The sequence below is a fragment of the Mus musculus genome, chromosome X, assembly GCF_000001635.26.
Source record: "Mus musculus strain C57BL/6J chromosome X, GRCm38.p6 C57BL/6J".
NCBI lineage: Eukaryota > Metazoa > Chordata > Mammalia > Rodentia > Muridae > Mus > Mus musculus.
Window position 1 is genome coordinate 95,540,518 of NC_000086.7, and position 537,527 is coordinate 96,078,044.

General features: G+C 40.3%; 4 protein-coding genes, 2 long non-coding RNA genes and 4 pseudogenes across 21 annotated transcripts in view; 2 read left to right on the plus strand and 8 right to left on the minus strand.

The window, feature by feature from the left end:
- Positions 1–17,487, minus strand: part of Asb12 (ankyrin repeat and SOCS box-containing 12) — an 88,478-nt gene extending 70,991 nt beyond the window's left edge. The window contains exons 1-3 of one of the 2 annotated variants that reach the window (XM_011247674.3): positions 17,402–17,487; positions 13,881–13,948; positions 6,420–6,519 (exon numbers count right to left, since the gene is read on the minus strand). The gene's annotated coding sequence lies outside the window, so the exon portion shown is untranslated. The remainder of the gene's footprint in view (positions 1–6,419; positions 6,520–13,880; positions 13,949–17,401) is intronic. The other variant, NM_001313743.1, reaches the window with a different exon arrangement.
- Positions 17,488–98,669: 81,182 nt separating this feature from the next.
- On the minus strand, positions 98,670–117,992 carry Zc4h2 (zinc finger, C4H2 domain containing). Of its 4 annotated transcripts, none has more exons than XM_011247587.3 (5): positions 117,735–117,956; positions 104,790–104,970; positions 102,791–102,963; positions 101,647–101,809; positions 98,670–100,134 (listed from the first exon to the last, which is right to left on the minus strand). In XM_011247587.3, the coding sequence occupies exons 1-5, from the start codon at positions 117,785–117,787 to the stop codon at positions 100,021–100,023; spliced, it is 684 nt and encodes a 227-aa protein (XP_011245889.1). In that variant the 5' UTR covers positions 117,788–117,956; the 3' UTR covers positions 98,670–100,020. The 4 variants fall into 4 exon arrangements, with proteins under 4 accessions (XP_011245889.1, NP_001276626.1, NP_001003916.1 ...); NM_001289697.1 differs by having other exon boundaries at positions 98,676–100,134; positions 102,791–102,942; positions 104,790–104,961; positions 117,735–117,992; NM_001003916.2 differs by having other exon boundaries at positions 98,676–100,134; positions 104,790–104,961; positions 117,735–117,992.
- On the minus strand, positions 140,962–142,347 carry Gm18108 (predicted gene, 18108; annotated as a pseudogene).
- Positions 143,234–152,289, minus strand: Gm29889 (annotated as a pseudogene).
- Positions 152,290–171,065: 18,776 nt separating this feature from the next.
- Zc3h12b (zinc finger CCCH-type containing 12B) lies at positions 171,066–392,139 on the plus strand. 5 transcript variants are annotated; one of them, XM_011247643.3, is made up of 10 exons: positions 171,066–171,629; positions 201,388–201,454; positions 238,378–238,452; positions 357,748–357,837; positions 358,423–359,183; positions 381,836–381,975; positions 383,928–384,162; positions 384,747–384,853; positions 386,033–387,222; positions 390,546–392,139. In XM_011247643.3, the coding sequence occupies exons 5-10, from the start codon at positions 358,579–358,581 to the stop codon at positions 390,585–390,587; spliced, it is 2,319 nt and encodes a 772-aa protein (XP_011245945.1). In that variant the 5' UTR covers positions 171,066–171,629; positions 201,388–201,454; positions 238,378–238,452; positions 357,748–357,837; positions 358,423–358,578; the 3' UTR covers positions 390,588–392,139. The 5 variants fall into 5 exon arrangements, with proteins under 5 accessions (XP_011245945.1, XP_011245943.1, XP_011245944.1 ...); XM_011247642.3 differs by having other exon boundaries at positions 171,068–171,629; positions 390,836–392,139; NM_001034907.3 differs by having other exon boundaries at positions 171,161–171,629; positions 386,033–390,571.
- Positions 192,069–192,748, minus strand: 1700010D01Rik (RIKEN cDNA 1700010D01 gene). Its single transcript, NR_165046.1, has 2 exons — positions 192,465–192,748; positions 192,069–192,291 (listed from the first exon to the last, which is right to left on the minus strand). It is a non-coding gene; the product is annotated as an RIKEN cDNA 1700010D01 gene (long non-coding RNA).
- On the minus strand, positions 254,282–254,916 carry Gm18239 (predicted gene, 18239; annotated as a pseudogene).
- Positions 379,528–416,457, minus strand: Las1l (LAS1-like (S. cerevisiae)). Of its 8 annotated transcripts, none has more exons than XR_878109.1 (16): positions 416,141–416,452; positions 415,358–415,483; positions 414,625–414,694; positions 412,705–412,786; positions 411,391–411,672; positions 410,793–410,839; positions 409,820–409,929; positions 407,253–407,338; positions 406,881–406,931; positions 406,350–406,556; positions 405,894–406,041; positions 399,782–400,431; positions 396,855–397,005; positions 390,620–390,682; positions 380,629–380,675; positions 379,528–380,272 (listed from the first exon to the last, which is right to left on the minus strand). XR_878109.1 is itself a non-coding variant. In XM_017318636.2 (15 exons), exons 1-14 carry the CDS (start codon positions 416,329–416,331, stop codon positions 390,640–390,642), a joined length of 2,244 nt encoding a protein of 747 aa, XP_017174125.1. In that variant the 5' UTR covers positions 416,332–416,452; the 3' UTR covers positions 380,621–380,675; positions 390,620–390,639. The 8 variants fall into 8 exon arrangements, 6 of the variants coding, with proteins under 6 accessions (XP_017174125.1, XP_006528399.1, XP_006528398.1 ...); XR_878108.1 differs by having other exon boundaries at positions 379,528–380,275; XM_017318636.2 differs by lacking the exon at positions 379,528–380,272 and having other exon boundaries at positions 380,621–380,675.
- A 24,938-nt stretch (positions 416,458–441,395) lies between these two features.
- Positions 441,396–446,188, minus strand: Gm41897. Its single transcript, XR_878162.1, has 3 exons — positions 446,070–446,188; positions 442,969–443,062; positions 441,396–441,948 (listed from the first exon to the last, which is right to left on the minus strand). It is a non-coding gene; the product is annotated as a predicted gene, 41897 (long non-coding RNA).
- On the plus strand, positions 452,444–453,550 carry Gm19635 (predicted gene, 19635; annotated as a pseudogene).

Consider the following 537,527-nt stretch of genomic DNA (forward strand, 5'->3'; position numbering starts at 1 on the left):
TTTATAATAGCCAGAAGCTGGAAAGAACCCAGATGTCCCTCAACAGAGGAATGGATACAAAAAATGTGGTACATTTACACAATGGAGTACTACTCAGCTATTAAAAAAAATTGAATTCATGAAATTCTTAGATAAATGAATGGATGTGGAGGATATCGTCCTGAGTGAGGTAACCCAATCACAAAAGAACACACATGATATGCACTCATTTATAAGTGGATATTGGCCTAGAAGCTCGAAATTCCCAAGATACAATTTGCAAAACACATGAAACTCAAGAAGAAAGAAGACCAAAGTGTGGATATATCGTTCCTTCTTAGAATGGGGACCAAAATACTCATGGACAGAGTTACAGAGACAAAGTTCAGAGCTGAGACAGAAGGAGGGACCATCCAGAAACTGCCCCACCTGGGGATCCATCCCATAAACAACCACCAAACCCAGACACTATGGCAGATTGCAACAAGTGCTTGCTGACAAGAGCCTGATATACCTCTCTCCTGAGAGGCTCTGCCAGTGCCTTGCAAATACAGAAGTGTATGCTCACAGACATCCATTGCAAGGAGCACAGGGTCCCCTATGAAAGAGCTAGAGAAAGTACCCAAGGAGTTGAAGGGGTTTGTAGCCCCCTAGGAGGAACAACAATATGGACTACCCAGTAACCCCAGAGCTCCCTGGGACTAGACCACCAATCAAAAAAAAAAAGTGGAGGGACTTGTGTCTCTAGCTGCATATGTAGCAGAAGATGGCCTAGTTGTTCATCAATGGGAGGAGAGGCCCTTGGTCCTGTGAAGGTTCTATGACCCAGTGTAGGGGAATGCTACAGCAGGAAGCAGGAGTGGGTGGGTTGGGGAGCAGGGGGAAGGGGAGGGAATAGGGGATTTTCAGAGAGGAAACTAGGAAAGGGGATATCATTTGAAATGTAAATAAAGAAAATATCTAGTAAAAAAAAAAACACAAAAAGAAAAACAAAATAAAATGTTATTTTCAGGTTAAGTACATAAAAACACAATTTATGATAAATATAAATCCAATGTGAAGATTGACAGCTTCAAGATGGCTATCCTAATCTTACAAAAGTCCACTGAAATGAATAGACTTGGGTCTAGCTAATATCATTGCATGATGTTATTTATTTGTAATTTCTTTACAACAAAGTTTTAATAAATTTTTATAATTTTTTAAAGTTTTAATTAAAATACATTCTTGTATATAAGAACTTTCTCTTCATTACTTAGTCCTTTCTTTTTATCTTTCTATGAGTCCTTTTTTAAATTTCCAATTTGAAATACTATTTTATGAAGTCTCCAAATTAGCCAGTCATTTTCCCCATGAGTGGTGATAAGAACAAGAGACAGAGAAACTGGTCAGGGAGTTTGACTTCAAAAAGAACCAGGCTGAATCTCGTCCTTGACTAGAAGCAGGAAATGTTCTGTCTTTCCTGGGGCCAGAAATGCCAGAAGGACAGACCGCTTTGTTATCTCTTATACCCTAAATGAACTTTTTTCTGTTACCAAAGTTGAAGGGATCAGATAACCTCTTTCAAGGATAGGACAAGTGGTAGAACCACCTCATTTCCTCCTCCTCATGCCTTGCCCCTGTTTCTGTGGTTGTATCACAAAAAGGTTAGGATGAATAGCTGTGGAATCTGAGGACTGGCTTTTAAAGTGCAAAGGAAGAAACAATAAAAATAAAATTCTTAGACAAAGGGAAATATCATGGCTAAGACAGAATGTCTAAACATGATATCTGAATATACATAGTAATAATCCCAAATTCTGATTCTGAAAAGTCCCAAAAAGATCTCCCGATTGTCACTGTTTTCTTCCATCTCTGTCAGGGGCCCATGAGATCAAAGAGAAGGCTCGAATGAACCGCTAGTTGTTATACCATTTTATTTGTTTATTTATATTTTTCCAGATAAAACCTTCATTTTGGTGATTTATACCATTGAAACTATATAAACTACATATTTAAGGGTTCTGAAATATAAAACAAAATAAAAAAAATCAAAATGATGGTGCATTTTCCACTGGACCTTCTTAACCTCTATGCAGGCTTGCAGGCTGGAAAACAATCACTGTTTTACCAAACTTTAAACTGCTCACAACTAGAGCTTTTGCTGGCTCCAAAGACTCTGATCCTTCCCCTTCCAGACTCAAGACTCCTTTTCACCTCTCAAACCTTTGTGTCAGCATGAATGGTAATTAACCTCTCAGTTTTCCAGACCCATGGAAGTTTATAGCTGACACTTTGTATACTTCCTTAATCTACCCAGTTGCCATTCTGTTGTAAAATGTCTATTTTGTGGCAAAAGAGTCCTATACTATTCATCAGTCTGTGGCAACTGCTGAACAAAGATTTAAAATGGTCCCAGTTGTCTTAGGACAATGGTGGATCCAAGAAGATATTCCTTATAATAACTTGGGACTTGTCTCCAATAATATATGAAGGCTGAAGACAGGTTCCTTTTGGATGTTTAGTTTTTGTTTGTTTGTTTGTTTATGTTTTGTTCTTGCTTTTTGCTAAACTACTTGACAAAGGGCAAGTATCACTTTAGCGAAAGTTTTTACCTTCATGTAACTTAATATTTTCTAAGCAAGTTTATTGGCAAATTCTTTATAGAACATTACTTTATTGCATTTATTACATTTAGTGAAGAGCAGACTTTAGTGAAGAGCAGTCTATACATGCTCACGTAGGAGTTACTTTGAGCATGTTCAGGTAAGGTTGTAGGGCAAACATTTTGAAGATTCCACTGGGGCTACTAAGATGGCTCAGAGAGTAAAGGTACTTGTCTAAAAGCCCGAGGATCTGAGTATGAACTCGGGACCCCACATAGTAAAGTACAGAGCTGCTGACAACTCCAAGTAGCCCTCTCCCTATCTGTGCACATTGTAGCACATGAGTGCCCCACCACATACAAAGTAAGTGAACACATTTAAAAAGGTAAAAACATATAGAAGGGAAACAGACAACAATGCCTCTGAGCACACTCAGCTTGCACCATAAATAAAGGAAAGACTCTTTGAAAGTGCGATGCCCCTGAAAGCGCTGTATCTATTCAGTGGCTAGCACAACTGACAGGATCAAACCAGGATCAAACCACAGTGGAGTCCTTCATGCCATATATCAGTTAAACAAAAACATTAAGGATGCATAGAGACCCATGTAACAGAAACTTTTTTTTCCCTGAAAATACAAAATTCAAGTCAACCCAAGGCACAGTAGCTTTCCTTTCCTTCTCCTTTCTCCCCCCCCCCCCACCCTTGGTGCCATTTCTTTTGTTCTCATCATACTAAACCCTCTGTCCTCTTGTTGCCTGGGAGCTCTCATTCTGTTTTGTTTAATGGGGACTCTATCTATTCATTACCTGCTAATAAAAGTCAATTAGATCTATGTTTGGTGCAATTTTTGCTCCCCCTCCTCTCTGGAGTAAACTAAAACAGGAACTTACAATTCCCCTTTTCTAAAAATCATTGATTCTCACTTAGGAGTACATGAAACTAACAGTAGACCAAAAAGCATTAGATCCCTTCCTTTATGCTGCATCTGGCTCCTTTACTTTGTCTGGAGGCACAAAGACTGCCCTTAACCTCTTTTCCAGACACTCTAGATTCCCAGAATAGCAGAATCTCCCCACAGACTCTTAGACTTTGTCCCTCCATATGAAGGCAGTTATCATGATGGGAAGACCATAAAGTGAAACAGAGGTAATCATCTATACCCTGAACCAATATAGGGCACCTTGAAGGACCAGACCTTGATCAGGACTGCTTAATTATGCATACTTCTTACTCTCTATTTAAATACGAAGCTTCTCTGCTACACCCTGATGAAGGACTCAGGAACACTAGACTCCTTTTTAAATTCCTCTTCTCAATATCTACATATTTAATAAAAGACTTGTTGGGATCAGGCTATCCTCTACTTTACTCCATATTGTAGGAAACTTTTTTTTTCAGGATTTGCATTGCTGTAAGATTCTATTTTACAAGCAGCTTGTGATTCCAATTTAAGGGAAGAGGAAGATGACTGTAGCCCCTGAGCAGACCCAGAAATGACACCTCTGTCAGGCATCACTCATCCAATTCAGACTAATAAATGATCCATCTGTGGATATACAAATGGAACCAAGCTTTTACCTTTATTGAGGTGAACTGAGACTGTAAGAGCACATGAGTATATTAAAATCATAAAAGAAACCAGGTGAAAGAACTTAGCAAGCTTGATTAGATCAAGGAAGTAGAATAACTCCCAGACCTGGACCACATTAAGTAATGGGCATAACACTGTTATAGCATGGTCCAATATTAGCCTACCATCTGATACCTTCAGTGCATGTTAAGGACTCCCCAACTGTTTCTGAAGCTTTGGATCCAAAGGGTACTCTGATGTTGATGCAGCCTACTCCATTGCCTACTCACTAACCTATTTGTCTTGCTCTAGACTGGCTCAGCCTTTCACCTATCAGCTAAACTCCATAGTTTCACTTTCAAACTGGATTAATGTCTCCAGTACCTCATTAATATATATACATATATATGTATATATGTTAAGTAATGATATACATCTCATCATACATATCAAAAATAATGATATATAATAGTGATATATGGGTGTATAATATGCATATAAAGAATATTTTATATGTATATAAATAAATAATACTTTTATTAGTGTTATTTAACTCACTCACATACACATATGTGGGTGGGTGAATTGCAGGTTCTTTTATCCTAGACTTAATTACTGTTATTAACTCATATCACAAAGCACACAAACATACATATATATATATATATATATATAGATAGATAGATAGATAGATAGATAGATAGATAGAGTGCACAATAGGTATAAACGAAATATATAACCTGGGTGTAGCAGCATGTGCCCTTAAACCCAGCACTTGTGAGGTAGAGGCAGGCAGGTTTCTGTGCATTCAAGACCAGGATAGTGTACAAAATAAGTTTCAGGACAGTCAGGACAATGTAGAGAGACCATGTCTCAAAAAAACTAAAATCAAAATTAATAAATAATTAAAATGATTTGCATTAACCAAAATATCTCAAGTAATATACAAGAAAATTTTTATTAGACTAATTGTTATGCATTTCTCTTTCAGGAATATTCTTATATACAAATAATGAGTTTAAGATTTTTATTAAGGCTGTGATACATACAAACTAACACATATGTTTGTTGAAGATATTTATGTTAATTTTCTTTTCATGATAAAAATCATAGCATATATAATCTCAATAAACAGTAATACTCAAAATCTAGGTAAGCCTATACTGCATGTAATAGAAATGATGATATTGCCAATAGCCACTTAAAATGACTTAAAATAATAATAACTAATATTTATACAGCTTTAAGAGTAATTTTATACATTTTTATTAGATATTTTCTTCATTTACATTTCAAATGCTATCCCCAAAGTCTCCTATACCCTCCCCCCGCCCTGCTCCCCAACCCACCCACTCCTTCTTCCTGGCCCTGGCATTCCCCTGTACTGGGGCATATGATCTTCACAAGACCAAGGGCCTCTCCTCCCATTGATAGCTGACTAGGCCATTCTCTGCTACATATGCAACTGTGGGGTACTGGTTAGTTCATATTGTTGATCCTCCTCTAGGGTTGTCGACCCCTTTAGCTTACTTAGCCCTTTGGTTACTTTCTTTAGCTCCTTCTTTAGGGGCCCTGTGTTCCATCCAATAGATGACTGTGAGCATCCACTTCTGCAGGCACTGGCATAGCCTCACAAGAGAGAGCTATGTCAGGGTTCTTTCAGCAAAATCTTGCTGGCATATGCAATAGTGTCTGGGTTTGGTGGCTGATTATGGGATGAATCCCCAGGTGTGGCAGTCTCTGAATGGTCCTTTCTACTGTCTCAGCTCCAAACTTTGACTCTGTAACTCCTTCCACGGGTATTTTGTTCCCCATTCTAAGAAGGAACGAAGTATCCACATTTTGGTCCTCCTTCTTGAGTTTCATGTGTTTTGTAAATTATATCTTGGGTATTCTAAGTTTCTGGGCTAATATCCACTTATCAGTGAGTGCATATCATGTGTGTTCTTTTGTGATTGAGTTACCTCACTCAGGATGATATCCTCCAGATGCATCCATTTGCCTAAGAATTTCATAAATTCATTTTTTTAAATTGCTGAGAAGTTTAAGAGTAATTTTAATTCATAATTGTGACACTGCACTACAAAACCTGCTCCCTCCTCTTTCAGAAAAAAAAATAGTGGTGAAGAATTCTCAATATTTTTATCCTGTTCTATTTAAATTTTTAAAAAGAGATCATTTAAAAACAAGCTGTTGGGACCAAACAGGTGGATCAGTTAGGCATGTTTGCTGCCCTTGCAGAAGACCTGAGTCCCATTCCCAGAACCCACATGACAACTCACAACTATCCATAATGCCAGTTCAGGGGATCCATCACCTTCTTCTAGTCCCAGTGGCCACCAGGCACACACATGGTGTGCATACATGCACACAGACAAAACACTGGGATACATAAAATAAAAATAAATAAATGTAAACAAACAGACAAGTTTTGCGTGCCTTTTCAACTTACTTAAAGCCTTATCAATGATATGGTTGGTTTAGCATATGTGTCCCTAAAATCAAGAGTTCAACTTAATTTATATTGAGAAATGTCTTTCAAATTATAAATTTGGATTAAAGATTGAAAAATATTAACCAACCAACAGTCTAACTTAAAAGTGATAAATGACACAAAATTTGTGTTTTAATTTTCAAATACGATCTCCATGTATATATGTTGTCTGCATGTGCTTATGTTTATATACTGTTTACATAGTAATAAGTTAGATTATAAGTGTCCACGGAAATTAAAGTTCAAGTAGCAAATGTTCCTTTTAATTAATAGTGTAACTGGAATTTAAGGAATAGATCTCAACCTACAAAAGTCCAACAGGCTTAACTTGTTGAAATAATAATTTTATGTTTTATATTAAAGTAATTGCTAATAGTTTTGGCTTAGGAGACTAAGTCTTAATAGAGCTTAGGTTTATTTCAAAACCTCTCCTTAACAAGCTTTTATCTAAGTATTATACACACCTAAAGTTTTAACTACACTTTTTTCTTCAATACTAATGAAACTGAATTCTGTATGTCCAGTAACTATACTTGGACGCCAAAGCCAGAAAGAACATAGGGCATAAAAGGGCAACTGATATTTTGGTCCTTGTCTCCAGATCAACTTGGCCCCATGGAACAACAGTTCTTTAAAACAATCCTATAGCTCCAATAAATCACCTGTCTGATCTTAGAAACTGTGAAGACACCAGAGTCTAGATTATAACCAGTGTACAGTCTACAAAGAGCAGACTAAACACAGAGGAATTGTTTTCAGTGGTTCCAGTGGGAATGTATAGCCAAAAGTAAAATGATTGTTTATAATACTGAACAACAACAACAAAAAACAAGCTGCAATTCAGTTAGCTACCATGGTCTCCTAAAGATGAAGTGCGTCCTGTTGTTAGTATATTGTTTGAAAAATTAATAAGAATCTATAGATTGATAGATAGATAGATAGATAGATAGATAGACAGACTGATTGATTGATTGATTGATTGGTTGATTGATTGATTGATTGGTTAAACAGGCCTTTGATAAAGTTCAATATCTGAGGATAGTGATCAGGATGTAAAGTGAATAAATAAAAAAAGAAAGAGAAAAGCATAAAGAAACTAAGGAGTCTGATGGGGAAGGTACTGGTAAGCTAGCCCCAAGGGTATAAGAGCAAGAGAGATGGCCCAGATCAAGGGTTTTAAGTTGGCTCACCCCAAAATCTATCTCATCTATGAACTCCTGGAGTGTGAGAAAGGGCCAGTCCTGCAGATCCAAAGCTTCAGGATATCCGTGACACAAGGCAACAACTGCTTAACTGATAGCAGTCTCTGTGGCCATCCAGAAGCCAGAAACCTCAATCTAGACCAATGTCCCATTGCAATGAACATTTGCAAATAAAGAACAAAAGGGTATACTGTGTGACATATTATGACACACTAAAACTTCCATGATGAGATGTTTTTTATGGTTTGTTTTGTTTTGCTTTTATTTTCATTTTCTTTTAAAATTTTCTTTTGAGGGGGAGAATGCAAGAGTAGAGGGCAGATAGGAAGAGATGGGGGAGATAAGTGGAATTGGGGTGCATGATATGAAACTCACAGTCAATAAAAAGTTTTTCTTTTTAATTTAAAAGAAAAAAAAGTGTAGAGCCAGGCATGGTAGCTTACACTTTCAATGGTAGCACCTGGGAGGCAGAGTTAGGCAGACCTCTGAATTCCAGGCTAGCCTGGTTTACATAGCAAGTTAAAAACTAGCTAGGGCTACATAATGGAACTCTGTATATATCTCAACAAATCTAAAGCTATATACGACAGAGTATAACCATTGTTGTGTTAAATTGAAGAACTAAATGTGAAAGCACTCCTTCAAAAACCTGGAATAAGAATGCTCATTCCACTCTTAATTGACATAGTGCTCAATGTTTAGCTAAAACACAAGAAAGGAAGTAAATGGAATAGAGATGAGAAATAAATAAGTTGGTTTAGCCCTACTCACATGTGATATGCATATATATATATTATAATTTCATGCATGTGTACAATGTATTGTGACTACATTCACCCCATTCACCATTTTTAATTCCCCTAATACTCCTGCTGGCCCACTTCTCCCAAACTTGCCTCCCTCCTTTCTCATGTCTGCCTTTAGAACCAATTTTCTGCAGGTAATCACAGATGCTGTGTATTCATGACTACAAAAACCATGACATATCCAATAGGCAACTATTCATAGTGCTTCTCCCATTCTTTGCCTACTACTATCTTTCCTCTCCCTCTTCCACAATATTCCCTAGGCCTTGCGAGAGATGATATATAAGTTCTTTTTAAGGCTGAGTACTCAATACTCATTTACTCTCATCATTTTGATCAGTCATGTGTCTCTGCATTATTCACTGCCCACTGCAAAATAAGCATCTCTGACCTAGGCTGAGAGGAGCACTCATTTGGATTACAAAGCCAAATACTTAGAAGGTATTCTGGATACATGTCTCTTTGTTTAAAAAGCAGTAATAGATTCTACCCTAAAGCCTCTGAACTCCCAGTCATGGACTTTTTAAACCAGGTTTACTATACCAGGTTTTCTAATATGAAAGACATTAACTCCAAAGCATTTATGTCACTATTACATTAGTAAGAATATCAGTATGGTCCATAGCTGGATAGGATTGTTGATTGCTTTTCTGGCAATAAGAATACTAACAAACAGGGATGAGGCATCTATCTCAGTTAGAGCTTGATTTCCTTGTATCTTCCTTGGCCAATAGTAACTCATACAGATGTAGCCCATGCCTGACACTGATATTTTCATTTAAAAATCTATAGCTTGAAACTAATTTTTTAAACTTTTATAATAAGCTTAGCCTTGAATTCCTGGTCTTTCTGTCTCCATCTCCCATGTGTTTAGATTATAGCCATGTGCCACCACATCTGCTTTTATGTTAGTGCCGGGTCAAACTCAAAGCTTTGTGAAGGATAAATAAGTAGTCTTCCAAGTGAACTACACCTCTTTAATCTCTCTTGCTGGAATATAGACAAACCTTTCTTATACTCCTTTAATTCTAAACAATGTAGGTAAGGTTAGTTTGTAGAAGGAAGCAGCCACAATTAAAAGTGATGTCTAATTGAGGGATAGACAAAGTGGTCAGTCAGAGAAAGATTTGACAGAATGAGTCAAGGATAAGATAGGTCCAACTCTCAGAACAGTACAGGAAAGAGAAACTATGTAAGGGCATTGCAGAGAGAGAGAGAGAGAGAGAGAGAGAGAGAGAGAGAGAGAGAGAGAGAGAGAGAGAACAGTTGAGTTCAGTCAGTTGAGTGTAGTTGAGTTCCTGAGCAGAGGAAGTTGAAGGCAGAGACTGTTAGAGGGGGTGAGAAGAGGCAGTTTTACTGGAACTGTTTTACAAAGATAGGTTGTAGGTGAACAGAAAGAGCCAGAGAATGAGGGGCCAAAAGATAAGAATAGATTGTCAGAGTTAGTTCAAGACCAAGTAGAGCAATTCAGTGAGAATCAGTCATCAGTCAGTTTGAATCAGTCATCTTGGAGAGTAGATTTGAGCCAAAACAACTGAGTTGAACCAGCCAACCGGAGTTCAGGGGAAAAGAAAACTAAAAAGGGTGAGCTTATTCAGCAATAAGCCTCCAAGACAGAAATTACACCTGAAGAATAAGTTACTTTTACACTAGAGAGATGTCTCAACACTTAAGAAAACCTGTTGCTCTTGAAAAGGACCTGAGTTCAATTGCCAGCATTCATTTACATGGTGGTTTACAACCATCTGTTATTCCAGTTCCAGGGTATCCAACACCCTCTTTGGGCCCTGTGGGCCTCAATCACAAATGTGATGCCATACATACATGCAGGCAAAACATTCACAGATAAAATAGAATAGAAGAATCTTAAAAAGTTTTAAAAAATTCTTTCTGAAAAGGACTCTAATAGAATAGGAAATAATCACAAGAATTGTTAAAAAGGTATTATATTACATTGAAATGGTTCTTCCCAACAATGGAAACAGTAAAGTTTGAAAAGACAGCCTACAAAATGGAAGCAAATGTTTGCCAGCTATACTTCTTACAGTATGTTAATGTTTAGAATAATATATATATTAAAAAATTAAGCAACAAAACATATTTTTCTAGTCAATAAATGGACTAATGAAATGAACAGACACTTCTCAAAAAGGAAACACAAATGATAATTATGCAAAAGAGTACAAAGAAATGTTCCTAGTTATCAATAAAATGCATATTCAAACTGCTTTGAGATCACATATCACTTGAGTTAAACGTCCTACTATCAAGAAAATAAACAACAAATGCTTATTAATATGTGAAAGAGGAGGAACCCCCATTCACTGCTGGTATATGTATAAACAAAGTTCAGACGTTAAGAACATCAGGATGAAGGGTCCTCAAAACTTATAAAAAATATATTAACATGTTTTCCCTCATGTGTGGATCCACATTCATTTTGTTTGTTTGTTTGTATTTTTTATCCTTTCATATATTATATCCCAACCACAGTTTCACCTCCCTTTTCTCCTAGCAGTCCTTTCCTAACAACCGCCCCTCTTTCCCTACATACTTTCTCTGTTTCCTTTCAGAAAAGGCAAGCCTCCCATGGATATCAACCAAACATGGCATATTGAGTTGCAATCAGATTAGACATGGAACAATTCTTCTTCTTTTCTTTTCTTTTCTTTTCTTTTCTTTTCTTTTCTTTTCTTTTCTCTTCTCTTTTCTTCTTCTTCTTCTTTTCTTCTTTTCTTCTTCTTGTTCTTGTTCTTCTTCTTCTTCTTGTTCTTCTTGTTCTTCTTCTTCATTTCCTCCTTCTCCTTCTCCTCTTCCTCTTCCTTTTCCTCCTCTTCCTCCTCCTCTTCCTCTTCATTTTCCTCTTCTCACTCTTCCTCTTCTCTCTCTCTCTCTCTCTCTCTCTCTCTCTCTCTCTCTCTCTCTCTCTCTCTCTTCCTCTCCTTCTTCTTGAGGTTCTTGAGGGAGGTCTGCTGTCTTGTATGTCCTGACACTAACACCTAAAGGGAGACTGGAAATGCTCAAGGAGTTTCTTAGCACCAGCCCCCCATCTCAGGAATAGTCAGGGACAGAATGATCCTAATCATCAGGCCAAGCATGGCAAGCTGGAGTAGGGGTAGGACAGATTGAAATTCTATAATGAAAAGGAGAAAACCACACTGTGGAGGGAAAATAAATAGAGGAGATCAAGGTTCTTTCCATAAAGCTTTCATTTTACACTCCTCATACTCATCTAGAACTAAGTGTTCTTTGCTTTTAAGCTCTAATCATGTCTCATTTGCCAGTCTCATTTCTGTTTTGACTTTCTTCTTTGACTTACTGGTTTGTATCTCTTATTATTTAATTAAGGCAACTAAGAGGTTAGCTGTTACGACTAAGCTAGCTTTGCACTCCTCAATAGGGATGTTTCCATAAACAATGACAACTCATAACTAATTCATTTAATGCTTAAAACAACTTTACAAGATAAGAACTATGACAATAATCATTAAAAAAAATACTACAGCATAGAGAGGTTAAATATGCCCCAAGATCACAAAGCTACTTAATAATCAGAGATAAGGTATAAATTCAGCCAGGTGTCAAAGTATGCACAGTTGATCTCAGTAAATTTTCTTTGAAGTCAATAACTGATAACAGAATAAATCTTACTTAATAAGGTTCCATTCCAATAATGGTAATTAAGAACTTGGTACTAAATGACACTGAAGTAATGGCAATAGAGAAAACATAAAGAGTAAGCTGATTCCAACAAGAGAGTTAATACAATTTATGGCAGACAGGAAATACTACAGAAATAGTCATTGAACACTAAATTTTAAATTCAAGGGCAGGTCTTTTCTTACACATAGGCAATAGGAATGTATGTAAATTAATCCTATCTAGCAGAACAATGACTATTATCCAAAAACTCTATTTGAATACATATTACTCCAAAATGCAAACATATTCATCACAAGAAAATTATATTGGTAATCCTAAAATCTAAAACTTCCTCATCAACAGTGGCATGCTAACAAAACCAAATAGCATAGAGCAATGAGTATTATCTATAACTACAAGGAAGAAAAGGACAAATCTTTCAAACAATAGAGTATACGCTGTGCAAATCCATTCTGATGTTCTTAAAAGGCCAGACATGGTGGCACATGTCTTTAGTCCTATCACTCAGGAGACAGGGGCAAGAGAATCTCTGATGTCAAGGCCAGCCTGGTCTACAGAGCTAGTTCCTGGACAGCCAGGGCTATAACAGAGAAACCTGTCTTTAAAAAACACAAGGAGTGGGTGAGTAAAACTGATATATTCCTAGATATCAGGAAAGGGTTTTATCCATGGGTTGGAGGTTGAGTAGAAGAAGAAATATCTTTCTTCATACTAAATATGTGGGTATGTCCAGGTTAAAAGGCTATATAAACTAATAATCTATGAACATATGTCATTATATATATGTCAATAAGTTTTCTTGAGCAGAAATCTTATCTTTATATCACTCTAAAATTGAATACTCCTATATTAAGTAAGCCATTTTAGCACTATGGGCCTCTGCTTGCTTATCTTCTTAGAGTAATGATAATAATAATAATAATAATAATAATAATATATTTCATGGACTTTTTAAAAGCGTGATGACCAAATTCATGAAAACTACTGAGCACTGAGCCTGCTACATACTTAAACACTCAGTATGTCTCAAGAGCTATTATTATTTTTCTGGGTCAGTTCTTCTTTCGTGTACTTACCAGCCAGTTTATAGCTTTAATCCACCTCTACCTATGCACCCAGAGAATATTAATATTTTAACATTCAAAAAACAGGGCAGTTCCACTGCCTTCTCTTTGCCTGGACAAAATAAGGAAAAGTAAAATGTGTATTCAAACAAGCTGAGTTTGAGCTGGGTACATACAGTGGCTCAAGTATACATAGATTGGGAGAAGCGTGGCTACAGCAGAACTGAAGGATCTTTGCTACTTAATGATGCTAATATCCCTGATGCCATGCCAGGAAACCTAGTATAAATAACATTAATTGGAAATAAGGGCATCAGTCAGCCTCAATTAAATGCTGTCCTTTATAAGTATTACCTTGGTCATGGTGTTTCTTCACAGCAATGAAAATCCCTAAGACAGGCATGTTTATTAAAGGCAGTCCAACTTAAGAAGCTAAGGTAAAAATGATAAGAGGTAGCAGCTTAGAGTGTGTAAGGCGTCAGACTGAACCAGTAGGAAAGCACGAGACACTCACCGAGTATGTAACAGACAAGGACTCAAACTGCCTTTTCCTGCTCCACTGCTGCTGTTTCCAAGTGAGCCCTGAAGAGCAGAGAAGTTTGGCTGAAAGGGGCTGTAGTTTCAGAAAGCAAACACAGATGCTGGTGCTGTACATGGGTGTCAATGAGCACTCTGAGAAGTATAGGGGAGTGAGGCAGAGATCAAAGCTGGAGACTGGCAGAAAGCCCTTGACTCCAGGTCCAAGTTAACTCTTTAATTACCTCAGGCATCATGGAATGGTTCATGACTACAGATGCTGCCAGCAATAGCCCGCTGTAGCTTCTCTGATCCAGTGCTTCTTAGTGTTGCCCCTGATCAAAGTCTCATCTTCTGATACTAACAAAGGCTCTTATCCTGACACCTCTATACTTATGCTGGAATCTTAATTTCTGGCAGGTGCCTTTTTTATTCTGCTCCTAATTGTTCTGGTTCTGGATCAAGATTTGGCACAGCTCTTAGGACTCCAGATTCTAAGTCTGGAGATATACCTCATTTATTATAGAGACTGCAAAGTATGATGCACACACAAGGCCCTGGTTTTCCTGGTTTCCTTCTCCATACTGCATAAAACCAATCGTGGTGGTAAATGCCTGTCATCCCAATTCTTGGAAGGTGAAAGCAGAAAACCAACAGTTCATATCATTCTTGACTACATAGCAGGTTTCTGACCATGTTTCAAACAACAACAACAAAATGGACCACAGATTTGAATAGTGCAGCCCCTTTTGCATTCCTGCTGATATTAATTATAAGGTCATGATAGAAGATGATAGGCTATCTGATGCTAGGATCTGACCTTCTAAAGAGCTCTTCTGTGATGAAACCTTGGGCTAGTCAATACTGAATAATTTTTGAAGCTGTGTTCTCTCTATTCCCTACCTTCATATGTCTACTGCCATCTCTCTAGTTAAAACCTGAACTACAAAGAATCTTATGAAAGAAGAAGCCCACAGGCTGCACTGTTCAAATGCCAAAAGAAAAAAAAAACCTGCTTACCATCTTTACACCAGGACTTTACCATCCTGATCATTTTAATCACTTGATCTTTTATATCCATTCAACACTAGTTGCTTAATACACTTTTGCCTCAGTACTTAGTTTGTTTTGCAATATTTGACATGGTTGTGTGATATTCTTATTCAACATTCTTTCTTCCCTTGACTTTTGTTATAAAGCAGACTCACAATGCCCCAACTGGTCCCTTTGGCTGCCCAGCTCTTTTACAAATTCAACTTTTATTCTTTGATAGGGGTTCCACAATTATATCTCAAACCATATGAACTCAAACTAAGACTTCCATTCTATATGCTTGGTAGCACATTAAAGGCCGGGGAGCTCTCACCAAACACGGGTTCCCCTTCACACTTCCAGTTTGATTTCTTCATTCTCCTACCTGAGCCATCTGCTGTTTCTCAAGTTTTCCAACCGTCCCATTTCTAGTTCCTCAATGAAAGCATTATCTTGCAGTTGTTTGAGATAGTGAAAATGGTTTGTGAAGGCTGTTTTCTGTTTTTAAGACAGCCTTGTGCTTGTGTTCATATGTGAATGGGCATACATATGTAAAGGTCAAAAATTAATCTCAGATGTCACCCATGTTATGTTTTTAGTCAGAGAGAGGAACACATCAGGCTCCTGTTTGTTTGTTTCCTCAGAACTGGGATTATAATTGAACAGAACCATCTCTGGCTTCTTTGCACATGGGTCCTCAGGTTTGTTTTATAAACACTTTATCAACTGAGCTATCTCCCCAGGTTCCCTTTTTGATGTTTTTGTTTGTTTTTTGATTTTTGTATTTGAGACAGGGTCTCATATGAGCAAGGTCATATTCAATGTTTAGGACTCATGTAGAATTAGAGGATAGAAAGAAAAAGGGCCTAACTAGATCCTATTAGCTGAGTCCCTTTACTTCTTAAAGGCTTTGTCTCTGAATAGTTTTGGTATTGATATTGCTTGTTTTACTCAGGGTCAAACTATATAACCTGTTTGGGTTGGAAATACACTATTTTCTTGTCTCCCAAGTACTGATATTATAAGCATGCACTATCACAGTTAACCTTCAATATTTTCAAATTGGAGATTAAGGTTCAGCATACTTTCAGAAGTTACACACTTATTAAACCATATCACAATTGTTCAGACCCAAATCCTTGGAGGTATTATTTTTCTCTTGTTTCATTTGTAGCACAGATAATTTAATGAACACTTCCTTTGCAATGGACTCCAAATCTAATCATTTTTCAACTTGCATCCTGGCCTAGACTTTTTAGCTGTGTTGTTGTCACAGCATGTTAGTTGGTCTTTATGTTTTGGTCCTAGTCCCCGTAGAGTCTTTTTTCTACACAGGATCATTTAGACTCTGTAGTCTCAAATGATGTTAGTATTCTGAATAAAATCTTATAATGGCTCCCTGTTTCTAAACACAAGCTAAATGTTTAATCATAACCCATGAAGATATAGATAGTAGTTTAACTAAGAACCTTCAGAAACATCTTCCATTACTCTTTTCTTTTTTTCTTTGCTCAAGTCATATTGGGTTCCTTGCCATTTCTCCTAAGGCTTTTACATTTGCTATTTCTTCCTGAGTAGGTTGCTTTTTTTCCTCTGAAATGCATGTATTTATTCACTTATATATCTAAGATTATTGACTAAAAGGCTTTGTATCAGAGAATCCTTATCTAAGTACCTTATAATAAATAAAGCTCTAACATTCTCTACTTCCCTCATTTTTGTCAAGATTGTCAATGTCATTTGATAAAATATAAATGTATCTATCATCTGTTATTTTTTCTTTCTGTCAAGTCATATTAATGAAGACAGAATCTAAATTCTGAAACAAGCCTAGTTTACAGTAGTTAATATGCAGTAATTAATAAGTACATACTAAATGAATGAATATTCAGAACTACCACAGATTTTTAACACTATTAGTATTAGTGGTTCCTTATAGTGGTTCTCTTTAACACATATTAGAGAAGAATGCCTTAACAACAAATATAGGGGTATCAGAACTCAGAAAGGGACTTTCACAAGAGTAAGAAATCCAGATAATGTATGAGAAAACAGAAAAAATGTTAGGTTCCTAAAATATTTTCAGTAAATAATAATATCTTTTCTGCAATTGGAAAGTCAGTTACATTATTCCTGAAGTCTGTTTATTTGATTCACTACCCCAGTATTTAAGAAAGTACTTGGCAAATTCTAAACGCTCAATACCCTGTTGAACAAGTGATGATAGAAAACCACTCTAAATTTAAAGTTGATGTAGACTAAAGGGTAAAATAAAGGCTAGAAAAACCGAAAAGCTAAAAGGATGATGTCATCCCATAAGAAGATGTGAACTGGTAAGCAAGTAAACTCTTTTGCTTTCTACCTAGTACTCAGGTCTCTAAAAGATGATATTACATGTTAAACACCATTTACTATAGTAAGTTTCACCTGTCTTGCTTTACACTCAAGCTTACAACTCAGTTTTTTACATGTTTCTACTCTACTCACCTGTTGGAAGCTATGTTCTTCCCATAGTAATCGGGGAAGTAGATTTACTTCCCTTGTCTTACTGACCATAAGGACAGCCCCAGAATGTCACCACCAGAGGGTTCTGATGATGTAATGAATTATGACTACTATGCCAGTCATAAAGGCACAGTGAAGTAACTCCTGCTTCGAAATCACTAACAGTCAGCTTGGGGTACAGCTTCACCCAAGACTCCACCAACCTGCTACTCAGAGAAGCCTTAAGAACCAGACTGAGCTGCTTTTTTTTTTTTTTTTGAACTTTCTACCAGTCTTAGCTGATCAGACTCCCTGAGCCAGCTATTATCAAACTTGCTGTGAAGACCAACCTTCTAGGAAGCTTTTATTCACCAAATAGAGACAGCATACTTCACCTATGCAGAGTATAGAGGATGTCAGCCATGAAGTCTGGCAAGACTGTGTCAAAATGTGCCTACAATCTGAGTTGTGCAGTGATGCAGCAATTATCACCAACTGTCCACCCTGGTTATTAGCTTCTTTTACTGAAGGAAACTTTACTCAGATCACCCAGGAAGAAATTCAGACCTTACTGGCAAGAGAGGGTAGAGAAAAGCTGTTTCTCCAGGGAATCACCCTTGCTGGAATCAAATGCCTGTTGATCCGAGACAACTTGCTCACCCAAGGCAACAGCATGGACCTCCGTACCAAAGGCCAAAGTCGAAGTAGCCAGGCAGTGACTATAGTTCAGATAGAGTCTGTGTTTCTTGTGGTGATGGGAAAGAAGGGGACAGAAGGAGGACCTCTCAACCTCAAAGCTTTTGAGGTAGCAGGCTACATGAGAGAGGCCATTCTTAAAAAAATGGCCCATTCCTAAGTAAATAAAAGGACCTGATGGTGGACCTACAATTTGAGTTCAGTTTTATATGTTTCACCTGCTAAATTGGCTTATTCTTGAAGGATAAGACCTCAGACCATATTTGAAGGCCTTTGTGGATGGAGGGAGGGGTATAGCTCAGAAAACCATTGTTTCTTTAGACAAGTAGTTTTCACCTTCCTAATGCTACAACTTTTTAATACAATTCCTCATGTGGTGATGATTCCTCCCCCAACCAAAAGATTATTTTTGTTGCTACTTCATGACTGCAATTTTGCTACTATACCAAGTCCTGCTTGACCATTTGGAAGGGGTGGTGTGACATGCTTTCCTGTCCCTGAAACAGAGCCAACAGGGCATGGGCCTCCGAGAATGTTGACAGTGCTGGGAGTAAAGATTGTTTGAATAGATAGATAGATAGATATTAGATATAGATTATAGATAATAGAGGTAGATGTAGATAGATGATATAGATATATAGATTAGATATAGATACAGATTATATAGATATATAGATGATATATAGATATATATAGATATATAGATGATATATATAGATATATAGATATACAGATATATAGATATATATAGATAGACAGCCTGGGACAGAGTGAATTTAGGTCCAGGCATAGTTACAATGGTAATCTCAGGACAGGATCTCACCTAGCTAAGTTTGTTTGTGCTTATAAAGTCAGGCAGACCTGTAAATATTAAAAAAAAAAAAAAACTGTGCTTTCTGTCTCTTTCTAAGTACCAGGGGGCTGGGGTTATGGGATGCTAATTTGTGAGATAATGAAAAGGGAACCTGGAACAAATGACTGAATTGATATGTAAATAAATGACTGGGCCTTGGTTGGTGAGAGCTGAGCTGTTGGTGAATGAGCTATCTGGAGATGTTCAGAGAAAGCTGTCTTGAGCCATCGCTTGTAACCCATAATTTGACCTTGAGTCATTTTTTTGCAGCTCCTGAAAGAACCTAGTGGGGAAACCCCCACTCAATTTCCATTTGGCACGCACCCAGGAATCTCGAACAGACGACCATCTTGATGTAAAAGCATGAGGTAGTTTAATGACGGAGCTCCGGGCCGACACATATCTCCCGCAGGAGACAGAGGTGTCGACCACATGGTGGAGCCATAATGGCGGAGCTCCGGTTCGAAACGTATCTCACACAGGAGACAGTGGTTTCGACCCCGAGGCTTGAGAGCTAGGGACTTTTATAGAAAAGGGGTGGGGGTGGGGGAGGAATTGGCACGGTTTCACATGATTGGTCCATTTAAACATTAACAGACTGTCAGAAGGGCGGGAGATAGGGAGGCACTAGGCCAGTCAGGACATGTAATGATGGGCCTGCCCGGGCATGTCCTGGCCTGTTCTGCTATGTTCTCAGCCCCAGGTTTCAAAGCTCACAAACAACTCTTTGGCTATTTGACATAAATTACATGAATCACATGTCTCAAGTTTTATTTCCTTTCATTCCCCTCTTCTAAGTAATTCTAATCTTAGAATTTCAGAAGTATGTGGAGAATAGAAATCATACTTTTTTTTAATAAGAACAAAAACAGAATAAGAAGGGATAGTGAACAGAACTAGGCAGGGACCCTTTTAGTGAGGCTTGAGGGTCTGGGCATGATGTAGGTGTACGTGGATTAGATCTCTGGCTGCAACTGGTGAGATGTCTTTTGTGGTACCTGGCTCGTTCACTGTAGCCAATTGTGACCAGCCTTTTTTCTGCACCACCTGTAAGTCTTTTAACTTAGCATACAGATTATTATTACAACAACATGTAGGTTTAAACACATCATTTAAGACAGTGATGAACATGGGAGCCCCATAAAGGATCTTAAAAAGAGTAAGGCTGAATCAAAAGGGAGTATTTTTAGTTCTAAATTGGGCATGGGGAAGGAGCACCAAGTCTGTACCAGTCTCTTTTAGAATTTTATTTATCTTTTCTACCTGTCCTGAGCTTTGGAGCTTGTATGTACAATGTAACTTCTAATTAATCTCTAATATCTTGGCCAGTCCCTGATTTACCTGGGCAACAAAGGCAGGTCCATTACCTCGGGAAGATTTCTTTTAGGATCTTCTTGGCTATCACATTGGTCGTCTCAGTCCTTTAACCTCGAGGCTACTGCCATCAGTGTACCAGCTTGAACTCTCAGGTCAAGGCTGATCTGATCCTTCAGATCATTTTGAGTACCAGTTTCTTCTGCCAGAATGTCAGCGCAGTGATGAGTAGGTGCAGTCTCACACAGTGGGACAGCAGGTGGAATGAAGAGAAGGTCACTCGTTTAGTCAACAAAAAGCTCTGATGTGTCACAGGAGCGATGGTCGTCATCCATCAGTCAGGGGGCTTTCAGATAATGCTTTCAAGAGTGTGGGATGCCACTACAGTTATTTGCTGTCCCAGAGTGAGCTTATTAGCATCTTTGACAAGCAGAGCTATGGCAGCAATAGCTTACAGGCAAGAAAACCACCCGCTGGCAACAGGATCTACCTTTTTGGATAGGTAAGCCACTGGCCTTTTTTTAAAGTCCCAAAGTTTGAGTAAGGAATCCTCTGACGACCCGTGATCTCTCTTCCACATAAAGAGTGAAAGGCTTGGTTAGGTCAGGCAAAGGCTGGCCATCAGTAGGGCCTTTTTCATTTCTCTAAAGGCTTTCTGGTGATCTGGGGTCCACACAAACACTTTCCCCTTCCTTGGTTAGGGGGTACAACGGGCAGCTAAAGTCGTCAACCCAGGTATCTAGAGTCTGCAGAAGCCAGTGTTGCCCAAGAATTTTTTTACTTGCCTTGGTGTATTGGGGTGGGGATCTGAGTTACAGTCCTTTTTCTGGCTTTCTTTAGCCACTTCTTCCCATCTCGAAGGGTGTATCCCAAATAAGTAATTTCAATTTGACACAGCTGAGCCGTTTTAGCTGAGGCTCGGTCTTCTGTTGCCCAGATTTCCTGTCTAGATCTTGTCTTTTTCTTTTTCTCCTATCACTGCGGCCAAGATTTTAGTCAAATTTCTCTCTTGTCTATGATCTCTCTTGTCTTCTCTTTCTTTTGCCTCTTGCCTCTCTCTCTCTCTCTTTCTCTCTTTTTTTCCTTTTTCTCCCTCTCCTCTCATCATATACCTTCTCTGCCTCTTACTTACTGGTTCTACTCTAAATACTTTTTATTTGGGGTATCTCTCTCATCTCAGACCTCTCTAATCTCTTTTATCTCTATTTTTACTGTCTTTCCTGAGTCTGCTGAAGCTTTGCTCTTCCTTACAGTCTAAGCTCACCTTTTTCTAGACCTTTATATACCCATTTGTCAGAGCCTGGTGATTAGACTTGCTGGTGCTCCTTACCTGGGAAAGAAGTTTTAAGTGGACAGATGTCTCCCTCACTGGTTAGCAGCTTAGGGCGGGGCCGCCCTAGAAGAGAAAACACGTGGGGCAGGGAAGGGAAGGCAGCTTCCACAGCTGGCTGCGCCGGGCCAACTCAGGGAGGAGGGGAAGGCAGCAAACTCTAGTCGGCCCTAGGAAGCCAGGAGGGGCTGACGAGGGCCCTGTGGGCCTCGCCCCTCTTTCTTTTCTTTTTTTACCCGTCCTGCAGGTGGTGAAATGTATGGTGGTGGTAGAGTGGGCATCCCAGGGAAACCTCCGCATCAGTGTCCCCCCCCCCAGCCACAGTTTTTCACGTGACACCTCGCCTCGGCCAGTGCGCGGTGTTGCTGCTGCTGCTGCTGCTGCTGCCGCCAAAGCCAGAAGTTCTCAGTCCATTCCTGTGGCTGTGTGCAGCCAGGGATGTGCATCAAGTTGTTTTTCTTAACTATTACTGACAAATTCTGTCCTAATGTCAGTCTAAGTCCACAGTTGGCACCACACACACAGTCTGTCCCATGACGAAAACCACAAACAAAAACAAGACAGCAACACAAAAACAAGACAGCAACAGAGAATAAAAGACACCAGTATCTAAGCACAATTGTTCCTCACTCTGCCAGATGTAAAACCAAGGCACGAGGTGGGACTCGAACCCACGATCTCGCAACCGGAAAACCAAGGCAGGAGGTGGGACTTGAACCCACGATCTCGCAACCCTAAAACCAAGGCAGGAGGTGGGACTCGAATCCACAATCTCGGAACCCTAAAACCAAGGCAGGAGGTGGGACTCGAACCCACGATCTCGCAACCCTAAAACCAAGGCAGGAGGTGGGACTCGAACCCACGATCTCGTAACCCTAAAAGCAAGGCACGAGGTGGGACTCGAACCCACGATCTCGCAACCCTAAAACCAAGGCAGGAGGTGGGACAAGAACCCACGATCTTGTAACCCTAAAACCAAGGCACAAGGTGGGACTCTGAAAGACCCCCGAAGGGAGACCCTCACTCAAGCACTCAAGCCCCGGGACAGCCGCGGACCCAAGAAGACACTGAGACCATACATAAAATGTAGAAGGTAAGATTTAATAAAGCAGCAACATGAAAGCACATAGACCAGAGCTCTGGGGTCGAAACTCATATACCTAGTGGTGTAGAGGAGAATCGACGACCAGCCAAATTTTTCACAGGCTTATATAGTAAAACTCAAGTGGGGAGAGCTGGGCAGGGAAAGTACAAGTTTACATCACTAGGGGGTTCTGCCAAGGGACAAGGGGTTCTGCCAAGGGAATCTACGTAACTAAGGGGTCATATCCTATCATTTGGCATTGTACCCGGTTTATTTTGAGGTTGTTCCAGGAGGCCCTTATCTCAAGAATGTTCTTGGAACAGTCTTTAGTTGGGAGGGTTCAAACTCTAGGGTGAGGAGTTCAGGAATGCATTCTGGGGTGAAGAGTTCAGGAGTGTTCCGGGAACAATCTCTAGATGGGAGGGGTCGGGCCCTGGGGTGAAGAAGAGTTCAGTAAAAATTTTTATTCTTCAACTCGAAACCACGATCTCATAATCCAAAGACTAAGGCACGAGGTGGGACTCAAACCCACGATCTCATAACCCAAAAACCAAGGCACGAGGTGGGACTCGAACCCACGATCTCAAAACCCTAAAACCAAGGCATGAGGTGGGACTCAAACCCACTATCTTGTAACCCCGAAACCAAGACACAAATTTATAAACCAAGACGCAAATTTACAAACCAAGACACTAAACCAAGACACAAATTCACAAACCAAGACACAAATTTTAAGACACAAATTCAGCGGTGCCACACTTAGACAACATGTAAGACGCACACAAACAAACGAACCTCCAAGGGGTCTTTCAGGGTTCCTGGGTGTCACGCAGATCTCGGTGGGACCTCCAAATGAAAGAACCTAGTGGGGAAACCCCCACTCAATTTCCATTTGGCGCGCACCCAAGAATCACGAGCAGATGACCACCTTGATGTAAAAGCATGAGGTAGTTTAATGACGGAGCTCCGGGCCGACACATATCTCCCGCAGGAGACAAAGGTGTCGACCACATGGTGGAGCCATAATGGCGGAGCTCCGGTTCAAAACGTATCTCACACAGGAGACAGTGGTTTCGACCCCGAGGCTTGGGAGCTAGGGACTTTTATAGAAAAGGGGTGGGGGTGGGGGAGGAATTGGCGCGGTTTCACATGATTGGTCCATTTAAACATTAACAGACTGTCAGAAGGGCGGGAGATAGGGAGGCACTAGGCCAGTCAGGACATGTAATGATGGGCCTGCCCCGGCATGTCCTGGCCTGTTCTGCTATGTTCTCAGCCCCAGGTTTCAAAGCTCACAAACAACTCTTTGGGCTATTTGACATAAATTACATGAATCACATGTCTCAAGTTTTATTTCCTTTCACTCCCAGATACCCTTTTCTCAGAACCCCTCTCCAAACTGAGGCTGGTCCTTAGCACTACTATTACGAATTGTAAGGTAAATATATGATATGCAGGATATCTGATATTTGATCCCAGTGAAAGAGTTGTTTGACCCTCCCCCAACAAAAGGTCATGACCCATAGGTTGAGAATCTCTGCTTTAGGCCATCTAATTTCTAGGCCTTTACTTTTTGGGTTTGTTTGTTTTTCTTTTTTTTATACCTAAAATACCATTCTTTTTTTCTCAATGGAAAGTGGTGGACTGGAAATAAGAACATTTTGAAGCTAGTCCTAACTTTTCTTACTAAGCTTTCTCTTGGGATTTCAGTCTCCTTAATCTATACAATAGCAAATGCACTAAGCTTCTCAGGGTCTTTCAAGCTGGAAATCCAGAACAAAGGCAAACAACAACAACACACATATACACACAGTTTCAAGCCTCACCTTTTCAAAGGTTCTTTCTCTGACCACCTTAGCTTTTTAGACTGATCCTGATTAAACTAGACCACAACAGTCTGGGTCATTTCTTTGCCCTTGACCACAACCTCCCCAAGAAGAGAGGTGCATACTCACAGGTCTAACGTCTTGGGTTCAATCTCCAAATCCCATAAGGTGACAGGAAAGAACTGACTCCTGGGAGTTGTTCTCTGACCTACCCATATACACCATGGAACCTACATATCTACATACACACACACACACACACTAAATAAACAAATAAATATTTGGAAAAGAGGCTACTTTTAAATTTTCTTTGAATACCATCCACTTTTCCTCTTATACCCAGGTCAGCAACACTAAACTCAGTGTTTTCAGGACATACTCCACAATTTATCATATGGTGTTCTCAGGAATAATTAGTTATATGTCCTCTACTGACCAATAGCATTTAGCGCATATCTTACTCATTTTTTCTATTCCTAGCCACCAAGCCTTATACCTTGAAGGATATTCCTTCTTCCCTATATTTATAAAAGTTTCCTTAGGCCCTAGACTCAACCTAGATTCTTTCCATAACAATTATTTCAACTTTTAGTCTTTACTATACTTCGTGCTTTTGATTAGTTTGCAGGTTTCCAAAAACATTCTTCTTTTCCAGTAAGTCCTAATTTAGCAGGGTTTTTTGTGAAAGAAAATTGTTAACAGGATGCCCCTCAACAAAGGAATGGATAAAAAAAAAATGTGGTACATTTACACAATGGAGTACTACTCAGCTATTAAAAGGAATGAATTTGTGAAATTCCTAGGCAAATGGTTGGACCTGGAGGGCATCATCCTGAGTAAGGTAACACAATCACAAAAGAACTCAAATGATATGCACTCACTGATAAGTGGATATTAGCCCAGAAACTTAGTATACCCGAGATATAAGATACAATTTGCAAAACACATGAAACTGAAGAAGAACGAAGACCAAAGTGTGGACACTTTGCCCCTTCTTAGAATTGAAAACAATCACCCATGGAAGGAGATACAGAGACAAAGTTTGGAGCTGAGACAAAAGGATGGACCATCTAGAGACTGCCATACCCAGGGATCCATCCCATAATTAGCCTCCAAACGATGACACCATTGCATACACTAGCAAGTGTTTGCTGAAAGGACCCTGATATAGCTGTCTCTTTTGAGACTACGCCGGGGCCTAGCAAACACAGACGTGGATGCTCACATTCAGCTATTGGATGGATCACAGGGCCCCCAATGGAGGAGCTAGAGAAAGTATCCAAGGAGCTAAAGAGATCTGCAACCCTGTAGGTGCAACAACATTATGAACTAACCAGTACCCCGGAGCTCTTGACTCTAGCTGCATATGTATCAAAAGATGGCCTAGTCGGCCATCACTGGAAAGAGAGGCCCATTGGACACGCAAACTTTATATGCCCTAGTACAGGGGAAAGCCAGGGCCAAAAAGTGGGAATGTGTGGGTAGGGGAGTGGGGGGGGGGGTATGGGGGACTTTTGGGATAGCATTGGAAATGTAATTGAGGAAAATACGTAATAAAAAAAGAAAAGAAATGGAAAAATATTAAAAAAAGAAAAAAAAAGAAAATTGATAAATAACATGCAATATGCTGAATGATTAAAATGAATGACAGGCATAACAAACGATTGATTCAAGAACATTTTGGCCAAGCTTCTTTCTTGGTTTTCTATAGTTTAACTGATGATGAATGTAGGGAGCTTGTTTATGACCCTTCAGTCCTCCTCCTTCTTCATCAGCTCCCTAGCACTAGCCACTAAGTCCATTTTATCTAGGCAGCAGGAAGAGGGGAAGTTGTCTTACACTAGGAAAGCTTAGATTGGTCTTGGGGCTTTGTGCAATGAGCTATCATGTGCCTCTGTTTAGGATAAACCCTGTGCCATGTGAATAGTATAAAAAATTAACAGTGTAGGTGCTTGTAGTGGCTATTCCTGGTTGTCAACTTGACAATATTTGGAATGAACTACAATCCGGAATTGGAAGGCTCACCAGTGACCCTTATCTGGAGGCTTGGAGATCCTTATCTGGATCTTGGTTTGAAGATCTTGATCCATAGTGGCTATGGATTCCAGAAGATTGAATCTCGGAGTTTAAGGAACACACCTTTAATCTGGGCTACACCTTTCATCTGGGATTAAAGGTGTGGTGGAACACACCTTTAATCTGGGCTATACCTTCTGCTGGAGACAATATAAGGACATTGGAAGAAGGGAGTCTAGCTCGAGCTCTTGCTCCTTCGCCTGCTTGCTGCGTGAGACTGAGTAACTAACTGCTAGATCCTTGGACTTCCATTCACAGCTGCGACTGAACAATTGTAAGGAATTGGGCTGCTGACTGTAAGTCATCAATAAATTCCTTTACTATCTAGAGACTGTCCATAAGTTCTGTGACTCTAGAGAACCCTGACTAATACAGAAGTTGGTACCAGAAGTGGTTCTAGAGTAACAGGAGTACAAGGATGAATCTTTTAAAATACTGGAATTGGCTTGTTGATCCACCAGCACTTTCAACTATTGAAACCTCTCTAGATTCTCTTCCTCCTGGGAGCTCAGAGAATTTTGAAGACCCATGGTTGAAACTATATTCCGAACTTAAAGAAGCTAATGCCCTTGATTTTCTTAATGAATTAGGTGATTCAGTGCACAAAGCTTTCTACAAGATGGGGAAAAAATCGGAAAATGATTTTACTGGCTGGCTGCTCTTAGTATCTGTGGAAAAAATGATGAATGAAAGGAAGGAGTTGTGTGATAAAATCGAAAGGCTCCAGACACAAGTAAACGATCTAAAAGTTGCTAAGTGTGTCCTTGAGGAGAATCTTCTCTCTTGTAGCAATAGAGCTCAAGTTGCAGAAAATCAAACAGAAACTCTCATTGTAAGGTTGGCTGAACTACAGCGAAAATTCAAGTCTCAGCCTCAGAGTGTGTCGACAGTTAAAGTAAGGGCTCTAATTGGCAAAGAATGGGATCCTACAACATGGGACGGGGATGTGTGGGAAGACCATGTTGAAGCTGAGAATTTTGAATCTTCAGATTCTCAAGGGTTTGCCCCACCTGAGGAAGTAGTACCCTCAGCCCCACCCCTTGAAATAATGCCTTCCCCACATGAGGAAATTAATTTTGCAGAGTCTGATAAACCAGCAATGACTTTCACTACTGATGTTTCTCAAGGCCCACCAATAGTTTCTTCTAGACCTGTAACCAGACTCAAAGCAAAACAGGCTCCTAGAGGGGAGGTAGAAAGTGTAGTCCATGAGGAAATTCGCTACACTACTAAGGAGCTTAATGAGTTTGCTAATTCATTCAAGCAGAAACCTGGTGAATATGTGTGGGAATGGATTTTAAGGGTGTGGGATAAGGGTGGAAGGAACATAAGACTAGAGCAGGCTGAGTTTATTGACATGGGTCCTCTGAGTAGAGATTCTAGGTTTAATACGGAAGCTCGCATAGTTAAAAAAGGTGTCAAAAGTTTGTTTGAATGGTTGGCTGAGGTGTTTATCAAAAGATGGCCTACTGGAAATGACTTGGAGATGCCTGATATTCCGTGGCTTAGTGTTGATGAAGGGATTTTAAGACTTAGGGAAATTGCAATGCTAGAGTGGATATATTGTGTAAAGCATAATTGTCCACAATGGGAAGGTCCAGAAGATATGCCTTTCATCAGCTCTATAAGACGCAAATTGGTGAGAGGGGCACCAGCACATTTGAAAGGTTTTGTTCTTTCCCTTTTCCTTGTACCAGATCTTAGCATTGGAGATGCTTCTGCTCAATTAGATGAGTTAAATTCACTGGGTTTAGTTGGATTCCGAGGTAACAAGGGCCAGGTGGCAGCATTGAATCGCCGGAGACAAGGTGATTCTAGTTATTATAATGGACAGCGTAGACAAAAGAATGTTTATAATAGCATACCCAGTAATGGTCAGCACAGGAGAGGTGAAATTTATAATGGCATGACTCGGTTGGACCTTTGGTACTGGCTAACCAATCATGGTGTTTCCAGGAATGAAATACATAGGAAGCCTACTGCATATTTGTTTGATCTGTATAAGCAGAAAAATTCTCAAACAAATGAAAGAAAGGCTACATTAGATCGTGGTAAACAGCCAAATGAAAGAAAGGCTACATTAGATCGTGGTAAACAGCAATCTCGGCCAGTGAATCAATTTCCAGACTTGAGACAGTTTGCAGATCCAGAACCCCTTGAATGAAGGGGTGGCCAGGTTCCGCTGAGGAAGGATCTTGATAAGACACTCAAAGGTTTTGCTGTTACCCTTTCTCCAGTTCTTCCCCAGAGGGACCTACGGCCTTTTACAAGGGTAACTGTACACTGGGGAAAAGGAAATAATCAGACTTTTAGGGGTCTGCTGGATACTGGTTCTGAGTTGACACTGATCCCAGGGGATCCCAAGAAACATTGTGGTCCTCCAGTTAAAGTAGGGGCTTATGGAGGGCAGGTGATTAATGGAGTTTTGACTGATGTCCGACTCACAGTAGGTCAAGTAGGTCCCCGGACACATCCTGTGGTGATTTCCCCAGTTCCAGAATGTATAATTGGGATAGATATACTCAGAAATTGGCAGAATTCTCATATTGGTTCCCTGAACTGTAAAGTGAGGGCTATTATGGTTGGAAAGGCCAAATGGAAGCCTTTAGAGTTGCCTCTGCCAAAGAAAAGAGTGAATCAAAAACAGTATCGTATTCCTGGAGGAATTGCAGAAATTACTGCCACTATCAAGGACTTGAAAGATGCAGGGGTGGTGGTTCCCACCACATCTCCATTTAACTCTCCTATCTGGCCAGTGCAGAAAACAGATGGATCATGGAGAATGACAGTTGATTATCGAAAACTAAATCAGGTAGTAACTCCAATGGCAGCTGCTGTACCAGATGTAGTTTCGTTACTTGAGCAAATTAACACATCTCCTGGCACCTGGTATGCGGCTATTGATCTGGCAAATGCCTTCTTCTCAGTACCTGTCCATAATGAGCACCAGAAGCAATTTGCTTTCAGTTGGCAAGGCCAACAGTATACCTTCACAGTTTTGCCTCAAGGATATATTAACTCTCCTGCCCTGTGTCATAATTTAGTTAGAAGGGATCTTGATCGTTTGGATCTTCCACAAAATATCACATTGGTGAATTATATTGATGACATTATGTTGATTGGACCAAGTGAGCAGGAAGTAGCAACCACTTTGGACTCATTGGTAACACATATGAGTATCAGAGGATGGGAAATAAACCCAACCAAAATTCAAGGACCATCTACCTCAGTGAAATTCTTAGGAGTCCAGTGGTGTGGGGCATGCAGAGATATTCCTTCTAAGGTGAAAGATAAGTTATTGCACCTGGCCCCTCCTACAACCAAGAAAGAAGCACAACGTTTAGTGGGTCTATTTGGATTTTGGAGACAACACATCCCTCACTTGGGTGTGTTACTTAGGCCTATTTACCAAGTGACTCGGAAAGCTGCTAGCTTTGTGTAGGGCCTGGAACAGGAGAAGGCCCTTCAACAGGTCCAGGCTGCTGTGCAGGCTGCTCTACCACTTGGACCATATGACCCAGCAGACCCAATGGTACTTGAGGTGTCTGTGGCTGATAGAGATGCTGTTTGGAGCCTCTGGCAGGCCCCTGTAGGTGAATCACAGAAAAGACCTTTGGGATTTTGGAGCAAAGCTCTACCATCATCTGCAAACAACTATTCTCCCTTTGAAAAACAGCTCTTGGCCTGCTATTGGGCCTTAGTGGAAACTGAACGTTTGACAATAGGACACCAAGTTACTATGCGACCTGAACTACCCATCATGAGCTGGGTACTATCAGACCCTGCAAGTCATAAAGTGAGACGCGCACAGCAGCAGTCTATTATCAAATGGAAGTGGTATATACGTGATCGGGCCAGAGCAGGTCCTGAAGGCACAAGCAAGTTACATGAAGAAGTTGCTCAAATGCCTATGGTTTCTACTCCTGTTACAATGCCATCTGCTGCCAAGCATGCGCCTATAGCCTCATGGGGTGTTCCCTATGATCAACTGACCGAAGAGGAGAAGACTAGAGCCTGGTTTACTGATGGCTCTGCACGTTATGCAGGCACCACCCAGAAGTGGACAGCTGCAGCATTACAACCCCTTTCTGGGACAACCTTGAAAGACACAGGTGAAGGGAAATCTTCACAGTGGGCAGAACTTCGGGCAGTACACATGGTATTACAGTTTGTTTGTAAGAAGAAATGGCCAGATGTACGATTATTCACTGACTCATGGGCTGTAGCCAATGGATTGGCTGGATGGTGAGGGACTTGGAAAGATCACAATTGGAAAATTGGTGAGAAAGACATCTGGGGAAGAAGTATGTGGATAGATCTCTCCAAATGGGCAAAGGATGTGAAGATATTTGTGTCCCATGTAAATGCTCACCAAAAGGTGACTTCAGCCGAGGAGGAGTTCAATAATCAAGTGGATAAGATGACCCGTTCTGTGGACAGTCAGCCTCTCTCCCCAGCCATCCCTGTCATTGCTCAATGGGCACATGAACAAAGTGGTCATGGTGGTCGAGATGGAGGTTATGCTTGGGCTCAGCAACACGGGCTTCCACTCACCAAAGCTGACCTGGCTACAGCTGCTGCTGATTGCCAGATCTGCCAACAGCAGAAACCAACACTGAGTCCCAGATATGGCACCATTCCTCGAGGTGACCAGCCAGCAACCTGGTGGCAGGTTGACTACATTGGACCACTTCCTTCATGGAAAGGACAGCGTTTTGTTCTTACTGGAGTAGATACTTATTCTGGTTATGGATTTGCCTTTCCTGCACGTAATGCCTCTGCTAAAACCACCATTCATGGACTGACAGAATGCCTCATCTATCGTCATGGTATTCCACACAGTATTGCTTCTGACCAAGGAACTCATTTCACAGCCAGAGAAGTACGACAGTGGGCCCACGATCATGGAATTCACTGGTCTTACCACATTCCCCATCATCCTGAAGCAGCTGGTCTGATAGAAAGATGGAATGGCCTTTTGAAGACGCAGTTACAGCGCCAATTAGGTGGTAACAGCTTGGAAGGCTGGGGCAGAGTTCTTCAGAAGGCAGTATATGCTTTGAATCAGCGCTCGATATATGGTACAGTTTCACCCATAGCCAGGATTCATGGGTCCAGGAATCAAGGGGTGGAAAAAGAAATAGTTCCACTTACTATCACTCCTAGTGACCCTCTAGGAAAATTTTTGCTTCCTGTCCCCATAACTCTAGGTTCTGCTGGCTTAGAAGTTTTGGCTCCAGAGAGGGGAGCGCTCCTACCAGGAGCTACAACAAACATTCCATTGAACTGGAAGCTCAGACTTCCCCCTGGTCATTTTGGGCTTCTAATGCCCTTAAACCAACAGGCTAAAAAAGGAATAACAGTGTTAGGAGGGGTGATAGATCCAGATTACCATGGGAAAATTGGATTACCTCTTCACAATGGTGGTAAGCAAGATTATGTCTGGAGTGTAGGAGATCCCTTAGGGCGTCTCTTAGTACTACCATGTCCTGTGATTAAAGTCAATGGGAAACTACAACAGCCTAATCCAAGCAGGATGACAAAGGACACAGACCCATCAGGAATGAAGGTATGGGTCAATCCTCCAGGAAAAGAGCCAAGACCTGCTGAGGTGCTGGCTGAAGGAGAAGGAAATACAGAATGGGTAGTAGAGGAAGGTAGTTATAAATACCAATTAAGGCCACATAACCAGTTGCAGAAATGAGGATTATAAAGGAATATGAATGCCCATTGTAAATTTACTAATGCGTTTGCGATTGTACGAGGGATAGTTATATCATGTTAGGCGTATTTACAACCTTGTTATTGTTTCATGTGAACATGAGATATTATTTGTGTCAAGTTGACAAGGGGTGGATTGTAGTGGCTATTCCTGGTTGTCAACTTGACAATATTTGGAATGAACTACAATCCGGAATTGGAAGGCTCACCAGTGACCCTTATCTGGAGGCTTGGAGATCCTTATCTGGATCTTGGTTTGAAGATCTTGATCCATAGTGGCTATGGATTCCAGAAGATTGAATCTCGGAGTTTAAGGAACACACCTTTAATCTGGGCTACACCTTTCATCTGGGATTAAAGGTGTGGTGGAACACACCTTTAATCTGGGCTACACCTTTCATCTGGGATTAAAGGTGTGGTGGAACACACCTTTAATCTGGGCTACACCTTCTGCTGGAGACAATATAAGGACATTGGAAGAAGGGAGTCTAGCTCGAGCTCTTGCTCCTTCGCCTGCTTGCTGCGTGAGACTGAGTAACTGCTAGATCCTTGGACTTCCATTCACAGCTGCGACTGAACAATTGTAAGGAATTGGGCTGCTGACTGTAAGTCATCAATAAATTCCTTTACTATCTAGAGACTGTCCATAAGTTCTGTGACTCTAGAGAACCCTGACTAATACAGTGCTGAATACAAAAACTGCCTTTGAGTGTTACCAGAGCATTCTTAGTCTTTGCTAATTAACACCCCTTCTTTTGGCCATGATAGTGGACAAGTTATTCCTTCACCTGGAAATTTGAGGCAGGATTGCCACAACTTTGAGGTTAGACTGGGCTACATGGTGAGACTTTGTCTCTGAAAAGCAGGACAAATTAAGGGTTTTTGTACAGTCTAGAAAGCTAGAAAGTGATCATGAGATAGAAGAGAGATAATTAAGGAGTGTATAGGAGTGTATATTCAATATAAAAATACAGGGTAGAATTCCGGGGTGGGCGTGTGCAGAAACATTTAAGCAGGAATAGGGATGGGAGGATTGAGTGGACAAAGGAGTTGGGAAGAGTTAACCAAACCCTAAAATGTAAGCAGAATTACCCTGAATCATGGGATAATGCTGCTTTCAAAAGCCATAGGTTGTTAATTAAAAAAAAAATCCCAGGGCTCAGTGTTGGAAACCACTCTATTTGTTGTTGGTCAGGTAGGTCCCAAGGGCTCCCCAAACAACATAGGCTATTGCTATTGTTCTTGGTCTAAAAGAACTGGATGGTGAGATTATATTACTGAAGACACTATATCCTTTATTTGTAAGACATTGAGAAATTAGGCAGGAATTGAGTTGGGCTTCTTCCCTGCTAGCTAGCTTCCATAGTTCCTGAAGGAGATGCAGAGGCCACTGTGAGAGAAAAGCCATCAACACTTCTAACCAACAGTAGATCCTGTTTGATACAGTACTGACCTGAAAGACAAAATGAACCTACTGGTGCAATAGTAGCAGAACCCTTTTCATTGACATGGAGTAAAACAAATTAATATGTAGAGAGGGGGAAATAAATCTTTACTTAGAAACGGGGTGATGAATAGTGTTTTGCTTTTTAAAATTAGTGGTATAGAAGGACCTGCATGGCATGTACTCATTTAAAAGTGGATATCAGCCATAAAATACAGGATACCTATGCTCTACTCCACAGACCCAAAGAAACAAAACAAGAAGGAAGACCCAGGTGAGGATGCTTGAATCTCACATAGAAGGAGGAATAAAATATTCATAAGAGGCAGATGGATAGGGGGACTGGGTAAGAGAGGGAATGGAGAGTGTTTAGGAGCTGGTGTGGGGAGGGACAGGAGAGATTGCCAGATGGCCATGAGAATGAATAGAAATCTGCAACTTGTGGGTAGGGGGAAGTAGGGAGCATCTCCAGGAAGAGACAGGGAACTGAGATAAGGGAGGTGACCAAGAATCAATGGGAGTGTCCTTAGCTGTGACTCACAGCAATGGGGATATGGAATCTGAAGAGGCCACCTCATATAGCCAGGCAGGAACCCTAGTAGAGCCATAGGGATCCTAACCCACCCACAAAACTTTTGACCCCAAATTTATCCTGTCTATAAGAATGCAGGGGGAGATGGATCAGAGTCTGAGGGAATGGCCACCCAATAATTGGCTCAACTTGAGACCCATCCCATGGACAAGCACCAATCTGTAACACTCTTAATGATACTCTGTTATGCTTGCAGAAAGTAGTCTATTATGGTTGTCCCCTGAGATGCTCCACCCAGCAGCTGACACAGACAGATACAGATACCCACAGCCAGTGGATGGAGCTTGGGGACTTTTATAGAAGAGCAGAGGGGAAAATTGCAGGCCCCAAAGAGGATAGGAACTTCATAAGAAGACCTTATTCATAAGAAGGCTTATTGCATTAAGCCTTTAGATCCTTAAATTCCACAGGAATTGCTTTTGTCATCTTCCTTATATAGAAACATCGGCTGGGAGGAATACCAGCAAGTGGCAGATCTAGGGTGTGCAAGCAGATAGGCTTATATCAGCATTGATTTCTTGGGCAGCAGGACAAACTGAGTCCTCTAGATTCTGAGTCCTTACCCTATGTCATCATTTTAAGACTTTTAAATATCATGTTGTCTAAACAACACATTAATTCAGGTCATAATGGTATCTGGGACTAATTTTCAACCTTTGCTTTATTATGTTTGAAATGTAAAATACATTGGTAAGTTTAAGCTTGTTGAAAATGGGAATCAAAAAGGCATTCCTTGTCACGGATTCTACAATGTTTATTCCAATTTTCCAATAAAGTTTCTTGTTCTGGATAGGCTGCCTCCTAACTTTATAACAGAGAGAGGAAAACAGCAAATGATTAAGCACATTAAAAAACTTTAAAAGCATTATCCTGGAGAACAGCTAAAATGTAACGCATTTTAACCAAGGTTACTATTGTTGGTCCCATAGTATAGAAATGCCTGCAGTAGAAATGAGAATGTCCTTCATTATCTAATATAGACACTGATCTTACCATTCTAATATTCTTACCTTGCTTTACATATTTAATAATTGATTTATTACCTTATATTTCATGTATCTACTTACTTGTTTATTGTCTGTGCCCTATAAAAGATGCATGTGGCATGAGAATGTAACAGTAACTGCTTTAGCTCCAGTGACCAGCAAGATGCCTAGCACATAATAGGAAATAAAAAGTATTGGTTGAAAGCACAAGAAGGACTTACTATGATACAGGTCTCATGTTATGTTAAAGGAAATACAAGGGTAGATGAACACAGAGTTTCTGTTGTAGCATAAGGGAGGTTATGAATTCACCCACAACCACAACAGAGACACAATATTGTAGGTGTAATGGTAAGGATCAAATGATATTGTGGGAGGACAAAGGTGAAAGAAATTAATACAAAATGTCATCTCTTCAAATGTTCTATGACTCGTTGCCTTTGTTTACTGCTGTGACTTTCACCTTATCCCTTGTTGTGGGATTAGCAGATACTGATACCACTGACTGGATTTTAAATAAAGCATTTCTGTTATTATGATTTTACCTCTATGGATAGTATATATATATATATATATAGTCTTTGCCTATTGTTCCTAATCTGATCCATTTGTGTGGTTTCAGAGTCCTCTTCTTGTTACCACTGTATTTATATAACTTAAAGAAGTCAAGGTAATACTTAGACCCCATGTTATCATACCCATTTCTCATAATAGGGAAAGATCCAGGGAACCCTTGCACACAACAAGCCACCTACTTAATCTGCCAGCAGGAGGGCTAATACACTTGTCTCAGCATGTAGTATCCTTCAGATGAGAAATTACTAGAATTCCAATGCCACAGTCCAGGGAAAGGTCAAATGAAGAAAAATATAGGACTCACTAACTTAGAATGGCCAGTGTCAATATTTTGTACTTATGTGAATTCACAAGTGAGGCTTAAAAAACTTTCATTGAATTATACAGTGAGAAAGAATAGAGGCTAAATGATAAATATATGTGCGGAGAGTCCTCTCCTTAGAGCTTCAGGTGTGAGGTGTGCCTTTCTCTTGAAATCTGCTGTCCCAGAAAGATGTGGTGCATTATGTATGTATGACACTTGTCAGAAAGGAGATATAATGAAATTCCTTCAAAGATAAACTACCATGCTAGACTGTCAATTGGGGACCCACAACACTGTTAATTTTTCTATTCTCATTAAAGGACACCTAATGCAAAACAAGGGTGGCAGGTTGGAATATGTATCAGTGGCGGGGAGCCCAGATCAAGGGATTGTGCTATTCTTTGGAGGGGTTACTATTACTCATAAAGTCATGTCTTCTTACCCTGGTAGTCCCATCTATACACTAAACTATATGATCATGTTACAAGTTGGTACTGAAATCATAGCCAATAGACCTGCAAGGGCCCTTACTATCTTAGCTAAACAATAACAACAACAAAGTGTGCAATACCAATTGACAAAATTGTTTAGTCTTAGATTATTTACTTACTTGTGAAGGGATGTTTGTGCAAAGTTAAATCTGAGTCACTATTATTCAAAAATAGATGATGAGGAAAATGTCATAGAAAAAAAAATCACTGTTAAAAAGAAGTTGCTCGGGCTGGAGAGATGGCTCAGCAGTTAAGAGCACTGACTGCTCTTTTAGAGGTCCTGAGTTCAATTCCCAGCAACTACATGGTGGCTCACAACCATCTGTAATGGGATCTGACACCCTCTTCTGCTGTGTCTGAAGACAGCTACAGTGTACTAATATACATAAAATAAATTAAATCTTTTAAAAAGAAAGAAAGAAAAAAGTTCTTCATATTATGGTTCAGACTTGGAAAAACTGGAATACAAATAAATTATTTGAGGGATGTTAAACCTTTCCTGCATCTCTTGAATGAATCTAAGTTTAGTAACAATGGAATATTTAGTTGACATGATCTTGAATTCAGCTTGCAATATTTTAATAAAAAATTTTGCATGTCAGTTCTTAAGGAAGATTGGCCTGTGGCTTTGCTGTTTTTACTTATATCTTTATCTGCTTTGGGTATCAGGGTAATACTGGCTTTACAAAGTTTGGAATCCTTCTTTCTGTTTTACAGAATAATTTGAAAAGAATTGGTGTTAGTTCTTTTTTGTTTGTTTGTTTTGAAGTTCTCGTAGAACTTCAGTGAATTCATCTAGTATTGAGTTTCTTTTAGATGGGAGATTTTTAATTAGTACTTCAACAATGTTGCAGAATATAGCTTTTAAAAAAAAACTATTTTGTCTTTGTTTAATTTTTTGTTTGTTTTTTTGTTTTGTTTTGTTTTTGTTTTTTGTTTTTTGTTTGTTTTTTGAGACAGGGTTTCTCTGTATAACCCTGGCTGTCCTGGAACTCATTTTGTAGACTAGGCTGGCCTTGAACTTAGAAATCCGCCTGCCTCTGCCTCCCGAGTGCTGGGATTAAAGGCGTGCGCCACCACGCCCGACTTTAATTTTTGTACATCCAATGCATCTAGAAATCCTTCATTTCTTTTTAAATTTCCAGTTTATTGGAGTAGAAGTTTTTAAGGGATGTTCCTATAATTTTCTGAATTTCATTGGTATCAGTTGTCACTTAGCCTTTTCATTTCTTGTTTTATCCATGTTTTTTTATGTTTATTTAATGTTATTTTTTTACACTCCAGATTTTATCCCCCTCACCGTCCACCCTTTGACTGTTCCACATCTCATACCTCCCCTCCCCACTGTCTCCACAGGGATGTACCCACCAGCCCCAACCCCCCAGACCTTCCCACTGCCTGGGGCCTCCAGTCTCTTGAGGGTTAGATTCATCATCTCTGACTGAACCTGGACCCAGCAGTCCTCTGCTGCATATGTGTTGGGGGCCTCATATCAGCTAGTGTATGCTACCTGGTTAGTGGTCCAGTGTTTGAGAAATCTCAGTGGGGAGGGGACCAGGTTAATTGAGACTGCTGGTCCTCCTACAAGGTCACCTTCCTCCTCAGCTTCTTCCAGCTTTTACCTAATTCAAAGACAAGGGGTCACCAGCTTCTGTCCATTGGTTGGGTGTAAATATCTGCATCTGACTCTTTCAGCTGCTTGTTGGGTCTTTCAGAGGGCTGTCATGATAGATCCCTTTTTGTGAGCTCTCCATAGTCCCAATAATAGTGTCAGGCCTTGGGATCTCCCTTTCAGCTGGATCCCACTTCGGATCTGTTACTGGATCTTCTTTTCCTCAGGCTCTTTTGTCCCTGTGGTTCATTTCTAATTTTATTAATTTGGCTCTTCTCTCTTTTACCGCCTTGCCCCATTTGACCAAGAGTTTACCAATCTTTTCAAAGAAACAACTCTTTGCATCACTGAGTTTGGAAGGACTTTAAAATATATATATCATCAATTTCTACACTTAAGGAGCTATTTCTCTCATTTTCTTCTTTGGCATTAGTTTCTTGTTTTACCAGTGCATTGATCCTACTCTGAGTAAATATTTTCAACAGTTGTTCACCCATAATTGCTCATTATCTGTTAAGTTCCTGTCCTTGGGCATAACTATAGCTAATCACATAGATTTCTAGCCCTAGTATTCATCTTTTCCTTTTCTAAATGCTTGAATTGAGGTCTACTAATCAACAGTAAGCTTAAGTAATCAATCATGGTCTTCATCTTGCTCTTTGGCTGCTTGAACTTGTATCGAGAAACAGGCCAGTGATCTGTTTGCCTCAGTTACCTAAAGAGCTATGCTAGTAATTTTTCTGCCTATTTGTCTTCTTAAGTGGCTATATAAAAAATAAGGATTACACCTAGGCCATGAATGTCATAACTACTATCTGAATTCTTTTGAGATGTGAATGTACTTTGTCGAGTTAATCTTGACCTATTTGGAAGTACATGGCCCACAACTAATACTCATAGCTCAAATGACATTCAGTATCCTTCACTGATAATCCAGCATTAATCATCACAAAGAAAAACTTGAGCAATGCTACATTAAATGAAGTATAAATTTAGTGGTTATCCAGAACTCCTTCTAGCTGTGTATCTGCTAGTTCAATGCTGAGGAAATTCAACCTCAGAAATCACATAGGAGTTATAGCTCAGAAACAACAACAACAAAATATTTTAAACCACCCTCCCACAACCCAAACATAAGATAAAGCCCTTCTTTGTCCTATGCAACATGGTTCTAGGGTTCATGTGCTTTAAATGGTACTTTCCATTATTCTATGAATATGGAAGCTGACTTTTCTTTTGAAAACCTGGTACTTGCTCATGTTAATTGAACTTCATATGATTGTTTGATCTGAATACTTTCAAAGTAGCTTATGGTTGCTACTGTGGGGCAATATATATAGGGAAAATATATTCTTGAATTCCTGATGTTAAAGTTACTTGACAATATCCACTCCATGTTGAAAGTGCAATTTATGTGGCAGAGTCCAAGATGGCTATGGTACTAGGGTAGCAGAACCTTGGTACTATCAAGAATACATTCACGTTCCTCAGGCTTGAAGAACATCTAAATTAAATTTAGTTTCTTCAAGTTAATCAGGATTATATTAAAGCCTTTCAAAATAGACAAGGATTTTTAGTCAACTTCCTGTATCTGTAGGGATAAATTACAAGACCCATGTAGATGATTAAAACCTTGGAAAGTATGAAGTACTATTTTTATATACATATACGTCTATGACAAAGTTTACTTTAAAAGACACAGGAAGAGAGTTAACAATAATAATAAAATAGAAAATTAAAACAATATAGTAAAATAAAACTATTTAAAACTTGGGATTCGTATTTTTAATTCCTGGTATTTTCAATTTAATATATTTAGATCATCATTGACTACAAGTAAATAAAACTATGAAAAACAAAACAGTGGATAAGGAAAGTCTACTGCATTGATTTGTTTTTTTTCTATTTTCTATTATTTATTTACTTATTTTACATCCCAATCACAGCTTCCCCTCCCTCCTCTCCTTCCAGTCCCTCCCTCTGATTTCACCTCTTTTCCCATCCATTCCTCTTCTCCTTCTCAGAAAAGAGGAGGCCTCCCATTGATATCAACCAGGCATATCAGATTGGAGTAGGACTAAGTGCATCTTCTCCTACTGAAGCTAGATCAGGCAGCCCAGTTTAGGGAAAAGAATCCAAAGACAGACAACAGAGTCAGAAACTGCCCTGGCTTACGATGTTAGGAGTTCCATGTGAAGATCAAGATATATGATTGTTACATATGTGCAGAGGGTATAGTTCCATCACACATATACTTTCTGGTCAGTGTTTCAGTCTCTGTGAGCTCCTTTAGGCCCAAGTTAGTTGATTATGTAGGTTTTCTTGTGGTGTCTTTGACTCCTCTGATTCCTTCAATTCTTCCTCCCCCTCTTCTACAGGATTTCCCCAAGCTCTGCCTAATATTTGGCTGTGGGTCTCAGTATCTGTTTCCATCAGTTGCTGGGTGAAACTTCTCAGATGACAGGAATGCTAGACTCCTTTCTCCAAGTATAGCAGAATATCATCAATAGTATCAGTGATGGGTGTACTCTCTCTCATGGCTTGGGTCTCAATCTGGACCAGTCATTAGTTGGCCATTCCCTCAATTTCTGCTCCATTTTTACCTCTGTACATCTTCTAAGCAGGACAAATTGTGGACTGAAAGTTTGATGGCTGGGTCAGTGTTCCATTAGAAGTCTTGCCTAGTTACAGCAGATGGCTATTTCAGATTCCATATTCCCTATTCTAGAAGTCTCAATTAGCATCATCCTCATAGATTCCTGGAAGTTTCCATTGTCCTAGGTTTTAGATTGAAGTGGAAATTTCTGGTTTCTTTGGGAAATCCTTTGTGTAATGTGATGTTTTTCTGGAAATTGTCATATGAGAGGATGTTTTTGCTAAATCAAACACATGGGAAGATGTTTTGCTGAGAACATACATGTGATGTTTTTCTTAAAGCAGTTTAGAAAAAGGGCATATAATGTTTTGATACAGAGAATGCTTTAGAAAAGCAATGATTGGAAAGGATGTAAATATAACTCAACAAACAATCTATGACATTGTGTAGTATTAGTGCGCCTTATCCATTATTTCTGGGCCATTGTTTGTCATGAGTTCATAGAAAAAAATTCCACCAACAAATTTCTGATGATGTTCTATGGAATCTGGCTGATTGGAGGAGCCTGTCAGTTTCTTCTGAATTGAACCACGGTTGTTGGTTCATGAATGGTGTCTGCCAGTGGATTGAGTTACTGCTGCTGATGTAAATGAACTGAACTGTTGCTATCTTGACAACACAGATTGGATTTGCTCCAAAGGATTATTTCTAAATAGGTCCACATCCTTCTTTGCTGTATTAACTTTTGCTTCCACTACCTCTGATGTATGGTGGTCTAGAGCCCTCAGTAAAAATAAGTTTAAAAAAAAATCAAAGCCTACACTAGATCATCCCAGAGATGTCCCCCCATTCCAGTTGTCTTCCCCAGTACTCTCTCCCTTGGTCCTCCCTCCATCCCATCCTCACCCTCACCCCACCCCAGTCCCCTCTTTCCATCTCAGAGAGGACTGATATCCAAAATATATGAAAAACTCAAGAACCTAGACATCAACAAACTAAATAAAACAATTTAAAAATGGAGTACAGATATAAACAGAGAATTCTCAACATAGCAATCTCTAATTACTGAAGAAGTTTGTCGGTAGCGTTTAAGAAAAGTTATTATTCATTGTTCTAGAATAAAAGAACCAAAGTTTTCCCTTTTTCCTATGAATACCGTGGTATGTAAATAGCTATGAATACTATGATGTACAAAATTATATGACAGTATATAACTATCACAGTATATTTTCTGAAGATAAAACATATTGGTTTCTGAAATGTTCAGAGTTGGTACTAGATTAAAATATTTATGCATGTCTGGAACAGAAGTCTCTCCTACGTCATGGCATGAGAGACAAATTTCTATAGCCCATTTCAGTGTCCTGATGAATTTTCAGAGTTGGTCTTTTTCCTATATATGGGTATCTACAGCCTAGAAGTTTCAGGAGGAACATCTATAATATGTGACCACATGGCTAGATACAATCCTCCTATTATACTTAATTTAACAAAATGTGTATTTGGTGGGAAGTGGCTCATCTTTTTACCCTCTCTTTTCTGGGTTAGGGCTTTGAAATCAGGGAAGATTGTCTTCCCCTTATTCTATATAGATATTTTCCAGATCCACCCCAGTCCAAACAAGACTTTAGGGGAAGAAAAGGAGTTCTGATTTCTGAGGGTAACTTCACCTTACCTGAGTCTTTATTAAAGCAGTTAGATCCTGAAAGTGGGAGCATGGCCAAATCTTTTCCTTACTAAACCCTCCCTCTGCATCTTATCTAAAGAAGGAGAGTATGACAAAGTCTTCTTAGACTCATTTTGGGCCTGAAACCTCTGAATCTTAGCGCTTTCATCTTCAAACTATCTTTGTCTCTGTGGCATTCAGAAGATAATAGGTCAGCTCATGTCCAGCCTTTTCTGCCAAAAGGCCCTCCCAATAATGTAGGGCTCACAGGAGAGTGTTGAGATCCTTCTGTTCTCTCAACAGATACTGGTTGTACATCTACTAATTGCCGTGCATGTTATAAGTCAGACAGAGCTATAGAATGTTTACTTCTTTTACAATCAGATTCATCAATTATTTATAATATCTTAAGTATAGTAAAATCTAGAAATTTTCTCTGATGGTTTCACCTGGCCTTCCTCAATGTGTTACTCTACCTTTCCATATATCTTTGAAATCTCTTGTGCAAGATAGTCTCCATTAATTTTATACTTTTTCAGTGCCCTGCTCTTTCATTCTGAATTGATTTTTTATTTTTTTATTTTTGATAAACGAGCATCATTTTTTTAATCGTCAGTTGACTAAAGAAACTTTGTAGTTTGAAGCTGTAGTAGTTAGAATGAGATATTGTCCCATCATGGCATTTGAATGCTTGGTCTCCCTCTGGTGGCACAGTCAGAGTAGGTTTAGTAGGTGTGGTCTTGTTGGTGGAGGTATGTCACTGATGGCCAAGCTTAATGCATCAAAGTCTCACACTATTTCCAGTTAATTCTATGCTTTGTGTTTGTGCTTTAAGATGTGAGCTCTCTTATATTTTTGGTTGTGAGCCTAGCCTTTAATGGCTGAGCCATCGCATATGTAGCAGAAGGTGGTCCAGTCGGCCATCATTGGGAAGACAGGCACCTAGGTATTGCAAACTTTATATACCCCAGTACAGGGGAACACCAGGGACAAGAAGTAGGAGTGAGTGGGTAGGGGAGCAGGGCGGGGGAGGGTATAGGGGACTTTCGGGATAGCATTTGAAATGTAAATGAAGAAAATATCTGGTTCCAGGACTCCTCAGAAAGTAGTCTGCACAGGTGAGAGTGTGCACTACAGAAGCTAACGGCTTCTGGGACAGGCGGGAGCCACAGAGCTTCTGAGGCAGACCCCTTTTTTGGGCTCCAGACATCCGGCCACCTTCCCGGCCAGAGGACAGGTGTCTGCCCGGCCCAGGAGGGCTTTGCCTCAGCATCAGTGGAAGCCATCTTGGTTCCTGGACTCTGACGAAAGAAGTCTGCACAAGTGAGAGTGTGCACTACAGAAGCTAACAGCTTCTGTGACAGGCCAAAGCAACAAAGCTTCTGGGGGAGGTCCTGTTTTGGGCCTTCATCTTCGGCCAGGAGGGAGGTCCGAACGCCAGATATCTGTGCACCTTCCCTGTAAATGGAGAGCTTGCCTGCAGAGAGTGCTCTGACCACTGAAACTCAGAGAGAGCTACTCTCCCAGGTCTACTGATAGAGGCTAATGGAATCACCAGAGGAACAATCTCTAAACAGAGATAACTATAACAACTAACTCCAGAGATTACCACATGGCAAAAGGTAAACGTAAGAATCTTACTAACAGAAACCAAGACCACTCACCATCGTCAGAACCCAGCACTCCCACTTCGCCCAGTCCAGGGCACCCCAACACACCCGAAGAGCTAGACAGAGATTTAAAAGCATATCTCATGATGATGGTAGAGGACATCAAGAAGGACTTTAATAACTCACTTTAAGAAATACAGGAGAACACTGCTAAACAGGTAGAAGATATTAAAGAGGAAGCACAAAAATCCCTTAAAGAATTGCAGGAAAACACAACCAAACAAGTGATGGAATTGAATAAAATCATCCAAGACATAAAAAGGGAAGTAGACAAAAAAAAAAAAAAAAAAAAACCCAAAGTGAGGGAAAGCTGGATATAGAAACCCTAGGAAAGAAATCTGGAACGATAGATGCAAGCATCACCAACAGAATACAAGACATGGAAGAGAGAATCTCAGGTGCAGAAGATTCTATAGAGAACATCGACACAACAATCAAAGAAAATGGAAAATGCAAAAAGATCCTAACTCAAACATCCAGGAAATCCAGGACACAATGAGAAGACCAAACCTACGAATAATAGGAGTAGATGAGAATGAAGATTTTCAACTCAAAGGACCAGCAAATATCTTCAACAAAATTATAGAAGAAAACTTCCCAAAGCTAAAGAAAGAGATGCCCATGAACATACAAGAAGCCTACAGGACTCCAAATAGACTGGACCAGAAAAGAAATTCCTCCCGACACATAATAATCAGAACAACAAATGCACTAAATAAAGATAGAATATTAAAAGCAGTAAGGGAAAAAGGTCAAGTAACATATAAAGTCGAGCCTATCAGAATTGCACCAGATTTTTCACCAGAGACTATGAAAGCCAGAAGATCCTGGACAGATGTTATACAGACACTAAGAGAACACAAATGCCAGCCCAGGCTACTATACCCGGCCAAATTCTCAATTACGACAGATGGAGAAACCAAAGTACTCCACGACAAAAACAAATTCACACATTATCTTTCCACAAATCCAGCCCTTCAAAGGATAATAACAGAAAAAAACCAATACAAGGACGGAAACCACGTCCTAGAACAAGCAAGAAGGTAATCCCTCAACAAACCTAAAAGAAGACAGCCACAAGAACAGAATGCCAACTCTAACAACAAAAATAATAGGAAGCAACAATTACTTTTCCTTAATATCTCTTAATATCAATGGACTCAACTCCCCAATAGAAAGACATAGACTAACAGACTGGCTACACAAACAGGACCCAACATTTTGCTGCTTACATGAAACTCATCTCAGAGAAAAAGAAAGACACTACCTCAGAATGAAAGGCTGGAAAACAATTTTCCAAGCAAATGGTCTGAAGAAACAAGCTGGAGTAGCCATTCTATATATCTAATAAAATCGACTTCCAACCGAAAGTCATCAAAAAAGACAAGGAGGGACACTTCATACTCATCAAAGGTAAAATCCTCCAAGAGGAACTCTCAATTCTGAATATCTATGCTCCCAATCCAAGGGCAGCCACATTCATTAAAGAAACTTCAGTAAAGCTCAAAGCACACATTGCACCTCACAAAATAATATTGGGAGATTTCAACACAACACTTTTACCAAAGGACAGATCATGGAAACAGAAACTAAACAGGGACACAGTGAAACTAACAGAAGTTATGAAACAAATGGATCTGACAGATATCTACAGAACATTTTATCCTAAAACAAAAGGATATACCTTTTTCTCAGCACCTCATGGTACCTTCCCCAAAACTGACCACATAATTGGTCACAAAACAAGCCTCAACATATACAAAAATATTGAAATTGTCCCATGCATCCTATCAGATCACCATGGACTAAGGCTGATCTTTAATAACAACATAAATAATAGAAGCCCAACATTCACGTGGAAACTGAACAACACTCTTCTAAATGATACCTTGGTCAAGGAAGGAATAAAGAAAGAAATTAAGGACTTTTTGGAGTTTAATGAAAATGAAGCCACAACATACTCAAACTTATGGGACACAATGAAAGCATTTCTAAGAGGAAAACTCATAGTTCTGAGTGCCTCCAAAAAGAAACTAGAGAGAGCACACATTAGCAGCTTGAAAACACACCTAAAAGCTCTAAAAAATAAGGAAGCAAATTCACCCAAGAGGAGTAGACGGCAGAAAATAATCAAAATCAGGGGCGAAATCAACCAAGTAGAAACAAGAACTATTTAAAGGATCAACCAAACGAGGAGATGGTTCTTTGAGAAGATCAACAAGATAGATAAACCCTTAGCCAGACTCACTAGAGGGCACAGGGACAGCATCCTAATTTACAAAATCAGAAATGAAAATGGAGACATAGCAACAGATCCTGAAGAAATCCAAAACATCATCAGATCCTTCTACAAAAGGCTATACTCAACAAAACTGGAAAACCTGGATGAAATGGACAAGTTTCTAGACAGACACCAGGTACCAATGTTAAATCAAGAGCAGGTTAATGATCTAAACAGTCCTATATCCCCTAAAGAAATAGAATCAGTCATTAATAGTCTCCCAACCAAAAAAAAGCCCAGGACCAGATGGGTTTACTGCAGACTTCTATCAGACTTTCAAAGAAGATTTAATTCCATTTCTTCACAAAACTTTTCCACAAAATAGAAACAGAAGGTACTCTCCCAACTCATTCTATGAAGCCACAATTACTCTGACACCTAAACCACAAAAAGACCCAACAAAGATAGAGAACTTCAGACCAATTTCCCTTATGAATATCGATGCAAAATCTTCAATAAAGTTCTTGCTAACCGATTCCAAGAACACATCAAAACAATCATCCACCCTGACCAAGTAGGTTTCATCCCAGGGATGCAGGGATGGTTCAATATACGGAAATCCATCAACATAATCCAGCATATAAACAAACTCAAAGACAAAAACCACATGATCATTTCGTTAGATGCAGAGAAAGCATTTGACAAAGTCCAACACCCATTCCTGATAAAAGGCTTGGAAAGATCAGGAATTCAAGGCCCATACCTAAACATGATAAAAGCAATCTACAGCAAACCAGTAGCCAACATGAAAGTAAATGGTGAGAAGCTGGAAGCAATCCCACTAAAATCAGGAACAAGACAAAGCTGTCCACTCTCTCCCTACCTATTCAACATTGTACTTGAATTCCTAGCCAGAGCAATTCGACAACAAAAGGAGATCAAGGGGATACAAATTGGAAAGGAAGGAGTCAAAATATCACTTTTTGCAGATGATACGATAGTATATATAAGTGACCCTAAAAATTCCACCAGAGAACTCCTAAGCCTGATAAACAGCTGCAATGAAGTAGCTGGATATAAAATTAACTCAAACAAGTCAATACCCTTTCTGTACACAAAGAATAAACAGGCTGAGAAAGAAATTAAGGAAACAACACCCTTCTCAATAGCCACAAATAATATAAAATATCTTGGCGTGACTCTAACTAAGGAAGTGAAAGATCTGTATAAGAACTTCAAGTCTCTGAAAAAAGAAATTAAAGAAGATCTCAGAAGATTGAAAGATCTCCCATGCTCATGGATTGGCAGGATCAACATTGTAAAACTGGCTATCTTTCCAAATGCAATCTACAGATTCAATGCAATCCCCATCAAAATTCCAACTCAATTCTTCAACAAATTAGAAAGGGCAATCGGCAGATTCATCTAGAATAACAAAAAACCTAGGATAGCAAAAACTCTTCTCAAGGTTAGAAGAACCTCTGGTGGAATCACCATGCCTGACCTAAAGCTGTACTACACAGCAATTGTGATAAAAACTGCATGGTACTGGTATAGCGACAGACAAGTAGACCAATGGAATAGAATTGAAGACCCAGAGATGAACCCACACACCTATGGTCCCTTGGTTTTTGACAAGGGAGCTAAAACCATCCAGTGGATAAAAGACAGCACTTTCAACAAATGGTGCGGGCACAACTGGCGGTTATCATGTAGAAGAATGAGAATTGATCTATTCCTATCTCCTTGTACTAAGGTCAAATCTAAGTGGATTAGTGAACTCCACATAAAACCAGAGATACTGAAACTTATAGAGGAGAAAGTGGGGGAAAGACTCAAATATATGGGTACAGGGGGAAAATTCCTGAATAGAACAGCAATGGCTTGTGCTGTAAGATCGAGAATCAATTAATGGGACCTCATAAAGTTGCAAAGCTTCACAAGGCAAACGACACCGTCAATAAAACAAAAAGACCACCAACAGATTGGGAAAGGATCTTTACCCATCCTAAATCAGATAGGACTAATATCTAATATATATAAAGAACTCAAGAAGGTGGACTCCAGAAAATCAAATAACCCCATTAAAAAATGGGGCTCAGAGCTGAACAAAGAATTCTCACCTGAGGAATACCAAATGGTTGAGAAGCACCTGAAAAAATGTTCAACATTCTTAATCATCAGGGAAATGCAAATCAAAACTACCCTGAGATTCCCCCTCACACCAGTCAGAATTGCTAAGATCAAAAATTCAGGTGACAGCAGATGCTGGTGAGGATGTGGAGAAAGAGGAACACTCCTCCATTGTTAGTGGGATTGCAATCTTGTACAACCACTTTGGAAATCAATCTGGTGGTTCCTCAGAAAATTGGACATAACGGGAGGATCCCACAATATCTCTCCTGGGCATATATCCAGAAGATCTTCCAATGGGTAAGAAGGACACATGCTCCACTATGTTCATAGCAGCCTTATTTATAATAGCCAGAAGCTGGAAAGAACCCAGATGCCCCTCAACAGAGGAATGGATACAGAAAATGTGGTACATTTACACAATGGAGTACTACTCAGCTATTAAAAAGAATGCATTTATGAAATTCCTAGGCAAATGGATGGACCTGGAGGGCATCATCCTGAGTGAGGTAACCCAATCACAAAGGAACTCACACAATATGTACTCACTGACAAGTGTATATTAGCCCAGAAACTTAGGATACCCAAGATATAAGATACAATTTGCTAAACGCATGAAACTGAAGAAGAACGAAGACCAAAGTGTGGACACTTTGCTCCTTCTTAGAATTGGGAACAAAACACCCATGAAAGGAGTTACAGAGACAAAGTTTGGAGCTGTGACGAAAGGATGGACCATCTAGAGACTGCCATATCCAGGGATCCATCCCATAATCAGCTTCCAAACGCTGACACCATTGCATACACTAGCAAGATTTTGCTGAAAGGACACAGATATGGCTGTCTCTTGTGAGACTATGCTGGGCTTAGCAACCACAAAAGTGGATGCTCAAGTCAGCACAGAGCCCCCAATGGAGGAACTAGAGAAAGTACCCAAGGAACTAAAGGGATCTGCAATCCTATAGGTGGTACAACAATATGAGCTAATCAGTACCCCCCGGAGCTCATGTCTCTAGCTGCATATGAATCAGAAGATGGCCTAGTCGGCCATCAGTGGAAAGAGAGGCCCATTGGTCATGTAAACTTTATATGCCTCAGTACAGGGGAACGACAGGGCCAATAAGTGGGAGTGGGTGGGTGGGTGAGCTTGTGGGGGACTTTTGGGATAGCATTGGAAATGTAAATGAAATAAATACCCAATAAAATAAATTAAAAAAAGAAAATATCTAATAAACATGGAAAAAACTTAAAGACACATAGGAACAATATACAGAATGAAAAAGTATTGGCAATCTGTAGTTTTTGTAATTTGAAATAATGTAAAATGTTTATAATTTATAATAATGTAAATTGACAAACATATGACTTTGAATCATATAAGTAACAACCAATTTGTATTCAGAATATATAAAGAACTCTTACAATCAACAAAAGTTATGTTTTCCAATAAACAATAGGCACTGGTTTATAAAATAAAATAAATTTCAAAATAAAATCAATCAATCAAACAAACAAACAAAAAAGATGTGAGCTCTCAGATTCTGCTCCAGCTGCATTGCCTGTCTTGTATAAGGTAAATTTTTTACCAAATAGCACAGTAATTGTGAGGGTTTTGTTTGTTTGCTTGTTTGTTTAGTTTTTTGAGACAAGAACTCTATATTGTCTTAGCTGACTAGGAACTCATTCTGTAGCCCAGGCTGGCCTAGAATTCACTAAGTAGCCTTAACTTGTCTTGAACTCATGGAAATCTTCCTGCCTTTGCTTTTGGAGTGCTGTAATTATGAACATGTGCTACTACACCCAGCTTTGTTTGTTTTTATATTGCTTGTTTGTTTGTTTTTACATAGGTTAGGCTAGACTCAAACTGATAGTTCTCCTACCTCTGTTTTCCAAAAGTCCATACTAAATTATTAGGAAAGAAATTAAAATAGACATATAATAGTGGATTTTTCAATCAGGAGTAGAACTATTTGTCACAATTATTGCAACCAATAATCTGATCTTTACCTTGATGACATTTGGTTTGTTATTGTGGCACAATCAGTACCAGGTTGTACAAGACAAACAATTTCCAGTTGGACTTCTAAAATGGTGCACCAAGGAAACAACAAAATCCAAGCCATTAAAGGTTTTTCAAGTATGGAGTATAGACTATTTGGAAATATGTACTAAATCAGAACTTTTGAAGAAATGTTATTGGAAATCTGTATATTCAACAAGATTCCTAGTGTTCTTTATATAAATTAATTAGTTTGCAGAACAGAATATAAAATTGGAAGATATTAAGATAACAAAATATATTAGACTAATACATTACCAAGCTAGTTTAAGTAATAAATTTAGGATATTTTTTACTATCATTTTCAGAGAATCATTAAACTTGGGGCTATGCAGAAGAAGATTTTAAGTCAAAACAGCATGTTGGCAACTCTAACATAACCTGTATTAATTGGTGAGGGCAATTCATGATATCCTGAAGAATCCTGAAGAAAAAAAAAATACAGAATAGCAAAACCATATTTAGCTTTAAATTCAATTACCTCAAGTAGAAATTTTATGAGGGTTACTGGCAAATTATAACTAATAGTCAAGCCTCCCTTATAAGTTCTAAATAGCCAGGGCCTTCATAGTTCCATATTTTGAGAATTAGCTATGTCTTTGTCTCTCTGTGGGAAGAGGGTGAAGGACTTATTGCAATGAAAAAAGGAAGCTGATGTCCACTAGCAGTTATGTTTATGAACAAGTTGATTATGTATATAAAAAAGAAGAGGGTACAGACTTAAGATGATCACAACGCATTTGCATAAGCATATGAAACTGTCAAAATACAAAGAGGGGAAGAGTCTGTCTTTAGTAATTAAATAAAAAATTTTTAAAGAAACAAGAAGAGATTTAACAGCTTTCAGGAGCCAGTGGTGGGGGTGGGGAGGGGGACGGGGTGGGGAAGATTATGGTGATACTTCACTCTCTACTAATATGCTAAGGACCAAATTGAACACTTGAAGTAAATAAAGTTCATGGTGTGTGAATTATTTTTTAAAAAAAGAGAGAGAGAATTAGGTCAAAATCTGCATTTATTTAAGTTTGTCTCTCCCTTTCTGGATAAAATATTTCACATCACCTAATCTATTCTAACAGTTCAAATATTCCCACTATTTCCTTACAAATATGATTTCTAGACGCATTTAACAATAATGCTTTGGACACTAGATTTGTGAAAATTTCTATTCCTTTGTGACCCATGGAGATCACTCATTCCTTTTAAAATTCAAGCTCTACTCTCTCTCTCTCTCTCTCTCTCTCTCTCTCTCTCTCTCTCTCTCTCTCTCTCTCTCTCTCTGTGTGTGTGTGTGTGTGTGTAAGAAAGGGCGAACCCCACTCACTCCTCTTAAACACTTGACACATGATCAAGGCCAAATATCTCTTCTTCCTCCAGAGGGTCTGGATAAGGGAATTATTTCAGAGATGCATGCTGAAGCCTCCCATATTTATTATTAATTAAGAAATCGCCCCTTCAGACATTCCCACAGTCCCATCCAATAGAGAAGTTTCCTCATTTAGGCTCCATCTTCCCAGGTGACTCCAGTTTGTGTTAAGTTGAGAAAACCCAATGAGAGCACAACCTCTGTATGACAATGAAGTTCAAGAAGTACACAGAGACTAATTACTTTTACTGAGGCCTAACCAGTAATGCCAAAGCCTATATTCCAAATGAGGTATCTGATACTTTGAACTATGTGTCTTTTATTCTTTGGCACACTGGCTTTGTCTGTACAGTTATTTGTCCTTGTCTGTGTCAAATAATGCATTCAAGGCTCTCTTTTCCAGCCACTCTTTTTCTGACAGAACCACCAAAAACTAACCTCTTATGCACATTTGATGAAATATCTTGCCCATGGGAGTCAGCAACACCCTCTCTGATTGACTTCTGGTTTGATATCACCCAGAGACAGGAGAATAGCAATTAGGGAAGTGGAGGAGATACCAGTGATTAATAAAGGAAAGGCATCATTAGAATGAAACTGGCAACTTAGACCTACTTGAGCTTATTCAATCAAGGGAGCATATTACAAGCAAAGCTCCCAAACAATCTTGCATTATATAAACTTATGATAAGCAGGTAATATGTAAATGACTCTACTCATTAGCACATATCAATTCTCTTCTCCCAGTTCTTTTTTTTTTTTTTTTTTCATTTCACTTTCCTGGACTCCTCTTAGAATGACAGAAGCAGGAAACACACACAGTACTCTAACACGCACATTATAGCAGTTCATTCCTTCTTCTGCTAAACACATTAGTGAAAAACAGTCACCAGTATACATCAGTATCGCATTAAGTAAAGGAGTCATAGCACTTACCTTTGGGATAGTTTAACCAAGAGAAAGCTATAGTTTGAATTCTCAACTTTTCTCCATGTGTTTTCCATCTGTTTCCTGTCTGTTGCATGGGCCCCAATCTGTGTCCCTATGTCTACCAGAATGCTGTCTGTATCTGTGTCTGTCCCTGTGTCCATCCCTCACAAAGGGCTTCTTATTTGTTGAATAGAACAGAAAGCACCAGATAAGGAAGAAATAAGGGATACTTTGCAGAAAACTTTAACAGTTTTACAAGGGATTAAGTCAGGGACTCTAAGTGACCCCAACAGACCCAGATAACAAACAAACACTATCAAACAGTGTTGCTTTCAGCATTTGTAGTGGATATTTGTTTTTATCCCATTTAATGGTCTTAGTAAATAATTATCCTAACAGACAAACAGAAACACAATTATTGCTCTTTGGGTCAGGGTCACAGAATGTATATCTTAAGATAAAAAAGTCTGCATTAGCTCGGGTTGTAAAAGTTACTTACATGGGAAATCCAAGGCAAGCAAGTTTAGTTGTTACATTGTTCCCCACATTTTTTTAATACTTGCTTGGCCATGTTCACTGCTGCTCCGAACATTATGTTCTCTCTCTTTTTATTGAAAAATCCATATAATATATTCTAATCAATTTCCCCTCCACCATCTCTTCTTCACCTCCCATACCATACAACTCTCTCCATACCTTCTTTCTCTCTCTCTTTAGAAAACAAGCAGGCAAATAAAAAAGCAAAGAAAGCAGAATTAAAACAAACAACACCCCCCAAACATAGAGAAAAACACAGGAAACACATACACACAAACAAAATCCATAAAAAAACAAAATCGGAAACTAATATAAAAGCAAATGACAAGTAAGATTTAAAAAAAAAACTCAAATGAAGCAAATGATTATTCTCTTAAAGGCAGATTAAACAAAGAGGCTAAGTACATAGTAAGATACCAGTTTAAGTTTTAACTGACCTCAAGGTGTACGATTATTGTGAAGTCAGCAAAAGCTCCAGGGTCTTATAATGTAAGAGATAATTTCATAATGATGTATTTACCACATTTTCCTACACTCAGCCTGAGATAATTTCAACAGAAACCTGACACTGTTTGGATGTTTCAGAGATTGGGGGTGGAGGGTTAAAGAAAGTCTTGACTAGATTCCCTCCAAAATCTTTATTTTTCTCTTTTTTTAATTAGTTATTTTATTTATTTACATTTCAAATGTTATCCCCCTTTCCAGTTTCCCCTCCACAAATCCCCATCCCCTCCCCACTCCCCCTGCTTCTATGAAGGTTCTTCCCCAACCACCCACTCCTGCCTCAATGCCCTAGCATTCCCCTATACTGGGTCATCGAGCCTCCACAGGACCAAGGGGCTCCCCTCCCATTGATGTCAGATAAGGCAGTCCTCTGCTACATATACATCTGGAGCCATGGGTTTCCCCCACCCACCCCATGTATGTTCTTTGGTTGTTGGTTTAGTGTCTGGGAGCTTTGGGGCATCTGGTTGGTTGATACCTACAGGGTTGCAATCCCCTCCAGCTCCTTCATTTCTTTCCCTAACTATTTTACTGGGGTTCTAATGCTCAGTCCAATGAATGGCTGTGAGCATCCACATCTGTATTTGTCAGTCTCTGGCAGAGCCTCTCAGAGGACAGCTATACTAGGCTCCTGTCGGCAAGCGCTTCATGGCATAAGCAGAGTTATCAAATCCCCCCAGAATCTTACTGCCCATATCTTTGAATTCTGATGTCTTCCAGTGTCTCCCAGTTTACATTTCTTTTCTCTATGGGGACATTCCTTAATGGGGACAAGAATTTGAATTTTGTAGTCCAAGCACACAGGATCCTAAGGTGAAAGAGTAAGATACTACAGAGGCACAGTCTGAGAAGACTAAAGCCAGTGCTTTCTTGTTCCTCTGTCTGAAGGCTAAACTTCCCTCCCTGAGATTCAAGACAGGTAAAAACAATAGGTTTTCCTTTTCTTTTCAAATATACTAAGTTGTTTCCTGCCTACTCTACTTACTTCTGCTCTATTATATCCAAATTTCTCTCAATTTCTTGCTGTTCATTTACTGTAGACAATTCTATTCCCATGAGTAGGGAGATAACTACAAGTAATAAGACATTTTCCTTGTTCATTAAGTACAAAGGAATAAAACCCATCCACTTGTATTTTTCATATTAATAGTGATTTAAAACAAAAAGTCCAGGGGCTGCAGAGATGTATCAGCAGTTACAAGCATCGAAGGCTTGTCCAGAGGACCGGGGTTCAATTCCAAGCACCCACATGTCAGCTCACAACTACAACTCCAAAATCTGACATCCTCACAGAGACATACATGAGGGCAAAACATAAATTCACATAACATAAAAATAAATTAAAAAGAAAAGACAGGTGAAAATCATTCATATAAGCAAATAGTTTCTTGTCCAAAAGCCTAACTGATTTAGGCACTATTGCAGGGATTATGGGTTTTTTTTGGGGGGGTGGTTTTGTTTTGTTTTTGCTTTTCTATCTATCTATCTATCTATCTATCTATCTATCTATCTATCTATCTATCATCTTCCTTCCTTTCTCTACCTGATTTAGCTTCTTAGGATAGAGACAAGGAAACATTACAAAGACTTTTGTAGAAGTACTTGAACTTTTGTGCAATGTTTCAAGGTTTAACTAAGAGTAGTGGATAGCAGATCTTTACATTCTGGAAGAATAGTAAATTTGAGAGCCTCTAGAGCACAAGTCAGGGTTTCTAAACCTTTTGTAGTTGTGGAGCACTCCCAAGTATTTTGAGGGTAGAATATGAAGATGGGAAGGGCCTTTTGTAGGCATTAAGTATATGACCTCTTTTTTGCCAGGGACTCTAGTACTTTGTTTCTCTCATTTGAATCATCATGGGAAATCTGCCTTAATTTTCCTCAGGCTCCTACTATGATGTATCTTTAAGAGTTGAGATAAGTTTGTCCTGAGAGCCTAATGAAAAAGAAGCTATTATTTCATCAAAATACTGTTTGGCTTCAACTTAAGCTGAATGATGATAAATTTTGCTCAGGAGATGCAAACTTAAATTATAGTACCACTTTACAACTGGATCTTATTGTATAGGAGTCAAGGAAAATGTTCTAAAGTATCTTATGTTCAAGGTTCGTGGCAATCTACTAGGCAAAAGAGAAACCTGTGATATTTTAGATGATTCCTGCCTATGTACAAACTGCACATTTCAAACAACAAATGTCATACAGTGAGGCTCACTTTTCCACTACTGAAGGGACTTGAGGACTGGATATTTCCTACTGCAGGGTGCTTCCCTCTGGACCCTGGATTAGGCTAAGACTATGCCCAAATACCACCCACCAATTTCTAAGCAGAAACCAAACACAAAAAGATCCTTATTAAGCAAGGCAAGGAGACAATGTGGCTGAATCAGAGTCGGGCAGAAACAGCAGCAAATAGCTTTGTAAGTGTTAATTTTAAGAGAGAAAAGAGGGAAGTCTGTGTTAGAATGAGCTGGGATGAGTTTTTAAGTTCTGACTGGGTATTTTAATTAGGCTAATTAAAATAGTGAATTTTGTTCATTGGACCTTGATGTTTTGACATTTGAATCTTGGTGTTCAGCCTCAGGAATGAGACAGGCAGAACAAAGAGGCCAAATAAGGGAATAGACCTTGGTGGATAGCTTTAGGAATGTAATCTAATAGGTTAGCAAGGCAGAGGGAAAGGTACAGGGCAAAAACTGCCAATGCCATGTTTGCCATGCTCTGATCTGTTTGCCACACTTGGGCCTGATAGAGCCCTTAATCACATTCTCCTATTTACCTCAAGTTACCAGAATAAAGGGACCCAGAGCTACAGAAAATATTATAACTAGGGCTTCCTATTGACTGTTCTCTCCTATGCCTATGGCCTTTCTCTTAATGGAAGTGCCTGATCCAAATAGTAATAATAATAATAATAATAATAATAATAATAATAATAATGATAATAATTCAGGTCTATGTTTTTGTTCCCACAAACCCATCACAGATCTCTAAGAAGGAGAAGGAGAAAAAGAAGAAGAAGAAGAAGAAGAAGAAGAAGAAGAAGAAGAAGAAGAAGAAGGAGGAGGAGGAGGAGGAGGAGGAGGAGGAGGAGGAGGAGGAGGAGGAGGAGAAGTTTATGAATATACAAGAAAAAACTAGGACTTAGTCTTGACTATCTGCTGTACTCCTGAGGTGGTTAAAAAAAAAAAAAACAGATGATTTAGGAGGAAGCTAAAAGGTACAAAGGTTTAGTCAAAATACTAATGTGTATGATCCCAGTGCACAGCACATCTGAAACCAAGAACATTCTTATTGGAGCTATTATAACATTCAGCAGGATGCAGATGATGACAGAATGCTTAATTGAAGGAACTAAAATTTGCATCAAGAAATAAGTTAACTATGAGGAGACCAAGGAGGTCACTCATGGAAGAGGAAGAAAGTTCTGCTTTATTTCTCAAGAGGGTAACATTGGATTTCAAAAGCTTCACCTGGATTTTCTCCTAGAGCAGAGCACCCCACATCTTGAAAGACAAGCCCCTTTAGGTCAGCATTTTATTATTAGCCAGTTAGCCTCTGATTCCCATAGAAAGCTCCAGAACCTACAGACGGCACCTCATAGATTTCAGGCTCAGATGTATATTTTCTTCCCACTGTTCAGCAACTAAGATCAGAGAATGATTAACAGAAAAAGGTAGAAGAGAGGGTCCCAAATTATTGCTGTGGGTCTTGAAGAACTACTAGCCAGATCTCACAGACTCCAGAGTCAAAAGACAGTCATTCTCTGCAAAGGATTTCTGAAAAACAATAGAAATAGGTTGTCATCTTTCTAGCTTTCCCATGTTAAACCTGAATCTAAAAATTCGTAGCTTTAAAGCAAATATGAGAGAAATCATGACATTTGTATTACTAAGCCAGAGTTACCACACTCAATATAGTATCATCTAGTTCTATATTTTAGCAAATTTCATAAATTTATTTTCTGTCCAGTGGAATAAAATTCCATGTGCAAGTACTAGATCAACTCTTCAACCAGCTATGAACACCTAGAAAGATACCACTTATTAGTTAATGTAAATAATTCAGCAATAAACATTGAGCAAGTATCTCTGTAGTAGGATATAGACACCTTTGGTGTGGTGTAGTTGAACCAGTTGTAGTTATATGTTCTTTGTTCTGAAACATCTAGGCTTATTTGTATAGTGGATAAATGGTTTTATGCTCACACCAACATTATATAATGATTCTCCTGTCCCCACATCCATGCCATGATTTGTCTTGATGTCTTGATGATGGCCATTCTATGTGTGGATATGGAGAGCCTTGAAGCTTGAAGTTTATTATGCATTCCTTGATGGTTAAGTTGTCCACTAGTTATTAAAGTGTTTACTAGACATTATATTTCTTCTTTTTAGGTATTTTTTTATTTTAATTTTAATTTTTCTTATAGATCCTATCTAGTAATGTCTCAGGATTCTCTGCTGTGTCACAGACTTTTCCTGGGAAGATGCAACACATACATATCCATTTATCCCAAAATGGGAGCCCAGGACAGACCAAAGTAAATAAAGATTGTATCAATATTCAATTTGGTGAATGAGTGACTTTTTAATTGGAATTATTAATAGGAGTTTGGGTGAGCTGGGGCTACTTACAAGAAGCAGAGATAACCCAAAAGCAACTCTATCACCAGAAAGTCTACCCCAACCTGATTGAAGACTCCTATAAATCTGAAACCTATAGCTCTACAGATCTTGCAGGCAACTGGATAATCCAAATATCTTTCTTTCCACAGTTTGACTGGTGAGCATCTCAGCCCCTAGCAACTGTTTACTCTATTCTTTTCTTTTTTTTTCTTTTTTCTTATTGTTGGGTAGGGACACTCAAGGATCTTTCATGTTTTTATTCCTCTTAATCTTTGACCTTTTGTCACCTTGTTTACCTTCTGAGCCCAACCTTACCTCTTGAAGTAAATGACTTTTTAATTAATATTATTTTATTTATTTACATCCCAACTGTTGCCCCCCATTCCTGGTCCCCCCTCGTACAGTCCTTCCCCCATCTCCCCTTTGCCTCCGAGAGAGTGCCTTGCTGCACATCCTCCTACCTGGGGCATCATGTCTACAGGATTAGGTGCACCGTCTCCCACTGAAGCCTGACAAGGTAGCCCTCTGTTACATATGTGCCAGGTTTATTGATGCTATGTTGTGCTTGAAGTAAATGTTGTCAATTGAAGGGAATGCTTCAGTTTAGAGGGACATGCAGTACAACAGAGCTCCCTCTCCACACACAACATGCTAGAAGTTTTAACTCTCTTAATCTTGAGCGGGTCTTGTATACTGTAAAGGCTAATCTTGGTTGTTACTTGAGTACATCTGGAATCAACTAAAATCAATGCAGCAGGGCACGATTTGTGTGGAAATTTCTTAATTTGATCATTTGAAGTGGGAAGAGCCACCTTCTGAGCTATACCTTCCAGTGTCAACACTCATAAGAGGACATGGAAGAAGACAAACTTTTTACTTTTGCCTGCCTACCCTTACTCTAGCTAGCAATGTCATTCATCTTGCTACTGAGGCATTCTTTCACTGAGCACTGGGCTACTTCTTTGGGATTCCAATGTAAACTAAAGACAAAGAGCTAGCTCCGTATCATCCTGGACTCCTCACCAGATTGTGACTTCTGAGACATTCAGTCTCATAAGCAGCCTTGACTGGAAGGTAGCCAAAGCCTTAACCAGCTGGTGAGCATTATCTTCGAAGTCAGATTGGTACCACAGTGCCACTTTATATTTCAACTGGTTCTACAACTTCAAGTAGCCCCATTGAGTTCAGTAAAATGAGGAAATGGACGTGGACCCATGAGAGTAACCCAGGATGAAGTAGCCAGATAACTGATAGGAATAGTTGGAATAAAACTTGCTAATGATTTGCTTTAATATCTTCTTAATTTTGAGCTTCTGACAGCCCTGTGGGTGTTGGGGTCATGGATGTGCAAATAATGAGGACATGCCAATGAAACAAAAATTAAACCAAAAGCAACTTTACTCACTGCAGGAAGCACTTTTAGCCATCTAGGGTGGTGGACAGATTCTGGAGCTGACCATGGACTCAAGGGGAGAGAGTGGGTACCTTTTAAAGCATAAAACCATAGGCAGATGTTCAGAGGATGATAAATAAGCAATCCATTAATACGGGTTTATTCGATGAATTACTTGAGTAACGGCCTGTTCCAGGATGTGCCTGATAGCAGGATGTCTGTACAGGCTCAAGGATACTCTAACAAAGTAGCGGGCTTATCTTAACTTCATGGGCCTGATGCAGGCCAGATGGTCTTTTACTGTAACTAAAAAGAATGTAAGGCATGCAATAAAGGGGGTGGGGTGGGGGATGGACCAATGTTTGGAGGGTGGACCAAGGTTTGGAGTTACTGTGTACTCTGGGCTCCTTGAGATTGACTACTCACTCCCACTATTCACTATGGAATGATGGCACAGGACTTTGCACGTCTTTTCATCCTCCATATAAATAATTTGTTGTAGATAATACAATCCTAACCTTTGTGTGTTTTATGGATTTTGAGACTCATTTATGAAATATTTGAGTGCACCAAATAAGCAAACACAGGAAATTAGTTTACAGAGTACACAAAGACCAGGTGTTGCTGTGGAATTTCTGGGAGCTTTATGGTTGTGTAAAGCATAAATGATACCCACCAAAAGATTGGGGGAAGTCTGCAACAGGCTGTGCCAGTAAATGTTAAAGAACATACAGAAAGCAAAAGCAGATACTCTTAGAAGCTGGAGGGTGATTAATTGGGAATGTCAGTGCTAGGATAGGGTATCTCCTAGAAGCTATAAACCACAGAAGTCTTGATGTCTTCAAACACTAAATTTTAGGCCTATTGCCATGGTTTTTAGCTGCATTCCAGAACTGATTAGTAGGACCCTCTTGCTGAGAACTTTCATGGTTTGATTGCAGGACTTGGAGAGATAAAGGTAGGACTGAGCTAGCTAAGACGTATTCCCTCTCTGCAAATTAGCTCCTGATACACCAGAAGATGCTATTAAGGATTCTGAGAAGAATTATGGTCAAAGTGTACTACTTTTTTTCAGCTGTAAATTCTGCATATTTCAAAATGGAATTTCCATGAAAGATGTACTAGCTAGTGCAGTGGTAGTGAAGTGGGTATCAATAGAATCAACTTTCTAACTGGAATTAAGGCTTGCTTCCTAGGGGAAGATTAATATCTCATACTAAGAATTTAGAGGGGAAAGTTACCAGGAACGCACTCCATGTCTGCTTCTCCCACAAGGCTGGGCTGGAGGAAGGAAAGCTTAGCAGGGCATGTTGGTGCAATGGAGAGCATCTGTCAGCATCAGTGAGTGAGCTGGCAAAGAATACAAACACACACACACACACACACACACACACACACACACACACACCTGGTAGTTTCTGTGGAGCCCCTTTGGCCAACATGTCAATTTGATTTCTGCTACAGGAGATTTCATTTGATGGCCAGAAATGATTGGTATTCTGTCTCCACTGTAAATTTGGTGATTCCATTTAGACTATTTTCATATATGTATATATTTTCAGAAACATCTACTGTGGCAAATTTCCATACGACCCCTCAAGTAGTCCTTAGTTTTATCTGCCCCCTCCATTTCCCTTCCCCTTCCTCCATCTTTCTTCTTCTTCTCTGTTTAGCCCTCACATTTAAGTCTCACCCTGTCTGTCCATAACTATATTTCCCCATCTGAAGAAGATCCTTTCCTCCCATCTAGATCCTTAATCTTTATCTAATCTCTGTGGTTATAGGGATTGTAGCCTGCATATTAGAGACTAAACAGTTAACATCCACATGTAAGTAAATACATACCATATTAGTTTTTTGAGGACTGTGTTACTGCAATCAGGATGATTTTTCTAGGTCCACCCATTTATTTGCAAATTTCATAATCTCATTTTGTTGAGAGCTAAGTATTGTTCCATTGTGTAAATATTTCATATTTTCTCTATCATGTGTAAATATACCATATTTTCTTTATCAATTCATCCATTGACAGGCATCTAGGTTGTTTTCAATATCTGGTTATTATAAGTAGAGCAGCAGTGGACATGAATGAACAAATGTCTCACTAGCAGCATGTAGAGATCTTTGGATATATACCTGTACTGGCTGGATTTGTGTGTCAATTTGACAGAAGCTGGAGTTATCACAGAGAAAGGAGCTTCAGTTGGGGAAATGCCTCCATGAGATCCAGCTGTGGGGCATTTTCTCAATTAGTGATCAAGGTGGGAGGGCCCCTTTTGGGTGGTTCTGTAAGAAAGCAAGCTGAGCAAGCTAGAGGAAGCAAGTCAGTAACTAACATCCCTCCATAGCCTCTGCATCAGCTCCTGCTTCCTGCCCTGCTTGAGTTCCAGTCCTGGCTTCCTTGGTGATGAAAAGCAGTGTGGAAGTGTAAGCCGAATAAACCCTTTCCTCCCCAACTTGCTTCTTGGTCATGACGTTTGTGCAGGAATAGAAACCCTGACTAAGGGCTGGTGAGATGGCTCAGTGGGTAAGAGCACCCGACTGCTCTTCCGAAGGTCCGAAGTTCAAATCCCAGCAACCACATGGTGGCTCACAACCATCTGTAATGAGATCTGATACCCTCTTCTGGTGCATCTGAAGACAGCTACAATGTACTTACATGTAATAAATAAATAAATAAATCTTAAAAAAAAAAAAAAAAAGAAAGAAACCCTGACTAAGACAATACCCAAGAGTGGTATAGCTGGATCTTGAGGTACATCTACTCCTAGCATCCTGAGGAACTACTGCACTAATTTCCCCAGTAGTGGTGCCAGTTATCAGTCCCATAGCAATGGATAAATATAACTCTTATCTCATATCCTTACCAAAATGAGCTTTCATTTGTTTCATTGGGCTTAACCATTCTTACAGGTGTAAGATGAAATCTTCAAGTATTTTTGATTTTGCATTTCCCTGATGAGTGAAGATGCATAACATTTCTTTAAATGTTCTCAGCCATTTGCCTTTCATCACTAGAAAACTTTTTGTTTAAGTCTGTACTCCATTTTTAATTGGGATATTTGTTTTCTTGATGTCCAGTTTTTTTCTAGTTCTTTATGTGTTTTGGATATTAGCCTTTTATTGGATGTGGAGCTATTAATAACCTTTTTACATTCTTTATCCTTCCAATTTGTCTGAATGGTGGTGTCTATTGCCATATAGAAGCTTTCCAGTTTCCCAGTTACTCTTCTTAGTACCTGTGCTATTGGAATCCTGATCTTAATTTTTCCTGTGCCAGTGAGATCAAGAATATTTCCCTTTCAGCAAAATCTTGCTGGCATATGCAATAGTGTCTGTATTTTGTGGCTGATTATGGAATGGATCCCCAGGTGGGGTAATCTCTGGATGGTTTATCCTTTAGTATTAGCTCCAAACTTTGTCTTTGTAACTCCTTCCATGGGTATTTTGTTTCCTATTCTAAGAAGGACCCTGATATAGTTGTCTCCTGTGAGGCTAGGCCAGTGCCTGGCAAATACAGAAGTGGATGCTCACAGTCATCTATTGGATGGAACACAGGGCCCCCAACGGAGGAGCTAGAGAAAATACCCAAGGAGCTGAAGTGGTCTGCAACCCTATAGGTGGAACAACAATATGAACTAACCAGTACCCCCAGAACTAGGGTCTCTAGCTGCATATGTAGCAGAAGATTGCCTAGTTGGCCATCATTGGGAAGAGAGGCCCCTTGGTATTGCAAACTTTATATGCCCCTGTACAGGGGAACGCCAGGGGCAAGAAGTGGGAGTGGGTGGTTAGGGGAGCAGGGCGAGGGGAGGGTATAGGGGACTTTTGGGAAAGCATTTGAAATGTAAATGAAGAAAATATCTAATAAAAATTTGAAAAAAAAGGAATATGTCCCACTTTCTATCATATTCAAGGTACTGACTTGGCCTTGTGCTGAGGCATTTGGTCCATTTGGAATTGAATATTTTGTAGGATGATAAGTATGGATCTATTTGCATTTTTCTACATATCCACCCAGTTTGTTAAGCATCATTTGTTGAAATTACCTTTTACAGTCTATATTTCTGGCCTCTTTATAAAAATTCAGATGTCCAAAAGGTAGACTTTTGCCTGAGTCTCCAATTAGATTCCATTGATCAATGTGTCTGTCTTTATGCCAGTATGGACTTTTGCCTGGGTCTCCAATACTATTCCACTGATCAGCATATCTGTTTCAATGCTAGTACTGTGCTGTTTTATTACAATAACTCTGTAGTACAGTTTAAGACTGGAGATGGTCGTACCTCAAGCAGCTATTTTAATATTTAGGATTGTTTCATTTATCCTGTGTTTTTTGTATTTACATATGGAGCTAAAATTGTTCTTACAAGTTCTGTGAAGATTTATGTTGGAAGTTCAATGGGGATTTTGTTGGATATGTAGATTGCATTTGGTAGGATGGCCATTTTTACTGTAATCTTTTGATATCTTCTTCAATTCCTCTCTTAAGTGTCTTAAGGTTTTTATTGTATAAGTTATTCACTTGCTTGGTTATACTTATCCCAAACTATATTTTTGAGGCTATTGTGAAAGGTATGGTTTCCCTGATTTCTTTTTCAATCCATTTGTCAGTTGTATATAGGATGCTACTTTGAAAAAAAATGTTCATCAGCCACAGATAGGTGAGGATTAGGGTAGTTTCTATATACAATCATATCTGCAAATAAAGTAAGTACTTTTGTAGAAATGTACTTATAAATAGATAATGCTTAAATTTTATTTTATTATGGAATATTTTTCTTTTTCCATGTATTGTGATTAGAAGTTTTGCTGGCTCTGTGGTCTCTTTGTACTTGTAGGAAATCCATCCAGGCCCTTTTGGTTTGTAGGGTCTTCACTGAGAAATCAGGTTCTATACTAATGGGTCTTCCTTTACATATTACTTGTTCTTATTCCATTGTAGTGTTTAAATTTTTCTTTGTTCTAAACATTTTGTGTTTCGATTACTATGTGTCTGTGAAATTCATTTTCTCACCCAGTCTGTTTGGTGTTCTATAGGCTTATTGTTCCTTGGTAAGCACCTCCTTCTTTAGGTCAGAAATTTTTTCTTCTATGATTTTGTTGAAAATATATTCTGTGCCTTTGATGTAGGTTCCTTCTCCATCTTATGTTCCTATAATTCATTGATTTGGTCTTTTCATTCATAGTTTCGAAGATTTGGGGGTTTTTCTGGTTTTGGTTTGGTTTTTGGTTTTTGGTTTTTGGTTTTTGGTTTTTGTTTTGTTTTGTTTTGTTTTGTTTTGTTTTGTTTGGACAGGGTTTCTCTATATATCCCTGCCTGTCCTGGAACTCACTCTGTAGACCAGGCTGGCCTCTAACTCAGAAATCTTCCTGCCTCTGCCTCCCAATTGCTGGGACTAAAGGCATGCGCCACCACTTCCCGACTTTTTCCCAGATTTCTTGGATGGTTTGTGTCTGAATTTCTTTTAACAACTTTTTTGTCTGAGATATCTATTTTTTTCTATCTTGTCTTCAATGCCTGAGATTCTCTCTTCCATTTCCTGTGCTGTACTAGGTAAAGCTTACGTCTCAGATTTTTGTTTGAATTCCTAAATTTTTCATTTACAGTTTTACCTTGGTCTGGATTTTCTTTCATAGTTTTATTTCTTTTTAAATTTTTATTGGTTATTTTATTTATTTACATTTCAAATGTTATTTCTCTTCCCAGTTTCCCTCTGTAAACCCTCTATTCCACCCTCTCCCCCTGCTTCTATGAGGGTGCTCCTCCACCCACCCATTCACTCCTGCCTCACTGCCTTAGCATTTCCCTATGCTGGGGCATCAAGCCTTCTAGTGGTTTTATTTCTATTTTCATGCTTTGAACTGTTTTCATCATTTCATTCCACTGCTTGCTTGTATTTCACAGACTTCCTTAGTGGATCTGTTTATATATTCTTAAAGGTCATTGAACACATTCATAATAGCTATTGTAAAGTCCTTGTCTTGTGCTTCAGATATATTGCATTTTCAGGGCCTACTGTAGTAGGGTTACTGGGTCATGGTAGAGATATATTGTGGCTGTATTGTATTTGGTGTTAATAATTGTTTTTATGCTGATGTCTTGGCATCTTTATTTGGTATAATTGTGATTGTAGCTGGTCTTGATCGGGCAAAAAGTCTGTTCTTTGTTTTTCATTGCCCTCTCTGGATCTTAGAAATATGTGGTAGCTGTGGGTTGTTTGGTAAGGAGTACCTCTGAGTTCCTGTCAGGTATAGCCACTGGAGGTGCCAGGTAGAACATGATTCTAGGATTTGGAGTTGGATAAAAGGGAATAGGGATGGGCCAGGAGGGAGAGTGGCTGAGAAGGCCCAGAAGAAGGAGAAAAGCTGGGTCTAGGCAAGCTCCATAATAAATGGAATAAAAAAGAGAAGACAGGTCTATACTTGGTCTGCTACAGGGCTGAGGATGAGGCTGCGGAATTATAAATGGAGGTCTGGAAGGAGATTAAAGATTGTCTTCCTGATTCCCAGGCCAGTGTGACAAGTGTGTTCCCAGAAAGAAAGTACCTCCAGGTATTGATGGCTGACACAAAAGGTTGGGGTGAGAGAGAAAGGTTAGGTCCACTTCAAGGAGTTCTCAGGTTTTGGAGACAGAAAAGGTGGACAAACCCCTGCAGGTGGTCTGTTATGGGTTCGGGGTTGTAACTGGGGAATTTGAAATGAAGAACAGGAAGGGATGCCATTGCTGTTCTTCATGGTAAGTTTGGTGTTTTCTCCTATGTAGCAGAATGTTAGATTTGATTGTCCTATAGGGCCTATATTATACTGAGGTATGACTCCCTTCATTTTTAATCTTCTCACAACTTTTATCAAGACAGGATATTGCATGTTTTCCAAAGAACTTTTCTTCATATGTTGATGACATTGTGATTTGTGTACTTTAGCCCATTGGTGTGATAAACTACATTTGTTGAATTATGTATATTGAGCCATCCTTGCATCCTTAGAATGAAGCCAATTTGGTTATGATAAATGATCTCTTTAATATGATCCTGGATTCAATTTGCCAGTAACTTATTGAGAATTTTTGCATCTAAGTTAATCATGTAATTTAGTCTATATTTTTTGTTTTGTGCCTTTATCTTGTTTGGGAATAATGATTAATAGTGGCATTATAAAATGTATCTTGAAACCTGATTTCTTTTACTATTTCATGTAATCCTTTAAGTAGTCTTGCTGGTGTTAGTTCTTTAGAGTTTTGGCAGAATTCTCTAGTGAGTCCATCTGGCTCTAGGCTTTTTATAGTCGGGGTATTTTTTTCTGCTCCAATCTCATTGCTGTTTGTGGATGTGTTTAAATTATTTATTTTATTTTGGTTTAATTTGTTATGCTGTATGCATCTGGAAGTTCATCCACTTTTGAAAGCTTTCCAAGCTGTTGGATAGAGATTTCTAAAATATGTCCAGGTGATTTTTAAAATTTTTCATTAGTGTCTGTTGTAGTTTTTCCATTTTCACTTCTAATTTTATTACATTTTTTTCTATTTCTTTTGGTAAACTGGATAAAGGTTTCACAGACTTTCCACAGACTATTTCTTTGTTTCATGGATTTTTTTTATTGGTTATTTATTTCCTTCAATTTCATTAAGATCTGCCATGATTTTAATTATATCTTCCAGCAACTGGTAGTTTACTTTGATCATGTTTCTAAAGGCCTTAAGATGCACCATTAAGTTTTAAATCTGAGACCTCTCAAATTTTTGACGTCTGCTCTAAGCACTATAAAATGTTCTCCTAAGACTTCCATAATTACTGCTTACAAATTTTGGTATGTTTCATTTTCACAATCATTCAAATCCAGAATTAGTTCCTTGATTTCTTCCTTAATTATCAATAGCATATTATGTAGTCTACATGAGTTTGTGTTCTCCCTGTGGTTTCTAGTGTTGTAGGTAACTATCTTTCTTCATTATAGTCAGATAAAATGCAGGATACTATTGTGAATGGGATTGTTTCCCTGATTTCTTTCTTAGTATATTTCATATTAATATGTAGGAAGGCTACTGATTTCTGTATGTTAATTTGATGTCCTGCCACTTCGCTGAAAGTTTTGATCATCTTTTGAAGTTTTCAGATGCAGTCTTTAAAGTTTCATATTGCATAGAATCATGTAATCTGCATATAGAAATACTTTGATCTTCACAGTATTCTATCTGAATATAGTTTACTTCCATCTGTGTTCTTCTTCATCTTAATAAGGATGCACTGAAGTTTTTCTTCATTTGTCAAGATAGTAGCTAGGCATTCTACCTTTGTTCATAGCCTCTCTAAGGCATTTAGAGTGAATGGGTGATGGATTTTGTCAAAGTCCTTTTACTGCATTTATGTCATGAGTTATCTTCATTGATATATATATGTTAAACCACTTGTAGTTGGCCAGGCTTACAAAACCCAGGCATGATGTCTCTTCTTTCAGGCAAGTTTTGGGTACAATTAATAGAATTTGTACATTTATCATCAAGATATAAGTGCAACTAATGCATTTTAAGGATATCTTGTCATGTTTGTCATTGTTGTGGTTCACAGACCTAACAGCTGGGTAAGACTATAGAAGCTTTTCTCCCTTAACCACTTTCATATCAACTTTTGGAACTATGAAAGGTAGTCCTCAGGGAAGAGACTTTCAGATCAGGCCCAGCTAGAATTCTAAATTGTATTATGAAAATGCATCATGTCCTTCAGGAAACCAAGAACAATAGCAAAAGCCTGTTTGGGGTATCTCTTGGAAGCCTCAGACCAATAAGGTTTCTGATGCCTGGGACTGAGATATTTGCTAGTCTATGACTCTTAGAAGAGTATTATCACCCCAAGAGATGTACTTTCATCTATCTATCTATCTATCTATCTATCTATCTATCTATCTATCTATCTATCTATCTGTAACTTAAGTAAATATAAAATAATTCCCTTTGAGGTTTTCAAGCATCCTTAATGTGATTTATCCCTCTTCCCTCCATCTCCTTCTGAATTTTCCTCCCTCTTTGTTCACCAATGTGACCCCTTCCCAATTTTTATATGTCTCCCTTCATAGCACCTGTACCCTGCTATTATCTGTCCAGAAAATTCCCTTAGGCACCAGCCTCCTGTCATTAGCTTCTTTTACTAGTTTCTGTGGTTACTCCAGGTTACATGCCCATGTCTGAAGATTTGGAAATAAGAACCACAGACTGGAGAGAATATGTAGTGTTTGTCTTTCTGGATATAGATTACCTCACTCAGTATAATATCCAATCCTGTCTATTTACTCACAACTTTCATGATTTTATTTTCCTTACTGATGAGCAGTATGCCATTGTATGTGTATATATCATATTTTCATCTATGAAGGACATTTAGGCTGTTTCAATTTTATAGCTATTATAAATAAAGCAGTAATGAGCATGGCTGAACAAGTATTATGGAGTAGGTTATTAAGTCCTTTGGGAATATGTAAACAAGTGTAAACTTGGTTATATTGCTTTACCCTTAGCTTTCTGAGAATTTGCATTACTGATTCCCAGAGTGGTTACCCCAGTTTGTAAACCAACCAACACCTCACCAACATTTGTTTCACTTGCATTTTTTGGTTTTTTTGGTTTTGTTTTTTTTATGGTAGCTATGCAGACTCAGGTGAGATGAAATCTCAAATCACAATTTTATGTCTTTATGACTTAGGAGTCCTCATTCTTGTCCCTTAGTGCCTATACAGTTGCTGTTGAAAAATATGTCAGACATTGAAAAGAGATACTATTAAATGTATGTAACCTGTGGTTTCTTTTTTCCTTAAAGGCTTACAAAATTTTTGACTAAGATATGCTATGGAGAAAATACTCCCTAATCACAATTTTAATAGTTTTGCAAGAGTTCTTTTTATACCTGTTATTATCTTTCCAGAGATTAGAAGACTATTCTGTTACTATTTCATTGATTCTTTTCTGCCATTGTCTTTTGTTCCAAATGTTTGCATCAGCTTTGTTGTGCTTCCTGGTTTTGTTCTGGAGTCACAAGGAGACCACCTTTATTCCACTATGTGTTTCTACTGTGTTCTACTGTCTAATCTTAGACCACGATGTAGTGGAATCAACTATTCATGGACTGAACTTTCCAAAAGAATGGAATAAATGAAACCTCCTTCTCTTTATAAGTAGATTGTTTCAGCACTTTTATAATAACAAAGGGTAAATATAATCATTACCAACAGTAAGAACTTTTTCCCCACATGTATTGTGGAATTTATTTATATGGGAAGTTTATAAAAGTTTGAAGGAACATGGTACAAAAATTTTGAACTTATAAATGAAATTTAACAGACAATTTTAGCAGCAGCTCAAAAACCCAAAATGTTCACAGAAATAGTAGTAATAAACATTATTGCTTAGTGAGATTTTTAGGTAGAAATAAGGATGCTATTGAAAATATAAGAGGAGTTATTATCCATAGGCTGTAGTAAATAATTAAGAAGCATTTACCTTATGGCATCAGGCATTTTCAGTAATGACCTTGAAGGAGGTGAACTAACTTACATTTTTAAAAAAAATTTATTAGATAACTGCTTCATTTACATTTCAAATGCTATCCCAAAAGTCCCCTATACCCTCCCCCTACCCTGCTCCCCTACCCACTCACTCCCACATCTTGGCCCTATACTGGGGCATATAAAATTTGCAAGACTAAGGGGCCTCTCTTCCCAATGATGGCCAACTAGGCCATCTTCTGCTACATATGAAGCTAGAGACAAGAGCTCTGGGGGTACTGATTAGTTCATATTGTTGTTCCACGTATAGGGTTGCAAATCCCTTCAGCTCCTTGGGTACTTTCTCTAGCTCCTCCATTAGGGGGCCTGTGTTCCATCCAACAGATGACTGTGAGCATCCACTTCTGTATTTGCCAGGCACTGGCATAGCCTCACACAAGACAGCTATATCAGGGTCCTTTCAGCAAAATCTTGTTGGCATGTGCAATAGTGCCTGTGTTTGGTGGCTGATTATGGGATGGACCTCTGGGTGGGGCAGTCTCTGGATGATCCATCCTTTTGTCTTACCTCCAAACTTTGTCTCTGCAACTCCTTCCATGGATATTTTATTCCCTATTCTAGGGAGGAATGAAGTATCCACGCATTGGTCTTCCTTCTTCCTGTTTGTCTTGTGTTTTGGAAATTGTATCTTGGGTATTCTAGGTTTCTGGGCTAATATCCACTTATCAGTGAGTGCATATCAAGTGACTTCTTTTGTGATTGGGTTACTTCACTCAGGATGATATCCTCCAGATATATCCGTTTGCCCAAGAATTTCATAAATTCATTGTTTTTATTAGCTGAGTAGTACTCCATTGTCTAAATGTACCACATTTTCTGTATCCATTCCTCTGTTGAGGGACATCTGAGTTCTTTACAGCTTCTGGCTATTATAAATAGGGCTGCTATGAACACATATGCATGTGTCCTTATTACGAATTGGAACATCTTCTGGGTATATGCCGAGAAGAGGTATTGCTGGATCTGCCAGCATGTCCAGTTTTCTGAGGAACTGCCAGACTGATTTCCAGAGTGGTTGTACCAGCTTACAATTCCACCAACAATGGAGGAGTATTCCTCTTTCTCCACATCCTCGCCAGAATCTGCTGACACCTGAATTTTTGATCCTAGCTAGACTGACTGGTGTGAGGTGGAATCTCAAGGTTGTTTTGATTTGCATTTCCCTGATGATTAAGGATGTTGAACATTTTTTCAAATGCTTCTCAGCCCTTCGGTATTCCTCAGTTGAGAATTCTTTGATTAGCTCTGTACCCCATTTTTAATAGGGTTATTTTAATTTCTCGAGTTCATCTTCTTGAGCTCTTTGTATATATTGGATATTAGTCTCCTATCAGATTTAGGACTGGTAAAAATTCTTTCCCAATCTGTTGGTGGCCTTTTTGTCTAATATTGACAGTATCCTTTGCCCTACAGAAGTTTTGCAATTTTATCAGGTTCCATTTGTCAATTCTTGATCTTACAGTATAGGCATTGCTGTTCTGTTTAGGAATTTTTCCCCTGTGCCCATATCTTGGAGGCTCTTTCCCACTATCTCCTCTAGAAGTTTCAGTGTCTCTGGTTTTATATGAAGTTCTTTGATCCACTTAGACTTGGGCTTTGTAGAAGGAGATAAGAGTGGATCAATTTGCATTCTTCTACATGATAACCACCAGTTGAGCCAGCACCATTTGTTGAAAATGCTGTCTTTTTTCCACTGGATGGTTTTGGATCCTTTGTCAATGATCAAGTAACCATAGGTGTGGGTTCATTTCTGCATCTTCAATTCTATTCCACTGATCTACCTGTCTATAGCTGTACAAATACCATGCAGTTTTTATCACAATTACTCTGTACTACAGCTTGAGGTAAGGCATGGTGATTCGCCCTGAGGTTCTTTTATTGTTGAGAAAAGTTTTTGCTATCCTAGGTTTTTTGTTATTCCAGATGAATTTGCAAATTGCCCTTTCTAACTCAGTGAAGAATTGAGTTGGAATTTTGATGGGGATTGCATTGAATTTGTAGGTTGCTTTCAGCAAGATAGCCATTTTTACTCTATTAATCCTGCCAATCCATGAGCATGGGAGATCTTTTCATCTTCTGGGATCGTCTTCTGTTTCTCTCTTCAGAGACTTGAAGTTCTTATCATACAGATCTTTCACTTCCTTAGAGTCACACCAAGGTATTTTATATTATTTGTGACTATTGTGAAGGGTGTTGTTTCCCTTATTTCTAACTCATCCTGTTTATCCTTTGTGTAGAGAAAGGCCACTGACTTGTTTGAGATAATTTTATATCTAGCTACTGCGCTTAAGCTGTTTATCAGGTTTAGGATTTCTCTGGTGGAATTTTTAGGGTTACTTATATATACTATCATATCATCTGAAAATAGTGCTATTTTGACTTCTTCCTTTCCAATTTGTATCCCCTTGATCTCCTTTTGTTGTCTAATTGCTCTGGCTAGAACTTCAAAAACTATAATATAGGTAGGGAGAATGTGGACAGCCTGTCTAGTCCCTGATTTTAGTGGGATTGCTTCAAGTTTATGTCCATTTAGTTTGATGTTGGCTACTAGTTTGCTGCATATTGCTTTTATTATGTTTAGGTATGGGCCTTGAATTCCTGACCTTTCCAAGACTTTTATCATGAATGGGTGCTGGATTTCATCAAATGTTTTCTCAGCATCCAACGAGATGATCATGTGGTTTTTGTCTTTGAGTTTCTTTCTATAGTGGATTACAATGATGGATTTCCCTGGGAAATCCTTGATCATGATGGATGATTGTTTTGATGTGTTCTTGGATTCGATTTGCGAGGATCTTATTGAGTATTTTTGCATCGATATTCATAAGGGAAATTGGTTTGAAGTTCTCTTTCTTTGTTGGATTTTTGTGTGGTTTAGGTATCAGAGTAATTGTGGCTTCTTAGCATGAATTGCGTAGAGAACCTTCTGTTTCTATTTTGTGGAATAGTTTGAGGAAAGTTGGAATTAGGTCTTCTTTGAATGTCTGATAGAACTCTGCACTAAACCCATCTGTTCCTGGGCTTTTTTTGGTTGGAGACTATTTTTTTTTATTTTAACACTTGAGGTTAAGTATGTTCTTTAATTTTCAAATAGTTGGTTATACATTCTACATATGTCTGAAAAGAGTACATATCTTCCAATTATTGGGTGGGATATCTTATAACTATTACATAAAATCTGGTAAGTATTCGTATCCATTGATTTTGCAGTCTTATTTTTGAGATAGGGTCTTACTATGTAGCCCAGGCTTTCCTGAACTTAGTTAACCTTGAACTCATGGTAATCTTCCTGCTTCAGCTTCCTGAGTGGTATGGGAGACTATTAATGACTGCTTCTATTATCCTAGGGGAAATGGGACTGTTAAGATCGTTAACTTGATCCTGATTTAGCTTTGGTACCTGGTATCTGTCTAGAAACTTGTCCATTTCATCCAGGTTTTCCAGTTTTGTTGAGTATAGACTTTTGTAGAAGGATCTGATGGTGTTTTAGATTTCTTCAGGATCTGTTGTTATGTCTCCCTTTTCAGTTCTGATTTTGTTAATTAGAATACTGTCCCTGTGCCCTCTAGTTAGTCTGGCTAAAGGTTTATCTATCTTGTTGATTTTCTCAAAGAACCAGCTCCTCGTTTGGTTGATTCTTTGAATAGTTCTTTTTGTTTTCCACTTGGTTGATTTCAGCCCTGAGTTTATTTCCTTCAGTCTACTCCTCTTGGGTGAATTTGCTTCCTTTTGTTCTACAGCTTCTAGATGTGCTGTCAGACTGCTAGTGTATGCTCTCTCTAGTTTCTTTTTGGAGGCTCTCAGGGCTATGATTTTTCCTCTTAGGAATGCTTTCATTGTGTCCCGTAAGTTTGAATATGTTGTCGCTTCATTTTCAGTAAAATCTAAAAAGTCTTTAATTTCTTTCTTTACTTCTTCCTTGACCAAGGTATCATTGAGTAAAGGGTTGTTCAGTTTCCACGTGAATATTGGCTTTCTATTATTTATGCTGTTATTAAAGATCACCCTTAGTCCGTGGTGATCTGATAGGATGCATGGGATAATTTCAATATATTTTTATCTGTTGAGGCCTGTTTTGTGACCAATTATATGATCAATATTGGAGGAGGTACCATGAGGTGCTGAGAAGAAGGTGTATCCTTTTTTTGTTGTTGTTTGTTTTTTTTTGTTCTGTAGATATCTGTTAAATCCATTTGTTTCATAACTTCTGTTAGTGTCCAAGTGTCTCTGTTTTCAGGATCTGTCCATTGGTGAGAGTAGGGTGTTGAAGTCTCCCACTATTATTGTGCTTTGAGCTTTACTAAAGTTTCTTTAATAAATGTGGCTGCCCTTGCATATGGAGCATAGATATTCACAATTGAGAGTTCATCTTGGTAGATTTTACCTTTGTTGAGTGTGAAGTGTCCCTCCTTGTCTTTTTTGATAACTTTGGGTTGGAAGTCAATTTTATTTGATAGTAGAAAGGCTATTCCAGCTTGTTTCTTCAGACCATTTGCTTGGAAAATTGTTTTCCAGCCTTTTACTCTGAGGTAGTCTGTCTTTGTCTCTGAGGTGGGTTTCCTGTGAGCAGCAAAAAATATTGGGTCCTGTTTGTGTAACCAGTCTATTAGTCTATGTCTTTTTATTGGGGAATTCTGTCCATTGAGGTTAAGAGAAATCAAAGAAAAGTAATTGTTGCTTCCTGTCATTTTTGTTGTTAAAGTTGGGAATCTCTTCTTGTGGCTGTCTTCTGTTAGTCTTGTTGAAGGATTACTTTCCTCCTTTTTCTAGGGTGTAGTTTCCATTTTTGTGTTGGAGTTTTCCCTTTATTATCCTTTGAAGAGCGGGATTCGTGGAAAGATATTGTGTGAATTTTATTTTGTCATGGAATACTTTGGTTTCTCCATCTATGGTATTTGAGAGTTTTGCTGGGTATAGTAGCCTGGGCTGGCATTTGTGTTCTCTTAGTGTCTGTATAACATCTGTCCAGGATCTTTTGGCTTTCATAGTCTCTGGCGAGAAGTCTGGAGTAATTCTAATAGACCTGCCTTTATATGTTACTTGACCTTTTTCCCTTACTGCTTTTAATATTCTATCTTTATTTAGTGCATTTGTTGTTCTGATTATTATGTGTCGGGAGGAATTTCTTTTCTGGTCCAGTCTATTTGGGGTTCTGTAGGCTTCTTGTATGTTCATGGGCATCTCTTTCTTTAGGTATGGGAAATTTTCTTCTATAATTTTGTTGAAGACATTTGCTGGCCCTTTAAGTTGAAAAATCTTCATTCTCATCTACTCCTATTATCCTTATGTTTGGTCTTCTCATTGTGTCCTGGATTTCCTGGATGTTTGAGTTAGGGTCTTTTTGCATTTTCCATTTTCTTTGATTGTTGTGTCCACGTTACCTATGGAATCTTCTGCACCTGAGATTCTCTCTTCCATCTATTTTATTCTGTTGCTGATGCTCACATCTATTGTTCCTAATTTCTTTCCTAGGGTTTCTATCTCCAGAGTTGTCTCCCTTTGGGTTTTCTTCATTGTTTATACTTCCATTTTTAGATATTAGATGGTTTTGTTCAATTCCATCACCTGTTTTGTTGTGTTTTCCTGTAATTCTTTAAGGGATTGTTGTGTTTCTTCTACCTGTTTAGCAGTGTTCTCCTGTAATTCCTTGAGGGATTTTTGTGTTTCTTCTTTAAGGGCTTCTACCTGTTTAGCAGTGTTCTCCTGTATTTCTTAAAGTGAGTTATTAATGCCCTTCTTAAAAATCTTCTACCACCATAATGAGATATGATTTTAAATCTATGTCTTGCTTTTCGGGTATGTTGGGGTATCCAGGACTCGTTGTGGTGGGTGTACTGGGTTCTGATGATGCCCAGTGTTCTTGGTTTCTGTTAGTAAGATTCTTACGTTTGCCTTTGACCATCTGGAAATCTCTGGTGTTAATGTTCAAGCTGTCTCTGGTTGGAGCTTGATCCTCCTGTGATTCTGTTAGCCTCTGTCAGCACTCCTGGGAGTCCAACTCTCACCTGAGTTCCAGTGGTCAGAGCACTCTCTGCAGGCAAACTCTCCTCTTGCAGGACAGATGTCTAGCAGTCTGGAGCTCTGATCCATCTCCTGAGTTCTGGGGTCAGAACCCTCCTTGTAGGCTGACTCTCCTCTGGCAAGGAATGTGCCCAAGGGTCTGGGTCTCAGCCCTGCCTCCTGGCTGAGGATGAAGGCCCAATGGGACTCTGACCAAGAAGCTCTGTTGCTTCTATCGCCCACGTGCTCTCAGGTGATCAGGAGGTCCTGGCTGTGCTAGGGTTCCTGTGGCATGGAGAGTCCTCTGGTGCCCTAGATGCCCTAGGCTGGGTTCATGCAGAAGATGGCGGGGCTAGCCCCAACCTGAATGGATCCCAGCCTCTGGTTGGGTAGGTTTCCTCTGTTCCTGTTCCTGCTGGCACAATACCGTCCTGGATTCTTTGGAGCTGATGTCGTGTTCCACTCACCCGTGATCCTGATGTGATCCCGAGGTCCTGTGGCGTGGAGAGTACTCTAGGGCCCCTGGTGGCCTCCAGTGGGTTCAGAAGGAAGATAGTGGGCATGGTGACTAACTTAACTTTTGAGAAGAATTTCCAGTCTAATACAAGCACTCAGACTCTATCATAAGTATTACTCACTACTTTCTGTCAAATTTATGGAGAAAAACAGAAGTTTAATATGAAACAGAAAGATTTCAAGTTTTTGAAGTCTGAACAAGAACAACAACAAGAAGCATGTAAAAGTCTGGCCAAAAAGGATGCATTTTACTATACTTTGAAGTTTCAAAATACACCATTTTCATTGTGCCTCTCTGCTTCCTGTTTGTAGATAGAAAAATGACCTCTCAACTGCTGCTCCAGCACCATACCAGTCTCTCTGTGGTCATAATGGTGATGAATGGTGATATTCCTCTAGAACTATAAGCCCTCCAAAGGCTTAGAAGGCCTATAGTTCCAGAGGGATATCACCATCTATCATCACTATGACTGGAGGACATGGAGAGCAGCTCAGGCTTGGCACTGTGAAAGGCCAGGGAAGGCCACTGTTGAATGTGCAGCTTCAGTTGAAATAGAAGCTCCAGGATTGAAGAAATCCTGGAATGAAGTTGAGGCTTGGTCCATGTGACAAAGCAGTACCTGCATGAAGGCCCTGAGAGGGCAAAAACCTTAAGAGACCATTACATGAAAGTGAAAGTGAAGCATGAACTGTGTTGGAAATCCCAGGATGTTAAAGGTACCAGAACTGTGGGCTATACATCAAGGAGAGCTGCATACAGGAGTGTAACCAGAAAAGAGAAAGAAATGCATTGCAGGTAGCAAAGCTGGAAAGACAGAGGGATCTAAGCACTTTGGCATCAGACATAGAGTTACAGAATTTAGAGTTTGCCCTGGTGGGTATCAGTCTTGATTTGGTACAGTATAACCTCTCTATGACTGATTCCTCCCTTTTGGAATGGTAATGTATATTCTGTGCTGTTGGACATTAGAAGTATGTAATGTCAGTTCTCTGCACACCTTCCCTGCCAGAGGAGAGCTTGCCTCCGGGAAGTGCTCTAACCCTGGGACTCAGGTGAGATCACCATTTTCTCTCCAGTGTCTCGCTAAGGCAGGTTCATACAGGAGTGCACAGGCCACAGAAGCAACAGAGCAGCTGGGACAGGGTCCTATGGGCCTAAATCTGCAACCAGGAGGTGGGGCTGTTCCGCAGCCCTCTCTGCTCTGGTCTTGCCAGGAGAGAACTGGTCTCCCAGGAGTGCTGACATAGGCTTAGAGACTCAAAGGAGGAACAAGCTCAAGCCAGAGACAGCAAGAATCTAACACCAGAGATTACTAGATGGCAAAAGGCAAACACAAAAATCTTACCAACAGAAACCAAGACTACTTGGCATCATCAGAGCCCAGTACTTCCAAGACAGTGAGTCCTGTATACCCCAACACACAGAAAAAGCAAGATTCGGATTTAAAATCATATCTCATGATGCTGGTAGAGTATTTTAAGAAGGACATTAATAACTCCCTTAAAGAAATACAGGAGAACACAGCTAAACAGGTAGAAGCCCTTAAAGAAGAAACACAAAATTCCCTTAAAGTATTACAAGAAAACACAACTAAACAGGTGAAGGAATTAAATAAAACCATCCAGGATCTAAAAAATAGAAGTAAAAAACAATAAAGAAATCACAAAGGGAGACACCTCTGGAGATAGAAATCCTAGTAAAGAAGTCAGGAGTCATAGATGCAAGAATCACCAACAGAATATAAGAGATAGAAGAAAGAATCTTAGGTGCAGAAGATTCCAACAGATTTGGGAAAGATCTTTATCAATCCTAAATCCAATAGAAAGCTAATATCCAATTTATACAAAGAACTCAAGAAGTTGGACTCCACAAAACCAAATAAACATATTTAAAATGGGGTACAGAGCTAAACAAAGAATTTTCAACTGAGGAATACCGAAGGACTAAGAAGCACTTGAAAAAACATTCAACATCCTTAGTCATCACAGAAGTGCAAATAAAAACAACCGTGAGATTCCACCTCACACCAGTCAGAATGGCTAAGATAAAAAACTCAGGTGCCAGCAGATTCTGGAGAGGATGGAGAGAAAGAGGAACACTCCTCCATTGTTGGTGGGATTGAAAGCTGGTACAACCACTCTGGAAATCAGTCTGGCAGTTCCTCGGAAAATTCCACATAGTACTACCGGAAGATCCAGCAATACCTCTCATGGGCATATACACAGAAGAAATTCCAACTGGTAATAAGAACACATGCTCCACTATGTTCATAGCAGCCTTATTTATAATAGCCAGAAGCTGGAAAACAACTAGATGTTCCTCAACAGAGGAATGGATACAGAAAATGTGGTACATTTACATAATGGAGTACTACTCAGCTATTAAAACGAATGAATTTATGAAATTTCTAGGCAAATGGATGGACTTGGAGGGCATCATCCTGAGTGAGGTAACCCAATCACAAAAGAACTCACACAATATGTACTCACTGATAAGTAGATATTAGCCCAGAAACTTCGAATACCCAAGATATAAGATACAATTTGCAAAACACATGAAACTCAAGAAGAACGAAGACCAAAGTGTGGACACTTTGTCCCTTCTTAGAATTGGGAACAAAACACCCATGAAAGGAGTTACAGAGACAAAGTTTGGAGCTGAGAATCCACAGAAGTGGATGCTCATTGTCATCAATGGATGGAACACAGGACCCCCAATGGAGGAGCTAGAGAAAGTATCCAAGGAGCTGAAGGGGTCTGCAACCCTATAGGTGGAACCAGTATTCCTAGAGCTCTTGTCTCTAGCTGCATATGTAGCAGAAGATGGCCTAGTCAGCCATCATTGGGAAGAGAGGCCCCTTGGTCTTGCAAACTTTATATGCCCCAGTACAGGGGAACACCAGGGCTAAGAAGTGGGAGTGGGTGGGTAGGAGAGCAGGGTGAGGGGAGGGTATAGGGGACATTCAGGATAACATTTGAAATGTAAATGAAGAAATATCTAATAATTTTTTAAAAAAGATAAAGCATCTAATGGGAAAAAAAGAAATTAGGGAAACAACACCCTTCACAATAGTCACAAATAATATAAAATATCTTAGTGTGACTCTAACTAAGGAAGTGAAAGATCTGTATGATAAGAACTTCAAGTCTCTGAAGAAAGAAATCAAAGAAGATCTCAGAAGATGGAAAGATCTCAATGCTCATGGATTGGCAGGATTAATATAGTAAAAATGGCTATCCTGCCAAAAGCAATCTACAGATTCAATGCACTCCCCATCAAAATTCCAACTCAATTCTTCACTGAGTTAGAAAGGGCAATTGGCAAATTCATCTGGAATAACAAAAAACCTAGGATAGCATAAACTATTCTCAACAATAAAAGAACCTCTGGGGGAAGCACCACCCCTGACCTCAAGCTCTACTGCAGAGCAATTGTGATAAAAACTGTATGTATTGGTACAGTGACAGACAGGTAGACCAGTGGAACAGAATTGAAGACGCAGAAATGGACCCACACACCTATTATTACTTGATCTTTGACAAAGGATCTAAAACCATCCAGTGGAAAAAAGACAGCATTTTCAACAAATGGTGCTGCCTCAACGGGTGGCTATCATGTAGAAGAATGCGAATTGATCTATTCTTATCTCCTCGTACAAAGTTCAAGTCTAAGTGGATCAAGGAACGCCACATAAAACAAGAGACACTGAAACTTCTAGAGGAGAAAATGGGAAAGAGCCTCCAAGATATGGGCACAGGAGAAAAATTCCTGAACAAAACAGCAATGGCTTGTGCTGTAAGATCAAGAATCCACAAATGAGACCTCATAAAATTGCAAAGCTTCTGTAAGGCAAAAGACACCGTCAATAAGACAAAAAGGCCACCAACAGATTGGGAAAAGATCTTTACCAGTCCTAAATCCATCAGGGGACTAATATCCAATATCTATAAATAACTCAAGAAGTTGAACTCTAAAAAAAAAAAACAAATAACCCTATTAAAAAATGGGGTACAGTGCTAAACAAAGAATTCTCAACTGAAGAATACCAAATGGCTGAGAAGCACCTGAAAAAAAAAATGTTCAGCATCCTTAATCATCAGGGAAATGCAAATCAAAACAACCCTGAGATTTCACCTCACACCAGTCAGAATGGCTAAGATCAAAAACTCAGGTGACAGCAGATGCTGGTGAGGATGTGGAGAAAGAGGAACACTTCTCCATTGCTGGTGGGGTTGTAAGCTGGTACAACCACTCTGGAAATCAGTTTGGTAGTTTCTCAGAAAATTGGACATAGTACTACGAGAAGATTCAGCAATACCACTCGTGGGCATATACCCAGAAGATGTTCCAACTTGTAATAAGGACACATGCTCCACTATGTTCATAAATGCCATATTAATGATATCCAGAAGCTGGAAAAAAAACAGATGTCCCTCAACATAGGGATGGATACAGAAAATGTTGTACATTTTCACAATGGAGTACTACTCAGCTAATAAAAACAATGAATTTATGAAATTCTTAGGCAAATGGATGTATCTGGAGGATATCATCCTAAGTGAGGTAACACAATCAAAAAAGAACACACAGGATATGTACTCACTGATAAGTGGATAGTAGCCCAGTCATTTAGAACACCCAAGACACAATTTGCAAAACACATGAAACTCAAGAAGAAAAAAAATCAAATTGTGAATACTTCCTTCCTTCTTAGAATGAGGAACAAAATACCCATGGAAGGAGTTATAGAGACAAAGTTCCGAGCTGTGATGGAATGAAGGACCATCCAGAGACTGCCCCACCCGGAGATCCATCCCATATACAATCACCAAACCCAGAAACTATTGCAGATGCCAACAAGATTTTGCTGACAGGACCCTGATATAGCTGTCTCCTGTGAGGCTATGCCAGTGCCTGGCAAACAGAGAAGTAGATGCTCACAGTCATCTATTGGATGGAATACAAGGTCTCCAATGAAGGAGCTAGAGAAAATAACAAAGGAGCTGAACGGGTCTGCAACCCTAGAGGAGAAACAACAATATGAACTAACCAGTACCCTCAGATCTTGTGTCTCTAGCTGTATATGCAGCAGAGGATGGCCTAGTTGGCCATCAGTGGGAGGAGAGGCCCTTGGTCTTGTGAAGATTCTTGGCTCTAGTATAGGGGAATGCCAGGGCCAGGAAGTGGGAGTGGGTGGGCTGGGGAGTAGGGGGAGGGAGGAGAGTATAGGGGATTTTTGGAGAGGAAACTAGGAAAGGAAATAACATTTGAAATGTAAATGAAAAAAACATCTAATAAAAACTTTTAAAGCCATAGTTTTGGCACATATGACACTCTCCATTGGCAGTTATTTACATACAAGGCTTGAAATATACAATCGCATATTATTGTTCCTCCTATAGGATTGCAGACCCCTTTAGTTCCTTGGGTTCTTTCTCTAGCTTTCTCTAGTTGCATATGTAGCAGAGAATGGGCTATTGGGCCATCAGTAGGGGAGAGGCCCTTGGTCTTGGGAAGATCTTATGCCCCAGTACATGGGAATGCCAAGGCCAGGAAGCAGGAGTGAGTGTGTTGAGAAGCAGGGCCCAGGGGGAGGGTATAGGGGACTTTTGGTATAGCATTTGAAATGTAAATGAAGAAAATATCTAAGAAAAAAAGAAAAAAAAAAGAAATATACAATCTCAGGTTCCTGGATCTTATGAGATATAAAACATGATTCTGATATGTTCACCTTTAGTAGGTGAAGCTTTTCAATTTTTACATTTTAAATTACAATATAATTACATCATTTACTTTCTTCCCTTTTCCTCCTCAAATCCCTTCGATGTCCCCTCCATTCACCTTCTCTGGTGTTCCCCTCACTTTCAAATTGATAGCTTCTTTTACTTTGATCGTTACTATATATGTTTAAATCGTTTTTCTCTGGTCCAATTATACAGCACATCTACAAGCCTTATCTGATCTAGCTCAGGCCACACAACATTTATACACCGGTCTAATATAAGGAAGACCAGATTATCACATCAGCAATACAAGCAGAGAAAGCAGTCTACATGTCTATGTCAAATCACAAAAACAAAATAACATGAATGCCAAAACATCATGTCTCTCTTCAAACCTACTGGCCCTGTAGAAGTGTTCTATAATGAGAACTACATAGATGAGAGAAATACATGAATTCCAGAACAGAGACATTGAAAAACCATCTTAAATTTTATCAAAGAATTTAAGGAATTTAAAGAAGACATGAACAAACACTTCCTTTAATTAACTCCAAGAGGTTAACAAAAAAGGCTTGAGTGATATCCAAGAAAATATACATACACACCTGAGTAAAATAATGAAGATAATTCATGATTAGAAAACTAAATTTAATAAAGACATAGAAACATTTAATAGGACACAAGTTCAACTGAAGATTGAATTGAAAACCTCAGTATCCCAATCAGAAAACACGGGAGAACGCCTCAGAAGCAGAATGAATTAAGCAGAATGTAAAGTATCAGGATTCAAGGATAAACTAGAGGATCTAAATGAAATAAGAAAAGAAAAGGAAAAATTGGAAAAAAAATGAACAGGATAGGAACATGCAAGAAATGTGAAACAGTAACAAAAACTTAAATCTTTTAATTATAGGCATAGAAGGGGGGGGATCCTAATGGCATAGACCAGATCTTTATTACGTTAATTGAAGAAAACCTCCACAAACTAAGGAAAGACATACCCGTATAGATAAAAGAAGACATAGAACCCTAACTAGATAAAACAAAGAAAGAAATACCCAATAACATTTCATAGTCAAAACACTAAATATATGGAACAAAGAAAAGTATTGAAATCTTAAAGAGAAATAAACACAAGTCACATACATATAAAGGAAAACATATTAGAATAATACCTGATTTTTTTAAAGAAACTCTGAAAGCCAAGAAGAGCTTGGAACAATGAACTCTGAGTTCTAAAAGACCATGAGTGTGAACTTAGATTACTGTACTCAGGTGAACTATGTGCCAGAGTTGAAAGAGAAATAGCAGCCTTATTTATAGTAGCCAGAAGCTGGAAAGAACCCAGATGTCCCTCAACAGAGGAATGGATACAGAAAATGTGGTACATTTATACAATGGAGTACTACTCGGCAATTAAAAACAATGAATTTATGAAATTCTTAGGAAAATGGATTCATCTGGAGGATATTATCCTGAGTGAGGTAACCCAATCACAAAAGAACACACATGATATGCACTCACTGATAAGCGGAGAGTAGCCCAAAAATTTAGACTACCCAAGATACAATTTACAAAAGACATGAAACTCAAGAAGAAGGAAGACAAAAGTGTGGATACTTCGTTCCTTCTTAGAATGGGGAACAAAATACCCATGGAAATAGTTACAGAGACAAAGTGCGGAGCTGAGACAGTAGAAAGGACCATCCAGAGACTGCCCCACATGGGGCATATACAACCACCCAAACCCAGACACTATTTCATATGCCAGCAAGATTTTGCTGACAGGACCCTGATATAGCTGTCTCTTGTGAGGCTATGCCAGTGCCTGGCAAATACAGAAGTGGATGCTCACAGTCATCTTTTGGATGGAATACAGGGCCCCTAAAGAAGGAGCTAGGGAAAGGACCCAAGGAGATGAAGGGGTCTGTAACTCTATAGGAGGAACAACAATATGAACTATCCAGTACTCCACAGAACTGTGTCTCTAGTTGCAAATGTAGCAGAGGATGGCCTAGTCAGCCATCAATGGGAGGAGACACCCTTGGTCTTGCAAAGATCATATGCCCCAATACAGGGGAATGCCAGGGCCAGGAAGCAGGAGTGGGTGGGTTGGGAGCAGGGTGGGGGAGGGTGTAGGGGACTTTGGGCATAACATTTGAAATGTAAATGAAGAAAATATCTAATAAAAAATGTATAAAAAACTTTCTGTAATCCAACAGCCTTTTAAAAAGGCATATGAAAGAAAACAAAATAAAACAGAAAAACTGCTACATAGAATACTGGAAGAAATACTTTGAATTAAAGAGAAAAATGTACACATCAAAGAGACTCTAAAAAGAAAACAAATGAATCTATATTTTAATGAAAATATAAACCATAACTAAGAACATCAGTCAGCAGGAAAAGGAAAGAAAGAAAAAGAAACAGGGCCAAGAAGTGGGAGTGGGTGCATAGGGGAGCAGGGCAGGGGGAGGGTATTGGGAACTTTCAGGATAGCATTTGAAATGTAAATAAAGAAAATATCTTTAAAAAAAAAGAAACATCACAATGAGTGCAATCTACACACACTTTTAAATAATACCTCTAAATATTAATGTTTCAACTCTCCAATCAAAAGAAAGCAAGCTAGCCAAATGGATCAAGAAAAGAAAATTCATCTATGCTTTTTCTGTAAAAAACGTTTCAGATTTAAACATAGGCACAATCTTTTTTTTTAAATTAGGTATTTTCCTCAATTACATTTCCAATGCTATCCCAAAAGTTCCCCATACCCTCCCCCCCACTCCCCTATCCACCCACTCCCACTTTTTGGCCCTGGCGTTCCCCTGTACTGGGGCACATAAAGTTTGCAAGTCCAATGGGCCTCTCTTTCCAGTGATGGCTGACTAGGCCATCTTTTGATACATATGCAGCTAGAGTCAAGAGCTCCGGGGTACTAGTTAGTTCATAATATTGTTGCACCTATAGGGTTGCAGATCCCTTTAGCTCCTTGGATACTTTCTCTAGCTCCTCCATCAGGGGCCCTGTGCTCCATCCAATAGCTGACTGTGAGCATCCACTTATGTGTTTGCTAGGCCCCAGCATAGTCTCACAAGAGACAGCTATATCAGGGTGATAGGCACAATCTTAAAAATAAAAGTATCCCAAGAAAATGGGATCAAGAATTAAACAAGTGAGCTGGGCGTGGTGGTGCACGCCTTTAATCCCAGCAATCGGGAGGCAGAGGCAGGGCGGATTTCTGAGTTCGAGGCCAGCCTGGTCTACAGAGTGAGTTCCAGGACAGCCAGGGCTATACAGAGAAACCCTGTCTCGAAAACCAAAAAAAAAAAAAAAAAAAAAATTAAACATGTGTTCTCATCCTAGTATCTGACAAAATAGACTTTCAGCCCAACTAAACAAAGGGAAGGAAAAGACCCAGATTAACAGAATCAGAAAGGAACAGGGAAAACAAAAGAGAGACCCCCAGAACAATACAGAACATTATAAGAATATTTTTAAAACGTGTACTTTATTAAACCATAAAGGAAGTGGATAAATTTCTTGATTCATCCAAACTGTGAGAGTTAAACAAAGAAGGGACCAAGAATTTAAACAGATCCATAACAAAGAAGGGTATCGAAATTGTAATAAAAGTCCTTGCAACTAAAACAAACAAACAACAACAAAAACAAGTTCTAATGGAAACACAGCAAAATTCCACCAGACTGTGAAAGAACTACAATCAATCCTTAAACGTTTAAAAAATTAGAAGGATCATTTTCAAATTTATTCTCTGAAGTCAATATTATTCTAATACCCAAAGCAGGTAAAGACATAACAAAATCCCAAAACTATAGCCCAAAATTTCTGTTGATCATAGATGCAAAAGTTCTCAATAAAATACTGGTAAACAAGAAGTCACATTATTACTATTTACAGACGATACAATGTTATACATAAGAGAGCCCCAAAATTCCACCAGAAAACGTGTAGAAACTGTCAACAGTTCATCAAAAGGATACAAACACACTGAGACTGGTATCATAGACAGGCCTCCAACTACAATAGCACTAAAGACAACAAAATATCTTAGAATAAACTTAACTAAGAAGATAAAGAACTCTACAATGAAAACTTCAAATCTCTGAAGAGAGTAAGACACTAGAAAATAGGAAGATATCTTGTATTCATGAATTGGTAGATGTAACATTGTGGAAATGATTATCCTACAGAAAGCAATTTATGCATTCACTGCAATCTCAATCAAACTACCTACAACATTCTTCACGGAAATAGAAGTAAACCAGCTAAAATGTATATGGAAACAAAAAATTTATATGGAATCCCAAAATAGCCAAGACAATCTTGAGTAAAAAGAATACTGGAAGGGTAGCTATTCCAGACTTCAATATCTTGTAGACCCATAGAAATAAAAACAATATGATACTAGCACAGCTAGACCAGTGGAATAAAGTATAAGACCCAAACATGAGTACTCATAACTATAGCCATCATATTTGACAAAGAGATAAAAAAGATATACTTGAGAAAGGTAGTATCTTCAAGGTCTTGGAGAAACTGGATGTCCACATGTAGAAGAAAGAAATTAGAACCACATTTATGTCTTTATTAAAAAATTAGATCCAGGTAGATCACAGACCTCAATTTGATGCGTGAAACACTCAAACTGATAAAAGAAAGTACAGGGAGTACCCTGTGAGATATAATTGTAGGAAAATATTTTCTGAACAGGATTCCATTTGGCAAGAAATGTAAGTCAATGATTGACAAATGGGACCTCAAAAAACTAAAAAGCTTCAGTACAGCTGAGGTAACAATCAAATGAGTAAAAGGGAACCAACAGAATTAGAAAGCGTCTTTGCCCAAGTTATCTATTTGGTAGAGGGCAAATATTCAGAATATACTTTTTAAAACTCAAAAAATAAGTCTAAGAAACAAATGAACTAATTAAAAATAGGCTAGATAGAGGGATCCAGCTGAAGGGGGCGCTCCAAGGCCTGATAGTATTACTAACACTATGGTGTGCTTACAGACAAGAGCCTAGCATGGCTGTCCTCTGAGAGGTCCTACCAGCAGCTGACTGAGACAGATGCAGATACTTATAGCCAGCCAATGATTAGACAGAAGTCAAAGACCCCAATGGAAGAGTTTGGGGAAGGATCAAAGCAGTTGAAGGGGATGGCAACCCTATAACAAGACAACAGTCTCAACTACCCCAGACCCCTGGTAGCTCCCAGAGACTAAGCCACCAACCAAAGAGCACACACCAGCTGGTCTGAAGCCCCTGGCACATATGTAGCAGAGGACTGACTGCCTTGTCTGGTCTCAGTGGGAGAGGATGTACCTAATCCTGTAAAGACTTGATGCCCCAGAGAAGGGGGATGGCCAAGGGGGGCACCCTCTCAGAGGAGAAGGGGTCAGTAACTCTGGGACAGGGGGATCAAGAGGGGGGTACAACATTTGGGGTGTAAGTAAAATAATTTTTAAAAACTAGCCATTACACCATGTGTAGTGGCTATTCCTGGTTGTCAACTTGACTATATTTGGAATGAACTACAATCCAGAATTGGAAGGCTCACCAGTGACCCTTATCTGGAGGCTTGGAGATCCTTATCTGGATCTTGGTATGGAGATCTTGAGCCATAGTGGCTATGGATTCCAGAAGATTGAATCTCCGAGTTTAAGGAACACACCTTTAATCTGGGCTACATCTTTTCATCTGGGATTAAGGGTGTGGTGGAACACACCTTTAATCTGGGCTACACCTTCTGCTGGAGACAATATAAGGACATTGGAAGAAGGGAGTCTAGCTCTTGCTCCTTCGCCTGCTTGCTGCTTGAGACTGAGTAACTGCTAGATCCTTGGACTTCCATTCACAGCTGCGACTGAACAATTGTTGGGAATTGGGCTGCTGACTGTAAGTCATCAATAAATTCCTTTACTATCTAGAGACTGTCCATAAGTTCTGTGACTCTAGAGAACCCTGACTAATACACCATGTAACCAAAAATGTCAGTTTTGAATGCTAAATTCACCAGGTAGGAAGATATTCATTCATGAATATATTCTTTTTGTTTTCATTTATGGGATGATTCACATATACAATGATACTTCAATGATTTTGGAAGAATTTGGAATTAAATTTGGAAGGTATAATATGCCAAAATCTAGCTAATTATTAAAAACTAAGGAGGAAACATAACAGAATGAACCATTGAATGGGGGTAGGGGAGTTTCAGGAAGAGTTCACAGGTACAAATCCACTGCCACATGTTCCATCACAACTGAAGATGGGAATATAAAAGAGGGTGGCATGAGTCTCTTGGAGATGTTCGAAAAAAAAAAAACAAAAAAACCTCGAGTCTGTATCCAGCCACTATTGCCTTCATAGCATCTCCCTCAACCAGAGTGAACTCCACCCTAGTGCCTGCTCCCATCAGGCAGCAAGGTGCTTTGAGATGTCAGAGCAGCTCCTCAGCCTCTATTAGCGATAAGGACCTTGCTGACCAATCAAGACTCAGGGGTGTGGCCTCCCATTGTTCAGGGTAAGTTCATAAGACAGTGCCTCTGAGAGCTCTGGACCAGACCACCACAAGGCATCAGGATGGTGAAAGCAACTGAGAAGATGCACAATCTGTTACAGGATGTTGAGCCATCAACCACAACATCCAAACCCAAGAGAGTGATGAACTGCCTCATACCAGATGCTGTGACATCAACCTGGACTTCCGAACCTAAGAGAATGTTGCTGTCATCAGTCCTGGTCCAAATGTAGCAAGAAGATTAGAAGGTCCAAGGTAAGCATAGTCCTTTCTCCGGGGATTTCCCCTCCCACAGCACTCCCAACCCTTTCTTGGCCTGGCATTTACTCCCTTCTCAACCCGTAGCCCTTCTCCTATAGTCCCCTTCACATATTCCAGCTTTTCGAAGACTCATATGCCCTTGTCACCTTACTCTGTTGAACTTCCAGGTGCCTACCACGAAGAGCAAGAAAACCCTGCGAAGGATGCTGAAAAGAAAGACATCTGCAAACAATACACCTAAAAAGGGCATTTTGATGCGTGTTTGAGAATGCCGGTAGATTCAGCATGCCACCTAAAGGAGGTGTGGCATCTGAGCAATGGCCAAATGTGTAGATACTGTATAGTTACTACACAGTGCTTTGATGCTGGTGAAATTAAGTCAATCTGATATGAAACTATGTGTCCCTGAGAATCTCTGACGGAGCAAAGAAGGAAGGAATGGGAGGCAAAGTGGGCCGGGGAAGAAGCAAAGGATGGGAGGGAAGAAGGAAGAAACATGGGTATACAAGAAATGGGAAGTATTGGGTCTTACAGGGGTGGGAGCCAGACAAGAAAATCTAACGTCCAGCAGACAATGAGGAATTATGATTGAGCTAGCACGAAGTACTGAAGACAGGCTTTCTCCTGATGCTTTATCTCACAGGCCAAGGATGAAAAGGGACATTTCTTGGGTGGGAAGGTTGTATGTATGGGAATATGCAGGTGCATATGTCCGTGTCCATTCATGAATAGATCAGAGCCAATTCAGTCAGGCAATCTCTGGGATTTGCCTGCCCCCACAACACAATGCTAGATTACTGGGATCTGCTTGTGGGTGCTGGGGATTTAAATTCAGGTCCTTATGTGTGTAGAGCAAATGTAGAGCCATTTTACCAGCCCTCAGGGTTGAGTGTTTCTATGCGTGTTCTGGCAGGGTGCAGGAATACTGCTTCAGATAATGGACTGTACGACCTACAGAATGAAAGATATGGGGTCATCAGTATCATCCCAACAAATAACACATCACTTATAGGACACCTACCGACTAGGTGTTTCTTATACCCTACCTTATACTAAGCAATTAAAAGACCTTCAGAATGGCCAAACACCCTAATAACACATATTAGTAGAAGCTCAGGATGTAGCTTGCCTAGCATGCAAGAAACCCTAGGTTTGAACCCCAGCACTGTATAAACTGCTTGCACATCTAGAATCCCAGAAATACACTTGGAAAGTAGAGACAGTTGGGCCAAAGGAAGTTCCAAGGCATCCTGGATACATGAGAATCTGTCTAAATAAATGAAGTCCTTAATAGCACCCCAAGGAAAATAATAGTGTTTAGAAGAAAAAAAAAGTGGCGCTTATAGCCTAATTCCTTCAAAACTTTGGACTTTGGAGGTGGAGTTAGGTTATGGATTGGTCTGCCTGCAATCCTTTCAATAAAGCTTGATCTACACTCTACAGGGAACTTTAAAATATTATACCTGCCCTTTCAAATGCCTTTACCCTTCTTTAAATTTTTTTCATCCCTGTAGGTCTTAGAAAAAGAAAACAAGCACACTTAAAAAAATGTGTAGTGTTTGATGCATTTTGTGACATGTAGATACTGAGGAAAACATTACCAAAAGAATAAGAGTGAACACTTTCTTTCAAAAGATAAGAATTCAATTTTAGCAAATTAAATAAATCATGGAACTTCTTAAATATTTATGTGTTCTATCCACAGTTTAACTGATTTGGGACAAAGTATGAATTAGTTGCCTATAAAGTTACAAAATTAGAGCATGTAAAGAAACTCAATTGCTCACTTTTTAAAGAAAAAAATCCATCGGAGTCCCTCTTACTATCCATTGCAAGCTCAGTTACCCCCCTCCCCCCATACTCCTGGGATTTAGGGAACTCTCTTGTTACTGTAACTGTGGGGTTAAAAAAATTGTTACACAGGGGAACACTTGACTTTGTAACCCAACATCAGTCCTTTCACTCAGTCCAAGTCCTCTGAGACTCACTTAAGACACAGTTGTATATATTGGATATTAGACCCTATCTGATTTAGGATAGGTAAAGATCCTTTCCCAATCTGTTGGTGGCCTTTTTGTCTTATTGACAGTGCCTTTTGCCTTACAGAAGCTTTGCAGTTTCATGAGGTCCCATTTGTCAATTCTCGATCTTACAGCACAAGCCATTGCTGTTCTATTCAGGAATTTTTCCCCTGTGCCCATATCTTTGAGGCTTTTCCCCACTTTCTCCTCTATAAGTTTCAGTGTCTCTGGTTTTATGTGGAGTTCCTTGATCCACATAGATTTGACCTTAGTACAAGGAGATAGGAATGGATCAATTCCCATTCTTCTTCATAATAACCACCAGTTGTGCCAGCACCATTTGTTCAAGAAGGTGGACTCCAGAAAATCAAATAACCCCACTAAAAAATGGGGCTCGGAGCTAAACAAAGAATTCTCACCTGACGAATACCGAATGGCTGAGAAGCACCTGAAAAAATGTTCAACACCCTTAATCATCAGGAAAATGCAAATCAAAACAACCCTGAGATTTCATCTCACACCAGTCAGAATGGCTAAGATCAAAAATTCAGGTGACAGCAGATGCTGGCGAGGATGTGGAGAAAGAGGAACACTCCTCCATTGTTGGTGAGATTGCAAGCTTGTACAACCACTCTGGAAATCAGTCTGGTGGTTCCTCAGAAAATTGGACATAGTACTACCAGAGGATCCCACAATACCTCTCCTGGGCATATATCCAGAAGATGTTCCAACTAGTAAGAAAGACACATGCTCCACTATGTTCATAGCAGCCTTATTTATAATAGTCAGAAGCTGGAAAGAACCCAGATGCCCCTCAACAGAGGAATGGATACAAAAATTGTGGTACATTTACACAATGGAGTACTACTCAGCTATTAAAATGAATGAATTTGTGAAATTCCTAGGGAAATATGGTTGGACCTGGAGGGCATCATCCTGAGTAAGGTAACCCAATCACAAAAGAACTCAAATGATATGTACTCACTTATAAGTGGATATTAGCCCAGAAACTTAGAATACCCAAGATATAAGATACAATTTGCAAAACACTCGAAACTCAAGAAGAACGAAGACCAAAGTGTGGACACTTTGCCCCTTCTTAGAATTGGGAACAAAACACCCATGGAAGGAGTTACAGAGACAAAGTTTGGAGCTGAGACAAAAGAATGGACCACCTAGAGACTGCCATATCCAGGGATCCATCCCATAATCAGCCTCCAAATGCTGACACCATTGCATACACTAGCAAGATTTTGCTGAAAGGACCCTGATATAGCTGTCTCTTGTGAGACTATGCCGGGGCATAGCAAACACATAAGTGGATGTTCACATTCAGCTATTGGATGGATCACAGGGCCCCCAATGGAGGAGCTAGAGAAAGTACCCAAGGAGCTAAAGAGATCTGCAATCCTGTAGGTGGAAAAACATTATGAACTAACCAGTACCCCGGAGCTCTTGACTCTAGCTGCATATGTATCAAAAGATGGCCTAGTCGGCCATCACTGGAAAGAGAGGCCCATTGGACACGCAAACTTTATATGCCCCAGTACAGGGGAATGCCAGGGCTAAAAATTGGGAGTGGGTGGGTAGGGGAGTGGGGGGGAGGGTATGGGGAACTTTTGGTATAGCATTGGAAATGTAAATGAGGAAAATACCTAATAAAAATTTTTTTAAAAGACACAGTTGTTCAGAGAGGGTATGTGTTTTGTTTTTAGTAGTAGTACAAAGTATCGATGTATCAAAGCTTAATCACTTTTTTATTTGTTTGAGACAGAGTCATGTTATGTGGACCAGGGCAGCCATAACTCATAACCCTCCTGACTCAGCCTCCTAAGATTGGAAGTATAAGCATGTATCATCACACCCAAGCCCATTGTTCATCTGGGAGGAGATAAGACTTATAAGAGCAATTCACTTATTCTATTTGACTACCTGAGATAATTTGCAACATCGCTCATTTTGTTTCATTTAAATAAGAATACACAGTATTAGATTCATTTTAGATTATGAAATTTTCAACCAAAAGTTGATTTTGTTGCTTTTCCTCCCCCATCTTCTCTCCTATCTTAGCATTTCTCTTGCTGTGCTAGAGCACCCTGACCAGAAGTAACTTGAGGAGGAAAAGGTTGATTTCATCTTACAGCTTAAGTTACTCATAAAGGGGAATCAGGGCAGGAGCTCAAGCAGACCAAGTACCTGGCAGCCAGAAATGCAGCAGAGGCTGTTGAGGAATGCTGCTTAGTACACATCTTCTTGTTCCTCATGTCTTGCACAGACTGCATTCTTATACCATCCAGGACCACCAGTCCAAGGTGGTACTAACCATCATGACCTAGTCCTATCCCACCCACCCACACCCACCCCCACCACAAACACAGTAATCATCAATCAAAAAAATACACCCACCACAGGCTGGCCTACAGGTAAATTTGGTGTGTCCATTTTGTCAATTGAGATTTCCTCTGCATCATTTCCTGCCTTGAGCTCCTGTGCTGACTTCCTCTGATGGTGGACTATGATGTGGGAGTGCAAGGGATGTAAACCCTTCCCTCTCCAAGTTGCTTCTGATCATGGTGTTTTATCACAACATCCATTATAGCTGTTGATAATGTAACAAAATATCAACTTACGATATTCATTATTTAGTTATATATTTGTGTTTAATATCACACAAATTACAAGCTAAATATTAATTAGCAAATATTGCCTTTCTTCTCTTAATTTAGTATACACCAATTTTATTCTATTTATTCTTATGCTTGTGACCACCAGAATCATGTTTAGTTCTTCTCACAGTAAGATTTGGAATCTACATTCAAGACCATAAAATCCCAAGAAAAGTGGCATATATATGCAGAATAAGGTAAGGACCTTCCAAGCAGTACATGGAAGCAAATGGAAAGAAATTTCTAAATGTTTTTATATGGGGGTGGGGGCACTAAGGCCTGATACTATTACTGATGGTATGGTGTACTTACAGACAGGAGCCTAGCATGGTTGGCTGCCCTCTGAGAGGCCCAACAAGCAGCTGACTGAGGCAAAGGCAGATACTTATACCCAACCATTGGATTGAAATCGAGGAGCCCTGTGGTTGAATTAGGGGAAGGATGGAAGAAGGACAAGAGGAGAGTGACTCCATAGGAAGACCAGCAGTCTCAACTAACCTGGACCCCTGAGATCTCAGACACTGAGCCACCAACCAGGCATCATATATGAGCTGTCCGAAGGTCCCAGACATGTATACAGCAGAGAACTGCCTGGTCTGGGTTCAATGAGAGAAGATGCATTTAACCCTCAAGAGACTTGAGGTCCCAGGGAATGGGGAATCCTGGTGGGGTGGGGTAGTGGGTGGTGACATCCTCTTGGAGATGAGGAGGAATGGAATGAGGAACTGTCAGAGGGCAGATTGGGAGGCGATAATGACTGGACTGTAAAAAAAAAAGATTAAAGGTAATTTAAAAAAAAAAAAGAAAGAAAGTAATAAGCTAGATGAGGCTGTAGAGATGGCTCAGCAGTTAAGAGCATTGGCTGCTCTTCCAGGGGTCCTGAGTTCAATCCCAGAAGCCTCATGGCAGCTCACAACTATCTGTAACTTGCATTCCAGGGGATCCAATATCTTCACACACATACTTGTAATCAAATCATCAATGTAAATAAAAGTAAATGAATTATTTTAAAAAGGAAGATATAAGATCAAAACAGAGTCTCAATAGAAGAAATAAAAATGGCTAAGAAATATATCAAAAAGGGTTCATCAAATTTAGCAATCAGGAACCTACAAATTAAAACAACACAGATTCCTCTCACCCCACTCAGAAGGACTAATATTAACAAAGCAACTGAGAAGTTCTAGGAAGAGAAAATTCTCTGTCACTGAGAATGCAATTTGCTACAGCCACTCAGGAAATCTATGAAGAATCCTCAAAAAACTAAAAATTAATCTACCATATAACTTAGCTATACCAGTCCATGACATCTGTCCAAAGTACTACACATGATGCTCCATAAACACATGCTCAGCCATGTTCATTGGTACTCTATTCACAATACTCAGTAAACTGAAACAACCTAAATGTCCATCAACAGATGAATGGATAAGAAAAATGTTGTACATATAGAAAACATACTAGTCATCTATAGAGAAATATGAAATCATGGAATTTGCAGGTAAATGAAATTACCTAGAGACCAGAAAGCCTCGTTTTCTCTCACCTGTGCTTCTTAGCTCCAAATTCTCATATGTGAGTATACAGTATGTAGTAGCCACAGAAACAGGAAAGTATAAAGGAACAGTAGGTGGGTGTGGAGAAGACTAGCAGAATATATGTGATATGAAGTGATGGGAAACAGCATAATGGTGAGGACCTCCAACTGGAGAGATGATAGGGAGGTCAATACAGAAAAAGAAGAAAGAACAAGAAACAAATAACGCCAAGGTTGTTTGATATAAAGCTTCAAGGAATCATTATTTTATATTTTCCTAAAATTATACAACATGCATATAAGCATATGTATGCATACACATACACACACACACACACACACACACACACACACACACACACACACATTAAAGGAAGTTAAGTTATTTGAGCTGTCAATGCTCTTTACAAGAACCATAGACTACCAAAGACCAGACATGAGGACTCATTTCTTGACTCCCAAAATGATCTAGAGAATCAATATAGCCCTTGTTTGCCTCTCAGGAGTTTAGAGTGAGCCCCTATTACTGAAGGCATCACACACATAGGACACGGGACTCAGATAATTCAAACTGAATATGACCTGAAACCCTCTTCCCTGCTGTCTAGCTTCAAGGGTTCCAAAAAATATTATGCAAGTTGTCAAGAAGAAAGCAATTAAGAAGTCCTACCCAGCTGCAACACCTATGAACCATGGCAATTACCAGCATGGCAAGACATGCATAAATGTGCAAGAGGTGGCACTCACACGTTGGTGGCAACCAATAACTGTCTAATTGGACTTAAGGCCCAATCACCAATAGGAAAACCATGCCTGGTCCTGGAAACCCAGCCAGCTTCCTGGGTCTAATGAGTTTATGGACTTTAGAAAAGAATCAATTACCACCATTTTTGTAGACCAGCATAATTTCTTACAATATTTTAACCCTTATATCCACAGTTCAGTGTAGTTACTATCACCCCTCATCAACAAACTTTCTCTTTCTAGCAAATGGAGACATCACAGAAAACAAGTGAACACAATGCACTCAACATTGGATCATGGGGAGCCTGTCTCAACAGAAACATCTGCATCACAGTTTCTACACTTATAGTTCAGGGAAAATAGAGGAAGATGGGGTGGAACTATTATAAGAGCCAGAGTACAAGGAAATATGCAGTGTGACCATCTACCCTATAAATAGCTGCATAAACAAGACTGGAACACTAACAATATCAATGGACATGTTAACATGGATGAAGAAAAGTGTTGTGGGGGTCCTACCCCTAGACAAAGAACTACAGGCAGTCACTGCAGGGAGAAGGGATGAGTCATGTTACTGGTTGTTCCATGCCAAGTGGCCATCTAGAAATCACACACATACAAATGACAAAACAGACTCAACAGGTTTTACTTATACATTTGTGTGTGTGTGTGTGTGTGTGTGTGTGTGTGTGTGTATAACAACAGTAATCAAAGAAAGGGAGATTATCTACTTGAGAGTAAAGGAGACATGGGAAAGGTTTGAGAGACAGGAGCTGAGAGGAGCTGGAGGGAGGAAAGGAGGGGAAGTGATATTATTCTACTTCAATTAAAAACATCTTTTTAAAAAGAAAACTTAGGCCGGGCACTGGTGGTGCACTCCTTTAATCCCAGCACTTGGGAGGTAGAGGCAGGCAGATTTCTGAGTTCCAAGCCAGCCTGGTGTACAAAGTGAGTTCCAGGACAGCCAGGGCTACACAGTGAAACCCTGTCAAAAAAAAAAAAAAAAAAAAAAAAAAAAAAAAAAAACCAAAAACAAAGAACAAAAAGCCCTTAAAGTTCTTTAATTACATCCTCCAATAAAGTCTCCAATAAAGTTCAGAGATAAGAAGTGGCAGGATTCTGTTGAGGAAATGTAGCTTTTTTTTTTTTTTAACTTTTTTAAGAACCGAGAGTATTAATAACTGTGGTTTTTAAAAGATATGGATGGAAAAAGAAGAGGGATCAAATCATGAATGGTAGGGAAAGTATATTGATTATAGGTATAACATAACAGAGAAAATATTACAAAATTGTACAGAAAGAAAGTTACTCATAAAAAAAAAAATCTGTCAGTCACCAGGTGGTGGTGGAGCATGCCTTTAAATTCCAGCATTCAGGGGGCAGAAGCTGGTAGACTTCTGTGAGTTCTAGGCCAGCCTCTTTTATAGATTGAGTTCTAGGACAGCCAGAGCTGTACAGAGAAACCCTGTCTCAAAAAATTTAAAACACACACACACACACACACACACACACACACACACGGAACAGGTGAAGAGAAAGCTGTTATTTTTTTTAGTAATTCAAACAAGTTAGACCAGTATGTTCTCCCTACAAGATACAGCCTACTCTCTGGTGTGTTGGTGACCAAACTTTCTAAGCCTTGCTTTCAACTTATGAGGATCTTACAAGTGTATGGAATGGTCAGTCTTTCATGGTTTATGTACCTTTCTTGTTGAGTATTCTCATCCTGCTGAGATCTTGGCTGCTTTTATGCTAATGCTCTACAGTTCCTGCCTTTAAAACTTGCTTTGGTCTGCCTTTACCATATTCCTATGTTTTCCTTCACATAGGCAGTGGCAGGGATATACTTCTCCCTGTATTACTAGTTATGTTAAGAAAATCATATTGAGTATCAGCGTTAGGGTCCTGCTCTTGGCCTGCATTTCCACTAGAGCCACTGCAGGTTACACTGCTCCAGCCATCAATCTATCTCCCTTCACCACAAGGTCCCAGCTCCCGGTCACATCTCTGTAGCCCACTCAGTCTTCCTCATTCTCCCATTTCTATTATTGTTGTTATTGTTGCCATTTTCGTTGTCCAGCACACAGAATGCACTCAGTTAGCATTTATTCCAACAAATGAACATTTATTTAAAAGGATTTATGAAATCATATCATAACAGTTTTACTTTCAAAAGGCAGAGGAATCATTGATGTTTTGAAGATATAATATGTTAACATAAAACAAAAGTTAAAGAAAAATAGGATAAATAGCTCCCTCTTCTCCCCTGGCAGGGATAGAGTCCTGGAGCTAATTCTTTTTCATCAGTCAGCTCTAGATTTCAGCCTGTAGATCTAAGACATGACTAGGAGGCTTACCTTTGATAAAGGAATGAGATGTGGGGCATGGAGAGCTTAAGTGTCTTTTATTTGTGGAAGAAAGGTCACCTACATAACCCACAGAAAAGGAGTGACCAACTGTCCTTAACTGACGCTACCTCATAAAAGACAAAAGGAGGAAAGAATAGAAAAGCAAAAGTCCTACCTACTTACATGTATAAAATGATTGGCATTCATATAACACTATGTCCCTTTCTATCCTCAGAATGATAGACCACTGATCAGGTAATGGGTTTGAACAAAATTCAAAGTTAAAGTTCACTTAGGGTTCCTCAGTCTAAGACAATTCCTATACCACAGCAATAAGACCCAGTATTTTAGGCAGTGAACTAGGTGACTCTTGTGGCATGGGTCTTGGTCCCTAATTTCACAGTAGGAAATGTCTACTGATTTGCAAATAATACAAGTATGGAGAAAGATCCACAGATCTTGCGATTCTGAAGATGCCCTGTCTGGTATGTAAGAACTTCAGTATAACTGGAAGACTTGAGTGGAACTATAGAATAACACCAGGGCCTCACAATTTTATATAAAAGGAACACTTGTCTAAGTTACCCCTAGATTTTAATGATGACCTGAATATTGAGAAAGATATATGCATCAGCCCATTAGGAAGTACAGCAAAAATAAAGTAGTTGTCCCTGCAGAACCCAAGGCAAAAACAGAGGGAAGGAAATCACTGAAGCCTTTTTCCAAAGCAAGGCATGGAGCTCCTCCAGTCTTTACACCCTACAGCTCATTAGACTCCAGTCCTCAGGAACAAAAGAAAGTATCAACTAGGGCCTTTTACCCCCTCATTCAGTTCCAAACTGGGGCAGTAAGAGAAATGTGACTAGGAGAGAAGGGGTCATGAGTCCCAGTGATTAGCACCCAAAGCACAGCTGGTCTTAAACCACAACTTCCAAGAGCAGAAAGAAATAAGAGCAAGGAGAAAGGGGTTATTCTTCCAGCAAATTAAATAGAAGACTCAGTAGGGATAAGGAAGGGATATTAAAAAAAAATCAGAACATCTATCACTCTGACCAAAGAGAGGCTTTACGACCAACAGAGGTCTATCCCTCCACCTTCTCTTCATTCATCTTGCTTCCGTTTTGGCTTTTTGGGGTTCCGTGACCGACTCTTGGCTTTGCAAAGAGGGCATATAGGTGCATTTCGATGAATCTGTTGGTGACATGACAAACAGGCCTGGTGGAGGAAGATAGGATAAATAAAGTCAGTAATCAGATTCCTTTAAGCAATGGTTCAGATGGCTGAAACTCATGGGACCAAAAGGCAATAATATTCCATTGGTATGGAACAATTACCAGTAAGATTTAAGTAGAGATCAGTGTTCTTGGAGCCCATAGAACTTGGGAATGAAGGATATAACACAGAGAGGAATGCAGTAAAATTTATGTAAAACTTGGAAATAAAATAAGAACTATATATCTATGCAGTATTACATCAGAACATTATCTCTAACAGGCTCACCCATGCACTGATTTTCTTGGATGGAATGAATAAGCAAGAATTTTCTATAATAACCAAAAGAGTGAACATTTAGACTTCAATCTCTCTCTGTCTCTCTCTCTGTCTCTCTGTATCTATCTCTGTCTGTCTGTCTGTCTGTCTGTCTGTCTCTCTCTCTGTGTGTGTGTGTGTGTGTGTGTGTGTGTGTGTGTGTGTGGAAGGCAACTTTTCTATTCTCTACAGAACATGTGTGGATGACTGAGGGCAACTTTTTTATTCTCTACTAAAACAAATTTTGGGAGTCAGTTCTTTCCTTCCATGGTTTTTAGGGATCAAACTCAGACCATCAGGTTTACATGGTAAATTCTTGTACATCCTGAGCCATGCAAGGGCTCATAATTGCATTAGATTTTTCACATTAAGTGGTCCATTGCAATTACCCAACTTGATTTTATGTTAAGATACATTACACAAGTCACCGGCATGTGTGTATGTGCCAGTAAGTCTTCAATGAAAGCGTATAGCAAGTCAGACTCTTCTTATAGGTTATGGCCTACTGGGCAACCACTCTAGTAGAATGTCTGTTTGACTATTTACTATTGATGGGATTCTGTGATATTGCCTTGATTACCCACAAACAGGTTTTGCCTAGTAGAAAATTAATTATGAAGAAAAGGTAACTATAAAGGTCATCTATATATTTATGTCTCTATAAAATAATTTCTGTATACAAATTTCCAAATTTATCTCAGCATTTGTTTCCAACCATATAAACATCTGTACGTCAAATGTACTTAAATTTTGATTCTGCTGGATCCCTCGCAAATGAGATATGTTCACTATATATTTGTATTAAGGTTATCTTCCTAACCTTTAAAAGTTATATTTTGATAGAGCCTGCCAAACTCCCTGTATTCTAATCTCTCTGGGAATGTGCAGAAATGAAAGTAACATGGATTCAACATAGCACCCCATCCTCTGTGCCCCAGTCAATATTGTAAATTGTATAATATGATGTAATACTTTGTAAATACTCACATTATTTAAGTAATATCTAAAATAAATGAGGCCACAACTTCAAACAGCATATCATCCGCCTCCTATTCCAAAATACTTTACTGGGGAAGGGATAGGGGGTTTTTAGAGGGGAAACTAGGAAAGGGGATAACATTTGAAATGTAAATAAAGAAAATATCTAATAAAACAAATTAAATTAACAAACCATTTTTTAAATAAAAGCTCACTCACCTTCATAGGTGGAGGCTGCTGCCTGAAGGTGGCTGTCTGCCTTGTGTCCTGCTTCCTGGCCACCTGGAGTTGTTGAGCAGCAGCAGCTGCAGCAGCAAGGGATTCAGGTATGGGGGGTTCTTGAGGTTCAGTCTGCCATTCTGCTTTCTGCTTCTCAAAGTAACTTTGGGGATGACATACATTGGATGGGTCATTCTAAAAGCAAGAAGAACCTTTCTCCTCTTATGCTCTATGCTAAGGGATCAAAAATTGTATGAGGGCCCTATCTAGAAAGGTACTACCCTCCCCATAGCACATGGCTCTTTCCCCTTAACATAGGGCACATTTTCAGAACAAATGGTAGACATTTAGCTTCTTAATTCTGATAGATATAGATGATCAAAAAAAAAAAACCACTCAGGGCTAGCAAGATATTTAGACCTATTCTCCATTTGATGGCCATTTGCAAAGTTCTTATTATGCATTCACAGTCCTATATTTATACCCTTCTATGAACAAGAAAATCTCTCTCTCTCTCTCTCTCTCTGTCTCTCTCTCTCTCTCTCTCTCTCTCTCTCTCTCTCTCTCTCTCTCTCTCTCTCTCCCTCTCTGTCTCAAATTGGCCTAATGTTTAATTCCAGGTTTTGAGATTAAAGGACAGGTTAGGTCCAGGAGAACATGGAAGTATATCATTTCATGTTTTCAAAGGTTTCTGTATACTCCTCTAGACCCTAACTTTTAAAATTATTTGTGTGTGTGTGTGTGTGTGTGTGTGTGTGTGTGTGTGTGTGTGTGTATAGACAAGCACAGGATGCTACCATGTACATGTGGAAGCCATAGGACAGCTTGCAGGAGTTCATTCCCTCCTTCTACCACAGGGGTCCCAGTAACAGAACTCAGGTCGACCAGGCATGTTGGAAAGCCCTTTTACTCCCTAAGCCATCATGCCAGTGCATAGGTAAAACTCTTACATTAATCTTCATCTCATCATTCTTCTTACATAACATGTCATCATAGAGACTATTAGCCACTGACAGATCTAAGAATAGGTCGTGTATTCTGACTTTCAGGCCAGGCTTTATGTATCTCTCCATGTCCCTCCCCGCACCATACCCTCCCTTCTGCTACACTATGTTATTTGGGGGTCAGAGAACAGGCAGCTTACTCCAAGGAGAGTTTCTCTTCCTCTTCACACAGGTCAGGAAGCCTTTGCAGGCCCAATGTCATGCGCAGGGCATCCACGTGTTCTTTCAGTGGTTTATACTCATCATGAAGCCTCCGGGTTGACTCCAGCAGCTTGTTTAAGTCATTTTCAGACTGTTTAATGGTGTTTTCCATCTAGAAAATAGAGAAGGGCAGAAACAGAAAAGATCCTAAAGTTCTCAAGAGTTTTTATAACTGAATGGATAATAGGACAGACTCCAGAGGGAGACCCGTCTATGTTCAAGTTCTCAATGACTTTTCTATATGACTGATCATGCCTGTTTCTTCGTCACTATAGTAGTGAAAGTTTAATAGTGCATACCCCATGTACTCTTAGTAACGATCAAATGATCAAATTCATAGAAAGCACTAAATATAGCAACTAATAGAGCTCATAAAATGGTAGTTAAGCTACTCAAATTAGTAATCTCCCATAGCTAGAATTGCCTTTAAAGGTTATCTATATCATGTCATCATTGCTTTCAGAGGTTAGTGAGCTGAATGAAGGTCACAGAATAAAGGATTTACTCAGAAAAAATACTTAAGGAAAAAAAATCAACACAAGAATTAAAGACTTGTGTCTTTGAGGCTGTTACACTTTTTTCCTAGATCAACTGTCTTCAAAATGTGGTTGCCACACTTCTGCCCCTACCACTCCATCCCCCATCCTAACACACACACACACACACACACACACACACAGCTGCTACAGCAGTATTAGCATTTAGGAACTAAGAATTTTAAATTCTCAAGCCCTCTTTAAATTCAGAACACTTAACTAGAAACTCTGGAGTAAAGTTCAACAATTTGTGTTCTAATAGACTCTCCAGTTGACCCTGGTGCTCTAGTCTGAGATGTACTGGTCTAGATTCTCAGCTCCTCTGTTGAAAACACATTATTAATTCTATTGGTTCTATATTATCAGTTAGTTTGCAGCAAAGTCTATAGTCCCCACAGGAGACCCAAAATCTTGTGCTAACACATTAAACCTCAAGGGTCTATTATGCAAGTCTCATATATATATATATATATATATATATATATATATATATATATATATTTCTAGGCCTGACAATATTCTGCAAATGAGTAATTCCACAGAAATACGTTTCCCGGGAATAAAAACCAAGCTCCATCAAAGATGAATTTAAAAAAAAAGATTCTATCATAGGCTAGAAAGGACTAGAAAGTACTTGACTGACAGGTAAACACTTTCTACTTCTAGATAAAAAAATTAGCAGTACAGAAGCCCAGGCTCTTCATGAATAATTAAAAATGAGGGAAGTTTTTCAACTCAGAAATTGTTCTCAGATATTCCAATAGTTTCCAAATGTCAGTCTAATGAGAAAGCCCCACTTGGTTAAACATACAGGGATGATTTGTTTGGTCTGGTTGGACACTTTTAAGAATTTTAAGCTATCCTCAAGAGGCAGGAATCTAGTGGACCTTTCCTTGGCTACTCAAGTTGAAGACATCCAGAATGTGAGCATGTCAGAACTTAAGGAAGCCTTGAAGGTCAACTAGCCTATTTCATAATACAAGGAGAAAGTACGGTGCTCAGAAATGAAGGACTTGTTCATTGTGGTTAGTCAGTGACATAATAAGAGCTGACCTAAGAGTTCCTGGGATCTTTCTACAACACAGTAACTTTAGAACGTCTCCCCTGGGGTGGCTAAGTCACGTGTAAATGAAAAGCAACAAGATTCTTTTCTTCCTCATCCTTTTTTTTAAGATTTATTTATTTATTACTATATGTAAGTACACGGTAACTGTCATCAGACACTCCAGACGAGAGCATCAGATCTCATTACAGATGGTTTTGAGCCACCAAGGTTGCTGGGATTTGAACTCAGGGCCTTTGGAAGAGCAGTCAGTGCCCTTAGCCGATGAGCCATCTCTCCAGCCCTATTTCCTTATCCTTAATGGACCCAGAGATAAGCTCCAGGAAACTAGCCACATACCACATTGATATCAGCATGGATGAGTCGGAGTTCCTCCACATGGGCCATCTTCTCCTGTAGCAGGAGATCCATCTCCTGTTTGTATTCTTTCAGGTGCCTCTCTTCAGACTCCAGAGCCTCGAACTCAGCCTTCAAACGGGCCTTGATCTTTTCCATCTGCAGAGTCTTGTTCCTGAAATTTCTCAAGAGTAGGAAACAGGCCAAAAGGAGAATGGAAAATGGAGGAAGGAAGAAATGGAAAGCAGAATTAGGCTTTTCCTTCTGAGTCATTTTTATAACCCTTCCTCTCACATTCAGAGACAACCAATGCACATGAGATGCAGCAACCTTAACTAATGACCTGAGTTAGATTTGTATTTAATTTTAATGAATTTAACTTTAAACTTGTGGCTAATGGCTCTTACAATATACAGCACAGCTGGCTAATATAAAAATTCCCCCTTGTATTACTTATCGGGAACATTGACATAATGTTGCAAAAGTAACTACCTGCATATTATACACTACACTACATTACCTTTGAAACAAGTTACCAAGCATATGTAGAATCCTTGATGTAGCTGTTGACCTACCTGCCTTACAGGAGAGCAATATATGGTGGGTTTTTTTTTTTTTTTTGGAAAATTGTTTATTTAGACCCCTTCCTATTTGGACTTCTATTCTCAACATATTCAAGGTTACATGCAGAATACATGGAACTGTCTACTTTTACTCCAATTTTAGAAATGAGAAACTGATATTCAGAGTAGCATCTTATTTTGAATCATGTATCCAGTGGAGTGAGTGTTGAGTCAAGAACCTGTTTGTGCAGGCAGAGACATATCATGAAAGAACATATACTTTAAACTCATACCTGGGTATACATGCTGGTTCTGCCCTTTACAAGATTTTAGCCTTTGAATAATAACAATCAGGCTCACATTTAACAATATGTGATGAATATGCGGTAGGTAGTGTGTGTGTGTGTGTGTGTGTGTGTGTGTGTGTGTGTGCACATACACATACAAACATCTAACAAGTATTTATTGAATACTCATCCTTTGTCAGTGAGTACAGAGAGACAAAGGGAAGGCAGTCCAGGTAGTAAGAATGGATGAACAAAGGCACTAGAATAGAAGGACACAACACACTAAAGACAAATTCAGCATTACTGAACCACCTACTAAAGGAGAGAGAGGGGGTCCTAGATGAATCTAGGGATTTTTGGAAGAGATCAACACAGAGCAGCTGACATGTTGGGGTGAATTTAAGTACTTCATCCTAAACTGAAAGGGGGTATTGAGTTTTTAAATATCAAGTGAGATTATCTGACCACCTTCTCTCAGCTTTGACTTACTCAGTCCTAATATGGAAATAACACAATGAACTTCATATGTCATGTTGTAACGATTAAATGACTTAACACATGTAAGTTCCCAAGATATGTGGCACATGATGAGCAGTCAGCAAATGATAATATACTTCCCTCTGCCCAATAATTCATTCATGGTTATCTCCTTCACCACAATGGTGTCCAGACTTTGTTACCAAGAGCTTACAACATTTAGTATATGTTACTTAAATTAGAATAGCTTCATTAGCATATGTCATCTTATAAGCGTAATATAAATAATGGCCTATTATTGGGCCAGGAAAAGTCTTCCTAGTCTATTATCAATTAAATAAAGATAGCAACAATGGACTTTTTCCTAGATCCTCTTCCTTCCTTTGAGACTCATGAAATTGTGAAATGCGGGGGGAGGGTATGGGGGACTTTTGGGATAGCATTGGAAATGTAATTGAGGAAAATATGTAATAAAAATAAATAAATATATATATAAAAAGAAATTGTGAAATGCTCACTGCCAGGGACCCTCAAGCCTGCCCACTTGAGGCAGATACACAAGTAACCTATCTGTGCACCCAAACACAGTCCTTCCCAACCCTGGTTGAACTGTAGATGCTTTTTCTGGGATTTTGACCTTCTCTAGACCCTTCTTTCTATCTTTGGACCCATAAGACCCTGAAACCCTCACTCCCAGGAACTCTCTGGGCAGCCCATATAGAGGGATGACACAGGTAACCTGTGGCACTGCCAGGCACAGCCCCTCCCAACTCAGGTAGCCCTAAAGCTGCTTGCCAAGGACCACGACTTTCTCCTTGCCCTTTACCTCGTTTTAGAACTCATCAGATGACTTTCACCTGGCCCTCTATCATTTTAGGACTCAACAGACCCAAGACTACTACCTGCCAGGAGTTCTTTAGCCTGTCTATGTGCTGTAGAAACATAAGTAACATACCTAGGCATGCTGGCACAGTCCCTTCCAGTTCCAGTTGCCTCTATGGATATTTGTTCCAGATCCATATGTCAGAGTTAGACAGGCTCATATGTCCTATGCTCTGGCCTAGCCTTGTAAGTATGCCTGACCCTATCCTGCCTGACTTTCCTCAGTTAATAGACCTAACTCAGGGCCCACAACCAGGGGCTGGACCCAGTTTGGTGAGACCCACCTGCATTAATTGCCAGATTGTACTGGACGGCAAATCCAGTGTACCAGCCAGCCAAACATGCTGTGTCCACATCAAACACAAGAAGCCTATGTACCCAGTTCTCAATGTAAAACAATATGTAAGAACAATTACTTGGGTTAATCCCAAGACACAGAATTTAACAATCATAAACTTCAATAAAATATTCAAGGAGTTTAAAGAAAAGAGAAACAAATAGCTCAGTGAACTTAAAGAGAATTAACTCAAAAAAGAACATAACGGATGAATAAGATGACAAAGATAATGCAGGGCTTGAAAATGCAATTCAATAAAGAGAAAGACTGAAGAGCACTCAAGATGATATGAAGATGGAATTTTAAAATTCAACAACATAACTAGGAAACTCCAGGGAAGGCCTTATAAATAGGATGATAACCAAAACAATCAAGAGGAATGCTGAGGGGATTACCACTCTAGATCTCAATATAACAGTATCAGAGCCAAAATAACAATAATAATTTTTAAAAACTGCATGGTAGTATCACAAAATAGACATGTATACCACTGGGACAAAAATGAAGACCTGAACATAAGTACACATAAACTACAGCCATAACTACACATAACTATAGTTGAATATTTTTTTCATTCATCTTTTTTTAAACTAGGTACTTATTTCATTTACATTTCCAATGCTATCCCAAAAGTCCCCCACCCACCCACTCCCACTTCTTGGCCCTGGCGTTCCCCTGTACTGAGGCAGATAAAGTTTGCACGACCAGTGGGCCTCTCTTTCCACTGATGGCCGACTAGGCCATCTTCTGATATCTCAATGATATCTTGGTCAAGGAAGGAATAAAGAAAGAAATTAAGTACTTTTTAGAGTTTAATGAAAATGAAGCCACAACATACCCAAACTTATGGAACACAATGAAAGCATTTCTAAGAGGAAAACTCATAGCTCTGAGTGCCTGCAAAAAGAAACTAGAGAGAGCACACACTAGCAGCTTGACTACACACCCAAAAGCTCTAGAACAAAAGGAAGCAAATTAACCCAAGAGGAGTAGACTGCAGGAAATAATCAAACTCAGGGGCGAAATCAACCAAGGGGAAACAAGAAGAACTATTCAAAGAATCAACCAAATGAGGAGTTGGTTCTTTGAGAAAATCAACAAGATAGATAAACCCTTAGCCAGACTCACTAGAGGGCACAGGGAAAGCATCCTAATTAACAAAATCAGAAATGAAAAGGGAGACATAACAACAGATCCTGAAGAAATCCAAAACACCATCAGATCCTTCTACAAAAGGCTATACTCAACAAAACTGGAGAACCTGGATGAAATGGACAAGTTTCTAGACAGATACCAGGTACCAAAGTTAAATCAAGATCAGGTTAATGATCTAAACAGTCCTATATCCCCTAAAGAAATAGAAGCAGTCATTAATAATCTCCCAACCAAAAAAAGCCCAGGACCAGATGGGTTTAGTGCAGAGTTCTATCAAACCTTCAAAGAAGATCTAATCCCAGTTCTTCACAAACTATTCCACAAAATAGAAACAGAAGGTACTCTACCCAACTCATTCTATGAAGCCACAATTACTCTGATACCTAAACCACAAAAAGACCCAACAAAGATAGAGAACTTCAGACCAATTTCCCTTATGAATATCGATGCATAAATCCTCAATAAAGTTCTCGCTAACCGAATCCAAGAACACATCAAAACAATCATCCATCCTGACCAAGTAGGTTTCATCCCAGGAATGCAGGGATGGTTCAATATACGGAAATCCATCAACGTAATCCAGTATATAAACAAACTCAAAGACAAAAACCACATGATCATCTCGTTAGATGTGGAGAAAGCATTTGACAAAATCCAACAACCATTCATGATAAAAGGCTTGGAAAGATCAGGAATTCAAGGCCCATACCTAAACATGATAAAAGCAATCTACAGCAAACCAGTAGCCAACATCACAGTAAATGGTGAGAAGCTGGAAGCAATCCCACTAAAATCAGGGACTAGACAAGGCTGCCCACTTTCTCCCTACCTATTCAACATTGTACTTGAAGTCCTAGCACAAACATTGTACTTGAAGTTCGACAACAAAAGGAGATCAAGGGGATACAAATTAGAAGGAAGAAGTCAAAATATCACTTTTTGCAGATGATATGATAGTATATATAAGTGACCCTAAAAATTCCACCAGAGAACTCCTAAGCCTGATAAACAGCTTCAGTGAAGTAGCTGGATATAAAATTAACTCAAACAAGTCAATGGCCTTTCTGTACACAAAGGATAAACAGGCTGAGAAAGAAATTAGGGAAACAACACCCTTCTCAATAGTCACAAATAATATAAAATACCTTGGCACGACTCTAACTAAGGAAGTGAAAGATCTGCATGACTACAGTTGAATTTAATATTCAACAAAAATGCCAAAAAGATACACTGAAGAAAATATAGCATGTTGCCTCAGTTGCTGCCAGTTTATATGTGTATCAGTCCTTTGGAGTTTAGAAGGCTTTATTTCCTGGTGGCCTCCATCTCCTCTGGTTCTCATACTCTTTCTGTCCACAGGGTTCCATGACTGCTGAGAGGAGGGATTTCATGGAGACATCCCTTTAGAGCTGAATGCCCCACAGCCCCAAAGTCTCTCACTCTTTGCATACCGTTTGGCCATGGGTCCCTGTTTTTGTTCCCTTATACTGTAGGAGGAAGCTTCTCTGATGTTAGATGAGCAAAACACTAATGCATGAGTATAACAGGATGTCATTAGGAGTCATTTTATTGTTACATTCCTTGAGCAGGACAGTGATATTTTGTTGTAGCCTAGGTTACTGGGTGTCTTAGGATTTTTACCATCTGAGCAGCATTGAGTATGAGTTCTATCTCGTGGAATGGGCCTTAGTTCAAGTTGGATATTGGTTGGTTACTCCCAAAAGCTTTGTGCCACTATTACACTAGAATATCTTTCAGGCAGGACAACACTGTATATCAGTGGGTTTATACCTGGGTTGGTATTTATGTTTCTCTATTGGTAGCATGCAGCATAACTTTCTATACCACAAACACTAGTCCATAGAGGTGAAGGCTGTAGATAGTAACTAGTTCAACTTCTCCATATTCAACCAGTTGTCTAGGCATTATCTTCAGCAATATGGCCTTGTCAGTTTGTAGAGAACATTCTCTTGCCTTGGCAACTTCCTGGGTTGTTTGTTTGGAAGTTCCCAGGGGACCTCTTTGGCCAGCAACTCAATTAAGTGTAACTAATTCCTGGTACTAGAAGCTTCGTGTAGTGACAAGAGACATCTAGTTGGAGCTCTGAGCCCCCCTGTTATTTGGTAATTTCATTTAGATTGACGACAGCAACTCTCATAAAAGGATGTATTTAATTGGGAGCTTGCTTGCAGTTTCAGAGGGTTAGTCCATGATTATCATGGCAGAAGCAGACAGGCACTGGAGAGTTTCAAATCCAGATCCACTGGTAGCAGGGAGACAGACGGGGGGGGGGGGGGGGGGAGACACAGAGACAGAGAGACAAAGACAGAGAGACACAGAGACAGAGACAGAGACAGAGACTAGGCCTGAACTGAGTTTTTAAAACCTGAAACCCACAGCCAGTGACACACCTCCTTCAACAAGGGCATACCTCTTAATCCTTCACTATCAATTAGGGACTAGACACTCAAATATATGATGAGCCCATGGGAACCATTCTCATTCAAATCACCAGGAAAGTAAAGAACAAACACTGCAAGTTGGAAGCAGTTGAGAGTACAAAAGCAGGATACAAGGGATCCGAAGGGGAAAGCAGAAAAATGGGGAGGAGAGAGAGGAAAAAAAGAAGAGAGTGAAATAAGAGTAAGGATTCAAAAAATGTCATAAAAATCATATTACAATCTACATAAAATACCTATAATACAGATAAATCTGTATAAACATATACATACATACTGTAAATGAAAATTTCCCATCTGGGCTGACAATGCTACCTTCAAAACCATATACTAACAAAAACCACACACCAAGAATGATAAACCCTCTTTAGAGTTGTTGATCAAAGGTTTTCCGAGAGACTCTTAAACATGATAGGCTATTTCTGTTGCCCTTGGTTACCCCCCAGAAGTAGAAGATAGCTCCCTATTGCTGAAGACACAATACAAGTTGGGCACTTGACCCAGAGGATCGAAGAAGAATATGACCTGAAAGCGTCCTCCTTGAAAACTAGTTTTCATGGTATCAAAAGACATCATACAAAGTTCTAAAGGAGGGGACAACCAACAGTCCTACCCAGCTATAATGCTTATGAATCACAACAATCAGCACGATATAATAACTCTAAGGTTGCAATAGTGGTATGCACAACTTAGTAGTAACCAATGGTTACTCTCTAATTGGACTTGGGAGCTACTCATCAAGAGGGAAAACATGACTCTTTTTTTTTTTTTTCATGATACTGGAAATCTAGTTAACTAGTCCATGCTAGTGAAGCCATGGTTACTGAAGGAGCATAATTCCTAACTACATTCTAAATATTTATCCTTATACACATAGATAAGTGTAGTTCTCATCATTCATCAAGGAAATTTCTCTTTGCAACAAAGAGCATTTACAGAAAACCACAACTGGTCAAAATTCAAGATATGAGCTAGTCCTATCTCCAACACAATTCCTGCACTAAAGACTCAGGGACAATTGCAGATAATTTGTGGGAGGAGGTGATAACAGCCAAAGGAATAGGAAGTTTGCTGTCAAAATTTGTCTTCTAGAAATGTTAAAGAAGCTACAACCACAAAGTTGTTGCAGGATATTTGATCACACTGTGAACTCCAAGATTGTGTTGTTTACTGGAAAATCCTGTTTCTAGTTGTGGTGTGGCTCATCTTAGCACAAACCAAATACTGAGTAAGACATAACAAACTAGAGAATAAGAGGGAGCCAGATTAGAACAGATTGCCAGAAATAGTATGAGACCAAGCAGAGTAATTCAGTCAGAAGCTGAGAGAAGCCCAATTGAATAAGTCAGCTTTGAGAGGAGTTTGAACAAGAACAGCTGGATTAAACCAGCCCGCCAGAGCTCAGAAAGAACAAGAAAGGGGGAAGTTACTCAGCAGTAAGTCTCAGAGGTTGAAAACATTCTAGACCTTGATAAGATTGTACAGAGGCTAGGAGCTTCCAGGACTAGGCAGAGGGAGGCAGTAAGCCTTGGAGATCACAATTACATTAGGAGAATAGAAGTTACTCTCACATGAAGTCTCACAAACATGGCTACTGAAACATGAACTGAACAAGGAGGACACCAATAGACACGCAACATGAAAGGGAGAAAGCTCATGATTCCTTAACCCTAGACAAAGAACTATAGGCATGGAAGAGATGCTAAGAAGTGGGGAAATAATCGTCCCCAAGGAAGAACTCCCCAATGGATTATTCAATAACAAATAGGCACCCCTGAAATCATATACATGCAAGTAACATACAAACTGAGAAAGTTCTACTTATATGTTTAGAAATATATAAATGTAAGTGTGATATATACATATATATATATATCACATTTATATATAAAATGTAACAACAATTAAAGAAAATGGGCCCTGAATTTGAATGAGAGCAAGGGTAGGATACACGAGAGGGGTTAGGAGAAGGATAGGAAAGGGGAAGATAATGTAATTATGCTATAATCTCAAAAATATATGAAAAAAGTTACTTGGTTTTAATCAAGGAAACAATCAAGAAGATAGTACATATATGTACCAAACTACTATGTAGCCAGGTTTATAAAAAGACGATTACTGTACTTCAAAACAAAGATTTACTTCAACTGAGGAATAGTAGATAGCTTTAATGCCTCATTTCCTCCAATAGACAGAACATAAAACAAAATATAAACAGAAACATGCCAGAATTCAGTGGCATCATACATCAAATAGGCGTAGCAGTCTGCTCCAGCATGTTCCATACAAATACTAAAGAATATACACTTTACTCAATAGCCCATGGAAGCTTCCCCCAAATAGACCATATACTGGGAAACAAAAGAGATCATAACAAATGAAGAAAAACTGAATAATTCTGTAGAGCCTCTGACTACAGTGCAATAAAGCTCAAAACCAACAGCAAACAAATCAATAATATGTAACCATCCATAGGTAGCCTAATCTCTCCGAATCTATACCCTTAGGTACAAAATGTGGATAATTCTTTCCACTGGAAAGATGAACGACTAAATGAGCCAAGAACTTTTAAATTATTACGTTCTTAACAACTGCTAGTTCCTTTCTCCAGACCCTTTTCCATCTTTGCTGGCTCCTTCCATGTAGCTCGCATACATAGTTACCTATAGAAATGCAGACATCAATCATATATTGACAGGATTTTCTCAATTTAAAATGAATAAATTACAAGAATTAAGCTCTACATTCCAGAAATTCATTGTATAAATCTCTTTTTAGTTGCATTTTTAGTTAATGAAGCCAAACTAATACACACACACACACACACACACACACACACACACGGCACAGACATACATGTAGGCAAAACACCAATATATACAAAATAATAAAACAAAATACTTTTAAATCATGTATACGTGTGTACTGCATTAATTTAGTCTGTTGTAGGCATGCAGATGCCTATGAAGGCCAGACAAGAACGTTGGAACTAGAGTTAGAGGCAGTTGTGAGCTACAAACAAACCCAAGCCCTCTCTAAAAATAATTAGCACTCTTTACCACTAAGGTATCTCTCCAGCCTTACATTATCTATAACAGATTTATTTAAATGTAAAAACTAGCTCTGCCTTTTACATTTTGTAAAATCTTTTTATTTTCTGCTTGGAGGTTTGTTTGTTTGCTTCCTTACTGTTTTTGTTGGTGGTGATGGTTAGGTGGTTTTGTTTTTTGTTTTTTTAACCTGCCTTTCTTGAATGAACTAAACATGTTTTATAATTTCATTTTGTGTTTATTTCTTTATACTTTTAAGAACATCTCCTTGTATATTATTAGTGTTTGCATTGAGAAACACCATATATATATATATATATATATATATATATATATATATATATATATATATATAAAATCAGTATCTCCTAACATACTACTAACTTTAGTGAAATATATTATCTGTTTTATTTTTATTCATATATATATAAAACATATCATAAGTATTCATGTGCATACACTGAGATTATGTTATAATTATGTTAGAAAGTTTCCTATAAGAGGTCTGATGGGGAAGAAGAGGGCCAGAGAATAGGGAACAAGCGAGTGTAAGAGCAGTCCATATGACCAAAGTACATTATATACATATGTGCAATGTCACTAGAAGTTTTTTATACATTAATATGTGATAATAAAAAAGAAAATATAAAAACACAAATTTTCTTTGATCACCAAACATTGTTAAGAAAATTCAGAAGAAAAAGTAGTCATTTCTATCATGTTTTTGCTTGGTACTTCTGTGCTTCCTGGTGTTGCAAAGTTGTTTATTTCTCTACTTGAAATATTTTTGTCACCCTTCTGCACTACCCCTGCTGATAATTCCATCACTTGAGAATGTCTTCTATCTTGAAATACAATATATTACTGCACATAGGATTCTACTCTGGAAGCTCTTTTCCTTCAGCACTTGAACATGCTGTACTCTCTACTAAGTCCTTGGTATTTTTTCTGTTAAGGAAATTGCCTTTCTATTTTTCCCCCATATATATAATTAGGGGATTGCTACTTCTCAGCTGCTTTCCTTAAAAGAATTTTTTTCTTGTTCCTACTTTTCCTGAAGTCTGATTATAATGTGTGTTGGAGTAGATTTAGTTGACTCTTATTACTGTTTGATTAGCTTCTTGAATCTGGAAGTTGTTTTTCTTCAGTAAGGAACAATATTAGTCCTCATTTTCCCAACTATTTATTTCTCCGGTCCTGTTTCTCCTGTCCAAGGACAATTTTTAAACTTAGTAATAACCTCACCGTGATTTCTCTTGCTTTAGGATTAAGCTGCCTCATTTTTTTTTTCCGTCTTCTCTGTCTTACAGTTGAACCTATCTGTTGAGTTTTTAAGGTTGTTTTAAAGATGCCCTTTAGCATCTTCTTTTGTTTTTATTGCTGTTGGTACTTGTCTATTTCCTGTGGTTTGTAATTTTCTTTAACTTAAGGAAGAATGTATTTGGATTTATGGTTTCAGAAGGAAAGTCCATAATGGCAGGAGAGAGATGGCAGCAGGCAGCAAGGACAGGAAGGTAAGAAGCAACCTCAAACAGGAAGCAGAGAGAATTGGTAATGCCCAGTCCTCGAACCTGCTACTCCAGCAAAGCCCTTCCTCCAGCAGTGTTATACTATCACTCCAAATAGCACCATTAACTGGAAACCAAGAATCAAATACCCAAGCCTATTGGGAACTTCCTCATTGAAACCAACACACTGTAATACCTGGCTCTTTGATTGGTGACAAGAAAAATACAAATTGTCATTTACTCCAACTCCAAAAGTCTCTGTAGTCCTTAACGTTTCCAACACTGTTTAAAAGTCCGAAGTTTCTCTGCATTGTGGTTTTTGTATGTTTAAATGCTCCCAGGGTGTTGCAGTTGTTTACAGAGGCACTTACATGATGTATATTTTAAAACTCGTGTTATATTATTCTGAATCTGTGATTTATCAATATTGATATCTATGTAGTTTTTCATTCACGAAGAGTTATTGGTACAGCGTGAAATTTTTCAATAAAAGTTGGATATTCTGGATCTTACTTAAATCTTTTGTCTTAGTAGGCCTTGTGATACTCTCAGCAGAAATCTAGCTTTTACACTGGATCTTTCTTAACAACCAAGTGTTATTGGAGTGGAAATTCATGTTATTGGAGTGGAACTTCAGCCTTCTCTCTAAATCTCTCCTTCTACTATCTAACCTGGTTGAGAAAAGAAGTCATGGCTCCTGACTTGTTCTCCACTGAAAAGGGTCTATTTTCACTGGGGATTAATGACCTTGATCCCAAATAGTCCACTTCTGGGGATAAGATAAACTTATTTTAAAGTCCATGAAGAGAAGACTGAAGTTAGAGACCCTCTATTCAAAGGTCTAAGCTTTTCATTAGTTTCATCCTTAGCATTCTTCTGCACCAAAGAATCTCATTTCCTATCTCCTGATGTCTTTGTAGAAAAAGACAGCAGCAGACCTTCAGTGGGAAACAGAAGAACAGAGCCTTTGTAGGCAGACTCAATTCCTGTGAAAATGTAGCATTGTTAAGCTTCATGAATATAAGAACTCACTCAAATTCTCCAGACCCCCATTTTTCCACTTATGACAAAGGTCACAGGGAACTTGCAAAAATGGATTGAAATGGGGGAGGGGCTGGCATAACAGGGGCTCAATAAATGATCATTTCCTTACTTTGCAAAAGGAAAAACACACAATCCCTCCAAAAGGAAGAAGAAACCAAGATTCTTCACTACCATCACCATGTGTAGATCCCGCAGAGATACCACAAAGGTTAAATCTATTGTCAATTTTGTCAGGGTTAAATTATATGGCCTAATTTTTAACAAAAGATACACTCTATGTCCTTTTTCTTTCTTTTTCCATATGTCTGAAAAACACTACAGATTCAGGGAGTTAGGCACAGCAGGGGAGGCCAACATAGTCAGCATTTGAATTATTATTGTTTTCTTGGCGGGAATAACACTGCAGTATCAAAAACTTGCTCACTGAGTAACCTATTGGAGGTGTGACAATTCTCAGTTTGCCAAACCTCCAGCTCTTGTTCACATCCTCATAGTTCACAACCTTCTTCCAACCCCAGGATAGGAAAAAAAAAAGTGGTGAAAGAGTTACAGGCAAATAAGAACAGCCCACTCCCCAGCTTCATCAGCATCCTCAGACTACAGCCACAGCAAAGTTGCAAACTGAATGAATTGGCCAGTTAAACTTGGCTTTCAAAAGGCTTTCTCAAGCTCTGGGTCATGAGGCTGACAGAAAAATCATTCTCAACTGTTATAAAGCAAGAAGCAAAAAGCGACTTGTTCTAAACAAAAAGAACACTAAAAAAAAAAATACATTTAGTTGTCCTGGTTTATCCCTCTACCTCTATTCTATCTCAGCTACATCTGGGAAGACATCGCCATCTCCACTTCTTCCCTTCTTCCTGGTACACACAACACACACACACACACACACACACACACACACACACACACACTTCCACCAACTACCTCCTCTAGACTTGATTTCAATTTAGCCAAGCCCCTTCATTCTTCACCTCATCTATTAAGTCTGTGATGAATGGACCCCCTTCCAGCTCCTGATTCCCTTTGCAAGTAGCCCAACAATAGATAGTTTTCACCAAACAACAACAACAAAAACAAAAACAAACCAACAACAAGCAGTACTCCTTGCTCCCAGGGATGCCTGGGAAGGGAGGGGTGATCGAGGAGAGTGGAAGGATGCTGCATTAAGCAGTGACCCGCTTACCTGATCTCTTTAATGCTTTCCAATTTGCACATGATTTCTTGTTCATCTGCCATGCTTTTCACTCTCAATTTCACGTCCAGGGAATTGTTTAAAAAAAAAAATGCACCAGCCAAGGCATACAATAGATACAATACAGCCACCTCCTACTGGTTTGTGGCTTTGAGCCTGTGTGGTAAGGGCTTAGAGAAGGCCTGGGAGCTGTAGTCCACAGTTCCGGGGCCAGCCAGGCAACCCGGGTGCCTCTAGAACTACAACTCCCAGAAGGCCAAGCAAAGCATTCCTGTTCCAGTTCCTGTAGCGGCACTTTAAATCAATATGTCACTGATAATTATGTCAAAGATTATAAGCAAAGGAATGAAGATATTTGCCCTACCAATGTGCGGCAAAATGGAGAAAATTTTCTCGAAAGCAGCTAGGAAGATGAGAAACATACCTTTTATCACAAGACTCGGACTCGGGCCTCACGCCTACCCCCACCCCACCCTGTCAACAAATTAAGAAATCATTTATTACAGAATGCCTTGGGCTGGAGAGAAACTGTAGGTGATTTAGCTTCCTAGATGTCAAATTTTCTAGATGCTACCTAGGGATTTGTAGCTTTGACATTGAAATGTAAATAGACTGGAACTGAAAACCGGGGCGGGGGGAGCGGCGGAGACGGGGCTGAACAAGAAAAAGGGGACTCTTCAAAATCAGGAAACCGAGTTGGAGGAAGGACCTCTTTCCTTCTGGTTCCTCATCCACTGAACTATTAGTGTGCTTGTACTTTGCCAGTCAATGAAAGGTTTACTGAGGGAGGCCCTGAAGAGGCAAAGAAAATAAAAGCAAGTTCGTAGCCTTTGTGAAGGAGAGAGTGAAGTATATTGTAAATAGAGCTGTCACAACGCCGAGATAATCAGTGAAACCTGAACATAGAAGGTGTTAATATGTTTTTAAAACTAAGAGTTTTCCAGAGAAGAGTGAGATTTCATGGAAGCAATGGCCTACATGGAGAATGCAAAGGGCAAGTGGTTCAAAGTGCCTGGAATATAGGGTTCTTGAAGTGGTATATTAGAGAGAGAAGTAGAAGCTGTATCAAGAAAAGATAGATTGTAGACACATTTTAAAAATATTTTAGAATGTTTTCTTTGGCTATTTTATGTGTTATACCGTGTATTTCCATCAAATTCACTCCCAAGTTGCTACTCTCCTATCCCTTCCAGAACTATCTCCCTCCTAAATTCATGCATTCTTCCTTTAAGCCATTTTTTGGTGCTACCCGTGCATGCACCGGTGTAGGGCCATCTACTGGAGCATGGACAGTATTATGGAATCAGCATCCCTGAAAAAAAAAACCAAAACAAAACAAAACTGAAGCTCATTCCCTAGCAGCCAGATTTTGAAATACCATGGAGTGTCAGATTAGAGTTTGGAATTCATCCTATAGGCACATAGTTATTCAGTATGCATTTGTGCTTACTGTATGCCAAATAATGTGCAATTATATTTAGAGTATATATCAATTTTTGGTGCTGGAAATTCTACTCAGAACCTTATACATCCTTAGCATGTACTCCACTACTAAGCTACATCTCTAAATTCTAAAGTAAAATAATTTAAAAGCACAGGAGCAATTAAATTGGGGTGATATGAGAAGATGCCAGTGAAAGCAAAGTTTAGAGTTAAAGAAAATGAAAGCTAGTAAGAGGGTATTAGTTATTCAAAGAAGATAGATTCACGTGGAAGCCAGGCTTCAGAAAGGAGTGTGAGAGGTAAGTTAACAAGACTCACCTCCACATTGTCCCTCTCAGCTGCCTGTTGAGGGCCCCGAATCTTTGAGGTACTTTACTAAACTGCAATTCATAGATTTACTAGAGAGAGGAATTTCAGGAAGCAGAATTAGAGATTTCGTGAAAGATATTGTGGTGGTTTGAATAGGAATGGCCACCATAGGCTCTTGTATTTGAATGCTCAGTCCTTATGGAATGGCATTAAGCTCAAGCCAGGCTCTTTCTGCTTCCTGTGAATCCAGATGTAGAACTCTCAGCTGCTTCTGCAGCCACCATCTGCCTGCGTGCCACCATGCTTTCTGCCATGTGGGTAATGAAACATGAAACTGTAAGTAAGACCCAATTGAACGCTTTCCTTTATAAGAATTGGGATGGTCATGTTTCTTCACAGCAATAGAACATTGACTAAGACAGATATTAAGGAGGAAAGGTCCTCAAGAAGAGACCTAGAGCACACATGAGAATATGAATATGGGATTTTCTAAAGGAAAGTCAAAGAAAATGAGATTTCCCCAAATATACACATAGACTCCTTTAGAGAGTCACGATTATTTGTTTTAGCATTAGCCATAAAAACCATTTTGGTGACTCTCAGATAGCATACCAAAAGGTTAAGAAACCATTTGTTTTCTCAGTTTTCCATAAGTGAGATAAGTGAAGTGGCTACTTCACTTGGGTGGAACTATAGTCTGATAAAGTAATAAGATTCATTGTAGTTTGGCACACAAGGTGTTCAGTACGTATCAGTTAGCTATAAATGGGATTCCTGGGAAAGTTTCAAGTTTGTAGGTGTTAAGGGAGAATGCCTGTAAGCAGATGCTAATTGTGCTGTAATTATCAGTTCTATGTTGGTGATGGACTTCAAGTAGACGCCAGGGTGACTCTTCTAGTGAACAGTGTGAATATAGGTGGGAAGGATAGGCAGGAATCGAGGGAGTGGAAACTTCAGCATATGTTGTATAAAAATAGTTTGAATAAAAAAGGTGGAAAATAAAATCCAAATAGGTTCCTGGATGAACATAAAGTACTTTTCAATATGAGGTAGCATTATTTGGGGGAGAAGTGGTCGTTGTAGATGGACATATATGGAAGTAGTTCAAGAATGAACTTAGAAGAACTGTTTCTATTTTTGCCCAATTTGTTTGACAATTTTGCCATGCTAGGAATGGAACTCAGTATTTCTGTATAATAGACAAGTGCTCTTCCAAAGAAGTACATAGGGGGCCTAGTCTTTAAGGTTTTAATATAAATGTATCCATCCTTTTAAAAATGTTGACATAAACCTGGGAGAGTGGGGCCTAAAAATGAGGTAAAGTCTCATGCAATAGCCAACTTTATTCAGGGCATCGGCGATTTATATTCTGGGGGTTAAGCAAGTCATAAGTAAGGTTCACCGGAGTTTAGGCTGTATACAGTCACAAGACCAACCTGTCCTTGGAAACATTTTTGAATGACAAAAGTAAGATGATGGATAATCTGAAGCAAACCCCACTATTTACTACACCTGGGAGAGGCACGAAAGCATGTTAGAAAACCAAATCATGTTATGGAAAAACAAGAGGTTTTAAGACGTTTATCTTGTTTCCTTGCAGTTATCTCACAGTCTCTGAGAATTCTCCTGGCATGGCTTCATTTATAGACGGTGCTCTAACAATTGGCTTTAAATTTTTTCCTACAATATATTTTAATCACATTCTATCCCCTCTTTCAACTCCTCCAAGATGCTTACCGCCTCAATATCCACCCAAATTCAATGTTCTTTCTTTTTCTTTCAGAAAAAAAAAATCAAAGCAAGCAAAAGTCAAAAAGGAAAAAAGAATACCAAACTAAAGCAAACAAAGGAATCCAGAAAATATGGTAACTTGTTTTGTGTTGGCTGACAACTGTTAAACATGGGATGTGATTGATATACTCTATGTCACACCATTGGAGAAAACTGATTTTTTTCTTTCTCCCTGTAGTTATCAATTGAATATAGCTTCTGAGGAAAGGAATTTCGTGCCTTTGTCCCTTTCTCTGTGCTAGGAAATTTTTCTGACTTGAACTTCTTTAGGTCTTATGCATGTAGTCTCTGTGAGTTTAAATGTACATCAATTCATGTTCTATTTGGAAGATGGTATTTTCTTGCAGTCATCTATCACCTCTGGCTCTTACATTCTTGAAGAGAGGCTCTTGATGAAGACATCTGACTTAGGACTGAGTGCTCCAAAATGTCTCACTTTCTTTACATTATCCAGTTGTAGAGGTCTCTGTGTTAATTCAGTCTACTACAAGAGGAACCTTCTCTAAAAACGACTGAGTGGAGTATTGATGGCCATAGCAATTAAGAGTCAGTTTATTGCTATGTTTCTTTAGCAAAATAATAGCAGTATGTTTTCAAACTAGGGCCCATGAACTATCAAATCTCGGGTTCTTAAACATATTAGCAGTCTCATGTATGGGTTCTAATCCATGGAGTGGTCCTTAAATCCAGTAGAAAAGTGGTTGGTTAATACCATAATATTTATAAAATTATTATATAAGTATACCTTACAGCCATGTTGTTATTATGAGTCACAAGTTTTGCAGCTGGGTAATACTGATCATTATATTTCTTATCTGGTAGTGTGCATAGTATCTTTGAGCACCATGTACACTAGACAGTAGAGAGGAAGCTTCTAGTTGAGCACCACCTTGATTTCTCCAGCTTCAGTGGCATAAATAGTGTCTTCAGATACATGATCTTACTATCAGGTTGTAGAGGTTAACCAATGGCATTGACATTAGCCTGTAATATTAGTGGGTAGTTATATGAGACTACTTTGGCCAATGATTCAACAACATGTAACTCATTCCTAGCACCGCAGGTTATACATGGTAGCATTCTGTTTCCAGTTATGACATTGTCTCCCACATTATATTGTAATGCCATTTAATTTTATTTCATATATGTATACATTTCAGGAAGCTTACACAGTAAGCCATATGTTTTCATATGGCTTTTCAAAAGACTTAGTGATAGTTGTCCCTTCACATAGTCCCTCCTTTAACTTTTCCTCCCATTCCATCCCAACCCACCCCATTTAATCCTCCTAAGCCAATTTCCCCTTCTATATTCTATTCCCCATTATTGAAAGTTCCTCTCCTCCCCACCACAACCCCTTCCAAGCTCCTTACAAGCTACCTAAACAAAGTAGTTACTATAAGTGAAGCACACATGTCTAAAACTTATAAGATAATATCTAATCTAAAACAATCATATAATAACTTCTGGAGGTATCACCACTCCTAATTTTGAGTTTTACTACAGAGCTATAGTAATAAAAGCCACATGATATTAGCATAAAAATAGACTGGTTGATCAATGGAATAGAATCAAAGACCCAGAAGTAAATCTGTGGACACTTAATTTTTCACAAAGTATCCAAAATTATACAATGAAAAAAACAAAGCATTTTAAACAAATTGTGCTGGTCTAACTGAATGTCTGCATGTAGAAGAATGCAAATAGATCCCTGTCACATAAAACTAAATTCCCTTTGTCAGCAGGTATCAGTTAAAATAGTTTCTTACTACATGTGTCTTCTTTTTCTTCGCATTTCTGTGATTTTGTCTGGCTTGAACCTGTGCATGTCTTGTGCAGATTGTCATGGTCTCTGAATTCATATGTATATCAGTCTTGCTGTGTCTTGAATATGCTATTTCCTTATCATACCTGTACTGGCTAGTTTTGTGTCAACTTGACACAGCTGGAGTTATCACAGAGAAAGGAGCTTCAGTTGAGGAAATGCCTCCATGAGATCCAACTGTAAGGCATTTTCTCAATTAGTGATCAAGGGGGGAAGGCCCCTTGTGGGTGGGACCATCTCTGGGCTGGTAGTCTTGGGTTCTATAAGAGAGCAGGCTGGGCAAGCCAGAGGAAGCAAGCCAGTGAAGAACATCCCTCCATGGCCTCTGCATCAGCTCCTGCTTCCTGACCTGTTTGAGTTCCAGTCCTGACTTCTTTGGTGATGAGCAGCAATGTATAAGAGTAAGCTAAATAAACCCTTCCCTCCCCAAGTACTTCTTGGTCATGATGTTTGTGCAGGAATAGAAACCCTGATTAAGACAAATTGGTACCAGCATAGTGGGGTATTCCTGTGACAGCCCGATCATGTTTTGGGGAGGACTGTGGAAGGACTTTGGAACTTTGGGCCAGAAGATTCATTCGGTGTTAAGAGCTCTGTCGAATGTTGTGTAGGAGCTTGGCAGATAATGTTGAGAACAGTGCAGAAGATGGAGGCCTGGCTTGTGAAATTTCAGAGGGAAGATTAAAGACTTTTTTCAGAGCCATTGCTAGTTTGATTGTGAAGTTTCGGTGGTTCTGGTTAGCTGGGGCTGAAGAATCAGCTGTGATTAACAAGATACCAGAACTACTAAAGCAAAAAACTTTGCATTACTGGGACTATTGGTGCTGGTTAGCTGGAGCTAAGAAATTAGCGGTGATTAAGAAGAGACCAGCATCATTGAGGTGACATCTTCTAGGAAGTGTTTTTCTGAAAGCACAGAGGGTGTGTTCCAGAGATAGCCAAGATTGTACCTTGTGCTGTGGCTGGACTTGGTAATGTGTAAGAGTCACCCAGGTGGTACTGGTTTTGAAGGCATGAAGGGGTCACGCAGAGCAGCTGAGGCTCTGCAGTGTGAGAGGCCATGGAAGGCCATTGGTAAAGGTGTAGCCTCAGTTGCAATTGACAGTCCAGGACAGAAGGGGTCATGCATTGTTTTGGAGATGCCAGTACCATGAGATGACCACCAAGAACAGCAACAGCAGTGGAGTACAGGCACCTGGAGCCTAGAAGACAAGATGTGTGCTATAAAGGGCATAGCTGGAGAAGTGACCCAAGCCCTTGGTGGAGCCCAGAAGATCATGAGTTGGATCCCAGACATTGGACCGTTGGAGTTTAATTATTGCTTTTGATTGTGACTGTGCCCTGATATTTTTCCCTCTTGAAGGAAGAAAATATTTTAGTGGATCCCACAGTTAAGAATATGTAAAGACTGTGGGACTTTTAAAGTTATTTAGATCTTGGGGATGAATAAGAATGTAAAGGTTGAGGCTTACTAGTGATGTGGTTGTGTGTCAAGTTGACAAGGGATCAATTGTACTGGCTAGTTTTGTGTCAACTTGACACAGCTGGAGTTATCACAGAAAGAAGCTTCAGTTGAGGAAATGCCTCCATGAGATACAACTGTAAGGCATTTTCTCAATTAGTGATCAAGGGGGAAAGGCCCCTTGTGGGTGGGACCATCTCTGGGCTGGTAGTCTTGGGTTCTATAAGAGAGCAGGCTGAGCAAGCCAGGTTAGGCAAGCCAGTAAAGAACATCCCTCCATGGCCTCTGCATCAGCTCCTGCTTTCTGACCTGCTTGAGTTTCAGTCCTGACATCCTTTGGTGATTAACAGCAATGTGGAAAATGTAAGCTGAATAAACCCTTTCCTCCCCAACTGCCTCTTGGTCATGATATGATGTTTGTGCAGGAATAGAAACCCTGACTAAGACAATACCTTAGAAGTCATTTTGTTGTTATATTCTTTTAGCAGAATAATAGAAATGGGTTTTCCTATCTACTCTCAGGGTCTTCACCACTTTAACAGTATCAGATATGGAACCATTCTCATTACTAGTTGCTGTTATAAGTCACAGACTTTGTAGCAATGTGATATTATAATGATTACCTCTCCCCTCCTATAATGTGCAGAGTACCTTTTAGCACAACGAAAGCTAGTCAGTAAGTTAACGCTTCTAGTTGGATACCAACTTTACTTCTCTTTGCAATTGACACCCACTGAAAAAGGAAAAATCAGTTTTCTCCAATGATGTGTTACTAGGCATCTCAACCACACTCCATGACAGGCCTCATGCCCAAATAATATGAACTCTATGGTTTTTGTTGTCACTTGTTCCATTTCATTTTGTTTCGGCAATTTTTTGCCTGACTGGTTTGGAGTGTGTGTGTGTGTGTGTGTGTGTGTGTGTATTTTAATGGTTATTGTTATAGGCTATTTGATCACACTGTGACCCCCCAAATTGTGTTATTTACGGGAGAAAAATGTTTCTAGTTGTGTGCTTCACCCCTTAGCACATACCTTTAATTCCTCTGTCTGGAATACAGATGCCCTCTTAGTGCACATCTTTAATCCCAAACAATGAAGGTAAAGTTAGCTTGTAGTAGGAAGTACCCATCTTTAAAAGTGGTGTCTAATTGAGTGACAAACTGACCAATCAGAAATATTTGACAGAATAGGATATGCCTAACTTATATGAGAACAGAGAGGAAAGGGAGGCTACAAGGGGCAATGCAGAGAAAGAGAAGAGGCAGTGTTACAAGGACAGTTGTATAGAGACAGGTTGCAGGAGAGAGACACAGACACATACAGAGGCAGAGACAGAGACCAAGCTAGACAAAGGTAAAGACAGAGCAAGCTAGAGAATGAGAAGGAGCCAGAAGATTAGAACATATTGCTGGTTAATATGAAGCCAAGCAGAGCAATTCAGGAGAGTTCAATAGAGAAAAGCCAGATTGAATCAGTTTGGAGAAGAGTTTTGAGCCAGAACAGCTGAGTTGAACCAGCCAGCCTGAGATCAGAAAGAAGTAGAAAGGATGAGCTTATTCAGAAGTAAATCTCAGAGGCTGAAAACATTCTAGGCCTAGATAAAATTGAATGGAGGCTAGAAGTTTCCAGAACTAGACCTAGGTTAGGAGACAGCCTCGGAGATGACAATTATATCACATGAATAAAAGTTACTTTTAGAGTTTTTCTTTCCGGAGAGAAAACATAAGGTTAGATGGATAAGGAGGCGTGGAGAAACTAAGAGGAACTGCTGTCTTTTTTCCACTGGATGGTTTTAGCTCCTTTGTCAAAGATCAAGTGACCATAGGTGTGTGGGTTCATTTCTAGGTTTTCAGTTCTAGTCCACTGATCTTCCCGTCTGTCTCTATACAAATACCATACAGTTTTATCAGTATTTCTCTGTAATACAGCTTGATGTCAGGGATGGTGATTCCCCCAGAAGTTCTTTTATTGTTGAGAATATTTTTCGATATCCTAGGTTTTTTTGTTATTCCAGATTAATTTGCAAATTGCTCTTTCTAACTCTATGAAGAATTGATTTGGAATTTTGATGGGGATTGCATTGAATCTGTAGATTGCTTTCGGCAAGATGTCCATTTTTACTATATTAATCCTGCCAGTCCATGAGTATGGGAGATCTTTCCATCTTCTGAGATCTTTTTCAATTTCTTTCCTCAGAGACTTGAAGTTCTTGTCATACATACCTTTCACTTGCTTGGTTAGAGTCACACCAAGATATTTTATATTATTGGTGACTATTATGAAGGGTGTCGATTCTCTAACTTTTTTCTCAGCCTGTTTATCCTGTTAGTAGAGGAAGGCCACTGATTTGTTTGAGTTAATTTTATATCCAGCTACTGCACTGAAGCTGTTTATCAGGTTTAGGAGTTCTCTGGTGGAATTTTTGGGGTCACTTATATATACTATCATATCATCTGCAAATAATGATATTTTGACTTCTTCCTTTCCAATTTGTATCCCCTTGATCTCCTTTTGTTGTCTAATTGCTCTGGCTAGGACTTCAAGTACTATATTGAATAGGTAGGGAGAGAGTGGGCAGCTTTGTCTAGTCCCTGATTTTAGTGGGATTGCTTCAAGTTCCTCTCCATTTAGTTTGATGTTGGCTACTGGTTTGCTGTATATTGCTTTTATTATGTTTAGGTATGGGCCTAGAATTCCTGATCTTTCCAAGACTTTTAACAGGAAGGAATGGCGAATTTTGTCAAATGCTTTTTCAGCATCTAATGAAATGATCATTTGGGTTTTTTTTTCTTTGATTTTTTTCTATCTACTCTTTAAATGATTCCACAAAATAGAAACAGAAGGAGCACTACCCAATTAATTCTATGAAACCACAGTTATGTTGCATATTCTCCCTTGGAGATGGAACGGTTTCTGTCTAATCAAGAACCTGTCACAATTTCCTTTCATAGAGGACTTCATAATAGATTTTTTTCTACTTCTATCATGTTTAATGTTCCAAATAGATTTTAAAAACTGGTTGAGTGCATATTACTTTTAGCTTCAGAAGATATTATGTATATTTAAGAGGCATTTAACTATTATAAATTATTTTGATGACTTAAAATATCAATACTGTGTTGTATATTTTAAAATAAACTTTATTAGCTTAATAAAAAAAACTACAAGAAAAGAATGAAAACAATTAAAAGTGTTAGAGTATAGACTTTGAATAGTCATTGCAGTTTTCAGTTCCCAATATGGAATAGATAGCTGTCACTAGATGCTTCATGTTTTCTAGACTAAACATCACATGGATTGTCATGTACTTAAACCTGTGATATTCTGCCAGGCATGTATAAGCTATAGCCAATATATGTACCTTACAGTGAGTGTTGCTACAGCTCCATCAAAATTATGAACTTACTTAAAACTTTATGAGATTAGCTGGGTAGTGGTGGTGCAGGCCTTAAGTCCTAATACTCAAAAGGCAGAGGCAGGTAGATCTCCATGAGTTAGAAGACAATCTGATAACAAATACAAAACCAATCAAACAAAACAAAACCTAAAAAGCCATTGTGAGATTTTAAAAAAATTACTGGGGGAGGAGGCTGTGGTAGGGATTCAAGAGATGAGGCACTATAGTGATGTCTTCCAGAGTAAGTTATTTATTGTTGTATCTGACCCAAGATCAGTATATGGACAAATCTATCAAGTAGCCTACTTTTGGTGCCAATGACATTTATTAAGTGATTCATAGTTTTCTGGTCAGAGACCAAAAGTTTAGAGATATGAAAAAAGTATGAGCCAAAATTGTGAGACAAAGCATTTAATAAGCAGTCAAGAAAATTATTAAGAATGCTTCACAGGGTTTTTGAATGAGTCATCCAAAAGGTGTCAGAAGCAATATAGCCGAAGACTCAATTCAGTTGTGTTGTCACCAGGCTGAGAAATTCCCTATCCTTTAGGACTATCCACTCAAGATTTTTATTTTATTTTTTATTAGATATTTTCTTTATTTACATTTCAAATGCTATCCCCTTTCCTGGTTTCCCCTCTGAAATCCCCCTATCCTCTCCCCCCTGCCCCTGCTTACCAACCCACCCACTCTTGCTTCCTGGCCCTAGTATTCCCCTACACTGAGGCATAGGGCCTACACAGGACCAAGGGACTCTCCTCCCATTGATGACCATCCTCTACTACATATACAGCTGGAGCCATGAGTCCCACCATGTGTATTCTTTGGTTGGTGGTTTAGTCCCTGGGAGCTCTGGGGGTACTGGTTAGTTCATATTGTTGTTCCTCCTATGAGGCTGCAGACCACTTCAACTCCTATGGTCCTTTCTCTAGCTCCTCCATTGGGGACCCTGTGCTCAGTCCAATAGTAGGCTGCAAGCATCCACCTCTGTATTTGTCAGGCACTGGTAGAGCCTCTCAGGAGACAACTATAACAGGCTTCTGTCAGCAAGCACTTGCTGGCATCCACAAAAGTGTCTCAGTTTGGTGATTGTATATGGGATGGATCCCCAGATGGGGCAGTCTCTGGGTGGTCATTCCTTCAGTCTCTGTTTCACACTTTGTCTCTGTAACTCCTTCCATGGGTATGTTGTTTCCCCTTCTAAGAAGGATTGAAGTATCCACACTTTGGTCTTCCTTCTTCTTGAGTTTCATGTGTTTTGCAAATTGTATCTTGGGTATTCCAAGCTTCTTGGCTAATATCCACTTATTAGTGAGTACATACCATGTGTGCTCTTTTGTGATTGAGCTTTAAGTATTGCAATTTTAACATTCCCATTTGACATATTTAACTATAAAAGAAAATTTTCTGTTAGCAACTTTTACAACAAATATTAATTATGTATGAATTATTGGCATTTTTCTATGAGAGGATTATAATAGAGAGCTCTTATCCATGCCTTTGCCACCATAATTGTCCCTGTCTTTCTATCATGCCTAAAGAACAAGGCTAGCAATGAAAGGAAGAAAGAAGAAAGGAAAAAATGAATACCCACTTGCTCTTTCTGAAGCAATAAGTAAGCAAGACAGGATGTGCTAGAATAAATACAATCCAAATATAAGAAATTAGTAAAAGAGAAGCCAAACTATGGTCGATATATACATACTTTTATGGAATGGATCATAAATGCAAACCAGGATCTTTGAATGCATAGTTCTGCTCTATACTTGAACAGTGGACTGACCAAAAAAAAAAAAAAAAAAAAAAAAAGACAGTAGAGAAGCAATAATAGCCCTGACTCTGAATTAGCATTTGAAAAGCATTGTGACACTCATAGAATTCTAAGAGATTTCATATTTCTTAATAAGAATTTGTAACAGAAAAATGCGACAAAAGCCTTCAGTATACACAGTCAAAATATTTATTGTATGAATATTGTGCATTTGGCACCATCATTGGCAGCGAATGTCCCATAGTACATACAACAAACAAAACTCTGCTCTGCTCTTACCACGCTTTGACTTAATGTCAGCAACCAAGCACTATAAAGACAACACATTACCATGGTGCTGTATTGAGCTTGGAAACAGAAATCTAAGTTTCTAAGGGCATTCATTAGAGAAAACCAACTTAGTTCAGAGAACTAAGCAAACAGTAATAATAATAACCAGGAATAGTCTTTCTAAAGGAAGAGGATAATAGGAAATTATAATAATGGGAGGAAAGGAGCAGGGTACATCAAGGATTTACTAATATATTCAGCTAACAAACACTACTGGGAAATTACAGTGTGATAGACACTCTCCTAGGATTGATAATATAGTACATTGTTAGTTTAATCCTAACTGTATTACTCTATTACTGTCTTAGTCAGGGTTACTACTGCTGTGATGAAACACCATGACCAAAAAACAAGCTGGGGAGGAAAGGACTTACTTGGGTTATACTTCCATATCACTGTTTATCATTGAAGGAAGTCAAAGCAAGAACTCAAACAGGGTAAGAAGCTGGAGTTAGGAACTGATGCAGAGGCCATGAAGCGATGTTGTTTATTGGCTTCCTACCCATAGCTTGCTCAGCCTTCTTTCCTTCCTTCTCTCTTTCTTTCTCTCTTTCTCTCTTTCTTTCTTTCTTTCTTTCTTTCTTTCTTTCTTTCTTTCTTTCTTCCTTTCTTCCTTTCTTCCTTTCTTCCTTTCTTCCTTTCTTCCTTTCTTCCTTTCTTCCTTTCTTCCTTTCTTCCTTTCTTCCTTTCTTCCTTTCTTCCTTTCTTCCTTTCTTCCTTTCTTCCTTCCTTCCTTTCTTCCTTCCTTCCTTCCTTCCTTCCTTCCTTCCTTCCTTCCTTCCTTCCTTTCTGTCTTTCTTTGTTTCTTTCTATCTGTCTGTCTGTCTTCCTTTCTCTCTTTCTTTCTTTTTAAATTAAGTGAAATATTTTATTCTATCTTCTTATTTAATGTTTCTTTTTTAAATTGATATATTTTCTTCTTTATTATTTATTTTATTTTTTAATTTATTTGACACTCCATATTTTATCCCCCCCCTTATCCACCCTCCAATTGTTCCATATCTTATACCTCCTCCCCATTCCCTGTCTCCATGAGGATGTCCCCACCCCCACCCTCCACTCCATCTGACCTCTAAACTCCCTGGGGCCCCCAGTCTCTTGAGGGTTAGGTGCTTCATCTCTGAATGAACATAGACCCCACAGTCTTCTACTGTATGTGTGTTGGGGGTCGCATATCAGCTGATGTATGCTGCTTGGCTGGTGGTCCAGTGTTTGAGAGATCTCAGGGGTCCAGATTAATTAAGACTGCTAGTCCTCCTACAGTGTAGTCCTCCTCAGCTTCTTTCAGCCTTTCATCCTGCTTTCTTAAAGAACCTAGGACCACCAGCTCAAGGCTGGCATCATTCACAATGGAATGGGCCCTCCGCCATCACTTAACTAATTTTAAAATTCTCTATATCTGGATCTTATAGAGGCATTTTCTCAATTGAGGCTGATCCTTTCTAAAGAGCCTAGCTTCTGTCAAGTTAACATAAAACTAGCCATCACAATGACATATGAACATTGCTATTATTTTCTGGAAAATAAAGCTGAGCAACAGAAAAGCTAATCACCACCTAAGTTTCACATAGCTGTTCAATGATAGGAAATGAATTTGAATTTAGAATCTGGCTTCAAAAGCCAGTTTGTTTTTAGCCACTCGGTTTTCTCACTTCTGTGAAGTCACTGATCTCATGAAATTTACATTTTGGTAGAGGGAGTAGTCAGACAACAATCACAGAAATGATTTTTTAAAAACCCACAAAAATATAGTAGTACCTCTGTGGCAATAAGACATAGGAGCTGCCCTAAGTTGTGTACTAGGAATCTTGAACAACTGCACAGAGATGAGACCAACTGTGTTAGGATTTTATTGCTGTGAAGAGACACCATGAACTAAGCAACTCTATAAAGGAAAATATTTAATTGGGCGTGACTTAGAGTTCAGAGATTTAGTCCATTGTTGTCAGGGTAGGAAGCATGGGGGCATGTAAGCAGAGATGGTGCAGGAGAGGTAGTTGAGAGTTCTTCATCTGGATCAGCAGGCAGCAGAAAGAGACAGTGAGCCACTAGGCCTGGCTTGAGCTTCTGAAACCTCAGAGTCTACTGTGCCCCAACCCCCAGTGTCATATACCTATTTTAATAAGGCCACACCTCCAATAAGGCCACTCCCTATGAATCTATGTGGGCCATTTTCATTCAGAACACCACATTCTACTCCCTCACCCCCATAGGCTTGTAGCCATATCATATTGCAAAATACATCCAGTCCAATTTCAAAAGTCCCCCATAGTCTATAACAGTCTGAACACTTTAAAAGTCCAAAGTTCAATGTCTCTTCTGAGATTCGTGGACTCTCTTAGGTAATCCCCTGTAAAATCAAACTGAAAAGTTGATCACATAAATGTCCAACATACAATGGCACACAATATGCATTACCATTCCAAATTGGAGGAAAGGGAGCATAGTGAGGACATACTGGACCAATGCAAGACTGAAAAGCAGTGGGGCAAACTCCAAACTCTGCTTTTGCATGTCTGATGCCAAAGCACTTTTCAGATCTCCAACTCCTTTTTCGTCTTTGTTGACTGCAACACACTTTCTCTTGGGCTGGTTCCACTCTTTTGTTTTGTTTTGTTTTCTTTTGTTTTGTTTTTTGTTTTTTGAGACAGGGTTTCTCTGTGTAGTCCTGGCTGTCCTGGAACTTGCTTTGTAGAACAGGCTGACCTCAAACTCAGAAGTCCACCTGCCCTCTGCCTCCAGAGTGCTTGGTTCCACTCTTCGTTAGCAGGTTTTGTTGGCAGGTATCCCGCAGCTCTGGCATCTCCAACATTTTGGGGTCTTTAAGGCAACCCAGTCTTTACCTTTACAGCTTCACACAATGGCCTCTCTAGGCCTCCATGCAGGGACACCCCTGAGACACACCTGGCCTCAGTAGCTTTCCATAACCTTGTATAATTAGATATAACTATTATACTATCGCTACTGAATACCATACAAATTACTCTACACTCTCCTAGGTTTTTATGTATTTATTGTATTTATTAATTTTGGGAAATGATTGTATTTATTAAACATTTGGGATATGATCTTGGAAAAATTGCAGTGCAATCCCAGAGACCATGCCGAATGTTCCAATTTTTGTATTGTTTCATTGTATAGTAGCTTGACTCTATCAGAGTTCACAGCTTGGGGTTGGTTCGCTAGCATATCAATACTACCTTGGGGTTTGTTCATTAGCATATCAAGGCTTGTCCTAGACTAAGTTCCCTTTTGAGCTGCCAGGGATTTACTTCTGAGCTCTTAATCACAGCTAAATTTAGGAATTATATTATTTCAAGTCACATAAGATGGCTTTTGAGTTATACAAAATGAATTTTTACTTTTAAATCTGAACTGTATCCCAAATTAGATATACTTATTATACTAGTTCTACTGAATAGTATACAAATATTTATTAAAAGAACTTTGCCATCTTAATATTCAGATTTGCTTTCTAGGAAATGATTTGAATGATTTGACTTTCTTGTATGTAGAAGAAATACTAAAAAATTATGTCAATTTACCTAATATTTGACATAAGTATGTTCCTTGTTTTGAATGCTATTCTAGGGGATAGAGACCTGGAGAAATAAGAACAGTTGCTGTTCTCATGATATTCATGGGCTGGTTGGAGATGGGCCAGTAAATAAACAATGAAAGTATAATGTGAGCTATGTTACAATGGAGGCATGAATAACATGCTCTGAGATTATATGGTAGCGTTACTTTTCAAGGGTTTTGTTCTGTGCACCCAGAAGCCAAAGCAATGGCAACAGACATTTACAAATTACATTTGAATGTTGTTGACACACAAGGAATTAGTTGATTGTAGGTGAATGTAGGTTCATTGCATAGAAGGTCATCCCAGTCTCCTGTGGTCTCCATGGTGTGATTTGGGGGACAGAAGTACCCTGGCAGCATTAGTCTTTGGCCATCAGGCCCAGAAGATGAGAATCTTTTTTTTTTTTTTCCTATGGAGGAGAAACATTGGGAACTGACCTTACTTTTTTTTTTTTTAGGCAAAGTGAAACAATCAACTCTCCAGTGTCCTGTTGTCACAGTTTGAGCTAGGTCCTCATGGAAGTCAAAGCATTGGGACAGTGCTTCCCAGTGGTTAGCTTTACCACAATTCGGGTGGAATCATCATCTTACCCAAATCATCTTCTTGGAGGTCACTGTTAGGATCTGGGGTCTCCATCATTCTACTAAGTGTTTGGTTTCAGACCTAGGACAAGGGACTGAAGTGCATATTTTACATATCAAAGCAGACCTGGCCTCCAGGTTCTCCCATCATCCCTCAGTTCCTACTTGGCATACCCTGCCAAGAACCCTGAACTTTCCAGCCCAGGGGCTGGGCTGCCCTTCCCCCAGAGGCTCTTCCCTATATAATATAGACATTAGGTCTCTCTTCTTCTTCCTTCCTTCTCTCTCTTTGGGCGCACCCTTTCTCTCTTTCTCTCCCCACCCACTCCCCATGGTGACTTCCCTGTCGTAGGTCCTTGGGGCCAAAAGCAGCTTCCTAAAAAGCCTGCCTTTAATATATTCCAATTTGGCTTGAATTGTCACCAGTGGTGGCAGAGAAATAACCTATCAGTAAATTTTAAAAACTTAAATGCCATATCTAGCTGATATCTGACAAATGTGAGGACCATTATCAGTGTATTTGAGTTAAACAAATTTTGTTTGCCTTTAGTTACTTGCTTTAGGCTTAACCTCGAAAATATATACAAGAGGCTGAAGAGATTGCTCAGCAGTTAAAAGCACTGACTGCTCTTCCAGAGGTGCAATTCCCAGCACCCACACGGTGGCTCACAACCATCTGTAATGGGATTTGATGCCCTCTTCTGGTGTGTCTGAAGACAGCTACAGTGTACTCATATACATAAAATAAAATAAATCTTTAAAAAAAAAAGAAAATATATACAGGAGGATAAATCAAACTTTTTAATGTAATTAATTACACTAGTACTTAGAATGACTACAAGTATAGTATTGAACATATTAAAGCATAATCATCTTTAATAATAATTTTATAATAAAAATATTAATTTATGAACTGAACCTCCTTCTACTACCAAAATAAAAACTTTAAACCATGAATATAGGAGCTTGGAAACTTTACTTTCCTCATCCTTACATAGCATACCATTACAGAAAATCACAGTTACTTATATGACTCAGTTTATCAAAATAACTAAAGCTTAACAAAGTTAACAAAGACAAGGAGGTTAGACATTCATGCTCTTTTTAAATTGGATATTTTCTTTATTTAAATTTCAACTGTTTTCCCGTTTCCAGGTCTCCCCTGTGGAAACCTCCTATCCCATCCCCCTGCCTCTATGAGGGTGCTCACCTACCCACCCACTTCCAGCTTCCAGCCCTGGCATTTCCCTACATTGGGGCATGGAACACCCTAAGGCCCAAGGGCCTCTCCTCCCACTGATGTCCAACAAGGCCATCCCCTGCCACATATGAGGCCAGCACCATGGGTCCCTCCATGTATATTCTTTGGTTGGTAGTCCAGTCCCCGGGAACTCTGGGTGTGGGGGCGGGGAGTGGTGGTGGCGGCAGTGGTCTGGCCTGTTGACACTGTTGCTCCCTCCATGGGGCTGCAACCCCCTTCAGCGCCTTCAGTCACTTCTCCAACTCCTCCATCTCTCAGTCCAATGATTGGCTGCAAGCATCTGCCTCTGTATTTGTCAGGCTCTGCCAGAGCCTCTCGGGAGACAGCCATATCTGGCTTCCATCAGCAAGCACGCCCCAGCTTCCACAATAGTGTCCGGATTTGGTGGCTGTATATGGGATGGATCCCCAAGTTGGGCAATCTCTGGATGGCCTTTCCTTCAGTCTCTGCTCCACACTTTGTCTCCATATTTCCTCCTGTGAATATTTTGTTCTCCCTTCTAAGAAGCATGGAAGCATCTACATTTTGGTCTTCCTTCTTCTTAAGCTTCATATGGTCTGTGAATTGTATCTTGGGTATTCCAAACGTTTGGGCTAATATTCACTTATCAGTGAGTACATACCATAGACATTCATTCTTCAATCAGTCCATTAGATTGAATAAACCTTGGGTAAGGCAAGACCCTCTCCAGACTACTTAGATGATTGTCTTGCTGCATCAAAAGATAGGAATACTCCCCCCCCCACTCCATCTCTGATGTTTAGCATTTGGTGTTCATAGCTATGGCCCTAATGTTTTAGCCTTTTATCTATTAAAATTACATATTAATAAAATCATAATAAAATATACACATTTTAAATGACCCATAATCTTTAAATAATTTTAAAGCTTTTTTCTTAAAATTTTCCAGGATTTTTTTCATTTAAATATTCTGTAAAACTCCATTTTTCTCTCTAAAAGGGGATTAACATCTTTCAACTGCATGTTATTGCAATATAAACAAAAATAAAGTACCTTATTTAATTTAAAGAGTAAATATATAGAGCACAACCATAAATTGCACAAGGCAAAAACAAGCTCCAACATTGCAAACAATTCAATATTCAATATCTGCAACTCCTCTGGGACTTTAGCTCACCTCTCTGACCCTAATCTCGGCAGCATACGTAGTCTATTGTCTCGATCCCCCATGGGCTTTATAACCACTATCACCTGGGTGACTTTTATGTTACAAAGTTTGGCTACCAGCAAGGTACATTCTTGTATGCGAATGCCATGGAGGTGCTGTTTTAATACCTTAATTAAAAAGCATTGTTTTTAAATTCTGCTTTTATTTGTAAGATAGATTTATTTATTTGTTTGTTTGCTTATTTATGCATACGTGTGCTGTACTTGCACGTACACTTGTATGCCAAAAGAAAGCATCAGAACTCATTGGAGATGGTTGTGACCCACCATGGAGGTGCTGGGAATTGAACTCAGGACTTCTGGAAGAGTAACCAGTGCTTTTACCTGCTAAGCTATCTCTCTAACCCACAAATCCTATCTTTCATAAACCTTGTTTAGAGGACAGGGCAGGAATTGTCATACAAAACTCCATCTTAATCCAAAGTATCTCTGAGACGTTTTCTCTTTTGATGCCCTACACCCTACATGGTTCTTTTTAGTTAAGATGGCAGTGAAGTCACATGGCATTGTTCTTTTCCAACCCTAGCAAAGATAGATGACATCCACCTGGTTGCTATATCCCAAAATAGAATCATGCCACATGTTTCCTTTAAGACTACTTATGCATAGATTTGTAGTCATCGACTCGGTGTTATAAGTTTTAACTCTTCGGTTACAGATTTGTAACCATATCCAATAAACTTACAAATCTTTTTTTTAAAGATGTATTTATTATATGTAAGTACACTGTAGCTGACACACCAGAAGAGGGTGTCAGATCTCATTAAGGGTGGTTGTGAGCCACCATGTGGTTGCTGAGATTTGAACTCAGGACCTTTGGAAGAGCAGTCAGTGCTCTTAATCAATGAGCCATCTCTCTAGCCCAAATTTACAAATCTTGAGATACAGAAAGTTCTTATGCAATTAAATTAAACCAATAATCTCCTTAGCTGTTCTGTTTTGCTCTTTTTTCCCTGATATTGCCCCTCACCTGAACATATTAGGGAGAGCTTTAACTCTATTCTAGAGCCAGCTTTTCAACAAAGTAGAACAGCAGAGAATGACTTTAATATTGTCCATACCCAAAAGATATTTGAGTCCCTCTAACATGAGATCCAGAGACCAGAAAGCTCCAAGATAAATTCTGAGCTCAGGCAGCTCATGGCAAGAGAAAGAGTAAAATAATAAACAAGAAACAGAGAACATGGTAAGCTCACTCTTTCAAAGAAGACTCATTCAAGGAAGACCAGAACATGATGGCTGGCTACCATACATTCATATATTCAGTTGAGACTGACACAATTCTGTCTTGGCTCCTTGTTTGCAACAAAACTTACAGAAACACCAGAAAACACAGACCCATCCATACACACAAGATAGACAAAACTTTCCCTACCTCCTTCAGTGTTACAACTGGGGGGGGGGGGGTTTGCTTAGGTAGCTGCAGATGCTGAATCCAGTGCCCAGCAGTCTACATCCTAGGAAAAAGGGAAGTCAATGGAATCTTTTGATGTGGCAGGAAGTTGTCCTGAAACTGAAACTCCAGCCCCACAGTGGTGCTGCCAACAGCCCCTGCACCAAGACCTTGGGCTTCTGCACAGGGCACCTGCCCCTGCCACACACAAAATGACTATATACTGCTACTGAATCCCATGACCCAAAAGTTCGGCTGTTTCAGAGTAATCTTTGGAGCTGCACTCCAGCTTCTCTGTCTTATGTATCCAGTATCCCTGAGTCAGAAAGACAGGTATAGGAACAAGATAAGATAGGGATCGAAAATGACAACAGAAAACAAGACAATGAAATCAAACAATAAGAGTCCTTCAGAGGTCCACCATTCTGAACAAGAGAAATTCTCTTAACAGATAGAAAGCTGCTTTTTTTTCCCCAATAGCCTCCCTGCAAACCCATAGACACAGGGAACCAAACTCTTGGATTGGCCCCCAGTGTCTTGGGATGACCTTATAACTTCTCAGCCTAGGCATTGGAACCTGATGATGGATGCCAAGGTGGATGCCAACTTTCCAAGTTTCTTTTCTTCAGCTTCCAATGTCACCAGGGTGTCCTCAAGACCCTAAGGCAGGTAAGGAAATGTTGGTGGCTCTGGCTGAACCCCCAATTTACCAGAAATAATCAGTGGGCCATAGGATGTCTCCTTTTGCCCTTGATGAAGGATTGGTGGGCCTTGTCAGGCCTCCTATATTGCCAGATCAGAATCCCCCAGAGAACCAGAATACAGAAACCTCTGTGTAAAAAAAAAAAAGAGAGAGAGAGAGAAAATGCTTGCTGTTTTCTTTCCAAACACAGCTGTTTACTCTGGGAGTTTGCAGGGCACATCCTGTGTGAATATACTTGTTTAGGAGAACAAAAACATGTGAGTCATTATTTCCTAAGAACCAGAGTCCTCAATATTCCTAGAAGTTATCTGTCTTTGGGCAAGTGGGATTTACAGGTTAACTGGTTTTACAACATGGCCTGGAATGGTCTTTTAATCGTGGAGAACCAGGTCGGATTGAAAGGATCAACAAACTGGGGACTGGTACTGTCTAAGTTAGGGTTTCTATTGCTGTGGTAAAACACCATGACCAAAGCAAGTTGGAGCAGGGAGCTTTTATTTCGATTACATTTCCACAAAATAGCCTATTGAAGGTAGTGAATATAGGAACACAAACATGGCAGGAATCTGGGGCCAGGGGCTGATGCAGATGCAGATGCAGATGGAATGCTGCTTACTGGCTTGGTTTTCTATAGTGCTTAGCTATTATCTATGTATCCCCACCAGTGAAATGTCTTTTCATGTTATTTTTCCATTTTTTTACTTGAAGTTTTTTTTTACACATGAAGTTCAAGGGTTATTTGTGCATTCTAGATTTTAATCTTGTTGAATATATGATTTTCAAATGTTTTCTTCTATTGTACAGGTTATCGTTTCAACTCTCACAAAATCAACAAAATCAATTTCAGTAAGGTTCATTTTATCAATGTTTCCTTTTCTTGTTTATGCTTTGGTAATCAAATTGAAAGTTGTTTGGTTAGCTTTATAGCCTATATATTTTCTTCTTTAACATAAAAGTTCTAGAATTTTTTACTTAGGTCCAATGTCCATTTTGAGACAAATTTGCATAAGGATACAGAGTAACTGAATTCCTCAGGCATTGCTGTTTTTTCTTTCTTGAAAGCTTGTGTAGTTTCTTCCTACAGTAGGAAAGCTAATAGTCCTCAGGGGACACCTCATACTTCAGATATGGACGGCATACAATTCAGATACAGGACTTCGAGAACTTGATCTGGTTTGGGTCTGAAAGGACTAGCTCTCACAGCATCTAAAAGAGCCATCCAAGCTACAAAGGGAGAAAAGCAGTAAATAGTCCAAGCCAGCTGTAAGCTTTTGAACCACAACAAGAACCATCATGCTAAGAGATTCTGAATGGTACAGTAGTGTAGCACTTTACCTTACAGCTACCTAATTGAACTTAAGACCTGCTAAATAGTAGGGAATGCATGCCTGGCATTGTATACTTGTATTCACTGTATATTTGTAGTTGATAGGCCCCATGGAACCTATAGAACCTACTACTGCCTCTTCCCTAAAGGAGCATAGTTCTTGAACATTTTCTAAATTCTTGTCTTTATATCCATGGATAAGTAGCACTCTCATATTATCAAAGAAACTTCTTTTGTGCAGTAGATTGGACTTATCACAGAGCTCCACAATTGGTCAAATGCAGAAAACAATTGACTGTAATCTTTGGTCCCAATGGATACATCAACAACAGAACCTCTAAACATAAGGCCCAGGGAATATTAGAGAAGATGGAGGTGAAAGATTGTAAGGATCAGAGGAGGAGGACATCAGCTATAAGATAGCATCTTCTGAAATAACAAAAGGGGTGGAGTACAAAGTGGAAAGAGGGGAACTGGGGAAGAGTGGATATAGAAAGAAGCTGTGGGAAGCAATAAGGGTGAATATGATCAAGAAACATCATGTTCTCAAAGAATTAATAAAATATTACATTATTTAAAAAAGAAAACTACTGATGCAAACAAAAGGGGAGAGATTCTAATGATAGTCCCATGTTTGCCAATATTTAGAACTTATGTTATCTGACTGTAAACCATTTGATTTTTTAACTCACTCTTTCTTACATTACATGATATGTTATCTTCTCTTGAAATATTTGTTCCTTCTCTATTCTCTCTCTGTCTCTCTGTCTCTGTCTCTGTCTCTCTCTCATTTCTCAACAATATAATTAGCAAACTCTCAATGATTTTTTTCCTTAATTCTATTCTGCTCTACAGACATAGCTGTGCTTTGACACTTTCAGCTCCATTACATTTTCATAGAGTTTTAGCAGGAGATGCACCTTCCCTTCCAGGAATCTGATGTGGTGGTGCTCCACAAGTGAAAGAAGAGGGGTCCAAGAAATTTTCTGACTGAGTGAATGGGGTTGAAGAAGGCATCTCTCTAAATGTGCTCTGTGAGGCTCCCTCCTGCTTAACCATGGTGGCTCTCTGCTGGGAAAGCACTCTTCTTTTCTTATGACAGTCCTGTCAGTTGCCCCCAGCTTTGACCATAGCCGTGATGTTGTTCTTTGTGTGCAAGAAAGGCAGCTCTTGCTGAATGCACCTTTCACTTACTTACTTTGAGGTATATTATTAATCCTTCAAAAATATTCTGTATTATATTTAGTATAGCATCTTCTGTGAGAAGTGTTTCCGCCAAACAGATTTGTGGGTTGTGCTATTACCCAGTGTGTGTTCAAACCATCACACACAAGCTGTCTGTAGTGCATCCAAGATAGGGGCCATCAGGTGAGTGATCAAGGTGCAGAAAAGTTCAGAGTACATGGGGTTCTGCTTGTATGACATTGCACTCAAAACGGCTTCTCCATCTCCTTCAGGTTCACCAGGAGGCTCATGTCAATGTAAATTTTGTGTACTGATGCTGCTAAGATAACCAGCACAGATAGCACTTCAATGTTCACTTTCATGTATAGGTCTGTCCTCTTAAATCTTGACTTTTCTGTCAGCAACTTGTCCAGCTGCTCCACCTTCTGGTAATCTCCCTCAGATAACTACTAGAAGTGGGTCTGAGTGCCAGTGGTGCAGCTCATCACAGATACACTTCAAGTTGTGGCGATCCACACAGAGATCTTGAATCCAAAGGCAGCACTGTTTCCTAATGGTGGTCAAATGAGCAGGCTGAGAAATATGTGAAACCTACAGTGGGCAGATCAGTGCATTCCTTAGCAAAGTATGCAAGCCTCAAGATCACTCTTGCAAGCTTTGGCAAAAGCTGGTCAAATTCATTTCTCAGATTAATCAAGTTGTATTATCTCCAAAATAACAGGAGGTGGCACCAAGCTGAATAATACCCACAGATTTCAGACAGCAGTGGCTGAAGTGCATATGAGCCATCACATAGTGTAATAGAAGCGTCTGTTCTTCAGCTGCCATCTACAAGTCAATATTGTTTGGGTTTGATGTCATCTCCTGGATTTATTTATCTTTGATAGGCAAACCAGTGTCTGCTATGCCTCCACCAGCCACAGCTACAGCTGCCACCATGTGTCTGGAACTTGTACCTGTCACTGAACAAGAAGCACATCTTGAGGCGAGTGTAGCAGAGCCAGTTGGAAAATGGTAGCTTTCAGGACTGCCAGGATTGCTGGCTGCAGCCATTTTGAACATGTGACCCAGTCACAGCCTATGATTCTGGATTCTGTTGCTCTTTTTGTTAAGACAAGCTGGCCTCCTCAAAAACCACAATCCTCATTCTTCAGTCCCTAGCCCCAAATCTTGGATTACAGGACATAACATGACTTCTTAGTACTCCTTTGCTTATTTATCTGAGCGTGAATAGATAGTCATGGCTATTCCAGAATAGATTCTATATGATACAGTCACAGTGGAAATCACTATATGGATTCATCAGGAAAACTAGAAATAGAAATACATTATAGTCCAACCATAATACTCCTGGGTATATGATTGAAGGAATCTAAGTCAGGACACCACTGAGGTGATTGTTTATACATGTATATGAAATCAGTCTATATATGTACATCAATCCAGTAGATTGAAAAATTTGGTATATAGAGTCATTGGAGTTTTATTCAGCCATAAATAAGAATGAGATTATGTCATCTGACAGAAAATTGATCATCATGTTAAGTGAAATGGGCCAGAATCAGGAAGATAATATCGTGTGTGTGTGTGTGTGTGTGTGTGTGTGTGTGTGTGTAATATTAAAGCGAAGGAAAACTATGTGGGAGTATAAAGAAGGTTAAAGAGGAAAGAAACAAGAGAAATAATGACCATGAACAATAAAGACAAACTAATTGCAGGTTTTCTCTCACATATGAATCTATATATGAATGTATGTATATTTATATATGACATGAAAGTAGAAAGAGGACTATTTAGGGGATAGAAAGGTCATAATGAAACCCATTATTTTATATACCACATAAAGATATTAATAAAAAATAAAATAAAATAGAAGACCTATCTGCTTGTGTCAAAGACTACTTAGCAGCCATATTTTCAGTAGCAACAAACAAGAAATCTAACTATATGGAGTCTTCTCATTGTTCTGTTGCTAAAATAAGACATAGAATAAGTCATAGCAAGGTCAGATGTAGTGGCATTACTCGCATGTTTACAGTATGGTTGTTTCATCTCTAAATATAAAAGCCACAGTTATGGCAGAAAACTAAAGCATTCTCAGAAATGTCTATCATTTTTTTTTTACATTTAATGACAAGAACTGGTCATATGACCATCCTGAGCTTCAAAGGGAGCAAAGACACTCAGCTAGATGTATCGCTGCTTTAAATAAAATCAAATACCTGCTAGTAAGGAAAAATAAGACAGAGTCCATGTTAGAAGCTAAAAGTGTCTTCAATGTGTCATCTCAGGCTACCACATGTAACTTAGTATTTGTACAAGGCATTGAAAGCCTATCTCTTTGAGGATGTGCCAGGTATAGCTTCAAGAAGTATTAAAGGATCTAGGTTACTAGGTAGACTAACCTGCTTGCTAGTATTCACTTCTTTGTGTAATCACATCCAGTTGAATCTGGATTAAACTTAATGACTTGCTTCTATAAGTGTGGTGAAAGTAATAGGAAATCATAACCAAGATTATGTTACCAAAGATCACAACTTTCTTTTGCAACTAGACTCTCTCTGATCACTTTCTAGTTCTCAGGCTTAGATGAAATTTATTTCAATTTGGGTTTGTTTGGCAAAGGACAGAGAACAGAGGACATCCTTTGCTGAACAACATGCAGAAATCTAAGGCAGCCTAGCCAAACAGTCTGTGAGTGCTCAAATCATGCTAACAACAATATGGACTTGGAAGCAGAATTTTTGCAAAAATTGAGCCTCGAAATGTTTATAGCCCAACCAATACAAAAAGACAAGCAAGTGCCTCTGCTTGAGAGAGTTACAGTAACAGAGGACCTAAGCTGTATTTCCGACCTAGATAAATTGTGAGATAACAAATGTGAGCTGTTTGCAGTTGTTAGACTTCAAGGATAATTTGTTGCACACTAGAAATAACATTCCTGAAGTAAATGATGGACATGCTCAAAAAAATCATGTAAACTTTCTGCAATTTGAACTGACAGGCAGTAATTTAGGTATTTTTGCATCTATGCGCCGTTCCTCCAACTCTAGAGAAAGAGTTTTCTAGTATTCAGGTTAAAGCAGTCTAAAAATAAAACTCAATCCCTCCCAGGTAAATGAGCTCCCCATCTCTGGAGTCATTAAAGCAGAAACAATGTAAACATCTGTTAGTTTTTGTGGTAAAGCTTCAGACATCAAATGACCAGATTAACTAGATCAGTGCTCTTCACTCATATGAAATAATATTTGTATAATAGAATGGAAGTAAATAACAATGTTATTACACAGCAAAATGGCCAGTTTTTATGGTTCTACCCAACCACGCTTAGGTCACTGAGTATAATTCATCTTTGGCACAACAGTGAGCCTTGTTCTCCTATTTAGAATGCACAACATGAAGTGGCTTAAGATATTTTTCATACTTAGGTTTCAGAAAGCAATGGTTTTGGCAATATTCTTGACAGAGCAGAAATGTCAGCATAATCTAAGATTGGTAAAATACGAACACTCAACTCAATTCTATACATATTGCATTAGAAACTCTGAAAGAATGTGGAAATCTTTGTCCCACCAAATAAAATTGAGCCTAAACATTCACATTTGTATTTTATGGTTAGAATGTAGGGAAAATAATTCTGTCTCTCTATAGTTTGGCTCCATAATCTATAAAAGTAACTGCTAACAGTGTGAGGAGCGGGTGTGGCAGCAGTCCCAAGATGGCGCCCGGGACTGCAACTAAGTCTTATGACTTGCACCTGACTTCCTCATACACCTGAAAATAAGCCATGTCCATCCTGAGAGCTGCGCAGGTGCACCATGATGCTGGCGGTTTAAACAAGTCCATATTTGGAGACATGCCCCTGCCGCCCTAATTGGCTGAAGCTGTGTGCCTGGTGAGGTGACGTGGCCTGCCGTGAGTGGATGGGGGCTGAGAGTATATAAGAGTGAGAGGCCCGGGGTTCAAGGGAGGAAAGATGAAGTGAGAGAGATGAAGACTGAAGCTTGCTGAATAAACTGCTGTTAGAAGAACTGGTGGTCGTGTTATTCTTGCTAGTCGAGAGCAGATAGGACATAACAGCACTCCAGGGTGTAATGAGATATTGACAGTCTTTGTGGTATATAACACATAGTAGGCAATCAATTACTGTCATTTCTATTATCAATAAAAGTGAACTGAACTTATAATAAAGAAATCACAGCTTTCAAGTTGGATAAAATTATAGAGTAAATACTATAACTTCATAAAGATTCTCAATGTAAACTGTTTATGATCTTAGTCTGTTTTTATACTTGATAAAATAATAAATAAATGATGACTTAAACAGCTTCTAATTGTGAATAATGGTTGTATATTGCCAACTCGTGATTATGTGCTTGGATATCTACTTTGTGGATAATTGTCAGAAAATTAAATCCTCCATATAGTTTCTCTCTGTAACGTGTGTCTGTTCTGCCTCCCCTGCTATCAATTAATACTTTAGTGGGAATGAAACTTCATTTTCATATTGTCCAAAAAGAAAAAATGCCAAGAATCCATACATTCTAGAAAACACAAGAAATAAGACTCAGATAATCTAGAGGTTTATCTGTTGGAGACCATACCGTGAGAAAGTAAGATTTCACAGTTTCCCACCCTAATAAGCCAAATGGCCTTGTGTTAGGAGCTGGTCCCCTCCTCCTCCCTATCCCTTCCTGGCACCTAAGACCCTACAAATTTGAATTATAGTCCCCTCTTCCTTATCTCTTCCTGACTCCCAAGACTTCCAAGGACCTGAGTTATGTGCTGAGCCCAGCTTGATACCCTGGGCTGTTAAGGAGGAATCTACATTCCTGAGATAAGACTCAGGGTGCCTCTCCCCTGCAGTTAGAATTCAGCCTTCAGGTCCCCAGATGTCTACTACTTTGTTCTTTGTTAATTCTCCCTCAGCCCCTCCCTATTTCCCCTCACTGTGTGCTTATAACCTGGCTTTTCAGCCTAATAAACTCAGACCTTGACAGGAATCCTCCTTGGTCTCTCTTTTTTTCCCACCTGTTTCTCTTGCAGGTTTGCAGTTCCCCTCATACCCACGAACAACTGGGTCCTGCTGGTCAGGACATTTATCCCTTTTCATTAAGACAGGGCTTAGAAAAATGAACCTGTGTTTAAAGGCATTTAAGAAAAAGGTGAATTATATGCACCATTACAAAGAAGCACGATTTACAGTGGGATTTAATATATGTATACTGAAGATTACAAAACAGGTCAGGTCAGTTTGACTCATTTTAACAAGTTCTATATACTATATACTAAATTCAAGACATTTGGAAATGTTGGAATGCAATAATTAATAAAGTGGTGGTTTAATATACAGTTTGTTTTCACTTGGTAAGAATGAGCACACCAAAATAAAGGCATTTGCAGAACTAGAGACATCTAAAACAGAAGTACCATCTGTGGTCATGGAAGCTGGAGGAAGAACCTGTCTACTATACACATTGCAAATATAAACTGTGGCCAGTAGAGGCCCCTGGTACACAACGAAAAACAACTACAGTGAAAACAATTGACAGATAGGAGATACTTGTCTAAAGTAGACTGCAATGCAAGAGTCCATAAATTCAGTTGATCCCACCCTCACAAACACAATGGGCCATCTTCATTATTTTTATAATTTTTAAGTGTATGAGTGTTTTGCCTGCATGCATGTTTGTTCACCATGGGATACTAGAGTAACAATGGCTGTAAGATGCATATGGGGTCTGGGAATTGAACCTGAGTCCTTTGGGAAGCACGGCATGTGCTCTTAACTCTCAGATCATCTCTCCAGGCCCCATCTTCAATTCTGAAGAAACTGTTCCAATACATTATCTGTTTAAAGTTCTTGTAATTCCTCACTCCTTTACATGTTTAGCATGATTTTTATTTCATTGTATTCTTTTTCTCTTTTGACAGTCACTGACTTTAATAATCTAAAAGTCTTTATAAGAACAACGATTGCCCCACCCCCAAAATGGAGCCAAAAGGCATCCAACAGATCTTGAAATGAGGCAGAAAGGGGCCAAGAATCCATTCATGAAAGCTGATGACTATTGCCATGGAGCTGCTGGGGGCTACGGAAGGTCAGGGCAGGCAAGGACAAAGATTCAAAAAAAAAGTTGAAATGCTGAGGGGAGAAAACTCGCGAAATGCCCGGGAATACATGGGTTGTGAGTGTGAACTGTTTGTTTCATGGAGTACAGGCAGGAGCCCCATCAGCTGTGGACTCTGGAGACTCCATGCTGTGTCTGATGGGCTGAAAAGGGCTCCTCGGAGAACACTACAAGAAGGCATGACACCATTCTTTTTTTTGTAATATAATTTTTTTATTACATATTTTCCTGAATTACATTTCCAATGCTATCCCAAAAGTCCCCCATACCCTCCCCCCCCCACTTCCCTATCCATCCATTCCCTTTTTTTTTTTTTTTTGTTTTGGCCCTGGCGTTCCCCTGTACTGGGGCATATAAAGTTTGCATGTCCAATGGGCCTCTCTTTCCAGTGATGGCCTATTAGGCCATCTTTTGATACATATGCAGCTAGAGTCAAGAGCTCCGGGGTACTGGTTAGTTCATAATGTTGTTCCACCTATAGGGTTGCAGATCCCTTTAGCTCCTTGGGAACTTTCTCTAGCTCCTCCATTGGGAGCCCTATGATCCATCCACTAGCTGACTGTGAGCATCCACTTCTGTGTTTGCTAGGCCCCTGCATAGTCTCACAAGAGACAGCTACATCTGGGTCCTTTCAGCAAAATCTTGCTAGTGTATGCAATGGTGTCAGCGTTTGGAAGCTGATTATGGGGTGGATCCTTGGATATGGCAGTCTCTACATGGTCCATACTTTCGTCACAGCTCCAAACTTTCTCTCTGTAACTCCTTCCATGGGTGTTTTGTTCCCAATTCTAAGGAGGGGCATAGTGTTCACACTTCAGTCTTCATTCTTCTTGAGTTTCATGTGTTTAGCAAATTGTATCATATATCTTGGGTATCCTAAGTTTTGGGCTAATATCCACTTATCAGTGAGTACATATTGTGTGAGTTCCTTTGTAAATGTGTTACCTCACTCAGGATGATGCCCTCCAGGTCCATCCATTTGGCTAGGAATTTCATAAATTCATTCTTTTTAATAGCTGAGTAGTACTCCATTGTGTAAATGTACCACATTTTCTGTATCCATTCCTCTGTTGAGGGGCATCTGGGTTCTTTCCAGCTTCTGGCTATTATAAATAAGGCTGCTATGAACATAGTGGAGCATGTGTCCTTCTGACCAGTTGGGGCATCTTCTGGATATATGCCCAGGAGAGGTATTGCTGGATCCTCCGGTAGTACTATGTCCAATTTTTCTGAGGAACCGCCAGAATGATTTCCAGAGTGGTTGTACAAACCTGCAATCCCACCAACAATGGAGGAGTGTTCCTCTTTCTCCACATCCACGCCAGCATCTGCTGTCACCTGAATTTTTGATCTTAGCCATTCTGACTGGTGTGAGGTGGAATCTCAGGGTTGTTTTGATTTGCATTTCCCTGATGATTAAGGATGTTGAACATTTTTTCAGGTGCTTCTCTGCCATTCGGTATTCCTCAGGTGAGAATTCTTTGTTCAGTTCTGAGCCCCATTTTTTAATGGGGTTATTTGATTTTCTGAAGTCCACCTTCTTGAGTTCTTTATATATGATGAATATTAGTCCCCTATCTGATTTAGGATAGGTAAAGATCCTTTCCCAATCTGTTGGTGGTCTTTTTGTCTTATTGACAGTATCTTTTGCCTTGCAGAAGCTTTGGAGTTTCATGAGGTCCCATTTGTCAATCCTCGATCTTACAGCACAAGTCATTGCTGTTCTATTCAGGAATTTTTCCCCTGTGCCCATAACTTCAAGGCTTTTCCCCACTTTCTCCTCTATAAGTTTCAGTGTCTCTGGTTTTATGTGAAGTTCCTTGATCCACTTAGATTTGACCTTAGTACAAGGAGATAGGAATGAATCAATTCGCATTCTTCTACATGATAACAACCAGTTGTGCCAGCACCATTTGTTGAAAATGCGGTCTTTCTTCCACTGGATGGTTTTAGCTCCCTTGTCGAAGATCAAGTGACCATAGGTGTATGGGTTCATTTCTGGGTCTTCAATTCTATTCCATTGTTCTACTTGTCTGTCAGTATACCAGTACCATGCAGTTTTTATCACAATTGCTCTGTAGTAAAGCTTTAGGTTAGGCATGGTGATTCCACCAGAGGTTCTTTTATCCTTGAGAAGAGTTTTTGCTATCCTAGGTTTTTTGTTATTCTAGATGAATGTGCAAATTGCTCTTTCTAATTCGTTGAAGAATTGAGTTGGAATTTTGATGGGGATTGCATTGAATCTGTAGATTGCTTTTGGCAAGATAGCCATTTTTACAATGTTGATCCTGCCAATCCATGAGTATGGGAGATCTTTCCATCTTCTGAGATCTTCTTTAATTTCTTTCTTCAGAGACTTGAAGTTTTTATTATACAGATCTTTCACTTCCTTAGTTAGAGTCACGCCAAGGTATTTTATATTATTTGTGACTATTGAGAAGGGTGTTGTTTCCCTAATTTCTTTCTCAGCCTGTTTATTCTTTGTGTAGAGAAAGGTCATTGACTTGTTTGAGTTAATTTTATATCCAGCTATTTCACCAAAGCTGTTTATCAGGTTTAGGAGTTCTCTGGTGGAATTTTTAGGGTCACTTATATATACTATCATATCATCTGCAAAAAGTGATATTTTGACTTCATCTTTTCCAATTTGTATCCCCTTAATCTCCTTTTGTTGTCGAATTGCTCTGGCTAGGACTTCAAGTACAATGTTGAATAGGTATGGAGAGAGTGGACAGCCTTGTCTAGTCCCTGATTTTAGTGGGATTGCGTCCAGCTTCTCTCCATTTACTTTGATGTTGGCTACTGGTTTGCTGTAGATTGCTTTTGTCATGGTTAGGTATGGACCTTTAATTCCTGATCTTTCCAAGGCTTTTATCATGAATGGGTGTTGGATTTTGTCGAATGCTTTCTCTGCATCTAACGAGATGATCATGTGGTTTTTGTCTTTGAGTTTGTTTATATAATGGATTACGTTGACGGATTTCTGTATATTAAACCATCCCTGCATCCCTGGAATGAAACCTACTTGGTCAGGATGGATGATTGCTTTAATGTGTTCTTGGATTTGGTTAGTGAGAATTTTATTGAGTATTTTTGCATCAATATTCATAAAGGAAATTGTTCTGAAGTTCTCTATCTTTGTTGGATCTTTCTGTGGTTTAGGTATCAGAGTAATTGTGGCTTCATAGAATGAGTTGGGTAGAGTTCCTTCTACTTCTATTTTGTGGAATAGTTTGTGCAGAACTGGAATTAGATCTTCTTTGAAGGTCTGGTAGAACTCTGCACTAAACCCATCTGGTCCTGGGCTTTTTCTTTGGCTGGGAGACTATTAATGACTGCTTCTATTTCTTTAGGGGATTTGGGACTGTTTAGATCGTTAACTTGATCCTGATTTAACTTTGGTATCTGGTATCTGTCTAGAAATTTGTCCATTTCGTCCAGGTTTTCCAGTTTTGTTGAGTATAACCTTTTGTAGAAGGATCTGATGGTGTTTTGGATTTCTTCAGGATCTGTTGTTATGTCTCCCTTTTCAGTTCTGATTTTGTTAATTAGGATGCTTTCCCTGTGCCCTCTAGTGAGTCTGGCTAAGGGTTTATCTATCTTGTTGATTTTCTCAAAGAACCAGCTCCTCATTTGGTTGATTCTTTGAATAGTTCTTCTTGTTTCCCCTTGGTTGATTTCGCCCCTGATTTTGATTATTTCCTGCAGTCTACTCCTCTTGGGTGAATTTACTTCCTTTTTTTCTAGAGCTTTTAGATGTGTTGTCAAGCTGCTAGAATGTGCTCTCTCCCGTTTCTTCTTGGAGGCACTCAGAGCTATGAGTTTCCCTCTTAGAAATGCTTTCATTGTATCCAATAGGTTTGGGTATGTTGTGGCTTCATTTTCATTAAACTCTAAAAAGTCTTTAATTTCTTTCTTTATTCCATCCTTGACCAAGGTATCATTGGGAAGAGTGTTATTCAGTTTCCACGTGAATATTGGCTTTCCATTATTTATGTTGTTATTGAAGATCAGCCTTAGTCCATGATGGTCTGATAGGATGCATGGGACAATTTCAATATTTTTGTATCTGTTAAGGCCTGTTTTGTGAGCAATTATATGGTCAATTTTGGAGAAGGTCCCGTGAGGTGCTGAGAAGAAGGTATATCCTTTTGTTTTAGGATAAAATGTTCTGTAGATACCTGTTAAGTCCATTTGTTTCATAACTTCTGTTAGTTTCAGTGTGTCCCTGTTTAGTTTCTGTTTCCACGATCTGTCTATTGATGAAAGTGGTGTGTTGAAGTTTCCCACTATTATTGTGTGAGGTGCAATGTATGCTTTGAGACATTTCACTAAAGTTTCTTTAATCAATGTGGCTGCCCTTGCATTTGGGGCATAGATATTCAGAATTGAGAGTTCCTCTTGGAGGATTTTACCTTTGATGAGTATGAAGTGTCCCTCTTTGTCTTTTTTGATAACTTTGGGTTGGAAGTCGATTTTATTCGATATCAGAATGGCTACTCCAGCTTGTTTCTTCATACCATTTGCTTGGAAAATTGTTTTCCAGCCTTTCACTCTGAGGTAGTGTCTGTCTTTTTCCCTGAAATGGGTTTCCTGTAAGTAGCAGAATGTTGGGTCCTGTTTGGCATCACACCATTCTTAAAGGCATCTAAAGCAGTTCAGGGACTGCTTGGTACTGGCACCACATGGGTCTTTTAGCCAGTCTCAGTTGAGGTCTTTCATCTTTCTTTAACACCAGAAACTGACCAAGGACCACATAAGGGTTGTTGAAGTTCTTTCATCCAGCAATCCTAGCTAGGCTCCCCACTGACTTTTTTCCCATCAGCTCTCTCTTGAAGTCTTAGTGTTTTGGGGAGGTTGTCATCTTGATAAGGCTTAACCAGCAGTTGTGGCTCTGGTTGTACTCCCAGAGCTACTTGGCTTCTCCTACCCATACCTCAAGCTACTAGAACATTCTTTGACTTCCTAATTTGTTTTCTGAAACAGATGCAGAACATGCTAGCCAAACATTGAACAGAGCTTGGAGTCTCCTATGGAAGAGATGGAGGGAGGATTTTGGACCCTAAAGGGGATAAGAACTCTACAGGATGACCAACAGTGTCAACTAATCTGGACCCTTGGAAGCTCTCAGAGACTGAGCCACCAACCAAAGAGAATACATGGGCTAAGTCTCTGAGAGCTTCCAAGGGTCCAGGTTAGTTGCCATTTTCAGTTTTATCATCACTAGAGAGGGAAAAGTTAAAAAACAAAAACAAAAACAAACAAAAAAATGCCATACCAAAAACATAAAAATAAAAAGGACAAACTATGCACCAGCATTTAAGGAGAATATCAACACAAAAATTGAGGAGGTGAATTTTTTTTTTCCATTTTTTATTAGGTATTTAGCTCATTTACATTTCCAATGCTATACCAAAAGTCCCCCTTACCCACCCACCCCCACTCCCCTACCCACCCACTCCCCCCCTTTGGCCCTGGCGTTCCCCTGTACCGGGGCACACAAAGTCTGCGTGTCCAATGGGCCTCTCTTTCCAGTGATGGCCGACTAGGCCATCTTTTGATACATATGCAGCTAGAGTCAAGAGCTCAGGGGTACTGGTTAGTTCATAATGTTGTTCCACCTATAGGGTTGAAGATCCCTTTAGCTCCTTGGGTACTTTCTCTAGCTCCTCCATTGGGAGCCCTGTGATCCATCCATTAGCTGACTGTGAGCATCCACTTCTGTGTTTGCTAGGCCCCGGCATAGTCTCACAAGAGACAGCTACATCTGGGTCCTTTCAGTAAAATCTTGCTAGTGTATGCAATGGTGTCAGCATTTGGAAGCTGATTATGGGGTGGATCCCTGGATATGGCAGTCTCTACATGGTCCATCCTTTCATCTCAGCTCCATACTTTGTTTCTGTAACTCCTTCCATGGGTGTTTTGTTCCCACTTCTAAGGAGGGGCATAGTGTCCACACTTCAGTCTTCATTTTTCTTGAGTTTCATGTGTCTAGGAAATTGTATCTTATATCGTGGGTATCCTAGGTTTTGGGCTAGTATCCACTTATCAGTGAGTACATATTGTGTGAGTTCCTTTGTGATTGTGTTACCTCACTCAGGATGATGCTCTCCAGGTCCATCCATTTGGCTAGGAATTTCATAAATTCATTCTTTTTAATAGCTGAGTAGTACTCCATTGTGTAGATGTACCACATTTTCTGTATCCATTCCTCTGTTGAGGGGCATCTGGGTTCTTTCCAGTTTCTGGCCATTATAAATAAGGCTGCTATGAACATAGTGGAGCATGTGTCCTTCTTACCAGTTGGGGCTTCTTCTGGATATACGCCCAGGAGAGGTATTGCTGGATCCTCCGGTAGTACTATGTCCAATTTTCTGAGGAACCGCCAGACTGATTTCCAGAGTGGTTGTACAAGCCTGCAATCCCACCAACAATGGAGGAGTGTTCCTCTTTCTCCACATCCTCGCCAGCATCTGCTGTCACCTGAATTTTTGATCTTAGCCATTCTGACTGGTGTGAGGTGGAATCTCAGGGTTGTTTTGATTTGCATTTCCCTGATGATTAAGGATGTTGAACATTTTTTCAGGTGCTTCTCTGCCATTCGGTATTCCTCAGGTGAGAATTCTTTGTTCAGTTCTGAGCCCCATTTTTTAAGGGGGTTATTTGATTTTCTGAGGTCCACCTTCTTGAGTTCTTTATATATGTTGGATATTAGTCCCCTATCTGATTTAGGATAGGTAAAGATCCTTTCCCAGTCTGTTGGTGGTCTTTTTGTCTTATAGACAGTGTCTTTTGCCTTGCAGAAACTTTGGAGTTTCATTAGGTCCCATTTGTCAATTCTCGATCTTACAGCACAAGCCATTGCTGTTCTGTTCAGGAATTTTTCCCCTGTGCCCATATCTTCAAGGCTTTTCCCCACTTTCTCCTCTATAAGTTTCAGTGTCTCTGGTTTTATGTGAAGTTCCTTGATCCACTTAGATTTGACCTTAGTACAAGGAGATAAGTATGGATCGATTCGCATTCTTCTACATGATAACAACCAGTTGTGCCAGCACCAATTGTTGAAAATGCTGTCTTTCTTCCACTGGATGGTTTTGGCTCCCTTGTCGAAGATCAAGTGACCATAGGTGTGTGGGTTCATTTCTGGGTCTTCAATTCTATTCCATTGGTCCACTTGTCTGTCTCTATACCAGTACCATGCAGTTTTTATCACAATTGCTCTGTAGTAAAGCTTTAGGTCAGGCATGGTGATTCCACCAGAGGTTCTTTTATCCTTGAGAAGAGTTTTTGCTATCCTCGGTTTTTTGTTATTCCAGATGAATTTGCAAATTGCTCCTTCTAATTCGTTGAAGAATTGAGTTGGAATTTTAATGGGGATTGCATTGAATCTGTAGATTGCTTTTGGCAAGATAGCCATTTTTACAATGTTGGTCCTGCCAATCCATGAGCATGGGAGATCTTTCCATCTTCTGAGATCTTCTTTAATTTCTTTCTTCAGGGACTTGAAGTTTTTATCATACAGATCTTTCACTTCCTTCGTTAGAGTCACGCCGAGATATTTTATATTATTTGTGGCTATTGAGAAGGGTGTTGTTTCCCTAATTTCTTTCTCAGCCTGTTTATTCTTTGTGTAGAGAAAGGCCATTGACTTGTTTGAGTTAATTTTATATCCAGCTACTTCACCGAAGCTGTTTATCAGGTTTAGGAGTTCTCTGTTGGAATTTTTAGGGTCACTTATATATACTATCATATCATCTGCAAAAAGTGATATTTTGACTTCCTCTTTTCCAATTTGTATCCCCTTGATCTCCTTTTGTTGTCGAATTGCTCTGGCTAATACTTCAAGTACTATGTTGAAAAGGTAGGGAGAAAGTGGGCAGCCTTGTCTAGTCCCTGATTTTAGTGGGATTGCTTCCAGCTTCTCTCCATTTACTTTGATGTTGGCTACTGGTTTGCTGTAGATTGCTTTTATCATGTTTAGGTATTGGCCTTGAATTCCTGATCTTTCCAGAACTTTTATCATGAATGGGTGTTGGATCTTGTCAAATGCTTTTTCTGCATCTAACGAGATGATCATGTGGTTTTTGTCTTTGAGTTTGTTTATATAATGGATTACATTGATGGATTTTCGTATATTAAACCATCCCTGCATCTCTGGAATAAAACCTACTTGGTCAGGATGGATGATTGCTTTAATGTGTTCTTGGATTCGGTTAGCGAGAATTTTATTAAGAATTTTTGCATCGATGTTCATAAGAGAAATTGGTCTGAAGTTCTCTATCTTTGTTGGATCTTTCTGTGGTTTAGGTATCAGAGTAATAGTGGCTTCATAAAATGAGTTGGGTAGAATACCTTCTACTTCTATCTTGTGAAAAAGTTTGTGCAGAACTGGAGTTAGATCTTCTTTGAAGGTCTGATAGAACTCTGCACTAAACCCGTCTGGTCCTGGGCTTTTTTTGGCTGGTAGACTATTAATAACTGCTTCTATTTCTTTAGGGGATATGGGACTGTTTAGAAGGTCAACTTGATCCTGATTCAACTTTGGTACCTGGTATCTGTCCAGAAATTTGTCCATTTCGTCCAGGTTTTCCAGTTTTGTTGAGTATAGCCTTTTGTAGAAGGATCTGATGGTGTTTTGGATTTCTTCAGGATCTGTTGTTATGTCTCCCTTTTCATTTCTGATTTTGTTAATTAGGATTTTGTCCCTGTGCCCTTTAGTGAGTCTAGCTAAGGGTTTATCTATCTTGTTGATTTTCTCAAAGAACCAACTCCTCGTTTGGTTAATTCTTTGAATAGTTCTTCTTGTTTCCACTTGGTTGATTTCACCCCTGAGTTTGATTATTTCCTGCCGTCTACTCCTCTTGGGTGAATTTGCTTCCTTTTTTTCTAGAGCTTTTAGATGTGTTGTCAAGCTGCTAGTATGTGCTCTCTCCCGTTTTTTCTTGAAGGCACTCATAGCTATGAGTTTCCCTCTTAGAAATGCTTTCATTGTGTCCCATAGGTTTGGGTACGTTGTGGCTTCATTTTCATTAAACTCTAAAAAGTCTTTAATTTCTTTCTTTATTCCTTCCTTGACCAAGGTATCATTGAGAAGAGTGTTGTTCAGTTTCCATGTGAATGTTGGCTTTCTGTTATTTATTTTGTTATTGAAGATCAGCCTTAGTGCATGGTGATCTGATAGGATACATGGGACAATTTCAATATTTTTGAATCTGTTGAGGCCTGATTTGTGACCTATTATGTGGTCAATTTTGGAGAAGGTACCATGAGGTGCTGAGAAGAAGGTATATCCTTTTGTTTTAGGATAAAATGTTCTGTAGATATCTGTCAGATCCATTTGTTTCATCACTTCTGTTAGTTTCAGTGTGTCCCTGTTTAGTTTCTGTTTCCATGATCTGTCCATTGGTGAAAGTGGTGTGTTGAAGTCTCCCACTATTATTGTGTGAGGCGCAATGTGTGCTTTGAGCTTTACTAAAGTTTCTTTAGTGAATGTGGCTGCTCTTGTATTTGGAGCATAGATATTCAGAATTGAGAGTTCCTCTTGGAGGATTTTACCTTTGATGAGAATGAAGTGTCCCTCCTTGTCTTTTTTGATGACTTTGGGTTGGAAGTCAATCTTATCAGATATTAGGATGGCTACTCCTGCTTGTTTCTTCATACCATTTGCTTGGAAAATTGTTTTCCAGCCTTTCATTCTGAGGTAGTGTCTATCTTTTTCTCTGAGATGAGTTTCCTGTAAGCAGCAAAATGTTGGGTCTTGTTTGTGTAGCCAGTTTGTTAGTCTATGTCTTTTTATTGGCGAGTTGAGACCATTGATGTTAAGAGATATTAAGGAAAAGTAATTGTTGCTTCCTGTTATTTTAGTTGTTAAAGGTGGCATTCTGTTCTTGTGGCTGTCTTCTTTTAGGTTTGTTGAGGGATTACCTTCTTGTTTTTTCTAGGGCGTTGTTCCCGTTCTTGTATTGGTTTTTTTCTGTTATTATCCTTTGAAGGGCTGGATTCGTGGAGAGATAATGCGTGAATTTGGTTTTGTCGTGGAATACTTTGGTTTCTCCCTCTATGATAATTGAGAGTTTGGCTGGGTATAGTAGCCTGGGCTGCAGTTTGTGTTCTCTTAGTGTCTGTATAACATCTGTCCAGGCTCTTCTGGCTTTCATAGTCTCTGGTGAAAAATCTGGTGTAATTCTGATAGGCTTGCCTTTATATGTTACTTGACCTTTTTCCCTTACTGCTTTTAGTATTCTATCTTTATTTAGTGCATTTGATGTTCTGATTATTATGTGTCGGGAGGAATTTCTTTTCTGGTCCAGTCTATTTGGAGTTCTGTAGGCTTCTTGTATGTTCATATGCATCTCATTCTTTAGATTTGGGAAGTTTTCTTCAATAATTTTGTTGAAGATGTTTGCTGGACCTTTGAGTTGAAAATCTTCATTCTCATCCACTCCTATTATCCGTATGTTTGGTCTTCTTATTGTGTCCTGGATTTCCTGGATATTTTGAGTTAGGATCTTTTTGCATTTTCCATTTTCTTTGATTGTTGTGCCGATGTTCTCTATGGAATCTTCTGCACCTGAGATTCTCTCTTCCATCTCTTGTATTCTGTTGCTGATGCTCAAATCTATGGTTCCAGATTTCTTTCCTAGGGTTTCTATCTCTAGTGTTGCCTCGCTTTGAGTTTTCTTTATTGTGTCTACTTCCCTTTTTAGGTCTAGTATGGTTTTGTTCATTTCCATCACCTGTTTGTATGTTTTTTCCTCTTTTTCTGTAAGGACTTCTACCTGTTTGATTGTGTTTTCCTGTTTTTCTTTAAGGACTTGTAACTCTTTAGCAGTGTTCTCCTGTATTTCTTTAAGTGATTTATTAAAGTCCTTCTTGATGTCCTCTACCATCATCATGAGATATGCTTTTAAATCTAGGTCTAGGTTCTCAGGTGTGTTGGGGTCCCCTGGACTGGGCGAAGTGGGTGTGCTGGGTTCTGGTGATGGTGAGTGGTCTTGGTTCCTGTTAGTAAGATTCCTCCGTTTACCTTTCGCCATCTGGTAATCTCTGGAGTTAGTAGTTATAGTTGACTCTGTTTAGAGATTGTTCTTCTGGTGATTCTGTTACCGTCTATCAGCAGACCTGGGAGACAGATTCTCTCCTCTGAGTTTCAGTGCTCAGAGCACTCTCTGCTGGCAAGCTCTCTTACAGGGAAGGTGCGTAGATATCTTGTATTTGGACCTCCTCCTGGCCAAAGAAGATGGCCCAAAACAGGACCTTTCTCAGACACTGTGTTGCTTTGGCAGTTCCCAGGTGGTACAGACTCTCACCTAAGCAGACTAAATTCCTAAGTTCCTTGGAGTCCCGGGACCAAGATGGCGACCGCTGCTGCTGTGGCTTAGGCCGCCTCCCCAGCCGGGCGGGCACCTGTCCTCCGGTCCGGAAGGTGGCCGGCTGTCCCCGGCCCACAAAGGGTGCTGCCTCAGCGCCTCTGTGCTTCTGCCTGTTCCAGAAGCTGTCAGGTTCTCTGGCGCACCCTCTCACCTGTTCAGACTAATTTCCTAAGTTCGGCGGGTCTCGGACCAAGATGGCGACCGCTGCTGCTGTGGCTTAGGCCGCCTCCCCAGCCGGGCGGGCACCTGTCCTCCGGTCCGGACGGTGGCTGGCTGTCCCCGGCCCACAAAGGGTGCTGCCTCAGCGCCTCTGTGCTTCCGCCTGTTCCAGAAGCTGTCAGGTTCTCTGGCGCACCCTCTCACCTGTTCAGACTAATTTCCTAAGTTCCGAACATTTTCTTTGAGGAGGTGAATTTAAAAATTATAGAAAAGCTGTAATTGAAAACCTTGATGAATCTACGAGAATTGACAAATGGGACCTAATGAAACTCCAAAGTTTCTGCAAGGCAAAAGACACCGTCAATAAGACAAAAAGACCACCAACAGATTGGGAAAGGATCTTTACCTATCCTAAATCAGATAGGGGACTAATATCCAACATATATAAAGAACTCAAGAAGGTGGACTTCAGAAAATCAAATAACCCCATTAAAAAATGGGGCTCAGAACTGAACAAAGAATTCTCACCTGAGGAATACCGAATGGCAGAGAAGCATCTGAAAAAATGTTCAACATCCTTAATCATCAGGGAAATGCAAATCAAAACAACCCTGAGATTCCACCTCACACCAGTCAGAATGGCTAAGATCAAAAATTCAGGTGACAGCAGATGCTGGCGTGGATGTGGAGAAAGAGGAACACTCCTCCATTGTTGGTGGGATTGCAGGCTTGTACAACCACTCTGGAAATCAGTCTGGCGGTTCCTCAGAAAATTGGACCTAGTACTACCGGAGGATCCAGCAATACCTCTCCTGGGCGTATATCCAGAAGATGCCCCAACTGGTCAGAAGGACACATGCTCCACTATGTTCATAGCAGCCTTATTTATAATAGCCAGAAGCTGGAAAGAACCCAGATGCCCCTCAACAGAGGAATGGATACAGAAAATGTGGTACATCTACACAATGGAGTACTACTCAGCTATTAAAAAGAATGAATTTATGAAATTCCTAGGCAAATGGATGGACCTGGAGGGCATCATCCTGAGTGAGGTAACACATTCACAAAGGAACTCACACAATATGTACTCACTGATAAGTGGATATTAGCCCCAAACCTAGGACACCCAAGATATAAGATAAAATTTGCTAAACACATGAAACTCAAGAAGAATGAAGACTGAAGTGTGGACACTATGCCCCTCCTTAGAATTGGGAACAAAACACCCATGGAAGGAGTTACAAAGACAAAGTTTGGAGCTGAGACGAAAGGATGGACCATGTAGAGACTGCCATATCCAGGGTTCCACCCCATAATCAGCATCCAAACGCTGACACCATTGCATACACTAGCAAGATTTTGCTGAAAGGACCCTGATATAGCTGTCTCTTGTGAGACTATGCCGGGGCCTAGCAAACACAGAAGTGGATGCTCACAGTCAGCTAATGGATGGATCACAGGGCTCCCAATGGAGGAGCTAGAGAAAGTACCCAAGGAGTTAAAGGGATCTGCAACCCTATAGGTGGAACAACATTTTGAACTAACCAGTACCCCGGAGCTCTTGACTCTAGCTGCATATGTATCAAAAGATGGCCTAGTCGGCCATCACTGGAAAGAGAGGCCCATTGGACAAGCAAACTTTATATGCCCCAGTACAGGGGAACACCAGGGCCAAAAAGGGGGAGTGGGTGGGTAGGGGAGTGGGGGTGGGTGGGTGTGGGGGACTTTTGGTATAGCATTGGAAATGTAAATGAGCTAAATATCTAATAAAAAATGGAAAAAAAAATAAAGGTAGCTCGATACAGAAAAAAAAAAAAAAGAAAACCTTGATGAATCTAATAAAAACCAGAGTAATAAATGTCACTAGAAGAATAGAGCAAAGAGATGAAAGGATATCACTGATGGAGGACGAAGCTGATGAAACATTACATTCCAATATAAATATGGGAGATATATGAGATGACCACAGTGTTCATGAACTGTGGGAGATGATGAAGAGATTTGAGATGTTGAAATAAGAGATTTAAACCTTTACCATTCCATGGTATTTGAAGTCTTTCATCTTATGTTGTCTACATTTTATTCCAAGGAATCCATTTGCAATAATCCTTGCACACATTCTAAATTTTATTAAAGATTTTGAAGTAACAGAGAAAACTCAGCATGAACCATATTATTTCTCATCATTTTCCTTCTCCTCCTGTGTCTTTTCCTAGTTCTCTTCTTCCTAGATTACCCCTATGATTAAAAACATTATCCCTGTGAAATATGCAGGAGAATTTTGTCCCTTTCTTCTACCTTGTTTATTCCTAATGTCTCAGGGTACTTAGACATGTAAAGGCCTTACACTTTTAATGTTTTTTTTTAATTATTTTTTTTATTTACATCACAAATGTTGCTCCCCTCCTGGTCCCCCTTCCACAGTTCTTCACTCCTACCCGTCCCCCTTGAACTCTGGAGGGTGCTCCCTCACACACATCCCCCCTCTTTGGGGCATGAAGCTTCTACAGGATTAGGCAATCCTCTCCCACTGGGGCCAGACAAGGCAGTCAGTCCTCTGCTACATATATGCCAGAGGCCTAACACCAACCCATATATGTTCTTTGATTGATAGCTTGGTCACTGGGAGCTCCCAGGGGACCAGGTTAGTTGAGACTCTTGGTCTTCCTATGGGGTTGAAATCCCCTTCAGCTCCTTCAATCCTTCCCCTAACTCTTCCATAAGGGTCCCCAACCTCAGGCCAATGCTTGGCTGTATCTGCATCCGTCTCAGTCAGCTGCTGGTAGAGCCTCTCAGAGGACAGCCATGCTAGTCGCAACATGTCATCAGTAATAGTGTCAGGGTTTGATGTCCTCCCATAGGATGGAACCCAAGTTGGGCCAGTCACTGGACAGCCTTTCCTTCAGTCTTTGCTCCATTTTTGTCCCTGCATTACTTTTAGACAGGAACAATTCTAGTTCAAAATATTGGAAGATATGTGGGTGGCCCCCTCCCACCACTGGGGTCCTTATCTATTTACTGGAAGTGACCTCTTCAAGTTCCATCTCCCCACTGTTTTTTTGTTTTTGTTTTTGTTTTTGTTTTTGTTTTTGTTTTTTACTAATGTCACCCCTACTGAGTCCTGGGAACCTCTCAAATCCCAGGTCTCTGGAACTTTGTGGAGGTACCCCCCACCCCTACCCCCCACCCCGGGCAGCTGCATATTTCCATTTATTCTCCTGGTCCTGTGGACTTCTCTCCTGTCTCCCCCAGTACCTGATCCTGACCCCCTTTTTCACTCACCTACCTTCTCCCACCCAGGGCCTTCTTTTCCTTTGCCTCCTGTGATTTTGTTCCCTTATCTAAGTGGGATTAAAGCGTGCTCATTTGGGCCTTCCTTCTTGTTTAACTTCTTACTGTCTGTGAGTTGTATCATAGGCATTCTGTACTTTTTGGCTAATATCCACTTATTAGTGAATACCTACCATGCATGTCCTTTTAAGTCTGGGTTACCTCACTCAGGGTGATATTTTCTAGGATTCATCTTAATGACAGGATCCATTTGCTTGCAAAATTCAAGATATCCTTGTTTTTAATAGCTGAATAGTATTCTATTGTGTAAATGAACCACATTTTCTGTATCCATTCATCCATTGAGGGCCATCTGGGTTGCTTCTAGTTTCTGGATATTATGAATAAGACTGCTATGGACTGTAGAGTAGAGCACATGTTCTTGTGGTATAGTGAGACAGGGTCTTACTATATTGCTCAGGCTGGATTTGAATTCACTTCCTATTCCAGGCTGTAGCTGAATTCATGATCTATTTTTCAGTCTAATTTTCAGGCAAATGTGTGTGTGTGTGTGTGTGTGTGTGTGTGTGTGTGTGTGTGTGTGTGTTGGTTTCATTTATATAAAATGGTCATCATTTTATTTACTTCTGTGTAAAGGTGAAGTAATTATGTGGTGATACTGAAGTTCCCTTTTGGAGAACTGTTTGGGGAACTTACTATAAAAAGAGCACATTAGTATGAAGAGATGCAAAGTTCATGCCGAATGTGATCCCATTGAATTTGAAAGGCTGTATATAGAAAGATGAGGATCTCTAATGGGGAGATGGATCTATATAGAGCTACTCTGAAATAGATCTCAGAAGAATGTCTGAGCCAGCAGTAAAGTTCAGAGAGTATGCCAGGCATGGTGGTGCACACTGGTCATATAAGCATTTGGGAGGCAAAGATAGAGGGAGGGAGGTTCAAAGACAGCCTGGGCTATATAAAAAATCTTGTCTGAAAACAACAACAACAAAGTACAGAAAGCAAAATGAAGAAAAAAATAAGTCAAATGCAAAGATGTTGGGAGAATGGATAAGAGTCCATGAAAGCCATGCAAATGAAAAAAAGTAAGTGGATAAGAGAAGTAAAAAGGATAATGTATGTCGGTAAACCAAGTGAATAAAGAATTCAGTCAAACCAAAATCACCAGTACCATCATTAAAATCCAATAAGAAAGCAGCTGAAGGGCTGGAGAAACGGCTCAGTGGTTAAGAACATTGACTGCTCTTCTGAAGGTCCTGAGTTCAATTCCCAGCAACCACATGGGAGCTTGCAACCATCTGTAATGAGATCTGATGCCCTTTTCTTGTGTGTCTGAAGATAGCTACAGTGTACTTATATATAATAAATAAATAAATCTTTAAAAGAAAAGAAAGCAGCTGAGACATACCTAATTCAAAATTAAATTAGTACTCGGTGTTCCTAAAACAGACATTTTACTAGAGAGATGGGAAGCAAAATCCTATGACAACATTTGAAAAGTGACTGGCAAGTGAATGACTAGAGGCAGTGAATATAGAGCCACATTTGTGATCCCTAGGTAAGGAGAAAGGTTGACAGGGTATGTCTTAGTTAGGGTTTTACTGCTGTGAGCAGACACCATGACCAAGGCTTATAAAGGACAGCATTTAATTGGGGCTGGCTTACAGGTTCAGAGGTTCAGTTCATTACCATCAAGGTGGGAGCATGACAGCATCCAGGCTGTCATGGTACAGGCAGAGCTGAGAGTTCTACGTCTTCATCCAAAGGCTGCTAGTGGAAGACTGACTTCCAGGCAATTAGGGTGAGGGTCTTAAGCCCACACCCACAGTGACACACCTATTCCAACCAGGTCACACCTATTCCAACAATGCCACACCTCCAAATGGTGCCACTCCCTGGTCCAAGAATATACAAACCATGACAGGGTAATAGAGAACACTTCTAGGATGCTAGACAAAACTCTAGGATGAAGGTGCGTGTTTCTTTCCATTAGAAAGTCCCAGACTCCAGGGAAGCAAGAGGCTCCCAAGACCCAACAGGGATGACTTTAGCCAAAATGCACAGCAAAGGGGAGATAGAACTAGAAGAGATCACCTCCAGTAGGTATGGCATCCAGTTGAGGGATGGGGCCACCCACCCATCTCAAGATTTTTAACCCAGAAATAGTCCTGTCCAGTGGAAAGACAGGAACAAAACATGGAACAGAGACTGAAGGAAAGGCCATCCAGAGACTACCCCACCTGGAGATCCATCCCACATGCAGACACCAAACCCAGACACTATTGTGGATGCCAAGAAGTACTTTCTGACAGGAGCCTGGTATAGCTGTCTCCTGAGAGGCTCTGCCAGATACTGACCAATATAGATGCGGATGTTCACAGCCAACCATTGGGCTGAGTATGGGGTCCCCAATGGAGGAGTTAGAGAAAGGACTGAAGGAGCTGAAGGGGTTTGCAACCTCATAGAAAGAAGAACAATATCAACCAACCAGGACCCCCACACACACCCCAGAGCTCTCAGGGACTAAACTACCAAGGATTACACATGGAGGGACTCATGGCTCCAGCTGCATATGTAGTAGAGGATTGCCTTATCTGGCATCAGTGGGAGAAGAGGTTCTTGGTCCTGTGGTGGCTTGTTGCCCCAGCATAGGGGGATGCTAGAAGTGTGATGGCAGGAGTGGTTGGGGGAGCACTCTCTTAGAGGCAAAGGGGAGGGGGATGAGAGGAGAGTTGTGGAGGGGAGACCTGGAATGGAAATAACATTTGAAATGTAAATAAGTGAAATAATCAATTAATAAAAAAAGTAATTCTTTGCATTGACCATGTTTATAAACTCAAGGAATGATTGGGTTGAAAGGAAGAAGTGTGAAGTATTGTGGAGAAAAGGTGCATGTTAGTGATTAATTACAAGTTAGATTATGCATTTTTTCACATTAAGGAAATAAATAAAAGCATTTATCTTGGGGTCATTTTAAACAATAGCAAGTCTAGATTTGAATTCTATACTTTATGCTTCCTCTGTTTTTGTCCACTGTTGTCATCTGTTGTATGACTATGGATCTTGTGCCTACCTTGAGGATACATTGTGAATCTGTTTATCCCAGTGTCTCTGTCCCTTTGTACCTGTCTACATAGAGCACCTCTGTGTATACTGTATGAACTGTATGTGCCACTGTGTATGAGTGGTGTCTGTCTCTAAAAAAGGCCTTCACTCTGTCTTAAAGAACAGCATAGATAGTACCACATGGAGAAAGAATGGGATATATTACAGAAACCTTGAACAGAGTTTTATAAGGGATTAAGTTACTGGATCTGACTGATCCCAACTAACCCAGACAACAATCGTCATTTTTAAAATCAACCAATATCCATAAACTGTTGCTTTTAACCTTTAAGGTAGATATACGGATTTGCTTTCAACATCTGTATTTGCTGCTTTCAGCAAATGATACACAAGCATTAATTGCTCTGGGCCAAGAGCATGGAAGAGTACATAAGATTGCAGATATACATTATCTTAGGTTGTAAATCTAGATTACATGGGAAATACAAGGCAAATAAGGTTGACTGTTACATTTTTCTCTTAAAGGCAGGTTAAACAGTTTGAATACACAATAGACTATCTGTCTTAAATCTTAAGGAACTTTAAGGAGTATAATTAACTTTGGCTGTGAGGTATCTCAAAAGTTCCAGTCTCATATAGTGTAAGCTGTTTTCACAGCATATCATATCACTACAGAAAGGAAAATGAAAAAGTGAAGAATTTTGAAGGGTTAGGTAAGACAATGATCAGGAATTGGATGGGACATGTAGCTATATACATGGAAAACTAAAAGTGTATTGTGGGAGTGTCCAAAATATACAAAGAACTCAAGAAGTCAGACTCCAAGAAACCAAATAACCCAATTAAAATTGGGGCACAATGCTAAACAGAATTATCAACAGAGGAATCTTGAATGGCTGAGAAGCACTTGAAATGTTCAACACCCTTAGAAAGAGGAACACTCCTCCATTGCTGATGAGATTGTAAACTGGTACAACCACTCTGGAAATCAATATGGCAGTTCCTCAGAAAATTGGAACTAGTTTTACCTGAAGACCCAGATATACCACTCCTGGGCATATATCCAAAAGATGCTTCACCATACCACAAGGACACATGCACCACTATGTTCATAGCAGCCTTATTAGTAATATCCAGAAGCTGGAAAGAACCCAGATGTCCCTCAGAGAACATGGATGGACAAGAATGGATACAGAAAATGTGTTCATTTACACAATGGGATACCATTCAACTATTAAAAACAAGGACATCATGAATTTTGTATACAAAACTAGAAAATATCATCCTGAGTGAGCTAGTCACTGATAAGTGCATATTAGCCAAAATGTTCAGAATTCCCATCATACAACTCACAGACCATAGGAAGCTTAACAAGAAGGAGGGCTCAAGTGTGGATACTTCAAACCCACTTAGAAGGAGGAACAAAATAATCATGAGAGACAGAAGGAGGGAGGGATCTGGGTGGGAGGGGGAAAGGGAAGGAGAGGGGGGCAAGATTAGATATTGGGGGAAGACAGGAAAGAAGTCCAGAGGACCAAGAGAATGAATGTAAATGCAGTTGCCTGGGGTTGGGGATGGGGGAACCTCTAGAAAGTTCTAGAGACCTGGGATGTGAGAAGCTCTTGGGATTCAATGGGGATGACATTAGCTGAATTGCCCAACAGTGGGGAGATGGAACCTGAAGAGGCCAATTCCTGTAGATAAACATGGCCCCCAGTTGAGGGGGGGGGCCAACTGAGACAGATGCAGATTTTTTTGGCATAAGAGTTTAATAGCTTTATTACTGTGTGGCAACTTACAATGCTTATTCACTGGCATTCACGCTTTTGAATATTTCTTTAGTATTCTCAGTTGTGAATGTCATAAAAATATTAGTTTGTTTAAGTAGATAAGAGACTATATATATATATATATATATATGTTTTTATTAGATATTTTCTTTATTTACATTTCAAATGTTATCCCCTTTCTTAGTTTCCCCTCTGAGAGTTCCCTATCCTCTCCCCCCTCCCCCTCCTCCCCAACCCACCCACTCCTGCTTCCTGGCCCAGGCATTCTCTTATACTGGGACATAGAACCTTCACAGGACCAAAGGCCTCTCCTCCCATTGATGACCGGCTAGGCCAACCTCTGCTACATATGCAGCCACGAATCTCTCCATATGTTTTCTTTGCTTGGTGGTTTTGGTCCCAGGGAGCTCTGGGGTTACTGGGTAATTCATATTATTGTTCCTCCTAAGAGGCTGCAAGCTCCTTCAGCTTCTTGTGTAGTTTCTCTAGCTCCTTCATTGGGGACCCTGTGCTCTGTCTAATGGATGCCTGTGAGCATCCACTTCTGTATTAGTCAGGCAGATTCTTATAGCCAAGCAGTGGATTGAGGTTGGGGATCCCCATGACTGAAGGAGCTGAGGATTGCAACCCCACAGGAAGAACAACAGTGTCAACTAACTGGGACCCCTCAGAGCTCCCAGAGACTGAGCAACCAACAAAGGAGCATACATGGGCTGGTCTGAGGTCCCTGGCATATGTGTAGCAAAGGACTGCCTTATTTGGCCTCATTGGGAGAGGATGCACTGCTTTATCCTCTGAAAACCTGATGCTCCAGGGAAGAGAGATGTTGGTGGGGTGAGGTAGGGATGGGTGGACATGTTGGGGAACACCCTCTCAGAGGAAGGGTGGGGGTGGGGTGAAGAACTAAGGGAGGGAGGACTAGGAAGGGGGAGACATTTAGAAAGTAAATAAATAATTCAATTAAAAAATAAGGGAAAAAGAATTCCTGCGAGTTTCATTGTTTTTTAAAGCTAAAGAATTAAATTTGGTAGTGAGTTTGAAAGGAAGCTAATAAAGTCACACATTTACAGTGAAGAATGGTTAAGGTTTAGAATGACAGCTAAGGACATTTTCTTGGGCAGAGACTTCCGTGACACTGGAAAAGGAAACTAAATATTTGGGGACATAAATTTGGGTCCAAAGGTCAGAGTGAGTTTCCTCAGAAGAGCTGGAATAAAAACAATCAACAGATGTGATGAACTATTACAAACACAGGGCTCAAATGGTTGGAATTCCAGGAACTACCCCAGTTTTGGAGACCCTTCACCTCACCTATCAAAATGAAATCATGTACACAATGAGATTGACCCTGAATATCTGGTAAGATTTGCCTTTGATATCTTATCATTCTGGTCTTCTTGAAAAGCTCTGTTGAGGAACTCTAACAAGAATCCTCATAGTCTTGGTGTTTGATCTTAGTCATTTTCCAGTCACTCACCTCTGTCTTGCTTCTTGGTCATATAGCCTCAGTTGCTCACGTCAGAATTGAGCCCATATCTCTGCCCTACTGCAATCCTCTACTGCAGTAGTCTTTCTTGAATAATTTCTCTTTTGTTGTTGCATTTTACCGTTTTTAAATGAGTAGCAGGATTTTTTCTTTAAAACTATAATTATCCCTCAGATAGAGAATTTTTCCCAAAATCTTTAATATGGCACACAGACATTGCACAATCTGTTTCAAATCTAGCTTGTCTGTACTCAACTCTATTACACAATTATTCTGTTCTGATCATAATATAGACAGAATATATTTAAGTCAAAACCTCTATGGCGGTTTGAGTGAGAATGTTCCTGTATGTTTGTGTATGGTGATGCTGTTTATGGAAATTTAGGAGGTGTAATCTTTATGGAGGAAGTATGTCACTGGAGGCGAGCATTGAAAAATTAAAAGACTCTATGGCACTTACACTTTCTCTGCTTCATGACTGTGGTTCAACATGTGACCTCTCAGACTGCTCCGCTAGCAGCCACACCTGCAGTTTGCTGTCATGCTTCCCTACCACCATAGATTCTAAACCCCAGGAACTGAATGCCCAAAATAAACTCCTCCCCCATAAATTTGTTTTGGTTATGTTATGGTGTTTTATCACACCATTAGAAAACTAATTAAAACACTCTCCTGCTTTTCACAGTCCACATCCTTTAGTTTCACTTTCACATACCTTTTAGTTTGCATGGAATTATGTCTTTTGACAATCTTCTATTCATCTGTTAACATGTAGAGCAGTGTTACCTCTAGCATAAATGTATATGTTTATGAGGAATTTCTTCTTAGTCACTTTGTACATCTACTGTGTCAACACAGGGTTTGTATATGAAGAAGGGTCATTGATTTGCAATTGTAAAGGTGAATAAAAAAGAAAGATGACTATTACTGCTTAGCTTTGTAGAGTACCTCATTAATGGACATAATGACCCTTTATATTTTCTCTAACATTGAAATTATTGATAAATGACTGCAGGTATTACAAATTCCCCATCTCTGGCATATTTACTCTTGTAAATGTGTATCTTCAAAGTTACTTTAGAACCTCATATTAAGCTGCAACCATCAGGAGTATGTGTGGTGTGACTCTGGAGATGTTTTACTATTCTTTTAGAATAAGTCAATTAGTTAAGCAAACATCTACCTCAAATCCCATCTTAAATTTCATCTTAAATTTGCAGTGACTTGAAGGCCAACCATCTGCATGTACTTTTTTGTGTTTATTCAATAAGAAAGTCTTCTTTCTTTACAAATGTGTATAGACACTTCTGTTTGTTGATAGGACTTACTTCTTTATCAATACAATAGATGCAGCTAGAGCATGTGACCAAAGGAAGGCAATTTAGTGTTTAGACACCACTGAAAATACAGTTTTTAAAATATTTACTGGCTCTCTGGTTGCCATAAAGTTTCATTTTAAATTTATAGTCCATTTGAAAATTATATCTTATTAACATTTTTAGGGCTTTGCAAAGGTTTTACATGGCATAGGCTTTTAAATAGTATCTAAAATGTATATTTCATTAGATTATCATTCAGTAGGGTATATTCTGTAAATATGCACATACTATTTATACATTGTATTATGTTCAGAATTAATTACATGTTTTTGTCTTATAATTACACATTACAGAAAAGTTAAGGCTGATTTTCAGAAGATCAATAGCCAGCAGAAAATGACACAAAATGTTTTATGTATAACCATTGTTTAAATGTCAGTTTTTAGTACTAGTCTTTTAACATTAATGAGTAGTTTTGGAAAGATCACTGGATGTTCATTAGTTCCTGGGCTCACACAGATTTCTTTTCCAGATGAAAATAGAAAATGTATGTAGGCATTTTATACACTTCAATCTGAGAATGTGTAAAACCTATCTACAGTTGGGTGACTAAGGTCTGGAATTAGAATGAAACCAGACTACTCTCGGAGGACTTTATTAAGCTAGAATGTTCAACTAGAGAGCAGGCACTTTGTCTTGTATTGTACAGAGTGATGAGCCATTGCAAATAGCTCCTTTTTTATTGAATGCTTACTCTGTGTCACAGTAGGTTATGTATGTTAAGTGCTTCACGTACTTTTTCTCTTCATCCTTATAAGTATTCAGAGTACTGTGTTTCTCATTTACAGTTGAAGAAACAGATTTAGAGAGGTTAGAAAAAGAACAGAAATACAAATTTGGCAGCAATTCCATTCTCCTGACCAGAGGCAAGTGAGAGTTGGGAGTTTTATAAAGATCACTCTGGTAAAGTACAAGAAAAGCCTGCAGGAAAACCATCCATAGTTCACATGCCTATCCAAGGATCTCATCCTAAGTCTCCAGGCCTCTCCATTTCAGAACATCTTGGACCTCTCCTCACGATTCTTTTACCCTGACGTTAGGGCCTGCCTAGGAAGTGGGGTTTTGTTCACTTTTTCTAGGTCGCAAACCAAACTCGTCCGAGATCAGACCGCGGCTCCAGTGGTCCCTGGCGGGGGTGGGGCGCATGCGCGCGGTTGCTAAGAAACGGCGATCCAGGCGCCGCGGTGGTAACTGCGCCGGGGCTGTGTGTGTAGGCAGCAGCGCCAGAGGAAGAGGAGCACGAGGATGCAGCTGCGACCGCGGCCCCAAGAGGGAGCAGCCACTGTTCTGTGGTCGCGGGGCCAAAGCAATTGGAATTAAGCCTGGGGGGTCCTGTTGCTGAGAGGACCGGGGCAGACGGTCCTGCCAGAAGCGCAGGCCTAGTATTCCGGGAGAGTTCGGTCTGCTGGGCGAAGGCCTGCCGCCTTTGCTTCCTCCTGGCCCTCCAAGTCGATGGTGGTGAAGTTGGTGGCCGCCAGGGGCACAAGCGCCAGGCTGGTTCTCTTGCACCCGGCGCTTATCTGGCCCTGCTTGAACAGCTGCGACGCCGCCTCCTCTCTTCCGCGGATCCCACCCTCAGCGGCGGGGGAGGGGGAAAGTTTTCCCCTCCGCAGGGGCTGCATGGTGCGAGGCGACAACAAGACCTTAGGAGAGTAGGGGTGAGTAGTGGCACCGCAGTCTCCTGGTGCTCAAGCTGTTTTCTGGTCTTAGGGTCTCTGGGGCCCCAGCAGGCCAATGAAGCTCTGCACTCTCATTCAGAAGCTTCTGACACCCTTCCTGCATCTGCTCGCGGGTAATTTCTTCCAGTTAGTTTTCCTTTTGAAAGCCGTCACTTTGTGATCTCAATCCTGGCTTCCAGAAACATAGTGTCAGTGATTAAGGCCTGGGGTTGCTTCTTAGATGCTGATGATTCTAAGTACAGTCGTGCACCTTCTTAGTCTCTGGTCTGGAAACAGATTCTTCTAGTGCCCTGTTCACATTTTACTCCTTGTTCTAACTGTGGCTCTGACTCTTGATCACGGGAGACAGCCTGACCTGACCTGAGGCTTGTCAAGAGCCCATCCTCCGCATTGCTGATGCTTCATGACGAAAGAATTGACCAGATAGCTTGAGTGGTACCTTACTTTGCAGTATTGTTTATACTCATGTGCAGTAGGCAAGCCATATGCCTAGCCCCTGATTCTTAGCATGTAAAGCTAGGCAGATATTAGTTATGTTAAATAATAGTGATAATAAGACAAAACTAGTGACATGTCCTATTTGACAACCAAAGTACCACCAAACTTGAGAAGTGGACAAAGTAAAATATTGACAATAGGGGAAACATTTTACAAAGTATTCTTCATCAAAAATGACTCACGTCTTCATTTAAAAATGTGTTGGTGAAACTTAGATACTCTTAATAAAAATAAAGATAGTTGTGACTTATTTGTTCTTCTTAAATTAGAGTATAAGGTATAGTTGAAAATAGTCAACTTCTCTCAAAAACATTTGGCCCAAGACACCCAAAGTGAGACTTTGGATACCATGATTAGATAAGGTTCTAAAGTTGCAAGGCGTTTTTCACAATTATTTTGAGGTGTGAGACTGTTACTTTAAAAGCAGATGTGAAAATTTACAGTTCCCAGTTGACCCTTTTCAAACGTGAACTCAATTTGAATTGATGTATAATTTTAATTGCAAGGTACTCCTGTGGGCTGACAACAAAAGATGGGTTCTTTTATTTCACTCTCTTCCATCCTGACAGTTTTAAGCCATTTCAGGTCTCTTATCTAAAAAGAAGTGGAGAAAAAGAAGCACATTGGTGGAAAAGCTAAATTTAGTTTTCGGTTACCTCTTTTAAGCTAGAGAACTTTAAAAAGTATATAGATGCTGTGTGTGATTAGGTAACTTTGGCTAGTGAATCTGTTAACACTTCCAGTTTCTTGATAGTTTTAGGGAAAATGTCTTATATGGATTGCTTTTGTGTTTGAGATGTTCCTGTGTTTAAAGTATAATACTAGGGGAAAAAATAGTTTTCTACCTCGATGTGAGTTATCTGCTATGCATTGGCAGACAGGCATGCTTCAGGAGCCTAGATTTCAAACTTAGAGGTCGTTTCTGTTTGCAAAAGGTCTTGATGAATTTTACTCCTAATTATTTGAAATACTATTACATCTAAAGGAAAAGAATTTGACAATAATGAATATGGTCAAGTAAGTACCACATAGCCTAGCATTCCCACAAACTGTCATAAACATATGGGAAAATGATATTTTGTTTTGCAAGTGCTGTTAAGGACTTGATCATTAAATTCTGGAATAAAGTTTGTTTTTGCTGGGTTTTATTTATTTTATTTTCAGAGATTTTTAATAAGTTTTCATTTTTTAGATTTTCACTCAGTGAACATCACTGTGGTAGGCAAGGAGAAGAGTAGATTAGACACAGGTTCCAGGGTCTGTTGGTGTTGCTTGAAGCAGAATATCTAGAAGCATGAGACACTGGATCTGGTTGCTGGTAACCAGTAATAGAAAAAATTTAAAAAGCCAACTGAAACAGTTCGAGGACTTCAATTGGGAGAGAAGCATACAGATAGGCTATATTAATCAAAACATAGAAAAGTACAGAAGAAGAGCTAAGGAAAAAAAAAATAAGAGTACAGGAAAATTACTGAAGTCTAGGGATTTCCTGAGAAGGCTTCATAGAAAAGTGACACTTTTTCTTCAAATTGTAGGCTTTGTTGGAAGGAGGAAACATTTATCATAAATTTATTAGATTAACTAAAGGAGAAAAGGATTATTTATAGCAGTTAACTTTCTTGACATGAGCAAACTTTTCTATGCTATATTTTAATTTAATAACAAATTAAATACTAATTACTTTATAATATACATGTTATACAAGTTAGTTTTAAAATAATCATCCTATTTTGGCACACATAAGAATGTTTTCTAAAAAGATACAAATAATTAAGTTCCCATACTTTATAAATGTACATATTTCACTGAATAGTAAATCACAGCTATAGTCAAAGTGTTTTATATAAAACTGGTACAATAAACACGACCTTGTATTATTAATATTCCCCAAAGGTTATTTCCAGATACATTCTATGAGCAAAATGAATTTTGATTGATTAGTTATATAACTTGGTTTATTATATACTACTGTGTACAATAAAGGGAAGGGCTGCATTATTATAGTCTTGAAATTAATACTGGTCAAAGTTCTAATATATTAATGTGTATGTTAATATTTAGCAAGTAACATATGTTTAAACTTCAATCAGAAATCTTTGTAAAACTTATTTTAGTGCATTTCTAATTTTTTTGCTACATTAAAAATTGGTTAACATGTTAACAGTCTCTAGGTTTTGGTCAGCTATTGTAAATTAATATTTTCATGCAGAAAAATAACAAACCACATAGCAATTACAAGATATCACTGATTTACTCTTAATTTCTTTTGCAAATTTTATTGCATTTGTAAAAATGCAATATGAATTCAGCAAAACTGTATTTTCATTATTAAAATACTATTTATTTTATTTTCTGTCTTTTATTTGTCAGACCACCACCATTACTACATCCTATCATAATAGACCACACATACTTGAAACCAAGGGTAAAGTTCCATCTTTAAATATTAAACAGCCATTTTAGACAACACATATTTTGTGATGGAACCTGAACATCATTTATCAAATGTGGTAGGGAAAGTTGTCATTTTGTATTATAAAACAGATAGGCCAGATAGCAATTGCTATAGAAATGAAGTAAAATGGATTATTTCAAGCTTTTAAAACCATTTTCTTAAGGAGACCTTCTACAATGGCAGACCTTGTTTATCTTCCTGGTCAGTCATCTGGAAGCAATTCCTCACAAAATTGGTTAACTTGCTTTCTACTTTGGAAAGAGAACCACCTTTTCCTATACATGCTTGCAGTCTTGCTTTAATGTTTATTGTAGAACTAAGTCCCTTTGATAGTTTAGGAAGAATTTTCTCCTCCTCCTCCTCCCCCCTCTTTCTACCTCCTTCTCCTTCTTATCATGGTGTTGATAGTTTTAAGTCTTTTCCATGCTGGTTTTAATTTTCTGCATTTTTAGTTGTTGTATCTTTTGGGGAAGGTGTTTCAAGACAGAGTCTGCAACCCTGACTGTCCTGGAACTCACTCTGTAGACCATGTTGGCCTGGAACTTAGATCCTCATGCTTCTGCCTCTCAGATGCTGGGCTTAAAGGCTTGCACCTCCAATGGCAGGCTAGTTGGAGAATCTTGTAGAGATTTCTTCTCTGGAACTTTGCCTCTTTGTAGTAGTTTGGTTTTGTCAACTTGGCACAATCTAGAGTAGTTTTTAAAGAGGGAACCTCAATTGAAAAAATGTCCCCACCAGATGAGCTTGTGGAGAGGTCTGTGGTGTATTTTCCTGATTGAAGATTGATATGGGAGGGCCCAGCCCATTGTGGGTGGTACCATCCCTATACTGGTAGTTCTGAGTGCTATGAGAAAGCAGGCTGAACGAGAATGGGAAGCAAGCCAGTAGGCAGCATTCCTTCATGACCTCTCTGCATCAGTTCCTGACTCCAAGTTCTGCCTATGTACCTTCCCCAACTTTGCTTCATGATAGACTACAAGCTATTAGATGAAAGATAACCTTCCTTCAAAACTTGTGTTTGGTCATTGTATTTTGTCACAGTACTAGAAATTCTAAGACACCCCGTCTCATCATTGTTGTTTCATTTATCAACAACTTTCTTTTTCCCCCCTGTGGAATCTTCCTGCCACTGCCAGGGGCCCAGGTCACTTTCCAGTTGTACTTAAGAATTGTCCATACTCTTCATCTTCTGACTCTGCATCCTCTTCTACAGCGGCTATGTGTTGTGCACAGACCCTGACCCATTCTTCAACCTGAAGAGCAAGGTAGTGCAATTTCAAAGTCCCTAAGGGAAACTGTCAGTTTTAAAGACATTTTCAAAGTTGCCAGTGTTACTTTAATGTGACTGGCTTCATAATATACAGTTCTACATTCTCTAGCAATGCTGGACAGTTGCAATAATCTGTAGCTGTCAGCCATCTATGTGATCATGAGAGAAAAAAAACCAGTACTCTCCATTGTACTGTGTTGCTACATTGTAATGTTTTAGTAGGTTATATGCATTCAGTTCAGTTGTTATTCATGAGTTTTTAACTTTTGATTGAGTTACTGAGATGTAACCACATCACAAGTTGAGTATCATCTGTATCATATTTTAAAAAAGTTGTATGTCCCCCAACATAAACTCACATTTTAGAATTACAAAAAATGTGCACATTTACTCCAAGAAGCAAAATACACAAACTTCAAATTTGTGAGGCCTCTGTACTTTTCATCTGTTATCTTTTGCTGCCCACAGAAGTCTTACTTGATAAATATGTTACTGACAAACAATAATTCATTGTTTCTAGGCTCAGCATATAATTGCTGTTTCACAAATTATCATTTCATTGTTATTGATGGTTGGGGTTTGGGTGGAGTGTTTCCAGTTCCTTGGTCTCTTGTTCAAAGACTTGAAATACACTGATTGCAAAGTAGCAGGGGATCTATTCAAAGCAAAGGCACGAGTGACAGCAGGCCACTTGAGTGAGTGAAAGGATACTCAAAAGTTCTGTGGAGGGATCCATCCCATAATCAGCTCCCAAACGCTGACACCATTGCATACACTAGCAAGATTTTGCTGAAAGGACCCAGATATAGCTGTCTCTTGTGAGACTATGCCAGGGCCTGGCACACACAGAAGTGGATGCTCACAGTCAGCTATTGGATGGGTCACACGGCCCCCAATGGAGGAGCTAGAGAAATTACCCAACGAGCTAAAGGGAACTGCAACCCTATAGGTGGAACAACAATATGAACTAACCAGTACCCTGGAGCTCTTGTCTCTAGCTGCATATGTATCAAAAGATGGCCTAGTTGTCCATCACTGCAAAGAGAGGCCCATTGGACTTGCAAACTGTATATGCCCCAGTACAGGGTAACCCCAGAGCCAAAACGGGGGAGTGGGTGGGTAGTGGATTGTGGGGGTGGGTATGGCGGACTTTTGGGATAGCATTGAAAATGTAAACGAGGAAAATACCTAATAAAAATAAAATTAAATAAAAAAAAGTTCTGCGGATGGTTTGACGGTTCCTTTTATATGCAGATTTAAAATGATCCTATTCTAAAGTATGATCTTTATTATGTCAGGACTGGACATTTTCTACTTGAGCATATCTCTAACATTTTGTGATAGGAGCTTATTGAAATCATGACTTTTATCCAAAAATTCTATTTGGATCAAATTGTCCTAGAACATAAACTTCTAAACTAAGCAAAAGACGATAAAAGCCATTTCAGTATGAAAGAAAAAAAAAAGGCAAAGACTGGAATTCATTCTTCAAGTATTTTAGCAACTAATCAAACAAGTACTTTCACATATAAATTGTAAATTGAAATTTATAAGGAACTGTTACACAGAGTTCTCACCATCTTAATCTTGTGTCTTATATTATGACTTATTAGTGATCTTTCAACTGTTGTCATCCAAAACATAATGATTCATATTAATTTCCTAGTTACAAGTGCATCACTGAAGTTAATTTTGTCAGTTTTATTCTGTGATAGAATTTTATAACTTTGTAAAATGCCAAAAATTTTATTTGAAATCTAAAACTGAATTTCACAGATTGATAATGAGAAAAATAGCCATTTTAATAGTAATCTTTGTTAAAAAAATACTATGTATGAACTTTTAGTGTCTCTATATCCTTTTATAATCCTTTTATAACCCTGAATTATTGAACTAATAATTAAACTTGCTTAATTACTGTAGATATTTGTATTCATTCTTACTTCTGAGCTAAGCAAATTTTATTAAAAATGCACACACATATACACAATATATACAATATAGACTATATTATTTATTTAGAATGGGTTCCTAATAGTCTGAAAAGCTGTGTGCATGTAAGATAAACTATTTTTTATAATTAAGTAACTTAACTGAAAGTTGTGTGTAGAAACATTATAAGCTATGCATGATTAAAAAATACTATGTCTAACTCAAGAGACTGAATCCCTACATTGGTTATTTATTTATTTGTTTTCCAAGGCACGATTTCTCTGTGTAACAGCCCTGGCTGTCTTGGAATTCTCTTTGTAGACCAGGTTGGCCTTGAACTCAGAAATTCACCTGCCTCTGCCTCCTTGTCTTAGTGAGGGTTTCTATTCCTGGACAAAACGTCATGACCAAGAAACAAGTTGGGGAAGAAAAGGTTTATTCAGTTTACACTTCTACATTGTTGTTCGTCACCAAAGGAAGTCGGGACTCAAACTCAAGCAGGTCAGGAAGCAGGAGCTGATGCAGAGGCCATGGAGGGATGTTACAACCACCTGGCTAATTACATTTTTATTTTTAAAACAAAATCTTTTCTTTGTTGAATAAAGAAAATAGTAGAAGTTCGAAACTTCTGTGATAACGTATGGCTTCTTTCATCCACATCCATTCAAGAGTTTATTTAAAAACTTCATATCTTCATATAGTTACACTTCAGAGTTTAAAAATTTTTATAATAAAAAGGATACTGTTTTCTGTTCTATCATTCTGTCTCCTGTCACTATCTTATATTGTCTTCACAATTTTTTTTCCCATCTTATGGTATTTCTTGACATCTACCTGAAACTACTTTAATATGTATTAAATATGTATGAGTTAATATACCATAATATATAATACAAATATTTTACACACAGGGAAGTTTTTTTTAAATATTGGTCTCCACATGGCTTTTTTAGACATCCTTAGTGTTCTTTATCTCTTTGCCTCTCCTTCTTCTGCCCTATATTCCAATATCCCTCCTCACTTTAACCCTCGCTTTATACCACTTTCTCAAACTGGAAACTAGTTCACATATAAACTCTAATATAAGATATTTAGCCGAGCAGTGGTGATGCACACCTTTAATCCCAGCACTTGGGAGGCAGAGGCAGGTGGATTTCTGAGTTCGAGGCCAGCCTGGTCTACAGAGTGAGTTCCAGAACTATACAGAGGCTATACAGAGAAACCCTGTCTCGAAAACCAAAATAAATAAATAAATAAATAAAAATTTTAAAAAAGGATATTTAATTTGCCAGGCAATATATAATTACACACTTGAATTTTGCCAGGCAATATATAATTACACACTTGAATTTTGTGTTTCTTTTGTGTTTCACTTTGTTTGAGACAAAGTCTTGTGTAGCCCAAGCTATTAGATAAGGATGAGCCCTTCAGCCTACACTTTCCAAGGGCAGAAACAAATATGTACTATCACACCTGGCTTCATGTATTATATACTAATATATTAAATGGTTGCTGCTAAATTTATTAGACCAATGTCTGTGCTTATAGATATTTAAGGCTAATATTATTAGATTATCTTATTTCAGTTTACATGATTTTAAAGTATTGTGTTATTTTGCCACCAATCAGTCTAAATATCTGTGATTCCATAGAAACATAAAAATTGAGGCATAAAAAATAGGTATTAGATTTTATACTTCAGTTTCTCTTAATTTACAATAATTTGGGTGAGAAAAAGTCTAAAATAGTTGAAAATTTGAGTTTTTGTGAACTGGTATGTCTTATGACTTCCTTATACTAATCAGAACTGGATTAATCTTTAGGGATATTATCTTAATAAGTAGATGAGAATGATTTGTAGTTAATACATAAGTGGATAATATGTGAAGATTTCTAAAATACTTAAAGAAAACGTTAAGTAATTTAAACATCTTTTCTCCTATCTTGTTTATTGATTTATTTAATAAATCTTTATGTAACAAATTACAGTTAATTTAATTTCAGTAATATGGGGAATTATATATTGTAACATTAGTGTGTTCCAAATTGCAAGTCAAAATTTCATTAATTTGCACTTAAATTAAATTAAATTAATTAATTCAAATTAAATCAAGAATTTGTTAAGATTTGGGTAGATGTGCAGTCACACATTTTTTTTACTAGATTCTCTGTCCTATGTTAATTATGGATTATGCTGTACAGAAAAAAAATAGCCATAGCCATATTAGAGGTTAGGAAAATTTGAAGTTCCTTGCTGGTATCAAAAACTTGATATTGAATTCAAGTAAGTGATAGGAATTAAAGTAGGGACACCTAGGTTCAATGTACTTTAAAATATTTTCTAAGTATTCTATCACTAATTAGGATACTATATACCTTGTACTGTGAAAGGAATGCAAATAGTAGTTAATAAAATTTGAGAGCCCTTATTAGAAATGTTTGGAGCCTAAGTGTTTCAGATTTGGGAGTTTATCAGAAATTAGAATACTTGCATAAAAGTTTGAGTTGATTATCTCTAGTCTGAAAATTAGAAGTCTTATGTTATCATATATCTAAGATCAAGCATTATTGTCATGGTATGAAACTATTCCAATGTTGAAGCATTTCAGGTTTTGAGCTTTCAAGTTAGTGTTAATCAGTAGTGAAAGAAAATTTAAGGCAATATTTGTTGAAAACTGTTTCAGATATAGAAAGTGCAGTAGCAATACAACTGAAATGTAAACTCTTACACATTTGTAAATACATACATTTTCATTGATACATCAGAAGGAGAAAATAAAATGTTCATTGCAACCCATAGTCTTAATATACTTATACTTTCAAACATCTGAAAATAACAAAACTCTGGGGCTCTTCTCAGTTCTAAAGTAACAAATTGAATAAATCAATCATGTATGGTGGTGTATACTTGTAATCTTTATACTCAGAAAGTTGAGGCAAGTAGATTCCTTGGCATTCAAGGCAAGCTTGACCTATATAAATTACATACTAGCCCAGGCTACAAATACAAATACAAATACAAATACAAATACAAATACAAATATAAATACTAGTGGTGTTTTCTTCTACCTGTGTTATGATGCAATAAGACCTAAAGGTCAACATTTCTAATATTCTTGGATTAAATCCTTCTGTCAAAGGTAACTTCTACTCCAGTTCCTTTTGACAAGTTAACACAGAATACCCAGGTACACATAATAATGGTAGTTGTGAATTATCATTTATCATTGATACTTTTCCAAGAGGGGATAAAAGCTAGTTCTTTATTTTTCTGACTTCTATAGTAATACTTTATTTTTTTTTACTGTGTAACTCAGGGCTTTTAATTTACAGGTTTTAGATCTTATGGCTAATAGCAGGGAATACAACAGCTGGGCTAACTTCTGTTAGAATAGAAATTTAGCTCATTTTGTTGTTTTCGTTTTGTTTTGTTTATTCTTTTTGTTTGTTTGTTTTAGTTTTTTTCTCGAGACAGGGTTTCTCTGTGTCGCCCTGGCTGTCCTGGAACTCACTCTGTAGACCAGGCTGGCCTTGAACTCAGAAATCCGCCTGCCTCTGCCTCCTGAGTGCTGGGATCAAAGGTGTGCACCACCACCGCCCGGCTAAAACATACATATGTGACCCGTATGGGGATTGAACCCGCAACCTAGGTGTTATTAGCACCACGCTCTAACCAACTGAGCTAAACAGCCAGGCTCATTTGTTTTTTAATAATTGCCATTCTTTCTTTTTCTCTTCAGCTTTGCCTGTGACATGAAACTTTGCTGTATGTTTACATGTGGAAGAAAGAGACTGAAAACTTTTTACAGAGCTAACAATCCAATGCACAGTAGAAAATCGATTTAATTCTCAGGAGTCTTCATGAGCAGAGGGGAGTAGAGAATTAGAAAAAATATTTAGAAGATAATTTTAAATTGAATATGGGGGCTGGAGAGATGGTTAAATGAGCTGGTTACCCTTCCAGAGCACCCAGGTTCAATTCCCAGCACCCACCTGGTAGCCCTCAAGGGTTTATAACTCCAGTTCCAAGGGGTCTGATGCCCTCTTCTGACACTGGGCACACATGTAGTACATAGGAAAAATATAAACACCCATATACATAAAATAAAATGAAGGGAATTATTAAGAATTGAATATAAGTATACCTTATCTCAGTATACCTAGAGAATTAGTTAACTAAAGAATATGGAATTGATAATGAAATTTCTCATTAAGGAATAATTTAAGCAGATGATGAAGATATTGCCAGAATGCTTTATATAAAATGTTGGAGCTTTGTCGTGAATATTTTGTTTATCTCTCTCCTGTAATTAAGGTGTTTTATAAAATCAAGTGTAGTTGTATGTTTGTAGTCCCAGATACTCGGTAGCCTGATCGGGGAAACACTGCTTGGGTCTACAAGTTTAAAATCAGCCTGGGTGAAATAGATAGAACTCATCTAAAAGAAAAAAAAAAGCTCTATTTTTGGTAATTAATAAAGATGTATTTAAACCAACTTAAAGTAATGATACATATGTATGTGTGTATGTATTTTTTATTAATATATGAAAAATTCTCAAAGAAACAAGAAAAGGAAGTATGGCCTAGGCATATGTGGAACTTAAACTAGGAAGAAAAGTAATCTTTAAAGAAACATGTTTGAGATAATGTACATACAAATAACAGTTTACGTACTGACCAGGTTATATTTATGAATATGCATATAGGTAATAGCAAAAAAAAAGAGGCCATGAGTTTGAGGGAGAGCAAAGGAGTTGCATGGGAGGGGTTAGAGAGAAGAAAGGGAAGGGGGAAATTATGTCTTTATATTATCATTTCAAAAATTAAAAAGATTATACACAAAAGACACTTGTCTTTCTCAGTCTATCAGACTATCGATACAATGGACCCCAAAGAAATGGGAATTTCCTAAGGAATATCATGCTGAGAGACGAAAAAGACTTCGGACAAAGGGGAAATTTGTCTCCTGGAAAGAGATTTCATAGAGTTCTAAAAACTGGGTAGAACAGGATGAAACTGAATCCCAGATAATGATGGGTCAACAGTGGGTAGACCAGAACTGTTTAAATATTTATATCCTTGGCCCCCTAAATAAACTTTAATTCCATGTCAGGACCCTGAAGACTGACTTGGAGATCTTCTTTGATTTCTTCATCCCTCTTCCCATTGTGGCCATATTGAATAAATCTCCTTCATCTGCTTTCCACTATTCTTTCCCTTTTCTTTTTCTTTTTCTTTTTTTTTTTTTTTCGGTTTATTGAGGATGAGTGCTCTGACTGAGTTGGCACATAGGTCGTGATCCCCTAAGTTTGATCACATGTGTATAAAATTTATGAACAGTGAATATTGTATTGCTGTGTTTTTAAAGAAAAATCACAGTAACTTGAAAAATATAAAGAAGCAGCCTTATTGATGATAAATGCTTGAGTGTAGCTTCTCTGACATTTCTAGATGATACTTCACAGCCAACTTCCTGTTCTCTGTTCCTCTGGTTCTTATAAATTTTCCACCTTCTCTTTTGCTATAATCCCTGAACCTTAGGCCATGAATGATGTGTGGGAAAAGCTGGAGGGAGGAAAGGGAAGGAAGAAACAATGCAATTATATATTTAATTTCAGAAAATTAAAAAAATGTAAAGAAGTCTTGTTTAAACTTCAAATAGCCTTTTACTGTGTTATCTTGTGCAAACATGCAATATCATCAACTAAGATGTTGATCTTATCTAAATTTCTAATTTTATAAGCAATTGTTTGGAAAAATATGCATTTTTCACATGTGTCATTTCCTATACTCCAGCACCACACAGAGATATTTGATTTTACTATCACCACAGAGCTCTTATTTCAGTCATTTATAAGCCCCATCTTCCTCCTCTATGCCATTCTTAGACCTCTAACTTCTAATCTTATTCTTTCTCAGTAATTATATATTTTTTACATTATGGATATTTTGTAATATTATTTCACTTTGGTAATTTACTTTTCTCTGATATTTATTTTATCTGATATCTCTATCTCTATCTTTATATCTATATACTGTGCTTTTTAAAAAAACAAACAAACAACATTTTAGCCTATTGAGAGAGCATGTGCTTGAAATCTCAGCACTTGAGAGACAAGAGAATTCCCAGCTTTCCCAGTCTATTTGGCAAGACTCTGTCTCAAAACCCTTGCTATTTCAATGGTGTAACTTTTCTATCCATTTACTTTCTGTATAGCCATTTTTCTTTTTATAAAGCAAATATCTTGTACATAGCATATATTTAGCTCTGTTTTATTCTTTTTTAAGCTCATAGGATCGCTGAACCTTATAGTAGTTCTATTTTTTAACTTAATAAGGAAATAAAATACCTTTTTGTGGTATATAGATTATTTTATAGTTCATGCAATAGTGACTACAGGCCTAATTATTAATATTGAGTGTATGATGAAATCCATTATTTTGTACTCCAATCTGAAAAGTCTTAATTTGAATCAAGTGTAGAAAATGTGTCATGAGGTATATAAAAGTTGGTAGTTACTATGGTAAAATAAATTAGCATACCCATCATATCAATTATTTACTCATATCCCCTGTGAAAGAACAGCTATAAATGAAGTTATTAGCAAAAAAACCCACCATAAATATAATACACTCTTATTAAGTATATTTTCCACATTGTAAAAGATAGGAACAATAGTTACTTTCTGTTTGCTGTTCTGTCTTTAAAAAAAAAACAATGATCATACTAAAAGCATGAAATGATAACACTTGAATTTCTCTGGTGACTAGTAGATATATCCATTAGCCATTTGTTCTTGGAATTGTCTTAAGTCATTTGTCTGTACTATAGTGGGCTTGTTTTTTTATTCATTTGAAAGAGTTTTTATTTTGCATACTATTCTCTTAGCTGAAATATAGGTTTAACAATTTTCTCCTAGTCTGTATGTTACCTCTTTTTTTTTTTTTTTGAGACAGAGTTTCTCTGTATAGCCCTGGCTGTCCTGGAACTCACTTTGTAGACCAGGCTGGCCTCAAACTCAGAAATCCGCCTGCCTCTGCCTCCCAGGTGCTGGGATTAAAGGCATGGGCCACCACTCCCGGCTGTATGTTCCCTCTTAACTATGTTGCTTGATTTGTGCCTCCCCCCTCCCTGCTTGAAAACAGGGTCTGTATATAGCCCTGGCTGTCCTGAAACTCATTCTTTAGAACAGGCTGGCCTAGAAGTTAAAGAGATCACTGCCTCTGTTTCCCAAGTGCTGAGATTAAAGGTGTGCACCACACCAGACTTGTTGATAGATTTGCTACATAGAAGCTTTTTAGTTAAATAGAGTTCCATTTGTTTACTTTTTACTTTTCTTTCTTGGGCTTTTGGTGTCACAGCTAAAAAATTATTGCCAAGACAATTGTTGTAAAGCTTTGCTCCTGTATTTCATTTATAGGAGATTTTACAGTATCAGGTCTCAAAGTTGGGTCTTTAATCCATTTAATCTATGTTAATAGATTTAGAGTTGGGCTGGAGAGATGCCTCAGTGGTTAAGAGCATTGAAGTGCTCTTCCAGAGGTCCTGAGTTCAATTCCTAACAACCACATGGTGGCTCACAACCATCTGTAATGGGATCCAATGTCCTCTTCTGGTGTGTCTGAAGACAGCTACAGTGTACTCATCATATATATAAAATAATTAAATAAATAAAATCTTTTACAAATAGATTTAGAATTTAGTTTTATATATCGTGAGAGATGAGTATACAGTTTTTTGCATATATATCCATGTTTTTCAGAACGATCTGTTGAAGATACTGTCTCTAATATGCAGCTTTGGCATTGTTATGAGAGAAAATTTGACTATATGAGTATCCTTTTATTCCTAGGTTCACTATTCTTTTCCAAATTACTGTGTAAGTCTGCCTTTATATGTCAGTTTCATATTGCTTAATTCTTTCTATTTGTGATATAATCTGAGAGCAGAGAGTGTGAGGTCTCTAGTTTTGTTATACTTTTTTCAGTATTGTTTCTGCAATTGGGTATTGGTAGATGAGCTATTCAAATTTTAGAATTCTTCTTTCTTTCTTTTTTTTTGTAGAAAATGTCAATTTTCAAATGAAAATTTCACCAAATCTTTATATTGCTTTGGGTAATGTGGAAATTTTAACATTATTAAGTTTTTCAGTCTATTAGTACAGTATGTCTTTTAATCTATTTCTTTATTAATTTATCTCATCTGTGCTTTCTTGTTTTCATTGTAAAAATCTTTCCTCACTTTTGTTGCTGTTTTTACATATTCTAAAAATTTGAAGCTATTGAAAAACAATTATATTGACTTTCATTTTAGATTGTTTATTTCCGCTCTATAAAAACACAGTTTTTGCATGTTTACTAAGTACCCTGCTATTTGCTAAACTCATTTGTTAGTTTTTAGACTCTCATGAGGCTTTTCAGAATTTATACATATAAGATCACTCCACCTGTGAACAGATATAATTTTACTTTCCCCTTTCTAATTTACATGTCATTAATTCTTTTTCTTGCCTGATGTCTTTGGATAACATTTTATTGTTATATTAAGTAGACGTGATAATAATGAGCACTCTTATTTTGACTTTATTTTAAATGAAAACCTTTCAGTTTTCATCATGGAATATGATCTTAGCTATGAGCTCTTCATATGTGGCTTTTATTATGTTGATGTATTTGCTTTCTGGTTCTACTTTGTTGAATGCTTTTTTTAAGGAAAGCATTGAATTTTGGCAAATGAGTTTTCAGCAATATTGAGATGCTTGTGTAGCTTTTATCCTATTTTTCTTGATGTGGCATATCATATTAATTATTTTCACATATTCACCTACTGTAGGGACAAATCTCACCTCATCATGTTATAACCATTGTAATATGAAGGTCAGCTTGGCTTACTAGTTTTCGTTGAGAATTGCTGCATCTGTGCTCAGTAGCAATATTGACCTGTTGTCTTTATTTAAGACTCTAGCTCTGTTGGATGGCTTTGGACTACTACTCCAGTCTCTTTACCAATCATAAATTTGTATAGACTTTTTTATTGTTTACATTGTTCTGTGTTGTTATGTTGGGAATTTCTAGAAATTTATCCATGTTTTATGCCAACCAATTTGTTGACATTATTAAGTTTCTTATAATCCTGTTATTTGTATGGCATCAGTAGTGATAGATTTTTACTACACACACACACACACACACACACACACACACACACACTGGCTGGTTTTGTGTGTCAACTTGACTCAGCTGGAGTTATCATACAGAAAGGAGCTTCAAGTTGAGGAAGTGCCTCCATGAGATCCAACTGTAAGGCATTTTCTCAATTAGTGATCAAGGGGGAAAGGCCCCTTGTGGGCGGAACCATCTCTGGGCTGGTAGTCTTGGGTTCTATAAGAGAGCAGGCTGAGCAAGCCAGGGGAAGCAAGCCAATAAGAAACATCCCTCCATGACCTCTGCATCAGCTCCTGCTTTCTGACCTGCTTGAGTTCCAGTCCTGACTTCCTTGGTGATGAACCGCACCATGGAAGTGTAAGCTGAATAAACCCTTTCCTTCCCAACTTGTTTCTTGGTCATGATGTTTTATCCAGGAATAGAAACCCTGACTAAGACAATAACACACACACACACACACACACACACACACACACACATATATATATATGTATGTATATATATACATATATATATATGCTTTTTGAAATTATAATTACATCATTCCACCTTCTACCCTCTAGCCTTTCTTATGTGAAACCCATGCTCTCTCTCAAATTCATGGCAACATTTTAAAATTGTTGTTACATATATATGTGTATAATCCTAAATATATAAATATAGCCTGCTCAGTCCATCTATATGTTGTTTATATGTATATGCTTTCAGATGTGACCATTTGGTACTGGATAACCAATTGGTATGTTCATGGGGTGAATAACTTTCCCATTTTCAGCATTACTTAGTTACTTGTAGTTCTTAGTCTAAGGTTGATACCTCCAGAGCCTTGTCCCTTTCATATAAGCATGTCTATTGGTGTCATCCTTGTTCAGGTCATGTTTAGGAAGCCAAGATCTTGCTTCTGAGTTTCTTATAATACACAGTCTTGCAGCAAACTTCCTATTTTGCTGTCTCTTAAATCTCTCTAACCCCCTCTTTTGCAGTGATCCATGAGTGTTAGGTGTGGAGGTTGTGTTATAGATGTATCAGTTTGTACTGAGCTCTACAACTCTGCATTTTGATTGGTTGTGGTTTTCTGTAATGATCTCCACCTGTTGCAAAGAGAGGGGTCCTTGATGGCTGTCCTGGAACTCACTTTGTAGACCAGGCTGGCCTCGAACTTAGAAATCTGCCTGCCTCTGCCTCCCGAGTGCTGAGATTAAAGACGTGCGCCACTACGCCCTGCTAGGGATAGGGTTTTTATTAGATGATCTTTGGCTCTTGCAAGGATCATTGTCAGTCCGATGGGAAGTTTTTCATTTCAAATTATATATATATATATATATATATATATATATATATATATATATATATATATACATACACACACACATACATATATACATACATATACATACACACATACATATATATATCACACATATAACTATGTATATATATATATATAAACACACACATATATATTAATATATATAGTGTTATAGGTTTATTTAGGTAGTTACTCTTATTTTACTCCCTTCTTCAGTATTTATCTCCCTCCCATTTTCCAACTTCTCCCTTAAAGATCACTTGTACCCTGGTATTTTGCATTCTGTTGCTCCCTGCTCTGCAGTGGACCCTCTTTTTTACTCTTTTGCTTTCTGCAGTTACTCCAGGTTGTATACACACATATCTGAAGACACGGAACCAATAACTGCAGAAGAGTGAACATTTGACATGTTTCTTTCTAATTCTGGATTACCTCACTCAGTATGCTCTTTTGTTATTGTCGTTCCACCTCTTTACCAGGAAATTTTATGATTTTGTTTTTCTTTACAGATGAGTAGTATTCTATACTGTTTGTGGTCTGCATTGTCATTATGTGTTAGTCAACTGAACGACATTGAAATTCTTTCCACTTCTTAGCTCTTGTGACTGGAGAACTTGTGATTAGCGAACATGGCTGAGCAAGGATCTGTAGAAGTAGGATGTCTGTTCTTTTGGCTATGTGCTGAAGTGGCATAGCTGGGTCATATGGTACATTTATTAACTGTTTGAGGATTCTCCATGCTCATTTCCAGAGTGCCTGCAGCAGTTTGCAATTCCACTGTCAGGTAACTGATGGCTTCCTTTCTCCAGCTCCTTTTCAGTATTTCTTGTCAATCTTTCAAGAAACCAGCTCTATGCTTTGTTGATGGTGTCTAATCTTTTTGTTTCCCTCTTGCTACTTTCAGTTCTTCTTTTATCTAGTTCCTAGAGGGTTTAAAATTAGCTTGTTAAGAATATTCTTTTGTTTAAAAAATAATTAGCTATTTATCACTACAAACTTCCTGCTTGATTCTCATTTTTCTGAAACCCCTAATTTTGGCATGATGTATTTTGCTATCCCCAAGATATTTTTATTTTTTGTTTGATTTATTCTTTGACTTTTTGTTTGTTCAAAAGCATCTTGTGCAGCTCTGTACTCCCATCACTCAGGAAGCCGGGAGGACTATTACTGTGAGCATGATGTTTGCTTGGGCTATGGAATTAGACCCTGTTTAAAAAACAAAACAAAACAAAAATATATTGTATAATCCACATATTGTGAATTTTCTAATTTTTCTTCAGGTACTGATTTCTAATGTTACTGTGTTGCTGTTGGAAGCTAGATGTGATGGTGCATACCCATAAATTTCTGCAATCTGGAGAATGACACAAGAACTTGAGGCTAGCCTGGGCTATGCCGTGAATTTGAAGCCAGCATGGGACACATAGCAAGATTTTGTCTCAAAACAAAGCAAAAACAAAATAAACAAATGAACAACAATAAAAACCCTCTATTATACTTGGAAAGATAACTTGATATGATTTTATTCTCTTTACATTTTCTTCTTCTTTGTTAAGACCCTTATGATTCAGTGAGATTTATCTAGAGGCTGGTCTAAGTATATTTGAGAAGAATGTGTACTCTGATGTTGGGTGGAATATTATATACATATTTATTAGGTTCAAATGGTTTATGCTATTACTCAAGGACTCTGTCTGTGTTTGTTCCTTATGAGAATAAATATCTTGCTACAGGGGTTATATGTGTACTTCTTTTAGTTTCAGTTAGTTCAAAGTGCTAATCAAACCCTCTCTTCTCTTTTTAATTTACCATTAGTTTATATAATCCCTTTGAAGAGTAGTTGTGAATTTCCCTTTCTGATATTATAGTGCATGTTCCCTTTAATTCTTTCATTTGCTTTATATATTTATACTCCATTCTCAGATGCATATATATTTATAATTATTATTTATTCCTTCAGAACTGACCTAGTTTTTATTAGTCTAGAATGTTCTTTTCTCTTCTGACATTTTTGACCTTAAAGATTATTTTATATGAAGTGTGATCACTCCTATTCATCTTTGATAGCCATTTGGTGGGTATGTCTTATTTAATATATTGTTCAACCTTATTTTGTTATTTGGTTATTCATTCAGTCTTTGTATACATTTTGATTAAGGATCTTAATCCATTTTCATTTAATGAAATTTTTGAAAAGGTAGGACATAGTATTACTATTTTGTTGTTTTCATTCTGTCTTATAGACAGTCTCTTATTATTTTCTTTCATATTTCATTCATTTTTGGCAGAGATATTTTGATTTCTTTTTCATTTTCTTTGGTGTACCTTTCATATATATACATAAATGCATAAATATATTCATACATAATTTTTTGGTTAGTATAGAGCTTCCATAAAACATCTTGTAATTATAGAAGTATATTTTAAGATTACATTAACTTATTTTCAGATTTATACAAATTCTCTATACTTTGATTTCTCATAATTTATATATTATTGGTAATACAAATTATGTATTTTATATTATGTTTGTAATGGCATGGTTTTAAGATTTATTATATATATATATATGTGTGTATGTGTATATATATATATATACACATACATATATATATATATACTGTATATATATATACAGTATATGTACAGTATATATATATATATACTGTAGCTGTCTTCAGACACACCAGAAGAGGGCATCAGATCTCATTACAGATGGTTGTGAGCCACCATGTGGTTGTTGGGAATTGAACTCAGGACCTCTGGAAGAACAGTCAGTGCTCTTAACTGCTGAGTCATCTCTCCAGCCTGACATATTTTATAGTTATAATTATTTTATACTTTTGTATAAGGCATTCTAGAATGAAACATGAATTAAAAGTGATTGAAGCACCACCTTTTCAACATTAAAATATTCCAATATTGCTTTGTTTTTCTGTTGCTTTCAGTTATCACTTTGTTTCAAATGAAGACATCTTTTAACATTGATTTTGTAATGTATGTCTAACTGTGATAACCCTCCTCTATTTTATGAGAAATAAAAGGATATCTTTTTTGGAGACCACTTTTTCTGGATATTATATCCTTGGTTAACAATTTCTTTTCTTTAGCCCTATGAAGTTTTCATTTCATCAACCCAAAAGTTACTCCTGATAATAAAATGTGACTCCCTTATATATGATTAGGTATTTTTCTCATCCTTTAATTTTCTTCCCCCTCATTTTATTGAAAATAGATTTTTTCCCATCTAGTATATCCTAATTATATTTCCCCTCTCTCTAAGTTTTGTTTTCCCCTCCCCCATCTTCTCCTCCCATCTGGATCCAGATCCACTCCCTTTTTGTATGTCATTAGACAAGAACAGACTTTTAAGAGATAACAGAAAGCATTTAAAAAAAAACAGAATATAATAAGAAATCAAAAACCCTCACATTGAATTTGGACAGGATAAACCAACAAAAGGAAAAGAGACAAGTGAACACAAATGAATCAGAGACACACTCATTCACACACTCAGGATTCCCATAAAAACATTGTCTTAATTAGGGTTTTACTGCTGTGAACAGACACCAGGACCAAGGCAACTCCATGCTAGCTCCATCATAATCCTTCGTTGTCTGCTGGACGTTAGATTTTCTCGTCTGGCTCCCACCCCTATATGACCCAGTACTACCCATTTCTTGTATACCGGGGTTTCTTCCTTTTTCCATCCAACCCCCTCCTTCTTTCCCAGCCCCTTTTCCCTCCCATTCCTTCTTTGCTCCGTCAGAGATTCTCAGGGACACATAGTTTTCATATCAGATTGATTTTATTTTGAGAGTCAAAGAACTGTGTAGTATCTACAGTATCTACACAGTTGGCCATTGCTCAGATGCCACACCTCCTTTAGGTGGCATGCTGAGACTGGCATTCTCAATCACAAGTCGAAACGCCGTTTAGGTGCTATATTGTTCTTAGATGCCTTTTTTTTCAGCATCCTTCCCAGCGTTTTCTTGTTCTTCATGGTAGGCACCTGGAAGTTCAACAGAGTAAGGTGACAAGGGTATATAAGTCTTCGAAAAGCTGGAATATGTGAAGAGGATTGTAGGAGACGGGCTATGGGTTGAGAAGGGAGTAAATGCCAGGCCAAGCAACGGTTGGGAGAGCTGGGGGAGGGGAAGTCTCCGGAGAAAAGACTGTGCTTACCTTGGGCCTTCTAATCTTCTTGCTACATTTGGACTGGAACTGATGAAGGCAAATCTTCACTATCTTTGGCTCAGCAGTCGAGGTTGATGGCTCAACATCAGGTGTGAGGCAAGTGTCCACTGTCTTGGGTTCGGAAGTCCAGGTTGATGGCACAGCATCTGGTATGAGGCAGTTCATCACTCTCTTGGGTTTAGATGTTGTGGTTGATGGCACAACATCCTGTATCAGATTGTGCCTCTTCTTAGTTGCTTTCACCATCCTGATGCCTTGTGGTGGTCTGGTCCAGAGCTCTCAGGGGCACCGTCTTATGAACCCACCCTGAACAATGGGAGGCCACACCCCTGAGTCTTGATTGGTCAGCAAGGTCCTTCTCAGCTAATAGTGGCTGAGGAGCTGCTCTGACATCACAAAGCACCTTGCTGCCTGGTGGGAGCAGGCACTAGGGTGGAGATCACTCTGGTTGAGGGAGATGCTATGAAGGCAATAGTGGCTGGATACAGACTGGGAGGTTTTTTTCAAACATCTCCAAGAGAGTCATGCCACCCTTTTTTATATTCCCATCTTCAGTTGTGATAGAACATGTGGCAGTGGGTTTGCCCCTATGAACTCTTCCTGAAACTCCTCCACCCCTATTCAATGGTTCATTCTAGTAATGTCTCCTCCTTAGTTATTAACACTTAGCTAGATTTTGGCATATTATACCTTCCAAATTTAATTCAACATTCTTCCAAAATCATTGAAGTATCATTGTATATGTGAATCATCCTGTAGATGAAAACAAAAAGAATATATTCATGAAAATATCTTCCTACTGGTTTAATATACGGAAATCCATCAACATAATCCATTATATAAACAAACTCAAAGACAAAAACCACATGATATTCTCGTTAGATGCTGAGAAAGCATTTGACAAAATGCAACACCCATTCATGATAAAAGTCTTGGAAAGATGAGGAATTCAAGGCCCATACCTAAACATGATAAAAGCAATCTACAGCAAACCAGTAGCGAGCATCAAAGTAAATGGTGAGAAGCTTGAAGCAATCCCACTAAAATCAGGGACTAGACAAGGCTGTCCACTCTCTCCCTACCTATTCAACATTGTACTTGAAGTCCTAGCCAGAGCAATTCGACAACAAAAGGAGATCAAGGGGATACAAATTGGAAAGGAAAAAGTCAAAATATCACTTTTTGCAGATGATATAGTATATATAAGTGACCCTAAAAATTCCACCAGAGAACTCCTAAACCTGATAAACAGCTTCGGTGAAGTAGCTGGAATTTAGCATTCAAAACGGATATTTTTGGTTACGTTGTGTGATAGCTAGTTTATTTTAAAATTATTTTACTTACATCCCAAATGTTGTTCCCCCTTTCGGTCCCCCGTCCCAGAATTCCTTACCCAATTCCCCCTCCCCTTCTCCTCTGAGAGGGTGCCCCCCTCCTCTGAGGCCTCAAGTCTTTACAGGATTAGGTGCGTCCTCTCCCACTGAGGCCAGACAAGGCAGTCAGTCCTCTGCTACATATGTGCCAGGAGCTTCAGATCAGCTGGTGTGTGCTCTTTGGCTTAGTCTCTGGGAGCTACCAGGTGTCTGGGTTATTTGATACTGATGGTCTTTCTATGGGGTTGCCATCCCCTTCAGCTGCCTAATTCAGTCCTCAAACTCTTCCATTGGGGTTCCTGACTTCAGTCTAATCATTGGCTGGCTATAAGTATCTGCATCTGTCTCAGTCAGCTGTTGGTAGAGCCTCTCAGAGGACAGCCATGCTAGTTTCCTGCCCACAAGCACATCATAGCACCAGTAATAGTGTCAGACATTGGTGCCTCCCCATGTGATGGATTCCAAGTTGTGCTGGTCACTGGATGGCATTTCTGTTAATCTCTTCTCCATTTTTGTCCTTGCAGTTCTTATAGATAGGAACAATTCTGGGTCAGAAATTTTGACTGTGGATTAGTAACCCTGTCCCTCCACTTGAGGCCCTGTCTATCTACTGGAAGGGGACTCTTCCCTTCTGTTGTACATTTTGGTTAAGGTCACCTCCACTGAGTCCCAAGAGTCTCTCGCTTCTCAAGTTTCTGGTACTTTGTAGAGTGTTCCCCCACCTCTCATCCCCAGAGTCAGCATATTTCCATTCATTCTCCTGGCCCTCTGGGCTTCTCTCCTGTACCCTCCCCTCCAATGCCTGGTCCCTCCCCCCCCTCCCTCCCTCCCTCCCTCCCTCCCTCTGCCTCTTGTGATTATTTTGTTCCTCCTTCTAAGCGAGATTGAAGCATACTCACTTAGGCCTTCCTTCTTGTTTAACTTCTTATGATCTGTGGGGTGTATCATGGGTATTCTGTACTTTCTGGCTATTACCCACTTATCAGTGAGTACATACTTGGATATACTTTTGAGTCTGGGTTACTTCACTCAGGGTGATACTTTCTAGTTCCATTCATTTGCCTGAGAAATTCATACTGTTCTTGTTTTTAATTGCAAGGTAGTATTCCATTGTGTAAATGAACCACATTTTCTGTATCCATTCTTTATTTGAGGGACATCTGGGTTGCTTCTAGTTTCTGGCTATTGTGAATAAGGCTGCTATGAACCTGGTGGAGCATGTTTCCTTGGAGTATTGTGGAGAATCTTTTGGGTATATGCCCAGGAGAGGTATAGCTGTGTCTTCAGGTAGTACTATGTCCAATTTTCTGAGGAACTTCCAGGTTGATTTCCAGAGTGGTTGTATCAGTTTGCAATCCCACCAGTGATGGAGGAGTGTTGCTAATTTTATGATAACTTGATACAAACTAAAGTTACCTGAGGGGAAGGAACCTCAATTAAGAGAATGCCTCCATAAGATGGGTCTGTGGGCAAGTCTGTAGTGCATTTTCTTAATTATTGATTGATATGAGAAGGCCCAGCCTATTCTGGGTGGTGGTATCCCTGGGCTGGTCATTCTGAGTTCTATAAGAAAGCAGGCTGAGCAAGCCATGAGAATCAAGCAGCACCCCTCCATGGCCTCTGCATCAGCCCCTGCCTCTAGGTTTCTGTCCTGCTTGAGTTCCTGTCCTGACTTCCTGCAATGTCAAACTACAATGTGAAAGCGTAAGCCAAATAAACCCTGTCCACCCCAAATTGCTTTGGTCATATAGTTATAGCAATAGTAACCCTGACTAAGACACATGGTTTTCCATTCATACACAGGGTTTGGGATGAACTGGCTACTCTCAAAGACTGTATGTTTGCTTTATTTGTTCTTAGACTCCGGCTAGACTATTATTGAAACTGACACTATCCTTTCTCTTTTAATTTAGTATATTTTATTTTGTATTTAATCTTCTAGCACCAGGGTTTATCAGTTCAGTCCATTATTATCAAGGCAGGAACATGGCATCATCCAGGCAGGCATGGTGTAGGAGGAGCTGAGAGTTCTACCTCTTCATCTGAAGGCTGCCAGGAGAAGACAGGCTCCCATGAGGTTAAAGAGGGTCTATGTGATGCTTGCCAGCCATACCATTATAAATTGCTTTGAATCATATAGGATTTAAGGAATACATTTTTAAATTTTTGTTTTGTTTTTAAATTGATGCCTGTGTAAGCTCATGTGCATGTGTGTGCAGGTCCCTAAAGAATCTCCTGGAACTGGAGTTACAGAGGATTGTGAGCCACTTATGTGGATGCTCAGATCCAAATCCTGGGTCTCCTGCAAGAGCAGTGTGTTGACTGTGACAATTTGGTGGCAGGGGGGCTTTCCCTGCCCTAAACTCACTCCTTGTCAGTTATGTCCCTGGAGACCTCTTGCTGCCAGGCTCCTAGACTACTTTGGTGGCAGGGACCTCTTCAAACCAGGCCTCACATCTTGAGTCACAGGAGCTTTCAGGGCCCTGCATGAGGAGCTTCACTGGCCAGGCCCCACTCCCAGACTTCTAAAACTGCCATTATAGCCATTCACAGCCTCCATCCCCAGGCAGGAAATTAAGCAGGCCCTACCCTACAGCAATAACACCAGTCCCTAAGCTTGCCCCCAAATCAGGCCATCCTGTAATGCCCTGCCCAATTCCCCTCTCCAAGAAACCCTATATGTCTTAGGGTTTTACTGCAGTGAACAGACACCATGACCAAGGCAACTCTTTAATCTGGGCTAGCTTACATGTTCAGAAGTTCAGTCCATTATTATCAAGGCAGGAACATGGCATCATCCAGGCAGGCATGGTGCAGGAGGAGCTGAGAGTTCTACCTCTTCATCTGAAGGCTGCCAGGAGAAGACAGGCTCCCATGAGGTTAAAGAGGGTCTTAAGGCCATGCCCACAGTGACACACTTCCTCCAACAAGGCCACACCTCCAAATAGTGGCATTCCTTGGGCCAAACATACTCAAATCACCACAGTCAGTTGTTGGTTGTATCTAGTGGAGTGGGCCTTAAGTCAAATCAGATATTGGTTGGTTACCCCCATAGCTTTGTACCATCATTGCCCTAGCAAATTTTGCTGGCAGAATAGCATTATAGATCTAAAGTTTTATAGCTGGGTTGGTATTTATGTTTCTCTTTGGTAACCTTCAGAGTACCTTCTCACACCAAAGACATTAGAATGTAGGAATGAAGATTCTATGTAGGCACTAGCTCAACCTTTCCATGTTAAATAAGTTGTATAGGTGTTGTCTTCAGCACTTGATCAGTTTTAAGAGAGAATTTTCTTGGCAGCAGCCTGGGTTGTTTGGGGATTTCTGTGAAATCTCTTTGGCCAACAACTCAATTGGTTGTAACCTAGTCCCAGTACTAGTAGCTTGAGACTGGAGGGTCAATTTGAACTCTGTCTCCCTCATTATTTAGAGACTACATTGGGATCCCTTTCCTTTTTTTTAAGAAGTTGCCACACCACTCCTCAAATGCTTCTCAATTCTAGTTTTATTTCACTGCATTCTTCCCTCAACCCTGTTTCCCCCTCACAGCCCACCTGGTCCTCCCATTCCTGTCTTACCTCAGGTCATAGACCACTCATAAAAATCTATTCTACATCCCTCTCCTAGGGAGATCCATGTGTTTTCTTTAGTCTTTTCTACTATACTTAGCCTCTCTAGATCTATGGATTATAGCTTGGTTAACATTTATTTAATGGCCTATATCCATATATAAACTAATGCATACCATATTTATTTTTCTGGGTCTAGGTTACCTCACCTGGGATGATTTTTTTCCCGAGTAACATCCATTTGCAAATTTTCATGATGTGGTGTGTGTGTGTGTGTGTAGTATGGTATGAGTCATGTGTTTTTGTTCCATTTCATACCTCCCTGTTTGAGAAAATATTCTCCCCTATAAGTTTTTACTGATGGGATTTTTTACTGGTTGGAAGAAAACTTTCACAAGTTATCCAGAGGTTAGAGATTTTGGAGGCTACTTGGGGAACTCTCAGACTTTTGGATTAGGTATATGGAAGATTTGGTAATTTTTTCCCCCTGATTTTACAACGTTTTGCTCCCTCTGGTGTCTCTTTGTGGTACTGCACTTTTGAAGCTGCTGTGTTTTTTTTTTTGTTTGTTTTTGTTTTGTTTTTTTTTTACAGTAAATTTTACTTTTTATTTATTTAATTTTTTAACTTATTCACTTTACATTTACACTCACTGCCCCATCCCGGTCACCCTCTGCTACAATTCTTTCTCCATTCCCACTCCCCATTTCCTCTGAGCAGGTGGAGGTCACCCTGGGTATCCCCCTCTACCCTGCAATCAAGTCTCTGAAGCTAGGCACATCCTCTCCCACTGAGGCCAGACAAGGCAGCCTAACTAGAAGAACAAATCCTATAGACAGGCAACAGCTTTTGGGACAGCCTCTGCTCCAGTTGTTCAGAACCCACATGAAGATCAAACTGGATATCTGCTACATATGAGTAAGGAGGCCTAGGTTCAGGCCTACATCCAGCCTGTGTACCCCTTTGGTTGGTGGTTCAGTCTCTGAGAGCCCCAAGGGTCCAGGTTAGTTAACTCTGTTGGTCTTCCTGCAGAGTTCCTATTCCCTTCAGGGCCCTAAATCCTTCCCCCCCAACTCTTCCATAAGAGTCCCCAAGTTCTATTCACTGTTTGGCTGTGTGTGTCTGCATCTGTCTGAGTCAGCTGCTGGGTGGAGTCTCTCAGAGAACAGCCATGCTAGACTCCTGTCTGCAAGCATAACAAAATATCATTAATAGTGTCAGGAATTGGTGCTTGCCCATGGGATGGGTCTCAAGTTGGTCCAGTCATTGTTGGCCGTTCCCTCAATCCCTGCTCCATCTCCCAGTCTCTAGATTTCTTATAAACAGGATACATCTGGGGTCAAAAGTTTTGTGGGTGGGTTAGGGTCCCTATTGCTCTACTAGGGTTCCTGTCTGGCTATAGGAGGTGGCCTCTTCCTATTCTGCTGAGAGTCACAGCAGTGGTCATCTCCATTGACTCTTGGGTGCCTCCCTTATCCCAAGTCTCTGTCATGTCCTGCAGATGCCCCCCACTCCACACTCCTATCAGTTGCAGATTTCAATTCACTCGTGTGGCCATCTTTCCTGTCCCTCCCCATACCTTATCCTGAACCCTACCATTCACCTCCCCATACCACCTCCAAACAAGGTTCCTTCCTCCTTTGAATCTTATGACTATTTTATTCCCCCTTCTATGTAAGATTCAAGCATCCTCACTTGGGCCTTCCTTCTTGTTTAGCTTCTTTGCTTCTGTGGAGTGTAGCATGGCTATCCCATATTTTATGGCTAATATCCACTTATAAGTGAGTATATACCATGCATGTCCTTTTGGGATTGGGTTACCTCACTTGGGTTGGTATTCTCAAATTTCATCCATTGGCCTGCAAAATTCGTGGTGTCTTTGTTTTTAATAATAATATTCCATTGTGTAGATTTACCACATTTTCCTTATGTATTCTTTGAGAGTCATCTAGGTCATTTCCAGTTTCTGGCTATTACAGAAAAAAACTGCTATAATTCTCAGACTCTGGATTGGGTATGTGGGCTCCTCATCCAAAGATTTACTCATTTTTCCCCCTGATTTTTTTTTTTACAAAGTTCGCTTTCTCTGTGGTATTGCACTTTTAAAGCTGCTGGTTTTATTTACATTTTTTCTTATTCATTTTACATCCCACTCCCTGCCCTATCCTGGGCACCCCCTCCCACAATCCTTCATACGTGTGTGTGTATGTGTGTGTGTGTGTGTGTGTGTGTGTGTAGAGAGAGAGAGAGAGAGAGAGAAAGAAAAGAGAGAATTTTGCTGATATCCGAGCTGTCAGTGGTCAGTGTTTCCCACAAGAACCATAGACTAATAGCACAACAATAACAACAACAACAACAACAAATAATACCTCTAATACTAGGCATGAGTAAGCTCCTTTTTCACAGTCGGGCAGGGTAGACCAATTGACTCCTAAAACAATATAAACCATTGATACTGCCTTTCGTTGTTTCTTGGTGTATTACTAAACACACTGCATACTTCAGACACAGGGCTTGGATGATTTGAGCTGGTTCTAACCTGAAAACTTCCTTCTTGTAGTGTAGCTTTCATGGTACCAGAAAATACTATACAAATTGCCAATGGAGAGAAGAAATTAATAGTTGTATCTTACTGCAATACCTCTGAATCACAACAATGACCAGCATGCCAAGATAGCCACAACATGTGGCATACATGATGGTGGTAACCAGCAGCTGTCTAGTTGACTTCAAGGCTCATTCATGAGGAGAGAAATCATACTTTATAATGGAAATCTATCTTCTCAGGGCTAATGAAGTCATGGACCTTAGAAAAGAATCTACTACCACCGCTTTGCTAGACCAGCATTCCTTAGTATATTATTAATGGTATCCTTATACCCACATATAAGTACAGCCACCATCCACATCAAAGAAGCTTTGAAAACCATCACAGAAGATAACTGGTCACAATGAGGATATCATGGGCTTGTGGATAGCCCAGCCCTATTAGATCACCTACATCCCTGCTTTTGCATTTATGATTAGGGAGCATCAATGAAGAAGGGCAGGAAAAAATTCTAAGAACCAGAATATCTAGAAGAGAGCTATGAAACAGTCTTTTCTAGAAATGACTGCTTAAACAGCAGAATAATGGCAATATTTATAGACACACTAATGTGGAAGAGGCAAAGTTTCACAGGGTTCTACCCTTACACAAAGAACTATGGGCAATTAGGAACCGCTGAGAGATAGAAAATTAGCTTCTCCCAGGGATGAGGCCCCTTATTGATTATCCAATATAAAGTGGTTAGCCCAGAAACTGTATGGACACAGAAAACAAAACTGGATTTAGATGTTGTATTTATATATATTTGCATATATACATATTAATGTAACAATAATAAACCAAGAAATGAAGACTGTCATTCTGAGAGTAGGGGTCCTGGGAAGTGTTAGAGAGAAAATACCTGGGAGGGTCTGATGGGAAGAACAGGAAGGAGGAAAGTGATGTAATTCTACTTTAATTAAAAATGTATTGAAAGAATGTGAGTTTACTGATGAAACAGAAAGCATTTCTGTGGGAAGTAGCCTTAAAAAATAAAAAATTGAATATTTACCTTACTCTGTTCTTCCCTTTCTCTTAAAATAGAAGTCACTAAGTTGTATCAAACTGTTCTACTACATTTCAAATGGAGCAGCAACGAGTCATAGAAACCCATTTTATTCTCAGTTGCCTTTGAGACATGGTGAGCATTCTGCTTCTTAGAGTGTTCTGAGCGTGTTCTTCTTAGAGTGGTGGTAGTTGAGCCTCTACCTTGGGTAGCTCTATTTGTGTTATTTTCAATGGCCCCTCCACTGGCCCCTTTTAATAGCAGTGCTTCTACTCGGGGGAGATGTAACTTAGTTCCACATACACAGACCCACCCCCACCCCTGTAAGTCCATATGTTCAACATATGTTTAGACTTTTATTTTTTTCCCTCTCCAGGAAGAAGCCAACAGTTGAGTTTGCTCCTGATTATACTCTGCTGAGCTGGACAGAGAGATCATGGAGAGTAAGTACCACAGCCTTTCATCTTGACTTTAGTATGGCCGGATCCATGCTTGCCTGAGATGAAGGAATATATTAGGCTGGTTTCTGGATTTCTCTTGGAAGAAATCAGTCTATGTATTATTGTTGAATTTTGCGTCCCTACTGTAGAAAGTAAGGTCTCAGATATTCTTTTACACCAGCTTCTCATGAACAGACTCCATATTATTATTTTCTTTTCATTCTATTTTTTTCTTCTAGAGATCTAGATCTGTGACAATATAGACAAATTTTTGATCATTTGTTATTCTCCACAGATGTCCAAGAGTCTGTGTTTCCTCTGTTTTTTGATCGTTAAGACCAAGGAAATTATATCTAAATTCTGCCTTCAACTCTGATAACTCTGCTGCTTTATCCGCACTCTACTGTTGAGTGCAGATAGCTGTTTAAAAGACACCTGCTATTGTGTTAGGCATACAATTTGCATTTAGGTTTTTAAATTGAAACTGAATCATTTCTTTGCTGATATTTTCCAATATTTTTGAATTTGTTTCAAGATTATTTTTAATTGCTTGTTGAAGAATTTTATGTGGCTTTTTTTCAAAAAACAGATTGTTATTTTAATTAAAATATATTTATTTAACTTTCCCTATTCCCCTTTCTTTTCAGTAACTCTCATATCCTCTCCCTTTAAATCCTTGACGTCATCTTGGTATTTTTGTTCAGTTAATTATATTTTCTCATTCAGGTTAGGGCTTCCATAACTCTTGATACAAGGAGACATTTTTTCATTTCATCTGAGACATTTTGGCTACTATTTAAAACTCTTAATCTTATTTAAGTTATTGGTTTTTATCAGGGAGTCTTTCTTTTAGTTAATAGTATAAGCCATGAAATACTTCATTCTTTATGTAAATGTTTACATGGCATGTTTTGATTATATTTGTTCCCCTTATCCAACTCCTCCAGGATCCTCCCAACGTTCCTTTCTACCAAACTTCATACTTCCCTCACCCTTTCTCAAAACAATAACAAAACAAAAATAAACCCCAAAATGAATTCAAAACAAACAAAACCCCAATAAGACAGAATAGCAAAGCAAAACAAAAAGCACACACAAAAATCATGGAGTCTGTCTTGTGATGGCCAAGTACTTATGGGACTAACCCTGGGGTATGTTGTTATTCCCATGACACTCCATGGAAGAAAATTGATTTTCCCTTTCCAGCAGGAAATCAATTGCAAGTAGTTTTTTGGTTAGTAGTAGAATTGTCTGGCTTGAATTTGTTCAGTTTTATTTTATTTTATTTTCTGTGTGATGTCACTGATTCTGTGAGTTGTATCAGAATGATGTTGTTTCCTTACTGTCACCCATCACTTCTGACACTTAAAATATTTCTACTTCTTTTTCCACATAGATTCCTAAGCCTTGAGGAAAAGGGGTTTGATAAAGACATTCAATTTAGGACTGAGTCCTCCAAAGTCTCTTTCTCTTTACATATTGCCCAGCTGTGGGTCTCCGTTAACTAAAACCTACTGCAAAAAGCTTCTCTGATGCTGGTCGAATGAGGAACTAGTCTGTGGTATAACAGTATGTCATTAGGATTCATTTTCTTGCTATGGCTCTTTAGTAGAATAATAGTAGTAGGTTTTCCCCAAGGCCTGTGACCTGTCTAGTCTGAGGTTCTTGGCCACTTTATCATTGTAAGATGTAGGATCTGTCTCATGGAATGGGTCTTAAATCCAACGTTAAAAAGTAGCTGGTCCTCGCACAAGCTTTGTGCCACTATTTCAGTTATAAATGTGGCAGGCCTTCCGCTCGATTCGAGACTCGAGCCCCGGGCTACCTTGCCAGCAGAGTCTTGCCCAACACCCGCAAGGGCCCACACGGGACTCCCCACGGGACCCTAAGACCTCTGGTGAGTGGACCACAGTGCCTGCCCCAATCCAATCGCGCGGAACTTGAGACTGCGGTACATAGGGAAGCAGGCTACCCGGGCCTGATCTGGGGCACAAGTCCCTTCCGCTCGACTCGAGACTCGAGCCCCGGGCTACCTTGACAGCAGAGTCTTGCCCAACACCCGCAAGGGTCCACACGGGACTCCCCACGGGACCCTAAGACCTCTGGTGAGTGGATCACAGTGCCTGCCCCAATCCAATCGCGCGGAACTTGAGACTGCGGTACATAGGGAAGCAGGCTACCCGGGCCTGATCTGGGGCACAAGTCCCTTCCGCTCGACTCGAGACTCGAGCCCCGGGCTACCTTGCCAGCAGAGTCTTGCCCAACACCCGCAAGGGTCCACACGGGACTCCCCACGGGACCCTAAGACCTCTGGTGAGTGGACCACAGTGCCTGCCCCAATCCAATCGCGCGGAACTTGAGACTGCGGTACATAGGGAAGCAGGCTACCCGGGCCTGATCTGGGGCACAAGTCCCTTCCGCTCGACTCGAGACTCGAGCCCCGGGCTACCTTGACAGCAGAGTCTTGCCCAACACCCGCAAGGGCCCACACGGGACTCCCCACGGGACCCTAAGACCTCTGGTGAGTGGAACACAGCGCCTACCCCAATCCAATCGCGTGGAACTTGAGACTGCGGTACATAGGGAAGCAGGCTACCCGGGCTTGATCTGGGGCACAAACCCCTTCCACTCCACTCGAGCCCCGGCTACCTTGCCAGCTGAGTCGCCTGACACCCGCAAGGGCCCACACAGGATTCCACACGTGATCCTAAGACCTCTAGTGAGTGGAACACAACTTCTGCCAGGAGTCTGGTTCGAACACCAGATATCTGGGTACCTGCCTTGCAAGAAGAGAGCTTGCCTGCAGAGAATACTCTGCCCACTGAAACTAAGGAGAGTGCTACCCTCCAGGTCTGCTCATAGAGGCTAACAGAGTCACCTGAAGAACAAGCTCTTAACAGTGACAACTAAAACAGCTAGCTTCAGAGATTACCAGATGGCGAAAGGCAAACGTAAGAATCCTACTAACAGAAATCAAGACCACTCACCATCATCAGAACGCAGCACTCCCACCCCACCTAGTCCTGGGCACCCCAACACAACCGAAAATCTAGACCCAGATTTAAAAACATTTCTCATGATGATGATAGAGGACATCAAGAAGGACTTTCATAAGTCACTTAAAGATTTACAGGAGAGCACTGCTAAAGAGTTACAGGCTCTTAAAGAAAAGCAGGAAAACACAGCCAAACAGGTGATGGAAATGAACAAAACCATACTAGAACTAAAAGGGGAAGTAGACACAATAAAGAAAACCCAAAGCGAGGCAACGCTGGAGATAGAAACCCTAGGAAAGAGATCTGGAACCATAGATGCGAGCATCAGCAACAGAATACAAGAAATGGAAGAGAGAATCTCAGGTGCAGAAGATTCCATAGAGAACATCGACACAACAGTCAAAGAAAATACAAAATGCAAAAGGATCCTAACTCAAAACATCCAGGTAATCCAGGACACAATGAGAAGACCAAACCTACGTATAATAGGAATTGATGAGAATGAAGATTTTCAACTTAAAGGGCCAGCTAATATCTTCAACAAAATAATAGAAGAAAACTTCCCAAACATAAAAAAAGAGATGCCCATGATCATACAAGAAGCATACAGAACTCCAAATAGACTGGACCAGAAAAGAAATTCCTCCCGACACATAATAATCAGAACAACAAATGCACTAAATAAAGATAGTATATTAAAAGCAGTAAGGGAGAAAGGTCAAGTAACATATAAAGGAAGGCCTATCAGAATTACACCAGATTTTTCACCAGAGACTATGAAAGCCAGAAGAGCCTGGACAGATGTTATACAGACACTAAGAGAACACAAATGCCAGCCCAGGCTACTATACCCGGCCAAACTCTCAATTACCATAGATGGAGAAACCAAAGTATTCCACGACAAAACCAAGTTCACACAATATCTTTCCACGAATCCAGCCCTTCAAAGGATAATAACAGAAAAGAAGCAATACAAGGACGGAAATCACGCCCTAGAACAACCAAGAAAGTAATCATTCAACAAACCAAAAAGAAGACAGCCACAAGAACAGAATGCCAACTCTAACAACAAAAATAATAGGAAGCAACAATTACTTTTCCTTAATATCTCTTAATATCAATGGACTCAATTCCCCAATAAAAAGACATAGACTAACAGACTGGCTACACAAACAGGACCCAACATTCTGCTGCTTACAGGAAACCCATCTCAGGGAAAAAGACAGACACTACCTCAGAGTGAAAGGCTGGAAAACAATTTTCCAAGCAAATGGACTGAAGAAACAAGCTGGAGTAGCCATTTTAATATCGGATAAAATCGACTTCCAACCCAAAGTTATCAAAAAAGACAAGGAGGGACACTTCATACTCATCAAAGGTAAAATCCTCCAAGAGGAACTCTCAATTCTGAATATCTACGCACCAAATGCAAGGGCAGCCACATTCATTAGAGACACTTTAGTAAAGCTCAAAGCATACATTGCACCTCACACAATAATAGTGGGAGACTTCAACACACCACTTTCTTCAAAGGACAGATCGTGGAAACAGAAACTAAACAGGGACACAGTGAAACTAACAGAAGTTATGAAACAAATGGACCTGACAGATATCTACAGAACATTTTATCCTAAAACAAAAGGATATACCTTCTTCTCAGCACCTCACGGGACCTTCTCCAAAATTGACCATATAATTGGTCACAAAACAGGCCTCAATAGATACAAAAATATTGAAATTGTCCCATGTATCCTATCAGACCACCATGGCCTAAGACTGATCTTCAATAACAACATAAATAATGGAAAGCCAACATTCACGTGGAAACTGAATAACACTCTTCTCAATGATACCTTGGTCAAGGAAGGAATAAAGAAAGAAATTAAAGACTTTTTAGAGTTTAATGAAAATGAAGCCACAACGTACCCAAACCTATGGGACACAATGAAAGCATTTCTAAGAGGGAAACTCATAGCGCTGAGTGCCTCCAAGAAGAAACGGGAGACAGCACATACTAGCAGCTTGACAACACATCTAAAAGCCCTAGAAAAAAAGGAAGCAAATTCACCCAAGAGGAGTAGACGGCAGGAAATAATCAAACTCAGGGGTGAAATCAACCAAGTGGAAACAAGAAGAACTATTCAAAGAATTAACCAAACGAGGAGTTGGTTCTTTGAGAAAATCAACAAGATAGATAAACCCTTAGCTAGACTCACTAAAGGGCACAGGGACAAAATCCTAATTAACAAAATCAGAAATGAAAAGGGAGACATAACAACAGATCCTGAAGAAATCCAAAACACCATCAGATCCTTCTACAAAAGGCTATACTCAACAAAACTGGAAAACCTGGACGAAATGGACAAATTTCTGGACAGATACCAGGTACCAAAGTTGAATCAGGATCAAGTTGACCATCTAAACAGTCCCATATCACCTAAAGAAATAGAAGCAGTTATTAATAGTCTCCCAACCAAAAAAAGCCCAGGACCAGATGGGTTTAGTGCAGAGTTCTATCAGACCTTCAAAGAAGATCTAATTCCAATTCTGCACAAACTATTTCACAAAATAGAAGTAGAAGGTACTCTACCCAACTCATTTTATGAAGCCACTATTACTCTGATACCTAAACCACAGAAAGATCCAACAAAGATAGAGAACTTCAGACCAATTTCTCTTATGAATATCGATGCAAAAATCCTCAATAAAATTCTCGCTAACCGAATCCAAGAACACATTAAAGCAATCATCCATCCTGACCAAGTAGGTTTTATTCCAGGGATGCAGGGATGGTTTAATATACGAAAATCCATCAATGTAATCCATTATATAAACAAACTCAAAGACAAAAACCACATGATCATCTCGTTAGATGAAGAAAAAGCATTTGACAAGATCCAACACCCATTCATGATAAAAGTTTTGGAAAGATCAGGAATTCAAGGCCCATACCTAAACATGATAAAAGCAATCTACAGCAAACCAGTAGCCAACATCAAAGTAAATGGAGAGAAGCTGGAAGCAATCCCACTAAAATCAGGGACTAGACAAGGCTGCCCACTTTCTCCCTACCTTTTCAACATAGTACTTGAAGTATTAGCCAGAGCAATTCGACAACAAAAGGAGATCAAGGGGATACAAATTGGAAAAGAGGAAGTCAAAATATCACTTTTTGCAGATGATATGATAGTATATATAAGTGACCCTAAAAATTCTACCAGAGAACTCCTAAACCTGATAAACAGCTTCGGTGAAGTAGCTGGATATAAAATAAACTCAAACAAGTCAATGGCCTTTCTCTATACAAAGAATAAACAGGCTGAGAAAGAAATTAGGGAAACAACACCCTTCTCAATAGTCACAAATAATATAAAATATCTTGGCGTGACTCTAACTAAGGAGGTGAAAGATCTGTATGATAAAAACTTCAAATCTCTGAAGAAAGAAATTAAAGAAGATCTCAGAAGATGGAAAGATCTCCCATGCTCATGGATTGGCAGGATCAACATTGTAAAAATGGCTATCTTGCCAAAAGCAATCTACAGATTCAATGCAATCCCCATCAAAATTCCAACTCAATTCTTCAACGAATTGGAAGGAGCAATTTGCAAATTTGTCTGGAATAACAAAAAACCTAGGATAGCAAAAAGTCTTCTCAAGGATAAAAGAACTTCTGGCGGAATCACCATGCCAGACCTAAAGCTTTACTACAGAGCAATTGTGATAAAAACTGCATGGTACTGGTATAGAGACAGACAAGTAGACCAATGGAATAGAATTGAAGATCCAGAAATGAACCCACACACCTATGGTCACTTGATCTTCGACAAGGGAGCTAAAACCATCCAGTGGAAGAAAGACAGCATTTTCAACAATTGGTGCTGGCACAACTGGTTGTTATCGTGTAGAAGAATGCGAATCGATCCATACTTATCTCCTTGTACTAAGGTCAAATCTAAGTGGATCAAGGAACTTCACATAAAACCAGAGACACTGAAACTTATAGAGGAGAAAGTGGGGAAAAGCCTTGAAGATATGGGCACAGGGGAAAAATTCCTGAACAGAACAGCAATGGCTTGTGCTGTAAGATCGAGAATCGACAAATGGGACCTAATGAAACTCCAAAGTTTCTGCAAGGCAAAAGACACCGTCAATAAGACAAAAAGACCACCAACAGATTGGGAAAGGATCTTTACCTATCCTAAATCAGATAGGGGACTAATATCCAACATATATAAAGAACTCAAGAAGGTGGACTTCAGAAAATCAAATAACCCCATTAAAAAATGGGGCTCAGAACTGAACAAAGAATTCTCACCTGAGGAATACCGAATGGCAGAGAAGCACTTGAAAAAATGTTCAACATCCTTAATCATCAGGGAAATGCAAATCAAAACAACCCTGAGATTCCACCTCACACCAGTCAGAATGGCTAAGATCAAAAATTCAGGTGACAGCAGATGCTGGCGAGGATGTGGAGAAAGAGGAACACTCCTCCATTGTTGGTGGGAGTGCAGGCTTGTACAACCACTCTGGAAATCAGTCTGGCGGTTCCTCAGAAAACTGGACATAGTACTACCGGAGGATCCAGCAATACCTCTCCTGGGCATATATCCAGAAGATGCCCCAACAGGTAAGAAGGACACATGCTCCACTATGTTCATAGCAGCCTTATTTATAATAGCCAGAAGCTGGAAAGAACCTAGATGCCCCTCAACAGAGGAATGGATACAGAAAATGTGGTACATCTACACAATGGAGTACTACTCAGCTATTAAAAAGAATGAATTTATGAAATTCCTAGCCAAATGGATGGACCTGGAGGGCATCATCCTGAGTGAGGTAACACATTCACAAAGAAACTCACACAATATGTATTCACTGATAAGTGGATATTAGCCCCAAACCTAGGATACCCAAGATATAAGATATAATTTGCTAAACACATGAAACTCAAGGAGAATGAAGACTGAAGTGTGGACACTATGCCCCTCCTTAGATTTGGGAACAAAACACCCATGGAAGGAGTTACAGAGACGGAGTTTGGAGCTGAGATGAAAGGATGGACCATGTAGAGACTGCCATAGCCAGGGATCCACCCCATAATCAGCATCCAAACGCTGACACCATTGCATACACTAGCAAGATTTTATTGAAAGGACGCAGATGTAGCTGTCTCTTGTGAGACTATGCCGGGGCCCAGCAAACACAGAAGTGGATGCTCACAGTCAGCTAATGGATGGATCATAGGGCTCCCAATGGAGGAGCTAGAGAAAGTAGCCAAGGAGCTAAAGGGATCTGCAACCCTATAGGTGGAACAACATTATGAGCTAACCAGTACCCCGGAGCTCTTGACTCTAGCTGCATATATATCAAAAGATGGCCTAGTCGGCCATCACTGGAAAGAGAGGCCCATTGGACTTGCAAACTTTATATGCCCCAGTACAGGGGAATACCAGGGCCAAAAAGGGGGAGTGGGTGGGCAGGGGAGTGGGGGTGGGTGGATATGGGGGACTTTTGGTATAGCATTGGAAATGTAAATGAGTTAAATACCTAATAAAAAATGGAAAAAAAAATAAAAAAAAAATAAAAAAAAAATAAATGTGGCAGGCAGGTCTCTGTTGTAGATTCCAGGATTTGTAGCTAGGTGAAATAGATCCTTACTTTTCTCCCCTGGTAATATGCAAAATACCTCCCAGAACCATAAATGCTAGCAAGTAGGGATGAAACTTCAAGTTGGGAACTAGCTTGATTTTTTTTTCCTTGTTTGATGACCTAAGTTCTGTGTTCAGCAGTATAGCCTTCTGACAGATGTCTCGATTTTTTTTAAAGATTTATTTATTTATTATATGTAAGTACACTGTAGCTGTCTTCAGACACTCCAATAGAGGGAGTCAGATCTCGTTACGGATGGTTGTGAGCCACCATGTGGTTGCTGGGATTTGAACTCCGGACTTTTGGAAGAGCAGTCGGGTGCTCTTACCCACTGAGCCATCTCACCAGCCCCAGATGTCTCGATTTTTACATTGAGTTTTGAAATCTCATATGTATCTTTCCTTCATTATAGATACATTTCCTAGCTATATTCTTTGAACTCTGACACACAAATGATGCACTATAAATTCATTTTCACCATGCAGGCCACTGATACTCCATAAAAAGCTACCATAGCTACCCTACTCTACTCTGGTCACCTTTCATGCCTTTGCTTTATGCCAACTGAATTGTTTGAGAGATTTAATGAGTTAATTTGATTTAGCTAGTTTTGTCTATTTGCCAAGGAAAAAATTTCCAGGACAGCTGAAGATGTGTAGAATGGATAATTATGAAGATTTACACACACACACACACACACACACACACACACACACACACACACACACGAAAGGATATAAAAGGATGATGGAGTGAAAAGTATGAGATGAAACTGTAATTGGTGAATTTTACTAGTGTTTATAAGTAGAGTTACTAAAGGTGACAGAATGCATGAAAATGAGATTTGGGGGCCTGCGAGTTGGCTCAGTCAGCAAAGGCACCACCAAGAACTTAGCAAGCATGAAGGCCTGAATTTGATCTCTGAAAGCCTCATGGTAAAGGGGAGGAGAGAGGCAACTCCCCCAAGTTATCCTCGGATCTCCACAACATGGCATGCATGCACGTGCATACACATGGCTTAAAACAAGTAAGTGCAAACTAATAAATGTGCAAAATTTCCAAAGTCTTTGACTGTGAAGCAAATAACAGTTTAACTATGGGACAGGGTAGCTGACATCATGTGAAAGGAAAGATCATGAGTCAAGATGATCAGAGAACTGGAAGGACAGAAAACTTCTATTTTTGGCAGCATAAAGCCAGAAATGCTTTGGAAACAATAAGCAAAGTCTTTCTGCTTCCTCTTCCACAGAGTTCCTTGAGCCCTGAAGGAAGGGATTTGATGAAAACCTTCCATTTAGGACTGAGTGTTTCAAGGTCGTTCCCTCTCTGCACATTGCCCAGTGTCTTAGTCAGGGTTTCTATTCCTGCACAAACATCATGACCAAGAAGCCAGTGGGGAGGAAAGGGTTTATTCAGCTTACTCTTCTACATTGCTGTTCATCACCAAAGGAAGTCAGGACTGGAACTCAAGCAGGTCAGGGAGCAGGAGCTGATGCAGAGGCCATGGAGGGATGTTACTGACTTGCCTCCCCTGGCTTGCTCAGCCTGCTTTCTTATAGAACCCAAGACTACCAGCCCAGAGATGGTCCCACCCACAAGTGGCCTTTCCCCCTGATCACTCATTGAGAAAATGCCTTACAGCTGGATCTCATGGAGTCATTTCCTCAAATGAAGCTCCTTTCTCTGTGATAACTCCAGCTGTGTCAAGTTGACACACAAAACTAGCCAGTACACCCAGTTATGGGTCTCTGTGTTTGTTTCCATCTACTGCAGGAGGCAACTTCTCTGATGAAGGCTGAGCGAAAACCAGTCTATGAGTATAGCAGAATGTCATTAGGAATCTTTTTATTGTTATGTTCTTTTAGCAAGATAGTAGTATTTGGTTTTACCCTGGGTCCATGGCCTAGCGAGTGGCTTCTTGGGCACATAAGCAGTGTCAGGCATGGGTTCCATCTCATGGAGCGGGCCTTAAGTGCAAACATATAGTTGTTGATTACTCTCAGAAGCTTGTGTAACTATTGCATCAGCATATCTTGCAGGCAGGTTACCATTGTAGATAGAAGGGTTGTAGCTGGGTTGGTATTTATCTTTCTGCTTTGTAGTGGGCAGAGTGTCATGAACACATCAGTAGGGGTGAAGGCTCTAGGTAGGCATCAGCTTGTCTTTAACAATAGAACCTTACCATTAGTTTGTGGGAAACAATAGCCTTGGTTTTTTTTGGGGGGGGGGGGGCGAGGGATGTTTCCATGGAGCCCATTTGGTTAACAATATAATTAGATACAAACTATTTCCAGCACTGGAAGTTTCATTTGGTAGTAAGAGATCTGTCTAAGTTGGAGCTTTGTTTACCCCTTTTATTTGGTGATTCCATTTAGGTTTCTTTCATATATGTACATATTTTAAGAAGCTGAAATAGAGAGTTGGAGGGAAGAGGGAATACAGGGCACCTAAAGGGAGGGACAGCTAAAACTAAGGGCTATTTGAGTGGTCCATATGTGATGGTTACTTTGTAAACTTGCTCTAACTTAAAATCACATGGAAAGAGAATCTCATAGGGGGATTGTTTAGATTAGGTTTGCCTGTGGGCAGATCTGGGAGAACTGTCTTGATTACATAAATTGATGTGGGAAGACTTAATCTAGTGTGGATGGCACTATTCCATATGTAAGGAACCCTGCACTGTGTAAGAATATTGAGAAAGGCTAACACAAGTAGGCATGTGTGTATTCTCTCCTCTCTGCTCTTGAATGTGATGTGACTAGCTATTTTAAGTTCCTGCTACCTTGACTCTTTACTATAATAGACTATACATTGGAATTTGGGGCTAAAGTACACTGATCCTCCCAAGTGGTTTTGGTTGTTGTTTTCTTTTTTTTTTCCATTTTTTATTAGGTATTTAGCTCATTTACATTTCCAATGCTATACCAAAAGTCCCCCATATCCACCCACCCCCACTCCCCTGCCCACCCACTCCCCCTTTTTGGCCCTGGTGTTCCCCTGTACTGGGGCATATAAAGTTTGCAAGTCCAATGGGCTTCTCTTTCCAGTGATGGCCGACTAGGCCATCTTTTGATATATATGCAGCTAGAGTCAAGAGCTCCGGGGTACTGGTTAGTTCATAATGTTGTTCCACCTATAGGGTTGCAGATCCCTTTAGCTCCTTGGCTACTTCCTCTAGCTCCTCCATTGGGAGCCCTATGATCCATCCATTAGCTGACTGTGAGCATCCACTTCTGTGTTTGCTAGGCCCCGGCATAGTCTCACAAGAGACAGCTACATCTGGGTCCTTTCAATAAAATCTTGCTAGTGTATGCAATGGTGTCAGCGTTTGGATGCTGATTATGGGGTGGATCCCTGGATATGGCAGTCTCTACATGGTCCAACCTTTCATCTCAGCTCCAAACTTTGTCTCTGTAACTCCTTCCATGGGTGTTTTGTTCCCAAATCTAAGGAGGGGCATAGTGTCCACACTTCAGTCTTCATTCTTCTTGAGTTTCATGTGTTTAGCAAATTATATCTTATATCTTGGGTATCCTAGGTTTGGGGCTAATATCCACTTATCAGTGAGTACATATTGTGTGAGTTTCTTTGTGAATGTGTTACCTCACTCAGGATGATGCCCTCCAGGTCCATCCATTTGGCTAGGAATTTCATAAATTCATTCTTTTTAATAGCTGAGTAGTACTCCATTGTGTAGATGTACCACATTTTCTGTATCCATTCCTCTGTTGAGGGGCATCTGGGTTCTTTCCAGCTTCTGGCTATTATAAATAAGGCTGCTATGAACATAGTGGAGCATGTGTCCTTCTTACCAGTTGGGGCATCTTCTGGATAAATGCCCAGGAGAGGTATTGCTGGATCCTCCGGTAGTACTATGTCCAATTTTCTGAGGAACCACCAGACTGATTTCCAGAGTGGTAGTACAAGCCTGCACTCCCACCAACAATGGAGGAGTGTTCCTCTTTCTCCACATCCACGCCAGCATCTGCTGTCACCTGAATTTTTGATCTTAGCCATTCTGACTGGTGTGAGGTGGAATCTCAGGGTTGTTTTGATTTGCATTTCCCTGATGATTAAGGATGTTGAACATTTTTTCAGGTGTTTCTCTGCCATTCGGTATTCAACAGGTGAGAATTCTTTGTTCAGTTCTGAGCCCCATTTTTTAATGGGGTTATTTGATTTTCTGAAGTCCACCTTCTTGAGTTCTTTATATATGTTGGATATTAGTGCCCTATCTGATTTAGGATAGGTAAAGATCCTTTCCCAATCTGTTGGTGGTCTTTTTGTCTTATTGACGGTGTCTTTTGCCTTGCAGAAACTTTGGAGTTTCATTAGGTCCCATTTGTCAATTCTCGATCTTACAGCACAAGCCATTGCTGTTCTGTTCAGGAATTTTTCCCCTGTGCCCATATCTTCAAGGCTTTTCCCCACTTTCTCCTCTATAAGTTTCAGTGTCTCTGGTTTTATGTGAAGTTCTTTGATCCACTTAGATTTGACCTTAGTACAAGGAGATAAGTATGGATCGATTCACATTCTTCTACACGATAACAACCAGTTGTGCCAGCACCAATTGTTGAAAATGCTGTCTTTCTTCCACTGGATGGTTTTAGCTCCCTTGTCGAAGATCAAGTGTGGGTTCATTTCTGGGTCTTCAATTCTATTCCATTGGTCTACTTGTCTGTCTCTATACCAGTACCATGCAGTTTTTATCACAATTGCTCTGTAGTAAAGCTTTAGGTCTGGCATGGTGATTCCGCCAGAAGTTCTTTTATCCTTGAGAAGACTTTTTGCTATCCTAGGTTTTTTGTTATTCCAGACAAATTTGCAAATTGCTCCTTCCAATTCATTGAAGAATTGAGTTGGAATTTTGATGGGGATTGCATTGAATCTGTAGATTGCTTTTGGCAAGATAGCCATTTTTACAATGTTGATCCTGCCAATCCATGAGCATGGGAGATCTTTCCATCTTCTGAGATCTTCCTTAATTTCTTTCTTCAGAGATTTGAAGTTTTTATCATACAGATCTTTCACTTCCTTAGAGTCACGCCAAGATATTTTTTATTATTTGTGACTATTGAGAAGGGTGTTTTTTTCCTAATTTCTTTCTCAGCCTGTTTATTCTTTGTATAGAGAAAGGCCATTGACTTGTTTGAGTTTATTTTATATCCAGCTACTTCACCGAAGCTGTTTATCAGGTTTAGGAGTTCTCTGGTAGAATTTTTAGGGTCACTTATATATACTATCATATCATCTGCAAAAAGTGATATTTTGACTTCCTCTTTTCCAATTTGTATCCCCTTGATCTCCTTTTGTTGTTGAATTGCTCTGGCTAATACTTCAAGTACTATGTTGAAAAGGTAGGGAGAAAGTGGGCAGCCTTGTCTAGTCCCTGATTTTAGTGGGATTGCTTCCAGCTTCTCTCCATTTACTTTGATGTTGGCTACTGGTTTGCTGTAGATTGCTTTTATCATGTTTAGGTATGGGCCTTGAATTCCTGATCTTTCCAACACTTTTATCATGAATGGGTGTTGGATCTTGTCAAATGCTTTTTCTGCATCTAAGGAGATGATCATGTGGTTTTTGTCTTTGAGTTTGTTTATATAATGGATTACATTGATGGATTTTCGTATATTAAACCATCCCTGCATCCCTGGAATAAAACCTACTTGGTCAGGATGGATGATTGCTTTAATGTGTTCTTGGATTCGGTTAGCGAGAATTTTATTGAGGATTTTTGCGTCGATATTCATAAGAGAAATTGGTCTGAAGTTCTCTATCTTTGTTGGGTCTTTCTGTGGTTTAGGTATCAGAGTAATAGTGGCTTCATAAAATGAGTTGGGTAGAGTACCTTCTACTTCTATTTTGTGAAATAGTTTGTGCAGAACTGGAATTAGATCTTCTTTGAAGGTCTGATAGAGCTCTGCACTAAACCCATCTGGTCCTGGGCTTTTTTTGGCTGGGAGACTATTAATAACTGCTTCTATTTCTTTAGGTGATATGGGACTGTTTAGATGGTCAACTTGATCCTGATTCAACTTTGGTACCTGGTATCTGTCCAGAAATTTGTCCATTTCGTCCAGGTTTTCCAGTTTTGTTGAGTATAGCCTTTTGTAGAAGGATCTGATGGTGTTTTGGATTTCTTCAGGATCTGTTGTTATGTCTCCCTTTTCATTTCTGATTTTGTTAATTAGGATTTTGTCCCTGTGCCCTTTAGTGAGTCTAGCTAAGGGTTTATCTATCTTGTTGATTTTCTCAAAGAACCAACTCCTCGTTTGGTTAATTCTTTGAATAGTTCTTCTTGTTTCCACTTGGTTGATTTCACCCCTGAGTTTGATTATTTCCTGCCGTCTACTCCTCTTGGGTGAATTTGCTTCCTTTTTTTCTAGGGCTTTTAGATGTGTTGACAAGCTGCTAGTATTTGCTGTCTCCCGTTTCTTCTTGGAGGCACTCAGAGCTATGAGTTTCCCTCTTAGAAATGCTTTCATTGTGTCCCATAGGTTTGGGTACGTTGTGGCTTCATTTTCATTAAACTCTAAAAAGTCTTTAATTTCTTTCTTTATTCCTTCCTTGACCAAGGTATCATTGAGAAGAGTGTTATTCAGTTTCCACGTGAATGTTGGCTTTCCATTATTTATGTTGTTATTGAAGATCAGTCTTAGGCCATTGTGGTCTGATAGAATACATGGGACAATTTCAATATTTTTGTATCTATTGAGGCCTGTTTTGTGACCAATTATATGGTCAATTTTGGAGAAGGTCCCGTGAGGTGCTGAGAAGAAGGTATATCCTTTTGTTTTAGGATAAAATGTTCTGTAGATATCTGTCAGGTCCATTTGTTTCATAACTTCTGTTAGTTTCACTGTGTCCCTGTTTAGTTTCTGTTTCCTCGATCTGTCCTTTGAAGAAAGTGGTGTGTTGAAGTCTCCCACTATTATTGTGTGAGGTGCAATGTATGCTTTGAGCTTTACTAAAGTGTCTCTAATGAATGTGGCTGCCCTTGCATTTGGTGCGTAGATATTCAGAATTGAGAGTTCCTCTTGGAGGATTTTACCTTTGATGAGTATGAAGTGTCCCTCCTTGTCTTTTTTGATAACTTTGGGTTGGAAGTCGATTTTATCCGATATTAAAATGGCTACTCCAGCTTGTTTCTTCAGTCCATTTGCTTGGAAAATTGTTTTCCAGCCTTTCACTCTGAGGTAGTGTCTGTCTTTTTCCCTGAGATGGGTTTCCTGTAAGCAGCAGAATGTTGGGTCCTGTTTGTGTAGCCAGTCTGTTAGTCTTTGTCTTTTTATTGGGGAATTGAGTCCATTGATATTAAGAGATATTAAGGAAAAGTAATTGTTGCTTCCTTTTATTTTTGTTGTTAGAGTTGGCATTCTGTTCTTGTGGCTGTCTTCTTTTTGGTTTGTTGAATGATTACTTTCTTGGTTGTTCTAGGGCGTGATTTCCGTCCTTGTATTGCTTCTTTTCTGTTATTATCCTTTGAAGGGCTGGATTCGTGGAAAGATATTGTGTGAACTTGGTTTTGTCGTGGAATACTTTGGTTTCTCCATCTATGGTAATTGAGAGTTTGGCCGGGTATAGTAGCCTGGGCTGGCATTTGTGTTCTCTTAGTGTCTGTATAACATCTGTCCAGGCTCTTCTGGCTTTCATAGTCTCTGGTGAAAAGTCTGGTGTAATTCTGATAGGCCTTCCTTTATATGTTACTTGACCTTTCTCCCTTACTGCTTTTAATATTCTATCTTTATTTAGTGCATTTGTTGTTCTGATTATTATGTGTCGGGAGGAATTTCTTTTCTGGTCCAGTCTATTTGGAGTTCTGTAGGCTTCTTTTATGATCATGGGCATCTCTTTTTTTATGTTTGGGAAGTTTTCTTCTATTATTTTGTTGAAGATATTAGCTGGCCCTTTAAGTTGAAAATCTTCATACTCATCAATTCCTATTATACGTAGGTTTGGTCTTCTCATTGTGTCCTGGATTACCTTGATGTTTTGAGTTAGGATCCTTTTGCATTTTGTATTTTCTTTGACTGTTGTGTCGATGTTCTCTATGGAATCTTCTGCACCTGAGATTCTCTCTTCCATTTCTTGTATTCTGTTGCTGATGCTCGCATCTATGGTTCCAGATCTCTTTCCTAGGGTTTATATCTCCAGCGTTGCCTCACTTTGGGTTTTCTTTATTGTGTCTACTTCCCCTTTTAGTTCTAGTATGGTTTTGTTCATTTCCATCACCTGTTTGGATGTGTTTTCCTGTTTTTCTTTAATGATTTCTACCTGTTTGGCTGTGTTTTCCTGCTTTTCTTTAAGGGCCTGTAACTCTTTCGCAGTGCTCTCCTGTAATTCTTTAAGTGACTTATGAAAGTCCTTCTTGATGTCCTCTATCATCATCATGAGAAATGTTTTTAAATCTGGGTCTAGATTTTCGGTTGTGTTGGGGTGCCCAGGACTAGGTGGGGTGGGAGTGCTGCGTTCTGATGATGGTGAGTGGTCTTGATTTTTGTTAGTAGGATTCTTATGTTTGCCTTTCGCCATCTGGTAATCTCTGAAGCTAGCTGTTTTAGTTGTCACTGTTAAGAGCTTGTTCTTCAGGTGACTCTGTTAGCCTCTATAAGCAGACCTGGAGGGTCGCACTCTCCTTAGTTTCAGTGGGCAGAGTATTCTCTGCAGGCAAGCTCTCTTCTTGCAGGGCAGGTACCCAGATATCTGGTGTTCGAACCAGACTCCTGGCAAAAGTTGTGTTCCACTCACTAGAGGTCTTAGGATCTCCTGTGGAATCCTGTGTGGGCCCTTGCGGGTGTCAGGTGACTCCACTGGCAAGGTAGCCCGGGGCTCGAGTGGAGCGGAAGGGGTTTGTGCCCCAGATCAAGCCTGGGTAGCCTGCTTCCCTATGTACAGCAGTCTCAGGTTCCGCGCGATTGGATTGGGGAAGGCGCTGTGTTCCACTCACCAGAGGTCTTAGGATCCCGTGGGGAGTCCCGTGTGGGCCCTTGCGGGTGTTGGGCAAGACTCTGTTGGCAAGGTAGCCCGGGGCTCGAGTGGAGCTGAAGGGGCTTGTGCCCCAGATCAGGCCCGGGTAGCCTGCTTCCCTATGTACCGCAGTCTCAGGTTCCGCGCGATTGGATTGGGGCAGGCGCTGTGTTCCACTCACCAGAGGTCTTAGGATCCCGTGGGGGGTCCCGTGTGGGCCCTTGCGGGTGTTGGGCAAGACTCTGCTGGCAAGGTAGCCCGGCGGTTGTTGTTTTCAGAATACTTTTTGATAGCAACCAAAATGAAATTAGGCCAGGTGTGCTCCCCCTTTCTGTTTTTATTTGGACTATGTGACATGGCATCAGATGCATGTTAGTAGCACGCAGTTTCACAAAGCAAATTATATAGAAATGCCTTTCTAATGAAGAAAAGGGTAGTTGGCAAGTATTTTGGTTAGTGAAGTTGTACCTAGGCAGTTTTGAGTGGTCATGTAAAGTACGTTCTAACATTAGCATTTAACAGCTATGCAGATAGCCCTGCCGTGTCCTCATATCTATTTGGTTTACCTAAAGAGTGATATGTAGTCCTTAGCTCTTGATCTAGATTTTAGAACATTTAAAAAGTTACCTGTTCATCCATCTTCCGCTCAATTTCCATTGAATATGAATTCACACTCAGAGCAGATTCATAATGATGTAGTGATAACTTCAAATGGTTTAATTTGCAGCACACATTCTTGGTCTGGTTTTGAATAATGATACAGAATATATAATTCTTCTACTTGATAATAATTTAGTAACTTAAGGATATTCTTTTTCACCTCCTGAATGATACCATAGTGTCTGTTAGGTGCTTCAGAGCCGGATTGCCTATGTTTGAATTTGACCTGACTATATACTGGAATCTGTGATTCTGAATGGGCTACTTAATTTGTTCCTTACTTCTGGAGAAGAAAATGTTGATAATTAACGCATAATCTCTTCAGGATAGAATTATAAGAAATAAATGAGCTAATATATGTAATCTATTTAGAACAGTGTCTAGCACATCTACTGTCATGATCAGTGAGGCATGCAGCCCTACAATGAAAGCTAAAGCAGCCTGAGTAATTCTTTTTAGAAACCTCTATTCAGCCTAAATTCTTGATAAACACTACAGAAAAGAAATTCATAAGATATTAGTTATATGTATATGATTTCAGAACTGACCACTTGGTGTTAGATAACTAATTGTAGTACTTTTCCCTGGGGAAAGCTATTTTTCTGGTTCTCAACATTTCTGAATTGCTTGTAGTTCTTGGTCTAGTATTGGGGCCCAGTATGACTTTCCTCTTCCTATCATGTCAATTGCTATTACTCTTATATATGTATTGTTTAGGCAGCCTTACTGTTGCAGTATTATAGGTGTGGCTTCCTTCATATAGCTAAAAGATGCAATCTCACATCAGGCATCCAAACGTTAAGGGCTGAACAGATTGTATTTATATGTGTAGGAATATGTTCACATATATTCTTAGTGTATATGTGCATATGTTACAACAATTAAAGAAAAAGACCAGAGGCCATGTGTATTAGTCAGGGTTCTCTAGAGTCACAGAACCTATGGATAGTCTCTATATAGTAAAGGAATTTATTGATGACTCACAGTCTGCAGACCAATTCCCAACAATCGTTCAGTAGTAGCTGTAAATGGAAGTCCAAGGATCTAGCAGTTACTCAGTCCTACATGGCAAGCAGGCGAAGGAGTGAGAGCGAGACTCCCTTCTTCCAATGTCCTTATATGGTCTCCAGCAGAAGGTATAGCCCAGATTAAAGATGTGTTCCACCACACCTTTAATCCCAGATGACCTTGAACTCAGAGATCTCCCTGTCTTAATCTTCTGGAATCCATAGCCACTATGCCTCAAGATCTCCATACCAAGATCCAGATCAGAAACTTTTATCTCCCAGCCTCCAGATAAGGGTCACTGGTGAGCCTTCCAATTCTGGATTGTAGTTCATTCCAAATATAGTCAAGTTGACAACCAGGAATAGCCACTACAATCCACCCCTTGTCAACTTGACACAAATAATATCTCATGTTCACATGAAACAATAACAAGGTTGTGAATTTGCCTAACATGATATAACTATCCCTCGTACAATTGCAAACGCATTTGTAAATTTACAATGGGGCAGTGTCCCTTGGGAACATCCTTTTAGTGTCTCAACTTAAATACAAATTGATGTTAAAGAAATTGGAAGAAAGACAAATGTATTCGTTAGCAAAATAAGACAGGAGCATTCATACTGCTTTAAAACCCTTGTTTCTGCAACTGGTTATGTGCCTTAATTGGTATTTATAACTACCTTCCTTTACTACCCATTCTGTATTTCCTTCACCTTAAGCAAGCACCTCAGCAGGTCTTGGCTCTTTTCCTGGAGGATTGACCCATACCTTCATTCCTGATGGGTCTGCGTCCTTTGTCATCCTGCTTGGATTAGGCTGTTGTAGTTTCCCATTGACCTTAATCACAGGACATGGCAGTACTAAGAGATGCCCTAAGGGATCTCCTACACTCCAGACATAATCTTGCTTACCACCATTGTGGAGAGGCAATCCAGTTTCCCCACGATAATCTGGATCTATCACCCCTCCTTACACTGTTATTCCTTTCTTAGCCTGTTGGTTTAAGGGCATTAGAAGCCCAAAATGACCAGGGGGAAGTCTGAGCTTCTAGTTCAATGGGATGTTTGTTGTAGCTCCTGGTAGGAGCAATCCCCACTCTGGAGCCAAAACTTCTAGGCCAGCAGAATCTAGAGTTATGGGGACAGGAGCAAAATTTTTCCTAGAGGGTCACTAGGAGTGATAGTAAGTGGAACTATTCCCTTTTCCACCCCTTGATTCCTGGACCCATGGATCCTGGCTATGGGGGAAACTGTACCATATATTGAATGCTGATTCAAAGCATATACTGCCTTCTGAAGAACTCTGCCCCAGCCTTCCATGCTAATTAGTTATCACCTAATTGGTGCTGTAACTGCGTCTTCAAAAGGTCATTCTATCTATCAGACAAGCTGCTTCAAGATGATGGGGAACATGGTAAGATCAGTGAATTCCATGATTGTGGATCCAGTGTCACAATTCTCTGGCTGTGAAATGAGTTCCTTGGTCAGAAGCAATACTGTGTGGAATACCATGACGATAGATAAGGCATTCTGTCAGTCCGTGAATGGTGGTTTTAGCAGAGGCATTACGTGCAGGAAAGGCAAATCCATAACCAGAATAAGTATCTACTCCAGTAAGAACAAAACGCTGTCCTTTCCATGAAGGAAGTGGTCCAATGTAGTCAACCTGCCACCAGGTTGCTGGCTGGTCACCTCGAGGAATGGTGCCATATCTGGGACTCAGTGTTGGTTTCTGCTGTTGGCAGATCTGGCAATCAGCAGCAGCTGTAGCCAGGTCAGCTTTGGTGAGTGGAAGCCCGTGTTGCTGAGCCCAAGCATAACCTCCATCTCGACCACCATGACCACTTTGTTCATGTGCCCATTGAGCAATGACAGGGATGGCTGGGGAGAGAGGCTGACTGTCCACAGAATGGGTCATCTTATCCACTTGATTATTGAACTCCTCCTCGGCTGAAGTCACCTTTTGGTGAGCATTTACATTAGACACAAATATCTTCACATCCTTTGCCCATTTGGAGAGATCTATCCACATACTTCTTCCCCAGACGTCTTTCTCACCAATTTTCCAATTGTGATCTTTCCAAGTCGCTGACCATCCAGCCAATCCATTGGCTACAGCCCATGAGTCAGTGAATAATCGTACATCTGGCCATTTCTTCTTGCAAACAAACTGTAATACCATGTGTACTGCCCGAAGTTCTGCCCACTGTGAAGATTTCCCTTCACCTGTGTCTTTCAGGGTTGTCCCAGAAAGGGGTTGTAATGCTGCAGCTGTCCACTTCTGGGTGGTGCCTGCATAATGTGCAGAGCCATCAGTAAACCAGGCCCTAGTCTTCTCCTCTTCGGTCAGGTGATCATAGGGAACACCCCATGAGGCTATAGGCACATGCTTGGCAGCATATGGCATTGTAACAGGAGTAGAAACCATTTGAGCAACTTCTTCATGTAACTTGCTTGTGCCTTCAGGACCTGCTCTGGCCCGATCACATATATACCACTTCCATTTGATAATAGACTGCTGCTATGAGCGTCCCACTTTATGATTTGCAGGGTCTGATAGTACCCAGCTCATGATGGGTAGTTCAGGTCGCATAGTAACTTGGTGTCCTATTGTCAAACATTCAGATTCCAGTAAGGCCCAATAGTAGGCCAAGAGCTGTTTTTCAAAGGGAGAATAGTTGTCTGCAGATGATGGTAGAGCTTTGCTCCAAAATCCCAAAAGTCTCTTCTGGGATTCACCTACAGGGGCCTGCCAGAGGCTCCAAACAGCATCTCTATCAGCCACAGACACCTCAAGTACCATCGGGTCTGCTGGATCATATCGTTCACGTGGTAGAGCAGCCTGCACAGCAGCCTGGACCTGTTGAAGGGCCTTCTCCTGTTCCAGGCCCTACACAAAGCTAGCAGCTTTCTGAGTCACTTGGTAAATAGGCCTGAGTAACATATCCAAGTGAGGGATGTGCTGTCTCCAGAATTCAAATAGACCCACTAAACCTTGTGCTTCTTTCTTGGTTGTAGGAGGGGCCAGGTGCAATAACTTATCTTTCACTTTAGAAGGAATATCTCTACATGCCCCACACCACTGGACTCCTAAGAATTTCACTGAGGTATCACAAAGGAACTCACACAATATGTACTCACTGATAAGTGGATATTAGCCCAAAACTTAGGATACCCAAGATATAAGGTACAATTTGCAAAACACATGAAACTGAAGAAGAACGAAGACCAAAGTGTGGACACTTTGCCCCTTCTTAGAATTGGAAACAATCACCCATGGAAGGAGTTACAGAGACAAAGTTTGGAGCTGAGACAAAAGGATGGACCATCAAGAAACTGCCATATCCAGGGATCCATCCCATAATTAGCCTCCAAACAATGACACCATTGCATACACTAGCAAGCATTTGCTGAAAAACTCTGATATAGCTGTCTCTTGTGAGACTAGGCCGGGGCCTAGCAAACACATAAGTGGATGCTCACAGTCAGCTATTGGATGGCGCACAGGGCCCCCAATGGAGGAGCTAGAGAAAGTATCCAAGGAGCTAAAGAGATCTGCAACCCAGTAGGTGCAACAACATTATGAACTAACCAGTACCCCGGAGCTCTTGACTCTAGCTGCATATGTATCAAAAGATAGCCTAGTCGGCCATCACTGGAAAGAGACCCATTGGGACAGGCAAACTTTATATGCCCCAGTACAGGGGAACACCAGGGCCAAAAATGGGAATGGGTGGGTAGGGGAGTAGGGGGGAGGGTGTGGGAGACTTTTGGGATAGCATTCTAAATGTAATTGAGGAAAATACGTAATAAAAAAAGAAAGAAAAAAAAGAATTTCACTGAGGTAGATGGTCCTTGAATTTTGGTTGGATTTATTTCCCATCCTCTGATACTCATATGTGTTACCAAAGAGTCCAAAGTGGTTGCTACTATCTGCTCACTTGGTCCAATCAGCATAATGTCATCAATATAATGTACCAATGTGCTATTTTGTGGAAGAGCCAAATGATCAAGATCCCTTCTAACTAAATTACGACACAGGGAAGGAGAGAATATATCCTTGAGGCAAAACTGTGAAGGTATATCCTGGCTTTGCCAACTGAAAGCAAATTGCTTCTGGTGGTCCTTATGGATAGGTACTGAGAAGATAGCATTTGCCAGATCAATAGCTGCATACCAAGTGCCAAGAGATGTGTTAATTTGCTCAAGTAACGAATCTACATCTGGTACAGCAGCTGCAATTGGAGTTACTACCTGATTTAGTTTTTGATAGTCAACTATCATTCTCCATGATCCATCTGTTTTCTGCACTGGCCAGATAGGAGAGTTAAAGGGAGATGTTGTGGGAATCACCACCCCTGCATCTTTCAAGTCCTTGATAGTGGCAGTAATTTCTGCAATTCCTCCAGGAATACGATACTGTTTTTGATTCACTCTTTTCTTTGGCAGAGGCAACTCTAAAGGCTTCCATCTAGCCTTTCCAACCATAATAGCCCTCACTCTACAGTTCAAGGAACCAATATGAGAATTCTGCCAATTTCTGAGTATATCTATCCCAATTATACATTCTGGAACTAGGGAAATGACCACAGGATGTGTTCGGGGACCTACTGGACCTACTGTGAGTCAGACATCAGTCAAAACTCCATTAATCACCTGCTCTCCATAAGCTCCTACTTTAACTAGAGGGCCACAATGTTTCTTGGGATCTCCTGGGATCAGTGTCAATTCAGAACCAGTATCCAATAGACCACCCCCCCCCCCAGAAAGTCTGATCATTTCATTTCCCCCAGTGTACAGTTACCCTTGTAAAAGGCTGTAGGTCCCTCTGGGGAAGAACTGGAGAAAGGGTAACAGCAAAACTTTTAGGTGTCTTATCAAGATCCTTCCTCAGGGGAACCTGGCCACCCCTTCATTCAAGGGGTTCCAAATCTGCAGACTGACTCAAGTCTGGAAATTGATTCACTGGCCGAGATTGCCGTTTACCATTATCTAATGTAGCCTTTCTTTCATTTGTTTGAGAATTTTTCTGCTTATACAGATCAAACAAATATGCAGTAGGCTTCCTATGTATTTCATTCCTGGAAACACCATGATTGATTAGCCAGTACCAAAGGTCCAAGCAAGTCATGCCATTATAAATTTCACCTCTCCTGTGCTGACCATTACTGGGTTTGTTATTATAAACATAGTTTTGTCTATGCTGTCCATTATAATAACTAGGATCACCTTGTCTCTGGAGACTCAATGCTGCCACCTGGACCTTGTTACTTCAGAGACCAATTAAACCCATTGAATTTAATTTATCTAATTGAGCAGCAGCATCTCCAATGCTAAGGACTGGCCCAAGGAAAAGGGCAAGAACAAAACTCTTCAAATATGCTGGTGCCCCTCTCACCAGTTTGTGTCTTATAGGGTTGGTAAAGGGCATATCTTCTGGACCTTCCCATTGTGGAGGATTAGGTTTTACACAATATATCCACTCTAGCATTGCAATTTCCCTAAGTCTTAAAATCCCTTTGTCAACACTAAGCCACGGAATATCAGGCATTTCCAAGTCATTTCCAGTAGGCCATCTTTTGATAAACACTTCAGCCAACCATTCAAACAAACTTTTGACACCTTTTTTAACTGTGCGAGCTTCTGTATTAAACCTAGAATCTCCACTCAGAGGGCCCATGTTAATAAACTCAGCCTGCTCTAGTTTTATGTTCCTTCCACCCTATCCCACACCCTTAAAAGCCATTCCCACACATATTCACCAGGTTTCTACTTGAGTGAATTAGCAAACTCATTAAGCTCCTTAGTAGTGTAACGAATTTCCTCATGGACTACACTTTCTACCTCCCCTCTAGAAGCCTGGTTTGCTTTGAGTCTGGTTGCAGGTCTAGAAGAAACTATTGGTGGACCTTGAGAAACATCAGTATTATCTTGTCTGGCATTTTATTCAGTGAAAGTCACTGCTGGTTTATCAGACTCTGCAGAATTAATTTCCTCATGTGGGGAAGGCATTATTTCAAGGGGTGGGGCTGAGGATACTACTTCCTCAGGTGGGGCAAACCCTTGAGAATCTGAAGATTCAAAATTCTCAGCTTCAACACGGTCTTCCACACATCACTCATCCCAAGTTATAGGATCCCATTCTTTGCCAATTAGAGCCCTTACTTTAACTGTAGACACACTCTGAGGCTGAGACTTGAATTTTCGCTGTAGTTCAGGCAACCTTACAATGAGGGTTTCAGTTTGATTTTCTGCAACTTGAGCTCTATGGCTGAAGGAGAGAAGATTCTCTTGAAGGATACACTTAGCAACTTTTAGATCGTTTACTTGTGTCTGGAGCCTTCGATTTTATCACAACTCCTTCCTTTCATTCATCATTTTCCCCAGATGCTAAGAGCAGCCAGCCAGTAAAATCATTTTTTGATTTTTTCCCCATCTTGTAGAAAGCTTTGTACAACGAATCACCTAATTCATCAAGAAAATCAAGGGCATTAGTTTCTTTAAGTTTGAAATACAGTTTCAACCACGGGTCTTTCAAAATTCTCTGAGCTCCCAGGAGGGAGAGAATCTGGAGAGGTTTCAGTAGTTGAAGGTGCTGGTGGATCAACAAGCCAATTCCAGTATTTTAAAAGATTCATCCGTATACTTCTGCTCCTCTAGAGCCACTCCTGATACCAACGTCTGTATTAGTCAGGGTTCTCTAGAGTCATAGAACATATGGATAGTCTCTATATAGTAAAGGAATTTATTGATGACTTACAGTCTGCAGTTAAATTCCCAACAATGGTTCAGTAGTAGCTCTGAATACAAGTCCAAGGATCTAGCAGTTGCTCAGTCCCACATGGTAAGCAGGCAAAGGAGCGAGAGCGAGACTCCCTTCTTCCAATGTCCTTATATGGTCTCCAGCAGTAGGTGTAGCCGAGATTAAAGGTGTGTGCCACCACACCTTTAATCCCAGATGACCTTGAACTCAGAGATCTCCCTGTCTTAATCTTCTGGAATCCATAGCCACTATGCCTCAAGATCTCCATACCAAGATCCAGATCAGAAACTTTTATCTCCCAGCCTCCAGATAAGGGTCACTGGTGAGCCTTCCAATTCTGGATTGTAGTTCATTCCAAATATAGTCAAGTTGACAACTAGGAATAGCCACTATACCATGTATTTTAGATAAAGAACAAGTAGTTAGGGGTATAGGAGGAGTTGAGGGGAGGAAAGGTAAAGGGAAAATTAAGCAATTATATTTTTTTTCAGGTTTTTTTTCCATTATTTATTAGGTATTTAGCTCATTTACATTTCCAATGCTATACCAAAAGTCCCCCATAGCCACCCACCCCCACTCCCCTACCCACCCACTCCCCTTTTTTGGCCCTGGCGTTCCCCTGTACTGGGGCATATAAAGTTTGTGTGTCCAATGGGCCTCTCTTTCCAGTGATGGCCGCCTAGGCCATCTTTTGATACATATGCAGCTAGAGTCAAGAGCTCCGGGGTACTGGTTAGTTCATAATGTTGTTCCACCTATAGGGTTGCAGATCCCTTTAGCTTCTTGGGTACTTTCTCTAGCTCCTTCATTGGGGACCATGTGATCCATCCAATAGCCGACTGTGAGCATCCACTTCTATGTTTGCTAGGCCCAGGCATACTCTGACAAGAGACAGCCATATCAGGGTCCTTTCAGCATAATCTTGCTAGTGTATGCAATGGTGTCAGCATTTGGAAGCTGATTATGGGATGGATCCCCGGATATGGCAGTCTCTACATGGTCCATCTTTTTATCTCAGCTCCAAACTTTGTCTCTGTACCTCCTTCCAAGGGTGTTTTGTTCCCACTTCTAAGGAGGGGCATAGTGTCCACACTTCAGTCTTAATTTTTCTTGAGTTTCATGTGTTTAGGAAATTGTATCTTATATCTTGGATATCCTAGGTTTTGGGCTAATATCCACTTATCAGTGAGTACATATTGTGTGAGTTCCTTTGTGAATGTGTTACCTCACTCAGGATGATGCCCTCCAGGTCCATCCATTTGGCTAGGAATTTTATAAATTCATTCTTTTTAATAGCTGAGTAGTACTCCATTGTGTAGATGTACCACATTTTCTGTATCCATTCCTCTGTTGAGGGGCATCTGGGTTCCTTCCAGCTTCTGGCTATTATAAATAAGGCTGCTATGAACATAGTGGAGCATGTGTCCTTCTTACCAGTTGGGGCATCTTCTGGATAAATGCCCAGGAGAGGTATTGCTGGATCCTCCGGTAGTACTATATCCAGTTTTCTGAGGAACCGCCAGACTGATTTCCAGAGTGGTTGTACAAGCCTGCAATCCCACCAACAATGGAGGAGTGTTCCTCTTTCTCCACATCCACGCCAGCATCTGCTGTCACCTGAATTTTTGATCTTAGCCATTCTGACTGGTGTGAGGTGGAATCTCAGGGTTGTTTTGATTTGCATTTCCCTGATGATTAAGGATGTTGAACATTTTTTCAGGTGCTTCTCTGCCATTCGGTATTCCTCAGGTGAGAATACTTTGTTCAGTTCTGAGCCCTATTTTTTAATCGGGTTATTTGATTTTCTGAAGTCCACCTTCTTGAGTTCTTTATATATGTTGGATATTAGTCCCCTATCTGATTTAGGATAGGTAAAGATCCTTTCCCAATCTGTTGGTGGTCTTTTTGTCTTATTGACGGTGTCTTTTGCCTTGCAGAAACTTTGGAGTTTCATTAGGTCCCATTTGTCAATTCTCGATCTTACAGCACAAGCCATTGCTGTTCTATTCAGGAATTTTTCCCCTGTGCCCATATCTTCAAGGCTTTTCCCCACTTTCTCCTCTATAAGTTTCAGTGTCTCTGGTTTTATGTGAAGTTCCTTGATCCACTTAGATTTGACCTTAGTACAAGGAGATAAGTATGGATCGATTCGCATTCTTCTACACGATAACAACCAGTTGTGGCAGCACCAATTGTTGATTATATTTTAATTTCAAAAATATGAGAGAATGATGTATACAAATTAAAAAAGAATTTTGAAAGTGTCAGTATGAAGCAAAATTAGAGTAAAGAAAAGTTTTCATTAGGCACAAGCATTAAGAAATGCAAACCAAAACAACCCTGAGATTCCATCTCATCTTTTGGCTAAGATCAAAAATTCAGGTGACAGCAGATGCTGGCGAGGATGTGGAGAAAGAGGAACACTCCTCCATTGTTGGTGGTATTGCAAGCTTGTACAACCACTCTGGAAATCAGTCTGGCAGTTCCTCAGAAAATTGGACATAGTACTACTGGAGGATCTCGCAATACCTCTCCTGGGCATATATCCAGAAGATGTTCCAACCTGTAAGAAGGACACATGCTCCACTATGTTCTTAGCAGCCTTATTTATAATAGCCCGAAGCTGGAAGGAACCCAGATGCCCCTCAACAGAGGAATGGATACAAAAATTGTGGTACATTTACACAATGGAGTACTACTCAGCTATTAAAAAGAATGAATTTAGGAAATTCCTAGGCAAATGGATGGACCTGGAGGGCATCATCCTGAGTGAGGTAACACAATCACAAAAGAACTCAAATGATATGTACTCACTGATAAGTGGATATTAGCCCAGAAACTTAGTATACCCGAGATATAAGATACAATTTGCAAAACACATGAAACTGAAGAAGAACGAAGACCAAAGTGTGGACACTTTGCCCCTTCTTAGAATTGGAAACAATCACCCATGGAAGGAGTTACAGAGACAAAGTTTGGAGCTGAGACAAAAGGATGGACCATCTAGAGACTGCCATATCCAGGGACCCATCCCATAATTAGCCTCCAAACGTTGACACCATTGCATACACTAGCAAGCATTTGCTGAAAGGACCCTGATATAGCTGTCTCTTGTGAGACTAGGCCGGGGCCTAGCAAACACATAAGTAGATGCTCACAGTCAGCTATTGGATGGAGCACAGCGCCCCCAATGGAGGAGCTAGAGAAAGTATCCAAGGAGCTAAAGAGATCTGCAACCCTGTAGGTGCAACAACATTATGAACTAACCAGTACCCCGGAGCTCTTGACTCTAGCTGCATATGTATCAAAAGATGGCCTAGTCGGCCATCACTGGAAAGAGAGGCCCATTGGACAGGCAAACTTTATATGCCCCAGTACAGGGGAATGCCACGGCCAAAAAATGGGAATGGGTGGGTAGGGAAGTGGTGGGGAGGGTATGGGGGACTTTTGGGATAGCATTCTAAATGTAATTGAGGAAAATACGTAATAATAAAAAATATTAAAAAAACAAAAACAAAGAAAGGGAAAGAGTTGTGTAAAAGAATAGTAATAGTGTCTGTTTGAGCAAGCAAGAGAGAAACTTACATTTAAGTGTCTTTTTAAAATTAATATATTTATTTACATTAAACTCTGCACCCTCTCGGTTCCTCCCTCACAGGGACCCTCCTCTATCCCACTCCCCTTTTCCTCTGAGGTGAACCCCCTGGTATCCCCCACCCTGGCCCATCAAGTCTTTGCCAGGGTAGGCATATTCTCTCACCAATGTCAGTCAAGTCAGCCCTGTTGGGGAGCAGATACCACAGTCAGGCTACAGCTTTAGAGATAGCCTCCACTGCAGTTGGGGGGCCCACATGGAGACTGAGCTGCACATCTTCTATATATCTGCCTGGGGCCTCCTTTAAGCCTGTGTGTGTTCTCTGGTTGGTGCCTCAGTCTCTAAGAGCTCCCAGGGGTCCTGGTTAATTGATTCTGTTGGTTTTTGTATGGGGTTCCTATCCCCTTCAGGGCCTTCAATCCTTCCCCAAACTCCTCCCAAGAGTCTCTGATCTCTGTCCAATGTTAGGCTCTGCATTGGGTCTCTGCATCTGTTTCAGTCAGCTGCTGGGTAGAGCCTCTCAGAGGACATTTATTCTAGGCTCCTGTCTGCAAGCATATCATTAATAACACCAGGGATTGGTGTTTGCCCATCAGATGAGTTTCAAGTTGGGCCAGTTATTGGTTGGTCATTCTTTCAGTCTCTGCTCTATCTTTGCCTCTGCATTTCTTTTAGATGGGACACATTTTGGGTTGAAAGTTTTGTGGTTGAGTTTGTGTCCTTATACCTCCACTGGGGCTCCTGCCTGGCTACAGGAGGTGGGCTCTTCAGGTTCCATGTCCTCACAGTTAGGCATCTTGACTAAGGTCAGCTGCATTGACTCCTGGGAACCTCTTCTATCTCAGTTCTCTGGGACTTCCTAAAGATTCCTCCCCAAACTGCAACTCTCAGAAACTGCAGATCTCCCTCACATCTGATCCTACCCCCCCTACTTCCTTCTCCCCTCTGCCAGGCACTTCCCTCCCTCCCTCTAACTTGTTTAAGTTATTTGGATCTGTGGGGTGTATCATGAATATTCTGTACTTTATGGGTAATATCCACTTATGAGTGAGTACATACCATGCATGTCCTTTTGTGACTGGGTTGCCTCACTCGGGATGATATTTTCTAGTTTTATCCATTTGCCTGCAAAATTCATGACATCCTTATTTTTAATAGCTGAATAGTATTCCATTGTATATTCCATGTGTACATTTTCTGTATCCATTCTTCAGTTGAGGGGCATCTGGGTTGTTTCCAGTTTCTGGCTATTATCAGTAAAGCTGCTATGAACATAGTAGAACACATGTCCTTGTGGTATAGTAGAACATTTTTTGGGTATATGCCCAGGAGTGGTACAGATGTGTCTTCAGATAGAACTATTTCCCATTTTCTGAGAACCCCCCAGACTGACTTCCAGAGTGGTTGTACCAGTTTGCAATCCCACCAGCAATGTTCCTCTTTCTCCACATCCTCGCTAGCATGCACTGATGCTTGAGTTTTTAAGAATGTTAGCCATTCTGATTGGGTTGTTTTGATTTACATTTCCCTGATGACTATGGATGTTAAACATTTCTTTAAGTGCTTCTTGGCCATTTGAGATTCCTCTGTTGAGAATTCTGTTTAACTCTGTACCCCATTTTTAAATTGGGTCTAACTTCTTGAGTTCTTTATATATTTTGGATATTAGCCCTCTGTTGGATGTTGGGTTAGTGATGATCTTTTCCGAATCTGTAGGCTGCCATTTTGTCCTATTGACATTATCCTTTGTCTTGCAGAAGCTTTTCAGTTTCATGAGGTTCCATTTATCAGTTGTTGATCTTAGAGCATGATCCATTTCACGAAGTTGTCTCCTGTACCAATGCATTCAAGGCTCTTCCCCACTTTTTCTTCTATGAGATTTAGTGTATCTGGCTTTATGTTGATGTCCTTAATCTACTTAGACTTGAGTTTTATACAGGGTTATAAATATGATCTATTTGCATTCTTCTAAATGCAGACATCCAGTTAGACCAGCACCATTTGTTGAAGATGTTTTCTTTTTTCCATTGTGTGGTTTGGGCTTCTTTACCAAAAATCAATTGTGCATAGGTGTGTGTATTTATTTCTGGGTCTTTGATTCAATTTCATTGTCTATTTCAGTATCAATATCATATAATTTTTTATCACGATTGCTCTGTAGTAACAGCTTGAGGTCAGGGATGGTGATTTCTCCAGAAGTTCTTTTATTATTCAGGGTTGTTTTAGATATTCTGGGTTTTTTGTTTTTACATGTGAAGTTGAGAATTGCTCTTTCAAGGTCTATAAACATTTTTGTTGGAATTTTTATAGGAATTGCACCAAATCTGTAGATTGCTTTTGGTAAGACGGCCATTTTCACTGTGTTTATCCTACCGATCCATGAGCATTGGAGGTCTTTCCATTTTCTGATATCTTTCTCAATTTCTTTCTTGTGGGGCTTGAAATTTTTCACATATAGGTCTTTCAGGTGCTTTGTTAGAGTTACACCAAGATATTTATATTATTTTTGGCTATTGTGAAAGATATTGTTTCCCTAATTTCTCTTTCTGCTCATTTATCATTTGTATAAAGGAAGGCTTCTTATTTCTTCAAGTTAATTTTGTATCCAGCCATTTTGCTGAAGGTATTTATTAGCTATAGGAGTTCTCTGGCAGAATTTTTTGGGTTGCTTATGATGATGCTTTCATATCTGCAAAAAGTGATATTTTGAATATCTTCCTTTCCAATTTGTATCCCCTTGATATCTTTTAGTTTCTTATTGCTCTAGCTAAAACCTCAAGTACCATATTGAATAGGTAGGAAGAGGGTGAACATCCTGGTCTTGACCCTGATTTTAGTGGAATTGCTTCAAGTTTCTCTCCATTTAATTTGATGTTGGCTACTGGCTTGCTGTATAATGCTTTTATTATGTTTAGGTATGGGCCTTGAATTCCTGATTTCTCTAAGACTTTTAAGATGAAGGGGTATTGGATTCTGTCAGAGGCTTTTTCAGCATCTAATGAAATGATCATGTGCTTTTTTTCTTTGAGTTTGTTTATATAGAGGACTATGTTAATAGATTTTCATATGTTGAACCACCCCTACATCCCTGGGATGAAGCCTACTTGATCATGGTGATCAAGTTTTTGATGTGTCCCTGGATTCAGTTTGTGAGAATTTTATTGCGTTTTGTGTGTGTGTGTGTGTGTGTGTGTGTGTGTTAATGTTCATATGTAAAATTGGCCTGAATTTGTGTAGTTTAGGTATCAGGGTGATCGTGGCCTCATAGAATTAATTAGGTAGTGTTCTGTGTTTCAGTTTTGTGGAATAGTTTGAGATGTGTTGATATTAGCTCTTCTTTGAAAGTCTGGTAGGACTCTGGGTGAGTTTTAATGACTGCTTCTATTTCCTTAGGGATTATGAGACTGTTTATATAGTTAACATGGTATTGATTTAACTTTGGTAAGTGGTATCTGTCTTGAAAATCATCTATTTCGTTTAGTTCTTCTAGTTTTGTGGAATATAGGCTTTTGAAGTATGACTTAATGATTTTTTTAATTTCCTCAGTTTCTGTTGTTATGTCTCCTTTTACATTTCTGATTTTGTTAATTTGGATACTGTCTCTGTGCCTTTTAGTGTCTTAATAAATAGCTAGGTATATGATTTTGATTGCTGTTGAAGTTACATTGTTCAGAATGTTTTAAAGTTAAGTTAATTTTTGGAATATTTTTCCCTACTCTCTGTCCATACTAGACTGAAAAAGGTTTTAAATGTATCACGTTTTCATCCCTAGAATTTATGAATATTATATGATACTGTAAAGAGGACTCTGAAAATGTTGTTCAGTTAAGGATCGTGAGCTTTGATAATGACCCTAGATAATTTTGATGGGCCCTAATGTCACCTCAAATGCCATTATATGAGGGAGACAGATGAAAATGGGTCCGAAAATAAGACAGTGTAACCGCTTGTAGAGTTTTTAGAGTGAAAACTTGACCCTAATAGCGCCAACAAGCAAGACTCAGCCTTCCTTCCATTCATCCACTTAAACAAGACAAGTAATAGGAAAAGTAGAGAAAGGAGGTTTAGTCAAAGTGGTTGTATTGGGAAGAGAAACAAATAAAGGAGTTCAGTGAAGCTCAAGTCAGTTTTCAGGGTATAGGAATGAGGTTTTACTTCGGGGTAAAAAGTATGCATAGTTGGCAGTCATGGTCAAAATGTGGCTCCTTTCCATTACTGGCCTTTGTTTGGTCTCCAGTGTCTTGCAAAGTTCTTTACTAAGTTGTCACAATTTCATCTTATCTCTTCCTGGGAGCCAAGTGACTTTTCTTGCTGTTACCAGAGCTTCCCTTTCCTAGCATGGACTTATTTTGGAAATTTAAATTCACTGAAGTCCATTGTTTCAGTATCCAGATACCTAAAATGAGGAGCAAAAGTGTCTCTCCTTAGAGTATCTTCTCTCCTACTGGTTAAATGATGGCTAAATTATTAAACTGGTTAAATGATGACATAAACACTGCACTAATGGCTTTGAAAGTGAACGAGAGGCCACAAGGTAAGAAATGCAACTTCAAACCTTGAAACTGTGGAGCAAATATGACCCAGCTGATACATTGATTTTTTTCCCTAAGTGAAATTGATTTTTAGCTCTTAGCTTCGACAAAAGTAAGAGCCTGTTTGTTTGTTTGTTTGTTTGTTTGTTTAAAGCCACCAATTCTGTGGTAACTTATTTAGAAGCCACGGGAAAATAATATGTAGGAGATTGTTACTGAAGTTAGGATCAGAGCATGTACCTAACAAGTCAAAGATCTGTCCTTGATAGGCCAGTTAACTAAGCCAAATTAACAATGGGGAGAGGGGGAAAGGGAAAATGTACTCGCTGATTTTGTGTGTCAACTTGAAAGAAGCTGGAGTTATCACAGAGAAAGGAGCCACCCTTGAGGAAATGCCTCCATGAGATCTAGCTGTAAAGCATTTTCTCAGTTAGTGAACAAGAGTTGAAGGGCCGATTGTGAGTAGTGCCATCCCTGGGCTGATAGTCCTGGGTTCTATAAGAAAGCAAGCTGAGCAAGCCAGGGGAAGCATGCCAGAAAGTAACATCCCTCCATGGCCTCTGCATCAGCCCCTGCTTCCTGACCTGCTTGAGTTCCAGTCTGGACTTCCTGTGGTGATGAACAGCAATGTGGAAGCAGTATAAATCCTTTTCTTCCCAACTTGCTTCTTGGTCATGATGTTTATGCAGGAATTGAAACCCTGACTAAGACAGAATGGGAGGGGTAAGGGTAAGGATGTGAGAGTGAGGACAAGGGAGAGAGAGAGTTTGATTCTGTGGGCCATACTGAGAAAAGGGACAGAGGACAGAGGTCCACTGATTCTTACAAGTCTGTCTTCAGGGTCCCAACATGAGTGTAAAACTTAAATAGAATAGAATGCATAACTAAATAGTTCCATCAAGGTGTGGGTCTCCTGACCACCACTATCTCAGCTCCAATATCCTACTAGGTCAGTCTCTCCTCCAATGCCATCTGACTAGTTTTAAATCTTTCCTGGAGAAAAGTTCGTCCTCTGTTATCCCTTTTCTCTTCTTGTCATGAGAATCCTAAGGAGACTGTAATTTCTTAGGTCCATTGTTTCAATAATTTGATGGTCAAAGGGAGGGCCAGGAGTCTTTCTTTAGAATATCCTCATTTCTGCCTGGCAGGCAGGAACATAATTATCTTTCATCTTACTAACTTTAGCCATTATTATAGCCTGTCAAAATTGTAGAGGAAAATAATGGAATAACATTGATTTAGGAAATGTAAAATGCAGTTGTGTCTTTGTTTATATTCTATTGCTGTGATAAAGACCATGGACTGAAAATAACTTGAGTAGAAAGGGCTCATTTTGCCTTACTGTTTTACATTTCATCATTTAGGGAAGTCAGGGGAGAAACCTAGAGACAGGAACTGACGCAGAGGCCATGGAGCAATACTTACTGGCTTGTTTTTTCATGGATTGCCCAGCCTGCTTTTCCATAAACTCCAGAGGTACCATCACTTATAATGGGTTGGGGCCTCCCATATCAGTCTTTAGTCAATAAAATGCACCCCCCCAGACTTGCATGTAGACCAATCTAGTGGAGGTATTTTTCTCAGTTTAAGTTTCCTCTTTCCAGAAACTACCCTGGCTTATGGTTTGTTTGTTTGTTTGTTTTTGTTTTTGTTTTTGTTTTGTTTTTTTGAGGCAGGGTTGATCTGTGTAGCCCCGGCTGTCCTGGAACTCACTCTGTAGACCAGGCTGGCCTCGAACTCAGAAATCTGCCTGCCCCTGCCTCCCGAGTGCTGGGATTAAAGGCGTGTGCCACCAACGCCCGGCCACCGTGGCTTATGTTAAGGCAACAAAAAACTTAACTAGTTACAAGTTGAGAGGCCATGTAAATCAGATTTCAGCAAGTAGAACCTTAAAGTGAGACTGCAGATAATCACCCTGAGTATGTATCAACTTTGGAAAAACTGTTCCATTTTTTTCTGTGCAATAGATTTATGAAGTATAGTAGACTTCTTCCCAGAAACTACCCGAAGTTTGAGGTTACACCTTACATATGGAAAGTCACTGAGATGCTCTGGTTTAACTGTTGCTAACAAGCAAAAGAAACTTGTCCTAAGTATTGCCATTTTGTTTTTAGGTTCCATTTAATAATAGGGGGGGAACTAAGTTCAAAGTCCCAGGCCCTAGAGGAGCTGGGGACTTCCCAAGAGCTGAACAGTGTCTGTTACTCATCTTCTGTTCCATAACATAATGACTATTGCTAACCACAGCTCCCATTCATCCTTTGTTCCCCAAAACATAATGACTGTTCCTAACTACAAAAGAACAAATGGATTTGATTGGATGGACTCTAAAACCTACATTCTGTATCAGTTGACATATATCAACCGCTAAGGAAAGCCCTTATCCCTAAATCCTAATTGGTAGGAAAATGTAACTATAACTTGGCACAGATGATTGGGGTTTTCAAGCTTAAATATTCTGTAATTTTCTGGGTAATGGTTCCAGTTCAGTTTTTGAGTCTGTTCTGCTGCCCTGATCTATCAGTAGTGTCTTGATTAAAATAAAGTTTGTCATCCAAATTGACCTGGTGTTTGAACTGTATTGGATCCAAATGGACTCCATAACATGACAATTTGGTTTCCATGTGTTTGTGCTGTTTGGAAGGTTGGGAGACCTTTAGGAGGCATAACATTGCTAGAATTGGGTTCCTGGGAATGAAACTTGAGGTTTTATGGCCTGATCATTTATCTGCTTTCTGCTTCTGACTTCAGATGCAACGTGACCAAATGTCTCATAATCCTGCTGCTGTATATTCACTGCCATGATGGACTGTATCCATTCAAACTGTAAGCAAAGACAAACTCTCTCTTATAAGATACTTTGTCACAGAGATGAGAAAAGTAAGATTTCCCTTTCTTCCCTCCCTCCTCTCTCTCCCTCCCTTCCTTTTATCCTTCCTTCCTTCCTTTTTTCCTTCCTTCCTTTATTTTTTTCCTTCCTTCCTTCCATCCTTCCTTCCTTCCTTCCTTCCTTCCTTCCTTCCTTCCTTCCCAGACTGACTTAAAATTTATGACCTTGTTCAAGATGATCTTAAACTTGACTCTGTGAGCTGGAATTACAGTCATATGAATGCTGTTCATTTTATGTGGCCTAGATGAGGAAAGCTTTCTAGTCTTCCTCTGAAACTAATTTTTCAAAAATAATGTTCTTGGGGCTGGAGAGATGGCTTAGTGTTTAAGAGCGATAGCTGCTTTTGTAGAGTTCCTGAGTTCAATTCCCAGCAACCACATGATGGATCGCAACTATCTGTAATGAGATCTGATGCCCTCTTCTGTCACGTAGGCATACATGCAAGTAGAGCACTCATATACATAAATAATATAATAATAATGTTATTATAAGGTAGTTTAATTTTTGTCAGTCCCAATCACAATTTCTGAATAACAAATGGAACAATTACCAACACCTTTGCCTTTTAAAGCTATAAGTACCATTTCCATTTTTTATAACCTGAAAGCACATTTTCAGCAATACTTTTAACTGTATTTGCCCACATTGCAATCTCATGTGGCTTCAAATAAATGCGACTTTTCTTTAGCCTTCACTAGACTGAGTTAATTCTAGGTCATCAGCATTGTTTTGTTTTCATTTTTCATTTTTAAATATTAAGAACTAAAATCTGAAATGTACAAGGTGATATTACTTAGAGTATGTTTACTTTTAATAATGCTTTTCAAATAATCCCATTTTATAGGTGAGAAACTGAGGTTCAGAGTAATTGAAATCTATAAGATCATATAATTGACATCCAAGTAGTCTCTAAATATAGTGTTTGTTGCTTAAAAATTGGAGTGGAGATGGAATTGAAAATGTACATTCTGAGAAATATATCTTTAGTTACTATTATTGTTTGAATGTCATGTAGCATATTTAGATAAACCAAGGTGGTATGTATCAATTCAGCTAAGAAGCACAGCAAACATTAAGTGTGTGAAACAGCTGTCTGCTGGTTTTTTTGCTTGTTTGTTTGTTTACAGTATAGCTATCTTTTAAAAATTAGTTATTTTATTTATTTACATTTCAAATGTTGTCCCGCCTTCCTGGTCTCCTCTCTGCATCGTCCCCATCCCATCCTCCCTCCTCTTTGCCTCTATGAGCATGCTCCTTAACCCACCTACTTTTGCCTCACTACTCTAGCATCCCCTTATGCCTGTGACCTGTCCAGCAGGTCCAGTTATTCGAGGGTCTCGAGGGGACCTTCTCCTAAGAACCAAATGGGGGGATAGAGAGAGACAAGGACCAAGTGCAAGAACGACATGGAAACATTCCGAGTGGCATCAAGGTCCTGCTGTATTAGCAAGGCTCAAGGTTTAAATGCACAAGCAAAAGGGGAAGTACTTCTCAGCAGGAGGAATGGGGCAGCGGAAATGCACCTCAGCAGGAGGGATGGGGCAGGGAAAAAGAGGAAGTACTTCTCAGCAGGAGGGATGGGGCAGCGGAATTTTTCTTTTGGCGACTACACGGGGAAGCAGGAACTTGGTGGTATCAGGGTACATCTTGAGGTCAGGACATCCAGCGCTGACTTAGGGCTGGAACAATCTGTGGTTGTTCTCGGAGCGGTACATCGGTGACCCACTTTTGACCCCCTTTTCTTCTTGGGTGGGGGAGAGGCCCAATTCAGAGATCAGGACAATTGTGTTGTCTTAATAGCTCCCAACATGCCTGGGCATCAAGCCTCTATGGGACCAAGGGCCTGCCCTCCCACTGATGACCAACAAGGCCATTCTCTGCTACATATGTGGCTGGAGCCATGGGTCCCTCCATGTGTACTCCTTGGTTGGTGGTGGTTTAGTCCCTGGGAGATCTTGGGGGTTTGTTTGGTTGATGTTGTCCTTCCTGTGAGGTTGCAAACCCCTTCAACTCCTTCACTCCTTTCCCTAGCTCATCCATATGGGTCCCCCAGCTCAGTCCAGTGGTTGGCTGAGAGCATCTGCATCTGTATTTAGTCAGGTGCTGGCAGAGCCTCTCAGGAGACAGCTATACCAGGCTCCTGTCAGCAAGCATGAAGCAGCTTTCTGAATAGTAATATTTTTGTTTTTAAGCATTATATACTGTACAGAATTGTATATGCTATATTTTATAGGTTTGTCCAGCATAGCATTTGTATAGGTATCAATTAAAAAGTCAGTTTTATTTTAAAACGTCCATCAAGAAATGATTAAAATTATAATTTGATAAATTTTGACCATAAATTTGATCACTTGATACTCTTTGCAGCATAAGAAATAAGATGGTTGCTGTATGTTTTCATTGTGAGGCAAACTAGTCATTTTTCATGGAATATCATTTTATTAAAAGAAACAATGAACAGAACACCTTTGGTTATTCAAAATCAACATCTTACAGACTTTTTTTCTAAATAATTAATAAGATGAACCACTTATTTCATTACAAACAGTTGAGAATATGTGTGCCAATGATGAAATTTAAGCTTTCAGATTAAAATTAGAATTTTGGAAAATTTGTTCCCATTGCCATAGCTACATTGCTTCATGATGAAATCATTCAGTAATATTTAATGAAGGTTGTATTTTTAGGTTGTGCAATGGAATGGGGAGAGCTGCATAACTCAGTGAGTTAATACATCAAAACATGATGTTGCAGAATTATGCATGTGTAAAGTTGGTATTCAAAGTGGAAGATGGGACTTTAGGTTTTTGTCTTGGCATGTAATTAGTGTAGGATTCAAAATCCCATTCTAAACAATTAAGCAAACTGAAAAACAGCAATCTTTTTAAAATATAACACAGAACTGACATGCTGTTGAAAACCACTGAGCCTTAAATTGAATTAATGGGGCAAATATAGAGAATCACATCTTAGCAGGTAAGAGACTTTCAAGCAGAACCTTTGTAGACCCTGTCCTTATGAGGAAAACCTCAACCATGTGTCTGTAATGAAGATCAGCTGTGAGCAAGGTAAGAGCTAAAGCTTGAGTATACATTAGTAAAAACTTCCAACATGAAAAGCAAAAGGACAACAAAACTAAAAACAAAAAATCCCCAAACCTGAAAACTTTGTAATGTAGAAAGAAAATCCATAAGCTGTGGGGCAACTAAAAACGTTCAGTGTATACCAAGTGTGAGTGTTAAGGGTGAAAATAAGGAACAAAAGAAATATTTGAAGGGAAAATGACTAAGAATTTATTCAAGTTAATATCAGATACCAAATCATAGATGTGGCGAGCTCACCATGTCCAAACAGATGGTAGAACACACAGATGAAACCAAATCAAACCAAACAAAATTAAGACTAGATTTATCATACAAACTACAGAAAACCAAAGGTAAAGAAACAATATTGAAAGGAGTGAGAGGAAAAATAGACACTACTTAAAATATATCTGATTTCTTAGAAAGCATAAAAGCAAAAATAAAGTGTATACTTTAGAATTTGAGAGACATAAACTATATCAAACTAGAATCTTGAGCCTCTAAAACTTATTCTTTAAAGGTGAAGGAGACATACTTTCTTAGACAAACAGAAATTAAGGAAGTTTGTTATCCCTGCCCTGTTGGAAATAATAGAAGTTTCTTTAGAAAACTGAGCACTTAGCTAAATAAAGGCAAGATAGCTATACCAAGAAACTACAAATGTCACAACTCTAGATGCCTAGACCTAAGTGCAAAATCATGAACAACCAAGACAATATGCCTCCTGAGAAGCCAGCAAACCTACTGCAATGTGCCCTGAGAAAAACAATTTCACTGAAGCACAAGGAGGATTTCAAAATAGCAATTATGAATATTTTCAAGAACTTTAAAGAGGATATAAATAAATGTCATAATTAAGACCATGAAAAACAAACAAATGAAATAAGAAAAACAATCTAAGATTTAAAAGTAGAATTCAAAAAGAAATATAATTCAAGCTGGGCAGTGGTGGTGCACGCCTTTAATCCAGCACTTGGGAGGCAGAGGCAGGCGGATTTTTATCAATTTGAGGCCAACCTGATCTACAAAGTGAGTTCCAAGACAGCCAAGGGTACACAGAGAAACCATGTCTCAAACAAAACAGAACAACAACAAAAATAACAATAGAAAATAAACAAAATAGAAATAGAATTCCTAAGAATAGCCAAATTGAAGTAAACTCAAAATGAAAAACTCAGGAAATCAAAAAAAAAAATCTTAGGTAAGCCTCATCAACAGATTAAAAGACATAGAAGAGAGAATTTCAGGTCCTGGACATAATAAAATAGAAGAAATCTATAACTCAGTCAAAGAAAATACTGCATCTTAAAAATTTTAGGCACAGAATATTGAGGAAATCTAGGACATTATGAATAGACAAAAACAAACTAAACAAACCTACAAATAAAATGTATAGGAGGAGAAATAAGTCAAAGGCACAAAACAAATATTTTTATTATTAGTTTTAAATTTTATTTTTGAGATTATAATATAATTAATTCATTTCTCACTTCCTTTCCCTCCTTCCAAACCATCCTATCAAACTAACCCACCAAGCCAAATCCTCAGTGCTAGAAGTGAGTTAGTTCCATCTTGCTGAGCTTTTGGCCAAAGGGTTCCTAGAGAAAGGGATACACGCATCCATCATTGGTGAGAATGCAAACTTGGACATGTACTATACAAATCAGAGTGGAGGATCCTCACTGTAAGAAATAGGTCTACTAAAAGATGTAGCTATCCAATACTTGGACATATACCCAAAGGTCTCTACTACAGAGACACTTGCTCATCCAAATTCGTTGCTGTTCTACTCATAATGGCAGAAATTGGAAACAGGCTAGTTGTACATCAACTGAAAGAATGAAATAATGAAAATGTGCTGCATTTATACAATGGGATATTATTTAGCTGTTAAAAAATTAAATTATTAAATTCACACATAAGTGGATGAACATAGAAAAGAATATATTCAGTGAGGTAACACAGACTCAGAAAGAAAAATATTTGCATATTTTCTTTTACATGTGGCTGTTGATATTTAAGCTTTAGATTTTATTTACAGTTACCACACAGGTTGTAAGGGATCCCTGAGAAAAAGAAGGGGATCTTGCAAGGAAATGGAAGTAGAATACAGTGTTATAAAAAGATAAAGGGAAAACTAGAACAGGTAGAGTAAATGAGGAGGGGCTGGGCAAGTAGGGTAAAGTGAGTTATATAGGGAGGATCAATTAATACTAAAGGCCTTTTGAAAAACCCATATGTGAACATACTTTAGAAGCTTACTAAGTAGATACATATGTGAATGTGACTTAAATGTAGTGGGGGAGACTTGCTCCAAATATCCATTTAATTCTACCAAGTAAAATCCTCAGTGCTAGATGAGTTACATCTTGCTGAATTTTTGGCCAAAGGGTTCCTAGAGAACCTCCCAGATATTGCAGGCTATTTCCTGATGATAAAACCCTATTGTTGATGCTAACATTTATGTCATTGGACATAGAGAAATTCAGCTGGTGCCTAACTAGAAGCTTCACTCCTACTGACTAGAGTTCATGGTACTTGAAGGTATTATAGATGCTACCAGATGAGAATGGTAATCATCAAAATCTCCCAGCTCCAAAGTCTGTGTCCTGCCCACAAGATGTATTAGTGTAATAGTGACATAAATGTTATGGGAGTAACCAACTGGTTTTTAAAAAAATTGAATCTAAGGCCCATTCAGTGAGATAGAACCCATACCTGACACTAGTCAAGTAGCCAAGACACTAGTTAAGCCACAGGCCTTGGGGAAAACCTACTACTGTTAATTTGCTAAAGGACCATAGCAATAAAATAACTCCCTTATGACATAATTTCTGTATGCGTAAGTAAGTGCAGCACAAAGCCTCATTATAGAGAAGCTTCTTGCAATAGATGATAATTAACACGGATACCCACAACTGGACAATGTATAGAGACTAAGAGACTTTGGAGCACTCAGTCCTAAATGCAGTGTCTTTATCAAATCCTTCCCCTCAAGCCTCGGGGATCTATGAGGCAGAAAGATTGGAAGAGCGAGAGGTAGTAGATGAGTCCTTGGAAAGAGTATCTTACAGACACAGCAGGACTGATACACACATTAACTCACAGAAACTGTGACACCATATGGAAGACCTGCCCAGGTTCAAACTAAACAAAATCCCACGGTTAAGAAGGGGAAGTGGGCACAAAATCCCACCCCTAACCAAGAAACTCTTTGAAATCAATAACTTTTAGGAGAGGGAAAAATCAGTTTTCTCCAAGTGAATGACATTCGACCATACTCGAAAGCATTCCTCCTGCTCAGGAGTACTTGTCCAATACAAGACAGACTCCAAGTTTCAGTGGTATTATTTTTTGTTTTTGTTTTGGTTTCTTTCTCATTTCAGTTTTGTTTTGACTTTTTAATACTTTTTACAGATATAAAAAGAACATGAGGTTGGTTAGTTAGCAAGATGGGGAGTATTTGGGAACAATTTTGGAGGTGATAGAATATGATAAAATATACTGTCATAAGCATTTTAAAAATCCAATGAATACACCTCTGGGGGCTCCCAGCCATCAACCAAAGAGCATTCAAGGGCTTATTTGTAATAATAGTCAGAAGCTTGAAACCAAAGAATGGATACAGAAAGTGTGGTTCATTTACACAATAGAATACTACTCAACTATTAAAAATGAGGAAAACATGAATATTACAGGGAAATGTATGGACCTAGAAAATATCATCCTGAGTGAGGTGAACCAGACCTAAAGGATGTAAATGATACATATTCACTAATAAGTGGATATTAGCCCAAAAGTTCAGAATACCCAGGACACAACTCACAGACCATATGAAGCTTAACAAGACGGAAGGCCCAAGTGTGGATACTTCAATCCTACTTAGAATGTGGAACAAAATGATCACAAGAGGCAGAGGGAGGGAGGAACCTTGGTATAAGGGGGAGGGGAGGGAAAGGGGGGCAGGATCAGGTATCAGGGAGACAGGAGAGAAGCCCAGAGGGCCAGAAGAATGAATAGAAATATGTAGTAGTGTGGGATGGCTCCTCTGAGAGGCTCTACCAGCAGCAGACTCAGACAGATACAGATACTCACAGCCAAGCATTGGGCTGAGGTCTGAGAACCCTATGGAAGTGTTAGGGGAAGGACTTACAGAGTTTAAGGAGATTACAACCCTATAGGAAGAACAACAGTATCAACTAAACTGGACCCAACAGAGCTGCCAGAGGCTAAGCCACCAACCAAAGAGCATATATGGACTGGTTTGTGGCCCATGCTACATATGTAGCAGAGGATGTAGTAGAGATATGTAGTCTGTCCTCAGTGGGAAAGGATGTGCTTAATCCTGTAGAGACTTGACATTTCTCTGGATATTTGCACCACACTGCTGTAAGTTTGTTGATCCAGTCACTTACTTGTATTCTGTCCATTATGAATGAACGGATGTATTGTGAAAAATGTGTCAAATATTTAACTAAACAAGATATACCATATCTCTGCCTTGCATTTCCTCTTTCAATCTAATAATCCAACAGAAATAGTGTACTTTGCCCTTACTCATTTTGTTGGATTGGCACTGGCTGTTGTTAAACACCAGGTTCTTCCTGCATTATTGATAAATCATTAACTTTATTATATTGCTGATATTTTATATTATGTACATCATTTTGAATTTTATATAGCTTTCCTTTTCTTTCTTTTTTTATTTCTCCTCATTAGATAACTACAAATTTATATTCATTCTTCTGGTATCTTCCACATTTCAAAATTGTAGATATTTCTTATAGCAACTGTCTAATTTGAATGAGAGTGACACCCATAGGCTTATATTTGAATGCTTGGTCCCCAGTTAATGGAACTGTTTGGGAAGGATTAGGACATATGTCCCTATTGGAGCAGATGTGACCTTGTTGAAGGATGTTGCTGGAGTTGGAAGCCCACACAAGGCCCAGTCTCTCTCTCCCCATCCCCTCCCCTACCTCTTCCTCTCTTTCTTCCTCTCCCTCTCTCTGTCTCTCTGCCTACAACTTACGGATCATTCTGAGCTCTCAGCTATTTCATTGCCCTACCTCCCTGCTGCTGTGTTTCCTGCCATGATTGTCATGGACTAACCCTCTGGACCCAATGGACCAAGTGTTCTCTAGACAGATTGGGATCCAACTCACTGTTTCCTACAACATGTATAGGTATACATCACCATTTTGGCCTCCTATGCTGCTGGTGGGTTTAGCCTCTATGACTAGGGAACATGCTGTGAGGGGTTTGAATTTCAGCCTACACGGAAGGTCCATGAGCAGGTGTGTTTGGAGAAATAGAAACAATGAGGTTAGGATGATTATTTCATAACTGTCTGTTTCTAACCATTGGGGGATATTCAGTTATTCAGGAAGTGAAATTATAGAACCAAAACATAGCTTATAAGAGTCACAGCTATAAGTATAGTAAGGATTTTAACTCATTTTAATCTTTATCATCTCACCTGTTATATTTCAATTCTCCATTAGCCATATTTCTTTTACTTTCTCTGGTTATTCATTCTTAAAGAAAATTAAACAAACTAGAAGTTAAGTAATTCTGCCTTTTCATTTGATAAGGATCTAAGTACTCAGAAGAATGAATATATGACCTATGTACATTTCATTCTGTTTATATGTATCATAATACATTCTGTATTAGTATTAGCATGTTTGTGAGACTGTTTCACTTTACGCTTAGCCTCTGTTATACACGTGACAGGGTTATTATGCTGTGATGTGTTTAGTCTCATCATCTGTTGAATGTCCTCCCTTTCATCTTTTACTCATTATACATGAGGTGTGAATTCAAACTTTTAAACTATGGCTTATAATAAGAAATTTATTTCACAGTCATGACCAAGTGCACATGCACACATGCAACTGAATGAATATGTATTGTTTCAGTCTGAGCCCAATCAAGATACAAAAAAAATCTACAAGGATTACTACTACCCCCCCCCCCCGTGTGTGTGTGTGGTTTTTCTATATTTTATTTCAAGTAGTTCAATGTATATTTCCTTTCTTTAATTACAACTCAATTCTTCACATGTTAGAAATGGTAATTTGCAAATTCATTTGGAATAACAAAAACCTAGGATAGCAAAAACTCTTCTCAAGGATAAAAGAACCACTGGTGGAATCACCATGCCTGACCTCAAGCTGTACAACAGAGCAATTGTGATAAAAACTGCATGTTACTGGTACAGTGACAGACAGGTAGAACAATGGAATAGAACTGAGGACCCAGAAATGAACCCACACACCTATGGTCACTTGATCTTTCACAAGGGAGCTAAAACCATCCAGTGGGAAAAAAGACAGCATTTTCAACAAATGGTGCTGGTACAACTGACGGTTATCATGTAGAAGGATTGGAATTGATCCATTCTTATTTCCTTGTACTAAGGTCTAGTCTAAGTGGATCAAGGAACTCCACATAAAACTTAGAAGGGGGAACAAAATACCCATGGAAGGAGTTACAGAGACAAAGTTCGGATCGGAGCCTAAAGGAACGACCATGGGGGTACTGGTTAGTTCATATTGATGTTCCTTCTATTGGGGCTTCAGTCTCCTCTCAGCTCACTGGGTATTTCTCTGGCTCCTTCATTGGTGACCTTGTGCTCCATCCAATGGATGACTGTGAGCATCCACTTAATGTATTTGCCAGGCACAGGACCATGCTCATGGGGGAGTCTCTGGATGTTGTTTTCCTAATTTCTTTCTCAGCCTGTTGATCCTTTGCATAGAGAAAGGCCACTAATTTGTTTGTGATTAGTTTTATATCCAGCTACTTCACTGAAGCTGTTTATCAGGTTTAGGAGTTCTCTGGTGGAATTTTTAGGATCACTTATATATACTATCATATCATCTGCAAATAGTGATATTTTGACTTCTTCCTTTCCAATTTGTATCCCCTTGATCTCCTTTTGTTGCCTAATTGCTCTGGCTAGGACTTCAAATACTATACTGAATAGGTAAGGAGAAAGTGGGTAGCCTTGTCTAGTCCCTGATTTTAGTGAGATTGCTTCAAGATTCTCTCCATTTAATTTGATGTTGGCTACTGGTTTGCTGCATATTGCTTTTATTATGTTTAGGTATGGGCCATAAATTCTTGATCTTTCCAAGACTTTTTATCATGAATGGGTGTTGGATTTTGTCAAATGCTTTCTCAGCATCTAACGAGATGATCATGTGGTTTTTGTCCTTGAGTTTCTTTCTATAGTGGATTACATTGATGGATTTCCTTGGGATGAATCCTGCCTGATCATGATGGATGATTGTTTTGATATGTTCTTGGATTGGGTTTTCGAGAATTTTATTGAGTATTTTTACATTGATATTCATAAGGGAAATTGGTCTGAAATTCTCTTTCTTTGTTGGGTCTTTGTGTGGTTTAGTTATCAGAGTAATTGTGGCTTCATAGAATAAATTGGGTAGAGTACCTTCAGTTTCTGTTTTGTGGAATAGTTTGAGGAGAATTGGAATTAAGTCTTCTTTGAAGGTCTCATAGAACTCTGCACTAAACCCATCTGGTCCTGGGATTTTTTTTTTTTTTTTTTTTTTTTTTTGGTTGGGAGACTATTAATGGCTGCCTCTATTTCTTTAGGGGATATGGGGATGTTTAGCTCGTTAATCTGATCCAGATTTAACTTTGGTACCTGGTATCTGTCTAGAAAATTGTCCATTATATCCAGATTTTCCAGTTTTGTTGAGTATAGCCTTTTGTAGTAGGATCTGATGATGTTTTGGATTTTCTCAGGTTCTGTTGTTATGTCTCTCTTTTCTTTTCTTTTTCTTTTTTTTTTTTTTTTTTTTTTTTTTTTTTTTTGGTTTTTCGAGCCAGGGTTTCTCTGTATAGTCCTGGCTGTCCTGGAGCTCACTTTGTAGACCAGGCTGGCCTCGAACTCAGAAATCTGCCTGCCTCTGCCTTAAAGGCGTGTGCCACCACACCTGACTATGTCTCTCTTTTCATTTCTGATTTTGTTAATTAGGATATTGTCCCTCTGCCCCCTAGTTAGTCTGGCTAAGGGTTTATCTATCTTGTTGATTTTCTCAAAAAAACAATCTCCTGGTTTGGTTGATTCTTTGTATAGTTCTTTTTGTTTCCATTTGGTTGATTTCAGCCCTGAGCTTGGTTATTTCCTGCTGTCTACTCCTCTTGGGTGAATTTTCTTCCTTTTGTTTTAGAGCTTTTAGGTGTGTTGTCAAGTTGCTAGTGTATGCTCTCTCTAGTTTCTTTTTGGAGGCACTCAGAGCTATGAGTTTTCTTCTTAGCACTGCTTTCATTGTGTCCCATAAATTTGGGTATGTTGTGACTTTATTTTACACTGCAAAGTAATATGTACTTAACAAATGATACACTCAAAAGTCTAACTATCTATGCTAATTTCAGTATGGACTTCATATACAAATATAGTGTATTTTAGCCATATTTCACAATCTTTTATTCTTTTATTCTGATCACTACAGAAAAGTTTAGGTTGCAGTTGGTATTAAAGTACACTTCTGTATCCTGTTGCCTTAAGAAGCTTTTTGTTTTTAAGTTCAAAGCACAATGCTTTTATGTCCACACTTCACTGCCATTTTCTGAGTCACAAGTTGTAGGAAAAACCTCACAGGTTATAAGAACTAAATGAGGCTTAGACTCAGACCCAGAACTTTGATTTTTTTGTAACCTGTATCTACCTTGGAAGTGTTTGAAGATAATTTCTTAAATAACAATAAAGGAATTCCAAATTAACTTGGAAATGACCATACCTATCTCATTATGTTAAATATGTCACCTCTTGTCTACTGGTGAACTATCTTGTATCCGTAAGCATCATGAAAAGAGGAGGGAGAAGCAAGTTCATTGTTTTTGTTTGTTTGTTTGTTTGTTTTGTTTGTTTGTTTGGTTTTTTAATGTTTATAGCAGGTTTATTTCTTTTCTTTAATTTTTTTATGTTTTTTTTATTACGTATTTTCCTCAATTACATTTCCAATGCTATCCCAAAAGTCCCCCACACCCCCCCTCCCCTACCCACCCATTCCCATTTTTTGGCCCTGGCATTCCCCTGTACTAGGGCATATAAACTTTGCCTGTCCAATGGGCCTCTCTTTCCAGTGATGGCCGACTAGGCCATCTTTTGATACATATTCAGCTAGAGACAAGAGCTCTGGGGTACTGGTTAGTTCATAATGTTGCACCTACAGGGTTGCAGATCTCTTTAGCTCCTTGGATACTTCCTCTAGCTCCTCCATTGGGGGCCCTGTGATCCATCCAATAGTTGACTGTGAGCATCCACTTCTGTGTTTGCTAGGCCCTGGCCTAGTCTCACAAGAGATAGCTATATCTGGGTTCTTTCAGCAAAATCTTGCTAGTGTATGCAATGGTGTCATTGTTTGGAGGCTAATTATGGGATGAATCCCTGGATATGGCAATCTCTAGATGGTCCATCCTTTTGTCTCAGCTCCAAACTTTGTCTCTGTAACTCCCAAAACCTAATCTTTCAAAGTAGTTTAACCTACTAAATGTGTCTATATATGTCTGTATATATATATATATATATATATATATATATATATATATACTTTCTTAGAAAGTATATTCTTTTCTTTCCTTCCTGAGATGCATACACTTAAGCAAGTCATGAATAACTTCTAGCTAAGAGTTATGGGTATTAGGTGTAAGTATATTCCTTATGTTTGTGATGCAAATGACACATCCTATAGCCTTAAACATGAGCTGCCTTTGATGAAGACCGAACACATGGGCAGGTGAGCACCAAGGCAGAAGCTTTATGTACACAAGCTATGTGTGATGGTTTGTATATTCTTGGACCAGGGAGTGCCACCATTTGGAGGTGTGGCCTTGTTGGAATAGGTGTGACCTGGTTGGAGTAGGTGTGTCACTGTGAGTGTGGGCTTAAGACTCTCACCCCAGCTGCCTGGAAGTCAGTCTTCCACCAGCAGCCTTTGGATGAAGATGTAGAACTCTCAGCTCTGTCTGCGCCATGACAGCCTGGGTGCTGCTATGCTCCCACCTTGATGATAATGAACTGAACCTCTGAACCTGTAAGCTAGCCCCAATTAAATGTTGTTTTTTATAAGACTTGCCTTGGCCATGGTGTCTGTTCACAGCAGTAAAACCTTAAGACAGAAGTTAGTACCGTAAGTGGGGTATTGCTGTGATAGGCTTTACCATGCTTTTATTTGAAAGAACGTGGATTTTTGGACTTTGAATTTTGAACTCAGTGGAATGCTTTAAATGGGGCTTAATGGGTCATCGTAGTAGGAATATGGGAGACTTTGTTGCTGGGAGTAATTTGAACTGTGTTGACCTGGCCCAAGAGATTTCAAAGGAGAAGAATTTCAGTATGTGGCATAAAGATTGTTTTTGTGGTATTTTGGTGAAGAATGTGGCTACTTTTTGCCCTTGTCTGAAAAGTCTGCCTGAGGCTAAGGTGAAGAGACTCAGACTAATTGCACTAATTGCATTGACAAGGAAGTTTCAAAAAAGCCCAGCAGAGACTTTGTTCTCTGGTTAAGTCTCAGAAAGAGAAGTTTGAACACACATAGCAAGCTTAGAAAGGCAAAATATAAAATATATGGTTCGAGTATTAAAGGCATACCAGGAAGTGAAATGGAGCAAAATCCTGTGTTCGAGGAAATAACAGATTAAGGGAGTGGGACCTTGGGGCAAGATCCTACCCAGCTGAATTTAGATCCAGGCAAGGTGGTACACACCTTTAATCCCATGAGACAGGCATGCTGATCTCTGCATTCAAGGTCAATCTACAGAGCAAGATCCAGGATAGCCAAGCTTAGGCAGTGAAGGATTTAGAAAACATAAAGCCAGTGATAATGTAATAGTACAAGGGGATCATGTTCTAGTTCCTGTAAACAGCAGAACTGGGCAGCTTCAGCCATGTGGCTCTGGCTCTAGAGTTAAGAATGGAAGGAACTACTGGGACAATTGATGCCGGTTAGCTGGAGCTAAGACATTAGCAAAGAGACCAGCATCACTGAGTTGAAATCTGGGAGTTGTTTTCTGGGAGCACAAAGAAACTGTGTTCCAGAGATAGCCAAGGTTGTACTTCATGCTTCAGCTGGACTTGGTAATATGTAAGAGTCACCCAGGTGATACTGGTTTTGAAGGCATGAAGGTGTCATGAAGAACAGCTGAGGCTGTGAGAGGTCATGGAAGGCCATTGGAGAAGGTGTAGCCTCAGCTGTAGTTGATGGCCCAGGACTGAAGGGGTCAGGCAAAGAATTTGATGCTTGGCACCATGAAGAGAGCCTATGAGAGACTATTGGTGAAGCCTACTTCGAGTGGAACACCCCAGTGTATTGGAGATGTTAGTACCATGGGATGATCACCAAGCAGCCGTAATGGAGTGGATCAACCTGAGCTTAGTGTGCTACAGAGTGCAGAGCTGGAGAAGTGATGCCAGCCCTTAGGAGGAGTCCAAAAGATCAAGTGGAATCCCAGACACTGAAACAAGAAGCGTTAACATTGAAATTGCCTTGGAGACTCAAAGATGTTAAAGATGCCAGAGCCATGGGATACATGCTGAGGAAAGCTGCTAACAGGGAGTGGAACCAGCCCAGGAGAAAGCAGTTTGTTGCAGTCAACAAAGACAAAAAAGGAATGGAGATCTGAAGACTGCTTTGACATCAGCCATGGAGGTGCAGAGTTTGGAGTTTGCCCAGCTGGTTTCCTGCCTTGTTTTGGAGATTACACTTAATTAGTTGAATAAATCTCAGAAGAGCCCTTGAACTTTGGACTTTGAACATTGTTGAGACTGCTATAGACTATAAGGACTTTGAAAGTTGGACTAAATGCATTTTGCATTATGCTATGTTTAAGTATGGCCCCCATAGACTCATGTTTTTGAACAAGTCTATGAGGGCCAGGGAGTGGAATGGGATGGTTTGTGTATTTTTGGACCAGGGAGTGCCACCATTTGGAGGTGTGGCCTTGTTGAAATATGTATGACCTGGTTGGAGTAGGTGTGTCACTGTGGGTATGGGCTTAAGACTCACACCCCAGTTGCCTGGAAGTCAGTCTTCCACCAGCAGCCTTTGGATGAAGATGTAGAACTCTCAGCTCTGTCTGCGCCATGACAGCCTGGGTGCTGCCATGCTCCCAACTTGATGATAATGGACTGAACCTCTGAACCTGTAAGCTAGCCCCAATTAAATGTTGTTTTTTATAAGACTTGCCTTGGTCATGGTGTCTGTTCACAGCAGTAAAACCCTAACTAAGACACTTTGTTAACTCTGACACTGAACAGGAAGGGTAAGACTTAGAACAAAGTCTTCCATTCAGAAAACCACACCAACCTTACTTTTAAAATTGTGATAATTTAGGCTTTCCAACATTTATAAGGAGTATTCAGGGTGATCTATGCAGCATCCAAGAAGCCAACAGCACTTTTGAAACTTCAGGGCTCAGCAGTACCTTGAAGACTCACTATTCACTCTGTGGTTCAGCTTCTCCTTTTTAACTGTGACTGGGATCTAGTTCATGACCTGTGGTTCTAAATTCTGCTGCTCTCTCTTTGCCTCTGTCCCTGTATATACTAGAGGGAAAAGGCTGACTGAAATTGGGTTTTAATGTTCACTCATCCACTCACTTCTCAGCCTGTTCTAGTGACCATGCAGAAAGCCACTCAGCTTAGACACAGACTCAGGTCACTGTTAGTCACTAAGGGGGACAGAGATGTACTCTCTGACACATCATCCTTCCGAAGGTTCAAAAAGGATTTTCAAGTTATCTGAAGGATCTCTCTCAAGCCTTTGTTTTCTTGTTCAAGTTGAAATATCCATTCCTATTCTTTGCAACCCTGCTGCTAGTCAATTTCAATAGCTTTTCTCATTACTGCTGCCATCTCAGTGATCTGGTCAACATGTGCTTGCAACTCCTTTGAGTGTTGCTCTTTTAACTTCATTATTATACCTGGGTCATCTTTTTTGCTGGCCATTAGCAATCTGAACATCTGCTCTCTGTACGTGCTCATTTTCAATTCCAAGGCAGACTGGTGCTCTCCCAAGGATGTTTGCAGTTCTTTGTTATCTTGTTATAATTCTCTGATGTGTCTGTTTTCTTGCTGGATTCCCATAACTAGTGTGGATCGTGGCTGATATCTTGCTACTTCATTAAGTTCTTGGATTTCTTCCTGATACTCTTCATTGCTTCCACTCGCTTGCTGAGGGCAGTGGTCTGCTGGATGAGAGACTCTGCTGCATCATCATGATCTCTCAACCTTTCAGCAAGGGCTTTAGGGTCAGCAAGTGCCTTCTCAACGGTGCAGCTCATTTCTCAGTTCCCAGCAGGACCTCAGTGAGAGCATGGAGAGAGGGAGCCCAGCCCAGAGGGCTCACCCATGTGTGTTATTCCACTCAGCTTCAGTCTCCTGGGGCACCCAGGGAGTGGTCTCCGTGCCCTTGCTGCACCTGCTCAGCAGATGCATAGCCCTGCTCACACAGTGACGGGAAGGACAGGCACCCCACTTGTCTTGGCCCCATCCAGGGTGGTATTTTATATTCATATGACTAGGTAATTTCTATTGTTCTACTTTCCAGTTTATTGACTCCCTACCCTCTTGCCTTCTAAATTTCAATAAGGAACCCATTTGCAAATCTTTTTAAGTTCTAAAATTTCCATCAAGGACTGGAGAGATGGCAGTGGGTAAAAGTACAAGCATAAAGACCCAAGTTTAGATTCCTAATGTCCACGTAAAAGCCAGATGCAATAGCATTTGTCCATAACCCCAGCAAAGGGTACACAACTAAAGACAGTAATTCTCCCTCGAAGAATTTTATCAATAGCTACAATTTCAAAATTAAAGGGTAGTTTTTCACGATCCCTTCCTTCTTTTGTTGTTGCTAGAGCTGATCTTGCTCAATGTAGGCAAGAGCAGTTGAGGTGAGTTAATGATTACATTGGCTTTATGGAGTGTAAGGAATGGCATTTCATAACTCTTCACACTGTTTTCTGGCTTTTGCATGCCCTCTTTTCCACAGTGTTCTCTGATCCATAGAGGAATTAGTACAAATGACTTGTTTAGAGCTGGGTTCAATTCGTTGCTTATTTGGCATCTCAGCAGCCATGAGTCTCCTTATTCACCATTGTTTATTATAAGGAGAGACTTCTCTGATTGAGGCTTGGGTTTGCTTTTGTCTATGGAAATAAACAGGAATTTAGAAGGCAGTTTGCTGCTATGTTAATTCAGTCCACCATTAGAATTGTACTCTTTCTGGGTCTGCACAACCTCACAAAACTTGGGTTGTTAGTCAGGCTTACTCGTAGTAGATCTTAAATCCATTCAGAGGGCAGTTGTTTGTTATATCTTATTTTCTAAATGATTTTTATACTTCCTTTATCCTGGCTAAGTCTCCATTTATCTTGTACTTTGATATCCCAAATCAGCCCTTACCCCACTCGGTGAATAAACTGTTCCACCGGCAGTCTTCCCTTTCTTTTTCCCTATCTTCTACTATTCCTCCTTCAGGAAGGTAACCCCTCCCCACATTGCATTCTTTGTTTCCTGGTTTTTACAGGTACTCTATGTTAGACATACTATACTAAAGAATTGAGGCAAAAAAAAAGCCAGGTGTGGTGCCGCACACCTTTAATTCCAGCACTCGGGAGGCAGAGGCAGGTGGATTTCTGAGTGAGGTCAGCCTGGTCTACAGAGTGAGTTCCAGGACAGCCAGGGCTATACAAAGAAACCCTGTCTCGAAAACAAACAAACAAACAAACAAACGAAAAAAACAGAATTGAGACTAGAATCTTCATATGACAGAGAACATGTGATGTTTGTCCTTTGAAGCCTGGGTTACTTTTCTTAGATTTTTTTCCAGTTTCATCCATTTCCCTGTAAATTACATAATTTTGCTTTTTTAAAGCTGAATAATATTCATATACAAGCATACATATATAAAATCTTTATCAATTTATCATTGCTGTGTATCTAGGCTGCCTCCACTTTCTAGCTTTTATAAATAGCTCAATACTAACCATGATCATGCAGGTATGCCTGTTGTAGGATGTATCCAGGAATGGTAGAGTAGGGCCATATGCTATTTTTATTTGGTGCCTTCAGCCTGATGTCCAAACTGGCTGCAGTAGTTTTCTTTCTTATGTGAACTTGAACTTTTGATACCTGAAGAGTGCTAAAATTACAGACATGACAACTCCATACCTGCTTTATGTGACATTGTAAATTTAGCCCAGCTTTTTGTTTGTACCATTAGTATTTTTCGAATGCTAACGTTTTCAGCTCCAGGTCTAAGAAATATAAGGAAAACTAAAAAACCCAGGGACTGCACTACCATGTTGTTTTTCAGCTCCCAAGATAGCCTGTTTCTTTGCTTTTCTTCATATTTCATTCAAGTGGAAATTCCTGGTTTTTCTGGGGACTCGGTTGTGTTGTGTGATGTCTTTCTGGAAACTCTTATGAGAGGATGTTTTTCTGAAGCAGACACGTGATCTTCTGGAAGCTACCTGGAAAGAGGGCATGTGATGTTGTGCTGAAATGGACACTTGAGAGGACACGTGCTATTTGGAAAGGGTGTAAGGATAACCTAACAGACAGTGGACAGTGCTCTGGCATTGGATCTCCTTGCCACTCTTTGCTGGTCTTCATTGGTCTTCTTTGCTGACACTGGCTATCACTGATGATGGTGTGGCATTGGTTCACTTACCTTCTTTGCTGATCATCACTTGTCTTGACTTCGTAGAGAGAAATGCAGCAAAGAACTTCTTGTGAGAGAAGCTTCTTGTCACTCCCACAAACTTAGGTGAATTGGCATAACCTTGTGATTTCTTCTGGATTGAACTGCTGTTGCTGATTCACAAATGGTGCTTGAGACTGGATCGAGCTACCACTGCTGACTCGTGGGAACTGGATTGCTGATATCCTGGCAACAAAGATTTGAATCACCTCCCCCTCAAAAAATTATTTCTAAACAGGTCCATATCCCCATTTGCCCTATTAGCTTTTCCTTTCTACTACCTCTGGTGAGTGGTAGACTAGAAGGGAGGTTAAAGCATTTAAGAACCCTTATTAAAGCAGTGTTTGAAGAATCTAAGCCTACATTTCTTTTTTTATTTTATTTACTCATTTATTTTTTATTAGATGTTTTCTTTATATACATTTCAAATGCTATCCTGAAAGTTCCCTATACCCTCCCTCCACCCTGCTCCCCTACCCACCCACTCCTGCTTCTTGGCCCTGGCATTCCCCTGTACTGGGAAATATAAAGTTTGCAATACCAAGGGGCCTCTCTCCCCACTGATGGCCAGCCGACTAGGCCATCTTCTTAAGCTTACATTTCATAATCATCTTTGTTTCATATATAAAATTTAAGGTTCTAGTTGTACTTAGCATGTAAACTAGGGGAAAATGTACCTAATTTCAATAAATGAAACTACATACCTTTTTATATTTGTGTGCATGCATAGTTTCCCATAGAGTCCAGAAAAGCAGAAGAGGGTGTTGAATCCTCTTACACTGGGATTACACATGGTTTTGCAACTGAGTCTTGTTTTGTTGTCCAGTCCAGCCTAGAACTGAGAATCACCTGGTCTCTGCCTTTTGAGTACTCCAAGTTAGCTTTTAAATAAGATTTTAAGATGAAGGATTTTAGAACCCAGATGTCCCTCAACAAAAGAATGGATACAGAAAATGTGGTACATTTACACAATGGAGTACTACTCAGCAATTAAAAACAATGGATTTATGAAATTCTTAGACAAATGGATGGATCTGGAGGATATCATCCTTAGTGAGGTAACCCAATCACAAAAGAAGTCATTAGATATGCACTCACTGATAAGTGGATATTAGCCAAGAAACATAGAACACCCAAGATAAAATTTGCAAAACACCAGAAAATCAAGAAGAAGGAAGACCAATGGGTGGATACTTCATTCCTCCTTAGAATAGGGAACAAAATACCCATGAAAGGAGTTACAGAGACAAAGTTTGGAGCTAAGATGAAAGGATGGACTATCCAGAGACTGCCCCACCCGGGAATCCATCCCATAATCAGCCACCAAACCCGGACACTAATGGTGCACAATGCCAGAAAGATTTTGCTGAAAGGACCCTGTTATAGCTGTCTCCTGTGAGGCTATGCCAGTGCCTGGCAAATACAGAAGTGGATGCTCACAGTCGATAAGATGGAACATAGGGCCCCCAATGGAGAAGCTAGAGAAAGCACCCAAGGAGCTGAAGGGGTCTGCAACCCTATAAGTGGAACAACAATACGAACTAACTAGTACCCCCAGAGATCGTATCTCTATCTGCATATGTAGCAGAAGATGGCCTAGTCGGCCATCACTGGGAAAAGAGTCCCCTTGGTATTGCAAACTTTATATGCCCCAGTACCAGGGGGACACCAGGGCCAAGAAGCGGGAATGGGTGCGTAGGGGAGCAGGGCGTAGGAAGGGTATAGGGAACTTTCGGGATAGCATTTGAAATGTAAATAAAGAAAATATCTAATGAAAAATCAAAAATTAAATTTAAAAAGATGAAGGATTTTAGATACTTATTTAAGATAGATGCAAAAAAGTTATTTTAAGTTTAAAGACTATTTATTTGTTTCGCCAGACTCCCTGGGTCCATGTCTTTGTGGAAATCAAATCAGTCCAAAATACCAAGAATAACTATCACAAATATGGACATTTATTTGCAGCAAATAAGGAAACAATGAGAAATAACTTCTAAATTTGTGACTAGAGGAAGCTAGGGCAGGTGGTAATTATTTTGGCTAGGAATACATATTCAGACATGAGAATGGCATTGTCACATGTAGGTTAGGTTGATTTGGCACAAGTACTGTAAAGCAACATGTTCCTTCATACTTATGGAAATGGTGCTTCTGTTTTTTCTTAGTTGTGTATTTTGTCATGGTATCATGGTAATGACATAAATTTCATTTGATAAACTCATAAATAGAAATAATTTCTATTTCTATTCCTGAAATAGAAATTAAAGGATATAATAGAAAACTTTTGATTAGCAGCCCAGGCTGCTGAGTGGGAGAGAATCTATGTCCTACCTTCATAAGGTTACTGAACTGGAGAAATTCTGTATCTTTCGTAGGCTGCTGATGGGGAGACAACTGCATCTTGCTTTCTCAGCCTAATCTTCTTCTAATAAGGTTTTTTTTTAAAAAAAGAATTAGCATTATGAGTGCTAGAGAATACTTAGTTAAACTATGGTATTGGTTCTTTGATAGAACAATTTCTGATCAGGGTAATGGATCATGATATTTTTAAAAGGTCGTCATTGAGAAAAATGGGAAATAAGTATTGAGTACTTAAGTGTCATTATTTTGTGTTTCATGCAATTTAACACACTCAAACACAACAGTCATTATCTTGATTTAAATTCACATCAGGAAAATATAAAATGAACAAAGAACCCATTTATCATTTTATTTCCAAAGATGATAACTTGCTTGAAATAAAATGCTCTTGTGTGTAAATGTATTATTTATTTTTAAATTTAAAAGCCTTCTCTCTTTTTTTTATATTTAGGCATGAATTTTTTTTAATTAGTTATTTTCCTCATTTGCATTTCCAATGTTATCCCAAAAGTCCCCCATAACCTCCCCCCAACTCCCCTACCTACCCACTCCCACTTTTTGGCCCTGGCGTTCCCCTGTACTAGGGCATATAAACTTTGCAAGTCCAATGGGCCTCTCTTTGCAGTGATGGCCGACAAGGCCATCTTCTGATACATATGCAGCTAGAGTCAAGAGCTCCGGGGTACTGGTTAGTTCATATTGTTGTTCCACCTATAGGGTTGCAGTTCCCTTTAGCTCCTTGGATACTTTCTCTAGCTCCTCCATAGCCTTTGGTGGTGACTTGACCTGGCGATATCAGTATGGCTTCAGGCAGAAGTACAGACCACACCTGGCCTTTGGTGGTTGCATGGGCCAGTGAAGTAAAAACTATCTCTGGCTGTAGAAGGACCATACCACGGATGCCATCCTGGCCATCTGCTATAGCATGGACCACAGATATCAACAGAGCCTCAGGTGGTAGCAAAAGCCATTCATATTAACATGGCCCCCGTGGCAACCAGGACCACAGATACTGTGGCCTCCTATAGCACAGTTTTTTGTGTCTTTATTTTAGACATCCTACTATTATTGCTCAGAGCTAGGGCTATCATGTGGCTGAGCAGTGTGTTGGGGCAGGGCTCAGTCTGCACAAGTGCCAGTCAGCTGCATGCCACCTTGCCAGCTATACTTGGCAAGGACATGTTCTCAACCTCAGCCTTCTTTCACACATCACTGCTTTCATGTCTCTATGTCTCTCTCTCTCTCTCTCTCTCTCTCTCTCACACACACACACACACACACACACACACACACACGACTCCATCCCTTCATCTTTCCCATTTCTACACCTCATATTCATTTGTCATAGTGGCATTGTAAACTGCAGTCTGTCACACAGTATATTTTTTGTTCAAACAGCTTTATGCAAATATTCATTGTAATGAGTTATTAGTCTGACTCAAGATTTCTGACACACTGTAAACACTAGACCACCTCTGAAACTCTTTTGGATATCTTGCTGTAGCCCAGAGTCAGGATGATCTTGTAGTGGATAGAGCATCAGATAGCAGGTTCCATGCTGCAGCACACCTCCCCACCCTCAATATTGGCTGCCCAGAGGCTCCCTGAGCTTGCCCTTTGTGCCATCTTCCAGCAGAACATGAAGTCCAGGCTGCAACCACAGAGCCTCCATGCTGGGGGACCTAGGACCAGCCCTATTCAGTAATGACATCGGGTTCTGCAGGCCTGGCTCCTCCATGCACTCCAATAGTTCATTGACAGAGTAGATGTTGAGGTGGACTGACTCAAGCACTGGATGTGGGCCCAGATGGCAGCTGAGTTAGTCTGCCTGGGATCCATGCACTAGTGCTTTTTGTTTGTTTAACCCATTACAAAACAAAAATAATATTTGTGTAGCTCTCCAGTTTAATGTGATGAGAAACTGATGTGGTGGTTAGTTATTTAACATTCCTTCTAGATAGAACACACTTGGAAAATGTGAGTAATTATGGCACAGGCCTCTTTAGTAACTACTTCTACTTAATAACATTTAGGAATTAAAAATAAAGCTGCCTGTTAACCACGTTCAAAGTAAAAATTAAAAGAAAATACCAGTAAATTTGTTGAATTACTTAAATATCTTAAATTTATTATAAGTATTTTCTCTAGTAACATTTAATCGTCTATAAGCATATTCATTATATCAATCTATAATGATATTTTTATTTAGTTGAAAAATTAAATTAATCTCTTGAATTCATATTTTTGCTTTTCTTTTCTATTTTTATTATAAGCCATAATTACTTCTTCCTTAGGCTGTGCATCCTGATACTAAAGATAACAGAAATCCTTTTTTATAAATTGCATTTATTATTTTTATTATTATTAAAATTGTATTGTTCCTGTGGGCATCATGATGATGGGTGCAGGATGCGTGTTTGGGAACATGTACACAGCACACATGGAAATTAGAAAATGATTTGGCGGAGTTGGTTCTCTCCTTCCACCTTTATGTGGTACCAATAACCCATCAAGCATCATCACACTGTCTCAGATGAGACAAAAATATTTAAGCAGATTTCTTCATGAACTCATATAGATACTACATATTTAGGTCTATAAATATTTTTAAAGACCAACAGCAAATAAATATTCCTTTGAACTTTTAAATTTGCTGAGATAAAGGCTAAGGATATCAGTTTTGTTGGATAAGAAGCAATTAATGAAATGCCTAGCCATTTCAATCTTGAGATCCAAAGGCCATTTCTTTCTTTTGTTTACGATACTTTCTTTGCTTTTCTCTTGTAATGGAACTCATCAATACTCCTTCTTTCCTTTGACATTCTATTCTCCACTATTATGGCTACATAGTGGGCATGTGAGCACCCATTTCTTGAGCTTTTTCCAAAGATAAATACATAATACCCTGTTTTTAAAAGATTGATTTATTTATTTTATGTATATGAGTACACCATTGCTTTCTTCAGACACCCCAGAAGAGGGCATCAGATCCTATTACAGATGGTTGTGAGCCACCATGTGGTTGCTGGGAATTGAACTCAGGACCTCTGGTAGAGAAGTATGTGCTCTTAACCACTGAGCCATCTCTCCATCCCCATAATACCCTTTTTAATAAAATGCTTCTAATTGAAAAATAATAATTTTGTGTATTAATATGGAATAATGTGAGTTTTTTTAAGAAAAAAAACTGACTTTGTAGCAAATGCTGGCCTCAAATTTATGGTCCTTTTTCTTAAGCCTCCAAAATGCTGAGCTTATAGGTATGTTTTATGTCTAAGCAATGTGATGTTTTAGCATATATATATATATATATTAAAGTTTTCATATATATATATGTACATATATATATATATATATATATATATGATAGATCCAATAAAATTAATTGATATTCTTACCATAAGTCCCTTTTATTTTTGGTATTTTTCTAATGACTCTGGATAACAGAAAATTGAAAAATAACATGTAGATAATTCAATTCATTTCTGCAAGCACTGGTTATTGAATGTTTATAATGTGTCAGAAAACTGGGTTACTTCTTGGATAAATGAGCTCTTGAATACATCACAGCATTGTGGAAAACATTACATTTCAGTTTATTAGAGAGTGGATAGATAATGTTACAAAAGTAGTAGAAGCTAGAGATGTTTTAATAGTCATGGTCATTGATCTTTAGTTTTCTCTTCACTATGGAGATATTTAAAACATTTGATGATACATGCTGATGGGTATTCTGCTCTTCCTTTCTGTAGTTTTAACAATTTAGACCAGGATGGTCAGTGCATCTCAGGGGGCTACAAATAGTCGTAACAGTGTTAGCTATCTGTCCAATTGGGTAGCCTTCCTAGAGGAGTTTTCTTGACCTTAGTATGGAGTAACTCCAGAGTACTCCCATGAACACTTTTTTTTTTCATGTAGGTTGATAGTCATGCTTCCCTTTTGTGGAATTTTAGTATATGAGGACCTAGCTGGATATGTTCATTTTATATGTGCATGTTTGTTGTTGTTGTTGTTGTTGTTATTGTTGTTTGGTATCTACAGTCTTTTTCTATATTTTTATTAGATATTTTCTTCATTTACATTTCAAATGCTATCCTGAAAGTCCCCTATACCCTCCCCCCATCCTGCTCCCCAACCCACCCACTCCAGCTTCCTGGCCCTGGCATTCCCCTGTACTGGGGCATATGATCTTCACAAGCCCAGGGGCTTCTCCTCCCATTGATGGCCGACAAGGCCATCCTCTGCTACATATGCAACTAGAGACACAGCTCTGGGGGTACTGGTTAGTTCATATTGTTGTTTCTCCTATAGGGTTGCAGACCCCTTTAGCTCCTTGGGTACTTTCTATAGTTCCTTCATTGGGGAAATGTGTTCCATCCAATAGATGACTGTGAGCATCCACTTCTGTATTTGCCAGGCACTGGTATAGCCTCACGAGAGACAGTTATATCAGGGTTCTGTCAGCAAAATCTTGCTGGCATATGCAATAGTGTCTGGGTTTGGTGATTGTTTATGGAATGGATCCCCAGGTGGGGCAGTCGCTGGATGGTCATTCCTTCCATCTCAGCTCTGAACATTGTCTCTGTAACTTCTTCCATAGGTATTTTATTCCCCATTCTAAGAAGGAGTGAAGTATCCACACTTTGGTCTTCCTTCTTCTTGAGTTTCATGTGTTTTGCAAATTGTATCTTGGATATTCCAGGTATTTGGGCTACTAATATCCACTTATCAGTAAGTACATATCATGTGTGTTCTTTATGTGGTTGGGTTACCTTACTCGGGATGATATCCTCCAGATCCATCCGTTTGCCTAAGAATTTCATAAATTCATTGTTTTTAATAGCTAAGTAGTAGTCCATTGTGTAAATGTACCACATTTTCTGTATCCATTCCTCTGTTGAGGGACATCTGGGTTCTGTCCAGCTTCTGGCTATTATAAATAGGGCTGCTATGAACATAGTGGAGCAAGTGTCCTTATTACAAGTTGGAACATCTTCTGGATATATGCCCAGGAGAGGTATTGCTGGATCTTCTGGTAGTACTATGTCCAATTTTCTGAGGAACCACCAGACTGATTTCCATAGTGATTGTATAAGCTTGCAATCCTACCAGCAATGGAGGAGTGTTCTTCTTTCTCCACATCCTCACCAGCATCTGCTGTCACCTGAATTTTTGATCTTAGCCATTCTGACTGGTGTGAGGAGGAATCTCAGGGTTGTTTTGACTTGCATTTCCCTGATGATTAAGGATGTTGAACATTTTTTCAGGTGCTTCTCAGCCATTCTGTATTCCTCAGTTGAGAATTCTTTCTTTAGCTCTGTACCCCATTTTTTAATAGGGCTATTTGATTTTATGGAGTCCATCTTCTTGAGTTCTTTATATATATTGGATATTAGTCCCCTATCAGATTTAGGATTGGTAAAGATCCTTTCCCAATCTGTTGGTGGCCTTTTTGTCTTATTGACAGTGTCTTTTGCGTTACAGAAGCTTTGCAATTTTATGAGGTCCTATTTGTCAATTCTCGATCTTACAGCACAAGCCATTGCTGTTCTGTTCAGGAATTTTTCCCCTGTGCCCATATCTTCAAGGCTTTTCCCTACTTTCTCCTCTATAAGTTTCAGTGTCTCTCGTTTTATGTGGAGTTCCTTGATCAACTTAGAGTTGAGCTTTGTACAAGGAGATAAGAATGGATCAATTCACATTCTTCTACTTGATAACTGCCAGTTGTACCAGCACCATTTGTTGAAAATGCTGTCTTTTTTTCCACTAGATGGTTTTAGCTCCCTTGTCAAAGATCAAGGAACCATAAGTGTGTGGGTTCATTTCTGGGTCTTCAATTCTATTTCATTCATCTACCTGTCTGTCACTCAACCAGTATCATGCAGTTTTTATCACAATTGCTCTGTAGTACAGCTTGAGGTCAGGCATGGTGATTCCACCAGAGGATCTTTTAATAGTTTTTGCTATCCTAGGTTTTTTGTTATTCCAGATGAATTTGCAAATTGCTCTTTCTAACTCTGTGAAGGATTGAGTTGGAATTTTGATGGGGATTTCTTTCCCCTTGAGGGACTTTTATATGTGACACTGTTGTTCTCTTGCTGTTTTTCTTGAACTTTTGGCAATTAAATTATGTATGTTAAAGAAAAATAATTTTGATAAAAATAAAATTGGAACACTTTGGACATCCTAGATATAAATTTTTTAATATCTCCAAGGATAGGGAAAGTCTCATGCTCTTTCCTGTTGTTATTTTTAAATGGACTATGTGGGCACTGCAGAGCATCTGGGAAAGGGTCCTCCAGGCCTACTCCTGCACTCAGGAGGTGGAGCTCATCCTCAGTCCTCTGTGCACCTTCTCTGCCAGGAGAGAGCTTGCCTCCAGGGAGTGCTCTGACACCAGGACTCAGGGGTTGTCACCATTGTCTCTCTGGTGACACTCTAAGGCAAGTCCACTCAGGAGAGCACAGGTCTCAGAAGCAGCAGAGCTTCAGGGACCTACAGGCCTACATCTGCACTCAGGAGGTGGGACTGCTCCGCAGCCCTCTGTGCAGTGGTCTTGCCAGGAGAGAGCTGGTCTCCCAGGAGTGCTAACACAGGCTGACAGACTCACAAGAGGAACAATCTCCAGCCAGAGACAGCAAGAACATCTAACACCAGAGATTACCAGATGATGAAAGACAAACACAAGAATATTACCAATAGAAACCAAGACTATATGACATATCAGAACCCAGTACTCCCACTACAGTGAGTCCTGGATACTGCAACACACCGGAAAAGCAAGGTTTGTATTTAAAATCATATCTCATGAAGCTGAAAGAGGATTTTAAGAAGGACATTAATAACTCCCTTAAAGAAATACAGGAGAACACAGCTAAACAGGTAGAAGGCCTTAAAGAGAAAACACAAAAATCCTTAAAGAAAAAAAAAATCTTTAAAGAATTACAGAAGAACACAGGTAAATAGGTAGAAGCCCTTAAAGAAAAAACACAAAATTACCTTAAAGAATTACAGGAAAACACAACCAAACAGGTGATGGACTTGAACAAAACCATCTAATATCTAAAAATAGAAGTAGAAACAATAAATAAATCACAAAGGGAGAAAAGTTTGTAGATAGAAATCCTAGGAAAGAAATCAGGAACCATAAATGCGAGCATCAGCAACAGAATGCAAGAGATGGAAGAGAGAATCTCAGGTGCAGAAGATTTCATAGAGAACATGGACAAAACAATCAAAGAAAATGCAAAATGCAAAAAGATCCTAACTCAAAACATCTAACCCCTCTTCCACAAAAATCCCTAAGCTTGGAGTGAAATATGAATTATGATCTTGGGCTAAGCACTCCACAGTATTTTGTTCTCAGCATATTAACAAGTTGGGAGTCTCTGTGATTGTTGTCATCTACTTCAAAGAGGAGGTTCTTTTATGAGGGTTGACAGAGATAATCTGTGATCTGTAGGCATATCTGTAGGTCATTAGGAGTCATTTTTAATACTGTTCATTTTTCATGGTAATACTTCTATAAGTCCTATGACCTATCTAGCCAGAGGTTTTTGGCTACTTTAATAGCGACATGTGTAGGCTCCATCTCATGGAGTGGGCCTTTGATCTGATCAGAAAGTGGTTGGTTATTCCCATAACATTAATGTCACTATTCTACTAGAGGGCTTGACTTGTCAGAATAATCATTGTTATATCTCGCAGGGTTTACTGGTGGACAATACTGAGGCTTATGTTATCCAATTGTGAACAGATAGGTTCTAAGAAATTATTTTGATTTTTCTGTATTTGCTATGTATTTTTTTTGTCCTGAAATGAGATCTGTTTTAGAAATTGTCTCATGAACTACTGAGAAGAATGTATATTCTCTAGTCTTTGGGTGGAATAGCCTGTTAAGTTGATTTGAACTATAATGTCATTGAACTGTGATATTTCTTTTTTAATGTTTTTGTCTGAGTGGCCTGTCGGAGTTATTGAAATCAAGGTTTATTTGGGGTTGAGGTCAACACATGCCTTTATATACAGTAGTATTTATTTTATGAAAATGGGATCACCAGCGTTCAGGGCACATGCTTTGTGGCTATAAATTCCTTTAGTTTGTGTTCTTCATGGAAAGTTTTCCTTTCTCCAATTGTGAAAGATGGTGTTACTGGATATAGTAATATGATTTGGCAGTTAATGTTTTTCAGAAAACTTGGAGTACATTTTTTTTCACACCCTCTAAGCTTTTAGAATTTCTTTTGAGAAACCTGCTGTTATTCAAATGGGTTTAACTATATGTAGCTTGTGGGTTCCCTTTTGCAGCTTTCAATATTTTTTATGTTGTGTATCCTTAATGTTTAACTATATTCTAGAGAGATTCTTTCCTGGTCTTGTCTGCTTAATGTACAAAATGCCTCCTGTATCTGGATGGCCATCTCTTTCCTTAGATTTGTGGAATTATCTGCTGTGAATTTATTGAATATATTATCTAAGCTGTTAGCTTGAAATGCCTTTCTTTCTTTCTCATGCTTCACAAATGTGTTCTTTTAATAGTATCTGACAGCTCTTCTCTTCTGTTTGTAGTTACTTATTATTTTATCATTGCTGTTGTATAGATGTTCACATTCATCTTGTTTGGCTTTAAGACTTGCTATTCTTGAACTTTATCCACTGTATTGACAAGACTTTCCACTGAATAGTTTATTTTCTTACAAAGCTTTTCATTTATAAAATTTCAAAATTTCCAGGCATTTCTTTCTCTTTGTTAAAATTTTCTTTCAAATATCCAGTGTTGACTTGCTTTTTTTATTAATCATTTTATTTGTTTACATTTCAAATGCAACAACCCTTCCCGGCTACCCCTCCATAACCCTCCCCATCCTACCCCCCTCCCCCCTCCCCTATGCCTCTATGAGGGTGCTCCTTCATCCACTCACCTACTCCTGCCTCACCACTCTAGCCTCCCCCTGTACTGGGGCATCAAACCTTCACAGGACCCAGGGCCTCTCCTCCCATTGATGCCAGAGAAGGCCATCCTCTGCTACATATATAGCTGGAGCCATAGATCCTTCCATGTGCACTCCCAGTGCCTGGGAGTTGTGGGGTTTCTAGTTAGTTGATAATGATGTTCTTCCTATAGGGGTGAAATCCACTTCAGCTCCTTCAGACCTTCCCCTAGCTGTTCCATTGAGGTCTCCAGGCTCAGTCCCATGGTTAGCTCTGAGTATCTGCATCTATATTGGTCGGGTGCTGGAGGAACCTCTCAGGAAACAGCCATGCCAGACTTCTGTCAGCAAGCCCTTTTTGGCATTAGCAATAGTGTTGGGATTTCATGTCTGAAGATGGGATGAATCCCTAGGTGGGACAGTCTCTGGGTGGCCTTTCCTTCAGTCCCTGTTGCGTTTTTTTTTATCCTTGTCTTTCCTTTGGACAGAAACATTTCTGGGTTAAAATTTTTGAGATGGAGGATGGCCCATCCATCAACTGGGGGCCATGCCTATCTATTGGAGGTGGTCTCTATAGGCACTGTTTTCCCCTTTGTTGCATATTCCAGATAAAGTCATCCCCATTGGATCCTGGGAGCCTTTTGCTTCCCTGGTGTCTGAGACTGTCTAATGGCTCCCCCCAGCTCCTCATCCTCCACTGCTACATATTTTTATTCAATTTGCTGACCCTTTGTACTTCTCTCTTGTCTCTTCCAATACCTGATCCTGCCCCCCTTTTCTCCTCCCCATCCTTTATCCCTCCCAGGTTCCTCCCTTCCTCTATCTCCTGTAATTATTTTGTTCTCCCTTCTATGTAGGATTGAAGCATCCACACCTTGGCCTCCTTTTTAAGCTACATATGGTTTGTAGGTTGTATCATGGGTATTCTGAGCTTTTGGGCTAATGTCCACTTATCAGTGAGTACATATCATGTGTGTTCTTTTGTGTCTGGGTTACCTCACTCATGGATGATATTTTCTAGTTTCATCCATTTGCCTTTGAATTTCATGAAGTCATTGTCTTTAATACCTGGGTAGTACCTCCATTGGGTAAATGTACCACATTTTCTGTTAAGGGACATCTGGGTTATTTCCAGCTTCTGGCTATTATAAATAAGGGTGCTATAAACATAGAGTATGTATCCTTGTTATATGTTGGAGCATCTTTTGGGTATATGCCCTGTAGTAGCATAGCTGGGTCTTCAGGTAGAACTATTTCCAGGTTTCTGAGGAACTACCAGACTGATGTCCAAAGTGGTTTTCCCAGCTTGCAATCCTGCCAGCAATGGAGGAGTGTTCCTTTCTCCACATCCTGGCCAACATGTGCTGTCACCTGCATTTTTGATCTTGGCCATTTTGATTGGTGTAAGGTGGAATCTCAGGGTAGATTTGATTTACATTTCCCTGATGACTAAGGATACTGAACATTTCTTTAAGTGCTTCTCAGCCATTTGAGTTTCCTCAGTTGAGAATTCTCTGTTTAGCTCTGTTACCCATTTTTTAATTAGATATTTTCTTTATTTACATTTCAAATGTCATCCCCTTTCCTTGTTTCCCCTCTGAAAAACCCCTATCCCCTTTCCCCTCCCCCTCCTCACCAACCCACCCACTCCCACTTCCTGGCCCTGGCATTCCCCTACACTGGGGCATAGAGCCTTCACAGGATCAAGGGCCTCTCCTCCCATTGATGACTGACTAGGCCATCTTCTACTACATATGCAGCTGGAGCCATGAGTCCTAACATGTTTACTCTTTGGTTGGTGGCTTAGTCCCTGGGAGCTCTGGAAGGGTACTGGTTAGTTCATATTGTTGTTCCTCTGTTCACCATTTTGAATAGGGTTATTTGGTTCTCTGGAGCCTAACTTCTTGAGTTCTTTGTATATTTTGGATATTATCCCTCCATCATATGTAGGGTTGATAAATATCTTTTATAAATGTGTAGGTTGTCATTTTGTCTCATTGACAGTATTCTTCCCCTTTCAGAAGCTTTTGTTTTGTTTTGTTTTATTGGTTATTATATTTATTTACATTGCAAATGCTGTCCTCCTTCCCAGTTTCCCCTGCACAAGCCCACATCCACTCCTCCCTCCCTCTGCCTCTGTGAAGGTGCTCCCTCACCCACTCACTCCTACCTTAGCAGCCTATTGTTCCCCTATCTTGGGTCATCAAGCCCCCCACTCGACCAAGGGGATCCCCTCCCACTGATGCCATATAAGGCAGTCCTCTGCTACATATCCAGCTGGAGCCATGGGTACTCCCTGTGTACTTTTTGGTTGCTGGTTTAGTCCCTGGCAGCTTTGGGGGATTTGGTTGGTTGATATTGTTATTCTTCCTATGAGATTGCAAACCCTTCAACTCCTTCAGTCATTGCCTTAACTTCTCCATTGGGGTCCCCACATTCAGTCCAAGGTTTGGTATCTGTATTGGTCAGGATCTGGCAGAACCTCTCAGGAGACAGCTATATCAGGCTCCTGTCAGCAAGCACTTCTCGGCATCTGCAATAGTGTCTGGGTTTGGTGTCTGCATGTTGAATGATAGAACCCCAGGTGGGTCAGTCACTGGATGGCCTTTCCTTCAGTCTCTGTTCCACTCTTCGTCCCGGTATTTCCTTTAGACAGGACCAATTCTGGGTTAAAATTTTGGGATGGGTGGGTGGCCCCATCCCTCATTGCTACATACCTCTGTTCAATTTCCTGACCCTCTGTACATCTCCTCCATCTCCTCCCATACCTGATTCTTCCCCCTCTCTTTTCCCTTCCTCTCTTCTCTTCCTCTCAAGTTCCACTACTTCCCTTGATTATTTTGTTCCCCCTTCTAAGGAGGACTGAAGCATCCACCCTTTGGTTTTCCTTCCTCTTGAGCTTCATGTGGTTCATGAGGTGTATTTCAGAATTAAGACATCTCGGTAGATTTTTTTCCCTTTGATAAGTATGTCCTTCCTTAACTTTCTTAATAACTTTTGGTTTGAAAGTTGATTTTTTTTTCGGTATTAAAATGGCTACTCCAGCTTGTTTCTTGGGACCATTTGCTTAGAAAATTGTTTTCCAGTCTTTTACTCAGAAGTAGTGTCTGTCTTTGTCCCTGAGGTGGAGTTCCTGGATGCAGCAAAATGCTGGGTCCTGTTTACATATTCAGTCTGTTTAGTCTATGTCTTTTTATTGGGTACTTGAGTCCATTGATGTTAAGAGATATTAAGGAATAATGATTGTTGCTTCCTGTTATTATTGTTGTTAGAAGTAGAATTATGTTTAAGTGACTATCTTCTTTTGGGTTTGTAGAGAGAAGATTACTTTCTTGCTTTTTCTAGGGTGTAGTTTCCTTCCTTGTCTTGGAGTTATCCATCTATTTTCTTTGTAGGGCTGGATTTGTGGAAAGATTTTATATAAATTTATTTTGGTCAGGAATATCTCCATTTTTTCATCTATGGTAATTGAGAATTTTGCTGGGTATAGTAGCCTGGGCTGGCATTTGTGTTCTCTTAGGGTCTGTATGACATCTATCCAGGATATTTTGGCTTTTCATAGTCTCTGGTGAGAAGTCTGGTGTAATTCTAATAGTCCTGCTTTTATATGTTACTTGACCTTTTTCCCTTACTGCTTTTAATATTCTTTCTTTGTTTTATGCATTTGATGTTTTAACTATTGTGTGTCAGGGGGAATGTTTTTTTCTGGTCCAGTCTATTTGGAGTTCTGTAGGCTTTTTGTATGCTCATGGGCATCTCTTTCTTTAGGTTTGGGAAGTTTTCTTCTATACTTTTGTTGAAGATATTTATTGGCCCTTTAAGTTGAAAAATCTTCATTCTCATTTATACCTATTATCCGTAGGTTTGGTCTTCTCATTGTGTCCTGGATTTCCTGGATGTTGTCAGTTAGGACTTTTTTGTATTTTGCATTTTCTTTGATTGTTTTGACCATGATTTCTATGGAATCTTCTGCACCTGAGATTCTCTCTTCCATCTCTTGTATTCTGTTGCTGATGCTTGCATCTATGGTTCCTGATTTTTTTCCTAGGATTTCTATCTCCAGAGTTGTCTCCCTTTGGGTTTTCTTTATTGTTTCTACTTCCATTTTTAGATATTAGATGTTTTTTCCTGTAATTCTTTAAGGGATTTTTGTGTTTCATCTTTAAAGACTTAAAGACTTCTACCTGGTTAGTAGTATCTTCCTGTAATTCTTTTTTTTTAAGATTTATTTAAATTTTTATATTTTTTTGTCTTCTTTTTTATTAGGTATTTTCTTCATTTACATTTCAAATGCTATCCTAAAAGTCCCCCATACTCCCCCCACTCCCCTACCTACCCACTCCCAAGTCTTGGCCCTGGCGTTCCCCTGTACTGAGGCATATAAAGTTTGAAAGACCAAGGGGCCTCTTTTCCCAGTGATGGCTGACTAGGCCATCTTCTGCTACATATGTAGCTAGAGACACGAGCTCTGGGGGGTACTGGTTAGTTCATATTGTTGTTCCACCTATAGACCCCTTTAGCTCCTTGGGTACTTTCTCTAGCTTCCTGTAATTCTTTAAGGGATTTTTGTGCTTCCTCTTTAAGGACTTTTACCTGTTTAGCAGTGTTCTCCTGTATTTCTTTAAGGTGTGTTGGGGTATCCAGGACTCACTGTGGTGGGGGTACCAGGTTTTGATGATGCCGAGTGGTCTTGGTTTCTGTTAGCAAGATTCTTACGTTTGCCTTTCCCCGTCTGGTGATCTCTGGTGTTATATGTCTTAGCTGTCTCTGGCTGGAGCTTGTTCCTCCTGTGATTCTGTTAGCCTCTGTCAGCACTCCTGGGTGACTCAACTTTCTATTGAGTCCCAGTGGTCAGAGCACTTTCTGCAGGCAAGCTCTCCTCTTGCAGGGAAGGTGCACAGAGGACTGGGGCTCAGCTCTGCCTCTTGGCTGAGGATGAAGGCCAGAAGGGACCCTGTAAAAGAAGCTCTGTTACTTCTCTGGCCCATGTGCTCTCCTGCGTGGACTGGTCTCTGAGAGACCCAGAATACAAGATGGTACTCTCCCCTGAGTCCCTGGGTCAGTGCCCTCACTGGAGGCCAACTCTACTCTGGCAGGGAAGGTGCCCAGAGGTCTGGGTCTCAGCTCTGACTCCTGACTGAAGATGAAGGCCCAAAGGGATCCTGTCCAAGAAGCTCTGTTACTTCTGTGTCCCACGTGCTCTCCTGCGAGGACTGGTCTCTGTGAGACTCAGGATACAAGATCACCCTTTTATTTTTTCAATACCTAATAGTGCTCCTGTTATGTTCATGTTTTCCCTGATAATTTCATGTATTAGAGAAATCATGCAATATTTGGTTTTATAAAACTATATAATTGTACTTAATATAATCTACAGTTTCATCATTTTCCTGAAAATGACATAATTTCATCCTTCATTGTGGCTTAATAAAACCCTCACCTGGGACTGTTATCTGGGCTAAGAATATTTGGACAAGTTATAGGCCTAGGAGACACTCAAACATTATTATTCTGTTAAATGGACATAGCATTAAAATCAGAGATGGTGCACTTAACCCTCAAAAGACTGGAGGCCCCATGGAATTTAGAGGTCAGGTGGGGTAGAGGGTAGGGACATCCATGTGGAGACTGGGGTTGGGGAGGAGGTGTGGGATGTGGAACAGTCGGAGGGTGGATGGGGGGGGATAAAATATGGAGTATAAAAATAAAAGAGAAGTTTATACCAATAAAAAATATTCCTAAAGACTTACTGTTTTTAATTTTTCTTCTCTCTCATATATTAGATCCAAACTGCAGTTTCAGTTCCCTCTTCATCTTTTCCCAGCACCCCCTTTTCTGGAAGGCAGACTTCCCAGGGATATCAGAGAAATATGACATATCAAGTTGCAATAAGACTAGGTACCTCCCCTCATATTAAAGCTGGACAAGGAGGAAAAGGATACCAGAAGCAGGCAAAAGAGTTAGACAGCTCCCACTCCCAATGCTAGGAGTCTCCGAAGAAAACCAAGCTACACACCCATAACATATATTTAGAGGAACTAGGTCATACCCATGCAGGCTACCTAGTCTCTGTGAGCCAATGTAAGCCCAGGTTAGTTGATTCTGTGGTCCCTTTTCGTGTGTGGTGTCCTTGACTCTTGTTTCTACAGTCCTTACCCCCATCTCTGTAAGATTCCCTAAGCTCTGCCTAATTTTTGGCTGTGTGTCTCTACATCAATTTCTATCAGTTGCAGGATGATGATTATGCTAGGCTCAGGTCTATGAGTATAGCAGAGTATCATTAGGAATCATTTTATTGAGTTTTTCTCCCACTTGTGATTGGTTCTATTCTAGATCACTGGGCTATCCACCCTCTGGTTCCTGGTCCTCTAGACAGTGTCAGGGGTGGGCTCCCTCTTCTGGCATGGGTCCCAATCTACCAATTATTAATTAACTGCTCCCACAATTTCTATGCGACCTTTATCCCACCCAGCATGTCTCGAAGGCAGAAAAACTTGTAGATTGAAGGTTTTGAGGCTGGATTGGTGTACCAGTCCCTCCAGCGAAAGGCTTAACTGGTTACAGGAGATGGATAGAGTCACCCTCAAATATTTCTGGGAATTTCCATTGCACTAGATTTCTACTTCATCCTCAAATGTTCCCGAATTCAGTTGTCTCTTCCCAGTAAGTACTCTGGTTCCTTTTCTGAAAGTATAAATCACCTTTTACTAATGACTTATTATACCCATGGATTTGTACATCTCTCAGCCCTCTTCAGAGAGAGAGGCTTATCGTAGTAATTGGCAATTAACACAAGGATCCCCTACCATTCAATATTCAGAGAACATAAGACTGAAATATTCAGCCCTAAATGAAACATATATATGATGCCCATTCTCTCAAGACTCAGTGATCTTTGCAGAAGAGGGATTCAATGATTAGAAGAACCAGAAGTGTTAGATTACTATATGAAAACTGTTTTCAAGACTTACAAGGGCAGTTCCACATTTGAATTTGTGATTGCATACACAAAACCATTGCAAGCTCCAGTCAAACTAAAATCCCCACAAGGAGAAGGGTGGTAGGCACAAAGTCCTATGCCTACCTGAGGACCTATAGGCAATTGATAACTGTGGAAATGGAAATTCAGTTTTTATTAAAGGTGTGATCACTGATAAAAGTCACCTATTCTCCAGCGAAATGCCACATTTCCAAGAAGATATAGACAGCACAAATTGTACTTCATTGATTTTTTTTAAACTATATCAACCCATTTTTTTTAGCCTTATTGAAGCATACTTCAGTGTAATTATATAATCTAAGAGATGAAATTTTATATGCTATATAATAAAAGCATTTTAACAGTTTTTGATAAATTCATATATAACCAGACTCAGAATATAACAAATATACTTTGATTGATTTGTTCAGTAGGATTTTCATTATTCACATGTGTTATCTACCTTCTCAGATGTCTCTCTTCTTTCATAGATGTCACTTGCCTTCTACCTACTTCTAGTTTATCTTATTGCATCTAATACTTGCCAGGAAAAAGTGAAACAAAAAATGTTGAGTTGTTGCTTAAAAGATAATGTTTAAATGAGAGGTGAAAGGACATATCACTGTAGATACTAGCAGCATAATAAGGGTTTCCATTTAGTGTGCAGTTGCTATGTTAAAGGAATTTTACTAAATGTTTTCTATAACCACCTTATTTAAACACCCCTTTAATATATCTGGTACAATCCTATCTTACAGATAGAGAAACTAAGCCATAAAGGTTTAGCAAACTGCTCAAAGTCACATAGCTAGTAAATTACAAAACTGAATCTCCAACACAAATTATTTTTTAAAAACTTAAAATCATTTGTATTAGTTTGTAATTATATGTGCATAATTATTTCAGTATCATTTCATTAATGTCTTTTTTACAATTAAATAATAAGTTCTATGGGAATATTGGCTATGTCACTTTTGAGCAGTATTACATATAGCTCTAAAACATAGCATAGTATCTAGAATATATTAGTCTATAATAATGGAATATATTATTATGTATTTATTATTGAATGACAGCATTATCCAACAATACTTATTCATAATTAATTCATGGTGTATTTTTGCCATTGGTCTGTGTAAAATGCACCACTATTTTTTACTTAGGTATTTATTTCATTTACAATTCCAGTGCTAACCCAAAAGTCCCCCCTACGCTCCCCCACCCACACCCCCACCCTCCCACTCCCACTTATTGGCCCTGGCATTCCCCTGTACTGAGGCATATAAAGATTGCACGACCAATGGGGCTCTCTTTCCACTGATGGCCGACTAGGCCATCTTCTGATATATACGCAGCTAGAGACACGAGCTCCAGGGGGTACTGGTTAGTTCATGTTGTTGTCCCACCTATATAGGGTTGCAGATCCCTTTAGCTCCTTGGTTACATTCTCTAGCTCCTCCATTGGGGGCCCTGTGATCCATCCAATAGCTGACTGTGAGCATCCACTTCTGTGTTTGCTAGGCCCCGTTATAGTCTCACAAGAGACAGCTGTATCTGGGTCCTTTCAGCAAAATCTTGCTAGTGTATGCAATGGTGTCAGCGTTTGGAAGCTGATTATGGGATGGATCCCCGGATATGGCAGTTTCTAGATGGTTCATCCTTTCATCTCAACTCCAAACTTTATCTCTGTAACTCCTACCATGGGTGGGTGTTTTGTTCCCAAATCTAAGAAGGGGCAAAGTGTCCATACTTTGGTCTTTGTTCTTCTTGAGTTTCATGTGTTTTGCAAATTTTATCTTATATCTTGGGAAGTTTCTGGGCCAATATCCACTTATCAGTAAGTACATATTGTATGAGTTCTTTTGTGATTGGGTTACCACACTCAGGATAATGCCCTCCAGGACCATCCATTTGCCTAGGAATTTCATGAATTCATTCTTTTTAATAGCTGAGTAGTACTCCATTGTGTAAATGTACCACATTTTCTGTATCCATTCCTCTGTTGAGGGGTATCTGGGTTCTTTCCAGCTTCTGGCTATTATAAATAAGGCTGCTTATGAACATAGTGGAGCATGTGTCCTTCTTACCGGTTGGAATATCTTCTGAATATATGCCCAGGAGAGGTATTGCTGGATCCTCCCATAGTACTATATCCAATTTTCTGAGGAACCACCAGACTGATTTCCAGAGTGATTGTACAAGCTTGCAATCCCACCGACAGTGGAGGAGTGTTCCTCTTTCTCCACATCCTCGCCAGCATCTGCTGTCACCTGAATTTTTGATCTTAGCCATTCTGACTGGTGTGAGGTGAAATCTCAGGGCTGTTTTGATTTGCATTTCCCTGATGATTAAGGATACTGAACATTTTTTCAGGTGTTTCTCAGCCATTTGCTATTCCTCAGGTGAGAATTCTTTCTTTAGCTCTATACCCCATTTTTTAATGGGGTTATTTGATTTTCTGGAGTCCACATTCTTGAGTTCTTTATATATATTGGATATTAGTCCCCTATCTGATTTAGAATAGGTAAAGATCATTTCCCAATCTGTTGGTGGCCTTTTTGTCTTATTGACGATGTCTTTTGCCTTGCAGGAGCTTTGCAATTTTATGATGTCCGATTTGTCTATTCTCGATCTTACAGCACAAGCCATTGCTGTTCTAATCAGGAATTTTTCTCCTGTACCCATATCTTCGAGGGTTTTCCCTACTTTCTCCTCTATAAGTTTCATTGTCTATGGTTTTATGTGGAGTTCCTTAATCCACTTAGATTTGACCTTAGTACAAGGAGATAGAAATGGATTGATTCGCATTCTTCTACCTATAACCGCCAGTTGTGCCAGCACCATTTGTTGAAAATGCTGTCTTTTTTCCAATGGATGGTTTTAGCTCCCTTGTCAAAGATCAAGTGACCATAGTTGTGTGGGTTCATCTCTGGGTCTTTAATTCTGTTCCATTGGTCTACTTGTCTGTCGCTATACCAATACCATGCAGTTTTTTATCACAATTGCTCTGTAATATAGCTTTAGGTCAGGCATAGTGATTCCACTGGAGGTTTTTTTTTTTTTTATCCTTGAGCAGAGTTTTTGCTATGATAGGTTTTTTTGTTACTCCAGATGTATTTGCAGATTTCCCTTTCTAATTCATTGAAGAATTGAGTTGGAATTTTGATGGGGATTGCATTGAATCTGTAAATTGCTTTTGGCAAGATAGCCATTTTTATTATATTGATCCTGCTAATCCATGAGCATGGGAGATCTTTCAATCTTCTGAGATCTTCTTTAATTTCTTTCTTCAGAAACTTGAAGTTCTTATCATACAGATCTTTCACGTCCTTAGTTAGGGTCACACCAAGGTATTTTATATTATTTGTGACTATTGAGAAGGGTGTTGTTTCACTAATTTCTTTCTTAGCCTCTTTATCCTTTGTGTACATAAAGGCCATTGACTTGTTTGAGTTAATTTTATATCCAGCTACTTCATTGAAGCTGTTCATCATGTTTAGGAATTTTCTGGTAGAATTTTTAGGGTCAATTATATATACTATCATATCATCTGCAAAAAGTGATATTTTGACTTCTTCCTTGCCAATTTGTATTCCCTTGATCTCCTTTTGTTGTCAATTTGCTCTGGCTAGGACTTCAAGTACAATGTTGAATAGGTATGGAGAAAGTGGACAGCCTTGTCTAGTCCCTGATTTTAGTGGGATTGCTTCCAGCTTCTCACCATTTACTTTGATGTTGGCTACTGGTTTGCTGTAGATTGCTTTTATCATGTTTGGGTATGGGCCTTGAATTCCTGATCTTTCCAAGATTTTTTATCATGAATGGGTTTTGGATTTTGTCAAATGCTTTCTCCTAATCTAACAAGATGATCATGTGGTTTTTGTCTTTTAGTTTGTTTATATACTGGATTACATTGATGGATTTCCATATATTGAACCATCCCTGCATTCCTGAGATGAAACCTACTTGGTCAGGATGGGTGATTGTTTTGATGTGTTCTTGGATTCGGTTAGCAAGAACTTTATTGAGGATTTTTGCATTGATATTCATAAGGGAAACTGGTCTGAAGTTCTCTATCTTTGTTGGGTCTTTTTATGGTTTAGGTATCAGAGTAATTGTGGCTTCATAGAATGAGTTGGGTAGAGTACCTCCTGTTTCTATTTTGTGGAATAGTTTGTGAAGAACTGGGATTAGATCTTCTTTGAAGGTCTGATAGAACTCTGCACTAAACCCATCTGGTGCTGGGATTTTTTTGGTTGGGAGACTATTAATGACTGCTTCTATTTCTTTAGGGGATATAGGACTGTTTAGATCATTAACCTGATCTTGATTTAACATTGGTACCTGGTGTCTGTCTAGAAAGTTGTCCATTTCATCCAGGTTTTCCAGTTTTGTTGAGTATAGCCTTTTGTAGAAGGATCTGATGGTGTTTTGGATTTCTTCAGGATCTGTTGTTATGTCTCCCTTTTCATTTCTGATTTTGTTAATTAGGATGCTTTCCCTGTGCCCTCTAGTGAGTCTGGCTAAGGGTTTATCTAAGAGTTTAGCTAAGGGTTTATCTAAGGCTAAGGGTGTTGATTTTCTCAAAGAACCAGCTCCTCATTTGGTTGATTTGATAGTTCTTCTTGTTTCCCCTTGGTTGATTTCACCCCTGAGTTTGATTATTTCCTTCTGTCTACTCCTCTTGGGTGAATTTGCTTCCTTTTTTTCTAGAGCTGTTAGGTGTGTTGTCAAGCTGCTAATGTGTGCTCTCTCTAGTTTCCTTTTGGAGGCACTCAGATCTATGAGTTTTCCTCTTAGAAATGCTTTCATTGTGTCCCATAAGTTTGGGTATGTTGTGGCGTCATTTTCATTAAACTCCAAAAAGTCCTTAATTTCTTTCTTTATTCCTTCCTTGACCAAGTTATCATTGAGAAGAGTGTTGTTCAGTTTCCACGTGAATGTTGGCTTTCTATTATTTATTTTGTTGTTGAAGATCAGCCTTAGTCCATGGTGATCTGATAGGATGCATAGGACAATTTCAATATTTTTGTATATGTTGAGGCTTGTTTTGTGACCAAGTATGTGGTCAATTTTGGAGTAGGTACCATGAGGTGCTGAGAAGAAGATATATCCTTTTGTTTTAGGATAAAATATTCTGTAGATATTTGTTAGATCCATTTGTTTCATAACTTCTGTTAGTTTCACTGTGTCCCTGTTTAGTTTCTGGTTCCATGATTTGTCCATTGGTGAAAGTGGTGTGTTGAAGTCTCCCAGTATTATTGTGTGAGGTGCAATGTGTGCATTGAGCTTTACTAAAGTTTCTTTAATGAATGTGGCTGCCCTTGCATTTGGAGCATAGATACTCAGAATTGAGAGTTCCTCTTGGAAGATTTTACCTTTGATGAGTATGAAGTGCCCCTCCTTGTCTTTTTTGGTGACTTTGGGTTGGAAGTCAATTTAATTAGATATTAGAATGGCTACTCCAGCTTGTTTCTTCAGACCATTTGCTTGGAAAATTGTTTTCCAGCCTTTCATTATGATGTAGTGTCTATCTTTTTCTCTGAGATGAGTTTCCTGTAAGCAGCAAAATGTTAGGTCCTGTTTGTGCAGCCAGTCTGTTAGTCTATGTCTTTTTATTGGGGACTTGAGTCCATTGATATTAAGAGATATTAAGGAAAAGTAATTGTTGTTTCCAATTATTTTTGTTGTTAAAGTTGGCATTCTGTTCTTGTGGCTTTCTTCTTTTAGGTTCGTTGAGGGATTACCTTCTTGCTTTTTCTAGGTCGTGGTTTCTATCCTTGTATTGGTTTTTGTTTGTTTGTTTGTTTTTGTTTTTTTTTTCGTCATTATCCTTTGAAGAGCAGGATTCGTGGAAAGATAATGTGTGAATTTGTTTCTGTCGTGGAATACTTTTTTTTTTCTCCATCTAAAGTAATTGAAAGTTTGGCTGGATGTAGTAGCCTAGGCTGGCATTTGTGTTCTCTTAGTGTCTGTATAACATCTGTCCAGGCTCTTCTGGCTTTCATAGTCTCTGGTGACAAATCTGGTGTAATTCTGATAGGTTTGCCTTTATATGTTACTTGACCTATTTCCCTTACTGCTTTTAATATTCTATCTTTATTTAGTGCATTTGTTGTTTTGATTATTATGTGTTGTAGTGGCTATTCCTGGTTGTCAACTTGACAATATTTGAAATGAACTACAATCCGGAATTGGAAGGCTCACCAGTGACCCTTATCTGGAGGCTTGGAGATCCTTATCTGGATCTTGGTTTGAAGATCTTGAGCCATAGTGGCTATGGATTCCAGAAGATTGAATCTCCGAGTTTAAGGAACACACCTTTAATCTGGGCTACGCCTTTCATCTGGGATTAAAGGTGTGGTGGAACACACCTTTAATCTGGGCTACACCTTCTGCTGGAGACAATATAAGGACATTGGAAGAAGGGAGTCTAGCTCTTGCTCTAGCTCTTGCTCTTGCTCCTTTGCCTGCTTGCTGCGTGAGACTGAGTAACTGCTAGATCCTTGGACTTCCATTCACAGCTGCAACTGAACAATTGTTGGGAATTCGGCTGCCGACTGTAAGTCATCAATAAATTCCTTTACTATTTAGAGATTATCCATAAGTTCTGTGACTCTAGAGAACCCTGACTAATACAGAAGTTGGTACCAGGAGTGGTTCTAGAGTAACAGAAGTACAAGGATGAATCTTTTAAAATACTGGAATTGGCTTGTTGATCCACCAGCACTTTCAAATATTGAAACCTCTCCAGATTCTCTCCCTCCTGGGAGCTCAGAGAATTTTGAAGACCCATGGTTGAAACTATATTCCGAACTTAAAGAAGCTAATGCCCTTGATTTTCTTAATGAATTAGGTGATTCAGTGCACAAAGCTTTCTACAAGATGGGGAAAAAATCGAAAAATGATTTTACTGGCTGGCTGCTCTTAGTATCTGTGGAAAAAATGATGAATGAAAGGAAGGAGTTGTGTGATAAAATCGGAAGGCTCCAGACACAAGTAAACGATCTAAAAGTTGCTAAGTGTGTCCTTGAGGAGAATCTTCTCTCTTGTAGCAATAGAGCTCAAGTTGCAGAAAATCAAACAGAAACTCTCATTGTAAGGTTGGCTGAACTACAGAGAAAATTCAAGTCTCAGCCTCAGAGTGTGTCGACAGTTAAAGTAAGGGCTCTAATTGGCAAAGAATGGGATCCTACAACATGGGACGGGGATGTGTGGGAAGACCATGTTGAAGCTGAGAATTTTGAATCCTCAGATTCTCAAGGGTTTGCCCCACCTGAGGAAGTAGTACCCTCAGCCCCACCTCTTGAAATAATGCCTTCCCCACATGAGGAAATTAATTTTGCAGAGTCTGCTCAAGGCCCACCAATAGTTTCTTCTAGACCTGTGACCAGACTCAAAGCAAAACAGGCTCCTAGAGGGGAGGTAGAAAGTGTGGTCCATGAAGAAATTCGCTACACTACTAAGGAGCTTAATGAATTTGCTAATTCATTCAAGCAGAAACCTGGTGAATATGTGTGGGAATGGATTTTAAGGGTGTGGGATAAGGGTGGAAGGAACATAAAACTAGAGCAGGCTGAGTTTATTGACATGGGTCCTCTGAGTAGAGATTCTAGGTTTAATACAGAAGCTCGCATAGTTAAAAAAGGTGTCAAAAGTTTGTTTGAATGGTTGGCTGAGGTGTTTATCAAAAGATGGCCTACTGGAAATGACTTGGAGATGCCTGATATTCCGTGGCTTAGTGTTGATGAAGGGATTTTAAGACTTAGGGAAATTGCAATGCTAGAGTGGATATATTGTGTAAAGCATAATTGTCCACAATGGGAAGGTCCAGAAGATATGCCTTTCACCAGCTCTATAAGACGCAAATTGGTGAGAGGGGCACCAGCACATTTAAAGGGTTTTGTTCTTTCCCTTTTCCTTGTGCCAGATCTTAGCATTGGAGATGCTTCTGCTCAATTAGATGAATTAAATTCACTGGGTTTAGTTGGATTCCGAGGTAACAAGGGCCAGGTGGCAGCATTGAATCACCGGAGACAAGGTGATTCTAGTTATTATAATGGACAGCGTAGACAAAAGAATGTTTATAATAACATACCCAGTAATGGTCAGCACAGGAGAGGTGAAATTTATAATGGCATGACTCGCTTGGACCTTTGGTACTGGCTAATCAATCATGGTGTTTCCAGGAATGAAATACATAGGAAGCCTACTGCATATTTGTTTGATCTGTATAAGCAGAAAAATTCTCAAACAAATGAAAGAAAGGCTACATTAGATCGTGGTAAACAGCAATCTCGGCCAGTGAATCAATTTCCAGACTTGAGACAGTTTGCAGATCCAGAACCCCTTGAATGAAGGGGTGGCCAGGTTCCGCTGAGGAAGGATCTTGATAAGACACTCAAAGGTTTTGCTGTTACCCTTTCTCCAGTTCTTCCCCAGAGGGACCTACGGCCTTTTACAAGGGTAACTGTACACTGGGGAAAAGGAAATAATCAGACTTTTCGGGGTCTGCTGGATACTGGTTCTGAGTTGACACTGATCCCAGGGGATCCCAAGAAACATTGTGGCCCTCCAGTTAAAGTAGGGGCTTATGGAGGGCAGGTGATTAATGGAGTTTTGACTGATGTCCGACTCACAGTAGGTCCAGTAGGTCCCCGGACACATTCTGTGGTGATTTTCCCAGTTCCAGAATGTATAATTGGGATAGATATACTCAGAAATTGGCAGAATTCTCATATTGGTTCTCTGAACTGTAGAGTGAGGGCTATTATGGTTGGAAAGGCAAAATGGAAGCCTTTAGAGTTGCCTCTGCCAAAGAAAATAGTGAATCAAAAACAGTATCGTATTCCTGGAGGAATTGCAGAAATTACTGCCACTATCAAGGACTTGAAAGGTGCAGGGGTGGTGGTTCCCACCACATCTCCGTTTAACTCTCCTATCTGGCCAGTGCAGAAAACAGATGGATCATGGAGAATGACAGTTGATTATCGAAAACTAAATCAGGTGGTAACTCCAATTGCAGCTGCTGTACCAGATGTAGTTTCGTTACTTGAGCAAATTAACACATCTCCTGGCACCTGGTATGCGGCTATTGATCTGGCAAATGCCTTCTTCTCAGTACCTGTCCATAAGGACCACCAGAAGCAATTTGCTTTCAGTTGGCAAGGCCAACAGTATACCTTCACAGTTTTGCCTCAAGGATATATTAACTCTCCTGCCCTGTGTCATAATTTAGTAAGAAGGGATCTTGATCCTTTGGATCTTCCACAAAATATCACATTGGTGCACTATATTGATGACATTATGCTGATTGGACCAAGTGAGCAGGAAGTAGCAACCACTTTGGACTCATTGGTAACACATATGCGTATCAGAGGATGGGAAATAAATCCAACCAAAATTCAAGGACCATCTACCTCAGTGAAATTCTTAGGAGTCCAGTGGTGTGGGGCATGCAGAGATATTCCTTCTAAGGTGAAAGATAAGTTATTGCACCTGGCCCCTCCTACAACCAAGAAAGAAGCACAACGTTTAGTGGGTCTATTTGGATTCTGGAGACAACACATCCCTCACTTGGGTGTGTTACTTAGGCCTATTTACCAAGTGACTCGGAAAGCTGCTAGCTTTGTGTGGGGCCTGGAACAGGAGAAGGCCCTTCAACAGGTCCAGGCTGCTGTGCAGGCTGCTCTACCACTTGGACCATATGACCCAGCAGACCCGATGGTACTTGAGGTGTCTGTGGCTGATAGAGATGCTGTTTGGAGCCTCTGGCAGGCTCCTGTAGGTGAATCACAGAAAAGACCTTTGGGATTTTGGAGCAAAGCTCTACCATCATCGGCAGACAACTATTCTCCCTTTGAAAAACAGCTCTTGGCCTGCTATTGGGCCTTAGTGGAAACTGAACGTTTGACAATAGGACACCAAGTTACTATGCGACCTGAACTACCCATCATGAACTGGGTACTATCAGACCCTGCAAGTCATAAAGTGGGACGCGCACAGCAGCAGTCTATTATCAAATGGAAGTGGTATATACGTGATCGGGCCAGAGCAGGTCCTGAAGGCACAAGCAAGTTACATGAAGAAGTTGCTCAAATGCCTATGGTTTCTACTCCTGTTACAATGCCATCTGCTGCCAAACATGTGCCTATAGCCTCATGGGGTGTTCCCTATGATCGACTGACCGAAGAGGAGAAGACTAGAGCCTGGTTTACTGATGGCTCTGCACGTTATGCAGGCACCACCCAGAAGTGGACAGCTGCAGCATTACAACCCCTTTCTGGGACAACCCTGAAAGACACAGGTGAAGGGAAATCTTCACAGTGGGCAGAACTTCGGGCAGTACACATGGTATTACAGTTTGTTTGCAAGAAGAAATGGCCAGATGTACGATTATACACTGACTCATGGGCTGTAGCCAATGGATTGGCTGGATGGTCAGGGACTTGGAAAGATCACAATTGGAAAATTGGTGAGAAAGACATCTGGGGAAGAAGTATGTGGATAGATCTCTCCAAATGGGCAAAGGATGTGAAGATATTTGTGTCCCATGTAAATGCTCACCAAAAGGTGACTTCAGCTGAGGAGGAGTTCAATAATCAAGTGGATAAGATGACCCGTTCTGTGGACAATCAGCCTCTCTCCCCAGCCATCCCTGTCATTGCTCAATGGGCACATGAACAAAGTGGCCATGGTGGTCGAGATGGAGGTTATGCTTGGGCTCAGCAACACGGGCTTCCACTCACCAAAGCTGACCTGGCTACAGCTGCTGCTGATTGCCAGATCTGCCAACAGCAGAAACCAACACTGAGCCCCAGATATGGCACCATTCCTCGAGGTGACCAGCCAGCAACCTGGTGGCAGGTTGACTACATTGGACCACTTCCTTCATGGAAAGGACAGCGTTTTGTTCTTACTGGAGTAGATACTTATTCTGGTTATGGATTTGCCTTTCCTGCACGTAATGCCTCTGCTAAAACCACCATTCACGGACTGACAGAATGCCTTATCTATCGTCATGGTATTCCACACAGTATTGCTTCTGACCAAGGAACTCATTTCACAGCCAGAGAAGTAAGACAGTGGGCCCACGATCATGGAATTCACTGGTCTTACCACATTCCCCATCATCCTGAAGCAGCTGGTCTGATAGAAAGATGGAATGGCCTTTTGAAGACGCAGTTACAGTGCCAATTAGGTGGTAACAGCTTGGAAGGTTGGGGCAGAGTTCTTCAGAAGGCAGTATATGCTTTGAATCAGCGCTCGATATATGGTACAGTTTCACCCATAGCCAGGATTCATGGGTCCAGGAATCAAGGGGTGGAAAAAGGAATAGTTCCACTTACTATCACTCCTAGTGACCCTCTAGGAAAATTTTTGCTTCCTGTCCCCATAACTCTAGGTTCTGCTGGCCTAGAAGTTTTGGCTCCAGAGAGGGGAGTGCTCCTACCAGGAGCTACAACAAACATTTCATTGAACTGGAAACTCAGACTTCCCCCTGGTCATTTTGGGCTTCTAATGCCCCTAAACCAACAGGCTAAAAAAGGAATAACAGTGTTAGGAGGGGTGATAGATCCAGATTACCATGGGGAAATTGGATTGCCTCTCCACAATGGAGGAAAGCAAGATTATGTCTGGAGTGCAGGAGATCCCTTAGGGCGTCTATTAGTACTACCATGTCCTGTGATTAAAGTCAATGGGAAACTACAACAGCCTAATCCAAGCAGGATGACCAAGGATGCAGACCCATCAGGAATGAAGGTATGGGTCAATCCTCCAGGAAAAGAGCCAAGACCTGCTGAGGTGCTGGCTGAAGGTGAAGGAAATACAGAATGGGTAGTAGAGGAAGGTAGTTATAAATACCAATTAAGGCCACGTAACCAGTTGCAGAAACGAGGATTATAAAGTACTATGAATGCTCACTGTAAATTTACTAATGCGTTTGCGATTGTACGAGGGATAGTTATATCATGTTAGGGGTATTCACAACCTTGTTATTGTTTCATGTGAACATGAGATATTATTTGTGTCAAGTTGACAAGGGGTGGATTGTAGTGGCTATTCCTGGTTGTCAACTTGACAATATTTGAAATGAACTACAATCCGGAATTGGAAGGCTCACCAGTGACCCTTATCTGGAGGCTTGGAGATCCTTATCTGGATCTTGGTTTGAAGATCTTGAGCCATAGTGGCTATGGATTCCAGAAGATTGAATCTCCGAGTTTAAGGAACACACCTTTAATCTGGGCTACGCCTTTCATCTGGGATTAAAGGTGTGGTGGAACACACCTTTAATCTGGGCTACACCTTCTGCTGGAGACAATATAAGGACATTGGAAGAAGGGAGTCTAGCTCTTGCTCTAGCTCTTGCTCTTGCTCCTTTGCCTGCTTGCTGCGTGAGACTGAGTAACTGCTAGATCCTTGGACTTCCATTCACAGCTGCAACTGAACAATTGTTGGGAATTCGGCTGCCGACTGTAAGTCATCAATAAATTCCTTTACTATTTAGAGATTATCCATAAGTTCTGTGACTCTAGAGAACCCTGACTAATACATGTGTCAGGAGGAATTTCTTTTCTGGTCCTGTCTATTTGGAGTTCTGTAGGCTTCTTGTATGTTCATGGACATCTCTTTCTTTAGGCTTGGGATGTTTTCTTCTATAATTTTGTTGAACATATTTGCTGGCCCTTTGAGTTGAAAATCTTCATTCTCATCTACTCCTATTATCCCTAGGTTTGATCTTCTCATTGTGTCCTGTATTTCCTGGATGTTTTGAGTTAGGATCTTTTTGCATTTTCCATTTTCTTTGATTGTTGTGCTGATGTTCTCTATGGAATCTTCTGCACCTGAGATTCTCTCTTCCATCTCTTGTATTCTGTTGCTGATGCTCGCATTTATGGTTCCAGATTTCTTTCCTAGGGTTTCTATCTCCAGTGCTGCCTCACTTTGGGTTTTCTTTATTGTCTCTACTTCCCTTTTTAGGTCTTGGATGGTTTTATTCAATTCCATCACCTGTTTGGTCGTGTTTTCCTGCAATTCTTTAAGGGATTTTTGTGCTTCCTCTTTAAGGTCTTCTACCCGTTTAGCAGTGTTCTCCTGTATTTCTTTAAGTGAGTTATTAAAGTCCTTCTTGATGTTCTCTACCATCATCATGAGATATGGATTTTAAATCTGGGTCTAGCTTTTCAGGTGCGTTGCGGTGCCCTGGACTGGGGGAGGTGGGAGTGCTGGGGTCTGATGATGGTGAGTGGTCTTGGTTTCTGTTAGTAAGATTCTTACATTTGCCTTTTGCCACCTGGTATTCTCTGGAATTAGTTGTTATAGTTGTCTCTGGTTAGAGATTGTTCCTCTCATGATTCTGTTAGCCTCTATCAGCAGACCTGGGAGACTAGCTCTCTCCTCTGAGTTTCAGTGGTCAGAGCACTCTGTGCAGGTAAGCTCTCCTCTTAACAGGGAAGGTGCACAGATATCTGTTGTTTGGACCTCCCTCCTGGCCAAAGATGAAGGCCAAAACAGGACCTGTCTCAGAAGCTGTTAGCTTCTGTAGTTCACACTCTCACCTGCACAGACTAGTCTCAGAAGTATCCCGGAACCAAGTGGCTCCCCCAGATCCTCCTGCAAAGCCCTCCTGTGCAGGGCAGACACCTCTCCTGTGGCAGGGAAGGTGTCCGGATGTCTGGAGCCCGAAAAGGGGGCTGCCTCAGAAGCTCTTTTGCTCCTGTCTGTCCCAGAACCTGTTAGCTTGTGTAGTCCACACTCTCACCTGTGCAGACTACTCTTGGCAGAGTCCCGGAACCAAGATGTCTCCTCAGATGCTCAGGCAAAAATAATGCACCACTTTTTAGAAATTTATTTGGTTTTGTATCTATTCTGTCTGACCCAACCCCAATCGAAATGTTTAAATTTTTATTTACGTGTGAATTCTTTTTAAATTTTACTATTTTTATATATGTGTGTGTTGCTTGCACATATGTCTTTGTACCATGTTTATACAGTTCCCTAGGAGGCCAGAAGCAGGTGTTGGATCCCCTTGGGCTACAGTTACAGATGGGTATGAGCTGCCATGTGAATGCTGGGTATTAAACTAGGGCTCTGTAGAAGAGTAGTGAGTGGTCTTACTTGTGCCATCTTTTCATCTCTAAGGATGAATCATTATGAGATTTTTTCTTTTGTGTGCATTTTAGTTCATACTAAGTGATACTATAGAATAAATATTATTTTTTATCTGTTCAGTATGTCTTTATAATATCTATCTATGTCTCTTGGGCTATATATAGATCATTGCTTTGTTTAACACCAAGTAAATTAGTCATTCCTAATACTCAGTTTCACTTTATGGTAACTGGCAACCACAACTGAAAACATTAAATGGGGGATTACATAAATAAACGATTTAAGCATTAAATTGCAGATCCCTATTACCTACTATTATGAGTAGCATGGTGAAATATTATGCTATTCTGTTCTGTCCCACGCAGTCCTTTTGTCTAATGTATCTATACTGTATACAATTGACATGTGTTTCCCATGTAGTAGCTGTATAAGCCACCAAATCAACTGTCATGGAATTGGAGTGCTGGTGCTTAAGTAATCTTTAGTTTACTTCATATGTCTGAAACACAAGATGAATAATGCTGTAAATTCAGATAATAGTAAAAGTGCTACATATAAATGAGAAGATAACAGTTTCACAAATGATTTCCCAAAGAAAGAATAAATCTTCTACTTACAAAATTATAAAGAAGGAAAAATAAGTCCATGTTAGTTTTTCAGTTGAACTTCAAGAGGCAAAAGTCATGGTCACTGTGCATATGAAGTATTTAGATTAGCTGTTATCTATGGCTTTAGAAATCCATTGACAATCTTGAAATGTATCTTTTATGAATACAGTGGAAAAGGCACTAATATAGCCCATAATGTATAAAAGTAAATATAAAAATCTTGATTCCAGCCAGGCGTGGTGGCCCACACCTTTAATCCCAGCACTTGGGAGGCAGAGGCAGGTGGATTTCTGAGTTAGAGGCCAGCCTGGTCTACAGAGTGAGTTCCAGAACAGCCAGGGCTACACAGAGAAACCCTGTCTCGAAAAACAAAACAAAACAAAAAATCTTGATTCCTTTAGTCATTATTAAACAACCCTGGTGTTATTTTTCCCTCATTCCATCTTTTAATTATGGATTCATTGCTCCTCCTCCTCTTCTTCCTCTTTTTTCTCCTTAGTTGTTGCCCCTCTCCACTATTCCATTTTCCACCTCATGTTATCTGTAACCTACTATTCTCTTTCTACCCCATCCCCAATATGGTTCCTCTATATTTATACCATGTTGGTTTCTATGGTTGCTCCATATTACATGCTCATATTTGAAGGTTTTGAGCTAAAAATCATAGATGAGAGAGAATGTGTTGGTTGGTTGGTTGGTTGGTTGGTAGGTTGGTTTTTCTTAGTCTAGGGTACCTCACTCAATATAATCTTGTAAGTCTATTTACTTACTTGCAAATTCATGATGTCATTGTTCTTTTTTTATACTTTTTATTAGGTATTTTCCTCATTTACATTTCCAATGCTATCCCAAAAGTACCCCATACCCTCCCACCCACTCCCCTACCCACCCACTCCCATCTTTTGGCCCTGGCATTCCCCTGTACTGGGGCATATAAAGTTTGCAAGTCCAATGGGCCTCTCTTTCCAGTGATGGCCGACTAGGCCATCTTTTGATACATATGCAGCTAGAGTCAAGTGCTATGGGGTATTGGTTAGTTCATAATGTTGTTCCACCTATAGGGTTGCACCTTTAACTCCTTGGGTACTTTCTCTAGCTCCTCCATTGGGGGCCCTGTGATCCATCCAATAGCTGACTGTGAGCATCCACTTATGTGTTTGCTAGGCCCCGGCCTAGTCTCACGATGTCATTGCTCTTTACAGCTGAATAATATTCCATTGTGTTTATGTGTCAACTTTTCATTATCCACTTTCTGTTGGAGGACATTTAGGTTGCTTTAATTACCTGGCTGTTGTGGATAGAGAAGTTATGAACATGACTGAGCAAGTATCTGTGAAACGGAATGACTAATATCCAATATATACAAAGAGCTCAAGAAGGTGGACTCCAGAAATTCAAATAACCCCATTAAAAATGGGGTACAGAGCTAAACAAAGAATTCTCACCTGAGGAATACCGAATGGCAGAGAAGCACCTGAAAAAATGTTCAACATCCTTAATCATCAGGGAAATGCAAATCAAAACAACCCTGAGATTCCACCTCACACCAGTCAGAATGGCTAAGATCAAAAATTCAGGTGACAGCAGATGCTGACAAGGATTTGGAGAAAGAGGAACACTCCTCCATTGCTGGTGGGATTGCAAGCATGTCAACCACTCTGGAAGTCAGTATGGAGGTTCCTCAGAAAATTGGACATAATACTACCAGAGGATCCAGCAATAGCTCTCATGGGCATATAATCAGAAGACGTTCCAACTGGTAATAAGAACACATGCTCCACTATGTTCATAGCAGCCTTATTTATAATAGCCAGAAGCTGGAAAGAACCCAGATGTCCCTCAGCAGAAGAATGGATACAGAAAATGTGGTACATTTACACAATGGAGTACTACTCAGCTATTAAAAACAATGAATTTATGAAATTCTTGGACAAATGGATGTATCTGGAGGATATCATCCTTAGTGAGGTAACCCAATCACAAAAGAAGTCATTAGATACACACTCACTGATAAGTGGATATTAGCCCAGAAACATAGAACACCCAAGATACAGTTTGCAAAACACAAGAAAATCCAGAAGAGGGAAGACCAATGGGTGGATATGTCATCCCTCCTTAGAATAAGGAACAAAATACCCATGAAAGGAGTTAGACAGTTTGGAGCTAAAATGAAAGAATGCACTATCCAGAGACTGCCCCACCCAGGGGTCCATCCCATAATCAGCCACCAAACCCAGACACTATTGCATATGCCAGCAAGATTTTGCTGAACGGACCCTGATATAGCCGTCTCCTGTGAGGCTATGCCAGTGCCTGGCAAATACACAACTGGATGCTCACAGTCATCTGTAAGATGGTTCATAGGGCCTCCAATGGAGAAGCTAGAAAAAGCACCCAAGGAGCTAAAAGGGTCTGCAACCCTATAGGTGGAACAACAATATGAACTAGCCAGTACCCCCAGAGCTCGTGTCTCTAGCTGCATATGTATCAGAAGATGGCCTAGTCCGCCATCACTGGAAAGAGAGGCCCCTTGGTATTACAAACTTTATATGCCCCAGTATAGGAGAATGCCAGGGCCAAAAAGCAGGAGTGGGTGGGTAGGGGAGCAGGTCAGGGGGAGGGTATAGGGAACTTTCAGGATAGCATTTGAAATGTAAATAAAGAAAATATCTAATAAAAAAAGAATGTTAAGCCCTTATGTATATGCTAAACAGTGGCATAACTAGGTCACATGATAGATTTATTTTCAACTTTTGAGATTTCTCCACTGATTTTTTTTTTTTTTTTTTTGAAAAATCTCCACACTGATTTCCAGGGTAACTGCACTAATTTGTATTCCTAACATTAGGGAATTAAGATTCGTCTTTCAGCACAACGCTCCAGCATTTGTTGTTATTTTGTTGATCTTAGCTGTTCTGACTAAGGTCAGGCAAAGTCTCTAAAGCTGCTTTAATTTGCATTTCCCTAATTTCTAAGGATGATAAGCACTTTCTTTTTTTTTTTTTTTTTTTTTTCGAGACAGGGTTTCTCTTTGTAGCCCTGGCTGTCCTGGAACTCACTCTGTAGACCAGGCTGGCCTTGAACTCAGAAATCAGCCTGCCTCTGCCTCCTAAGTGCTGGGATTAAAGGCCTGTGCCACTATGCCTGGCTAAGCACTTTTAAAGCCATTTCTCAGCCACCTTTATATGTCTTCTATTGAGAACTCTCAGTTTAAATCCCTAGCCCACTTTTTATTTGGATCATTTTTTCTTGATTCTTTGCTTTTGAGTGCTTTGTATATTGTATATATTAATCTTCTGACAGATAAAGAGCAGAAAATGATCCCAGTATCTGACAGAAGAAACTTTCTTTCAAGTGATTGGTCACGGTAGTCCACATGACTCCCAAAACAACAGAACCCACTAATGTAGCTCTTTGTTCTAGCTCAGGAGTTTAGGGCCATTTTGCTGAAGGCACAGGACTGAGATTCTTGAGCTAGACCTGACCTAAAAGCCACTTTCCTGAAATTTAACTTCTGTGGTTCTAGGAAATCCCATGCCCGCCCGCCCACTGTGAAGCAATGAAAACCAATAAACAGTCCTAGCCAGCAGAAACACCTGTGAATCATGACAATTATGAATCTGGGAAGATATGCAAAATAGTGCAGGAAGTGGCATTCACATGTCAGTGGCAGTCAACAGTTTCCTGACACTAGTGAGGTCCTGGACCTTAGGAAAGAATCTACTTCTGCCACATTGCCAGAGCAGCATAATTTCTCATTGCTTTTTAAATCTTGTTCCTATATACAGAAATAAGTGTGGCTACAACACCTCATCAAAGAACCTTCTCATTATAGCAAATGAAAACTATCATAGAAAACTAGACACAGTGAAGAGATCAACAGATTGTGTGGAGGCCAGCCCTAACAGATACAGCTACACACAGATCCTGTATCTATTCCTCAGGGAATACCATCACAGAAGAGGAGGCAGAAATATTATAAGAGCCAGAATGCCAAAAGGTCTGCTGTGAAACAGTCTCTTCTAGAAATGGCCACATAAACAAAACTAGAACAATATCAGTGAAACGTTAATGAGGAAGGGAAGACATTTCTCAGGGCTTCACCATTAGACCAAAAAAACAAAAACAAAAACAACAACAACAAAAAAAAAAACCCAAAAACTACAGGCAACTAATAACTGCTGGGGAAAAAAAATTAATGATGACTAGGCCATCTTCTGCTACATATGCAGCCAGCTAGAGACACAAGCTCTGGGGGTACTGGTTAGTTCATATAGGGTTCCTCCTATAGGGTTACAGACCCATTCAGCTCCCTGGGTACTTTCTCTAGCTCCTCCATTGGGGGCCCTGTGTTCCATCCAATAGATGACTGTGAGTATCCACTTCTGTATTTGCCAAGCACTGGGTTAGCCTTACTCGAGACAGGTATATCAGGGTCCTGTCAGCAAAATCTTGCTGGCATATGCAATAGTGTCTGGGTTTGGTGGCTGATTATAGGATGAATCCCCAGGTGGGGCAGTTTCTGAATGGTCCTTTCTACTGTCTCAGCTCCAAACTTTGACTCTGTAACTTCTTCCATGGGTATTTTGTTCCCCACTCTAAGAAGGAACGAAGTATCCACACTTTGGTATTCCTTCTTCTTGAGTTTCTTGTGTTTTGCAAATTATATCTTGGGTATTCTAAGTTTCTGGGCTACTATCCACTTATCAGTGAGTGCATATCATATGTGTTTTGTGATTGGGTTACCTCACTCAGTATGATATCCTCCAGATCCATCCATTTGCCTAAGAATTTCATAAATTCATTGTTTTTAATAGCTGAATAGTACTCCATTGTGTAAATGTACCACATTTTCTGTATCCATTCCTCTGTTGAGGGGCATCTGGGTTCTTTCCAGCAGCTCATTCATTTTATGTCAAATAATGTTCTGCAGTATAGATGTGCAGCATTTGTTTATCCATTCCTGTTGAAGGACATCTTTCTTACTTCCAAGTCTTGTACATTTTAACAACACACACACACACACACACACACACACACACACATACGTATTTCACGTGTGTGTATGTATGTGTGTGAAAACAGAGGTGAATCAAGGAGACTATTTGAGACAAGAAATTAGCAACAGCACAATGCGTGCTTGCCCTGGATACAGAAGCTTTCATGTAGACTAAATCAGAAAAAAACTAGGGTAGTAATTTGTAGTGCCTTTAATTTGAAATTTTGGAAAATGGAATGTGAATTTTACTCATTATGTATTGGGACTGGTAAAGAATAATTTATTACTTTAAATTTTGTACATAAGAATTTTTCTTTTGGTATCATACACTCTTTAAATTATTTTCTCAAGCAAGATTAAATGGAGTTATAAATACAGACATACACTACAGTTTTCAGTTTGAAGAACAAAGTTACTCAGAAATTAATATTAATATTTTTCCAAAGTCTAAAAATAAAGTTTCAGTTGGATCATTTGTGAGCTCAAGGCTTCACTGTACATTAGCTGTGAAACAATTAATATTTATAAAAGTTACAACATTCACCATGGGTTTCTGCTACTGATTGTAACGACCTATTTTTTTTAACTTTCTACAGCTGTAGAATATAAAAAGTTAATTTAATACAGATTATTATTTTGTTGCATACAATATTTGATGCTTAATATAATGTATGATGGGCTTTCCTTTTAGCCTGGTTCTATTATAAGAAATTCCTCAAACATTCCACAGTATTTTTGGATTAGCTGCAATTTAAAAACATTGTTTACTTAAAGTTCAGATTATTTTCTCATTCTTTCACATTCTCTGTTTGCATTCTATACTTCTACTCAGCCTGGTCTCTATGTCATATACTGGTGGCTGATAATACCCAGGTGCTCTGTATATTTACTATAGCTTTCAGTTTGGTATTTTTATGTAACTCCTGATTGTGTAAACAAGTGACCCTCTGATTCTTGGCCTTCTCTTGGGACTGTTTTCCTTCTGTTGAGTTGCCTAGTCCAGTTTCAATGATTTTTTTTTTACATTGCCTTATATTTTACTTTGTCAACTTTTGTTCTTGTCTCTTAGAAACCATATTTTTATTTCTTTTTTGGATGTTGAACAATATTTTATTGAGATTCCTTCCTCCCAGCCTTTACAATTTCAAGGTCAATTTCTCCACTTGTAGATCTTGTTCTCTAGTTCTAAGAAGATGGATGGGGGCTGGAGCCCAGAGCACTGTTCTATGAGACTCTTGAAGTGGTTGTAACTATCTTAGTCATACTTGAAGAACATAGTCTGAAGATGCAGTGCCTCATAAGAGTTCAGAGTTGAGGGGAGGTGGAAAGGAACTGGGAGGAACAGAGGGGAAACTATAATCAGAATATATTGTATAAGAAAAGAAACTATTTTCAATGAAAGGAAAACATAAAATAAAAATATATATAATGAAAACTTTAAGAAACTATATGTGCTAATATCCAATATATACAAAGAGCTCAAGAATCTGGACTCCAGAAATTCGAATAACCCCATTAATAAATGGGGTACAGAACTAAACAAAGAATTCTCAACTGAGGAATACCGAAGGGCTGAGAAGCACCTGAAAAAAATGTTCAACATCCTTAATCATCAGGGAAATGCAAATCAAAACAACCTTGAGATTCCACCTCACTCCAGTCAGAATGGCTAAGATCAAAAATTCAGGTGACAGCAGATGTTGGTGAGGATGTGGAGAAAGAGGAACACTTCTCCATTGCTGGTGGGATTGCAAGCTTGTACAATCACTATGGAAATCAGTCTGGTGGTTCCTCAGAAAATTGGACATAGTACTACCAGAAGATCCAGCAATACCTCTCCTGGGCATATATCCAGAAGAGGTCCCAGCCGGTAAGAAGGACACATGCTCCACTATGTTCATAGCAGCCTTATTTATAACAGCCAAGAGCTGGAAAGAACCCAGATGTTCCTCAGCAGATGAATGGATACAGAAAATGTGGTACATTTACACAATGGAGTACTACTCAGCTATTAAAAACAATGAATTTATGAAATTCTTGGGCAAATGGATATATCTGAAGGATATCATCCTTAGTGACATAACACAATCACAAAAGAAGTCATTAGATACACACTCACTGATAAGTGGATATTATCCAAGAAACATAGAACACCCAAGATACAATTTGCAAAACACAAGAAAATCCAGAAAAGGGAAGACCAATGGGTGGATACTTCATTCCTCCTTAGAATAGGGAACAAAATACCCATGAAAGGAGTTACAGTGAAAAAGTTTGGAGCTAAGACGAAAGGATGGACCATCCAGAGCCTACCTGTCTTAGTCAGGGTTTCTATTCCTGCACAAACATCATGACCAAGAAGCAATTTGGGGAGGAAAGGGTTTATTTGGCTTACACTTCCATACTGCTGTTCATCACCAAGGAAGTCAGAACTGGAACTCAAGCAGGTCAGGAAGCAGGAGCTGATACAGAGGCCATGGAGGGATGTTCCTTATTGGCTTGCTTCCCCTGGCTTGCTCAGCCTGCTCTCTTATAGAACCAAGACTGCCAGCCCAGACATGGTACCACTAACAAGGGGCCCTCCCCTTGTGATCACTAATTGAGAAAATGCCTTACAGTTGGATCTCATGGAAGTATTTCCTCAACTGAAGCTCCTTTCTCTATGATAACTCCAGCTGTGTCAAGTTGACTCAAAAAAACAGCCAGTACACTACCCCACCTGGGAATCCATCCCATAATCAGCCACCAAACTCAGACACTATTGAATATGCCAGCAAGATTTTGTTGAAGGGACCCTGATTTTTTTTTTCCATTTTTTATTAGGTATTTAGCTCATTTACATTTCCAATGCTATACCAAAAGTCCCCCTTACCCACCCACCCCCACTCCCCTACCCACCCACTCCCCTCCTTTGGCCCTGGCATTCCCCTGTACCGGGGCACACAAAGTCTGCGTGTCCAATGGGCCTCTCTTTCCAGTGATGGCCGACTAGGCCATCTTTTGATACATATGCAGCTAGAGTCAAGAGCTCAGGGGTACTGGTTATTTCATAATGTTGTTCCACCTATAGGGTTGAAGATCCCTTTAGCTCTGAAGGGACCCTGATATAGCTGTCTCTTGTGAGGCTATGCTAGTGCCTGGCAAATACAGAAGTGGATGCTCACAGTCATCTATAGGATAGAACACAGGTCCCCCAATGAAGGAACTAGAGAAAGCACCCAAGGAGCTGAAGGGGTCTGCAACCCTATAGGTGGAACAACAATATGAACTAACCAGTACCCCCAGAGCTCCTGTCTCTAGCTGCATATGTATCAGAAGATGGCCTAGACCGCCATCACCGGGAAGAAAGGCCCCTTGGTATTGCAAACTTTATATGCCCCAGTATAGGGAAATGCCAGGGCCAAGAAGCGGGAGTGGGTGGGTAGGGGAGCAGGTTGGGGGAAGGGTATAGGGAACTTTTGGGATAGCATTTGAAATGTAAATAAAGAAAGTATCTAATAAAAAAAAACTATATGTGCTTTTAACTGCTGAGCCATTTCTGTATCCAAAAGAAACATTTTTTAATTTTTTATACTTTAATTTTATTTGTAATTCATTTTTTACACTCCATATTCCATTCCCAGCCCCTCCCCATCCACCATCCAACTGCTCCACAGCCCACACCTCCTCCCCACCCTACCCTGTCACCACATACATGGATGCCCCCATCTCCCACCCCACCTGACTTCTAAACTCCCTGGGGCCTCCAGTCTCTTGGAGGTTAGGTGTATCATTTTTGAATGAACACAGACCCAGAAGTCCTCTACTGTATGTGTGCCTGGGGCCTTATATCAGCTGGTGTATGCTGTCTGTTTGGCAGGTCAGTGTTTGAGAGATCTCAAAGGTCCAGGTTAATTGAGACTATTGGTCCTCCTACAGAATCACCCTTCTCCTCAGCTTCTTTCAGCCTTTCCTAATTCAACAACAGGGGTCAGCTACTTCAGTCCATTGGTTGGGTGCAAATATCTGCATCTGACTCTTTCAGGTGCTTGTTGGGTCTTTTGGAAGGCAGTCATGCTAGGTCCCTTTTTGTGAGCTCTCCAGAGCCTCAGAAATAGTGTCAGGCCTTGGGACCTCCCCTTGAGCTGGATTCTACTTTGGGCCTGTCACTGGACCTTCTTTTTCTCAGTCTCCTCTTCATTTCCATCCCTGTAATTCTTTCAGACAGAAACAATTATGGGTCAAAGGTATGACTGTGGGATGGCAACCCCATCCCTCACTTGATGTCCTGTCTTCCTGCTGGAGGTGGGCTCTATAATTTCCCTCTCTCTACTGTCAGGCATTTCATCTAAGGTCCTTCCCTTTGAGTCCTGGGAGTCTCTCACCTCCCAGGTCTCTGGTACATTCTGGGAGGGGGGAGGGTCCCCTAACCTCCTATTTCTTGAGGTTGACTGTTTACATTCTTTTCTGATGGGCCTCAGGGCTTCAGTACTTTTCCCTCACCCAGTAGAGATCAGAAGACCAGGTTTCCCTCCCCTCCCCCCACTCCATCCCAACCCATCCACTTTCCCTCCTAGGTTGTTACTTCCCTCCCCACTTGTGATTGCTTTCTTCTCTCTCCCAAGTGGGATTGAAGAGTCCTTACTTGGGCACTTCAGCTTGTTGAGCTTTTTGAGTTGTGTGGACTGTATCTTGGGTATTCTGTATGGTTGGTTTTTGTTTGGTTGGTTTGGTTTTGGTTTTGTCTAATATCCACTTATTAGTGAGTACATACCACACATGCCCTTTTGGGTCTGAGTTACCTCACTCGGGATGATATTTTCTAGTTCCATCCATTTGCCTGCAAAACTCAGGATGTCCTCGTTCTTAATAGCTGGGTAGTATTCCATTGTGTAAATGAACCACATTTTCAGATAAACCCACAGTCCAGTTCAGTAGAGTCGGGTTAGCAACAGTCATGATGATGTAGCAGAGACAGCTAGGCCTCCGCCTCACTTTGAGCCAGCAGGAGGGACCAACAGGAACACCAGGTCTCACATCTTCACTGATCTTCACTTCCCTGAGAGAGGCACAGCCAAGAACTTCTCCTAAATGGGGTAGCTGTGACTTGTGTTAAGGTTCAGGAATCTTTACAGAAGAAGGGGAAGAAAAATTGGAAGAGCTGTAGAGAGTGAATGGCTTCATGAAAACACTTTTTTTCTGGGTATAACTGGGTAGACTCCCATAAGAACTCACAGTGACTGTGAAAACAGGTGCAGGTTCTGTACAAGCCTGACACAGTCTTAGTATGGAGAACTGGAAGTGGCCGTTAGTCCAACCCCTAGGTAAGGAACTATTAGAATTTGAATGTTGATGGGAGATGTAAAGTTGTTGTTTTTTTTTTTTTTAATATATTGACTAGACTTCATGGTAGGCCCCATCAGGAGTAGTTGATCTATACAAGGTGAGCCCAGTGTTGAAGTTGGATTGGGTAGAGGAGGATTTTGGAAGAGTTGTAAGTAATGGATAAATATAGTAAAAAAAATATACTGTATGAATTCTCAAAGAATTAATAATATTATTTTTAAAACTTTAAAGGAAAAATTTAGATTATTACATAATCACATAATTTCTCCCTTTTTTCCTCACTCTAAACCCTCCCATATAACCTTGTTCTTTTTCAAATTCACAGCCTCTTTTTTTTTTACTAATTCTGTTACATACATGTATAGGTATATTCCTAAATACATAGGTACAAACTGTTACTTGTATATATGTTATCCTATCTGATTATATGGTATTAGATAGCCAATTGGTATGTTCTTCCCTGAGGGAGACTATCTATCCCACTCTCAGGATTCTTTATTCTATAGAGAGAGTTGAAGTCAGCTGTGCTTTCCTCCTATCCTAAGTCCACATTAGCATGCCTATTATTGTTCTTGTTCAACTCATGTTTAGTCAAGTTGGTGAGACATTGTGCATAACTTCTGACATTCCTAGGAGACAAATCTCACAACAAACCCCCTGTTCTGCTGATTCTTACAATCTTTCTACTCCTGCCTCCCTCTTCCACAGTGATTCCCTGAGCTTTGGGACTGGTCTAACTGCATTTTGAGCACATTTGGTTTTCTATAATTGTATCTGTCTGTTACAAAGAGATTTTTTGATGAGAGGTGAGGACTACACTTACTTAGCCTTGTCTGTAAGGACAAATATTTACAAGGTAGTTGGGAATTATACTGGTTTAGTTTAGGGGTGGTTATAATTTCTCCTCCAAGATTCATGTCACTGTCATTGAGGAGTTAGCTAGGTTTCCAGTATGAGACATGACTTCCCACTTGTTGATTGGGAGGAGACTGAAGTCCAATTAGAGATCTGTTGGTTACAGCCAATGAATGCATGCCATTATTGCATCCTTAAGGTTATACTGCCATGCTATGGCAGTATATTGATATGATTCATAGGTGTCAGAGGTTGGTAAAGTTTTTGGTTGCCTCCTTTACTTGGAAGAGTGCATGATGCCTTCTGGTGCCTTGAAAGCTAGTTCTCACGGAGGAGAGTGGGGGGGGGTATGGGGGGACTTTTGGGATAGCATTGGAAATGTAAATTAAGAAAATACCTAATTAAAAAAATAATGGGTAGAAAAAAAATCCAGTAAATTTGAAGCAGTGAAGAAAAGTCTCTAATCAAAAAATTCTCTAATCAAAAAATTCATAGCCCCAGTCCAGATAGATTCAGTGCAGAATTACACCAGACCTTCAAAGAAAAGCAGCATCAATATTTTTCAAATGGATCCATAAAATAGGTAAGGAAGAAACAACACTTCCAATTTTTTTTTTATTAAGCTAGTATTATCCTGATACTAAAACCTGTCAATTCCAAAATGGGTTTGGGAGAGGCTCATGAAAACCTATACCAAACAGAACAGCAATTGGAAGTTGCTCTGGGGAGCAACTGTTTTGTTTTTTGTTGTTATTGTTCTGTTTTTGTTTTGTTTTGTTTTGTTTTGTTTGTTTTTTCATGTTTGTGGCTCCTGGAAACTTGTCCACATGCCAATGGAAGACCCTACATATATGTACATACTAGAAGCATTAGTTGGACTCAGTAGATCAAAAAGAGAGAGCAAGAACATGAATTTGAGGGAGAAGTTCAGAGTAATTCTGGAGATGGGAATAGATGGTACATATAATGAAAATATACTGTTTATATGTATGGAGTTCTAAAAGAATAATTAAAAAATATAAAAAAACCAAGATTATAGGCCAATCCCTCTAATGAACATAGAAGTAACAGTTCTCAATAAAATACTTGTGAAACAAATTCAAGATCACTCCAAAAAATCATTCAGAGATGAAAAAATTCCATTGTGTGTATATATCACATTTTTATTATTGGTTCATCAGTTGAACACTGTGGTTGATTTTATTTCTTAGCTATTGTAAATATAGCAGCAATAAACATAGATAATCATATATTCCTGTAGTAAAATATAGAGTCATTTTGGCTACATGTGTGTGTGTCCATGTGCGTGTGCGTGTGTATGTCTGTGCGTGGATGCAGGAATTTTGTATCTGGTTCACATGGTAATTTTATTTCTAGCTTGTTGAGTAGTTGTCATACTGTCTTCTACTGAGGCAATATCAACTTACATGTCCATCAACAGTGAATAAGAGTTCCTTCTTTCCTACATTCTCTCCTACATTTGTTGTTTTGATTTCTCAATGATAGCCATTCCACTTGGAGCATAGTCAACAGAGGCCTCCATGGCCTCTGCATCAGCTCCTGCTTCCTGACCTGCTTGAGATGAACAACAATGTGGAAGTAAGCCGGAAAACTATGTGAGATTCCCTATAAATAAATTTACAGACAGTTGTAAGAACCATGCAGTTTCTGGGCATCAAACAATGATCCTCTGCAAGGCAGACCGAACTATTACCCTCTGAGCTGACTTTGCAGTCTTCTTGAGTAACTCTCTAATTATGATATCTATTTAACCCTGGCTCTTTATGAGAAGAAAAAAATCATGCTATGCACCTATGCTGACATGTAACTCAGAAGGATGGGAAGACGTTTTTGTCACATTTACTGAAACAAAGTGCATCAGCTTAATCAGGTATGTCTTTTGTCTACTGCACAACCACACTGGCTGTGCTCTGAGAGACTTCACAGTAGATCTTAGCAGGAGATTGACACAGCAGATCCAGGAACCAAATCTGCTATAATTTTCAGAAGAGTATCTTTGAAATACATAGACAGGATCGAAACTGGTGTCTGGCATGAGAGTTCTTTTAGGAAAAACTCAGCAACATTTTAAAATTTATTGATGAAGTAGATATTATTTACCAATTATAAGTATATTGGAAATTCCTGTGACAAAGCAGAGTTTGTTTTCTGAATGGAGCAGTGCCTTGTTTACTCTGTGAGACCAAGCAAGTATTATTTAATTCTGAAAAGTCTGTGGCATCATAGGAGAATATTTTGTTATGATGTGCTGCCAAAAGAAAATTCCTAATTTCTTTATTATCTAAATAAAATTGTGCTGACCTTTAACACATCAGATAGTAGTTAAGTAGCAGAGCCACAGAATTTAAGTTGATTTATTTTAATACAATGTGCATAAAACAATTTAATTTTATATGATACTTCCTTATATAAAGAAGATGTTTGTCCTATCAGCAAATATCCATGAAACCTAACTAAATATTAATGGAAAAGCCAGGGAAGAGATGACTTTACATTTCAAGTGATAACAAAACTGACTTTTCAGGAAAACGTGTCTTGTGTTGAAACCCTAATACAGTAGGTCCTCTTATACTGACAGGCCTTAAGCAATGGAACAGTTAACAGGGACCAGCGCAGCCTATAAATGTGCTGGCTAAATCCCTGTGTCAGAACACATTAATTAAACCAGTCAGCTACCTTCCTCCTTCATAACATTTTTTATTAAAATTTCACACATTACAATGATATATTTCTTTTCTACAAGCTGTGAAATTTACTCAGCCATCAATAGGTTTGGATTTTATTCCTAAGAAGCTTGTAGTACATGAAAAGTTGACTTATTATCTCTGAAGAGTGAAATCGAAGACAGTTTCCTTTGGCTAGATTTAGAATTTTATACCAGTGAAGGTGCTGGAGAGCAAAACATTCATAAGTAATATTGTACCTCCAAAAGCAGTAACTTCTCTCTTAATATATTGCCTCAAAAATTTATAACTGTAAGGCTTAATAAAGCTGTAGATTATGGTTTGAAGGGTACATTCAATGTAATGAATCATCAAAGATAAAAAATAAACAATAAAAGATAATCAAAACAAAACAAAACAAAAAGAAATACCAGAAAACACAATGAAACAGGTGAAGGAAAGGAATAAAACTATTCAAGGCCTGAAACTGGAAATAGAAGCAATAAAGAAGTTACCGTCTTTTCAGTACTTATGAAACTTTTCCCAAAATTGACCATATACTTGGTCATGAAAGCTTCAATGTATACAAGAAAATCAAACCCCTGTGTATCTTATCAGACCACCCTGGATTAAAGATAGACTTCAATAACAACAGGAACAACAGAAAGCTAGCTAACTCACGGAAACTGAAGAACTCTCTACTCAATGACCAGTGAAAGAAATTAAAGATTTTCTAGAATTCAATGAAAATGAAGACACAGCATACCAAAGTTATGAAACACAATGAAAGTAGTGCCAAGAGGAAAGGTCATAGCAATAAGTACCTTTATAAAGAAATTGGAGAGAGCTTATACTAGCAATTTAAAAGCACAGCTAAGAACTCTAGAACAAAAAAGAAGCAAACATATCCAAAAGGAGTAGATCAGGAGTGAAATCAATACATTAGAAACAAAGAGAGCAATACAAAGAATCAATGAAACCAAGAGCTGGATTTCTGACAAGATAAACTAGATAGAACCATTGGCCAAACTAACTAAAAGGCAGACAGACAGTACCCAAATTTTTAAAACTTCAGAATAAAAAGGGATACAAGGCCCATACCTAAACAGCCGACAAACACCTTAAGCCAAGTTGCTGGATATAAAATTAACAAAAACAAAAATAGGCTGAGAAAGAAATTAGGGAAATAACACCCTTCAAAATAGCCACAAATAATATAAAATATGCTGGTGTAACTCTAACCAAGCAAGTGAAAGATCTGTATGACAAAAACTTCAAATCTGTGAACAAAGAAATCAAAGAAGATATTAGAAGCTGGAAAGATCCCTCATGCTCATGGATAGGTGGGATTAACATAGTAAAAATGGCCACCTTACCAAAGGCAATCTATAAATTCAATGCAATTCCCACCAAAATTCCAACACAATTCTTTATGCTCCTTGAAAGAGCAATTCTCAACTTTATATGTAAAAATCATAAACCCAGGAGAGAAGAAAAATCCTGTACAATGGAAGAATTTCTGAAGGTATCTTAATTCCTGATTTCAAGCTGTACTACAGAGCAATAGTAACAAAAACTGAATGATATTGGCATAAAAACAGAGACATTGATCAATGGAACAGAATCAAAGACCCAGAAATAAACCTACACACCTATGGATACTTCATTTTTGACAAAGAAGCCAAAACTATGCAATGGAAAAGAGAGAGCACCTGCAACAAATGGTGCTGGTCCAACTGGATGTCTGCATGTAGAAGAAAGCAAATAAATCCATACTTATCACTATGCACAAAACTCAAGTCCAGGTGGATCAAAGATCTCAACATAAAACTGTATACACTAAATCTCATAGAAGACAGAGTGGGAAATAGCCTCAAATGCAATTTTCTGAACAATGGATCAGGCTCTAAGATCAACTTTTGTTAAATGGGACCTCATGAAACTGAGAAACTTCTGTAAGGCAAAGGATATTGCCAATAGGACAAAATAGCAGCTTACAGATTCAGAGAAGATCTTCACTAACCCTACATCCAACAGAGGGATAATATCCAAAATTTATAAAGAACTCAAGAAGTTAGACTCCAAAATCCCAAATATCTCAATTAAAAATTAGAATCTCAAATACCTTGGAAACAATTTAAAAAATGTACAACATCCTTTGTCATCATGGAAGTGTGAATCAAAATGACCCTGAGATTCCACCTTATACCAATCAGAATGGCTAAGATCAAAAACTCAAGTGACAGCAGATGCTGGCAAGGATGTGAAGAAAGGGGAACTCTCCTCCATTGCTGGTGGGATTCTAAACTGGTACAACTACTCTGGAAATCAATCTGGAGGTTCCTCAGAAAATTGGAAATAGATCTACTTGAAGAGTAATTCTGGAGATGGGAGTAGGTACCATTCCTTGGCACACACTCAAAAGATGCCATACCACAAAGACATTTGCTCAACTGTGTTCATAGCAGCTTTATTGGTAATAGCCAATAAACATGATGTTTGTCAGTTGAAAAGGAATAAAGAAAAATTGGCACATCTACACAATAGAATACTATTCAGCTATTAAAAACAGAGACATCATGAAATTTGCAGGCAAAAGGAGGGAACTAGAAATATCATCCTGAGTAAAGTAATCCAGACCCAGAAATGCACACATGGCATGTTCTCACTTATAAGTACATATTAGCCATAAAGTACAGGATAACCATGCTACACAGACCCAAAGAAGCTAAGTTACAAAGAGGGCTCAAGGGAGAATGCTTGACTCTCACTGAGAAAGGGAAATAAAATACACATCAGAAGTAGAAGGAGAGAGAACTGGGTGGCAGATGGGGTGCATAGGGAAACAGGGTGGGGTGGGGATAGCAGGGGTGGGGCTGAGAGGGATAGGAAAGAGAAGGGAAATTGGTAGGGAACATCTCTGGAACAAGCCAGAGACCTGGGATGTGGGACTGAAGACCAGGGAAGATATGGGGGTAAACCTAGGTGACACCCCTAGCAGCAGGGGATATGGAGCCTGAAGTGGCTACCTCTTGTAGCCAGGCAGGACTTCCAGTGGAGGAAGAGGGTCATCAACCCACCCATTTCACCTAAATTTTCCCTGCCCACAAGATGTGTAGGGATAAAGGTGCAGCAGAGATTAAGGGAGTGAACAACCAATGAGTGACCCAACTTGAGACTCAAGACATGGGACCCAATCCCTGACACTATTAATGCTACTTTGTTATGCTTGCAGAGAGGAGCCTAGCTTAACTGTCCTCTGAGAGGCTCTACAGGTGACTGAAACAGATACAGATACCCACAGCCACACATCGGACAGAGATCAGGGAATCTTATGGAAGAGATGAGGGAAGGATTGAAGGCTCAGGAGGAGATGGGGACCCCACATAAAGACCTACAGAGCTAACTAACCTGGGCTAAGGGGGTTATAGAAAATGATTCACCAACAAGAGAGTATGCATAGGCTGAACCTAGTCCCCTACACATTTGTAGCAGATGTACATCTTGCTCTTCATGTTGACCCTGCAACAACTGGAATGGGAACTATCTCTGACTTGAACTCTGTTGCATGTCTTTAAGATCCCTGTCCCCTAACTGGGCTGCTTTGTCTGGCCTCAGTGGGAAAGGATGAGCTTAGTTCAGATGATATTTTATATGCTAGGTCAGGTTGGTACCCAGGAATGGGAAGGATCCCTTCTCTAAGGAGAAGGGGAGAAGAAAATGGGGGAAGTAGAGTAGGGGGATTGGACTGGGATGGGAGAAGGGAGGGGAGCTGAAATTCAGATGTAAAGTGAATGAGTGTGTGTGTATATATATGTGTGTGTATATATATGTGTGTATATATATCCCACTTCTTGGCTTGGAAGTCCCCTGTACTGAGGCATACAAAGTTTACAAGACTGATGGGCCTCTCTTTCCCAAAATGTGGACACTTTGTCCCTTCTTAGAATTGGGAACAAAGGGTTCCCTGACTCTGCCAAAAGTAGTCTATACAGGTGAGAGTATGCACTACAGAAGCTAACAGCTTCTGGGACAGGCGGGAGCCACAGAGCTTCTGAGGCAGTGCCCTTTTCGGGCTCCAGACATCTGTCCACCTTCCTGGCCAGAGGATAGGTGTCTGCCCAGCCCTAGAGGGCTTTGCCTCAGCATCAGCGGAAAACATCTTGGTTCTGAGACTCGGCCGAAAGTACTCTGCACAGGTGAGAGTGTGGACTACAGAAGCTAACAGCTTCTTTGACAGGCCAAAGTAACACAGCTTCTGGAACAGGTCCTGTTTTGGGCCTTCATCTTCGGCCAGGAGGGAGGGAGATCTTTAGCATCCACCATCTTCTCCATCTCCATTTCCTAGAGGAGCAAAGACTTGGGATGACCCAGAAGAGCACAGCAAAACATGTTTTTGTACCGTACACTTATGAAAGCAACAGACCCAAGAAGCACAGATGGTGGAGACAGCAGCAGACATGTGGTAAGAGTCTGAAGATGAGAGATCATAACACATCACCTCCAACCCCAAGCACCTACCATATCTGGAACAAACTATATAGAAACTAAATCATAAGAACTTTGTGAAAGAGCTTCCTGTAGTATTGTAAAGCTGTCTTCACCAGAAGAAGAGGAAGAGGAGGGGAAGGGGAAGAGGGAGGAAGGGAGAGAGGGAGGGAGGGAGGGAGGGAGGAAGAGAAAGAAAGAAAAAAGAATAAAGGAATGAACCAGCAAATGCTTGTGGGCATGGCCTTCATACTTTATAGTCTCAGGCATAAAAAGCCTTGCATAGTCTGAACTAACCACAAAGCACAAGAAATAATGTTGTGGTTTGCAACATGAGGAAATCAGACAAAGAAGTCTCAGAAAACTGATATTCTGCTAAAGAAATCATTCTTTCAGGACAAACTTACTTAATGTGTTTGAATTACTGAAACTAGTAGTCTTCCACCAGCAGCATCTTATAAGAAGACAATACATGCGTTGTGGAGCACACCCTCATAGAAGCAGGAGTACGGGGTATGAGATAGTGGGTTTCTGGGGGGATCAGGAAAGGGATAACCTTTGAAATGTAAATAAATGAAAAATCCAATTAAAAAGAGAAAGAAAAAAGAAGAAGGGGAGGGAGAAACCATATTTTCTCAACAAGGAAGAAACATGGACTTAAAACATAACCCTCCTTAATTATATTTTACCATTTTAATCTTTAATTTTACTTCATTTTTAGTATGTATACCTTAGTATAATAGTCATTGGGTTATAAGTTAAGTCTTGCTGTAAAAAGACTTTTGTATCTGTCATTTCTTTCTCAAAACCTAATGTTCAATATTTTGCCTACTGCCATCCATGTCTCTAATCATATTCTTATGATTCTTATTTTACCCACTCTTCCTTTCCCATTCACTCCCCCACTTTGTCACTTAACTGTTGATTCCATTAACTTTAAAAACAAAAATGAACAAAATACACTACACTACAGTTTTTTCCAAACTGTACTCAATGGTACCTCTTCCTGAACTTTACAGGGGATAAAAATTAAGGAGAGAATTATCTTCTCCTGTAGTTTCCAGTAAGCTACTTCTAATAATTATATTTGCTTAGGGAAAGGGGAGGGAGGTAAATACAGGAGAAGTGGGGAAATAGGTAAACAAGTGAAACAGGTGGATGGAATATTAACTAGTTACCAAAAAAGAAAAATTACAACACACTTAATTCAGTACATAAATATATGCATGTAGGTTTTTTTTTAATTACATGAATCACATGTCTCAAGTTTTATTTCCTCTCATTCCCCTCTTCTTCTACTAAGTAATTCTAATCTTAGAATTTTATAAGTCTATATCTCTATGTGGAGAACAGAAATCAACAGAATAAGAAGGGATGGTAAACAGAACTAGGCAGGGACCCTTCTAGTGAGGCTTGAGGGTCTGGGCAGGATGTAGGTGTACGTGGATCAGATCTCTGGCTGCAACTGGTGAGATGTCTTTTGTGGTACCCGGCTCGTTCGCTGTAGCCAATTGTGACCAGCCTTTTTTCTGCACCACCTGTAAGCCTTTTAACTTAGCATACAGATTATTATTACAACAACATGTAGGTTTAAACACATCATTTAAGACAGTGATGAACATGGGAGCCCCATAAAGGATCTTAAAAAGAGTAAGGCTGAATCAAAAGGGAGTATTTCTAGTTCTAAATAGGGCATGGGGAAGGAGCACCAAGTCTGCACCAGTCTCTTTTAGAATCTTATTCATCTTTTCTACCTGTCCTGAGCTTTGGAGCCTGTATGCACAATGTAACTTCTAACCAATCTCTAATATCTTGGCCGGTCCCTGATTTACCTGGGCAATAAAGGCAAGTCCATTACCTTGGGAAGATTTCTTTTAGGATCTTCTTGGATATCACATTGGTTGTCTCAGTCCTGGTAGGAAAAGCTTTTATCTATCTTGAAACGGTGTCTATAAACACTAATAAGTACTTGTTGCCATATCTAGCTGGCTTAATTTCTGTAAATTCTACCTCGTCATAGCACAGGCCTTGCAGCTTTTGACTATTTCTTCTGCCAAGTCAGAGAGTCCTGTAACATAGTAGTCAAAGGACCTAACCACACCTTTTAATTTCTTGGCCCCCAGGTGGGTCAAGCAATGTCCATAACTTGATAGTGCTCAGGGGTGTATCTAAAGCTGGTCTCTTTGACATCATAATAATCTTTAGGCTCCTTGACTGCCAGGATCATTGCTCTTTGGGCCACATGTTTAGCGGTTAGATTTGCCATCTGATTTCCTTTAGCCACAGCATCTTAGGTCCTTCTCTGCAGATGTCAACAGCCCTCTTTGTATTAAAGTCACAAGTTCAGCTTTTTGGGCCGATGTCCCTTCCGGGAGGCTGCTGGCCTAGATTACTTGGTTTCTGTCCACCACCGTAGTACTGTCACTGCCTTCTGCTCACCTTCAACTGCGAGGCTACTGCCATCAGTGTACCAGCTCGAACTCTCAGGCCAAGGCTGATCTGATCCTTCAGATCATTTTAAGTACCAGTTTCTTCTGCTAGAATGTCAGCGTAGTGATGAGTAGGTGAAGTCTCAGGCAGTAGTGTAGTGAGATTGAGGACAGCAGGTAGAGCGAAGGTCACTCGTTCAGTCAACAAAAAGCTCTGATATGTCACAGGAGCGTTGGTCGTCATCCATCAGGGGGCTTTCAGATAATGCTTTCAAGAGTGTGGGATGCCACTACAGTTATTTGCTGTCCCAGAGTGAGCTTATTAGCATCCTTGACAAGCAGAGCTATGGCAGCAATAGCTTTCAGGCAAGAAATCACCCACTGGCAACAGGGTCTAACTTCTTGGATAGGTAAGCCACTGGCCTTTTTCAAAGTCCCAAAGTCTGAGTAAGGACTCCTCTGGAAACCCCTGATCTCTCTTCCACATAAAGAGTGAAAGGCTTGGTTAGGCCAGGCAAAGGCTGGCCATCAGTAAGGCCTTTTTCATTTCTTTAAAGGCTTTCTGGTGATCTGGGGTCCACACAAACACTTCCCCTTCCTTGGTTAGGGGGTACAACGGGCAGCTAAGGTTGCCAACCCAGGTATCTAGAGTCTGTAGAAGCTAGCGGTACCCAAGAATTCCCTTACTTGCCTTAGTGTAATTACAGTCTTTTTCTGGCTTCTTTTAGCCACTGGTTTTCACCTCTAACGGTGTATCTCAAATGGATAACTTGAGTCTGACACAGCTGAGCCTTTTTAGCTGAGGCTCAGTCTTCTGTTGCCCAGATTTCCTGTCTAGATCTTGTCTTTTCTTTCTCTCCTACCACTGTGGCCAAGTTTCTAGTCAAATTTCTTTCTTGTCTACGATCCCTCCTGTTTTCTCTTTCTTTTACCTCTTGCCTCTTGCCTCTCGCCTCTCTCTCTCTCTCTCTCTCTCTCTCTCTCTCTCTCTCTCTCTCTCTCTCTCATAATATGCCTTCTCTGCCTCTTACTTACTGGTTCTACTCTAAATATTTCTCATTCGGGGTATCTCTCTCATCTCGGACCTCTCTAATCTCTTTCATCTCTATTTTCACTAGTATCTATCTCTCCTGAGTCTGCTGAAGCTTTGCTCTTCCTTACAGTCTAAGCTCACCTTTTTCTAGACCTCTATACCCATTTGTCAGAGCCTGGTGATCAGACTAGTAGGTGCTCCTTATCCGGGACAGAAGTTTTAAGTGACAGATGTCTCCCTCGCTGGTTAGCAGCTTAGGGCAGGGCTGCCCTAGAAGAGAAAACACGTGGGGCAGAGAAAGGGAAGGCAGCTCTCACAGCTGGCTGCACCAGGCCACCTGGGGGGAGGGGAGGAAGGCGGTGGAGGCAGCGACTCTAGTCTGCCCTAGGAAGCCAGGAGGGGCCGGCTGGGGGGGGGCCCAGCGAGCCTCGCCCCTCTTTCCTTTCTTGCCTGTACCACAGGCGGTGAATCCGTGGTGGTGGTGGTGGGGTGGGCATCCCGGGGAAACCTCCGCATCGGTGTTCCCCCCTGGGCCACGGTTTCCCATGTGGCGCCTCGCCTTGGCCAGCAAGCGCTGCTGCTGCCACCGAAGCAGGAAGTTCCCAGTCTGGTCCTGCAGCTGCATGCAGCCAGGGACATGCACTGAGTTGTTTTTCTTAACTATCACTGACAAATTCTGTCCTAACGTCAGTCCAAGTCCACAGTCGGCACCATACACACAGTCTGTCCCATGACGAAAACCACAAACAAAAACAAGACAGCAACACAAAAACAAGACAGCAAAAGAGAATAAAAGACACCAGTATCTAAGTAAACTCATTCCTCACTCTGCCATATGTAAAACCAAGGCACGAGGTGGGACTCAAACCCACGATCTCATAACCGGAAAACCAAGTTACGAGGTGGGACTCGAACCCACAATCTCGCAACCCTAAAACCAAGGCACGAGGTGGGACTCGAACCCACAATCTCACAACCCTAAAACCAAGGCACGAGGTGGGACTCGAACCAACGATCTCGCAACCCTAAAACCAAGGCACAGATTCACAAACCAAGACACAAATTCACAAACCAAGACACAAATTCAGTGGTGCCACACTTAGACAACAGACAACATGTAAGACGCACACAAACAAACGTACCTCCAAGGGGTCTTTCGGGGTTCCTGGGTGTCACACAGATCTCGGTGGGACCTCCAAATGAAAGAACCTAGTGGGGAAACCCCCACTCAATTCCCGTTCAGTGTGCACCCAAGAATCATGAACAGACGACCATCTTGATGTAAAAGCATGAGGTAGTTTAATGACGGAGCTCCGCCCAACACATATCTCCCGCAGGAGACAGAGGTGTCAACCACATGGTGGAGCCATAATGACAGAGCTCCGGTTCAAAACATATCTCACACAGGAGACAGTGGTTTCGACCATATGCATGTAGTTTTAATGAACTTTTCTCATCTAGGCTGATGGCACTCCCTCCAAGAGCCAAAGGTCACCTAACAAAAATCCCAATACCAGACATGACATCCATCTTTAGAATTGTTCGTCAGGCCTGTCCAAGTTCCTCCCCAAACACACAGTCTATTGCTGTTGTCCTTGGTTACTCCCCAGAGGTGGAAGGTACCATGCACTCCAGAAGGCACCATGCAGTTTTCCAAAGGAGGAATGCAACCAGTAATTCTACCAGCTATAACATCCATGAACCACACCAATGATCAGCATTGCATTATAACCCTAAAGGTACAGTAGTGACAAACTTACCTTGGTAGTAACCACTAGCTCTCTAATTGGACTTAACAAGAGGTTTACCATGCTTAACAAGAGAGTTACCATGATTGGTACTTAAAACATAAATAACTACTCACTACTAGTGAGATCATGGTTATTGGAAAAGAATCAACAGCCACTAATTCTACTGAACCAGAAGAATCCCTGACAACAATCTGTAAACATTTGTCCTTATACCTATAGATAAGTGTAGTCTTCACCACTGATATTGGGTTCTACAACTACAACATCTACAAAACATGATTACACCTAAGGCTCAGGGAACATTGTGGAAGAGAGAGCAGAAAGATTATAAAAACTAAAGAATCCAGGAAGTTTGCTGTGAAATTGTATATCCTAGTTACACTGGATGCTACACCTGTAAAGTGTCACTAATATGACTGGCTAAATGTGACTTGAACAAGGAGGATGCCAATGAAGACTCCAAATTACATCAGAAAAAATTACATGAAGTCTCAATCCTACATAAGTAACTCTTAAGAAACTAGGTAACATTTAGGAGTGAGAAAAATGGCCCTCCCAGAGGGCATGCTGATTGGTTGTCCAGGACCAAATGATCACCCTGAAAATGTGCATACATTAACATTATATGGACTCAAGAGGCTATATTTTGGAACACACACACACACATATAATGATAAAATAGGTCATGAATTTACAATAGAGTAGAGGGGGTATATGGGAGGATTTGGATAGAAGAAAGGAAAGGGAGAAATGCTGTAAGTAAAATATAATCTTAAACAAGCAATGATATTTGTTATTATAGTCAGTGCTGTCCCCCATTTACTGAACATAAACCTATGAGTGATGAAAATAACTCATGGAAAATAAAATATACAAACAATGGGGAAAGGTAGATAAACTACACATACATACCAAAAGATACACAAAACACAACAAATTAGCACAAAATAGTGAGATGACATTCTATTATGACATCCTCACAAATTGTCAACATATCAATATCAGAAAGCAAAGTTAATAAATGGCCAAAATTGACCCGTCCAGCAGGTCCAGTTATTCGAGGATCTGGAGGGGACCTTCTCCTAAGAACCAAATGGGGGGAGGGAGGGACAGACACCAAGTGCAGGAACGACAAGGAAGCATTCTGAGTAGCATTAAGGTCTCACTATATTCAGCAAGGCTCAAGGCTTAAATGCACAAGCAAAGGAGGAAGTACTTCTCAGCAGGAGGGATGGGGCAGCAGAAATTTTTCTTTTGGCAGCTACAAGGGGAAGCAGGAACTTGGTGGTATCAGGGTGTGGTCAGGACATCTGGTACTGACTTAGGGCTGGAACATTCTGTGGTTGTTCTCAGAACGGTGAATCGGTGGCCCACTTTGGACCCCCTTTTCTTCTCGGGGGGGAGAGGCTCAATTCGGAGATCAAGACAATAGAGTTGTCTTAATAGCTCCCAACACAAAATTTCAAGAAATATTTCAGAGTTCTAGTTTTAAAGAGGATCACACATGTAAATGATTCACAGAAGCAGGTGACTAAAAGAATTAATTCAAGACCTAGAAAAGAAAGTCACTAAGGTACATTAAATAGTTACTCGAGGGAAAGTAATTTAAAGCAGACATCAATTGTGACAGCATGTGCAAGATTTGTGTAATCCCCGGCTGGTAAAAATTTCAGCATAGAACAGGAAAGGTGGACATATAATCCTACCACTAGCTGAAGACCTATTAACATTTAATGGCTACCTAAAGAGGGGAAATCTTGATTTTTTTTTTCTGTTTTAAATTATGTGACTACTGCTGGCTGACCACATAATATATGGCCTCAATCCCAAGACTAGCTGTGCAACACCAATTCAATTTTGGGGGGATAGAAAGAAAAAAAATAACCTCGAAGTTCATTGGGAAGGGATGGGCTGTTTGAGAAGGTAGTTAAAGAGAGGAATTGTGGGAGTGAATGTGTTAAGACACATTGTATGAAATTCTCAAAAACTTAATGAAATAGTTTAAAAGTATAAAACATTGACAGAAATTACAGCAAAGAAATATATACACTAGAAAAAAGGAATGCCAAAATTCTGAAAATTGAAAGAATTAATTTAAAACAACAGAAAGTCAAGACCAGAAAGAAAAATGAATTTTGAGGATGGAGATAAAAAAGTATGCACATACTTTTAATTAATGAATGTGGGACTGAAAACCTGTATGCTGAGTGACTTGTAGATTCAACAGGTAGTACTACCTCAATTCCCACTGCCTCAAGAACCTGTGAGCCAAGCCATTCAGGCATTCTACAAGTCCCACCATACTATCCCACCCACTCTGACTTTATGCACTTGCCATCTGAGAACCTGTAACTCAGCCCCTGGCACACCACAAGGGATCCCTTCCTTTTCCCTACCCATTGATACTCTACAACTGTAAACTGAAGAACTGCTGAGCATCTCTGCCCCTCACTGATAACTCTCTCCATTTCCTCCCCACACCTCTCTTTCTCGCTTGCACTCCAACCTCAACTTCTGAGAAACTATAGTGAGAATCTGCTAGATCATGAAGAGGTTTTGTTGATCAGAAACTGCACCTAAGTTTGTCTGAGCTGGGACCACTACTAATACTGAATTGCACATCACTACTTGAGTGGCCCAATCTCAAGTACTACCCAGTTGACCTAAAACCCGACAATTTGGGATAACAGTAAAAAAGGATCCAAATTCTCACTCAACAAAAAAGTAAGACCATACCAAAATAAATAGCCAATTATATAATTCAAGATGGATTCAAAATAGAAGTTATAAATATGCTCAAGAAACTCAAAGGGGGTATGAACAAATGCTGGAATGAAGGCCAAGAGAATGCAAACATTTGAATAAAATAAGGCAGACAATTCAGGACATACAATCTGTAAAGAGATAGAAATTCTGCATAAAACACAAACAGAAATAAAACTTTAAATGAATAAATCAGAAGATCAGATAAAAAGATCAGTGGAAAATGTCACCAATAAAATGTACCAAATAGAAGACAGAATATTTGGGCTTGAAAATAAGGTAGAGGAATTGTATCACTCAATCAAATAAAATGACGAATCTAAAGGGAAAATATGACTGGAACACGTAAGAACTCTAAGACAACATAAAGGCCAAATTGATGAAATATAAGTATATAAGAAGAAGTCCACAGAAAATATTCTTATATAATAAGAAAGACACAGAAAATATTTTCAACAAAATCTTAGAATATGTCCCAAAAATATATACAGAGATGCTTTTCCAAGTGTAAAAAGCATAAATGATACTAAACAGACAAACATAAAAGAAATTTCACACTTTCTATAATAGACAATACACTAAATGTTCAGAACCAAAGAAAAAACCAACACTGTAACTGCAAGAGAGAAAGTCCAACTCACATATAAAACAGGTCTTATCAGAGTAACAGCTAAATTCAGTGGAGAATTTCAAGGCCATGAGGTCATAGTTATTTGTTGCTGTGATAAAGCCCCATGGCCAAAAACAGCTTAGGGAAGAAAGGGTTTATTTCAGCTTGCAACTTTAAGGTCATACTCAGTCACTGAGGGAATTCAGGGCAGGAAACAGAGACTACAGAGGAATGCTGCTTGCTAGGTTGACCCTCTTGGCTTGCTTGATTTTCTTTTAATAAATCCCAAGATCACCTTCCAGGGAGTGATGTCATCCAAATGGGCTGGACCCTTCCAGTTCAGAGCTAAACAAAGAATTCTCACCCGAGGAATACCGAATGGCTGAGAAGCACCTGAAAAAATGTTCAACATCCTTAATCATCAGAGAAATGCAAATCAAAACAACCCTGAGATTCCATCTCACACCAGTCAGAATGGCTAAGATCAAAAATTCAGGTGACATCAGATGCTGACGAGGATGTGGAGAAAGAGGAACACTCCTCCATTGTTGGTGGGATTGCAAGCTTGTACAACCACTCTGGAAATCAGTCTGGTGGTTCCTCAGAAAATTGGACATAGTACTACCGGAGGATCCCACAATTCCTCTCCTGGGCATATATCCAGAAGATGTCCCAACCGATAAGAAGGACACATGCTCCACTATGTTCATAGCAGCCTTATTTATAATAGCCAGAAGTTGGAAAGAACCCAGATGCCCCTCAACAGAGGAATGGATACAAAAAATGTGGTACATTTACACAATGGAGTACTACTCAGCTATTAAAAAGAATGAATTTATGAAATTCCTAGGCAAATGGTTGGACCTGGAAGGCATCATCCTGAGTGAGGTAACACAATCACAAAAGAACTCAAATGATATGTACTTACTGATAAGTGGATATTAGCCCAGAAACTTAGTATAGCTAGGTATAAGGTACAATTTGCAAAACACATGAAACTGAAGAAGAACGAAGACCAAAGTTTGGACACTTTGCCCCTTCTTAGAATTGGAAACATTCACCCATGGAAGGAGTTACAGAGACAAAGTTTGGAGCTGAGACAAAAGGATGGACCATCTAGAGTTTGTGTTCTCTTAGTGTCTGTATAACATCTGTCCAGGCTCTTCTGGCTTTCATAGTCTCTGGTGAAAAATCTGGTGTAATTCTGATAGGCTTGCCTTTATATGTTACTTGATCTTTTTCCCTTACTGCTTTTAGTATTCTATCTTTATTTAGTGCATTTGTTGTTCTGATTATTATGTGTCGGGAGGAATTTCTTTTCTGGTCCAGTCTATTTGGAGTTCTGTAGGCTTCTTGTATGTTCATGGGTATCTCTTTCTATAGATTTGGGAAGTTTTCTTCAATAATCTTGTTGAAGATGTTTGCTGGTCCTTTGAGTTGAAAATCTTTATTCTCATCCACTCCTATTATCCGTAGGTTCGGTCTTCTCATTGTGTCCTGGATTTCCTGGATGTTTTGAGTTAGGATCTTTTTGCATTTTCCATTTTCTTTGATTGTTGTGCCGATGTTCTCTATGGAATCTTCTGCACCTGAGATTCTCTCTTCCATCTCTTGTATTCTGTTGCTGATGCTCGCATCTATGGTTCCAGATTTCTTTCCTAGTGTTTCTATCTCCACTGTTGCCTCACTTTGGGTTTTCTTTATTGTGTCTACTTCCCTTTTTAGGTCTTAGATGGCTTTATTCAATTCCATCACCTGTTTGGTTGTGTTTTCCTGCAATTCTTTAAGGGATTTTTGTGTTTCCTCTTTAATGTCTTCTACCTGTTTGGTTATGTTTTCCTGTAATTCTTTAAGGGATTTTTGTGTTTCCTCTTTAATGTCTTCTACTTGTTTAGCAGTGTTCTCCTGTATTTCTTTAAGTGAGTTATTTAAGTCCTTCTTGATGTCCTCTACCATCATCATGAGATATGCTTTTAAATCCAGGTCTAGCTTTTCAGGTGTGTTGGGGTGCCCTGGACTGGGTGAAGTGGGAGTGCTGGGTTCTGATGATGGTGAGTAGTCCTGGTTTCTGTTAGTAAGATTCTTACGTTTACCTTTCGCCATCTGGTAATCTCTGGAGTTAGTTGTTATAGTTGTCTCTGTTTAGAGATTGTTCCTCTGGTGATTTTGTTACACTATATCAGCAGACCAGGGAGACTAGCTCTCTTCCCTGAGTTTCAGTGGTCAGAGCAGTCTCTGTAGGCAAGCTCTCCTCTTTCAGGGAGGTGCACAGTTATCTGGTGTTTGGACCTCCTCCTGGCCGAAGATGAAGGCCCAAAACAGGATCTTTCCCAGAAGCTGTGTTGCTTTGGCCTGCAGACTGCCCGCTGCAGAGTCCCAGAATCAAGGTGGCCCCCACGGAACGTGAGGCAGAAGCCTCTCGGGCCGGGTGGACCCCTGTGCTCTCACCAGGAAGGTGGCTGGTTGTCTGGAGCCGGAAATGGCGCCGCCTCAGAGCGGATGGACCATCTAGAGACTGCCATATCCAGGGATCCATCCTATAATTAGCCTCCAAACAATGACACCATTGCATACACTAGCAAGCGTTTGTTGCAAGGACCGTGATATAGCTGTCTCTTGTGAGACTAGGCTGGGGCCTAGCAAACACAGAAGTAGATGCTCACAGTCAGCTATTGGATGGAGCACAGGGCCCCCAATGGAGGAGCTAGAGAAAGTATCCAAGGAGCTAAAGAGATCTGCAACCCTGTAGGTTCAACAACATTATGAACTAACCAGTACCCCCAGAGCTCGTGTCTCTAGCTGCATATGTATCAGAAGATGGCCTAGTCGGTCATCAGTGGAAAGAGATGCCCATTGGTCTTGCAAACTTTATATGCCTCAGTACAGGGGAATGCCAGGGTCAAGAAGTGGGAGAGGGGGGTAAGGGAGTGTGGGGGAGGGTGTGGGGGACTTTTGGGATAGCATTGGAAATGTAATTGAGGAAAATACGTAATAAAAAAATAAATAAATCAAAAAGAAAAAAAGAAAATTCCCTACACTGTTTCCAACAAGCAGTCTGGATGAAGGCATTTGTTCACCTGAAATTCCTTTTCCCAGATAACTTTAAAGATGTCAAGTTGACAAAATAGTACAACAAGGGTAAGTGACCTTTTATGAACTTGACACACAGACTCAAAACTTTTTAATTGTAAATGTTCAATTCCAAGATCCCATATTAACACCATGATATAAAGCACAAATAATATTAGAAGTACTATAGTCTTTAAATATTCAAATACATTATAAGAGCAATCTCTTCAAAATATTCAGTCTCTCAACTATGGGTGCTTGTAAAATAATAAGTCATATGCTTTCTTATTCTAAGAAGGAAGAAATAGGGCACAGTTACAATAAGATGAAAGCAAAACCTAAATTGGAAAACTTAAAAGTTAGATTAATTTCTCAATGCATATTACTGTCAAAGTTAAACCACAAGAAATAAAAATTAAACAAACCCATCACAAGTAATGAGAATGAAATATCAAAATAAAATTTAGATGGCAGATATTCAGACGGATTTGTTGCAAAATTTTAACAGAAGTTTTAACTGAGAAATAAAACTTATACTTCTCAATTTATTCTGGACTGAAGAAACATAAAAAAAATCAATCCACTGTAATTAAGTTGACTTCATCTCAGTGATTCAGGAATGATTCATACATACACAAATCAATAAATATTATCTACCTGTGGTAGAACAGAGTCAAAGACAGAAACCACAGGATCATCATCTCATTAGATTAAGACAAGCCATAAGCAAAATATAAATCTTTTCATGATAAAAACTCTAGATTATCTGGGAATACAGAGGAAATATGTCAACATACAAAAAGCAATATCCAGCAATCCTACAGCCAACATTATGCCAAATGAATAAGATCCTGAAGTCTTTCCATTAAAATCAGGAACAAGAAAATGATTTCTACTCTCTCCACTCAGGTTAGCTGAAGTAATAAGACATGGGAACAAGATAATATTGACATAAATTAAAAAGCTAAAAAGTAAAAGTATACTTATTTGCAGAATATATGGTTCTATACAATAAATACAGGAAACATCTCACCAAAAGTTCCTACAAACTTTCAAAATATCACAGGCTACAAAATTAGCACATAAAAATGAGTGGCTTTTTTATATACTAGTGGAAAACATCAAGAAAGAAACACACACACACACACAAAAATAAACCTATCCAAGAAAGTTAAAGACATATACAATAAAATTTTTAAGTGCTGAAAAAAATTTAAAGACAATAACAGAAGATTGAAAGCTTTCCTGTGCTCATGGATTGATAGTTTTTATATTGTGAAAATAGCCATTCTTCCAAAACCAGTCTACTTACTCAATGCAATGTTGATTGAAATTGCAACCCAATCCTTCATATAAATAGAAAAAAATCTTATAATTCTTATAGAAATGCAAAAGACAGATACAATCAAAAAACTATTGAACAATAGAAATGTTGCAGGAGCTATCACCACATTTGATTTCAAGTTATACTATAGAGATAGAGTAATAAAAAGACATTATAATGTATAATAAGACAATAAAAAGACAACATAAACTATAATAAGCATAAATCATATATAATATGTGAGTATAATAATAAGCAGACAGGGATGAATGGAGCAGAATTGAAGACTCAGATATAAACCTGCAGTCCTACAGCTATCTTGCATTTTACAAATAAGCCAAAAATATAAAGTAGGGGAAAATGCAGTTATGTACAAATGAATGAAACTAAGTCCTTATCTCTCATCCCACACAAGACTCAACTTCTAATTGATCAGAGACCTCCACTGAAAACCCAATACTATGAATCTGTTAGAAGAGAAACTAGAGAATAGGTTTCAACTCATAAACAGAAGAAAGAATTTTCTGAAGTGGACTGAAGTAGCACAAGCTTCAATAATAAAAACTGACAAATCTGACCTGATGAAACGAAAAAGCTACAGTACAGTAAAAGACACCATCAATCAAGTTAAGAGACAGCACACAGAATTGGGCAAAAGTCTTTATCAGCTAACATCTAGAATTTTCAAAGAGCTCAAAAAACTAAACACCAAGGAAAGAAAGGACTCAGTTAAATATGGGCTGTGGAACTCACACAATATGTACTCACTGATAAGTGGATATTAGCCCCAAACCTAGGATACCCAAGATATAAGATACAATTTGCTAAACACATGAAACTCAAGAAGAATGAAGACTGAAGTGTGGACACTATGCCCCTCCTTAGAACTGGGAACAAAACACCCATGGAAGGAGTTACAGAGACAAAGTTTGGAGCTGAAACGAAAGGATGGACCATGTAGAGACTGTCATATCCAGGGATCCACCCCATAATCAGCATCCAAACGTTGACACCATTGCATACACTAGCAAGATTTTATTGAAAGGACCCAGATGTAGATGTTTCTTGTGAGACTATGCCGGGGCCTAGCAAACACAGAAGTGGATGCTCACAGTCAGCTAATGGATGGAGCACAGGGCTCCCAATGGAGGAGCTAGAGAAAGTAGCCAAGGAGCTAAAGGGATCTGCAACCCTATAGGTGGAACATTATGAACTAACCAGTACCCCGGAGCTCTTGACTCTAGCTGCATATATATCAAAAGATGGCCTAGTCGGCCATCACTGGAAAGAGAGGCCCATTGGACTTGCAAACTTTATATGCCCCAGTACAGGGGAACGCCAGGGCCAAAAAGGGGGAGTGGGTGGGCAGGGGAGTGGGGGTGGGTGGGTATGGGGGACTTTTGGTATAGCATTGGAAATGTAAATGAGCTAAATACCTAATAAAAAATGGAAAAAAAAAAGAAAAAAAATATGGGCTGTGGAACCGAACAAAGTTCTCACAAGAAGAAATACAAATGACTAAGAAATATTTTAAAATCTTCAACATGCTTAGCAATCGGAGAAATGGAAATTAAAACTATCCCATAATTTCTTATTACCCCAATGATAATAGCTAAGATTTTTTTAAAAAATAGATGAAAACAAATGTTGTGAGTTTGGGGACAGAGGACTACTTACTCACTGATGTTACAAGTGTAAACTGGTACAAATGCTATGGAAATCTTTGTGAAGGGTCCTCCAAAAGCTAGATATAGCTTTTCTATATGACCCAGCTATACCACTCATGTAAATGTACCCAAAAGACTATATTTTCCTATAAAGATATTTGTTTATTCATGTTCACTGATGTCATATTCACAATTACCAAATAATGGAATCAGTCTGGATGTCTATTAACTGAAAAACGAATAGTGAATATGTAGTATATGCAATTAAAATTTATTCAGTTGTAAAGAAAAATGAAATTTGCAGTTAAGTGTATGGAGCTAGAAATAGTCTTTCTTAAGCCGCATCAGAGAATCTTCTCTCTCTCTCTCTCTTTTTTTTTTTCTGTAGGTGGTAATAGACATAGAGACTCACCATTGGACAAAGGGAGACTATTGAGTGCTTATCCTTAAATGTCCTATCTATTGCACACTATCTCCTTTTTGGCATAGAAATACTGAAGAAAACTCAAAGTGAGGTGAAGATGAACTTGCAAAAATACAAGAATCCAATTAGAAAATTTAATGGAAAGACAATTATGGATGAGTCAGAAAATAAAACACCAAAATTCCAGATGATTAAGTAGATTAATCAGAACACTCAATTAAAAATGTGAAGAAAACCCACAGGAAATGAATTTGCATAAACTTTGGGACACAGTGAAAAGACTAAATATATGAATTATGGGCTGAGAAAAAGGAGGAGACTCCACAACAAAATTGGTATAGACAAGATTTTCAAAAGAGTTATTTTAAAAACTCTAAATTAAGGAAAATATAGCCATATAGATAAAAGAGACATACAAACTATCAAATGAGAACAAAAAAAAAAATAAGAGTTCCCTACATCATATTATAGTTAAAATACTAACTAGACAGACCAAATAGAGCATTTTAAAATCTGCATGAGAAAAACTACAAGTTATATATAAAGGAAAACCCACTAAAAAATAGCTAATTTCTCAATGGAAACTTTAAATGCCAGAAGAACCTTGAGCAATATACCGCAAATTCCAAAAAAGATACAGATGCCAACCCAAACTGCTTTGCCCAACAAATCTATCTGCTGTAGTTGAAGAAGAGAAAAAAAGTTCCCATGATATAAAACAGCTAAAATAATGAATGTTACCAAAACAACCCTACAGAAACTACTGGAAGCAACAGTTTGGACTGGATAGAATAAATATACCCAAGAGAACACAAACAAAAAAGAGAGTGATAAATACACACCTTTCAATACCAATTTTCAATTTTCAATAGCCTTAACTACCCAATGGAAAGACACACAGTGTAGCTGGATGGATTAAGAAGCAAAATCATGTGTACAATCAATTCATCTTACCTTCAGGGATATATATATCTCATTATAGTGAAAGAACTGATGGAAAGGACGTTTCAAGCAAATAAGACGAGAAAACATGCAGATATCACCATCATTGTATCTGGAACAAATATCCTTCAAATGAAAATTAATCAAAAGTAGTAAAGAAGGACATTTTGTTGTGATCAAGAGGAAAATACCAAGAATATATCACAATCCTAAGCATATGTGAACCAAACTCTGGAATACACAATTTCATAAAAAATAATTCTGGTACTGAACTTCAAGACACAGAGTAATACCAACCTAATAATAGTAAAAAAAATTCAGTACCCCATTTTCTCCAATAGACAAGCCATCTAAACAAAAAGATGAAAAAATACCAGAATTAAATGACACTAGATGGGTATGATAGATATTTATAGAATAATTCATATATATATATATATATATACTCACTCAACCTCCAATTGAAGTGTCTCTAAAAATATACCATATATTGTGACCTAAAACAAAACAACTTTCAACAAAATAAAAGAAATTGAAATAACTATGTGTATTCTTATCAGACAATGCTATAAAGCTCAAAGTAACCAGCAAAGATATAATACAACATCATAGAGACTATTGAATGTTGAATGTTGAATTGGTTAAAAAAAAATCAAGAAATAAACTTTTAAAATTCTAGGAATAAATTAAACTAAAAACACAAAGCAACAAAATGTCTGAGATACACTGAAAACACTCTAAAGAAAGATATCGGGCTGGTGAGATGGCTCAGTGGGTAAGAGCACCCGACTGCTCTTCCAAAGGTCCGGAGTTCAAATCCCAGCAACCACATGGTGGCTCACAACCACCCATAATGAGATCTGATGCCCTCTTCTGGTGCGTCTGAAGACAGCTACAGTGTACTTACATATAATAAATAAATTAAAAAAAAAAAAAAAAGATTTATTTGTTTAAAAAAAAAAAGAAAGAAAGATATCCAGAGCTCTGAGCACCTACATTAAAAGATCAGAAAGATGCAACTTAAATTTTTGAAAACAAAACTAAACAAAATTTAGAAAACATGACGAAATAATGAAAATCAGATGTGAAGGTTTGAATGAGAATAATATCCATTTTCTATTAGCTAACATATTTAAATGCTGGGTCTATAGTTGGTGGAACTATTTCGCAAGGATTGGAAGATATGGCCTTATTGGAGGAGGTTTGTCACCGAGGGTAGGCTTTGAGGTTTCAAAAACTCAGGCCATTCCACTCCTCTCTCTTTTTCTCTTCTCTCTCTCTCTCTCTCTCTCTCTCTCTCTCTCTCTCTCTCTCTCTCTCTCTCTCTCTCTCTCTCCCCTCTCTCTCTAAAGTCACTAGATAGAAGCAAAAGTCACTAGATAGAAGCAAAGAAAACAATACAAAAAAATCCACAAGCATAAGAGCTGGTTCTTTAAAAAGATAAAATTGGAAGACCCTTAGTCTAATTACCCTTAAAGAGAGAAGAGACCCAAATTAACAGAACCAGGGATGAGTAGGGAAACAGACACCAGAAAAATGAGAATATTATGAGGGAATAATTCAAAATCCTATACTCCATTAAGTTATTTAATCTAAAAGAAATGGATAAATTTTTAGATTCACCGACACCACCAATGTTAAAACAAGAAGAGATAAACAACTTAAACAGACCCATAATGGATAAAGAGATTGAAACCCTAACAAAAATCATTACATCTGAAAAGCTCAGGCCCATCCAAACTCACAGCAGAATTCTACCAGACTTTCAAAGAAGAATGATAAGCAATATTTCCTAAATTATCTTTAAATATAAAAAAAGTAGCGCTTCTAAATTCCTTCTATAAAATTGGTCTTACTTTAATACCCAAATCAGGTAAAGAACCCCCCCCCCAAAGAAGAAGGAAAACTACATGTCAATATCCCTGATGAATCTAGATGCAAAATTCTTAGTAAAGTAGTACAAAACCAAATACAGGCATATATCAAAAAGATCAGCCAAACCACAGTGAAGTTGTCTCTAATCCTGATATGCAATAATGTTTCAACATGGTTAAGTAGATACATGTAACAAATCATATAAATGGACTTACACACAAAATTCACATAATCATAGCAAGATAAGGAAAAGATGTTTGACCAAATCTATAATTTCGTGATACAAATCCTAGAGACAATAAGATGGAAAAGAACATACCTCAACATAATAAAGGCTATATATGACAAACTCACAGCTAAGATGAGACAGAATTTTTCATTCTCTCCACTTCTTTTCTTTTTTGAGATATTTTTATTGGATATTTTATTTACTTACTGTACTGGCTAGTTTTGTGTCAACTTGACACAGCTAGGAGCTTCAGTTGGGGAAATGCCTCCACAAGATCCAGCTGTAAGGCATTTTCTCAATTAGTGATCAAGGGGGAAAGGCCCCTTGTGGGTGGGACCATCCCTGGGCTGGTAGTCTTGGGTTCTATAAGAGAGCAGGTTGAGCAAGCCAGGGGAAGCAAGCCAGTAAAAAACATCCCTCCATGGCCTCTGCATCAGCTCCTGCTTCCTGACCTACTTGAATTCCAGTCCTGACTTCCTTGGTGATGAACAGCAGTATGGAAGTGTAAGCTGAATAAACTCTTTCCTCCCCACTTGCCTCTTGGTCATGATGTTTGTGCAGGAATAGAAACCCTGACCAAGACACTTACATTACAAATGTTGTCTCCTTTCCTGGTTTCCCCTCCACAACCCCCCCATCCCATCTCCCTCCCCTTGCTTCTATGAGGATGCTCCACCACTCACTCACACACTCTTACCTCACCTCACTGCCTTAGCCTGCACTGGGGCATCAAGTCTTCCCAGGACCAAGGGCTTCCCCTCCCATGGATGCTAAATAAGGTCATCCACTGCTGCATATGCAGCTGGAGCCATGGGTCCTTCCATGGTGCTTTGATTGGTAGTTTAGTCCCTGGGAGCTCTGGGGGATCTGGTTGGTTGATATTGTTGTTCCTCCTATGGGGCTGCAAACCCCTTCAGCTCCTTCAGTCGTTCCCTAACTCCTTCATTCGGGTCCCTGTGCTCAGTCTGATGATTGGCTGCAACCATCCGCATCTGTATTGGTCAGGCTCTGGCAGAACTTTCAGGAGACAGCTATATCAGGCTCCTGTCAGCAAACATTTGTTAGCATCTGCCATAGTGTCTGGGTTTGGTGGCTGCATATGGGATGGATGTCCAGGTGGGGCAGTCTGTGGATGGCCTTTTCTTCAGTCTCTGTTCCATACTTTGTCCCTGTATTTCCTTTAGACAGGAGCAGTTCTGGGTTAAAATTTTGGAGATGGATGGTTGGCCCCATCCCTCAATTGGGGTCCATGCCTAACCTCTGTATATAGTCTCTACAAGTTCTCTCTCTACTTTGTTGGGTATTTCAGCTAATGGCATCCTTGTTGGGTTCTAGAAGCCACTTGGGATCCTGGCTTCTGGGACTTTTTCGTGGCTACCCCCAGTTCCCCATCCCCCATTGCTATACACCTCTATTTAATTTCCTGACCTCTCCTCAATCCCCATCACCTCCCATACCTGATCCTGCCCTCCTTTTTATCCCCTCCCCCTCCTCTCTTCCTCCCAAGTCTCTCTCACCCTCTACCTCTTATGATTATTTTCTTCCCCCTTCTAAGTAGAACTGAAGCATCCACACGTTGGTCTTCCTTATATGGTCTGTGAATTGAATTGTGGGTATTCTGAGGGTTTGGGTTTTTTTTTTGTTTTTTGTTTTTTTGGTTTTTTTTGCCTAATATCCACTTATCCCAGACTACATACCTTATGTTCTTTTCTGACTGGGTCACCTCACTTGGAATGATATTTTCAAATTCCATCAATTTGCCTGAGAATTTCATGAAGTTCTCCACTCCTTTTCAATATAATATTTGAAGCACTAGCTGGAATATTCCACCAAAGAAGGGGCACAAATAGAAAAGGAACAAATAAAATTATCCATATTTGCAGATGGTATGATATTATACATAAAAGATCACCAAAATTCCAGCATAAAACTTCTAGAAATGATCAATACTCTCAGAAAAGTGGCAGGTTACCCAAAAATTCAGTAGTGTTTCTAAAACATGATTTTAAAAAGAGATAATGGAAACACCCCCACTCACAATAGCCTTAATAATTTTGGTAGAAATAAATCTACCAAAAGAAGTGGAAGACCCTACAATGAAAACTTCACTACAATGAAACAATCACTGAGAAAGAGATTGATGAAGGCACTAGAAGATAGAAAAACCTCAGTATTAATAAGTGTTCTCTAGATGAACAAAACTGATATAATATATATATATACATATATATATATATATATATATATGTATATTTAAATGGTTTATGGGGTGTGGTCAGAGAGTACAACAGTGGCTGTCTGACAACACAATGGCTAAGAATCAGGTAATTGTCCAGTCCACAAAAGTTAATGTGAAGTGGAAGATTTTACATTCTTAAAGACACAAAGCCTACCCTGGTCATTAATAAGGTTCTATGCAGACTGCAGATATCAACTCCTTGATACTTCTTTTTGTTTTGTTTTGTTTTGTTTTGTTTTGTCTTGTCTTGTTTTGTTTTGTTTTGTTTTTGAGACAGGGTCTCCTGGCTGTCCTGAGTTTGCTATATAAACCAGGTTTGCTTTAAACTCATAGAAATGTCTACCTCTGCCACTCAGGTACTAGAGTTAAAGGCATGTGTCCCTTCACCCAGCACAAAAACTTAGTTTTTAAATGACCAATATTTGTTTATTTGTTTGTTTATATGAGGGCTCTGTGTGTATGTACACCTGCATGCCAGAAGAAGGCATTAGATCCCTTTATAGATGGTCATGAGCCACCATGTGGTTGCTGGGAATTGAACTCAGAACCTCTGGAGGAACAGCCAATCGTCTTTTTTTGGGGGGGTGGGGTGGGGTTCGAGATAGGGTTTCTCTGTATAGCCCTGGCTGTCCTGGAACTCACTTTGTAGACCAGGCTGGCCTTGAACTCAGAAATCTGCTTGCCTCTGCCTCCCTAGTGCTGTGATTAAAAGCATGTACCACCACGCCCGGCTCAGCCAGTCCTCTTAAACACTGAGCCATCTTGCCAGACCAAATGACCAAACCAAAATAATCTAAATAATCTTGAAAAACTTGGTTTGGAGGAAATGGGGAGCATATGTAGACAGCCAATAGTTTTCATGTTCTAATACTGTGAATTTAACTAAAAATGATTTTAACCCTTCCGCTCGACTCGAGACTCGAGCCCCGGGCTACCTTGCCAGCAGAGTCTTGCCCAACACCCGCAAGGGCCCACACGGGACTCCCCACGGGACCCTAAGACCTCTGGTGAGTGGACCACAGTGCCTGCCCCAATCCAATCGCGCGGAACTTGAGACTGCGGTACATAGGGAAGCAGGCTACCCGGGCCTGATCTGGGGCACAAGTCCCTTCCGCTCGACTCGAGACTCGAGCCCCGGGCTACCTTGCCAGCAGAGTCTTGCCCAACACCCGCAAGGGCCCACACGGGACTCCCCACGGGACCCTAAGACCTCTGGTGAGTGGACCACAGTGCCTGCCCCAATCCAATCGCGCGGAACTTGAGACTGCGGTACATAGGGAAGCAGGCTACCCGGGCCTGATCTGGGGCACAAGTCCCTTCCGCTCGACTCGAGACTCGAGCCCCGGGCTACTTTGACAGCAGAGTCTTGCCCAACACCCGCAAGGGCCCACACGGGACTCCCCACGGGATCCTAAGACCTCTGGTGAGTGGAACACAGCGCCTACCCCAATCCAATCGCGTGGAACTTGAGACTGCGGTACATAGGGAAGCAGGCTACCCGGGCTTGATCTGGGGCACAAACCCCTTCCACTCCACTCGAGCCCCGGCTACCTTGCCAGCTGAGTCGCCTGACACCCGCAAGGGCCCACACAGGATTCCACACGTGATCCTAAGACCTCTAGTGAGTGGAACACAACTTCTGCCAGGAGTCTGGTTCGAACACCAGATATCTGGGTACCTGCCTTGCAAGAAGAGAGCTTGCCTGCAGAGAATACTCTGCCCACTGAAACTAAGGAGAGTGCTACCCTCCAGGTCTGCTCATAGAGGCTAACAGAGTCACCTGAAGAACAAGCTCTTAACAGTGACAACTAAAACAGCTAGCTTCAGAGATTACCAGATGGCGAAAGGCAAACGTAAGAATCCTACTAACAGAAATCAAGACCACTCACCATCATCAGAACGCAGCACTCCCACCCCACCTAGTCCTGGGCACCCCAACACAACCGAAAATCTAGACCCAGATTTAAAAACATTTCTCATGATGATGATAGAGGACATCAAGAAGGACTTTCATAAGTCACTTAAAGATTTACAGGAGAGCACTGCTAAAGAGTTACAGGCTCTTAAAGAAAAGCAGGAAAACACAGCCAAACAGGTGATGGAAATGAACAAAACCATACTAGAACTAAAAGGGGAAGTAGACACAATAAAGAAAACCCAAAGCGAGGCAACGCTGGAGATAGAAACCCTAGGAAAGAGATCTGGAACCATAGATGCGAGCATCAGCAACAGAATACAAGAAATGGAAGAGAGAATCTCAGGTGCAGAAGATTCCATAGAGAACATCGACACAACAGTCAAAGAAAATACAAAATGCAAAAGGATCCTAACTCAAAACATCAAGGTAATCCAGGACACAATGAGAAGACCAAACCTACGGATAATAGGAATTGATGAGAATGAAGATTTTCAACTTAAAGGGCCAGCTAATATCTTCAACAAAATAATAGAAGAAAACTTCCCAAACATAAAAAAAGAGATGCCCATGATCATACAAGAAGCATACAGAACTCCAAATAGACTGGACCAGAAAAGAAATTCCTCCCGACACATAATAATCAGAACAACAAATGCACTAAATAAAGATAGAATATTAAAAGCAGTAAGGGAGAAAGGTCAAGTAACATATAAAGGAAGGCCTATCAGAATTACACCAGACTTTTCACCAGAGACTATGAAAGCCAGAAGAGCCTGGACAGATGTTATACAGACACTAAGAGAACACAAATGCCAGCCCAGGCTACTATACCCGGCCAAACTCTCAATTACCATAGATGGAGAAACCAAAGTATTCCACGACAAAAACAAATTCACACAATATCTTTCCACGAATCCAGCCCTTCAAAGGATAATAACAGAAAAGAAGCAATACAAGGACGGAAATCACGCCCTAGAACAACCAAGAAAGTAATCATTCAACAAACCAAAAAGAAGACAGCCACAAGAACAGAATGCCAACTCTAACAACAAAAATAAAAGGGAGCAACAATTACTTTTCCTTAATATCTCTTAATATCAATGGACTCAATTCCCCAATAAAAAGACATAGACTAACAGACTGGCTACACAAACAGGACCCAACATTCTGCTGCTTACAGGAAACCCATCTCAGGGAAAAAGACAGACACTACCTCAGAGTGAAAGGCTGGAAAACAATTTTCCAAGCAAATGGACTGAAGAAACAAGCTGGAGTAGCCATTTTAATATCGGATAAAATCGACTTCCAACCCAAAGTTATCAAAAAAGACAAGGAGGGACACTTCATACTCATCAAAGGTAAAATCCTCCAAGAGGAACTCTCAATTCTGAATATCTACGCACCAAATGCAAGGGCAGCCACATTCATTAGAGACACTTTAGTAAAGCTCAAAGCATACATTGCACCTCACACAATAATAGTGGGAGACTTCAACACACCACTTTCTTCAAAGGACAGATCGTGGAAACAGAAACTAAACAGGGACACAGTGAAACTAACAGAAGTTATGAAACAAATGGACCTGACAGATATCTACAGAACATTTTATCCTAAAACAAAAGGATATACCTTCTTCTCAGCACCTCACGGGACCTTCTCCAAAATTGACCATATAATTGGTCACAAAACAGGCCTCAATAGATACAAAAATATTGAAATTGTCCCATGTATCCTATCAGACCACCATGGCCTAAGACTGATCTTCAATAACAACATAAATAATGGAAAGCCAACATTCACGTGGAAACTGAATAACACTCTTCTCAATGATAGCTTGGTCAAGGAAGGAATAAAGAAAGAAATTAAAGACTTTTTAGAGTTTAATGAAAATGAAGCCACAACGTACCCAAACCTATGGGACACAACGAAAGCATTTCTAAGAGGGAAACTCATAGCGCTGAGTGCCTCCAAGAAGAAACGGGAGACAGCACATACTAGCAGCTTGACAACACATCTAAAAGCCCTAGAAAAAAAGGAAGCAAATTCACCCAAGAGGAGTAGACGGCAGGAAATAATCAAACTCAGGGGTGAAATCAACCAAGTGGAAACAAGAAGAACTATTCAAAGAATTAACCAAACGAGGAGTTGGTTCTTTGAGAAAATCAACAAGATAGATAAACCCTTAGCTAGACTCACTAAAGGGCACAGGGACAAAATCCTAATTAACAAAATCAGAAATGAAAAGGGAGACATAACAACAGATCCTGAAGAAATCCAAAACACCATCAGATCCTTCTACAAAAGGCTATACTCAACAAAACTGGAAAACCTGGACGAAATGGACAAATTTCTGGACAGATACCAGGTACCAAAGTTGAATCAGGATCAAGTTGACCATCTAAACAGTCCCATATCACCTAAAGAAATAGAAGCAGTTATTAATAGTCTCCCAACCAAAAAAAGCCCAGGACCAGATGGGTTTAGTGCAGAGTTCTATCAGACCTTCAAAGAAGATCTAATTCCAATTCTGCACAAACTATTTCACAAAATAGAAGTAGAAGGTACTCTACCCAACTCATTTTATGAAGCCACTATTACTCTGATACCTAAACCACAGAAAGATCCAACAAAGATAGAGAACTTCAGACCAATTTCTCTTATGAATATCGATGCAAAAATCCTCAATAAAATTCTCGCTAACCGAATCCAAGAACACATTAAAGCAATCATCCATCCTGACCAAGTAGGTTTTATTCCAGGGATGCAGGGATGGTTTAATATACGAAAATCCATCAATGTAATCCATTATATAAACAAACTCAAAGACAAAAACCACATGATCATCTCGTTAGATGCAGAAAAAGCATTTGACAAGATCCAACACCCATTCATGATAAAAGTTTTGGAAAGATCAGGAATTCAAGGCCCATACCTAAACATGATAAAAGCAATCTACAGCAAACCAGTAGCCAACATCAAAGTAAATGGAGAGAAGCTGGAAGCAATCCCACTAAAATCAGGGACTAGACAAGGCTGCCCACTTTCTCCCTACCTTTTCAACATAGTACTTGAAGTATTAGCCAGAGCAATTCGACAACAAAAGGAGATCAAGGGGATACAAATTGGAAAAGAGGAAGTCAAAATATCGCTTTTTGCAGATGATATGATAGTATATATAAGTGACCCTAAAAATTCTACCAGAGAACTCCTAAACCTGATAAACAGCTTCGGTGAAGTAGCTGGATATAAAATAAACTCAAACAAGTCAATGGCCTTTCTCTATACAAAGAATAAACAGGCTGAGAAAGAAATTAGGGAAACAACACCCTTCTCAATAGTCACAAATAATATAAAATATCTTGGCGTGACTCTAACTAAGGAGGTGAAAGATCTGTATGATAAAAACTTCAAATCTCTGAAGAAAGAAATTAAAGAAGATCTCAGAAGATGGAAAGATCTCCCATGCTCATGGATTGGCAGGATCAACATTGTAAAAATGGCTATCTTGCCAAAAGCAATCTACAGATTCAATGCAATCCCCATCAAAATTCCAACTCAATTCTTCAACGAATTGGAAGGAGCAATTTGCAAATTTGTCTGGAATAACAAAAAACCTAGGATAGCAAAAAGTCTTCTCAAGGATAAAAGAACTTCTGGCGGAATCACCATGCCAGACCTAAAGCTTTACTACAGAGCAATTGTGATAAAAACTGCATGGTACTGGTATAGAGACAGACAAGTAGACCAATGGAATAGAATTGAAGATCCAGAAATGAACCCACACACCTATGGTCACTTGATCTTCGACAAGGGAGCTAAAACCATCCAGTGGAAGAAAGACAGCATTTTCAACAATTGGTGCTGGCACAACTGGTTGTTATCGTGTAGAAGAATGCGAATCGATCCATACTTATCTCCTTGTACTAAGGTCAAATCTAAGTGGATCAAGGAACTTCACATAAAACCAGAGACACTGAAACTTATAGAGGAGAAAGTGGGGAAAAGCCTTGAAGATATGGGCACAGGGGAAAAATTCCTGAACAGAACAGCAATGGCTTGTGCTGTAAGATCGAGAATTGACAAATGGGACCTAATGAAACTCCAAAGTTTCTGCAAGGCAAAAGACACTGTCTATAAGACAAAAAGACCACCAACAGATTGGGAAAGGATCTTTACCTATCCTAAATCAGATAGGGGACTAATATCCAACATATATAAAGAACTCAAGAAGGTGGACCTCAGAAAATCAAATAACCCCCTTAAAAAATGGGGCTCAGAACTGAACAAAGAATTCTCACCTGAGGAATACCGAATGGCAGAGAAGCACTTGAAAAAATGTTCAACATCCTTAATCATCAGGGAAATGCAAATCAAAACAACCCTGAGATTCCACCTCACACCAGTCAGAATGTCTAAGATCAAAAATTCAGGTGACAGCAGATGCTGGCGAGGATGTGGAGAAAGAGGAACACTCCTCCATTGTTGGTGGGAGTGCAGGCTTGTACAACCACTCTGGAAATCAGTCTGGCGGTTCCTCAGAAAACTGGACATAGTACTACCGGAGGATCCAGCAATACCTCTCCTGGGCATATATCCAGAAGATGCCCCAACAGGTAAGAAGGACACATGCTCCACTATGTTCATAGCAGCCTTATTTATAATAGCCAGAAGCTGGAATGAACCTAGATGCCCCTCAACAGAGGAATGGATACAGAAAATGTGGTACATCTACACAATGGAGTACTACTCAGCTATTAAAAAGAATGAATTTATGAAATTCCTAGCCAAATGGATGGACCTGGAGGGCATCATCCTGAGTGAGGTAACACATTCACAAAGAAACTCACACAATATGTATTCACTGATAAGTGGATATTAGCCCCAAACCTAGGATACCCAAGATATAAGATATAATTTGCTAAACACATGAAACTCAAGGAGAATGAAGACTGAAGTGTGGACACTATGCCCCTCCTTAGATTTGGGAACAAAACACCCATGGAAGGAGTTACAGAGACGGAGTTTGGAGCTGAGATGAAAGGATGGACCATGTAGAGACTGCCATAGCCAGGGATCCACCCCATAATCAGCATCCAAACGCTGACACCATTGCATACACTAGCAAGATTTTATTGAAAGGACGCAGATGTAGCTGTCTCTTGTGAGACTATGCCGGGGCCCAGCAAACACAGAAGTGGATGCTCACAGTCAGCTAATGGATGGATCATAGGGCTCCCAATGGAGGAGCTAGAGAAAGTAGCCAAGGAGCTAAAGGGATCTGCAACCCTATAGGTGGAACAACATTATGAGCTAACCAGTACCCCGGAGCTCTTGACTCTAGCTGCATATATATCAAAAGATGGCCTAGTCGGCCATCACTGGAAAGAGAGGCCCATTGGACTTGCAAACTTTATATGCCCCAGTACAGGGGAATACCAGGGCCAAAAAGGGGGAGTGGGTGGGCAGGGGAGTGGGGGTGGGTGGATATGGGGGACTTTTGGTATAGCATTGGAAATGTAAATGAGTTAAATACCTAATAAAAAATGGAAAAAAAATGATTTTAAAATGTAAAATTTTTAGGTTAATTATGATTATTATTAAGGCAATATATTCACTGCTATTACATAGAGCAAGCTTACCAAGTCTTAATGTTTTTACTTCTTGAGATTGTATGTCCTATATCATTTGTTGTGAAATGTAAATTCGAACAAAAAGAACTAAGACAAACATATATACCTATTATTATGTATGTACCATAGCCTTAAATAAAGATGTTATTTTTTATCAGTTTTAATCAAGAATATGCCTATAAAATAAATCCATAGACTTTAATCTAACAAAAGAATGTTTTTAGATTTGTATTTACTGTTTCTGTGAGTGTTTCGTTTGCATGTCTGCCTGTGCACTATGTGTATACCTGGTACCTTAGAGGTCAAAAAAAGACTCAGATCTCCAGGAACTGAAGTTAGAAGTGCCTGTGTGCTACAAGTGGCTGTTTGTGTATTCTGCGAAGGAAACCCAGATTCTCTATAAGAATAAGAAATGCACTTAAATATTGACCCATCATTCTAGCCCCTAACAAAAGGATTTCTAATAAACATTACATAGAATTATTTTAATCAATATAAAGCACTTTTATTGCTCATTTTTGGTACCTGTTATGACTATTAAAAATTAAATAAAATGTTTATTAACTTTGTTCTCTTTAGAACCTGTCTTGGAAAGAAATCCTTATCAAAATCTATTATTTTAAGATTAATTTTATGACTTAATGAATCTTTTATGACTCCAATTAGTGTTTTTTATATAAACAGCCCTTTGGGGTTTGGTAATACAGTTAATAGACTGCACTATGCCATTTTGATAAGTTGAGAAAGTCAAGAGTACCTAAGTTTATATGGCAGTATGCATTTTCAGGCCTTTTAAAAGATCCCCAAAATGCTTGTAGTCCTACATATATGCACATAGTTAGTTTCCCCAAAACATTTTTTAGTGCACAAGTAAAAGGAAAAACATGAAGTGACTACAGGTTTTGTTGCCAAGTTATTTTGGGAACTTTTAGGTTAGGGGCAAGCTACATACTGTCCCATGCTGTCTTAACAATGAATGTCATTTAAACAATCACATGAGCATAATTATGAACATATATGATATAGTTACTTTAATGTCAACAAAATAAAAATTATTTTGTGTCTCTCACTGGAGGGAACAAGATTAATGCTTGAGGAACTAGAGAGACTACTTTTTGCTTTTTTTAATCTGTCAGTCTGTATTACTGGATACTCTCAGTCCTGTAAGGTAGTCGTGTCAGAGATTGGCCCTTTCTTTAAATTGACATTCTGATCTGATAGTTAATGGGGTTTTCAACACGTTTTTAAACCTTTTTGACAATGCTATTGCCATTCCATATATGTGGGTCCCTTCTGGGGTATTAAAATTCCAAGCAATGGATTCCTAATCTGGGAGGTCCAATACACTGGGTAAATGTAATGGCTGCATGTTATTTAGTTCTTCACAAATCCTGTTTTGCCCCATTTGGACAGCAAGCATTGAGGATTAAATAAAAGTCCTTTCATGTTAGGTTATAACCCAATTTTAAGGTCTGTAAGTTCCTGGTGAATTATAATGGATCCTCAGAGAAACTTCCTGTCTTCCTCTTGCATTGTTGAAGGTCTCTGAAAAAGAGGCATGTACCCTAAATGTCTAAGAGAGTCCAGGTACTTCCTTTAAAAAGCAAGCTATAAGCATAAAAATAGATGGTTGATAGGAGGTGCTACTATTTGCGTGCCCTATAAGGCTCGTCTTCTGGTTTTTTGGTTTGGTTTGGTTTGGTTTGGTTTGGTTTGGTTTGGTTTGGTTTGGTTTGGTTTGGTTTTTTTCTATATATAACCCCTTGATCTGATGAAAGACATGGAAGGGTTTAAATCAGTCCCCTAGATTCTTAGAAAACTGGTCCAGTTTAAGGATGACATTGTAATTTTGGCTTCCAATCTTTAGCTAACCTTCTCTATCATCTAACTTTTATCAAGGACATAAGGTGTTATGATAAAATATTAGTTACTTCTTTAGATTCTCAGATCAATCCTATTCAAATTTTGAGGATGTATTTTAGATACCCAATGGAACTGAAAGTGAGTTCTGTGATAACACAAAGTGAAGAGAAAAGTATTGCAGAACCTCTGGAGTACAGTAAAGAATCTCTTTCATTTACTTTGAGTCCTCGAGGAAGTTTGATGGGTTGGAATTTAATTTCCCATCATCATACTCTAGCATACTCTAGACAAGGATTAGAGTAGCTCCAGGAGAGCTAGAAATTCTGGTTTGGGTATGGGTAGCCAACCAGAGATGACCACTTAGACACAGTTTATAGCCTATTAAAAATTAATTCCAGCTGGCTGCGACCACACTCAGGTATTCAGGGACCTAGGTGTGACCCCAAATGCCCAGAACATTGGTTTTTTTAAAGGCAGGATCCACTTCCTGGCACCTTGCTCAGCATCTGTAGGGGGGCTTCACAAAAGAAGCAAGCAGTTTTAACAGAAGCTGAGATAAGCGGTTAGCTGGAGGGGGTTCTGTACAAACAGGCAGTTTAACAGAAGCTAAGATAAAATTAGCTAGCACAACTTGACGTTTAGAATCCCAAGATAATTTTCCATAGGATTCTCTTTTTTTATTAGGTATTTTCTTCATTTACATTTCCAATGCTATCCCAAAAGTCCCCCATATCCCACCCCACTCCCCTACCCACCCACTCCCACTTCTTGGCCCTGGCGTTCCCCTGTACTGAGGCATATAAAGTTTGCACGACCAATGGGCCTCTCTTTCCAGTGATGGCCAACTAGGCCATCTTCTGCTACATATGCAGCTAGAGACAAGAGCTCTGGGGTATTGGTTAGTTCATATTGTTGTTCCACCTATAGGGTTGCAGATCCCCTTAGCTCCTTGGTTACTTTCTCTAGCTCCTCCATTGGGGGCCATGTGATCCATCCAATAGCTGACTGTGAGCATCCACTTCTGTGTTTGCTAGGCTCCGGCATAGTCTCACAAGAGACAGCTATATCTGGGTCCTTTCAGCAAAATCTTAATCAAGGAGATCAGATTCTAGTTAAGCCTGAAATAGCCTGAGCAAGAATACAAGTTGAAGGAGACTCTGTACTGTCTTACCCAGTCACAGTTTGACTTCCTAATTTCTCTTAACTTGATTCCCACCAAGGGTTTAATCTATTACGCATATGACCTCTTTCCTGAGCTGAAGTTCCATAATATTGGAATGCTCATCTGTATTGTGGGAATTTCTGAGGTTATTGCTAGTGGAGAGAATTTGAGGGCATTTAGGGTATAATTAAATGGAAATAAGTAAACGATAGTAGTAGTAAAATGTGGAACAAATTAACTAGGAGTCAGTTCATATGGTTAGGATGTGAGGCCTGTGGGTGAGACAGTCTGGATCCATCTCTTTAAGCATTGGGTAGGGATGAGTCTCTGGAGAATTATCTCAAGTAAAAGATATGGAAAAGAGCTGCTGTACTTTTTCATTGGAGCCCCCTGAGTCTGATGCTTCTATCATTCCTTAGGACCTCTGGAAAAATCAAAAGACTCATGAAAGAGTAGGAGTGGGCAAATACTGGCAGTTCACAAGTCTGTGGGTTCGGTGATTCTTGAGAAATTTAGTGGACTCAAACCTATGTGTAGCTCTCATTGTTTTTCTTAGCACCATCTTGGCCGCCTCCATATGGGTATTGCCATCTTATTTTGTCCATGTGACTACATGGTTGCTCTCTGTCTGTAGTTTGCAGGCAGCTCCCTAAATCTCTTGGGCTCAGTACTAGATCATTGTCTAAGCACATGGGCATTTTAATAAATGCAAACCCTCCAGGCAGCTCTATGCATGCTTAAACTGCATTTTAGGCAGCAATTGGACAATGAACTCTTCTTTGCCTCAGCTCACATTCCATTATGGCAGGGAAGAGGGTCCAGACACTGAAACATCTTGGAGGGAGATTCAGTAGGATACTGAGACAGATTGTTGGGGGCATGGTGTTTAGTACAAAAGTTATTACCATTGTGGCCATACAAACAGATGTTAACAGCATGGTAAAGGCCCTGAAGAGAGGAAATCTGGGTCCACATGGAAAAAGCCTGGGCCTCTTCTTACCTTAACACTTGATCTTAGCCAAAAGACCAAGAAGCTACTCTTAAACTTTTCAGAGGATGCAGATAGTTTCACAGCAAGAACCACAGGCAGGGTTTCTGACTCAGGGCAGGAGGCAGGCAAGGGAGCAGGATGAGGCTCACCAAAGCTTTCTTTGATGTAAACTCATTTCCCCAGGTGGCACCTGGAAATTTGTTATTTAGATTCACAGACAATATCTCAGTAGGGTGCCTGTTGTTACCATCTGTGAGAGGGGGAAGGGCTGCTATAGGTTTGTGGCCTGAGCAGCAGCTGTATTCTAGCATTACATTCTAAACTATGGAAGGAAAGAGGGGAAAAGGCTGATCAGGATCCTCTTGCTTTTCCCAGGAGCTTTCTCAACATTCTCAAGGGTCCCAAAGAAACTGAAAAGGGGAAGATATGAATATTCTTTACCTCCTGGGTGGTGGCATTATGATTATAGTTGGGGTTCTGAGTCCAGGCAGGCACCCACGGAAATTTCCAGCTTCATGCGTCCTGAAGCAAATGAATGGACCAGGAACACCAGGACAGTTATAATAATAGTCTATTAAACAAGAGAGACACTCTCAAGAATGGAAGTGGGCCAGAGAGCCATCCAGAACAGGTCTAAGATTCAAAATTCCTATACATAACCCTTAAGTATCATATTTATATTGTACATTATAGTTTATTATCATAATTTTAATTTATATATATTAAATTTATAAATAATTTGGTTTAATATGTAAAATAATTATATAGTTATATATACTTTATATAAAATTATAATTTATATAGCATTGCTTTCCCTGTGAGATGTTGGGAATTTTTCTCAATTTTGGTGTGTTTTATTGCATGAAGCTCTGTTGGCAAGCAGTATCCAGTCTTTCTGACAACTGAATCCTTTCATACTTATCTTGATGCCTTTTTTCCCATGCCTTGTTTTCCTGCCACAGGTAAGAAAGAAATAAGTCAAAGGTTATCCGTTCTGATTGTACTAGGAGTTTTCTCAAGGCACTGGCCTCTATTCATGTGTCCCATATCACTCTTGAGACCTAAAATACTTGAGAATCAAAAAGATCATTACAAAAAACAAAGTGTGTGGGAACCAGCATCCGTGTTTGAACAGGCTAGTTATTAAGGGTAAGTCTATAAAGGTATATAAAATGAATGCTTTGTATAGACTAGCACAAAGACTTCAAGGAAATTAAGAAATAGGAAAATGTTTTTCAAACGAAGGAACAAGACAGATATTTAGAAATCTATACTAGTGACAAGAAAATATATGGAGTTAGGCATGATGCTGTGTCAGTTTTCCCAGTACTTAGGTGGCTAATTCAGAAAAAAAAAAAAAAAAAAAACAAAAACTTTAGTTCAAGGCCAGTCTGAGCTACAGAGAAGACAATATCTCAAATTGTATATTCAAAGTAACCATCATAAAAATGACATAGAAGGTCAAATGAAAAAAAGACATGCATGAAGAATTTGAATGAAGAAAGTGGAAATACAAAATGTACCAAACATATCCCTGGCATCAGTACTCTTCTCTGTAAGGGCCAGGACGGTGGCAGGATTATACCATTGTTCTGTGCCAGCTAGGACCCATGCCTATTCATCCTTCCTCAGGCCATGTCACTCAGCTAAGTCATGCCTGAGAAGTGGTCTTTGACACTGTCAAATCTGCTAGAAACTACAGGAAAGGTGCATATGAAGCCTGTTAAAATCCAGCTTAGGTCTACTTGAGTAAATCTCCATCAAAGCTATTATTGGTACTATTATGGCAGGCTCTGAATGGAAAGAAAAAGGATTAAAAACAAGTTGATGAAAATGTGATATGACCATTGTGATCCTGCCATCACTTGAACTGTGTTAAATGCAGCACCTAGATTGACAGTGGAGTTCTTACAAAATAGAATTAGCAGGTGGATGTCTTGTAATTAAATTCCTATAGCAAGCAATAAGGAATTCATCCAACTCTTATTTCTGGCCTTTCATAGGGCAGTAAGAAAGAATATTAGATGTGAATGACAGATAAACTTATTTTCTTTTTCCCATTTATTCATCGACCACCCGATTGCTGCCCCTCCTCCCAGTCTGCTTGCATACAGTCCCTCCCCCATCCCTCCTTCACTTCTCCTCTAAGCAGGGGGAGGTCCCCCTAGGTATCACCCAAAACTACTAGCACATCACATCCCTGCAGGGCTAGGTGCATCCTCTCTACGGAGACCAGACAAGGCATCTCTACTGGGGCACAGGATCCACAGATAGGTAACAGCTTTAGGGATAGACCCTGATCTAGTTGTTGGGTCCCACATGATGACTGAGCTGTATATCTGCTACACATGTGTCAGGGACCTCTGTCAAGCCACAGATAAACTTTTTTGTAATATATACTTTGAGTTCTTTAAACTCAAAGATCACCTCTCAATGTTCAAGTTTACATTTTTCCACTAAATTTAAATGCAGTGATGAAAGAGACCTTTCTTCAATTATTATTGAATAGCTTAGAGATGCTAGTCAGGAAACTTAGGGAGATAACTGATAAATGTGAGTTGGAATAAAATCTACTTGTTACCCCCAAAGTGGCTAGTATTTGGTGTATTCAGTTTCACCTATCTTTTCTCACAACAGATATGAAAAATAAAAGCCCTTATAAATACATAATGTTGAAATTAGTGTTATGAGAAAAGGGAAGCTTGATTCTAAATTCAGTGAAGCACAATATAAAATTCACTAAGTAATATACATTTCATACAGAATCCTGTTCTGTAAGATATTTTCTGTGATCTTATATCATACATTCTAAACTAAATGAAAGATAAGTATTAAGAAATCTTAGGGATACTGGGAGACAACCTAGTTAATTGATTTGTAACACAACTGACCAATTCACTACTGATATGCTTAATTCTGCTCAGCCATGGAGAAATATTTAAAGGTTTCTGGCAAAATGCTCAAGACTCTAAGCTTTCTATCCTTTGGGGAAGACGTTTTAGTTGTTGTTCATGACCCTAACAAACCAGTGTAAGCTCAATGGTCCATTCATGATATCTTGTTATTCACTATTAAGTGAAAGAGAAGTTTCCACTGCAGGAGGTGGTGCTCATGAAAAATTAGCCCTAGGAATGGAAAGGTACATCAGCACTTAAAACCATATACTGTTCTTTCAGAGTTCATTTCCCAGCACCCATATCTGGCAGCTCACAATTGCCTGTATTCCTAATGCCAGAGAATTCAACATTCTTTCTCAAGCTCTATAGATATCTGTGATCATGTGCACATACCCCCGCCCACCCCCCGCACACATACACACACAATTACAAATAAAAATCCTTACTATCAAGATGTTTATTAGCACTGAAAGATATAGAGTCCAAATATATTCACTTTTTTGTATATGCTATGGATCATGCCGTCAACACTAGCAGAGTATAGTATCCATAGTCACATTTCTATAATAACAAAACTAAGAAACGTATATATATAAGAAGAAAATATTAAAGGCATACAGATATCAAAAGGTATTATTGTTAGTACTTGTATGAATTGGTTTTCTAACCTCAGTTGATCCCAGTCAGTGATCTGATCCTATTAACTTTAAACTATCTTTTTTTGTTTGTTTGTTTTGTTTGGTTTTTTTTGGTTTTTTCAAGACAGGGTTTCCCTATGTAGCCCTAGCTGTCCTGGAACTCACTCTGTAGACCAGGCTGGCCTTGAACTCACTCTGTAGACCAGGCTGGCCTTGAACTCAGAAATCCACCTGCCTCTGCCTCCCAAGTGCTGGGATTAAAGGCGTGCACCACCACAGCCCGGCAACTTTAAACTATCTTAAGCACTATGAAAATTGCTGATGCACTAAATAATAAATAATATGGATAACAATGACAATCTACTGTCATTATTGTCACAAGTAATATAACTGGAGTAAAAAAATCAGTGAGGTACACAAAAATCTTTGAAATTTTATCAGCTTAGTCAGAGTAAAAAAAAAGAATTTAAAAGGCTAAGGCACATATGGAACAACATCAAATGGATCAATATGTGTAGTGTGGGATTTCAAAGAGAGAAGAAGAAAAAGATGTAGAAAGGTTATTTAAGGAAACAATATGCAAACCACCCCCAATTCTGAGGAAGAAAATGAATATCCAGGTTTACGAAGGCTAACCAATCAAAATGAGATTAATGGAAAGAAATTTACAACACAGCCACATTTACTTTTTTTATCTTTTAAATTAAAATATAAGTATTTCATTTTCCTTTCCTTTCTTCCTTCCAACCCTTCCAACATAATCTTCCATGTTTGTTTTCCAATTCATGATTTCTTTTTCTTTAATTATTGTTAACAGAATCATGTTTATTTACATGATTTAAATTCAAGAGCAAAGATAAAAATTGAAAGCAGTTAAAAGTGACTTTTAACATCAAAAGGAACTCATGAAACTATCACTTTCCAGAACAAATCTTAAAAACATAAGTGAGTAGGATGATATACTTAAAAATACTGAAATGAAAAAAAACTACTGAACAAGAATATTATGCCTAACTGAACCATACTTCAAAAATGAAGAAATACTGTCCTTTGCAACCAAAAGCTGAGAAACAACATCACCATTTAAGAAACACCAAGGGCAATGTTTTAAATTAAAAGGATGCTAAGCAGCCATATGGGTACATACAAATATAGAAAAATAGTTGTATAGACTAATAAGGAATTCTACTATGGTGTTATATCAATAATTTTTAATTTGAATATAAAAACAAATGTTACTTAATGTAATTATTTACAAAAGATGTATATGGATATACAATGTGAAAAACATGAACTGTAACACAATTGAATGTAAACTGTAACACAATTGTAACACAATATGAATAAGTAAAAGTAGAGTTATCATATGCAACTAAACTAAGTTAATATCAGCAAAAATAGACTCCTAAAATTTGATTTATATGAACCTTATGATAAACACAAAAATGTCTATAAAAATACAAACAAAAAATTAAATTGTGCCAGTTTAAAAAATTTGTCAAATATGAATATGGACAACATAAGGAAACCAAGAATTATATAACTGTAAAATGATAGAAAATATTAATAAATAACTATTTTAAATGTAAGTGGATTAAGACCCCCAAATCAAAGGATATCTAAATGCTTCATGAATTAAGAACAAAAATTAACAATCTACTTTCTAAAAGATAATCTCCTTAAATATAAGGATAAAAATAGACTTAAGATAAAACAGTGGAAATATGTTCTTTACAAATTATCACCCAAAGTAATCACAGATGGCTATATCAGGTAACATATTTTGAGTCATAAAGGAAGCAGTGATAACAAAGTATCATTATATAATATAATGTGTCAGTTTAACATAGAGATGTAATTATTACAAATCTGTATGTACCTATCATTTGAGCACCAAAAAGTTTCAAGTGAATATTAATAGAATTATAAGCTGCCATAGAAATAGAAAAGTAGTTTTAACTTTTGTTCCCCATTTTCAAAAATAGATGGACCATCCATACAGAACAATCATAGCACAATACTGTGTTCAAGCAGTGTTATAGATCAAATAAATCAAGAACATAAAGAACATTCTACTAGAGATGACCCCTGCAGGAGGCACAGGTGGTACTTTGCCCAGTGCTGTGCTATGCAGGTGGGGCACCACTAAGATGAGCAGGTAAGTGGTGGAGAGAGAGATGGAAGAGAAAGAGAAGCAGAACACTCTGTGCACAATGAAGAGAAGCAGTAGAGCTGGCCCTGGTTGCAGGGGTTGAAGGTGAGCCAGCCTGAGGGTATGAGCATGGGAAAGTGTGCTACACCCCTTGATGGCATAGCAGTAGGGTGAGCTGTTCCTGCCCCTCATCTCCCCAGCATTGGAGATTGAGGATGGGAGAGCTATTGAGCTGACCCAAGCCCAAATCCAATGCTTTGTGTTGGCCCACCCAACATCCACCCCATCTATGAACTGCTGGAATATGAGAAGGGACTGGGCCTCCTGAACCAAAGCTGCAAGATCACCACAACACAGGACAACAATAGGCTATCTGAGAGGAGTCCCAGAGAGGATCCACTATTGATAGTGTAGCAGAAGCCAGAGGCCTTGAACCAGACTGATAACTTACTGCACTGAACATTTGCAAGTAAAAGCTGTTTGGGCAAAGGGGTATATTATTAGATAATCTCTTGTGAGGCTATGCCAGTGTCTGGCAAATACAGAAGTGGGTGCTCACAGTCATCTATTGGATGGAGCAGAAGTCCCACAATGAAGGAGCTAGAGAAAGTACCCAAGGAGCAGAAGGGGTCTCAAACCCCATAGGAGGAACAACAATATGATCTAACCAGTACCCCCAGAGCTCCTGGAACCACCAACCAAAGAAAACACATGGTGGGACTCGTGTCTCTAGCTGCATATGTAGCAGAGGATGGGCTAGTCGGTCATCAATGAGAGGAGAGGCCCTTGGAATTGCAAAGATCATATGCCCCAGTACAGGGGAATGCCAGGACCAGGAAGCAGGAGTGGGTAGGTTGGGGAGCAGGGCAGGGGGAGGGTATAGAGGACTTTCAGAGAGGAAACTAGGAAATGTAAATGAAGGAAATATCTAATAAAAAATTAACATTTTAAAAAAGGGTATATTATGTGACACACCATGAGCTCCACAGCTTCCATGGTGAGAAGTTTGTTTGTTTGTTTCCTTTTGGAAGGAGGTTGCAAGAGCAGAGGGCAGATATGGAGAAACAGGGGATGAGTGGGGTTAGGGTGCATGATGTGACATTCACAAAGAACACTTTACTACAATAAGTGAATATTGATAATGAAATGTACATGGAAAATTTTCCAGGTTTAATCATATATAAAATATAAAACAAAGCTTAAAAACTTTAAGAATTCCGAAATCATATCAGATTTTTTTTCTGATTACATTAGAAAAAAAAAAACCTATAAATGAGTAATTGAAAAAAACTAGGAATGTTCACAGTATGGCTTTTGAAATATTAATGAGGCAAGAAATCTAAACATAAATTAGAATCTTGAGACATAAAGAAAATATATACAAAATAAAAGAGAAACAATAAGTTGAGGATCTTTTGACAGGGTTTCTCTGTGTAGCCCTGGCTGTCCTGGAACTCACTTTGTAGACCAGGCTGGCCTGGAACTCAGAAACCTCTGCCTCCCGAGTGCTGGGATTAAAGGCATGTGACACCACACCCAGCTGTTGAGGACCTATTTTGCTTAAAATGAACTCTACTTACATTTATATTTACTGCAAATGGCATAATATTTGTTGTTATTCATGACTGAATAAAATTCCAATTTGTATACATAAAACACTATTTTTATTTGTTCATCTGTTATCAGATACCTAGACAAATTCTATAACATGGCTATTATGAATAATGTTACAATAAATATAGCTGTTCAAGGATCTCTGTGGTATTTTGAATAATAGTCTAGCAGATATATACAGATGAGTGATACTGGGGAATCATGTGGTAGTGTTATTTCTAGATTTTCCAGTAATCTCAATAGTGATTTACATACTAGCTACACTAGTCTACATATCCATTAGCAGTATATAAAGATTCTTCCCTGCATCCTCTGCATTTGTCTTAATTATAGCCATTTTGACTGTGGTAAAATGGAATCTCCTTTTTAATTTACATTTCACTGATGGCTAAGTATGCTGAACATTTTTATGTTTATTGACCACCTATCCATATTTTAAGAACTGCATGTCTACTCCATAACCCATTTATTGATTAAGTTGTTTGGGGGTTAGGGTATTTCACTTTTTGAGCTCTTTATATATTATGGCTACTTCTCTTGCATTGATAGTTAGCAAATATTTCTTCTCATTATATAGGCTGCCTCCCCCACTTGATTAATCAATTCATTTGTTTTGCAGAAGATTTTTAATTTCATAAAATCACAATTGTCATTTATTTATTTGTTATTTTGTTTATTTATTTGGTTATTTAGCGAGCTATTAGAATTCCTTATGAAAGTCATTTCCCTAGGCTGACACCTTGAAGCATTTTCTCTAAGTACCTTTAGCAGTTCCAGACCTTACATTAAGGTCCTTGATAATTCTGAACTGAATTTAAAAATAGGATTAAAGATGGGAAAATGCCTTTAAATGTCTATGTGTGAGTATTTGTTTTTTCCCAGAGCCCATTGTTAAAGAGGCTGTCTTTTGTCCAAAATATGTTTTGGGAATTAACAAAACCCAGATGGTTGTAGCCAGTGTAGGCTTATTTTCCAGCTTCTATCACAGTGATTAAAGGGAACTAAATATCCGAGATAAAATCATGACTATATGATTTCATCATTTTCTTATGAATAGAGTTTTTATACCATTTTCATGTTTTCAAAAAAGTTTTTCACATGGTATATCCAGAAAATATGTCATTGGCCTTAATGTATATATTTGAAAGAAAAAAAACAGCATTAGAAAAAAAAAAAACAACCATTTTCAGTAGTATGGAAAACATGTTTCAGCTAGGGCATATTGCAGTGATAGCATACTTTTCTAGCATGCTTGAGACCTCGGGTTTGGTCCCCAGAACATGATAAGTGAAGAAATAAGGAAATAAAAATATGAAGGAAGGAAACTAGGAGGAGGGGAAGGAGAAAGAATGCAAGAAAAGAAGGCTGCTGTTAATTATGACAGTTTTTCCTTTTTCCTTCTACATGTTTCATATATTACAAAAGTAGAATTCATATGTTTTCAGAGTAGGTGTATCTTTTGTAACTATAGAAATGAAGCTTTCCATTTTGAAATATTTATTTAGCTAAAAACAGCAATGCAAAGTTCATTCTGATTCTAAAATCATGTACAAATTTAGACAACTGCTCAAAGAATTGAAGTCTCTTTGATATTGTAATTTAGAAGTATTTACATATTTCCAAGGTAAGTTTACCATATGTCTATTTATGTTACATAGAACCTTAATATTTAGAAAAATTTCCTCATGGCACATGTTAATTTTAATCTCATATTCATTTTTTAAAATATATTAAGCATACCCAAATCATAAGCACTTGTAATAGTGTCAAAAATCCTTCATATGAAGTGGGAAAATCAAAGTTGTAATTACATTTTTCCTTCTATTACAGACTGTAAATTTGGGCAGTTGACTTACTGTCTCTGAAAACAAATATTCTCTTATCAGTAATAAAAGTATACTCTTTACCTCACATTGTTTTTGTGAGAATAAATTTAAATAACAAATATGAAATTACTTTGTAGACAGTAAGTTTCCATAGTAAGAATGTGAATAAAATGCAATAAACTTAACATTAACTGGATAATTATCATATGATGGTCATTGTACTAGTTTTTCATTTATTTTATATTCATTGTTCTTAGGAAGGCCAAGACTAATGTGTTGTTAAAAAATAGTAGTTGGTAGGACTTTACAAGTATAGCTCCTGATGCACACAGTCTCACAGCAAAGTCCTGAATCCTCTAATTCTTACAATCTTTTTTCCGCACTCCTCAACAATGTTCCCTGAGCCTCGGGTGTAGGCTCAGATACATCCATCGGTACTGGGATCCACAACTGCATTTTGATTGGTTGTGGTTTTCTATAGTGGTCTCCATATGTTGCAAAGAGAAGTATCCTTGATAAAGGGAGAAAGACTACACCTCTCTCTGGGTATAAGAACAAATGCTTATAAATTGTTGTTAAGGATTATGCTGGTTTAGTAAATTACTGGTTGTAGATTCTCCTGTAATAACCATGATTTCACTAGCACTGAGTAGTTATCAAAGTTTCCAGTACCAAGCATGCTATCTCTCTTGTTGAGAGGGTCTTAATGGACAGATGGATGGATGGATGGACAGATGAATCATACCCATATTCTGTTACTCTCACTTATTCCCCTCTCATTTTCACTGAACACTTTCTTTTTATCTGTTCTTCCTTCTTTTCTTTTCTTCCTTCTTTTCTTTTCTTTCTTTCTGTCTTTCTTTCTTTCTTTCTTTCTTTCTTTCTTCCTTTCCTTCTTTCTTTCTTTCTTTCTCTCTTTCTCTCTTTCTCTCTTTCTCTCTTTCTCTCTTTCTCTTTTCTTTTTCTGAATCCTAACTTCTGCCAAATGTTTCCTTCTTATTTGCAGGCCTTTTAGCAACCAACTGTGCTTAATTAGGGTTGCTTGCAGAAGCATTGTTTAAGGGGTATTTTTCATAGTGTGGCCAACTAACCACTGGTTACTTCACTAAGAAAATGATCCACCCTCTCATGGTAACCATTAACTACCCATGGTTCCTTGGGGAGGAATAGAGCTATCCACAATATTTATTCATGCAGAAGATCTGCACACAAGATTGGACACATCAGGAAGAAGGCTTCTTAACAATTCATGTCACTATTTTTGTTCAGAAAAGTGAAAAGGAAAGTATGGGGCAGAAGTTATATAACAAAAGTTTTACAGGTTCAGCATGGTAAGGCATTGAAGTAGAACTGGAAAGGAACTGAACTGGCTGAAAGGGAGCCATGGTTCTGATGCTGCTTCTCACTGCAGTCTGATTGTATCCTAGTTTATCTATACAAGACTTCAAAATAATAAGGCACAAGGCAGATAATTTGTCTCTTGAAAAAACTTTGCTAACATATGACATAAAAAGTATTGCTTTAAACTTATAATGAACGTATGGAGCTAGCAACAGATAACTAGTCAGGCACGAGTCTAAATGAAAAGACATGTAAACAATCCTGATGTAACTCCTTACACCTTACTGATCTATGACCTGAACTATTGCTTTAAACTTACTATAAATGTATGGAATGTAAAAATGCTTAGAAAACTATGTGGTCAATTATCCTGAGACAGTATAAAAGCTCAGAGCTACAATAAAGCATAGGTACGGCCTTCATCTTCATCTTCATCCAGTGTGTGTGTGTGTGTGTATGTGTGTGTGTGTGTGTGTGTGTGTGTGTGTGTATGTGTGTGTGTGTGTGTGTGTGTGTGTGTGTGTGTGTATGTGTTTGTGTGTGTATGTGTGTGTGTGTGTGTGTGTGTGTGTGTGTGTGTGTGTCAGTATGCTTTCTCACTTTGATTTTCCTTTCTTTTCTTTCTGCCTGACCAGTGAGAGGCCCGAGTCAAAGAGAAATCAACCCAAGTAACAAATTCTTTTCCCCTGCTGCTATTAGCATGAGTTAATTGCCAGAAGTGAGCTGCTTTTTTCCCCAGAATAACAAGAAGAGTCAGCTTTTGGCCCCTATCTCCAGCCAGCAACACCCTTTGCTGACTTCCTCAGGTCTGGATGCTGAGCTGAACTTCAACACATAGGATCATCCTATAGTTGGGTGGACCACAAATTGATAGGTGTCCTCATTTTAAAAAAAAAAAAGAGGAAATTTAAGAAACCTATGAGTACAATTCCAGATTAAAAACTTCTTTGAGTGATCCAGTGAAGAAGAAAATTTAGATTCAATACCAAAGAGTGATATAAAGGAAGAGTTTGAAAATTCAGACAGGTAAGAAGATGACCAAAAAAGTAAGAAGAAAAAGGAAGATTTAATGAAAAAAAATAAGGGAAGCAAACAACAGTCTCAGCTCTGTAGGTCCCCAGAATGAAGAGGAAAAGCAGAAGTTTCATTCAGAAGATAGGCTTGTGGATATGTGATGGTTAGTGTTAACTGTCACCTTGCTAAAATCTATAATTACCTGAGCTATTGTCTTCTAAGCGTATTTATGCAAGATCTTCTTGCTTATCCTAATTGATGTGGGAAGTCCTACTCACTATGGGAGGGCACCATTCCCTAGGCAGGAGCTCCTGAACCATATAAGCTAAGCACATTCACTCCTCACTTCTGACTGTGGACATAAATAATGCAACCCAACTGCTTTAAATCTCCTGCCTCTGTGACTTCCCTACCATAAAGGATTGTAACATAAAACTATGAGCTAAAACAATTTTTTTCCTTACGTTGCTTTTCTCAGAGCATTTTATCATAGCAACAGGAAACAAAATTAAGATGGAATCCTAGTGAAAGCACCTGCACTCCTACCCAAAAGACAACCTGCAACTATCAAAACCCTCAAATTCAGTTGCCAGCTCTGATGAGATGGTGATTCTGCCAGCAGATGGGTTAGAAGTAAAGTGAAATCCCACTCTGTCATTTTCTAGAACTTGGCATGGGAGCAGTATATGGGCACTGTAATGATAAGGAATTTGTTTAAGACTGAACTACTCCAGGACTCAAAGGATAATCATGTCAGGAAGTGAAGTTCAAGTTTAGCTGGCCACTGCCCCTAGGCCATACTGAGAGATAGTTGTGGAGAGCAAGATAGATAGACAGACAAACCTAAAAGAGATGTCAAAAATAACAACCTAAACAGTGAAGTGCATAGAAAAAAAAAGTACCTTTAATAATGTGGCTTAGAAAAGAACCCATAAATCTGGGCTTTAATATCCCTGAACAGAAGATAGATCAACCTCTGGAAGCACCTATATTCTATTTACTACTGTGGATTCTGAAAACTCTACAACTACAGTAGGCTCCTTGAAACTCATAGCTTCATCCTCACAGAAGGTTGATTAATATTTACCAGGTTTTGAAAATATAAGAACAGGTAATTTGTCTTTACTCATCTCAGTGCTGCGATTGCTTCTTACAACCCAACCCCAACCCTGGTTAGAATATTAGCCACCTCAGGAGATATCATCTGAAGAGCCTCTAGAGAATGAAAAACCCACTCAGTCCATAGACTTCAATGGCAAGTATGGTTAGCTGAGAATCCTGATTTGTATTTTTACTTTTTGAGCTGGCCTTGAGCTCACTGTACAGCCAAAGTTGACCTTGAACTCCTGATTCTTCTTCCTCTACCTTCCAACAGCTGAAATTACAGGCATATGCCTCCAGGCCTGATACATCCATCCAATGTTAAGGATTTATGCACAGACAGGAATCTACAAGAACATTATCATCTCTGACATATGTATATGTATATGTATATGTATATGTATATGTATATGTATATGTATATACACATATATTTTTTTTCCTCAGCCCCAGCAGCAAAGAGTTGAGAAGCCCAACAATCCCTCCCTACCACATAATGCATGTAACTTTCAGTGCCCAACTTTTAGTGACCTCCCACAAATACTACAACATACATCTTAATTTGCCTTTTGTGCTTCCCATGTTGTGTCTTTTTGCCGTACTTATACTACGATTTTTACTGTATTACTAAAACTTGAATGTCCTTTTATTTTATTGCCCTTTATATCTTTGTTTAACTTAGTTTCTGAGTTTTTTATTAGGCGAAAATTTTTCTTCTGATTCCTTTTTTATCTTTGTTAGTCCATTTCATCTATTCCTATTATAATTTTAGTAGTACTTCAATTGTAATTTATCATTTATTTGTTTATTTATTTATTTACACTCCAGATTTTATTCCCCCATTCCCCCTGTCCACCACAACTGTTCCGCATCCCATACCTCCTCCCCAGCCCCATCTCCACCAGGATGTCTCCACCACCCACCACCCACCCAACAAGACCTCTAAACTCTCTGGAGCCTCCAGTCTCTTGAGGATTAGGTACATCTTCTCTGACTGAACTCAGACCAGGCATTCCTCTGCTGTATATGTGTTGGGGGCCTCATATAAGCTAATGTTTGCTGCCCGGTTGGTGGTCCAGTGTCTGAGAGATCTCAGGGGTCCAGGTTAATTGAGATTGCTGGTCTTCCTACAGAGTCACCCTCCTTCTCAGCTTTTTCCAGCTTTTCACTAATTCAACCACAGGGGTCAGCAGCTTCTGTCCATTGGTTGGGTGCAAATATCTGCATCTGACTCTTCAAGCTGTGTGTTGGGTCTTCTGGAGTGTGGTCATAGCCACAGTAATCATGTCAGGCCTTGGGACCTCCCCTTGAGCTGGATCCCACTTTGGGCCTGTTGCTGGACCTTCTTTTCCTCAGGCTCCTCTCCATTTCCATCCCTGCAGTTCTTTCAGACAGGAACAATTATGGTTTTTACTGTGGGATGGCAACCCATTACCTCACATGATGCCGTGCCTTTCTTCTGGAGGTGGGCTCTTTAAGTTCTCTTTTCCTACTGTCTGGCATTTCATCTAAGGTCCCGCCCTTTGAGCCCTGGGAGTCTCTCACCTCCCAGGTCTCTGGTGCACTCTGGAAAGTCCCCCCACCTCCTATTTCCTGAGGTTGCCTGTTTCCATTCTTTCTGCTGGCCCTCAGGGCTTCAGTCTTTTTCCCACACCCAGTACCAGATCAGGTTCCCCTCTCTCCCCCCACCCCACCCCTGTCCACTTTCCCTCCCAGGTCTCTAACTCCCTCTGCATCTCACTATTGCTTTTTTCTCCCTCCCAAGTAGGACTGAGATATTCTCACTTGGGCCCTTTAGATTGTTGACCTTTTTTAGTTCTGTGAACTGTATATTGGGTATTCTGTACTTTTTTGGCTAATATCCACTTATTAGTGAGTACATACCATGCATGTCTTTTTGTGTCTGAGTTACCTAACTCAGGATGATATTTTCTAGTTCCCTCCATTGGCCTGCAAAACTCAGGGTGTCTTCATTCTTAATAGCTGAGTAGTTTTCCATTATGTAAATGAACCACATTTTCTGTATGCATTCTTCTATTGTGGGGCATTTGTGTTGTTTCCAGCTTCTGGCTATCACAAATAAGGCTGCTATGAACATAGTTGAACACATGCCCTTGTGGTATGGTGAGACATCTTTTGGGTATATTCCTAAGAGTGGTATAGCTGGGTCTCCAGGTAGATCTATTTCCAATTTTCTGAGGAACCTCCAGATTGATTTCCAGAGTGGTTATACCAGTTTGCAATCCCACCAGCAGTGGAGGAGTGTTCCTCTTTCTCCACATCCTCTCCAACATGTATTATCACCTGTGGTTTTGATCTTAGTCATTTTGATTGGTCTAAGGTGGAATCTCAGGGTCATTGTGGGTTGCATTTTTCTGATCACTAAGAACTTTGAACATTTCTGTAGGTGTTTCTCAGCCATTCGAGATTCCTCTGTTATGAAATCTCGGTTTAGTTATTGTTTATTTTTAAAAGCCTCATGTTTTTCCCATTCCCATGTTTATTGGGAAGAAATGATCCGTTTCTTCTGTAGCTGAGGCCACAGACAACAGGACAAGGTTGGGAAAAAAATCAGTATGGGAGGTGGGGCATTAGTCATTCACCCCACATTAGAAAAATTACAGCACACAAACACAACAAATGAGAACAAAAGACTAAGAGAGACTCTTATTTTATTTTGTAATTTCTATAATCTTATTTTCCTTTCCCTTCCCTAACAGTATTTTCCACTACTTCCACTATTTAAACTTGCCTGTATGTAGTTTACCTTTTTTCTATACCCTTCCTTTATTTCATTCATTTAATATATTCACATTTACTCCAAATAATTTATATCTTTAGAGCATAGTGTTAGTTTTACCATTTTTAATTTTTATTTTTAATTACCTTACTAAGTAACAGGCTTGCTTATGTTTTCATGCATCTTTAGTTTGGCTTAATCCCCTTTGTTCCTCCATCTCCATGTTCCCAGGCCTCCTGAAACCTGTATACCACCAGTATTTCCCTTCCCACTTTCATATCACATAGATACTACTATTCCCCCCTCACTTAAAGCCCCTTTTACTCCCTTTCCTGGGCGCTACACAGACTGTCACATAAATAAACACATATAAAATTTAGAAGCTAGCATCTGCTTATGAGAACCATGTTATTTTTGTCTCTCTGAACCTCATTTAACATGATATGTTCCAGTTCCAAATTGGTTTCTCTATGTTCTGCTACCAAATATGTTTTGTTTTCATCAATAAGGCCTTACCATTTATTTACTCTGGACAACCAGGAGCACACCGGCAATAACATAGTATTATGAAGGTCTTTTAGGGTGGTAACTCATGCCTAGCACTTAGATTTCTTAAATTTTCTTTAACAATCTATATTCATCCATACAGAGTAATTCTGTTCAAGCTCATTTTTGGATAAGGGTATATATTGAAATTAACTTACTAATTAACATGTATTCTTACAAAACAGTTATCTAGTGGCTTAGGCACTTGAAGACAATCAAGATTACTATTTGGTTGTTTCTGTATAGCTCTATCCTGAATGGCTATTGGACATTATTTTAGCATTTAACTATTTTAGTTTAATAAACATGGCAAGGTGGTTCTATTTCCAGTGGGTATGGTGTACCACATTTTGAAATGGATTAAAATAAAGCTGAGCATGGAAAACTGCTCTGTGCAAATGCAAACCTGATGAATTTTGTTACAAAATGAAAAGATTGTGGTTAGGAGAAGAAAGTAGAAAACTGGCTTGGTGAAATTTCCATGGGACAGTATTTGGAATTTTGCCAGCATATGTTTCTCTGCTGTTTTAGATTAAGTTGCAAATGATCGCTTATTCACTTGTACTTTTTTTTTCTGTTTTGAAGCAGTATCTTTCTCATTGATTCCGAAGTCAGCCTTCTGAGTGCCAGGAATACATGCTAGATTACCTAGATTTAATTATATTCATTTTACATTTTATTTATTATTAATAGTAGTAGTAGTATTTAATCTTTTTTTACAGTTGGGTCATTTTCCCCCTCTAGGTCTTCCCTCTGACTGTTCCTCATCCCATTCCTCCTCCACTGTCTCCAAGAGGATGTCCCCACCCCATCCACTCCCACCTTACCAAACCTCCCTGCTCTGAAACAGATGTAATAACTTACATTTATATTTTTTCTACTCAGGAAGCTGAGCCAGAGGATTTCTATGAGTTCAAAGCCAGCCTGGGCTATAGTGTGAAACACTGTCCCAAAGTAAAACCTTGCACACTGTGGAATCTGCTCCTTCCTTTATGTATATTGAGAATCTACTGCATTCTATTGACTTTTCTAAGTATCTTCATCATTCTTTTCATGTAATCCTTACAACTATTCTGTGAGATATCAATTAACATCTTCATTTCACACATAAGAAAAGTTCAAATCCCTAAAGATGAAAAAGATAGAACTGAAAACTTCCAGGACAGGTGGAGTGTGTATACGAGAAGTTAGAAATAAAATTGCATCTAATTCTCTTCTGTAATTAATATTTTAATGTTTATCAAACAAGTTGAGTTGATATTTTGTTTCTATTTTACAGGGTCTCCCTCTGTTGCCTATGGGGAGGGATATCTCTCCCAAGGCTCAAGGGAACCTCCTGTCTTGGCCTCCTGAATTAATGGGACTTGAGGTATGCATCACTGTGCATAGCTGGTTTACTCCTTTTGTTTACCACTTACAATGGGTAAAAGAAGTGGCAGATATATTAAGGAATGAGTTTGCACACACATACACACACACTTTCTCTCAGCTACAATATGTCTTTGTAATGTTTCCCTTGCATGATACTTTAGTTGTCTAAAAGGAATTTTATCTCTATTCAATTTCTCTAGATGAGATTCTTAATATTTTGTAAACAATAATGATGAGGATATGCTTTTCAGCAGTAGATTGCAGTATTAACAAGACAGATCTGGTGTGTATCCCTGACCAAAGAAAGAAAAAGAGTCTTGTCAACACACACACACACACACAGATAGAATGCAATTTCTCTTGAATTTGTAATAATAACTTTAGTATGGTTTTAGGGGTTATACTTTTATTACCCTTACTGAAATTTCATCTAGAACTATTGGAATTAATGACTCTTTATACCATTGTAAACAGGAAAGTCAAATCCGAGAGAATCTGTAATTTCTGAGGGAAAAACCTGTATATTTTGTGTTTTTCCCAGAATGTTACTATATATGATTATGCCATATGTGTTTATTTGTAGAGACTGCTAACATCTGAACATACAAAACCAAACAGACAAAGTCTTGCACCATTGCTCCCCCCGCATTCTACTCTAGAGGAATGCCACTGTACATGGATTCCAAACAGGTTAAAAAGAAAAATAGCTGATTAGATCTCAGAGTACCCAGTGAACGGGATGACGGCCACAGCTGCAGTGGAGACACCAAAAATGGAGAAGAGTGCTTCCAAGGAAGAGAAGCAACAGCCAAAGCAGGAGGACAGCACAGACCGAGGCAATGCTGATCCTGAAGAATGGGCGAACTCTGAGAGTGACCCTGAGCAGATGAGCTGTAAGAGTGGCCACACCAGCTACCAAGCCACAGATATTCAACTGAAGAAGAAAGAGATGCCCTCTAAGCCACATCGTCCGCTCTGTCGGTCACCCTGCCTGGACCGGCCAAGCTTCTCCCAGAGCAGCATTTTACAGGATGGGAAGCTAGACTTGGAGAAAGAATACCAAGCCAAGATGGATTTTGCTCTAAAGTTGGGTTATGCAGAAGAGCAAATTCAATCAGTGCTTAATAAACTAGGCCCAGAATCACTTATTAATGATGTATTAGCAGAGCTTGTCAGACTTGGAAACAAAGGTGATTCGGAAGCACAAGTCAACTTGAGTCTATTACTGCCCCGAGGAGCAAGCTCCAGAGAGATTGCAAGCCCTGAATTGTCTCTTGAAGATGAAATAGACAATAGTGATAATTTAAGACCAATTGTTATTGATGGAAGTAATGTGGCAATGAGGTAAGCCTCATGGATTTTTTTCCTCTCCTTCTAAAACAGAAATTGTCTTCTATTACAGAGCACTATAAGATGTTCTTTGTTGTTTGTGTCTTGCATACCTATAGATGGACAGAGTCTAAAATTATCATTCCCTTGCCTTTTCATTCTCCTTTGGTATTGCTACCAATTTATCTTCAAATATTTTTGGTGAATTATTAGATATTAGTGATGCTTCAACAGAGCCAAAATATTTAAGCCAGTGTCCTGTCATCTTCAAAATCACTGCGTACACATTGTCAGTTGAAGTCTCACTTAGAAACTTTCTGTAACTCCCAACCACTAAAACAGAAAACTGGGATATTTCTGCCTTCAAGGCAAAAGTGTGATCTGGACTTTTCTCCTCCCACTTAATTGCATCATTTATCTTAGTCTCTTTAATGGTCTTCTTATAAATTATGCTGGTTTCTATATCCACTACCTGCATTCATGTCATTTCCCAACCTAGAAATTATATTCTCCTCATCTTCATACCCTTAAAGATGTACTACCTACATCTCTGTGATTTTTCTAAACTCAATGATTATCCATGGTAGGATAAATATTTACCCCACAAAGATATCCACATGCTAATCTCTGAGGCCTGTAAGTCTGTTAAATAGTAAAACATACCTTGTATATGTCTTTAACTTAAGAAGTTTGACCTGGGGAATGTTACCTTGTATGATTAACGTTAGCCAAGAGTTGCTGCTAGAGGAGGGCAACAGAGCCAGAATGAATAGCAAGACATGCCACAGAAATAGGAAACGAGAGTGTAAGGAGAGGGCCATGCGCACAGGAGTGAAGGTAGAATCGAAAAGCTGAAACATCTTAAGCCTGAAGAAAGAAAGCAGCCTTGCCAGAACTTTGATTTTAGATTTCTGACCTCTTAAACTATAAAATAGTAATTTCTATACATATAGTAATTTGTTATAATAACAATGGGAAACTAATAAACTGACTTCTGGTGAGACTGTCATCACTATGAGAGTCAGTGTGCTGATTTCTCAAAAAGTAAAAATAGAACTAGCATGTGGTCCAGGTATACTAGTCCTGGATATAGAACTGAAGGACCCAAGAATGCCACTTGCATGTTTCTTGGTGCACTATTCAGAAGAGCCAAGATATACAATCAGTCTCAATGCCCGTAGACCAATTAACAGATAAGGGAGTATACGCAGAAAGATGTTTTGTTTGAAGGAAAATTGAGTGAGCCAGAGATTTATCATTCCAAGTAAAATAACTCAGATTTGGGGAGGAGGAAGGCTGATTTTTTTCTTCTGTGTCTAATATAAAAGCATAAATATTATATATGGCACAGAAGTAGAAAAAGAGATGAAGGAGGAAGAACAGGTCTAAACTGAAATGAAAGAAAAAAGTAACACATATTTTCTCTTATATGCAGAACTTAAGTTTAAATATATACATATATGTATACATGCTGTGTGTGTGGGGGGTCCCACCACAGCAAATGGGGAGGCTATTGAGAGGAAGGGAACCATTGAAAGGCAGGAAGAGGGAGAAGAATTTATTAGTGATTTTTCTCATTTATATGACAAAATACCCTAGAAAAAGAGCTTAAGAAAAGAAGTTCTTATTCTGGCACAGAGTTTGATAGTACAGCCCATCACGCTTGGGAAGGTATGGAGGCAGAAACATAAGGCAGCTGGTTACACTGCATTCATAGTCTGAAAGCACAAAAAGATGAATGCTGCTCTTCAGCTACATTTCTCCTTCCGTTCAGTCTGGGTCTGCAGTTCATTCCTGATGGGTCTTTCTTTGTTAATTAATCCTTTCTAGGAATAACCTCACAGATACAGCCAGAGGTATATTCTCATGGAAATTCCAACTTCAATCAAATTGACAGTCAAAGTTAGTGTTTACAACTCTACCATTCAATTTTATTTCTAAATACATAACTTTAGACCATAACATTCCAGCTCAGGACTCTAAAGACTCAGTTTCAAATGCATTTAGTCCATCCCAACACTATTCTAATAGAGTATAAAATCTTTTCTAAAACTCAAGAGAATCTCTTAACTGTGAATATCTACAAAATCAGGAAACAAGTTACATACTTCTAACCTACAAGGCTCCAGAATAAACAATCCCGTTCCAAAAGGGAGGAACCTGATAATAGCAAGGAAAAATCAGATTAAAGCAAAAGCAAAGGCTAGCAGGAGCATCCTACATCTTGATGTGTCATATCTGGGACTTATGATGACATCATCTGGGCTCCAATAAGCTTGGGAATCCCTTCTCCTCCAGATCCGCTCCCTGTAACACGTATGTCTTCAATGGCTCCATGGATACCTTCGGATTTTCTCAATCGAGGTCTTATTGTACTAATACCTCCAAATCCCTGGAGTTTTCATTGCAGCTTACACTTCACTTTCCTAGTTTCCTGAGATGGACTTCTAGGGGCTCCTTACAAGTGGATGGCCTGATCTCAACACCTCTCAGGAACGTTGACACAAAACTTGATATCCCCCAAGTCTCTCATTTCATATGTCTGTAAAAGCATAACCGTGGGTATGATGCTTCCAAGTTCAGCTGGGATGTCAAGACGTAATCTGGCTCCCTTCTATCATAGCCGCACTAGCCTTTGTATGCCCTTGTTGCTGAACCTGGAAAAACTTTCCTAGACAGTTATTTTTGAGCAGAGAAACCCTTCAGCTGCATTTTTAGTTGAAGTCTCTCCTTACAAATGTTTTAACATTGTCACAATATGTGACTTTACCATAAAAAAAAAACCTTTCTCATTCAAGAGAGATTTCTCTTTAATGTCTCAGTTACAAATGCTTCATCTCCCTTCTCCACAACTTGAAACCTACTCTCATTTCCTGAATAGACTTTACATTTTTCACACCTGTCTGCTCTACATTTTCTTCTTTTTTTAAAGATTTGTTTGTTTGTATGTGTGCATGTATGCATGTGCATATGAATGCATGAGCCCATGGAGGCTAGAAAAGGGCATTGGGTCACCTGGAGCTGAAGTTTTTCACAGTTGTAAGCAACACAACTTGAGTGCTGGGAACTGAGCTCCAGTCATCTGCAAGAGCAGCAAGTACTCTTAACCCCTGAGCTATCTACACAGCCGCCTTTCCTTGTGTCTTTATCTTACTGTAGACTTGAATAAGTGCAGTGAACAGTAACTATGCTACAGCCTGAATGACACACCCTATTGAAATGTCCTCTACCCAAAAATTTAGTCATTACATTTGAATTCAGTCCATTTCCGAGTAAAGTGTAGCAGAAGTGACTCATTTGGCAGAGAAGGGTCCCGAGTGCTCTTCTGGATAATGCAAGGCCACATCCTTTTTTTTTTTTTTTTTAACTTTTATTTAACATGTTTTCCTTTCTTTTCTTTTTTCATGACCACATTCCTTATATTCTTTTTTTTTAAATTACATCTCTCCTAGTGAATGTTTAACTTCACAGCTTGTTTTCCATTACCGTTGCTATTTTATTTTCTAGTGTGATTGGCATAAACCAGGCCTTGACTAAATTTAAATTGTATTTTTCCTTATAACTTAGTTTAGTGGTGTTGCTAGAGCAGCAGTTGGGTTTCTTCTCTTTCAGTGTTGTGGTTGAGACCTCAAAAATAAGGCTGACTTGTAAAATATTCCCAAAATAAAGGTAGAAGAGACACTAACCTCAACAAATGCCCAAATCACAACTTAGAAACACAAGAAATAGGGAAATGTAAGAAAATATGACTCTTGAAAGACCACAGTGCTTAATAGTTAAATCCAAAGATGTTAAATGGTTGACTCCCATACAAAGAAGTCAAAATTCAGTTTGAAAAATGATCAGTGACCCCAAAGACAAGTCATACAGATGAATAAAGTAAGGAAGTCAATTTTATAAGTCAATTACAGGAAGTTCTGAATTCAAGGGTTGCCTCAGAAAATCAGTAACATGGACTAAATAATTGAAATGAATAACTAAGTCAAGTTAAAATACAGCAGAGTGCAATACTGATAATCCAGATAAAACAGAAGGCAGTAGTAGGAATTGTTACATTTAGACAACAATAGAAAAAATAAGCAAGCATAACTACCGTTTTCAATAATTTCAGGATATAAAACAGCAAACTTAAGAGTGTATAGGATAGAAAAAGAAGCTGAAATACACATTGCATGCTTGAAATACATTCTCAATAAAATAGAGAAGGAAGAAATAAAGAAAAGTCTCATATAGCTCTCTCTTGTAAGGCTATGCCAGTACCTGGCAAATACAGAAGTAGATGCTCACAGTCATCTATTGGATGGAACACACAGGGCCCCTAATGAAGGAGCTAGAGAAACTACCCAAGGAGCTAAAGGGGCCTGCAACCCTATAGGAGGAACAACAATATGAAATAACTAGTACCCTCAGAGCTGTGTCTCTAGCTGCATATGTAGCAGAAGATGGCCTAGTTGGCCATCAGTGGGAGGAGAGGCACTTGGTCTTGTGAAGATCATATGCCCCAGTACAGGGTAACACCAGGGCCAGGAAGCAGAAGTGTGTGGGTTGTGGAGCAGGGTGGGGGGAGGATATAGGGTCCTTTGGGGATAGCATTTGAAATGTAAATGAAGAAAATATCTAATAAAAAAGTCTCAGCAGTTAAGGGTACTGACAGTTCTTCCAGGTGACCTGAGTTCAGTTTCTAGAACCCACATCAGTCAACTCACAACCACATATCTTTTGACCTTCACAGGAACACACACGCACACTTAAAAGTAAATCTTTTCACAACTAAGAAATTAGGGGCCGGAGAGGTGTCTCAGCTGTTAAGAGTACTCAATGTTCTTGGAGACTTGAGTTCAGTTCCCAGGACCTACATGTCAGCTTACAGCCATCCATAACTCCAGCTCCAGAGGATCCAATGCCATTTTCTGACTTCTGCAAGCATCAGACATACATGTCATTCATGAAAAATGATCATAATCACAAAATAAGTACATCTTCAAAATTAAAAAGTAAATTATTGCAAAAAACCCTTCCAAATCTAGGGAAGGATATGGACATCCAATACAGGAGGGACTTGGAGAGCTATATGGTGTAAAAAGATAATTAGCCTCTGCAAGTTGGCCTCTATCCTCCACATGGATACTATGACATGTGTATGGCCCACCCTCCAAACACACACACACACACACACACACACACACACACACACAGAGAGAGAGAGAGAGAGAGGGAGGGAGAGAGAGAGAGAGAGAGAGAGAGAGAGTTTTAACTCTCTAGTTTAAAGAACAAGTAAATGATTGGTTTAGAGGCAAGATCCACTTATCTGATATCTGTAAGAATCACACTTTATTGGTGGAAAACTAAACATACCAAATATAAAGGAATGGAAAATGATATGCTGAGCAGGCAGAAGCTAAAAGCAGGGAGTAGTTGTTCTAATATCTGACAAAGTAGATATTAAATCAAAATAAATTAGAAGACATAAAGAAGAATCCTACATATTAATGGAATTATCCATCAAGAAGACCTGCAATTATAAATACACACCAATCATTGTTATAACCAATTTCATGAAGCAGGCACTACTGAGCATAATGGAACACAGAAGTTCCAATACAATAATGATGGAAGATCATCATAGCCCATTCTCATAAAGCGATAACTCATCTAGATGAAATTAATCAAACTTCCTACTAAAACTTTACTATGGACTTAATAGAATAAAGAAACATCTGGAAAATAATATTTCACTCAATAGCTGTGGAATATGCTGTCTTCTCACCAGCCCATGGAACTTTCTCTAAAATACATCACATATATTAAAGTAGGTCTTAAAACATAAAAGTTAATCAAAATAATGTCTTATGTTTTATAATAGAATAAAACTAAGAAACAATAGTAAGTGAAAATATAGAAAATATACACATGTGGAATTTGAACATTACACACTGAATTATTATTAGTGGCTCACTGCAGAAATCAGTGATAAGTTCTTTTTTAAATTCTAGAATAAAATGATAACTAAAAAGAAATGGTTTTCCAGAAACTTTGGAATATATTTGGAATATCCTATACTTTGGGAGTTTATAGGTATGTGTGACTATACTTAACAAAGTGTTCAGAGAAAACAAAGAAATATCTTATTTGGATATCAAGATTTCAGGAAAAATCAAGAAAAAGACAAACTCAAAATAATAGATGGAAAAAATAGTAATATTGGGGCTAAGCCTCGGTTGCCTCCAAAAGTGGAAGGTAAGTCCTGTTACTAAACACAGCATACATTTCAAACACAAAACTCTTAGAGGAACCAAGCTGAATATAACCCAAAAGACTCCACCTATGAATACTTACCTTCATAATTCCAGAAAATGCTATGCAAGCTACCATGAGAGAAAAGCATTCAGTAGTCTCACCTAGCTGTGACATTCATAGATGAAGTACAACAATGGTCAGCAGGGTCAACAGTGACACATATCTTGGTGGTAACCAACAACTGCCTAATTGGACTTGAGGTCTACTTAATAAGAAGGAAATCATGTCTGGCAATGTAAATCTAGTCAGCTGGTAGCTAGTGAGGTCACAGATCTCAGAGAAGAACCTACTACTACTGCTTCCTAAACCACTATCATTCCTAACTGCATTTGAAAAACTTATATATATGAGTAACTATAGCTCTGCCCTCTCATCAAAGAAGGTTCATTACACAATTGGAGACCATTTAAGAAAGTTACACCTAGTCAAAATGCAGGGAACAAGTAACTATGGGATACTCCAGATCCAGTGGATAAATCTACAATACAGCTCTAGAACTAAAAATCAGGAAACACCATGAAAGGGGTGGAAGATAGATGGGAAAAGACAGAGATCCAAGAAATCTGCTGCAAGATTATTGTTTTCTATATAGGAAATCTTAACAGTATAGGTGCTTAAACAAGACCTGAACAGTAACAACACCAGTTAGCATGCCAACACTAATAGGGGGAAATTGTAGGTGTCTTGATCATTAGATGAAGAGCTACAGACAATTAAAAATTGCTGAGAAAGGGAGAATTAATTTTCCCTAGAGATGAGCTCCCTAAATGGTTATCCAATCTCAAGAGTGTGTGTGTGTGTGTGTGTGTGTGTGTGTGTGTGTGTGTGTATGCAACACTAAACAGATTCAGCAGGTTGCATTTATACATTTATTCACGTATATGTGTATAAAAATAATTAAAGAATAATAGACCATGAATTTGAAAGGAGGTGAAAGATATGTGAGTGCTTAGAGGGAGGAGAGGCCCCCAGAGAGATGACACAAGGGAATATTATATTTTAATCAAGTAAAAAGACATTAAATTGATTTCAACATTTTACATGTACATGATTTTCAAAGAATAAAAAAGAAAATGAAACAAAAATTTGGTTCTTTGAAAAGATAGACAATATTGTTAAACAATTAACCAAATTAATCAAAAGAAATAAAACAAATTTACAAAATTTAAAATGAAAAGAAAGTAGGGAAATTAAAACAGACACCTGTGAAAACTAGAGGATCATTAACAGAATACCTTGAAAATTTATATTTAAAAAAAACCTTAGAGTTTTTTTTTAAATACATATGTATATATGATCTTTCAAAATTAAACCAAGGAGAAGAATTCAATGCATGCGTCCATTTATGAGTTGCTACAATCTTCAGAAAATAAGCAAGGGATAATTGGAGATCAGCCATCCTGTGAAGTGGGTAATGGTGGCAAAACACTCATTTCAGTTACAATGAAAGGAAGCATGGGAAAACAGAAGTGAATACAGATTCTGTTGCTAGGTTTCCTCTACTTGTTTGCCTTTTGTTCCTAACCTTAGTAACTAATATCTTAATACACACCATACTTTTCATGTTCCTCTACTCCATAAGAAGTTCTGGAGTTGAAGCACTCATTGTTTTTAATTGGCTGTTATTCTATTTCGGTCTATCTATTTGCTGTACTTGCTTCTGCAAATGAGATATAGTGTTTGAATACACTGAGCACATGGGCTGTGATTTTCCCAATTGCACTATACCCAACCATAGATTAGAACCTTCTTTGGTGGCTTGAATAAGAATGCCCCCCATAGGCTCATATATGTGAATACTTAGTCATCTGAGAGTAGCACAGGCTGTAAGTATCTGCATCTGTCTCAGTCAGCTGCTGGCAGAGTCTGTCAGGGGACACCATGCTGGGCTCCTGTCTGAAAATACAGCATTGCATCAGTAATAGTGTTAGGACTTGGAGTCTCCCTTGAGATGGATCCCAAGTTGGGCCAGTCACTAGACTGCCTTTCCCTCAGTCTCTGTTCCATTTTTGTCCCTACATTTATTTTTTTCCTACATTTATTTTAAACAGGAACAATTTGGGGTAGAAAAATTTGAAGGTGGGTTGGTGTCCCTATCCCTCTACTGGGGGCCCTATCTAACCACTCTGGAAATTAATCTGGCAGTTCCTCAGAAAATTGGAAATAGTTCTACCTGAAGACCCAGTTATACTCTTCCTGGGCATGTACTCAAAAGATGCTCCACAATATCATAAGGACATGTGCTCCACTATGTTCATAGCAGCCTTATTCATAATAGCCAGAAACTAAAAGCAACCCAGATGTTCCTCAACTGAAGAATGAATATAGAAAATGAGGTTTATATATACAGTGGAATACTATTCATCTATTACAAATAAGGACATCATGAATTTTGCAGGCAAATGATGAAATTATCATCCTGAGTGAGGTAACCCAGGCCCAAAAGGGCATGCATGGTATGTAATTACTAATAAGTGGATATTAGCCAAAAGGTAAAGAATACCTATGATACACCCCACAGACCTTAAGAAGTTAAACAAGAAGGGAGGCCCAAGTGAGGATGTTTCAGTCCCACTTTGAAGGGGAAACAAAATAATCATGGGAGGCAGAGAGGAGGGACCTTGGTGGGAGAGGTGAGGGGATGGGAAAATGGGGTCAAGATCAGTTTTATGAGGGAGACAGGAGAAAAGCCCAGAGGGCAAAGAGAATGAATGGAAATACACAACTCTCAGGGGCGGGGGTAGGAGGAACCTCTAGAAAGTCCAAGAGACCTGGGATGAGGGTGGCTCCCAGGACTCACTGTGGCTGCCCAACAGCGGGGATGTGAAGCCTGAAGAGAACATAGTCAATCTTAAGTGACACAAAGAAGGCTGTTCAAAGAGGCAAATTCATAGTACTCAATTTCATATTAAAACAAAAACAAAACTGGAGAGAGCTCATATCAGTGGCTGAGCAACACACTTGAAAGGTCTAGAACAATAAGAAAAAACAGTACTCAAAAAGTGTAAAAGGCAAGAAATAATCAAACTCAATAAATCAATAAAATACAAACAAAAAACAGTACAAAGAATTAATGAGATGGGCACTTGGTTCTTTGAGGAAATCAACAAGATTGATAAACCCTTAGCCAAATTAAAAAATGGGGAGAAAACACCCAAGTAAATAAAATTAGAGATGAAAGGTAGGAAGCATTACAATAGACACTGAGGAAATCCAGAGAATCATAAAGACATACTTTAAAAATCCATACTCCATCAAACAAAAATCTCAAAGAAATGGGTAAATGTTTTGATATATATGACTTACCAAAGTTAAATCAATATCAGATAAGCAATTTAATCAGACTCTTAACTCCTAGTGGAATGGATGCAATAATTAAATGTTTTCCAACAACAACAAAAGGCCCAGGGCCAGATGTATTCAATACAGTACTCCCAGACCTTCAACTTCAAAGAAGAATTAACACTAATACCCCTCAAATTATTCCACAAAAAGAAAACAGAAAGAACATTGCCTAGTACTTTTTATAAGCCTGCAATTACCCTGATGCCAAATCCATATAAATACTCAGGAAAACCAGAAAGTTATAGATCAATATCTGTTATAAACATACATACAACAATTCTCAATAAAATAGTTGCAAATGGAATCCAAGAACACATCAAAGAGTATTCATCATGATTTAGTAGAGATTAGTAGGCTTCATCTCAGAAAGTGAGGGAAGGTCCAATGCATGTAAATCAATAAATGAAATTGGACACATAAACAGACTGAGATATAACAACCATAAGATCATCTGCTAGGTTCAGAAACGCCCTTTGACAAAATCAAACATCCCTTCATGATAAAAATCCTAGAAAGACTAGGGATAGCACAACATAATAAAGTCAATTTAGAGCAAGCTCACAGCCTATGTCAACCTAATGAAGAGTTTCTTCACTAAAATCTGGAACAAGACAAGGATATCCACTCTCTCCATAGTATTCACTATAGTATGCAAAGTCTTAGCTAGAAAAATAAGACAACGAAGAGATCACTGCTTTCCTTCATAATACTTGCTTGAATCACCGTGTTTCTTTACAGCACTACAACAGGGATGAAGACACCAAGCAAGTCAAAGACTTGCATAATAAAAAATTTAAGACACTGAAGAAAGAAACTGAAATAGATATCAGAAATAGATAGATCTCCCATGCTCATGGATGGGTAGGATTAATAGAGTAGAAATGGCCATCCTACCAAAGCCTCTAAACAAGATGTGGGTAGCACAGTCATTAAAACAAGCAATAAGTTTGACCTCATTAAGCTGAAAAGGCTGTGTAAGGCAAAGGACATCTTCATTCAAGCAAAGCAGCAGTCTTCAAAGTAAGAAAAACTCTTTACCAATTATTTAAAATATATAAAGAACTAAAAAAACAAAAAAACAAAAAAACAAAAAACCTGACCATCAAGAGGACAACACAAACACTTGTTGAAAAAGAAACACAGGACAAGAACACTTGGAACCTACGAAAACCAGAAGGAGCTGAGAATTATTTCACCTTTCAACTCAGCACAGATGTAAAAAAAAAAACAAAAACAAAACAAAGCAAAAAAACAAACAACAAAAAAGCCTCCATGTTTATGTTTCTCCACTCCACTTCTATAAGCTGTTTTTATTATATCTCTTATAAACTATACTCTTATCCTTTGTCAGTTTTCTTTTATTGAAACTAGATTCTTTTCTCCTACAATATATCTTGATTATAATTTCCCCCTCTCTCCTCTCCTCACAGTTCCTTCCCACATCCCCTCCTCCTCCCCTCCAAATCCTTTTTGTCTTTCATGGTAAAAGAATAGGCTTCTAAGAGATAACAAGCAACTCGGTGAAATAAAATATAATAAAATGAGGCAAAAACTATCTTATAGAAGTTGCCCCTTCTTAGAATTGGAAACAATCACCCATGGAAGGAGTTACAGAGACAAAGTTTGGAGCTGAGACAAAAGGATGGACCATCTAGAGACTGCTATATCCAGAGATCCATCCCATAATTAGCCTCCAAACGATGACACCATTGCATACACTAGCAAGATTTTGCTGAAAGGACCCAAATATAGCTGACTCTTGTGAGACTAGGCCAGGGCCTAGCAAACACGTAAGTAGATGCTCACAGTCAGCTATTGGATGGAGCACAGCGCCCCCAATGGAGGAGCTAGAGAAAGCACCCAAGGAGCTAAAGAGATCTGCAACCCTATAGGTGGAACAACATTATGAACTAACCATTACCCCGGAGCTCTTGACTCTAGCTGCATATGTATCAAAAGATGGCCTAGTCGGCCATCACTGGAAAGAGAGGCCCATTGGACAGGCAAACTTTATATTCCCCAGTACAGGGAAACGCCAGGGCCAAAAAGTGGGAGTGGGTGGGTAGGGGAGTGGGGGGGGGTATGGGAGACTTTTGGGATAGCATTGGAAATGTAATTGAGGAAAATACGTAATAAAAAATATTAAAAAAAAAAGAAGTTGGCTATAGCAATACAACAGGAGGAAAAGAGTCCCAAGAGTAGGCAATAGATTCAGACACACTCATTCTCATAGTCAGGAGTCCCACAAAAATACTGAGCTAATGGCTATAAAATATATTCAAAGGACCTGGTGTAGACCCATGTAGGCCCTGTGCTTGCTGCTTCAGACTCTGTGAGCCCATAAGTGCTATGCTTAGTTGATTCAGAAGGTGAGGCTCTCCTGGTGTCCTGCATCCCCTCAGACTCCTACAATCTTTCCTCCCTGTATTCCACAAGATTTCCTGAGCTCTAAAGTTAGGGATTGGATAGTGTCTTAGTTAGGGTTTTACTGCTGTGAGCAGACACCATGTCCAAAGCAAGTCTTTTTTTTTTTTTAGATTTGTTAAACATATTTTTAATTAAGTATTTTCTTCATTTACATTTCAAATGCTATCCCAAAAGTCCCCCATACCCTCCCCCCCCACTCCCCTACCCAGCCACTCCCACTTCTTGGCCCTGGTGTTCCCCTGTACAGGAACCAAGGCAAGTCTTTTAAGGACAGCATTTAATTGGGGCTGGCTTACAGGTTCAGAGGTTCAGTCCATTATCTTCAAGACAGGAACATGGCAGCATTCAGGCAGGCATGGTGCAAGAGGAGCTGAGAGTTCTACATCTTCATCTGAAGGCTCCTAGTGTAAGATTGACTTCCAGGCAACTAGGATGAGGGTCTTAAAGCCATTCCCACAGTGACACACCTACTTCAATAAGGCCACATCTCCTAATAGTGCCACTCCTTGGATCAAGCATATACAAACCATTACAGATAGAAACTTCATTCTTAGACTCTGTCTCCACCTAATGTCTGGCTGTAGGTCTCTGCAACTGTTCCCATCTGCTGCCAGAGGACGTATCTCTGATAATGATTGTATAAGCACTGATCTATGAGTATAGCAGAATATAGTTAGAAATCATTTTATTGATTTTTTTTCTTTTACAGACCAGCCATTTTTGCTTCTATCCTAAGTCTCTGGGCTATACAGTCTCTGGTTCCTGGTTACTCAAGCAAGCAATGTTTAGTAGGGGTTCCTTTTCATGGAGAGAGCCTTAAGTCATTTCAGACATTGATTGGCTACTCCCACAAGTTCTGTGCCACCATTGGCCTAGCATATTTTGCAGGCAGGACAGATTGTAAATCAAAGGTTTTTGGCTGTGTTGGGATCCATGTATCACTTCTGGTAGCTTGCAGAGTGTCATCCTGCACGTAAAAGATTTAAATGTAAGGGTGAGAGCTCCATGTAGGCATCAGCTCAACGTCCCCATGTTAACTATGTTGTGTGGGTGCTGTCCTCAGCAGTGTTGCCCTGCTGCCAGTCTGTAGACACCAGCCCTTTTTCTTTGCATCAGCCTGGGTTGTTTGGGGATTTTCAAGAGACTCCTTTGACCAACAACTCAGTTCCCTCCACTGGAAGCCTTGTTTGGTTATGAGTATACTCAGAGATGTGCAGTTGCAACTTCTTCTCTGTTACTAGAAGACCCCCTTAGGATCACCTTCATAGATTCCAGGAAGCTTCCACTCTACTAGGTTTCCACACCATTCCCCAAATGTCCTCCAATTCCAGCCATCTCTTCCCATATTCTCTCCCTCTACCCCACACTCCTCGCCTGATACCTTCTGCTTCCATCCCTATATGCCCCAGTCTACCCATAAATTATATCCTATTTCTCCTTTCCAGGGAAAGCCATACTTTCCCCACTAGAGCCCAACTCTTAACTAACCTTACTGCATCTACAGATTGTAGCTTGGTTGTCGTTTAATCAACAGCTAACATCCACATGTAAGAGAATACATACTATCTTTGTCTTTTGTAGTCTGGGTTTCCTCACTTAGGATTATTTTTTTCTAGTTGTATCCATTCACCTGTAAATTTCGTGATGTCATTTTAACAGCTGAGAAATACTCCATTGTGTAAAAGTACCATACTTTACTTGTCCATTCTTCAGCTGAGAGACATCTAGGTTGCGTCTGGCTTCTGGCTACTATGAATAAGGCTACTGTGAACAGGTTGGGCAAGCATCCTTGTAGTACGAAGGAGTTTCATTGTTTTTATATAGCTAGATCTTGTTATAGCAATTCCCAGTTTTCTGAGGAACCAACATATTGGCTTGCATAGTGGCTATAGAAGTTTGTACTCCTACCACCAAAGGAAGAGTGTTCTCATTGCTCTATATCCTCACCAGCATGGGCTGGCAATTCTATTACTGACCATGGCCATTCTGGCAGGTGTAAGATGCAATCTCAAGGTAGTTTTGATTTCCTGGTGGCTAAGGATGTTGACTATTTCTTATTTATTTGTTTGTTTGTTTGTTTGTTTACATCCCAAATGCTGTCCCCCTCCCAGTATACCAGTCCCCTCTTACAAAGTCCTTCCCCATCCTGGGTATCCCCCAACCTTGGCATATCAAGTCTCTACGGGGCAAGGTAAATCCTCTCTCATTGAGGCCAGACAAGGTAGCCCTATGCTACATATGTGCTGGTAGCCTTGGGCAAGCCCATCTATGCTCTTTGGTGGTGATTTTGTCTCTGGGAGTTCCCAGGAGTCCAGGTTAGTTGCCAGTTTGTGTTTTCTTTGTTGCTTCTATTTCCATTTTTATGTCTTGAACAGTTTTATTCTTTCCTTCGATGATTTGTATTTTCTTGGCTTTCTCTAAGGGATTTATTAATTTTCTCCATTTTTTGTTTGTGTTTTGCTTGATTTCTTTTTTTAATTATTTATTATTTGTTATAATATAATATAGAATTATATTATTTTTACAATACAGTAATTTTACAAACACTACTTAAAATGTGATGAAGACTCACATATCATGTTACTATCAGAACCTTCTTGAGTATTCTAGATAAACTGACCAACCAGGTGGGCTTTGTGTAGTATAATCAAGTTGAAAGCAATGACCTTCTTCCTTTCCTGGTAAATACATTGTTCTGATAAGATGTTCAAGTGCTTTTGGAACTTCAGGATTTCTGTATGGCTGAGTTTTAGCTACATTACTTTGTGCTCCCGGCCACCTGCCTAAGAGCTCTTTGGATTCACGAATCACACACACGTGCACACACACACACACACACACACACACACACACACACAAGTACACACATGTCAGTTAATTTTTGTCATGCTGTGATTAGCTCAAAGACTGAGCACTCCACTTTGCCCTCCCTGGGGTTTTTCTTTTAAATTCTAACAAAATTGTCTTTTAAGTTTTGTGAAGCTAGGACCACCATCATGAGTGAGACCATCCACAGTGGTCTGAGCCCTCCCATATCTATCACTAATGAAGAAAATATCCTATGGGCTTGTCTGTAGCCAGTTTATTTATTTATTTTTTTATTAGATATTTTCTTTATATGCTATCCCAAAAGTTCCCTATACCCTCCCCACACCCTGCTCCCCTACCCACCCACTCCTGCTTCTTGGCCATGGCATTCCCCTGTACTGGGGAATATAAAGTTTGCAATACCAAGGGGACTCTCTTCCCAGTGATGGCCGACTAGGCTATCTTCTGCTACATATGCAGCTAGAGATAGGAGCTCTGGGGGTAATGATTACTTCATATTGTTGTTTCACCTATAGGGTAGCAGACCCCTTCAGATCCTTGGGTGCTTTCTCTAGCTTCTCCATTGGGGACACTGTGTTCCATCATATAGATGACTGTGAGCATCCACTTCTGTATTTGCTAGGCACTGGCATAGCCTCACAAGAGACAGCTATAACAGGGTCCCTTCAGCAAAATCTTTCTTGCATATGCAAGAGTGTCTGGGTTTGGTGGCTGATTATGGGATGGATTCCCGGGTGGGGTAGTCTCTGGATAGTCCATCCTTTCGTCTTAGCTCCAAACTTTGTCTCTGTAACTCCTTTCATGGGTATTTTGTTCCCTATTCTAAGGAGGAATGAAGTATCCACCCATTAGTCTTCCCTCTTCTTGATTTTCTTGTGTTTTGCAAATTGTATCTTGGGTGTTCTATGTTTTTGGGCTAATATCCACTTATCAATGAATGCATATCTAATGACTTCTTTTGTGATTGGGTTGCGCCACTAAGGATGATATCCACCAGATACATCCATTTGTCCAAGAATTTCATAAATCCATTGTTTTTAATAGCTGAGTAGTACTCCATTGTGTAAATGTACCACATTTTCTGTACCCATTCTTCTGTTGAGGGATATCTGGGTTCTTTCCAGCTTCTGGCTATTATAAATAAGGCTACTATGAACATAGTGGAGCATGTGTTCTTATTACCAGTTGGAACTTCTACTGGTTATATGCCCAGGAGAGCTATTGCTGGATCTTCCAGTAGTATTATGTCCAATTTTCTGAGGAACCTCCAGACTGACTTCCAGAGTGGTTGTACAAGCTTGCAATCCCACCAACAATGGAGGAGTGTTCCTCTTTCTCCACAGCCTCACCAGCATCTGCTGTCACCTGAATTTTTGATCTTAGCCATTCTGACTGGTGTGAGGTGGAACCTCAGGGTTGTTTTGATTTGCATTTCCCTGATGATTAAGGATGTTGAACATTTTTTCAGGTGCTTCTCAGCCATTCGGTATTCCTTAGTTGAGAATTCTTTGTTTAGCTCTGAACCCCATTTTTAATGGGGTTATTTGAATTTCTGGAGTCCAGCTTCTTGAGCTCTTTGTATATATTGGATATTAGTCCCCTATCAGATTTAGGATTGGTAAAAATCCTTTCCCAATCTGTTGGTGGCCTTTTTTGTCTTATTGACAATGTCTTTTGCCTTACAGAAGCTTCACAATTTTATGAGGTCCCATTTGTCAATTCTTGATCTTAAAGCGCAAGCCATTGCTGTTCTGTTTAGGAATTTTTCCCCCTCTGCCTATATCTTCGAGGCTTTTCCCTACTTTCTCCTCTATTAATTTCAGTGTCTCTGGTCTTATGTGGAGGTCTTTGATCCACTTAGACTTGAGCTTTGTACAAGGAGATAAGAATGGATCAATTCACATTCTTCTACATGATAACCGCCAGTTGTGCCAGCACCATTTGTTGAAAATGCTGTCTTTTTTCCACTGGATGGTTTTAGCTCCCTTGTCAAAAATCAAGTGACCATAGCTGTGTGGATTCATTTCTGGGTCTTCAAATCTATTCCATTGATCTACCTGTCTGTCACTGTACCAATACCATGCAGTTTTTATCATAATTGCTCTGTAGTACAGCTTTAGGTCAGGCATGGTGATTCCACAAGAGTTTCTTTTATTGTTGAGAATAGTTTTTGTTATCTTAGGTTTTTTATTTTTCCAGATGAATTTACAAATTGCCTTTTCTATCTCAGTGAAGAATTGAGTTGGAATTTTGATGGGGATTGCATTGAATCTGTAGATTGCTTTCAGCAGGATAGTCATTTTTACTATATTAATCCTGCCGATCCATGAGCATGGGAGATCTTTACATCTTCTGAGATCTTCTTCAATTTCTTTCTTCAGAGACTTGAAGTTCTTTTTTTCCATATTTTTTATTGGGCATTTATTTCAATTACATTTCCAATGCTATCCCATGCTCCCCCACCCACTCCCCTACCCACCCACTCCCACTTCTTGGCCCTGGCGTTCCCCTGTACTGAGGCATATAAAGTTTGCATGACCAATGGGCCTCTCTTTCCACTGATGGCCGACTAGGCCATCTTCTGATTCATATGCAGCTAGAGACACGAGCTCTGGGGGTGGGGGGGGGTACTGGGTAGTTCATATTGTTGTTCCACCTATAGGATTGCAGATCCCTTCAGCTCCTTGAGTACTTTCCCTAGCTCCTCCATTGGGGGCTGTGAGCATCCACTTCTGTGTTTGCTAGGCCCCGGCATAGTCTCACAAGATACAGCCATATCTGGGTCCTTTTAGCAAAATCTTGCTAGTGTATGCAATGGTGTCAGCGTTTGGAAGCTGATTATGGAATGGATCCCCGGATATGGCAGTTCCTAGATGGTCCATCTTTTCATCTCTCTTATCATACAGATCTTTCACTTCCTTAGTTAGAGTCACACCAAGGTATTTTATATTATTTGTGACTATTGTGAAGGGTGTTGTTTCCCTAATTTCTTTCTCAGCCTGTTTATCCTTTTAGTAGAGGAAGGCCACTGATTTGTTTGAGTTAATTTTATTTCCAGCTACTGCACTGAAGCTGTTTATCAGGTTTAGGAGTTCTCTGGTAGAATTTTTGGGGTCACTTATATATACTATCATATCATCTGCAAATAGTGATATTTTGACTTCTTCCTTTCCAATTTGTATCTCCTTGATGTCCTTTTGTTGTCAAATTGCTCTGGCTAGAACTTCAAGTACTATATTGAATAGGTAGGGAGAAAGTGGGCATCCTTGTCTAGACCCTGATTTTAGTGGGATTGCTTCTAGTTTCTCTCCATTTAGTTTGATGTTGGCTACTGGTTTGCTGTAGATTGCTTTTATTATGTTTAGGTATGGGACTTTAATTCCTGATCTTTCCAAAACTTTTATCTTTAAAGTTTTCTTTATCTTTAAAGATTTCTTTCAAGGATTTATACATTTCCTCTTTTTATCAGATATTTTATTTATTTATATTTCAAATGTTATCCCCTCCCCATTCCCCCTCCCCCAGAAACACCCTATCCCATCCACCCTCCTCCTGCATCTATGAGGGTGCTGCCCCACCCACCCACTTTCGCCTCCCACCTTTCTATTACCCTATACTGGGGCATCAAGCCTTCATGGAACCAGGGGCCTCTCCTCCCATTGATGCCCAAAAGGCCATCCTCTGCTACATATGCAGCTGGAGCCATGGGTCCCTCCATGTGTACTTCTTGTTTGCTGGTTTAGACCCTAGGAGCTCTGGGGGTTCTGGTTGGTTCATATTGTTGTTCGTCATATGGGGTTGCAAACCCTTTCAGCTCCTTCAGTTCTTTCTCTAACTCCTCCATTGGGGACCCTGTGATCAGTTCAATGGTTGGCTATGAGCATCCGCCTCTGTATTTGTCAGGCTCTGGCAGAGCCTCAAAGGAGACAGCTATATCAGGATCCTGTCAGCAAGCTCTTGTTGGCATCCACAATAGTGTCTGGGTTTGGTGACTGTATCTGGGATGGATCTCCAGGTGGGGCAGTCTCTGGATGGCCTTTCCTTCAGTCTCTGCTCCACACTTTGTATACATTTCCTCTTTAAGACCTCTATTTGTCTTTGTGTGGTTGTTGTTCAGGTCTTTGTTCTGTGCTTTGGCTATGTTGGAATTATTCAGGGCCTCCTCTGTAAGATGGCTGAGCTCAATAGTGGAGATACTATATTTCCCTGACTGTTACAGATTTTTATTCTTTTTTAAATCACTTTACATCCTAATTGCTACTCCCCTTCTGGTGCCCCCTTCACCCAGTCCCTACCACCATCTCTCTCTCCCTTCTCCTCTGAGAGTGTGGAGCTCCCCCACCCCAGTATCCCCCAACCCTGGCATTATGTCTCTGTAGGGCCAGGCACATCCTCTCCCACTGGAACCAGACAAGCAGCACAGTTTGGGGAACATATTCCACAGACAGGCAGCAGCTTTATTGATAGTGCTTGCTCCAGTTGTTAAGGGACCCACATGAAGACCAAACTGCACATCTGCTACATAAGTGTGGGGACCCTTGGTCTAGCATATGTATGCTCTTTGATTGGTATGCTCTCTATCTCTGAGAGCTGCCAAAGATCCAGGTTAGTTGACTCTGTTGGTCTTCCTGTAGAGTTCCTATCACCCTAGGGGCCCTCAATCTTTCCCCCCAACTCTTCCTTAAGAGTCCCCAAACTCTGTCCACTGTTTGGACATGGGTCTCTGCATCTGTTTCAGCCAGCTCCTGGGGGGGGAGCCTCTCAAGGGACAGTTATGCTAGGCACCTGTCCCCCACCTCTGGCATCTGCATATTTCCATTCATTCTCCTGGCCCTCTGGCCCTCTCTCCTGTTTCTCCCCACATTTCCCTGCCAGTTCCCTATCAAGCCCATCAGATGTATAGCTTACATTATTGCTTTTTGGTCATGTTTTGTCACAACAGTATAAACTCTAACTAGCAGGTTGTTCTATCTGGTTCTTATCAAATTGACATAGCGAGAGTCGTTTTGGAAGAGGAAACTTCAATTGAGAAAATGTTCCCATCGGATTGACCTTGAGCAAGCCTTTGCGATTATTTTTTTAATGTTCTTTTTTTTTATTGGGTATTTATTTCATTTACATTTCCAATGCTATCCCAAAAGTCCCCTACACGCTCCCCCACACACTCCCCCACCCACCCACTCCCACTTCTTGGTGCTGTAGTTCCCCTGTACTGAGGGATAATTTTTTTTAATCAATGATTGATTGAGGTGGATCAGCCCAAGTTGGTCAGTGACATCTCTGGGCTGGTGGTTCTGAGTGCTGAGCAAATAAGCCATGAAGAAAAGGGTAGTAAGCAGAATTCCTTCATAGCCTCAGCTTCAGTTTCTGCCTCCAAGTTCCTACCTTGAGTTTCTTCCCTAAATTCCTTAGATGATGGACTTGACAAACTGTGAGCTGAAGAAATGCCTTTCCACCCGAGTTGCTTTGAATAATAGTGGTTTATTTCAGTAATAGGAATTCTACTATTACATTGTCATCTGGAAATAAGCTAAAGAGAAAAATCTGTGAATTAAATGACATCATAAATCAAACAGAACTAATGTATTTATAGAATATTCTGTTCAAGTACCAAAGAATCCATATGCATCACAGCAATCCCATGAAACTTCCTCCAACACAAGACAAAATCTACAAATATGGAGAATGTAAAATTACATCCAGCGTGGTTATCTGATTATAACCTGAGTAAAGCTAATTAGAAGCTGCAGTAGAAAGTACATGAATTCACAGAAACTAAACATCACAATACTAAATGAAAATAGAATCAAGGATGAAATAAGTACAGAAAGTTTAAAAGTCAAGTACAACAAAATATATGTAACCTAACGAAGGGAGTTCTCAGAGGAAAGTTTATATCCATGAGTGCCACCATGAAAAAAAAATTGAGAGACTGCAAATTGATGTATGATGCATCTGAAGGCCCTGTAAAATCAAGAACAAATAACACCCACAAAACCACATGAAACTGAAAAGGTTCTGTAGAATTTCTGTACCAAAAGGAATGGCAAAATCAAAACAAAACATAAAACAGTCAATGAACTGATTCCTGATGATACTCATAGATTTGTGCCTAGCCCAGTAGTCATCAGAGAGGCTTCATCCAGCAAGTGATGGAAATAGATGTAGAGGTTCACAGCCAAACATTAGGCACAGCTCAGGGAATCCTGCTGAAGAGGAGAAGGAAGGAATGTAGAATCCAGAGAGGTCAAGGAGCCACACAAAAACCCACAGAATCAACTAACCTGGGCTCTTAGGGGCTCACAGAAACTGAGCTGCCGACCAGGGAGCCTGCATGGGTCTGATCTAGGCCCTGTGCACATATATTACAGTTGTATAGCTTGATCTTCATGTGGGACTAATGACAGTGAAAGTAGGGGCTGCCTCTGACTCTTTTGCCTCTCTCTCATCTATCACTGCCTTTGTGTCTCTAGTTCCACCTCTCTTCAAAGTGCACTTACCACACCCTTTTTTCTCTTTCCCACCTCTCCATCATATACTTGTTCATTGTAGTGGTGCCTACCTCATGAGGAAGGGCAGGGGGCCTGGCTGGCTTCTACCCTCCATCACCTGGAATGAAAAAAAATATATATGTGTATATATATATATATATATATATATATATATATATATATATATATGTTTTTTTAATATATGAATACTATATTATATATACACCAGAAGAGGACATCAGATCCCATTACAGATGGTTGTGAGCCACCATGTGGTTGCAGGGATTTGAACTCAGGGCCTCTGGAGTTCAAGTCCTTAGTCAGTGCTCTTAACCACTGAGCCATCTCTGTAGCCCCTTCTGGATTTTTTTTTAAATTACACAATGTTTGTGGAAATAGATTTTTTTCTCTTATTGCATCATGTTCTGATTATAAAAGAAATGCTTGACTTTGGAGGAAATTTTAGACATTGAAGAAGAGCATATTTATTTTGTCATTTTCACTGTCGTTTTAAGCTTAATATATGTGCTTAATGACTGGGAGTATGTCACAGAAGAGGAGGCTCCTCTAACAATGCAGAGTGCTGTGCATAAGTGTGTGCGTTCGTGCATATGTGTTTAAACTTCACATCACCTATGTTACATATAGACTTTTTTCAGTCCTCTGAAAAGCACCCTTCTTTTCCAGTCTCTTGTGGATACTCAAATCTTCGAGTAAAGGTGGCAACAGAAATAGAAAGGAGAAAATGAAACTAATAGTGGTTGTCATGTCTGCTGTAAGTTGCGAGTTGTTATTAATCACCTTTGCCATTGGGTGAAGTTTATAAAAATACAATAAAATAAAAAGAATACAGTTTTCTCTTTTAAAAAGTATTTTTTGGCATAGAGGTATGATTTAATACTAGCAAGCTTGTGACGGTCCTGAGTTTTTCATGTGTGTGTGTGTGTGTATGTGTGTGTATACATGTATGTACACATATGTGTATATGTTTGGCATCATCAAAAAATGTTAGTCAGGAATTATGTTAGTACTCTTTCATCTCCATACTTGGGAGGATGAGGCAAGAGGATCACTCCAAGCTGGAAGCCAGGCTCTAGAGAGTGAGTTTCAAGCCAGCCTAAGCTATAAAGAGCAATCCTGTCTCAAAAAAAAAAAAAATGTATGAGAAAAGAAATAAAAATGCCTGTCATTAATCCCAGCACTGAGAAAGCCACTGGTAAAGTGTTTCCTTTTGCTATTATTAACCTTTCTGTCTCTTGCTCTCTAATGTTTATGAAGCCATGGGAATAAAGAAGAATTCTCCTGCAGGGGAATACAACTTGCTGTGGATTGGTTTCTAGACAAAGGCCATAAAGATATCACGGTATTTGTACCAGCATGGAGAAAGGAGCAATCCCGCCCCGATGCACCAATTACAGGTATTATTTTAAATTAAAATTAAAAAAAAACTTTTCCTCGAGAGTCAAAGCGAAAAAGCTAGTTTGGAGAGAGGCAGATGGTCCCAACTTAGATAATTGCTTTTCTAAGTTAAGTATGCTTAAAATGTCTTTTATAAAAATGGTCCATATGAGACCATCCTTGTTTTGTGGTATGTGATAGTTAAATAAAATTTACATTTGGAAAACTACAAATCATAAAAAAGAATGTTATTCTTATGGAAATTTGCACACACCTGCAATCCCAGCACTCAATAGACTTAGGCAAGATGATAGCGAGTTTGAGGCTAACCTGCTGTACATAGTGAGTAACAAGGCAGACTGATCATAGATTTTAGACAGGGAACAAATAGGGTTATAAGTATAACTGATATTTTTCAAGAAATTAAAGGTTACATGATATGCAGGCAGACTTATTTTATATCAGAGAAACAACTATGGAGTTTTCAAGGTAGGGATAGCAGAGGAGAAAAAAATTCAAAGACAGGAAAAGCCAATTAGTGTCTGAGACAAAGAAGCGTCAGAGCCTAGGGGCGACCCCAGTTCTTAAAGCTCCACAAAAATGTTTTCATTTTGTTCTTTATTTGTTTGTTTGTTTGTTTTTTCGAGACAGGGTTTCTCTGTATATCCCTTGCTGTCCTGGAACTTACTCTGTAGACCAGGCTGGCCTCTTTTCACATAAAAAAAAATAGAGAATAACAATAAATGTACAGTAATACACTTCATTGGATTATGTTTGACTTTATATAGTGCAATTCTAAAATGAAGATTTCAATATTCCTTTCTGGAAGAAAGAACTCATGAAAATAAGGATGCCTAACCAAAAGACTGGTGCTGTGTGCCTCATGCTGGCAGCTCAGTCACTGCATTTCCAGTACACATAAGATGTGCTCTGTATAGCACTGAAGAACACAGAGATCTCGGTCTCCTGATTAGCGCCATCTCATTCCTGACGGAACTACTCAGAAAGTACAGGGAGTGGGTGGTTAAGGTCTGTGTTGAGCTGTCTGTGTCTGCAGTGCAGGCCCAAGCTCCAGCGTGAGAGTAGATCTCAGAAAGTACTGTTCAGTCCCAGTAAGCAAGTTTTCTGTCCTAAACAGTTGGGTCCGAAATTGTCAGCAAGATGGCTCAGCAGGTAAAGGCACTTGCTGCCAAGTCTGATAACCTGACTTTAATCCTTGAAAACCAAATGGAGGAAAGAGAACTAACTCCCACAAATTGCCCTCTGACCTTTCCACACACACACACACACAGACACACACACACACACACACAGACACACACACACACACACACACACACACACACACACAGACACACACACACACCCTCCCTCCAGATACAGCCTTTGCCATTTCTGAACTAAAAAGTCAAGAAGCTAGGCTAGGGATAGGGATCAGTGGTACAATACTTGCCTACTATGCTCTTGAGTTTGGGTTTCAACCCCCACACCACAGAGGAAAAAAAAACTCTGATGCTTCAGACAAAAGGCAAAACAAGTATCAAGAATGCTAGACTAAGCTGAGTGTGTTGGCACACAACCTGTTATCCCAGCTGTTGGGCCATTGACTTGGAAGAATCTGAAGCCTCGGGCTAGCCTGCGCCCCATAGAAAGACTGCCTTAAACAATGTTATACCAAGAGTTACTCCTTACTCTTTGTGATTTTTTTAAAAAATTAAATGTGTTGGAATCTAGGGTTGTTTTTTGGTTTTGTTACTCGTTTTACTGAAACAAAAACTAAAGTGTGAAAGAGAAGATGACTGATCTAAGGTCACAATTCTATTTAATATCACAGCCAGGAAAGTAGCACACTTGTTCTCCAAGTAAAAATAAATCGTTTATCTAGTACTAACTCTTGTTTTGGTAATATGGGGAAAACACAGTTAATTTCCAAAGATGATTTCTACTATGTGGCATAAACATATTTTGATAGATCAAGATATTCTACGTAAACTGGAGAAGGAAAAGATTCTCGTCTTCACACCATCGCGAAGGGTCCAAGGCAGGAGGGTGGTCTGCTATGATGATCGGTTCATAGTCAAATTGGCTTTCGATTCTGATGGCATCATTGTGTCCAATGATAACTACCGAGACCTTCAAGTTGAAAAGCCAGAATGGAAGAAGTTTATAGAGGAACGGTTGCTGATGTATTCTTTTGTGAATGATAAGTGAGTTTCTTTCTAAACAGTTGTGTATAAACTAGTAGTAGTAATGCATTACATCTCAATAAACATATATTAGACACTGTATACCATGAATTGTGCTGGTTTGCTCTAAAAATAAAAGACTGAATAGGAAGCAGGACTCACCATCAAGGGGCTCAAAGTATATGAGAAGAAAGGTAGAGAGAGGATAATGACAGGATGTTAGAAGTTACTTTGTTTTTTGAAATGAATTTTGTAGAATAAAGAGGGCTGCTGGGTATGACATGTGAAAGGAACACTATGAATAAATCTATAAAGGTATGAAAGTGGCTACTGTACTAGGAGAAACTAACATTCATTCTAGTGTGACTGCTGCAGATAGTCCATAAATTAAAAAAAAAAGGATGCCCAAGGAAATAATCCTTTCTATGTGATCAATTAGAAACAAAGGGAAAAATGCTGTTTTAACAGAAGATAGATGGAATCTGGAAAGCACAATTAGAATGTTATGATTATAGTACAGGCAAGGAAGAAGGAAGGCCTGAACTATTAGAAACCGTGGTAGGGACAGAAAGAAAGACATTCACCTCTTGTTGGCTTGCTTTCAGATTTATGCCGCCAGATGATCCTCTTGGACGCCATGGTCCGAGCCTTGAGAATTTCTTAAGAAAGAGACCTGTGGTTCCTGAGCATAAGAAGCAGCCATGTCCTTATGGTGAGTACTTCTAGATAGGAGTTTTGTACTAAGGAAAGCACACAGAGTCTCTGAATAGTTTTCCTTTTCGGATTTCTCTTTCTAGTGAGAAAGCTTGGTGTATCCACTTTCTGTGAGTGAAAATTTGTGTTCTTATGTACTCTCACTTAGGTACACAAAGAACCATCCTAGAAACTGCACAAGGAAAGGGGAACTAGAATTGAAGGTGGGAAATAGTTGTCACTTGTTAACATACCAAATTGTCACTTGTTAGATGCCTAAGTCCTGAGTGATGTTGCTGGGAGTAAGGACAAGCAGAAACTATATAGCCTATGGAAATAGAAGGGACAGTTTCCAAGGGTTGACCCCAAGGGTTGACCCCAAAAAAGATCATATTTCTTAGGCAGGTGACTATGACTTCTGTTAACTCTATCATTTTTCCTTCTGACTTGTCCTTCAGTCATCTCCACTTTATTTCATTTCTATATTTAAACTATAGCTTTCTTAAGTATTATTGTGCTCGTACCAACCCCCCCTGCTACCAAGTTTGTGAGCCTAACAATGCAACATGAGTTGCTTGGTATGACACTATTTTGGATGTTTGAGTTTGTTGAATAATCAATCACTTGTTGAGGGCTGTGGTTTTGTTTTGTTTTGTTTTGTTTTGTATTTTGTTTTTCCTCAATTCATGTGTGTTGTCTCATTTCATCGTTACAATAATCCTGTAATATAGACATGGTTATGAAACTAGTTTACCAGAGGAAAATGAGCCTCGGGAAATAGTCATTTGTCCAGGTTACACAGTGAAGGACATAGCTGGAATCAAAACTTAGCTCTCACTGGCTTCCACATTTGTGCTCCTTGCACTGGATCATTCTGCTTTCTGTTCCTCTAGGCTGCCTCAGCATACAGATTATGCCTAAGAAAAGTCTACTAGAAAAATAAGGCTAGTCCACAACTCAGCTCTTAGCTCACACTGCAGTTTCCTCCGAAGTGTTCCACTTAACTTCCTCTCCCTTCACAGTATGTGGTGACTTCTTGGTGTTGTCTGTCTCTCATCTTTGTGGAGGGTTAATTTTCTGCTTTAACCCCAAACCGTATAACTCTAACCCGAGAGGTCAGATTGTTAGGACAGTTTCTGGCACAGAGGGTTACGCCACTATGAAAGAGAGAGTCTTACTCCAAGGCATTATTTTTCAGGCAAAAAATGTACCTACGGCCACAAGTGCAAATACTATCATCCGGAGCGGGCCAACCAACCCCAGCGTTCGGTGGCTGATGAGCTCCGCATCAGTGCCAAACTGTCCACAGTGAAAATAATGAGTGAAGACACCCTGGCCAAATGTGGCGCAGGGATGTCTACTGCCAAAGGTGAGATAACCTCAGAGATAAAACGTGTGGCCTCCAAGCGCCAATCAGATCCCAGCATCCGGTCTGTGGCTGTAGAGCCTGAGGAGTGGCTGTCCATCGCCCGTAAACCTGAGGCCAGTTCTGTCCCTTCACTTGTGACCGCTTTAAGTGTCCCTACAATCCCTCCTCCCAAAAGCCATGCAGTGGGTGCACTCAACACCCGTTCAGCCAGCAGCCCAGTGCCAGGGTCCTCCCATTTTCCCCATCAAAAGGCCTCTTTGGAACACATGGTCAGCATGCAATATCCACCTATCCTGGTTACCAACAGCCATGGCACCCCTATTAACTATACTGAGCAATACCCAAAGTTTGAGACCATGGGGGACCATGACTACTATTCAGTGTTAAGTGACTTCTCCAAACTGAGCATCAACAACATGCATAATCATGAATATTATATGGCTGAGGCAAACCAGGGGGTATATGTTCGGAATCCCGGCCTATGTACTGATAGTCACATGAGCCATACCAGGAATGACAACTATTCCTCTTACAACAACCTGTACTTGGCTGTAGCTGATGCCCATCCTGAAGGCACTTTGAAGCTGCACCGCTCAGCATCTCATAACCATCTTCAGCCTTTTTCCCATGGTTACCATGAAGCCTTAGCAAGAGTTCAAAGTTATGGTTCCGAAGATTCCAAGCAAGCACCCCACAAGCAGTCAGTCCCTCACTTAGCTGTGCATACCCAGAATCCAGCAACTGGAGCACACTCTAGCTGTCCTGGAGACTACACCATGCCTCCCAGTATCCATCCTGTGGGACCCTCCCAGCCAGGCCGGGCTCTGGTGATGACTCGAATGGACAGCATTTCTGACTCCCGCCTCTATGACAGCAACCCCATGAGGCAAAGACGGCCTCCTCTGTGCAGAGAACAGCATGCTAGCTGGGACCCATTGCCTTGTACAGCCGACTCCTATGGATACCACTCCTATCCCTTAGGGAACAGCCTCATGCAACCGTGTTATGAACCAGTCATGGTAAGGAGCATGCCTGAAAAAATGGAGCAGCTTTGGAGGAATCCTTGGGTTGGAATGTGCAATGATTCTAGGGAGCACATGATACCAGAGCATCAATATCAGACATACAAGAACCTCTGCAACATCTTCCCTTCTAACATTGTTCTTGCAGTGATGGAGAAGAATCCCCACACAGCAGACGCTCAACAACTGGCAGCCTTGATTGTTGCCAAGCTTAGAGCTGCACGTTGACATGATATAGGACTTATTCCTTTACAGAAATATGAGTACTATTAATACATTGATACTATAATTCTAGTAAGTAATAATTTGTGTTGTGCGTTTAAAATTACAGAGTGTTCCTATCTTTTAAGTACATAACAACTCTGTGAGGTAGATCTCAGCAACATTTGATTTTATAGAGAAGGAAACAAAGATTGATGCTACCAAATGACAGTCAAGACATACACCTAAGTTCTCTAGCCCAATGGCCCATGCCCTTTTCCACTAAAGTGTGGAGATAATGAAGGACAAAACCCAGGAGGCCTAAGTGCACAAGAAACCCCAAGGGAACTCATTACCATTATTTTCTTTCCATTTTCTTTTTTTTAGTTTTTTGAGACAGGGTCTCACCTTGTAACTCTGGCTTTCATGAAACTTGCTATGTCAACCTGAACTCAGAGAGCCACCTTTCTCTGCCTGCAGAGTGCTGGGATTGAAGGTGTATGCCACCACACCCAGCTACCTGTATTTTTTCAGTCACACATTCCATATTATAAAGTGTGGATCATCTGTCCAGTTTAGAAAGCAAATACATGAGGATCAGATTGTATTGTGAATTAACTTTTAAGGGTTTTTGTTGTTGTTGTTATTGTTGGTTTCTTGAGACAGGGTTTCTCTGTGTAGCCCTGGCTGTCCTGGAACTCACTCTGTAGACCAGGCTGGCCTCGAACTCAGAAATCCACCTGCCTCTGCCTCCCAAGTGCTGGGATTAAAGGCGTGCGCCACCACTGCCCAGCTAAGGTTTTTGTTTTAGTTTTTTTAAATAGAAATCTTTAAAATCAAAAGTAACATGATTTTATTGCATGGGTATCTGATCATTCAATATCTTTAACCAGTATAGGGTCACATTGAGGCTTCTAGAGAAATAGATGAACCTTCCTCTTAGCAATTCTACTGCATGTATGAATTTACGTATTTGGTTTCAGATGTGTTTGTCTCTCTGGTATCAACTTTTCTATAGTGACAAGATGGGAAGTTCTATACAGTCTATAGTTTACATCTGTATAGATCACACATACAACTTGATTTTGTCACAATTTTATAGTTTCAATTCGATTCAAAAGTGAAATCACATGTCGACATTTAAATTTTGCTTTCTTAAAGACCAGAGTAAAGCAGCTGTATTTCTTCTACATATTTTACTTGACCACATTTATTAACCATTCTTAGCTTTCAGAAAGTCTTTTCACCTTAGCAAATTAGGGGTCAGGCTGAAGCCTTCTATAGAGGAACTAGTCTATGAGCTTATGTTCAACACTTAGTATGTATATCATACACAAGTGCTCAAGAGCTGGACCAGGACCAAGGGACTTACATAGCAGAATCTACTGCCCTTATCCTGGGAGGGATGGCATTCAGTGATAGCTACAGAGTTGGAAATTCTGACAAATTCAACATTACAGGACAATGTGTAGTGAAAGAGAGTGCAGAGGCATACAAGCCACTGTCTCTAGCTGTCCACCATTTGAGCAATAAGATCAGTAATCAATAGAGCAGAATGTCTTTAGGAAACCAAACCAGGGTATTTTCTAGGTGGCAAAAGCAGTTTCCAAAGGGGAAGTGTTCTGCTACGCACTTCAAACCCATGCAAAGAGGGTGCACTGGATTAGCTCATACTGAAAGGCATTATTAAATGGGCCAGGCAGCACCATTTGCACAATTTGAATCTTATTCTAGGTAGAATCATTTGTAGCTACATGCCTCTAGAAGGGGCATTTATTGTTTTTTGGTTTTTTTTTCATTTTTGTTTTTTTTTAAGATGCATTAAATGAGCCCTCCTTTCTGAATTCACTGTATATTTCAACATTTTGAACCATGACCAGCTCCCAATTTCTGAGGCTGGCACTTACTAACTTCTACAGTCCTTTTTCATGAGAGTTGAGAAGGCCTGGCCTTGGCCTTTTGTTTCTTCATGAGAAGGTGTAATACTGCCTATAAATGTTTCTTACTGTGAAACACTCTGACTGTGAGGCTGTAGTCAGGGTTGTTTCTGGTGGTTTGATAATGGCTTCCATGCTGCTTTCCAGCTTTCTCTCTCTGTGAAAGTTGATGAATAGTACATCTTAATCAGTATTCACTTAGCCACGATTTTACATCTGTCTCTTCCTACCCTCTAATAGTTCCATTCCCCAGTATACTGATAAAGTGTAACAATATTTTCTATCGAGTGGGCCCAGCAAACTTGACAGTTGCCTCTGCAGTGCTTGTTGTCTCACACAAGCACCTCTTCATACCTTGAACTTCTTGGACCTTCTAAATCTTCCCCTTGACTAGATCAGGGTATTTGACAATCTCAGAGTATTCCGATGCCTTCGTACAATTAGTTCATCTTCCTACCAATGACACTGCAGTGTCCATTGGCTTCCCAATTTGTGGGGAAAGCCCAAGATTCGTCTTGTCAGCTGCAATTCATCTGGAATATGTTCATGTTTAAAATTCAAAGAAAAATAAATAGTAAGCTCCTCCCAGTCAGGGGAATTTTTTTAGAGATAGCATATGGATTTTTTACTTTCTAAGAAAGGATTGCCTTTGTTCTCTCCTTGTAAAATGTGGATGAACCAAAGCAGCTAAGAGCAATGCCTCAAATAACCAGAAATGACCTTTCGTTGATACAAATTGTATCTCTTTTTCTCCTGATTGTATAGAAACAAGTATACAAAACTCATCTTAAACTATGTTTAGTACTTAATTTTCACCATATTTGTGGCACTGTGTGTCACAGGAAAGTAGCCCAGGGGTGACGAGGGAGCTTTTATTTCCAAAGGGCAGTAGTAGTTTATAGACAAATACAGTTTTCAAGGCCTCTTTATTGTTAGATGCACAACTACTGTGTGTACAATCTGCAACATTGTGATTCTCTTTAGCCTATTAAATTTAATATGTCCTTGTAAAAGGGATTTTTATAAAGTGTCAATAGTAATACACCATATGTAAGAATCCTTAAGGAGCTGTATAAATATGAATGCATAAATCCAACTTGGTTCTTACATTAGAGAAACATTTTTTATATCAAGATCTGCATACTTCTTGACTTTTCCATTTTGTCTATAATTATAAAATAGCAAATAAAGAAGAGCATTGAGACCTCGGTAGCACCCTTCTAGGGGCTAAATGTGTCGTCCTTCAGGAAACTTACCTCCAAGTACACAGCAGGGGTTAAGGCACAGCGTTCTGTGTGGTCTTCAAGAAGCAGCGGATTCTGTAAGAGGTGCTTTGTCATTTGAATTCCTTCACTGATTTTTCTGACCTCATAGCAAATCTGTGCCTGTCCAGGCCTTAGACTTTGTATTTTCTGATTTTTGTTTTCTTGTTGTGACCTTCTTATTGTTGTTGTTTTCATTCCCACCTAAAGGAGAAATGTGACTCTGGCAGGGCATGGTCAATGCAGAGCACCTTTTCTATAGGACAGCTCAAAGAAAGAGGAGCCTTTCAAAGGAACTATTGAACTCACTTAAGGTACCGGCTATGGAAGGGAGCATGGCAGATGCTGTATGGAAATGGTCTGTAAAACTTTTCTTCTAATCAATGAAGCATATGGCATGATTTTTCTCTCCCTTTCTTATTCTCTCAAACCCTTTCTAGTTTCTAAGAGACTACTTCTTCACAATCCTCCGCCCCCCACTTTTTTTTTAAATCTCGGAATATATGACCTTTATAAAACAATTCAATCATTAATATCTATTAATATTTGTTACAGTTTCCCTCTAACGTGGAACAGTTCGTTGTGAAGAGGCTCTCAGTTAACATTCTATCTGTGCTCTTAAGTGTGCGAGTTTGTACAAGTGCCCTTTTGGAGGGCCAACAATTCCAATAGAGTTTGTTTTGCTCTGTAAATCAGGTTTGGATTTGCACAGGGAAAGTAATGCCAAGCTGTCCAAAGAGCCCCGCTCAGGTCTCCTCCTACCCCTTTTCTTCCACCTCCTCATATGCTTCTCTTCAGGTACGAAACTGAGGAGTGCATAATGTGCAACCAAAATGGCACTAGTGTTAGTTTTCCTTTGAAAGCAGTGTATTTCTAGAACTCGCTTGTCTAAAGTAGTCAACGCCTCTGTGAAGACTCAGCATATTTGATATCTATTGTATTATAGCTAGCTATACACATAGGCAGATTGACTATTTTTTAGTCCTGGTTTGTGTATCATTGAGCTATAGTAATTTGTTTTATCCATTTGTGGGATTAAACAGTATTGTTTAATGGTTGTAAACTTTTTATAAAACCACTTTGGGTTCCTTGTTTGACCCAAACATAATGTAAGTCTCAATGACAAAATACACAGAGCCAACCTGAGGTGAGTGAAAATATAACCCTTCCCGTTTTGTCCGCCTCTATAATGCATGTGCAATGCTTTATACAATATTCTCACTCGCATGAATGTACTTATGACTTCATGAGGTTTTTATTTGTTTCACCTATAATTGTGATGAAAATGCTGTGTTGTTGACAACAATGAACTGTAAACCCATTTATTGCATAAACTTTGTCTACTAATCACTGATGGCTCTTTCTTTAAGAACATCAGCAACAAGTAATTGTACACACAGACATGCACATTCCAATTCGTTCCTGAAATACTAAGCATATATCCTTTGGAGTTACCTGGTTAAATAAACAGTGGGGAAACAGATCCCCAGCCCCCATCCCAGAGTTCACCTGAACTTTACCAAAGTCTTCTAATTTTTGTGCGTTCCTTGTGGTTTTATGGATCAAACTCAAAGTCTTACAAATGCTAGGTAAGCGTTCTACCACTGAAGTACATCTTCAACCCTTAGCTTTTTGATGAGGAAAAGCCATGCTATGTACTCTAGACTGGCTTTGAACATCACATGCACGTGCGCGCACACACACACACAAAGTCTGTATACAGCCATGACCTCTCAGTTCTGATTTTGCCTTCCAAGAGCAGCTGGGACTATAGATGTGCTTGGAAAATTCACTTGGTTTTCTTTCCTTTTGAGACAAGATTTGTATATAGCCACTTATATAAAATTATATTTTACATATATATTTGTATATACATATATATTTGTATATAGCCACATATATAAAATATGGCATGTTTCAGAAAAACAGTTCATTCCCTAAATATTTATTGAGGACCTGTCATGTATCAGGCACTGTTCCACATTCTTAGGCAATAGCACCCAGTGTGGGATTCCAATGTTTTTGTTTTTCTTTTTTCCCAGAAAGCATTGTGTGTGTGTGTGTGTGTGTGTTTATAAAGTATATGGTGCATGCACGTGTGAGAGTATGCACCCACCTGTGTGTGCACATGTCGGGGCCAGGAAACCTCAAGGGTTTTCCATTATTGCTCTTCACCTTATTGCCCTGAGACAAGATATCCTACTAAACTGGAGTCTCAGCATTTTGGCTAAGCGGTCTGCCCAGACAGCTCTTAGAATGCAGCTGTCTGCCATTGCCTCCAGTGCTGGGATACAGCCGTGCCTGGACTCTTATGCAGGCACTGGGGATTCAAACTCAGGTCCTCAAGCACTCTTATCTACTGAGCCATTTTCCCAGATCCTGAAAAGCCATTTTCTAATCTCTCCTGTTACATATGAGGTAAATATCCTGCAGATTATGGCAAGGTTGTTTCAGTTAAGTACTGGAGTATGCCTGGAACCTGTGTCTTTCAGCATCCCAAACTCCACCTTGTAACAAAATAATCACATCTTGTTGAAGTTATAGTTCTGTTTTTTCCTCCCAACCCCACATTCCCAGAAATAAGATTCAAACTCAAAATATATTTACAAATATCTTGGCCATATAGCTAGGCTCTTCTCTTACTAGACTGTAACTAAAATGGCCCTGTTTTAACCTACATTCTACCACACGACTGCTTACCATGCTCAGGTACCTTATGTCCCTCTCCTCACACTTGCCCAGGCAGATCTTCCTGAGCCTGGCTCTAACCCAGAATCCTTTCTCCTCCCAGATGTTCCACCTTCCACTTCCTGCCTAAACCATAAGCCATAGGCCATAGGCTTTTTAATTGACAAGTGATGTATCCATACAGATCAGCATAACATCTATGTCAAAACCATACATTGTGACCTATTCCCAACCTTTTTGATTCATGTCAGGAGTGTCTAATTAGTTGCACTTCTAATATGAACCCAGATGATGTTCAAGAAAATACTGATCTACCAACCTAGCAACTGCTTTTTGGCCCCAGGTCAGTTACCTCTCATTTGTCTGTCTCAGTATCTCCATGCACTTAAAAAGCAGGCGACTAATCCAGGCAGTGGTGGTGCACGACATTAATCCCAGGACTTAGCGCCAGAAAAATCTGAGTTGGAGGCCAGTCTGGTCTACAGAGTGAATGCAGGACAGCCAAGAGCTCAGTTACACAGGGAAACGATCTCAAAAAAAATAGTTGGGGACTAGATTAGGGGTAAGGAAATCTGGAAAAAATAGGTAAAAAGTGTACATATATTGCGCGTGGGGGTGGATGTAGGGGCTACCATACCAGAACTATTATTTTCAAAAGTGTTTTCTAGTGGAAAAACTAATCTTTAAAAAGCAGTCTCATCTAAGTTCCCCAAACATGCAGTAAAGAACTCCTCTCAGGTAGACTAGAACTGAAAGCTTACTGGCACCATCCCACCAGACCACAATATATGAATCCTCATATTTCCAAGTTCCTTCTCCCGGTTTAATCTAGAAGTTCATTGAGAATCTTTCCAGCCTCAACTCTCCAATATGCCAGCAAACCTTTCTCATCGTGGGAAGAGAAGCACTGGGAAAAATCCTTTGTCTAACACAATGCACAGCTTGCTTTGTCAACACCTGCTTGGCTACATGGGAAGAGTCTGTTGTGCTGATGGATTCATGGAATTCTGACATCACTAAGGTAGTTCTTAAAGCTCCAAAGCCCACTGCAGGAATATATTGTGTCTTTTCTAGGCCAAAGGACAGAGAATGACAAAGTGTGACATATTTTAGCTTTCAATTCCAGTTTCTTGCTCACTAATAACTGGATATTCCTCCCTCTCCCTAGCTCCCGTCCTCACACAGCCCCAAGCCTCAGGTGTTCACCAGGCTCGACAGCCAGCTATGCCTCTTCTCTGGGCCCTGATGCCTTTACGTTGGCTTGCCCACATTACAGGGGAGCGGGATACTGAAATAAGTTTAAGGAGCCAGGCAGAAGATATACCTACAGTCTAGCTAGGAGAGAATCAGAATTGGTATACTTCAAAGGTCTCAGGATCCAACTTCTACTCAAGAGCCTTGTTACCATCTCACCATCTTTAGAATAGCCACATAGTAAAGGAAGAATTACACTGCCTTACCCCAACTTACACATCCCTCATCTCACAAACACCATGACAAAAATCTGTTTATTATTTTTCAAAACACAACAGAAAACGGGGGAAAAATCATTCAGATTTCCATTGTGGTAAAAAGCTGAATTAATAAGGCTGATCTGTCTCTCAGGTTGTCCAGTCTGTACCATGGGTGGATTCTGGACTGAGCTGTGCCAATGGCAGAGCTACATGGACACTGGCATCAGGACAGCCATCAGAAGAGCTGCAGGCCAGCTTTGAGCCCATGCATTTGTCCTTGGTTCCAGAGAAGGCCCTCCATGTTGCCGCTGCTGCTGCTACTGCTAGAGTTGGTATTGCTGCCACCACAACATAGGCTCAGAGTGCTGCAGAGAGAATGGGCAGTTGGTCAGGGACAGGGACAGCTCTAAACTCTGCAGGAGCTAAGGGAACTTGGCATGTATGTGCCTGTGGGAAGGGCCAACCTCCCGCCTGTCTTTATAAAGAAGAGCCAGGAGCTACTCTAACAAGTGATTTCAGATGAGAACCAGGGTGTGGCTCTGCCCCCAGCCTGCCCCCCCTCAAACCTTGAAGGGTGGAACTAAAATGAAGCATTATGCAGAACTGCAGTATAGAAACTAGGCTTGTAGAGCGGGGCCTCTAGAAAGTCCTACCCACGAAAATAAAGAGGCTGCCTCAGCAGGGCCTCTTTCCAAGGCCTAGAGCTTAGGGGCCCAAAGAAGACTTGGCTGGATCCCTCCCACATCTAATAACTAGTTAACAGCTCAAGGTGAGGCTTGGGATATAGAGATAAGATGTCCCAACCCCACTCCATATTTTAAGACTGCTTGAAGTACCCTCTGTCTCTAACCTGACTCAAATACACTCATGTCCCTGCTTCCTGTAGGTCAAAGGACTTTCCAACTAGATGTTCACTCACTCAGGCAGATGTATAGTTATACTACTGTAGTGGAAAAATGCTTAGAAGCACTCTAGTCCCACCCATTCCCATCACCCATAACTTCACAAACAAGGAAACGGAGATCCAGAGTTGAGTAAGAAATTATTTGCCCAAAGTCACATAGCCAAGTCAAGGGTGAGGCTGAGAAAAGAATTAAGGGTGGGCATTTCATCTGTCAACTACTAACGGCAGAGGGCTGACAAGCTGCGACAAGTCACCCGCTCTACCAGCAACACTTCCCCTTTATATCCGGGCACTCACTGGGCCAAGCTATGGTCAGGTTAGCTGGAAGAGAATGGAGCCTCTAACAATGAAATCTTGGAACAGTAACTTATTCACCTGAGGTAATTGTAATCTCTGAGGTTTACTGCCTCCATCTGCTAATCTAGGCCTAGTCCTAGAAGCTTCCAGCCTCGAAACAATCTTAGCTAGGCCTGGGATGTTTTCGGCCTCTGAGACTTACTGCTAAATCAGCTCCCCCTTTCTAGGGCTTTCTGAGCTCTGGCTGGCTGGTCAACTCAGCTGTTCTGGCTCAAAACTCCTCTCCATGCTGACTGATTCAATCTGGCTTCTCTCTAGACCTCTCCTGAATTCCTCTGCGTGGCCTCAAACTAACTCTAGCAATCTGTTCCAATCTTCTGGATCCTTCTCATTCTCTGGCTCAGTTTGTCTTTATGAAGGGTTAAAGGTGTGTGCTAATGGCTGAGCCGTACCACAACTAGAAACAGTTTTCTCAATACAATCTCAGGATTAACAGTGTGATCAAATATCCTGCAATACAATTCTACTTGTAACTGGCTTCCACAGCTACGTCCTTTATTCACCTGAGTCGAGGACACTTGGCTTCTAAAGCCTTCTCCCAGAAGGTTCGTGTACAAGGGAGTTCAGGTCATCTCTAGGGAATAAGCAAGCAGAACAGGAACGGACTCTCAATTCCAATGGCCTACAGACCAGGGCACGCACACACTTGCACACAAACTGCTCTCAACCTGGAAGGGATGTCAAATCATCTGTGTGGCGACTTCATCACCTCTCTACACTAGGGTAAAGAAATTCTAAGAGGCACTGGCTTATTTTCCCCACTTTGTTTCTTATTCAGAAGGTAGCAATCAAAGAGGTGAGAAATCCCACTGCCACAGGTACTCACCTACTTTTGGACTTCTGGGGTTCTAGCCGGTGCTCTATTACAGGTTGGTCCAAAAGATACATGGTGTCATAATTATCCAGCATAAGCTCTGCTGGGTCCTCAGTCTGGCCTGGTAGCCGGCCTAGAGGGAATGTACCCCATCGCACATCTTCTGTAGAACAGAGGAGAAAAGTCAAAATTATACTCACATTCAAAATTACACTCAGATTCCATCTTACCTCAGTCAGAATGGCAGAGATTACGAAAAGCAATAACAATAAATAAATGCTGGTAAGGATATAGAAAGGGAACTCTGATACGCTGCTGATAGGAATGTAAACCAGCCCAGCCACTGTAGAAGTCAGGATACAGGTTTCTCAAAACAAACAAACAAAAACCCCCAAACTCAGAGTACCTTTCTACCCAGGTAGACCACTCAAGAGTATTTACCCAAAGGACTCTATAATCAACACATCACACAAATATTTGCACATCAGTGCCTTATACAGCATTACTCATAGTAGATAAGTCATGGAACCAACATAGATATCCAAGAACAGAGGTGTGACTAATGAAAATGTGATATACATAAAAATCAAAGGTTTTTTTCAGCTCTTAGAAAGAAAATGGATGCAGCTGCAGAAAATCATTAAGTCTGCCAAGTCTCAGAAAGGCAAATATCATGCTTTATCTCATTTATGCTTTCTAGATCTTATAAAGATGCATATGTACTGTGTTAGGCATTAATGTAGAAATCTTAACTATCAAGGGAAATGAGGTGAACTAATGAATGAGGAGTTATGAAATGAGGATAAGGGGATATGGTGGGAATATGTTTAACATACAGTGTATACTTTCACGAAAACTTAAAAGATTAATTTTAAAATATCAAATAATGTTTACAGAAAAAAGTGGGTTGATAAGCTGGTTTTCCTACTAGTACACAGGCCCACCCCCATCTACCTACCCAGCCCTCTTAGCTAATTCAGCATGGGCTTTCTGCAGATCCCCTGGCTCTGTCCTCACTGGTACCACTTCTCAAAAACACCTCTTTGTACATCTTAGCACTTTGTACCTCTTAACCCTGGATACTTACACTATATACACATACACATAGCTAGACATATTTGTTCCTTCTTTCATTCATCTTAGGTAGATCGCCACATAAACATGGACATCTTCATATGTAGCAATGCATAAATTAATAGAAATCACAGAATTCTTACAGCATGCCTTCTCCATACCCACCAATACCGAGGATTCTGAGTGACTGAAATTGTTTATGCAGCTATACCCCCCTCCCCATAATGTGTTTGAATGCCATATTCTTTCTTAGTGGCCTTGTCCAAAGATACATACACACATACCTAAGGAAAGATACTGACTCAGGTAACATGCTCCCTAGACTCTGTACAAGGTTATCAGTCCCCCAAATGCACAGAAAGAACACCGCATATTCTACCCCACAAGGATATGCAGAAGAGCACACACATTCCATCCAATGAATGTCTCCTGCTCCACTTCCTGCCTCCTACAACTTATTTATAGGTGGAAACCCCAGATATCTTAATGTCATCATACATGTACACATGCACGCACGCACAGAGGGAGGGAAGAGAGGCACACACATGGATCTCATGGTTTTTAGTTGATTCTGCTTCCTCTTCAGAAAATATATACACTATGGCCTATTTGAGATTCTTTTCACAGCCCCAACTTTTCTCTTATACCCACATCTACCACCCCACCCCACAGACACAACTGTTCCCATACCAATTCCTCTCTTTTTTGCTATTTACAAAAACCCCAACTTCAGCCTTCCTTGCCCTAAGAGATTTTTTTTTGTCACTAAGTCATAATTTCCCTATCAGGTGTGGACAAACACACACACACACACACACAGTATGCTCACTCACCCCTAGCACTCCCACTTGAGTTTTTATACAACACTTCCACACCTGTCCTCATAGGGCAAGGGCTACAGCTTTCCCCATGAGCTCATGTCTGATTATATCTTACTCCTCACTGAGCTCAGCTACTTCCTTTCCCTTCTCCAGGTACATGGGCCATGTCCCTGTCTCTGGTGATCATGTACATAAAAACACGTTCCACCCCATAGTGACTGTTCTACTTGCTCCATGTCTGCCTCCCTTGAGGCTCCTCCTTCTTAAACTAAATGAAGTCCTTCAAAGGAAGACCCTCAGTGGAGCAGATTGATGCACTCACTCCCCATCACCAAACTTCCCTGTATCCTTTCTGAGCTTCAATTTCATAGACTTGGATAAACATCTAAAATCTGAACCACTCCATATTTTCTTTTGATCCAGTTTCTCTGACTTAGTGCCCTGGGTTTGAATACACATAGCAAAACCCAGTTTTACCACACTGAGTGTACATAAAAGCATGTGATCTAATATATTTTACCCCTCACCTTTCACATGTCTTTGCTCTTACTGACCAGTAAGGGCTCACACACAGCTACTTATATGAAACAGCGATCAGTCTGACAGTTGTCCCTGATGTTTACATACTCCAACCTAAGAGGAAAGCCAGTTGCCATTCATGTATCCAGTTGCCTCTGAGGCTTGCCATATACTGTTCACATCTTACTTCTTTCTTATATAGTCTCTAGAGTGAAGGAAAGCCTCAAGGGTTGGCCAGCAGAGCATAGTAGTATCAAACTATAACCTCACCAATTCAGGAGGCTGAAAGACGGGAGATCTTCAGGCAATCTTCATTTCAAAAAGAGTTATAGCTGTCCGGATACTGGGGTATGCAATCAGAAAGCTTAGGCCCCAGGATCTCAAGTCTGAGATTACACTGACACTAAATCTCAAGAGAGGTAGGAGGAGAGGCAGAGGGAGACAGAAAGGAGAGGAGGGGCCCATCAAGAATGGAGGGAAATCAATGATGGAAGAAAATAAAAGTGGGTGTTAAAGACTCCTTACCAGAGCTTACTTGCCATGCTGAACCCTGCAGTGCTTCTCTCTTCCGAGACGTGGTCCTAGTATTCTCAAAAACACTGGATCCCTGTGCAAGAGAGAAGGCCCCCACTTCCATCCTGTCTTCTTCTTCATCATCATCATAGTCATCATCTTCATCTTCTTCTTCATCATCTACTTCTTCCTCTTCTTCTACATCATCACTTTCCTCAACATCTGCCTCCATCTGATCTTGAAAGACCTTTTGGTTCTCTTCCTCCTCCTCCTCCTCCTGTTCTTCCTCCTGGTGTTCTTCCTGCTCCTGCTCTTCCTCTTCCTCCTCCTTTTCTTCCTCCTCCTCTTCTTCCTCCTCCTCCATCTCCTCCTCCTCCTTCTCCTCTTCCTCATTCTCCTTTTTCTCCTCTTGCTTGACATCCTTAAGGTTGCCTTGCTCCTTCTGTTGAATACTTTCTTCGGACTCACAGTTGGTACCAGGTGGTTGTAGGTCCTCATGTAAGGTATCCAGTGTGTACGGAGCTTTGCCAGTGGAGGAGGAGGAGGAACCTTCAATCGCCTTTGCCAAGCCATTCTCTCCATTCTGAGTATAAATGGAACAGACTCGCAGCAGCTTCTCCTGCTCTTCATCTGGCAAGACCTGTCCCATGGCTTTGAAGACTCTAAGCAAACAGAGGGACAGAGTAGGAAAAAGGTCAGTGTCTCAAAGTTACCTCATAGCTCAACACTCTGGAGTTTGAACTTGCTCACTGAACTTCACACCTGCCTCTGAAAGGCAGCACAAAAGAGCAGATAGAATGCAAAATCCAACAGGACCATGTATGCTGAACCAGCTCTCTGGTACATCTCTGTTTTACTTCTTATTACTTTTCATTAGAATGAAGAGAAAAACAGAATTCAAATTCTAGCGTTCTTGGGGGTAAGAAATAAGAAAGCTCACATAGAATGCCTGGCAGAGTGCCTGGCACATAATGGTAAGCAATTAATGATAGCTACTAGTCTGCACTGAAACACTACATAAATATACAAACGAGCTAATAGGAATGCAAGGCTGGAAATGAGAACAGGAGAAAACTGGAGGAATCTGTCCTGGGGGCCAAGTATATGGAGAGCAGTGTGCTGGCTTCTTCTGTTTGGAATACAGCATGTGATTCCTTATGGAAGCAGCTACAGCCCTGCCTGGAATGGAGGAAAAGAAGGAAAACAGCAGCAGTCCACTAGACAAAGCCAATGTGCAGGGGAGACCTGATGAGCACTGTGAAGTGACTGTGGATGCTATAGGAGCTAAGGGGAAGCAGAGAACACAAGGAGGGTGTAGAGACTGGGGGAGGGCTTCATGGAGGTGAGGCCCAGGTGGCCCAGGGGCAAGAGGGCCAACACTGCCTGTGGCCAGAGTAGCCTGGCTGAAGGGTAAGGCCTGTGTCAGGGAGCTGGAGGAAGAAAAGGCTGGGAAGGGAAGTGAAGTGTGTGCATTATGAGGCAGGACACCTGCCAACTCCTAGGACAGGTCAAAGTTGCCATTTCTGAAGATCACCATGTTAACTACAGGGAGGACCACAAGGGCAGGGCAGGGCAGCCTAAAGGCAAGATGACCATGGAGGCACCTGTCTTCACAATCCAAACCGGTTAGTAAGGGTGGACCTCAGGTATTGTTGGGAGACATGGGAGGGAGGAAGCTGTAGAAGACAGACACACAGCAGCAGAGCCCAATTTGCTGACCAATGGAGATGGTCAAACAGAGGAGTATTAAACAAGACGATACTGTGCACATACAAGACGGTGCTAAGAGCAAAACCACTAAGGGGTAGAGAGCTGCTAGGGAGGATGAGGGTGAGCACACTTCACAGAGCCTGTCCTCTAAGAGGTAGCCTGCACTGTGGGACACACAGCAGGAGGGAGGGATGGGACATATCCTTCTAGAAGTGTCAGGTGTGAAGCATGCATGCTTTGTGGAGGGAACACAAGCCATCATGCAGACTGGTCACATGTGTCTTTGGGGACAGAGCTGGGATCTACTGACTAGACTGGGAGTCCCTGTTGACAGGACTCATTTCATATTCTAAGAGGACACTGGTTCAAATGGAATTGATCTCCTGGCTGGAGGAAGATCCTGAAATGCTAACAACTTTATGTGAGGAAAGGCCAGGAAGAAACCCTCCTCTCTCCTCCCTGTCGTCCATTAGTGTGATTAATAATAAATATCCCCGGGCACTTGGTGCTGGCAAGATGCCTCGTCACTGCTGTTCATTACCCATCCGCCATCCCCAGCTTCCAGGCTGCCCATTAGGTGCTATGGTGAGAGGAGTCATAAAATGCACTTCCCCTCCTTGAGTGTGCCTGTCACAGCCTGGGACTGAGGCCATGTGTTTAGGCTGGTGGAAAGAAAGTGGAGTTTATTTAGATCCACAGAACTCAAGGCCAGATTCCCATCCCATTATCAACAAACCACCATGATTTTAAGGCACACCAATCCTCAGTTCCTAGATATCTTATCTGTAAAAATGTATTATACTTAAAGGAAATTGCCTATTTAAGAAAAAAAGCATGATGTCTGATAATTAACTATCCATGGTATCTTTTATATTTCTTTCCTTTGGGAGGAAAAAAAAACCTACCAGAGTTGTGTATTCACACAGTAACAGAAGTTTTCTGCCAGAGTTCAATCTATATGAAATATTAGGGAAAACTCCAGACTTAAGGACCGGCTACAGGGATTTCTGGCCCTAGCCAATATACAGCATACCTAGGCATAACCCCTCTATTTCTCTCTCTGTAAATGGATGAATCAATCTAAATTCATTGATTATCTGAGAAAGGTAGGATCTGTGCACAAGGAATCATACCCAAGTGAGCCACTGTTATCAGTGGCATGTGTCACATCCCCCTGCTATGCTTGGGTTAGGAGATCTCTGTTGTTCAGACTTCTCCACTCTGCAGGCACTTAGGATTGGAAAGTATCTTGAAGGTCATCTAACCAAGCCTCTCCATGTTCTTTTCACTCCCTCCCAAGTACACAAGCATCCTATATCCCTTCTATATTTTGAAGTTTTGGGTTGTTTTTCTCCTTGAAATGCTCAAATGCTTCTCCTTTGACATTCTAGCCTGACTCCTATAGAAACTGCTAATTTGATTCCCAGTTTCTTATTCATGTCACTTATAGTTCAGGGCTCACACATCTGGCAATGTGGCTCTATAGCTTGGTCCCATCTCCTGGAGCTCTTGCCTTGGCTGAATTTGTCTGTAAGGCCACATTTTTTATTTTATAAATATGTCTGTAGCCCAGATACCACTAAGGGTTAAAGAAAGACTCTTGGATCAAATAGATGGATGACAAAACTGACACTGTTTTTGCATCCCGTCCCCCACTTCACTCATTCCTCAGACGCTGGGTCATCCCCTTCCGATAGAAGAGGATATTTCATTCAGTTCAAGGGCATTTACCAAGGCCTGTATGGTGACTAGATTTGTGTGATGTGCTGGGCTACAGATAGTTAATTCAGAGCTCTTGCCCTTGTAAAGCTTAGTCTAGGAGAGGGAAGGAGACACACAGGCAAGGCGAGGAGACAGGGCAACACAAATCTCAACCTTGTGAAATATTCAGGAGTCAACAGGACAGGCTAGGCTGTGCTACCACCAAGTGAGATCTGTAATAGTTAAGGGCTCTGGACTTGGACTGCCCATCCAAAGGCAGATAGATGTTAAGCTACAGTTGAGCAGTAGAAATGGAATTGTAGAAGAAAAGACTGGAGTAAGGAGATATGGGCTGAGCAGTTTATATACACCAGAAAGAAGCACTGGCATTTCTAGGAGGGTGTGGCATCCAGCATTAATGAAGCAGATACAGGGATTAACAAGGAGCTCTGGTTTGGATGTAGGTCACGGGAGCTTTGGGACTTAGTACCAACCAAACTGCAGCAGGTTAAGGAGGAAAAAGAATGAGAAAAAAAATCAAGATGAGAACCATTGTTTGGAGATGGGAAAAGAAAAAAAACAACAACAAAATACACATGGGCAAAGCACATGTTACATGGGTTGTTATTACTCTTTTAAGATGAAAAAAAAATAACCCAAACATCAGACACATTCATAAAGGGTAGTAACCAGCTAAGCAAAGGAGACAAAGAGGTAGGGCCTTAACAATGCTGGCATACTTGCCTCCAGAGCACAGAAAGAATAGACTTTGATGCAGTGCAAGACCACCTCAAACTAAGATTGCTGGTGTGGCTATATAGACAGATCAGCTCAAGAGGGCTCAACCTTAGGTTGAGGGAGACCTGGTACATGCCTTCATACACTGGAGGAAGCTAGGGGGAAATGGGAGAGGAGCAGGGACTTGAAGTCAATGTATATGTTCAGAATAGTCCAGGACTGGAGACAAAGTGGTCAGTAAGCAAATGATCAGACAGAGCACTGAAGCCTGGCATGAGATCAAAACCTGTAAGTCTACAGTGGCAGCAAAGAGCAGTGCTATGTGATTCTCAGAGAGAACTCAGCTACCCAGGCTGAAGAATGCAAAGCCCCAGAGCAGAGAAATCAGTCCCAACACGAGAGGCTGGAAGGCAGACACTGCCAGGGCATTAGCAGAGCAGAAGCTGTTAAGGATGAGTGAAATGATAAACTACAGACAACGATGGGGAAACAAAGGGAAGGAAAGAAAGAAAGGGAAGGAGGTTGAGACACAAGGGAAAAGCACTGCCACAGGATAGGAAGTTCAGAAACCAAAGGGACAAGACCCGGAGGCCACAGAGTGGGACACTGGACTGTCAGCTTTCAGAGGAAAGTTCTGAGTAATGAAAATATGCTGCTGTATACAGTGAAGAATGAAAATCTCTGGAGTTGAGGAAATGCAAGGGTCAAATGAATTGTTCAAAACCAATACTGCTTTAGCAAGCAGGAAGAGAATCAGGTACTAAAGGCTTCTAGAAGAATGAGGGCTTAGGGCCAGGAACTGACAAAGAAGAGGGAAAAGAAGACAACCATGGGTATTTATAGGAATCAAAACAACATTGCAGCCGGGTAGTGGTGGCGCATGCCTTTAATCCCAGCACTTGGGAGGCAGAGATAGGCAGATTTCTGAGTTTGAGGCCAGCCTGGTCTACAGAGTGAGTTCCAGAACAGCCAGGGCTATACAGAGAAACCCTGTCTCAAAAAAACAAAACAAGCAAACAAAATCAAAAAACAAAAAGGGAAAAAAAAACATTGCAATTGACCACACAACATGGAGAGAACAGAGTAAATGGGTCTTCCAGAGAGATATGGTTATCATGATAGGTAGGTCCAGAACCAGAAAGATCACTAAATGTCAGGTTAACCTTTGCTTTGCTAAGAAGGAAGGCATTAGGGATTATTGAGTAACTTTCAAAGCTATACTCAGGGAAGCAAATGGAGGAGACAGCACTGGGCTTGGAGCCAGAAGACCTGGGTCCACTAATAAACACCAGCAACTATTTATTGTACACTTACTCTGTGCAGGCCACTATGCTAAGCGTTCTCCCATTAGACTCAGTTTAGCCAAGCCTTACACTGCGTGACTATAGGCAGCAGCATCCTATCCTCCCCCTTCCAGACTCAATTCTCTCATCTTATTACTGGAAGGGATATGGAGTTAGTCATCACCAAAAAAAGCCTTCCAATTTTGCCAGTCTAATGCGGAGAGGCCCTGAGCCTTCCAGGGCCATACCCTCTTACTAGATGGAATTAAGTCTCTTGTGAGACTATGCCGGGGCCTAGCAAACACAGAAATGGATGCTCACAGTCAGCTAATGGATGGATCACAGGGCTCCCAATGGAGGAGCTAGAGAAAGTAGCCAAGGAGCTAAAGGGATCTGCAACCCTATAGGTGGAACAACATTATGAACTAACCAGTACCCCGGAGCTCTTGACTCTAGCTGCATATGTATCAAAAGATGGCCTAGTCGGCCATCAGTGGAAAGAGAGGCCCATTGGACACACAAACTTTATATGCCCCAGTACAGGGGAATGCCAGGGCCAAAAAGGGGGAGTGGGTGGGTAGGGGAGTGGGGGTGGGTGGGTATGGGGGACTTTTGGTATAGCATTGGAAATGTAAATGAGCTAAATACCTAATAAAAAATGGAAAAATAAAAAATAAAAAAAAAAGACTTACACCTGAAGGAGTTGAGGGCTGGCCCAGCATGGTGAGCCCAAGCAGGACTCGATCACCTGCGGCCAGTCAAGGGTGGCAGAGCAATTGAACAGCCTCCAGCTCTTTCTTGCTTCCCACTGGCTTGCAGAAAACCGCCGAGCATTCCGTCCTGAAAGAAAACAAAGAGGCTTAGGAGAAAGAAGCATGTGGGTCCTTCACCCATTCTTCAACCTCAAAAGGGATTAGGCTCCATCTCTCTTCATCTCCCCAAATTCCCACGCTGTCATTTCTAACTACTCAAAGCATCCAGAGTGCCTCCTTTCTGTGGCATTGAGAAGAAAAAGGAAAAGGGAGATTTTTCTAATTCCCGCAGCACTCTTTGGCAACTGTAAACTTTTAAAAGGCTGAGCTGAGGACACTGGCAGATGCTTCTCCTTGGGATGCCTGGCCCCCGGGACTAGGGCTAGTTTTCCTCACCAGTCTTGGTGTTGGCCACGATCAGTTCAACGGTCCATCTAAGGATGTAGGTAGGCCGGATCCCAGTGCTCCCCACGGTAGACAACTCGGAGAACATCCTCTCTAGCAGGGCCTGCGTGAAGGTCTGGGAGTGCAGGCCCCTGAGCAGGGGCTGCCAGAACTGAGAGAAGGGCTTTGGCACCAACACTTCATTCAAGTCGATGTTTTCTGGTTTGTGACGGATACCAGTTGATGATGGATGGGAAGGGCAATGGGACCAAGATCAAGAGAATGAGAGAGCACCAAAACAAGCCAGCAAGAGGGGTAGGCAGAAGAAAAGAAAAAAATTGCACACCAAAGAGAGAGAACAGACACGCCCAAGTTCAAACAACAAGAATTGCCATTGCAGAACAAGAGGGAAGGAGAGCAGGAGAGCAGGAGAGCAGAAGAGCGGGAAAGAGAAACCAGTTAGTATCTGGCAAACAACAACTGATACAAAACCAAGTATAAAAGAAAGAACTCTTTCTGACTTCAGCTTCGTCAATAACTCACTGTGTGAATTTGGTTCAGTAACTTCCCCTTTCTGGACCTCAGTTTGACCATCTGTAACATGAGGATGTTGGACTAGATGACCTCTCAAGGCCCCTCCAATGCTGCTGTTCTAGCTCTCTAGCTAGTGGCTAAATCATATTTGACAAGGCACAACAACAGTGTTAAGAAACCCCACCTACCCATTCCAACCCACCTTAACAGATTCAACGCCACCTAGAAAAGTCCCAGGACACATCAGCAGGATTACCTATTCTGTTCAGCCAAAAGGGCTGACATTTCAGCCCCACCCCACCCCACACTCCAGCCTACTTCTGGAGTTCGCACATAAGAAACACAGAACCCTAGGGTTTCAGTGAACACCCAGGACCCTACCTTCATACTCTATCTGCAAAGCTGCCAACTGCTCAAACGTAGGAATGAGGAAACCATCATCTAGAAAAGCATCCAGCACAGCATCCCTAAGGCAAATAAACAGTTAGTTTAGAGAGGCATGGTTGCACATGCCTATAGTCTAGTCCCAGCTACTCAGGACACTCAGAGACTGAGGCGAGAGCATTATTAAATTCAGAACCACCCTGGGTAATATAGAAAAATGAGTCTTTAAAAAAAAAAAGGTGACCTTTCCAAATAGGCTGGACTGCCTCACTGGTTGTTTAAAGTTGAAATGACTTAAGGGTCTGGAATATGGCAGTACCTCAGTGGTACAAGACTTAACATATTGTGCATAAGGGCCAGAGTCTAATTCCCAGTACCAAGAAGGAAAACGAAAAGGCACACTAGAATGAAACCGACAAAAAGACACCTATTCCTGCAACACTTCAAGAACAGCTAATAGCTCTGGTTCAAATGGCCAAAGTGCCAGTGGTAGAGAGTAATCAGAAGACAAAGCTATTAGGCTTCAGGTTCCTGGGACAGGGACTGAGTCAGAGTCTGGAGTCAGTAGGCTTTAAACACTCATGTATGAAGCATGTGGTGATCTAAGTCCCAGAAATGAGAGCAGAGGTGACTAAACAGCTCAAATCACAGCATAAAAGTCCTAGACTGACAGAAGAAATGAAACGCCTGAGATGGCCAAGTGCTTTTAGACCTCAGTTCCTGCACTGTTTTTGTTTCTCCTGTCCGTTTCTCTAGCCTTCACACTGGTTACCTCCTTCTTTTCGATCCTAGAGGTCAAACTACTAGGTATGCAACTGCTTGTCTGGAGATGACTCAGGCTTCCTCACAGATAACCCAAATCAAAGTCAGAGGGGTCGGAAACATCAGCAACAGGGGAGACTTCTCAACTTCAGCTAGCTCAAACCTAAAGCAGCAAGAGCGAAGTCTCCAGCTCCTGGCTTGCTAAGAGCCTCTCCTAGCTGACTAGGTCTAGCAGGAGTCAAGCTTTCAAGATGTCCCAGTATCTAGCGGGATGACAACACAGTTGGTCAGCTCCTTCTATCTATCCAGCAGAGCAAGATGAGAAAACAACTGTCCTTACACTCATCCCTCATCTCCTCAGATAAAACTCCTAAAACGTAAAGTAACCTACCAGCTGCCTGCTCAGCAAGCAAAGGCAGTTACTACGCACAGAAGTAATTTTTCCCAGCTGCTGGGGAAGCTGTCCCTCCAACTTTTGCTGAAGGGTATAGCTAACAAGTCTAGCATGGGTAAACTCTAATGAAATGTCTTTGGAGCTAAGCATCGTGGAGTATAGATATTTAATCCAAGCACTGCGGAGGCAGAAGCAGGTAAATTGATATTTGAGTTCCAAGACAGCCTAGTCTACAACAGCCACAGCTACACAGGGAAAACCTGTCTCAAAAACAAAACAAACAAACAAACAAAAAAACCCAGCACCATTACCTTTGAGACTAGTCTTCTGGGAATAAAGACAAGAAAACAAGAGGAGTCCCAGCTTACATGGCAAGCTTTCATCCAAACTCACTTATATCAGATCTAGTATAGATTCTTTGCAACTCTGTATCTTAGATTTCTTTTAACTTTCCTTTACTGTAGGGCCAGCATTGCCTCCATAGTTTTTTCTTTTATCTTCTTTTTGGCACTGTGAGTCAAAATAAGGCCTTGTGCGTACTAGGCCACTGCTCTACCACTGACCATTCCACCCCCAAGCCTTCTTCCACAGCTTATTGGCAGCAAGTTCTCCAAAGACCTTTCAAACTGAACTTAGGCAGAATACACAAAAGCAGCAAGTCTTGCCTACTCTGCTTGAACTGAACACTGTGGGCAGGGCAACACACAGCCATAATGAGAGGAGGGAACCTAGCCTAGCTTCCAGCAGCCATGCCCCAAGAAGACCTGTCCTCTATCTGCCTGGCCAGGATTACCCAAAAGATGCTGACATCTTCCAAAAGCTGTTTGAAAAAAACAGACCAGGTGGGGAAGTGTTATATATCAAAAAGCATTTTTCTATTTGTCAAGTCTGTCACATTCCATGTGACAGAGGGAAAAAGTTGCCAGGGACTGCATGACTACAGGCATTTATAGCTGGTTATTCAGTAACTCTCAATAGGCAACCTGGTAGCTGGCAGGGTTGGAGGCAGATCATACAGAAGACATAATCACCGCTTAGGGGAGGAGGATTAACTCTAGGATTTCCTACAAGAGAAATCAGTTAGCTACAACATGACAACGGCTCTCTTTCTGCTACTAGGAATTGAACTCAGGGCAATGTACATGCTAGGCAAGCATGATCCCAGCCAGTTTTCTTTTTCCCCCTCAACTATTATTTTTGAGACAGGATCTCACTAAGCTGCCCAGACTGGCTTTGAACTCATTCTGTAGCCCAGGCTGTAAATTTGCAATCTGTCTACTCAACCTTTAAAGTAGCTAAGATTACAGATCTACATCACCAACTATGTCTTGTCTTGACACCCAATTTCAATGAGGCTATTACCCTCTACTGTAGAGAATAGGCAACCCTGAGTTACCAAGTTACAAACCTGTTCTCCCATGAAATGCTCTTGAGTTCTTCTAGGATACATTGTACACGTGGGGAAAGATTATTCCACACTTTAATAGCCTGAAGCAAATGCCTGTGTTTCTCCAGCACCTGACAGCAAAAAGAGTCCAATCAGAAGTCTGACTCTGCCAAGGACCCTACCCCAAACCCCTCAAGGATCCCTTCTCATAGGACCTCAGCACTGTCCTTAAGGGAACAGGACAAAGCATGCATGGTGAGCCCACAACTCCTTTATAAGCCCAACAAGTAAAAAGAACTAGATTGTCTCCTTCTCCCGCTCTCCCCACTCCAAATCCTCTGTGGCTCCCAAACATCAGAAGTTCTGATGCTCAGGTGCCAATTGGAAACATTTGGTTTGAGATGAGCAGAGATCTTTGGGCCAAAGGGTTAAGGAGAAAATAGGAGAAATGAGTTGCAGGAGCAAGGAGAATTGTTGAGACCCAGGTTCCCATCCTAGTTCTGCCATAAACTATGTATATAACCCTGAATCTGTCCCTTTCGTCATCCAAGGTTTCAATCTGTCAGTGCAAAAGGGAGAAAAGAACCTAAATAGTTTCCAAGGCTTTCTACAAAACGTACATCTTAAGTCTCATCTGATTAGGGACTCTTACACCCCACCTGCTGGTCATCTTGAGAATCACAGGGCTATACAGCTATACCCCATTCCCAGTTCTCTACATCCGAGCAAATGAAGTCCATGAACTTCATTATCTGCTTGCTCTCTTCCATCAGTTCACAGGATCATCTGACTAGACTCTGCTGGTCTCCTTCCTAGGTCCCACCCTCTCCAAGAAGTACCTTTATGCTTTGCCACTTTTCTTCCAAATTCTCTGAGAACTTCCCTCATGTTTTGCCACTTTCAAACTCTTTCTCAAGACGTCTCTTTCAGGCAGCTGGCAAGAGGGAAGAAATGGCTAGGACAGGTGACAGCATATCGCACCAAGGATACTAACCTTAAACTGTTCCTCTTCATAGGATACCAGCAATTCTCGCGCTTTCTCTGAAACCAGAATGAAAAACAATGAAGGAAGCCTAGCCTCTCATTCTCTCTGGGCATCTGAGCTTCCTGTACCTTGAGCTATAAGCTGACAACTAGAATTGCTTCAACAATTGAACAACAATCAGATTCCTTCCCTATTTACTTCATATAACTCAAAAAAGATGGTGAGGCAAATACAATATCCATTCACCATGGAAACTCTCCCCGTAAGATAGTTTGTGACAGTGATTTTTTTTTTAAAGATTTATTTATTATTATATGTAAGTACACTGTAGCTGTCTTCAGACACACCAGAAGAGGGCATCAGATCTCATTACAGATGGTTGTGAGCCACCATGTGGTTGCTGGGATTTGAACTCTGGACCTTCGGAAGAGCAGTCGGGTGCTCTTACCCACTGAGCCATCTCACCAGCCCCTTTTTTTTCTTTTTTTTAATGCTGGAACTCCACCACAGCATACAGAAAATAAATTATCAAGGACAAAAGGCAGTACTGACCTCAAGCTTCCGTGCTCGCGGCACATGCGCCCCTCTTTGCCCCACAAATACCTACCATACAACTCCTTGTGTCTTGAAGATGGTTCTGGATGAGAAGCCACCTCCTCATTGCCTTTAGTATTTGCATCATCCTCGACAGCCAACTCTTCATCTTTGTCATCATCCTGAGGCTCTGGTATCTCTTCAAGTACATCATCGGCAATAATTTCACGTTCCTCTTCTTCAGGATCTTCTGCATCTAGCTGGTCCTCATCCAACTCCCAGGTTTCTTTCAGGCTGCCTTCCAGTTGACGGCTCCAGTATGTCTTCTGGAGCCAGTTGAGGACAAAGTAGCAACCTAGAAGAGGCAGGGGTGGATTCAAGAGATATGCCATAGGACCAATTATGGACAAGTAATTAACAGGTCCCCAGTTCTCTTAGCCTCTATTCTCATACTGTATGCATAAAGGAAAAGTCTAAGGAAGAGACGTGGCTCTAAGGCTCAAATCTCATATATTTGCATATATCCTCTCTTGTATTCTCCTGCTCACTGGTATCTTTCCTGGGGGTTGAGGGAGTGCGGATATAATCCTGGCTTGAGACATGGGTGTCAAATAAAGCAAGGGGTGGTAAATGGGAGAACTGAAACCTAGGTATACCAGCCACTTACACAGCCTTAACCAAGTCTTTCCCTTTTCTAGATCTCAGTTTCCTGATTACAAGGGAAGAGCCTAAATCAGGGATTTTTAATCGAGATGAAATGAGCATAAAAAGAATGCCTGAGTTCATGACACTCTGGTTCATACCTCTCAACTCACCCCTTCAGACTACTATACTACCTACAGAGGCAGACTGAAGAGGAAAGCAATACCCTATAATTAAAACAGCAAAGAGGACCATAACAGAGGCTACAGAGACAGCTCAGCAGCAAAGAGCATTTGCTGGACCTGCAGAGAACTCAGGGTTAGATCCCAATGCCCAGAGCAGGTGGCTCACATCTGCGGGTAACCCTAGCTTCAGGTGACCCAGCAACCTCTCCGGGCCTTCAGCATCCATATACAAATAGCAAACACACACTCACGTACATCAATAAAAATAACTCTGAGGTTTAAAAACGAACCAGAATAGTACACTGCCAAGCCATATTAAACAAGGTAATACTAATCCTGATTTCATTTTTTCATACTTTCCACATGGACTTTTTTCACTATGAAAAGGCTACACATTATGATCAGTAAGCTTGTGAAAGCCAAGCCTTATACTGTAACCAAAAACAGTCTATACTATATTTCACCTGGTGCTGACACCAAGTATAATCCTCCTCTTTGTTCCTCTTCCCCAAATGCCACCCAGCCCGGGCCCATGAGCTTAACACACCCACAGCACTCACCTCTGCGGCACTCATTTATATGGGGCATTTTCTTGTGGGTCAAGTTGTGGCGAAGTTCAACAATCCAGTCTGGAATGTTCACCTAATTAGACATGAGAAAATAATAAAGCTTGCAGAAACCCAGGAATTAATCACCCTGGCTATCCATCCCAGTGAAGTTTCCAGTCTTAGATTACAATCCAAGGTTCCTGATTATATTTTACTGCTCACTGGAAGAAGTCTTAACATGAGAAAAGGCAATTACCCCCCACCCCCCAGCCATTCTCCTCTAAGAGCTGTCTGTGATGGGCATTACGAATAAGCTTCTCAGTCTCCCTCTGCCTTTTCCTTCTTCCTAGGTACCTTTATTCTTCCTTGCCTCTCAAAAGAGCTCCAGCAAGTTTTTCTTCAGGCTTGAGAACACATCTGCCATCAAACCCATATACAACTAACATACTTACTGAAGCCAGAGATAGCTGGCTTTTTTATTTTATTTATTTATTTATTTATTTATTTATTTTGCTGCTTGGGTGAGCTGTTTCTTTCCTCAGATTACTTACTGAAGCCAGAGATAGCTGGCTTTTTTATTTTATTTATTTATTTATTTATTTATTTTGCTGCTTGGGTGAGCTGTTTCTTTCCTCAGATTGCCGGCTCCCTGAGGGCAGGCATTCGACTGTTACTCTTTTGTGTCCCTAGCCAGTGGCATAGTCAGGCTCCTCACTTTCACTGGGCCACTGCAAACTAGCAGAGCCAGCCAAGCCCACGGAAATGCAAGTAAGGAGAAATAAGGGAGCAATCCTCTTTAAAACCGGACATTCAACCGTCCAGTCAAAACCTTTCCGGTATGGACTCCACTCCAACAGCACAAGAAATAATCCTGAGACTCGACAAATGGATTGCATGACATTCTTTAAGTTTCTGCACATCAAAGAAAATAACAGAGCAAAGAGATAGCACAGCTTAGAAAATTCGAGAAAAATATCTGCCAAGTGTATATCATACAGATCATTAGTAATAAAGAATCCAAAAAAATTAAACAATAAAACATCACCTAATCAATAAATGTACTAATATATAGTTCCCAAAGAAACATGCATGGTCAATAAATATTTGAAATAGTGCTTAACAGCCTTAGTCATTAAGGAAATACCAATTAGCGGGGCGTGGTGGCACACACCTTTAATTCCAGCACTTGGGAGGCAGAGGCAGGTGGATTTCTGAGTTTGAGGCCAGCCTGGTCTACAGAGTGAGTTCCAGGACAGCTGGGGCTACACAGAGAAACCCTGACTTGAAAAAAACAAACAAACAAAAAACAAAAAAACAAAAAAGGAAATACCAATTAAACTTTTTCAAGATTTGATCTCAGCCCAGTCAAGATTGGTATTATTAAAAAAAAATAAGCAACAGTAAATGCTGGTATGGTATATTCAGGTATTGAAGATCAGTATGTGAAGCAAACAAAATAAGCCAGGCTCAGACTCAGAAAGACAAGTGTTTCAAAATTTTTCTCACATGCAGAATCTAGATGTAAATTTGTATATGTGTGTATATATGTTTAGGGCAAAGAATAGAGAAAGAGGAGTGTGGGCAAGGGAGGAAGGGGGCTAACGAAAGGGACAAGGAGAGCAAGGAAAGCTAATGGAGTGTGACATGCACACAACAGGAAGGGTTATTTGAAAGAGGGTGGATAGGAGTGGAAAGCAGAGAAGGGCAAATAAAAAACAACTATAGCAGTAATATATGTACACGTGCCCTCGTGGAACATACTATTTCATGAGTTAACAACCACCAAAAACTTGAAAGCTAAGGGCCTAAAGCTTCTACTGGCTTATCTGGTAGTGATGAGCTAAACTGGTTGATTTGCATACCTTACCCCATGACCTACTTAGGAAGCCCTCCTAGAAAAAGAGAATGAGCAATGCAACCTTTCGCACATACCTCCTGAGCCAGGTATTTGAGGGGAAGGTTAGAACATTTTGTCTTCCTCTCTGAGATAAGATTCACAAACCTGGGTTGGGAGAGACATAAGTGGCATAGTCCAAAAAACTGTTTTACTCAAAATTCCTTATGAAGTACCTTTCTACTGACTTCCCCATTCTTATGCTTGGTGTCAGCCAGAGCAGGGATAGTCCCTACCCACCCCAACATTTACTAAGGGAAACAACACAGACAAATAAGACACTTCTGGTCTTGGCAAATTTGGTCTAGAATAATCATGACATATGTAGAACACAATATGCTGTAGATGTCAGAATAAATGACTACATGAAATAATATGGGGAACACAGATAAGTGACAGAAACAGAGGACAAAGGGAGAGACATCCAAACAGATTGAACAAGGCTTTGTCACATGAGAAAACTCAGTAGTAGCCCTCCCCCCAACATGTATGAAATATTCTGAATTTCATACCTCCTACACATTCTAGAAGGGAAGGAAGAACAGAAGAGAAAAAACTTTCTGGAAAAGGGAAAGAGGGTTGTGTGGACAAGACATACCTGTGAACAAGACATAGTCATGGCCACGTTAAAAAAACAAAAACAAAAACAAAACTCAGAGGTTGATTCACCCACAAAGGCCCATCCGTGGCTTTTTGTTTCAGGTAGTACCCGAATCCATGTTTACCAGTTCCCAAAGCCAACACCCCAGTCTTACCCTGTGCAGGTCTTACCTGACCAATGCCATGCCATAGAGCAGTCTAAGTTCATCAGTGCCCAAGGTACCGGCTGCATCGATGAGCTTGCATCTTACCAGGTCAGCAGTAGAAGCCACTGCCAGGGGCAGTTCGTTGCCTAACCTAAAGGGCCACAGCACCATCATAAAAATCAGTACATTGTTCTATCCTCTACCAGAGAAGCTTGGTCGTTGTACTATACACCCCCCACCCCCCCCCTACATACTGAAAAGTGCACGGAGATACAAAACCCTGTGGAAAAGACGGGGTCAAGTCCCCGGGATCCAACAATAATAAAGGAATTGAGAAGCTGGCTGGGGTGAACAGGACATCAACAGTTGTGTGGACACAGTCCGTTTTCTCCCCGCTCAAATTATTTAGGTATGGGAACCCCAAATCTCTATATCCCGCCCCCATCAAACGAACTGAGCCTTCTCAATCCTGAATCTAACCTAAACGGTGACAGTCCAATCCCTAACTGGAACCAGAAAGCCACCCTAACATATCAACCTACTCTTTTAGTCCCGGGCTCAGGTTCCCTCTATTTTGGACATAAAACTTAAACCTCACAGACACAAAAATATTATTGGAACGTACGCCCTGTTTTCCTTCGACGAGTACAGGAGCATGGCTGCAACTTTTCCCCAGGCACTTAGGAGAGAGGCACCATAAGGCAATTTCAGGGAAGGCTATAGAAGATGTGGCCGTAGGGGAATTCGACCAAGGAAGGAGTGAGGCACCACCAGCGCCCAGGCAGGAGGGTTGACCCGGCCGCCTTACCTGCTCCTCCATACTGTAATTCGGTTCAGCGCATACTGCTGCAACTTGTGATCATCGCAGAACAGATAAACCGTCACTTGCTCCCACTCAGCCCTGCTGAGCCAAGAGACGACGATACCCCTGGCACTCGGCGACTCAGGCTGGTTCTCTTTGAAGGACTGCCCGTCCCACGCACGCCACACGCGATCCATGCCCTGGGAGCCAAGAGCAGGTCTCCGCCCGGATTCCCAACCTCAACTGAAGTGCGCAGCATGCTGCGCTACACACTGCCCTTGCTCCAAACGGCACACCATTAGCCAATTGGAGAATATGACCCCGACGTCAGCCCGCCTCTCAACGTGACTGTAGCCAATAGGAACGTGGGACACAGGTCTGACGTGCGGAATTCTGGCACCGCTCGCTGCCGGAAGCGTTCATTCACAAAGCCGCCTACCCAGAAACACAGTCCTTTCAGCTTCTAGGTTCCCATAATTTCCTGTCTTGTTGAGCGTCGTCTGTCCCAGCGTGTATGGACTTTAAGGAGAAAAACAAAAACAAAACAAAACAAAGCTTTGCGCCCCTTGGCGGTCTACGGAAGAATTGCTCTCGATTACAGTACTTAGGGTGCTTTCAAGGTTCTTTTTTTTTTTTTTTTTTTTTTGGTTTTTGGCTTTAAGATTTGGTAGAACAAAATCGGCTTTCTTGACAAGTACTGAGTAAATTAATAGCAGCATGTTAGGAGGAAGGAAAGAGAACAGTGTGAGAAGGGTCAGAACCAGTAAAAGATGATAATAGGGGCAGGAAGTTAATATGAGCAAAGTACATGCGTGAAAATGTCATAACGGAACCCACTATCTTATATGTTAAATAGCGGTAAGAGCACTGACTGCTCTTCCGAAGGTCCTGAGTCCAAATCCCAGCAACCACATGGTGGCTCACAACCATCTGTAATGGGATCTGATGTCCTCTTCTGGGGCGTCTGAAGACAGCTACAGTGTACTTATTTATAATAATAGTAAATAAATCTTTGGGCCGAACTGAGCAGGGACTGAGAGAGCAGGGCTGACCTGGGGGAGCAGGGACTGAGCTCGCGGAGTTGATTGGAGCAAGCGAGGTCTAGAGGAGCAAGCAGGTTGACTGGAGCGAGCACAGGTCCTAAATTCAATTCCGAACAATCAGATGAAGGCTCACAACTATATGTACAGCTACAGTGTGTACTCATATACATAAAATAAATAAATAAATAAATAAATAAATAAATAAATAAATCTTTTTTAAAATAAAAGCATTACTAAGAAATATGTAAGCTGATAGATGCCCGTTGCACAGTGATTTAAGGCCTGAATGACTGGAATTAGAATTATCTTGAGAGTATAGAATCAGGGTTCTAGTCTTACCTTTCCTTTGCCACTATCAATGTGACCTTGGACAAGTCTCTGCCCCTTTCCTGAGGTTATTAGTCTAGACTCCAGTTATCTACCACATCCCTGTGCAAATGCTTTCAGTTAATACTCTTTCCCTTGCTTTCATATGACTCCCCATAACACTCATGAATGACTTTCATGTTTATCTCCCACTACAAAGCCATCTATTGTGTTGTTCTTTAAGTATTCTCCCTATGACGATAGCCTAAATAAAATAATTCTTCTAGTTGACCTGTGCATTTTGTCATTTTACTGAAGTTGGTTTTGTCTTTATTAATTTACCAGTGAGGACACTGAAGCTCAGCCCTGTGGCCTCGTATGGGACTGCTAAGAAAGGAGGTAAATGAGCCAGAGGTGGTTCCATTGTTCAAATGGCAGAAGACTGGAGTGCAGATCACCTGTTAACTCCAGTGCCACAGACACCAAACACCAATGGCTTCATCTGGCACCTGGATTCATATAACATACCCCAACACAAATACATATAATTAAAAACTCTAAAGAATTAAGAAAACATGTTTTCTTAAGTTATGTGTAACTCTAAGGCTAGTCTCAGTTTAAAATTCTCAGATACGGAGCTGTGTTCTCCCTGTTTACACTACTTAAGACCATGAGAACTATAAAAACAAGAGACCCCAGTGTTTAATACACTATCCCCAACAGTTATCCCCACTATGTTTCATATTTATCAGATGGTTCCTAAACAAAGGCATTACTGTGGTGTTTCTTGGATTTTCTTTTTGATATCAAGGTTTAGTTTATGTGTCTGAGTGTTTGTTTGCATATATATCTGGGTACCAAGTGTGTGCTGGTGCCCACGGCTGTTCCTGCCTCTCTTAATCTCTGCCTCTGCCTGTGCATTTCTTTTTTGTTTTGGTTTGGTTTTGTCTTTGTTTTTTTTTCTTTTTTTCAAAAACAATTTTTATTAGATATTTTCTTCATTTACATTTCAAATGCAATCCCGAAAGTTCCCTATACCCTCCCCACGCCCTGCCTGTGCATTTTGAACTCTCTCCTTATAGCACTGCCTCCCCACCCCTGCAGCTTCCCCTCTGCCTCTTTGCCTCCACCTCCTCTCCACCCTGTCTCTCTGCCTTTTCACCCCTGCCTCTCTAAGTCTCCCCTCTGCCGCTTTGCTTCTCCCTCTGCCAGTGCTTGCCTGCCTCTACTGTTTCTCTGCCCCTCGGGCTCTACCTCTTCCACTTCACCCCTCTGAACCTCTGCCTGTCACTCAGCCTGTACATTTCTGCCTCTGCCTCTCTGCATCCATGCTCCTTCGCTCCTCTGCCTCCATATCTCTGCCTCTCCCTGTACTACTCTGTGTCTCCCACTCTGCCTCTTCCTGTCTACAAATGCTTTTGCTGCTCTGCCTCTGCCCCTCGACCTCTTTGCCTTCTCCAATCACCTCTTCCCCTCTCCTCTGACTTTTTGCCTCATTACCTGACTCTGCCTTCCTGCTTCTACTGACCTGGACCAGGAAGTTGTTCTTGAGTAAAGGTCTCTGAGGGGAAGGAGCAGGAAATAAAGGTAAGAGAAAATTTGGGATCAGGAGGTCTTGCTCAAGCCAGTTTCCTAAGCCACACAACTTCATACTTACTGTTGGCAGGAGAGAGGGATAGTCAAGGTCCCCAGAAAGCTAAACGATACAATGATGACAAAGAGAACACGGCATGCCCAGATCCCAGAAACTGCAACTCTGACTCCTTTGAGGCCCTGCCCCCAGGCCCAGAAAGGACCCTGCCAAGTAGGCCCCTTGTCTTTTCATCAGGACCTGAGAGAGCCATGGATGGGCCTGGCTCCCAGCAGGTTTCCTTATTTTTTTTAAGCTAGATGAGCTCTTAGTGTTTCATTGTCTAAGAGACCCTTGACACCCCTTAAATTAACAAATCCCTCCTAATATTATTTTTCTTTTTTAAAAAAATGATTTATTTATGTGAGTACACTGTTGTTCTCTTCAGACACATTAGAGGAGGACATCTGATGCCATTATAGATGGTTGTGAGCCACCATATGGTTGCTGGAAAGTGAACTCAAGACCTCTGGAAGAGCAGTCGGTGCTCTTAACCACTGAGCCATCTCTCCAACCCCGCCTCCTAATATTTTCAAAGAAATCACTAACACAAGTAATCAGTATACACGTGCACGTACACACACACACACACACACACACACACACCACATAGCATGTCTGGGTGTGTGTTGGAGCTTGCTCCACCTGCTAATTTATGTATGTATGTGTGAAATGTTTGGAGTCTGCTTGTTGGACCCTTGCTCTAACCATTCCATGTGTGAATGTGTATATATCTGTGTATACGCACACACACACACACACAATTGCTGGATGGAAGGAGCAATGCACCAACCCATCAACCCACCATATACGTAAATCTTACACATACACATAGTTGATGAGTGTTTCAACCCTCATACTTTATTCTTTCTTCCATAGCTTATACATCCCAACAAAATCTTTCAAGCAATATACAATTACAATGTGCTGAGGTTTTAGTTTTCTTCTAGTAAATGGTTATGAAAATACAATGGGTTTTCCAATACCTTTACAAGAAATAACATTAGATAGTACAGGTAAAGAAAACAAATTATTCCCCCAAAGCCACATACATTCGTAACTAAGCAACTTGTTATAGATTAACAAAGTGTGAGTAAGCAAGGGAGTTTGCTCAGCCAGTTTCTCTTACTGGCAGGATGCAATTTGTGGTTACAAAGAAAAGAGTAGTTATTTTATTATTTATCTTTAAAGTAATATTGTGAGAATCTTAAAAGAATCACAAATCTAAACTTTTATATGAAAAGCAGTCATATCTATCATAAATCCTTAAAATACATATCTATTCATCAGCAATTCTTATACTGTATCAGGAAGCTGAGGGCAAAACTGAGAATAAGAAGTCAATTACCACCAGTCCAGCCTCAGTGAGAGTCACGTCAGCCAGTGCTGCCATTGTTCCCTGACCTTTAGGTCCCTAGCATAACTAATATGAGTGTGCCTTTCTGAACTTCAGATTGTTTCCTAAGATTATTTTATATCAGCCAGTATCAAAAATATCTCAACCTAGTTTCACCAACAACTTTATTTTTCCAAATGTTTTCTAAGAATCGTGGTAACTGCTGACAATCTGCATCTCTAAGTTCTTTCCTAGGGTGGTGATAGAATCATTAATCTGCTCCAGCAGCAGTGCCTGAAAGAGACCAAACATTTGTACTGTGAGTGCCAGAGATACTGCCCAGTGAGGGGCTGGAAGCCCCCTTAAAGTTTTCATACAGTTCTTAGATGAAGAGGGATATGAGGGCAGCAAGCAGAGCAGAACTCTGTAACAGCATAAAGTCCTCAGGGCACGTGGTCCTTGGGGCTTTACCACACCAAGGCTCACCCATGTGACTGTGGTAACCTGTGAGCCAAATTCCATGAGTTCTAAAGCCATTTGCCATTCCTCCTACATGGCCCTGGGCACCTAAGTTATCTTCATCCAGGCCAGGTGGCCACCTCTAAGACAAGTCGACAAGCACCTTAGGTCATCCATTCAGAGGCACAGAATTCTTTAGAACCATGGCATGGGAATTCCATTCTGGAAACCAGGGCACAGGATTCTCATTGCATACTTGGACACATCCATCCAATGGGGTAACTTGTGAATGATTAGAGACTGGAAAACTAAATTGATGGGCGAACTGATGATGTTTAGAAAACTCTCCTGTACCCCAAAGACAAGTTTTTTGGATCACTTGGATTAGAGGGACACATGCATAGTGACTCACCAATGACAAATGGGAACGATGGATGAGAGCACAGTGCAAGGCAGCACATGAGAAATATCAGGACTGTCAAAACCACTATATAATTAGTAAACACTCCAGTTGCTGAATCCTCCCAAGTGACTGGGTGGGCCAAAGCAGGATCAGGCACCTAAGCCCAGTAGACCCCCACACTTTCTGCCAACGGGACAGAGAATAATGACAGAAATGCTGAAACTAAGCGAGTAGGAGAAATACGTTGCCCTTTGGCCTTGACCACTTGAATGCCTTCAGCAGTAAAGTGTTTAATCTGTTTCCAAGTCTGGAACAGACGCTTCTGGGTAGACTGGATAGGACGCTTTGGGCTCTGCTGTGCCTTGAAACTCATCATCTTCTGCACCCTCAACTTCTGGCGCCTGTGATGCAGCCATCGCTTTTGTGATCTGGGAGTGTTTGACAAGACTCTCGGGAACCCAAGACGGACCATCACCTTCCTGTGGGAAAATTCAGATGTAACCTTTCCCATACATTAGCATGAAATCGGGCCTGTACCAATTCCCTGTAACAAGATTTTTTCATATAACCTCTCCTTCTGGAGCCTATTTACCTCTTAAATGCTGTGCACCTGTCAATACCTGTAGACTCATTCTGAAAAAATTTAAATAAAATAAAGTATAATTGGAAAGATTATCCAGGAGTAGGAGGGTAAAAGTATAAATATCCCTATTTTTTCCAAGCAAAACTTTTAATAGATCCATGTGTCTTTGAGGACATTGTAAGGGACACCTACTTATCCTCAATCCTGAAGGTGGAAGTACAAAACTTCTTAAAGGCACCAGAAGTATATAAAGGAGTATTATTATCTGTATTTCAACATTTTTGGAAGGGCAGCTACAAAAAAAACAACAGCGGGCAATGCGTAATGCAATGCTCAACAGCTTGCTTCCATCCAAAGGCCATAATGTATTAGGCAATAAGTCTAAAGGATTAATACCATAACAAGGAGCAGGCAGAGAAGCTAGGTAAGCAGAGCATCTGGAACAATTTGTTGTGCCTGTTCTCCAGATAACTGAAATTGATACCAAGTGTAGCAGGTGGTTGATGAGGGCATACATGAGATTCTGTAGCTTGCTTAAGTCAAACAGACTCAGTCAGCACCTGAATAAGAGCATGAGAGGCTACATGTACAATGAGATTTACCTCTGCCAAAAGACCAAGGAGACCAGAATATACTCGAATGTATTGGAGAAAATATGGTGCCTCCTAATTTGGGAACTGTTGCCGAACCTGTTGAAACAAATGAAGTAGGTTTTTAGCCCCAGTCCCTTTTATAAAAGCACCAGGAAGTATTTGGAGAACCTGTCCCACAAACAATCACCATAATATCCAGAGGTTAAGGGAATAGCCTCAAAGCATGGAGTAAAGTAAAGAAAGATTCTGTGTCTCCATCAACAGTAAAGTGACTCACTGCCTGTAAGAGGTGAGACACAAAGTTGTGAGAGAGCTCTTCCAGCCTCTGAAGAACTTATGAAAATTCTTCAGGGTTCTATGGTAGAGTCTCTGAGAAAACTGTTGCTCATTGGCATTAATTAGATCATAGGAAGTCCCTGAGACTGGCCAGACTCACTAGGCCCTCTCCTTGCCAGAGTAAACAATAAAGGCTGCTCAGAGTTGCTCTCAGATAGCCAGGCTGCACAGAAGCCTCGGAGACCAGGCCAACTGCCTGTAGAAGCAGAAAGCAGCTGAACTTCCTGACAGAGATGTAGACCAAGTGAGTCAGTTGGAAGTGACATTCTGCAAACTCATGAGCTGCCTGGAGGCTGTTCCTTGTGACCGAAGTTCCCAGGTTTGTGAGCTGTCACTCAGACCCTTGGTGGTGGCCCTTAGTCATGCAGCTGTCTTTGAGTCATTTCTGCTCCTGGGAACAACCCCTCACCTGTATTCCTGTAAGTGACCTCAATAAAATCTATTGCTTCACTAAGTTGGTGTTTGGTGGTCTTTCCTTTGGCTGTTGTGGGGTCCCTATCTGGAGTGAATAGGCATGTGTGTTGTATCTCCCCAGGAAAAGTCTTACCATGCAACAGGGTGTCAAAGTAACTTTTTTTTTTTTTTTTGGTTTTTTAGAAACAGGGTTTCTCTGTATAGCCCTGGCTGTCCTGGAATTCACTCTGTAGACCAGGCTGGCCTCAAACTCAGAAATCCACCTGCCTCTGCCTCCCAAGTGCTGGGATTAAAGGCGTGCACCACCACGCCCGGCTCAAAGTAACTTTTATTCTCCTGATGGAAATGGCATCTCGGAGGCTCATTGCCTCAGTCAGCTAACCTAGGCCTCATCCTGAAAGCTTCTAGATTCTGTACAATCTTACATGGGACTGTTTTTACATGGGGTTCAGGCTCACCTGGCTTCTGAAAATGAAGTTCAGGAGGCTGTAACAGGGGACCTAATAATCCCTTATTTGATGAAGGAGGGGCTTTTCACTCAGTCAAACTGGTAAGAGCCACTTCGAGTGATTTTAGAACTATGTCATCAAGCAAAAAAGAAGGTTCCTCTGAGGCATCATGGAGATAAAGAAATTCAAGAAACTAAAGCTGCTTCCTTGTCCTCAGGGCCTTTTAGCTCTACTTCTTGGCTTTTGTTTTTTTTCTGTCTTCTGCCCCCTAGTCTGTTTTGGAGTAGACTGCCTAGCTTCAAAGGGTTCTTGAATTACTACTGAATCAAATTTATACTGTGGGTCTAAACAATCACATATAAATCCCACAGTGCTAACCCATCAGTGTGAAACTCACACAGCTGAAGTAGGTGAGACTCTGGTTTTTAAAGTCTCATCTGTGCATTCCCATGTCTTTAAATGTACAGAAAGTTCTTCAGTGAACCAAGGGGAAATTTTTTAAATGAAAATAAAGAACTTTTCTAAAAGGGTTAGAAAATAACAAGAACAACAATGCAGAAGAGGCAAATGGAGCATCTGTAGACAAAGGAAGTGTTCTTCAGGCTCTTTCTGGCCCCATATTTCACTCCTGACCATCACCATTGCCTTCACAGCCCCCCCCCCCCACCCCCGACAGACTTCTCTTATTTATCTATATATTACAGTCATACTTACCCTTTTCTCCTTACTCTGGTCTCTGTTCAGGTGCCAATTGGGTTGGGCCAATGGGTCATTCTTTGTGACAGGGCCCTAGAGAGAAGCAGCAGAAGATGAAGAAGACAGGAACGTTTGGGATCAGGAGGTCTTGCTCAAGCCAGTTTCTTAAGCCACACAGCTTAGTACTTACTGTTGGCAGGGGAGACGGATAGTCAAGGTCAGCAGAAAGCTAAACGATACAATGATGGCAAAGAGAACACGGAATGCTTCACACACAGCACCCGGAAGGAGGACTGATAGCCACAGCCCAGATCCCAGAAACTGCAACTCTGACTCCTCTGAGGCCCTGGCCCAAGCCCCAGACTGCACCTGATCAAGGACACAGAACTAATGTTCCCTTTTTCCATTCGTTGGGGCCCCTGAGAAAGCCTTGTATCAGCCTGTTTCCCAACACTCTCCCTTTGCAGTTTTCTGCCTCTCTAACTAGGCTTTAGCTCTACTTTCGCCTCTTTGCCTCTCTTTGCCAGCCTCTCTGCCTTTAGAGTTCTGGGCATCTCCATTTCTTACCTTGCCTCTCTGCCCCTCTACCCCTGCTTCCTGGTTTTCTTGCCTCTGTCTGTGTTATTTCAGCTTGTGCCTTTCTGCCTCTCTATCTCTACTTCACTCTGAATTGGCCTGTGTGGCTCACTGCCTCTCAACCTCTGCTTCTGCCTCTGTGTCCAGGCCTCAGCCTCCACTCCTCTGCCTTTCTACCCCTTAGCCTGTCTCCCCCTACATTTCTTCCTTTGCTCCTCTGCTTCTGTCTCTTCTCCAAGTCTCTACCCTCTAGCCCCCTTCTCTGCCTCCACCTCTGTCTTTGTGCTTCTGATTTTCAGCCTCTCCACCTCTATGGCCCACATCCTCTTCTACCCTCTGCTTCTCTGTCCCTCAGCTTTATGCCCCTTGGCCTCTGTCTGTATGTGATTAACCCTCTATGCATCTCCGCCTCTATGCCCTGAGACCTCTTTGTCCCTCTGTGTCTATGCCCAACAGCCTCTCCAGCCCTCCAACTCTTACGCGTCAACGTCCATTAGCCACTATGTCCCTTGGCCTCTTTCCCTCAGCCTCTCCTAGCCTGTCTCTCTAGGTTGTTCTGCATCTCTGTCCAGGAACCTCTATGTCCCACAGCTTCTCTGTCCCTCAGCCTCTCCTATCCTCAGCTGCTGTCTCTAAACCCCTCTGCACCTGCCCCTTCTACCCTGTCTTTATGCCTCTCAGCCTCTATGTCCCTGGGCCTCTCTTTTTCCCTCAGGTCGTATGCCCTTTGGCCTCCCTGCCCCTCTACCTCTATGGCCCTCACCCTCTCCGGCCCTTTGGCACCTCTGTATCTATTCAGCTTGGCCTCTATGCCCCTGGAACCTCCTTGTCCCTTTGTCTTTATGCCTCTCAGCCTCTCCTCCTTTAGGCCTGTCAGAACTCTTGGCCTCTCTGTCCCTCTATCTCTATGGCCCTGAGCATATCGGGCCCCTCACCCTTTCCTTTCCTAGGCCTGTCTCTATAGAGCTCAGTCTATATGACACGACCTCTCTGTCCCTCCACCTTTTTGTCCCTCCTAGCCTCTGTCTCTAAGACCCTCTGCATCTTTGTCTGTGAGACTATTCCCATCAACCTCTCTGTCCCTCTATCTTTATGCCCCCCATGGCCCCTCTGTCTCTATGAAGCTCAGCCTGTGTCCCCTGTGGCCTGTCTCTATACAGTTAAGCCTCTATCCCTCACCTCCACCCCACTGTGGCCTGTCTGACTCTATGCAGTTCAGCCTCTATGTCCTCAGTGGTATCTCTGTCTTTATTCAGCTCAGCCTCTATGCCCCTCTGCCTGTCAGCCTCTGTTCCTATTTCTTTATGGCCCTCGGGCTCTCTTTCCCTCAGCCTCTATGTCACCTCCCCAACCCCCGTGGCCACTCTATCTCTATGCAGCCTGGCCTGTATGCCCCTCAACCTCTCTGTTGGCCCTCTGTATCTCTATGGCCCTCGGCATCACTTTCACTCAGCCTCTATGCCCCACTACCCCCGCAGCATCTCCGTCTTTATACAGGTCTGCTTCTATGTCCATTGGAGTCTCTGTGTCTAGGCCCCTTGGCCTCTACGGCCCTTCCCATGGACAGTCTCTCTATGCAGCCTCAGCCTCTATTCCCCTGTGTTCTCTCTGTCCCCCTATTTCTATGTCCCTGTGTTTCTATGGCCCTCGGGCTATCTTTTCCTCAGCTTCTATAGCCCCTCCGGTAGCCTTTAAGCCCCTTGGTGTCTCTAAGAATCTTGGCCTCTATACCTTCGTATCTCTGTGTCTAGGAACTTAGCCTTTATGTCCCCGTCCCCACCAATGGCCTCTGTGTCTCTAGGCAGCTCAGCCTCTATGCCCCGCGTGGCTTCTCTGTTGCTGAGACTCTATGCCCCTTAGTACCTATGTTCCTATATCTGAGGCTCTCTGCATCTCCGCCCCTCTCTATTCACCATTGTTTCTATGGCCCTCGGACTCTTTCCCTCAGCCTCTATGCGCTCACCATTCCCCCAAGCCTTCTCTGTCCTTATATACCTTGGCCTCTATGTCTCTACCACCGAGGCTCTATGTCTTCTGAGGCCTGTGTGTCTATTCAGCTCAGCTTCTATACGCCCCGTGACCACTCTGTGTCTATGTAGCTTGGGTAGCCCCCACCCTGTAGACTCTGACTCTATACAGCGCAGCTACTATGCCTCTCAGCCTCTCTGTCCCAACATTTCTGTAGCCCAATGAATCTCTGTCACTCTTTATGTCCCATTGTCACTATGGCCCTCGGCCTCTCTTTCCCTCAGTCTCTATCCCCCGGCCCCCGCGGCCTCTCTGTCTTTATGCAGTCCGGCCTCTATGCCCCGTCCCCCGCCCCTCTGTTTCTATGCAGGCTCGGCCTCTATGTCGCCATGGAGCTTGGGCTCTATGGTCCCGGTGGAGTCTCAGACGCTATACAGCACAGCCTCTAAGACCTTCAGCCTCTCTGTCCCAACATCTCTGTAGCACTATGGCCCTTGGCCTCTCTTTCCCTCAGCCTCTATGCACCCCACGTGGCCACTCTCTATACAGCCAAGCCTCTAAGCCACGCCCACCCCACCGTGGACGCTCTGTCTCTAACCTAAACTCTATACCCACCCCCCCCCCCACCCCCGTCTCTATGAAGCTCCGCCTCTATGCTCCCCCTCTGGCCTCTCTATCTCCACTCAGCTTGGCCTCTATGCCCCCTCCCGGCCTCTCTGTCTCTACACAGCCCAGCCTCCATGCCCCCCTCCCCCCTCTATCTCTATGCAGCTTGGCTTCTAACCACCATGGCCTCTCTGGCTCTTTGCACTCCAGCCTCTATGCCCCTCGGCCTCTGGACCTACATCTCTGTAGCCTAGGCATCTCTGTCCCTCGCTCTATGCCCCTAGACCTCTCTTTCCTTCCGCCACTATGTCCCCGCTCCCCCGCCCCGGCCTCTCTGTCTCTATGCAGCCCAGCCTCTGCGCCCCGTCCTCCCTCGCCCCTCTGCCTATAGGGCATAGGCCGCTGGAGCTCTGCGCGCCCCCAACACACACATCGTGGCCTTTCTCTCCAGCCCAGCCTCTGCGCCCCCTGTGGCCTGTGTCTATGTAGCTAGCTCCGGCTCCATGGTCCCCGTGGACGCTCAGACGCTATACAGCGCAGCCTCTATGCCCCTCAGTCTTTCAGTCCCAACATCTCTGTAGCCCCATACATCTCTGTCCTTCTATCTCTATACCCCATTGTCTCTATGGCCCTCCGCCTCTCTTTCCCTCAGCCTCTATGCACCCCACGTGGCCTCTCTTTCTCTATGCAGCCCGGCCTCTATGCACCTCCCCATCCCCGTGGCCTGTCTCTATGCTATCCAATCTCTCTGCCCTTCCTTAGCATTTTGCCTAGGCTCCGCCCCCACAGTTACCTAGCAACAGCCAGGCATGCCTGAGTCACTATAAAAGGGCGGCTTTCCCCCTCCTTGTTCTCTTGCTCTGCCCTCTCATTCCTCCCCCTTCTTTCTCCTCCTGCTCATGGCCAGCCTCTACTCCTCTACTCTGTCTTTTTCTGCCTCTACTACCCTCTTATAAACTCTAGTCTATACTGTCATGTGGCTGGTGGGGGGGGGAGGGAGAGGAGGGATGCCTCAGCATGGGCCCACCATGGCACCCCCTTCCCCCATACTTACCACACCTCCATAGAACATATCCCCCACCTCTTTACCTTTTATAAACACAACAGCACCCCCCCCCCCGCGTCTCTGTACAGAGCCCAGCCTCTACGACCCCCTGGAGCCTCTCTATCTCTATGCAGCTTGGCTTCTATGACCCCCGTGACTTCTCTGTTCTCTGTGCAGCCCAGCCTTTATGGCTCCTCCTCCCATTGCTTCTCTGTCCCTATGCAGGTGGTACTTGGCCCCAACCCACCGTGGCCTCTGTCTCTATACAGTTCGGACTCTATGCCCCCTGTGTCCTCTCTTGCTTTATACAGCTAAGCCTCTGTGACCCTCTGCCATCTGATCCTTAGCATTTATGTTGCCCCTCAGTCTCTCTGTCCCTGTATCTCTCTTGGCTCCTTTTTCACTATTGCTCTTGGCATTTGTTTTGTTTTGTTTTTTGAGACAGGGTTTCTCTATGTAGCCCTGGCTGTCCTGGAACTCACTCTGTATACCAGGCTGGCTTCGAACTCAGAAATCCACCTGCTTCTGCCTCCTGAGTGCGGGATTAAAGGCATAAGCTACCACGCCCGGCTGCTCTTGGCATCTTTGCCTAAGCCTGTATGCCCACGCCCCCCCCCCCCCCACACACCTCCCTGTATCTATGCAACAAGTTCTCTATGCCCTCCTCTTCCCCTTTCTGTCTGGATACAGCCCAATCTCTATGTCTACCACCCATGGTCTCTCTGTCTATGCAGCTTGGTCTCTACCCCCCTATGGCCTCCCTGTCTCAATACAGCCCAGCCTTTATGTCCCTTAGCCTCTGTAACCTAAGCATCTATGTCCCTTTGTCTCTAGGGTGTTTGGTCTCTCCCGCAACCTCTATGCCCCGCCCCCCCTCCCGAGTCCTCTCTGTCTATGCAGTCCAACCTCTATGCCCCTTCCCGCCTCTCCGTCTCTGCGCAGCTTGGCCTCTATGCTCACCTCTGGCCTCTCTGTCTCCATTAAAAGCTTGGACTCTATCCCACCCTTCTTGGCCCCTTTATGTACAGAACTCACCCTCTACGCCCCACGCCTCTCTGTCTCTATACAGCCCAGCCTCTATTGCCCTTTGGAGCCTCTCTCTCTCTATGCAGCTCAGCCTCTATGTCCCCTCCCCCATGGCCTGTCTTTATACAGCCAAGCCTCTATCACACACCCACACACTCTCTGTGGAACCCAGCTTCTATGCCCCCTGTGGCGTTTCCATGCAGTTCTTCTTCTATGACCTCCATAGTCTCTCTGTTTCTATACAGCTCAATCTCTATGCCCCTTGGCCTCCCTGTTCCAAGCATTTCTGTTCCCCCTGTCTCTAATGCTCCTTTGTCTCTATGGCCCTTGGCCTCTTTTTATCCCCCAGTCTCTATGACACCTCTGCATCTCCTAGCCTCTGTCTCTAAGCCCCTCTGCAACTCTGTCCCTGAGACTCTATGCTTCTTAGCCCTTCTGTCCCCATATCTCTGTGGCCCTCACCATTATGGGACCTCTCAACTTCTGTGTCCCTATGGAGTTCAGCCTCTTTGCCCCTTGGCCTCTCTATTACTGGGATCGGCCAAGCCTCTGTCTTTAAGCCTCTCTGCATTTCTGTTCCCCCTGTCTCTAATGCTCCTTTGTCTCTATGGCCCTTGGCCTCTTTTTATCCCCCAGTCTCTATGATACCAGTGGCCTGTCTCTATGCCTCTCAGTGTCTATGTCTTTGTTCCCCACTATTTGGCTCATACTTGGGGAGTCCACTTTGACCATACCACAGAATACAAGTATAGCTTAGAATTCATTGTGGGGTGGGGCACTTACAAGCAAGCCAAAAAGCAGTAGAACAGGCCATCTCCTGAACTCTCCTTGTTCTGTAGGTTGGTCACAGATCTTCTATATGAGCTGTATACAAGATTCCAGCAAAGAGGAGCTTGTTTACTTAGGAGGTTAATGTACCACTGTGGGCACTCTAAGAAAAAAAAAAGAGCTTTAACTCCACCCCAGGAAATTTGGCTAGACACTGCATAGTTTTCTCTGAGTAACAAAAGAATTTATCAATGATCTCCCAAACCAAGAACAATGCTAGGGATTGTATATGCCCAAGATCAATGTCTGCATACAAAGGAGCCTAGGAAAACTCTCCTCTGCTGGCAATGCTGATATTAACCAAAGACCTTGTCTTTCCACAGATAGCTCAGTCCAGAGCACCCAGCCCTCTACTAAACTACTAGAGAAGGGAAGAAAATGACCTTCCAATGCTGTTCCTATTTTCTCTTAACCAGTTTCTGAAAAAGTGGTTCTCAAGTAACTACTGTGTTTCCACCTGTACTTTAAAAATATGTGCTATTGCTGCTGTTTGGGGTCATGATTTTACAAGTGAAATCTTACCAAATTTTATGATTTATTTATTTATTTATTCATTCATTTATTTATTAACTTAATTATTTTTGCAGTTCTACTGATTGAATGTCAGGTATCCCCATGGAAAGCAAGTGCTTTACTGCCGAGATATATTTTATATATTACATGTATGTAATTTACTGTATGGAATTTTAAATCCAAAAATTATGAAAAATAAATTAGATGTTGATGAAAGTAAAGGTTATAGATGCAACAATAGTGGTACATTGTCTTAGTCAGGGTTTCTATTCCTGCACAAACATCATGACCAAGAAGCAAGTTGGGGAGGAAAGGGTTTATTCCGCTTACAATTCCATACTGCTGTTTATCACCAAGGAAGTCAGGACTGGAACTCAAACAGGTCAGGAAGTAGGAGCTGATGCAGAGGCCATGGAAGGATGTTCTTTACTGGCTTGCTTCCCCCGGGCTTGCTCAGCCTTCTCTCTTATAGAACCAAGATTACCAGCCCAGAGATGGTCCCACCCACAAGGGGCCTTAACCCCTTTGATCACTAATTGAGAAAATGCCTTACAGGTTGATCTCATGGAGGCATTTCCTCAATTGAAGCTCCTTTTTCTGTGATAACTCCAGCTGTGTCAAGTTGACACAAAACTAGCCAGTACAATTGACCCCTTGTCAACTTGACACACAAACACATCACTAGTAAGCCTCAACCCTTAATTTCTTATTCATCCCCAAGATCTAAACAACTTTAAAAGTCCCACAGTCTTTACATATTAAAAGTCAATCCCTTTAAAATGTCCAATATCTTTTAAAATCCAAAGTCTTTTTACAATTAAAAGTTTCTTAATTGTGGGCTCCACTAAAATAGTTTCTTCCTTCAAGAGGGAAAATATCAGGGCACAGTCACAATCAAAACAAAATCAAACTCCAACCATCCAGTGTATGGGATCCAACTCAAGATCTTCTGGGCTCCTCCAAGGGCTTGGGTCACTTCTCCAGCCATGCCCTTTGTAGCACTCACGTCATCCTCTAGGCTCCAGATGCCTGTGCTCCACTGTTGCTGCTCTTGGTGGTCATCTCATGGTACTGGCATCTCCAAAGCACTGCATGACCCCTTCAGTCCTGGGCCGTCAATTGCAACTGAGGCTGCACCTTCACCAATGGCCTTCCAAGGCCTCTCACAGTGCCGAGCCTCAGCTGCTCTGCATGACCCCTTCATGCCTTAAAAACCAGTACCACCTGGGTGACCCTTACACATTACCAAGTCCTGCTCCAGCAGGAATACAACCTTGGCTATCTCTGGAACACAGCCTCTGTGCTCTCAGAAAACACTTCCCAGAAGATTTCACCTCAGTGATGCTGGTCTCTTCTTAATCACCACTAATTTCTTAGCTCCAGCTAACCAGCATCAATAGTCCCAGTAATCCAAAGGTTTTGCTTTAGTAGTTTTGGTATCTTGTTAATCACAGCTGATTCTTCAGCCCCAGCTAACCAGAACCACAGAATCTTCGCAACCAAAATATCAATGGCCCTGAAAAGAGTCTTTAATTTTCCCTCTGAAACTTCACAAGCCAGACCTCCATCTTCTGCACTGCCTTCCAAGCTCCTACACAACATAACACCAAATAGATCTTCTAGCCAAAAATTCCAAAGTCCTTCCACAGTCCTCCCCAAAACACGGTCAGGTTGTCACAGGAATACCCCACTATGTTGGTACCAATTTGTCTTGGGGTTTCTATTCCTGCACAAACATCATGACCAAGAAGCAAGTTGGGGAGGAAAGGGTTTATTCGGCTTACACTTCCATACTGCTGTTTATCACCAAGGAAGTCAGGACTGGAACTCAAACAGGTCAGGATGCAGGAACTGATGCAGAGGCCATGGAGGGATGTTCTTTACTGGCTTGCTTCCCCCGGGCTTGCTCAGCCTGCTCTCTTATAGAACCAAGATTACCAGCCCAGAGATGGTCCCACCCACAAGGGGCCTTAACCCCCTTGATCACTAATTGGGAAAATGCCTTACAGTTGGATCTCATGGAGGCATTTCCTCAACTGAAGCTCCTTTTTCTGTGATAACTCCAGCTGTGTCAAGTTGACACAAAACTAGCCAGTACAAACATGTTAATTCTTGAGATACATCTATTTTATCTTCGAAATTTCCCTATAAAAGTGTGTTGCCAAGTATTGAACACAGGCTTTGTATACAGAGATCATTTGCTCTGTTACTACACTACAGTGTCAACCCTGATATTTTTCTTAGTAGTTTTTAAGTCAATTTTACCACACAATTATTCAACCAAAAATGGTCAACCAGGACATAATCTCACCACTTGGGGAGGTAGAAACAGGAAGATCAAATGTTCAAGACCCCCCCCCCCCGGTGGTGGTAGAGCATGCCTTTAATCCCAGCACTTGGGAGGCAGAGGCAGGTGGCTTTCTGAGTTTGAGGCCAGCCTGGTCTACAGAGTGAGTTCCAGGACAGCTGGGGCTACACAGAGAAACCCTGTCTTGAAAAACCAGGTGAAGAAGAAGAAGAAGAAGAAGAAGAAGAAGAAGAAGAAGAAGAAGAAGAAGAAGAAGAAGAAGAAGAAGAAGAAGAAGAAGGAGAAGAAGAAGAAGAAGAAGAAGAAGAAGGAGGAGGAGGAGGAGGAGGAGGAGGAGGAGGAGGAGGAGGAGGAGGAAGAGGCAGAGGAAGAAGAAGAAGAGGAAGAAGAAGAAGAGGAAGGAGAAGAAGAAGAAGAAGAAGAGGAAGAAGAAGAAGAAGAAGAAGAAGACGAAGAAGAAGAAGAAGAAGAAGTCGTTGAAGTTGTTCAAGGTCATATAGCTATATAGCCAGATTTGAAGCCAGATTTGGCTATATGAAACACTTAAAAGAAATACTAAAATTTTTTTTAAGGAACAGGAGAAATATAAAGAAAAAAAAAGTCATTAGATGAGCAATTACACCTGACCTCTCACCAAGAGGATTTCTCAATTCTGAACATCTATGCCCTAATGTAAGAGTACCCACATTCAGAAAAGAAACAGTACTAAAACTCAAATAACATCAAACCCCACACAATGATAGTGGGGACTTCAAGAACCCACTGCCACCAATAGACAACTCATCGAATCAGAAACTAAACAGAAAAACAATGAAACTAAGAGATATTATGAACCAAATGAATCTAACAGACATCTACAGAACCTTTCACCTCAAGACAAAAGGATATACCTTCTTCTACTCAGCATCCCCTGGTACCTTCTCCAAAATTGACCAAATAATTGGTCAGAAAACAGCCCTCAATAAATACAAGAAGATTGTAATAATTCCTTGCAACTTACTAAATCAACACAGACTAAGGCTGGACTTCAACAACAGAAACAACAGAAAGCCCATATACTCATGGGAACTGAACAACTCTCCACTCAATCATCACTTGGTCAGAGAAGAAAAAAAGAAATGAGTTTCTAGAATTCAATGAAAATGATGGCACAGCAAACCCAAACTTATGGAGCACAATGAAAGCAGTGCTAAGAGGAAAGTTCATAGCACTAAGTGCTTTCAAAAAGAAATTGGAGAGATCACATACTAGCTACTTAATAGCACACCTGAAAGCTCCAGAACAAAAATAATCAAACACACCCAAGAGGAATAGGTGGCAGGAAATAGTCAAACTCAGGGCTGAAATCAATCATTTAGACACAAAGAGAACAATCAACAAAATCAACAGCTGGTTCTTAGAGAAAATCAAGAAGATAGACAAACCTTTAGCCAAATTAACTAAAAGGGACTGTATCCAAATTTAAAATAATCAGAAATGAAAAGGGAGAGACAACAGAAACTGAGGAAACCAAAAAAAAAAAAAAATCACTAGTCTTACTTAAAACCCTGTACTCCACAAAACTGGAAGATCTGGAAGAAATGGAAGATTTTCTAGATGGATACCACTTACCAAAAGTTAAATTAAGATAAAATAAACTAACAGTCCCAGGGCCAGATGGTTTTAGTGCAGATTTCTACCAGACTTTCATGGAATAGCTAATGCCAATACTCCTCAAACCACTCCACAAAATAGAAACAGAAGGAACAATGTCAAATTCATTCTATGAGGCCACAGTCACACTGATTCCTAAACCATACAAGCATTCACATAGACCAATTTCATTTTTCATTTATGAACACTGACTCAAAAATACTCAATAAAATTCTCACAAACCAAATTCAAGAACACATCAAAAACACCATTCCCCATGATCAAGTAAGTGTCATCCCAGGGATGCTGGAATGGCTAAATGTACAAATATCCATCAACATAATCCATTCTATAAACAATCTGAGAGGAAAAAATTACATGATCATCTCATTAGATGCTTAAAAAGCCTGTGACAAAATTCAACACCCCTTTATGTTAAAAGTCTTAGAGAGATCAGGGATACAAGGCACATACCTAAATATAATAAAAGCAATATACAGCAAGCTAATAGCCAACATAAAAGGGAGAGAAAGTTAAGGCATTTCCACTAAAATCAGGGACAAGACAAGGCTGCCCACTCTCTCCCTACCTATTCAATATAGTACATGAAGTCCTAGCTAAAGCAATAAGACAACTAAAGGAGATCAAGGGGATTCAAATTGTAAAAGAAGTCAAAGTATCACTATTCACAGATATGATGGGATACATAAGTGGCCCCCAAAATTCTACCAGAGAACATGTAGAACTGATAAACACCTCCAGCAAAGTGGCTGGATACAAAATTAACTCAAAGAAATCAGCAGCTCTCCTTCATACAAATGATAAGCAGTCTGAGAAAAATTTAGGAAAACAACATCCATCACAATACCACAAATACTATAATATATCTTGGTGTAACTCTAAGCAAGCAACTGAAAGATCTGTATGATAAGAACTTCAAGTCCCTGAAGAAAGAAATTGAAGAAAACCTCAGAAGATGGAAAGATCTCCCATGCTCATGGGTTGGTAGGATTAACATAGTGAAAATGGGTATTTTATCAAAAGCAGTCTACAGATTCAATGCAATTCCCATCTTTTTTTAAAAAAGAATTATTTATTATGTGCAGTGCTCTGCCTGCATATATATGCTTGCATGCTAGAAGAGGGTGCCAGATCTCCTTATAGATAGTTGTGAGCCACCATGTGGTTGTTGGGAATTGAATTCAGAAACTCTTGAAGACCAGTCAGTGCTCTCAACCTCTGGGCCATCTGTCCAACCCCATCATAATTCTTTACAGACTTTGACAGAGCAATTCTCAACTTCATATGGAAAAACAAAAACACCAGAATAGACAAAACAACCTTGAAATACCGACCCAGATCTCAAGCTGTACTACAGAGCAATAGTGATAAAGAAAGCATCCTCATCATATGGTGTTGGTCTAACTGGATGTCTGCATGTAGAAGAATGAAAATCGATCCATATTTATCACCCTGAACAAAACTCAAATCCCAGTGGATCAAGGACCTCAACATAAAACTGGACACACTAAATTTCATAGAAAAGAAAGTACGAAATAGACTTGAACTCATTGGTACAGGAGACAACTTCCTGAACAGAATACCAATGACTCAGGTTTTAAGATCAACAATTGATAAATGGGACATCATGAAACTGAAAAGCTTCTGTAAAGCAAAGGGCACTGTCAATAAATCAAAATGGCAGCCTACAAATTGGGAAAAGATGTTCGAGACCCATGCATCCAATAGAGGGCTAATGTCCAAAGTATATAAAGAACTCAGGAAGTTAGACTCCAGAGAACCAAATAGCCCAATTAAAAAATGGGGTAGAGAGCTAAACAGAGACTTCTCAGAGGAATCTCAAATGTCCGGGAAGAAACTAAAGAAATGTTCAATACCCTTAGTCATCATGGAAATGCAAATCAAAACAGCCCTGGGGTTCCATGTTATACCCATCAGAATGGCTATGAACAAAGCCTCAAGTGACAGCAAATGCTGGTGAGGATGTGGAGAAAGAGGAACACTCCTCCAAATCTGCTGAGATTGCAAACTGGTACAACCACTCTGGAAATCAATCTGCTTCATTCCCACTTAGAAGGTGTGGGACTCTGATAGGCAGCCTAATTTGGTTGAATGGGGCTTGTTCAGGTGACCCAGTAGAAAACTCAACAAGGGACTGAAAGGCAAGCCACAGGTCTTGACACCACAGAGCCCCCAACTCCATAATTCTGTGACTATCAGTCACACAGATAATGTCCTAAATTTCTGGCTTTCTGGCTAGATTCCACCCCAACAGTTACCTGACTATAGCCAGGTATGCTCCTTCCCACAGTTACCTGGCAACAGAAAGATAGCTCATCCCAAGAGGAGGGGCTGCTTGGCCCCTCCTCACATTCTTTAAGCCCTCACTTTTCTTACTCTCTAGCCCTCCTTCTCTCTTTCCCTTCCCCCCTCTCTCCACGTGGCCATGGCCGGCCTCTCTCTTTCTTCCTTCTTTCCTTTCTCCCTGCCTTTATACAATAAAGCTCTAAAACCATAGACTGTCTGATCATCAAGGCCCACCGTGCTTAATTGATGGGCTAGGCTTTCTCCTAAGGAGCTGTGTCTAACCTCCGGCCAGAAGGCCATCCTATGCTCCAGCTAAGGACCAGAGCAAGGACTCTTGCCTGCGTGGGAACCATCCAGTGAAAGAAAATGAGATTTTGTATCTTGAGATTCATGTAAAAGAGTTGTCTATGGGCCGCGGCCTGGGGCCAAGAACAAAGCAGAACAGACAGGGCTGTTGTTAAGACATTCCTAAGAACAGCTTGATTGTACAAGCAGGGCTATCTTGTCTGGGTCAACACCACCTGGCCAGAACCTCCCCTCTGTCTACTGCCCCTTGACCCCGGGTAAAGTCATACATCAACTGATTGCTATGTGAACAAGATAAGCCCCCAGCCCACAGGAACAAAGTCCTGATGCCCTTTTGCTAACATGTAATCTTTCTGTTAATGTTTAAATAAGCCAATAGTGTGTCACTATGCTGAATTCCACACCCCTAAGCCCCTTACCCCATAAAAACCCCTAGCTTTCGAACCTCGTGGCCGACATCCGTTATCTCCTGTGTGGGATGCATGTCGGTCCGGAGCTCTGTAATTAAACGTCCTCATGTAATTACATTAAGAGATGGTCCTTCGTGATTTTTTGGGTGCACACCGAATCGGGAATTGGGTGAGGGTTTCCCCACTAGATCTAACACCAGCATCTCCCTTCCCCTGCCCTCTCCTTCCTTCGGCCCCGGAGCTGACTGAGTCACCCCAGGTCCCCCGTTCTGTTCTCAGCTCCTCTGCAGTATCTAGCGTGGGATGCCAGAACCTGGTGCCTAGGACTTCCCCTTCTCCACCACGTGCTGAGTGTGGTCAATGGCTTCACATAGCCAGATATCCATCCAGGGCCGTGTGAAAAGCGTGCAGGACGCAGGTTCTCTCCCACTCCCCTCTTTCCCCCACACCCACGGCCCCACAAAAAGGGAGAATAAAAAAGTCATAGAAGGAGTTACAGAGACAAAGTTTGGAGCTGAGACAAAAGGATGGGCCATCTAGAGATTGCCATATCCAGGGATCCATCCCATAATCAGCCTCCAAACGCTGACACCATTGCATACACTAGCAAGATTTTGCTGAAAGGACCCTGATATAGCTGTCTCTAGTGAGACTATGCCAGGGCCTAGCAAACACATAAGTGGATGCTCACAGTCAGCTATTGGATGGATCACAGGGCCCCCAATAGAGGAGCTACAGAAAGTACCCAAGGAGCTAAAGGGATCTGCAACCCTATAGGTGGAACAACATTATGAACTAACCAGTACCCCCAGAGCTCGTGTCTCTAGCTGTATATGTATCAAAAGATGGCCTAGTCTGTGGAGAGCCGTGAGCAATCGCCATCATGAGCCTCCGCTGTACCTAACTGGTAAACAAGTAATGTGCGCAGGTGCAAGAGTAAATTTGTGCCAAGTCACTGCCCATCCCAGGGCATAGTAGTGGGGTGATAAGTGAGCAGCTAATCGGGAGCTGACATGTCACACGGTGGGGTATATAAGCAGCACCATTTTCCTTGTTCGGGGTCTTCCTTCAGATGAAGCAATGAAGCTTTGCCGTAGAAGAATCCCGTTGTCCGAGTGAATTCTTGCTGGCGAGATACTAGCTCGGGATACTAGCTCGGGATACTGGAAAGAGAGGCCCATTGGTCATGCAAACTTTATATGCCCCAGTACAGGGGAACGCCAGGGCCAAAAAGTGGGAGTGGGTGGGTAGGGGAATGGGAGGAAGGGTATGGGGGACTTTTGGGATAGCATTGGAAATGTAAATGAGGAAAATACCTAATAAATTATTTAAAAAGAAAAAAATAGTCATAGGAGGCAGAGGGAGGAAGGGAACTGAGTGGGAGAGGGGATGCAGAGGGGAATAGGGGTGTCAGGATCAGGTATGGGGAGACACAGGTAAGAAGTCCAGAGGTCTAGGAGAATGTATGGAAATCTGCAGCTGGCAGGGGTGGGGTGTGGTAGGGTGGGGTGGGGTGGGGTGGTATCTCTAGAAGTTCCAGAGACCTGGTATAGGAGGAGGCTCCCAGGAGTCAATGCAGGTGACCTTAGCCAAGATGCCTAGTAGTGGGGACATGGAACCTGAAGAGCCCACCTCCTGTAGCCAGGCAGGAGCCCCAGTGAGAGATAAGGACACAAACCCAACCACAAAACTTTTGGCTCCATTTTTGCCCTGTCTAAAAGAAATGCAGGGACAAAGATGGAGCAGAGTCTGAGGGAATGGCCAACCAATAACTGACCCAACAAGAGATCCATCCCATGAGCAAACACCAAACCTTGACACTATTAATGATACTCTGTTATGCTTGCAGAGAAGAGCCTAGCATAACTCGTCTCTGAGAGGTTCCACCTAGCAGTTGACTGAAACAGATGTAGAGTCCCATTGCTAAACATTGGTTAGAGGTTAGGAACTCTTATATGGAAGAGTTGAAGGAAGGAGTGAAGACCCAGAGGGGATAAGAACCCCATAGGAAGACCAACAGTCAGCTAAACTTGATGCTTGGGCACTCTCAGAGACTGGGCCACCAACCAAAGAGCATCCACAAGCTGAACATGTCCCCCTGCACTTACATAGCAGATGTGAAGCTCAGTCTCCATGTGGTTCCCCCAAAACAGGAGTTTGGGCTATTTCTAAAACTGCTGCCTTGTGTGGCCTCAGCGGAAGAGCATGCACCTAACCCCGCAGAGTTATTGCACCAGAATAGGTGGATACTTCAGGGAGGGCAGGTCCTACCCTCTCAGAGGAGAAGGGAAGAGAGGATGGAGGGAGGGACTGTGTGTGAGTGTGTTTGTGTGTGTGTGTGTATGTGTGTGTGTATACAGCAATTAATTAAATAAGCTCTCAGTGATCACAGATACATTGACAAGAACATGAAATTAGAATTCAGGAAAACATGAGTGCAAAACTCACTCCCCACCTCCTCTTTTAAATGTTCAAGTCTGGAACCACCTCTTCAGTTCCTTATTACTCTCTAGGTGTTTGGGCCAGCTTTGTCATTTTTCTCTGCAAGCTAAGTAATTAAAAGGCAGAAAAAAATCTCAAGCACAACTGATAACAGCGGGGGGGGGGGGATCTCAGACACAACAGCAGGCAGAACAGATGGAAAATACTTTTGTTAAAGGTGAAGATGTGCACAGGCCCAGCAAGGGACACGGAGACAGAGACCTCCTACAAAGCAGAGGGGACACCCAGGAAGCCAAAGCTCTGCCTCTCGTCTCATGCTGGGGCTTTTAAGAGTATTTGTTGGGCTGGAATAAGGGTCTTCTCCTAATTTTAGGGTTGGTCAGTTTGAACAAAGACAGGGAAGTTGACAGGCCCATATCTTTAGGTAAACGTGTCCTAGTCAGGCCTTAAACTCCTCAGACAGGTCTCAGGACAGAGGGGCCAGGAGGAACCCAGAAAAACAGTTTGCCAAATTTTCTAAATCTGTGATTTTTTTGTCTGCCTGTACCAGGGCCTTCCTCTCTACAAAATGGTGACTCTAAACATGATTTTTTAGGAAATGAGAAAATTTGGACCTATAGATGTAGTTTGGGAGGCGCAAGAAGCCCTGAGTTTAATCCTGTAATCTCAACATCCAAGAGGATCAGAAGTTTAATGTTATCTTCTGCTATATACAGAGTTCACAGTCCGGAATACAGGAAACCCTGTCTCAATCAATCAAGTAATCAATCAATCAATCAATCAATAAAAAGAAAACAAAATTTTTCATTTTAATTTAGAAGGAATTCATTTACTTAGTGATACATATTTAAAATCAGGCACCAATATGCAATGTCAAGTTACACTTAAAAACAAATTTGCTTTCATGATTTTTTTTCCCATTTCTCTGCCTCTTCTTTTACTCCATTCAAGAAACAGATGCTGAGCTCTCCCTATGTGCACGTTTTCTTGTTGGGCACCAGGAAAACAAATGGATCAGACAGGGGTCCCACCATTAAAAGGTAAACAACTATTTCAACCAGGTTTCTGCCTCTTACTAGCAGTGTATTCCCAGACAAGTTATTTAACTTCTCTGGACATGGCTTTTTATATACCTAGAATTTAAGGCAGAGTATTTGCCATAATTGAGGTCAGGATGAGCAAGAAAGAAATAGCAGTTCCACCTTTGAATATCAGTGTTGCAGATTTAATCCATCCTTGCAGCTATAGCAAAATACCACTTATGGATCAGGTAATTTATAGGCAAGAGACATTTCTTTTTCTCAGTTTGAAGGGTTACATCAGGACATTATGAAGAGGATTGGCTTCTTCCAAAGTTTGCTTGTGGCTTCAATATGGTGTTTCTTATGTTAGTCTGTCTGCCTGTTTCTTTTCCATCCCCCCTTTAAACAGGCCACTAACCTGTTCAACTGAACTGGTCTCCAAATAGAGTCACACTTTGAGATACTAGGAATTAGAATTATTTTTCAGAGGGTATACAATTTATCCCTTAATGTTGACTGTATGATCTTGGCCAGGTCACTTCTGAATCCATTTTTCCTGGGATAAATGGAAATAAAGTTAATTTTTTTTTCCATTTTTTATTAGGTATTTAGCTCATTTACATTTCCAATGCTATACCAAAAGTCCCCCATACCCACCCACCCACCCCCACTCCCCTACCCACCCACTCCCCCTTTTTGGCCCTGGCGTTCCCCTGTACTGGGGCATATAAAGTTTGCGTGTCCAATGGGCCTCTCTTTCCAGTGATGGCTGATAAAGTTAATTTTTATGGAAAATATTTTATTTAATTTTTTCATACAATATATTTTGATCACATTCTTTCCCCTCCCTTAACTTATCCCAGATCATACCTGCCTTCCTACCAACCCACCTTTATGTTCTTTCTCTCTCAGAAAACACAACAAAATAACAAGGAAAAGGGAAGTGGCCATAAAGTTAATTTTTAAAATACTTTGTAACTAGCAGCTTCTGACCACAAATTTTGGTGGCTGCATTTCTAGAGCACAGTCCTAAAAGCCTTGATTGTTACAAGTATTAACCTAACCCTTCAGCTTCTGGATTTTGTGTAGAAATTCAAAGTAAGAAAGATACCATAGACAGTTCAGGGAGGCTTTAATAGTCAGGAAGGCTGATACCAATCAGTACAGTTATTTTTAAATATTTTAAAACCTGTATCTTTGTATTTAAATACCAGTTTTAGTAGAAATGGTTTCTATGTAGTCAGCATATTTACACACACACACACACACACACACACACACACACACACACACACACACAGAGTGACCTCTTTCCCAAACACTCACCCTTGTTTTTCTAAGGCTTTATTCTTCTCTTAATATTTTTTGGGGGGGGTGGTTGCACTAACCAATGTTCTGTGAAAGTCTTTGCTAGAAAACAGGAAAGCGTCATCTTCTAAGTCAGAGAAAGTATCTGTCATCTTATAAGAAGACACTGACTTGACACTTATTTCCCTACAATCCAAATGTCTTTGGATAAGGAAGATAGGGAAGGTTACCTTTCACTTGGCTGAGTACCATGGGCCCCACAACTTACCTCCTGACTTTTGTTGCTCCTCACCCCTGATTTGCCAATATGATGGAAGAGCCTTATCTTAGGAGTGAAGTTGTTGCAGGATCCTTAAGAAGAACTTGAGATGAGAAGAGAAAATATTAGATTTGTGGAAAGGATATTGCCCAACCTCACAGAGTGAGTGGAAAATAAAATCAGTTTTAGTATCTTAGCATACCTAGGGCTGAAGCAAGAATTTTCTGGAAAACTGAAGAAGAGGCAGGGGGGATACCACATCATGATGGCAGCAAGCTACAGAAATGGCTTTGGAGGTAGAGCTTCTAGGACATTCTAGAAAGTTCTTTACAACCAGCTCTTAGATCATTTGATGGTAGTAGTCACAGTAATGTTCACTTAGATCAGGATTGGAGGGGACCAGTATCATCTTATCTCTCTTTGATGAAATCATGAAATCAAAGCTTATGAATTTTGCAAGAGAGGGAGCTGAAAGTTCAACATCTTGATCTGAAGGCAACCAGGAGAGACCAACATCCAGACAGGTAGGAGGAGGGTCTCTTCAACAATGGGTGGAGCCTCAGCATAGGAGGAGACATCTAAAGCCCACCCTCATAGTGACACACTTCCTCCAAGGGCCACACCTACTCCAATGAAGCCATATTTCCTAACAGTACCACACCTTTGAGCCAAGCATATTCAAACCACCATAGAGTGATATTGATATCTCATTTAGGTTAAGAAGTGTTGGTGATAGTGTTAAGAGAAAGGCACTATTCTACACAACCAGGATAGAAATTAGGCCATCATAAGCAGAACATCTAAATCTGATAGCCAAGAATTAAAATCTTACTTTAAGTTTAATTTCTTTCAATATGGGTGAAACTAAGTATTTTTATTAGTCCGCAGCACTGCCATCCCTCACTTCCTTCCTTTTCTTTTTAAACAATTTTTATTGGAGACATTTTAGGCTCACAAAAAAATGGAAATGTATAAAAATGTGACATATATGTCCTGCCCCACACATGCATAGCCTTCTCTATTGTCACTCCCCCCCCCACATTTGCTACTGTTGGTGAGCCTACATTTTAAAATAGTTATCACTAAAGGTATGTAATTTACCTTTGACTTAACATTTGGTACTTATTGTACATTGTATGATTTTGGATAGATGTATATTATCAACCATACTTCATGATATATTAATACCATACAGAGTAGTTTACCTGACTTAAACATCCTGTGTCCTACCTATTTCTCATATAACCCCTTATAACCAGTGATTTGCTTTCTAATCAGGTTTTAAAATTTTGTTCAAATATATAATTAGAACTATATGCATATGTATACATGTATATATGTTATATATATATTTGTGTAAAGTGATGAGTTTCATGACACTTTTGTTCAAGTATGTCATATATATTTTGACTTTATTCAATTCCCATTACCTTATTGTTCTTGAAGTAGATAAAGTATAAAAGACTACTTATTAGATACTGATTTATTTAGTGATTTTCTTAAAGCACTACTTGAATTACATATTTGGCAAGAGTGACTTTGCTACCTGGAACAGAATGACCTGGAGAAACAGCTGAAACTATCAGCTATTGCTTGTAACAACCTGCTGACTGCCACACACTCTTCTGAAAAAGCTTTCTTGCTTGCCTACCCCAACTTGTGGTTTTAGAGTGTAAAATAGGAACTCAATCGGAACCCATACCAAAACCTTTCAGGAGCTATCCCTGCTTTGGTCCACTAGTGTCTATTACTCTTTTATTGGTGTCAGAGTGCTTATTCTAGAAAGATTCTTGCAACATCCTGTCTCCTTTCCTCCTCCTATCAGTTCCCTTCCTCCCCCTTCTCTCTATAGAAGATACACACATACACACACATGTAGGGTTATGGATCCAGCGTCTGCTCTGCCACAGGACTTGGCTGATCAGGGAGACAGTACACGGGAAGTTGACCGTGCTTACCCCACACTGTCACTGCGTGGGTGATAGGCTGTAGGTCAGCCCTTGGGACACTGTCCCGGGGTGGGGGAGCACAGTCTGAGGCACAGAACAGCTGGAGCAGTTTTGCGGGTCCCCTGGCCTGCAAGGAGGCTGACCCAGCTGGATCTTGGGCTCATGGACCCCCAGGTGTTGCGGAAGAGGTGAGAACAGAGTAAGGAACCCCGAAGGCTGGATCTAGCCCCAGGACCAGGGTTGGTGGTGGGGTGGAAAGGGTGGTGCTCTGACTGGTCCCATGGTGGAGAATCCTTTGGCTTGGGCTTGGTGCCAGCCCTGGCTGGGAGCACAGAGAGGCCTTCTAAGGGAGATTAGATGGCGGCTCTATAGGTGAAGGCCTCCATGGCTCCCCAGGGTGGATCCCGATGAAAAGAGACGGTCCATGGTTTTAAGGCATTTATTGTCATGGCAGAAAGTGGATGAGTAAAACTATACCCACTTCTCAGGGTGGGCCTGAGATTAAATACCTTCTGCAAGGAGGAGTGTCTGGGAAGGAAAGCTTATTGTCTAAGCCTCCAGGCCTTTGGGTAACTCATTAAAATGGAGATCTGTCTTGAGCCTACGTGACCACAGGTCATGTCTTCTACAAGTGGAGGGGCTTGGGGCACTGTCCTTATGTGACTGATGGCCACAAATCTATGGGGGGCTGTGGCTAGTGACAGGAGCCTGGTGCCCAGGGATCAGGTGAAGCACCTTCCCTTTATTATGCTTTATTCATGATATAATTACCTGAGTTATTTTCTTTAATACATTAAGAATCACATCAAAAATTTTATGTACTTTTTTCTCTAACGTGTCAAACATAATTAAGAAAACTCAACAAGAAAAAGTAAGTCCATATACATCCTGGGGTCAAGGATTTGCTTCACAAATCACACGAACACTGATCTCAGTCAGACAGGGATCATTTATTGAGCTTATGCCCAAGGACTGGTCAACTTAGGAGCTGAACTGAGACGCTGAGTCAAGATCCTATAAGTCAGAGATCCATAAATATCTGTGCCAAGTTATTTAACCAATCAGGATTTAGGGATAGGGGATTTTCTTAGGAACATATCTTTGTTGTACACTTATTCTGTTCCCATTGGTTGGGGAATTCAACTGTGGCAGAGGACTTACCTTGTCTAATATTCATGTCTTAAATTTGCCAACCAGGATGTCAGGCACCCATGTCCATGTCTCTTTCTGGCAAGTAGGATGTCAGTTCCCAGGGAGATCTTGAGAACTTAAACTTTGCTTGACCCCTATTCAAAATGGAAGTATTATTTTAAATAGTGTCTTATATTGGCACAAGTGTTTCTCTACATGGGGGCCTATCCCCAGGGGCAGTGTATAAAAGCAAAAACTAGAAAAGCTTATACACAAAAGCAGGAAGTGCTGCCTGGCAGCTGGTTAGGGTCCAGGCTTATTGTGGCTAAATATACAAAACAGTTCAAACTGACTTCTATTGTGATTGGTTTCCAAGAGCACAGAATGTAACAGAATGTGTAATCAAATTGGGCATGAAAAAGTTTCCTAGTAACATCAGAAACAACATATGAGAAAGTTTCCTTATAATATTACTAACAGCAGAAAAGGCAGGCTAGACAGGTAACAGTTACCTAGGCCTTAGCAATAACCAAAGGTCTCTTTAAACCCTACAATAAAGGTCCTTGCACATTCATGTTTATTACTTTTCTATTTATAACAAGTAAATTAAATCAGCAGTATACATGCCCATCAACTGATGGATAATTAAAATGTGGTACATATACCAAATAAAATTTTATTAAACTGTGAAGGAATAAATTATTAAATTACCAGTAAAAACTGGAACTGGAAAAACTTACCATAACTGAAATAACTCAAGGTCAAAAAGATCAACCCCACGTATTATTTCTCAGATGAGGATCCCTGGCTACTAATTTTTATATGTGAGAGTGTGTTTAGGGCCATAAAACTAGAAAGAGAGCCATGAAAGTAGAGAAAGAGAGACTTTAAGGTGAGGGAAGTAATAGAACATGCATTATGAAAAGGGAAGGGAAAAAAGCAGAGAGATTTAAGTGGACAGAGAAGTAGAAGAAGATAAAGAGAGGAAGGAGTGAGGGAGAGGACCAATCAAAACTAATGATGTACAAAGAGAGCCAAAGGGAAACTTGATAATAAGTATTCAAACAATAAATAAAGTCAAGGACTGGAGAGATGCCTTCATGGTTAAGAGAACTTACTGCTTTTCCAGAGAAACTGACTTTGGTTCCCACTACTCACAAAATCATCTAAAAGTCCATTTTCTGGTGATCTGATATCCTTTTCTGGCCTTGGAAAGCACCAAACATATACTAGTTAGTTTTTTTGTTGTTATTGTTATTTTATTGCTTGGTGGTGATAGTTGCTGACAACCTGACTGAAGCTAGAACCATTTCTGGAAAGGTGGTCCTGGGTGCTTTAAGAACACAAGCTGAGTAAGCCATGGAGAGCAAGCTCCTAAGTAGCATTCCTTTATAGCTTCTACTTCAGTTCCCACAGCCAGGATATTGCCATGAGTTCCTGCATTGGCTTCCCTCAATGATGATTAGGAAGTGTAAACTAAATAAACCCTTCCCTCCCCAAGTTGCCTAAGCAACAAAATGAGACCATCAAGGCAAAGATGGAGAGGAAGCAGACATAGAAACAAAACAAATGCTAAAGGTGACATGGGTAATAACACCCCTTTTATTAAGTTTTCTCTTTGACAATTTCATACATGAATTTAATGCATCTGGTTACTCTCTCCCTACATCTTTTTTATGTCCCTAATATTCCTATGACACAACCCACTCAGTGCTCTTAACCACTCAGCCCCCATTCACTCTCTTAACTAGTCCGTTTTTTACCTTCATGAGTTTAGGGTTTGGTTTTGTGACCTGTTTAGTTTTACCAGGGTCATTTGTGTGACCACTGGATTCAAACTATCCCTTGGAGCCATGGGGAGACAATCAAAAGCAATGACTTCCCTTTTTCCATGAATCTATTAGTAGTAAATAATTAGTAGTGAGGAGTAGGACCCTCTAAGCTATTCCTCTATTAATGCCTGACTTTTGATGTGTCTATTCTTGTGCAGACACAATATACTAGCAGCTACTGAGTCTTGTGCAGAAGATAGCATTTCATGATATTTCTCCCCATTTTCTAGCTCTTAAAATTTTGGTCCTATCTTTCACAATGTTTCCTGACCTTTAGGGCTGAGCATGCATTCATCACTTATTGTAAGAACCTTATGCAGCCATGAGTCTCTGGCTCACTGGAAAGAGAGGGTTTTGTTTTGTTTTGTTTTGTTTTGTTTGTTTGTTTAGTTTAGTTTAGTTTTTTTTTTATTAAGGCCAAGGGTAGCATTTATCTATGGGTATAATCACAAACATTTAAAAGGTGGATTTCAGAGACCAGATCTCAGGTTCAGACTCCATCTTAGAGAGCCTGACCTAATGTTGAAGTAGAGTTACTCCCCAACAAGCCAGTTTCCAGGTTACAAGCCTGCCCCTGGCACTTCACTTCCTAACAACCACCAATCAGGAAGAAAACTGAAGTTCAGTTTATGGTTTGGCTCCCAGAACCAGCCAATTATTTTAAAGGGCAAATCCCATAATAGCTCCTCAATCAGATGTTTGCCAGACTAGAAAGCCCCTTGCTTGTTTGCTTACCTCTAAAAATGATTGCTTGAGACTGGACTTGGGGCTTCACCCTCCTGTCCTGCATTGGAATCGGCTCCTTGGTAGTCTTTTGGGGCTCATGAACAGGCACTGCAGTTTGATGTTTTGTCAATTTAGAAAAACCACAGAATCCGCTTGCCCTAGGGCCCACATCTACCCATGTGTGTGGAGCAGATAAAGTCCTAAATAAATGTGTATTTTTTACATGAGCCATCTCAAAAACACCAATACCTGAGACCAATGGAAATAGCAAGACTCACAGGTGAGACTCAGGGAAATGGTAAGGGCTTTCTTGCTTTGAGTACAGATGTTCAGAGATTGTGCAGAAAATATCAACCACAGCTTCCTTCTCCTAGGAGACTGTATCCTGAGACTTCTCCCCTAAAGAGAACTCCTATCAAGAATAACTAACCCGGCTGGGCGGTGGTGGCGCACGCCTTTAATCCCAGCACTTGGGAGGCAGAGGCAGGTAGATTTCTGAGTTCGAGGTCAGCCTGGTCTACAAAGTGAGTTCCAGGACAGCCAGGGCTATAAAGAGAAACCCTGTCTCAAAAAAAAAAAAAAAAAAAAAAAAAAAAAAAAAAAAAAAAACAAAAAAAACACAAAAAAAGAGTAACTAACCCACCTCCTCATTAACCTGTATAAAATAAATGAACTGAATTTTCAGGCAGCTGGTGAATCTCCATCGGCCATAGACCACTCTTCTGTCTATGGGTCTGTCAGGATTTTTTTTCCAATATCTCATCATTCAAGGTTCTTCCCAATGGTATACAGGTTGTGGTACTCTGCCATAAGTTTCTGAATAGGTTTATAATACCAGTTATGGATTCCTTCCTGTGGATTGGTCTCAAATCCAAGAAGAGAGTGCCCCAAAGGAATCATGCTACTATTGTACTAGTTGGTAAACCATGCCTGGCAGATAGGCTAGTGTACTGGCTAGTTTTGTGTCAACTTGGCACAGCTGGAGTTATCACAGAGAAAGGAGCTTCAGTTGAGGAAATGCCTCCATGAGATCCAACTGTAAGGCATTTTCTCAATTAGTGATCAAGGGGGAAAGGCCCCTTGTGGGTGGGACCATCTCTGGGCTGGTAATCTTGGTTCTATAAAAGAGAAGGCTGAGCCAGCCAGGAGAGGCAAGCCAGTGAAGAACATCCCTCCATGGCCTCTGCATCAGCTCCTGCTTCCTGACCTGTTTGAGTTCCAGTCCTGACTTCCTTGGTGATGAACAGCAGTATGGAATTGTAAGCTGAATAAACCCTTTTCTCTCCAAATTGCTTCTTGGTCATGATGTTTGTGCAGGAATAGAAACCCTGACTAAGACACCTAGTGTCTGAGTAAGACTATTCAACCATTTTCTCCTCCAAAAACTTTTATAGCACCTTCCAAGAACATGACAACCAGCCATTAGAAAAGATTCTTACAGCTTAGTTCCTACTTGAGTTCTATATGAGATACAATCAAAGTATGGATTGTGTTCAACAATGGGGTCTTATTATCTAGTTATGGTGGGCAACCAAGAAGACAAGAAAGAGCCTATGTTGTTTGGAGGACTCTGTTCTCCCTAGCCAACAACTCATAAGTTCATATCCTACACCTAGCATATATTTTTATTTAAAGAAAAAAACCAGAGTATTATGTGTTATCCCCTTACCTGGTTCCCCTCCCCCTCCTGGAAACACCTTATCCCATCTCCTCTCCCCCTGCTTCTATGAGGGTGTTCCTCCACCCATCCACCAACTCCCACCTCCCAGCCCTACACTGGGGCATCTATTGCGCCTTCACAGGACCAAGGACCTCTCCTCCCACTGATGCCTGACAAGGCCATCCTCTGCTACATATGCATCTGGAAGCATGTGTACTCCTTGGTTGATGTTTTAGTCCCTGGAAGCTCTGTGTGGGTCTGGTTGGTTGATATTGTTGTTCTTCCTATGGGGTTGCAAACCCCTTTAGATCCTTCAGTCCTTTCTCTAACTCTTCCATTGGGGTGCCCATGCTCAATGTGCACTGGGTGTGGGGTCCCCAATGGAGGAGTTAGAAACAGTATTTTTAAAAATTAGGATATTGGGGTTCTCATTTCTTGAAATGGTGAGGCAGACCTGATGGTTCACAATATATAGCCCCAGTTCCTGGTATTATCCTGGAAAAAAAGATGAAACTCAGGAGGAGAGGCCCTTGGTCCTGAGAAGGTTCTATGTCCCAGTATAGGGGAATGCCAGGGTCAGGAAGCAGGAGTGGGTGTGTTGGTGAGCAGGGGGAGGGGGGAGGGGATAGGGGGAATTTTCAGAGGGGAAACCAGGAAAGGGGATAACATTTGAAATGTAAAAAAAGAGAATATCTCTTTTTTAAAAAAAGATGGAACCCCAAGAACTACACAAAAGAGAAATTGTTATTAGCAATTATTTCATGGTTCTCTTTGGCTCCTTAGCAGGAGTTCTAGTATATTTTGAGGTGAAATCTGTAAACCATAAGACTCTTTCTAGAAAAGACCAGGCCCTGGCTACATCCTCAAAGGGTCTTTGAAGAAGTCCTCTGGTTACCTGTAATAGTTTTAATTGTCAACTTGATACAATCACCATGGAAGGGAGTCTCAATGAGGGATTGTCTAGATTAGGTTATCATGTGGGCGTGCCTATGGGGGATGATATTAATGATGCTGATTGGAGTGGAAGGACTGGCCCACTATGGGTGGCACCATTCTCTAGTCAGGGGATCTTGAATTGTTCAAAGATGAAGAAAGTGAACTAAGTACCAGCATGCATTCATTAATTCATTACTCTCTGCTCTTGACAAAAATAAAGCTAGGACACTGGCCTTCTCCCCTAGCTAACTTTAGCTAAAGAACCAGAATAATAATCATGTGAAGTGCTGCTGTAGCATCTTGGCAGATCCTTGAGCACTGGTCCTCTTCAAATACAGAAGTGGATGCTCACAGCCATCCATTGAACTGGGCACAAGGTCCCCAGTGGAGGAGCTAGAGAAAGGCCACAAGGAGCTGAAGGGATTTGCAGCCTACGAACAACAATATGAACCAATCAGTACCCCCAGAGCTCCCAGAGACTAAACCACCAACCAAAGAGTGCACATGGAGGGACTCAAACCTCCAGCCACATATGTAGCAAAGGATGGCCTTGTAGGACACCAATGAGAGGAGTGGCATTTGGTTTTGTGAAGGCTTTCTGCCCCAGTGTAGGGGAATGTCAGGACAGGGAAGTGGGAGTGGGTGGGTTAGTGAGCATCGGGATGGGGGGATGGGATAGAGGGGTTTTGGGAATGGAAATGAGGAAAAGTGATAACACTTGAAATGTAAAGAAAGAAAATATCTAATAAAAATTAAAGAAAAAAATCAAGTGGATTTGGAATCTAGATTCTAAAACTGTGATGGAATCTTCTTGTAATCTATCCAGATGCACCATCTTGAAGAGATAATATAGACTTGTGTGCATAGTCTTCTTTACCAAGGTACGAACTACTTTCCATCTCACAGTAGGAGGCAGCTGTCCTAGTCCAAACACACATTTTTCTTGGTGTTTCTTGTTTTGGGGCAGCACTTTTCTTTGTATCTAGAATGTTGTGTGGTATCTTAGGGTTTTACTGTTGTGACCAGAAACCATGAGCAAGGCAACTCTTATAAGAAGAACTGACCAAGCCCGCTTAGTCAGTCAACAGGTTCTCTAGTGCAGAAGTGAGGATTAAAAAGAAAAAAGACAATTAGACAACATTGTAGCATGACCCCATCCAGTTCTGAAGCTGAGAAAGATTTATTTTTTTCCCAATCTGCTTTTATACCATTTTAATTACATGCAAGTAATAAGGTCAGATATTGGGATGGGCCCACATAGAAATATGGGTTGATATGGGGGCCAGGGTCGCTATGATGACTGAGGCAGCAGGGACTATGACTGAGGCTATATGACTCCAGGTTAGACAGTGGCAGAAGAGCATTTGTAAGTGGCTATTGTAGGGATGATGACAGACAGAGTAGGTGGGGACCACTATCAAGAATCGTATAATAGATGGGACAATCGGTCATGGAGCTCCAGGGCTGAATACTCTCAGAATGATTATAGGCATGTGGACAAAGGTCCCTACTAAACTGATTCCTCTTGCTCGAACCTTCCAGTCCAGTTGAGTGCCGTCTAGTTTTGGAGGGGCAAGGCTGTTGACACAGCTACTAGAGAAAGAGAAGGAGAAGTCATTGCAGTACCAACTGAATGAGGCAAAACTAGACTGCCAGCCCTGGGAGAGACACTCAAATCTGCAATGTAAAGAAACTCAAGAAAGAGCAGGGTCAAGGACAGGAAGTGAGTCATCACAGACTGGGGCCTCAGCCACGTCTGGCAATATTAAGTCAGACAAGAATACACAAAGGAGAGAGAGAGAGGGAGAGAGAGAGAGAGAGAGAGAGAGAGAGAGAGAGAGAGGTCTCTAGAGAAGAAAACACTCAATAAGAAAGAAGATTGTCACTCTCCAACCTCTAAACTTCCTAAATCTCATCAACCTCCAAGTGTAATGCCAGCCCCAGCCCCTCCATCAAAGGGCAATGTGTGGGTAAAGGGAAGCTGTAACTTTCCTGCTCAATCTCAGAGCTCAGACTCAGAGCATAAGTCCCCTACAAGTGGTGGAGGGAAAGTATCTCCAGCTCATCCCTCTGAGGATGGACTATCAAGGAAAAATGAAAAAAAAAAATGGATGGGATGAGTGTCCCAAAGGTCAATCTCAAAGCTCCAACTGTGATCCTGGAGACGGAGGGAGCAAAGACAATTGGAAGGAGCTGGATAGAAAAGGTGGTAAATGGAAAGATCAATACTCCAGACCTGCCCCTGATCCAAAGCAGTCTGAGGGGAATCCAGCCTCCAAGTTCAGTTCTGCAAGCAAATATGCTGCTCTCTCTCCATGCATGGTGAAGATGAGAATGAGGGAGAGGACCACACCGAGGAGACCGTCACACCTGTGCTTTCTCCTAGTCTCTATCCTGGAACATTCAAGAGAAAAAAAATCAAACCTCCATCTAGATAAGACAAAATAAACTCACCTGAAGATCTTTCATAACTTTTTCTTAAAATGAAATTCTTTTGTATGCTGTCGCGACCTTTAAAAGTTCTGAAGTAACTAGAGGATCGCCATTGTAGCCAGGGAGATGAGGCTACCAAGTTTGAATGGGGGAAGTTGTGATGTGTTCTGATGATACTAAGCAATTACCTGTGTGACTAGTGCCTGGGGCTCCATTCAGCAGAAAGGTGGTGACAATGAGACTCAGTCATGTGAGGCAGTGGACTATGAAAGGAAGCCTGGTAAGGTTGAACTAGGGCTTGAAGACCTGGAGACTCAGAAGGGACAGTAGGAGCTTTGCCTGCTCCTAACTCCAGGCCCGGTCATGTAGCCACAGCCCCCATAGAGAGAGAATTATGGTCATCAACAATGCAGGGGCAGTGCCCACAAGTCCCTTCTCATTTAAATGAGGCATCTCAAGCCAAGCCAATAGGAAGCATCTGATGTTAAACCCAACGCACCCCGAAACTGTATATAAGATCCTATCCAGAAGGAATAAAGGTGTCTGAGAATTACTCTGTAGTCTGAGAGCATCTGCTGCACAAGAGCTGTAACACCAGGCGCTCACCTACACTCTGCTCCCTAACCAGCCCCATGCTGACTGAGCTTGGCTCAGCTATGCTCAGTGCAACCAGTGAAGTATCTCAGAGCAACAGCATCTCAGAGCAACAGCACCTCAGAGCAACGGTGGCTGCCCAGGCAGCAGCACCGGAGCAGGCATGGTGGCACTTCCCCTCCCTGCTTGTGCCATTTCCCCTTTGCTTGAACACTCCCACTGGGCCAGGCCAGAGGTCTCCACAGGTAGCCTCTGGTACACAGAACAACATGGTCACATCAGTTAGGCAGTAAAGAAAGGTGAGAGGAAGAATGAGATTTCTACTTTTTAATTCTTATCCTACCGTGGCACCTATGAATTCCCAACATTATCGGAATAAATTTCCCACCCTTAGAAAGGTAACTTTAGTCTCTCAAGTTTTAGTTTCCAGGAGATTGTCAGATCTTCTACTTTAATTCTAATTTAACTGGGGCCAGCCTGGGGGGGAATTATTTGATGTTTTTAACCCCGCAATGGGGATACTTGGGAATGAGTCTACAGGCCACTGACAAGTAATACTGCTTGGGGGCCAAGATGAAGATGAGACTCAATTATGGTTTGAAAAGCATTAGGAGATGATCAATACCAGGAGCTGGTATTTTATACCAGGTAGTAGGGGAAATCAAGTAGTAAGAGAAATGATGTGGCCTCCAATAAACATAGGAATGGTCATTTCCTGGATAAGGAAGCACTTAAAGGTCATAAGAAATCCCAGTCTTGTGTATATTATTAGTATTGCTCTTTCTAAACACTGTCCTTTCTAGAGGTTTGAATATATCCACATTCTTTCAAAACTTTCTCACTCTGGTCATCTCATGTTATTGATGACACCGTTAGCCTCCAGAGCTGCCTCTGTAAGTCACACACCTGCTTCCACAGGCAGTTTATCTTGGCAACTAGAAGCTGTGGCCTAAGGACTCACTGCTTTTCTCAGCAAAACAGCTCTATGATATCTTTGATTCCTGCCTCTGTCTGCCTGTTCTTGTTGCTTTCGCCCCCTTGGAGAAAAGAGTACTTCAGCTGATAGACTTGCATGGTGAATAGGCTTATGTAAATTTGGAGAGTTGAATTGGAGGTCTCCAACCTTGGTTGGGGTCTTTTAAGGTTTTTGTAAGTTTCCTTCACTGGAACCCCACACCAGTGCTTGGGTTTATAATGTGAGCTAAACTGTGTAGTTTTCTATTTAGGAGGGTTGGTTTGTTGATTTCTCTCAAGAATATAGACAGGATAACCCAAAGAACTATCGAACAGGGTCCTGGTTGTCTTGCAACACAGTAATTTGACCTGTCTGCTTTGATGTTCACCTTTGTAGGAGTCATATCCAAAGATGGCAAACTTCCCTGTTGTGGAAAGCCAGGATATCTGCAGACAAATGATACCTTGGTCTTAATGTGCAAGCCTTAGGCTTGTGTGAAGGAGCATTGGTGTAGTGTGCAGCAGCCATGCGCATAGCAAAGTACTTATTCAGTGGACTTGATTGGCTAGTAGCTAGGTAGTGGGCTTTTAGAGAGATACCCATGGTTTAGTGGGTTTTAAAAAATACCATTGGTGAGACAATGAAAGGTAGTTTTCCCTCTTCATTTCTATTTCCCTTAAAGATAGTTGGATCCAAAGAGAGCAGATTTTCCCCACTCTACTATTTTGTTCCTCTGTTAAAATAAAAATAAGAGTTGACTTATGTCCCACTCTCAAATACATGTGAAATTTGTATAAACATCCCCATTTATAAAAATGATTTGTAATATGTAGACATTACTAGAAAGATGTTTTGAGCTGGGCAGTGGTGGCACACGCCTTTAATCCCAACACTTGGGAGGCGAGGCAGGCCAATTTCTGAGTTCAAGGCCAGCCTGGTATATGGAGTGAGTTCCAGGACAGCCAGGGCTACACAGAAAAACCCTGTCTCGAAAAAACCAAAAAACCAAAAAAAAAAAAAAAAAGTTTTGAGATGTAAAATCTAATCCTTTTGATTGAGGGTTTATTTTTTCACTCCAAGTAGATTCCAGTCTCTAAAGCTGGGAGAAAAAAAAAACACTACTTTTCAAAATGAAAAGATCTCTTGCTTTCCTTTTCTTTAGAAACAACACTATCAGATGGTGTCTTCTGAGAGGACTTGCAGGGAACAAGGGTACTGTATCCTGAAGTGGCAACTTAAGGGATCTTTAGAAAGTCAGTTGTGTTGGATGGTGTTTTGCTGGGACGAACATGTGAAGGAGTGTTTTCCTAAAGTGGACACAGGTGAAAGGCTAAAGCCAGACTCAGGAAGGAATGTTTCCTGAAGTAGACAGAGGAGAAATGATGTTCTGCTAAAGCAAACATGTGAAAGGAAATGTAAGGAGGGATTCTTTGCTAACGACACACACATGTATTCATCTGGCTTACATTGCGTAGTTGAGCTGCATTTGTCGGGATTCCACAGAGAAACACTGCACCCAAAAGCTTCTGGTGGTGTGCTTCAGGTTCTTGCTGCTTTCTTAGACTCAGGCTGATTAGCAGAGTGATGTCAGATGAGACAGATGCACGTGCTGAAGCAAAACCTGTGTAGGACACGTGATTTTTGGAAGGTGTATAAAAAGGAGTCCATGGAAAGTGGTGGAGGCTGACCTTGGCTTGCTTATAGAGCTAGCTGCGCAAAGCTTGTTGGTCTCACATCTTTGCTAACCTTCAAAGATTCCTGGAGGATTTATCAAGCAACCTTGCTGATATTGCTCCCTCCTCCTTGTTCCTCCTTCTGTATTGACCTCCCTCCCCACTGTCCAGTTGGAATCTCCCTATTTTTCCATTTTCTTCCTCATAGCACCTATATCCCAATATTTCCCTCTGAACCCTTCCCCACCTATGGTCCTTTTATACTTTCTTGGTTTCTGTGGTTACCTCACGTTATGTACCAACATCTGAAGATTTTGAGCCACAGATGAGGTGTTGCAATGTTTGTCTTTCTGGGTCTGTGTTACCTCACTTGATATAATCTTTTCTAGATCTACCTATATACCTTAAAATTTCAAGATTCCTTTAAAAATCAGGTGATTTTTAATATTCTATAGTGTATAATGTACCACACTTTCATTGTCCAGTCATTTATTTATTTTATTTTTTATAAAAAATGATTTATTTTATTATGTACACAGTATGTATGCCTGCATGTATGCCTGCAGCCTAGAAGAGGGCACCAGATCTCATTACAGATGGTTGTGAGCCATCAAGTGGTTGCAGGGAATTGATCTCAGCAACTCTGGAAGCAGCCAGTGCTCTTAACTGCTGAGCCATCTCTCTGGCCAGCCATAGTCATTTTTTAAAATTGTATTTCTATATTTATTCATTCACTTACTCCTTTGTGTGGTGTGTTTAGGTGTGCCTGTGCCACTGTGTACGTGTGAAGGTCAGAGGGTGAGATCCACCTTCCACCTGGGCCCTGGGGATTGAACTCAGACCATCAGTCTTAGCAGAAAGCCTAGGCTCCTGAGTCGGGCCTGTGGCGTGGTGCACACTCGTGGTTCCTAACCCACTGAACTATCCTGTCAGCCCCATGGTCATTTTTGTTGGGGAGTTGGGGGTTGATGCTGTACTGGGCCTTGTGCAGACTAGACACAATATCCTGAGCTACATCCCTACTCCTTTTTAATTTTTCATTTTTTCTTTTTTTAAGGATGTATTTATTTTATGCATATGAATACCCTGTAGCTGCAGACACGCCAGAAGAGTGCATCAGATCCTCCCATTACAGATGGTTGTGAGCCACCATGTGGTTTCTGGGAGTTGAACTCAGGACCCCAGGAAGAGCAGTCAGTGCTCTTAACCACCAAGCCATCTCTCCAGCCAACTTTTCTTTCTTTTGAGACAGTTGCAGTAAGCTCTCCAAGATGCCCAGACAGGCTCAGAACTCATGATCTCCTCGCCTCTGCCTCCAAAGTAGCTAGAGTTTGTGTAAACAAACACAGCAAAGTATGTATTCTTTTTGGGATGTTCATTGAGAATGGGGTGGGAGCTTCCCCACAAAGACCATTTTTTGGGGGTCAATGTTCATAACGGTTACTATCGACTGTCACTTGGCCAGATCAGAATCACCTCTAAGAAACAAAAGTCCCATCACGTTTGTGAGGAAGTCTCCAGACCGAGTTATTGAGGAGGAGAGAATCAGACTGGCTGAGGGCTGCACCATGCCACAGGCTGGCCAGCTGAGCACCGGCATCTGACTCTGTCTGCTTGCTGACTTGATGCCATGTGATCAGTGGCCTCACGTTCCTACCTCCCTCCCTCCTCCCTTTTTTCCTTCCTTCCTTCTTCAATCCATTGCTTTTGGCTGACATTTTATCAAAGCAGAGAGAAAGGTACCCACTCCAGTCTGGGTTTGGTTTCTTTTCCCTTTCTGTATCCCACCATACCCAGCATAGGGGTGGGGTCAAGTCTTTTTTCTTTTTAAATTTTATTTATTTTGTTTTATGTGTGTTGGTGGTTTGCCTACATGTATGCCTGAGAAGGTGCCAGATCTCCTGGAATTGGTGCTACAGACAGTTGTAAGCTGCCATGTGGTTGCTGGAAATTGAACCCTGGTCCTCTGGAAGAGAAGCCAGTGCTCTTAACTGTGGAACCATCACTCATACCGGGGCGCAACTCTTAATAAATGGGTAAGAAAACTTCCTTTAGCAGTAGGCTAAAGGAGGATGCCCACGTTTCCTGGAAGGCCTCCTGATGTCATGGGTGTTCCTACCTCCAACCAGCCAGACCAACACCCAGGTACCTCAGAAAGCAACAGGCTGCAGATCTATACCACCATCCCACCAGCTCCTCCCACATGTGCCCTATGGAAGGCACCAGCTCCTCCTGATGCCTCAGCTTCCTTAACTGTAAAATGGGAGCAACCTGAATGTGGCACCCGGGGGGGGGGGGAGTGCTGTGAAGGTCCAAGGAACAAGTCCAGATGTCATCGTTGGTACAGAGCAGGCTCTTGTCAAGTAACAGTCTGGGACTCATGTAGACAGTCAATTGAAACGACAGGGTCAGCCCAGAGAACAGGCACTCCTGCGCCCTCTGGTGGCAGGGAGGTCTTCGTGCAGGAGACAGGTAGGAGCAGCACCTCGGGTGACCAGCCATGGGTGTGGCTCAGCAGAGAAACCCTAAGATGGACCCACTCACTTCCTGGCCATACCCTGACTTCTATGTGACTGGACCTGGAGCTGGAGACACAGATGGTCCAACAGGGTGAATGCCAAGGACAAGGCCACAGGCCATGGGCCACGGGGCAGGCCTCTGGTCACTTGGCTACCTGTCCTGATTGCTACGCACTTGCTGGGCTTAGACAGCTGGTGCATACCACATTCCTCTCCTTTTTCTGACACGGCCACACAGCACCATAGATAAGTGATCACTTCTGCCTGTTTTCCTGAACACTGGCCAGCCCCAGGACCACTTCCTGGGCCACAATGTCAGCAAAAACATGCTTTTTTTTGTTCGAGATAGGGTGTGTGTGTGCGTGTGTGTGTGGTGTAAATGCACACATATACACAGATGGAGTCTAGAGACTGCATCCTGGGAACATTCCTAAGGAGCCATCCGCCTTATGTTTTGAGACAAGGTCTCTCAGTGGCCTGGAACTTGCTAAGTAGACTAGCCTGGCTGGCCATCAAGTCCCAGGAATCCTCCTGTCTCCCTTGCTACTGTCCGCTATATACACACATAGCACACATGTAGTCTTCCTATGTAGGCTCTGGGGATTAAACTCAGGGCCGGATGTTTGCACAGCAGGGTCTCTGTAGCCCATGATGACCTCAAACTTGTAACCCTCCTGCTACAGCCTCCCAAGTTCTAGGATCACAGGCCTGCATCACCATGCCTGGCTGGAAAATATAACCATTTTCACTGCAGGAAACAACTGCTCATGGGAGGGTGAGCGCTATTTGTTAAAGCAGCAAACATTGTCTGCCACCTACTAGAGTAAATCAAGAACTGACCTTGGGGAGCTCAGGCGTTTGGTTTAAGAGGAGCCCCCATCCCCATTCTGTATCACTGGCTAGGGGCACCTATGAAAACATGCAGACTCCCGGACCCCACTCCAGCCATTTCAATGGGAAGGCCTCGCCAGGCTAGTCCTGCAACCCAGCCAGCCACATTGTGACTCAGTCCCTAGAGATGATGCATTGATGCCCCCAAAACTGTGGGTCTCGGTAAATCCCCACAGATGGATCCAAAGGGGGCCTGGCTCGGGCAGTGAGAACCCATTGAATTCTGATAGGATCGTCCCCTGAACAGGTGGGATAAATCTTGGCTGGTCTCTGAAAGAACTTGGCTGAGTCATCTGGGATTAAATTAATAATGATTAATTGGAGGCTCCTGAAAGCTGAATGGCTGGGGAGAAGATTAGAGCGCGCTCAAGCAGTCTTTCCTCCCGCTCCTCCATCCTCCCCCTCCCCCTCCCTCCTCTTCCCTCACTCCTCCCCCTCCCCCCTCCTCTTGTCCATTTATTTATTTATTTATTTATTTATTTATTTATTTATTTATTCTTTCCTTTTTTTAATTAGGTATTTTCCTCGTTTACATTTTCAGTGCTATCCCAAAGGTCCCCCATACCCACCCCCCCCAATCCCCTACCCACCCACTCCCCCTTTTTGGCCCTGGCGTTCCCCTGTACTGGGGCATATAAAGTTTGCAAGTCCAATGGGCCTCTCTTTGCAGTGATGGCCGACTAGGCCATCTTTTGATACATATGCAGCTAAAGACAAGAGCTCCCGGGTACTGGTTAGTTCATATTGTTGTTCCACCTATAGGGTTGCAGTTCCCTTTAGGTCCTTGGGTAATTTCTCTAGCTCCTCCATTAGGGGCCGTGTGACCCATACAATAGATGACTGTGATCATCCACTTCTGTGTTTGCTAGGCCCCGGCATAGTCTCACAAGAGAGAGCTATATCTGGGTCCTTTCAGCGAAATCTTGCTAGTGTATGCAATGGTGTCAGCATTTGGAAGCTGATTATGGGATGGATCCCTGCATATGGCAATCACTAGATGGTCCATCCTTTCGTCACAGCTCCAAATTTTGTCTCTGTAACTCCTTCTATGGGTGTTTTGTTCCCATTTCTAAGAAAGGGTAAAGTGTCCACACTTTGGTCTTCGTTCTTCTTGAATTTCATGCGTTTGGCAAGTTGTATCTTATATCTTGGGTATCCTAAGTTTCTGGGCTAATATGCACTTATCAGTGAGTATATATTGTGCGAGTTCCTTTGTGATTGGGTTACTTCACTCAGGATGATACCCTCCAGGTCCATCCACTTGGCTAGGAATTTCATAAATTCATTTTTTAAATAGCTGAGTAGTATTCCATTGTGTAAATGTACCACATTTTCTGTATCCATTCCTCTGTTGAGGGGCATCTGGGTTCTTTCCAGCTTCTGGCTATTATAAACAAGGCTGCTATGAACATAGTGGAGCATGTGTTCTTCTTACCGGTTGGGACATCTTCTGGATATATGCCCAGGAGAGGTATTGCTGGATCCTCCGGTAGTACTATGTCCAATTTTCTGAGGAATTGCCAGACTGATTTCCAGAGTGGTTGTACAAGCTTGCAATCCCACCAACAATGGAGGAGTGTTCCCCTTTCTCCACATCCTCGCCAGCATCTGCTGTCACCTGAGTTTTTGATCTTTGCCATTCTGACTGGAGTGAAGTGGAATCTCAGGGTTGTTTTGATTTGCATTTCCCTGATGATTAAGGATGTTGAACATTTTTTCAGGTGCTTCTCTGCCATTCGGTATTCCTCAGGTGAGAATTCTTTGTTCAGCTCTGAGCCCCATTTTTTAATGGGGTTATTTGATTTTCTGGAGTCCACCTTCTTGAGTTCTTTATATATATTGGATATTAGTCCCCTATCTGATTTGGGATAGGTAAAGATCCTTTCCCAATCTGTTGGTGGCCTTTTTGTCTTATTGACGGTGTCTTTTGCTTTGCAGAAGCTTTGCAATTTTATGAGGTCCCATTTATCGATTCTTGATCTTACAGCACAAGCCATTGCTGTTCTATTCAGGAATTTTTCCCCTGTACCCATATCTTCGAGGCTTTTCCCTACTTTCTCCTCTATAAGTGTCAGTGTCTCTGGTTTTATGTGGAGTTCCTTAATCCACTTAGATTTGACCTTAGTACAAGGAGATAGAAATGGATCAATTCGCATTCTTCTACATGATATCCGCCAGTTGTGCCAGCACCAATTGTTGAAAATGCTGTCTTTTTTTCCACTGGATTCATTTATTAGAGAGCATTTAGGTTGTTCCATTTCCTGGATATTGTGAATAGAGTGACAACACTGCTGACCAACTATCTGTTGGTCAAGTTCTTTGGGCATATGCAAAGTAGTTTTGCTAGGCCATATGGTGGATTTATCTTTTAGTTTTATGAGGATTCTTCATGCTGACTTCCAGAGTGGCTGGCTACATGATTTACATTCCCTCCAACAGCGAACCAGACTCCTCTTTCTCCACAACCTCAGCACCATTTGTTCTCAGTTGTTTTGCTGCTCTTGGCCATTTTGTAGTGAGATGAAATCTCAAAGGTTGGTTTGTTTGTTTGTTTGATTTTGGATTTTGACTTTTTTGTTTTGTTTTGTTTGATCGTTTGTCTGCTTTGTATTTCCCTACTTGCTAAGTGTCTTAGGGTTCTCAAGAGTCACAGAACTTATGAAATGTCTCTCTATATGTTAAGGGAATTTATTGTAAGGACTTATAGTCTGTAGTCCAACTAATCCAACAATGGGTGGCTGTGAATGGGAAGAACGGGAAGTCCAAGAATCTAGTAGTTGTTCAGTCCCACGAGGGTAGTTGTTTCAGCTGGTCTTCTGTAGAGGTAGGTTCTAACAGATGTGCTGGCAAGTAAGTGCAAGTGGTCAAAGAAGAGTGAATCTTCCTTCTCCCAATGTCCTTATGTAGGCCTCCAACAGAAGCTGTGGCTCAGATTAAAGGTATGTACCACCACGCCTGGATATAAAACCTGCTTTGTCCCAGGCTGATCTTGAACTCAGAGATCTGCTTGCTTCAGTTTTCTGGAATTAAAGGTTTATACTACGTTGCCTGGGTGGGCCTAAAATTTTCATCACTACTGTGCCTCAAGATCTCCATGTCAAGATCCAGGTCAGAAACCTGTCTTCCAGCTGCAAGATCTGGATCACAGGTGTGCCCTCCATTTCTGGATTGCAGTTCATTACAGCTGCAGTCAAGTTGATAACCAGGAATAACCATCACACTAAGGATAACAAATGCTTCTTGAGGTATCTCATAGACAGTTTTATTTCTTCTAGTGAGAAATCTCTGTTTAGATCCATGGCCCATTTTTAATTGGGATATTTGTTTCCATAGCCTTTGTTTTGTGTGTGTGTGTGTTTATAAGTTCGTTTTATATATGAATAGTAATCTTCTGTCAGATGTGCTTTTCTTCTTTGCTCAGTCTGTTTCCTTAGCTGTATAGAGGCTCTTAAGTGTTTGAAAACTGTAAGTTTCTGAAGAAAGATTAAGACACAAGAAGTGGACAGACATCTTGTGCTCATGGATTCATAGAATACTATTGTGAGAATGGCTATCCTACCAGAAGTAGTATACAGATTCAATGCAATTCCAATCAAAATATTCACATTCTTCCCAGAAATTGAAAAACTAATCCTAAAATTCATATGGGACCATAAAACATTCCTGATAGCCAGAGTATTCATAATCAAAGAGAAAAATATTGGAGATATTTATATTCTAGACTTTAAGATATTATACAGAATATTACTTGTACAAAGCAGACATGTTGATGAAGTAGTTACAAGTACTCATATTTGGATCTTCCATTTTATTCCATTGATCAAAGAGGCAAAAAATACACTGGAGGAGGCAACATCTTCAACAAATGGTGCGGGGGGGGGGGGGAACTGAATGTCCACAAGCAGAAGAATGAAATTAAATCCTTACCTGACACCTTGCATAAAAACTAACTCCAAATGGATTGAATACCTAAATATGAAACTTGAAACACTAAAACAGCTAGAAGAAAACCTAGGCAGAACCTACATGATTTAGCTGTAGGAAAGGACCTTCTGACTAGGACTCCATTTGCTCAGGAATTATGGCCAACAATTGACAAATGATACCTTATAAAACTAAAAGAGGTTCAATTTCTTGTTTTGTTTTGTTCTTCCAGACAGGGTTTCTCTGTGTGGCTTTGAACATCCTGGAAATTACTCTGTAGACTAGAGTGGCCTTGAACTCATAGAGATCCACATGCCTCATCTGTGTTTAAAGGCCTGTGTTGTCACCACTACCTGGCAGAGGTTCAATTTCTTTATCTGTGAAATGTAGGTTAGTTACCATGTCTCTCCCATCTCACAGCTCTATGAGATGATAATTGCATGTCCATCCAGAGTATAACAAATCACAATTACATTGCCCTGACATTCTAATCGACTGATATATGTTTTAAAGGAACCAGGCATGATAGTTCACACATACAATCTCCTCCCTTGGGAAGCTAAGACAGAAAGATTGCCACTAACCGAGAGCAGATTGTGTTGTATAATAAAAATTCCATGTAAATAAATACTTCAATTAAATTAAAGTAAAACTAAGCTTAATTTTGTTGCATAAACTCCATCCCAACACAAAAGTTATGTTTGACTTTTACCTAAGGTCCTGTTCCCTGTAGAGCTTTCTATTTTCCATCTCATAGCCAGCCTTTCCTCCTCCTCCTCCTCCTCCTCACCCAGTTTTCTAAGCACTTCTCACTTCCCAGCTTGCCAGCAACCAGTTCGTTCAGGGATCCAAAAGTTGGACATATGAGAACTCACAACAAAATCAAGATACATTTATTACAAAACTCTTGCCTGAGTTATCATTGGTCATTTGCCAAATTTCCAGTCTTCTGACCCTAATTTCATTCCTGCACTGGGTTAGGGCTAGGCCTCATTTTCCTTGAAGCCAAATTCCTCATCATTTTACTTCCATTCAAGAATCCTTCCATAGACCAAATAGGGGCCAGGTTTTACTGCAGGTACCATTCATGTGTCCCTAGCTGAGGTTCAGCACTGGGAAGCCGTTTATTTTATTTTCTCCTTGTCTTCCCAGAGTCTCCATCCCTAGATGAGGCAACCAATCAGGTCTTGGCAGATGACACAAAGCTTGTTCCCTTTCCTTTCTTCTTCTGCTGCTACAGCTCTTTTTCCTCTGGCCTACCTATAAGATTCCTGTGAGGAACAACCAGAGTTTGGTTTTCTGTGAAAAAAAAATTGAGAAAGACCCATCTTCCAAATTTCTAAACACATTTAGCAAAGCCCCTATTTGAGGTATCTGAGGGTGGATTTTGTTTTCCCGAGACCTGGATCTTTGTATATGCTATTCTTGGAAGAAAATCCTGTATCAATCTGAAAAGCCAGTTCTTATCGAGCCAAATAGATATAAGAACAACAACATGTTTCTAAAAGCAGCCAAGCCACAAACTCAAAAATACCTTTCCAAGCTGTTCCAGAGAAGACACAAGTCTTCACTTGGAGTGTCTTTAGGAATCTCTGCGGCTACTATGCTGTGTACTGCACCCTAGTCCCCACCTGTTATACTGAGGAACCTAAACCGTATGCTTGGATACTGTTTTATAACTGTAAACCTGAGGCTATGTAGATATCTTTTTTTCATTTATTCCTAGAGATGCTCTCTTTGTCCTCCCAATGTCGCCCCCCCACCCCAGCCGGTCCCGTTCTTTAGGTGAAAAAGCACACGAGGAGTTCAACTTCCAAGGAAATTTCATTTTTTTTCCCCCCACCAAGGAAATTTCTGAAGTGAAGTTGGCCTGTCAGCCACTGTGTGGCACCATTGGCCCACTTTTCTGTTCGCAACTTCTAGAAAGTGGCTGTGTAGAAAGAAAATGATTTTTAAAACTTTCATGTGTATGTTTCTAGGGCTAATCGCTTGGTATATTGCATAACAGATCAAGGGGGACTCATCCATAGGGAAGACTAAATCTCCCTCTCTCAGCAGCTGTTTGTTGTGTATATCCCTTCATCTAAGGGTGCAGAGGACACTGAATGGACTCAGCAGGTTGTGTTATGTCAACAATAGTTAAAGAAAAGGAGGTCAAACTGGGCATCGTTGCGCACGCCTTTAATCCAAGCACTTGGGAGGCAGAGGCAGGCGGATTTCTGAGTTTGAGGCCAGCCTGATCTACAAAGTGAGTTCCAGCACAGCCAGGGCTATACAGAGAAACCCTGTCTTGAAAAAAACCAAGAGAAGAGGAGGAGGAGGAGGAGGAGGAGGAGGAGGAGGAGGAGGAGGAGGAGGAGGAGGAGGAGGAGTTGGAGTCAAGAATTTGGGAAGAAGTGGGCCACAAGAGGGATAGAAAGGAAGAAAAGGAGAATCAGTTCAATTATATTTTGAGTAAATAAATAAATCTTGAAAACTTCCCTGAGATCTAACTCTGACTAGTATTCTAGTCAAACAGTGTTGCAGATGCTTGGATAAACCCTTTACCTTTTATAGGCCTTGATTCTTCATTTTGTTAAGGAAGAGCCAGATGAAACTCACTAAGTTCTTTTCCAGCTTCAGAATTGTGTGAAAATATGAGCATACATTGATAACCTTCATCTACGTGAAACAATCTTGTAACTTCGGGGAAGCAGGATTTCTTTTGACACTTCAGTAGTAATCAAGAAAAGGTAACAGATCCATTCACTTGCTGAGTAACCCTGATCAGGACCTTCGTGCCAGGCATTGTGTGACAGAGGCGAAGCTGTGGTGGTTGATGGGACACTGAGGTGAATAAACCAGGCAGTGAGGAAAGAGATGAGTAGACAAAATTCCAGCAAACAAAGTAGAGTATTGTCTGTACTGTTTAGAAATTCAAACTGCTAGAAGAAGAGGAAGGAGGGATGTACTCTGACCAAATGGTAAGGGAGGACTCATGGAGAAGAAATCACCTCATTTGTTTTTGGGAAGATAAACAGATATTTATGAGGAAAGGGCTGCAGAAAGTTATGGCATGAAGGGGAGAGAAAGGCAAGCATTCTGGGAAGACAAAAAGAAATAGCTTTAAGGAAAGATGAGAGGTCAATGCATTTATGTTTTGGGGGGTAAATAGGGAGTATCTGAAATGCGAGAAGAATAAAGTTTGCACAGAGAGAGAGAGAGCTAGAGAGAGAGAGAGAGAGAGAGAGAGAGAGAGAGAGAGAGAGAGAGAGAGAGAGAGAGACCAGGTTATAGGTTTATCAAGCTGTTTTTACATGCACACTTCTATACATAGTGTAATACATAGCATTCTGACCCTTCAGCTTAGGGAAGGCAAATCTACTTCCCCACCCACCCCCACATACATACCAAGACTACCGAAGAACAGTTAAGATGAATATACCACAAGAATTTACAAAGGGGATTATATGAAATTAAAGTAAATATTTTTAAATGTTCAGTAGCCTTAGCCATCAAATGAAAATGAAAATTACTTTGAGATTTCATCTCTTTCCAGCTAGAAGGGGTATTATAATAAATGCTATGTAAAATGTGGGAGGAAGAACACTGTTGTTGGAGTCTGTACTGATTAGAAATTCAAACTGCTAGAAGAAGAGGGAAGAATGGATGTACTCTGACTAAATGATAAGAAGGGACTCCTGGAGAAGAAATCACTCCAGTTGGGCTTGGAAAGAGAAACAGATATGTATGAAGAAACTGATTCAACTACTGTGGAAATGAGTGTGATGCCTTCCCAAAAAAACAAAATGCAAAAACCCAACAACAACAACCCCACCCACCCAAAAAAACCCAGGAACACATGAGGTGACTCAGCAGGTAAAGGCATTGGCAGAGCAGCAGTCTTGACATCCTGAGTTCAATTCTCCAAAACACACACACACACACACACACACACACACACACACACACACACACACACACAGAGAGAGAGAGAGAGAGAGAGAGAGAGAGAGAGAGAGACATGGAGAGACCCAAGTCCACAAAATTGTCCTCTCACCTCCACATGTGAACTGTGACATGCATGTCTATACACCCATATAAAAATAACTTAAAAAGGGAACTTCCATTTGACCTAGCAATGCCTGGCTATTCTCAAAGGACTCCATGTCGTACCACAGACACGCCTGCCCAGCCATGTTTATTGCTCCTTTTCATGACAGCAAGGAAATGAAATCATGCTAGATGTTCATCAAATCTAGATTTTCATTATCCATGATAGATGGACAATAGCAATATAATACATATTTACAATAGAGTTGTATTCAGCCCTAAAGAAATATTATTTGTAGAAAAATAGATCTAAAAAAAATCAGTGAAATAATCCAGGCTCAGAAAGACAATGCTGCATGTTCTCTCTCTATGTGGACCCCAGGTTCTAATTATTAAATATGTATACTTAGGTGGGAGTAACTGTGGATAGAGGATAGGAAATGAGACAGGAGCCATGCAATGTGGAAAAAGAAGCTTTAAGGAAGAGGACTAAGGAGGGTAATAAAACACATGATATGAAGGTAGAAGTGGGGATACATGTGCAGAAGTGTAAGGGTAGGGATGGCAAAGAGATGGGGAAGAGGAAAAGGAGGGAAGAATCCACCCAAACTAAGTACTGTGAAAATGTTGTGAGGAAACCTATTTTGTAAGTAAAATAAAATAAAGTCCACATTGATTCATCCTGAAAAAGATGGAAAAAAGATTGTAAAGGACTAACTTGGAAAAGTGCTCGCAGCACAAGTGCAGTGAGCTGAGCTCAGATTTTCAGTACCCAGGTAAAAGCTAAGTACATTGGCAAGTGTCTAATCCTAGTGCCCCGAATGGGGAGAAGAAACAGGTGAATGACTGAAGCATGCTGGCCATCCATCCATGGTGAATGGTTGAGCTCTAAGTTCAGTGAATATCCTGGATTCTAAATGAACAAATGAAGTGCTTCCCCCTATATCCCTAGGTTTGAAAATGCAAGAATATTTTACAAGCCTTATAATGCAGGCGACTTTAGGAAACAGGGAAAGGCAGAAAACTCCATTTGCTCCTAGGACCTCCAGAAATGACTAGAACTTTGTCAATATCTTAACTTTAGCCAAGTAAGACTTCTACTATTGCTATCTATATGGCCAGCAGAAAACAAACTCAATATTTTTGTAGGTTTTTTGTCTCATTTTCTTTGTTTGGACTTTTTTATCATATTGATCTTTTGTTTATATATAATTTATATGGTTTCCAATTTTGTGTGTATGTTTCTTGTTCTTTTTTTCTAAACCCTGGTTTCTTTGTTTTCTTTGCATATTTTGTTTTCTAAATGTAGAGAAAAAAGATGTGGAGTTGAATAGGTGGAAAGATAAGAAGAATCTAGAAGGATATGAAGGAGGGAACACCGAGATCAGAATATATTGTATGAAAAATTATTTTCAACAAAATAAAACAAAAAGACTTTTAAACTATTGAGCTGAAAAGTAATTCTTTTTTTAAGCTCATATATGTATGACAATTTGTAAAAGCAGAAGTTATAAAAGAGATATAATGGGGCAATGAGAAAATATAGAACAATAATGTTTTAGTAAGAAAGTGTTCTAAGAAAACAGAAACTATTAATTATGAAAATGTAGAGACTCTTTGGGGAATGAATTAAGGAAGAATTCTCAAAAGAAATGACAGTAGATATGTTATAGAAGCAAAAGTAATTAGATACCTGGAGGAGATTGAGCAGTGTCCTGAAGATAGAGAAACTCTGTGTACAAAATTCCACCACAAAAGACACAACCAGACTCAGAGAATCAAGGAGAAAGTGGGCTAGAGTACATGAGGAGGGAGTTGTCTAGGGAGAAGGGGATTTGGCTCAGCAGAGAGAGTGGGAAAACTGCTTCTACACTGAAAGCCAAGTTATTCTAGTTTTCTGTTATCGGAGTTCTTGGTCATAGGCCTGTCTACCTGTATTAAAAGAAAATTTGTGTGTATGTATATATGCATGCATGTACACAATAGATGTAATATGCCATTTATTTATGGAAAATTGATTTATTTATAGCTATGTCCAGGACTGCTTTACCTATAGAAGTATTACAATTTGTAGGAAAAAAATAAAACAAAAGGCAGGAAATATGCATGGGTAGATTCAGTTCTGGGCCCAAGCTGCCAGAATTCAGAGAGAAGACTTTCTACTGGCACCAGCAGCCAGAGCTCTTGGGGTTGGCCAGGTTTACTCAAGGAATAGTATTTCCTGGAGGAATCCTATTAGTGCCCAGTTAACCCTGATGAGTTAATGTGGAGATTATTATAATAAGTGAATTAATTTTGTCTTTGAAAGGCAAATATTGCATGCTGTCTCTTACTTGTGATTCTTAGATCTTATATAGATACATAAAATCATATATATAGCATGAAAGTACACATGAAACTGCATGGGAAACCAAAGAGACTAACAGGACAGAGAAACATAGGAGAGAAGGGAAAGGTAGAGATAACATTATAAATGTGCATTATATACTTATATGAAATTGAACTTTCTTTTTTAAATTTTTTATTGGTTATTTTATTTATTTATATTTCAAATGTTATCTCCTTTCCTAATTTCCCTTCCACAAACCCCTTATCCCAACCCCTCCCTTCTGCTTCTATGAGGGCGCTCCCCCACCTACCCACCCACTCTGGCTTCACCACCCTGGTATTCCCATATACTGGGATATCAAGCCTTCACATGGACCAAGGGCCTCCCCTCTCATATACAGTGGCTGGGTCATGGAGAAGTAGGTGTTTTCTTGGAAATAAGAATCATGAGGGTACTCCATTAGCAAAATCTCATCTGTATCAGGAGATGGGATCCATTCCAGAGAAGGGAACCTGGAAGCAGGGGTGATCTATCAGGCTATTGGGAGAAGGGGACATAGTTTGTCTCAAAGGAATTGGAGTCTCTTCCAGTCCTGATACAAGCCTTGGACAAGAAGATCTCTCTTATTCTCCTACTCTTCCTCATTCTCTATACCTTCCTTTACCCTTGACAAAGGGTCTCAGAATCAAAAAGGAAGAAAAATGAGTGTGCAGAAAAGAGCTAGATGCATCCAGGAGCACATATAGCCCCTTCCAGGCTATCTCCTAGTCCTTGCTTGCCCCTCTCCTGCAGTCCTTGGGGTTGTGGGCGAGGAATTCCAGTAGGGCTGGTTTGGGGAAGAAAGTTTTATAAGGTACCTTTTACCTTATAACTTTCTGCCTGTTTCCTTTCCCAGTGCTCTGGGCTGGAACTGAGATGGGGAGAAAGGAAGAGGAGAAAGATTGACCAAAGTCACTTGACTGATTCCCTTAGAGGCTAAGACCTAGATAGACTCTCTCAATAAGCAAGCAGGGGCACATAGTTCAAGGTCTGACACTCCTCCCTCTGGCCATAGCAGGAACGAAAAACTCCTGGGTGGCTTCAGTTCCTCTCCATTCTTCCATGAACATCCTCTTCCTGGAACTTGGAATCTTTCCAAGCAGAAGTAGCCACCAACTCCTGAGGGAACAACACTCTCTCAGGCCCCAGAATATGCCTACCACCTTCAGGCCCTCCTGCGAAGCCAGCTGCTGTTTCCTTTGTTGTCAGTGTTCATGTAATACACACAACTGAGGCAGCCTGGGCTGCCTGGGGCTGGCCTGGAGTTTCTGGGCTGGTAGTGATTGCCTATGTCTTATTTTATTTTGTACTCAGGGACAAATACAAGAGGCCTGTTGTGGGTAGGGAAGCACTGAGACCTTGATATGAATTGTGTTTGGATGCTCCCTAGTTTGCTGCTTTTGCTGCTCCAGTCCTCCCTTCTCTGCCTCATCACTCTATTTGTATCCTTCTTTATTCCCAGGCAAAGATCTCATTAAAGACAATTTTAGGTTATCTACCAAAGAGACCTATGGAAACGGCTGCTAATAATAATGATGTTGGTGCTACTGCTAATGAGTGCCAGAGTCTGGCACAGGGGAATGGAAGTCAAAAGTCAGCAGAGTCAGGCACACTTGTTTTTTAGCCAGTTGCTCAGGTCAGAACTAGGAACCCCCAAGACACACTAATTTCTTCTGCTTCTTCCATTTTTATTTCCATCTATTATACTTCTCTCCTTCCACTGACCTCCAATATCTATTTTGTTTCCCCCTCTGAGAGAGATTCAACGATCCTCCCTTGGGCCCTCCTTGTTATTTGTCTTCTTTGGGTCTTTGGACTGTAGCGTGGTTATTCTGTACTTTTTGGCTAATATCCACTTATTGGTGGGTACATACTATGAATGTCCTTTTGGGTCTGGATTACCCCACTCAGAATATTTTCTAGTTCCATCGATTTGCCTGCAAAATTCATAATGTCCTTGTTTTTTAAATTATTTTCTTTATTTACATTTCAAATGTTATCCCCCTTCCTAGTTTCCCCTCTGAAAATAATCCCCTATCCCCTCCCTCTCTCCCTGATCTGCAACCCACTCACTCTCATTCCCAGTCCTGGCATTCTCCTATACTGGGGCATAGAACCTTCACAGGATCTAGGGCCTCTCCTCCCATTGATGGCCAACTAGGCCATCCTCATCTACATATACAGCTAGAGCCACATGTCTCACCATGTGTTTTCTTTGATTGGTGGTTTAGTTCCAAGGAGCTCTGGGAATACTGATTAGTTCATATTGATGTTTCTCCTATGGGGTTACAAACCCCTTCAGCTCCTTGGGTACCTTCTCTATCTCCTTCATTGGGGACCCTGCGCTCCATCCAATGGATGATTGTGAGCATCCACTTCTGTATTTGCCAGGCACTGACAAAGGCTCTCAGGAGACAGCTATATCAGGCTCCTATTAGCAGACTCTTGTTGGCATCTGCCATAGTGTCTGGGTTTGGTGGTTGTTTATGGGATGGATCCCCAAGTGGAGCAGTCTCTGGATGGTCATTCCTTCAGGCTCTGCTCAGAACTTTGTGTAACTCCTTCCAGGAGTATTTTGTTCCCCATTCTAAGAAGGATTCTGAGCTTCTGGGCTAATATCCACTTATCAGTGAGTGCATATCAAGTGAGTTCTTTTGTGATTGGGTTACCTCACTCAGGATGATATCCTCCAGATCCGTCCATTTGCCTAAGAATTTTATTAATTCATTGTTTTTAATAGCTGAGTAGTACTCCATTGTGTAAATGTACCACATTTTCTGTATCTGTTCCTCTGTTGAAGGACAGCTGGGTTCTTTCCAGCTTCTGGTTATAATAAATAAGGCTGCTATGAACATAGTGGAGCTTGTGTCCTTATTTCATGTTGGAGCATCTTCTGGATATATGCCCTGGATCTTCTAGTAGAACTATGTCCAATTTTCTGAGGAACTGCCAAACTGATTTCCAGAGTGGTTGTAATGTCCTTGTTTTTAATGGCTGAGTAGCAGTCCATTGTGTAAATGAAACCACATTTTTTCTATCCATTCTTCAGTTGAGAGACAGCTGAGTTGTTTTCAGTTTCTGGCTATTACAAATAAGGCTGCCATGAACACAGTTGAACAAGTATCTTTGTAGGATGGTGGAGCATCTTTTGGGACTATGCCCAGAAGTGGTATAGCTGGGTCTTAAGGTAGTTTTCTAGTTTTCTGAGAAACTGCCAAATTGATTTCCAAAATGGTTGTAAAAGTTTGCACTCCCACCAGCAATGGAAGCATGTTCCCCTTGCTCCACAACCTTGCTAGCATGTGTTGTCACTTGAATTTTTGATCTTGGCCATTCTGATGGTTATAAGATGGAATCTCAGAGTCATTTTGACTTGGATTTATCTCCCTGATGATTAAAGATATTGAACATTTCTTTAGGTGCTTCTCAGCCATTAGGAATTCCTCTGTTGAGAATTCTCTGTTTAGCTCTGTACCCATTTTTTTTTTAATTTATTCGTTATTTTGTTTATTTACATTTCAAATGTTATCCCCCTTTCTGGTTTTCTCTTCGAAAACTCCCCATCCCACACCCTTCCTCCTGCCTCCCGGAGGATGCTCTCTTACCCACCCACTCACTCTTGCCCCACCGCCCTAGCATTCCCCTATGCTCAGAACTCATTTTTTAATTGGATTATTTGGTTTGGTGTTGTCTTAATTTCTTGGGTTCCTTATATATTTTGGATGTCAGCCGTCTGTCTGATGTAGGGTTGGTGACTATTTTCCCAATCTGTAGGCTGCTGTTTTGTCCTATTAACAGTGTCCTTTGTCTTGCAGAAGCTTCTCAGTTTCATGAGGTCCCATTTATTAATTCTTGACCTTAGTGCCTGAGCCATTGGTATTCTGTTCAGGAAGTTGTCTCCTATACCAACAAGTTCAAGACTATCCCCCACTTTCTGTTCTATAAGACATTTAAATAAAATATTTCTTGGTGCCAGCAAGATGGCTTAGTGGGTGGGAGAACTTACCTCCAAACCTGAACACGTGAGACTGTTCCCTGGAGCCTACATGGTGAAAGGAGAGAATCTACTCACACAGGTTTTCCCCTGACTTACTCCATACATGTGCATAACCCCAAACAAACAAATAAATGTAAGAGCATATCCTGTGAAGTCTTTATTCCTGGGTTGTCTGTGAATTTTCTAGAAAAGATTTGTCATCAGCATAGGGGTGCTGCAATAAACTAATGACCAGTCCAATCATTTCATAGAGTGAAAAGTTTGCTAACTTCATTGTATCTTTTCTTCACAATAAACTATTATCAGTCAGACACCTTAACAGAGGAAAAAAGACTGTTTATGCTGGGAATGGTTTGGGGAAAAGAATGGGCTTGGGCGTTGAGGACTAGAGAAATCTGACTTTCCTCCTTAGAGCATGCTGGTAGAAAACCTGGGTTCTTTTCAGACATAAGTGGTCGTTAGAGGAGAGGTTTTCATTTAAGCAGCAACTAAAGATGAGAATCATGACAAAACATCAAAGATAGACGAATATTCACTTCCTTGCTTTTACAAGTGTAGTAACTTGTGACTTTCAGAAACCATTCTAGTCCACTGCCTCGGAAGTTGCCTCACTCCGTAAAGTGATTGTTATGTAAGCATGAGTATTCGAATGTGCTCCTGAGATTTCACATTCAAAAGGTATGTGTAAGCCAGGGTTAGTGTCTCATGACTTTAATCCCAGCACTCAGGAGGCAAAGGCAGGTGTATCTCTGAGTTCAAGGTTACCCTGGTCTACAGAGTGAGCTCCAGGACAGACAGTACTCCACAGAGAAACTACCTTGAAAAACAAACAAACAACAAACACAAAGGGCATGAGAGATGACACAATTGTAATCCCAAAGCTAGGGAGGTGAAAACAGGTTTCCTGGGGCCTTGTGGCCAACTAGACTAATATAATTGCTGATGCCAGGCCAAATGAAAGACCGTGTCAGAAAACTAAAACAAGAAGAAAAACAAAAACAAAACCCCAAGATGCATGGCACCTCAAAAATAGCACCAGAAAATGACATCTGACTCCCATATGCATGTGTGCATGAACAACTGCACATACACACACATGAACAGATCTGTAGATCTGTAGAACAGATCTGTAGATCTGTAGATCACAAAGCTATAGATAGAGAAAATGAAGTCTAGAAAACGGGTAAGATTTCCCAAGGACACAAAAAGAAGTGAGTGCAGGGATCCCATGGGGGAGCTGGTGGAAGGACTGGAGGAACAGGGGGAGATTTTAACCCCATAGGAAGAACAACATTGGCCTGCTGGACCCCCAGTGCTCCAGAAACTGAACACCAACCAAGGATTGTAAGGGAAGGACCCATGGCTCCAGATACATAGGTAGCAGAGGATGGCCTTGCCTGGTATCAATTGGTCCTGTGGAGGTTTGATGCCCCAGCATAGGGCAATGCTGAAGCAGTGGGGTGGGAGAGGGTGAGTGAGTAGGGGAAGCACCCTCATAGAGGCAAAGGGGAGGGGGGAGAGGGTGGATGTGGGATGGGATGTTTATGGAGGGGTAACCTGGAAGTGGGATATCATTTGAAATGTAAACAAATGGAATGATTGATTAATAAAAAAAGATTATACTCCACAAAAATAAAAGTAAAAAATAAAAAAAGAAGTGGTAGTACCAGTACTAGGGGATATATGACCTAAAAGTAACACTTTATCATTCTTTGTCAACTCAGTAGTCTCAGAGATGGATCAGGAGAATTTATGATCAAATTATACAAAGTGTATTGTTGCAGGGAGCAGCACAATATCAGTGAAAAGAGAGGACAAGACCGTGCTCCAGTGGGTACATGGGCAAAGCATATTGGACTTGGTGGGTTTTCTTAAGGCGAGGGCACAAGGGTGGGAAGGTGGACCTGAGAGGAATAGAAAGATGAGTGTGATGGGGTACATAATCGATAAAAATATTATGTTGAGAAAGGAGTGGGCTAGAATGATACAGAAAATCTTGAAGCTTGAACAAATAAAGGAAAGAGGACCCTTTACATACCACCAATGGGACTGTAAATTAGACCACCCATTATGTAACTCAGTATGAAATTTCCTAAAAAAAAATTTAATAACAGATCCACCACCTGACTCAGGTATCCCATTTTTAGGTGTATAGCTGAGACACTAAAGCAACTCACCATAGTGGTATCTGTACATCCATGTTTACTACAAGACTGTTTACAATAGCTCAACCTAAATGTCCAGGAACAGATAAATAGGTGATATAGACATACAATGGAGTTTTATTCTACCATATAGAAAAATGAAATTAAGTCATTTACAGGAAAATGGATAGGACCTGAGACCATACTCTTAAAGTGAACTAATCAGATGCAAAAGACACTTACTGAATGTTTTCTCGCACTTAGGGGTTCATGAATTTTTGACAGATGCATATAACACACACACTAAACATGAAAGACAGAGGAAGATTAGGAAAAAGGAGAAAAATAATAGGAGATAGGAAAAGGAAGAATGTTTAAGTGAAGGAAATAGGAGGGGAACTTAAAAGAAAACTGTCTCCATGAAACCCAACATTATGTACAAAGAATATGCACCAATAGCAATGGATACAGAAATAGGGCTTCAGTGACCCATTACTCAGACATTTTCTTCCATGCATTTGACTACATTGCCAGATTTATAAACCAAAGAAGAAAAGGAAAAGGAGAGTGTAGAGTTTCATGGCCTGTCTAGTACTTTGTGAAGCACTGTAGGAAGAAAGTAATGCAAGTTTAGTTATTTCTAATCCCCCAACATACGATGCCTTGAAAGACTGAACCTACTGCTGGGCATGGTGGCACACACCTGACATCCCATCTAGGAGTTTAAGGTCAGTCGCAGAAGTATATAGAGATTGAGGTTAGGTCAAGCTACAATAGATCCTGTCTTAAAAAAACAAACAAACAAAAAACAAAACTGGAATTATAGGAGGCCTTAATATAGGAAAGCAAATGGAACACACTTTTAACTTCTCTGTAAACTTTCTAACTCCTCAACATGTTTTTTTTTTGAAAACAGAACCCCAAAATCTCTTGCCCCTAGGTTCATATGTAAGAGGGGTTGGTCTCCATTTACTGGCACTGTTTGTGGTGGGGCATGTTCTTGTTGGAGGAATTATGTTACTCAAGGCTGGCTTTGAGAATTTAAAGACTCATGCCATTTCCAGTTCATTCTTTTTTGCTTCATACCCGTGACTGAACTGTGAGCTCTCAATTCTCAGCTTCTAGCACCAGCTGCCCGGCCTGCCACCTGTTGTCATGCTGCCCCCTTTATTATGGTCTACAAACCCTCTGTAAAACTGTGTGTTGCCAGGCTGGTGAGATGGCTCAGTGGTTAAGAGCACTAACTGCTCTTTCGAAGGTCCTGAGTTCTAATCCTAGCAACCACATGGTGGCTCACAACCGTGTGGGAAGCTACAGTGTACTCATATACAATAAATTAATCTTTTAAAAAACTGTATGTAGCCTTGGTCATAGAGATTATCATAGATCATATCATAGGGTATTTTCTAAAAACTAAGCACTCTCTCTGACATTTCAACCTCCTGTCATGATTAGGTTTAAAATCTCATGCCAAGATCACTGATTTCTTTTTCTAATCATTAGCTGTCCTTCTTCTAGAGGTAACAGGGACATAATGAGTATTATACTTTGGGTAAGTACTACCCAAAAGTTCATGTACTGAAGGGTTAGTCATCAATCCTTGGTTTTATGTGCTAGAGCCTTCAAAAGGTATAACCTAGTGGGAGAGCGTTAAAGCATCAGGATTTTTACCATTTTAAAAATCTCTTTCTGTTTCCTAGAAATTATAATGTGATCAGTTATCATCTACCACATGCTTTTGCCATGACATATTTCCTTGTCATAAGGCCCCAAAGCAGCAGAACATAGTGACTGTGGACTGAAACCTTTAAAATCGTTGTCATCATCATCATCATCAACAACAACAACAACAACAACATGGCTATTCTGGAAATTGTGGCAATCTTTTTGCCCTTGCCCCACATGTGCTACAATTACAGGTATAGTACCGCCACACCTGAATAAATATTTCCTTCTTTAAAATAGATTACAATATTTTTCATAGCAACAGGAAGTCAATGCACTAAAGATAGTGATACATCTTGAGTAGGTACTACCATTTGTTAAGAAGGCTTCCTTGTCAGATGAAAACTGAGGCCATCAGCTACTTTGTTTCCAGACTATCTCATGGTACAATGACACTCTACCCCAGATATTCATCTATAGCCTCCTAAATCTGACTGCTTTGCCTGTGGCAAAACCAAACCAAACCAAACCAAACCAAACAAACAAACAAACAAGCTAGAACAAACAAACAAAACAAACAAACATCCCCTCCTAGTCTTTTTCTCAACAGAGCTCTTCGAGGCTTCCTGTTTCTGGTGGATGGATAGGAAGAATGTCATCCAACACACACTTTTTGAATGGATCCCTATCATTAGGAGCGTCCAGAAGGTTGTGTGACTAAGACCAGACTGTGTCTGACCCTATCTGGTAAAGCTGTCATCTTGGCCATCCTGGCCAACCCTTTTTTTAAAAAAGTAGTTGCCTTGGCTAGGTGTCAGGCCGGGCCTGCATGCTCATCTCAGACCCATAGAGGGCAACCAAGACCAGTTTATGAGAATGTTTCTGGGTGTGGCCTTTCTCTCTCTCTGCTTCCTTTCCAGTGCTTGTAAAATTCTAGAACCACAGGCTGTCAGAATCATAGTATAGGTTAGATAATTTGTATTTACATCTCTTCATAACAGAGATGAAGCACTGGATATAACTCTGTAGTAGAGCATTTGCCTAACATGCTCAAGACCCTGGGTTTCATCTAGAAGAAACTGAGGCCTAAAGAAGGGTTAGAACAGTCTAAACTGAAATAATTATATATTCTCTGTCAACTTGAATTAGAACCCGTATTTCTTGGGTCCTGTTTACGAACTCATATATAAAGTCCAATAAAATGCTTCCTTCCTTCATGATTGTGGCAACTGAGGCGCAGGAAAGAACTTGGCTAAGGTAATAGAGTTGTGGCAGAGCTAGGATAAAATTCAAATCCTCTAAACAACAGCCCAGGATTCTTTCGCACAATGGCAGGATTCAGCGCATTCTCTTTGCTACAGGTGAAAAGGACGCAGAGAGGGGATGATCTTTACCAGCAGCTGCTGAGTACATTAGTGGCTGTTGGCTGCCTTTTACATTTGGGACTGAATGAAAATTGGGTCCCAAACTTTTAGTCTTAGAGAGACCCCCAATAGCTTAGTGCCCCAATGTATCTCAGAATTATATTTCAGAAGTTCTGGTTAGTCATTACTTGTTTTGTCCCCAAGAGCCTGGCATCTGTGGTAAACTGTGTGTGTAGGAGGGGCTGTCCATCTCTGTTCAAGCTCTCCCCTCCACAGGAAAAAAAATTCTCTTAACAAAAACCTCACCTCATTTCTCCCCTGTCAAGGCCTCAGGCTTTGAGAGTGAGAGGATGAGTCACTCTGTGCCCACAGTCGCCTCTGTGGAGAACATAATTGCTAGCTAGGATGTCACCATAGCACCCAGCCATCACATTTGCAGAGCTTGTTTTTGTCAAAGCTCTTTCCTATCTTTATTTTCGCCGCTACTTCCCTAAGCCCCAGGGAGCCAGATGAGGCAGAAGATGTCATTACCTCTTCTTTTACAAAGAAGAAAATGACTTGTGAGGGATGGATAAGGGACACATGACCAAGTCTAGGACAAACCGAGACTAAGTCTCCAGAACCTTAATTTTCCAAGTTTCTGGAGTGTTCTGCATCAATACCCATATCCCCAGAGGAAGTAGCAGCATCCGTCTAGTACCTGGTAGCAGTTACATCTTTCATTTATTAATCAGTAAGCTGTGGCCAGATACTGTGCTAGCCTTTCATTGGAAACAAAAAGCCCAAAACAAACATCTGCTCAAGCCCTGTCCTTCAGTGTTTATGATTTACATGTTGGTCATGTCACTGCCCCACCCAATGGCAATTGTCTTCCTTTGGACAAAGTGATCCAAACAGTGACTTTCCACTGATGGTGCTGAACCACCTTTATGATTTTTCTCAGAGCACTTGATTAGGAGTCAGAAGGACTAACATTCTCCATTCAGTTTTCCATGCTTCACTTTGCAGCAAAGGATACACCTATGGGATGAGTTTCCACATCTGCAGAAGGGTAGGATTTGGGAACAGTGGAAATACCCTTGCTATCCTTGGCTTGGGTTGGTAAGATGACTCAGTAGGCATGAGCGCTTGAAGACATGACTTCAGTGCCCAAACTCAGATACAAGTGTTAGAAGAGAATTGTCTTCACGGAGTTATCTTCTGAATACCACAGCACAATAACAACAATAATGATAATAATAAAGAACACATTAATCGTGTCACTTAGGAGAAGACGACGCTAATCCATGGAATCTTCTTTTTGAATGAAAAGTACAGAAGGCCTTGCTATGGGACCATTTTGTATTATGTTATTTTGTTTTATTTTTCTTTTCATTTTCCTTTGAGAGAGGGTCCCAATATACAGCCCAGGATTGCCTGGAACTTACTATGATATCCAGTCTGGCTTCAACTCTCAATCCTCCTGCCTTGTCCTCTAGAGTTGCAATAGCACACTTGGCTTCTCTAAGTTGCTTTGACCTGCTATTTTGCTTCTTGTCTCTCTATGAGCTGTACTAGAAGGAGAGGGGACTTGAACTTCCTAACCACCTCAAATGAACCGAGAAACTCAGGAATCACCAGAAATGTTTAAAGTGGGAAGCTATTTCATTCAGACTCTGGGTTTGAGGAGGAAGTAACAGAGAATGGGGTGGGGTGAAGGGAAGGTGGCAAAATAGGAGGGGACAGAAATAAAGAGAAGGATGTAATAATGAAAAAACAACAATATAAAAGGAGCTGTATTATAAAACCTTGCACCTTGGAGTTAATGTCATCTAGAATAAAGGTAATCTTTGAAATAAATCAAGGCAGGAGAAGTCTTGAGAGTTGATTATAGTTATGCAGCAATATGGTAGCGCTACCTCGACTCAAATCATGACTAGAATAAAGGGAACTCAAAACAAAATGGCTGGGTTGGGGAAATAGTTCAGAAGCAAAATGCTTGCAAAACATATACAAGGACCTGGGTTTAATTCCCAGCACAATAAAATAAATAAAAGTAGCCTGGGGTTTGTCAGTATGTCTCTGCAGGAAGAATGCCAGTCTGCTCCACAGGAGGCAATGGCATCAGGGAATCAGTCCTCTTCACATCAACTTTCCTTTTGGAGACTAAAACACACAGACTAGACTAGTGATCTTCACTGGAGTAAGTTAGTGTCTGTGCATAATACAGTGTTTAGAGACTCGTGTCAGACTTCACAGACAATGGAATTTGGGCTGTGGGCCTTAACAGACAAAAATATTAAACAAAATTTTAATGGCAAATACATAGTTATCTTTCAAAACTGTTTTTTAAAAGGACTGGGGATGTAGCTCATTGACTAGAGTGCTAGCCATCATGCCTTAATTCCCTTCGTTTGGTTTACAGCAAGACTTAAACTGAGTGCGCTGGTGCATACCTGTAATCCCGGCACTTAAAAGATGGAGGCAAGAGGATCAGAAATTCAAGGTTATCCTCAAATAAGGCCAATCTGAACTGTATGGACTTCTGTCTCAAACAAAACAAAACAGAAAAAGAACAACAACAAAAACAGCCCCAAAACATCTACTTTGGGTAGACTTTTGTTAAGGTGGAGAAGGGAGTTATGTTTTCTCATGGGACTATGTCTTAGTCAGGGTTTCTATTCCTGCACAAACATCATGACCAAGAAGCAGTTGGGGAGGAAAGGGTTTATTCAGCTTACATTTTCACATTGCTGTTCATCACTGAAAGAAGTCAGGACTGGAACTCAAGCAGGTCAGGGAGCAGGAGCTGATGCAGAGGCCATGGAGGGATGTTCTTTACTGACTTGCTTCCCCTGGCTTGCTCAGCTTGCTCTCTTATAGAACCAAGACTACCAGCCCAGAGATGGTCCCACCCACAAGGGGCCTTTCCCCCTTGATCACTAATTGAGAAAATGCCTTACAGTTGTATCTCATGGAGGCATTTCCTCAACTGAAGGTCCTTTCTCTGTGATAACTCCAGCTGTGTCAAGTTGACACAAAACTAGCCGGTACAGACGACTACAGGAAGAAGATAACTGGAAGGTGGACACTGGTAGGGATATCGATAAGGCTCAGTCTGCCTACTGAAAGACAAGGAACATTAAGGAAGGTCATAGGGAGCTGGATATGGTGCTGTACGTCTTTAATCCCACCTAACACTTGGGAGGCAGAGGCTGACAGATCTCTGAGTTCAAGGCCAGCTTGGTTGGAGGGAGGAGGGGAGGAGACATGGGAGGCCCAGATTTTTGTCACCCCATGAATTTCTGATATCTGAGTTGGTTTGTGTTGTGCTAGAAACGGGGAAGAACAAGAAGGATGGCGTGGTCATGAGAAGGTTTAGCATAGTAAGCTGCCTGCTACCAATCCTGAGGACTTGTGTTCTAGCTCTAGGCCCTATAATGTAAAAGGAGAAAACTGACTCCTGAAACCTGTCTTCTGACTTCCAGAGGTGAGCCATGCCTTGTGTGCATATGCAAATATAAAATAGATAAATAAATATATAAATGTGAAAAATGTCTTAAAAGGACAATGTGGACCAGGGATGAAAGAAGAACAAAGCTGAGTTTTAGAGAGATTCCCTCTGGCAGAGAGCCCATGGAAAATGGATTAGAGGGAAGATACTGCCACTGAAGAGCTCTTATAAAAACTCTCTTCTATAGTCCAGGAAACAGACAGGTCAATGTCTGATATGTGGTGAGGTACATATGGATGTAGGAAGTGAGAGAAATAGCATCTGTACAGAAAACACTGTAGTGTTAGAATTAGGAACATTGATAGAGAAGGAAGGAGAAAAAGGAATAAGGTACTCTAAAACAGTCAACTGCCATTCCTATCCTTAAACTGCCAGACAGCTATTTTTTCCTAACTTTCTATTGGATTGTATCTGTGTCTGGTACTACTGTTGCTGCTGCTGCTGCTGGTGGTGGTGGTATGTGCACTTACACATCATTTTTCTGTCTCCCAATATGCTTATGTAGCTTCCTGGATAATCGTCTGTATCTGAGTATGAATATACATTTTTAGGCATCTAAATGAGGCTATACTTTGCTCTGTGTGTCCTACACTTTGTCCTTGCTGTGGTGAAATTGATTGGCTAAAGGAATTGATTCAAATTGTCTTGTGCATCTTTGGGTGAAGAAATCTTTTTTTTCCCCCCAAAGGTGTTTCCAAATTCTGTTGCTATTCTAGAGTGTGATGAATTTGATTGGTTATAAGAGATATTTCAAATTGTGCTCCATGGCACAGCTACAGCTTGAAATTCAATCATTGCTGGCTGCAGGAATTACCATAATACATTTGGCTCGATTTTCCACACAATAATTTAAGACTTTGCTGCCTCTTCTTTATGCAAATCTATCCAACTAAATGACACCAAACTGGGGAACATTTTTTTGCAAACTGATATCTTCCAATGAGAACATTGTGCTGTCTTGTGATGATGAGTAGGCTGGAGAGGCTAGAGCCACAAAAGACCCCAGTTCTGATTACAATTTGATTCTTACAGAGGACTGGTCCACACAGGTTTCAGATCTCAGAATTTAGACCATGACTTTCATTTTCTTTTCATTGCAACTTGTGAAATAAGAAATGTTGAGGGCCAGAGAAATGGTTCCATGCTTAAAAGCACTTGTTATTGCAGAAGCCCTGGGTTCAATTCCCAAAACTCACATGGCAGTTCACAACTGTCCATAACTTCATTTCCAAAATGCATTTGCTACACAAACATTCAAGTGAGCAAAACATTGGTGCACATAAAATAAAATAAAAAAATATTTATTTTTTAAATAGTAAATGGATCCAGGAGGTGGTAGCATATGCCTTTGATTCTAGCACTAGGGAAGCAGAGGCAGGTGGATCTTTGTGAGTTCAAGGCCAACCTGGTCTATAGAGGGAGTTCCAATACAGCTAGGGCTACACAGTGAAACCCTGTCTCAAAAAAGAGGATGTTTTATTGTGACTCTTCTCATCTCCTATAGCTACCAGCTCTACCAAGTATATTGGCTCTCAATAGTTACATCTTGCCTTGAATTCAGTTACATCTGGCTAAGAACCAATGAGAAGGATAAAATTATGCAAGCTCTACCAAAGCAATTAGAGTTTAGACTGCAGTTTCTTAATTCTCTGTCAAGAACTCTTAGAACTATACAGTCCATTGTGCCTTAGAAAACTTCAGGTCCATATCTCTATTGCGCATGACTTAAACTGTTCTGACCACATGTCCTCAGTTCCTTTCCTTGTTGGGCCTCACTGCTCTTATCTGCACCATGGAAAGAATAGGCAACAGCTTTGTTTCTTTATGTGAACAATCAGAGCATAAGCCTGTGGGTCCTGAACCAGGATGAAGAGAGGAAGAAGCAATCAGGGCTTGTCTCAGAAACTATGTGTCACAACCTCCTTTGACTCCAAGTCTCCATTAAAAGAAATAAAATAACTTTTCCGGTTTGGGAAATCTTGCTCTAACCCAGAAGTTTTACGGCCTCTGAGAAGTGGGACAGCATATCCGCTTTGCCACCTCCAATGCCTTATAGGGCTAGAAAGACCTAAGTGACCAGCTAGTCAAGTGAGGGAATTGTTGGCCTGGAGAAATTGCCGAATTCCGGGGGAATCTAAGTCTGGTGGGGAAGGGGGTGACTGCCACTCAGCCCTGGGCAGAGTGGCAGGCTGGGCTAAGCCTGCATGTTCTGGAAAGGCCAGAAATGATGTCATGGGACTCTTTGGGCTGCAACAACAGGAAACCACTGAATGTTTACATTGGCTCCCAGAACCTAGGCGGCCTGTTTTGTCTTTACTTCCTCAGTCTATCTGTTTCCTCTGATTCAAATACTATGAAGAGTGGCTCACTACCCAGGCTAGGAAAAGCGGAAGGGAGGCCCAAAAAGAAAGCCTCCTTCCCAGTCTAGAGAGCCAGATGATTGCGAGGGGAAGGCTGGATTTACCCTATCTGGGGCCCTGCCAAGGGTAGCACTTAGGGCAGGGGAAGCAAAGCAAATGGTTTGTGCTTAGAGTACTCCAAAAGCAACTTCAGAAATATCCTTAGGAACTAAGGTCTAAACTTAGATCCATCTTTATATCTGCAAATCATATCACTATGTCTTGCTTATAAAATTTACTTGAATCTATTTTAGCCAACTATGGACTTGAGTGCAAAGTGCTGCATTATGCTCTATGTGTGTCTGTTTAGGGATGTGATACAAAGATGGAAAACAGGACTAGGGATGTAACTCAGTTAACAGTGCTTTACTGGCCGGGCGTGGTGGTGCACGCCTTTAATCCCAGCACTTGGGAGGCAGAGGCAGGCGGTTTTCTGAGTTCGAGGCCAGCCTGGTCTACAGAGTGAGTTCTGGGACAGCCAGGGCTACACAGAGAAACCCTATCTTGAAAAAAACAAACAAACAAAAAACAAAAACAAAAACAAAAACAAAAAAAGAGTGCTTTACTGGCGCCTGAAGCTCTGATTCATCCACATGAAATGAACTGTGGAGGTGAATGCTTGTAATCACAGAACTCACCAGGTGGAGGCAGGAGGATCAATAATTCACAGCCATTTTTGGCTACATAGTGATTTGGGGGCCAGCTTGGGCCACATGAGACTTTGTCTCCAGGCATAACATTTTTGCAACCCATTTTTAATAAGGGTTCAACCTCTCCTCTAGCCCATCACCCAGCAGAGGTAGTGGAAGAGAAAAGTTATTAGGCTATGGGAAAAGTAGACCTGTTCAGCAACAGTTCCTTAGGGGCGAGCTCCATCCTCTTGGGCAGCAGTTCAGTCCTGTAGCAAACACCAAATACGATTCAGCAGCTATAGATCAGTCCTCTTGGCAGGCAGACAAATCACGCATGAACCGGCAGCTACAGTCCAGTCCTTTTAGCAAACAGACACCAGGCACAAACTGACAGCTACAGTCCAAGCCTTTCAGCCTAAGACAAGACTGCAGAAGCAGCAAGTTGCTGCAGGAACCTTGAGAGAAGTTTTTGGGCAAGTTTCTCTCAATGGCAACATTACCACAAGTTGAGCTCAAAAATGCTATGTAAGGTGAACCAATACATGTGTGTCTTTAGTGAAGAACAGCAAGGCAGAGCAAATCAAACCAATATTTAATGCTCATCTCCCACTGTCTGTGGGGTCATATTTATACTCCTTCACCATAGGTCCTTCGACATGTTTGCTATGTCAAAACATCCTTTCACCTGTATCTGCTTCAGGAAAACAGCCTTTCATGTGTTTGCTTTAAGCAAGACATCCTTTTACCTGTATTCCCCAGCAAAACATCATTTGATATAACTAATTTTTCGCAGAACTAGAAGTTTCCACTTCATTTGTCTCCCCCCACCTCCCACAAAAGGGGGTCAAAATGTAATTCTTGCCCTCCAGGAATTGACAATACCTTTATGGAATGGTAGTGAGCTTTCTGTCTCCTGTCCTGTTTTTTCCACCCACTATGTTGTTGCAGTTCTAGACCCCCCATTATTTTCCATTTTCATACACCAGCTGCTCCCTTCAAAGTGCTTAATCAGGTTTCAGTTCCAGAGAGTTCATGATGGCAGAACAAAGGCATGGCAACAGGAATATCTGATAGCTCACATCTCAAAACACAAGCAGGGATCAGAAAGCACACTGGGAAAGACATTGAGTCTTTGAAACCTCAAGCCTGCCTGCAGGGACACACCAGCTCCAAGAAGGGAACACCACAGTACTGGTTAATTTGGTGTGAACTTGATATAAGCTTGAGTCATCTCAGTGGAGGAAACCACAATTGAGGAAAAGACCTCTCCCAGTGACACACTTCCTCCAACAATACTAGGCCTCCTAACCCTTCTTAAACAGTTCCATCAACTGGAGTCAGGTATCCTAATATATGAACCTATGGGGACATTCTCATTCGGAACACCACAGACCATTTTATTCTGTAGATTCTGTAGGTTAACAGAGTGAAAACTATCTGCTTTGCTGGAAAGAACATTTGAATGGAATTACAGGTGTCAATTCTTGTTTATTTACTTTGCAAAGTCTTTTCCAGGAAATTACTTTTGTCAATACCCTTAAGTGTTGTTCTTGTGTCGTATTTTGGCTCCAATATAGCTTTGCTTAGATTTCCTTGGCTACTTGAAGTCTTTTGTCCTCTTGCATAAATTGACATATTTTCTCTAGCTATGCAAAATTATTCTTGGTATTACAAATCACCCACTGAGTTGGGTGATAGTGGCACACACTTTTTTTAAAAATAAAATATGATTCTTTATCTGTCAGGCTAAACAGAATTTAATTTCATTCAAATTGTGGTTCTTGGAACAGGGATATGATTTCTGTATTTGTTTTTTTTATTGGATATTTACTTTATTTGCATTTTAAATGTTGTCCCCTTTTCTGGTCCCCCCAAAACCCTGTATCCTCTCTCCCCTCCCCCTACTCACCAACCCAACACTCCCAATTTCTGGCCCTGGCATTTCCCTATACTGGGGCATAGAACTTTCACAGAATCAAGGGCCTCTCCAACTGGGCCATCCTCTGCTATATATGCAGCTAGAGCCATGAGTCTCACCATGTGTTTTCTTTGATTGGTGGTTTAGTCCCAAGGAGCTCTGGAAGTACTGGTTAGTTCATATTGTTGGTCCTCCTATGGGGCTGCAAATGCTTTCAGCTCCTTGGGTCCTTTCTCTAGCTCCTCCATTGTGGACCCTGTGCTCAGTCCAATGGTTGGCTGAGAGCATCCACCTTTGTATTTGTCAGGCACTGGCAGAGCCTAGTTCTAAGACAGCAAAGGGTACACACACACACACACACACACACACACACACACAAAACTGTCACAAGCAAGCAAACATACAACAAAAAGTCGCCCACTGTTACACTGAGGCCTAAATTTCCTTTTTATATATAGTAGTGTTTTGGTTATTTATTTATTTATTTATTTTTAATAAAATTAGATGCTGTTCAACAGTCTCTTAATGGTTTCCCTGTTTTCAAATTTTTCCCTTCCCCTGCCTCCTCCATATTACTTTAGAGTTGTACTAATTCACTCTTTCAACTTCCTGTTATCCAATCAAGTCTTATTGGCAGTATAAAGGAGATTGGAGAGTGGGTTTGGGTTTGAAAGTATGTTATCACTCACCATTGACCATTTAACAGTTGGCTCATCTTTCCAAATCCTTATTTCTCTATTCTCATCTTCTACATTGGCCAAATGAACCTCAGAGAACTTTTTTATTAGACATTTTCTTCATTTACATTTCAAATGCTCTCCCCAAAGTCCCCTATACCCTCCCCCCCCACCCGCCCTGCTCCCCAACCCACCCACTCCCACTTCCTAGCCCTGGCATTCCCCTGTACTGGGGCATATGAACTTCGTAAGACCAAGGGCCTCTCCTCCCATTGATGGCTAGGCCATCCTCTGCTACATATGCAACAAGAGACACAGCTCTGGGGGTACTGGTTAGTTCATATTGTTGTTCCTCCTATAGGGTTGCAGACCCCTTTAGCTCCTTGGGTACTTTCTCTAGCTCCTTCATTAGGGGCCCTGTGTTCCATCCAATAGATGACTGTGAGAATCCACTTCTGTATTTGCCAAGCATTGGCATAGCCTCACAAGAGAAAGCTATATCAGGGTCCTGTCAGCAAAATCTTTCTGGCATATGCAATAGTGTCTGTGTTTGGTGGTTGTATATGGGATGGATCCCCAGGTGGGGCAGTCCTTCCTTCCGTCTCAGAGAACTTTTGAGAAAATGAAAGGCCATAATGATGTATAAAGCCAGGTAAAATTATATACTCCTACTATTTCAGCACTCAGGACATAGAAGAATCATTTCAATGCTATTGAGGCTCTGTCTCAAAACCACAACATTAAAAAATGTATCAAATTGCTCTGGACAATAACAACACTTGATGAATAAGGATTTGAATTTATATTCCCCAGATCTACTCGGTTGTTCCCTATAACTGCTTTATGTCATTTGAAGGTAAATCCTTTACCTTAAATACCACTGTAAGTGGTAAGAACGTAGTCCATAGTTGAATCCATTATCCTACTGAGGCCAGTGAAGAGAAATACTATGCCTAAGATTATACAGAAAATGAATGTCAGTGCCACATTATGACTTACACATATACACTTATTTCACTCATACAACAATTGTTTAAGGTAGGTATTATTGTTGGACTCATTTAATAAATGAACAAACAACCTCAGGTAGGTTATACATTTTTCAAATTCATACAGCTATAAACAACAGACCTAGCATATGAATCTGAATAACCTGTCCCCAAGCTCATTGCTACCTTCTCTTCTTACTTATTACTCAATTCCTATCTCCCTCCAATCTCATATAATGATTGACCTTAAGAAACTGTCTCTCATGTCCACAACTAGGAAATTTCTTATGTGTCACTGTCATAGCAGCCTACAATTATCTTTAAGTCTAGGTAGAGTGAATGGTATGTGTAACTTTAATTTTTTTTTGAAATCTGAAAATTTTTATTTCACTGAACATTAAGTAATGAAACTTTTTGTACATTGATAAGCAGAGCAAGATTCATATATGTTACATGCTAAATGCTAAGTATTTCATTTTGGGACTACATTAGAAGCATGTATATTGAAACTAGTCTTTCTACCCAAGATCATAGTATTTTTTTCAATTTCTTAAACCTTTAATTTATTTTTTAACAAATAAACTCAAACTTATTCCTTGATGTCTTATAGTTTCTTTTTCATATTTCTATGTGGAAAACAATTTAAAGCAGAAAATATGATATATTCAGATAAAGGAACTATAGAATGCAAAACAGAGACGTGTAGTAAAAATTTTGAGTCATGTTATTAAGCAATTTTACATAAGAAGATTGTATAGGGTCTGGTTCCCAGATGAGGATGCTGAAGTCAGCAGCACCCTATCCCGAAAGAGTCAGTGTATATAGAGTAAAGGGGGCAGGAGAAGAGGTAATGAATGAAGGCAGTTCATGGGAATCCCTGTACCCTGTAGTAAGGAGTCAGGATGAGGATAGGTCATGGATGCAAGACACATTAGATATATCTACTTCTCCCTCTTGGTAATATATTTTAACTTCACACTCTAGGGCTACAAAATCAGTGGAATTGTTCTTGCTCATTTCTGACTCTTTTTTTTAAAAGATTTATTTATTTAATCTATATGAGCATCCTGTTGCTGACACACCAGAAGAGGGCATTGGATCCAATTATAGATGGTTGTGAGCCACCATGTTGTTGCTTGGAATTGAACTTATGACCTCTGGAAGAGCAGACAGTGCTCTTAACCAGTGAGCCATGTCTCCAACCCTAAACCTTATTTTTAATGATTGTTCTTAAAATGCTTTAACCTCCCTTCTAGCCCACCACCCACCAGAGGTAATAGAAAAGAAAGGATACGGGGGGAAATGGACTTGTTTAGAAAAGGTTCTTTGGAGCAACTGCCATCTGTGTCTTCTGGAACGCAGCAGTTCAGTTCACAGGTCAGCAGCAGCAGCAGCTGGATCCACTTGCAAACACTTCATGGATATGCCAGCAGTCCAGTTCGGTAGAGTCAGAAAAGCAAACAGGAATCAGCAGCAGTGGCACAATCTTGCAGAAATAGCCAGGCCTCAGCCTGAGCTCGAATCAGCAGGAGGTACCAACAGGAACACTGGGAGGAGTTCTTGGCTGTGTCTTTCTCAGGGAAGCAAAGATCACCGAAGACATAAAACCCACACACATTGCACATCTAGCTGTACCAGCAAGCCAAGCTGTCTCCATCACTCCATGGAGTCCTCTTTATACCCTCCAAACATCATGTGTCCTCCACGTGCCTTGCCTCAGCGTGGGTTATGCTTTAGCACAGGTCTTGACTCAGAACGTGCATCCAATCAGCCTGCATCCAGAAGTGACAAGAAACTGCAGCACACCACCGGAAGTTTTTCTGTGCATTTCTCTCTATAGAGTATCACAAATGCAGCTCAACTATGCAGTGTACAGTGGACCAATACATGTGTGTCATTAGCAAAGAATCATTCATCACATGTCCTTTCATGTGCTTGCTTTGGCAGAAAATCCTCTCTCCTGTGTCTGCTACAGTGAAATATTCCTTCACAAGTCTGCCTTAGCCTTTCACATCTGTGTCCACTTTACTGAAACATTCCTTCAGGTGTTTGCCCCAGCACAACACCATCCAACTGCCTTTCCAAAGAACCCTTAAGTTTCCACTTTAGTTATGATTGTTAATTTAATAATTAGATTGTAGCTTCATGAAGGCTGTTTCTGTCTGTCTTAGAAATCTATCTCACATATCTAACATAGTTTCAACATAGTTCCTGGAATATTGTACTAATTTATTTCGTCAATGTATGTGGACCATGAGGTTGCCAAAAAGGCTTAGGAGTCCTTTGCTTACCAGGCATCACAGACCTGAGGTCATAGGCATGGGGATCCATAAGAATCTAAAGCCATCCTGGGCTACATAATAATTTCAAAGCCAACCTAGCTATATATCTATACCCTGTCTCAGAAAACGCAAAGAAAATAACATTTAAAGAATTAACAAGTGCCAGCATTCATCCCCTTCTTTGCTTCATGGCTGCCTACATGATGTACCCAGATGCTTTGCACTCCCACCACCAGAGTTCCACACAATAATGGACTGAAATCAGAAGCCAAAATATACCCCCCATTTCCCTTCTCTTGAAAAATCTGCTTTCTAATGGGATACATACTGAGTATGATCCTAAGCTTGAGTAGACCTGTATGAAGCAGGACACTCATTTATTCAACAAGCTCCCATTAAATATTTTCAAAGGATAAGGTACATACCTCATTCAATATTTATAACAACCCTGTGTGAGACATGACATCATTAGCCTTACTTTTCTATGACTGACTTATCAAGATCTAAGAAATTGGTAACTTCTCTTTTGTCAGAGAGCTAACAAGGAGTTATGTTCAGGTAGTTTGACTACAAAGCCAATTTACTCATTATATTGCAATTTAGTGCTTTTGACAGGACCTAAAATAGTACATAGAGACTCCTGCAGGGTTCCTAACCTAGAGGGAAATGGTGAAAAATACAGCTGCACATGCAGCTCCCAGATTAGTCAAAATTGATACAACTTGTTTGTACTCTCAATCCTTTGTTTGTTTGTTTGTTTGTTTTTCGAGATGTACTCTCAATCCTTTATGGTGATAGAGTAGATGGCATATTTAATTTCTTCTTTATAGATGGAAAAACCAAGGATATGGAGTAACTGAAAAGCATACTGACAGTGACAAATGATCCTGATGCCTTTATACCCAAGAGACGATGAAATAGTGTAGTGAGGGCACTATGAATGGAGAGTGTAGTGGTGGCCACAGAACACGTAATCAACTGTTATTATTAAACTTGGATTCCCAGAAATGTTCCTATATTTATACCTTTATCTAACTCCGGGAGGGGGGTGTCTTTGTCTTCCCCTTACCTCTAATTTTTCTTTACTATGGGCAGAATGCCTGGAAAATAGGAGGCAGGGGGAAGGGTTCTTCAGTTATATAATCAAGTACCAAAATCTGAAAAAAAAAATCAGGCATAATAACTATTTTAGTCTATTCTTGTCATAAGACCCCATGACCAAAACAATGAATTTATGAAATTCTTACAGAAATGGATGGATCTGGAGGACATCATCCTGAGTGAGGTAACCCAATCACAAAAGAACACACATGATATGCACTCACTGATAAGTGGATATTAGCCCAGAAGCTTAGAATATCCAAGGTACAATTTGCAAAATACATGAAACTCAAGAAGAAGGAAGACTAAACTGTGGCTACTTCGCTACTTCTTAGAGTGGGGAACAAAATACGCCTGGAAGGAGTTACAGAGACAAAGTGCGAAGCAGAGATGGAAGGAATGACCATCCAGAGACTGCCCCACCTGAGGATCCATCCCATAAGCAACCATCAAACCCAGGCACTATTGCAGATGGCAACAAGAGCTTGCTGATAGGAGCCTGATATAGCTGTCTCCTGAGAGGCTCTGACATTGCCTGCCAAATACAGAAGTGGATGCTCACAGTTATCCATTGGACAGAGCACAGGGTCCCTAATGAAAGAGCTAGAGAAAGGACCCAAGGAACTGAAGGGGTTTGCACCCCATAAGAGGAACAATAATATGAACTAACCAGTACCCTTCCAGAGCTCCCTGGGACTAAACCACCAATAGAAGAAAACATACGGTGGGACTTGTGGCTCTATCTGCATATGCAGCAGAGGATGGCCTAGTTAGTCATCAATGGGAGGAGAGGTCCTTGGTCCTGTGAAGGTTCTATGCCCCAGTATAGGGGAATGCCAGGGCCAGAAAGCGGGAGTGGGTGGGTTGATAAGCAGGGGGAGCGAGGAGGGGATTGGGGATTTTCAGAGGGGAAACTAGGAAAGGGGATAACATTTGAAATGTAAATAAAGAAAATATCGCCAGGGCAGTGGTAGTGCTTGCCTTTAATCCCAGCACTTGGGAGGCAGAGGCAGGCAGATTTCTGAGTTCAAGGCCGGCCAGGTATACAAAGTGAGTTCCAGGACAGCCAGGGCTACACAAAGAAACCCTGTGTTGAAAAAACAAAAAACAAAACAACAACAACAAAAAAGAAACAAGAAAATATCTACTACTAATAATAATACACTATGACCAAGGCAATTTTTAAAAGAAAATATTTAATCAGGGGCTTACAGTTTCAGAAGGTTAGAGTCCATGACCATCATGGTGGGTAGCATGACAGCAGGCATGCCCCTCGGAGCTCACATCTTGAACCATAGGAAGAGACAGAGATAGAGAACACTAGAAATGCAGTTGACTTTTGAAATCTCAAAGCTCATTCCCAGTGACACATCTCCTCCAACAAAGCCACACCTCCTAATCCTTCCCAAACAATTGCACACCCCCACACATATTCAAATATAAGCTTATGGGGCCATCCTCACTTATGCCATCACAGTAACATATATATGTAATCCTAGCGCCCAGGTGGCTGAGACAAGAGGATCACAAATTTGAGGCCAATTTGGAGCTACATAGTAGTGTCATGGTTAAAACATAAACACTTTTAAAAAGAGAAAGAAACAGAAACATGACACCTAAAAAGGAACTGGACACAGGCTACAAAGCCTAGTGGAAAAGAGTGTAGCCCTCAGAGGCTGAACTTAGTTGAGGTACATGGCAGGGCTCTTCCTGCATAAGCAACTCTGGTTAGTGGTTCAAGATACCACAGAATGGAGGAGACAGATAAGAGAATAATAGGACAATTAGCAGTGTTTGGTTATAGCCTAACTGAGATCTGTCAGTGAGGACAAGATTTTGTAGCATCTGTATATGAGTGAAATAAAAACAGGTTGGCATGGAAACAGGTCAGGCTTGGGTGAAGAAGACAAGGAGAAAAACATTGAGTGAAGAGTTGCTGTTCCCATTGTATTGTTAGACCATAATTGTAACTGTATATCTCTAAGAGGTTTGTTTATATTTGAATGAATGGGCAAAATTCATGGCTTTTCTTATAAATGTCCAGGGAAATATGTATGATTATGTGTGTATGTGAAGTGATGGAGAAGTCAGTATTCTTGTAAAGTGTGCCTAGATGTACATACCAGTTTTCTTTGTTTGAATTGTTTGCATTTTTCAGTTTTTGGCTTTGTTTCTTCCTTCATTCCCTCCTTCCTTTCTCCCTCTCCCCCTTCCTTCCTTCCTTCCTTCCTTCCTTCCTTCCTTCCTTCCTTCCTTCCTTCCTTCCTCCCTCCCTCCCTCCCTCCCTCCCTCCCTCCCTCCCTCCCTCCCTCCTCCCTCCCTCCCTCCCTCCCTCCCTCCCTCCCTCCCTTCCTCCCTCACCCGTTCCTCCCTCACCCCTTCCTCCCTCACCCCCCCTTCTCTAAGACTCTCACCTGACTCTGGCTAGCTTCAAACTCAATATACAGCTGATGGAGGTCTTGAACTTCTGATCCTAGGGGCTCTACTTCTGGAATATGCCACCATGTCCTACTTTATATTTTAGTTTTCTGAAACAGTTTTGAGTATGCCCTTGCTGGCCCAGATCCTTTGACTTCAAGCTTTCAAGTGTTAATATTACAGATGTATATAACCATGCCCAGCTTTACATCCCAGTTTCTTTGAGGGATGCAAGGAATATGAAATAAAGGTCGTGTTTGCAATGGAGATATTAAATATGAGATATACAATAGGAGCATGGAAGTGCAACCCAGACTACATAGGATATACAGGGACTATGGGATGACTTAGAGGTTCCTGGGGCCCTCTGTGACCTTAACCATGTCTAATTATCAACTTTCCTGAAGAAAATGGCTGTAATATACATAATTATATAAAAATACAACAAATTAGTCCTTGAAAGTGTTGCTTTTCTTTTTATGTTTTTCCCCTTTGGGAGAGATGTGAGACTAATCTCAGGTAGCTCATGTTGCCTTTGAGCTTCTAATACTTTTACATTCACCGCCTAAGTGCTAGGATTACGTATGTGTATCTCCATATATAGCACACTGCTGAGTTTTTCAATTAATCAACTTTGAATTTCATTTATGTTCTACTAACTTTGTGGTCTCTATCCAAATTTCAGCCTTCACTATTTCCTTCCTTCTGTCCACCAAAGTACAAAATCATAATTTTGTACTGGTCTATTGATCAATTACTATCTTCATTTCATCTCCTAAATTTTGGTATAAATTTAATTTATCCCTATTAAAAATATTAGTTCTTTGAGAAATTTGTAGAAGGAGTTTTGATCATACTTAGTTCCTGCCCCCATGTCTTCAAAGATCTATGTCCTTCTTCATTCACCCAACTCAAGATGTGAATGCTAAGTATTCTTGGATGTTTCCATTGGAGTGTGGTTGACTTACCAGAGCACATTCTTGGAGAAAACTGACTCTCCCTTTCCCAGATATGAATGATTATCAACAGCTTAGCTGCTAAGGGTAGAATTTAGTGTCCAATGCCCCTTTCCATGTTCAGATTTGGTCTGGATTGGGCTTGTGTATGCTGTCATAACTTATGTGACATGGTATGTGCTTTTATACTGTTCTGACCCTCTCTTCCACATGATCCCTGAGCCTAGGAAGGAGTTAGTGACACATATACATGTACATAAATATATATACATATTACACACACACAAACACACACACACACACACAACACACACACACACACACAACACACACGCACACACACACACACACACACACACACACACATATATATATATACATTCCATTTAGGGATGAGCATTCTGTGGTCTCTTATTTTTCTGAACCTTGGCCAGTTGTGGGTATTAAGCAACACCTACTGTAAAAAGAACTTTCTCTGATGACAACTGAGAGATATACTAATCTATGGGTATAACATTAAATTATTAGGAGTTGATTTAGTACTATGATCATTTGGTAGAATAATAATAGTAGGTTCTCACCTATGTTCTATGACTTGTCTAGCTATAGTACTTGACTCTCTAAATTATGCCAAATGTTGTTTTCATCTTGGGGGATTGGAACGTAAAACTAGTCAGAAAGCGGTTGATTACTCCCATGATGTTTGTGTCACTTTTGTACCAGTGGGTATGTCTTGCAACACTGGTCATTATTGTATCTTGCAGGGTTCATACCTGGGCAATATTAATAATTATTTTTCTTCTCCAGTATCATGCACAGTACCTTCCAGGACAATGAAAACTAGCCAGTAGTGGTGAAGCTTCCAGGTAAGCACCAGTTTGATTTTTATCTATTCTAGAACTGAAGTATGTAGTGTCTTCATCACTATGGTCTTCTGTTATGTTCTGAAGAGTAACCAAGAACATTGGCAATACCTGTATTCTTTAGGAGTCTGTGAAATATTGCTGGCTAAAAACTCCAAAAGTAGTAACTCATTCCTTATTCTGTGTGTGTGTGTGTGTTTTGCAAAACTTATACAGTAGTAAGTTTCCATATGACATTTAGTTCTTTAGTGTTATTTATCCATATTGTCTCCATCATCCTACCCTCCTCTCCGCCATCCAACTTAACCCTTCCTGTTCTATTATTGTCTTTTAACCATTTATATCAGTACATTCTACCTACCCTCCATCGAAAGCCCCACCACATGAACTTAGTTATTTCTTGATATCTATGAGTAGACCAAGTGACACACACATATCTGAAGATTCAAAGCTAACATCCAGAGATGAGAGAGCTGTGATGTTTGCCTTTCTGGCTCTGGGTGACCTTACTCAGAATGATTGTTTTCAGCTCCATCCATTTACCTGTGAATTTCACAATTTAATTTTTAATAGCTCAATAGCATTATACATTCATAAGTTGATGGACATATAGGCTGCTTCTATTTCCTGGTTATTGTGAATAGAGCAGAAATGAACATGTTGTTCTTATTCCTTTTATTTCCTTTGTTGGGGGATGGGTTAATATTTACCCCTAGCTATTCTGGAATTCCCTATATAGACCAGACTTGCTCTGCCTTTAAAACTGCAGTAATTTTACTCACCCTCGCATACATACATACATACATACATACATACATACATACACACACACACACACACACACACACAGAGAGAGAGAGAGAGAGAGAGAGAGAGAGAGAGAGAGAGAGAGAGAACATGTTTAATTTCCACACATTTGCAAGTTCTTAGGCATTCTTTCACTATTTGTTCCTAGTGTCATTTGTTGTGGTTAAAGGAGATCCTTTATACGACACCAATACTTTAAAAATCCGTTTTAGGCATGTTTCAAGGCCTGTCATCTTTCACCCTATCTTAGAGTTGTTTTATGTGTATGGGTGTTCTGCCTACATGTATATCTGTGCACCACATATGTGCAGTGTTGGAAGAGGCTAGAAGAGTATGCTGAATATTCTGGATCCAGATCCCGAGGTGGATCACAACCAAGATGTAGAGTTGGTTGTGAACCACCATGTGAAGTTCACTGGAAATATAACTCTACTCCTCCAGAAGAGCACTCAGTGCTTTTGACCATTGAACCATCTCTCTAATCCCGTTTTTTTCAAAGTTTTATTTATGTTATGTGTATGGGTGTTTTGTCTGAATGTATGTATATGCACCACATACATGTCTTCTGTTCATGGAGGCCAGACAAGGGTTTCACATGTCCTGGAATTGAAGTTACAGATAGTTATGAGCTGGTATGTGGGTGCTGGGACTTAAACCTGGGTCCTTTGGGAGGGCAGCAGGTGCTCTTAACAGCTCAATCATGTCTCCATTCCCTGTTTGTTGTTTTGCTCTGCTTTGAGACAGGTTTTTATGTAACTTGGGCTGCTTTGAACTTGATGTATACCTGAGGAGACCTTGAGATTTTATCTTTCTGCCTCTACCCACCAAGTACTGGGATTACAGCATTTACTACCATGCCCTAGAATATGTATTTTACTGTCATTGAGTGTAGTGATCCATGTTTTTCTATTAGGTTGCCTGGTTTACTCAAATCCTTCATTTACCCTGGATGTGGTGGCATACACCTATAATCTCAGCACTTTAGACATACAAGCACGAGGAGGAGGAGTAGTTTATAGCCAGTCTCCGCTAACAGAGTAAATCCCAGCCCTACTGTGGAGGACTTGTCTCCTAAATTAAATCTTCTATTTCCTTATTTATTTTTTGTCTAGATGTTCTATTATTGAAAGTAGGATATTGGCTCTTCAATGATGATGAGGACAGGAAGTGCCTGCCCTACTAAGAATATCATCAGATCCTATTGACCTTTTCAGCTCCTTTGAACCTTCAAGCTCCTTAATAAAATAATTCAATTTCAAAGAAAATAAAGGAATTTAAGACTTCCATTAATATTTTAGAACTGTGTGAGCCTCCTGTCAAATTTCTCAGTTTATTTCATATTGGAGGGATTTAATTAATTAGTTCATTTAGGTATGATTATAAATTCTATGTATTCTTTGGTTATTTTTTTTTTGAAAGATGGTCCCATATAGTTCAGGTTGGCCTTGAAGTCATTATACGTTATGGAACTCCTGATCATTCTATCTTTACCTCCCAAGTGTATGCTATTTATCAACTGCTCATTTTTAGTTACTCACAATAATTTTATTCTTTATCTCTCATAGTAGGTTTTGATTTTTTTTTTTTTTGGCAAAGACATACTTTGTAGCCTGGGCTAAACTCAAACTCACAATAGTCATGCTTCAGGCTCTTAAGTGCAGGGATACAAGCATATTCTATCATATGCAGCATTATATTTTTATTAATAGTAAAATTTATAGTATAGAATCTAGTATATATCTGGGGATGGGAATGTATCTCACTGGTCGAATTCCTGAATAGTGTGATGGTAGCTTTAACTTTGACATAACTTAGAATCATTTACAAAGAGTTACCATGAAGAACTATTTATATCAGGCAGGCCATTGGGCATGTCTGTGAGTGATTGTCTTAATTACCCTAATTGATGTAGGAAAACCCACCTTAAATGTAGATGGTATCTTCTGGTAGTATCCCAGATAAAAGAACATGGAAAAATATATGTCTTCTTTTATTTTTGCTTCCTTGCCATTGCTCTCACTGTTGAGTTCATCTACCATTTGCTGCTATTGCTGATTCCTTTGCTGATATCAAACCCATCTTCTTTAGGTTTCTGACATGAACAGAGGAGCAGAAGCTTTACAGGAACTGTTCAGGGCTTTTCTTCAGAATGGGGTTGCTGAGGATGGATGCTCAGCCTGATGGATTGAGCAACTAGCAGATTCTCAGGCTCTTTGAAATAGCCACTGCTGTACCACTACCTGTGTCAGTTCTATTACACTATGGAACCCTTCCCAAGAGCCCAGGACCCTTCCAAAATTATCATTTTGGTTGTTGCTTTGGTTGCCTGCCAGAGGGTGAAGGGTAAGTCCTTGTTACTGAAGGCACCATGCTCTACAGACATAGGACTTGGAGGAACCAAGCTGGAACAGACCTGGAATCCTCCTCCTTGAGGACTAACTCTCACAGTACTGGAAGGATCTTGCAATCTGCGAAGAAATACGAGTAATCAATAGTCTTACTTAGCTGCAGGGCCTAGGAACCACAAGGATGACCAGAATGGCAAGATATTCAGAATGATGAAATCCTGGCATTTATCTCCTGGGAGATAACAGCAATTTAATTGGACTTAAAGCCCACTCAAAAGAAGGACATTTATGCCTTGTTCTGTTGATCTTAGTGGAGAACCTACTACTGCCACTACATTCCAAATACTTATCCTTAATTCCAGAGATTAGTGTAGTTCTCACCCCTCATCAAAGAAGTTTCTTTTTCACACATATGGAAGACTACTATAGAAAGTCACAACTGGTCAAAATGCCGAGAAAAAGCAAGTAGGGGAGTGCCCAGCCCCAACTGATACATCTAAAACACAACCACTACACCTGAAGGCTCAAGGAACATTAGGAAATAGTGGGTAGAAAGACTGTAAGATCCAGAGGATAACAGTGTGTGTGTATGTGTGTGAGTGTGTGTGTACATGCACAGGCTCACATGTGCTTGTACATGTTTACTATATATATAGGGGAAATCTGCATTCATGAAATCTCAATAATACATTTGCCTAAATAAGACCTGTAAAATGACAGCACCAGGTGACAAACCAATGTGGATGGGAGAAATCTCACAAGGTCCTACCCCTAGATGAAGAGCTACAGATAATGACTACTAAGAAAGGGAGAATCTGTCTTTTCCAGTAATATTATCCTTCACAGGTTATCGTGTGTGTGTGTGTGTGTGTGTGTGTGTGTGTGTGTGTGCGTGTATGAGTAACAATAAGGACGAGGTTATGAAATTGAAACAGATTGGAGAAGGCATGTAGGCATAAATTTTTTGCAATCTACTTTTAATAAGGGTTCAATCTCTCCTCTAGCCTACCACCCAGCAGAGGTAGTGGGAGAGTAAAGTTATTAGGATATAGGGGAAGTGGACCTGTTCAGCAACAGTTCTTTGGGGGTGAGCTCCTTCTTTGGCAGCAGTTCAGTCCTGTAGCAAACACCAAGTATGATGCAGCAGCTACCGTCAAGTCCTTTCAGCAAGCAGATGCCAGGCAGCTATAGTTCAGTCCTGAAGACACCCACCCAAGGCTTGCCAACCGGCCTTAGGCAAGCTGCTGCAGAAACCTCAAGAGCTGTTCTTGGGTGGGCTGGTGAGATGACTCAGCAGTTAAGAGCACCGACCTCATGTTGGCTTACAACCATCTGTAATGAGATCTGACACTCTCTTCTGGAGTGTCTGAAGACAGCTACAGTGTACTTACATATAATAAATAAATAAATCTTTTTTAAAAAGAGCTGTTCTTGGGTAAGCTTCTCTCCATGGCAGTGTTACCACAAGTTGAGCTCAACAATGCTATGTAAGGGGAATCAATACATGCAAGAATTGGTTAAAGAATAGGGAGACAGAGCAAACCAAACAAATAATGCTCATCTCCCATTGTCTTGTGGGGTCATATTTATACTCCTTCATCACAGGTCCTTCCACGTGTTTGCTATATCAAAACATCCTTTCACCTGTGTCTGCTTCAGGAAAACAGTCTTTCACAGTGTTTGCTTTAAGCAAGATGTCCTTTCACCTGTGTGCTCCAGTGAACCATCATTTAATATAACAAACTTTCTAAAGAACTAGAAGTTTCCACTTCAAAGGCATAAGAAGAGTTAGAGGTATAAAGGGGGATATAAATAATGTAAATCCAGTACTCAGGTATGAAATCTTCAAAATAAAAAAATTTTAAAAACCACTTACTACATCTAACATGTGTAATACCCTGATTTTTAATCTCCAATACTGTTAAGTAAATAAACTATATATTCTTCCAGACTTGCTTTAGCTATATTCCTGTTTTCTCTTACTAAATTATATTTTTTCATTCACTCATCCATCCATTCATTCCTTGTGTAAATGTGTATGTGTGGGTGAGTGAGTGGCTGTGTGTATGTCATGGCATGTGTGCAGAGGTCAGAGGACAACTCTGAAGTCTGTTCTGTATTGCTAGAGATCAAAGTCATTGTACACTCTTGGTGGCAATTCCATTTCCCCTCCAAAGAATCTGTTCAGTCAGTCCTATTTTAAAACATATTTTAATGTGTATGTACATGCGTGTGCATGTGTGTGTGTGTGTGTGTGTGTGCGCGCGCTGCATGCCATGGAGTGCATATATGGGTAATAACTTGCAGGAGAAGGTTCTCTCCACTGTGTCGGTGCTGGGGATTGAACTTGTGTTGTCAGGCTTAACAGCCTGTGACCTAACCCACTAAGCCATCTTACTACCACATACCCTCTCGTTTTTGTTTAGCTCTTTAAGCATGTGAAATACAGTACTTTTAAAGACTTCCTCTAGTGAGTCCAATATTTGAAGTTCCTCAGAAATGATTGCAATGGGTTCTGTTGTTTATTCTGTTTTGTGATACAGTCTGTTTTGTTTTGCCTGGAATGGTCTCAAACTCCCTCTTGTGTTCAAGTAATTCTCATGTCTTGGTCTCATATAGGTGGGAACACAAGTACTCATAATCATGCTTGGCTAAATTCAACTGCTAGATTGTAAAATTCACCTCATTTATTTTCCTTTCTGTCCTATAACACCAATAGCAACTCAGGGTTTTGAATAAGTGGACCAGCCACTCTAACAGTGAACCCCTAGCTCTCTCTTTCCCAGTCTTTCTATTTCTTTTCTTCCCTTACTCTTTTAAATTACACAAGTCAGCAGTTGTTGATGTATTCCCTGATTTCTATAACCATTACCCAAATCTAAATTTGAAATATTTTCATCACCCTAAGAAACCCTGTTTGGGTTATAGCTCAGTTCTCAGAGTATTTAACTAGTATCCCTGAGGCTATAGAGTCAACCCCTAATAAACTGGACATAATGATCTACATCTGTAATTCCATTACCTTGAGAGTAGAAGCAAGAGCATCAAAAAGCTATCCTAAGCTGCATAACCAGTTCAAAGGGGTTCAAATTGCCAATAATAAATGCATATATAAATAATAAAATTGAAGAGCCAGGTCTGGTCGCCTATGCTTATAATCCCCCAAATTAGGAGGTAGAAGTAGGAGGATTAGGATATCAGGAATCCATGGCCTGTTTGGGCTACATGAGGCCTTACCTTAAACAAACAAATAAAATAAGATGAATCCAAGTGTAATGAGTCACACCTATGACTCCAGCACTTGGATCACCATAAGGTGGAGACCAGCTGGAGCTACAAACTGAACTTAAGCACAGCAGGGCTACAGAGTAAGACCGTGACAGAAAACAAAAATAGTGCTGGCCATGATAGCATATACCTGTAATCCCAGCACTCAGGAGTTTGAGGTCAGCCTGGTTTACATAGTAAGGTTTAAGTCAGTCAGTGCTATATGTTGACATTCCTTTCTCTTCAAATAACAACAACAACAACAACAACAGCAATAATAATAAAGACTCGGTATAACTGGTAGTGATTGCATATAATCCTAGCATTTGGGAGGTGGAGGCAAGAGGGTCAGACATACAAAGCCACTTTATTTTCTTCAATGGTGTAGCTACTAGTAAGCAGAACAAACTTAGAAATAAATTCCCATCTATACTCCTGTAAAGAACCCTAATGAAAATCAAACCCAGGGCTGAAATCAACGAAATAGAAACAAAAAAAAAAACTATACAAAGAATCAACAAAACCAGGAGCTGGTTCTTTGAGAAAATCAACAAGATAGATAAACCAGACTAACCAGAGGGTACAGAGACAGTATCCAAATTAATAAGATCAGAAATAAAAAGGGAAACATAACAATGAAATATATCTTAAAATAATTATTCTGTTAAATATTAACAGTTGAAAATATTAAAATAATGTTCTACAAACATCATGGAAACACTGATAATTTTTCTCACTGTGCTTGAAATTAGCATTTTCTTAATGTTTAAATTCAAAGAGTTTTGCTATTTTGAAATTTTTAATTTTTTTTTTATTCTTTTTGGCTTCCACCTTTTATTAGATAGCCATTCAATTAAATCTGGGCTGGTTGCTTTAAAGATGAATATATGGGAGTAAAACATATCATTGCCACCTCAGAAAATTTGTTGTAAAAATATTCTTGATTATTTTTTCATTTTTGTTAATTTAGTTTTGGTATTTTGTTTGTTTGTTTGTTTTGATTTGATTATTTGAAATTTATTTTGTTTTTACATTTGTCTTTTTCAGAAAAGGTTCAAAGTTTTTTATTACCTACTATAGAATTATTCATATAAACATGGGATATTTAAATACGTATAGAACAGGGGCCATTGGCTCAGACCTCTTTGATAGCTAATTGGGTATATTAAATATTATTGCAGTTCCAGTAGTATCTAATATAGAGTAGTTACTCTTGTTGATGTTCAATGAATGAACATATTCAATCTCTCCCAAAAGAATATCAAACAGTGAATAGCATATGTCCTGCAGTTAATGAAATAACTTATTTGAAAATTCCCCTTTCAATACAGTTGCAAGTAAGAACACAGATTTTATTCTAAAATTTTTCATTAGATATGGCATTTCAAATATTTCTATTTCAGTATAGAAGAAGCAAAATTGTAACCAGAAAATGCCTTCTCTATCTCTCTCTCTCTAGCTCCTATAGTTTATCCTAGAAAACTTACCTAAAAGACTTATCCTAAAAGGCTTAAGTATGGTAGAGAAAACAAGGTAATCCCTATATTGACTGATTAATTTTTCTCTTTGTTTGTGCAATCTTTTTTTTAAATATACTTACTGATAAAATAATTTCTCTCCTAGAAACACTGATAATCTTTTTTAAAGTAAACTGATTGTTAGACAATGTATACAGATATATAACGCAATTAAATATTCTCTCACTATGTCAGGTTGTATCCTATAAGGGCTTTTGAATATATTTTTAATGATTTATTTTTAATATTCTATGCTCTTTTACTATGCTTACTTCTCAAAGAATATTTTGTATGCTTTGAAATGATTTAATATTCAACATTAGATATAGGATCCTCAGTTATGGATAGTATTAAATATTCATTAATAATATTTTTATGGAGCTGGGCATGATGGCGCACGCCTTTAATCCCAGCACTCGGGAGGCAGAGGCAGGCGGATTTCTGAGTTTGAGGCCAGCCTGGTCTACAAAGTGAGTATCAGGACAGCCAGGGGTATACAGAGAAACCCTGACTCAAAAAAACAAAAAAAAAATTTATGGCATTAAAGGATATGACTATAAAAGTTGAACAATTTTTTATGTATTACTTGATTCTCAAAATACTCAATATTGTTAATATGTTTGATGTATAAAATGCATTTAAATAATAAAAGTTTAAGAAAAAATAAACATTTTTTAAAAATGACAAAAAAAAACCCTAATTGGTTTACTCACAAACTAAAAAAAGATGAGTGAAAGTAGGGTGGGGCTGGTTAAGAAAATAAAGAAGCTAATAGAAATGAGGAGTGGGGAAAAGAGAATACTGGGGGTGTTATGATAAAAAGACATGATGTACATGCATGAAAACATCATGATGAAGCTCATTATTATGTATTTTCCCACAATGCATTCCCATAAATTTATGTTAGTAAAAACATTCAAAACAAAAATTAATAAATTAGACATCATCTTTGGCTAACATTTAAGGTCAGCTCGGTCTCCATGAAGTCCTGTCTTGAAACAAAGAGTTCAGTGAAAGGTGAGATAGGTGTTGGAAACTAATGCCCAGTGCAATGTTGTTGAAAGGTGAAGCCTAATGAGAATTGATTAGGCCACCATCATGGGTGGATTAATGTCATTATTGTGGAAGTGAGTTTGTTATACTTTGAGGAGTCTGACATTCTTATACTGTCTCCTTTGTTATTCTACCAGATTTACCATGTAATGACTTAATTTTGGACTTCCCTGCCTCCTGAATCTACAAGACAATACTCTTTTTTTCATTATAATTTGCCCAATATGAGAATTCTAAAATAGGAGCAAAATTGGGCGAAGATATGGTTGTTGATGCTGTAGTTTCACTATAAGATACTGACAAGTTGAATGTGATGGTACTTGTCTCTCATCTCATCACTTGGGAAGCTGAGGTAGAAGGATCAAGAGTTCTATGATAACTTATATGACATAGGGAGAATCCATCTCAAAAGAGATAAAGAAGGAACAAACTTTAGGATAGGGGACAGGGAAATGAGACAATGAAGGAAAGATAACTGCTAAACTACTTGATTATCAAAGTGTTTTATTATTGTACATTCCTACTAAAGATCTATGAATGATTCTGTTTCTTTGTATTTTTGGTTTATCCATAGTTTTATTCTAGCCATTCTGACAGGTGTGTAGTGATGTCTACTGTGTGACCTGAGATATTTCATAACATCATGCTAAAGTTCTTCTCACACAGATAAAAGTTATAATTATGATTACATGAATAGAGATGAAAACAACACACTCTAGTTCTTAAAATATTTATCATCTCATGAAAGATAAAGACCTGGAAACAATGTCAATTAGTTTGCTTAGTGGAGGAATCATGATGCTGAAATTATAAACTCTCAGAGTGGGGATGAAAGATCTTTAGGAAAGACTTCCCAGGAGTGGTCATCCTTAGAAGAGCCATGAATAATAAGTCAGTTTAGCAAGAGAAGGCCGATGTGGACATATTTCAGGCAAAAAGTTATTTATTGGGCATGGTAGCCAGAAGAAGTTTACAATGTCTATAGGTTGAAGAGTTAAATATAGGAAGAAGCCAGACCACATTCGGGAATAAGCAATAAGTAATCAAACAAAGACTTAGCATGTTACTGGAGCCATAAAATCCCTCAGATCCTTGGTCAGGGTAGAGGTTTCAGCAGCATTCCTCATCCTTCAGGCTTTTCTTCAAATTCTGCTGGAAAGGTGTGAGCTCCTTCCTGGGTCTCTGGTAGAACACTTACATTCCTTTTCCAAAAACTTCTGTTACAATGTTTCTTATAGTCTAGGAATATTTACATAATTTCCTAATCCTCTGTAAACCATCACCAAAGCCCCAAGCGTATCTGTTATTGTTGATATTACTCTCTCTCTCTCTCTCTCTCTCTCTCTCTCTCTCTCTCTCTCTGTGTGTGTGTGTGTGTGAGAGAGAGAGAGAGATCCAAAGACAAAATTTCAGAGTCTGTTCTCTCTCTCTCTCTCTCTCTCTCTCTCTCTCTCTCTCTCTCTCTCTCTCTCTATTATATAGGTTTGAACCTGTACCCTGTGAGCCATCATCTCTCCAAACTTTGGGGTTTTGAAACAGAGTTAACCTATGTAGCCCAGGCTTCCCTTGAATTTGTCATTTGTCATAGCCTTCTGAGTGCCAGGATTATAGACACTCTAGTCTTCATTTTTAATATTTAATTTACACTTTAATTTTCATTTTAATCTAATTGTATCACTTCTACTTTCCCCTTGCTTTACTCAACCTTTCCTATGTCTCCTCTCTCTAGTCCTTCCTATGCATCCACAACTTTCTCTCACATTAATGGCTTTCTTCTTTGATTATTTTTGTGATAAATACATTGTCAACAGTCCATGCTAACAGTAAATACCACTGGGTTCCTCCCAGGGACTTAGCAATAGCTTAAGTCATCACTTGCCTCAACCAGCAGGCGTACTGGGTGTGGGCTGCCTGTAAAAGGACTTCCTACGGTCCCAGCACTCTCTCTGTTCCCATGTGTTCCAAGCCAGTCAGTCTGTCTTTCACCTTCTGTCCTTTTCTGTTCCCCACTTCTTGCCCTCATGTCTCTGCTCCTGCCTGTCTGCTTGTCTGCTTGTCTACTCATTCACTGATCTGCCTCTACCCCTTCCCAGTTCCTCACTCCTCTCCCTTCTCCCTTTATACCAGATTTGCTGCATGGTGTAATTTCTCAGGGGGATCCTAGGCATGAGCCTGCCAGGTAACCCCTGACCATATTATATTTCATAACACTCACACTGAAGATCGGATTGGTCTGGCAGTGTGTACTCCAGGGTGACCATGAACTCATGGTAATACTGCTTCAACTTCCTGAGTGCTGTGTTTATAGACCTTCACTATGACCACACCTATTTAAGGTTTTGGATTTGAACACCAACATCACAAAACAAAACAAGTCAGAAATGGTGATAATGATGCACACCTGCAATCTCAGTACTGAGAAGGCGGAGGCAGGAAGGCTGCTCTAAGTTTGGAACCAGTCTGGGACACATAGTAAGTACATGGATAGTCAGAGCTGTAGAGGGATCTTAATCAAATTCTTAGCATACACCTTTAATCTCTCTGGATGAAATACAGACATGCCCTTACTATATACCTTTAATTCCAAACAATAAAGGAAAAGTTAGTTATTTTAAATATGTGAATATACTGTAGCTGTCTTCAGACACACCAGAAGAGGGCAAACAATCCCATTATAGATGGTTGTGAGCCACCATGTGGTTGCTGGGAAATGAACTCAGGACCTCTGGAAAAGTAGTCAGTGCTCTTACCCGCTGAGCCATCTCTCCAGCCCAAGAGCACAATAGTTTTGAAAGTGATATCTAATTGAGAGGCAAAGTGAAGATTTGGCAGAATAGGATATGTCCAACTCTCATGAGAACAGAGAGGAAGGACAGTCAACCCAAGAGCTAGCAGTGCAGAGGGAGAGAGGAAGGAAGAAGTTTTACCGGGAGAGATTTACAGAGACAGGTTGAAGAGAACAAGCTAGACACAGGTGATGACAGAGCAAGCCGGAGAATGAGAAGGAGACACAAGATCAGAACAGATTGCTAAAGTTAGTTTGAGGCTAGGCATAACAATTTAGTCAGAGGCTGAGAGAGAGAAGGTAGATTGAAGCAGTCAGTTTGGGAAGGAGTTTGAGTCAGAACAGCTGAGTTGAACCAGTCAGCAGAGTTCAGAAAGAACAAGAAAGGGTGAGCTTATTCAGTAGTAAGCCTTGGAGACTGAAAACATTCTAGGTCTAGATAAGATTGGGGGAAGGGGCTAGAGTTAACCGACAGAGGCAATAAGCCTGGGAGACAACAATTACATCAGGTGAACAGAAGTTACTGTAACACAGAGCTATACAGCAACATCATATATCAAAAAGGAAGCCAAAATACTTCAAAGACTTGTATGTGTTAGGCAATTGAACTATACTCCACTAGCTGTATACTTTCTTTTATATCTTTTTGTCTATGCATCTGTAGTATACATTAAGTGGATGTGAGTGCCTGATGCATTATGCATCATTATGCAAAAATGAGGGTTACTTGGGTTCATGTCCATGTTTACCTTGAGTATTTCATCTGGGGACTGGAACTACCAGCACCTCTGGAGCACTGGATCTTTGTGGTTCACATTAGGACTTCATTCACAAACGGGCCTCAAACCCATAATACTCTAGCCATCACCTCCACTGCTGATATTACAAGAGTCACAGCATTCTTACTGTGTCTGTTGGCTTGATGCTAGGGTTAAGGATGGGCAATGATTCCTTTTCTTCTCTCTTTGTTTTTTCCTACTACTCCTTGCTCTCCCATCTCTCTGAGTCTATCCCACCCCTTTCTCTTCCCTCTGAAGTTTTCCTTTTTTTTTTCTTTTGTAATTTTTTAAGATAGAATTTTTTTTGCAGCCCATGCTGATTATGAACTTGCTAGGTGGTAGAGGAAGATGACTTAGAACATCTAATCCTCCTACATTTATTTCTCTGATTGCTGGAATCATAGGTAGCACCACTTATGTGGAAGTGGAACTAAATCAAGGGCATTGCGCATATTGGGAAAGCACTGTACCAACTAAACTAGATCTCCAGCTTATTTTAAAATTTTAAATGTGTGTGTGTGTGTTTGTGGTGTAGGTGGCAATTCATGTATGTGGAGGTTAGAAAGTGACTCTCAGGAGTAAGTTCTCTCCTGTAAGCATACATTTTTTTTGCAATCTACTTTTAATAATTGTTCAACCTCTCCTCTAGCCCACCACCCAGCAGAGTAGTGGAAGAGAAAAGTTATTAGGATATGAGGGAAGTGGACCTGTTCAGCAATAGTTCTTTGCAAGTGAACTTGATCTTCTTGGGCATCAGTTCAGTCCCAAAGCAAACAACAAATACATTCAGTAGCTGCAGATTGGTCCTCTAGGCAGGCGGACATCAAGCATCAATCCGTAGCTACAGTCCAGTCCTTTCAGCAAGCAGACACCAGGCAGCTGTGGTTCAATCCTGAAGAAACTGCCAGGCTCACCAACTGGCCTGAGGTGCTGCAGAAACCTCAAGAGCAGTTCTTGGGTAAGCTTCTCTCAATGGCAGTGTTACCACAAATTGAGCTCAACAATGCTATGTAAGAGGAACCAATACATGCAAGTATTGGTTAGAGAATAGGGAGACAGAGCAAACCAAACCAATTCTCAATGCTCATCTCCCACTGTCTGTGGGGTCATATTTATACTCCTTCATCATGGGTCCTTTCACGTGTTTGCTATATGCAAACATCCTTTCACCTGTGTCTCCAGCTTTAGGAAAACAGTCTCTCACATGTTTGCTTTAAGCAAGATGTCCTTTCACCTGTGCTCCCCAGTAAAACATCATTTGACATCACTAACTTTTCAAAGAAACTAGAAGTTTCCACTTCACTCTCCTGTCACTTTGTGAGAGCAAATGACTGAAGGACAGTCATCAGTCAGCCTTGACACGAAGTACCTGGACCTGCTAAGCCATCTCATCAGCCCTGTAGTTTTGTTTTGGAGACAAAGTCTAACTTCTAGCTAAGGTTATCCTGGAGTTCACTATGTAGCCCAGAGTGGCCTCCTCAAGCTCTTAACAGACTACCTGCTTCAGACTTCCAAATACTGGGATTCTAGGAATGCCCTACCATACCCACGTCTTACTTTGTCTTCTTCATGTTGGTATTGTGGACACCATACATTGTGTTTTTCTCCCAACCACTCTGCCTTTTTTTGTCTCTTTCAAATTCCTTTGTCATTTATTTCTTGATTTCTGTGCTCATGAGTGTTTCATCCTCTCCTTTCTCTTCACTAAGTGTACTGGGACCATGAGAAGTAAAAAATTTGGGATAATGGAGATAGCTCATTCAGTAAAGTGCTTGCTATGTATGCATAATGGCCTGAGTTTGATTCCAGCACCCACCTAGGGAATAAAAAACCTGGTGTGGTGCTATCTGTCTGTGTATTCCCAGTGCCAGAGTGGGCAGATACAGAAAGATTCCCGGAGCTGACAGGCACTGAACTAATTTTGTTAACTGAGAGATTGTTTCTGAAAAATAAGGTAGGGGACAGCTGAAAAATAATACCTGAGCTTGAACTCTGGCCTCCAAGTGCAATCATAACCCCCTTCTACATGCACACACATAGAAAGAAAAAAAAAAGACAGAGGAACTAAACATGGGCTTGGTGACCTGCAATTCCAGTCACTAAAGGTGGAGATGGGATATTCAAGGCCATTCCCAGCCCCATAATGAATCTGAGTCTACCCTGAGCTGCAAAAGACCAAGTCTCAAAACAAAGCAAATATTTTAATTTAATTTTCTTGTACTTTTTTTTAAGGTAAGCTGTTCTCTCTGCAGAGAAGCTAAGGATGAGACTTGGAGCTAAATTTGGATGTTTCAGGCTTGGGTGTGGCTCTCTAGAAGACAATTAAAGAAAATCGAGGGAAAACTGGTTTGCTCAGTCATGGGATGGGAGCCTGGGTGGGAACTTGGCAGAGTGTGAGTTCCAACATTCAGTCTGTGTCCTGGCCCAGAACACTCTGACTGAGGCCTTGAGGCTATTTTTGGAAGCTTTCAAAATATCCCAGAAGGTGGGTCTGCCCCACCCCCATTCAGCTTGGGATGCCAGAATATTCATTGAACTGAGTAACTGAGGTCTGTCCCTGTACTTTTTCCTAAGCTCCCAGTGGCCACTAGAAAAACAATTCTTAAACTATCTCAGATGTGGGCACAACAGAGGAGAGGAGAGGAGAGGAGAGGAGAGGGGAGGGGAGGGGAGGGGAGGGGAGGGGAGGAACAGCAGTTGTTGACCCAGAGAATCAGAAGTGGGTGAATATAGTGAGTGCCCCGATTCCAAGAACCTGAAGTATTCTGGCAAGAATTGTGGAGGTCAGTGGAGGTCAGTGGAGGTCAGATAGTCTTACTCCCTCAATATTTATTTATTTATTTACCCATTTTCAATTTCATTAGTTTTAGGTATGCATGTGTGAACAGGAACATGTGCAGATCAGAGGGCAGCTTATGGAAGTCACTTCTTGTCTTCTAACGTGTGGGTCCAAGGAACTGAACTCAGGAAATCAGGCTTAGCAGCAGTTACTCCTTCCCACTGAGCTATCTCAGTAGCCTCATGTTTATTTGTGTGTGTGTTGGGGGCAGTATGGGAGGAAGGATGGCAGGAATGGTGGCGTATACTTTTAATTCCAGCACTTGGGAAGCAGAGGCAGGTGGATCTCTGAGACTTTGAGGCCAGCCTGGTCTATATAGAGCAGGTTCCAGGTCAGCCAGGACTGTTATACAGAGAAACCCCCCCCCTTGAAAAAATTAATACAAAACAAAAATTCTAACAAACATGCTCCCATTTTGGTTTTTGAGGTAGGCTTTCAAGTAGTCCTGTATGCTATGGTATCCAAAGATAACCTTGATTCCCTGGTCTTTCTGCCTAAGGCTCCCAAATTCTAGGATTACAGGTGTGGACTACTGTACTCAGAAGCCTGGAGGTAGAACTGTTTTTATCTTTCTTTCAAGGACAATAAACTCATTGAGGTAACTTATGTTTGTAATTCCATTGTACTTAGGAGGGTGAGTCAAGAAGTCTGTGAATTCCAGGCTAGCCTGGACTACAGAGTGAGACTAGACTTGGTAATTGGATATTAAGCTCATGCTCTTGGCAGTGAATTTGATTGCTGAGGGAACAGATCTCAACTCTTTCAATTCTGTCCTAGTTTGATATCTCTGGTATGGAGAACTAGATTATTTTAACACCTTGGTTTTTATTTGAATGTTTGTTTTTTCTGCCTTGGGTCTCTAATTGAGAAATTTAGTTTCAATCTTAATCAGGAAGCTCTATCAAAATGAATGTGGTGCTGGGGCCGTGAGAGGCAACTGTTAGTCTTAATGTGTTTCTAGCTCTCTTGCACCTATTGTGTAAAGCCATCCTAAATCTAGGCAGACACTTAGATCTGCTTGTGATTTAGTCCCCACATACCCTTTCTAATAGTGCTTACTTGCTTTTGATCCTTGAAACCTTACAGGCTCTGATGTATTTTTGACATTCCCTAGCTCCCTTTCTCTCCTCCAGCTTCCTCCTTCTCAGGAAAGAGGCAGGAAGCAGGGCTATTGCCACAGTCTGAGGGTTGCTTGGCCTAAACTGCAGCTTTCAGCTTAGTAGAGCTACATAGCAAGACTCTGTCTACAAAAACATTTAAAATTTTAAAAAAAGAAAAGGAAAATGCTCTGGGGTAGAGGATATAGCTCAGTTAATAGATTGAGTAGCATGCACAAACTCTGACTTTATTCTCCATCACTACAAAAATTGGGTGTGTGTTTGTAACTTCAGCACTTTGGAGGTGAAGGTGGGAAGATGAATAAGAATGGAAGACCATCCTTGGCTATACAGCAAGTTCAAAGCCATTTTGGGACACAGGAGACCTATCTGAAAAGGAAAAGAAATCTTCAAGCCTTCCAGGGGCTTCCATCCAAAGATAACCAACTTCACTTTTCTGACCTAATCCTTACTACCCCTCGTTAGTGATCTTTCTATAAAAGATGTTCTTGTTCTTATATAGCACACAATCTCCTATATGTTGAACAAGGTTTGCCCTTGTTCAATCCTTTATCTGAATACTTCTCCAGTTCTTTCATGTGCTACTCGATTGTTGCCTTCTCAACAAGGTGGTTTTTGCTTTCCCTTACCTGAGCTTGTGACTGCTGCTACATCATTTAACTCAATCCTTGCTTTAGCATTAGTTTTGATCACCAGCTAATATATCACATAGTATTATTTTTATTTGGTGTCTGTCTTCTCTATGAGACTATAAGTTCCATGAGACTAATTATCTTTCATTATGGCTATTGCCCTAGTTCATGTTTGAGCACCTGCTACATCATGAGTTTTTATAGTTTTTTTAAATTTTTCTTAATTTTAATTATTTTTTTTATTTGCATGAGTATGTGTATGCATGTGTTTTCAGAGGACAGAGGCATCTGATCTTCCTGGATATGGAAATTACAGGCTGTTATAAGCTGCCTGACATGTATGCTAGGAATTGATCTCAGGTATTCTGCAATCACAGCATGAATCCTTAAACACTAACCTATCTCTTCAACTTATTTATTTTTTTGGATTTTATTTACTTATTTATTTTTGGGTTTTTTTGAGACAGTTTCCTTTTCTAAAGATTTATTTATTTATTTATTCATTTATTTTTCAGGGAAGAAATTACAGTTCATTTTCAAATGATCTTTGCTTTCTTTCTTCCAATAATTTATGTTCTTATTCACTTTAAATCCCAATTGCAGCCCCTCTCTCAGTCCTGCCCTTACAAATCCCTCCCCTGAATACCCTGTCCTCTTCTCCTTGGATAAATAGGAGTCCCCCCTTGGGTACTACTCCACCCTCGGCATCTAGCCCCAGCAGTACTAGGCACATCCTCTTCCACTGAGGCTCAACCAGGCAGTCCAGGTAGGGGAAGGGGAATTTAACAGCAGGCAGCAGTTAGAGATGTCCATGCTGTCTGTTCAATTTTTAGGGGACCCACAGGAAGATCAAGTTGCACATCTACTACAAATGTGTAATGCTCTTTGGTTGATGGATCAGTCTCTGTGAGCTCCCAGAGGTCCAGGTTAGTTGACTCTGTTGGCCTTCTTGTGGTGTCCTTGACCCTACTGGCTCCCTCAATTCTATCTCCCATTCTTCCTCAAAACTCCTGAGCTCTGCCTGATGTTTGGCTGTGTGTCTTTGCATCTGTTTCCATTAGCTACTGGATGAAGCCTCTCAGAGGAAAGTATGCTAGGCTCCTGTCTACAAGTATAACATAGTATCATTAATAGTGTCAGGGACTGGCTCTCTCCCATGGGGTGGGTCTCAAGTTGGACCAGTCATTGGTTGGCTATTCACTCAATCTCTGCTCCATCCTAATCCCTGTGAATCTTGTAGGCCAGACACATTTTGGTTGAAGGTTTTGTGGATGGGTTGATGCCTCCCCCTTCACTGGAAGTCCTCTGTGTCTACAGGAGATGGCCACTTTAGTCTCTAGATCCCCTGCTGATAGGAATCGCAGCTAGGGTCATTCCCATACACTCCCCATATCCTCCCCTGCTCCAGGCCTCCAGCTAGTTCCAGAGATATCCCCTACCAATTTCTATTCTCACTCTCAGCACTCTCCCACGCCCACACAACTTTTCACCATCCCCATTCCTCTCTTCACCTTCTTTCTAACCCTGTTCCCTTTCTTCATCCACCTCAGATGGCTATTTTGTTCCCCCTTCTGAGTGATATTTATGCATCCTTCCTTGGGTCCTCCTTATTACCCATTTTCTTTGGGTCTGTGGATTGTAGCATGGTTATCCTGCACTTTACGGATAATATCCACATGTAAGTAAGTATATATCATATATGTCTTTATGAGTCTGGGTTATTTCACTCAGAATGATATTCTCAAGTTTCATCCATTTGCCTGCAATTTTTTTCTTTTCTTCTTTTTAAAAAGATTTATTGTATGTATGTATGTATGTATGTATGTATGTATGTATGTATGTGAGTATACTGTAGCTGTACAGATGGTTGTGAGCCTTCATGTGGTTGTTGGAATTGAATTTTAGGACCTCTGCTTGCTCTGGTTGGCCCTGCTCACTCAGGTTGGCCCCCGCTCACTTTGGTCAACTCTGCTCTCTCAGTCCTTGCTCACTCAGGCTCAAAGACTTATTTATTATTATAGGTAAGTACACTGTATCTGACTTCAGAAGAACCAGAAGAGGGTGTCAGATCTCATTAAGGGTGACTGTGACCTAACATGTAGTTGCTGGGATTTGAACTCAGGACCTATGGAAGAACAGTCAGTGCTCTTAACCACTGAGCCATCTTTCCAGCCCTGCTTGCATTTCATGATTAATAGCTGAATAGGATTTCATTGTGTAGGTGTACCCCATTATTCTTATCCATCTTTTTAAGTTGTGGGACATCTGTATTCTTATCCATTTTTCTTTTAGTTGTGGGACATCTGTATTGATTTGTTTCTGAATATTAAAAATAGAGCCAATATAAAAACAGGATTTCTTTATGTAGTCTTGAACTCACTCCATAGACAAGGCTGGTCTTATCAACCTCACAGAGATCTGCCTGCCTCTGCCTCCCAAGTTCTAGGACTAAAAGTGTGTGCCACTACTGCCAGGCAAAGATTTGTTTGTTTATTTGTTTTTAAAGTATATGTGTGTGTGTGTGTGTGTGTGTGTGGTCATGTTAGAGCAGGTGTCCACAGAGGCCAGAGGTGTGTGATCCCCTGGCACTAGAGTAACTATTGTGAGTTACCTGATATGGGATCTGGGAATCAAATTTGGGCCCTTTAGATAAGCAGCCTTGTAACATACTCTTATTATCCCTGTGCTTAGCCAAGTGGAGAAAGACTGTAAGTTCAAGGCCAGACTTAGAGTTCTGCACTTCATAGGGAGTTGGAAGTCAGTCAGGGCTACATAAAGTCCTATCACTCATACACACACAAAATACAATCTATAGAAAAATGTCAAAATATTGACTGAAATTGAAAAGATAATAAATCAATAGATCACAGCCAATTCCTTTATGGGCTTCAGACTCTAGATTTTAGTCTTTGGCAAAATATTTTTTTTATATTTGATGTATTCTCACACTTCCATCTCATATAACATTTATTCCCTCTGCCTAGCAATTAATTTCTCCCATCTATGCTATGTATGGACAATTCCACACCTCACACTTCAAGTATTGGTTTAAAGTCTCTCTCTCTCTCTCTCTCTCTCTCTCCCTCCCTCCCTCCCTCCCTCCCACCCTCCCACCCTCCTTGCTCTCCCTCTCCCCTCTCGCTCTTCTTGTAGAAGAGATCGGTCTGGTTCTTCTTACCATCCCCATGCTCCTCAAAATATATTTACCAGGACCTTGTCCAATTAGCTAGGCTTTTCTCTGACTAGAATCGTAACTGAAGATAACCCATTTATTTTAATCTATATTCTGCCACATGGCTGGTTACCTGTGCTCAGATACCTTGTGTCCGTCTCCTCACATCTTTCCCAGTGAATCTCCCACTTGGCACTATCCCAGAATTCTCCCTACCTCCTGGATGTCTCACCTTCTAGTCTACCATTTCCTGTACGTCATAGGTTTTATTAATTATCAGGGGATGCATCCACACAAAACACAACATAATTCTTTCTACACTTTCTCTCTGCCTCCCTCTCTCTTTTCTCTAATCCCCTCTCTCTGTGAAATCTTTGCTTCTCCAAGCTAGGTTATATGCTCCCTTTCTATTTGCTAATAGCCTCTCTAATGATGTATTTATCAGTCTATGCCTGAATTACCTAGTTACATATTCACTTCTAAACTGTAAATAGCCCAAAATAGCAGGAATTATTGAAGGTGATATCTCTGATGTGTCCCATAGTACATGAAATTAAAGCAGGAGACAGATTTGACTTGAATCCAGCTATGCTATTTCTGAGATGTGTGACCTTGGTTAAATCTCTTTACCTTCTAAACTGTTCTAGCTTGGCTTTAAGTTAGATAAACACCTGTGATGAACACCATCACCAAGCAGTCAGCCAAATAAATACTTTCTTCCTCCAAGTTGCTTTTGGACATGGTGATCATCACAGCAACTGAAACTAAGAGAAGCCAGGGCAGAAACCTGGAGTCAGGAGTTGAAGCAAGGATACATAGAGATAGACCACTTACTAGCTGGAAACAAAAACTAAGAAGTACATGAGACTTAGTTTAATGTCATGCAGCATATAGAGCTGTATAACTATAAGGAAATAATGCTGTATGTATAAAGTATTATGAAAAATATGAATACCTTTAGTGGAACATGATAACTCTCAGCACTTTGGAGGCTGAGAAAAGATCATGCCTGCAAGTCTGAGGCCAGCTCAACTGACAAGAAACAAAATGAAGGGCTAATTTTTGTTGTGGTTGTTGTTGTTTTTGTTGTTGTTGTTAACATGAGACAAACTAGGGTCATCTGGGAAAAGGAACTTAAACCAAGTAAGTTCCACCAATCAGATTGCCTGTGGGTAAGTCTATAGGACATATTATTGATGAATTATTGATAGAAGGCTCGGCCCACCAGGGGTGGTGGCACTCTTGGGCATATGATCTTGAACAGTATAAAAAAGCAGGCTGAGAAAGCCATGGGAGCAAACCAGTGATCAGTGTTCCTTCATGGTCTCTGCTTCAATTCCTGCCTTGAGTTCCTGCCCTGACTTCCTTTTATGGTGGACTGTGATACCCAAAACTGTACTACAGAGCAATTGTGATCAAAACTGCATGGTACTGGTATAGTGACAGACAAGTAGACCAATGGAACAGAATTGAAGACCCAGAGATGAACCCACACACCTATGGTCAATTGATCTTTGACAAGGGAGCAAAAACCATCCAGTGGAAAAAAGACAGCATTTTCAACAAATGGTGCTGGCACAACTGGCGGTTATCATGTAGAAGAATGCGAATTGATCCATTTCTATCTCCTTGTACTAAGGTCAAATCTAAGTGGATTAAGGAACTCCACATAAAACCATAGACAATGAAACTTATAGAGGAGAAAGTAGGGAAAAGCTTTGAAGATATGGGTACAGGGGAAAAATTCCTGAATAGAACAGCAATGGCTTGTGCTGTAAGATCAAGAATCGATAAATGGGACCTCATAAAATTGCAAAGCTTCTGCAAAGCAAAAGACACCGTCAATAAGACAAAAAGGCCACCAACAGATTGGGAAAGGATCTTTACCTATCCCAAATCGGATAGGGGACTAATATCCAATATATATAAAGAACTCAAGAAGGTGGACTCCAGAAAATCAAATAACCCCATTAAAAAATGGGGCTCAGAGCTGAACAAAGAATTCTCACCTGAGGAATACCGAATGGCAGAGAAGCACCTGAAAAAATGTTCAACATCCTTAATCATCAGGGAAATGCAAATCAAAACAACACTGAGATTCCACTTCACTCCAGTCAGAATGGCTAAGATAAAAAACTCAGGTGACAGCAGATGTTGGCGAGGATGTGGAGAAAGGGGAACACTCCTCCATTGTTGGTGGGATTGCAAGCTTGTACAACCACTCTGGAAATCAGTCTGGCGGTTCCTCAGAAAATTGGACATAGTACTACCGGAGGATCCTGCAATACCTCTCCTGGGCATATATCCAGAAGATGTCCCAACCGGTAAGAAGAACACATGCTCCACTATGTTCATAGCAGCCTTGTTTATAATAGCCAAAGCTGGAAAGAACCCAGATGCCCCTCAACAGAGGAATGGATACAGAAAATGTGGTACATTTACACAATGGAATACTACTCAGCTATTAAAAAAATGAATTTATGAAATTCCTAGCCAAATGGATGGACCTGGAGGGTATCATCCTGAGTGAAGTAACCCAATCACAAAGGAACTCGCACAATATGTACTCACTGATAAGTGGATAATAGCCCAGAAACTTAGGATACCCAAGATATAAGACACAACTTGCCAAACCCATGAAATTCAAGAAGAACGAAGACCAAAGTGTGGACACTTTACCCTTTCTTAGAAATGGGAACAAAACACCCATAGAAGGAGTTACAGAGACAAAATTTGGAGCTGTGACGAAAGGATGGACCATCTAGTGACTGCCATATGCAGGGATCCATCCCATAATCAGTTTCCAAATGCTGACACCATTGCATACACTAGCAAGATTTCACTGAAAGGACCCAGTTATAGCTCTCTCTTGTGAGACTATGCCGGGGCCTAGCAAACACAGAAGTGGATGATCACAGTCAGCTATTGGATGGGTCACACGGCCCCTAATGGAGGAGCTAGAGAAATTACCCAAGGAGCTATAGGGAACTGCAACCCTATAGGTGGAACAACAATATGAACTAACCAGTACCCCAGAGCTCTTGTCTCTAGCTGCATATGTATCAAAAGATGGCCTAGTCGGCCATCACTGCAAAGAGAGGCCCATTGGACTTGCAAACTTTATATGCCCCAGTACAGGGGAACGCCAGGGCCAAAAAGGGGGAGTGGGTGGGTAGGGGATTGGGGGGGTGGGTATGGGGGACCTTTGGGATAGCATTGAAAATGTAAATGAGGAAAATACCTAATTAAAAAAAAAGAATGTGTCAATCAAATACATCCTTTTGTCCTCAAGTTGCTTTTGGCAATGTTTTATAACAATAGAAACTAACTAAAATAGAATTTAGTATAGAGAGTAAGCTGTGGCAAACCTGACCATATTGTTTGGGGAATGGTTATGAAAATGTTTCACTTGGGTTTGAAAAGCTGTTGTATATTTAGAGTTTAACGGGCCATTCTGTGTGAGCTCAGAAGATAGGAAGGTTGAAGGAAATGCATGACTTTTGAAAATGGTGGATCTGCAAAGCAAAAGACACCGTCAATAAGACAAAAAGATCACCAACAGATTGGGAAAGGATCTTTACCTATTCTAAATCAGATAGGGGACTAATATCCAACATATATAAAGAACTCAAGAAGGTGGACTTCAGAAAATCAAATAACCCCATTTAAAAATGGGGCTCAGAACTGAACAAAGAATTCTCACCTGAGGAATACTGAATGGCAGAGAAGCACCTGAAAAAATGTTCAACATCCTTAATCATCAGGGAAATGCAAATCAAAATAACCCTGAGATTCCACCTCACACCAGTCAGAATGGCTAAGATCAAAAATTTAGGTGACAGCAGATGCTGGCGAGGATGTGGAGAAAGAGGAACACTCCTCCATTGTTGGTGGGATTGCAGGCTTGTACAACCACTCTGGAAATCAGTCTGGCGGTTCCTCAGAAAATTGGACATAGTACTACCGGAGGATCCTGCAATACCTCTCCTGGGCATATATCCAGAAGATGTCCCAACCGGTAAGAAGGACACATGCTCCACTATGTTCATAGCAGCCTTGTTTATAATAGCCAAAGCTGGAAAGAACCCAGATGCCCCTCAACAGAGGAATGGATACAGAAAATGTGGTACATTTACACAATGGAGTACTACTCAGCTATTAAAAAGAATGAATTTATGAAATTCCTAGCCAAATGGATGGACCTGGAGGGCATCATCCTGAGTGAGGTAACACATTCACAAAGGAACTCACACAATATGTACTCACCAATAAGTGGATATTAGCCCAAAACCTAGGATACCCAAGATATAAGATACAATTTGCTAAACACATGAAACTCAAGAAGAATGAAGACTGAAGTGTGGACACTATTCCCCCTCTTAGAATTGGGAACAAAACACCCATGGAAGGAGTTACAGAGACAAAGTTTGGAGTTGAGACGAAAGGATGGACCATGTAGAGACTGCCATATCCAGGGATCCACCCCATAATCAGCTTCCAAACGCTGACACCATTGCATACACTAGCAAGATTTTATCGAAAGGACCCAGATGTAGCTGTCTCTTGTGAGACTATGCCGGGGCCTAGCAAACACAGAAGTGGATGCTCACAGTCAGCTATTGGATGGATCACAGGGCTCCCAATGGAGGAGCTAGAGAAAGTACCCAAGGAGCTAAAGGGATCTGCAACTCTATAGGTGGAACAATATTATGAACTAACCAGTACCCCGGAGCTTTTGACTCTAGCTGCATATGTATCAAAAGATGGCCTAGTCGGCCATCACTGGAAAGAGAGGCCCATTGGACATGCAAACTGTATATGCCCCAGTACAGGGGAACGCCAGGGACAAAAAAAAAATTGGGAATGAGCGGGCAGGGAAATAGGGGGGAGGGTATGGGTGACTTTTGGGATAGCATTGGAAATGTAATTGAGGAAAATATGTAATATTAAAAAGAAAAAAGAAAATGGTGGAGGCCTAGCTTGTGAAGTTTCAGAGGGATATAAAGACTACCAGAGCCATGGACCATTTGTGGGATATTTTTAGTTAAGAAAGTGTGGTTCTAGTCAGGTGAAACTAAAGACTCAACTGTAAGGAATAGAGGCCAGCATCACTAAAGTAAACTCCTTGCTTTACTAAGATTAATTGCTGTCGTTTGGTTGGAGTGGAACTGAGAAATTAGGTGAGACCAGCAACAGGATGCATATTCTTTGAGTTTCAGCACGTGGGAGGCAGAAGCAATCAGATCTCTTGAGTTTGAGACTAGGCTGGTCCACAGAAAGATAGTTCCAGGACAGCCAGGGCTACATAGAGAAATCTGTCTTGAAGAAAAAATTAAGATCAGCATTACTTAGATCAAGTGTTATTGGAGTAATTCTTCAGGGTCAACACCAAGAATTTGTAGTCCAGGGTGGCCACCAATGCTTCTCAACCTGGTAGATGAACTTGGTAATGTGTAAGTTACCCAGGCAGCACAGGCTTTGAAGGCATAAAAGGGTCAGCAAGAGCAGCTGAGGCTTGACTGTACACGTGGCAGGGCTGGAGTCCCAGAAGAGAAGGCTGGGAGAAGGCACTGGTCAAGATGCATCAGCATATTCTAGCTACTAGTATCATAGAATGAGTGCCAAGGATAACACCTATACAGAGGAGTTGGCATAAGCCTATGAGAAGAGCTGTGTACTATGAGAGGCACAGAGAAGTGTAGCTGCCCAGGCCCTTTGGAGCCCAAAAGACTTTGAATGACTCCCAGATGTCAAGTGCTAGCCTTTTTACTTTGCTGAAGTTAACTTTTGGTGCGATCTAATTGTAATAGGGCTCTGGTTCTTTCTCATGGAGTAAGAAAGCATGTAACCTATTTTATATTTTCAAGGAGCCCACAGTTAAGTGACTTTGGATGTTTTAAATAGACTAAGCTTTCAAAGTGAATTTTTTTTTGGTACAATGGGACTTTTTTAAAGATCAGGACTTGTTATTCATATTGGTCAAGAATATGACCACTACCATAATTTTTGAACCAAAATTGAAACAAACTGCAATTAAATACTGGCCAGGATGATGGACTTTGGCTAGGTCCATTCTGGGGTTTCCAGAAAATGTCAATGAAGCAATTTTGCAGGGACTTATAAAGGCAAACCCATGAGGCTGTATGTTCCCCGCCAGATCCAATCAGGGGCAAGCATATATATCCTCAATCCTTCTGCCTGTGTATCTCCAACCTGCATGTGGCCAAGTACATCCAGTGCAGTTGGGTCAGACAAACTTGTTTAGAGGAGTGAAAACATGTGGCTTGTTTTCTTCCAGCATCTCAGGATGTATCTGTCCTTGGGCAAGGGGCTTACAGGTGAGAGACATCTTCGTTTAATGGATCTCTTAGGCACAGCAACTAAAACTTAAAATATAACTTTGGTTCTTACAGACTAATTTATTAATTTTTACATTTTATTTATGTTTTATGTCTATTGGTGTTCAGGCTATATATATGTGCTGACAGAGGCTAGAAGAAGGTGATGGCTCCCTTGGAGTTACAGGTGTTTGTTAGGTACCATATGGGTGCTGGAAATAGAAACTCAGTCCTCTGGGAAAACAACTAATGTTTTTTTTTTTAAACCATGGAAACTGACTTCATCCAGAAATAATGGGATTGTTCATCATCTATAAACCAAAGGGAAAATGCAATTCACATAAATAGTCAAGGATAGAAAGCACATGATCGTCTTGATACAAGAAAGTCCTTTGACAAAATCCAACATTCCTTGATGAAAATAGCCCTAGAGAGACTAGGGATGAGTGAAACATACCTCAACACAATAATTGTCATATCCAGAGATTAATGTATCTCTTGACTTTCATCAAAGATTCTTTCTCTTTGGTATAGATGGTGATTAACACAGAGACCTACAACTAGCCAAAGTGCAAAAAACAAGAGCCTTTGGAATTCTTATCCTTTAACAGAGCATCTATACTGCATGCTTTACTCCAAAGGCTCAGGAATCACTGTGGAAGAGGAGGAGGAATGCCAGACGCTTGTGTCCTCTACATACAACTGCACAGCTGCATATTTGAACTCAGAGTAGTTTTAACAGCATGCACAAACCCCGTACAAGCTCAAGCTCCCTTCTCCAGGGAAGTGATCACTGCTAGCCAAGAGCTACTGACAAGTGAAAACTACTATTGAGAAGGATAGTTCTCTACAGTTTTACCACTGGTAGATCGAGCACACTCTGGTAGAAGGCTACATTTCCATGACTATACGGCCAGCACAAATTGTTCTTGATAGGTTAATAAATAAATGACACAAAATGGGGTGGATAGAGAAGGAGGCTGAATCAGGGAGAAGTTGGGGGAGGGGTGAATGTGGTCATTGTGCTAAATACTCAGAAAACTAATTACAATTTTCTTAAAAAGAAAAAACCATTCAGAAAGAGGGCTGTGGAAATAAATAGAAAGTTCTTAAAAGAAGAAATACTGATGGTTAATGCTCCTTTAAAAAGTGTTCAGCATCTTTAGTCATCAGAGAAATGTAAATTTAAACTTCTTCGCTCCCCCTCTCCAATCCTCTTGCTCTGTCCTTTGGACATGTCTGTTGTAACTGTGAACCAATTTGCACAGAATAAAGCCAATTAAAATCACAGAATGACAAGGAAAATTAAGCTTAAAACTACTCTAAGTTTCAGTCTCACCCCAGTCAGAAATACAAAGGACAACAAATGTTGGCATGGATATGAAGAAAGAGGAACCCTTATTACTACACTGCTGTGGGAATATCAGATAGTGCAGACACTTTGGAAATCAATCTGAAGATTTCTCCTGGACACATTCACAAAGGATTTTACATCTTACTACAAAGATATTTGCACAACTATATTCATTGCCACTCTACTAATAATAACCATAAAGTAGAATCAACCTATATGACTATTAATTAATGAATGGATAATAATTACAGGGTACATATATACAGTGGAATGCTAATCATGTGTAAAAACAATATAAATTTGCAGGAAAATCGATGAAACTTGAAAAATTATACTGAGTGTCACCCAGGATTTCCAAAACAATTTCACGTGTTTTTTCTTATTAGGCCTCAAGGTTCAAATCTTTTGCTTTTGTGTTTAACATGGAGTATATATTGAAGGAAATCAGGATTGGGGGATGAATTTAGGGAAAGGGGGTAGTAATATAGAAGAGAAATGGAAGTGGAGAAGGGGAATACTGGCGACACCAGAGCCCAAGCAGGTAATAGAGTTATGAGGATGGATAAATTAGGGGTCAAGGAAAGAATTAACCAAGAGGATGTGTCCATGGAGAAGCCATGTGGAAACCTATGATCTTGCAACCCAAATAAAACATATGTGATATTAAGAAAAATGGGGTGGGGTTGCTAAAAGCTAATGGTTTAAGTAGGAAAAAGTGTATATGGCAGTATCCTGGTTTGTTAGTTGAAAATTTTAATGTCAGGCATGGGATATGTTGCAGGATATTTGACCACTCTGTGAACCCCAAGATTGTGTTATTTGATGAAAAAAAAAAAAAGCTGTTTCTGGTTGTAGTGTGGCTCAGCCTTAGATCACATCTTTAATCTCTCTAGCTGGAGTGCAGACACACACCTTTAATCTCAAACAAGGAAGGTAAAGTTAGTTTGTAGAAGGAAGCACCCATGTTTGACAGTGATGTCTAATTGAGTGGCAGATAAAGTGATGAATCAGAGAAAGATTTGACAGAATAAAATGTGCCCAACACCTTCTATTTCCTGTTTACATTCTCTCTGCTGGCCCTCAGGGCTTCTGTCGTTTTCCCTTACCCAATATTAGATCAGATTCTGAGGTTGGGGGGACCCCCCCAGAATGCACCAGAGACCTGGGAGGTGAAAGACTCCCAGGACTCATAGGGAGGAACCTTTGATGAGGTGCCTGACAGTGGGGAGAGGGAACTTGTGGAGCCCACCTCCAGCAGAAAGACAGGACATTTGTGGGGTTGCCATCCCACAGTCACACCTCTGACCAATAATTGTTTCTGTGTGAATTACAGAGATGGAAATGGAGAGGAGCCTGGGGAGAAGGTCCAGCGACATGCCCAAAGTGGGATCCAGCTCAAGGGGAGGTCCCAAGGCCTGACACTATTACTGAGGCTACAGAATGCTCCCTCTGAGGGACCCAACAAGCATCTGAGTCAGATGCAGTTATTTGCACCCAATCAATGGACAGAAGCAGCTGACCCCTGTTGTTGAGTTGGGGAAAGCTGAAAGAAGCCAAAGAGAAGGGCGATTCTGGAGGAGGACCAGAGGTCTTGGTTAATCTGGACCCCTGAGATCTGTCAAACACTGGGCCACCAAACAGACACCATACAACAGCTGATATGAGGCCCCCAACACACATACAGTAGAGGACTTCCAGGTCTATGTTCATTCAGAGATGAAGCACCTAACCCTCAAGAGACTGGAGGCCCCAGGGAGTTTAGAGGTCAGGTGGGGTGGTGGTTGGGGGCATCCACGTGGAGATGGGGTGGAGAGGAGGTGTGAGATGTGGATCAGTCGGAGGGTGGATGGGGAGGGGAGGGGAATGGAATATGGAGTGTAAAAAATGAAGTACAAATGAAATTAAATTAAAAAAAAAACTAAAGAACGTAGAAAAATATGCCCAACCCTCTCAAGAACAGAGAGGAAAGGAAAGCTACTTAAGACAGCAGGAGAGAGAGAGAGAGAGAGAGAGAGAGAGAGAGAGAGAGAGAGAGAGAGAGAGAGAGAACACAAGCTAGACACAGGTGAAGACAGAAGGAACCAGAGAGTGAGATAGAGCCAGAAGAATAGAACAGACTGCTAGAGTTAGTTTGAGGCCAAGCAGCAAGCAGAGCCATTCAGGAGAGGCCAAGAGAGAGAAGCCAAATTGAATCAGTCACCCTGGAGCGAGGTTTGAGCCAGAACAGCTGAGTTGAAGTAGCTAGTCAGAGTTCAGAAAGAGCTAGTAAGGGATACCAGGCATTTAAAATCCCATGGGAGATCTGGCTGGCTGGCTGGCTGGCTGGCTGTCTATCTACACACACACATACACACACACACACATACACACACACACACACACACACACACACACACACACACTGGTTTTCAAGAGAGGGTTCCTCTGTGTAATGCTATCCTGGAGCTCTCTTTGTAGACCAGTAGACCAGCCTGGCCTTGAGCTCAGAGATCTGCCCATCTCTGTCTTTGACTGCTGGGGTTAAAGGCATGCACCACTAACACCTGTCTATGGAGACCATTTTTTTTATTACGTATTTTCCTCAATTACATTTCCAATGCTATCCCAAAAGTCCCCCATACCCTCCCCCCCACTTCCCTACCCACCCATTCTCATTTTTTTTGGCCCTGGCGTTTCCCTGTACTGGGGCATATAAAGTTTGCAAGTACAATGGGCCTCTCTTTCCAGTGATGGCCGACTGGGCCATCTTTTGATACATATGCAGCTAGAGTCAAGAGCTCCGGGGTACTGGTTAGTTCATAATGTTGTTGCACCTACAGGGTTGCAGATCTCTTTAGCTCCTTGGATACTTTCTCTAGCTCCTCCATTGGGGGCCCTGTCAATAAGTGGATGCTCACAGTCAGCTATTGGATGGATCACAGAGACCATTCTTTTTTAAAGCACCACAAGTATTATGCACTCTTACCAGCTGAGCCATCTCTCCAGCCCAGCAGCTTTCTCTTTATTGTTGAGCATTCATAGTGTCCAAAAGTGCTTATTCTGGCAGCTAGGAGAGAAAAGTCATCAACTTTATTAACCAGTTCTGGTTAACCAACCCTCATGTTATAATACAGGCCTCATATGTTCATTGGTGCAGTTGAGGCATAACTTTTAGGGCTAGCCAAGGACTTTCTGACTGGATTTAAGGCCTATTCCATGTGAAGGAATACATATGTAGTACTATAAACCTGGTCAAAAGCCCATGGCTTAGGAGGTCACAGATCTTAGGAAGGAGCTCCCTACTTTCTGTTAAATGTTTTGCTCAAGGGGCACTTAGTCAAACTGCCTTCTAAGTATCAATGTATTCATAGTACTGCACTTGATTTGAGCCACAGAGGCTTCTTTCTGTAGTGGCTGCTGATGCACCGAGTCATAGCTAGTCAAAGTGTTTAAAATAAGTGACTCGGGAACTCAGTCCTAAATGGAACTTCTCTCCCGCAAAGCCCAGGGAACATTGTGAAAATAGGAGGCTGAAAGCTTTTACAAGATCGAGGAATGCTGTAAAATGTTCTCTTATGGAAATGATAACCATATACTCCTGGCCTTATAGCAGCTGAGTTACATTTAAAAAAAAACAATGAAAGTAGGAGAAAAAAAGGTTTCTGTATGTGGGTGCAGGAGTGAGGTAGGAGCAGGTAATGGGTAGTGAATATGATTATAATATATACATGTATGAAATTGTCAAAAATTACAATGAACATGTGGCACATAAATAAAATGGACTTATATTCAAACACAAGAGTAAAATTATGAGATTATTAGAAAAATGGATAGAACTGGAAAATATTATATTAAGTGAGGCAACTCAGGCTTACAAAGACAAATACCCTATGTTGTATCTCATATATAAACCAAGCTGCTAAGATATATATATATATGTGTGTGTGTGTGTGTGTGTGTGTGTGTATACATATATATATTTATATTTATATATATACACATATATATGTGTGTGTGTATTCTTAGATTATATATATATATATATATATAAATAATCTAAAGTATATGAAGATATGCATATGCATTTAGGAATGAAGGTGTGAAGGAGTAATGTAGATCCTAGGAAACTAGAAAGAGGCTCATGAGAGGAAAGAAAAGGCCTTAAGTAGTGGAATATAGTAGAACACACATGACATGAAAGTGGAAGATGGAATACTGAGGTTGGCCAGGAAGGTTCATGAAGCCTCCTAAATTATATAAGCTACTTCCTTTGCTCTTGAGTGCTCACCAGAACTAGATGGTAAGATCCTTTGTTCAAAGTACAAGAAGAAATCAAACTATAACTTCTTGGAAGCTTCTTTTCTGCTGGGTAGCTTTCATAGTGCTGTAGGAGGCTATGTAGTTAGCCTCTCTCTACTGATGGAGAAAACTCATCAGTTATCTTATCTGGTGGTATACTCTTCATGCCAAAATACCAGCCTGCCAGGGAAGATGTTCCTACTCCCAAAATAACAGTGCAACAATGGAGTAACCAACTACTTTCTGATTGGATTTGAGGACCTGCTCAACAAGAGGGATTACCATGCCTGGAACTATAAACCTGGTCAAAATGCTGTGGCCAGGAAGAACATAGGCCCTAGGGGTAATCTAGTACTATTGCTTTGCTAAATGGACATATTGTCAAACTGCCTTCCAATATTCATGGTTATACTCATAGACTAGTCATCCTTAGTCAGGAAGCTCCTTTTTGCAGTGGGTGGTGGTTATTGCATAGACTCATAATTGGTCAAATTCCTAAAAATATGGAATTTATGAATGCTCAGCCTTCCTAAAGAGGATTATGATCACACACACACATATATATATATATATATACACATGAAATTGTGAAAAAATGACAATTTATAAAAGAGAAAAAAATGAGTGGGTCTATGAAGAGGGCTGTTGATGATTGCTAAGGGAGGAAGAGACATTTGCTTTAGTGATATTGATCTTGTAAGGTGTCCATATACCTATATATAATCCTCCACACACACTCCTGTAAGTAATGCTAATTAAATCCATTGGATTACCAAAACAAGCAACAAAAGATATGAAAAGTAAAGAGGAACTGGATGAGAAAAATGATGCCAGCCAGAAAGGGAGCAGAACAGACTAAATGAGTTGAATATGATCAAAATACGTTATATCATAGTGTCATAACAAATCCCATTATTATGTATAATTAATAAATGTTAACAAAAACTTTTTAAATTTTTTATTAGATATTTTCTTCATTTACATTTCAAATGCTATCCCCTTTCCTAGTTTCCTCTCCAAAAGTCCCCTATACCCTCCCTCTGCCCTGCTTCCCAACCCACCCAGTCCTGCTTCCTGGCCCTGGCATTCCCCTGTACTGGGGCACATAATCTTCGTAGGAACAAAAACTTTTTAAAAATTAGTGTTTTATCTGGGTGCAGTAAGTGGGATCTAAAGCTAATTTTGAGAGAAGGATATATTTCAATGACTTCCTATAAATGATGCTATTTTTTTCTTTTGTTTTTTTTTGTTTTTTTGACACAAATCCTTACGTGTAACATGGCATAGGCTTTCCTCAAAGTTGCCAAGTAGTAGAAACTGGCCTTAGACTCCTTATCCTATCACCCCCACTTCCCAAGTACTGGGACTACAGACATGTGTCAGCATGCCAAACCTTAACGTGACTGTTTTAACATGAAAATATTGTCATCCTTACTAATAGTGAAAATAAAGATAAATTGAATTTTAGTTCAGCCTTGTATATTCACAGGCATCAGCATGACTGATACTATCAAGTGTCAGTAAGCATGTGAAGATAAAAATACTTGTATCAGCCATATTGACATATATCTATAATTCCAGTATGTAGAAGGCTGAGATTCAAGGATTACCCCAAATTACCTCAATATTGACCTGTCAAATTCCAGGACAGCCAGGGATACATAACTAAGCTTTGTCAGAAACAAATGATACCCAAGAAATAGTTGAGTGATAACAATACTTGACTGACCACATATATAGTAAAAATTTTAGGTGGGCACGGCAGCCATCACTCAGGACACTGAAGCAGAAGATCACTGAAAGTTTTAGGGTAGCCGAGGTGAAAAAGATCCTATTTCAGGCACCCTCCCAAAAAAGAGACAATTATGACACACTCAGGTGTGTGTCTGTATATATGTGTATGCATGAGTGTATGTTATCTTGCTACACATTGTGTGTGTGTGTGTGTGTGTGTGTGTGTGTGTGTGTGTGTGTGTGTGTATGTGTATAATTTGTAGAGGAGAGATAGCAGTGCATTCCTATAAAACAGATTTCTTTAGGATCCAACTTGCTAAAAGGCATGCAGAGAAATGACAAATTGGAATCTATCCAGAGGAAAATAAGTAGGCTGAATGGGGATGGAAATCAGGCCAGGAAACTGTCTAAGGAGCTGAAGGCACAGAAAACACTTAGGGGGTTTTTATTTTATGTAAATGTATTCTAATTTTAATTAATTAATTTTAATTAAAATAAAAAACTTAACTGTTGTTGTAGTGCACAACTTTAATCCCAGAACTTGAGAAGCAGAGTCAGGCAGACCTCTGAGTTTGAGATCAGCCTGGTCTATAGAGTGAGTTCCAGGACATCTAGAGAAACGCAGAAACGCAGAGAAACTTTGTCTCAAAACAAAACAACCAAAAAACCAAAACAAAAAGTCCTCAGTTCACCTGAGATTATGTAAGATCTATAGAACCCATAGGTTCTTTCCATCTAATTTTTGAGTATGAGATTTGACAAATGTTGTGGGCTTGGATTGACGGCTTAAAGAAAGGTCAGGACAAAGGGTATAAGGAATGAGTTAGAGCAAATGCCATAGTAATTCTGGCTTACTGTCTAACAGTTAAAAAAGAGTCTTCCCTCATTTCCTAGATCCCATAGGATCTAGCCATAGCCAGTCCCTTCTCCCTTGGTCTCTGGCCTGTAGAGCTGACTGGGTTTTAGCAGGAACTTGGGATTGTTGTACTCTTCTTCCCTTTGGGGTAAGTTTAAATTGGCGACGACTTTATTAGGCTGCAGATAGGTAAGGGATTACCTAGATGGTCTGATTCCAGGGGAGCTCTATCCCTTTGAAGATAAGTCTGGGCTTTCACTGCTGTTTTGTCCTTTGAATCTTGGATGCTTTCCAAATTATTTTGCAAAAATGCCAATAATTACGGGAAAGGGATCACCTTCAGATGCCAGGAAACAGGAGGAGGGAGGAGCTCTGCATTCTGCAGAGGGCCTTTCCTAAGTGTCTAGAGGAAGTCTTGCGTACTGGGAGGCTGGGCAAGACAAGGGAGAGAAGAGGTCTTCAAAGGTGGGTCTTTTAATGAAAAAAATTTAATAGTAGTATTGTCTGTTATGTAAGCAGATTCCCTTTAGGTTTCATTTTAGGATCCATACAATAACAGATTTCAAGATTAACAAGAATTAAAGATTATCATATATATTTTATATGTTACTCTATATATCATACACACACACACAAATATATGTATTTAAGGTTTTATATAAGCATATATTGTGTGTTGAGATGGTTTCCTACCATGCTTCATGCCTTCTGCTTTCATGTCATATATATATATATATATATATATATATATATATATATATATATATATATGTATATATATATATATGCGCATGCACACATACATACATGATTTTGTATAGCTCTATAAAACTTTGGAGCCACAAATAAGAGAAAACATATGACATCTGTCTCTCTGTGACTGGATTAATTCACTTACCATGATTATTTCCACCTTTATTTATTCACCTTCCTGCAATTAAAAAAAAAAAAACCCATAATCCTATGTAGTGCAATCCTTTTGCTTTCATCCCCCAGTGCTCGGATTGCAGTTAAGCACCATTATACCCAGTTGTGTTGTTGGGGATTGAATCCATGGTCAGCAAGCATTTATCATCAGAGCTACATCCTCAGCTCTCATTTGTCTTTATTGCTTAAAAGAATTCCCTTGAGACTCACCCAATGCCATTTTGACAGGCTTCTTTGTTGTTGTTTTTTTTTTTTTCAAGATAGGTGTACTGGCTAGTTTTGTGTCAACTTGACACAGCTGGAGTTATCACAGAGAAAGGAGCTTCAGTTGAGGAAATGCCTCCATGAGATACAACTGTAAGGCATTTTCTCAATTAGTGATCAAGGGGGAAAGGCTCCTTGTGGGTGGGACCATCTCAGGGCTGGTAGTATTGGTTCTATAAGAGAGCAGGCTGAGCAAGCCAGGGGAAGCAAGCCAGTAAAGAACATCCCTCCATGGCCTCTGCATCAGCTCCTGCTTCCTGACCTGTTTGACTGCCAGTCCTGACTTCTTTGGTGATGAACAGCAGTATGGAATTGTAAGCCGAATAAACCCTTTCCTCCCCAACTTGCTTCTTGGTCATGATGTTTGTGCAGGAATAGAAACCCTAAGACAACAGGGTTTCTCTGTGTAGCCCTGGCTGTCCTGGAACTCACTTTGTAGACCAGGTTGTCCTCGAACTCAGAAATCCGCCTGCCTCTGTCTCCCGAGTGCTGGGATTAAAGGCGTGCGCCACCACGCCCAGCCTTCATTTTGACATTCTTAAGCCTAGCTGAAGAAGTGCTGTTCATGCAGTACTGTTGGCAGATAAGTGTAGCTCTCAGCCCTCATCAGTGAAGCCTCTTTTTACAACAGACAGAGATCATTACAGAAAACCACAACTCATCAAAATGCAGAGAAGAGCTGTCTATGAGATGCACCCAACTGATATATACAAAACTATCCTAGAAGAGGCAGAAAGACTGAAGACCCAAAGGACCCAGAAGTAGACTGTGAGTTTTTTATCTCCTAGAACTTTCAGTGAAGATATACACATAAAATCTCAATGATATGGTTGCCTAAGCAAGACCTAAACAATGATAACCTGAGTTGGTATGCCAAATAGATGGGGAAATCTCACAAGGCCTCACCCCTAGCTGAAGAGCTACAGACATTTAATGTCTGGTGAAAGAGGGAGAATCAGTCATCTTCCGGGCCAAGCCCCCTGGTAGGTAGTCTAATCCCAAGCGGTCAGCTCTCAGCATATGTAATACTAAATGAAGTCAGAATCTTGTATTTATAAATGCATATGTATATATGTAACAGTAATAACCTTGCAAATCCTAAAACAAGCAAATATGAATGATTGGTTAACCAACAAAAGAGTATTTGAACCTTAAAGCACACCAGGTATAGAATACATACCTGTAACCCATCACTCAGTACTCTGAGATGGGAGTATCATGAGCTCAAGGCCAGCCTGGAATAGATACATCACAAGACCATGTCTCCTGAAACAAAACAAAATTATAAGTTGTCCAGACACTTATTGGAATAACCACTTTCCTTTGGTCAGTTTTCTACTCTGTGAAATGAGGTGAGTCTTTAAACACTGCTCTATCTGCCTCTTTTACTGTCTGCTAGAAAATTGAATACCCATGGAGGACTTAGTGACCTATAAAGCACTGAACAGAGTTCTGGATAGAATGTTCTAAATAATAGGCCTTTTCCTATGTTGAAAATGTAACAAGATGTTTGCCAGTTAAATCTGAAATATCCATTGTTAGGTGGCAGGCTAGTTCTTGTTTACCATTCTGGTTAGGTTTTATTTATTTATTTATTTATTTGTCAATTTGACCCAACCTGAAGAACTTTAATTGAGGAAATACCGTCATCAGGTTATCTGTAGGGAACTCTGTGGGGTTATATCGATTGATGTGGCAGGTCCATCCCACATCTATGAGTAATGCTAGCTCTGGGTATGGGGTCTTAGGTTGTATAAGAAAGCCAGCTGTAAAAACCATGGAGAACAAACCAGTAAGAAGTGTTCCTCCATAGTTCTGCTTCAGTTCTTGCACTGTTTAAGTTCTTTCCTTGGCTTCCCTCTTTGATGAACCATGATCAGGACTTGTAAGCCAAATAAACCCTTTCACCCACAAGTAGCTTTCGGTCATGCTGTTTTGTCACAGCAGTTGAAATCTAACTAAAACAGTTATGCATTTCTTCTCAGCTCTAAGTACTATTATCTCTCCCCTCAACATTAAAAACAACTCCTGTGATATCAGAGGTTTAACAGTGTAGCTCAGTGGCTGCATACTTGACTGGCATGTACAAAGTCCTGCATTCTAGCCCCTAATATAATAGCAAATAATTTTAGATGTCAGACCTTGAAAGAACAACAGATAAATTTCAGTCCTATTGCACCGTCAAATAGGTGGATAAGGGGCTGTGATCACAGCTCCAGTGTTAGCATATACACGGCTTTAAATCAGATCCTCAGTATGGCCAAAACATCTACAACCATAAAGCCAAAGCCAAATGAATGGGTAGATGGAGACCTTGAGAACTAGAGTAACTAATCCAAGATCTTAAGGTTTGAAGCCAGAGCTGGGTTTCAAACCCAGCTCTCTTGGTGCACTGATGCTTTTCAGAGTTCCTCCAGCCACATCTCTGACTTCATAAGTCCACATTTTCTTTTGGAGGACATTGTGTTTTATTTTTACAAATATATTGTAAGTATAAATAAAAGAACTATGGGAGCTCAAGGAGGTGTCTGTGGTTGGGAAGTACTTCTCCAGGGAGATGAAGCTAGAAGAAATGCAACTGTTTCCCAGGTAAACATGGGAGGATGTTCTAACACTGGGAATGACCCAATTATCATCTAATGAGACTAATGAAATCAGAAACAGGATTTGTCAGTTTAGTACAGAGGTTTTCAGGGTGTGTGTGTATATATGTACATGTGTGTGTGTGTGTGTGTGTGTGTGTGTGTGTGTGTGTGTGTTGCTTGAGACAGGGTTTCTCTGTGTAGCACCCCTGGCTGTCCTAAAACTATCGCTGTAGATGAGCTTGACCTGCCTCTTCAGTGGTGGGATTGAAGGTGTGCACCACTATTGCCCAGCTGGATGTGAATACTTATATAGGAAATGAGATTGACTATGTTTTCTCTGCTAAGAAGTTTGAATGTTAGCCTGCAGGTGTCAGAACACCACTGGAAGGTCTTGGGCTAATGGTAGATATTTAATGATATGTGGCTTGCATTTTGTATTAGATATTTTCTTTATTTACATTTCAAATGCTATCCCAAAAGACCCCTATACCCTCCCCCCTCCCTGCTCTCCAACCCACCCACTCCTACTTCCTGGCCCTGGCATTCCCCTGTACTGGGGCATATGATCTTTGCAAGACCAAGGGCTTCTCCTCCCATTGATGGCCAGCTAGGCCATCCTCTGCTACATATGCAACTAGAGACATGGCTCTGGGGGAAGGGGGTATTGGTTAGTTTATATTGTTGTTCCACCTATAGGGTTGCAGACTCCTTCAGCTCATTGGGTACTTTCTCTGGCTCCCTCATTAGGGGCCCTGTGTTCTGTCCTATAGATGACTGTGAGCATCCACTTCTGTATTTGCCAGGCACCTGCATAGCCTCACAAGAGACAGCTATATCAGGGTCCTGTCAGCAAAATTTTGCTGGTATATGCCATAGTGTCTGCGTTTGGTGGTTGTTTATGTGATGTATCCCCGGGTGGGGCAGTCTCTGGGTGGTCTTTCTGACTCAGCTCTGAACTTTGCCTTTGTAACTCCTTCCATGGGTATTTTTTTTCCCCAGTGGCTTGCATTTTCATAGCTATATTTCAAACTCTTGGGAGTATTCCTTTCTCAGCATCTCAAGTGTTGGGATTACAGATGAGTGCTTCTGTGAGTGATTAATGCATTTTTACCATTTGTAATTCCAGGCCAAACAGAGGGATTATCAAAAATAGTGAGAAAATTCCAGACTTGCTTGCTCTCAGTCTTGGAAAAAAAAAAAACTTATACTCTTCTGTCCCAAACTGCTGAATACTGGACTTGATGCCTTGTGTTGACTCATCCCTGGAACATGAGCTGGTAGGAAGGCCAGCCCCACCCTTGTGTCTGGGCTGAGCTATGTGGATTTGGGGCCCAAAATGTGCTTTCCAGGCTTCTCTGGGTCAGGACATCAGGACTCACTTGGCTCTCACATGT

Bases quoted from the DNA above. Each gene is read 5' to 3' on its own strand.
- Zc4h2 (XM_011247587.3), bottom strand. From the start codon at position 117,787: ATGGCAGATGAACAAGAAATCATGTGCAAATTGGAAAGCATTAAAGAG. The intron at 102,964-104,789 runs GTATGTGGCTAG...TCTATTTTCTAG, and splicing joins TCCATGCTGATATCAATGTG to ATGGAAAACACCATTAAACA. The intron at 101,810-102,790 runs GTAAGCTGCCTG...TCATCCCCAAAG, and splicing joins GAAGAGAAACTCTCCTTGGA to TTACTTTGAGAAGCAGAAAG.
- Zc3h12b (XM_011247641.3), top strand. From the start codon at position 358,579: ATGACGGCCACAGCTGCAGTGGAGACACCAAAAATGGAGAAGAGTGCT. The intron at 359,184-381,835 runs GTAAGCCTCATG...ATGTTTATGAAG, and splicing joins GGAAGTAATGTGGCAATGAG to CCATGGGAATAAAGAAGAAT. The intron at 384,163-384,746 runs GTGAGTTTCTTT...GCTTGCTTTCAG, and splicing joins TATTCTTTTGTGAATGATAA to ATTTATGCCGCCAGATGATC.
- Las1l (NM_001374717.1), bottom strand. From the start codon at position 416,331: ATGGATCGCGTGTGGCGTGCGTGGGACGGGCAGTCCTTCAAAGAGAAC. The intron at 406,932-407,252 runs GTAGGGTCCTGG...CTCATGTTACAG, and splicing joins TTTGCAGATAGAGTATGAAG to ATGGTCAAACTGAGGTCCAG. The intron at 406,042-406,349 runs GTGAGGAAAACT...GTTTTCTTTCAG, and splicing joins CGTGGCCAACACCAAGACTG to GACGGAATGCTCGGCGGTTT.